The sequence below is a fragment of the Chlorocebus sabaeus genome, chromosome 8 (genome assembly GCF_047675955.1).
Source record: "Chlorocebus sabaeus isolate Y175 chromosome 8, mChlSab1.0.hap1, whole genome shotgun sequence".
Classification (NCBI taxonomy): Eukaryota; Metazoa; Chordata; class Mammalia; order Primates; family Cercopithecidae; genus Chlorocebus; species Chlorocebus sabaeus.
In genome coordinates this window covers 38,617,760-39,060,326 of record NC_132911.1, presented here as the reverse complement: position 1 = coordinate 39,060,326, position 442,567 = coordinate 38,617,760, and the positions used below count along the sequence as shown (strand labels likewise).

Sequence of the window (442,567 nt, the reverse complement as noted above, 5' to 3'; positions counted from 1 at the left end):
TTGATACGCCAGTCAGTTTATTGTTAAAGAAAAAAGGATTCCTAATTGTCAATTCTCAGGTTAGGGTGGTGCCTGGTGAGGCTTTTGCTTATATCTTTTACTTAGACCATCGCTTTTTTAATTAACTTCCAGTTACAGTGAGAAAAGAAACAAATATAAAAATATTCTGGTTACTGACAGCAATCAAGTTTCTTCCCATTACATTTATATACCATGCAAACAGTTTAGCTAGAACTAGGCAAAATGCATGTTTGCAGAAAATGTTGCAAACGCTGTGATTGTAACATTCCAGGGTTGGAGACACCATTATAGGACAGCTATTGAATGCAGAACAGCCCGTACAATCCCTGCTCAGACTTCCAACAAATCTTCTCTATTGTCCCAAACTATTACTGCTACATTCTGTATAATCCTGCAATCCCTAGCTTTTATTTCTTTATTCAGACCTTGTAAAATTCTGCCTCTTAGTAGAAGCAGAAACAGTTTGGTTTATTGGGGTCCATAGGCACTCTTTCCTTTGCAAGTCCTAGCACACATCATATTAAATACACTAAAATACAGCCACATCCCCACATTAACTGTAAATTTTCAGTAAAAATACTGAAAGCATGTTTATAAATATGTTTTGAAATTACTTGGATGCAAATCCAAGGGACGTTATCAGCAGAAGAACAATAACATACAATCTTTTAAAAAGAACCAAGAGACCAAGAAATAAAGTCACAAGACATGAAGTTCATAGTAGAATGGATACAATTGCTTAATGAAGCAGAAATTTGGAATATCAGATTGGCAAACTCTGACAGAAAAGAACAAGGAAAGAAAAAAAGTAGGAATGCAAAAATAAAATTAAGTTACATGGAAAATAGAAATAGAACTGTCTGTATCTAGAGAATAGTATTTCCCAAAAAAAAAGAGAAAAATCAAAATAGGAGGAAATATTAAAAGAAATAATGGAAAAAGTTTCTGTACATTTAAAAAGTAAGAGAATGACCTTAGATTGAAAGAACCCAGAGATTACAAACTGGGCACCGAAGAGGAAAACACACACACACACACACACACACACACACACCCCTGAAATTTAAAATGACACCAAAGAGAAAATTCTAGAATTTTCTAAAGGAAAAGAACAGGTTGCCTACCAAGTAACAAGAATCAAATCAACATTCATAGCCATACTGAATACATGAAATCAATGGGTTAATATTATTAAAGTATTAACTGAAAAGAAATCTGAAATATTATTCAAATGTGAGAGCATGAGTTTTAAAATTTTCTTCAATATATAAGTTCAAATAAAATTTGACGTAAAGATACATATCAGAAAGGCATTTCAGAGAACAAACCACATGATAAGGAAAATAGAAAATTATGATAAATGATGTCACAGTAACAGCAATCAAATATCTTTCCAGAGTTTGTTTATATGTGACAGAAAAATACTAAATCAAATAATGAGAACATATATATCTAATAACCTAGAAGCATATTTTTAGACAATATGACTGCGATGGGGAGAATGGAGAGGGAAAATATCAAAATGATAATGTTCTCAAGTTGAAACATTCTAACATGTATTTATGTAACTAAATAGTTTTTAAATATATCAACAAAAATTGATAGGAATATAGGGGAAAGCTGGCAAAAGTATCATCAGGATTGGAGACTGAAACACATCTCTTATAATTATTGATAGATCAAGCAGGCAAAATTTAACAAAAATATATGAGAATTGGATGACTCAAATAAGTATGATCTAGTAAACATTTGTACAATTCTAGATCAACTGTAGAGAATACACATTCTTCCCAACCACCCATGGAATATTTACAAAATGATCACGACCTAGGTTTTATAATATTTCACCAATTTTAAAGAATAAGCATGTAATTGAGTTTATGTGTTTTCAATTATACTGATAATCACTATATATTAAGTGAACCATTTAGTCAATTTAATATTAAAGAATTATTGATATAGTTGGATCGTAATTACCATTAACTTTCCATTTGCCCTGTCCTTTTTTTTCTCTCCTTTCTTGCCTTCTTTTGGATTGATCATTATTATTTTATTTTCCTATTTTATTGACATGACAGCTATGTAGTTTTTACATTTTTCTTTTAGTGGTTACCTTAGAATTATAGCATTTACTCAAGATCATCTCCCTATCTTAATATCTACTGATTATCAACCTTAATTACATTTACAAAGTTCCCTCACAGAAATACCCAGTTTTGTGTTTGATTGAATAACTAGGAAACAGGAATTTTGGAGGAACATCTTTAGAACTGTGCCTGGAATAATGTCTTCTAGTCCTTCAGGTCCTTATTAACCAGGTTTAGATATGATTCTTCAGGCGCCATTCTTTGAGGATGAGGTGGTATGGTGTTCCAACAGGTCTTTAAGGTGGTAAAAAGGTACAGTCCCCCTGAACCTGCCACTATGTACACAAACCTTGAATTTCTGTTGCTAGGTGTTGCTAGAGTGGCAAACAAATTTCACTGAGTCTTTCCACAACCAAAGATGCCTCACCTGAATTAGGTCACATGCAACCTGAAAACTCCCAAAGTTATACGGGGAAATGAGAGTGACCTTGAAATGATGCATGAGGTTTATCTCTCCGTACAAGAAATTGCTGGTATCCTGGAAACTCACCTCTTATGAAATGCTTTTCTTGGACCTTAAATCTGCTATAAGATTTATGGCTGGCTCCATCACCCTCACATCCAAAAGTGTAAGGATGGCAAGCACATAGAATACAGTCTGTTGGTATAGATTTAAAGAGAAAGGTGAAGGAGCCTAGTCAAGTAGGCAAAACTGAAGATAGTACTCATGAAATGTACCTGGATGCTAATGTTCCATCAGGCTGCTCCTTATAATTTCTGTTACTTGTCTGTGCCTAATAGTTTAGCTAACCTGTCTGGTATTCTAATGACTGGAGAAATTTAATCAGCATTGAACTAGTCTAATTCCTATACATTCAAGTTTCTGACATTTCTAATAGAATTGAAAAACTAATTTCCTATATGGATGCCCACCACATTTCTAGAATATATTGACCTTGAACAATACTGTTGATCTGCAAACAAAACCTATAGACTCTCTGACATGACAAACACACTGAAAACAATGAAGCAAAGGAGTGAATAAAATGGACATGAAGAAAAGAATATTGCCTTTTGTGGGGTCCAGCCAAGATGATTCCTATGGCAGCTTGAGAACACCTTCAAGTAGCTCATGAGTGAGAAGTTAGCTACAAATTAGCTCTTGCTCCAGGCATCCTCTGTTTCCTAAAATTATTGACCCATACTATCACTGACAGATAGATTGCAGTGGGTCACTCTTTATGTTATATCCATAAAGCAGAAAGTATGTTATCACTTCAGCTAATTCTAATTTGGTTTATGCAGAAAGCAAATTCTTCAGCAGCTAATTATCCATGATTCCACAATAGCTGTTCAGAAAACACATTTTTGCACCTGTTATCTGTCTTTGGAGAAGGCATATGTATGCCCAAGGTTGGCAGGGCTAGACAAAGTGTCTAGGCAGTTCAGCTGAATTCAGGAAAGTGAACCCGCAGGCATAGGCCAATAAATTGGAGAGAGAGACTTGCAAATGTAGTGGCTGGAGAAACCACAGTTCCTCTCTTTAATTCCTCCTGGAGTTAACCTACTGCATGCAAATAGCTGTCATTCTAGCTGAAATGTACTGTAGACCAGCACTAGCTGGTTATAATGTTGGGTGTGAAATCTTTCTTCATCTGTGTCCACAGAGAACAACATGCCAGCAAATAAAGAAAACATAAATACATGGAAATATCTAATGTTCACAGATTGGAAGATTTAATATTGTTAAGGAGACAGTACTACCGAAATCTATCTACAGGTTCAATACAGTCCCTATCCAAATCCCAAAGTGGTTTTGTTGTCTTTTTGGGGGGTTTTGTTTTTTATTATTTTTGTTTTTTGCAAAAATAGGAAAATCCATCCCAAAATCCAATTGGATATTTCAAGATTTTTTCAAATAAGTTAAAATTTATATCAAATATGTTTGACTCCATTAAATGTTGTGAAGAAGCTACTTCTATAATACATTAAATATTCAGCTCCTATAAACAGATTCTTCTATCGCCATTAAATTACGGAGAGAAATAATTAGATAGAAACATAAAAGACTGAGACCTGAGAAGCTTATCTTAGATTTTCATCACTTAAACATAGGATTGAACACATTCTTACACATTTCTGAAATGAGAGACACCAGCAGGAAACGGAATGGAAAGGATGCCTTCGGCTTCACAGCCTCCTCCTGAGCATCCAGAAACACGTAAGAAGCCCATGAGACTCTTGGCCCTTTCTTGAACTTCTGAAAAAAAAGAAAAGTTCTTGGATATTATGAAATTATCAGGCTCACCAAATATCCAGATTTCCGGAAACCATAAGCAAATACCTTCATGATATGTGTCTAAGAAGTTATTTGTGGCAGTCTTTACCAATTGCAAAGAATACAGTCCTCCTGAGAATGAATCCTAGAAATGATAACTGCTTCACTGAAATTAAGGTAGATTGACAATTCATTATTTTCTTATCTTTCTTAAAAACTAGTGTACTTACTGTATGGCGGTTTCATTTTAAAACAAAATTGGATACATATAAGGAAGATCATTGCATGCTGTTACAGTTATCACTTTAAAAAAGAAATGTATTCTAGATTTTCAGATATACATTTAAATTAAAGCCATAGAATATTTTTATTAAGTAGATTAAAATACACTTACTATTACTATAAATCTTCTGTGGCATATCCATTAGCTGAATAGTAAAAAATGATCATTGAATAATAGATTATAAAACCACAATCTGAGAGACTGAGGCATAATTACCATACCAGGAATATTTTCTAATGGAGTGTGAAGGTTTATTTCTATTCTATTCTGTAAGAATTCAGGTAAAAAAACAAATTAAAAGTCCTCAAAAACATGAAATAGGTACATTTGAAGTATTATTGTACATATTTTATAAATACTTGTATAGTTGAGGTCCTTTGAAGAATTCTCCATTATTCAATTCCCAGAAGTCAACTGCTTTGGTTACTAAAACATCTGAAAAAATGCAGAATTTCATAAATATACTGGGGTTTTTTAAATTTTTTTATTATTATTATACTTTAAGTTCTAGGGTACATGTGTATAACGAGCAGGTTTTAAACATAGGTATACATGTACCATGTTTGTGTGCTGCACCCATCAACTCGTCATTTACATTTGGTATTTCTCCTAATGCTATTCCTCCCCCAGCCTCCCACCCCACAAGAGGCCCCTGTATGTGGTGTTCCCCGCCCTGTGTCCAAGTGTTCTCATTGTTCAATTCCCACCTATGAGTGAGAACATGTGGTGTTTGGTTTTTCTGTCCTCGTGACAGTTTGCTGAGAATTATGGTTTCCAGCTTCATCCATGTCCCTGCAAAGGACATGAACTCCTCCTTTTTTATGGCTGCATAGTATTCCATGGTGTATCTGTGCCACAGTTTCTTAATCTAGTCTATCATTGATGGACACATAAATATCCATTTTTTACAACGTTATATAACATCAATTTGTAGATGTATAACTATTATGTTAACACAGGTTTTTCTCTAGATAAATATGTAATATATTTGATTTTGTTTCTGCAAGATATGATTTCAAAAATTGACTTCCAAGTTCATACGGCTGTAAATCTGAGTCTGAAATATAATCACATGCTTTAATAGAAAGATGTAATTATCTATAGGTGAGTTCTTATTTTTCCAATAAATAAGGAACTGTTTTGACATTCTTAAACATAAGAAACATCTTAACGGCCTCTAAATTCTCAATGAAGAACGACAACATGACTTCTATTAAGTGTGTTGGAAATGGTTTCTAAAGATGTATCACTTCAGATCTGCTTTTTATTCTTTGAAGTTGTTGTTGTTGTTGTTGTTTAATTTTTAATTCTTTGAAGTGGCATCATTGGGGTAAATACCCGAGATTCATCGTCTTGCACCAAGGAAATGCAGTATGCAGACACAGAAGCAGATTTAGGAGCGGAGGTTTAATAGGCAAAAGAGAGAGAAAGGAGAACAGCTCTCTCTCTTATAGAGAGAGGGGGGAAACCGGAATGGGACTTCCTACCCGCTTAGGAGTGCACAGGGTTTTATAAACAGGTTTGAGGTGGTGTGTCTGATTTACATAGGGCCCAAAGATTGGTTGGACCAGGTGTGATGTTTACATAATGCACTGGGAAGCTAGCCACCCCACCCTAATCTTTTATTATGCAAATGGAGTCTCTACTTGGCCAATGCTATGTTGCCTGCTCCTTACTGTGCACGTGGCTGCCAAGGAAAGGGGAAGATGGAGCCACCATTTTGAACATGCCTAGTCCACAGGTAGGCCCTTTCCTATTGGCACATCTGACAGCATTCACCTGTGCAAGCTTCTGGCTTGCCTTTTTATGTCTGCAGCTCGATTTTACAGGCTGCTCTTTGTTAGAAAAGGAAATGATCTGGGGGCTGCTTTTTGTTAAAAGGAAAATCTTACTGAGGACTTCCTTACCCCTCTTCCTCTTCTCCTTCTCCTTTTTCTTCTTCTTCTTTTTTTTTTTTTTTTTTTGAGACAGAGTTTCACTCTGTTTCCCAGGCTGGAGTGGCGCCAACTCGGCTCACTGCAAGCTCCGCCTCCGGTGTTCGCCCCATTCTCCTGCCTCAGCCACACAAGTAGCTGGGACTATAGGCACCCGCCACCATGCCCAGCTAATTTTTTGTATTTTTTACTAGAGATGGGGTTTCACCATGTTAGCCAGGATGGTCTCGATCTCCTGAACTCGTGATCCGCCCGCCTAATAATTTCTTCTTAACTCCTATATCACTATGACCTGAATGTGTCCTCCCCAAATTCACATGTTGGAGACTCAATTTCCAATGCAATAGTCTTGGAGAGGGGGAGACCTTTTGGAGTTGTTTAGGTCGTGAGAACAGCCCTCGAGAATGGGTTGATGCCATTATAAAAGGGCTTGTAATAAAGACAGTTTGCTCTTTTTATCACTCCTTTCATCCCTTCTGCTAAATGCGGACACAGCATTTCTCCCACTCAGAAGCGCAGCAACAAGGCATCATCTTGGAAGCAGAGAACAGCCCTCGCCAGACACCCAAATCTTCCAGTCTGGATATTGCACTTCCCAGCCTTGAGAACTGTGGAAAAAAATAAATTTCTGTTCTTTATAAATTACCCAGTATCTGGTATTTTGTTATAGAAGTACTAAGGGACTAAGACAGAAATTGGTACCAGATAAGTGGGGCGTTGTATAACAAGTGCCTAAAACTGTGGGAGCAGTTTTGAAACCGGGTAACGGGTAGAGGTTAGAACAGTTTTGAAGTGAAAAATATCTAAGCTAAAAAATATAGCCTATATTATTGTAAATGGAGCATTAAAAACATTCTGGTGAGAGTTCAAAAGAGAAGAGAGGTAGGAAAAATCTTGTTCTTCATAGATAGTACTTAAATTGTCATGAACAAATTGCTGGTAGAAATAAGGACAGTAAAGACTATTCTGATGAAGTCTCAGATGGAAATGAGAAACAAGGTATTAGAAACTAGAGGAAAGGCCGTCCTTGCTCTAAAGTGGCAAAGAATTTGGTTGAATTGTGTCTGTAACCTAGGACTTTGTGGAAGGCAGAAATGGAGAATAATAAACTAGGATTTGTGCTGGAAGAAATCACAAAGCAGCAAAGTATTGAAGGTGCTCTGTGTCGTCTTCTGGTTGGTTGTAGTGAAATGCCAGAGGAGAAAAATGAGTTAAAGGTGAAATATATAACCAATAGGGAAGCAGGACATAAAGACTTGGAAAAGAAAATTCTCAGCCTGGTCATATAAAGAATGAAAAGGCTTATTTGGGAGAAAATACCAAGGGTATGGCCAAATGAAATGCTTGATAAGGAGATTAGCAAGGATAGAAGGAAACAAGATGTTATCCATTGAGACAGTGGAAAATTCCTGTACAAATTCATAAATGACTCTAAAAGCATTTTGGAGATCTTTGATGCTGCTTTTCTCATCACAGGCCCAGAGTGCCAGGGTTTTGAAGGCAGAATAGTTTTAAGGGAGAAGCCTAGGACACCCATGGGACCTCAAGACTGGATACCCAGGGCCACCTCAAATCTCCACCCCCTGCATTCTGGTGCAGGGCTCCATGGCCACTTCAGCTATGGCACAAATGGGCCCAGGTGGAGCTTGAACCACTTGTCTGGAGGATGCACATAGTAAAATCTGACAGCCTCCACATGGTGCTAATTCTGTAGGTGCACAGCGTGTGTGAGCTGTGGGAGCACCTGTATTTCAAAGGATGCCTCAGAGATCCTTGGGGCCCAGGCAGAGAACTGTCACAGAGCCAGGGGTGCTGAATAAAATCCCCACTAGGGCAATGCCTAGCAGAGACACAGAGTTAGGGCCACTGCAGAGGGTCTCTGCTAGGGCAGTGTCTAATGGAGCAATGGTTATGAGGCCAATCTAGAGAGCCCCCACTAGGCAATGTCTAGTGCAGCTGTGGGGACTGGGTCACTCTCAGGCCTCCAGCACTGTAGAGTCACCAGTGTACAGCATCAGCCTGGGAAGCTGTAGGAATGCACCTTCAGTGTGTGAGAGCTGAAACATGGACTGCACCCAGCAAAGTCAGAGAGACGGGACTTCCCAAGTCCTTGGAGGCCCAACCCCCGACACCAGTGTATCCACAAGGCAGGAAATGGAGTCAAAAAGATTATTCTCAATCCTTAAGATTTTATTGTGTTTGTCCTATTGAGTTTTGAACTTACTTGGGACTTGCTACCACTTTCTTCTTGACTATTTCTCTCTTTTGGAATGGGAATGTCTATCCTATGCCTGTCCCACTATTGTATTTTGAAGGCAGGTAACTTGTTTAATTTAGACAGGCTCACTGCTGCAGGTAAATTTTCCTCAATCTGAATCATACCTTGAGTCTTACTCATTTCTGATTAAGATGAGACTCTCACCCTTAGACTTTTGAGTTGATACCTTAATGAGTTAAAACTTTTGGACTGGCACGGTGGCTCATGCCTGTAATCCCAGCACTTCGGAGGGCTGAGGCAGGCAGATCACCTGAGATCAAGAATTCGAGACCAGCCCAGACAACATGGTGAAATCCTGTCTCTACTAAAAACACAAAAATTAGCTGGGTGTGGTGGTGCACGCCTCCAGTCCCAGCTACTAGGGAGGCTGAGACAGTAGACTCGCTTGAACCTGGGAGGCAGAGGTTGCAGTGAGCCAAGATCGCGCCACTGCACTCCAGACTAGGTGACAGAGTGAGACACCATCTTAAAAAAAAAAAAAAAAAAAAAAAAAACTTTGGAGCTATTGAGGTGGAATAAATGTATTTTTCATGTGAATAAGAGCATACATTTTGGGGGCTAAGAGCAGAATGCTACAGTCTGAATGTGTCCCCCAAAATTAATGTGTCAAAAACTTAATCCCCAATGCAACAGTGTTTAAAGGTGGGGGCTTTTGAGAGGCATTTAGGTCATGAAGGTACCCCTCTCATGAATGGATTAATACCATAATAAAAGGGCTTGACAGAGGGAGTGTGGTCCCTTTTTGCCCCTTCTGTCCTTATCACCATGTAAGGACACAGCATTCCACCCCTCCAGAAGAGCAACAAGGTGCCATCTGAGAAAACAGAGACTGGGCCCTCACCAACCAGCACCTTGATCTTGTTGGATTTCTCAGCTTTCAGAACAATGAGAAATAAATTTCTCTTGTTAATATGTACAAATTTCCCAGTTGGTGGCATTTCGTTATAGCAGCACAAGTGGATTAAAACAAATGGATTTTACTATAGAGTATTATCTTTAAAATCACATTGTCTCTTCTATGTCAAAAGCATTGTTTTCTAATTGTAAAAGTAATATTTTCTTTTGTTTTTTTGAGACGGAGTCTCGCTGTATCGCCCAGGCTGGAGTGCAGTGGCCGGATCTCAGCTCACTGCAAGCTCCGCCTCCCGGGTTTTTACGCCATTCTCCTGCCTCAGCCTCCCGAGTAGCCGGGACTACAGGCGCCCGCCACCTCGCCCGGCTAGTCTTTTGTATTTTTTAGTAGAGACGGGGTTTCACCGTGTTAGCCAGTATGGTCTCGAACTCCTGACCTCGTCATCCGCCCGTCTCGGCCTCCCAAAGTGCTGGGATTACAGGCTTGAGCCACCGCGCCCGGCCAAAAGTAATATTTTCATACAAACATTGTGCAGTAAAGTTGTAGTAGTCCTTTTTTTTTTTTTTTTTTTTTTTTTGAGACAGAGTCTCACTCTGTTGCCCAGGCTGGAGTGCAGTGGCGTGATCTTGGCTCACTGCAACCTCTACCTCCCGGTTTCAAGTGATTCTCCTGACTAAGCCTCCCAAGTAGCTGGGATTACAGGTGCCCACCACCACGCCTGGCTAATTTTTGTACTTTTAGTAGAGACGGGGTTTCACCATGTTGGCCAGGCCGGTCTCAAACTCCTGGCCTCAGGTGATCCACCTGCCTCAGCCTCACAAAGTGCTAGGATTACAAGCTGAAGTAGTTATTTCTCACTGTGTAACACATTACCCTAAAACTGTTGTCTAAAACATTGAGAGTTATTATCTTAATTTTTGTAAATCAGGAAGTGATGTACCACTTAACTGGATCCTCCAGTTTACAGTCTCTCACAGGCAAGAATCAAGGTGCCAGCTAGGACTGCAGTTATCTCAAAGTTTGACTGGGAAAGTATTCACTATCCACCTATTCTGGCATTGCTGGAAAGATTCTGTTTTGCAAGAGACTTCAGTTTCTTCCTGGCCGTTAAAAGAAGGCCAACCTCAGGTTCTTCCCACATGGACTTCTCTATGGGATATTTCACAGCTCGTGGCTCCAAGAGACCCCTTCCCTCCACTTGAGGGAGGAAAGAAAAGAGTGGGGAAGGCTTTGTCTTGCATCTTGGATAGCAGTTCACCCCCAGCAGGATAGGACACTGGTCAAAGTTGTGAGGCCCCCTTTCCAGTTCATGGCTCCAGATGACATTTCTAGACACACTCTGGACCCTAAGGGAACCTGCTACCTTAAGGGAAGGATGCAGTTCTGGCAGGATTCATCACCTTCTTACTGAAGAGTCTTTGGACCCTGAATAATCAGCAGTGAGACCAGGCACTACATTGAAGGCCTTGGGTGAACCTCTGAGACTTGCTGGCTTCAGGTGAAACTCAGCACATTGCCAGCTGTGGTGACTATAGGATGCGATTTTGTCTGCTTGAGAAATGTGGAGGGAAAAGTAAAAAGGACTTTGTCATGCACCTTAGGTACCAGCTCAGCCACAGCAGGTAAAACGTCAGGTGGGCTCCTGGAGTTCCCAGTTCCCAGACTTGCATCTTGGATAGCATTTTTGGACCTGCCCCTAGGCAGTCAGGGGGCATTTCCCTGAAGGATAAATCCCAGACCAGGTAGCATTCACTACAAGCTGACGGGAGAGCCCTTGGACCTTAAGGAAACACTGGCAGGATTCTGGCAGTACTCCCTGTGGGCCCGCGATGGGGTAGCCATGGAATGAGGCTCCTCTGCCTTTGGAAAGGAGAGAGAAGAGTTGGAAGGACTGTGTTTTGTGATTTGAGTCTCAGTTCAGTCACAGTACAATAAAACACCAGGTGGACTTGTAAGGTTTTTGACTCTAGTCCCTGGTTCCAAGACAGCACCTCTGAACTTGCCTGGAGCCTAAGGAAACTCACCGCCCTGAAGGGAAGGACAAAGATCTGGCTGGCTATGCCACTTGCTGATTGCAGAGTCCCAGGGCACTCAGCAAACATAGGTGGAAGCCAGGGAGTAGTTACTGAAAACATTGGATAAGGCTCAATGCTGTGCTGGCTTCAGGTCTGACCCAGTGCAGTTGTATTGGTGATGTCCAAAGGAATGCTTGTGTCACTCCACCCCTAGCTCCAGGTGGGTCAGAACAAAAAGAGATACTCTATTTGGGAGAAATTAAAGGAAGCAACAAAAGTCTCTGCCTTTTAATCCAGAGAATTCTCTCAATCTTGTGCAAAACCATCAAGGTGGTACCTCTACGAGTCTGCAAGAACTACAGCATTATTGGGCCGCTGAAGCAGATACAACTTACATTACAATACCCAAGTTCTTGAGAATATCTGGAAAGCCTTCCCAAGAAGGAATGGTACAAACAAGCCCAGACTGAGTAGCCTACAATAAATACCTAACTCTTCAATGCCCAAACACAGATGAACATCTACAAGTATCAAGACCATCCAGGAAAACATGATGTCCCCAAATGAACTAAATAAGGCACCAGGAACAAATCCTGAAGAAAGAGAGATATGTGACCTTTTATGCAGAGAACTCAAAATAATTCAAGAGAACACAGAGATGGAATTCAGAGTTCCATCAGACAAATGTATTATCACGAAGACATTCAAATGATTAAAAAGAATCAAGCAGAAATTCTGGAGCTGAAAAATGCAATTGGCCTACTGAAGAATGCATCTTTTTTAGTCTTTTAGTAAAAATTGATCAAGCAAACTAAAGAATCAGTGAGCTTGAAGACAAGGTGTTTGAAAATACAGTCAGAGGAGGCAAAAGAAAAAGAATTACAAAAAGAAGCAGGACTACAGGATCTATTATAGAAAATAGCCTCATAAAAGCAAATCTAAGAGTTATTGGCCTTAAAGAGGAGGTAGAGAAAGAGATAGGGGTAGAAAGTTTATTCAAAGGGATAATAGAGAACTTCCCAAACCTAGAGAACAATGTCAATATCCAAGTATGAGAAGATTAGACAATGACAAGTAGATTTAAGTCAAAGAAAACTGCCTCAAGGCATTTTATAATCCCTTAAACTCCCAAGGGTCTAAGATAAAGAAAGGATTCTAAAAGTGGCAAGAGGAAAGTAGCAAATGACATATAATGGAGCTCCAATATGCCAGATAGCAGACTTCTCAGTAGAAATCTTCCATGACAGGAGAGAGTTGCATGACATACTTAAAGTACTGAAGGAAAAAAACTTTTACCCTAGAATAGTATATCCAATGAAAATATCCTTCAAATGTAAAAAAGAAAATAAAGACTTTTCCAGGCAAACAGAACCTGACAAATTTTAATAATACCAGAACTGTCCTAATAAAAATGATAAAGGGATTAGTACTTCAATCAGAAAGAAAAGGATATTAATGAACAATAAGAAATCATGTGACGATACAAAACTCATTGGCAATAGTAAGTGTGCAAAAAAAAAAAAAAGAAGACATTAGAACACTGAAAGCAGATACAGCTTACATTACAATACCCAAGTTCTTGAGAATATCTGGAAAGCCTTCCCAAGAAGGAATGGTACAAACAAGCCCAGACTGAGTAGCCTACAATAAATACCTAACTCTTCAATGCCCAAACACAGATGAACATCTACAAGTATCAAGACCATCCAGGAAAACATGATGTCCCCAAATGAACTAAATAAGGCATGTAAACTTTGGAAAGGAGAGAGAAGAGTTGGAAGGACTGTGTTTTGTGATTTGAGTCTCAGTTCAGTCACAGTACAATAAAACACCAGGTGGACTTGTAAACTTATCTTAAATAGACTAAAAAACAATCAAAAATGAGAACTACAACTTTTCAAGATATTGACAGTATAATAAGATATAGCTAGAAACAACAAAAAGTTAAAAACCAGGGGAACAAAGTTAAGGTGTAGAGTCTTTGCTTGTTTGTTTTCTTGTTTATACAAACAGTGCTAAGTCATTATCAGATTAAAATAATGGGTTACAAGATAGCATTGGCAAGCCTCATGGTCACCTCAAGGCAAAAAAATATGAGTACAGAAAAAAATAAAAAGCAAAAGCCTAAATCATGTCACCAGAAAGAATCACCTTCACTAAAATGAAAACAAGAAGGAAGGAAAGAAAGAAGAGAAGACCACAAAACAGCCAGAAAACAACAAAATGGCAGGAGTAGGTCCTTACTTATCAATAATAACATTAAATGTAAATGAACCAAACTCTCCAATCAAAAGACATAGAGTAACTGAGTGGATTACCATGACTGAATGATCTATTGCCTACAAGAAATACACTTCACCTATAAAGACACACCTAGACCAAAAATAAAGGTATGGAAAAGATATTCCAGGCCAATGGAAACCAAAAAAAAGCAGAAGTCACTACACTGATATTCAGCAAAATAGACTTTAAGACAAAATGTGTAAGCAAAGACCAAGAAGGTCACTATATAATGATAAAGGGGCCAATTCTTCAAGAGGATACAACAATTTTAAATATTCATGCATCCAACACTGGAGCACGCAGATATATAAAGTAAATTTTATTAGAGCTAAAGAGAGAGGCCCCAGTACAATAGCTGGAGACTTCAACACCTCAATTTCAGCAGTAGACAGATCTTCCAAACAGAAAATCAACAACAAAAAAAAAAATCAGACTTAATCTGCATTATAGACCAAATGGATCTAATAGATATTTACAGAACATTCAAGCCAAGAGCTGCAGAATACACATTTTTTTCCTCAGCACATGGATTATTCTCAAGGAAAGACCATATGTTAGCCCACAAAATATTCAAAAAATTGAAATAATGTCAAGCATCTTCTCTGGTCACAGTGGAATAGAACTAGAAACTAATAACAAGAGGAATTTTGGAAACTATAAAAATACATGAAAATTAGACAATATGCTCCTCAGTCACCAGTGGGTCTATGAAGAGATAAAAAGGAAATTGAAAAATGTCTTAAAACAAACGATAATTGAAATACAACATACCAAAACCTATGAGATACAGCAAAAGCAGTACTAAGAGGGAAGTTTATAGCTATAAGTACAGACATCAAAAAGGAAGAAAATTTTCAAATAAACAATCTAGCAATACATCTTAAAGCACTAGAAAAGGAAGAGCAAACCAAATCCAAAATTAGCAGAAGAAAAGAAAAATAAAAATCAGAGCAAAAATAAATGAAATGAAAAAAGACAATACAAAAGATCAAAGAAACAAAAAGTTGGTTTTTTGAAAAGTTAAATGAAATTGACAAACCTTTAGCTAGACAAATAAAAAAAAAGGGAGATCTAAGTACATAAAATTAGAGATTTAAAAAAAGATAATACAACTGATAGCTCAGAAATTCTAAGGATCTTTACTGGCCACTATGAGTAACTATATGCCAATAAATTAGAAAATCTAGAAAAAATGGACAAATTCCTAGAAACATGCAACCTACTATGACTGAACCATGAAGAAATTCAAACTGAACAGACCAAACAAATAACAGGTTTAATGCCATAGTAAAATGTCTCCCAGTAAAGAAAAGCCCAGGACCCAATAGCTTTACTGCTGAACTCTTCCAAATATGTAAAAAAAAAAAAAAAAAAAAGTTAATACCAATCCTACTCAAACTATTCAGAAAAATAGAAGACAAGGGAAGACTTCCAAATGCATTCTGCAAGGCCAGTATTACCCTGATACCAAAACCAGACAGAGACACACTAAAAAAAAAAAAAAAAAAAAAAAAAAAAACCTCTGATGAATATTGATACGAAAATCCTTGACAAAATACTAGCAAATCGAATTCAACAATACATTTAAAATATCATTTATTATAACTAAGACTTATCCCTGGGATACAAGAATGGTTCAATAAATGCAAGTCAATTAATGTGATACATCATATCAACAGAATGACAGATAAAAATCATATATTTCAATTGATGCTGAAAAAGCATTTGATAAAATTCAACATTACTTCATGATAGAAAACGTTAAAACATTGAGTATAGAATGAACATACCTCAACATAATAAAAGCCATAGACAACAGACCCACTGCTAGTGGGAAACTGAATGGGAAAAACTGAAAGCCTTTTGTCTTAAGATCTGGAACATGACAAAGATGCCACTGTTACCACTGTTATTCAACGTAGTACTGAGAGTCCTAGCTAGAGCAATCAGACATGAGAAAGAAACAGTGAACATCCAAATTGGAAAGGAAGAAATCAAATTATCCTTGCTTGCATATGATGTGAACTTATAATTGGAAAAACCTAGACTCCACACAAAAAAAAAACTATTAGAACTGATAAATTAAGTAAACTTGCAGTATACAAAATCAACATACAAAAATCAGTAGCACTTTTATATACCAACAGTGAACAATGTGAAAAAGAAATAGAAAGAGCAATACCATTTACAATAGCCACAAATAAAATTAAATGCCTAGGAATTAACCAAAAAAGTGAAAGATCTCTGTAATGAAAATTATAAACACTGATGAAGGAAAATGAAGAGCACACCAAAAAATTGAAAGAAATTCCATGTTCATGAACTGGGAAAATATTAACATGTCCATGTTACCCAAAGCAATCTACAGATTCAATGCAATTCCTATCAATATACCTATGACATTCTTCACAGAAATTGAAAAAATCCTAAAATTTATATGGAACCACAATGGACCCAGAATAGCCAAAGCTATTCTAAGTAAAAAGAACAAAACTGGAAGATTCACATTACCTGACTTCAGTCTGTGCTACAGAGCTATAGTAACGAAAATAGCATGATACTGGAGTAAAAACAGACACATAGACACATAGACCAATGGAACAGAATAGAGCACCCAGAATCAAATCCGCACATCAACAATGAACTCATTTTTGACAAAGGTGCCAAGAACATACACTGGGGAAAAGACAGTCTCCAATAAATGGTGCTGGAAAAACTGGATATTCATAGGCAAGAGAATGAAACTAGATGCCTATCCCTCACTATGTACAAAAACGAAATCAAAATGGATTAAAGACTTAAATCTAAGACCTCAAACTATGAAACTACTACAAGAAAACATCGGGGAAACTCTTCAGGACATTGGTTTGGGCAAAGATTTTTGAGTAATACCCCACAAATACAGGCAACCAAAGAAAACATGGACAAATGGGATCACATTAAGTTAAAAAGCTTCTGCATAGCAAAGAATATGATCAGTATACAGTGAAGAGACAACTTCAAGGATAGGAGAAAATATTTGCAAACTACCCCTCTGACAAGGGATAACCAGAATACATAAGAAGCTCAGCACATAACATCACATGTTCTCACTTATTTGTGGAATGTAAAAATCAGAATAATTGAGCTCATGGAGACAGAGAGTAGAAGGATGGTTAACAGAGGCTAAGAAGGGAATGGAATGTTGTAGGGAAGTTGAGGATCATTAATTTGTACAAAAAAATAGAACAAATGAATGAGACCTACTATATGATAGCACAACAAAGTGACTATAGTCAATAATAAGTTAATTGTACATTTAAAAATGACTAAAAGAGTATAATTGGACTGTTTATAACACAAAGGATAAATACTGGAGGATATAAATACTGGAGGAGATGATACAGGCATGGATATTCCATGCCTGTATCAAAACATTTTATGTATCCCATAAATATATAAACCTACTATGTATCCACAAAAGTAAAATATTTTTTTAAACTTGATAAAAATTGAAATGGAAACACTACATACCAAATCTATTGCAGTGGAAGAAAATCAGTTATAAAAGGAATGTTTATCCAATCAATGCCTACATCAAAAAGAAGAAAAATATGAAATAAAATTTAACGTTTCTCAAGGACATAGAAAAATCAAGAATAAACTAAGCTGGAAGTTAGGAAAAGAAAAGAAATAATAAAGATCAGAGCAGAAATAATTGAAATAGAGAATAGAAAAATAATACAAACCATAAACAAAACTGAGAGTTAACATTTCAAAAGGATAAATAAAATTAATAAACCTTTGCCTACACTAAGAGAAAAAGAAAGAAATCTCAAATGAATAAAATCATAAATAAAAGGGTATGTTACAACTGATACCACAGAAATAAAAAAGATCATAAGGGACTACTATGAATAATTATACATCAACAAATTGGATTACCTAGAAAAAAATGGATAAATTCCTAGACATATACACCTACTCAAGACTAAATCAAAAAGAAATAGAAAATCTGAGCAGACTAATAATGAGTACAGAGATTGACAGTAGCAAAAAGTTTCTCATTAAAGCATAGCCCTGGACCTGATGGCTTCACTACTGAATTCTACAAAACTTTTAAAGAAAAATTAATACCACTGCTTCTCAAACTCTTCCGAAAAAATCAAAGATAAGAGAATACTTCCAAACTCTTTCAATGAGGCCAGCACTACTCTGATACAAAAGCCAGACAAGTATATTATAACAAATAAAACTTATAGGCCAATATTTTTTATGAACATGGATGCAAAATTTTTCAACATTAGGGGATGTCAAAAAATCATAGAAAATGGAATTAAATATTAATAATAAAAATTTAAAAATAAACTTCATTTCTCAACTAAAGTTCCTTCAAGTTCAAGACATTTTTGTTAAGTGATGATACCAATCATTTAGTCTATCCCTAAAGAACTGAATCCTGGGAATTTAACGATGGTAATATACTATTTTTAGCATTACTAATTGAACAAAAATTATTACATTCTGAAGAGTTTTTAAAATTAGGAAAAAAAGAAATCAGAAAAATCAAAGTCAAAACTGTAAGGTGGATGTCCAATTATTTCTCTTCTCACAGAATTGCCCTTATTTGATTAGAAGAATGAGCAGAAGCATTGTCACAGTGAAGAAGGACCCTCTAGTGAAGCTTTCCTGGGCATTTTTCTGCTTAGTCTTTGGCTAAGTTTCTCAAAACACACTTATAATAAGCAAATGTTATTCTCTGGCCTTCCAGAAAGTCAGCAAACAAAATGCCTTGAAGATCCCCCCAAAACATTGTTATTGTAACATCTGCTGTTGATGGGAACATTTCCACCTCTTGGTAGCCATTGCTTTTATTGTGCTTTAGCTTTGGTATTGCACTGGTAAATCCATGTTTTATCTTCTGTTAAAATACTTGGAATAAATATTTTAGGATCTTGATCTTACTTGTTTAAAATTTCCATTGAAAGCTCTGCTCTTGTCTGCAGCTGATCTGGGAATAATTGTTTAGGCACCCACTGAGTGGAAAGTTTGCCGAACTTTTTCAGCCAGAATTGTGTAAGCTGAACCAATTGAGATGGCTATTATTTCTGCTGTTAATTATCAGTCATCATCAATAAGAACATAAACAAGATGCATTTTTTTCTTCCAAATTGAGGTGCATAGTCTGCTGCTACATGCTTTATCTTCAACATCATCTTGTTCTTTCTTAAAATGAGTTATCCACTTGTAAATTGATTATTTCTTTTGGGAATTGTACCCCAAAATTTTTCATAAGTATCAATTATTCATCATTCTTCCATCCAAGCTTTACTGTAAGTTGATGTTTGTTTTCGCTTCGATTATAGCAGACTTCATGCTACTTTGATAGCGGCTTTAAAAAAAAATAATGTCTTCTCCTTCTTAGTGCCTCAAATTTGCTCCTGTTGAAATATGTTATAACAAGTTAGTATGAGTTTAATTTGATGCAAAAAAATTTGAAATTCATGCAGAGTTATTTCATAATACACATTTTCCATAAACTTCTTGAAGTTCCCTCATACTAGCAAACTGAATTCAAAAACATCCTAAAAGAATCTTAATCAAATGAGATTTATCTGAGTGGTGCAAAATGGTTTAATATATGTAAATCAATAAATGTGATACATCACATCAACAAAATGATAGAGAAAAAACCATATGATCATATCATCAGATGCAGAAAAAGCATGTGAAAGAATTCAACATCCTTTTATTATTAAAAACTTTCACCAAATTAGGTATACAAGGAATACACCTCAACATAATAAGACCATGCATGAGAAGATCACAGCTAACATTATACTCAATGGTGAAAACTGAAAGCCTGTATCTAAGATCTGGAAAAAGTAGACAAGAATGGCCACTTGCATCACTTCTATACAATATAACATTAGAAGTCCACACCAGGGCAATTAGGCAAAAGAAAGAAATAAAAGGTAAAGCATCCAAATAGGAAAAATGAAGTAAAATTGTCAGTTTGCTGATGGCTTGATCTTTTACCTAGAAAACCCTAAATAATACACCAGAATACTGTTAGAACTAATAAATGAATACAGTCAAGTTACAGGGTACAAAATCAACATTCAAAAATGAGTAGCATTTCTATATACTAACAACTTTTCAGAAATAAAATAAAGAGAACAATTCCATTTACAATAGTCACAAAAAATAAAATATTTAGAAATAAATTTAACCAAGGAGATGAAAATCCTGTAAACTAAAAACTATAAAATGTTGATGTAAGAAATTGAAGAAGTCACAAATAAATGAAAAGAATCCTGTATTTATGAACTGGAAGAATTAATATTGTTAGAATGTCCATACTACCAAAATCAATCTACAAATTCAATGCAATCTCCATACAAATTCCAGTGTCATTTTTCACAGAAACAAAAGAACAATCTGAAAATTCACATGGAATTAGAAAAAAAAAGTCACATAGCCAAGGTAGTAATAAGCAAAATGAACAAAGATGGAAGCATCACACTATTTGACCTCAAATGATATTACAAAGTTATAGTAATTAAAATAGCATGGTACTGACAAGAAAAATAGACATATCAATTTTTATAGAGAGAATAGCCCAGAACTGAACCCATATATGTATGGTCCATTGGTTTTCAACAAAATTGTCAACAATACACAATGGGGAAAAATAATCCCATCAGTAAATAGTACTGGGAAAACTGGATATCCACATGCAGAATAATATTAAATGACACTTATACTATATACAAAAATCAACTCAAAATATATTAAAGAGTTAAAGATGGGAAACTATAAAACTAATAAAAGAAAGCATAGGGAAAAATTCCAAAACATCGGTCTGGGCAATGATTTTTGAATTTAACACCAAATGTACAGGTAACAAGAGCAAAAATAAATTAATGAGGTTACATCAAACTAAAAAGCTTCTTCACAGCAAGGAGAACATATAACAGTGTGAAGAGATAATCTAAGGATTTGGAGAAAATATTTGTAAGCCATGCATCTGAAAAATAGTTAATATTCAAAATACAGAAGGAATTCAAAGAACTTACTTACAAGAAAACAAATAAAAACTGGTTTTAAAATGGGCAAGGGATCTGAAGAGACATTCTCAAAAGAATATATACAAATAACAAATATAGATTAAAATGCTCAACATCATCAATAATTAGGAAAATGCGAATTAAAACCACAATGAGATATCATCTCACACCTGTCAGAGTGGTTATTACCAAAAAGACAAAAAATAACAAGTATTGGCAAAGATGTGGAGAAAAGGGAACACTTGTCTGCTGAAAATGTAAATGTGTACAGGCTTATGGAAAACTGCATGGAGTTTACCTCAATATAGTACAAATCAAATTACCATATGATCTAGCAATCTCACTTCTGGGTATTTACCCAAAAGATTTGAAATCAGCTTGTTGATGAGATGTCTGCACTGCTGTGTTCACTGTAGTGCTGTTCACAATAGCCAAGTAATGGAGTCAACCTAAATGTTTATGAACAAATAAATAGATAAATAAAATGTGCTACAATTGATGCTATTCAGCCGTAAAAACGAAGAATTCTGTCATTTGTGACAATATGGGTGGAATTGGAGAGCATTATGCTAAGGGAAATAATGAAGGCACAGAAAGACAAACTTTGCATCTTCTCACTTATATGTGGAATCTAAAACAATCAAACTCACAGAAACAGGGAGTAGAATGGTGGTTACAGAGGCTAGGGGTGGGGAAATGGGGATATGATGTCAAAGGATACAAAACCCTCAGTTACACAAAAGAAATAAGGATTTTTTTGAGATCTATTGCACAGTATGGGAAATGTAACAATAGTGTGTTGTACATTTAAAAAATTGCTAAGAGAATAAAGTTCAAACATTCTAACTACAAAAAAATGATAAATATTTAAGGTGATGGACTTTTTTTGTTTTGAGATGGAGTCTTGCTCTGTTGCCCAGGCTGCAGTGCAGTGGCACGATCTTACCTCACTGCAAGATCCGCCTCCTGGGTTCATGCCATTCTCCAGCCTCAACCTGGTGAGGGACAGGTTAATTGGATTTATTTATTGCACATTGTATTCATGAGTCATAACATTACTCTGTATCCCATAAATATACACAATCATAAGTTGTCAATTTACAGTTAAATACATAAATTCATAATCAGTGAACTTGAGACAGGTCAACAAAACTTATTCAAATTAAGCAGCAAAGGGAAAAATTAATGAAACAGAGCAAGACTTCAGAGACATATGAAACAATACTGAATGAACAAGAAGTTTTATAATTTTAGTTCCTTAAGGAGAATGAGGCAAAGGAAAGATTCTTAATGGCTGAGAATTTTCCATAATTGTGGAGAGACATTAAGCAACAGATCAAAGAAGTTAGGTAAACATAAAGAAGGATAAATTCAAAGAAAACCACACATAAGCACATCATGATCAAATTTTCAGAAGCCACAGCAAAGGGAAAACATCTTAAAAGTACCTGAAGGGGTGTGATGGAAGATACATTACAATCCAACATACAAAAACAAGAATAATTTCTAAGCAGAAATAATGAAACCAAGAAGAAATAAATATAAAGTGCCAAAGAAAAAATATGCCAATTTAGAATTCTATGCACAATGGGCAGTGACAGGTGGGGGCACTATACTTAAGTGCTCACCTCTAGGAGGAAACATTTGAGTGTGACGTGAATTATGAGAAGAAGACAGGCATGACAGGAACTAGTGAAGAACATTCCACAGTGAAGAAACAGCAAGTGGAGAAGGTCTCAGATGGGCATAAAACAGGCTTGTTAAGGAGGCTAGTGTGGCCAGGTTTTATGGAGTGGAAAGAAGACTAGGATACAGGCAGGAGACAGGCAGGAGACAGACAGGCTGGGCCTTAGAGGCCATGGAAAAGCACAATAGGGAGCAAGAAAGCAAAATAAAAATGGTGTGAAATACTATCAATAAAAGGAATGTTGTCATTTGAGTGTCAGGTAGAGGATTTTCCTGAAAACGTGCAGATGTGGCCTTCCTGTCCTACAGTTTCCCCTTCTAGAGGCACTTCTCTTAATCCATAGGCCACACGCAATAATTGGAAAAACATGAGTTTGAGTAAGTTGTTGTTCTTTTTATAAATCTCTTATCTATGTTTAAAATAAAAGTGGTGCAAGATTGGATTACAAATCATAATAACCGTATCTTACCAAGACGAAAGTAAAAAAATTTTTTAACAGAATAAAAGTGTACAGAATTTGCCACCATCCAAAATACACTGCACAGAATACCAAAGAAAGTTTTTCAGGGTGAGGAAAGTGATTCCAGATGGAAGTACAAAGCTACAAGAAGAAATCAAGGGGGGCGGGGTGTGCCCAAGATGGCCAAATAGGAACAGCTCTAGCCTCCAGCTCCCAGCGTAAGTGACACAGAAGATGGGTGATTTCTGCATTTTCAGCTGAGGTACTGGGTTCATCTCACTGGGGAGTGCCAGATAATCGGTGCTGGTCAGCTGGTACAGCCAGACCAGCAAGAGCTGAAAGAGGGTGAGGCATTGCCTCACCTGGGAAGTGCAAGGGGGAAGGGAATCCCTTTTCTTAGCCAAGGGAAACAGAAACACACAACACCTGGAAAATCAGGTAACTCTCACCCTAAATACTACACTTTACCAAGGGTCTTAGCAAAGGGCACACCAGGAGATTATATCCCACACCTGGCCCAGAGGGTCCCAGGCACACAGAGCCTACCTCATTGCTAGCACAGCACTCTGAGATCTAACTGCAAGGTGGCAGCGAGGCTGGAGGAGGGGCACCCGCCATTGCTGAGGCTTAAGTAGGAAAACAAAGCCACCTGGAAACTCAAACTGGGTGGAGCCCACCACAGCACAAGGAGGCCGGCCTGCCTCTGCAGACTCCTCCTCTGGGGACGGGGGATAGTTAAACAAAAAGCAGCAGAAACCTCGGCAGAGGTAAATGCCCCTGTCTGATAGCTTTGAAGAGAGCAGTGGATCTCCCAGCATGGAGATTGAGGTCTGAGAATGGAGAGACTGTCTGCTCAAGTGGGTCCCTGACCCCTGAGTAGCCTAACTGGGAGACATCCCCCACTAGGTGCAGACCGACATGTCACACCTCACACGGCGGGGTATGCCCCTGAGACAAAGCTTCCAGAGCAAGAATCAGACAGCAACACCCGCTGTGCAGCAATATTCTATCTTCTGCAGCCTCTGCTGCTGTTACCAAGGAAAACAGGGTCTGCAGTGGACCTCAAGCAAACTCCAACAGACCTACAGCTGAGGGTCCTGACTGTTAGAAGGAAAACTAACAAACAGAAAGGACACCCACACCAAAACCCCATCAGTACATCACCATCATCAAAGACCAAAGACACATAAAACCACAAAGATGGGGAAAAAGCAGTGCAGAAGAGCTGGAAATTCAAAAAATCAGAGTGTGTCTTCCCCCTACAAAGGAACACAGCTCATCGCCAACAACGGAACAAAGCTGGACAGAGAATGACTTTGACGAATTGAGAGAGGAAGCCTTCAGTTGATCAAACTTTTCAGAGCTAAAGGAGGAACTACATAACTAGCACAAAGAAACTAAAAACCTTGTAAAAAGAATGAATGAATGGATAACTACAATATTCAATGCAGAGAAGACCTTAAAAGAACTGATAGAGGTGAAAACCACAACACAAGAACTATGGGACAAATGCACAAGCTTCAGTAACCAACTCGATCAACTGGAAAAAAGAGTATCAATGATTGAAGATCAAATGAATGAAATGAAGCAAGAAGAGAAGTTTGGAGAAAAAAGAGTAAAAAGAAAAGAACAAAGCCCCCAAGAAGTATGGGATTATGTGAAAAGACCAAATCTACATCTGATTGGTGTGCCTGAAAGTAATGGGGAAAACGGAACCAAGTTGGAAAACAATCTGCAGGATATCATCCAGGAGAACTTCCCCAACCTAGTAAGGCAGGCCAACATTCAAATTCAGAAAATACAGACAACACCACAAAGATACAGCTCGAGAAGAGGAACTCCAAGACACATAATTGTCAGATTCACCAAAGTTGAAATGAAGGAAAAAATGTTAAGGGCAACCAGAGAGAAAGGTCGGGTTACACACAAAGGGAAGCCCATCAGACTAACAGCAGATCTCTCAGCAGAAACTCTCCAAGCCAGAAGACAGTGGGGGAAAATATTCAACATTCTTAAAGAAAAGAATTTTAAACCCAAATTTCATATCCAGCCAAACTAAGTTTCATAAGTGAAGGAGAAATAAAAACCTTTACAGACAAGCAAATGCTTAGAGATTTTGTCACCACCAGGCCTGCCCTACAAGAGATCCTGAAGGAAGCACTAAACATGGTAAGGAACAGCAGGTACCAGTCATTGCAAAAACATGTCAAAATGTAAAGTCCATCAATGCTAGGAAGAAACTGTATCAACTAGCAAGCAAAATAACCAGCTAATATCATAATGACAGGATCGAGTTCAAAAATAACAATATTAACCTTAAATATAAATGGACTAAATGCTCCAATTAAAAGACACAGACTGGCAAACTGGATAAAGAGTCAAGACCCATCAGTTTGCTGTATTCAGGAGACCCATCTCACATGCAGAGACACACATAGGCTCAAAATAAACGGATGGAGGAAGATCTACCAAGCAAATGGAGAACAAAAAAAAGTGGGGGTTGCAATCCCAGTCTCTGATAAAACAGACTTTAAACCATCAAAGATCAAAAGAGACAAAGAAGGCCATTACATAATGGTAAAGGGATCAATTCATCAGGAAGAGCTAACTATCCTAAAAATATATGCACCCAATACAGGAGCACCCAGATTCATAAAGCAAGTCCTTAGAGACTTACAAAGAGACTTAGACTCCCATACAATAATAATGAAAGACTTCAACACCACACTGTCAACATTAGACATATCTACGAGACAGAAAGTTAACAAGGATATCCAGGAATTGAACTCATCTCTGCAGCAAGCAGACCTAATAGACATCTACAGAACTCATCACCCCAAATCAACAGAATATACATTCTTCTCAGCACCACATCACAATTATTCCAAAATTGACCACATCATTGGAAGTAAAGCACTCCTCAGCAAATGTACAAGAACAGAAATTATAACAAACTGTCTCTCAGACCACAGTGCAATCAAACTAGAACTCAGGACTAAGAAACTCAATCAAAACTGCTCAACTACATGGAAACTGAATAACCTGCGCCTGAATGACTACTGGGTACACACCAAAATGAAGGCAGAAATAAAGATGTTCTTTGAAACCAATGAGAACAAAGACACAACATACCAGAATCTCTGGGACATATTTAAAGCAGTGTGTACAGAGAAATTTATAGCACTAAATCCCCACAAGAGAAAGCAGGAAAGATCTAAAATTGACATCCTAACATCACAATTAAAAAAACTAGAGAAGCAAGAGCAAACACACTCAAAAGCTAGCAGAAGGCAAGAAATAACGAAGATCAGAGGCAGAACTGAAGGAGATAGAGACACAAAAAACCCTCCAAAAAATCAATGAATCCAGGAGTTGGTTTTTTGAAAAGATCAACAAAATTGATAGACCGCTAGCAAGACTAATAAAGAAGAAAAGAGAGAATAATCAAACAGACACAATAAAAACTGATAAAGGGGATATCACCACTGACCCCACAGAAATACAAACTACCATCAGAGAATACTATAAACACCTGTACGCAAATAAACTAGAAAACCTAGAAGAAATGGATAATTTCCTGGACACTCACACTCTCCCAAGACTAAACCAGGAAGAAGTTGAATCCCCGAATAGACCAATAGCAGGCTCTGAAATTCAGGCAATAATTAATAGCCTACCAACCAAAAAATGTCCAGGACCAGATGGAATCACAGCCAAATTCTACCAGAGGTATAAGGAGGAGTTGGTACCATTCCTTTCCTTCTGAAACTATTCCAATCAAAAGAAAAAGAGGGAATCCTCCCTAACTCATTTTATGAGGCCAACATCATCCTGATACCAAAGCCTGACAGAGATACAACAAAAAAAGAGAATTTTAGACCAATATACCTGATGAACATCAATGCAAAAATCCTCAATAAAATGTTGGCAAACCGAATCCAGCAGCACATCAAAAATTTTATCCACTATGATCAAGTGGGCTTCATCCCTGGGATGCAAGGCTGGTTCAATATATACAAATCAATAAACTTCATCCAGCATATAAACAGAACCAAAGACAAAAACCACATGATTATCTCAATAGATGCAGAAAAGACCTTTGACAAAATTCAACAGCCCTTCATGCTAAAAACTCTCAATAAATTCGGTATTGATGGAATGTATCTCAAAATAATAAGAATTATTTATGACAAACCCACAGCCAATATCATACTGAATGGGAAAAAACTGGAAGCATGCCCCTTAAAAACTGGCACAAGACAGGGATGCCCTCTCTCACCACTCCTATTCAACATAGTGTTGGAAGTTCTGGCTAGGGCAATCAGGCAAGAGAAAGAAATCAAGGGTATTCAGTTAGGAAAGGAAGAAGTCAAATTGTCCGTGTTTGCAGATGACATGACTGTATATTTTAAAAATCTCATTGTCTCAGCCCAAAATCTCCTTAAGCTGATAAGCAACTTCAGCAAAGTCTCAGGACACAAAATCAATGTGCAAAAATCACAAGTATTCTTATACACCAGTAACAGACAAACAGAGAGCCAAATCATGAATGAACTCCCATTCACAATAGCTTGAAAGAGAATAAAATACCTAGGAATCCAATTTACAAGGGATGTAAAGGACCTCTTCAAGAACTACAAACCACTGCTCAGTGAAATAAAAGAGGACACAAACAAATGGAAGAACATACCATGCTCATGGATAGGAAGAATCAATATTGTGAAAATGGCCATACTGCCCAAGGTAATTTATAGATTCAATGCCATCCACATCAAGCTACCAATGAGTTTCTTCACAGAATTGGAAAAAACTGCTTTAAAGTTCATATGGAACCAAAAACGACCCCACATTGCCAAGACAATCCTAAGTCAAAAGAACAAAGCTGGAGGCATCACGCTACCTGACTTCAAACTATACTACAAGGCTACAGTAACCAAAACAGCATGATACTGGTACCAAAACAGAGATATAGACCAATGGAACAGAACAGAGCCCTCAGAAATAATACCACACATTGACAGCCATCTGATCTTTGACAAATCTGACAAAAGCAAGGAATGGGGAGAGGATTCCTTATTTAATAAATATTGCTGGAAAAATTGGCTAGCCATAAGTAGAAAGCTGAAACTCGATCCTTTCCTTACTTCTTATATGAAAATTAATTCAAGATGGATTAGAAACTTAAATGTTAGACCTAAAACCATAAAAACCCTAGAAGAAAACCTTAGGAATACCATTCAGGACATAGGCATGGGCAAGGACTTCATGTCTAAAACACCAAAAGCAATGGCAACAAAAGCCAAAATTGACAAATGGGATCTAATTAAACTAAAGAGCTTCTGCACAACAAAAGAAACTACCATCAGAGTGAACAGGCAACCTACAGAATGGGAGAAAATTTTTGCAATCTACTCATTTGACAAAGGGCTAATATCCAGAACCTATAAGGAACTCAATCAAATTTGCAAGAAAAAAACAAACAACCCCATCAAAAAGTGGGCAAAGGATATGAACAGACACTTTTCAAAAGAAGACATTCATACAGCCAACAGACACATGAAAAAATGCTCATCATCACTCACCCTCAGATAAATCCAAATCAAAACCACAATGAGATACCATCTCACACCAGTTAAATGGCAATCATTTAAAAATCAGAAAACAACAGGTGCTGGAGAGGATGTGGAGAAATAGGAACACTTTTACACTGTTGGTGGGACTGTAAGCTAGTTCAGCCATTGTGGAAACAGTGTGGCGATTCCTCAAGGATCTAGAACTAGAAATACCATTTGACCCAGCCATCCCACTAATGGGGATATACCCAAAGGATTATAAGTAATGCTGATAGAAAGACACATGCACACGTATGTTTATTGTGGCACTATTCACAATAGCAAAGACTTGGAATCAACCCAAATGTCCATCAGTGACAGACTGGATTAAGAAAATGTGGCACATATACACCATGGAATACTATGCAGCCATAAAAAAGATGAGTTCATCTCCTTTGTAGGGACATGGATGCAGCTGGAAACCATCATTCATAGCAAACTATCACAAGACCAGAAAACCAAATACCACGTGTTCTCACTCATAGTTGGGAATTGAACAATGAGATCACTTGGACACAGGAAGAGGAGCATCACACACTGGGTCCTATTGTGGGGAGGGGGTCAGAGGGAGGGATAGCAATAGGAGATATACCTAATGTAAATGACAAGTTAATGGGTGCAGCACACCAACATGGCACATGTATATATATGTAACAAACCTGCACGTTGTGCACATGTACCCTAGAACTTAAAGTATAATTAAAAAAAAAAAAAAAAAGTAGAAGAAATCAAGAGCACCAGCAAGAATAAACCCGGGGTAAATGTAAAAGACTATGTAAACTTTTTCAAAGCACTACTGACTGTTTCAAGTAAAAATAATAGCAATAGGTCAGAATTTACAACACACATAGATTTAAATGTAATAATACGAAGGGTAGAAGGAAGTAATAGGAATCATACTGATATAAAATTCTTTTGTTTTGAGTTAAGTAGGATAATATTAATTCAAGATAGACTTTGATACATTAAGAAACCATACTGTAATCTCTGGAGGAAACACCAAATATTATTAATAATGAGCTACAAAGCCCATAGAACAGAAAAAAATCAGATTAGCACTCAATTAACCTGAAATAAGTACAGAAGGAAAAAGTAAAATAATAAAAAAGATGAGAGAAATAGAAAAATAGAAACTGGTAGATTTAAAATCAATATCAGAAATTAATTTAAATATAAATGCTAGGAGTGATGTCAGCAAGATGGTTGGTGAAGTAAGAAGTCTTGAGCTCCACTACCCACTAGCCCCACAACAAAATTTAACCAGCAACATCCACAGATTGGAAAACCCCAACACCTGAAAACAAGCTGGAGACACTGGCATGATATGCAAAACTGAACAAAGTCTGAATTAGAAGGGTAAGAGGAACAGTCACACTCCAGGCTCCCACTTCACCCCCCAAATTGGCATGGCACCAGACAGAGAAGATTTCCCTAAGCTCACAGTTTCTATAGGAGAAAAAAGAGAATAGGAGGCAGACATCCAGCTTCTCTAGCATACCAAGACACTTCTCAAAACACCCACTTGGGACTCACTTCAGAGAGAACACTAGAGGAAATGACATGACTTGAATGCCTGGGGGTTGGTTAGAAAGAAAGCAACTAGCACATGGATCCTGGTGGTACCTCTGCATCTTTGCCAACTGCGGTGCTCCATCAGATATCAGCCAGTCCCATAGCACATGTGCAAAACTGCGCTAGTCACCTTTAGAGGCATGGAAGGAAGCACAGTCTAGCTTCAGCTCCTAGACTGGTTGTTTCCCTGCCCAGCCTCAGCAACCATCCCAGTAACCCCACAAAGGCAGACAGATTGCCACTGCCATGGATCTCAGAAACAAAAAGACCACACTCGCTTGGCCAAGGAAGGCAGACAGTAGCTACACACAGCCAAAAAGCAAGAGCAATTATCCCACCCAATCCAACAGACTCACGCTTTTGCAGATCTCAGAGAAATAGAGGTTATACCACTTTAACCTAGGAAGGTAAGCAGTGGCTCCACACAGCCAAACAGCTTGCCCAATAACCCCACCAAGGCAGGAAAACTCCCACCTCCAAGGACCTCAGGCTAGCAAGAGAGCTACACTGGCTTTAACCAGGAAAGTAAGCAGTGGCTCCACACAGCCAAACAGCTTGCCCAATAACCCCACCAAGGCAGGAAAACTCCCACCTCCAAGGACCTCAGGCTAGCAAGAGAGCTACACTGGCTTTAACCAGGAAAGTAAGCAGTGGCTTCACACAACCAAAAAACCCACCCAAAGACCCTGCCTCAGCAGGGATATTTCCACCTCCATGGTTCTCAGAGAAGCATAGAGGCTATAACAGCTTGACCCAGGAAGGGAAGCAGGCAAGCAGTGGCTCCGCAAAGTCAAAAAGTTCTCCCAAAGACACCACCCAAGCAGGGAGACTCCCACCTGTATGTATGTATTTGGAGAAATGTAGGAGCTAGTCCTGCTTGAGGTCAAACAGCCACTCAACTCAGCTAAAGGTTCATCCCACAGCTCCAGCCAAAGAAGGAAGCATATCCCCAATCACACATAGTTAGGGACCATAGCCTCAGATCCTTCCTCTCCAGAGTAGCAACACCACCTAACCTCAGAACACACCTGAAGCCCTGTCCAAATTCAGATAGCAAATAGCAAAATTGCCCAGCCAGGGAATAAATCTTGTGACCAGCCTGATCAGAAGCCATTAGAGTACTTGGCCAGCAGCTCTGCCTAATAGCAGAGCCCAGTCAGTGGTCTCACCAGTCACTGGAGCTCAGATAGTAGCCACCTCTGATATTGGAGCAACAGCAGCAGCCCAGGCAACTTGAAAACCCACAAGTCTTACCTCTCTGGTGTCACAACCGGCTAGCCCTTTCAGAATCACAGACTAGGTAGTAAGTGGAGCTCTATGCCTGGCAAAGAACACATGTAAGACCAGAAGACATGAATCTCTCCTCAAAGGTACAGAAAACAATGTAAGGATAAGAGAAGTACAAAAAATCACGGAATCATAACACCTTTAAAAGAAACTAACAAAGCTCCAATGACAAACCCCAAAAATATGAACAGCTATGAAATGAATGCCAATTCATAGTAACACTCATAAAGAAGTTTGGTGAACTACAAGAATATATATAGAGAAAAATTAAATGAAATTTGGAAAACAATAACATGGTAAAAGCAAGATTGACAAATAAAAACAACAACAACAAAAAGAAATCCTAGAGGTAGAGAATAGGACTGAGTTGAAAAATTTAAAACAAATCTTTAATAGCAGAATTGATCAAGTAGAAGAAAGAATCAGTGAGATGGAAGACAGAGCCTTTGAAATTATCCATTCAAATGATCAAAAAGAATAAAGAAAGTATATGGACATATGGGACCAAGCTTTTGCACAATAGGAGTTTCAGAAAGAGAATAAAGAGAAAAGGGGCCAGAATGCATATACAAAGAAAAATGGCTGAAAACTTCCCTAATCTAGAGAAAATACCAATACCCAGATGCAAGAAGCACAGACATCTCAATCAAATTCAACCCAAAGAGGAATTTATCAAGACATATAATAGTTAAGCTATCAAAAATCAAAGGTGAATAAAAATTCTAGAACATCAAGTGATAAAAAACAGATTAAATACAAAGAAGTTCCAATACGACCATCTGCAGATTTCTCAGCAGAAACGAGCCAGGAGAGAATTGAATGATATATTCAAAGTGCTGAAGAAAAAAACAAAATGTCAATTAATGCTTTATACTGCAAAGCTTTTCTTCAGAAATGAAGGTGAAAAATTTTCCCAAACAAAAAAAAAAAGCTGAAGGTATGTATCATCACTAGATAATGCCTTACAAGAAACACCTAGGGAGTTCTTCAAGTCAAAAGAAAAGGACACTAATAGTAACACAAAAACATATGAAAGTATAACACTCACTGGTAAAATAAGTACACAGTCAAGTTCAGAATACTCTAATACTGTAATGATGGACTGTAAATCACTTATACATTTAGTATAAAAGTTAAAAGTCAAAACTATAAAAAAATTATAATAATTTGTTAAGGGACATGCAATATAAAAAGATGTAAACTGTGACATCAGAAATTCAGAATGTAATGTAAGGGGGGTGGAGTTAAAATATACAGTCTTTGTTTTATTTAGATCAAAGTTAAATTGTTTTCAACTTGAAATAACTTATTATATCGCTAAGATTTTTTGTTCAGCCTCCTGGTAACCACAAAGTAAATACACAAAAAAATAAAAAGCATGAAATCAAAATGTCCTCTTAGAGAAAATCATTCAATCACAAAGGAGGACTGTAAGAGAGCAAGGAAGGAAGGAACTATAAAACCATTTGAAAAAATTGACAAAATGGCAGTAGTAGGACCTTATCTTGAACGTAAATGGATTACATTCTCCAATTAAAGACACAGAATGGCTGAATAGATTAAAAAAGAAGATGCAACTATATGCTGCCTGCAAGAGACTCACTTCACTGGTAAGGACACAAACAACTGAAAGTGAAGGGATGGAGAAAGATATTCCATGCAAATGGAAACCAAAAGAGAGAAGGAGTAGCTATACTTAGATAAAATAGAACTGGAATTTAAAACCATAAAAAAGGACACACAGAAGGTCATTACATAATAAAGAGGTCAATTCAGCAAAAGGATATACAATCACAAATATATAAGCACATACAATTGGAGCACCAAACTATATAAAGCAAATATTAATTAATTTAAGGGGAGAAATTGACTGCAATACCTTAATAGTAAAGGATTTTGAAATCCTACTTATGTCAAAAGACAGATCATCCAAACAGAAAGTCAACAAAGAAACATTGAATTTAAACTGTAACTCTAGACCAACATACCAACTCTGGACCCCACAGACATTCACAGAACATTCCCTCCAATAGCTGCAGAATACACATTCTTATCAGCACATAAAACATTCTCCAAGTTAGATAATATATTAGGCCACAAAACAAGTCTTAACAAATTAACAACTGAAATCATGTCAAGTAATGTTTTCTGACCATGATGGTGTAAAACTAGGAAACTTTACAAATATATGCAAATTAATCAAAATGCTCCTGAACAACTAATGAGTCAATGAAGAAGAGACACCTGCACTCCTCTGTGATGGAAACACTATTCAAGATAGCCAAGATATAGAGTAAACCTTAGTGTTTATCAATTGATGCAAGGATAGAGAAAATGTCATATACATACATAATGGAATACTACTCAGCCATAAAAAAGAAATCTGTCATTTATGGCAAAACATAGAAACCTGGAAACCCATGGATGTGGAACCTGTAGATATGGTGGACAAATTGTATTTCCAAACAGCTAGATGAGAGGATTCTGAATGTTCTTACTGTAAAGAGATGATAAATATATGAGGAGATAAATACACTAAATACACTCATTTTATTTTTTATGCAATATACATACATATTGAAACATCACACTTATGCCATAAATATGTACAATTATGTGTCAATTATAAACAAAAATAAACAGATATGAATGCTTTTAAGCATTCCAATTTTAAAACATTGTCAGACTGGATTTTTTTTAAAATACAAGAACCAACTGCATACTCTGTACATCAGATACACCTTAAATATAAGGAAATATGCAATAGAAGTAAAAGAATGAAAAAAGATACTCCGTGAAAAGACTAACTTAAAAAGCTGCCAATAAAAAAAAAAGCTGCATGGCAATATTACTATCACAAAATCAGAATTCAAAATTAAGAGTATTACTAGAGACAACAACGTGAATCACATAATGATAAAGAACCAATTCATTAGGAAAACATAACAGTCCTAAAGATGCATGCACTAAAATATAACTCCAAAATACATGAAACGCAATTAACATGTCTAAAACAAGTAACATAACAACAATAATAAAACACAACAGTTGGCAATTTCAACACGTCTCTCTCAAGAATTGATAGAACAAGAGGAAAAAACAAGAGTTCAAGAACACTATCAACAAATGACTTAATTAACATCTATATGCTCAGTAACTGCAAAATACACATGTATATATTTAGTACACACAGAACATTCAACAAAGTATATCATAGGCTTAACCAACTCAAGAAAATAATTTCAAAAATTGAGATTACATAAGTATGTTCTCTAGTCACCATTGAGAAATCAATAAGGAAAAAATGAGCTAGAAAACACCAATATTTGGATTTAAACAGGCTTCTACATAACCTATAACTCAAAATAGAAATCAAAATAAAAATTTGAAAATATTTTGACCTGAAATATAATGAAGACACAACATAAAATATGTGGAATGCAGCTAAAAATGTACATAGGACAAACTTATACTTTTAAATGCATTAGAAAAGATTTAAAATCAATGATCTAAACTTTCACCTGAAGAAGGTAAAAGAAAGCAAATTAATAAAATGTGTAATCAATGAAATAGAAAACAGAGATGTAATAGGGAAAAATAACAAAGTCAAGAGCAGTTCTGGAGAGATTCTTAAATTAATTAAGTAGATAAACTCTTCACAAGACTGATGAGAGGGAAAAAAACCTTACTATTTTAAGGAATGAAAGAGGGGACATAACTATAGATCCTACAGACATAAAAAAGAATATTATAAACAACATTAGGCCACAAGTCTAATCATTAAATAAAATGGATAAACTTTTTTTAAAAAAATACAGTGTCTGAAAAAAAGTATCCCAACAATAAATGGAAAATTTGAATAGTTTTCTATTAAATAAATTGAATCTGTAATTTAAAATCTTGCCCTCGCCAAAAAAAAAAAAAAAAATCTCCAGTCCCAGAGAGCTTCACTGGTGAATTTTGACAAACATTGAACTGAAAATCTAAACAATTTTTTCAGATTATTTCAGAAAATGGAAAATGAGAGAACCTTTCTCTAATCATTTTTTCAAGCCTCATACCAAACTCTAATAAGAGAATCATATTTGCCTTTAAGACCTATGCCTAAGGGTCCTTTAGAAGCTGCCTCTCTGTCTTCTGGGCTTGACCTTGTGGGTCACTTGGCCAAGGGACAAGAGAAAGGTGGGCAGGCAGGGGTAGAGGGAAAGGCCTGGATGGGAAATTACAATCCCTGAAACAAACAGTCCTCCCTCAGAAGCCCAGACCGGGGTCATGGGGAGGATGAGGAGGGCAGCTATCTGGATATATTGGACCTGTGTGCAGTCAGCCAAATCCCATGAGAAGGACCAGAAGGAGGAACATGGTACACTGCCCAGATTCTGGGGCCCCAGGCAGTACAACAAAGGGGGTGGCATGGGGCGGGGGGCACAGGGGCAGGAGTCGTGGAAGAGCTGCAGAGAAGACAATGGGGAAGAGCTCGTGCGGAGTCAGGTGGGGATGGGGACAGCTGAGATGAGTTTGGAGGACTGTTTTCAATTAAGGGCCCTGCAGCTGCAAAACTGCGGTCGCCGGGGGTAAAGGAAAGGGAAGAAAAAAAAATGAACACACTGGCATGCAAATTGATCCACACTCAATTTATTGTTTCTTTCAGCTGTGACCACGGAAGGAACGACAGAATTTTCATTTCTTAGCGAGACTCTCGATGTTATCCGTTGCCTTCTGAAGGAACCACTAGTTACTGTAGAAGAGAACAAAAAACACGTGCTCAAAGTACTGACAGCAAACTCCCTCCCACTGTACAAGCAGCTGGGGTACTGCCAAGTGGAAAATTCATGTGGCACCAAAAAAAGAATTATTGAAAGGATGTTTACAATTTTGCCTGTGAAATTATTTGACCACGAGCCACTTATTTACTTTGTGCTTTTCTTTGATTTCTGAGAAACCATCATATTTAATCAGAAGTACTTGCAAATGAAAAAATTAAAACTATTTCATATAAAATGAAATGTTTATGAATTTAACAATTAGGTTAATGTATTTACATATTTTAGACATTTAAATTCACATTAATTTTCCTTTTTGCATACCTTGCAGCCAATTATTGTGTGTGTGTGTGTGCGTGCGTGTATGTGTGTGTAACAGTATTTTGGCCTTTTGGTCTTTGGAAGTTCATAGACCTGAAGCAGTGTAGCCTATGCTGCCTAATGAATAAAATGGTCCCAATTACAGATTTGTTTTATAAACAAATTTACAGATCTTCCATCTTATTAGGTACAACTCTTTAATTCTAGTCTATCAACAAGAGCAAGTTCTCAATAAACTTAAGAGAACTTTACTAAACTGAAAACAAAAAAAAACTAAGTTATTTAAATACTCATTAGTAACAAGATTAGTAAAGATTGGTCATTTGAACATAGGTCATTTAGGCTGGACATGATGGCTCACGCCTGTAATCCAAGCACTTTGGGAGGCTGAGTAGGGGCAGATCACCTGAGGTTAGGAGTTCAAGACCAGCCTGGCCAACATGGCAAAACCCCGTCTCCACTAAAAATACAAAAATTAGGTGGGCATGGTGGCACGAGCCTGTAATCCCAGCTACTCAGGAGGCTGAGGCAGAAGAATCACTTGAACACGGGAGGCAGAGGTTGCAGTGAGCTGAGATCGCACCATTGCACTCCAGCCTGGTCAACAGAGCAAGACTCTGTCAAAAACAAAAAAAAAAAGAATAAAAGAAAGATAGATTATTTATTGGTGCAGTACTTTAACCAATTCATCTACCCAATCTATACTTAGGAATTAATTGTGTATTCTGAATTTTATTTCATACATGTATTCATTTTTAAGAAATACTTTCTAATATACTTACCTACTGCTTTGTGTTTGGGTACTTTCCTGTGACTTGGATCTAAGTAAATAAGGAAACAACATTTTTAGGTTGTTATAATACAACCTGTCAAAGTTATGTTGTATTTATTTGTTATGGCAATTTTTTCCTCTTTCCCTTCAAAGTTGTACTAAAAAAGAAGTATTTGCCAAATTTCTACCTCTTTTCCATTTTCTTTTTTTAGAGATAGAGTTTCACTTTGTCACCCAGGTTAGAGGGCAGGAATATGATTGTGGCTCACCGCAGCCTCAACCTCCTGGGGACTCAAATGTCCTCCTGCCTCAACCTCCCAAATATCTAAGGCTACAAGCATGCACCAACATGCCTAGCCAATTTTTTCTATTTCTTTGCAGAAATGGGATTTCAGTTTGCTGCCCAGGCTGGTCTTGAACTCCTGACCTTCTAATTGGAGGAACTCCAATCCTCCCACCTTGGCTTCCCAAAATGCTGGGATTATAGCATTTTGTCATGTGAGCCACCACATGCAGTCTTTTCCATTTTTATATCCACAGATTCCTTATTTCTAATCCCCCAACTAAAAGAATGGGAGAGAAAAATAATGAACTGAAGACAAATTAATCAAGATTAATTCACAGAGAAGACAATACAATATGATTGAGAGTCTTCAGTGATAATGTATAATTTCACTTCTCCCGTCCTTTCCCTACTTTTGCTCTTTGATATCTTCAAAACTTAGTGTTGATTTTTCCTACAACTCTGACCATGAAACATTCTTATTTAATATAATTAGTTATCTCCCAAACCAATAAAAAGATTTCTATTTATAGACGTATGAGTCTACTGACATATACACCCATTAAATTTCTGGCTTTAAAAAATGTATATATTGTTTCACTGTATTTAGCCAAGGAATTGGCTCTACCAACATCTCCCACTGGCTTCCCAATGGCAACAAAAGTACTAAAAATATAAATGTAAAAGGAACAGAAATACAAGAAAATACGGTGAATGCTACAACAGTAAAGGACAGCAATTATGTCTGCTTAGCCTACTAAGTTTAAATGAAAGAATAATCACAGAATACCTTTCTGGGTATGCTAAACACAAAGTTACAGTAATGGGTTAACATTCCAAATTATACTCCCCAAATCCAGTGTATATTATCCTATAGATGATGCCCTTGTCTATCCCTCAATCTAGTTGAATTGATTACTTTTAAAGAGGATGATTATGATATGATTATGGCATATTTTATGAGGAGAGATTATGTAAGGGGACAATTAGAGTAGTAACACCACTAAGAATTATATGTGCACATGTGAACTTCAAGAGTAACCACTCATTTGTTAAGCAAGTATTTGTTGAGCATTAACCCTGCAAGATGCTACCTATAAATAGGTAAGGAAAATAAACATGGACATGACCATCAAGTGATTTCAGAGCCTAAAAGGAGAGCAATGCTTCCAGGTGAGCAGAAGATTGGGAGAATTGCAGTGTTTGAGCACTCTATTACAACTCCCTTGGAGACAGTGACAGAGAATGGAGACCAAACATAACTTAGAGAAAGTAATTGATGTCTGTAAAAGGGTGCTTATGCTAGGAGACATCCAAGAACAACAGAAAGGATAAAGGAGACAGAAATACTGTAGCTTTCCTAATGGATGGCGTGCCTTCATTGGGGAAAATATAAACTAAATAATGTTGTGGTGTAGCCTAGAAAATTTAATCTATGTGTATAAAGGATATTTTGGAATAGCAGTGGGTTGAATGTATCTCAAAGAGGTCACTATAAGGAAAAATACTAGGCAATACAAGAAAATGAAAACTCTACAATGGAGAAACCATGACAAACATAGCAGTAAATATTTGATAACTTCAGAAGGATCACAAAGCCACAACTGTGGGGTGTAGGAAATGAAAAGCTTCTCTAAACAAGTTCAGAGAACCCTTGTTAATACATGTGTGGCACATTGAGGGTCTGTGGGAAATGTAGAATTTTAGTGTGCTTGTAATACTGTCTCCTAAACTCTTCCTAAGTGGAAATAATCATTCACTCAGTTGTTCACATTGAGTTTTTGTGGGTGTAAATGCAACCTGAAAAAGTACTATTTCCCCTTTGTTTATCCCAGAATAAAGGATGCAAAATGTTCAGCTTATGATTTAGTTTCACAAAGTAATTATAAATTCTCTTATTAAATTCCACTAGCTTATTTCTTATGTACCACAAGAGTAGGTAATCAATAAAAATTTAGTCAATTGAAGAAAAAAGATTAATGGAATTTAATGCTTGTTCTAGAATGGGAAATATTAATAAGTTGGGTTTGGTGTAGACTTTATCAATTGTGGCTGCTCAAAAAATGTTGAGCAATTATTTGTGAATTATCAACTTTTTCATTCTGAATTTTCAACATACTTATTTATAAGTAACACTTTCTATCTTACCTGCTAGTATATGCTTGGGTACTATCTTCTGATTTGGATCTAAAAATAAATTAAAAACAATATCTATTAAATATTGTCAAAAATAAATTTAAAACACTATCTAAAAGTCAACACTAAGAGAGTGCCTACTTTGAGAATGAAAAGCAGGCCATTTTACGGGACCAAAACTAATTATTTAAATATTTGGAGCATGCAAATAAATAGCATTCTTTTTTACTCAAACACCAAATGCAACATATGGTATAAAATGTAAATTCTCTAGTAGAGAAGAGTATCGAGATAGCAGAGGTTTTTCAAATGACTTTGAAGTTAATATAAATTTAACTGTAAATGTCTAAACCTGTCCTTCAGCCTCCAAGTTAGTTTTGTATTTGTTAATACACAAATTGCAGCAGTTTGTAAATTAAAACTTACATTTACTTCTGACCAGTTTGGCAGACTGGACTAATAGGAAAACTTATCCTTTCTATTAGATACATAGAGAAAAGCTAAGGAAAACAAAAACATATACATAACTAAGACTGACAGTCACAAAGTGTTTTCCTTCTATCATTTAAAAAAAATAAAGAAATTAGAAGCTCAGAGGGAAAACAAGAGCTAAAGCTGAATTACTTATAACCTAAAAGATGTGGTTTTCATTAACACTAGCTTGGAAGGAGTTGAGGGCATGGATCTGGACATGTTAGAAAGCTGGAATGGAGCTGTTTTCCAAGCCTGGTAGTCTTTAATGAAAATAATAAAAGCTATGACCACTGCACTTCAGAACACAACTAGCAAATTTTCTCAGCCAAGTGAAAAGAAAAGGATTATCTAGAGATGCAGGAATCACAGGCCTGCACCATGCAATGCAGACCTCAACTGCTCAGTTCCACTACCTGCAAATCTGAAAGAGCAAGCATGGAAAACATTACGACATTCATGCCCCAGGAGAAGCAAACCTGAAATACTCTCATCCTCCCAATGCATGCCTCTACAACTCAGGGCATGCAGAATTTCCATGAGAACAATCACTGCCCTTGAGGGTGGACTTATCAATCTAAATTGCAAAACAAAAATTCACACATCAAGATCAACAGATAATATAAAAATCTTCAAAATAGAAATATTTAGGATCTCCACACAAATCAAGGCAGGAATGAGGCAAAAAAAAAAAAAAAAAAAAATAGCTATTAAGAAAATGGAGGATTTGGAAACTGATATAAGGAAGTGAAACAATGTCAGATAGAGAGGTAGAAAGGTGTAACACATGAAGACCCCAGTTAATGCCAGGTGCGGTGGCTCATGCCTGTATTCACAGTACTTTGGGAGGCCGAGGCGAGTGGATCATGAGGTCAGGAGTTCAAGACCAGCCTGGCCAAGATGGTGAAACCCTGTCTCTACTAAAAATATAAAAATTAGCCAGGCGTGGTGGCAGGTGCCTGTAATCCCAGTTACTCAGTAGGCTGAGGCAGGGAATTTCTCGAACCCAGGAGATGGAGGTTGCCGTGAGCTGAGATCACACCACTGCATTCCAGCCTGGGCAATGGAGCAAGACTCCACCTCAAAAAAAAAAAAAAAAAAAAAAAGGAAAGAAACATGGAGGTTAAAATGAGAAGACCCTCCTAAACATAATCATTTCTAACGGAGAAAGGAGAAAGAATGAGAAAGAGTCAATAATTGAAGACATAATGACTGAATTAATTTTTTAGATTTAATGACCTGAGTCCTGATATCTAAATACTATATTGAATCCAGAGCTGGATAAATAATAACAAATTCTATCAGAACATATAATCATAAAATAACAAAACATTCAAGAAAAAAAGGAAATCTTAGAAGCCACCTAGAAAAAACACATTAATTGAGAGGGGAATAAATAATGATACTGACAACTAAGGTCTCATCAATGACCGTACATGGCACATTACAACAACAGAATATTACAAGACACTTGCAGAAAAGTCCTTCTCAGCTAGGAGAAACCATTTGAGCTATCATTCAAAATTGAGTGTGGAATAAAAAAAGCATGTTCAGGCATTTAACACAAAATGTTGATAATACAGAATCTCTAAACTGAAACTAAAAGGGTTGTACTTCAGAGAAAAGGAAACCAAGCCTATAATGAAAAATCAGTGGATTCAACAATAAATAGTGAGAGCAAAGCCACTGATAAACATGTTTTAAGATCCTAGCAGGTATTAATTTAATATAAAAATGATTATAATAATAATAATAATGGAGGGTAGGATTCTGTAGGTAAAAACCTAGAAGAAGCTAAAAGCCAAATGACAATAATATGGGAGAGTAATGTTTAGAGTTTGCTGATAAATTCTCAAAGATTCTTCTGGGTTGCTTAGGAAAAGACTGGAAATATTGAAAGAATTTAGACATTTAAAATAATTACACTAAAGTGGTACTAATGTGACCCATACTGGTGATGGGAACAGATGGAAGAGAAATTCTAGGCAGAAAAGGGTGGGTCTCTGGCGAAAGTGCCACCCTCAAGCTGAAAAGCCTGAAACCACAGCCCAAAGAGAGAACTTCTATCCCTGTTTTCCTTCTCAAATGTTGCCTTTTCCTAAACCACCCATGGCCCCACCACGCCCGTTCTGGGCCTATAAAGACCCCAGACTCAGTTGGCAGAGAGGAGAGGCAGCTGGATGTCTTGTCGGGGACTACAGCTGGATGTCAGAGAGAAGCGGCTAGACTTCAGAGGGACAGCTTGATGGCCTAACTTCAGAGAAGAGTCCAGCCCAAGGTGCTTGGACTTGAGGGGAAGATTTCCTGCCCATTCCCTTTTCAGCTCCCCTTCCCGCTGACAGCCACTTTCATTATTCAATAAAAATTCCTCATATTTATCATCTTTCAATTCATTCATGCAACAAGAATTTGGGAGCCACAAGTGTGGATTCAAAAGGCTGTCACACTGTCCCTTTGCCCTCACTGGCAGAGAGCAGCCGCCTCACTCGAAAAGGCAGAGGGCCTACTGAGCTGTTAACGCTTAAGCCATCTAAGCTAAAAGAGCACTGTAACACGCCCCTGGGGTTTTGGGAGTCACAGGCACTCCGCATGGATGCCGCTGCAGGGCGTGCAGAGTTCGCTCCTGCCAGCGCCCAAAAGTGCTGGCTGTGGCTCCTGCACCTGCTCACCTGCATGCTCCTTCCCGAGTGGTGGAACGCAGTGGGTTCCAGTGAGTGGAGTTTGATCCCGCCCAGCCAGGGTTGAAATGGACGGCTGGTTCCAGCACTCCTGCACTCCAGCAGTTCCCACCTCATTCACCCACGCGCTCCCTCCCATAAGGAGTCAGGCGGCTGAGTAAAGGAGGCACCCCTGTCATGAGTCCCCTGAAGGGGTCAGGGAAATACCCTGCTTCACTGGAATTCATTCCACCTCTCTGCTTTCGTTGGCCTCAACAACCTTTCCACTGACGTCCCACCAGTTAAAGATTACTCAAAAAATAAATGACATGAAAACCATGGTGGATGTTATATCACTCAAGCACAACCACCATGTCAAATGATGTTACCAAAATTCAAATGAATAGTTATTCTAAAATGATTCCCTGGTGCACGCTAAGCCAGAAGGCTAGACCAGTGGTTTAACATTCCAAATTAAACGATGTCTATTGAAACGTACATTTTCCTATGGGTGATGCTATCACCCCTCACTGAATGGAGGTAAAGAGTCCTGGGAGAGATGAATTATGTTAACAGGGTTTCAGGATGAGAGACGACATATTGAGCAAAGAAGAAATGGAGGAAGCGATAACATCATCATGGATATATGGATGTGTGTGCATGCATGCATGTGTACAAATGTATATAGATTTTTCTATGTATCTTTGTGTTTGTGTTTTTGTTTAGTTGCCTCTGTGTGAAGATCAAAGGTAATCATTCATTCATTCCTTCAACAAATATTTATTGATTACTTATAATACAAGCCAAGCACTCTGCTACATGCTAGCTATACAATGCTGAGCAAGGTAGACATGGGCTTTATTATCTGAGATGACAGAATACAGTAAGAGAAAAGGGTCCCTGAGGCTTGCTGGGCCTGATCCCTATATGGTAACTCCCTTGGTCACAATAATAAGAATGGACATGATAATAAAAATCAACATTTTAAAGACAAACTCATGACTCCAAAGTGTCACTGTAAGGAAGAAGAATAATGAGACAGATTAGAAATGAGAAATGCAGGCATTCTTATTGAAGAGGTAAATTTCTTCTGGAACAAAAGAAATCATGCAACCTCCTTGTGCAGCTTAGAGTTTGCCCTGTGGATTTGGATGTGTTTGGGAACAGCAGTGGGCTTGGAGGAACCGAGAAAGAATAACACCAGCCCCCTATAAATGTATATAAAAACTATAACTCAGAGAGGGAGCAGTAAAAACGTCAAAGCATTTTGTATCTGCAGAAGGACCCAAAACCCACAATTGCTGAGCGTGGGGAAGTAAAGACTTAGTAGATGATTATAAAAAGACATCCACCTTTCAGGAAATGGAGGGGAACCTAGTAATACTGAGAGGCTATGGAAGATGTGGAATTTTTGTTTCTTTGTGATGCTTTTTTATTTTCAACAAATTCTTCCCAAGTGACCTATGTGAGCATTCACTCAGTTATTCATCAGCATACATATTAGTTTCTAGTTGTACCATCTCCAAATAAAAAGGTAAACTTCCCCTTCGTGTACTCCAAGAAAAAGAATACAAAAGGATCCTTTTTATGAATTAGCTCCTTAAACATTTCACCAAAAATGCTTTCCTTTGTTTCCCAAAAATAAACTCCCAACACATACTAACTAAACTGCAGGAAAGAAGATATTGTCTTATTTAAACAAATACTCACAAGTTGCTAGATCAGCAAATAGCTTGTTTTAAGGTATAGTACTTTACTAATTGTGGCTACTCAGTTAATAGTTAGCAAGTCATTATTAATTATCAATTTGTTCATCTCAATTTTTAACACATACTTATTACTTTAAAAAATGCCTCCTAATTCACTTACTTGCTAGTATCAGCTTGACCGCTGCTTTCTGATCTGGTTCTAAAAGAAAGCGAAAAAATAATGCTTCCTCATTAATACTAAATAAAAATGTGCCTCCACAATGAATGTCAGATAATTTTATAAACTGTGTTAATTATTTGATACCAAGAATCACCACTGACGAATAATTTCAAAAGACTACTAAATTAGCATATGCAAACAAGTAAAGTTTTTATTCATATGCAATGTCCATAAAAAGTATAACTTTCAAATCTTCAACTAAGCAGAGGAACAAGAAAACAGATTTGTTTTTCTCTTTTTCACTTTCCAGCACAGAATATACGCTTCACTTTAAATGCCTGATTCTGGCCTTCAGAGTCTGTCCATTGATAAATACATTGCTATAGGTTGTGATTCAAAATCCACACTAATATCAAGAAGACTGAGCTGATGGGGAGGTATGGTAATTTCCCCTCCTATCCTACACATAGAGAACTAGTGCAAAAACAACACATACTATTTGCTAAACCTTTACGAGAAAAAAAGGCCATTTCTAGTGATAGAGAGAGAGAAATGAAAATGCAAAAGGTAAATACAAACTAAATCTGAATGACTTGGGGGTACATAATTCAGTTTCATAAGCCACATCAGCTTATCAAGAGTTGAGACTTCCTAGAAAGATGAAGCTGACCTCCCTCTCTAAACCTGGAAGCCCTGCAAGGCAGGGATAGTAAAAGCTGTGGCCACTAGACACAGAGATGCATTAGGGAAACTGCTTCAGAAGTAGAGATGAAAAATCAACACCAGGAGGCATGGGAGCCCTGAGCACCTAAACTGGTTTAGGAATTTGGATGGAAAAATCACACAGAGAAACAGGAGTCTTAATTCTTCACACGTATAGGATAAGGACACCAATCCATGCTTCCCATGAATTCCAGAGCAACAGTTAATGTAAAAATTTATCAACACAGGAGGGTAAAACATGACCTCCACAAGGAGTCTTCTGCAAAGCACAGTAGGTTTGTTTACACCAGCATCACCACAAACAAGTGAGTAATGCATTGCTGTCTGATGTTGTGATGGCTACATCACTAGGCTATAGGAATTTTTGCCTTCATTGTAATCTTATGGAACCACCATCATACATGTGGTTTCTCCTTTACCAAAACATTGTTATGAAGCACACGGCTCTGTAACAGCAGCTGGGTAACTTCTAGGCCCTATACATTATTTTTCTGTACTAATTATATATATCCTATCTCATTTTAGAATCAGCTATTTTATTCCTTGTTTCCTCAGAAGAGACTTCCAGTAAACATTTATTAAAGAAAGGACTAATTTATTAGAAACTAAATTTGACTGTATCTTAGCAGTCTGGATTTTAGTGCATTGCTTTACCAATTGACATTGTTCAAAAATATTTAGAAATAAATTGCAAATTATCAATAAATTCTTAATTTTCAACATGTATCTTAAAAACATCTTCTAACCTACTTACCGGCTGGCATATGTCTGAGTGCTGCCTTCTGAGATGGATCTAAAAAAAAAAAATTGAAAGCGATGTCTCAAGTTAGTACTAAGAAAACTTGCCAACTTCATGAATGAAAATCAGGCCATTTTATAATTAGTATTATCTCTTTAAAAGATTAACTACTAATAAATAAAATGATGTCCAAAGGTCACTGAACATAGATGCAAATAAATAACATTTTCATCTACCCCATACCTCATCCATAAGAAGGGCACATTTCATATCCTGCAATGAGGAGAGTATACACAAAACACAGATTGGCTTTTGCTGAACATAGAATATAGATTTGTTCAGAAAAAACACAGATTAGCTATTTCTAAACATAGAACATAGATTTGACTTTGAATGATTCTCACCTTCATACCCCAACTTTTGGTTTTTTATTCATTGTTAAAAAAAAAAAAAAAAAAAAGACAATATTTTGTAAATTAAAACCTATACTGCCCCCTAGGCAATCTAGCAGAGGGAGCTGGCAAAACAATTTTCCCTTTCCATTCCTTGCATAGAGGAGTGCTGAAAAAAAAAAATCACACACACAAACATTTGATACACAACTGAGGCTCACAGCAGAGAAAGACTCTCCTGTTGCCAATAAAAATGATAAAACTGAGAGCTCACAGGGCAAACAGGAGCTGAGGCTGAATGACTTCAGAAGTATCTAAACCTACAGTGCTGCCAGTCATAGGAAAGTACATCACATACAATTATGTACAGTACAAAATACATGATAATGATAATAATAACTGGTTTTGGTTTATGTGTTTACTATCCTATCGTTTTGTTTGTTTGTTTTTTGAGGTGGAGTCTCGCGCTGTCTCCCAGGCTGGAGTGCAACGTCGAGATCTCGTCTCGCTGCAACCTGTGCATCCCGGGCTCAAGCTATTCTCCTGCCTCAGACTCCTGAGTAGCTGGGATTACAGGCATGTGCCACCACGCCTGGCTACTTTATTTATTTATTTATTTATTTATTTATTTATTTATTTATAGTAGAGACAGAGTTTCACCATGTTGACTCGGCTAGTTTTGAACTCCTGACCTCAGGTGATCCGCCCGCCTTAGCCTCCCAAAGTGCTGGGATTACAGGAGTGAGCCACCACGCCAGGCCTATACTATACTTTTTTATCACTATTTTAGAGTATACTCCTTTTGCTTATTTAAAGAAAAAAAAAAGTTAATTGTAAAACAACCTCAAGCAGGTCCTTCAAGACGTATCCAGAAGGTGGCATTGTTATCCTGGCCGATAACATGATGACAGCTCAAGGTCTATCATCACTTCTGAAGACCTCCCACAGGACAAGATGTGGAGATGGAAGACAGTAATATTGGTTGTCTTGACCCTGCATAGGCCAAGGCTAATGTGTTTGTTTGTGTCTTAGTTTTTAACAAAAAAGCTTAAAAAGAAAAAAAAATTAAGACAAAAAAGCTGATAAAGATATAAAGAAAGAAATGTGTACAGTGTGTTTGTTTTTGAGCTGTTATTACAAAAGTCAAAAAGTTTTATAAAATTAAAAAGTTTATCAATTTGAAAAGTTATAGTAAAACGTAAGGTTAATTTATTATTGAAGAAATAAATTTTTAAGTAAATTTAATGTAGCCTAAGTGCACAGTGTTTATACAGTTTATAGTAGGACTCAGTAACATCCTCGGCCTGCACATTCACTCACCACTCACTGACTCACCCGGAGCAACTTCTAGTCCTGCAAGTTCCATTCATTGTAAGTGCCCTATACAGACATATCATTTTTTATCTTTTATATCATATTTTTACAGTACCTTTTCTGTTTCAATACATAAACAGCCAGTTACAGTTGCTTACAGTATTCCATATAACATGCTGTACAGGCTTATATATATAAGGTTATAGGATATAACCTAGGTATGTATTAGGCTATACCATCTAGGATTTTGTAAGTACACTCTGTGATGTTCACACAATAACACAATCACCTAACAGTGCATTTCTCAGAAAGTATCCTTGTGTTAAGCGACTCATGACTGAATTAGTGTACTGCTTGGGTAAACAACAAATGGATGGAATTTTATAGATTGTGACAGAAGTCATGAATCTAGATGTAGAAATTTCTATAATAATTATGGGTTTGGGAGAGCCAATTACATTGACCTAATCGTTCTGTTCTTTTAATCATCAATAAATTGCAGTTTGTCCCTATTCATCCTACTTATGTTTCTTTTATTTCTTTTTTTTTCTTTTTTCTTTTTTTTCTGGAGCTCACTGGTGATCATGGCTCACTGCAGTCTTAAACTCCTAAGCTAAAGCAATCCTCCCACCTCAGCCTCCCAAGTAGCCGGGATCACAAGCTCATGCCACCATGCCTGGCTACTTTTTTAATTTTTAATTTTCAGGTGCTCCACACACCTCGGCCTCCCAAAGTGCTGGGATTACAGGCATGACCCAACACACACAGCCCCTATTCATATTTTTTAACTATAACTTCAGTTCTCACTATTTTCTAACAGTCTGTGAACTGGACTCCATATTCCCTGACACTTAACTACCCATCTTCAATTTTGTAAAAGTCCAAGACCTTATTTCTTCAAATATTGACTCTTCCCCACTCTAAATTTTCTGTCTCTGAATTCTTTTGTTTCTTAACTGGTCTTTTATATGTTATTATTCTGTTTATGTTGTATTCTGAGTGATTTCCCTAAACAATTTAAAAATAAGAAAATCTTTTTTCAGCTCCTTTATTTATTGTTTAATGGATTCCATTTGTTTTTCAACCTCTATGCAGATCCTAAGCATTTTTTTGAGGTTTTTCAATTACCTGTATTTCTTTAGATTGCTTTGGCTGTTGGCATTACCACCTTTGGTGGCTTTTTTTTTTTTTTTTTTTTTGTAAGGTTAAGTAGCATTGATTGTCTCATGAGAATTCTACATATTTTGCTTTGCACAGTAGGTTTGCTTACACTAGCATCACCACAAACAAGTGAGTAATGCATTGCTGTCTGATGTTGTGTTGACTACAACATTACTAGGCTACAGTAATTTTTCACCTTCATTATAATCTTATGGAACCACCATCATACATGTGGTTTATCATTTACCAAAACATTATTATGCAGCACATGGCTCTATAACACAAGCTGGGTAACTTCTAAGCACTATACATTCTTTTTCTTTCCTAATTATACATGTCCTATCTCATTGTAGCATCAGCTATTTTATTCCTTGTTTCCTCAGAAGAGACTTCCAGTAAACATTTATTAAATGAAGAAAGGATTAATTTATTAGAAACTAAATTAGACTATATATTAGCAATCTGGATTTCAGTGCATTGCTTTACCAATTGATGTTCAAAAAAATTGAGAAATAAATTGTGAATTATCAATGAATTCTTAATTTTCAACATGTATCTTAAAAACACCTTCTAATCTACTTACTGGCTGGCATATGTCTGAGTGCTACCTTCCGATTTAGATCTAAAAAACAAAATTGAAAATGTCTCACGTTAGTACTAAGAAAACTTGCCAACTTCATGAATGAAAATCAGTCCATTTTATAATCAGTATTATCTCCTTATAAGACTAATTATTACTAAATAAAATATTGTCCAAAGGTCAATGAACACAGATGCAAATAAAGAACATCTTTATTTACCCATATACCTCATCCATGAGAAGAGCACATTTCAAATCCTGCAATGAGGAGAGTATCAAAAACACCCAAATTTGCTTTTTCTGATCCCTTCTAAACACAGAATATAGACGTGACCTTAAATGTCTGATCCTGATCTTCATAATCCAACTTTTGGTTTTTTATTTATTTTTAAAGAAAAGACTACCTCTGAGGCCAGAGTTTTAATAGCACTGACTTAGAAGGAGCTGAAGCCCCAGGCCTTCAGATGCAGAGATGCTGTAAGTGAACTCTTTAACTAAACCCGGAGCCAGAAGGGACCAACGAAACAGGAATAATAAAATTTCTGACCAGTGACTTTTGGAATGCAAGAGGGAAATATGCATAAACAGAGAGAAAAAATGCATCAAGAAGAGAAGTAGGACTCCCAAGTGTCCAAAAAGTGCAGTTTTAGGACCCCAGTTCACACCCCCACAAATTCTTGAACGCCATGCATGGTAAATTTTTAAAAATATTTTTTCTTTAAGAAAGAAAAAATTAAACAACTGGTATGGTTAGGCTTCGTGTCCCCACCCAAATCTTACCTTAAATTCTAATCCCCATAATCCCCACGCATCGAGAGAGACCAGGTGGAAGTAATTGAATCTTGGTAGTAGTTTCCCCCATGCCTTTCTCGTGATAGTGAGTGAGTTCTCATGAGATCTGACAGTTTTGTAAGAGGTTCTTCCCCCTCTGCTTGGCACTTCTCCCTCTTGCCGCCTTGTGAAGAAGGTGCCTTGCTTCCCCTTCGCCTTCTGCCATGATTGTAGGTTTCCTGAGGCCTTCCCAGTCATGCTAAACTGTGAGTCAATTAAACCTCTTTCCTTTATAAATTACCCAGTCTTGGGCAGTTCTGTATAGCAGTATGAAAATGGACTAATACAACAACCTACATATATGTCTTCATAATACAGCACACACAGAATTCTCATGGGAAACATCAAAGACACTGACAATAAAAGAGTCTATCATTACAAACCACTAAGAGTTAATGTCAACACTACACTAACACATGAATTCATGCAGCAAGCACTACAAATGATTTGCTTAAAAAATGCTTTAATCTGAGAATATTTAGACTCCTCATAGAGATCTTTGCAGGAATGGAATCCATAAGTCTAAACCAGGACAGACAGGAAAGAAAAAGTAGAGAAATGAAAGAGTGAGCTAAGAAAATTAATCAGAATGTGAGATGCAGAGATTTAAAATATGTGAAAGTTGCAAATACTAAAAGCATACTTCTAATTCTGGCCAAGATGGAGTAAGACTAAATTTACCCTCCTGCCAGAATGTCCAAAAATACAAATAAAATGTATGAAACAACTGATTTCACACATTGGCTACTAGACAGTGCAGTACAGTGAACTTTGAGAGAAGGAAACAAGGTGAGTTCTGTGATTGAGTCTTCTTATTGTCTAAGGTGAGTTTTCAGGCTGTAGTGCAGTGAGGGAAACTGAGGCAAATCTCAGTAGTCTCTCTGCTTGAGGTGATAGAATTGCAGTCCTAGGAAGGGCAAGGAAGCTAGGGTTCACAGGGCAGAACACCACAGCAAAAAAGAAAATGTTTAGAAGGAATCCTGAGATTGGTGGAGGACCACCCCTCTAACTCTTTGCATCTTCTGCAGAGAACTGATGAACGCTTGCCAGTGAGGGAACTACCTGAGCCAGAGTAAAACCATTTATCCAAAATGAGCAAAGGGAATAATTTCTTGTGCTCACAGAAGGAAATGAATAGTTTGAGTTCCTACTACCTGAGTTGAATATACGGTAATTCAGAGTAAGATGGATAGAGTTACTCAGAATGGTACTGTCTTTTTATTGGTGACTATTCTGATCCTACTTAACAAAGTTTAAAATCAATGGTGTAAGAATAATTAAAAATGTTTGTGCAAAATATACTATTTCTATATTTCTTAACATACATAAAAATTAATTCAAATTAGATATAGATCTAAAGGCAAAACCTAAAACTGAAACTTTTAGAAGAAATCACAGGAGAAAATCTGTGAACTTGGGTTAGGCAATTATTCCTTAGCTACAGCACCAAAATTATGATCTATAAAAAAAGAAATTGATACACTGGTTTTACTAAACATTTAAAACATTTGCTGTTTAAAAGATTGTTAAAAGTATTAAAAGACAAGCCTTAGACCGAGATAACATGTTTGCAAATTACATATATAATGATGGACTTATATTCAGAACACTCAAAATACAACAAACCCATTTCAAAAATGATCAAAAGATTTGAAACATATGATAAAAAGGAAAATAACCCATAATTTGAATAGACATTTCTCCAAAGAAGGTATACAGATGGCAAATAACCATATGAAACAAGTGTCAACATGATTAACCATTAGAGAAATTCAAATTAAAATTATAATGAGATACCACTACACAATATCAGAATCGGTAATGTTAAAAAAAAATGAGACCACGTATTGACAAGGATGTGGAGAAACCAAAACTCTCATACACTAGTGGCTGAAATACAAGATGCCAAAACCACTTTGGAAAGCATAGCTCTTTCTTTAGAATTTAAATATACACTTATTTTATTACCCAATTATTCTATTCGTGGGCATTAACCAAGAGAAGGAAAGCATATATTCACATAGCAACTTGTACCTGGATGTTCATGTCAAATATAGTAAGAAATTCTTCTTCAAAGGTTTAGTTTGCTTAAGTTTGCTTGTTTTTTGTTCCCTGCTTTCAAGGCCAGACTTCTTTACTCACTGTGTCCCCCTGCCCTGGCAAACAACCTTCCTACCAGACCTTATCTATACAGCCCACATTCCACATCTGCTACCCACTCTGTAAATTCCCTCTCCCATTGCAATGGCTACTCCTGCTGAAACTGATCTTCCTACCTTTCCATCAGTGTAACTGCATTCCTGCACTTTTCAAGTTAGCCAACCGGGTTCAGCTTAAATTGTGCGGTCCAAGTCCAGCCAATGGAGGCAGGACACAGTGGTAGGGACAAGCTGCATTAGAAATAAAAACCCCTGCTTTCCTTTGTTCAGGGTGCTCTCATGGCAACCAGACCTATGAGAAGCACCCTTTTGCAGAAGTAAATTTGCCTTGCTGAGAGATCCTTTGTCTCAGTGCTGGTTCCTCTTTGTGGCACCAAGCATTTGTTTCCAGCGGTTCACAACAGCTTCATTTATAACACCTATAAACTGGAAATAACCCAAATATTCATCAACAGATAAATAGATTTTAAAAATTAAGGTAGATTCATACAGCTGAGTAATTCTCAGCAATAAAAAGGAACAAACTGTTGACACACACAAAAGCATGGATAAATATCAAAATAATTATAGTGATGTAAATAATCCATACAAAGTACATACAATCATATGATATGATTTCATTTATATAAAATTCTAGAAAAAGAACCATAAACTGTAGTGACAGAAGCAGATTAGTAACAGTCTGGGATACCAGCCTGCAGCCTTTCGCCACCAGCACAGCCTCTCTCTACCTCCTTACCAGTGCACGTGGGCACACAGAACCCTCACCACCCTGCCAGCATGCACAAATGGGGGAACCCCCACCTACCCTGCCTGCATGCACATATACATGGACCCACCACTGGCCCACCCCAGTGCTTTTGCTGGCAGTCCCCATTGGAGGGTTGTTGCCAGCAGACTGGGAATACTTTGGCCTCTCCAGTGCAGCAGAGGTTTAACCTTAAGGGGACAGAGAACAAAGACACATTAGAACATTATAAGGATCATATACCATGATCAAGTGGGATATATATTTGTGATGCAAGGATGGCTGAAAATACACTCGATAGTTACAGGAAACAAAATTCAACATATTTAATTAAAACTCGCAACAGTTCATCATAGAAGAAATACACCTCAACATAACAAAAGACCTGTATTACAAGCCCACAGCTACATTAAACTTAACAGGGAAAAGCTATCAATAAAAGTTTTGATCTAAGATCAAGAATAAAACAAGAAGCCCCTCTCGCCATTTCTATTCAGTGTAGTACTAGAATCCCTAGCCACAGGAATTAGGCAAGAAATAAGAAAAAAAGGACATCCAAATTGAAAAGGAAGAAGTTGTCTCTGTTTTCAGATGATATGACCTTATATCTAAAAAGCTTGACATTTGCTAAGGGAGTAGATCTTAAGTGTTCTCACTACACACATAAAAAGAAGTAATTATATGAGGTGATAGATGTGTTAATTATAGTAATTGTGATAATCATTTTATAGCATATACATATATCAGGCAAATCATCAATTTTTGTTTGTCAATCATACCACAATAAATCTAAGGGAAAAAAGATAATTGAACCTAGAATGAAAAAGTAGGATTCCAAAAGGAATTATGATTGTGGTGTTGGTAAACAAATCACATGATAAAATGTGCTAATAGTATACACACACATAAGTGAATGCATACAAACACTAGCAAATCTGAATAAGATCTTTAGTTGTATTAAAAGTATTGTACCAATACCATTATACTGGCTGTGGAAATGCAGTGTTCATGTAAGACATTATGATTGGAAAAAGCTAGGCAAAGAGTACATGAGAGCCTTACACAATTTTCGCAACTTTTTGTCCATAAATTATTTCAAAACAAAACAATTTTAGAAAAGAAATGGTGAGTAAGACTGGGAAATCCACTGGAAAATCCTAGTATTCACTGACTAAACATAAAGATGATAATAACAAAAATAACACTGACTTATTGGGAGAAATTTGAAAGTCAAATAACAAGCATTGAAAATGGAAGGAGTTAAGTGACTGAAGTCCTTGGGTTATTTCCAAGAAGACTATATGTAATGATTAAATTTAGACATTATATAACATTAACTACAAATACTAAAATTTAAAGAAAATCACTAAAACAAAAACAGAATACAAAAATGTCCAAATAGTTAAGGAAAAGAAAGAGAACAGAAAAATGAAATGATTCGAGAACAGCCTGGTCGACATGAAGAAACCCTGTCTCTACTAAAAATACAAAAAATTAGCCAGGCGTGGTGGTGTATGCCTGTAATACCAGCTTCTTGGGAGGCTGGGGCAGGAGAATCACTTGAACCTGGGGAGCTAAGGTTGCAGTGAGCTGAGATCGCACCTCTGCACTCCAGCCTGGGTAACAAGAGCGAAGTTTCATCTCAAGAAAAAAAAAAAAGAAAGAAAGAAAAGTGAAACAAAGAAAAGAGATTATAGAAAAAGAAGAAAAAAATACCAAAAAAGCATGGTAAACAGGAAAAAAAAATAAGACGGCAAATTTCAGCCTAAACATATGTCATCACGGATTAAGCATATGAGCATAACAAACTCCACTAGTGCATTTCATATAAAGACTGTTTATACCAGCTAAATGCAAAGACAGATTGAGAAAAAAAACAAAAAAAGATGTACCAAGTAAACGTCATTTTTAAAGAGAAAGTTGATATAGCAATCTAAAACAGTGAAAATTGTATTTAACATACGATAAATAATGATTAAAGGAAAAGAAAATTTAACTAAAATAAACATTATGCATTTAGTCACTGCCTCGGAATATCTAAAGCGAAAGTTTCAACAATCAGAGGGAAAGCTACAATCCACTGAAAATTTTAGTTTGCCTCTCACAGAAGACAAAGTATCAAACAGACAGGAAAGAAAAAAAAAAACAGTATGTATAAAAATGGTTTGAAACATCACAATTTAAAAGTTTGTCCTAAAAACATTGGAGGACGCATATCAAGCTTACACATTTCTAAAAATTTACTTCATTTTTTGTTCCAACATTGAAGAGTCTAAATCGCACAGACAAATTTCTCAAAATAAGCTAATAAAATTAGAAAATTATTTTTAAAACAATGAAAATAAATCACATAATTGAAAACTAAAGACCACAATTGATTCATTATTTAAACAAGAAATCCTGCTAGATTTTTCAAATTTTTTAACTGAATGTCGACTATCATTTAAAAACCGGAGAGTATAAAGAAAATGACAGATACAAGGAGAATATTTTTGCTATTAAAGTATTTCTTATTTTAGAAAATAAGAAAGGCTAAAAATTAATAAAGAAAGCATTAAAATCAAGAAATCTAGAGTTACAACAGAGCAAAGGTAAAAAGACCAGAAAGGAGGAAAAAGAGCAAAACTTGATATAAAAAACAATAGAAATAGAGACCTCAATGAAACTGAAAGTTACATATTTCAAATTACTGATAAAATAAAAATAACTCTGAGCGGACTGCTCATGAAAAAGAAAAAAAAAAAAAAGACAAAACAAACAAACCAAAATTGATAAGGAAATGCATCTGCAGAGAAAGTATAGCTATTTAAAATTATATATAAAACAATACTAGGTAGCTTATGGGATATGGATAATGCCATATGTATTAAAAACATGTAAAATACACAAACATTCAGTGTAGACATCCTCTACCAGGAGGCAAGGGGATCATACCAGAAGAAATTGCGGCTGCAAATACAACGGCTTCTTTTATAAGAGAAACAAGAAAAATATTAACATCTGTTTATTTCCCATGGTGGCAAGAGGATGTTTGTCATGTTATTCTCTTAGTGTTTGAATTATTTCTTGAAAAATAAAAATGTAATAATCTAAATTATAAATTTCCCTTCTGAAAATTTAACCCAAAGAATATTTTTAAAATTATTTCTTTTATGAGCCAGCAATGTGAATTAAAATATTTAGTCTATAGTAAGGCCCAGAAATCTGCATTTTTAATAAATACTTCTGTTGTAGATGATACAGATCATCCCCCTTCGATAAGAAAAGAACAGATATTATATATTTGAGTTCTTCCTCTCTCAACTGACAGTTCAATGACTTTGGCAAGCTATGTAAACTACACTTCCAAATCTTTGTGTCTTCAAAACAGGGGTATTCACAACTACCTCATAAAATTAAATGACATATTGATGTAATACTCAAAATCCCAGTGATATGTAAAGTATTGTTGCTGCTCATGATATTGTCTTACATATAACTAGATTCAAATGGTACTAATGTTTAACTTCAGAACACAAATGCAATTTACTCGCTACTTGGGAATTCCTCTTCCTTGATGAACCACTTTTTCAAATGCTTCCTTGCCAAAACTACTATGGTTGTTACAATGAGAATAGGAAGAACAATGGAGAAACCTAGAAGCCAGGTGTTTTCAGTCTTCCCAAATGCTCTTTTCATGATAGAATCTAAAAACAGAAATACAAAAAAAAAAAATTAAAAATTAAACTATCTACTTTTATTTTCAAGTTGTAACACATTCATTAAAATGTTCTGAATTTGTATTGTTATTCAAGGAACATGGAAAATATCATCACAGAATTGTAATCATAATCTTTGGGGCTATCTCTACAACCTTTCATTCTAAAAGCATGGTAACCAAGTTTTGGAAAGTTCAAAAGTATTCAAGTCTCACAGCAGCTACAGCAAACTCTCATTTTAACCCTCTAAGTAGGGACAAAAAAATTCAGTGATATACAATGTGGGATTGTGTAATTGCATGGTTATCCAAAAATGCACTCTTACAAGGTGCATTATCAAAGGAATTCAGTGTATTTGTGTATATCCTATTTTTCTTTGGTAGATTGTTGGCTTTTGGCCTTGGGGATCATGTTTATAAATGGGGTCGTCGCAATGCTACTAAAAGGGCACTGGCATAAAAATCAGAAGAATTTATTCCTAATCCTAATTCTGTCCTTTGCTATCACTGTACATCCCCAGTGTGTAGACCAGCACCTGGACCTGGCATATATTAAGAGTTCAATGAACATTTGCTAACTCAATAAATGAATGAATGACAGAAATGGAAGCTGTGGTGCACAAACAGAATAATATGCCAGCATCACTTCTGTCATCTCCTAAGCAGAAACTGATGGATTTTTCTGATTTAAATGATAAACTCTTTCAGAGCAAAATCTTGTCTTCTATTTCATTTCTTCTATAACAGAAACACACTAACAGTACTAGACACAGAGCAAATGTTTGTTTAGAGCTGAGGTCACAGGATCAGTCATAAAGCTGAGGAAGAGAGGTTGAAAATATTCTAAAAGACAGAGTCAATGATATCAGTAAAGAGAAATTTTAAAAGGTATTCAACTTCAAGTATGATATTTTAATGTTAGAAAAAAGAGCAAGACAAGATCGGGCACCTTCAGGCTGGTATGGCCATAGACAATAAGGCTATAGTCACCAAAACAGCATGGTACTGACATAAAAATAGACACAGGGACCAAAGGAATGGAATAGGGAATCCAGAAATAAAGCCAAGTATGTACAGCCAACTGGTCTTCAACAAAGCAAACAAAAACATAAAATGGGGAAAGGACACCCGATTCAACAAATGGCACTGGGATAACTGGCAAGCCATATGTAGAAGAATTAAACTGAATCCTCATCTCTCATCTTATACAAATATCAACTCAAGAGGGATCAAAGACTTAAATTTAAACCTGAGAGGCGGAGCTTGCAGTGAGCCGAGATTGCACCACTGCACTCCAGCCTGGGCGACAGAGCGAGACTCCGTCTCAAAAAAAAAAAAAAAAAAAAAAAAAAAAAAAAAAAAAAAACCCTGCAACCATAAAAATTCTAGAATATGACATGAGAAAACTATTCTAGACATTGGCTTAGGCAAAGCGTTCATAAGCAAGAACCCAAAAGCAAATGCAACAAAAACAAAGATAAATAGAAGGGACTTCATTACATTTAAAAGCTTCTGCAAAGCAAAAGATATAATCATCAGAGTAAACAGACAACCCACAGAGTGGGAGAAAATCTTTACAAACTATGCATCTGACAAATAACTAATATCCACAATCTATAAGGAACTCAAACAAATCAGCAAGAAAGAAAAGCAATTCCATCAAAAAATGGACTAAGGACATGAATAGACAACTCTCAAAAGAAGATATGCAAACGGCCAACAAACATGAAATAATGCTCAACATCACTAATGATCAGGGAAATGCAAATCAAAACCACAATGCAATACCACCTTACTCCTGCAAGAATGGTCATAATTTAAAAATCAAAAAATAATAGATGTTGGCATGGATATTCTTAAAGGGGAGTGCTTTGATGCTGTTGGTGGGAATGCAAACTAGTACAACCACTATGAAAAACAGTATGGCAATTTCTTGAAGAACCAAAAGTAGATCTACCATTTGATCCAGCAATCCCACTGTTGGAAATCTACCCAGAGGAAGTCATTATATAGAAGTCATTACATAAAAAGACACTCACACAAATGTTTATAGCAGCACAATTTGCAATAGCAAAAATGTGGAACCAGCCCAAATGCCCATCAATCAATGAGTGGATAAAGAAAGTGTGATATCCTGGAATACTATACAGCCATGAAAAATGATGAGTTCATGTCCTTTGTAGGAACATGGATGAAGCTGGAAACCATCATTCTCAGCAAACTATCAGAAGGACAAAAAATCAAACACCACATGTTCTCACTCATTGGTGGGAATTGAACAATGAGAAGACTTGGACACAGGGTGGTGAACATCACACACCGGAGTCTGTTGTGGGATTGGAGGAAGGGGGAAGGATAGCATTAGGAGATACACCTAATGTAAATGACAAGTTAATGGGTTCAGCACACCAATATGGCACATGTATACATATGTAACAAACCTGTATGTTGTGCACATGTACCCTAGAACTTAAAGTATAATAAAAAATAAAAAGAAAAAAAGAAAGTGTGATATATATATATATATATATATATATATATATATATATATATACCATGGAATACTACTCAGCCATTAGAAGAACAAAATAATAGCATTCGCAGCAACCTGGATAGAGTTTGAGACCATTATTCTAAGTGAAGTAACTCTTCACTTAGAGAATATAAAACCAAATATCATATGTTCTCACTCGTAAGTGGGAACTAAGCTTTGAGGACACAAAGGCATAAGAATGATACAATGGACTTTGGGGTATTGAGGCGAAGGATGGGAGTAGGTGAGGTATAAAAGACTACACATTGCATACAATATACACTGCTCGAGTGATGGCTGCACCAAAATATCAGAAATCACCACTAAAGAACTTATCCATGTTACCAAAATTCACCTGTTCCCCAAAAACCTATTGAAATTAAAAAATAAAAATTAATTGATTAATTAGTTAATTATAAAGAAAAGAGAGCAAGATTAAGATGGCATGTTTGGTTTCCATTTCTTGAGAGAATTCAGATTACTTTTTCATTACAAATATCAGTTGCTTCATAAGTGGCAAAATCGAACTCTGTTTTAGTGATCATAAGCAATTTGATACTTTTATTAAACGGATATTTGAAGAGACAGATACTTGCCCATGTCTTCCTTAGGAAATATGGGAAAACCTTTGGAACGTGTTTGGCAGCTTGGAGGATTATAGCCTGGTGAACAAATGCACTTTTGTCTGGAATCACACACCTAGGATCATTTTGAAAAATTAAATGATTGTTTTAAAATATTTTCTCATAGAAGGTGATCATCAAGCTTACTTTTGTACCATAATCTAGTGTAATTTTGTTTATTTAGAGCGACAGTCTCACATATCAAATGTTTGGTTTCTTAGACTAAAACACAGACACACACACACACACAAAAAAAAAAAAAACTATAAAGTGAGGCTCTCAATATTTGCATCAAGAAAATTTGACATCTTAAAATGTTTACCTACAAATTTACCATGCAATTAATTTCAAAAATGCATACTTAAATTCTAATGCAAATGTGGCCCCTCCAGTGACATGCTGGAGCCAGCATATATGAGTCTATCTTTGAGCTATTTTCATCCATTGCTTTATATGTCTCTATTTTATGATAGTAACATACTATTCTGGTTACTGTACCTTTGTACTATATTTTGAAAAGCTTTGTTCTTCTTTTTAAAAATTGCTTCTAATTATCTGGACTTTTTTAGTCTTATATAAGTTCTTTATTTTCTATTTCTTTGAAAAATAACATGGAGATTCTGATAAGGATTGCAGTGAATCTATAGATAATTTTGAGTGTTAGGAATAGTTTAACAATATTAATTTCTTCAATCAATGGAATATCTTTCAATTTTTTGTGTCTCCTTTAATTTTTTTCATGTTTTATAGTCTTCAGTGTACAAATCTTTCACCTCCTTGGTTTGTTATAAACCTAAATATTTTATTCTTTTTGATGCTGTTGTAAATGGGATTGTTTAACTAATCACCTTTCCTGACCGTCTGTTTTTGATGTATAAAAATGTAACTGATTTTTGAGTGTTGGTTTTGTGTACTGCAACTTTACTGAATTCATTATTTCTTCTACTAATTTTATGGAACCTTTATGGTTTACTATGTATATAATCAGGGCATATTAATATATAAATATATAGAAAAGATAAAAAATGGACAAACTCTTAGGTAAAATAGCAAGAAAGAAAGACTCTAGAGGCTACTTCATTTCTACTTTCCCATTTGGATGCCCTTTATTTCTTTTCTTTGCCTCATTGCTTCATCTAGGAATTCCAATACTATGTTGAATAGAAGTGCACAGAGTGAGTATCCTTGCATTGTTATAGATCTTAAAATAAAGGCTTTCATTATTTCACCATGGAGTATAATTTTAGCTGTGGAGTTTTTACATATAGGCTTTCTGCTAATCCTAACATATTGAGTTAGGATTCAATTAGCATACTACATTAATTGATCTGTGTATTCTGAACCATCTTTGCATCCCAGGAATAAATCCCGTTTGGTCATTGTGTATGATTCTTTTAATGTGCAGCTAATATAGTTTGTTAATGTCTTGCTGTAAATTTTTGCATGCATGTTTGTAGATATATTAGCCTACAATTTTATTTTCTTGTTTAATTCTTCTGTAAATGTTTAACAGAATTCATTTGTGAAGCCCCCTGGTCCTGAGATTTTCTTTGCTAGAAAGTTTTGTTTACTGATTTAATCTCTTTATTTGTTGTTGTTCTCTTCAGGCTATTTATTCTTGATTAAATCTTGGCAGGTTATATCATCTAGGAATTTATCAACTTCTTCTAGATTATCCAATGTGTTGGTGTATAAATATAAGCCACAGTATCTTCTTAAAAAATTTCTGTGACATCAGTTGTAATATCTGCTCCTTCATTTCTGATTTTGAGTCTTTTCTTTTTTTCTTGCTATTTTACCTAAGAGTCTGTCCATTTTTTTTTTTTTATCTTTTCAAAAACTCAACTCTTAATTTCCTTGTTATCTATTATTTTTCTATTCTCTATCATGTTTGTGCTCTAATCTTCATAACTTCCTACTGCAAACTTGGGGTTTGTTTGTTCAATTTTTTTCTAGTTTCTTGAGGTGTAAAGTTAGAATGTTTATTTGAAATCTTTATTCTTTTTTAATGTAAGAATTTATCACTATAAATTTCCCTTTAATACTGTTTTTGCCATATCCCTTTTTTTTTTTTCATTTCTTCTTTGTCTTGAGATATTTTCTAATTTCCCTTTTGATTTGTTGTTTAGCCCAATGGTTGTTCAATTGTGTGTTATTATTAATTTTCATGTATTTTTTAAGTTTTTCCACTTTCTTTTAATATTAACTTCTAGCTTCAATCTAATGTGGTCAGAAAATATACTTGGAGTGATGTTAGTCCTCTTAAATTTGTTAAGACTTGTCTCGTGACTTAACATGTGGTCAGCAATTCTGAGCAAAAAGAACAAAGCCAAATGCATAACATTATCTGACTTCAAGTTATACTACAGCGCTATAGTAACCAAATAACCGTGGTATTGGCATAAAATCAAATGCCTAGACCAATGGAACAGAATAAAGAACCCAGATACAAATACACGCATTTACACCAATTCATTTTCAACAAAGGCACCAAGAATGCACAACAGAGAAAGAACAGTCTCTTCAATAGATGGTGCTGAAAATTCAGTAACTATATGCAGAAGAATAAAACTTGCCCATTATCTTTCACTGTGTACAAAAATAAAATCAAAATGTATTCAAGACTTAAATCTAAGAACCAAAACTTGGGGGGTGGGCCCAAGATGGCCGAATAGGAACAGCTCCAGCCTCCAGCTCCCAGCATGAGTGACACAAAAGACGGGTGATTTCTGCATTTTCAACTGAGGTACCAGGTTCATCTCACTGGGGAGTGCCAGACAATCAGTGTTGGTCAGCTGGTGCAGCCCGACCAGCGAGAGCTGAAGCAGGGCATGGCATCGACGCACCTGGGAAGCTCAAGGGGGAAGGGAATCCCTTTTCCTACCCAAAGGAAACTGAGACACACAACACCTGGAAAATCAGGTAACTCCCACCCTAATACTGCACTTTACCAAGGGTCTTAGCAAAGGGCACACCAGGAGATTATATCCCACACCTGGCCCAGAGGGTCCCATGCCCACGGAGCCTCCCTCATTGCTAGCACCACAGTCTGAGATCTAACTGCAAGGTGGCAACGAGGCTGGGGGAGGGGCGCCAACCATTGCGGAGGCTTAAGTGGGTAAACAAAGCCACCTGGAAGCTCAAATTGGGTGGAGCCCACTGCAGCTCAAGGAGGCCGGCCTGCCTCTGTAGACTCCTCCTGTGGGGACAGGGCATAGTTAAACAAAAAGCAGCAGAAACCTCAGCAGAGGTAAATGCCCCTTTTTGATAGCATTGAAGAGAGCAGTGGATCTCCCAGCATGGAGGTTGAGATCTCAGAACGGACAGACTGTCTGCTCAAGTGGGTCCCTGACCCCTGAGTAGCCTAACTGGGAGACATCCCCCACTAGGTACAGACTGACACCTCACACCTAACATGGTGGGGTACACCCCTGAGACGAAGCTTTCATAGCAAGAATCAGACAGCAACACTCGCTGTGCAGCAATATTCTATCTTCTGCAGCCTCTGCTGCTGACACCCAGGCTAACAGGGTCTGGAGTGGACCTCAAGCAAACTCCAACAGACCTACAGCTGAGGGTCCTGACTGTTAGAAGGAAAACTAACAAACAGAAAGGACACCCATGCCAAAACCCCATCAGTACGTCACAATCATCAAAGACCAAAGGCAGATAAAACCACAAAGTTGGGGGAAAAGTAGGGCAGAAAAGCTGGAAATTCAAAAAATAAGAGCGCATCTCCCCCTGCAAAGGAACGCAGCTCCTCACCAGCAATGGAACAAAGCTGGACGGAAAATGACTTTGACGAATTGAGAGAAGAAGGTGTCAGTCAATCAAACTTCTCAGAAATAAAAGAGGAACTATGTAACCAGTGCGAAGAAACTAAAAACCTTGAAAAAAGAATGGATGAATGGATAACTAGAATAATCAATGAAGAGAAGACCTTAAAAGAACTGATAGAGATGAAAACCATAACACAAGAAATACATGAAAAATGCACAAGCTTCAGTAAACGACTCCATCAACTGGAAGAAAGAGTATCAGTAATTGAAGATCAAATGAATGAAATGAAGAGAGAAGAGGAGTTTGGAGAAAAAAGAGTAGAAAGAAATGAACAAAGCCCCCAAGAAGTATGGGATTATGTGAAAAGACCAAATCTACGTCTGATTGGTGTGTCTGAAAGTGACGGAAAATTGAACCAAGTTGGAAAACACTCTGTAGGATATCATCCAGGAGAACTTCCCCAACTTAGTAAGGCAGGCCAACATTCAAATTCAGGAAATACAGAGAATGCCACAAAGATACTCCTCAAAAAGAGCAACTCCAAGACACATAATTGTCAGATTCATCAAAGTTGAAAGAAAGGAAAAAATGTTAAGGGCAACCAGAGAGAAAGGTCGGGTTACACACAAAGGGAAGCCCATCCGACTAACAGCAGATCTCTCGGCAGAAACTCTACAAGCCAGAAGACAGTGGGGCAAATATTCAACATTCTTAAAGAAAAGAATTTTCAACCCAGACTTTCATATCCAGCCAAACTAAGTTTCATAAGTGAAGGAGAAATAAAATCCTTTACAGACAAGCAAATGCTTAGAGATTTTGTCACCACCAGGCCTGCCCTACAAGAGATCCTGAAGGAAGGACTAAACATGGAAAGGAACAACAGGTACCAGCCACTGCAAAAACATGTCAAAATGTAAAGTCCATCGATGCTAGGAAGAAACTGCATCAACTAGTGAGCAAAATAACCAGCTAATATCATAATGACAGGATCACGTTCACACATAACAATATTAACCTTAAATGTAAATGGACTAAATGGTCCAATCAAAAGACATAGACTGGCAAATTGGATAAAGAGTCAAGACCCATCAGTTTGCTGTATTCAGGAGACCCATCTCATGTGCAGAGACACATATAGGCTCAAAATAAAGGGATGGAGGAAGCGCTACCAAGCAAATGGAAAACAAAAAAAGTGGGGGTTGCAATACCAGTCTCTGATAAAACAGACTTTAAACCATCAAAGATCAAAAGAGACAAAGAAGGCCATTACATAATGGTAAAGGGATCAATTCATCAGGAAGAGCTAACTATCCTAAATCTATGTGCACGCAATACAGGAGCACCCAGATTCATAAAGCAAGTCCTTAGAGACTTACAAAGAGACTTAGACTCCCATACAATAATAATGGGAGACTTCAACACCCCACTGTCAACATTAGACAGATCAACGAGATAGAAAGTTAACAAGGATATCCGGAATTGAACTCAACTCTGCACCAAGTGGACCTAATAGACAACTACAGAACTCTCCACCCCAAATCAATAGAATATACATTCTTCTCAGCACCACATCACACTTATTCCAAAATTGACCACATCATTGGAAGTAAAGCACTCCTCAGCAAATGTAAAAGAACAGAAATTTTAACAAACTGTCTCTCAGACCACAGTGCAATTAAACATGAACTCAGCACTAGGAAACTCAATCAAAACTCCTCAACTACATGGAAACCGAACAACCTGCTCCTCAATGACTACTGGGTACATAACAAAACGATGGCAGAAATAAAGATGTTCTTTGAAACCAATGAGAACAAAGATACAACATACCAGAATCTCTGGGACACATTTAAAGCAGTGTGTAGAGGGAAATTTATAGCACTAAATGCCCACAAGAGAAAACAGGAAAGATCTAAAATTGACATCTAACATCACAATTAAAAGAACTAGAGAAGCAAGAGCAAACACATTCAAAAGCTAGCAGAAGGCAAGAAATAACAAAGACCAGAGCAGAACTGAAGGAGATAGAGACACAAAAAACCCTCCAAAAAATCAATGAATCCAGGAGCTGGTTTTCTGAAGAGATCAACAAAATTGATAGACTGCTAGCAAGACTAACAAAGAAGAAAAGAGAGAACAATCAAATAGATGCAATAAAAAATGATAAAGGGGATATCACCACCAACCCCAGAGAAATACAAACTAACATCAGAGAATACTATAAACATCTCTATGCAAATAAACTAGAAAACCTAGAAGAATTGGATAATTTCCTGGACATTTACACTCTCCTATGACTAAACAAGGAAGAAGTTGAATCCCTGAATGGACCAATAGCAGGCTCTGAAATTCAGGCAATAATTCATAGCCTACCAACCAAAAAAAGTCCAGGACCAGACAGATTCACAGCCGAATTCTACCAGAGGTACAAGGAGGAGCTGGTACCATTCCTTCTGAAACTATTCCAATCAATAGAAAAAGAGGGAATCCTCCCTAATTCATTTTACGAGGCCAACATCATCCTGATACCAAAGCCTGACAGAGATACAACAAAAAAAGAGAATTTTAGACCAATATCCCTGATGAGCATTGATGCAAAAATCCTCAATAAAATATTGGCAAACCAAATCCAGCAGCACATCAAAAAGCTTATCCACCATGATCAAGGGGGCTTCATCCCTGGGATGCAAGGCTGGTTCAATATACGCAAATCAATAAATGTAATACAGCATAAAAATAGAACCAAAGACAAAAACCACTTGGTTATCTCAATAGATGCAGAAAAGGCCTTTGACAAAATTCAACAGTGCTTCATGCTAAAAACTCTCAGTAAATTCAGTATTGATGGAATGTATCTCAAAATCATAAGAGCTATTTATGACAAACCCACAGCCAATATCATACTGAATGGGCAAAAACTGGAAGCATTCCCCTTAAAAACTGGCACAAGACAGGGATGCCCTCTCTCACCACTCCTATTCAACATACTGTTGGAAGTTCTGGCTAGGGCAATCAGGCAAAAGAAAGAAATCAAGGGTATTCAGTTAGGAAAAGAAGAATTCAAATTGTCCCTGTTTGCAGATGACATGATTGTACATTTAGAAAACCGCTCTCAGCCCCAAATCTCCTTAACCTGATGAGCAACTTCAGTAAAGTCTCAGGACACAAAATCAATGTGCAAAAATCACAAGCATTCTTATACACCAGTAACAGACAAACAGAAAGCCAAATCATGAATGAACTCACATTCACAATAGCTTCAAAGAGAAAAAAATACCTAGGAATCCAACTTACAAGGGATGTGAAGGACCTCTTCAAGGAGAACTACAAACCACTGCTCAGTGAAATAAAAGAGGACACAAACAAATGGAAGAACATACCATGCTCATGGATAGGAAGAATCAATATTGTGAAAATGGTCATACTGCCCAAGGTAATTATAGATTCAATGCCATCCCCATTAAGCTACCAATAACTTTCTTCACAGAATTGGAAAAAACTGCTTTAAAGTTCATATGGAACCAAAAAAAACCCCACATTGCCAAGACAATCCTAAGTCAAAAGAACAAAGCTGGAAGCATCACGCTACCTGACATCAAACTATACTACAAGGCTACAGTAACCAAAACAGCATGGTACTGGTACCAAAACAGAGATATAGACCAATGGAACAGAACAGAGTCCTCAGAAATAATACCACACATTGACAGCCATCTGATCTTTGACAAACCTGACAAAAACAAGAAATGGGGAAAGGATTCCCTATTTAATAAATGGTGCTGGGAAAATTGGCTAGCCATAAGTAGAAAGCTGAAACTCGATCCTTTCCTTACTTCTTATATGAAAATTAATTCAAGATGGATTAGAGACTTAAATGTTAGACCTAAAACCATAAAAACCCTAGAAGAAAACCTTGGGAATACCATTCAGGACATAGGCATGGGCAAGGACTTCATGTCTAAAACACCAAAAGCAATGGCAACAAGAGCCAAAATTGACAAATGGGATCTAATTAAATGAAAGAGCCTCTGCACAACAAAAGAAACTACCATCAGAGTGAACAGGCAACCTACAGAATGGGAGAAAATTTTTGCAATCTACTGATCTGACAAAGGGCTAATATCCAGAACCTATAAAGAACTCAATCAAATTTACAAGAAAAAAACAAACAACCCCATCAAAAAGTGGGCAAAGGATATGAACAGACACTTCTCAAAAGAAGACATTCATACAGCCAACAGACACATGAAAAAATGCTCATCATCACTCGCCATCAGAGAAATCCAAATCAAAACCACAATGAGATATCATCTCACACCAGTTAAATGGCAATCATTTAAAAATCAGGAAACAACAGGTGCTGGAGAGGATGTGGAGAAATAGGAACACTTTTACACTGTTGGTGGGACTGTAAACAGGTTCAACCATTGTGGAAAAAGGGTGTGGTGATTCCTCAATGATCTAGAACTAGAAATACCATTTGACCCAGCCATCCCACTAATGGGGATATACCCAAAGGATTATAAGTCATGCTACTATAAAGACAGAGGCACATGTATGTTTATTGCGGCACTATTCACAATAGCAAAGACTTGGAATCAACCCAGATGTTCATCAGTGACAGACTGGATTAAGAAAATGTGGCACATATATACCATGGAATATTATGCAGCCATAAAAAAGGATGAGTTTGTGTCCTTTGTAGGGACATGGATGCAGCTGGAAACCATCATTCTTAGCAAACTATCACAAGAACAGAAAACCAAATACCATATGTTCTCACTTATAGGTGGGAATTGAACAATGAGATCACTTGGAAACAGGAAGGGGAGTATCACACACCGGGTCCTATTGTGGGGAGGGGCTACAGGGGAGGGATAGCATTAGGAGATATATCTAATGTAAATGATGAGTTAATGGGTGTAGCACACCAACATGTCACATGTATACATATGTAACAAACCTGCATGTTGTGCACATGTACCCTAGAACTTAAAGTATAATAAAAAAAGAAGAAAAAAAAAACCAAAACTATAAAATTACCAGTAGAAAATGTAGGAAAATAGTTCTAAGACATTGATTATGTAATTATTTTTGGATATAACCTCAAATGCATAGGAAACATAAGCAAAAATAAGCAAATCGGATTACACCAAGCTAAAAAGCTTCTACACAGCAAAAGAAGCAATCAACAAAGTGAAGAGACAACCCACAGAATAAAAGAAAATATTTCCAAACTATCCATATGACAAGGGACCGACAATCAGAATATATAAAGAGCTCAAATAACTCAATAGGAAAAAACACCACAAATTATATGATTTAAAAAATGGGCAAAAGATCTGAATAGACATTTCTCAAAATAAAACATACAAATGGCCAACAGGTATATGAAAAAATGTTCAACATCACTAATTATGAGAGAGATGCAAATCAAAATTATGAGATACAATCTCAATCCAGTTAAAATGGCTGTTATCAAAAAGACAGGGAACAGCCAATGCTGGCGAGGCTGTGGAGAAAAGGAAAGCCTCACACACTGTAGGTGGGAATGTAAAACAGCCACTTTAAAAAGATTGTGTGGAGATTCCTCAAAAAAAAAAAAAAAAACTAAAAACAGAACTACCATATGACTCAGCAATTCTACTACTGAGTAAATAACCAAAAGAATGGAAATCAACACTTCAAAATGCTATCTGCATTCCCATGTTTATTGTAGCTCTATTCACAATAACCAAAATATAGAATCAATGGAAGTGTCCATGAATAGACAAAAAAATAAAGAAAATGTGGGATACATACACAATGTAAAACATAGGCTATAAAAATAATGAAATCCCATCACTCATAGCAACATGGATGGAACTGGAAGTCATTATGGTAAATGAAATAGGCTAAGCACAGAAAGATAAATACCACATGTTCTTACTCATATGTGGAAGCTAAAAAAGTGGATTCACGAAGATACAGAGTAGGTGGGTGGTTACCAGAGGCCAGAATGTGTAATGGGAGGAGAGGATGAAGAGATGTTGATTAATAGGTACAAATATCCAGTTTGAAAGAAGTAAGACCAAGTGTTTTGACACTTGGTCATCAGTAGGATGACCAGAGTTTAAAATAACCTATTGTATATTTCAAAAATAGCTAGAAAAATAAATTCAAATGTTTTAGCATAAAGACAAATATGTAAAATTATGGATATCTTAATTATACTGATAATTAAGATAATTAAGATATAAGATAATTATACTGATAATTAAGATAATTTTATGAATTATATGAATGTATTAATTATCATTTATACCCCCACAACAGGTACAACTATTGTCAATAAAAATAAAATTAAAATAAATAAATAAAACAATTATATTATTTCATATGCTGAAAGCTCTAATGGATAAAGTAGACTGCATGAAAGAACAGATTGGCAGTGTAGGCAGAGAGATAAAAATTCTAAGAAAGAATCAAAAAGAAGTACTAGAGATCAAAAACACTGCAACAGAAATGAAGAATGCTTTTGATGGGCCCGTTAATAGACTAATCATGGCTGAGATGAGAAAAGACCTCTGAGCTTGAAGATATCTCAATAGAAATATCTAAAACTAAAAAGTCAAAAAAAAAAAAAGGTTGCTCTTTCCCTGCCACGGCAGAGTCGCGCGGAGGCGGAGGCTCGCGTGCGTTCAAGATGCTGCTTCACCCGTAACCCACCGCCATGGCCGAGGACGGCATTGCTGCTGGAGGTGTAATAGACGTTAATACTTCTTTACAAGAGGTGCTGAAGACCGACCTCATCCACGATGGCCTAGCACGTGGAATTCCCGAAGCTGCCAAAGCCTTAGACAAGCGCCAAGCCCATCTTTGTGTGCTTGCATCCAACTGTGATGAGCCTATGTATATCAAGTTGGTGGAGGCCCTTTATGCTGAACACCAAATCAACCTAATTAAGGTTGATGACAACAAGAAACTAGGAGAATGGGTAGGCCTCTGTAAAATTGACAGAGAGGGGAAACCCCGTAAAGTGGTTGGTTGCAGTTGTGTAGTAGTTAAGGACTATGGAAAGGAGTCTCAGGCCAAGGATGTTATCGAAGAGTACTTCAAATGCAAGAAATGAATAAATATTTGGCTCACACACACACACACAAAAAAAAGGTTGAAAAAACAGAACAGAATATCCAAGAACTGTGGGATAACTAAAAAAATGTATAACATACATATAATGAGGATACCAAGAAGACAACAAAGAATGGAATAGAAGAAATATTTGAAGCAATAACAGCTGATAATTTTCCAAAATTAATGTCTTACAACAAATCACTGATCAAGCAACCCCTGCCACAAAAAAATCAGGACAAATGCCAAAAATTTATACCTAGACATAGTAACTTTCAAACTACAGAAAAGAAAAGATAAAGAACAAATTTGGAAAGAAACCAGAGAGAGAAAATACCATATCTATAGAGGCACAAAGATAAACATTATACTGGACTTCTCTTCAGCAACCATGAAAGCAAAAAGAGTGATGAGTGAAATATTTAATCCTTTGAAATTATCTTGCAAAAGTGGAAATGAAGACTCTCAGACAAGCAAAAATTGAGAGTATATATCACCAGTAGACTTGCCTTTGAAATGAATGTCAGAAGAGATTCTTCAGAGAGAATGAAAATCACAAAGGTCATCAAATGTTATTTATATAAAAAGAATAGTATTAGAGAAGGAATTAAGTGAAAGTAAACTAAAAATTTTTATTTTTCTTATTCTTAATTGATGTTACAGATAACTGTTTGCTGAGATGGGTTCACCAGGCATGTAACTGGTTCAACATTAGAAAATTAGCTGATGTACTTCATCTCACATCAATAAACTAACGAAGAAAAATTGCATTATCATATCAATAGATACATAAAAAGCATTTAATATTAAAAAGCCAACACTTGGGCCGGGCGCAGTGTCTCACGCCTGAAATCCCAGCACTTTGGGAGGCCGAGACGGGCAGATCATGAGGTCAGGAGATCGAGACCATCCTGGCTAACACGGTGAAACCCTATCTCTACTAAAAATACAAAAAAAATTAGCCGGGCATGGTGGTGGGCGCCTGTACTCCCAGCTCCTCGGGAGGCTGAGGCAGAAGAATGGCGTGAACCGGGAAGGCAGAGCTTGCAGGGAGCCAAGATTGCACCACTGCACTCCAGCCTGGGCAACACAGCGAGGTTCCATCTCAACAACAACAACAACAACAAAAAGCCAACACTTATCCACTAAAAAAATACAAAAAACTAGCCGGGCGAGGTGGCGGGCGCCTGTAGTCCCAGCTACTCGGGAGGCTGAGGCAGGAGAATGGCGGGAACCAGGGAGGCGGAGCTTGCAGTGAGCTGAGATCTGGCCACAGCACTCCAGCCTGGGCGACAGAGCGAGACTCCGTCTCAAAAAAAAAAAAAAAAAAAAAGTAAACTAACAGCAAACTAGGAATAGAGGGAAAGTTTTTCATCTAACAAAATATCAAACAAAAAAACCTACAGCTGACATCATACTTAATGGTGAGATATTAGACACTTTCCCACTAAGATAAGGAGCAATGCAAGGACGTCTCCTCTCACCACTCCTATTTCAATATCATACAGGAAGTTCTAACTAACACAATAAAATAAGAAAAAAAAGGTATACTGATTGGGAAGGAAGAAATAAAACTGTCTTTGTTCATATATGACATAAACAGCAATTTAGAAATTCTAAAAAGACTTGAAGAACTCTTGGAACTAACAAGTGATTGTAGCATGGTTGCAATATACAAGGTTAATGCACAAAAGCCAATCATTTTCCTATACACCAGCAATGAACAAACGAAACTTGAAATTAAAGACATAATACTATTTACATTAGTCTCCCCTCCCCCCAAAAATGAAGTACTTGGTATAAATCTAACAAAATATATATAAGATAAATATGAGAAAAACTACAAAACACTGATGAAGGAAATAAAAAAGGACTAAATAAATGAAAACACATTACATGTGCATGGATAGAAAGGCTCAATGGTGTCAAGATATCAGTTCTTACTAACTTGATCTATAGATGGAACACAATCCCTGTCAAAATCTCAGCAAGGTGTTTTGTGGAAATTAACAAACTGATTCTAAAGTTTCTATGGAGGCACAAAAGATCAAGAATAGTCAAGTTACCATTAAAAGAAGAAAAACAAAGTCAGAAGACTAACACTACCCAACTTCAACATACTGTAAGTCTGTAGGAATCAAGGCAATAGGATATAGGAGAAAGAATAATCAAATGGATCAATGAAACAGAATAAGGAGCCCAGAAACTGACAAACATAAATCTAGTCAATTGATCTCTGACAAAGGAGCAAAAGCAATACAGTAGAGAAAAGAAAGACTTCAACAATTGGCGCTAGCTGGACATCAAAATGCAGGAAAAAAAAGAATCTAGACGCAAACCTATCACCCTTCAAAAAGTTAATCCAGAATGGGTAATAGGCCTAAATGTAAAATGCAAAGCTAAAAAACTCCTAGAAGATAACTCAGAAAAAAAAAAAAAAAAAAAACTGGGTGACCTTGGGTGTTGCATAGACTTTTTAGATACAATACCAAAGGCACAGTTTACACAAGAAATAATTAAGAAGTTGGGCTTCATAAAATTAAAACCTTCTCTGTGAAAAGCACCGTTAAGAGAATAAAAAGATAAGCCACAAACTGGAAGAAAATATTTGCAAAAGACACATCAGATATGTGACTGTTATTCAAAATACTAAGAGAAAACTTAAAACTCAACAAGAAAACAAACAACTTTTAAAATGGGCAAAAGACTTTAAAAGGTCCCTCACCAAAAAAGATATATAGATGGAAAATAAGTATATGAAATATGCCTCACATGTCATCAGTAAAATGCAAATTAAAACAACAATGAAATACCACTACACACCTGTTAGAATGACCAAAATCCGAAACACTGACAACAAAAAATGTTGGCTTGGATGTGGAGCAACAGGAACTCTCATTCACTGCTGGTGGGAATGCAAACTGGTACAGCCACTTTCAAAGATGTTTTGTCAGTTTCTAACAAAACTAAGCATATTCTTACAATATGATACAGCAACCACAATCCTTGGTATTTACTCAAAATAGGTGAAAATTTATGTCCACACAAAAACTTGCAGAAGGATGTTTATAGCAGCTTTATTTGTAATTACCAAACTTGGAAGCAACCAAGATGTTCTTCAGTAGATGAGTGGATAAATAACTATGGCACATTCAGACAATGGAATATTATTTAGCACTAAAAAGAAATGAACTATCAAGCCATAGAAAAACATGGAGAAGGCCGGGCACGGTGGCTCAAGCCTGTAATCCCAGCACTTTGGGAGGCCGAGACGGGCAGATCACGAGGTCAGGAGATCGAGACCATCCTGGCTAACCCAGTGAAACCCCGTCTCTACTAAAAAAATACAAAAAAACTAGCCAGGCGAGGTGGCGGGCGCCTGTAGTCCCAGCTACTCAGGAGGCTGAGACAGGAGAATGGCGTGAACCCGGGAGGCGGAGCTTGCAGTGAGCTGAGATCCGGCCACTGCACTCCAGCCTGGGTGACAGAGCGAGAATCCGTCTCAAAAAAAAAAAAAGAAAGAAAAGAAAAACATGGAGAAACGTGAAATGCATATTACTAAGTGAAAGAAACCAATCTGAAAAGGCTACATACTATATGATTTCAATAAAATGACATTCTGGAAAATAAAAATCTAGGAAAACAGTAATAAGATCAGTGGTTGCCAAGGGTTAGTGGAGAGAGAAGGACGAACTGATGGAGCACAGATAATTTTTAGAGTAATGAAAATACTCTCTGTATATTATAATGATGGATCTATATCATTACACATTTGTCAAAACCCATAGAATGTGAGACACTAACAGTGAATCCTAATGTAAACTGGACTTTGGGTGATAAATGTATGTCCTTGTAGGTCATCAGTTATAACAAACAGACCACTATGGTGTGTGCTGTTAAAATTGGAAAAGATTGTGCCTCTGTAAGATGAGTGGATATATGGAAAATCTCTCTACTTTCTACTTTCCAGAGTTTCTGTGAACCTGAAGCTCCTCTAAAAAATAAAGTCTATTTTTAAAAGTAGATAAATAAAACAATAGTTTTTTATGATCCCTGTATATTCACAGACACAGGAATTACAGCACAATTATCTTTCCTTTGAGAACCAGGTTAATGTATTTATCAGAAAATTTAATACCCTCTGAAAAGTACCCAATTATAACAATATATATTTAGGTCATTAGCAATTTAATTCTACTCAAAATATCTTCTGTAACTAATTATGGCTGCTGAATTTAATGACTTAATTCAGCTCTCAACTGAAGCTAGATGCAACAGAGTCTGGCACATGGCAGTGACCCAAAAAATGTCAGTAAATTAATGAGTGATGCAAAAAAGTGTCCAAGAAATGTGATTGAGGGAAACATGTGGTTACTTACTCCATGTCCAGAACAAATATGTTCAGAACAAACAAGTGCTGTAGCCTTAATTTTCCTTGATTCTACACATTCACGATTTACACAAATCTAAAGAACAACACATAAAAAAAAAGTTTCCATATCAGAGGGGTACAGTCATCATAACATTACAGTAAGTAATTATGTAATATAAAAGCATAGCCATTCAATGATACATTTTCCTCTAAGTATTGCTTTTGCTGCATTCCAGAAGGGTGTTTTTTGTTTGTTCTTTGTTTATTTGTTTGTTTGTTTTGCAAGAAAAGATATTTGTGATTTATTTGCATTTTAAATTGATATTATTATTACTATGTTTCTTCATGTAGTTCTAAGGCAGAGTAATTAAAACAATAACAAAAAGTCCAGTGTTTAAATAATAAGAGAGTTTTAGCAAACATCTAAATAAGGATATTATATTGTCTGCTTAGGCTGATATCACAAAGTACCATAGCTTTAAGTGGCTTCAACAACAATGATTTATTTTCTAACAGTTCTAGAGGCTGGAAGTCCAAGATCAAGGTGTCTGCAGGGTTGGTTTCTCCTGAGGCCTCTCTTCTAGACTTGCCTTCTCCCTATGTCCTCACATGACCTTTCCTCTATGTGCACAAGCCCCTGGTGTCTCTTTGTGTATCCAAATCTATTTTTTATAAGGATGCAAGTCAGGTTGGAACAAGGCCGCAGTTCCATTTAACCTTCACTACTACTTTTTTAATTTTTATTTCAATATATTTTGGGGAACAGGTGGTGTTTGGTTACATGAATAAGATTTTTAGTAGTGATTTCTGAGATTTTGGTGCAGCCATCATCCTAACAGTGCACACTGTCACACACTGTAACCAATGTATAGCCTTTCATTCCTTACTCCCTCCCACACTTCCCCCCAAGCCCCCAAAGTATTGTATCATTCTCATGCCTTTGCATCTTCAGAGATTAGCTCCCACTTATGAGTGAGAACATATGATGTTTCATTTTCCATTCCTGAGTTACTTCACTTAGGATAATGGACTCCAACTCAATCCAGGTTGTGTAAATGTCATTATTTTGTTCCTTTTTAAGGCTGAGTAGGATTCCATGGTATTTATATACCACATTTCTTAGCCATCGTGGGTTGTCTGTTTACTCTGCTGATTTTTTTTTTTTTTTTTTTTTTTTTTTTTTTTTTTTTTTTTTTTTGCTATGCAGAAGCTTTTTTGTTTAATTAAGTCCCATCTATTTATCTTTGTTTTTATTGCATTTGCTTTTGGGTTCTTGTTCATGAACACTTTACCTAAGACAATATCTAGAAGGGTTTTTCTGATGTTATCTTCTAGAATTTTTATGGCTTCAGGTGTTACATTTAAGTCTTTGACCCATCTTGAGTTGATGTTTGTATAAGGTGAGAATGAGGATCCAGTTTCATTTTTCTACATGTGGCTTGCCAGTTATCCCACTACCATTTGTTGAATAGGATGTCCTTTCCCCACTTTATGTTTTTGTTTGCTTAGTCAAAGATCAGTTGACTGTAAGTACTTGGCTTTATTTCTGGGAGCTCTATTCTGTTCCATTCGTCTATGTGTCTATTTTTATAGTGGTACCATGCTGTTCTGGTGATTATAGCCTTGTAGCAGTTTGAAGTTGGGTAATGTGATGCTTCCAGATTTGGTTTTGGGGTTTTCTTGTTTTGTTTTGTTTTGTTTTTTGTTTTTTGTTTTGCTTAGTCTTGTTTTGCCCATGCAGCTCTTTTTTGGTTCCATATGAATTTGAGGATTGTTTTTTCCAGTTCTGTGAAGAATGATGATGGTATTTTGATGGGAATTATATTGAATTTATATATTCCTTTGACAGTATTGTCATTTTCACAATATTTATTCTACCCAGCCATGAGCATGGTATGTGTTTTCATTTGTTTGGGTCATCTATAATTTCTTTCAGCAGTGTTTCATAGTTTTCCTTTGTTAGGTATATTCCTAAGTATTTGGGGGGAGGGGGGTTTTGTTGCATCCACTGTAAAAGGGGTTGAATTCTTGATTTGATTCTCAGCTTGGTCACTGTTGGTGTATAGCAGTGCTACTGATTTGTGTACATTACTTTTGTATCCTGCAACTTTACTGATTCATTTATCAAATCTAGAAGCTTTTTAGATGAGTCTTTAGGGTTTTCAAGGTATATGATCATATCACTGGCAAGCAGTGACAGTTTGACTTCCCCATCATCAATGTGAATACTCTTTCTTTCTCTTGTTTTATTGCTTGGGCTAGGACCTCCAGTACTATGTTGAAAAGAAGTGATGAAAATGGGCATCCTTATCTTGTTCCTGTTCTCAGGGAAAATGCTTTCAACTTTTCCCTACTCGGTACAACGTTGCCTGTAGTTTTGTTGTATACAGCCTTCATTACCTTAAGGTATGTCCCTTCTATGCCAATTTTTCTGAGGGTTTTAATCATAAAGGGATGTTGGATTTTGTCAAATGCTTTTACTTTGTCTATTAAAATGATCATATGATTTTTGTTTTAAATTCTACTTATGTGTTGTATTACATTTATTTACTTGTATATGTTAAACTTGCATCTCTAGTATGATACCAACTTGATCATGGTGGAATATCTTTTTGATATGCTGTTGTATTCAGTTAGCTAGTATTTAGTTGAGAAAACTTGCATTTTGTTTACCAGAGATATTGTTCTGTAGTTTTCCTTTTTTGTTCTTTCCTTTCTTGGTTTTGATATTAGGGTGATATTGGTTTCATAGAACAATTTAGGAAAAACTCCCTCTTTCTCTATCTTTTGAAATATTTTCAGTAGGATTGGTACCAGTCCGTTTTTTAATCTCTGACAGAATTCTCCTATGAATCCATCCAATTCTGGACTTTTTTTTTCATTGGTAATGGTTTTTATTACCATTTCAATCTCACTGCTTGTTATTGGTCTGTTCAGAGTTTCTATTTCTTCCTGAATAATTTATGAGGGTTATATATTTCCAGAAATTTATCTATCTCCCCTAGGTTATCTATTTTGTGTGCATAAAGGTGTTCACAGTAGCCTTCAATGATCTTTTGTGTTTCTATGGTATAGGTTGTAATATCTCCCATTTCATTTCTAATTGAACTTATTTAGACCTTTCTCTTCTTTTCTTGGTTAATCTCACTAATGGTCCATCCGTTTTGCTTATCGTTTCAAAGAACCAGCTTTTGTTTCATCTATTTTTCCTTTGATTGTTTCCATTTTATTTACTTCTGCTCTGATCTTTGTTACTCATTTTCTTCTGCTGGACTTGGGTTTGGTTTGTTCCTGTTTCTCTAGTTCCTCAAGGTATGACTGTTATGGTTTGGCCATGTTCCCAGCCAAATTTCATTCTGAATTCCCATATATTGTGAGAGGGAATGAGTGGGAGGTAATTGAATCATGGAGGCAGGTTTTTCCTGTGCTGTTCCTGTGAATGGGAATAAATCTCATGAGATCTGATGGTTTTATAAAAGGGAGATTCACTGCATAAGCTCTCTTCTGTTGTCTGCCAATATGTACCTTTCACATTCCACCATGATTGTGAGGCTTTCCCAGCCATGTGGAACTGTAAGTCTATTAAACTTCTTCCTTTTGTAAATTGCCCAGTCTCAGGTACGTCTTTATCAGCAGCATGAAAAAAACTAATACAGTAAATTGGTACCAGTAGAGTGGGGTGCTGCTGAAAAGAAACCCAAAAACGTGAAAGTGACTCCGTAACTGGGTAACAGGCAGAGGTTCAAACAGTTTGGAGGGTTCAGAAGAAAACAGGAACACGTGGGAAAGTCTGGAACATCCTAGAGACTTGTCAGATGGTTTGGACCAAAATGCTGATAATGATATGAACAATACAATCCAGGCTGAGGTGGCCTCAGATGGAGATCAGGAACTTGTTGGGAACTAGAGCAAATGTGGCTCTTAATTATGTTTTAGCAGAGACTGGCAGCCTTTTGCCCCTGCCCTACAGATCTGTGGAACTTTGAACTTGAGAGAGATGATTTAGAGTATCTGGTGGAAGAAATTTCTAAGCAGCAAAGCATTCAAGAGGTGACTTGGGTGCTATTAAAGGCATTCAGTTTTAAAAACGAAACAGATCACAAAAGTTTGGAAAATTTGCAGCCTGATAACACAATAGAAAAGAAAATCCCATTTTCTGAAGAGAAATTCAAGCCAGCTACAGAAACTTACATGAGTAATGGGAACCCAAATGTTAATCACTGAGACAATGGGAAAATTGTCTCCAGGGCATGTCAGAGGCCTTGGTGGTAGCCTCTCCCATCACAAGTCTGGAGGTTTAGGAGGGAAAAAGTGACTTTGTGGGCCAGGCCCAGGGTCCCTCTGCTGTGTGCAGTCTAGGGACTTGGTGCCCTGCATCCAGCCACTCAAGCAGTGACTGAAAGGATCAAGGTACAGCTCAGGCTGTGACTTCAGAGGGTGGAAGCCCAAGTCTTGGCAGCTTCCATGTGGTGTTGAGGCTGTGGATGCACAGAAGCCAAGAACCAAGATTTGGGAACCTCTGCCTAGATTTCAGAGGATGTATGAGTGTCCAGGCAGAAGTTTGCTGCAGGAACGGGGCCCTCATGGAGAACCTCTGCCAGAGCAGTGCAGAAGGGAAATGTGAGGTTGGAGCCCCGACACAGAGTCCCTACTGGAGCACTGCCTAGTGTAGTTGTGAGAAGAGGGCCACCATCCTCCAGACCCCGGAATGGTAGATCCACCTACAGCTTGCACTGTTTGCCTGGAAAAGCTGCAGACATTCAGTGCCAGCCTGTGAAAGCAGCCAGGAGGCTATACCCTGCAAAGCCACAGAGGTAGAGCTGCTCAAGGCTGTGGGAACCTACTTCTTACATCAGCATGACCTGCATGTGAGACATGCAGTCAAACGAGATCATTTTGGAGCTTTAAGATTTCACTGCCCCGTTGGATTTTGGACTTGCATGGGACCTGTAACCCCTTTGTTTTGGCCAATTTCTCCCACTTGGAAAGGCTGTATTTATCCTATACCTATACCGCTGTTGTATCTAGGAAGTAACTAACTTGCTTCTGATTTTATAGGCTCATAGGTGGAAGGGACTTGCCTTGCCTTGGATAACACTTTGGATTATGGACTTTTGAGTTAATGTTGAAATGAGTTAAGACTTTGGGGGACTGTTAGGAAGGCATGGATGGTTTTAAAATGTGAGGACATGAGATTTGGGTTGAATGATATGATTAGGCTGTGTCCCCACCCAAATCTCATCTTGAATTCTCATGTGTTGGGAGGTAACTGAATCATGAGGGCAGATCTTTCGTGTGCTGTTCCCATGACAGTGAATAAGTCTCTCAAGGTTTGATAGTTTTACAAAGGGGAGTTTCCCCACACAAGCACTCTTCTCCTGTCTGCCTCCATGTGAGACAAGCCTTTCACCTTCTGCCGTGACTGTGAGGCCTCCCCAGCCACGTGGAGTTTTAAGTTCATTAAACCTCTTTCCTTTGTAAATTGCCCAGTTTCAGGTATGTCTTTATGAGCAACATGAAAGCAGACTAATACAACGACCTTAGATTGTCTATTTGTGCCCTTTCAGACTTTTTGATGTAGGCATTTCACGTTATACATTTTCCTTTTAGCACTGCTTTTGCTGTATCCCACAGGATTGGATGGGTTGTGTCACTATTATCATTCAGTTCAAAGAAGTTTTTAGTTTCCACTGATTTCACTGTTGACCAAAAGATCATTCAGGAGCAGACTACTTAATTTCCATGTATTTGGATGGTTTTGAGGGTTTCTTTTGGAGTTATTTCCAATTTTATTCCACTGTGGCCTGAGAGAGTACTTGATATGATTTCAATTTTCTTAAGTTCATTCAGGCTTATTTTGTGGTCCATCATATGGTCAATCTTGGAATATGTTCCATGTGTTGATGAATAGAGATATATATTCTGCATTTTGGGGTACAATGTTCTATAAATATCTGTTAAGTCTACTTGTTCTAGGATATAGTTTAAGTACCATGTTCTTTGTTGACTTTCTGTCTTGATGACCTGTCCAATGCTGTCATGAAGTATTGAAATCCCCCACTCTATTATTATGTTGCCATCTATCTCATTTCTTAGGTCTATCAAGAATTGTTTTTTAACTTTGGGAGCTCTAGTGTTAGGTGCATATGTATTTAGAATTGTGATTTTTTTTCCTGTTGGACTAGTCCCTTTATCATTATATAATGCCCCCTCTTTGTCTTTTTTAAGAGTTTTTGCTCTAAAATCTATTTTGTCTGATATAAGAATAGCTGTTCCTGCTCACTTTACATGTCCATTTGCATGGAATATCTTTTTCCACCCCTTTACCTTAAGTTTCTGTGAATCCTTATGTGTTAGGTGAGTCTCTTAAGGACAACAGATACTAGTTTGGTGAATTATTATCCATTCTGCCATTCTGAATCTTTTAAGTGAAGAATTTAGGCCATTTATTTTCAATGTTAATATTGAGATTTGAGGTACTATTCTATTTATCATGCTGGTTTTTGCCTGAATATCTTGATTGTTTTTTCATTGTGTTATTGTTTTAGAGATCCTGTGAAATTTATGATTTAAGGAGGTTCTATTTTGGTGTATTTCAAGGTTTTGTTTCAAGACTTAGAACTCCTTTTAGCAGTTTTTGTAGTGCTAGTTTGGTAGTCGCAAATTTTCTCAGCTTTTGTTAGTCTGAGAAAGACTTTATCTTTCCCTCATTTATGAAGCTTAGTTTCACTGGACACAAAATTCTTGGCTGATAATTGTTTTGTTTAAAGAGACTAAAGACAGGATCCCGATTCCTTCTAGCTTGTAGAGTTTCTGCTGAGAAATCTGCTGTTAATCCGATAGGTTTTCCTTTACACGTTACCTGGTGCTTTTTTCTCACAGCTCTTAAGATTCTTTCCTTCATCTTTACTTTACATAACCTGATGACCATGTGCCTAGATGATGCTCTTCTTGTGATAAGTTTTCCAGGTGTTCTTTGAACTTCTTGTATTTGGAAGTCTAGATCTCTAGCAAGGTCAAGGGAGTTCTCCTTGATTATTCCCTCAAATAAGTTTTCCAAACTTTTGGATTTCTCTTCTTCCTCAGGAATACAAATTTTTCTTATGTTTGGTTATTTAACATAATCCCAAACTTCTTGGAGGCTTTGTTCACTTTTTTATTCTTTTTTGTTTTTGTCTGTGTCAGATTGGGTTCATTCCAAAGCCTTGACTTAAAGCTCTTAAATTCTTCTACTTGTTCAATTCTATTGTTGAAACTTTCCAGTGTATTTTGCATTTCTCTAAGTGTGTCTTTTATTTCCAGAAGTCGTGATTTTTTTTATTTATGATATATATTTCTCTGGAGATTTTTTGTCCATATTCTGTACTTTAAAAAATTTCTTTAGGTAGTTTTTCACCTTTCTCTGGTGCCTCCTTGAGTAGCTTAATAATCAAATTTCTGAATTCCTTTTCTGGCAGTTCAGAAATTTCTCCTTGGTTTGGATCCATTGCTGGTAAGCTAGTGTGATCTTTTAAGAGTGTTACAGAACCATGTTTTTGTCATATTACCAGAATCATTTTTCTGGTTCCTTCTCTTTTGGGTAGATTATGTTAGAGGAAAGATCTGGGAATCAAGGACTGCTGTTCAGACTCTTGTCCACAGGGTAATCCCTTGATGTTGTGCTCTACCCCTTCCCTTAGGGATGGGGCCTTCTGAGAGCCAGACTGCAGTGATTGTTACTGCTCTTCTGGGTCTAGCCACCCAGTGGAGGTAGTGGACTTTGGGTTGGTACTTGGGAATGTTTGCAAAGAATCCTGTGATGTGGTCCATCTTTAGGTCTCTCAGCCATTGATACTAGCACCTGCTCTGGTGGAAGTAGCAGGGGAGTGAAGTGGATTCTGTGAGAGTCCTTGGTTATAGTCTTGTTTAGTGCAACTGGTTTTCTCCAAGGCTGGTTATGCTAGCAATGAAGTTGTTATGTGGACAGACTCGGGACCTCCGGTTAGCCAGAATGTTCCAGGCGGTGGAATTAGCTGTTGTTTTTTCCTTCCTTGGAGCAGGGTTGTTCTGTTATGAATTGCTGTAATGGCTTGAGTTGGCTGGCCTCCAGCCAATGGAGAGCAATTTCAAGAGAGCATCAGCTGTAGTAGTATAGGGGGGATACAAGCTTGCCCTAAGGTCACCCAGGTAAGTATTCAAGTTTTTCAGGTGATGACCAGGGCCATAGAGCTCCCATGAGTTACTGTCATTTTTGTCTTTGGCTACCAGGGCAGGTAGAGAAAGACCATCAGGTGAGGGCAGGGTTCGGCATGTCCGAGCTCAAACTCTCCTACAGTAGGGCTTGTTATGGCCGTTGTGGTAGATTGGGGGAGGTGGTTCTCAGGCCAATGGAGTTACCATCCAAGGGGGATCATGGCTGCCTCTGCTGCATCATACAGGTCACCAGGGAAGTGGGGGAAAGCTGGCAGTGACAGTGAGATTTCTTCTTTCTTCTCCCAGAAGAAAAGCAAATTCCCATGCTATGAGGTTCTTAACTATAATATATTCCCAAGACTCTCTCCCAAGGAAAGCTCCAAATATTTGGAGTTTCCTTGCTCAGAACACTGAAATTCTAACAGGGGTTCGGCGGGGGGGGGGGGGGGGGGGGGGGGGCGGCAGTGGGACCTTCCCATTTCCCTCTTACTATTTGGAGACTAATTTAAGATTATTCATTTTGCTTCCAAACATTTAAGATTACCTAATACTAGAAATAAATTAAAATTTGATACTTAAAAAGAGGAAAATAATGAATAAAACTATATTTTTAAAATAGATTTTAAATTATTTACCCTCCCAACATCACACTGAGAGCCATTTTTGACAGCCAGTGGATCTGGAACTGTTCGAGGCAATTTGTAGTCTACAGTTACGCACACAGAATCTCGTACGAAAGCATAAATCACATCACCATTTTCTTGATGGAAAGGCTTTCGAGTAGGGTAGGTACAAACTAATCTTCCACATATAAGATTCCTGAAAACATAAAAAAAATATGCTTATTATACATTAGGAATTTATTAGGAATGCTTTGGATTTGCTTTCTGTGATGAAAAAAGAATGGTTTTCCACTTACGGCAATGTACCTACAGAAAACGTAATGTTTTCATGGTAACATTTAAAGTAAAAAAGTATAAACCCATTGATCCTAGCTTAATTTTCAAAGGTACTGCCAGAGGCATTTGAACAAGAATGACTCTATCTTGAATAGAGGCTAGGTAAAATAAAGCTAAGATGTACTGGGCTGCATTCCCAGGAGGTTACGGCATTCTTAGTCACAAGATGAGACAGGAAGTCGGCATAAGATACAGGTCATAAGCTGATAAAACAGCATGAGATAAAGAAGCCAGCCAAATTTTACCAAAACCAAGATGGCGACAAAAGTGACTTCTGGTCATCCTCATTGCTCATTATACTCTAATTATAATGTATTCGCATGCTAAAAGATACTCCCACCAGCACCATGACAGCTTACAAATGCCACAGCAACATCAGGAAGTTATCCGATATGGTCTACAAAGGAGAGGAACCCTCAGTCCATGCTGCTGCTTTGCCTGTTGAGTAGTCATTCTTTTATACCTTTACTTTCTTAATAAATTTGCTTTCACTTTACTGTATGGATTTGCCCCAAATTCTCTCTTCCACAAGATCCAAGAACCCTCTCCTGGGATCCGTGTTCAGACCCCTTTCTGGTAACAATACTAGTGATCTGTTATTTACTGGGCAGATTATATATTTACTGTCAAATAATCAATTCACTACAGCATTTTATATCACCCCATAGAAGGAAAGAAAGATGAAAAAGTTGTAACCCCTACACTCAAGGACTTTACAGTCTAATATTCTTCTATGGCTTATGATACTAATATGATTCAAATTCCATTAAAAATGTTACAAGTGAAATAAATCATTACAGAGGTTTAAGATTCTCTTAAAATTTCTATGAAGTTTTCTGTAACTGTGAGATTAGAGGACACATCCTAACCTCACAGTTAAGGAAAACTTCATAGAGGAGACACCATCTGAGTTAAAACTCACAAATTAGTAAGCTTTCAACAGAAACAGTGAAGTATTTCTAAACAAAAGTAACAGCATAAGCAAGTCAAGGAAGCATAAAACTTCATGGTATATTTATGAGTCTACAAATTCCATGAGTGTATGAGTATGATTTGCTAACTAGGATTTAGCCCAATGTGTGGTGTATAGTAGGTTCCTAAGAGATGTTTTGTAAAACTAAACTCATGATCAAAATATCAAAAACCTGGCTCTTCAGATTCAGGAGGAATTGAACTGCATTTTATAGACACTGAGCAGTCTTCCTCATAGGCAAGTAACCAAGAGGATGGAAAGGAAAAATAAGTAGGAAAGGTACAGTGGCTATTATGAATTTCAACTTTGGATTGGATTTAGAAACATAATGGGCATTCACGTATAAATGTTTAAAAATAAGATGAAATTTTAGCCTGCAGCACAAGAGAGGTGTCAGGGCTGGAGATTTTGACTTGAGATTCACTCCCATGCACATGTAATACTTTAAACCACTGGAATGAATGACATAAACTAAAGAGAAGGGGGCAATGTTTTAAAAAATCTAATAGAACATAAGAAAAGTATCATTTATATTTGTAGAGCATACCTCCATCCACAGAACACATATTTGTTATTTCTATCCCTGCCACAGTTCCCAAATCTGTCTGCTTGAGATTGTATTTCTTCATAGCAGGCAAATGGAGCATTTCTTGAACCTGTTAAAGTTAGAAATACATTTGGATTAAAATGTTTATTGGTTTTTCATCTTCCTCCATTTCTTCATATAATGTTCCCTTTATCTCTCTATTAATATCTAATTGAAACATTTTTCCTAGTGAGGTTGTAAGGAATGAGTGAAAAGTAAAGAGAAATGCAATGCCCACTGTTATTGCTCCTTTTGCTTCATTTCCATCCATTTCCATCACAAAAGATAATATAGGTGGAGGGGAGATGTTATAGAAGTGTCAACTAGAAGAGGGCTCTGTGAAAGAAAGCAATAGAGAGATAAACCAAGAAAACTATACCAATCTTCTAGATTCTGAGTGTGAACTCATAAAAAACCAGGTCTATAACAAAATCAATAAAATTTCTTCAATGAGAAGAAACTTCATTGTATCTTCAGGTAGTCTCAATTGAAGGGACCAAAATTAGCAACCTATGTATTTATCTATTTTTTCCTTCATTATATCAGATTTTTTATTTCTCTGTAAAAAGTTAGAAAAGATTGGGCAGCTTAAAACAACACCCATTTATTGTCATGGACTCACTAGGTTAGTTCAGCAAGTCATATGGGTTTTCTCTGCATACTATGCTGAGATCAAAATACTGGCTGGGGCTGCAGTGTCATCTGCAGGTTTACATCCCCTTCAAAGGTCACTGGTTGTTAGTAGTTCAGTTTTTTGCAGTTGTAGGTTTGCTAGCTGTCTGCTAGGGATTGCTCTTTGCTCTTAGAACTTCCTCACAGGTCCTAGTCACATGGCACTCTCAGAACACAGCAGCTTTCTTCCTCCAAACCCACAGGAGAATCTTTCTGACATTTCCTGTCTTTTAAGGGCTCACATGATTAGTTCAGGCGCACTCAGAGTGACCTCCCTTTTGATTAACTCAAAACTGACTGATAGTAGACCTTAACTACATCTTCAAAATTCCTTGACCTTTAGTATATAAGCTAATCACAGGATTGATATTCAATCATATATTCACTGGTTCTACCCCAACTCAAAGGGAGGGAATTATCCAAGTAGTGTCTACACCAGAAAAATTCTGGGAGTCACTTTAGGATTCTACCTAGCACAGTTACCTTCTCCAAAATGAACCTCTCTAAATCTAACTGCTTTATTGACAAAAGTAGATAATAATATATGTCAATGAATTGTTATGAGATTTAATATTATAGCTATTTAGTCACTATTAATTCCCATCTAATCCCTCTCCATTCTCTTTCAAGATCAAGAAAGTTTCTCCTGTTTACCTGTACCTTCTATGATACACATTTTTTCTTTCTGCTGTTCTTTTTTGGGGTTTTGTTTTCCCCTCATCTTATCTCTTTCCACTATTTTTGATATTGGTCCATTATGGGAGATTATATAGATTCCATGAGGATAGGCAATACTAGTTCAGCGTATTCACAATGTTTAATCAGTTCAATAGTGAATGTGAGATACCAGGTTAGGAATGCCAATGGAGGGCATGTTAAACACTGAGAGATTGTCTGGAGAAAGAAATTTGAAAATTCAATTCAGTTTAGAAAGATAATGTAAAGAATATGTTTGGTCACAAAGCAGTCAGATGAATTCTGCTGAAAGTATAGTCTTCAACGAACTCAATTTTATTAGTCTACATATGGCATCTAAAGTTACCAATAACCCCCTATCATTAATTTCTCCCTTAAACACTCTCTCCCATTAGTATTAAATCATCACTTTCTCTCAGACTTGTCTTGGTTTTCAAAAGTGAAATGAAAATACTAATAAAAAGGGCAGCACTTTGCAAATGTGAAGTCGTATGTTAAATATCCCCTATAATAGAGTATATTGACTAAGTTTAGTAAGCAATAGAATTTGCTCTTCCACGGTCCAAATGGTGTAATTAGATCCCCAGTACCACATTATCAAATGCTTTGATGTGCAGCAATCTATTATCAAATGCTTTGATGTACATTAAAATAGTGGATGCACTTTCATAGATAGTTGTGCATGGATGGCACCAGGGCAATAAATGTGGGTGTCTGAGATAAATGTGGTCTGAGAGAGTGCTTGACATAATTTCAGTTTTCTTAAATTTATTGAGACTCATTTTATGGCTTATAATTGGGTCTATCTTGGAGTATGTTCCATGCACTGTTGAATAGAATGTATATTCTGCAGTTGTTGGATGAAATGTTCTGTATATATCTGTTAAATCCATTTTTCCAAGGTATAGTTTAAATTCATTGTTTCTTTGTTGACTTTCTGTCTCGATAACTGTCTAGTGCTGTGAGTGGAGTACTGAAGTCCCCCACTATTATTATGTTGTTGTCATTTCTCAGATCTATTAGTAATTGTTTTATAAATTTGGCAGCTCCAGTGATAGTTGCATATATGTTTAGGATTGTGATATTTTCCTGTTGGACAAGTCCTTTTACCATTATATAATGTCCCTCTTTGTCTCTTTTAACTGCTATTGCTTTAAAGTTTGTTTTGTTTGATGTAAGTATAGCTACCCCTGCTTGCTTTTGGTGTCCATTTGCATGAAATGCCTTTTTCCACCCCTTTACTTTAAGTATATGTGACTCCTTATGTGTTAGGTGAGTCTCCTAAAGCCAGCAAATAGTTTATTGATGAGGTTTTATACATTCTGGGGTTCTGTATCTTTTAAGTGGAGCATTTAGCCCATTTACATTCAATGTTAGTACTGAAATGTGAAGTACCATTGTATTCATCATGCTCTTTGTTGCCTCTGTACTTTGGGTTTTTTGTTTTGGCTTTTTAACTTGTATTTTTGTTTTATAGGTCCTGTGTGATTTATTCTTGAAAGAGGTTTTGTTTTGATGTGTTTACAGGATCTGTTTCAAGATTTAGAGCTCCTTTTAGCAGTTCTTCTAGTGGTGGCTTGGTAACGGCAAATTCTCTCAGCATTTGTGTGTCTGAAAAAGACTGTATCTTTCCTTCATAAATGATGCTTAGTTTCACTGGATACAAAATTCTTGGCTGATAATTGTTTTGTTTGAGGAGGCTGAAGATAGGGCCCCAATCTCTTCTAGCTTGTAGGGTTTCTGTTGAGAAATCTGCTGATAATCTGATAGGTCTTCCTTTATAGGTTACCTGGTGCTTCTGTCTCACAGCTCTTAAGATCTTTCCCTCATCTTAACTTTGGAAAACCTGATGACAATGTGCCTAGGCAATGATCTTTTTGCAATGAATTTCCCCGGTGCTCCTTGTGCTTCTTGTATTTGGATGTCTAGGTCTTTCACAAGGCCAGGGAAGTTTTTCTCGATTATTCCCCCAAATATGTTTTCCAAACTTTTAGAATCCTCTTCTTACTCAGGAGCACCAATTATTCTTAGGCTTGGTCGTTTAACATAATCCCAGACTTATTGGACGCTCTGTTCATATTTTCTTATTCTTTTTCCCTTGTCTTTGTTGGATTTGATTATTTCAAAGACCATATCTTAGAACTCTGAATTTCTTTCTTCTACTTGTTCAGTTCTATTGCTAAGACTTTCCAGAGCATTTTGCATTTCTAACAGTGTGTCCAAAATTCCCAGAATTTTTCATTGTTTTTTTCTTTGAACTGTCTATTTCCTTGAATAATTCTCCCTTCACTTCTTGTGTCATTTTTTGGATTTCATTGCATTAGGCTTCTCCTTTCTCTGTTGCCTCCCTGATTAGCTTAATAAATAATCTCCTGATTTCTTCTTCAGGTAAATCAAGGATTTCTTCTTGGTTTTAATCCATTGCTTGTGAACTAGTGTGATTTGGGGGGGATGTTAAAGAGCCTTGTTTTGTCATATTACCAGGAATAGTTTTCTGGTTCCTTCTCATTTGGGTAGTCTCTGTCAGAGGGAAGGTGTAGGGCTGAAGGCTTTTGTTCAGATTCTTTTGTCCCATGGGGTGTTCCCTTGATGTAGTACTCACCCCCTTTTTCTATGGATGTGGCTTTCTATGAGCCAAACTGCTGTGATTGTTGTCTGTCTTCTGGGTCTAACCATCCAACGAGTCTACCCAGCTCCAGGCTGGTACTGGTAATTGTCTGCACAGAGTCCTGTGATATGAACTGTCTATGAGTCTCTCAGCTATGGATACCAGCAACTGTTCTGGTGGAGGTAGCAGAGGGTGTAATGGACTACATAAGGGTTCTTAGCTTTGGTGGCTTAATGCCCTGTTTTTGTGCCAGTTGGCCTCCTGCCAGGAGGTGGTCCTTTCCAGAGAGCATCAGCTGTGGTAGTATGGAGAGGGACCAGTGGTGGGTGGGTCCCTAGAACTCCCAAGAGTATATGCCCTTTGTCTTCAGTGACCAGAAGGGGTAAGGAAGACCATCAGGTGGGGGCAGGATTAGGCATGTCTGAGCTCAGACTCTCCTTAGTCAGGTCCAGCTGCGGCTGCTGTGTGGGGTGGGGGTGAGATTCCAGGTCACTGGAGTTGTGCACCTAGGAGGATTATGGCTGCCTCTGCTGAGTCATGCAGGTTGTCAGGGAAGTGGGGGAAAGCTGGCAGTCACAGGCCTCAACCAGCTCCCATGCAAACTGAAGGGCCTGTCTCACTCCCACCATGCCCCACTTCAACAGCCCCAAGTCTTGTTTCCTTCTCCCTGTGAAGTTTTACCCACTGCTCCTCTGGCCATCCTCCAGATAGATCCCTGTGGTGCCAGGCAGGAATGGTCTGCTTGGGGACCTAGCAAGCTCCCAGGGTCTTTTTCCTGCTTCCGCTACCCCTATATTTTGCTCAGCTCTCTAAATTGATGCAGCTCCAAGTAAGTTCGGAAACTTCTCCCTCAGACAGGCCTTCAGTTTCTCCAATGGGGGTGTGTGTTCAGGAGAGGAGGAAGGGAGGGTCCCCCTTTCCCACTTCCACAGTTGGGGCACTCACAGTATTTGAGGTATCTCCTGGGTCCTGCAGGAGCAGTCCACTTCCTTCAGAGGGTCTGTGGGTCCTCTCAGGATTGCTGGTTTGTTCTTGCAGTTGATCTGGAGCTAAAATTCACAATGTGAGCCACCACACACTGTCCCATCCGGAGCTGTAATCTAGTCCTGCCTCCCATCTGCCATGATGATCCATCTCAATTTATAAATTTATAAATTTTTATGTTGCATATTCCTTAACAAATTATTATAGTAATAATTATTTCAGTAGTTTTGTCTATTAACCTTTATACTAGAGACATATTGGCATTTTGGTATTTGGTATTCTGAATTTGACTATATACTTATTTTTACCAGTGAATGTTATATTTCTATATATTTCCATCCTACATATTAGTCTTTTTGTTTTAGATGGGAGAACTCCCATTGACATTTGTTTGAAGATAGATCTAGTGGCAATAAATTCCTTGAGCTTTTGTTTGTCTCGGAAAGTTTTATCTTTCCTTTATTCCTGAAGAACAGCTTTGCCAGATAAAGTATTCTTGGTTGACATTTTTTTTTCTTTCAGCACTATATCGTTCCACTGTCCTCACTGGCAAAGTATTTGCTGAGACAATCCAACTTATATGTTGGATTATGTTACTTAATCTTTTTTTTTCTCTTGCTTCTTTCAAAATTTCATTGTCTTCATTACAATATGTCTTGGCATAGTCTTGTTTGAATTAAACCCGACTGAAGAATTTTGAGCTTGGTGTAATCTTCTTTGGATTAAACCTGACTGAAGGATTTTGAGCTTCCTGTACCTGTGCATTTATATCTTTCCTAAGAATTTGGAAGTTTTCAGTTATTATTATTTTAAATAAACTTTCTGTCCTTGTCTCTCTTCTTGTTTCTTACCTCTTATAATGAGAATGTTAGCTTTCTTGATGCTGTTTCAAAATCCCATAGTGTTTGTTTCTTTGTTTCTTTCCATTCTTTTTTCTTATTTCTCCTCTAGTTGTATATATACAAGTAATCTATTTGCAAGTTCACAGATCTTTCTTTTCCTTTGTGAATTCTGTTGTTGATGTTATCTATTGCATTTTAATGTTATTCATTGTGTTCTTCAGCCCAATAATTTGATTATTTTTTATAAAAAATATATGCTATTTCTCTGTGATCTTTTGAAGTTTGTGGAGTATCCTTAGAACAATTATTTTGAATCTCGTTCAGGCAATTTGAAGATCTTTATTTCTTTGGGATCAGTTATTAGAAAATTATTGTGTCATTTGATGGTGATAAGTTTCCTCCGTTTTTCATGTTTCTTATTGTATTGCATTGATACCTTCAAATTTGATGCAGAGTCACCATTTTGAAACTTTACAGAATGCTTTCATTGATTAAAAAAAAAATCTTACTCTATAGGTGGGAAAAAGGTTGTTAGAAAGGTAGAGTTGGATGGTTCTGTCTTTGATGAAGACACAGCAGTGAACCCTCCATTCATTTCTGTTAGCTGAAGTCAACATTAACAAAGATTGCAGGGGGTCCTGAGCAGCTAAAGTTGTGGTATCTGCAGGGACAATGAGACTGCTGTGTTTCCAAGGGTGAAGGATCCTGGGGTCCTCAATCTCTTTTTCTCCCACTAGGGAGGTCATGGCCCTGGGCAATTTCATTTGGCACAAGGTCTGGTTTGAGGGCATTCCCTGACTGGTGTCTGATGCACGGTGCCCATGCAGTAGCCACAGAGCCAGGGTCTGAATCACAAGCACACATGAAGAGACCAAAGGGTACGGGGCAGCAGTGACACTGGTGCCTAAGGTGAAGACAGCCCTGCTTCCACATAAGTAATGATGTACGAAGTACAGTGGGTGTTTGTGGAGCAGAAGGAGAGTCAGGGTCTTAAGCACATGTGGGTGTACAGGAACAAAAGTTCCTAGGTTCAGTGTGAAGACTCACACATAGCTGCACTATCTCTGAGCCTGAGGCATGAGTACACACACTGCAGACCCGAACCACAGCTCCAGGGTCAGGGGTGCGCACAGGGTTGGGAGGGGTAGTTGCTCAAGTCCCACAGCTATAAAACAGTAGCTGATTCTTGGAGGAAAGGCACATTTGGATCTCATTTTCCATGGAGCCAGAGACTGGGATGACTGTTGGTTACCTCATTAATAAAAGACACCACTGTCCTCTGCAGAGCAGGCTATTGGAGATGACAATGGCACATGCTGAGTGGCTAATACTGATGGCCTCCTCCCTTCTTTGTTCATAACCACTTCCATATATCTCAGATGTGCTGCTGTAATCAGCAATCCTTCTTTACAGATTTTCCCATTTTTTTCTCCACTGTACTGCTAGAGGGTTCTCAGATGGACCTTAGAGCCTTTGCAAGACTATTATACTTCATAAATAGTTGCCTATTTTTTTGTTTTTTGTGAGGGGATGAAGACCGGCATCCTAAAAATCTTTTGCACAACAAAGGAAGAAATCAACATAGTGAAAAGCCAACTTCTATAAAATAATATAAAGTATTTGCAGATCATGTGTATAGTAAGGAATTCATTTCCAAAATATATGAGTAACTCATAAAACTCAGTACCAAAAGAAAATAACCTGATCAAAAATGGAGAAAAGATTGAATAAACATTTCTCCAAAGAATACACACAATTCATCAAGACATATATGAAAAGATGCTCATCACTAATCACAGAACCACAATGAGATACCACTTCACATCTGTTAGAATGACTATTGTCAAAAAGATAAAAGATAATAAATGTTGGTGAAGATGTGGAGAAAAGAAACCCCCATACACTGTCCGTGGGAATATAAATTGGTATAGCCTCTATGGAAAACAATATAGAACATCCTTAGAAATCAAAAGTAGAACTACCTTATGATTCACCAATTCCAACTGAGTACAGATTCAAAGGAAATGAATCAATATTGCAAAAGAGATATCTGCACCCCCGTGTTTATTGCTACATTTTCACAATAATCAAGATTTGGAAACAACTGGTGTCTATTTGATTGAAAAAGTGTAACACAATCTGATGTAATGAAAGTCAGTTTTACTTGTGTCCGAGTATAAGAGAAGAAAGTTCACTTTTAGCTTAGGTAAACAGATAAATGTATTAAAAATGTGATATATATATATATATATATATATGTCTGTGTTTATATAGATATATACATATACACAAACATACAAAATGCAATATTACTCAGTCAGAGTAAGGAGGAAAATCCTGCCATTTGCAATAACACAGGTGAACCTGGAGGCCATTATGCTAAGTGAAATAAGCCAGATACAGATAGATAGATAATGCATGATCTCACTTATATATGCAATCTAAAATTGTCAAACTCAAAAATACAGAGAGTGGAATGATGGTTGCAAGAAGCTGAGGTAAGGGGGGAAATGGGGAAATGCTAGTCAAGGGGTACAAAGTATCAGTTATGCAAAATAAATAAGTTCAAGAGATGTAATGTACAACAATGTGACTTTAGTAAATGATATTGTATTATATACTCAAAATCTGCAGAAAGGATAGATACAAAAATTCTTTTAAAGGATAAAAAAGAAAATGGTAACTATATGAGATGATGGACATGTTAATCAGCTTAACTGGCAAATATTTCACAATGTATACATATATCAAAACAAAATCAAACACCTAAAAACATACATACAATTTTTGTCAGTTATATGTCAGCAAAGATGGAAAAAATATAAACATTAAAAAGAAGAATTAGTGTGTATATGTTTGCTTATACATATAATAAAATATATACATATAATATATTCCACATTTTATACCATATAAAAATTTCACATTTTATATATATTAAAAATATTCCCCATTATCCTGGTAATGTTAATAACAATGTTAAGGGCCATTTAGATGTAACAAAAAGATATTACCTTTTCCAAATACACTCTCACAACGTGCATCAAGATCATGGCAGTCTCCATCATAACAAATAAACTTGCTATTTTTGCATGGAAGTCCATTGAATAAAGTTATGTCAGGACCACACTCTGGTGAGCTTCCATTACAATTTTCAGCAATGTCACATTCAGGATGTGCTTTCGGCCTACATTCAACACCTGATTGTAAAATCTAAGAGAAATTAGAATATAAAAAATAAAGCACTACAAATAGGATTACTGTGTTTATTAATATTTACTTCAAAATTGTGTTAATCATTTTCACTTTAGTCTATCCATTAATGTATATTAATACTTTTTTACACAAATTACTATGCTAATAATATAAAAATATAAATAGAATGTTATTGACTAAAATAGGAGGTAAGATATATGTACAAAAAAATGTAAAACACAAATCTGATGTGATGAAAGTCAAAGTTTTATTTGTATTCTCAATGTAAGAGAAGAACGTTTGCTTTAAGCTTAGGAAATTTATTTCTTTTGGGTGAAAATACTGTAATTTAGTCCATTTCTAAATGAAATATACTTTTTCAAGCCATAGTGTGTAAGTACGGAATACTTTAAAATTCTATGACAACTGTGAAACATGAATAACTGCAGAGGGAAACACAAGCGTGATTTAAAACGCAGTTGAACTGTGAGAGTCTTTGGAGAGGAAGGAACCCAACTATAACCTTTCTCTCACATCATGGAAGTATGTAGACTCTTTCACATACAGAATTGTGGAAATTTACAAAAAGAATCTTAAATAAAAAATTTATCTCAAAATTCTTAATTGATGACTTCCAGCTGACACTAAAAAGATATAGAAGTAAGAATGCAATCAGATAATAACATCCTAAGAAAAGAATACATAAAACTGCATCAGTGCAGGACAGTCATGAAGATAGAATGCATTACAGATAATTCAACAGAGGTATTCTCCTATGAGAAACCTGTTAATAATATTTTAGAAGAGCTGAAAAGAAAAACAGAAAACAGGAGTCAATGTCTTCACCATATAAACTAAAACATAATCTTTAAGTCAAATGATCTTTGAATAATAAGTTCAAAGTTTAAATGTTACGCTACATGCACCATATGAAAAATGTTACTTTTAGTGAGCTTCATTCCTTATACCTTCAAGGAAATCTGCTGTATCTTTCAATTAGATATAGATACTTATTCACAACCCATAAAAACATTTTTATTTACAATAATATAAATATTGTATCAAGCAAATAAATAATTATTCCATTCAATGGAGGTCTTCTCTATTGAAGAATCCTATAATATCTCTAAATCAAGGTGTAAAAAACAACAGCATCAACTTACTGAAAATATTGGCATGTAGAACACCTAAGAAAAGTTAACAAAAATCAGAAATCCGATTCTGAGTTTATTATCTTTCTCTTTATCTGGAAAGTAACTTAACTGATTTACAGCTGTAGGTCTAAGTGTTGTAAAGTACCCTGCACATGATTTATTACATATCTGAAAAATGTTCATAAACTTAAATCTTACTTGACAGTCTCTGCAGCATGATCCTCTATAACATTGTGCTCCGTCTTTCAGCACACAAGTTCGAAAGTCACAACAGCTTGCAGGTCCACATTGCTATGAATTGGTGAAAGGTACAAGTAAAAATACATCATGACAATAGTAAAACCTTTACAAGGAGTTATATTTTGATGGGCTTACTGTTTGAATTTGGAAAGGGATATGAATGCTGCTGATAGTTATAGGTTTTAACATCTCTAAACATTTAAAACACTAATGTAGGACTTATACTACCAGTCATAAGAGAGTAACTAGTAACCTACTTACCTTCCTCTGGACTATATTCTCTACTTAAAAGACATGGAGAATGTCAAAATGGATAAAAAGCAAGACCTCACTATATGCTGCCTTTAAAAATACATCATGTATGAAGACACACATAGACTGAAAATAAAGGCATGGAAAAATGTATTACATGCACATGGAAACACAAAAGAGCAGGAAAAGCTATATTTATATTAGATAAAATAGAATTCAAGTCAAAGACTGTAAAAAGAAACAAAGGTGGTTCCCATATAATACCAAAGTAGTCCATTTAGCAAGAGAATATAATAATTCTAAATATAGTGCACCCAACACTGGTGAATCCAAATATATAAAGCAAACATTAATTGACATAAAGAGAAAGAAAGAATACATTACAATAATACTTGGATAATTCAACACCTCACTCAGTAACAGAAAGATCACCCAGACCAAAAAAAAAAAAAAAAAAAAAAATCAACAGAGATATCACAGTTAAACCACACTCTAGACCAAATGGACCTAACACAACATTTCATCAAACAGCTATAAAATGCATATTCTTTTCATTAGCAAGTGAAACATTCTTCAGAACAGACCATATGCTAAGCTAAAAAACACAACTCAGCAAATTCAAAAAACAATTAAAATCATATGAAGTATCTTTTCTGACCACAATGGAATAAAATAGAAATCAATAACAAGAACTTAGAAAACTACACAAACACACAGAAATTAAACAACATGCTCCTGAATGATCAACAGTCAATGAAGAAATAAAGAATAAAAAAAATTGCTTGAAACAAATGAAATAGAAACACAGCATAACAAAACCTATGAGATACAGCAAAGCAATACTAAGATGGTAGTTTATAAGAATAAATGCCTACATCAAAAAAGGAGAAAACTCTCAAATCAGCAACCTAATGATGCACCTCAAGAAACTAGAAAGGCAAGAAGAAATCAAACTTAAAATTAGTGGAATGAAAGAAATAATATAGATCCAAGTAGAAATAAGTAAAAGAGACTATAAGCGCAAATTGAATAAAAAAACAAAACCCATCCATCTGCTGTCTTCAAGAGATCCATCTTATATTATATGTAACAAAACCAGTAGGCTCATAGTAAAGGGTTGGAGAAAGATCATGCAAATGGAAAACAAAAAACAGCAGAAGTCACTATTTTTATATCAGATAACATAAACTTTGGACCAAAAACAGTAATAAAAGATAAATAATGACATCACATAATGAAAAAGAGTTCAACAAGAATTAATGGTACCAAATATATATGCACTGAACACTGTAGAACCTAGATTCTAGCTATTTCTCAACCTACAAAAACACTGAATCACACAATAATAGTGGAGAACTTTAATACCCCACTGACAGTGTTAGACAGACCACCAAGACAGAAAACTAAAAAGGAAATTCTGAATGTAATTCAACACTTAACCAATTGGACCTAATACACATTTACAGAGTTCCCCATATGTCAACAACAGAATATACATTTTTCTTATCCATGCGCGGAACATACTCTAAGATCAACCACATGCTCAACCATAAACCAAGTCTAAATAAATTTTTTAAAAATTGAAATTATACCAACCATACACTCAAGCCACAGTGAAATAAAAATAGAAATCAAGGTGGAGCAAGATGGCCGAATAGGAACAGCTCCAGTCTCCAACTCCCAGCGCGAGCGACACAGAAGACCGGTGATTTCTGCATTTTCAACTGAGGTACTGGGTTCATCTCACTGGGGAGTGCCAGACGATCGGTGCTGGTCAGCTGCTGCAGCCCCACCAGCAAGAGCTGAAGCAGGGCGAGGCATTGCCTCACCTGGGAAGCACAAGGGGGAAGGGAATCCCTTTTCCTAGCCAGGGGAACTGAGACACACAACACCTGGAAAATTGGGTAACTCCCACCCCAATACTGCGCTTTAAGCAAACAGGCACACCAGGAGACCATATCCCACACCTGGCCGGGAGGGTCCCACACCCACGGAGCCTCCCCCATTGCTAGCACAGCAGTCTGTGATCTACCAGCAAGGCAGCAGCGAGGCTGCGGGAGGGGCGCCCGCCATTGCTGAGGCTTAAGTAGGTAAACAAAGCTGCTGGGAAGCTCGAACTGGGTGGAGCTCACAGCAGCTCAAGGAAACCTGCCTGTCTCTGTAGACTCCACCTCTGGGGACAGGGCACAGTAAACAATAACAAACGCAGCAGAAAGCTCTGCAGATGCAAACGACTCTGTCTGACAGCTTTGAAGAGAGCAGTGGATCTCCCAACACGGAGGTTGAGATCTGAGAAGGGACAGACTGTCTGCTCAAGTGGGTCCCTGACCCCTGAGTAGCCTAACTGAGAGACATCCCCCACTAGGGGCAGTCTGACACCCCACACCTCACAGGGTGGAGTACACCCCTGAGAGGAAGCTTCCAAAGCAAGAATCAGACAGGTACACTCGCTGTTCAGAAATATTCTATCTTCTGCAGCCTCTGCTGCTGATACCCAGGCAAACAGGGTCTGGAGTGGACCTCAAGCAATCTCCAACAGACCTACAGCTGAGGGTCCTGACTGTTAGAAGGAAAACTATCAAACAGGAAGGACACCTACACCAAAACCCTATCAGTACATCACCATCATCAAAGACCAGAGGCAGATAAAACCACAAAGATGGGGAAAAAGCAGGGCAGAAAAGCTGGAAATTCAAAAAATAAGAGCGCATCTCCCCCAGCAAAGGAGCGCAGCTCATCGCCAGCAACGGATCAAAGCTGGACGGAGAATGACTTCGACGAGATGAGAGAAGAAGGCTTCAGTCCATCAAATTTCTCAGAGCTAAAGGAGGAATTACGTACCCAGCGCAAAGAAACTAAAAATCTTGAAAAAAAAGTGGAAGAATTGATGGCTAGAGTAATTAATGCAGAGAAGGTCATAAACGAAATGAAAGAGATGAAAACCATGACACGAGAAATACGTGACAAATGCACAAGCTTCAGTAACTGACTCGATCAACTGGAAGAAAGAATGTCAGCGATTGAGGATCAAATGAATGAAATTAAGCGAGAAGAGAAACCAAAAGAAAAAAGAAGAAAAAGAAATGAACAAAGCCTGCAAGAAGTATGGGATTATGTAAAAAGACCAAATCTACGTCTGATTGGGGTGCCTGAAAGTGAGGGGGAAAATGGAACCAAGTTGGAAAACACTCTTCAGGATATCATCCAGGAGAACTTCCCCAACCTAGTAGGGCAGGCCAACATTCAAATCCAGGAAATACAGAGAACGCCACAAAGATACTCCTCGAGAAGAGCAACTCCAAGACACATAATTGTCAGATTCACCAAAGTTGAAATGAAGGAAAAAATCTTAAGGGCAGCCAGAGAGAAAGGTCGGGTTACCCACAAAGGGAAGCCCATCAGACTAACAGCAGATCTCTCAGCAGAAACTCTTCACGCCAGAAGAGAGTGGGGGCCAATATTCAACATTCTTAAAGAAAAGAATTTTAAACCCAGAATTTTATATCCAGCCAAACTAAGTTTCATAAGTGAAGGAGAAATAAAATCCTTTACAGATAAGCAAATGCTTAGAGATTTTGTCACCACTAGGCCTGCCTTACAAGAGACCCTGAAGGAAGCACTAAACATGGAAAGGAACAACCGGTACCAGCCATTGCAAAAACATGCCAAAATGTAAAGAACATCAAGGCTAGGAAGAAACTGCATCAACTAACGAGCAAAATAACCAGTTAATATCATAATGGCAGGATCAAGCTCACACATAACAATCTTAACCTTAAATGTAAATGGACTAAATGCTCCAATTAAAAGACACAGACTGGCAAACTGGATAAAGAGTCAAGACCCATCAGTCTGCTGTATTCAGGAGACCCATCTCACACGCAGAGACATACATAGGCTCAAAATAAAGGGATGGAGGAAGATTTACCAAGCAAATGGAGAACAAAAAAAAGCAGGGGTTGCAATACTAGTCTCTGATAAAACAGACTTTAAACCATCAAAGATCAAAAGAGACAAAGAAGGCCATTACATAATGGTAAAGGGATCAATTCAACAGGAAGAGCTAACTATCCTAAATATATATGCACCCAATACAGGAGCACCCAGATTCATAAAGCAAGTCCTTAGAGACTTACAAAGAGACTTAGACTCCCATACAATAATCATGGGAGACTTCAACACTCCACTGTCAACATTAGACAGATCAACGAGACAGAAAGTTAACAAGGGTATCCAGGAATTGAACTCATCTCTGCAGCAAGCAGACCTAATAGACATCTATAGAACTCTCCACCCCAAATCAACAGAATATACATTCTTCTCAGCACCACATCGTACTTACTCCAAAATTGACCACATAATTGGAAGTAAAGCACTCCTCAGCAAATGTACAAGAACAGAAATTATAACAAACTGTCTCTCAAACCACAGTGCAATCAAACTAGAACTCAGGACTAAGAAACTCAATCAAAACTGCTCAACTACATGGAAACTGACCAACCTGCTCCTGAATGACTACTGGGTACATAATGAAATGAAGGCAGAACTAAAGATGTTCTTTGAAACCAATAAGAACAAAGATACAACATACCAGAATCTCTGGGACACATTTAAAGCAGTGTGTAGAGGGAAATTTATAGCACTAAATGCCCACAAGAGAAAGCAGGAAAGATCTAAAATTGACACTCTAACATCGCAATTAAAAGAACTAGAGAAGCAAGAGCAAACACATTCGAAAGCTAGCAGAAGGCAAGAAATAACTAAGATCAGAGCAGAACTGAAGGAGATAGAGACACAAAAAACCCTCCAAAAAATCAATGAATCCAGGAGTTGGTTTTTTGAAAAGATCAACAAAATTGACAGACCACTTGCAAGACTAATAAAGAAGAAAAGAGAGAAGAATCAAATCGACGCAATTAAAAATGATATAGGGGATATCACCACTGACCCCACAGAAATACAAACTACCATCAGAGAATACTATAAACACCTCTATGCAAATAAACTGGAAAATCTAGAAGAAATGGATAATTTCCTGGACACTTACACTCTTCCAAGACTAAACCAGGAAGAAGTTGAATCCCTGAATAGACCAATAGCAGGCTCTGAAATTGAGGCAATAATTAATAGCCTACCAACCAAAAAAAGTCCAGGGCCAGATGGATTCACAGCTGAATTCTACCAGAGGTACAAGGAGGAGCTGGTACCATTCCTTCTGAAATTATTCCAATCAATAGAAAAAGAGGGAATCCTCCCTAACTCATTTTATGAGGCCAACATCATCCTGATACCACAGCCTGGCAGAGACACAACAAAAAAAGAGAATTTTAGACCAATATCCCTGATGAACATCGATGCAAAAATCCTCAATAAAATACTGGCAAACCGGAATCAGCAACACATCAAAAAGCTTATCCACCATGATCAAGTGGGCTTCATCCCTGGGATGCAAGGCTGGTTCAACATTCGCAAATCAATAAACATAATCCAGCATATAAACAGAACCAAAGACAAGAACCACATCATTATCTCAATAGATGCAGAAAAGGCTTTTGACAAAATTCAACAGCCCTTCATGCTAAAAACGCTCAATAAATTCGGTATTGATGGAACGTACCTCAAAATAATAAGAGCTATTTATGACAAACCCACAGCCAATATCATACTGAATGGGCAAAAACTGGAAAAATTCCCTTTGAAAACTGGCACAAGACAGGGATGCCCTCTCTCACCACTCCTATTCAACATAGTGTTGAAAGTTCTGGCTAGGGCAATCAGGCAAGAGAAAGAAATCAAGGGGATTCAGTTAGGAAAAGAAGAAGTCAAATTGTCCCTGTTTGCAGATGACATGCTTGTATATTTAGAAAACCCCATTGTCTCAGCCCAAAATCTCCTTAAGCTAATAAGCAACTTCAGCAGTGTCTCAGGATACAAAATTAATGTGCAAAAATCACAAGCATTCTTATACACCAGTAACAGACAAACAGAGAGCCAAATCAGGAATGAACTTCCATTCACAATTGCTTCAAAGAGAATCAAATACCTAGGAATCCAACTTACAAGGTATGTAAAGGACCTCTTCAAGGAGAACTACAAACCACTGCTCAGTGAAATAAAAGAGGACACAAACAAATGGAAGAACATACCATGCTCATGGATAGGAAGAATCAATATCGTGAAAATGGCCATACTGCCCAAGGTAATTTATAGATTCAATGCCATCCCCATCAAGCTACCAATGAGCTTCTTCACAGAATTGGAAAAAACTGCTTTAAAGTTCATATGGAACCAAAAAAGAGCCCGCATCTCCAAGACAATCCTAAGTCAAAAGAACAAAGCTGGAGGCATCACGCTACCTGACTTCAAACTATACTACAAGGCTACAGTAACCAAAACAGCATGGTACTGGTACCAAAACAGAGATATAGACCAATGGAACAGAACAGAGTCCTCAGAAATAATACCACACATCTACAGCCATCTGATCTTTGACAAACCTGAGAGAAACAAGAAATGGGGAAAGGATTCCCTATTTAATAAATGGTGCTGGGAAAATTGGCTAGCCATAAGTAGAAAGCTGAAACTGGATCCTTTCCTTACTCCTTATACGAAAATTAATTCAAGATGGATTAGAGACTTAAATGTTAGACCTAATACCATAAAAATCCTAGAGGAAAACCTAGGTAGTACCATTCAGGACATAGGCATGGGCAAAGACTTCATGTCTAAAACACCAAAAGCAACGGCAGCAAAAGCCAAAATTGACAAATGGGATCTCATTAAACTAAAGAGCTTCTGCACAGCAAAAGAAACTACCATCAGAGTGAACAGGCAACCTACAGAATGGGAGAAAATTTTTGCCATCTACTCATCTGACAAAGGGCTAATATCCAGAACCTACAAAGAACTCAAACAAATTTACAAGAAAAAAACAAACAACCCCATCCAAAAGTGGGCAAAGGATATGAACAGACATTTCTCAAAAGAAGACATTCATACAGCCAACAGACACATGAAAAAATGCTCATCATCACTGGCCATCAGAGAAATGCAAATCAAAACCACAATGAGATACCATCTCACACCAGTTAGAATGGCGATCATTCAAAAGTCAGGAAACAACAGGTGCTGGAGAGGATGTGGAGAAATAGGAACACTTTTACACTGTTGGTGGGATTGTAAACTAGTTCAACCATTATGGAAAACAGTATGGCGATTCCTCAAGGATCTAGAACTAGATGTACCATATGACCCAGCCATCCCATTACTGGGTATATACCCAAAGGATTATAAATCATGCTGCTATAAAGACACATGCACACGTATGTTTATTGCGGCACTATTCACAATAGCAAAGACTTGGAATCAACCCAAATGTCCATCAGTGACAGACTGGATTAAGAAAATGTGGCACATATACACCATGGAATACTATGCAGCCATAAAAAAGGATGAGTTTGTGTCCTTTGTAGGGACATGGATGCAGCTGGAAACCATCATTCTTAGCAAACTATCACAAGAACAGAAAACCAAACACCGCATGTTCTCACTCATAGGTGGGAACTGAACAATGAGATCACTTGGACTCGGGAAGGGGAACATCACACACCGGGGCCTATCATGGGGAGGGGGGAGGGGGGAGGGATTGCATTGGGAGTTATACCTGATGTAAATGACGAGTTGATGGGTGCAGCACACCAACATGGCACAAGTATACATATGTAACAAACCTGCACGTTATGCACATGTACCCTACAACTTAAAGTATAATAATAATAAATAAATTTAAAAAAAAAATAGAAATCAATACCAAGAAGATATCTCAAAAACCATGGAAATTAAACAGCTTGCTCTTGAATGACTTCATGTTGCTGAAAGAGGCACCAAAGAGGATGGGAAAGAAAGTCTTGAATTGCCAACAGCAACCATCCCTCATCCCCCAGCAGCAGCTTCATGGTGCGGAGAACCTGTGATTCAGGGAAGAGAGCACAGTGATTGTGACACTTTGCATTGAATTCAGTGTTGTCCTGACACAGTGTAAAGCAGAACGAGGCTATCCTCAGCTGACGCCCATCCATAGAGGGGGCATATAAACCAGCCCTAGCCAGAGGGGAACCATCCATCTGATCAGTCAGAGCTTGAGTTCCAGCAAGCCTCACCACCGTGGGCTGGAGTACTTTGCGGCCCTAAGTGAACTTGAGGGGCAATCTATGACACAAGGACTGCAATGACTAGACAAGTCCTAGTGGTGAGCTGGGCTCCAAGCCAGACTGCAGGGGCAAGTGACCTGTAGAGACACCAGCCAGGGAAGCTAAGAGAATGCTTGTGCCATCCTTCCCCCAGCCTCAGGCAGCAGAGTGCACAGCTCCAAAAAGACCCCGTCCTTCTGGTTGAGAGAAGGGAACCTGCTGCCTTGAATGGAAGGAGCCAGTCCAGGAAGGATCAATCGCCTACTGACTAAACAGCCCTTGGGCCCTAAAGAATGAACAGTGATACCCAGGTAGTATGCTGTAGGCCTTGAGTAAAACTTAGTCATGCTGACTTCAGGTACAAGCTCTACCACAGTGGGGCAGAGCACCAAGAGGGCTCTTGGGTTCCCTGATTCTAAGCCTTTTCTCTTAGATAGCACTTCTGGACCTGCCCTGGGACAGAGGGGAGCCCACTGCCCTGAAGAGTGAGTCCCAGGTCTTGCACACCCACAACAAGCAGACTAAGGAGTCACTGGGCCTAAACTCAACATCAGAAGTGGTCTGGCATTACTCCCTGAAGGCCTGTGGTGGTAGAGGCCATAGGGTGAGGCTCCTCAGCCTATGAGAAAAAAAGGTAAGAGTGGGAAGGACTGTGTCAAGTGGTTGGAATACCAGATCAGCCACAGTAGAACGGAACACCAGGTATATTTCTAAGGTTTCTGACTCCAATCCCTGGCTCCAGGATGGCATCCCTGCACCTGCCCAGGGGCTGTGAGAACTTGCTCCCTAAAGGGGAGGACACAAGCCTTGCTGGCTTTGCCACCTGCTGATCGTGGACCTCCAGGGCCTTGAGAGACATGAGACCCAGTGACCTGCTGACTTCAGGTCTGATCCAGCACAATCCAAGTGGTGATGGCCACAGGAATGTGTCTCTCCAACCCCAGCTCCAGACAGTCAGCACAGAAAGAAAAAGAGATTCCATTTATTTGGGAGAAAGTAAGAAAAGAAAACAAGTGTCTCTGCCTGGCAATCCAGAGAATTCTTCTGGATATTATCCAAGACCACCAAAACAGTACCTCTAAGAGTCTGCAAAAAACCACACCATTACTGAGGTTGGGGTGACCCCCTAATGCAAATATGGCCTAAATCACAACACCTAAGTCCTTTAGAATACTCTGGAAAACCTTCCCAAGGAGGATGGCTACAAATAAGCCCAGATGGCAAAGACTATAATAAATACCTAACTTTTCAATGCCCAGAAACCAAAGAACATCCATAAGCATCAAGAAACTCTGACTTCATCAAATGAACTAAATAAGACATCAAGGACTAATCCTGGAGAAACAGAGATATGTGACCTTTCAGACAGAGAATTCAACATAGCTATTTTGAGGAAACTCAAAGAAATTCAAGATAACACAGAGAAGGAATTCAAATTTCTATCAGATAAATTTTAAACGTAAATTGAAATTATTTTAAAAATCAAGCAGAAATTCTGCGGTTGAAAGATGCAATTGGCATACTGAAGAATGCATCAGAGTCTCTTAATAGCAGAATTGACCAAGCAGAAGAAAGAATTAGTGAGCCTGAAGAAAGGCTATTTGAAAATCCACAGAGGTGACAAATAAAAAAAGAATAAAAAAGAATGAAGCATATCTACGAGATCTACAAAATAGCCTCAAAGGGGCCAGTCTAGGAGTTACTGGCCTTAAAGAGGAGGTAGATAAAGAGGTGTGGGTAGAAAGCTTTTTTCAAAAATATAATAACAGAAGTACCCAAACCTAGAGAAAGATATCAATATCCAAGTACAAGAAGGTTATAGAACACCGAGCAGATTTAACCCAAAGAAAACTACCTCAAAGAGTTTAATAATCAAACCCCTAATGATCTAAGATAAAGGATCCTAAAAGCAGCAAGAGAAAAGGAACAAATAATATACAATGGGGATTCAATATGTCTGGCAGCAGACTTTTCAGCAGAAACCTTACAGGTCAGGAGAGAGAGGCATGACATATTTAAAAGTGCTGGAAAAAAAACTTTTGCCTTAAGATAGCATATCTGGCAAAAATATATATATATATATTCTTTAAACATAATGGAGAAATAAAGACTTTCCCAGAGAAAGAAAAGCTGAGGGATTTCATCAACACCGGACCTGTCCTGCAAGAAATGCACAAGGGAATTATTTTATCAGAAAGCAAAGGATGTTAATGAGCATTAATAAATCATCTGAAGGTACAAAACTCACTGGTAAGAGTACCTACAAAGAAAAACACAGAATATTATGATACTTTAACTGGGGCGCATAAAAATACTCTTATTCTAAGCAGAAAGACTAGATGATGAACCAATCAAAATAATAACTACAACTTTTCACGACATAGTCGGTACAATATATATAAGTAGAAAAAACAAAAAGTTGAAAAGCAGAGGGAGGAATTAAAAACAGAATTTTTATTAGTCTTTTTGCTTGTTTGTGCAGTGTTAAATTGTTATTAGCTTAAAATAATGGGCTCTAAGATAGTATTTGCTAGTCTCATGCTAACCTCAAATCTAAAAACACATAACAGATACACAGAAGATAAAAAGCAAGAAATTAAATCATATCACTAGAGGAAAATCACCTTTACTAAAATGAAGACGAAGGAAAGAGGAAAATGAAGGAAAGGGGAAGGGAAAGAAAGGAAAGAGAAGAAAGGGGAAAGGAAAGGAAGAAGAAAGGCAAATAACAAAATGGCAGGAGAAAGTTATTATTTATCAATAATAACATGGAATGTAAATCAACTAAACACTCCAATCAAAAATCAAAGAGTGGCTGAATGAATTTTAAAAACAAAAGAAATTAATGATCTGTTGCCTACAACAAATACACTTCACCTATAAAGACATACACAGACAGAAAATAAACAGATGGAAAGGGATCCTTTGCCAATGGAAACTAAACAAAGAGCTAGACTTATATCGGACAAAACACATTTCAAGACAAAAACTATAAGAGACAAAGAAGGTAATTATATAATGATAAAAGGCTCATTTCAGCAAGAGTATATAACAATTGTAAATATGTATGCAGCCAACACTGGGGCACCCAGATATATAAAGCAAATATTATTAGAGCTAAAGAGAGAGAGAGACCCAATACAATAACCGCTGGAGACTTTAACACCCCACTTTTAGCACTCAGTAGACCTTCCAGACAGAAAATCAATAAAATCAATAAAGAAACATCAAACTTAATCTGCACTATAGATCAAATGGATCTAATAGATATTTACAGAACATTTCATCCAACAACTGAATAATACACATTCTTTTCTTCAGAACATGACTTGTTCTCAGGTATAGACAGATCATATGTCAGGTCACAAAAGAAATCTTCAAGCATTCAAAAAAATTAAATAATATTAAACATCTTCTCTGACCACAATGGAATAAAACAAGAAAGCAATAACAAAAGGAATTTTGGAAACTATTACAAATACATGGAAATTAAACAATATGCTCCTGAATTAGCAGTGGGTCAATGAGGAGATTAAGAAGGAAATTTAAAAATTTCTTGAAACAAATGATAATGGAAATGCAACATACCAAAATCTATGGGATAGAGCAAAACAGTACTAAAAGGTATGTTTCTAGCTCTATGCACTTATATCAAAAAAGAAGAAAAACATTTGTATATGGTAACAGTGAACAATCTGAAAATCAAGAAAGTAATCCCATTTCCAATAACTATAAATAAAATAAAATGTCTAGGAATTAATTCAATCAAATAAGTGACAGATCTCTACAATAAAAACTGTGAAACATTGATGCAAGAAATTGAGAACACCAAAAATGAAAAAATATTCCATGTTAATGGATTAGAAGAACCAAAATTGTTGAAATAGCCACACTACCCAAAGCAATCTACAAATTCAATGCAATCTCTATAAAAATACCAGTGACATTCCTCACAGAAATAGGAAAAAAATCCTAAAATTTATATGAAACCAAAAAAGACCCACAATAGCTAAAGCTATCCTGAGCAAAAAGAACAAAACTAGAGGAATCACATTACCTGATTTCAAATTATACTACAGAGGAATACTAACCAAAATGATATGGTACAGAAACACAGACCAGTGGAACAGAATAGAGAAGCCAGAAATAAATCCATTCATCTACAGTAAACTCATTTTTGACAAAAGTGTCCAGAACATACACTGGGGAAAGAACAGTCTCTTCAGTAAGTGATGCTGAGAAAACGGGATATCCATATGCATGATAATAAAACTAGGCCCCTCTCTCTCTTACCATATACAAAAATCAAATCAAAATGGATTAAAGACTTAAATCTAAGACCTCAAACTATGAATCTACTACAAGAAAACTTTGGAGAAACTCTCCAGGACATTGGACTAGACAAAGATTTCTTGAGTAATACCCCACAAGCACACAAAACCAAACCAAACATGGACAAATGGGATCACATCAAGTTAAGAGGCTTCTGCATAGCAAAGAAAGCAGTCAACAAAGTGAAGAGACAACCCACAGGATTGGAGAAAATATTTGCAAACTACTCATCTGACAAGGGATAATACCCATCTGGATAATATCCAGAACATATAAGGAGCTCAAACAACTCTACAGGAAAAAATCTAATAATCCGATTAAAGGTGGGCAAAAGATCTGAATAGACATTTCTCAAAAGAAGACATACAAATGGCAAACAGATATATGAAAAGGGGTTCAACATCAATGAGCATCAGAGAATTGCAAATCAAAACTACCATGAGATATCATCTCATCCCATTTAAAATGGCTTTTATCCAAAAGGTAGGCAATAACAAATGTTGGTGAAGATGTGGAGAAAAGGGGATCCTTGTACACTGTTGGTGGGAGTGTAAATTAGTACAACCACTATGTGGAACAGTTTAGAGGTTCCTCAAAAAACTAAAAATAGAGCTATCATATGATCCAGCAATCCTACTCCTAGGTATATATCCAAAAGAAAGGAAATCAGTATGTCAAAGAGATATTTGCATGCCCATATTTATTGCAGCACTATTCTCAATAGCTAAGATTTGGAAACAACCTAAGTGTCTATCTACAGAGGAATAGATAAAGGAAATGTGGTACATATACACAATGGAGTACTATTCAGCCATAAAAAAGAATGAGATTCAGTCATATGCAACAATATGGATGGAACTGGAGGTCATTATATTAAGTGAAATAAGCCAGGTGGAGAAAGACAAACACTGCATGTTCCCACTTATTTGTGGAAGCTAAAAGTTAATGCAAGTTTAAACCACTACAAAACAACTGGAATAGCTAAAATTTAAGGAGTGGATAATAACAAATTCTAGTTCAGATACGAAGGAACTCAAAGTTTCATATGCTGCTGACAGGAGTGTAAAAAGATGTGACCATTTTGGAAAATATTTTGGCAATTTCTTATAAACATACATGTATCATATGACCTAGCAGTTGTACTTGTACAAATTAAGAATAATGTACCAATAGTTTAACAACTTAAATGTCCATTAGCAGGTGAATGTTTAAAACAGATTATGGTATATCTATACAATTAAATATTACTCAAAATTAAAAGGGAGAAACTATTGTGATATGAAATAAATGGATCAAAAACACTATATTGAAAGGAAAAAGCCAGACACAAACAGTATGTGCTATCTCTTTTCATTTATATGACTTTCTAGACCAGGCAAAGGTAACAGAATCAGAAATTGTCTGGAGACAAGTGGAGGTAGAAATGACTGCAAATATGAATAAGCTTTTGGGGATTATGAAAAAATATATTTTAATTATACCAAAGGTTATATACATTTGTTGAAACTCATCAACCCGTACACTTAAAATGGGTGCATTTTACTGTGTGTGGATTATACCCCAATAAAATTGATTTTTTTTTAAAAAAATCAAGAACCAAGTGTGGTAGCTCATGCCTGCAATCCCAGCACTTCGGAATGCCTGAGGCAGGTGGATTACCTGAGGTCAGGAGTTTGAGACCAGCTTGACCAATATGATGAAACCCTGTCTCTACTGAAAATACAACATTAGCCAGGCATGGTGGCAGGTGCCTGTAATCCCAGCTACTTGGCAGGCTGAGGCAGGAGAATCGCTTGAACCCGGGAGGCAGAGGTTGAAGTGAGCCGAGATTGCACCATTGCACTCCAGCATGGGCAACAAGAGCGAAACTCCATCTCAAAAAATAAATTAATTAAAATAAAATAAAAAATAAAGAAAGGACTTGTTCCTACTAAATTGTTAAACATAATACAAAAACATAGTAATTAAAATAATGTGATATGGTACAAGTAATTCAGACCTATGGATAGAACAAATCCTAATAAATTTTTGTCTGCCTTGTAACCAAGGAAATTTATAACATTTGCAGTACTGCTACAAATATTGAATTATATAAAAGCATTAAACCCTAGGCCTTTTGAATTCATTATATTTTCAGAGTTTCCCTATCAAGTGAATAATCAAAATATCTAGTGTTCATATTACAATATTGATACAGATTCCTGTACTAACTACTGATTCCATTGTGAAGTAAAACCCTAAAGGACACATTGGGCTGCTTAATCAATCTTCTTTAAAACATCTGTAAAATGTCCAAAGGTTAAGCAGAGATTCGTAAAGAACCCTGTGTAGTCTGAAACTCAAAAGTTTATTCTAGACTCTCCTCTTTCCCATTACCAATAATTTTGTGCAGTACATTTTAAACCTGTTCAAAATTCTTCAACCTACAAAACCTAGACAGTATTTTCTTGTATTTCAACCCAACTTCACTTACTGTCAACATTCTGCATGGTACTCATTTGAGATACATGACATTTATGAAAAAGATAAACTAAAAATAAATTCATTAATCAACTTTCCTAGTTATCATACTTACAGCTTCAGTACCACAATCACAGATTTCACTTCCCTCCAATCTGCCATTGCCACAGACTGGTTTTGGAGATTTTTTTTGCATTTGTGGCTTATTCTGAAGACATTTGGCACCCACATTTGAAATGAAATTTTGAAAGCTCCTCAAACTGCAACTGCTAAAAGTCTTCACACCATTGGATTGCCTAAAGATGAATCCATATAATGTCATTGGCAATATACTTCTGAAAACACATTTCTATATGATATAAATTAATTTCAAAATGTTAAATTCAATTGACTATTACAAATGTTTATAGTAAGTGCTTAGAGGTCAAAATCATAGTTGAGGATGTCATGTGATTTTATTTACTGGAATACATGTTCTTATTAAAACAAAGCTAAGTACAGTTCAGCAGCAAAACACACACACACAGTAATCCAACTTTAAAATAGGCAAAGGATTTGAACAGATATTATTCCAAATAAAAATCAGCACCCAGATTTGGACAGACATCACTTCAAATAAAAATTAACACCCAATTAACAACAAAACGTTATTAAACAAATGATAATGTGCTTAGTCCTGAACTTCTTCAAATACCTCAGAAAAAAATTGTATATTTATCAAAATTATATATTATTATGCCCATATACCAATAATAAAGAGAATTCATTGAACAGTTCCATAGGAAGTCCATTTTTACTTTATTTGTATGTAGTAAACACCTGTAATGCAAGGAAGAAACTGAGATTTATTGAGTACCTGTTATGTGCCAGATTTCATTACAGATTTGTCTGTGCACATTACCTTGAAAGTGAGGATTTAAGATATGAGATGTGGAAGAGAAGGCAGAGCAAGATCATGGAATAGAACCCTCCGGTGATCATCCCTCCATAGGGACACTGAAGTGAACAATTATCCATGCAAAAAAATACCTTCACAAGAGCTAAAAGAATGAGGTAAAAGATCACAGTAACTGGTTGGCATAATAACAAGAAAAGATACATTGAAGAGGGTAGGAATGACAGTTTTGCATTGCCTACACCATCCCTTCCCCAGTCTGAAGCAGTGCACATAGAGAGTGAATTTGTCTTTTAGGAGAGGGAGAAAGAAGTGTGCATGGGACTTGGCCTGAGAAACACGTACCAGCCCCACTACCATAAAACAAAGCAACAGCTGAACCCCGTGGTCCCTGATTCCAGCTGGTGCCCACAGACTTCTAGACCTGCCCCAGCTCAGAAGGCAATTCGCCACCCCAGCAGGATGGAGCCAAGCCTTGGCCAGCTTCACCACTGGCTGACGAAAGAAGCTTTAGGCCATGAATAAATATCAGCAGCAATCAGGTAATAGTGACTGTGGGTGTTAGGTGAGCAAACCCTAACCATTACTGTGCTGGTCTATGAGACCATGGGATTCAGGTGTGAGCCAGTAAGCTGCCAGTTGCAGTGGCCATGAAAGTGCACACACACCTCTCCTGCAACTCCAGACAGTGCAGTGTAGAGAGCGACTCCGTCTGCTAGGGGAAGAAAAAGGAAGTAAGCAAGAGACTTTGGGCTTGGAAATCCACAGGACTGTCTCTGATATTCCCCCAAGTCCATCAGGGTTGGATACATAGGAATCTTCAAGAGAGCCACAGCATAATTGAGCTTAAGGTGCTATCTAGTGCTGAAATGGCAGCAGTGACCACGGTCTTAACTCATCAGCCAGTACTCTTGGAATTTCCATAAAGTCCTCTGAAGAAGGACCAGTACAAACAAGGCCAGACTGTGAAGACTAGAAAAAATACTTAATTCTTTAATGCCCAGATATATCCATAAGCATTAATAACATTCAGGAAAATATGATCCCATCAAGTATAATAAATAAGGCACCAGTAACCAAACCTGGAGAAAGATGTGTGAACTCTTACACAGAAAATGCAAAATAGATGTTTTGAGGAAGCTCAAATAACATCAAGAAAACACAGAGAAACAATTCAGAAAATTATCAGAGATACTTGACAAAGAGATTGAAATAATTTTAAAAATCAAGCAGAATTCCTGGAGCAATAACAGATAAACTGAAAAATGTATTAGAGGGTCTGAAAAGCAGAGGTGATCAAACAAAAGGAAGAATTCATGAGCTCAAACACAGGCTATTTGAAAATACATCAAGAAGAAAAAAGGAATTTAAAAGAACAAAGAACACTTATTGGATCAATGAGATAGCATCAAAAAGAAAATGTAAGAGTCATTGACCTTCAAAGGGAGTAGAGGAAGAGAAAGGGGGTAGAAAGGTTATTCAAATAAATAATAATGGAAAATTGTCCAAATCTAAATATAAATATCCAGTTATAAGAAGGTCAAAGATCACCAAGAAGAGTCAACCCAAATAAAACTACCTCAAGGCATAAATATAATAATCACACTCTCATAGGTCAAGGACAAGAGAGGCTCCTAAAAGCAGTCAGAGAAAAGAAGCAAATAACATATGAAGGAGTGTCAATACATCTGGCAGCAGAATTCTCTATGGAAACCTTAAAGACCAGGAAGGAGTGGAATGACATATTCCAAGTCCTGAAGGAAAAAACTTTCAACCAAGAATATTGTACCCAGGAAAACTATCCTTAAAAATGAAGGAGTGATTCAAAACTCTTAGACCAACAAAAGTGGAGGGAATTCATCACCACCAAACCATAAGAAATGCTAAAAGAAGTTTTTCGGTCTGACAGAAAAGGATGCTAATGTGCAACAAGAAAACATGTGAAGGTATAAAAGTAAACAAATTTGGAACACTCTAACACTGTAACTATGGGGTGTAAAATATTCATATCTTTGGTATAAAGATTAAAAGCCAAAGATATTGAAAAACAATAACAATTTTTAAGAGATAGGTAATATAAAAATATGTAAATTTAGAGATCAAAAACTCAAAATTGGGGAGAAGGGAGTTAAAGGGTAGAGCTTTTAGGTTGCGTTTGTTTCATTCTTTGTGATCAAAAAATGGGTATTATCAAAAAGACAAAAAAAAATTACACACTATAAAAGATGGGGATAAAGGCAATATCTTGAACATTCTTAGCAAAAATGTAAATTACACAACCATTATGAAAAGCAATATGAACCTTCCTCAAAAACCTAAAAATAGGACTACTATATGATCCAGCAATCCACTACTGGGTTTATAGCTATAAAAAATAAATCAGAATATCACAGAGATATCTGCACTCCCATGTTTATTGTAGCACTATTCACAATAGCCAATACATGAAATTAATCTAAATGACCATCTACAGATAAACTGATTTTTAAAATGTGGTATATATGTAAATGGAGTATTATTCCACCATAAAAAGGAATGGAATCCTATCATTTCTGACAACATAGATGGAGCAGGAGGACATTATGTTAAGTGAAATAAGCCAGACCGCAGAGACAAACACCACATGATTACACTCATGTGTGAAATTTTTAAAAAGTTGATTTCATAGAAATAGAGAGTAGAATAGTGGTTACCAGAGGCTGGTGAGGGGAAGAGAGAGAGGAAGACTGGGAGAGGTTGGTTAATGTGTACAAAGTTAGCTAAACAGGAAGAGTAAGTGCGGGTATTTTATTACACAGTAGGGTGACTATATCAAATGACAATGTAGTGCATATTTCAAGATAGCTAGAAGAGCAGATTTTGAATGCTATTGCCACACTGAAATGATAAATGTTTAAAGTGATGGATATGGGAATTACCCTAATTTCATCATTATACAATATATGCAAATGTTGGAATATTACACTGTGCCCCCACATACATGTAAAAATTTTGGTCAATTATAAATTTTTAAATGTATGAATAAGAAAGATACAAGTTGTCACTTTTAAAAACTATATATAAATTAAATTATCAAAATGATATATCAGGAATAGGAGGGGGCTTCAAAATGGCTGACTAAGGGAGATTGGCACTTTTCTCATGCACAAAAAAGACCAAAAGAACAAGTAGATAACCAGACATTAAAAAGAGGTTCTAAGAGAGAACACTGGAATTCATTGGAAAAGTGACAAAAAAAACTTCTGAGGCATAGAAAGAGAGAGGAGCAAAGAAGCCAGCCTGGCCATAATAAGTTCAAATCCAGAAGCAACTCCTCATCGCAAGAGAAGGTAAACAAGATCCCCAGCCACCCACATTCCCATTGTGGACGGCTGCAGTCCTAGTGATGGGACAGTCCCTCAGCCCACAAAGGCTCTGAGATTAGTGTAGGCAGGTGCCTCGAGTCCACAAGTTGGTATTGTTTCACAGAGGGTGTTTGTGCTGGGTCCCAAACACCCCCATCCCCCGCCCACCAAGATGCAAGCTGACACAGCACTACACCATTTTGAGAGCCCAGCCCACCAAACCACCTGATTCAGGTTCAATCCTGAACTGAATCCCAACAGTTCCAGCATCTCCACATCCCTATCATCCCACTGACATACCCCCACATCCACCCAGAGGGCTGCAGTGTCACAAAATAGGATTGACCCAGGAATGTAGTTGTGTCTCCAGCACTCCAGCTGATTCTGCATTATAGCCCAGGAAATCAGTGGTGCAGTGCACCAAAAAGGCTACCTCAAGGATGAAGGGAACCAAACAAATTCTACCCAGGGCTTGAAAGTTTCCTGCCCAGGGCTGCTGCAACTGACAGCAAGCTAGAACCCTCCAATGTCAAGGTCACTGTGTATCTGCATCTACCTTCAGAGGGACATAGGACTGGCCTGATAACATGCTGTCCTGGGGCCTGAGGACAAGCTTGCCCCACCTGCTGACTTCAGTGCCCATGCACACCATCTGGAGACCTGACAACAGGTCCATTCTACCAACTGCCACCACTGCTGGCACCTGATCATGTCACCTGGATGCCAGAAGAACAATCCACTCAAACCACGGTCACTGGTGCCTTTGTATGCCACCTGGAGGCTCCAGCAAGCACTGCCTACTGCCACCACCACTGGTGCTGAAGGACCAATAAACCTGGCATCCTTGTCCTTAGCAGAACCTCACCACAGCATCCACTAACAACCACAGACCAAGCTGGGGAACTCATAAGCACCACTGATGCTGCTAACAGACAAAGAAAACCTAAGGAGACTACAATACTGTGCTCACCAAGAAACAAGGCCAAAAAATCCTACTCAACCAATACTATAAATACATCTATACGGAAAAGTATTTCCCCATTAAAGTCAACTCATAAAATTGTAAGAAGCAACTGATACACCAGATGTGCTGATATTAATGTAAAGACACAAAAAAGCATGAAAAAGAAAGAAAAAATATACCTCTAAAGGAATACAAAAATTATGCAGTAACAGAGCCAAAACAAAAAGAAATCTATGAAATGTCTGAAAAATAATTCAAAATAATGGTAATAAAGAAACTTAGTGAGACAAAACAGAGCACAGATAAATAATACAAAGAAATCAGGAAAACAATTCATAATTTCAATGAGAAATTTAACAAAGAGATAGATATCATAAGAAAGAACCAAACAGAGATCTTGAAATTGATTATTTCAATAAATATAATTAAAAATACAAAAGAAAGTTTTCACAATAGACCAGATTAATCATAAGAAAGAATTTCTGAACTTGAAGATAGAGATTTTTAAATAACCTGATCAGACAAATTATATACATATATGACAGAAAGCCTACATGACATATGAAACACCATACAGGAACCAAATATTCAAATTTTGGGACTAGAAGAAGAAGAGATGTAAAGGCACAGAACACTTACGTAAAGAATAATAGCTGAAACTCTCCAAAGTTTTGCAAGACATATAGACATCAAGATACAGGTAACAAAAAATCTCGAAATATATTCAACCAAAAAGGTCTTGTTCAAAGCACATATAGTCAAACTATCAAAAGTAGAAAACAAAGAGAGAATTCTAAAAACAGAAAGAGAAAAATGTCAAGTCACATATAAAGGAATACCCATGAGAATAACAGCAGATTTCTCAGCAGAAACCTTATAGGCCAGGAGAGAATGAAAGTACATATTCAAAGTACTGCAAGAAAACAACTATCAGCCAAGAATACTATATGCAGCAAAGCTATCCTTCAAAAATCAAGGAGAAATAAAATGTCTTTTCCAGACAAGAAAAAAAAAAAAGAATTTGTCACTACTAGACTAGTCCTATAAGAAATGCTTAAGAGAATCCTAAACCAGGAAGTAAAAGGAGAATAGCTACCATCATGAAAACACATACAAGTATACAACTTACTGATGGAACAGATGAGAAGAGAAAAGGAGAAGAGAAAAAAAAAATACAATGTTAAATGTTATCACGACCCTAATTATCTAATGTAAAGGTATACAATAAAAAAGGAAGAAAGGCTGAGTGCAGCGGCTCATGCCTGTAATCCCAGCACTTTGGAATGCCGAGGTGGGTGGATCACCTGAGGTCAGGAGTTCGAGACCAGCATGGCCAACATGGTGAAACCCCATCTCCACTAAAAATACAAAAATTAGCCAGGCATGGTGGTGCACACCTTTAGTCCCAGCTACTTGGAGCGCTGAGGCAGGAGAATCATTTGAACTCAGGAGGCAGAGGTTTCAGTGAGCCAAGATCACACCACTTTACTCCAGCGTGAGTGACAAAGTGAGACCCTGCCAAAAAAAAAAAAAAAAAGGAAGAATGAAAGAAAGAATATATGAAACAATCAGAAAACATTGACAAATGACAGGAGTAAGTCCTAATCTATCAATAATAATCTCAAATATAAATGGCTTAAATTCCTAAATTGAAAAATATAGACTGGCTGAAAGGATTTAAAAATATATATGCTGCTGTCTACAAAACTTCACTTACATTGTAAAGACATGTAGACCAAAAGCAAAGGAATAGGAAAAAAAAATATTCTGGGCAAACAGAAACCAAAAGCATGAAAGGGTAGCTACACTGACTATTTATGTCAGAAAAAAATAGATTATAGGACAAAACACATAAAAAGAAACAAAGTCTCCAATGATAAAGAGAACAATTCAGCAAGAGTATATAAAAATTATAAATATATATGCACCAAACAGTGGAGCACCCAGATATATAAAACAAACATTATTAGAACTAAACAGAGAAATAGACCCCAATACAATAATAGTTGTTGACTTCAACACTCCACTTGAAGCACTGGACAGATCATCTAGACAGAATATCAACAAAGACATCAGACAAGCAAATGCTGAGGGCATTAGTTACTATCAGATGTGCCTTACAAGAGCTCCTGAGAGAAGCACTAAATGTGGAAAGAAAAGACCATTACCAGCCACTACAAAAACACACTGAAATACACAGAGCAGTGACACTATAAAGCAACCACACAAAAAACAAGTCTGCAAAATAACCAGCTAACAACACGATGGCAGGATCAAATTCACACATATAAAAACTGACCTTTAAAGTAAACAGGCTACATGTCCCAATTAAAAGGCATGGAGTGACAAGCTAGAAAAAGAAATAAGACCCAATGATATGCTATCTTCAAGAAAACCATCTCACATACAATGACATCCATAGGCTCAAAATAAAAGAATGGAGAAAAATTGACCAAGCAAATGGAGAACAGAAAAAAGCAGGTGTTGCAGTCCTAATTTCAGACAAAACAGACTTTGAATGGACAAAGATAAAAAAAGACAAAGAAGGGCATTCATTACATAATGGTAAAGGTTATAAATGACAAAGGGGATGTTACACTGACCCCACAGAAATTCTAACAACCATCAGAGACTACCACAAACACCTCTAGGTACACAAGCTAGGAAATCTAGAAGAAATGAATAAATTCTGGAACACATACAATCTCCTAAGACTGAACTAGCAAAAAATTAACTACCTGAAAAGACCAATAACAAGTTCTGGAATTGAATCAATAATAAATAGCCAACTAACCGAAAGGGAAAACCCAAGACCAGACGGAGTCACAGACAAATTCTACCAGATAGACAAAGAAGACCTGCTACCATTCCTGCTGAAACTCCTTCTTTACATCATATACATAAATCGTCAAGATTGATTAAAGACTTAAATGTAAAGCTCAACATGTAAAAACCCTGGAAGACAACCTAAGCAATAATCATTCTGTACATAGAAACTGGCAAACATTTCATGATGAAGACTCCAAAATCAATTACAACAAAAACAAAAATTGACAAATGGGATCTGATTAAACTGAAGAGCTTCTACACAGAAAAAGAAACAATCAACAGAGTAAACAAACAGTTTACAGAACAGGAGAAAATATTTTCAAACTATGTATCTGACAAAGGTCTAATATCCAGTATCTATAAGGAACCTAAACAAATTTACAAGAAAAAAAACAAACAACCCTATTAAAAAGTGGGCAAATGACATGAATAGGCACTTTTTAAAAGAAGACATACATGCAGCCAACAAGCATATGGAAAAAAAAGTTCAATACCACTGATTATTTGAGAAATGCAAATCAAAACTACAATGAGATACTATCTCATACCAATCAGAATGGTTATTAAAAAGTCAAAAAAAAAACAAATGCTGGTGAGGTTGTGGAGAAAAAGGAACACTGTTGGTGGGAGTGTAAATTAGGTCAACCATTGTAGAAAACACTGTGGTGATTCCTCAAAAAGCTAAAAATAGAACTACCATTCAATCCAGCAATGTGATTACTGGGTATATACCCAAAGGAATATAAATCATTCTATTATAAAGACTCATGCATGTATAATGTTCATTGCAGCACTATTCACAACAGCAAAGACATGAAGTCAACCTAAATGCTCATCATTGGTAGACCAGATAAAGACAATGCAGCACATACACACCATGGAATACTACGCAACCATAAAAAGAATGAGATCATGTTTTTTGCAGGACAATGGATGGAGCTGGAGGACACTATCTTTAGCAAACTAACACAGGAAGAGAAAACTAAATACCACATATCTGGGAGCTAAAGGATGAGAACACATAGACACATACAGAGGAATAACAGACACTGAGTCCTACTTGAGGGTGGAAGGCAGGAGGAGGGAGAGGATCAGAAAAAAACAACTATTGGGTGCCAGGATTAGTACATGGGTGACAAAATAATCTGTACAACAAACCCCCATGACTCAAGTTTACCTATATAACAAACCTGCACAGGTACAACTGAATCTAAAATTAAAGTTTAAACACACACACACACACACAAATAATCACACTTAAAAGTGGGCAAAGGATTTGAATAGACATCTCTCAAAGGAAGACATACAAATTGCCAACCTGCTGTCTTTTCTGACATGAAAAAATATTCAGCATCAGTAATCATTGGAAATTTTTAAATCAAAACCACCATGAGATATGATCTCACCCCAGTTAGAATGGCTATTATCAAACAACATAAAAACTAACAAATACTGGCAATGATGTTGAGAAAAGGCAACTCACACGCTGTTAGTGGAAATGTAAATTCATACAGCCTTGATAGGAAGTATTGTGGAGGTTTCTCAAAAAACTAGAACTAGAACTACAATACAAACCAGCAATCTTTGTGCTTGGTATTTTTCCAAAGTAAAGGAAATCAGTATATTAGAAAGATACCTGAACCTTCATGTTTATTGCAGCACTATTCACAATAGACAAAACATGGAATAAACCTAAGTGTAAATCAATGGATGAATGGATAAAGAAAATGTGGTATACATCACAATGGAATACTATTCAGCCATAGAAAATAATGAGGATTTTTCATTTGTAACAACATGAATGGAACAGGAGGTCATTATGTTAAGTGGAAAAAGTCAGGCACAGAAAGGCAAATATCACAATTCTCAATCATGTGCGGGACTTTAAAAGTTTAATTCATAAAGATATAGAGTAGGCACTTTGGGAGGCCAGGACAGGCGGAACACGAGGTCAGGAGATCAAGACCATCCCAGCTAACATGGTGAAACCCCATCTCTACTAAAAATACAAAAACAAAATTAGCCAGGTGTGGTGGCAGGCGCCTGTAGTCCTAGCTACTCGGGAGGCTAAGGCAGGAGAATCCTGTGTACCCGGGAGGTGGAGCTTGCAGTGAGCGAGATCGCAACACTGCACTCCAGCCTGGGCAACAGAGTGAGACTCCATCTCAAAAAAAAATAAAAGAGAAAGAGAGTAGAATGATACTTTCCAGAGACTGGGAAGAGTGGGTAGGGGAATGAAGAGAGGTTAGTTAATAAGTAGACACAGTTAGATAGAATAAGTTCTAGTGTTCAATAGCAAAGTAGGGTGACTGTAATTAATGGTAATTTATTGTATATTTCAAAATAGTTAGAAGAGGAGATTTGATGTTTTCGACACAAAGAAATGATAAATGTTTGAGAGGATGGATATTCTAACTACCCTGATTTGATCATCACACAGGTATACAGATATGAAAATATCACATGTACCCAATAAATATGTATAATTATTATGTATCAATAGAATTTTTTCAACAATAAAAATACATTTAGACATAGTTTTACCCAAAAAAAAGACATAATGGAAGGAGCACTTAAGTATAAAAATGAATTTAGTACAAATACATACTACTAATATTTTCTTGCTACTTAGTTTAAGCAAATGCCAATATATTAAGTCTTCTATATGAAGGAAGTGTAGACTATAGAATGAAACAAGGCTTTGAAATTAGATAAACTTGTTGACTAATACCAACCCTATGACTTATGAGGACTTAGTTAGGCAAAGTGATTAAATTATCTAAGTCTTAGTAGTTTCATCTACATAACAGGGATAATGCCTGTCTACCTCATAGATAGGGGAGGCTGTGAGAATTAAGTATAATTAAATAAGTGAAGTATCTAATTCAATTTTCTGACTTTTAATAGGTACCCAATAAATCATTGCTGGTATTACTGACATCTGCTAAAGTGTGTCTATTAATTAACTGTGTATCTAGTAAAAGTAGATCACTTTGGCTACTTATACTCCAAGGCTTTTTAATAAACACATTAAATTGAAAGCATGTAATTAATTACATGCTTTCTTTGAGAATTAACATAGAATAATGTGTGAGATGTACTGTGGATATGCAAAACATTTATACAAGTGTGCTATTATTAGATTTTGTAAAAATTAATATAATACTCTACTCATACACAAGAGATTTGTAGGAAATTGGAGATTATATATGAAAGCATTTTAAACATAAAATACCACATGAACTTAAAGGTTTACTAATACAGGCTCAAAACCCAAGTCTGCCACAAACTAGCCATCTGACCACGAGTAATTATCCTTTTTATAACTTAGCTTCTCATCTGTAAAAATGGGAATAATGGGAACTGTCCTGTAGAGATATTGTGAGAATCAATAAGTTAATATATGTAAAGTGCTTGGAATGGTCTCTAGAACATAGTAAGTACAATGTAAATATTTGTTCATCTTATTATCATTAATCCTAGGCTCTGGGTGACCTACACAAAACATATTGTCCTAGCATACTGGAAAATAGCTGGCCATATGAACAATGAGCCCAAAATAATTATTCTCATATTGTTGTGATAGATGAATGGATAGATAGATAGATAGATAGATAGATTTCATTTATCAATCTATATGGACATATGCATATCAATTATATATATACATATATAGATATGTGTGAGTATGTGTGTTTGGGTGTGTAGATATAAATATATACACACATTCCTTTTAGAGCTAATTTGTAATATAATTGCATGTATGTATATATATATGAAATATGTTGAGTTTAGGCTATATTTATGGGTATATATGTTGAGTTTGGGTTATTTTTAAAATATAAAAATTAACCCTTAAGAGGTGCTTAGGAGTACCCATAAAAATAATATGTTTTCAAAATTTAATGTCTTATTTTCACTTTTGACCTTTGACTGTTCTTCAGTAATGAATGGGTTACCCACATCATAGGCCATATCTACAAACAGAAAAACTACAAAATGCTAATGACACCTGCTGTAGTTCCTGTCTGATATACCATTTGAGGAAGATTAGTAAGTTTAGAAATCACTGTAGCTAATCAATCACATACTTATAGAATTCTACAGTTTAGAAAACCCTTTCCTATTTCACTTTTTTTCTTTTATTCTTATATCACCCTGTGAAATAAAAGAATAGGCATAATTATTCCCATTTAAAGATGAGAAAAGTAAACCTAGGCAAAGTCAAGTAATTTATTCAAAGTCACACAAATATATATATAAACATATATATATATTTATATATTTGTCTCCAACTAGGACTTCTTACTCTTTTGGATGTTAGGGTTTTTTGGTTTGTTTTTTTTTTCCATAAAATCAGCCTATTCTAAAAGCAAAACCAAAAATACCTCGTCTAAAACAAAGGCCACTTATTATGTTCTGCTGAAATATTTTTAAAGATCCTTACTAAGTGCTTTCATATTCTTTTGCTAAAATAGCTTGCAGATTGGATTTGTTATCCTGATTGCCTTTAATTTACACTTAATACTACTTTTACATTTAAAATTACATGTTTATACTTTGTAGTGAACTTGGCCCATTTATAGCTAATTTATGCTTTAAGTAAATAGTAAATTTTCACACTCTGAATATTTAAAATGAAATAAACATAAGCAATAAATATTTTGTTAAAACTTACAAAGCTTCTGGATTCATTATGCAGATGGATTCTGAACATCGACATTTCTTTGGATCATCATATGATATTCCCAGACTGAGTGCCAGCATCTGGGTGACAATAACTGAAAATGCCTCCAGAGTTATCTCCTTGGGGTACTATAATAACAACAAATAAAATTCTAAGGAAAGATAATTCTCTAAAGGGTGGTAAAAAATAATTTTCTGATTATGAATATTTTATTGTATCAAATGAAAGAGAATTAGGGAGATATGGATCTTTGAACAGGTGAGAAGCTGAAGCTCTTCTTATGAAGTTTTACTGAGATAGAAGCATATTGAGTGTATGCCAACCTTTGTGATAATTTAACAATTGGACACCTAACATAATTCTTAGGTAGTTACTATCAATATACAAAAGAATTGTTTTGATAAAGAAAATATACATTACACTGTTGATTACATGGACCAGAATCTTCAACTTACCTAACTTCTTACAATAGCTCTAATACTCATTTTGGATAATCCATATAATCTCCCCCAACCCCCAGTTCATGAAATGGCCATCAACCAAATTGCCCAATTTAAGTGCTCACCCTGCTGCCTACTAGGAACCTCATTGACACAGTGACTGGTATGAAAAGAAGCCACAGAAAACAGATCCTTCAGGTGGCACTATTGGATTAGGTTGTTCATATATGTAACACAGATAACTTCCTTGCGAAAAAGAAATGGGGCATTGGTAATTCATGGTATCAAATGACATCATGATTTCTCAAATTATTACCAAAGCTGGCATAGGATATGATGCAGGAGGAGGAAGATAAAGACATTTAATTGTTATGGTGACAATAGGGATAATAAAGATTTTGGGGTCAACTAATTTCTTATAAGAGCCCTAAAGGATGCACATAATGAAGAATAGAAAGGGAATACTGCAAATGAGCAATGGAAAATGCAAACGGGGAATCAGAAAGCCTCTGCAGCAGCAATGAAGTAACTCATGTGTAGTCATGGATTGACAAGGCTGAGGACCAAGCTGGAACCCACCAGATTTGGTGGGAAAAGCATTAGAACCTGAAACTTGAGAGGTGAACAATTGGAATAACATCTCTTTACTTCCCTTGCCAGCAGAGGAAGCCCTCTCCAGACAATGAGAGAGCTCCTGCATTTAAAAAAAAAAAAAAAAAAAAAAAAAAAAAGTTTTAATGACGATAGCTGGAACATTAGTCTCACTACCCCACATTGCCTCTAGGTCCAAATCAAGAATTAATTCTCAACATGGTCTTGAAGGAGAAGTATCCATGTACTGCTCTGGAAGGGGATAATTTATACTTTGAAAGGGATTGATCAGACAGTATGAAATAGAAGGCTGTAGTGGAACAAATTTATTGTAATTCATGACTCACCTGGGATTTTGTATTTAATGTGCCAAGTAAAAGCAGGAGTCATGTTAACTGAAGTTAGACTTAACGGGAGCCTACTGTCAGTAAGGTCAAAATAATGGCGCTTTCCTGGCATACTGTATGGTGAAAAAGTACTGAGTTTCAGGAATATGGTAATATTGAATGAATCTACTGTGTGAAACCTGTTGGGTAACTACCCTTGATCAAACATTCAAAGAGAGCTGGGAGGATATTTCCTTCAAGATACTTGGAAATGCTTTGCTGAAAGACACACCAATATCATCAAAAATCTCTGCTGGTTGTTGTTTTGTAGACTGGAGATGACAGTAGCACATAATGCAATGGATCTTGGAGTTTCACTCTTGTTGCCTAGCTTGGAGTGCAATGGCATGATCTTGGCTCACTACAACCTCCACCTCCTGGGTTCAAGTGATTCTCCTGCCTCAGCCTCTCAAATAGCTGAGATTACAGGCACCTACCACTATGCCTGGCTAATTTTTGTATTTTTAGCAGAGACAGGATTTCGCCATGTTGCCCAGGCTGGTCTCAAACTCCTGACCCTCAAGTGATCCACATGCCTCAGCCTCCCAAAGTGCTGGGATTACAGGCATAAGCCACCACGCCCATCCGCAATAGGAACACTGGGACCAGGAGTGTTACAGGCCATGTGGCACGGCTTAACTGAGACAAGGTGGGTGCAATTAGCACCATAAGCTAAAGGGGCTTACATATTATCAAAGCTGTTTTGACCTACAGGGATTATGATAATTATTTCAGGGACCCTAAAAATAAAATATATGAGCATTATACTGAAGGTTTTCTTGACATTCTACGTCTGGTGGCAAAAACTTAACATGAGTTGCTGTGATGCAGATTCTCAGACCTAAATCAATTCACAACCTCAGGGATTCTCAACTGAGAGAGTACCTTTAAAGAAGGAACCTGCCATACAGATGAAACTGTGACTATTCCTCCAAGTCTTCCACAGAGGGACCTGTAGCTATTCACTAGAATAACTGTGCATGCAGGAAAAGAAAATAGCTAGGACTTCTGGGGCTTATTGGATTCTGAGTCAGAACTAAAGTTACCCTGAAAAACTGAATACCACCTTATCTACTGGTCTAAGTGCAGCCTTATGGAGGTCAAATAGTCAGAAGAAACTTGTTTCAAGTTCATCTAACAGTACATCCAAAAGAACTTCAGATATGTCCTACTATTATTTTCCAAATCCCAGAATTATGCCTGGAATAGAAATTCTAGCACGTATTGTCTGCTGACCAATGGAGTGAGACATATTATTGACAGAGAGGGCCAAGAGGAAGTGCCTGGAACCACTCCCAGATGATAAATCAAGAGTAATATGGCATCCCTTAGGGAATTGCATACTGCATATATTAGCGTCACCATTAAAGTTTGAAATTGTAGGAGTAATGATGCACGTCACATAATCATTTAACTTGTTTGTTTGCCTCATGCAAAAGATAGATAATGACTGTAAATTATCCTCTGAAACTGATCTGTCTTTCTATATATCTAGGGCACTCTACCTGCCATCAACAGAAGCCAGTGATGAGCCTCCACCATAGCACTATGCCCCTGTTGGATTAGCCAGTCAACTGGAGATGGGTTTATTACAGTGGACTGTTCATTCATTGGAAGAGCAATGATTTGTCCTCCTGTATCCCAGGTATGGATTTTCCTTGCCTGTCTACAGTGATTCAAAAGCACCACATTCTTGTGCTTGAAGAATATCTTCTGCATCACCACACAATATTGTTTCTGACCAGGGTCACATCTTGTGGCCTAGTATTTATAGAAATGGGTTCATTACTACAAGATTTACTTATCACATGTCCTGTAACACAGAAGCAACAAGACTATAATGGCTGGCTAAAGATTCAGTTGTGGCCCCAGCTAAGGAACAACATCCAGAGAGGTAGGAAGGATGTCACTAATGATTTTTTAAATATCCTAAAGCAGCAGCCAAGACTTGGTGCCATTTCCCCCGTAGCCGTTAGGCTTGAGTCTGAGAACAGAGTTAGTGTTGATGAGGAAAAATGGGATGGGAATTGCTAGATCAGTTGCTGCATATAGCTGGCAGAGGCTGTGGTGACTTACTATACTATATTGGGAATATACTGTATTGGGAATAGCCCCAGGCTGGTGTGGCACTGCATGCAGAGTTACTCTGGGCGTATGGTTTCTGGTATGGTAAGGGTGAATTAGAGGCAGACATTTAACTTCCCCACCATTCTTGGACCATTTGTGAAAGGCTCACTGCTGTCTCATCACACAGGAATCACTGGGAGTGCTGGTAGGGTTAAGCCATCTGGGGTCAGTTGGAGATGAAAAACAGTGGTGGGGCTCACAGTGATGAGCACATGATTCTTTGGGGTTGCTCTTCATTCTGGCCACGGAGGTGCTATACCAGAGAGACTAGCCAACAGCATCATGCTGCAGGAAACATGATACAGATTCCAAACATACAAAAATACTGCCTAGCCAGGCAAGACAACCTACAATCCTGCTCCATCAGAAACAATCTGGAGTATATGGGCTGGTATAAGGTCAGTGCCCTCCTGGGATGGAGCTCATAGAGGAAGAAGCAGGCTGTCATCTTTGCTGTTTCCTAGCCTTCACTGGTGATACCTCCAGGTGCAGGAGACAGTGAGGCAACTAGGGTCTGGAGTGAACCCCCAGCAAACTGCAGCAGCCCTGTGAAAGAGTGGCCTGACAGTTAAAAGGAAAAATAAACAGAAAGCAACAACAACATCAACAAAAAGAGGCCCCACAAAAACCCCATTCGAAGGTCAGCAACCTCAAAGATCAAAGGTAGATAGCCCACAAAGATAAGAAAAATCAATGCAAAAACACTGAAAACTCAAAAAGCCAGAATGTCTCTGCTCCTCCAAATGAACCCAACATCTCGCAGCAAGGGCACAGAACTGGGCTGAGGCAGAGATGACTGAAATGACAGAAGTAGTCTTCAGAAGTGGGTAATAACAAACTTTGTTGTGCTAAAGGAGAAAGTTCTAACCCAATGCAAAGAAGCTAACTATCACGATAAAACAATACAGGAGCAGATAAACAGAATAGCCAGTTTATAAAGGATCATAACTGAACTGATGGAGGTGAAAAATCCAACACAAGAAATTCACAATGCAATCACAAGTATCAATAGCAGAATAGACCAAGAGGAGGAAAAAATAGCAGAGCTTGAAGACTATCTTTCTGAAGAAGACATTCAGGCAAGAACAGACTAAAAAGAAGGAAAAGGAACTAACAAAACCTCTGAGAAATATGAGATTATATAAAAAGACTGAACCTACAACTGATTAAGGTACCTGAAAGAGACAGGGAGAACAGAACCAAGTTGGAAAACAGACTTCAGGATATCATCCAGGAGAACTTCCTCAACCTAACAAGACAGACCAACATTCAAATTCAGGAAATCCAGAGAACCCCAGTAAGATACTCTACGAGAAACTCAGCCCCAAGACACATAATCATCAGATTCACCAAGATCAAACTGAAAGTAAAAAAATATGTTAAGGCAGTCAGATGGAAAGGCCAGGTCACCTAAAAGGGAAGCCCATCAGAATAACAGCAGACTTTTCAGCGGAAACCTTGCAAGCCAGAAGAGATTGGGGGCCAATATTCAACATTCTTATAGAAAAGAATTTTCAACCCAGAATTTCATATTCAGCCAAACTAAGCTTCATAAGCAAAAGAGAAATAAGATCCTTTTCAGACAAGCAAATGCTGAGGGAATACATCACCACCAGGCCTGCCTCACAAGAGCTCCTGAAGGAAGCACTAAATATGAAAATGAAAAACAATTATCAGCCACTACCAAAACTGAAGTACACAGATCAGTACACAGATCAGTAACACTATGAAGCAACCACATAAAAAAGTCTGCAAAATAACCAACTAGTATCGTGATGACAGGATCAAATTCACACAGAACAATATTAACCTTAAATGTAAATAGGTTAAATGTATATAAGCTAAATGCCCCAATTAAAAGACACAAATGACAAGATGAATAAAGAGTCAAGACCCATTGGTATACTGCCTTCAAGATACCCATCTCACGTGCAAAGACACATAGGCTCAAAATAAAGGGATGGCCGGGAGCAATCACTCAAACCTGTAATCCCAGCACTTTGGGAGGCCAAGGTGGGCAGATAACTTGAGGTCAAGAGTTCAAGACCAGCCTGGCCAACATGGTGAAATCCTGTCTCTACTAAAAACACAAAAAATTAGCCAAGCATGGTGGTATGTGCCTGTAATCCCAGCTACTTGGAAGGCTGAGGCAAGAGAATCTCTTGAACCTGGGAGGCAGAGGTTGCAGTGAGCCAACATCATGCCATGGCACTCCAACCTGGGCAATAGAGTGAGACTCTTGTCTCCAAAAAAAACAAAAAAAAAAAAAAAAAAAAAAAGGAAGAGATGAAGAAAAATTTACCAAGCAAATGGAAAACAGAAAAAAGTTGGAGTTGCAATCCTAGTTTCTTACAAAACAGACTTTAAACCACCAAAGATCAAAAAAGACAAACAAAGGCATTACATAATGGTAAAGGGTTCAATTCAACAAGAAGAGCTAACTATCCTAAATATATAAGCACCCGATAAAGGAGCACCCAGATTCATAAAGCAGGTTCTTAGAGACCTACAAAGAGACTTAGACTCCCACACAATAATAGTGGGAGAGTTTAACACCTCACTGACAATATTAGACAAATCATTGGGACAGAAAATGAATAAAGATACACAGGACTTGAACTCAGCTCTGGATCAAGTGGACCTGAGAGATATCTACAGAAATCTCCACCCAAAATCAAGAGAATATACATTCTTCTCATCACCACATGGCACTTACTGTAAAATCAATCACATAATCGAAAGTAAAACACTCCTTAGCAAATGCAAAAGAACTGTAATCATAATAGTCTCTCAAATCACAGCACAATCAAATTAGAACTCAAAATTAAGAAACTCACTTGAAACTACACAACCACATAGACATTGAACAACATGCTCCTGAAGGACTCCTGGGTAAATAATGGAATTAAGGCAGATATCAAGAAGTTCTTAGAAACTAATGAGAACAAAGAGACAACATACCGGGATGCACGCTAAAGCCATGTTAAGAGAGAAATCCATAGGACTAAATGGCTACATCAAAAAGCTGGAAATACCTCAAATCAACAACCTAACATGCCAACTAAAAGAACCAAAAGCAACCAAACCCCAAAGCTAGCAGAAGACAAGAAATAACCAGGATTAGAGCAGAACTGAAGGAGACAGAGACACAAAAAAACCTTCAAAAAATCAATGAATCCAGGAGCTGATTTTTTAAAAAAATTAATAAAATAGATAAACCAGTAGCTAGACTAGTAAAGAAGAAAAGAGAGAAGAATCAAATAGATACAATCATAAATGATAAGGGGGATATCACCATGGACCCCACAGAAATACAAACAATCATCAGAGAATACTATAAACACCTCTATGCACAGAAACTAGAAAATCTAGAAGAAATGGATGAATTTTTGGACATATAACACCCTCCCAAGACTGAATCAGGAAGAAATTGAATCCCTGAATAAACAAATAATGAGTTCTGAAATGGAGGCAGAACTAATGAATAGCCTACTAACCAAAAAAAAGCCCAGGACCAGATGAATTTACAGCTAACATTCTACCAGAGGTAGAAAGAAGAGCTGGTACCATTTTTACTGAAACTATTCCAAACAATTGAAAAGAAGAGACTCCTCCCAATTCATTTTATGAACCTAGCATCATCCTGATATCAAAACCTGGCAGAAATACAACAAAAAAAGAAAACTTCAGGCCAATATCTCTGATGAACATCGATGCAAAAATCCTCAATAAAATACTGGCAAACTGAATCCAGCTGCACATCAAAAAGCTTATCCACTATGATCAACTTGGCTTCATCCCCAGGATGCAAGGTTGGTTTCACCATACACAAATCAATAAATGTGATTCATCACATAAACAGAACTAAAGACAAAAACCACATGATTATCTCAATAGATGCAGAAAAGTCATTTAGAAAAAATTTTCATGTTAAAATCTCTCAGTAGACTAGGTATTGAAAGAATGAATATAACTCAAAATATTAAGAACCATCTACGGAAAACCCAAAGCCAATGTCGTACTGAATGGGCAAAAGCTAGAAACATTCCCCTTATAAACTGGCACAAGACAAGGATGCCCTCTCTCATCATTCCTATTCAACATAATACTGGAAGTTCTGGCCAGGACAATAAGGCAAAATTTAAAAAAAATAATAATAATAATAATAAAAAAGGGAATTCAAATAGAAAGAGAGGAAGTCATATTGTCTTCGTTTGCAGATGACATGATCCTATACCTAGGAAACCTCATCCTCTCAGCCCAAAAGCTCCTTAAGCTAATATGCAACTGCAGCAATGTCTCAGGATACAAAATCAATGTGCAAAAATAACTAGTATTCCTACACCAACAACAGAAAAGCAGAGAGCGAAATCATGAATGAACTCCCACTCACAGTTGCTACAAAGAGAATAAAATACGTAGGAATACAGCTAACAAGAGAAGTGAAGGACCTCTTCAAGAGAACTACAAACCACTGCTCGAGAAAATTAGAGAGGACACAAACAATTGAAAAATATTCCATATTCATAAATAGAATCAATATCATGAAAATGGCCATATTGCCCAAAGCAATTTATAGATTGATTCAATGCTATTTCCATTAAACTACCATTGACATTCTTTGCAGAATTAGAAAAAAAAAACTATTGTAAAAATCATATGGAACCAAAAAAGAGTTCAAATAGCCAAAACAATCCTAAGAAAAAAGAACAAAGCTGGAGGCATCACGCTACCCAACTTCAAACTATACTACAAGGCTACAGTAACCAAAACAGCATGGTACTAGTACAAGAACAGACACAGACCAATGGAACAGAACAGAGAACTCAGAAATAAGACCACACACCTACAACCATCTGATCTTCAACAGACCTGACAAAAACAAGCAATGGGGAAAGGATTCTCTATTTAATAAATGGATCTGGCAGAACTGGCTAGCCATATGCAGAAAATTGAAACTGGACTCCTTCCTTACACCTTATACAAAAATTAAGTTGGTTAGGCATGGTGGCTCACGCCTGTAACCCCAACACTTTAGGAGGCCAGAGCAGGTGCATCACATGAGGACAGGAGTTTGAGACCAGCCTGAACAACACAGTGAAACCTTGTTTTTACTAAAACTACAAAAATTATCCAGGTGTGGTGTTGTACATCTGTAATCTCAGCTATTGGCAAGTCTGAAGCAAGAGAATCGCTTGAACCTTGGAGGCAGAGGTTGCAGTGAGCCTAGATTGTGCCACTGCACTCCAGTCTGGGCTACAGAGTGAGACCCTGCCTTAAAAAAAAAAAAAAAAAAAAAAAAAAAAAAAAATTAACCCAATATGGATTAAAAACTTAAATGTAAAACTCAAAACTATCAAAACCTTTGAAGAAAATCTAGGCAATGCCATTCAGGACAGATGCATGGGATAAGATTTTATGACAAAAATGCCAAAAGCAATTGTAATAAAAGCAAAAATTGACAAGTGGGATTTAATTAAACTGAAGAGCTTCTGCACAGCAAAATAAACTATCATCTGAGTGAACAGACAACTTACAGAATGGGAGAAAATGTTTGCAATCTATCCATCTGACAAAGGTCTAATATCCAGAGTCTACAAGGAACTTAAACATATTTACAAGAGAAAAAAATTAGAAAGTGGAGAAAGGACATGAACAGACACTTCTCGAAAGAAGACATTCGTGTGGCCAAAAAACATGAAAAAATACTCAACAGCACTGATGATTAGAGAAGTGCAAATTAAAACCACAGTGAGATACCATCTCACGCCAGTCAGAATGGCGATTATTAAAAAGTCAAGAAACAACAGATGCTAGCAAAGCCATGGAGAAATAGGGATATGTTTCTTTGTTTGTTTGGTTTGTTTGTTTGGGTTTGTTTTTGAGACGGAGTCTCGCTCTCGTTGCCCAGGCTGGAGTGTAATTGCACCATCTCTGCTCACTGCAACCTCTGCCTCCCGGGTTCAAGCAATTCTCCTGCCTCAGTCTCCCGAGTAGCTGGGATTACAGGCACCTGCCATCATGCCCGGCAAAGTTTTGTATTTTTAGAAGAGACAAGGTTTCACCCTGTTGGTCAGGCTGGTCTCAAACTCCTGACCTCGCGATCTGCCCGCCTCAGTCTCCCAAAGTGCTGAGATTATAGGCGTGAGCCACTGCGGCCAGCCTGGAACATGTTTACACTGTTGATGAGAATGTAAATTAGTTCAGCCATTGTGGAAGACACTGTGGCAATTCCTCAAAGATCTAGAGGCAGAAACACCATAAGGAATATAAATCATTCTATTATAAAGACACATGCACCCATATGTTCATTGCAGCACTATTCACAATAGCAGAGACATGGAATCAACCCAAATGCCCATCAATAGTAGAGTGGATAAAGAAAATGTGATACATATACAAATGTGATACATATACACCATGGAATACTACGTATGCAGTCGTAAAAAGGAATGACTTTGCAGTGACATGGATGGAACTGGAAGCCATTATCCTCAGCAAACTAACACAGTAACAGAAAACACCACCACATGTTGTCACTTTTAAGTGGGAGCTGAACAATAAGAACGCGTGGACACAGGGAGGGGAACAACACCCACTGGGGCCTGTAGGGGGGGCCAGGGAAGGGAGAGCACCAGGATAAACAGCTAATGTATGTGGGGCTTAATACTTAGCTGATGGGTTGATAGGTGCAGAGAACCACCATGGCACACATTTATCTATGTAACAAACCTACACATCCTGCACATGTACCCCAGAACTTAAACTCTGTAGGAAAAAAGTGTTTTCATTGATAAAATAGCTCAATGTTTGCGATTCATACACTGTGTTTAAAAAAAAAAAAAAAATCAAGAGTTATTCCAGAAAAGTAGTAAAAGATTCCAAGAAAAGGAAGATGGGATTTCATTTTCTGTGGCAGTTGGTTTCACCCATAACAAGTAAAAAAGTTAGAAAAAAAAGTCAGTGCTCCATTAGATTCTGATGCCTAAAATATCCTCCTTTGACCATCAAAGCTTTACTGGCATAAGAAATATTTATTTCTTTATCCAATAGTTAATATTATTTATATATTTATAATACTGTAAAATGCTATTTATTTATTTAATTCTTACATCAATCTCTAGACAAAGTACAAAAGTCCTACAGAATTAGTTATAAATTATCTAAACCTTGACAATGGGCATAAGAAACATACAATTACATTACACCTCTTACTGTTCACAGCAAGCAAACAGTAGACATTGTGTAACATATATATAGATATTATGTAAAATCAAAAATAAGAACCAATATTAAATATATATATATATATGTTTATACTTATATATTTATATAAAAAATATATATTTAAACATAAGCAAGAAGTAGAGAGAGTGGACTCGACATATCAAATATAATATTACCAATATTGTCTACAGTTTATAAACTAAAATAGAAGTAAGGGCATACATATTTTTAAATAAATAAATTTAACCAACAGAAGAACTTAAATGGAAATTATTAAATTCTTCAATAGGACTAAATGAAGGGGTAGAAAGTTTTACTATCATTTTTCGCTTTGTATATCTATAGCTTAAACAATTTACCATGTGTATTCATTATTTCAGTAATAAAAAATGTTTAAGTATTAGAAATAAAAACAGGTGCTGCAAAATCACATTTTGCAAAAAAAAAATACATAGAAAGAGCTACAGTAGCAGATAAACAGAGAAAGACACAAAGTAGAAGATATATATGCAGGTGATACGCAATGATCAAATCAGGGTAACTGGACTATCCATAACCTCAAACATATGCCATTTATTTATTTTGAGAACAATCCAAATCTTGTCCTCTAGCTATTTTGAAATATACTATAAATTATTGTTAATTATAGTCACCCTATTGTGCTATCGAATACTAGAACTGGACAGGCATGGTGGCTCATGCCTGTAATCCTAGCACTTTACGAGGCCGAGGCAGGCAGATCACTTTAGGCCAGAAGTTCGAGACTGGCATGGCCAACATGTTGAAAACCCTTCTTTACTAAAAATACAAAAAACTTCGGCCAGTTGTTGGGGTCACCTCTGTACTGAGACATGAGAATCGCTTGAACACTGGAGGCAAAGGTTGCAGTGTGCCAAGATCGGGCCACTGAACTCTAGCCTGGGTACAAGAGCAAGACTCTGTCAAAAAAAAAAAAAACATACTAGAACTTATTCCTTCTACCTAACTGTAATTTTGTACCCATTACTCAACTTCTCTTCCTCCCCTCTTCCCCTGACCCTTCCTAGCCTCTGGTAACAACCATTCTGCTCACTGCCTTTACATGCAACGATTATGTATCAATAAAAAAATGAATAAAAGTTTCTAAAAACATGTTCTAAATTTTTTTTATTTAAAAGTCTTTTAAGTTTTAAGTTTCTTAAAACTTTTTATTTAAAAGTTTTAAGAAAACAAGAAGATACATATATCAATCAAAACATTAATAGTGGTTATCTCCACCTGGTGGCAAAATGCAAGATTATATTAATTTTCTTATATGTTCCTATATATATACTTAACAAATTTGACATCATTAACATAAATTATTTTGTAAGTTAAAAAAAATAGTACTTAAACTTGTTTTTTAAAAATGGAGTAGGGTAAGAAAATAGCACAAAGAGAAGCATCAACTTTTTAATAATGCATTTATTTTTACCTATTATATATATAAAATCACATTTATCAATATTATAAATACATATAAAAGTTTATTTTACTGGCTTTCAGAGTTCTGAAACATCTTAAGGAATCCTTAATCTGGTTTTTGTTTTGATTTTGAATCTATTTTATCTATAAGAATATTTCTCCAATTTTATGTCTGCAAGCAAAAATCTATTTTGGGTTGTAGAAATTTTATTGCAGATAATTTTTCACAATGCATTATTCTATGTATCAAGAAGAGCATGTGTATTTATGATATTTTTATTCCAACTCCCAAACATAATTAATTGCAACAAGATATTATTGGTCTACAAAATATTCTTCCTTCTAAACACTTAAAAATTTTAACAGTAATGGAAGACAAATGCAATCTGTAAATGTAAACATGCACATAAATTGTATAAAATATATGCTATCATGTTAAATAATTTTTAAATGTGTTAATTAAAAAAAAAAGATTAAACAGTTACATACCAGTGCAACTCCTGCAGAATAACGAGTAATACACATCTTTCTAGGAAACGTTGCTCCCACATAATCAGGATAATCCCTATAACTAAATAAATAAGTTTACATTTATAATTGATTTTAACAGACAATTTAAAAATGAGAATTCCTGCTAATAATTTAAGTCTGCAGTTCATAAAATCCAAATCTGAAGCAAATTGAGGTACGATCTTTCCATATGTTCTTGTTTCAAATTTGTAATACCATTTAATATGACATATTAGTATTAATTAGATTAAATACTCTTGATATCTGAAACATATCCAATGGATCCAACTTTTTAATGCCTTTATTGTTCTCATCACATCTGGCTACATTTACCAAAGGTTTTGCTCCAATATTCTGATAAAAAATACTTTGTTGAGTGACAGTGACAAATCATTTTAATGTGTAGATTAAAATGTGTTGCTCCCAGGTAGTAAAGTTCAACAGTTTCCAATAGGAGTGCTTTATTGTTTCACACCTAAACATTATTATTTCAGCTTTGAGTAAGGGGCCATTTAAACTGCCATATAATAATACACTATTCTCAGAGCTTTACATCAACTAATCCATTTAATACTCAAAACAAACTAGTGAATATTATTTTTGTCCCCATTGAGCAAATCAAATATCAGATGGGAAGTATAAGTAACTCTCTCAAGGTAGCATGACTAATACATCCTACTGAAGAATCTGAACTTAGGCAGTCTGAATCCGAGCCATATTCTCAACCACTTCTTGGTATAGAAGCTCCAAGCATTCACTGCCTTATTTAGAGCCCCCACCAAACAAGCCAGGATGTGAGTAAAGAAGCTTAAGAAGTTTGGTATTCAATTTTCAATTTGAAATGCCCTTTCTGTCTCAACTGCACTTCACTTCACAGTCACACTGCCTCTCCACTACCTTTATTCTGTCTCTCTGAGATTGTTTATATCTAACCCTTCCAGCATTTGTTTCCAAGTGTTTGTTCCTAATGCCCAACGTTGGTTTTCTGTTCCAATGTCTAAGTATTGTTTACACTCTTTCTCCCTCCCACAGATACTTTACTAAGCCCTGTTTTTATAACTCAGACTTCCCCTAAGATTCTATGCATACTCCTGACAAACTCAGTAATATATTTTTTAATTCATACTGACATGTTTTGATGTGCCCATTCCACATCAAATCAGTTGTCAAGCTCTACTACCTTGCTTTGTCAGTGTTTATTTCCTTTCCCTCCTCCTTCAAAGGTTCAGGTCCAGTTCTAACTATGAATTCCATATTCTATAAAAGGTAATAATATTAATCCTAAAGAAAAATCTAGCAGACTAAAATTTGGGGGTGGGAGAGACCTTCTATACTATACAGGAAACCCAAAAGAAAGAAGAAAAGATTAACAGATTTGACCATATAAAATGTAGAAGTTTTCATGTAGTGTTGGAAACTGAAAGCCTAAGGGTCGTGACCAACTTAGCATTCCCCTGGAGGCTATATGATTAAACAGCAAACTGTTCATCATGAATGCTGAACGTGAGCAAATTCACATCTGTGCCTGCCAGCAGAAGGTATACTGAGGGCAGTCACTCCCTGGCACTGTGCTCCTTGAGGTTATCTACTGGAATATCTGAAGCCTACTGTTCAAAGAATGCAGTCATGCAGGCCTGCACTAAGTCAAGCGGCTGACCACAACCACCCCCTTCTCCCTATCTCCTTTACTCAATAAATACAAAGGGCTCTAGAAGCTCAGGACCCCCGTTCACTAGAAGCAAGGAGTCCCCTGGCCCCTTCTTGCAAATACACTCTTTTGTCTTTGTCTTTATTCCTGTACTCATCCTCCTTTGTTCAGTCCAGCAAGGCCTGCTGAAATGTAGCAGAGAATAAAAAGTTTATAGAAAAATTATAGATATGGAAAAAGTATTTGTCATACAGATAAACAATAGTTAGTATCTAAGCATTCAAAAACCCTTACAGGCATCCAATTGGTAAAGAGGAAGTGAAATTGTCACTGTTTGCTGATGATATGATCATTTACCTTGAAAATTCTAAAGACTCCTCCAGAAAGCTCCTAGATCTAATAAAAGAATTCAGCAAAGTTTCCAGATACAAGATTAATGTACACAAATCAGTATTCTTCTATACACCAACAGTGATCAAGCAGAGAATCAAATCAAGAACTCAACCCCTTTCACAATAGCTGCAAAAAAAATAAAATGCTTAGGAATATACTTAACCAAGAAGTAGAAAGATCTCTACAAGGAAAACTACAAAACACTGCTGAAAGAAATCATAGATGACAAACACAAATGGAAACACATCCCATGCTCATGGATGGGTAGAATCAGTATTGTGAAAATGATCATATTGCCAAAAGCAATCTATAAATTCAATTCAAACCCATCAAAATACCACTATCATTCTTCACAGAATTAGAAAAAAGCAATTCTAAAATTCATATGGAACCTAAAAAGAGCCAACATAGCCAAAGCAAAACTAAGCAAAAAGAACAAATCTGGAGTCATCACACTAACTGATTTCAAACCATACTATAAGGCCATAGTCACCAAAATAGCATGGTACTGGTATAAAAATAGGCACATAGATCAATGGAACAGAATAGAGAACCCAGAAATAAACCCAAATACTTACAGCCAACTGATCTTCAACAAAGCAAACAAAAACATAAAGTGGGGAGAAGACACCCTACTCAAAAAATGGTGCTGGGATAATTGGCTAGCCACATGCAGGAGAATGAAACCGGATCCTCATCTCTCACCTTACAAAAAATCAACTCAAGATGGATTAAGGACTTAAACCTAAGACCTGAAACTAAAAATTCTACAAGATAACATTGGAAAACCCCTTCTAGACATTGGCTTAGGCAAGAATTGCATGACAAAGAACCCAAAAGCAAATGAAATAAAAACAAAGATAAATAGTTGGGACTTAATTAAACTAAAGAGCTTTTGCACAGCAAAAGGAATAGTCAGCAGAGTAAACAGAAAACCCACAGAGTGGGAGAAAATCTTCCCAATTTATACATCTGACAAAGGACTAATATCCAGAACCTACAATGAACTCAAACAAATCAGTAAGACAAAAACAAACAATCCCATCAAAAAGTGGGCTAAGGACATAAATAGACAATTCTCAAAAGAAGATATGCAAATGGCCAACAAACTTATGAAAAAAATGCTCAACATCTCTAATGAGCAGGGAAATGCAAATTAAAACCATAATGCAAAACCACCTTACTCCTGCAATAAAGGCCATAATCAAAAAATCAAAAAAACAGTGGATGTTGGTGTGGATGCAGTGATAAGGGAACATTTCTACACTGCTGGTAGAAATATAAACTAGTACAGCCACTATGGAAAACAGTGTGAAAATTCCTTAAAGATCTAAAAGTAGAACTACCATTTGATCCAGCAGTCCCACTACTGGGTATCTACCCAGAGAAAAAGAAGTCATTTTTTGAAAAAGATACTTACACATGCATGTTTATAGCAGCACAATTCACAACTGCAAAATCATGGAACCAACCCAAATGCCCATCAATTAATGAGCGGATAAAGAAACTGCAGCATTATATATATATTCATATATATATATATGAATACTACTCAGCCATAAAAAGGAATGAATTAACAGCATTTGTAGCGACCTGGATGAGATTGGAGACTATTATTCTAAGTGAAGTAACTCAGGAATGGAAAACCAAACATCGTATGTTCTCCCCAAAATGTGGGAGCTACGCTATGAGGCAAAGGCATAAGAATGATACAGGTGGCGGGGGCCAGCCACTTGGGAGGCTGAGGCAGGAGAATGGCATGAACCCAGGAGGCGGAGCTTGCAGTGAGCCGAGATCGCGCCACTGCACTCCAGCCTAGGCGACAGAGCGAGACTCCGTCTCCAAAAAAAAAAAAAAAAGGAATGATACAATGGACTCTGGGGACTTGGGGGAAAGAGTGGGAGGTGGGGCGAGGGATAAAAGACTACAAATATGGTGCAGTGTATACCGCGTATACTCTCAGGTGATGGGTGCACCAAAATCTCACACATCACCACTAAATAACTTACTAGTGTAACCAAATATCACCTGTACCCCAATAACTTATGGGGAAAAATATAAATATTAAAGATAATGAAATTATTTTTTAAAGCCCTTACAAATTATAGGGAAGTAGTCGAACGACAAGAAAAGACAATTACAGAAGGACAGATACAAATGATCGACAAGCATTTGAAAAGATGCTCAAATCCACCAGTCATCAGAAAAGAAGCAAATTAAAACGACGACAACGACCTTAAGTTACATCCATCAGACAACTAAAAGTTAAAAGAGGAATAACATTTATGGCTGGCCGAGATGTGAGGGAAAGATTAGTCTCACATAAGAGAAAGAAAATACTGACATACTAAACTTAAATACATATATAGACATGTATAGTTTTATTGAAAGACACTTGCTGGTTACTGCTAATAAATTTAATATGATTACAATTATAAATATATAGCTATAATTTATAATTAGAAAACTAACATTTTAAAATTACTCAGAAAATTCATTAGGATAAAACTTTTGTAACCACATTTACCAAGCCTTTGGTCAAAGCTCATATAAGAATATACACCTCTCAAGATAAATCCCATCTCTTTAAGTAGTGGTTAAGCGTTTTGGCTCTAGAGATACAAACTGTGGGTTCAAACCTTAGGAGTATTTGAACTCCTTAACCTTAAGGAACTTAACCTCTTGGAACTCTAGTGTCTTCATTTATAAAAGCTTTATTAGCCTAGAAATAAATGTTAGTAATGTTTTTTTTTATTGCCTGACAACTAGAAATTGAGCGTAAAGCCGGAATAAAGCACATACTAAATAATCGAAGCATGGATATTCAGAAATGAATAATAATTCCTTACATTAAGCCACATAATTATCACAAATCTCTGTTTTCTTTCTAGGAATAATGAAACATTATTCTTACATTAGTAGATATGCAATATCATGAGGCCTTAGGTTAAGATAAGATTGTTTCCATTCTAAAAATCTTTTCAATAATTCATCTGCCTCACCAACTGTAGAAATCTTATTTTCATCTGACCAAACCTCCAATGATGACAGCACAATAGTAACTTTAAATTGGGCAAACATCTAAAAACAGAAGAGATAAATACATGCATAATTACTATTTATGTTATCTTATAAAAACCCAGAAATTAATTCGATGTTTTTACAATCCCATATTCAGTTTATATGGATGGGTTAATTATCCAGGAATACCATATCAAGTTTAGGCAAATTATCATTTCAAAACAAAAATTATTTTAATATGAAAAGAAAAATACTTACTGAATTTGCAAGGCCAACAATTTCAATGACTTTATTTGTCACTATCATGCTATCAGAGCCCCAGTAATCATACTGAAAAACAGAATTAATTTTATACTTAAGTACAATTTATTATATAGTATTTTTAAGATTCATTTCCATCTACTGTCAGAGGTATGAGGCTGCTTTGGGGTTCAACAGTTCAAAACAAAACATTAATAAGTGAAAAATGAGTATAAACTGGATCCCTCAGGCATTGCTGGTGGGAATGTAAAACGGTACAGCCACTCTGGAAAAGAGTTTGGTAACTTCAACTTCTTTGAAATCAAAACAAAGAATGGATTTACTATATGGCTCAGCAATCTCACTTCTGAGCATTTATCTCAAAAAACTGATGCTCACACAAATACTTGTACATGAATGTCCATAACAGCTTTATTCATAATAGCTAAAAACTAGAAACAACTCATATGTCCTTCAATGGTTACATGGTTAAATAAACTGTGGTACATTCCTACCATAAACTCAGCAATAAAAAGAAACAAATGTTGATATATGGAACTGCCTGGATAAACTTCAAGAAAATTATGCTCAGCATGAAAACATAATCTCAAAGGGATACAGACTGCTTGATAACTTTATGCAATATGTGTGAAATCACAAAGAAGGAGAATGGCTTAGTGGACCCCCAAGGGCTCAGAAGAGGGCAGGGGATTGGTGTGGCTCTAATGGGATCACATAGGAGACTCCTGTGGTGATGGTACTGTTGAGTATCTCGATTGTGGCAATGGTTATGGAAGGCTACTTATGTAATACCATTGCATAAAACTGCACACACATGCACACACACAAATGAGTGTGTGTATGTATACATACATATACGTCGCTCTTGAAATCTGAAAAACTGGATTGCAACTACATCAAACTGTACATATCCATAGACAAACTCTCTACAGTACATCACCTTGGACGTTCCACAGGAGCGTCAAATTATCCCAAAGTAAACTCATATCCAAAACTAAAATAAATATATTCAAAACTAAACTCATCATCTTCCTTCAAAAATCTGTTCCTACTTATATTTTCACTACTTTAGTGAATGGTATTATTATCTAACACATCCTACATTTATTACACTATATGCTCCATGAGAGCGGAAATTGTTCTGTTGTATTCACTGCTATATTCCCAATGGCTAGAACAGCAACTGTTATCTAGATGATGCTCAGTGAATTTGCTAAGTAAATGAATAAATCAATCAAATCAAGTTCTTCTAGTTCAACCCAATCAGTAACTTTTAAAGTTGTTCCTTTATTTTTATTCTTGATGCCACTAATTTATAAGTTTTCACCCTGATTATTAAAATAATCTCTTAAATGATTCCTCCCCCTCAATTTTCCCACCAGCAATCTGGTCCCTACACTATTACCAAAATGATTACTCTAAGGTAAAATAGAAATATGTCACTCCCCTATTTAAAATATTTCAATGACACCTTCCCTCCTTACTGACCTCAGTACTTCCCTTTGTGGGCCCTGAATGCTGGAGAGTGCCCCCTACCATTGGAAACTGAGTATGTACTATGTACAGTTAAACAGACTGTCTTTTCAATAGCAACCATCTCCTGATCTGTTGGCTTCAATATACCTGAGTAATAATAAAACCTACATTTTAAAACACCCACTTGGATGTTCTTATAGTATAACAACTTACAGTTGTGTTTCCATGTCTGTCTCCATTATTAAACTATGTATATATAGAACCATATGCTTCTACAATCATGGCAATGAATTCACAATGCCATAACTATAGATTTACAAATTATAAAGTCACTGAAGGAACTATGAATACTATGATTGTTTGTTTGTTTGTTTGTTTGTTTGTTTGTTTGTTTTTGAGATGGAGTCTTCCTCTGTCACCCAGGCTGGAGACCAGTGATGCGATCTTGGCTCACTGCAACCTCCACCTCCCTTGTTCAAGCAGTTCTCCTGACTCAGTCTCCTGAGTAGCTGGGACTACAGGTGTGCACCACCACGCCTGGCTAATTTTTGTAGTTTTAGCAGAGATGAGGCTTCACCATGTTGGCCAGGCTGGTCTCAAACTCCTGACCTCAGGTGATCCACCCAACTCAGCTTCCCAAAGCACTGAGATTACAGGCATACACCACGCCCTAACCAAGGGGTTTTTTAATTAAAGAAAATGTAAACATGTATAAGAATTTAAAGTAGTAATATTTAATCAGCATTATATGACTTGAAAACCTGGCAATTTGGACAAGCTTTTGAAACTACTCTCAAAATATATAACATAATCCAAAAACAGAAGAATTTTCATAATCCAAAATATTTCCTGGAAACTTAGTTGTGTTTACCAGAAATACCTCAATTTTCTCTCAGCTATCTCAATGTCTCAACGTTCTCTTAAATGTTCCCTTTGCCCTTTTCCCTGTACTCTAATAAATCAAGTTATTTTCACATCTTTCTCCAAATCCCTCCTGGTCCCTGACCTTAACTCTGGCTTCCTGACAAGCTCTAAACCCTAGGAACAGAAACTGCCAATGAGGACTAGTCATACCCACTGTGGTGTTCCGTAGGTATACACAAACAGCTGCTTATCATCAGAATAAAACCTAGAAAGTATATTTTTAATCTCTATTTTCTGAAATCTTTCAACTATTAGAAGAAATAAAGACATATCTAGTTGACCGCACACTAAGTTATCACCCCAAGGTTCTGAAATTCAGAGGTCTCAGACTGTTTATGGAAATTAAGAATCTCGAGGTACTCTTTTCATCAGGTAAACGATGGACGAGAATGGGCGCCCCACCAAAAACTGCTAAAAAAATCTTGACTCATTAGTGAAAGTCATTCTAATAGATAGTTATACTATCATGACTTTTGTCCCAATAAATATTCTAGGGTGGAATGTTCCCTAGACTACATTCTGCTCTTCAAACTTCCCTAAAATAGAATTTCACTTCTACCAAAATCACCATTAAAAGGTAGTATGGATTGAGAGGGACTCTAGAAATGTGAAGTGCCAGGGGAAAAAAAAATACATTTTGTTCTGCAGTACTCTTATGTAAGTATTTCAAATAAAACATTTCTGACAAAACTAGTATTATTTTGACTATTTAGTTTCTCAGTGTGTACATTTTTCCACTATTGTCTCTATGACATGTGAGTAAGAACATTGGAATCTTTTAGTTTCTGTCTAGCTAGCTAGGGATAATCACACATTTGGATCAAATATTTCAAAGCAAAAAAAAAGCAAAACACATACCAAAGCTTTGTCCACCACGATATGCATTTCCAGATAAAGAGGAAATAAATCTGGAACAGCTGGTTCTGACTAGAAAAAAGGAAAATCGCATATAATACCTGAAAAATTTCATAATTTTTTTACTTGAACTCTTCTTTAAAGCTATTACCACAGCACTTACAAGATATGCAGAGGTGTTTGCTTTATCAAATTGATTAAAATCAATAAATAAAGTTTTAAGTTTTATGGCAACGTACTCAAGTAGTTAGAAGATTGCCCATGAAGTTATAACATCTATCTCAATATATTTACAACTTCCAGTTTATGAACTAACAAAAAACACCTAGCATTTCCATCTACTTCATCTGCATATCAGAAGTAAACTTTTGCTTTAAAAACTATATGTGTGTTGAGGTTTTTTTTTTTTTTTTTTTTTTTTGAGAGGGGGTCTCGCCTCTTCGCCCAGGCTGGAGTGCAGTGGTGCAATCTCAGTTCACTGCAAGCTCTGCCTCCTGGGCTCATGCCATTCTCCTGCCTCAGCCTCCTGAGTAGCTGGGACTACAGGCACCCGCCACCACGCCCGGCTAATTTTTTTTGTATTTGTAGTAGAGACGGGGTTTCACCGTGTTAACCAGGATGGTCTCAATCTCCTGACCTCGCGATCTGCCCGTCTCGGCCTCCCAAAGTGCTGGAATTACAGGCGTGAGCCACCACACTCCTTTCTGTATTCATGTCCTTTGCAATATGACTTTTCAGTGCCTCCCATCAAGAGGTGAGTTTATTTTTCCTCTCTCTCAATCTGGGCTGGGCTTTGTAACTTGCTTGAGTCAATAAAGGCAATAGAAGTGTTGTTTTGACAATCTTGAGCCTAAGAAACCTTTCATACTGCCATTCCTGATCTTGGAACCCCTGCCTGTACACATCTGGCCAGCCTGCCAGATGATAAAAGCAAATGGCCTATTCACGCCATTGCCCCAGAAAAACATACAAATAAAAAACAAGACAATGCTTGAGGGGGAAAAAAGCTGCTGGGTTTCTATAAGAGAGTATTGTGGTCCTTGAACTGACCCACCTACCATCCCATCTCACACATCCAGCTCATTGGCATCCATGAAGATAGAGGCCCATGTTCCTGGTGTGGCTTTCCCATGCCAGAGGAAGAAATACCAAATTTGTTCTCAAAGAATTATGGTTATGTGTTTTGAGCTGTCCAGTGGCTCCCTAACGGTTTTGCTCACAAGCTTTCCTTTGTTTCCTCCACCATGAAATTTCACAGGGTTGGAGTGGACTCCAAGGCAGTGTTTATAAAAAGCATTTCAAGGCAAATATACTGGCCAGAGCCCTTGGAGCAAGGAAAAATGGACAAGAAAAGCAGAAGGCACACTAAAAAGTCTAGGAAGAAAGTGGTTGGGTAAGGAAATGGGTGGAGAAATGAAGGCTTTGAAAACCTCAGGCATATACTGGGAAATCTAGAGGGCCACCCACATGCCCAAGGCTGGACACACACTCAGAAAAGACTTGACACTAAGCTTTCTCCTCTGCCTGGCTTTCAGACATTGTACAAGCAAGAGTCAACGCCAAGGGTTAGTTGTCAACATCTGGAATAAGTATTGCATGTATATCAAAACCCAGAGTCAATCTGTAAAAACCAAGGAAGTCTTTTTTCTTTTTCGGCTCCAGTAATTTAAAGAAATCTCTATCAAATCACTAGGTGACTACTAGACAATATTGTTCACAAAATATTTCTTTACTTTAGAAAAGTCAGTAAACAAGCAAACAACTACAACCCACAGCAAGCAGTAACAACAGACCTTGCCGGGGAGTGAGGAAGAACCTGATTTCCAGCATTACCACATCAAAATACTCAAAATGTTCAAATTTCAACAACAACAAGAAAGTAGTATGGCCCATTCTCAGAAGATTAGAAATAGAAATGGTACCTCTGGAAGCCCAGACATTGTACTTACTAGACAAAGAAGGTAAATTAATTATCTTAAAATACATTCAAAAAGCTATGAAAAACTATGTAAAACAGCTAAAGGAAAGCAGAAGAATGATACGTCACCAAATAGAAAGTATCCATAAACATACAGAAATTATAAAAAATTATAAAAAGTTGTGGAGCTGAAAAGTAAAATACATGAAAATTCACTAGCATTCAATAACATAGTTGAGCAAGCAGAAAAAAAGAATCAACAAACTTCAAAACAAATCAATCAAGATTATTCAATCTGAGGAGCACAATAAAAAAAAGAATAAAGCTCTACCAGCAGAATTTGATGGCATGATGTCTTGCAGGAAATCCTTTTGCTCCAAGACATGGGTCCCTGGGCTTCCTGCCTTGGAAACACAGCAGTAGGCATCATGGTAAGGTGAAGAGCTTCCCCAGTGATGACCCTTCTAAATTGGTCCACCTCAAAGCTTTCATGGGATACAAGGCTGGCATGACACATTGTGTGGAAAGCTGACCGGCTAGGACCTAAGGTGAACAGGAAGGAAGTGGTAGAGGCTGTGACCATTGTGGAGACACTGCCCATAGGGGTTGTAGGCATCCTGGGCTATATGGAAACCCCTCAAGGCCTCTGAATTTCCAAGACCATCTTTGTTGAGCACATTAGCAATGAGTGCAAAAGGCGCTTCTATAGGAACTGGCATAAAGCTAAGTAGAAGGCCTTTACCAAGTACTGCAAGAAATGGCAGGGTGAAGATGACAAGAAGCAGCTGGAGAAGGACTTCAACAGCATGAAGAAGTACTGCCAAGTCATCCGCATCAATACCTACACCCAGATGCACCTGCTTCCTTTATGTCAGAAGAAGACCCATGTGATGGAGGTCCAGGTGAACAGAGGCACTGTGGCCGAGAAACTGGACTGGTCCCTGGAGAGGCTAGAGGACCAGGTACCTGTGAAACAAGTGTTTGGGCAGGACAAGATGATTGACATCAAATGGGTGACCAAGGGCAAAGGCTACAAAGAAGTCACCAGTCATTGGTATACCAACAAACTGCCCTACAAGACCCACTAAGGGCTGTGCAAGGTTGCCTATATTGGAGCATGTCATTCTTCCCACATGACCTTCTCTGTGGCATGTACTGGACAGAAAGGCTACCATCACTGCACTGAGTTCAACAAGAAGATCTATAAGATCAGTCAGGGCTACTTCATCAAGGATGGCAAATTGATCAACGCCTCCACTGACTATGACCTGTCTGACAAGAGCATCAACCCTCTGGGTGGCTTTGTCCACTATGGTGAAGTGACCAATGACTTTGTCATGCTGAAGGGCTGTGTGGTGGGAACTAAGAAGCAAGGGCTCATCCTCCACAAGTCTTGATGCAGACCAAGCAGTGGGCTCTGTAGAAGACTGATGTTAAGTTCATTGAGACTACCTTTAAATTTGGCCATGGCCACTTCCAAACCATGGAAAAGAAGCATTCATGGGACCACTCAAGAAAGACCAGATTGCAAAGGAAGAAGGAGCTTAATGCCTGGAACAGATTGTGCAGCTGATGGGATCTCAATAGAAGTTATCTGACACTGAAAAAAAAGAGTGAAAAAAATGAACAGAGCCTAAGAGACCTATGGGACACCATCAAGCACATATATAAGAAGAGTTCCTAGCAGAAGAGAAGAAAGGGATAGAAAGAAAATTTGAAAAAGTAATGGGTAAAAATCTCCCCAATTTTATGAAAGACATGAATCTACACATCCAAAAGGCTTAACAAACTCCAAGTAGAATAAACTCAAAAGAATTCACACCAAAACATATTATAATCAAGTTGTCCAAAGGTAATGATAAAAAGAGAACCTTGAAAACAGCAAGAGAAAAGCAATTCCTCACAAATGAGAGATCTTCAATAATATTAATATCTAATTTCTCATTAGAAACCAGGGAGGCCAGAGGTAGTGGGATGACATTTAAAGTGCTGGAGGGGGAAAAAACTGTCAAACAAGAATTCTATATCTGACAAAACTATCCTTCAAAAATAAAGGAGAAATTAAGACATTCCCAGATAAATTTTTTTTTTAAAAAAAAAAAAGCTCATTGCTAGTAGACCTGCCTGCTTATTACAGGCCAAATGGTATCCCAGTAAAATTCATATGTTAAAGATCTAACCCCATTATATCACAGAATGAAGCTGTATTTGGAGACAGGGCCTTTAAAGAGGTAATCAGATTGAAAATTAGGTCATTAGGATGGGCTCTGATGTAATGTAACTGGTATCCTTGTAAGAGAAAATTAGAACACAAACACAGAAGGAAGACCTTGTGCAGACACAGGGAGAGGACGGTTACTTATATGCCAAGCAGAGGGGCCTCAGAAGAAACCACCACTTGGTTAACACCTTGATCTCAAACTTCTAGGCTCCAGAACTGTGAAAAAATACATATTCTTGTTGTTTAAGCTACCCAGTCCATAGTAAAGTTATGGCAGCTGTAGTAAACTAATATACTGCCCTATAAGAAATGCCAAAGGTAGTCCTTCAGTTTAAAATGAAAGCACACAAAACAGTAACAAGAAGCAATAAAAGAAATTAAAAACACAGTAAAGGTAAAGACACTGGTAACTATAGAAGATATTATTATTGCTGTGTGCAGTGGCTCACACTTACACTCCTGACACTCTGGAAGGCCAAAATGGGAGGACTGCTTGAGTCCAGGAGTTTGAGACTAGCCTGGGCAACAAAGGAAGACAGAGTCTCTACAAATAAACAAATTAGCTGGGCATGGTGGCACATGCCTGTGGTCCCAGCTAATTGGGAGGCAGAGGCAGGAAGATCACCTGTGCTTAGGAGGTAAAGGATGCATGCAGTAAGCCATGATCACAGCACCAGCACTGCACTCCAGCCTGGATGACAGAGTGAGACCCTGCCTCAAAAAAAAAAAAAAAGATATGATTATTATATTTTTGGTTTGTTGTTCTTCACTTTTCCCCAAATTATTTAAAAGAAAATGTATCACACAATACTTATTAAGCTATTGTACATTGTATTATCATTAACATAGCTTAATGTATTAGATAATTTGTGATAATAAAAACATAAAGAAGACAAAGCTGTATAGAAACAGCATTTTGTATACTATAGAGGCTAAGTTGGTATTAATTCAAACTATGATTGTTATAAATTTAAGATGTTATTGTAATATCCAGAGAAACCACTAAGAAAGTAACCAAAATTACATCAAGAAACATAAATGAGAAGCGAATCAAAATGACATACTAGAAAAAAAATCAACTAAACAAAAGAAGGCAGTAATAGAGAAACTGAGACAAAAAAAAGATATAAGACATATAGAAAACAATTCGCAAATGTCAAATTAAGTCTTTATTGAGCCCAGGAGGCAGAGGTTGCAGTGAGTCAAGATCCACAACTGGTGCTCTGTATGGCTTAGACATCTCTTTTCCTGAATCTACTGCCACACTGCTCTTTATATTTATCGTGTCATCCTGCTTCTGCACATCAAGGAAAACCCTACTTCAGACATTAATCCATCCATTGACTCTTCTACTGGTATAAGCAACTACATCTTGAGTCTCTCAGTTCAGGAAGCCTCACATGTTTGGCCTCTGTCAATGTAATGCTATTGTCACACAAAGGTAGAGCTCTACTGCCTCTGTTGCTACCATTATTGCCACTTTGCTCTATGCATCCATCCAGGCTATTGAAATTCTTGACACAGATTGCCATAAATTACAATGACATGTAGTAACTAAGAAAACATATGAGGACAATTTGATTTCCTCTCTTCCTATTGGAAAACGCTTTATTTATTTCTCTTGTCTGATTGCCCTGGCTAGAATTTCCAATACTATGTTGAATAGAAGTGATGCCAGAAGGCATCCTTGTCTTGTGCTGGTTTTCAAAGGCAATGTTTCCAGTTTTTACCCATTCATTATGATATTGGCTGTGAGTTTGTCATAACTAGCTCTTATTATTTTGAGATACATTCCATCAATACCTAGTTTATTGAGAGCTTTTAGCATGAAGCGGTGTTGAATTTTATCAAAGGCCTTTTCTGCATCTATTGAGATAATCAGAATGGGAGAAAATCTTTGCAATCTATCCATCTGACAAAGGGCTAATATCCAGAATCTACAAAGAACTTAAACAAATTTACAAGAAAAGAAAAAAAACATCAAAAAGTGGGTGAAGAGTTTGAACAGACACTTCTCGAAAGAAGATATTTATGCAGCCAACAAGCATATGAAAAAAAAAAAACCTCATCATCACTGGTCATTAAGAGAAATGCAAATCAAAACCACAATGAGATACCATCTCATGCCAGTTAGAATGGTAATCATTAAAAAGTCAGGAAACAGCAGATGCTGGAGAGGATGTGGAGAAATAGGAACACTTTTACACTGTTGGTGGGACTGTAAACTAGTTCAACCATTGTGGAAGACAGTGTGGCAATTCCTCAAGGATCTAGAACCAAAAATACCATTTGACCCAGCAATCCCATTACTAAGCATATACCCAAAGGATTACAAATCATTGTACTGTAAAGACACATGCACACATATGTTTATTGCAGCACTGTTCACAATAGCAAAGACTTGGAACCAACCCAAATGTCCATCAATGATAGACTGGATAAAGAAAATGTGGCACATATACACCATGGAATATTATGCAGCCATAAAAAAGGATGAGTTCATGTCCTTTGCAAGGACATTGATAAAGCTGGAAACCATCATCCTGAGCAAACACAAGAACAGAAAACCAAAGACCACATGTTCTCACTCACAAGTGGGAGATGAACAATGAGAATACACAGACACAGGTAGGAGAATATCACATACTGGGGCCTGTCAAGGGGGTCGGGGGTAGGGAAGGGATAGCATTAGGAGAAACACCTAATGTAGATGACGGGTTGATGGGTGCAGCAAACCACCATGGCACGTGTATACCTATGTAACAAACCTGCACATTCTGCACGTGTACCCAAGAACTTAAAGTATAATTATATGTGTGTATATATATACACACACACACACACACACATACACATACATATACATATATATGAGGAACTTTCTGTCTGTCTTTCATTTGGCTGTTTTTCTTTCCTTCAACACTTGTCCAGACAAACGATGATATCTGTGGGAATCCAAAGCTTCCCCGCTTTCCAGATCATGCCACTTTCCAAATGATACAAATGCAATTTGGCTGACATATGTGCTCAAATTACTTTATTGTAGTAATTATCACTTCACTGTAAAATAAATATGTGAAAACTTCCTGTTGTTCAAAGGAAACCCAAAGATAAATCTGAGACAGGATTTATATGTAGATAATTTACTAAGAAAGTTCTCCCAGGAGAGACCAGTTAATGAGTGGGAGAAGCAGTATTAGGATCAGGAGGAATCCACACAAAGAGTGTGCTCTCAGACACAGTCCCACAGAGAAAATCTGGTGTGTAAGTTGTGCTACAGAGTGGTCCTGACCTGTAACAAGAAACTGAGTTCACCCTTACCCACACTGGTGAGGTGCTGGCTAAGGACCACCCTGGGGAAATGTAAATCTCTAGCAGTTATGTTTACCTTGCCATCTGGGCAAAGCAGTTTCAGTTGGCTGAAGGGCAGCCCACATAAAAAAGAGTTACAAGTGGCATATGTTCAAAGCAAAGGCATAAACAAAGACAGGGTGTCCCACCCTCCTGTACCACACCCACAAAAATATACTAGAGAGGAATGTGAGGGGATCTGGGCAGGGCACTGACATTGTTCACTACGCTGGGTCATCTCAGTCATTGCAAATTGGAAATTTTTACAAGGCAAGAAAAAAAAGTTCAGCATCTAGTTCACAAACATTATTTGAAATTATATCCATGTATTTGCTAGCACTGAAAACTCTGGCGCTGCACTCTCATTTGGACCCTGTATTATTTAAGATTTAGGATTGCCATCCACACAGAGACAGAAAATAATAGTGAATTAAACAAACTTAGAGTCTATTTCTCTCTCACATAAATTTGTGAAGAGGTATGGTAGTTCCATTCTGAAAATTCTTCAAAAGCAAGGCTCATATCACCTTGTTTCTCTGCTACCTGTATGGCATCAGCCTCATCCTTGTGGACCATAATATGTCAATATGTCCACACTCCAGCCAGTAGAAAAGAGAAAGAAGATAAAACCCCTCCTTTTAATATTCAAGCCAGAAGTAACACATATTATGCTTGCTCGCATGTCACTGGCCATAATTTTGTCATACTGCCCTACCTAAGAGGCAAGGAAGTTTGAGAAATACAGTCTTCGTTTATATGCCCAGCTAAATTCTGAGGTTCGGTGTTTGTTGTTGTTGTTGTTTGTTTTTTGTTTTTTTGAGATGGAGTCTTGCCGTCACCCAGGCTGGAGTGCAGTGGTGTGATCTCGGCTCACTGCAACCTCCATCTCCCAAGAAATTCTTCGGCCTCAGCCTCCCGAGTAGTTGGGATTACAGGCGTCTGCCACCACACCTGACTAAGTTTTGTATTTTTAGTGGAGACGGGGTTTCACCATGTTGGCAAGGCTGGTCTTGAACTCCTGACCTCAGGTGATCAGCCCACCTTGGGTTCCCAAAGTGCTAGGATTACAGGCATGAGCCACTACGCCTGGCCTGGTGTTTTTTTCTTTACTGACAGAAAACGGGACAGTATATACTGGAAACAATGAATACTGCCACACACTCTTGTATAAACTATGCATACTGATGCCAATGTTACTTGGCATAAAAATTTTCTCTTTCACAATTGCTTTTGTAAGCACCAACACATGCAGTTACATAGTGTGTTCACTGAACAATTTACATGACCATAATCAGCAATTCTGCTTATGACATTTTAATTATATCCATGATTTAATTAATGCTGACTCATTGGTCATGAATATAACCTTTAAAATTATTGACTTGATTGAGTAACTTCCAGAAATGTAGAAGCAAAAGCAGGGACTGAGTTTTTAAAGTTTATATTGCATATACAAGAGGGAATTTTTGGAAAGTAATAAGAATATAACAAACAAAATAAGAACTAAAATAAAGTGGATCATAAAAAGTAAATGGTAGATTGGTGCAATGAGAAAAAGGTGATGTACGGTTTCAAGGAAATTGTTAGGTAACAGAAAGATGAACAGCCAGGCACGGTGGCTCACACCTGTAATCTCAACATTTTGGGACATTGAGGTGGATGGATCATTTGAACCTAGGAGTTTGAGACCAGCATGGTAACATGGTGAGACTCTGTCTCTATAAAAAATTAGTCTGGTGTGGTGGTGCATGTCTGTGGTCGCAGCTACTCAGGAGAACGAGGTGGGAGGATTGCTTGAGCCCGGAAGGCAGAGGTTGCAGCAAGCCATGATCTGTCCACTGCACTCCAACCTGAGTGACAGAGTGAGGAAAAAAAAAAAAAAAAAAAAAAAAGATAAGATGTTCACAAGGAAAGGATATTTACTACAATTGTACAGTGGGCTCATAAATTTATTTTTAAAATAAATGGAAGTAATAACTGCTTTAAAAGTAGTAACAAAACATATACAACTCACTTGTTCACTTCTAGAAATGTTGTCATCCATTGGGTGTTCTTTCAGGCTTCTGTTATTTTCACTAAAAATTGCAATATCATTGTCTTCATTCTCTAATTTGTAAAGAACATGCTGAAATTCAACTGCAGATTCCAGAGGCTCAATTGCGTAAGAAACATTTTCAAATTGCAGTATTCCTCTGTGAAATTATAAATACAATTTTAAGTGCTTTTAATCAAATCTACATAATGGATTTCTGACAAAATCCAAAAGAAAAAAAGTAAAACATTTTGAGTCCAGTATTTTTATCTGAATTCCATCTTAGAAATGACTCTGAAGAGACAAAAGATTTCCCTAATCCACAAAACCCATTTTCTATTTCATTTCTGTATAGTTGTAAGAGCAGCAGAAGTTACTTAATCAATTGCTAGTTACACAGTACATAGCATAACAGTAATTGAATAATTATATTGTTTTCCAAGTCAGTATCTCAATTAAAACAATTGTAAACAGAAATCCTGATGACTCTCTCTCTGGTTTGCCATGCTTTTGAAAAATGATTATACTGCATATATGACAAATATATACAGTGAGAAACTTTACTTTTAAAAATAAAATTTGGCAGAATTATGAAATATTTACTACTTTTGCTTATATACTCTTGAATAAGAAATTAAAAGCAAGATTTTTTTTTTGAGTTTCATCTTCATATTTTCTTTTTTTTTTTAATTTATTTATTATTATTATACTTTAAGTTGTAGGGTACATGTGCATAACGTGCAGGTTTGTTACATATGTATACTTGTGCCATGTTGGTGTGCTGCACCCATCAACTCGTCATTTACATCAGGTATAACTCCCAATGCAATCCCTCCCTCCTACCCCCTCCCCATGATAGGCCCCGGTGTGTGATGTTGGACCCTTCCCGAGTCCAAGTGATCTCATTGTTCAGTTCCCACCTATGAGTGAGAACATGCGGTGTTTGGTTTTCTGTTCTTGTGATAGTTTGCTAAGAATGATGGTTTCCAGCTGCATCCATGTCCCTACAAAGGACACAAACTCATCCTTTTTTATGGCTGCATAGTATTCCATGGTGTATATGTGCCACATTTTCTTAATCCAATCTGTCACTGATGGACATTTGGGTTGATTCCAAGTCTTTGCTATTGTGAATAGTGCCGCAAACATACGTGTGCATGTGTCTTTATAGCAGCATAATTTATAATCCTTTGGGTATATACCCAGTAATGGGATGGCTGGATCATATGGTACATCTAGTTCTAGATCCTTGAGGAATCGCCATACTGTTTTCCATAATGGTTGAACTAGTTTACAATCCCACCAACAGTGTAAAAGTATTCCTATTTCTCCACATCCTCTCCAGCACCTGTTGTTTCCTGACTTTTTAATGATCGCCATTCTGACTGGTGTGAGATGGTATCTCATTGTGGTTTTGATTTGCATTTCTCTGATGGCCAGTGATGATGAGCATTTGTTCATGTGTCTGTTGGCTGTATGAATGTCTTCTTTTGAGAAATGTCTGTTCATATCCTTTGCCCACTTTTGGATGGGGTTGTTTGTTTTTTTCTTGTAAATTTGTTTGAGTTCTTTGTAGGTTCTGGATATTAGCCCTTTGTCAGATGAGTAGATTGCAAAAATTTTCTCCCATTCTGTAGGTTGCCTGTTCACTCTCATGGTAGGTTTCTTTTGCTGTGCAGAAGCTCTTTAGTTTAATGAGATCCCATTTGTCAATTTTGGCTTTTGCTGCTGTTGCTTTTGGTGTTTTAGACATGAAGTCTTTGCCCATGCCTATGTCCTGAATGGTACTACCTAGGTTTTCCTCTAGGACTTTTATGGTATTAGGTCTAACATTTAAGTCTCTAATCCATCTTGAATTAATTTTCGTATAAGGAGTAAGGAAAGGATCCAGCTTCAGCTTTCTACTTACGGCTAGCCGATTTTCCCAGCACCATTTATTAAATAGGGAATCCTTTCCCCATTTCTTGTTTCTCTCAGGTTTGTCAAAGATCAGATGGCTGTAGATGTGTGGTATTATTTCTGAGGACTCTGTTCTGTTCCATTGGTCTATATCTCTGTTTTGGTACCAGTGCCATGCTGTTTTGGTTACTGTAGCCTTGTAGTATAGTTTGAAGTCAGGTAGCGTGATGCCTCCAGCTTTGTTCTTTTGACTTAGGATTGTCTTGGAGATGCGGGCTCTTTTTTGGTTCCATATGAACTTTAAAGCAGTTTTTTCCAATTCTGTGAAGAAACTCATTGGTAGCTTGATGGGGATGGCATTGAATCTATAAATTACCTTGGGCAGTATGGCCATTTTCACGATATTGATTCTTCCTATCCATGAGCATGGTATATTCTTCCATTTGTTTGTGTCCTCTTTTATTTCACTGAGCAGTGGTTTGTAGTTCTCCTTGAAGAGGTCCTTTACATCCCTAGTAAGTTGGATTCCTAGGTATTTGATTCTCTTTGAAGCAATTGTGAATGGAAGTTCATTCCTGATTTGGCTCTCTGCTTGTCTGTTACTGGTGTATAAGAATGCTTGTGATTTTTGCACATTAATTTTGTATCCTGAGACTTTGCTGAAGTTGCTTATCAGCTTAAGGAGATTTTGGGCTGAGACAATGGGGTTTTCTAAATATACAATCATGTCATCTGCAAACAGGGACAATTTGACTTCTTCTTTTCCTAACTGAATCCCCTTGATTTCTTTCTCTTGCCTAATTGCCCTAGCCAGAACTTCCAACACTATGTTGAATAGGAGTGGTGACAGAGGGCATCCCTGTCTTATGCCAGTTTTCAAAGGGAATTTTTCCAGTTTTTGCCCATTCAGTATGATATTGGCTGTGGGTTTGTCATAAATAGCTCTTATGATTTTGAGGTACGTTCCATCAACACCGAATTTATTGAGCGTTTTTAGCATGAAGGGCTGTTGAATTTTGTCAAAAGCCTTTTCTGCATCTATTGAGATAATCATGTGGTTCTTGTCTTTGGTTCTGTTTATATGCTGGATTATGTTTATTGATTTGCGAATGTTGAACCAGCCTTGCATCCCAGGGATGAAGCCCACTTGATCATGGTGGATAAGCTTTTTGATGTGTTGCTGAATCCGGTTTGCCAGTATTTTATTGAGGATTTTTGCATCGATGTTCATCAGGGATATTGGTCTAAAATTCTCTTTTTTTGTTGTGTCTCTGCCAGGCTTTGGTATCAGGATGATGTTGGCCTCATAAAATGATTTAGGGAGGATTCCCTCTTTTTCTATTGATTGGAATAGTTTCAGAAGGAATGGTACCAACTCCTCCTTGTACCTCTGGTAGAATTCAGCTGTGAATCCGTCTGGTCCTGGACTTTTTTTGGTTGGTAGGCTATTAATTATTGCCTCAATTTCAGAGCCTGCTATTGGTCTATTCAGGGATTCAACTTCTTCCTGGTTTAGTCTTGGAAGAGTGTAAGTGTCCAGGAAATTATCCATTTCTTCTAGATTTTCCAGTTTATTTGCATAGAGGTGTTTATAGTATTCTCTGATGGTAGTTTGTATTTCTGTGGGGTCGGTGGTGATATCCCCTTTATCATTTTTAATTGCGTCGATTTGATTCTTCTCTCTTTTCTTCTTTATTAGTCTTGCTAGCGGTCTGTCAATTGTGTTGATCTTTTCAAAAAACCAACTCCTGGATTCATTGATTTTTTGGAGGGTTTTTTGTGTCTCTATCACCTTCAGTTCTGCTCTGATCTTAGTTATTTCTTGCCTTCTGCTAGCTTTCGAATGTGTTTGCTCTTGCTTCTCTAATTCTTTTAATTGCGATGTTAGAGTATCAATTTTAGATCTTTCCTGCTTTCTCTTGTGGGCATTTAGTGCTATAAATTTCCCTCTACACACTGCTTTAAATGTGTCCCAGAGATTCTGGTATGTTGTATCTTTGTTCTCATTGGTTTCAAAGAACATCTTTATTTCTGCCTTCATTTCGTTATGTACCCAGTAGTCATTCAGGAGCAGGTTGTTCAGTTTCCATGTAGTTGAGCAGTTTTGATTGAGTTTCTTAGTCCTGAGTTCTAGTTTGATTGCACTGTGGTCTGAGAGACAGTTTGCTATAATTTCTGTTCTTGTACATTTAAAAGCAAGATTTTTAAAGAGTAAATGACTTGTATCACTATTTTTCTCTGAATACAGGTAACAGCCCAAGTCACTACTCCCTAAAAAACAAATTTCAGATCCAAATTTCAGGGTTCTGTGTAGAAAGCACTGAAGAACAGTTGTGAAAACAAGCATCCTACACTACAAAATGAAGGTGGAAAATTTCCTGACAGAATGGAAAACTCCCTAAGCCCTAAGTAGGAAACCCAATAATTCTTGAATAGCTCAAGATAATTAATGTAATTAGAAAAATGAGTATTTTTATGAGTATTAAAAATTGTTTATATATAATTTGCCTCCTCAGTCGGAAGATGATTTCCTTGAGAAAAAGCATCTCGTTTATCTTTATATCTCCAACACTAAAATACATGGTGGGTAACATAAATACATTTTCAGTCCAGTATTTTGACCCAAACCTGTCTTAGAGATGACTCTGAGAAGACAAAAGATTACCCTAATCTGCAAAACCAACTCTCCATTTCACTTCTTTGTAGTTACAAAAGCAACAGAAATTACCTACACAACTGCTAAGTGTGCAAGCATACAGCATTACAGTGATTAATTTCCCTGTTTTCCAACACAGTGACTGAGCTGTCCTAAACCTAGCTTCTCCAACACTTGTAATCGAACACGTTCAATGGTCTTTTCTGTAGTCAAGGAAACATAAGACATAGAGCAAAGGAGACTAGGAAATCTAAACCACTGGAAAGGTTAGAAATGTTTCTGATCGGTGAGGAAAGTGAGGAGAAATAAGAGAATAGGAAACATGTTCAGAGGGGGATATCATTAAATAATGTCCACATAGGAATCCTCCTTCAGCCCCACACTTAATACAAAGAGAACAAATTCATTGCAGCCAAATATCATAACTACGGTGTTTTGTAATCAACAATAGAAAACAACCTCAGTCCAGAGCACGTGCTGAGTGTGACCATGGAAACTGGATATCCTTCAATATTTCCTTGATAGTAGCATTGAGTCTAGGAAGGAAAAAAGTAAAGTAGTTACTTAGGAAGTGACAAAACTTTCTAGTGACTTCCTACTTCTATACTTGATAGAACCTTCTGAATATTTTTCACAGGCTCCATGATTTTTATCAGTACAAGCAAAGTGACATTCAGAAAAAAATTCTCCCCATAATTGCCACTTACACTATATTAACTACACTTTATAATAGATTATGACTTGAGATTACTATTTTACACCCTGCTTCCAAAGTGTTGTCTCATGCTTTAGGTAAAAATATCTCCCAGTATATAAATTTAGGTCCTCAATTAAAAGACAAAGATGGTAAATCTGGATTTCTTTAAAAACCTAATTAATATGGTGCTAAAAAAGAGTCATAAAAATACAATGACACAGGAAGATTGAAGGGCTAGATGCCAACACAAACCGAAAGGATGATTCTGAATTTGCACTAAGAGAGGAAATGTGGACTTTAAGGCCAGACACATTACTAGAGATAAACAGAGACATTTGGTAATGATAATCATTTCAATTTGCCAGGAAGACACAAATATTCCAAATTGGCATTCACTTAATAACACAGCTTCAAAATATATAAAGTCACAATTGAAAGAATAGTAAAAATTTTTAAATCTGCAGTTATAAAAAGTTCTTTAAAGTTAATTTCTCTTAGTAACTGATAGATCAAGTGTTCAGAATCTACAAAAGGTTGGAACAACGTGGTTAGTATGACCTAGTTAATACATGCAGAATACTATACCTAAAAACTTTAGAATATATGCTTTCTAAACACTCATGGAACATCTACAAAATAGAAACCATACTCCAGGCCATAAAGCAGGACTCAACAGATTGCAAAGGAATTAAATTGTACAGAATTGGTCTCTCAGCACAGTACAATCAAGTTAGAGATACACAGAGTCACGAACATTGTCACAGATGTGAAAATTACATAATTTCCAATACCCAACGGTGCTGTAAATTTTATTATAAATAAAGTTAAGATTTCTTAGTAACACACTGCTTAGATGGAACTAAGGGAAGGAAAAGGGAGCAATAAAACAAAATGATGATCCCATCCAATGTAAGTGAAGCAATATATCTAGTTTAATATTTCAACAAATTTTTATTATATTCCAAGTATGTGCTAGGCACTTTTCTAGGCACTGGTGTTACATCAGTGAATAAAACAGACCAAAAGCCCTGCCCTCGGGATGATTATATTGCACTGGAGAGACAGAAAATAAAGTAAATAAATAAAATATATATGATAAATCATGTATTTATGATTCTCATGCCATGAGAAAAGGGCAAAAAAAAAGGTAAAGGAAATGGGGTATTAAGAGTAAGAGACCAATTTAAAGTAGGGGTTAGTCAAGGACTAATAGGGTGATTCTGAGTAAAGACCTGAAGGAAATGAGGACGAAAAACATATGGGTCTGTTGGGAAACAACAAGCATTTGGATACCGGGAAATAGAAAGTATGAAGTCTTTGAAAGGAGAACATAGCTGTTATATTTGAAGAACAACAAGGCTGGAACAAAGTGAACGAGGTAGAAAATAACAGAAAACGAGGTCAGAGAGGTAAAAGGGAACCAGGTGACTCTGGCTTTCACTCTGTGAGTGGTGGGAGGCCATCCGTGGAAGGTTCTGAGCAGAGAAGCAGGGTAATCTGACTATGTCTTAACAGGATCAATATGGTCACCATATTGAGAACTGACTAAGGCCGGGCACGGTGGCTCACACCTGCATTCCTAGCACTTTGGGAGGTTGAGGTAGGCAGATCACCTGAGGTCAGGGGTTCGAGACAAGCCTAGCCAACATGGTGAAACCCTATCTCTTCTAAAAATATAAAAATTAGCTGGGTGTGGTGGTGCATGCCTATAATCCCAAATACTCAGGCGGCCGAGGCAGGAGAATCGCTTGAACCCAGGAGGTGGAGGTTTCAGTGAGCCAAGATCGCACCATTGTACTCTAGCCTGGGCAAAATAAATAAATAAATACAAAAATAAATAAATAAAATAAAGGGATAAATAAATAAAATGAAGGGATGGGCAAGGTGAGGAAGCAGGGAGATTATTCAGGAAGTTATGGCAATAATCCAAACTAGAGATGGCGTTTACTTGGAAATGGGTGGTCTCAGTGGATGGAGGCAGAGGAAGAAGGTGGATGCTGGACACTTAGTTTGAAGGGCAGGGTCAATAGGATTTATGGATGTATAAATGATGGATGAGATGAGGAAGAGTTAAGAAAAAAAGAAAGAGTTTTTGATCTGTGATTTGTGTCTCATAACATTTGTGTCCACATTTCTCGTTAATTTATATTCTTACAAACAAAATATAAATAAATAAATAATAAATATTTTATTTAACAAAATATCTATTAATTTAAAAAATAGTGACTATGTTCTCAGCCATGTGAAAGGTGCTAAGTCAATCTAATTTGTTTTTACCAAAACTTCAGGAAAAGCCTGATCATTAATCAATAAATATCTTAAATATATCCCCTGTGAATCCTGAGAGACTTCTGTAAAATAAAGCATTTATTTAATGTAAAAAAACATTTTTTAAAAAAACTATAAAACACAGAATTTAAATCGTACCTGAATATCTGAAGAACGAGCATTCATGGATCCTTGATCATACAAATAAATCATAAAATTATCTGCTAAAAAATATCTGAATATAAAAAAGAGGAAATTTTTTAAATTATTCTTTTTGAAACATATAAAAACACAGTAAACTTGACACTCCCAGCCAAAATCCGACCCACCCTCTGTTTTGTAAATAAACACAGTTTTGTTATTGAAACACAGCCACACCCATTCACCCACATATTGTCATGGCTCTTTTCATGCTATAAGATGAGAGATTAACTAGTTTTGACAAAGAACATATGGCCTTCAAAGTCTAAAACATTTACTATCTGAATCTTTAGATAAAACATCTGTTAACCTGATATAAAGGTAGTATTTTCTTTTGACATATATTTAATGTTTACTTAAAGCAATATACATTTACTCAAAATAGTTTTCCTACCTTAATGGACTCCTTTTAAGAAAAAAAGAAGAGACTGAAAGAAGAGCATTCTAAAATGTAAAAGATGGCCGGACATGGTGGCTCACACCTGTAATCCCAACACTTTGGGAGGCCAAGGTGGGCAGATCACCTGAGGTCAGGAGTTTGGGACCAGCCTGGCCAACATGGTGAAACCCTGTCTCTACTGAAAATGCAAAAGTTACTTGGGTGTGGTGGTGGGCACCTATAATCCCAGCTACTCAGGAGGCTAAGGTAGGAGAATCTCTTGAACCCAAGAGGCGAAGGTTGCAGTGAACTGAGATCACACCACTGCACTCCAGCCTGGGCGACAGAGTGAGACTCTGTCTCAAAAAAAAATAAAATAAAAACTTAATAGACATAAACAGGATGTTGAATTGTAAGAGTTTTCTGTTCTTACATTCTTTATAAAGCTTTATTACTATGCACATATATTACTTTTATAATGAAGTGGAAGAGTATTGTATAAAGGTCATATTCATCTGAGCATATGTACTGAAACGTCCAGTCTAAGTTCAACTTTGGTATTAATCCCCGTACTCATGATGCTATTTTAGTTATGCTTCCTCACTTCATGTTCACTCTTCAACCCAACGTAACTTAATTAGGCCATCAACACTAGCTTCTGTTGGAAAGCCTCCACTCAAACCAATCTTACAAATATTACTAATGACCTCCTGACTGTCCAATCCAAAAGACAGTTTTATGTCAAGTAAAAATATTCTGAAGCAGCCAGGCGGGGTGGCTCACTCCTGTAATCCCAAAACTTAGGGAGGCCGAGGTGGAGGGATTGCTTTGGGCTCAGGAGTTCGAGACCAGCCTGGGTAACAAGGCAAAACCTCATCTCTACAAAAAATACCAAAATTAGCCAGGTGTGGTGGTATACTCATGTGGTCCCAGCTACTCGGGAGGCTGAGGCGAGAGGATCACTTGAGTCAGGAGTTCAAGGCTACAGTTAGCTGAGATTGCACCACTGCTTTCCAGCCTGGGTGACAGAGAGAGACCCTGTCTCAAAAACAAATACATAATAAAAATAATTTTAAAATAAATAAAACAAAAAAAAAATAAATAAAATACTCTCAAGTATTTCCTACTGTGGACCACATTCCCCTTCTTGAAACCATCTCTTCTTCAGCAGTAATGATAGATACCACTTCCTCCTGGCTCTCCTGTCTTTCTACATTTTTAAATCCCTTTATTTGGATCCTTCCTTCATCCCTTAAATGTTTCCATGGCACTCAATTCTAGGCTGATTCTCTTTCTTACCTTTAACATTCACCCCCACCTGTATAGATTTATCTTGTTCATTTCTGTGGTTTCATTTACCGCTTATATAAAAAGGTTGCTTTGAGTATTATAGCTTTGCAATATATTTGAAGTCAGGTAGTGTGATGCCTCCAGCTTTGTTTTTTTTTTTAATTCAATATTACTTTGGCTATTCAGGGCCTTTTTGGGGTTCCATAGGAATTTTACTATTTCTGTGAAAAATGTCATTGGAATTTTGGTAGGGATTGCATTGAATCTGTGGATCATTTTGGACAGTATGGACATTTTAATAATATTAACTCTTCCAATCCATGTTCTTTCCATTTATTTGCATCTTCCTCAATTCCCTTCATCATGTTTCATAGCTCTCAGTATACAGATCTTTTACCTCCTTGGTTAAACTTACTCCTATGTATTTTATTTTTTGTAGCTATTGTACATGGGATTGTTTTCTTGATTTCATTTTTGGAAAATTTGTTATTAATGTATAGAAATACTATGATTTTTGTATGTTGATTTTATATCCCACAACTTCACTGAATTTGTCTATTGGTTCTAACAAATTTTGGTGGAGTCCCTAGGGTCTTCTATAAGTAATCTACATATAAGATTATGTCACCTGCAACAGGAACAATTTAACATCTCTCTTTCCCATTAGGATGCCTTTTATTCATTGTTCTTGCCTAATTGCTCTGGCTAGGACTTCCAATACTATGTTGAATAGAAGAGGTGAAAGAAAATGGGCATCCTTATCTTGTTCCTGATATTAGATGAAAAACTTTCAACTTTTTACCACTGAGTATGATGTTAGCTATGGCTTTGTCATATACGACCTTTATTGTTTTAAGGTATATCTCTTCTAGGTCTAATTTGCAGAGAGCTTTCATCATGAAAGAATGTAGATACTCACACTTCTCTCCCCCATTCTAAACTAAATTAACTGTCATCAGGACATTTCCCCTTGTGGGATAACAAGCACTTCATATCCAGCATCTCCAACAGGGAGCCATAATACCTGACTCAGGTCTGTTCCCATCCTCCCTCTACCCCACCAAATCCCTGCCACTACTATAGTCAATCTGTTACTACATCTTTTTTCTGTCGCATCAGCATTTTCTCAAAAACAGAAAAGGGAGGCTTGTTTCCAAGATGGCCAAACAGGAACAGCTCTGGTCTGCAGCTCCCAGCAAGATCAATGCAGAAGAGCAGCGATTTCTGCATTTCCAACTGAGGTACCTGGTTCATCTCACTGGGACTGGTTGGAGAGTGGGTGCAGCCCACAGAGGGTGAACTGAAGCAGGGTGGGGTGTCATCTCATGTGGAAAGTGCAAGGGGTTGGGAGATTTACCTTTCCTAGCCAAGGGAAGCTGTGACAGACTGTACCTGGAGAAACTGTACACTCCTGACCAAATACTGTACTTTTCCCACAGTCTTAGTAAGCAGCAGACCAGGAGATATTCTTCTGTGCCTGGCTCAGTAGGTCCCATGCCCATGGAGCCTTGCTCATTGCTAGCGCAGCAGTCTGAGATTAACCTGCAACGCGGCAGCTTGATGAGGGGAGGGTCATCCACCATTACTGAGGCTCGAATAGCTTACAGTGTAAACAAAGGGGCCAGGAAGCACGAACTGGGCGGACCTCACCACAGTTCAGCAAGGCCTACTACTTTTATAGATTCCACCTCTGGGGACAGGGCATAGTAGAACAAAAGGCAGCAGACAGCTTCTGCAGACTTAAATGTCCCTGTCTGACAGCTCTGAAGAGAGCAGTGGTTCTCTCAGCATGGCGTTCGAGCTCCGAGAATGGACAGACTGCCTCCTCAAGCAGGTCCCTGACCCCCATGTAGCCTGACTGGGAAACACCTCCCAGTAGGGGCCAACAGACACCTCAAACAAGCAGGTGCCTCTCTGGGATGAAGCTTCCAGAGGAAGGATCAGGCAGCAATATTTGCTGTTCTGCAGCCTCCACTGGTGATACTCAGGCAAACAGAGTCTGGAGTGGACCTACAGCAAACTACAACAGACCTGCAGCTGAGGGGTCTCACTGTTAGAAGGAATTAACAAACAGAAAGAAATAGCATCAACATCAACAAAAAGGACATCCACACCAAAACCCCCATCCATAGGTCACCAACATCAAAGACCAAAGGTAGACAAAACCACAAAGATGGGGAGAAACCAGAGCAGAAAAGCTGAAAATTCCAAAAAAAAAAAAAAAAGAACACCTCTTCTCCTCCAAAGAATTGCAGCTCCTCACCAGCAAGGGAACAAAATTGGATGGAGAATGAGTTTGACAAGTTGACAGAAGTAGACTTCAGAAGGTCGGTAATAACAAAACTTCTCAGAGCTAAAGGAGCACATTCTAACCCATCGCAAGGAAGCTAAAAACCTTGAAAAAAGGTTAGACAAATGGCTAACTAGAATAAACAGTGTAGAGAAGACCTTAAATGATCTGGTGGAGCTGAAAACCACGGCACGAGAGCTTCATGACGCATGCACAAGCTTTCAATTCGATCAAGTGGAAGAAAAGATATCAATGATTAAAGATCAAATTAATGAAATAAAGTGAGAAGACAAGATTAGAGAAAAAAAAAAGAGTGAAAAGAAACTAACAAAGCCTCTAAGAAATATGGGACTATGTGAAAAGACCAAGTATACATTTGATTGGTGTACTGGAAAGAGACGGGGAGAATGGAACCAAGTTAGAAAACACTCTTCAGGATATTATCCAGGAGAACTTCCCTAACCTAGCAAGGCAAGCCAACATTCAAATTCAGGAAATACAGAGAACATCACAAAGATACTCCTCGAGAAGAGCAACCCCAAGACACATAATTGTCAGATCCGCCAAGGTTAAAATGAAGGAATAAATGTTAAGGGTAGCCAGAGAGAAAGGTTGGATTACCAACAAAGGGAAGCCCGTCATATTAACAGCAGATCTCTCAGCAGAAACCCTACAAGCCAGAAGAAGTGGGGGCCAATATTCAACATTCTTAAAGAAAAAAATTTTCAACCCAGAATCTCATATCCAGCCAAACTAAGCTTCATAAGTGAAGGAGAGATAAAATCCTTTACAAACAAGCAAATACTGAGAGATTTTGTCACCACCAGGCCTGCCTTACAAGGGCTCCTGAAGGAAACACTAAACATGGAAAGGAACAGCCAGTACCAACCACTGCAAAAACATGCCAAATGGTAACCACCATTAATGTTATGAAGAAACTGCATCAAGTAACGGGCAAAATAACCAGCTAACATGATAATGACAGAATCAAATTCACACATAACAGTATTAACCTTATAATAATAATAAATAAATTTAAAAAAAAAAAACAGTATTAACCTTAAATGTAAATGGACTAAATACCCAAATTAAAAGACACAGACTGGCAAATTGGATAAAGAGTCAAGACCCATTGGTGTGCTGTATTTAGGAAATCCATCTCATGTGGAAAAACGCACATAGGCTCAAAACAAAGGGATGGAGGATGATCTACCAAGCAAATGGAAAGCAAAAAAATTTAAAAATTAAAAAAAAAAAAAAAACAGGGATGGCAATCCTAGTCTCTGAGAAAACAGACTTTAAACCAACAAAGATCAAAAGAGACAAAGAAGGCCACTACATAATGGTAAAGGGATCAATTCAACAAGAAGAGCTAACTATCCTAAATATATATGCACCCCATACAGGAGCACCCAGATTCATAAAGCAAGTCCTTAGAGACCTACAAAGAGACTTAGACTCCCACACAATAATAATGAGAGACTTTAACACCCCACTGTCAACATTAGACAGATCAATGAGACAGAGGTTAATAAGGATATCCAGGACTTGAACTCAGCTCGGGACCAAGTGGACCTAATAGACATCTACAGAACTCTCCACCCCAAAACAACAGAATATACATTCTTCTCAGCACCACATTGCACTTATTCTAAAGTTGACCACATTGTTGGTAATAAAACACTCTTCAACAAATGTAAAAGAACAGAAATCACAACAAACTGTCTCTCAGACTACAGTGCAATCAAATTAGAACTCAGGATTAAGAAACTCACTCAAAACCGCACAACTACATGGAAACTGAACAACCTGCTCCTGAATGACTACTGGGTAAATAAAATAACAAAATGAAGGGAGAAATAATGATGTTCTTTGAAACCAATGAGAACAAAGACACAATGTGCCCGAATCTCTTGAACACATTTAAAGCAGTGTGTAGAGGGAAATTTATAGCACTAAATCCCCACAAGAGAAAGCAGGAAAGATCTAAAATTGACACCCTAACATCACAATTAAAAGAACTAGAGAAGCAAGAGCAAACACATTCAAAAGCTAGCAGAAGGCAAGAAATAACTAAGATCAGAGCAGAACTGAAGGAGATAGAGACACATAAAACCCTTCAAAAAATCAATGAATCCAGGAGCTGGTTTTTTGAAAAGATCAACAAAGTTGATAGACCACTAGCAAGATTAATAAAGAAGAAAAGAGAGAAGAATCAAATACACACAATAAAAAATGATAAAGGGGATATCACCACCAATCCCACAGAAATACAAACTACCATCAGAGAATACTATAAACACCTCTACGCAAATAAACTAGAAAATCTAGAAGAAATAGATAAATTCCTGGACACACACACCCTCCCAAGACTAAACCAGGAAGAAATTGAATCTCTGAATAGACCAATAACATGTTCTGAAATTGAGGCAATAATTAATAGCCTACCAACCAAAAAAAGTCCAGGACCAGACAGATTCACAGCCAAATTCTACCAGAGATACAAAGAGGAGCTGGTATCATTCCTTCTGAAACTATTTCAATCAATAGAATAACAGGGAATCCTCCCTAACTCATTTTATGAGGCCAGCATCATCGTGATACCAAAGCCTAGTAGAGACATAACAAAAAAAGAGAATTTTAGGCCAATATCCCTGATGAACATCATGTGAAAATCCTCAAAAAATTACTGGCAAACCGAATCCAGCAGCACATCAAAAAGCTTATCTACCACGATCAAGTCAGTTTCATCCCTGGGATGTAAGGCTGGTTCAACATATGCAAATCAATAAATGTAATCCATCACATAAACAGAACCAATGACAAAAACCACATGATTATCGATGCAGAATAGATGCAGAAAAGGCCTTTGACAAAATTCAACAGCCCTTCATGCTTAAAAAAACTCTCAATAAACTAGGTATTGATGGAATGTATCTCAAAATAATAAGAGCCATTTATGACAAATCCACAGCCAATATCATAGTGAATGGGCAAAAATGGGAAGCATTCCCTTTGAAAACCTGCACAAGACAAGGATGCCCTCTCTCACCACTCCTATTCAACATAGTGTTAGAAGTTCTGGCCAGGGCAATCAGGCAAGAGAAAGAAATAAAGGATATTCGATTAGGAAATGAGGAAGTCAAATTGTCCCTGTTTGCAGATGACATGTTGTATATTTAGAAAACCCCATCGTCTCAGTCCAAAATCTCCTTAAGCTGATAAGCAACTTCAGCAAAGTCTCAGAATACAAAATCAATGTGCGAAAATCACAAGTATTCCTATACACCAATGATAGATGAACAGAGAGCCAAATCATGAGTGAATTCCCATTCACAACTACTACAAAGAGAATAAAATACCTAGGAATGCAACTTACAAGGTATGTGAAGGACCTCTTCAAGGAGAATTACAAAGCACTGCTCAACGAAATAAAAGAGGACACTAACAAATGGAAGAACATTTCATGCTCATAGATAGGAAGAATCAATATCATGAAAATGGCCATACTGCCCAAAGTAATTTATAGATTCAATGCTATCCCCATCAAGCTACCAATGACTTTCTTCACAGAATTGGAAAAAACAACTTTAAAGTTCATATGGAACCAAAAAAGAATCCGCATTGCCAAGACAATCCTAAGCAAAAAGAACAAAGCTGGAGGCATCACACTACCTGACTTCAAACTATACCACAAGGCTACAGTAACCAAAACAGCATGGTACTGGTACCAAAACAGATATATAGACCAATGGAACAGAAAAGAGGCCTCAGAAATAACACCACACATCTATAACCATCTGATCTTTGACAAACTTGACAAAAACAAGAAATGGGGAAAGGATTCCCTATTTAATAAAAGGTGCTGGGAAAGCTGGCTAGCCATATGTAGAAAGTTGAAATTGGATCCCTTCCTTACACTATACACAAAAATTAACTCAAGATGGGTTAAAGACTTAAATGTAAGACCTAACACCATAAAAACCCTAAAAGAAAACCTAGGCAATACCATTCAGGACATAGGCATGGGGAAAGACTTCACAACTACAACACCAAAAGCAATGGCAACAAAAGCCAAAATAGACAAATGGAATCTAACTAAACTAAAGAGCTTCTGCACAGCAAAAGAAACTATCATTAGAGTGAACAGGCAACCTATAGAATGGGAGAAAATCTTTGTAATCTACCCATCTAACAAAGAACTAATATCCAGAATCTACAAAGAACTTAAACAAATTTACAAGAACAAAAACAACCCCATGAAAAAGTGGGCAAAGGGTATAAACAGACACTTCTCAAAAGAAGACATTTATGCAGCCAAAAGACATATGAAAAAATGCTCATCATCATTGGTCATCAGAGAAAGGTAAATTAAAACCACAATGAAATACCATCTCACGCCACTTAGAATGGCGATCATTAAAAAGTCAGGAAACAACAGATACTGGAGAGGATATGGAGAAATAGGAACGCTTTTACACTGTTGGTGGGAGTGTAAATTAGTTTAACCAATGTAGAAGACAGTGTGGTGATTCCTCAAGGATCTAGAACTAGAAATACCATTTGACCCAGCCATCCCATTACTGGGCATATACCCAAAGGATTATAAATCATATTACTATAAAGACACATGCACACGTATGTTTATAGTGGCACTATTCACTATAGTAAAGACTTGGAACCAACCGAAATGTCCATTAATGATAGAACAGATAAAGAAAATATGGCACATATACACCATGGAATACTATGCAGCCATAAAAAAGGATGAGTTTATGTCCTTTGCAGGGACATGGATGAAGCTGGAAACCAGCAAACTATCACAAGGACAGAAAACCAAACACCGCACATTCTCACTGATAGGTCAGAGTTGAACAATGAGAACACATGGACACAGGTCGGGGGACATCACACACCAGGGCCTGTTGGGGGCTGGGGGGCTGGGAGAGGGATAGCATTAGGAGAAATACCTAATGTAAATGACAAGTTGATGGGTGCAGCAAACTGACATGGCACATGTATACCTATGTAACAAACCTGCACGTTGTGCACATGTACCCTAGAACTTAAAGTATAATAATAAAAAAAAAATAACTAAAAACACACACACACACACACAAACCAAAGGAAACTCCCTATCTCTATGCAGCCATAGTTCTGCTTCTCATTATTTTTCATATAAACTATTTGCTGTAGCTTCCTAATAGTCATTAGGCTATCATAATCATTAAGCAGTTAATTTCTCAAAACGATATACACATGCCCTATCCCTCTCCCAAGCTCAGGTCCCTCCATTTCTCAACACTGCTTATAGTCTTAATAAGATGTTCAAATGCAATGTGAGCTCTCTAACTTTCCCTCATACTCTTCCCAAAGATCTTTGGGTTATCGTCCACCATATTCCTTTTCTCTTCTGCCTAAAAGAGTAAGTTAACCTTTTCTTTGGGAGAATTACTTAGCATCTTACACACAATAAACCACTTGTTTATATCTTTTTTTTTTTCTTTTTTGAGACAGTGTCTCGTTCTGTCACCCAGGCTGGCATGCAGTGGCACCATCTCGGCTCACTGCAACCTCTGCCTCCCGGGTTCAAGCAATTCTCCTGCCTCACCCTCCCGAGTAGCTGGGATTACAAGTGCATGACACCACGCCCGGCTAATTTTTGTATTTTTTAGTAGAGACGGGGTTTTACCATGTTGGGCAGGCTGTTTTCAAACTCCTGACCTCAGGAGTTTGATCCACCTGCCTCAGCATCCCAAAGTGCTGGGAATACTGAGAGCCACCACGCCCAGCCTGTTTACGCCTTTCATCTCTCTTTTCTTCTCCTTAAGAAATTTTCTGTCAACCAAAATATTTTGTTTTCTCTTTCTTTAAAATATTCATGTAAGCCTCTTTTTTCTCTGAGGGATGTTTTTGAAAAAGTCCATAATTGCTACCTCTAGTTTCTCATAATCCACCTCTTTCCAATGCCATGTAGTCTAGTTTTACTAGTTTAGCTGAAGCTGTCCTCTTGAATGTCACAAATGACTTCCAAGCCAGCCTTTCCCAATTGGGTTTACATCAGAGAATTAAACCCTATAGAAAATCATTTCAATTATTTAATAATTCTCTGAAGAGTAGCAAAGCTAGGACTATTTTCCATAAAGTATTTGCCAGCTCTGCAACATTATAAGATCTGTATTAAATCCCTATCCCATATTCCTCATGATCATCCCACTTCTCTGATAAACCCTAACTGATATAAATCAGCCGCAGATTTACTTATTTTTGTGACATCTGCCCTAATGATATAGGTCCTGCTGGTCCTGCCAACTTAATATTATAAATCAGTCTTCAGGAGATAAGTCCCTGTTTTTTGTTCTAACTCCCATTTACCAAAGACTACTTGAGACATTAAAACCAAACTTTAAGCCACAGGAGAGCATCTGTTTACTTAAGACAATTTTAAAAATTAATAATAATTCCATGTATTTTTCTCATACTCCATTTTCTATTATGAGTAAACAGCTTCATAGAAACAAAATAAAATCCAAAACTAAAGAATAAAAATTTACCTCTGTTTAAGGTGCACAGTGTACGGTTTCTCATCTATTGGAATAATATAGGATATTTGTTCCTAGAGAATTGAAAACAACCGAGAGTGAAGACAAATTCAATACAAGAAGCAAAACAACAGTTTTATATCAATTAATCTCTTCCAACAATGCTTAAAACATCTTCATTACATTTCTCAGACTACATGAGATTTAAAATCTGCAGCAAAACATCAAAAAAATAAATATTTACTTATTTTATAATGGACTTTTACTATTTCCACACAAATAAACCCAGTCTAAGGACTGACATAGGATTAAAAATCTACCTGTAACTAACCTGTAACCTCTTATGAATGAATAGGCCACGTGCTATGCTAAAATACCTATTTAGGTGGCATCATTGGGATAAGAGGATAGTCCACATCAGTGAAGCTTACTCTGTCCATCATAAAAATTATTTAACCATTTTCTTAAAAACTCTCCTAAGATGTATTGCCTTTTCCCTATATTTTAAACAGATTATTGAACAAAATTTAATATTGTCTTTGATTTTATCTCTACTATTTTCAAGTTAGAATATGAATGACAATAGGTTGGAATATCTGTATGTCAGTGAACCTCAGTGATGAGATTTTGTACAGCAAAAGGGAACATGTGAAAAGCAAGAGTTAGAGAAACAGAGGAAAAAATTAGTTAAAACGTATAAAAATGAAAAGGACACAAATATCAAAACACAGAAAAAAGATAAGCATTCCAGGATCTCTGAAAATAAGAAGCAACCAGGGTACCATACAGATCAAAGAAGAATGAGGCAGGTTGTTGCCAGGTCAGAAATAAAACCAGAGTCAATATCATTGGTGGTAAGTCAACTTGATATCATGTACCCCACGATACGATGTCATGAGGAGAGCACCTCATCTCTATGTTAATCTTCCCTAAAATTCACTGAACATGAGAAAATATTGACAAATGCAAATCGAGGGGTGTTCTCCAAAGTACCTGACCTCCTCAGAACTGTCAAGGTCATGAAATTCCAGGAAAGACTGAGAAACAGAGCAAAGGAGCCTGAGAGGGGGGCATGCTGGGTAGTATCGTGGATTGGATCCCAGAACAAAATGGACAGTAGAAGAAAAACTGGTTGAAATCCAGAAATCTAAATAAAGCAGTTTCCTTACTAGTAATGTATCAATATTAATTTCTTGTATTTAATAAATATAATGTATCCATGTAGCTATGTAAGAGCTAACATTACAGGAAACTGAGTGAATAGTATATATGGGAACTCTGTAGTCTTTTAGCAATTTTTCTGTATATCTAAAATTCTTCCAAAATTTCAAAAGTTAATTTTTAAAAAAGAAAAACTAGACATAAATTGAGAAAAGAACCAAAACAGGCATATGGCAAATATAAAGCAGAAGCACCAAAGAGAAAATCCTAATCCTGAAACATCAGAGCATCCTACTTTTTAAATTTGCATTGGTGACACTAGCTCCTTAGTGAGCCTGATCTGAATGTGATAACTGAACACAGATGCTTGAGCATCTTTATATTTTTATTTTTATTTTTTATTTATTTATTTATTTATTTATTGCGACAGAGTTTCACTCTTGTTGCTCAGGTTAGAGTGCAATGGCGCCATCTCAGCTCATAGCAAATTTTGCCTCCTGGGTTCAAGTGATTCTCCTGCAGCCTCCCAAGGAGCTGGGATTACAGGCATGTGCCACAACGCCCGGCTAATTTTGTATTTTTAGAAGAGACGGTGTTCCTCCATGCTGGTTAGGCTGGTCTCGAACTACCAACCTTAGGTGATCCGCCCGCCTCAGCCTCCCAAAGTGCTGGGATTACAGGCGTGAGCCACTGTGCCCGGCCCCATCTTTATCTTATTTTAAGGTGGATTTGATGTGCAAGCAGTTTCCCTGAGCAGTTCTTAGATGAATATTTTTCTCAAAACCAAAACTTAGTAACCATTGTTAGTATCCCAGATAATACTTCTTTTAGCTATACTTTCACTATGGGTGTTATCATGAAATACCTTGATTTGCAGGCTATATAGAGAAGTTTAGGTAGATCTTAGAGTGTAGATGAGTTGATTAATGGAGGCCATAAGATAATTTACTAAACAATTACGGTAAATTTGTGTTTGCCTCCTCAACAAAGAGGTACCAAAACAGTGAGCAGATAAGCACATGTCAAACAGAGAATCTAGGAGAGAAAAGTAGAATTTCAGCAGGGAAGGGACAAGGAACCTCTGAGGCCTGGAAGGAAAGGGAAGCAAAGAAGCAGCTGGGCTGGCCAGGAGAAGTCCCCATTGTAGAGAAGAAGCAAGCGAGAGGTATTCCACGGTCCAGGGTCCCTCCATGAATGCCTGCAATACAAGCCACAGGGGAGCCCCTGACCCTTCACGGGCCCTGCCTAGCTGCACTCCTGGTGACTGAATTGTTTCAGAGGGAATTCACACTGAGTCCCACTCACCCTTCGATACCCAAGCAGAGGCAGCACAGCCCCATGTTGAAAGACCAGCCCCAGCAGATCGTATCCTGCCCTGGGACCCAGCAGACCCATTTCCACAGCCCTGGAGCCCTGCTGACATCCCCCCATGTCCACCCACAGGGCCGTCGCAGCACAATGCCAGCTGAACAAGTGGGGCACCTGGGTCCCCAGCACTCTAGCCCACAACGTGTACTACGCCCCAGAGAAGGGGTGATGTAGCACATTGGGAAGACTGCCCCCAGGACAAAGGGAGATGAAGCATGCACTCCCCAGAGCCTGAGAGCCACATGCCTGGGGCTGCCAACACTGACAGCAACCCCACACGCTCCCACAGCAGGGCCACAGCACGGTTGCATGGGCCTTCAGTAAGCCTGAGGACCAGCCCATCCAAACGCAGTCCTTGGGCCTGAGGGCAAGCTCACCCAACACCCCTGGTGCCTACATGCACTATCCAGGGATCTGATATCTGGCCAGCCCCATCTGCTACCAGCACCAGTGCCCATGCATGCCTCCCAGGGGCCTGGAAAATGGCCCACCTAGCCTGCCACAACCCCGACCAGTGCCCACCCACATGCACCAGCCAGGAGCCTGGAAACTGGCTGACCTAGCCTACTGCCACCACTAATGGTGTTTGTTCACATGCACCATCAGACAGCCTGAGGACTGGCCCACTGCTGCCACTGCCACTGCTGCTGTCACACACTGCCCAGGGCCCCATCCACCTGACCTGCCACTGCCACCACTGTGGACTGGCTTGCCTGGTTCCCCCATCCCCAGTAAAGCCTCACCACAGTCCCCAGTCACAAGCATAGCCTAATCTACTGGGAAACTCACAGACATCACTGATGTTGATTATAGTTGAAGAAATCATGTAGATATTACATCTCTGCACGTGACAACAATATCTGCTTCTGATGTGAGTCTCAAGAAGCTTCCAACCGTGGTGGAAGGCAAAGGGGAGCAGATCACATGATGAGAGAGGAAGAAAGAGAGAGGGGGAGGCGCCAGGTCTCAACTAATAGATCAAGAATTCACTAATTACCATAAGGATGCCACTAAGCCATTTGTGAGGGACATCATGACCCAAACACCTCCAATAAGGCCCCACCTCCACCACTGGGGTCCAATTTCAACATGGGATTTGGGAGAACAAACATCCAAACAATGGCATGGTCAGAAAAAAATATTTGAACAAATAATGGCCAAAACCATCCAAAATTTAGGGAAAACATTAGTCTACACATCTAAAATTTCATTCAACCTCAAGTAGAAAAAAAATACAAGAAGATGCACACCAAGATACATCATTTAATATGTTGAAAGTCAAACATAAAGAGAAAATCTTGAAAATATCAAGAAAAAAACTCATCATGTACAAGGAAGCTGTATTAATACAATTAGTGGCAGATTGTTCATTTGAAATAATGTAGGCCAGAAGGCAGTGAAGACATAAAAAGTGCTGAAAGAAAAAAAAAATCTATCAACTAACAATTTTATATCCAGCAAAATCTGTTTTTAAAATAGTGAAATAAAGTCCTGTCTCACAAGAAATACTGAAGAAATTTATTTAGGCTAATAGGAAATAACACCAGATGGTAACTCAAAAAGCAGGGTACATTTGTGAGCTAACATAAAAGACTTTAATAGTTTTTCTAATTTCTCCTTTCAGTGTCTTTAAAAGATATAGCACTGTGAAAAAGCAATAACTATGATGATATATATTTGGGATAAAAAATATGGATGTAATAATGTGAGAAGAACAGTACAGAGAAGAAAGAATTCCATTATATTGGAGCAAAGTTTCTATATTTTATCAGAAATAAATATTAATCTAAAGTAAATCATGATATTTAAGATATATTAGAATACCTGGATCACCACAAAGAAAATAAGTAGTAAAAACAGCAAAATATTGAGTATAAATTCAACCATATAAATACCTATATTTGATGCAAATGATCTAGAAATCCAAACCAAAAAGCAGAGATAGATTGTACAATGTATTAAAAACTAACCTCCAATTGGGCCAGGCGCAGTGGCTCATGCCTGTAATCCCAGCACTTTGGGAGGCTGAGGCAGGCAGATCACCTGAGGTCGGGAGTTTGAGACCAGCCTGACCAACATGGAGAAACCCTGTCTCTACTAAAAATACAAAATTAGCCAGGCGTGGTGGTGCATGCCTGTAATCCCAGCTACTCAGGAGGCTGAGACAGGAGAATCACTTGAACCCGGGAGGCGGAGGTTGCGGTCAGCCGAGATCACGCCACTACACTCCAGCCTGGGCAAGAAGAGCAAAACTCCATCTCAAAAAATAAAAAGTAAAAAATAACGTCCAATTACATGCTGTCTACAAGGGAAACACCTTAGATTCAATATCCAAATAAGTTGAAAATAAAAGAATGGAAATATATATATTGTAAAAAGTAACCATAAAAAGAAGTTATACTAATATCAGACAATATAGGCTTAAAGACAAGAAACATTGTCAGAAAGAAAGAAGGACGTTTCACAAAAGTAAAATCATCGCTGTATCCCAAAGACATAAAAATTATAAGTGCACACACATTAAACACCAAGCCTCAAAATACATGAAAGAACAACTGACAGAATTGAAAGAAGAAATAGACAATTCAATAATCATATTTGGAAACTTAAGTACTCCACTCACAATAATGGAGAGAACAACTAGACAAAAAATCAACAAGCCCAAAAAATATCTTTGAATGAAACTACTGAGGGTCTCATTCTGTCACCCAGACTGGAGTGCTGTGGCACAGTCTCAGCTCACTGCAGGCTCTACCTTCTGGACTCAAGTGATACTCCCACCTCAGCCTCCCAGCTAGCTGGGACTTCAGGCATGTGCCACCATGGCTGGATTTTTTCTTTTTTTTTTTTTTTTTTTTTGTAGAGATGAGATCTCACTATATTGCCTAGGCTGGTCTCAAACTCCTGGCCTCAAGAGATCCTCCTGGCTGGGCGTGGTGGCTCACGCCTGTAATCCCAGCACTTTGGGAGGCTGAGGTGGGGGGATCCGAGGTCAGGAGATCGAGATCATCCTGGCTAACACGGTAAAACCCCCCTCTCTACTAAAAATACAAAAAATTAGGGCATGGTGGTGGGCGCCTGTAGTCCCAGCTACTTGGGAGGCTGAGGCAGGGGAATGGTGTGAACCCAGGAGACGGAGCTTGCAGTGAGCTAAGATCATGCCCACTGCACTCCAGCCTAGGTGACAGAGCAAGACTCTGTTTCAACAACAACAACAAAAAAAGAGATCTGCCTGCCTCAGTCTCCCAAAGTGCCAGGATGATAGGCATGATAAATGAAACTATTAGTCAACACAAGCTAACTGACTAACCCAACAACTGCAGAATTCATATTCTTTTTAGTGCATAATTAATATTCTTCATGATTGACCATATTCTAGGCCACAAAAAAGTCTCAAAAAATAAAACTGAAGTCACAAAAGTACACTTTTTGCTTCAATTCAATTAAATTAGAATGAACAAGAGAAAAAAATCTAGGAAATCCTCAAAAATTTGAAAATTTAAAAACACACTTCTAAATAACCCATGAATCAAAAAAATTGCAAAGACAACTAGAAAATATTTTAATGAAAACAAAAACACACCATAGTGTAATTTATGGAATCCAGATAAAGCAATGCTTGTAGAGAAATGTGTGGCTTTAGGTACCTATGTAGAAAGAAAAGAAAAGAAGAGAAGAGGAAGGTATCAAATCAATAACTTAAATTTCCACCTTAAGACATTTAAACAATGATAACAAACTAACCAAAAGCAAGCAGAAATAGCAAAAAAAATATTAAAGCATAAGTAAATGAAAATAGAAAAAGAAAATCAATGAAACAAGATTATTCTTTGAAAAGATCAACAAAATGGACAAACCCTTAACTAGACTGACCAAGAAAAATAATATAAAAGACACAAATTACCAAAATAAGAAATAAAAAGGTACTTTTCTACTGTCCCTTAGAAATTTAAAGTATTATAAGAAAATGTAGGCCGGCAGATCACTTGAGGTCAGGAGTTCAAGACCAGCTGGGTCAACATGGTGAAACTGTATCTCTACTAAAAATACAAAAATTAGGTGAGCATGGTGGCAGGCACCTGTAATCCCAGCTACTTGGGAGGATGAGGCAGGAGAATCACTTGAACCTGGGAGGCAGAGGTTGCAGTGAGCCAAGATTGTGCCACTGCACTCCAACCTGGGTGACAGAGTGAGACTCCGTCTTGGAAAAAAAAAAAAAAAGGAAATGTGATGTACAATTTTATGCCAACATATTGGATAACTTAGATAAAATGAATAAATTTCTAAAAAGAAACAAGTTACCAAAACTGAATAAAATCCAAATAAACCTATAACAAAGATTACACTAGTAATTACAAATCTTCCCAAAAAGAAAGGCCAAGGTGCAGATGAATTTAATAGTGAATGCTATCAAATGTTTAAAGAAATAATATTAATCCATTCACAATTCTTTCAAAATATAGAGAAGAAACATTTCTAAATGTATTCTATGAGGTCGGAATTATGCTGGTTATACAATTATACAATTAAATCTAGACATTACAAAAAACAAACTATAGACCAATAACCCTCTTGAATAAAGACACAAAACTCTCTAATGAAATATTAGCAGACAAATTCCAGTGACATATAAAAAGAATTATACACCATTTATCACAGAAATGCAAGAATGGTTTAACATCCAAAAATTAATTCATATAGTACACCACATCAATAAACTTAAGGGATAAAAACACATGATCATTACAATAAATGTAGAAAAAGCATTTGAAAAAACCCAATAAACATTCACAATAAAATTTGACAAATTTGGAATAGAAGGGAACCTCTTGAACATGATAAAGGCCTTTACAAAAACCTCACTAGTTAAAAACAAATTCAGTGTTAAAAGACTGAGTACTTTCTCCCAAGATAGAAACAAAGCAGAAATGTCCCCCCTTACTGTTTCCATTCAATAAACTAAAGACATCTAGAAAGAAAAGAAAGAATGAGGCATAAAACAGGATAATGCCATATTTGCAGTGGCATGATCCTGTTTGTAGAAACTCCCAAATAATCCATCAAAAAAAAGACAAAAAAAAAAAAAAACAGAACCAATGAACAAATTAGGCAAGGTGGCAAGACACATGATTAATAGACAAAAATCAATTTGTATGTGTATTTCCATATATTAGAAACAAACAATATGAAAAATAAAATTAAAGGAGCATTTCAATTCACAATAGCAAGAAAAAATAATAAAATACTTGATGATAAATTTACCAAAACAAGTGGAGGTCCTCCTGTACACTGAAAATTACCCAATGAAGAATCAAGTACCCCCAGGATGAAGAACTGAGCATTCCCAGTCAGGGGATATTGGAGGCCAATATTCAACATCCTTAGAGAAAAGAATTTCCAACCTAGAATTTCATATCCAGCCAAACTAAGCTTCATAAGTGAAGGAGAAATAAGATCCTTTCCAGATAAGCAAATGCTGAGGGGAATCATCACCACCAGGCCTATCTTGTAATAATGCCTAAAGGAAGCACTAAATACAGAAATGAAAAACTGTTACCAGCCACTACAAAAACACTGAAGTACACAGACCAGGGACACTATGAAGCAAGTGCATAAACAAGTTTGCAAAATATCAGCTAGCATCATGCTGACAAGATCAAATTCACACATAACAATACTAACATTAAATGTTAATGGGTTAAATGTCCCAATTAAAAGACACAGAATGGCAAGCTGGATAAAGAGCCAAGACCCATCAGTATGCTGTCTTTAAGAGACCTATCTCAAGTGCAAAGACACATAGGCTCAAAATGAAGGGATGGAGGAAAACTTACCAAGCAAACAGAAAACAGAAAAGAGCAGAGGTTACAAACCTAGTTTCTGACAAAACAGACAATAAACCAACAAAGATAAAAAATGACAAAGAAGGGCATTACATGATAGTCAAGGGTTGAATTCAACAAGAAGAGTTAACTATCCTAAACATGTATGCACCCAATACAAGTACAACCAGATTCATAAAGCAAGATCTTAGAGACCTACAAAAAGACTTAGACTCCCACAAAATAATAGTGGGAGACTTTAACACCACACTGTCAATATTAGACAGATCATCAAAACGGAAAATTAACAAAGATATATGGGACCTGAACTCAGCTCTTGATCAAGTGGACCTGATAGACATCTTCAGAAATCCCAAGATTAAGAAATTCTGTCAAAACCACACAAGTACATGGACATTGAACAACCTGTTCCTGAATAACTGTTGTGAAAATAATCAAATTAAAGTGGAAATCAAGAAGTTATTTGAAACTAATGAGAACAAAGAGACAGCATACCAGAATCTCTGGGATGCAGCTAAAACAATGTTAAGAGGGAAATTCATAGCACTAAATGCCCACATCAAAAAGCTAGAAAGATCTCAAGTTAACAACCTAACATCAAAACAAAAAGAACTAGAGAACTAAGAGCAAACAAACCCCAAAGCTAGAAGAAGGTAAGAAATAACCAAGGTCAGAGCAGAACTGAAGGAGATAGAGATATGAAAAATCCTTCAAAAAATCAATAAATCCAGGAGCTGGTTTTTGGGGGAAAAAAAAAAGATACTATAGATAGACCAGTAGCTTGACTAATAAAGAAGAAAAGAGAGAAGATTCAAATAAACACAATCAGAAATGATATGGGGGATATGGGGAATATCACCACTGACCCCACAGAAATACAAACAACCATCAGAGAATACTAGAAACACCTCTACACAAATGAACTAGAAAATCTAGAAGAAATGGAAAAACTCCTGGACACATACACCCTCCCAAGACTGAACCAGGAAGAAACTGAATCCCTGAATAGACCAATAACAAGTTCTGAAATTGAGGCAGAAATAAATAGCCTACCAACCAAAAAAAAAGCCCAGGATCAGATGGAATCACAGCTGAATTCTACCAGAGGTAGAAAGAAGAGCTGGTACCATTTCTACTGAAACTATTCTAAACAGTTGAAAAGAAAGGGACTCCTCCCTAACTCATTTTATGAGGCCAGTATCATCCTGATACCAAAATCTGGCAGAGATACAACAAAAAAAGAAAACTTCAGGCCAATATCCCTGATGAACATCAGTGCAAAAATCCTGAATAAAATACTGACAAACTGAACCCACTGCATATCCAAAAGCTTATCCACCAGGATCAAGTAGGCTTCATCCTCAGGATGCAAGGTTGGTTCAACACATGCAAATCAATAAATGTAATTCATCACATAAACAGAACTAAAGACAAAAACCACATGATTATCTCAATAGATGCAGAAAAGGTCTTTGATAAAATTAAATATTGCTTCATGTTAAAAACCCTCAGTAAACTAGGTATTGAAAGAACATACCTCAAAATAATAAGAACCATATATGACAAATCTACAGTCAGTATTACACTAAATGGTCAAAAGCTGGAAGCTTTTCCCTTGCAAACTGACACAGGACAAGGATGCACTCTCTCACTCCAATTCAATATAGTACTGGAAGTTCTGGCCAGGGCAATCAGGCAAGAGAAACAAATAAAGGATGTTCACATAGGAAAAGAGGAAGTCAAATTGTCTTTAAGATGACCTGATCCTATATCTAGAAAACCCCATCCTCTCAGCCCAAAAGCTTCTTAAGCTAATAAGCAACTTCAGCAAAGCATCAGGATACAAAATCAATATGCAAAAATCACTAGCATTCCTATACACCAACAAAAAGCAAGCAGAGAACCAAGTCATCACTTAACTCCCATTCACAATTGCTACAAAAAGAATAAAATACCTAGAAATACAGCTAATGAGGGATGTGAAGGACCTCTTCAAGGAGAACTACAAACCACTGCTCAAATAAATCAGAAAGGACACAAATGACTGGAAAAACATTCCATGCTTATGGATAGGAAGAATCAATATCATGAAATGGTCATACTAATTTATGGCCTACCAAAAGTAATTTATAGATTCCATGTTATTTCCATTAAACTACCATTGACATTCTTCACAGAATTAGAAAAAAAAAACTATTTTAAGATTCATATGGAACCAAAAAAGAGCCCAAAGAGCCAAGACCTGAACTCAGTGCTGGATCAAGAGCTGAGCAAGAAGAAAGAAGCTGGAGGCATCATGCTACCTGACCTCAAACTACTATAAAGCTACAGTAACCAAAAGAGCATGTTACTGGTACAAGAACAGACACACTGACGAATGGAACAGAATAAAGAACTCAGAAATAAGACTGCACGCCTACAACCATCTGATCTTTGACAAACCTGACAAAAACAAGCAATGGGGAAAGGATTTCTTATATAATAAGTGGTGCTGAGAGAACTGGCAAGCCATATGCAAAAAAATTTAAACTGGACCCCTTCCTTACACCCGATACAAAAGTTAATTCAAGATGGATTAAAGACTTAAATGTAAAACCCAAAATAATAAAAACTCCGTAAGAAAATCTGAGCAATACCACTCAGGAGAGAGGTATGAATAAAGATTTCATGATGAAAACACCAAAAGCAATTGCAACAAAAACTGACAAATGGGATCTAATTAAACTAAAAAGCTTCTGCAGGGCAAAAGAATCATCAGAATGAACAGACAACCTACGGAATGGGAGAAAATTTTTGCAATCTACTCACTGTACACTAAAAATTACCAGATGAAGAATCAAGTACCCCCAGGATGAAGAACTCATTCTAGCACCAATTCCAAGTTCAAAATCCCATCTAAATATCACTTAAATCAGGTATGGTTGAGATTCAAGTTATGATTCGTCATGAGGCAAAATTCCTCTCCAGTTGTGAACCTGTGAAACCAGACAAGTTATGTGCTTCCAAAGTACAACAGTAGGACAGGCATAGAATAGCTATTCCCAAGCCAACAAGGAGAAACCAGAAAAAAAGAAAGGGGTGACAATCCCAACAAAGTCCAAAACCTAGCAAGACAAATTCCATTAGATCTTAAGGTTCAAGAATATTCTTCTTTGACAGGATGCTCTACCCTGCTGGGCCCACTTGGACAGCAACTCTCCCATGGCCCGAGGGACTGGCCCCATCCGTTCAGCTCTGTAAAGCGGCCCTGACCCCACAGCTCTGGGTGACAGCCTTGTTCCTGGGGTAATAAACAGTGACATCCTAGTCTACTAAAACCAAGGAGGTGGCCCTATTCTCTGAAACCAAAGAGAATGCAGCCTTGCCTCCTGGGCCGGTAGCAGGAGTGGCAGCCCTGATGATCTCTGAATTGCTTTCAGGGTCATTCTTCTCTTTTTCTTTTTTTATTATACTTTAAGTTCTGGGGTTCATGTGCAGAACGTGCAGGTTTGTTACATAGGTATACATGTGCCATGGTGGTTTGCTGCACCCATCAACCCGTCATCTACATTAGGTATTCATCCTAATGCTCTCCCTCCCTTAGCCCCCCACCCGCTGACCGGCCCCAGTGTATGATATCCCCCTCTCTGTGTCCATGTGTTCTCATTGTTCAACTCCCACTTATGAGTGAGAACATGCGGTGTTTGGGAAGGATGATGCATGTTTGAGGCCAGACAACTCTATTGTCCTATCCTGTAGAATCCCAGAAGTTAAACAGCCTTCCTTCATTCTATCCAATTTTCTCTCTTCCCTTTAGTTCCAGCTGGCAGTGTTTCTGCTGACATAATCCCATCTCTGATCCTGGCTTCAGCTGACATGGCGGATTAAATCATGGGGAATCTTTTTATTGCCTGATTGTCCAGCTACACCTTTGGTGTTCTTTCCAAAACATGATTTCTCATTTTGAAAAATACAAAGTAGGCTGAAAATTTCTCAAATCTTCAAGTTCTTGTTCCTTTTTGCTTAATAATTCCTTCCATTTACCTCTCTCCTCTTGCATTCTGCGTTTTACTATAAGCGGTGATGACAAAACAAGCCTCATCTTCAGCATTTTGCTTAGAGATCTCCCTGGCTAAATAACCAAGGTTGTCCCCCACAATTTCTACCTTCTACAAAAGACTAAAACACAATTCAGCCAAGTTCTTTGCCACTTTTTAACGAGGATCTCTTTCCTCCAGTCTCCAATAACATTTCTCATTTCCGTCTGTGACCTTACCAGAAACACTGTTTTTTTTTTTTTTTTTTTTTTTTTGAGACAGAGTCTTGCTCTATCACCCAGGCTGAAGTGCAGTGGCCCAATTTCGGCTCACTGCAACCTCCACCTCCTGGATTCAAGCAATTCTCCTGCCTCAGCCTCCCAAGTAACTGGGACTACAGGTGCCTGCCACCACCTCAGGCTAATTTTTGTATTTTTAGTAGAGACAGGGTTTCACCATGTTAGCCAGGTTGGTTATGAACTCCTGACCTCAGGTAATCAGCCTCCCAAAGTGCTGGGATTACAGGTGTGAGCCACCATGCCCAGCCCAGAAACACCTTTAATGTTCATATTTCTACCAATTCTATTCTGTTCATAATTATATGTATATTCTCTAAGACTATAAAAGCTTTCTCTGTAAGTCTTTTCTTTCTGATCCTTCATTAGAATTACCTTTAGCATCCATATTTCTACCAGCCATTCCTTCAAGGCAATCTAGGCTTTTTCTTAGCATGTACTTCACCAGTCTTCTAGCCTCTACTCTTCACTCAGTTCCAAATTCACTTCAACATTTTTAGGTATTTGTTAAAGCAGCACCCCACTTCACAATACCAAAATCTGATTACTCTGCTCAGGTTACCCAAACAAAATGCCACAGACGAGGTGGCTTAAACAACAAAAATGTATTTTCTCACAGTTATGGAGGCTGGAAGTCCAAGATAAAGGTGCCAACAGGGCTGATTTCTGGTGAGGCCTCTCCTCTTGGCTTGCAGACAGCTGCCTTCTTGTTGTATCCTTTCATGACCTTCACTTTGTATGCATGAACCCCTAGTATATTTCCTCTTCTTGTAAGTACACAAGTCCTATTAAATTAACTAAATCCCTAACCTTATGACCCCATATAACCTTAATTATCTCCATAAGGCCCTTGACCTCATGTAACCTTAATTACCTCCATAAGGCCCTATCTCCAAATACAGCCACATTAGGGGTTAGGGATTCAACATATGAACTTTGAAGGGCCACAATTCAGTCCATAACAGAGTTCTTAGATGCAAAACCAAAAACAAGAATCATTAAAAAATTTTGATAAACTGAATGTCATCAAAATTGAAAATGTTTGTGTTTCAGAAAATACCACTGAGAAAAATGAAAAAGCAAGCCAGAAATTGGGAGAAAATAATTCCAAATGAGATATCTGATGGAGAACTTGTGTCCAGAATATATAATGAATTCATAGAACTCAAAAATAAATAAACAACTAAATTTTAAAATAGGAGAATAATTTGAGTAGACATTCCACAGAAAAGGCATATAAATGGCTATTAGGCTCCTTAAAAATACTCAACATAATTATTCATTAAAGAAATGCAGATAGAAGCCACAATTACATATCACTACACTCCCACTACAATAGCTTTAATCCAAAAGACAGAAAATGTCAAATGTCCACAAGTATATGAAAAAACTGGAACACTCAAAAATTGCTGATGTGACATGTAAATTGGTACAGTCGCTATGGAAAACACTGTAGCAGTTTCTAAAAATGTTAAACACAAACTTACCATGTGCCCAGCAATTTCACTCCTAAGAATCTACCCAAGGGAAAATACACATCCATACGTGAATGCTCATAAAAGAATTATTCATAATACTCAATGTCGGAAAACAATCCAAAGTCCATCAACTGGAGAATGAGAATGGATAAGCAAAATGTGGTATATCCACATTTAAGAAATAAAAATTAATAACCTGATCAATGCTACAAAATGGATAATCCTAAGTGAAGAAAAGTCTAATACAAAAACTTACATATTGCATGTTGCCATTTATATAAAATGCCACTAAAGAGGCAAATACATAGAGACAGACAACAGACCAGCAGTTGCCAAGGGCTGGAGAAGAACTACAAATGTGCATAAGGGATCTTTTTAGGGTTGACAGCAACATTCTACAATTGGACTGTGGTAATGTTTGCACAATTCTATTTATGTACTGCTGTAATAATTGTTGAGCTAGATGCTTAAAATGGGTGAATTCTATGGTGGTGTAAATTGCACCTCAACGAAACCATTAAAAATAGAATGTTACCAAAAGATTGGTCACTTACAAGCAAATCTTGCTTAATCATATTTCTTTTTTTTTAATCGCCTAAGACACCTATAGCATATAGCTATGCACATGACAAGTCTAGAAAAATAGTTGCTAAATAAATCAAAGAATAAAATAAAGTATTTCCCTTTCTAATAAAAATAGTAGAATAAAAGGTTTCTTGTCTGAGAATTGCTAGATGTAGAGGTGTAGAGGTGGAGATTGAGAAAGAGGCTTTATTGAAAAGAAATTGTCTTAGACACTTTGGAGAAAATTATTCTCTTTGTGCTGATGTCCTAGATATCACTCAGATAAAACATGTAATTCTACATTCTCTTCTATATGTAAACTTTAAAAAAAATTTACCATAAGAAAATGACAAACGTTAACAAAATACAGAACATTCTAATTTACCTATTTGCTTTTACCATCAAAGCTTTTAATTCCTATCAGTAGAAATACAAGAGATATTATATTCATATTAAAATGGGCTTGACATATTTCATAGCTATATAATAAAAATAAGAAATTTCATATAAACATTTAGGTTGCGAAAAAATATCTCTTACATATTCTGTTTCTGAACTGTCACTTGTATTTGTTTGGATTTTCTCTGGAATTACGATTTGTAGAAGTGAATTTTGAAAACCTAAAGAGATTAAAAAAAAAAAACAGTTAGTACCCTTGCCTTAAATTTGACTAAATATCTGTTCAGTTTCTTTCATAAAGATTACTTCTTGTGCAGGTATGCGTGGGTCATCACTGTGTACTTCTATATAAAGCTTGAAAACACTTACTTTGAAAAACAGACAAGGTACTTATGAAAGAACAAAAAAGGAGAAGGGAAGAGGTATTCAGCTGACACGAAATGTGTGGTTCCTGAAGAAAACAGAAAATATACACCAAAAAAAATCAAAGACATACTTCAAAAAAATTTTCCTGAAATAAAAGATTCAAAACAATAGACTAGAAAGTATACTGTATTTCAGGAATAACTGATCATTACTTTAAACTCAAACATATTCTACTGAAATTGTTGGGTTTCCAAGATAGAATTCCTTGCAAATATGACAGAATGAAAAAAAGGAAAATCATGTTGTGTATAAAGGGAGATAAGCAGGCTGGCTTGAGAATTTTTACAACACTATTCAATGTTAAAAGACTAAAGAACAATGTCTAAAAAAGAACTTTAAGAAAAGACAGTGAAGACCCTATAAATGTACACTCAGCAAAAAGGCCATTAAATATAAAGGCAAAAGAGAGATATTTACAAGCAAAACTCAAAAAGAACAAAAAGTTCACATGAGTCTATCACGAAAGTCAGAGACATTTCTCCCAATAAAAATATCAGCAGAGTTGTGGTAAAATGCCTAACAGAACAAAATAATCATAACTATAGACTAAAGGCTAAAACAACTGTGGGAATCATAGTTATATAACAGATGCAAATGTTAAAAGCTCTGGTTACATAAACATAATATACACAACTTCAGTAACTATAGCAGAAGATGAGGAAGATCATATAAGCGTACCGATTTCCTTAAATCTGCTTAACAGAGCCAGGTGCAGTGGCTCACGCCTGTAATCCCAGCACTTTGGGAGGCCGAGGCAGGTGGATCACGAGGTCAGGAGTTCCAGACCAGCCTGGCCAACATGGTGAAACCCCGTCTCTACTAAAAACACAAAAATTGGCCAGGTGGCATGCACCTGTAGTCCTAGCTACTCAGGAGGCTGAGGCAGGAGAGTTCCTTGAACCTGGAGGTGGAGGTTGCAGTGAGCCGAGATCACGCCACTGCACTCCAGCCTGGGTGCCAAAGGGATACTCCGTCTCAAAAAAAAAAAAAAGAAAGAAAAATCTGCTTAACAGTGTGATCCAAAAAATGTGACTTAAACCTAAAAACAAGCAGTATAAGTAGAAACTGTTCAGTGACATAAAAGTACAGAAAATTAAGATTAAAAGTAACCATAGTCGGCCAGACGCGGTGGCTCACACATGTAATCACAGCACTTAGGGAGGCCAAGGCAGGTGGATCACCTGAGGTCAAGAGTTCAGCCTGGGCAACACAGTGAAACCCCATCTCTACTAAAAATACGAAAATTAACTGGGTGTGGTGGCGCATGCTTGTAATCCCAGCTACTCGGAAGGCAGGAGAATCGCTTGAACCCAGCAGGCAGAGATTATCGTGAGCCAAGGTCATGCCACTGCACTCCAGACTGGGCAACACAGAAAGACTCTGTCTCAAAAAAAAAAAAAAAAGTAACCATAATCATTAAATGCCACAACTAACATCATATTGAATGGGGAAAAGTTGAAAGCCTTTCCTCTAAGAACTAGAACAAGACAAGGATGCCCACTCTCACCACTCCCGTTCAACATAGCACTGGAAGTACTAGCCAGAGCAATCAGGCAAGAGAAAGAAATAAAAGGCACCCAAATAGGAAGAGAGGAAGTCAAACTATCTCTCTTCACAGACAACATGATTCTATAGAAAACCCTACAGTTTCTGCCCAAAGTCTCCTAGATCGGATACGCAACTTCAGTAAAGTTTCAGGATACAAAATCAATGTACAAAAATCACTAGCATTTCTATACACCAGCAATGGCCAAGCCGAGAGCCAAATCAAGAACATGATCCCATCCAAAATAGCCACAAAAAGAACAAAATACGTAGGAATACAGCTAACCATGGAGGTGAAAGATCTCTACAAGGAGAACTACAAAACACTGCTCAAAGAAATCAGAGATGACACAAACAAATGAAAAAACATTCCATACTCATGGATAGGAAGAATCAATATTGTGAAAAGGCCCATATTGCTCAAAGCAACATACATATTCAGGGCTATGCCTATCAAACCCACAATAGTTTTTCACAGAATTAGAAAAAACTATGCTAAAATTCATATGGAACCAAAAAAGAGCCCAAATAGCCAAAGCAATCCTAAGCAAAAAGAAGAAAGCAAGAGGCCTCCCACTGCCTGTCTTCAAACTATATACTACAAGGCTACAGTGACCAAAGCAGGATGGTACTGGTACCAAAACAAACACATAGACCAATGGAACAGGTTAGAAAACTCAGAAATAAAGCCACACACCTATAACCATCTACTCTTTGACAGTCAACAATAACAAGCAATGGGGAAAGGACTCTCTATCCAATAAATGGTGCCGGGATAACGGGCTACTCATATGCAGAAGGCTGAAACTGAACTTTTGCCATCTTCAATAATCAATGCAAGATGGATTAAAGACCTAAATGTAAAACTTAAAACTATAAATACCTTAGAAGAAAACCCAGGACATGCCATTATAGACATCTTTGACTTGGCAAAGGTTTCATGATGAAGACTCCAAAAGCAATTGCAACAAAAACAAAAATTGAGAAGTGGGACTTCATTAAACTAAAGAACTTCTGCACAGCAAAAGAAATTACCAACCAAGTAAACAGGCAACCTGCAGAATGCAGAAAATATCCACAAACTATGCCAACAAAGGTCTAATATCTGGACTCTATAAGGAGCTTAAACAATTCAACAAGCAAAAAACAACCCCATTAAAAAATGAGCCAATGACATGAACAGATGCTTCTCAAAATAAAACATACATGTGGCCAACAAGCACATGAAAAACTTATCATTAGAAAAATGAAAGTCAAAACAACAGTGACATATCATCTCACACCAATCAGAATGACTTATTAAAAAGTCAAAAAATAATAGATGTTGGCAAGGTTGCAGAGGGAAGAGAACGCTTATACACTGCTGGCGAGAATGTAAGTTAGTTCATCCACTGTGAAAAGCAGTATGATTTCTCAAGGAACCCAAAACAGAACTCCCATTTGACCCAGCAGTCCCATTACAGAGTACATACCCAAGGGAATATAAATCGTTCTACCATAAAGACACATGCACACGTATATTCATTGCAGCACTTTTCACAATAGCAAAGACATGGAATCAACCTAGATATCCATCAGTAGTGGAATGGAAAAAGAAAATGTTGTACATATACACCATGGAATACTATACAGCCATAAAAAATGAAATCATGTCCTTTGCAGCCACACGGGTGCAGCTGGCGGCTACTATCCCAAACAAATTAACACAGGAACAGAAAACCAAATACCGCATATTCTCACTTTTGAGCAGTGGCTAAACATTGAGTACACATGGATGCAAAGAGTGGCACAATAGAACCAGAACTTACTTGAAGGTGGAGGATGGGAGGCGGGAGAAAACTGAAAAACTACTTCTCAGATACTATGCTCACTACCTGGGTAATGAAATCATTTGTACACAGAACCCCAGTGACACACAATTTACCCATATAACAAATCTGCACATGTACCTCCAAACCTAAAATTAAAGTTGGAAGAAAAAATAAAACTTATAAAAAATTTTTTAAACATGATTCCTTGCTTTGACTGGGAATCATGGAATTCTGAAGTGGCAGACAATGGATGTCAGACACTTGACTCTCAGAGACAGGTGAGTACAATTACCAGAAAAAGCCACAAGGACAGTGTGAAAAACAAAATGCTTTCACCTACAGAAGTCCTTGGTCATATCTTACTGATCACAGAGTCCCTAGAAATGAACTAGATGAGCAGGCTAGTCAAGAAAATTCTAGCTTGTGGTGCGCAAAAACTGATGCAATCACCACGAGGACTCACAGCCTCTTCCCTGGTTCCTATACCTGACCCAGTTCAAAGGCTTGCAGCCTTTTCATTGAGGAGTGAGAGAGTCCTCTTTAGGAAAGACCTTGCCATGCGACCACAGGAATGTGCTACGAATCTTCCCCTGCAGCCTCCTCCATAGTGTCCTATGTCCTTTTACCATGATGACTATGCCCTGGGGAGGGGAAATAGCCAGACTTTCAGGGAGTATTATTTACTGCCTCTGAACTAACACTAATCCTGAGGACTCAAAATACCAGCATGGTCCATTGATCAGAATAGGGACTTACATAGATCAAGGCATAAATTGTGACCTGGATCCATCAATGGTGAACGAAATTATAGTTTTTATGAAATGAAGTAGCTCATTGAAATTAAAGTCTCATTAGTTAGTTCATGTGAAACTATAGTTGATTAGTGAAAAAAATATAGACTCCAATGTGTTGATTTGTTTCAACAAATCATAGCACAGAGGGACACTGTCCTGTCATAGCACAGAGGGACACTGACCGTTTTGATTTCCCATTAGAACATCATGCTGTTCAAGTTGCATGTGAAAGACATCATGCTAATATATTTAGTGAGCAAGAAGTAGCAAGTGCCCTAGATGTTTTAGTAAGATACATGTATGCCGGAATGTGGTAGAACCTATGGAGGTTTAAGGGATAGTTACAACCCCGACGTTTCTTGGGGTCCAGTGGTTGCAGCATGCTGAGCTATCCTGTACAAAGTGAGATGCTAGCGGCTACACCTTGCATAGCCCACCACAAAAAAAAAGAGTCACAACGAGTGGCGGGCCTTTTTGAGTTTTTGAATTCAGAGATAATACATACTGTTTTGGGGTGTGAAAGCCTGAATCATTCATCGGGTGACTGGTAAAGCTGTCAAAATCGACTGGGATCCAGCGCAAGAGAAGACTCTGCAGCAAGATACAGATGGCACTGCCCTGCCGCTTCAGTGTTATGACACAGGACACCCTGCAGTACCCACTGTACTGACACTCATAATGTTACTCAGGTGGCTGCAGTCATCTGGCAGCTCGCCTAGGCCTGGAGAGACTAAGACGACCCCATTCATGTCTTTTGACTGAATGGCCTAGGTTGAGTCATCTCCATTTCACACACCCTCTTATCGTCCTAGTCTAGGATTCTCCATGTAGCCGTCAAGACGGTGCTTCAAGAGAGCAGACAGGAAGCTGCAAGGCCTCTTGAGGCATAGACTTGGCAGTCCCACAACTCACTTCTACCACATTCAAACGGCCAGAGCAAGTCATGAAGCCAACCAGATTGAGAGAATGAAGAAATACATTCTACCTCTCAATGGCAGGAATGACAAAGAAATGTTGCAAAAAGGAAGCACACACAAGGATGGAGGAAGTGTTAAGGCCATCGCCATCTTTGCAAACAATCAATTCAACACATGTGATATGGCTTTCCACTGTTACCAGTCTGTGCATTTCATCGTTAATTATTGGTGCCCACATCTCTATAAATAGTCCCATAGCTAAACTCTCTTTATTTAAACCCTTTTAGTGTATCCTCAGTCTCATGACAGGTCTCTAACTGAGACCTCCCTGTGTACTTTGGGAGCGAGGGGGCGGTGATAGTTTAACGTCTACTACTACATTCATGATGTTCTAATAGGAAATCAAAATGGTCAGTGTCCCTCTGTGCTATGACAGGCCAGTTGACAGCTTGAAGGGAAGGTGGTGAAAAATGTATTATTCTTGTCAGATAAACGCATTTGTCACCATTGCTGACTGGAATTGAATATAACACTTGCCAGGTCAATAACTGCATATTAGGTATTGGGAGCCGAGTTGATTTGTTTCAATGAATTAACACATTGGCATCTATATTTTTTTCACTAATCAACTATAATTTCACATTAAATTTCGCATTTCAATTAAATGGGGGAATGATGTAATATCAGTATTCATTATCCATTTGGAAAAATACAAATATAGTTTCCTATCTAGCACCACAATGTGGATTACAAGACATCATGTACAAAGTTACAAAACTATTAGAAAGACTGAAAGGCTAAATTTTCTAAAGTTGTAAAATAACTTTAAGAAAGTATGGGAGCCGGGCGCGGTGGCTCAAGCCAGTAATCCCAGCACTTTGGGAGGCCAAGACGGGCGGATCACGAGGTCAGGAGATCGAGACCATCCTGGCTAACCCGGTGAAACCCCGTCTCTACTAAAAAATACAAAAAAACTAGCAGGGCGAGGTGGCGAGCGCCTGTGGTCCCAGCTACTCTGGAGGCTGAGGCAGGAGAATGGTGTAAACCCGGGAGGCAGAGCTTGCAGTGAGCTGAGATCCGGCCACTGCACTCCAGCCTGGGCGACAGAGCGAGACTCCATCTCAAAAAAAAAAAAAAAAAAAAGTATGGGAAACTATTTGTTTTAATCATTGTACCAAGGGAAGCCTTAATAAGGAAAACAAAATGCAGAAGCCATAAGAAAGTGTTGATAAACTTAGCACAAAAATCAGGATATCACAAATAAAAAGATCAATAACACACTGAAGAAAACTTGTGCAAGATATAGAAAAAATAAAATGATTAATATCTAAAATATATAAAAATAGATGATGTACATAAATGTATATAATATGCTTTCATCATTTGTAATTTACTTCAAAAGGACCATATATGTCTATATTTATACATATTTATATCTAAGTATCTAGAGAAAAGTCCAGAAAGAGTACCATCAAACTGATAAAACAGTCGTTTTCTTTAAAAGTATAGTAAAATTGACAACCAGGAAAGATGGTAACGTATAGGGTAGCCTCTTTTACTTAATTTTGAATGTAATCACATATTACCAAATAAAAATTATTAACAAGTTTATAATTATTTTTAAAGTTCCAGGATTTGGATCCAGAAATCTGTATGTTTAGAAATATCCAGAGATTATTCTGATGCAAAGCCAAATTTGGCCTCAACTATCCCACTTTAGGAAAAGACTGATACATAAATGCGTATGTCACTTCAAAAATCTAGTAGGTATCATAGTTTTTACACTAAATTTAGGCAAAGCCTCAGAATCATTTTCAACAAAACATTGTAGGTAGTCACTGCCACTCCATCAGATGTCAGCGTTTCCCAACTTGTTCTTTTCTTTTTCTTTTTTTTTTTTTTTTATTGAGACAGACTCTTGCTCTGCCGCCCAGGCTGGAGTGCGGTGGTGTGATATTGGCTCACTGCAACCTCCACCTCCCAGGTTTCAGTAATTCTCCTGCCTCAACTGGGATTACAGGCATGTGCCCCCACGACCAGCTAATTTTTGTATATTTTTGGTAGAGATGGGGTTTCACCATGTTGGCCAGGGTGGTCCTGAACTCCTGGCCTCAAGTGATCCACCCGCCTCGGCCTCCAAAAGTGCTGGGATTACAAGCGTACCACCATTCCCAGCCTCTTCCCAATTTGTTCTATGTCAAGGCAATCCCAGTCAAAATTCCAGCAAGCTATTTTGTGGATATCAACCAACAGATTCTACTGTTTACATGAGGAGGTAAAAGACCCAGAATAGCCAGTTCCTTATTGGGGGATAACAAAGTCCAGAAGAGGAAATGGACATACCTATACCATTGGGCCTAACATTTTCCTTTGTAAGTACATATCCAAGAGAAATGAAAACATATGTCCACACAAAAACTGGTACATGAATGTTCCTAGCAGCATTATTCCTCACAGCCAAAAGCTGGAAACAATCAAATATCCATCAACTGATGAATCGGTAAACAAACAGGTGAATGTATACAATGAAATATTATTCAGTCACAAAAAGGAATGAAGTTCTAGTGCATTCTACAACAGAAATGAACCTTGAAAACATTATGCAAGTGAAATAAGCCAGACAGAAAAGGTCATGTTTTGTATGATTCCATTTATACCCAGAATAGGTAAATCCAAAGGGACAGTGGTTGCCAGGTAAATCCAAAGCAGATCAGTGGCTGCCAGGGGCTGGAAGGAGGAGGACATGAGGAGTGATTGCTCAATGTGAAAATGCCATTCCCAAATTGCTGAGCAAGATCCCTCAGCTGACGGGATCGTCAGCAGTTTGGAGTTGGCATTTTCCTTTGAAAGTTTAAATTCTCTCTTCTGAGTTATAATAAAAAAGACAGCCACGATTTCTTGCACTTATAGTTATTCATATAATTTATAATATGACAGCATTAATAACAGAAGTTCTCATTCATTGCTGGGGGAATGCAAATGGTACAGCCACTTTAGAAGACAGTTTGGCAGTTTCTTTAAAAACTAAATATACACTTATCATATGATCCAGCAATAGCATTTCTTGGTATTTGCCCAAATGAGTTGAAAACTTATGTCCACACAAAAACCTGCACATAGATGTTTATAGAAGCTTTATTCATAACTGCCAAAGCTTAGAAGCAACCAAGATGTCATTTGGTAGGTAAATGGATAAATAAACTGTGGTAGATCCAGACAATTGACTATTATTCAGCACTGAAAATAAATAAGCGACTGGGCGCAGTGGCTCATACCTGTAATCCTAGCACTTTGGGAGGCCAAGGCAGGTGGATCACTTGAAGTCAGGAGTTCGAAACCAGCCTGCTCAACATAGTGAAATCTCATCTCTACTAAAAATACAACAAAATTAGCTGGGCATGGTAGCAGGCACCTGTAATCCCAGCTATTTGGGAGGCTGAGGCAGGAAAATTGCTTGAAACCAGGAGGCAGAGGTTGCAGTGAGCCAAGATCCTGCCACTGCATTCCAGCCTGGGCAACAGAGTAAGACTCCATCTCAAAAAAAAATTAAATAAATAAATAAGCTATTAAGCCATGAAAAGGCATGGGAGAACCTTAAATGCACATTATTAAGTTAAAAAAAAGTCCATCCAAAATGGCTACATATTGTATGATTTCAAATACTTGACATTCTGGAAAAGGCAAAACTATGAGGACTAATGAGATGAGTCGTTGCCAGCGGCAGTGGGGAGGGAGGGATAAATAAGCAGAACACACGGGATTTGTAGGGCGGTGAAACTATTCTGTATAATACTACAATGGTGGATGCATGTCATTGTACATTTGTCAAAACCACAGAATGTGCATCGTGGAGAATGAACCCTAATGCAAACTGTGAACTTTGGATGATAACGATGTGTCAGTGCAGGCTCAGTTGTAACAAATGGATCCATGGTGCCAGATGTTGATAGTGGGAGAAATGCATATTTGGGAAGAGGGGCTATATGGGAACTCTTTCAGCTCAATTTTGCTATGAACCTAAAACTGCTCTAAAAAAATAAAGTTTATTAATATTTTTAATTTTATTTTTTGAGATGGAATTTTGCTTTTGTCACCCAGGCTGGAGTGCGATGGTGCCATCTCAGCTCACTGCAACTCCCGCCTCCTGGGTTCAACCAATTCTCCTGCCTCAGCTTCCTGAGTAGCTGGAATTACAGGCACATGCCACCACATCTGTAATTTTTATATTTTTAGTAGAAACGGTTGGGGCTTCACCATGTTGGCCAGGCTGGTCTCGAACTCCTGACATCAAGTGATCCACCCACCTCAGCCTCCCAAAGTGCTGGGATTACAGGCATGAGCTATTACGCCCAGTCCTATTAATATTTTTTAAATGGTTAGATGGAAATTTTATTTTACATGTATTTTACAAAAATTTAAAATTTTTTTTTAAAATAATACATTCAAAAATACATGGATAACATACCAGAGTTCAAGATAGATAATGGATTAATACAGCATGTTAAGAAAACTTCATTGATATGTTCTACATTGCAACTAAACTTCACCATTGCTCAACTTTTGTTGTAGTACACAAAGAATACCTTCAATTATCTGAAAAAAAGGTATTAAGGTATTTCTTCCTTTTCCAACTGTATAGTCTAGATTTTCTTCAGATATTTCACATGAAATATACAGCAACAGATTGACTGCAGAAGCAGAAATGAGAAATAGCTGTCTTCTATTAAAGCAGACATTAAAGAGATTCACAAAAATGCTGCTCTTCTCATATTTTTTGTTTTGGAAAATATAGTTATTTTTATTTTGAAAATGTGATACGTATGTTAACATATAAAAGGCATATTACTTTCTTTTTTTTTTTTTTTTTTTTTTTTTTTTTTGAGACAGAACCTCCCTCTGTCACCCAGGCTAGAGTGTAATGGCACAACCTGGTTCACGGTAACCTCTGCCTCCTGGGTTCAAGTAATTCTCCTGCCTCAGCCTCCTAAGTAGCTAGGATTACAGGCATGCACCACCACACCTGGCTAATTTTTTTGTATTTTAGTAGCGATGGGGTTTCACCATGTTGGCCAGGCTGATCTCGAACTCCTGACCTCACTCAGGTGATCCACCTGCCTCAGCCTCCCAAAGTGCTGGGATTTCAGATGTGAGCCACCACACCTGGCCATTACTTTCATTTTTAATGAATGAGATACACATTCTTACATTTCTACTTTAATTTCTAATATGTTAAACATTGATATAAATCCACATAAACAAAAGCTCTTTGAGAATCTCAATAATTGTTCATGTATAAGGGAGTTCTGAACCCAAAAACTTTGACAATCACTGCATTAAAACTTTGTACATGTTATGAACTGAATGTATCCCACAAAATTCTATGTTGAATCCCTAACCACCAAGGTGACAGTATTTGGTTATGGCCTTTGGGAGGTAACCAGGGTTTCAGGTATAGAGCGGGACCCTCATGATGAGATTTGTGCCCTGATGAGACATCAGAGAATTTGCTCCTGCTCTCTCTTGTACACAAAGAAAAGGTCCTGTGAGTATGCAGGGAGAAGGTAGCTGTTTACAAGTCAGGAAGAGAACCCTCACCCCAGTCTAACCAGGCTGACACCCTGGCCTTGACCACACCTCTGCTATGCTGCAGAGGTAATTGTGGCAGGATAGGAAGAAGAGTAGGAAGAGTTCTCAAAAATTTACAGTATCACCAGGGAGGCTTATATGCAAGTAAAATGTTCTGATATGCCCTTATTTTCCTCATTACATACTATTCTGAATCTTGTCAGCCAGAGTCAGTACATGGCGTGTCTTACTTCCTCCCTCTCCACAATGTTCCATTTGCATTGTTTGGAGGTAACTACAGTTTATTTAGCAGTTCTCTTACTAATGAACTTTTATAGTTTTTCAATCATTTTGCTGTTAAGTACTATATTAGTCAGCTCTCACTGCCATAACGAAATAGTGTAGACTGCATGGCTTAAACAACAGAAATTTATTTTCCTCATAGTTCTGGGGAACTATGAGCTGGAGTCTCCCTCTGTTGCCCACTGTTGCCCACTGCACTCCAGCCTGGGCAACAGAAGGGCCTCGGTCACACAAAAAAAATTTTTTTTAATTTTTAAAAAGAAGACAGGATCTCTGTCGCCCAGGCTGGAGTGCAGTGGGGGCGATCTCGGCTCACTGCAGCCTCCACCTCCTGGACTCACGTGGTCCTCCTCCCTCAGCCTCCCGGGTAGCTGGGACCACAGGTGCGCACCACCACCTCAGAACATTTTTAAATTTTTTTTTTTTTTAGAGATGGGGTCTTGCTGTGTTGCCCAGGCTGGTCTCCAACTCCGAGGTCAAGCAATCAGCTCGCCTCGGCCTCCCAAAGCCCTGGGATTACAGGTGTGAGCCCTGGCGCTGGGTCCTGAGTCGCTTCTCCATCCGGACCGGGCGCCTAATACCCTGGAAAAGGCCCCGTTGCCAGGGTGACAGGACCAAAGGGACCCAGGCAGGGAGGGCCCCGGGCTTTGCAGGGAGTCAGGCCGCAGTGTGACGAGCGTCCGGACTAGTGTCAGGGTCTGGGCTGGCTCACCGGGTCTTGACGCCAGGAGGCCGCAGAGCCGGGCCAGCAGCAACCAGAGGCGGAACATGGTGCGGCTTCGGGGTTGCCAGCTGAAGCCGTTGGGACGCCGGGAGTTGCCGGGTACGCGCGGACGCCGGGGGCCGCTCCCCGCGCGTTCATGGGGCAGCGTTCTCCGGAGGCCCCGGAGTCCGGGGTGCTCTCGGTGTTCAGCGTCCAGAACACTAAGAGCCCGCAGCGGGTGCCCCGAGACTAAAATATCCAGCTCCCTTCGCGGCGCTCCCAGCCGCGTGGTTGCTGGAGCCACTGACCACCCAGCGCCCTCTGTCGCGATCGCGCTCGCAGTCCTCCACTAACTTTTCGCTTTTGTGTTGATGGACCTTAAGAACTGACACACTTATTCACAGTCAGCATGTGCTCTTCTGCACCAGACACTTCCCAGTTGCTTTTGTTTTTGAGACGGGGGTGCTCACTATTCTGCCCAGGCTGGTCTCGAACTCCTGGGTTCAAGCGATCCTCCCTCCTCAATTTCCTGAGTAGCTGGGCTTACAGGCATCCGCCATCTTTCGGGGCTTCCTAGGTCCCTTCAAAAGCGAATGTGTAATACTTTCTGAATTAAAATCTATATACACGCCCAAATATATATTCATATTTACCAAACCTGTTTCTAATATTTTTTCAAAAGTAGCCAGATGTGTGAATATTCCAAAGAAGGGAAGAGTGAGCCGCTTTTCAATATGAAACGCCAGCTCTTCATATTTTTGAAGAGCGCCAGCTGCATTTTTTCCCCACTGACGCTGCCCAAATGGACTTCATAACCAGGCTTTTTCCTCCAGTCTGGTTCTCTGCAGGCCATTGGCTAAAACTCATGTGATGTCATTCTATTGTTCAGAAACTTCTCAGTGCAATAAATACTCATTTCATGTAGTGAAAGAGATAAAGATTCTTGCCCACAATTACAGTACTTACATTTCAGTAGAAAATTCTAGCCAAATGCCTCAGCATAGTAATTTTTCTGAACTCAGACTGGAACCTGCCACTTAATTTCTCCTATCCCCAGTGCTTTGGCAGCTCTGACTTTGGGTCTTTCCTAAACAATGCTTTATTCCCTGGAACTGCAATGCCTCCTCCTTCCCAGCCTCACACCAGGTCTCCATCTGTATGCATTAGCTTTTCATTCTTTTCAAATCCCAAAGAATGGATTAATTTCTCATACTATGTAATAGGCCAACACATAAACTAAAAGGCCTCATGGGAACAGAAAAATCTCACTTGGGGAATTAACACATTTAAAATGAAGATGTGATTTTTATGGATGCAAGCAATTTCAACAGGGAAATTGACAGCTGAAATAAATAACATGAACAAAAACAAGGCAACAGGCAGGTGCGGTGGCTCACACCTGTAATCCCAGCACTTAGGAAGGATGAGGTGGGTGGATCACCAGAGGTCAGGAGTTCAAAACCAGCCTGGTCAATATGGTGATATCCCGTCTCTACTAACAAATACAAAAATTAGACGAGTGTGGTGGTGGGCGCCTGAAATCCCAGCTCCTTGGGGAGGCTGAGGAAGGAGAATCACTTGAGCCCAGGAACTGGAGGTTGCAGTGAGCCGAGATTGTGCCATTGCACTCCAGCCTGGGTAACAAGAGCAAAACTCCATCTTAGCTGGGTGGAGGAGTAGCGGAACAAGGCAACAAAAAAATACACCGAGTTTGTATCTCAACAGGAACAGCCAATGCTAAGCTAACATTGCTTTTAGGCAGCTGCTGAGCCACAGCTAGTTTCACCTTGCTTTGAAACAAACATAAGAGCAATTACAGTAAATGCTTCAACTCATCAATTAGTAGTAAGTATTCTGAATGAATTTCTGGTTCTTATATCATTTTGTTCTTTCTTACTCCCCAACCTTTCGGTTTGTATCTTTAATAGGATTGATTTTGTATTATTCTTGTGTGTATGGCTCTCTTCATAACAGAGGATGTGCTTCTAAAAGTCAGGAAACATATCCTACCCAGAACTTAGATATCACAGTACCTAATACAGTGTCTGAAAAATGGTAGGTTTTAGTAAACACTTATGAAATTTAATGAAATCTGATTTGAGTTTAGAAAACCCAAATTGTGCTTAACTCTATGGTTGCAGACACAGGAGAAAGGGAGAATGCAATACTCTGAACAAGGTCAGTTTGACATACAGAGTCAAACGGAGATGTCAAATTTGCATAATTTATCCTTATTTATTTATTTTTTTTGAAGATAGGACATCCTTTAATATTTTCAAATTTTGAAGTGGCATCCATGACCAAGAAAGTAAAAAACATAAAGTATATTAAAAAGTATATAAAAGAAGTTCAGATCCAATAGTCTTTTTAAAAACTTTCTTAACTAGTCAAAGATCCAAAGAACTATTTAATTCCAAGTGTTAAGTTACATAGTTAATACATTACCAACTGTAAAATTTCAGTGATATGCATTGCGATTGCAAAAATTGAGGCAACATGAGTGAACGGCATAAACGTTTGAGTCTTATATGAATTCATTCAGAGATTTAAAATGAAATGATGGACCTTCATTTGAGATTGCCCACAACATTTAATATGTATACTTGATTGTTACAATAACATGCTGTCTTCACAAAACTGAAATTTTTGCCTTCTTCAGAACTAATCTTTTTTCCAAAAGCCACTGTGCACACTTTGGCAAAAGTCCGACAATTAGTGAGATAATATCTATAAAAGTTTGACTAGAATTTTTATTTAAAATTATAACTTTTTAATTAATAAGATTATAAATAGTTGAGTAGGAAGCTAGTAGCACACACAAAAGAGAGAATTTCAAGTATTTTATTTATTGTAAATGTTGTATTTGTATATGTATGTATACACAAACCAAAAACACTTTTAAAAAACTAATGAAATTCTGTTAATAAACCTATTATTAAACTTTATTATGAAAGGTTATGAAAAAAATTTTAGTGCTTAAAATTTTACTATCCATACCATTTCTGCCACAGTAAAAATTCCTTTTTAACACAGCTAAGATGATAACTCATAGATACCACAGTAACTTTTTTGTACGTATTTAAGAAAACCATTTCTTCCTTCTTTCTCCAGCCTAATTTCTATGAAAATATTAGTGCCTAATATTTTACATGACCCAGCACACCTTAGTAAATGTAAACATTCTAAATGATTTAATAGCAAGCTTGAAACTTCAGATTTTAAAGTGCTCATGAAATTCTCAAGTGGTTTTGTAACAGTTCAATTGATTGAAGATTTTATAATTGTTCCTGCTTTATTATAGCCATGAATCAACAACATATTTGATTAGATCTATTAAATACTTCGTACCTTAAAGCTTATAATTTATTTAAAATAGTGCTATTGTGAAAGAATGTCATGCTTTAACATGATTCATAATAGAAATTCTAATATTAAATTAGTTTCTCTAAGAGTTATTATCTATAGTTGAAAGGTCATAAAAATGGAAGCGAGTAACTGTGTGTGAATACACACACCCTCTTTTAGTATACTTTGTACTTTCAAAATATTATGACATCTTAATTGTGGTTCTTGTGCATTCTTTTGAAGACATTTGCTTATTCATGTAGTGAATGACAAGATTCTAGAGTATGATGATTATTAATTCATGCGTGATGAAAAATATTAGATATTATTGGCAGCTGATTAGTCAGTTTTCACAGGTATTAGATTATCACATGTTCAATCAGGAACTACATTAATGATAACTAAGGTAAAAAAATCAGAATAACATTTAAACACATAATGACAAAAATCTTACACCAATAGTTAATTTGAGAATCACTGCAATAACATGTTCAAAATAACGTAATCCATGATTAGTGCATTAACCTCACTGATGACTGAATAAGACTTATTCAATGATGGAAACGGAAATGTTATTGTAAATTCCCTGGCTTTACTGAATTTCCTTGTATTTCTCAAGTCTCACAATCAGTTTCTGTTTTTCTGTGTTAGTAAAGTCTGTTTTGTGGTATTTTGTTTTCATTCATAGTTTCAACAGGAAGAAAGGCTTTTCAAGAAAACGTCAAGGAAAAAAAGTATTAGCTCAGTTCCCTGAAGACATTTGCAAAAAGAACGTTAAAAAAATCAAGTGAGGGAACTATATAAAGGAGGTGCAGGAGCAGGACGGGCAGGAATTAAGTTTCCCTGAGATGATACTTTCGGTTGTGGTGGAGGTGGCCTGTGAGGGGAAAAGAGATAGTTAATAGCGTGTTTAGACTGGGTGAAATAATGCCATATTCATTACACGCCCAACATAACACCATCCTCAACATCTCTGACAATAGGAAAGGGTACTTTACATTCTGAGATCAGTATTAAGGTAATATTCAATGGCTAAAGGGCTCCAATTAGAGTCTAAAATGGAATAACTACCTTAAATAATATTACTCCATAATCAACAATGTTGTATGAAGTTTCTAGTTTACATGTTTTTTCAAAAAAAAAAAAAAAACACACACATGAAATGGTAAAGATAAACTGTAAAAGACACCAAGTGATCAAGCACTTGCCTGTGCTGTTAGAATCTGAGGGCAGCAAATTACTGCTAGGTGTAAACCTAGCTGTTTATAGCTCCCTCAACATGAGATCCACTCTGAGAATTAAAAGTATTATTACTTCTACACCAGGTGTCCATCTCAAACCTCATACTTCCACCTGTGGACAGCCTCTCCTAACCTCATCATCCAATTCTAATACACCTCTACTCCAATAACACACTAGAACACTACCTGGTGAATGTCTCCCTCATAATTTATATACTCTTCCCCTGATCCTCAGTTGGATTTCAATGTATTCTTACTGTATAATAAAGATTACATATGAAGATAGTCCTCAGAGTTACAATGCAATTGTAATTTGAAAGACTTTTGGGGGATGGGAGGGTCACATGCATTTTATGTGATACAAAATGAAGTAATAAATTATCTTCCTTTCTGATGATTTTTAAGCCCATCCATTGAGTCATTTCAGTTCTTGTGTTTTTCAGTTCTAGAATTTGCATTGATTCTTTAAGTTTTTAGTTCTGTGGTGAAATTCTCAATACTGACTTTTAATTCCATGACATCATAGTTATTTTAAAGTCCATGTCTATTTACTGGATACCCTCTCAGTCTGTTTCTATGGCCTATTGTTTTTTGGTTTTAGTCATATTTTCTTTTACACTTGGCTTTTTTTGATCATGAGCAAAGCATAGAAATTGTAGAAATCAGTTGAAGGTCTAGTCCACTCTTACTTCTGGGTCCCAGCACAGAACCTGAGATGCTTGCTAAGGTGCCTCCTCTTTGGCAGGATTCCAAATTTTGTCCAACCTGCCCTGTGAGTTTGTAGAACGCTCTCTTCAGCTTCCTAGTCTGTCTATTGTCAGAACAGGTAAACTCATTTAGGAAGGAAAAGTGGCCCCCAAAGCTGGGACCATTTCTAGACTTCCTTCCTCTCCTGACCTTACCCCCACAATTCCTCACTTCTTTAGTCTTCTATGCCTTCAAACACATATTTTCTTATATTGTCCAGCTTTTTTAGCTGTTTTTGACAGGAAGGCTGTTCTAACCCATCTGGTTTTCAACTGCTGGTTACCTCAAAGGCCCTTGCTTCTAAATCTTATGCACCTGAAAGCTGTGGCAGCAGAATCTATGCCTTGCTCAAGCTTCTTTAATATTTCATTTTGACCCTGTACCAATACGATAAAATTTATATAAAAGTTATTTTAAAACCTTTCTGCAAATCATGTTCTTGTAAACTGTTGACAATAAATACCTTTCACTAAATTACATTAAAATACAGGGGAAATTATTAGACATTAACCCCTAGGTTTTATTCTGGTCAAAAAAAATCTAAGCAAATTTTCTTCTGACCTTGATGGGAACTGCTGAGGTTGCTTGGCTGCATAGGTTGGTACTGGAAATCTGTTTGCATATATAGGCTAAAAAGAAAAATATAATAAGGTTATTACCACTATGTGCTCATAAATATGATTTCTACATAAAAGAAATCTCTATATTTAAAATCAATAGACTGACTACAGGTGAATATTCCTTAATGGAAATGCTTAGAGCCAGAAGAGATTCAAATTTCAGATTTTTTTCCAATTTTGGAATATTTGCACATACATAATCAGATATTTTGGGGATGGGACCTAAGTCTAAACAGAAAAGTCATTGATGTTTCATACAGGCCTCATACATATAACCTCAGGGTAATTTTATACAATATTTTAAATAATTTTGTGCATAAAACAATGTCTGTGTATGCTGAGTCATCAGAAAGCAAAGGTGGACAATCTGTGGTTGTTTGGCATCACCATCACTCCTGACTCTGAATTTATATAGTACTGGTAAGCAATCATTTTCTTAGATTTATTCACATATAAGTACTCAACAGTGCATTTTGACTACAACTCGTCACATTAGGGCAGGTGTGGAATTTTCCACCTGTGGCATCATGTTGGTGCTCAGAAAGTTTTGGGTTTTGGAGCATTTTGGATTTTCAGATTAGGGGTGCTCAACCTGTATTTATTTATAATGCTGTGAATTATAGCGTTATAATGCTATAAAATATTTTGCTTATTTGCATATCTTTACCACTAAATGTGGAATACTTAATTCTTTTAAGGTATTTTTTTTTTAAATTCAGTAATACCAAAGTGCTATGATCTTGCTTCAAACCAACTGTATTAGTTAAAAGGTAACATATTTCCTATGTCAATGTATTTTAAATAAAATCTTCCAAAATGTATTGCCAAACCTATACAGTATCTAACTAATACTATAAATACCACTCAGCTAGAATCCTTGATTTTGGAATTCATTATATTCTTCCTTGATGAAGTAGCTGAAATTTACAACAAAGTGAAACTGTATGACTTAGCCTCAAATAAGAAAGTAAAAGTAATATTTTTCACATATCACATTATGTTAGAAGACGTTAGGAAAGATCAGATGGAATTACTAAATTAATAATGAAGTGATCTTGACCAAGATGTTCTTTACTATCTACTGTTAAAAGTTCTATGTTCTTTACTATCTACTCCTAAAGTTCTATGACTGGCAGAGAATGCACAGTGGTGGTGAAGACTTTGAGCACCCTCTGGCTTCTACCACAGAACAGGTGGTCTATCATCTGCAATTTTTTTCACCACAGAATGATTTATATGTACTGTGAAAATTGGTGAAAAATGCAACAAAATGTCTCCATCCCTTTCCACAAGCCATAGGAGCAGCATTCTAAAGGGATCCAGTCCACTTTTGGAACGACAACGTGGTGAGGTGATGGGTATGGGAATTAACCTGACTGAATCTTACAACAAGGTATACATAAACCAAAACATCACATTGTGGCCAGGAATGGTGGCTCATGCCTGTAATCGCAACACTTTGGAAGGCTGAGGCAGGTGGATCACATGAGGTCAGTAGTTCAAGACCAGCCTGGCCAACATGGCAAAACCCCGTGTCTACAAAGAAATCACCCAGGCATGATGGCACACGCCTGTAATTCCAGCTACTCAGGAGGCTGAGGCAGAAGAATTGCTTGAGCCCGGGAGGAGTGGTTGCAATGAGCCAAGATCATGCCACTACACTCCAGCCTATGCAACAGAGTGAGACTCCATCTCAAAAAAAAAAAAAAAAAAAAAATCACACCATACCCCAAAATATACACAATTATTATTTGTCAATTAAATATAAATTAATGAAAACAAGCTAAAGATTACAAGCAAGCAAGGTGCTGGATATGTTAATTAGCTTGATCTAATCATTTCCACATTGTTTACATAAAACATCATGCCGTACCCCATAAACGTACACAACTATGATTTGCCAATTAAAAATAAAATTTAAAAATTTTTAAATCTTTTTTGGCATTTATTTAACGTATATTTTTAAATAGATGCAAAGATCTATTTACAAGGAGGCTTAGTGCCACATTTTTTATGGTATAAGACTGGAAACAACCTGTTTTTAAATTTCTGGTAACTTTATAAGAGGGAACAGTATGCAGTTATTAAAAAGAATGAAGTACATATTCACTTCTTGCAAAGAGTAGACCAAATATCCAGAGAAAACTTCCCAGTACAGTACACCTAAAATGCTGCCTAAAATATTTAAAAGGTATTTTGAAACACTTGGCTGGGTTGGTGGGAAGTAAGAAACATCTTACAGGCCAAAAAAAAAACCAAGAAGGTATGAAAGAGTCCAAACAACGGAGTTGCCTTCATCCTGTGAACATCTTCCTATCCTTGGCAGGCAGCAGTATGAGTTTTCAGTAACCCATAGATAAAGGAGGAAAAGCCAGGGCCTGAGCAGGATGGAATGGTGAATACAAGGCCCTATACAAAGCCTAGACATACGAAAGGTGATATCCCCATGGGTTAACTAGAAAAACAAATACCTGCCTCAAGGAAGGCCCGTGGTGATACTGCCCCTGCTAATAGATGGGGAACTTATAAAACAGTCTCCACACTCATCCTCATAAGAGTTTAGGGACCAGAGTTTATAACATTTGTGTTGTCAAAAAAAAAAAAACATCAACAAAAATTTCAGTTTAAAGACATCAAAGACTGACTATGCCCCAAGCATCCGGCAAAGAAAAATACTCTCGGTAGAAACCAACTATAATTCAGGATTCAAATATATTTATTTCCAATATAAAGTTCCAAAGAATGTGAGTTTACAATCAACATCACAAGTGCACTAAGAAATAAGCCATCATGAAAGTCAGCAGAAATAACAAACCTGAGAACCCACCAAGGGCATACATATTAAAATGACCAGATACACCACATAAAGTAGGTGTTTTAATATGCTTTAATAAATAAAAGCTTTAAAATAGATAATAAAACTATAACAAACAATCACAAATAACCAGGCAGATTCGAAACAGAACTAAGTAGAACTACAAGAATGAAATGTACTATAAAACTAGTGAAATTAGACATTCAATGAGTCGGTTAAGTAGAAGATTTGGCATAGTTTAGTAGAGACAGTGAATAGAAGGTAGATCCAATATAATCAGAATGGAATACACAAGAATATTGGAAATAGCAAAGAGAGGTTAAGAAACAGAGAGATAGTAAAAAGTCTAACATGCAAGAAATGCGTGAAAGAGTTAATCAGATAATAAGACAGAGGCAATAAAGAAATAATTGCTAAGAATTTGCTAGAATTGAAAAACGTAAATCAACTCAGGAAGTCTATTTATTGGCAAAGGAGTTTTTTAAAGTCCACATCTACACCAACTAGTCTAAAGATACAGAAGAAAAAGCCACATGGAAAAGATATCATCTACAGCAGACATTAGAATAACAGACAATGTTTAAATTGCAACAAAGGATGTTAAAATATAGTCTCTTTAAAGTTCTTAGAAAAAAAAACAGCTGTCAGACAAAAACATTCTGAAAAGACAAAAGCTGAGAGAATTTACTACCAAAATACCTTCACTAAGGGAACTTCTAAAAGATACCCTGTTGAAGTAGATATACCAAAAAAAATAAGCTGAGATTCAATAAGGTTGAAAGCAGACAATGAACACATGGGAAAATAGCTAAAGCTCATAGAGCATTTCACATGTGCCACATGCACTTCTCAGTGCTCCACACATATGAATCCCTCTGATTTTCACAAAAGTCATTTGTGATTAGTACTATTATTTTACAGATGAGGAAACAAGTACAGAGAGGTTTGAGAATCTTGCCTAAAGTCACAGCTTATAAAGTGACAAAGGCAGTACTCAAATTGGGCAGTCTGGCTCACAGTCCATCCTCTTAACAATTAATTTAATTGATGTATGGTCTCACAAACCTAAATAAACATTTCATAATTCAATAGTCATATCTATATTGTAGAATTTTTTAAAAAGATTTAAAATACTAGACAACAGGCCAGGCGTGGTGGCTCACGCTGTAATCCCAGCACTTTGGGAGGCCAAGGCAGACGGATCACAAGGTCAGGAGTTCGAGACCAGCCTGGCCAATATGGTGAAACCCCCTCTTTACTAAAAAATACAAAAATTAGCTGGGAGTGGTGGCGCACACCTGTAGTCCCAGCTACTCAGGAGGCTGAGGCAGGAGAATCGCTTGTTGCAGGAGGCGGAGGTTGCAATGAGCCGAGATGGCGCCACTGCACTCCAGCCTGGGCAACCGAGAAAGACTCCGTCTCCAAAAAAAAAGTTTTGAGAGACTTTCAGAATCTCTAGCCAGGTTGAGTAGCGTAAGTCCTCCTTGTATAAAACAAGGCTGCAAAATCTGGGAAAGGCAGCTCATTCTTCAAATGCCAAAATCCCAACAATAAATGATAAATAATACAAAGAAAGAGAAACACGGCACATTTAAAGGAACAAACTAAATCTCCAGAAACTGACCCTAAGGAAACAGATATATATAAATTACCAAAGAATTCAAAAATTACCATCATAATGATGTTCAAAAAATTAAAAGAGAATGCAGAGAGACAACTAAAATAAATCAGGAAAATGATGTATGAACAAAATGAGAATATCAACAAAGAGATAGGAACTATAAAGAAGAACCAAACAGCAATTCTGGAGCTGAAAACTGTAATGCTAAATTGAAAGATTCACTGGAAGGATTCAACAACAAACACGATGAGGTAGAGGAAAGTATCAGTGGACTCAAAGACAGTATACTCAAAATCAAAGTGGCAGAGGAGCAAAAAAGGTGAAGAGAAAGGAAAATAAATAGCAACACAAAGCCATATGAAAATATAATACTCGATAATAAAGGTAAGCGTATAGACAAGTAGAGAATTCTGTAGTACTGTAAGTGTGAAAATCACTTTTAAATCTTGTTAGAATGTTAAAAGCATAGCATAAAAAGTAATGAATCTGTGTTAATGATAAGCAATATAAAAAGAGGTCATTTTGTGTCATCAATTACATAAAGTGGAAGAAGAAGAAATATAAAGGGGGAGAGTTTTTGTGATTGAAGTTATCAGTTTAAAATAGATTGCTATACATTTATAAAATATTTTATGTAATTGCAAAAATATCACAATATATGTACTATAGAATATGCACAAAGGAAAATGAGAATCAAAATATTACTACAAAAAAAATTATTGTATATTTCAAAATAGCTAAAAGAGTAGAGTTGGAATGTTCCTAACATAGAAATTATAAATCCTTGAGGTGATGACTATCCCAATTACCCTGATTTGATCATTACACACCGTATGCTTGTTTCAAAATATCACATGTACCCCATTATGTGCAACTCTTATGTATCCATAATTGATTTTTTTAAATTAAAAAGAAATACAAAAGGCAGCAAGGGAAGAAGGAAGGGTCAAAAACAAAATAGCAATAGTAAGTCCTTACCTATCAGTAATTCCTTTAAATATGAGTAAGTATTCTGTGCAAATGGAAACCAAGAGAACAAGGATAGCAATACTTATATCAGACAGAATGATGTAACATCAAAAACATTAAAAACAGAGATGAAAAAGGGCATTAATGGTAAAGGGGTCGATTCATCACAAGGACATAACAACTGAATACATATGCAGCCAATTTAGAGTACCTAAATATATAAAGCAAATATTAATTAATCTGGAGGGAGAGCTAAATAGCAACCCAATACTAGTAGGAAACTTCAATACTTCACTTTCAACAACAGATAGATCATCCAGACAACAACTCAGTGAGAAAACATTTGACTCAAACTAGACTTTAAAAAAACTGATCTAACAAACATATTCCATCCAACAGAAGCAGAATACACATTCTTCTTAAATGCACACAGAACATTCTCCAGGACAGATAATATGTCAAGCTGCAAAACCAGCCTTAACAAATTTTAAAAGACTGACATCAAGTACCTTTTCCAACTACAATATTAGGACTCAAAATCAGTAACTGAAGGAATTTTAGAAAATTCACAAATACAGGAAAATTAAACAACATGCTCCTAAACAACCACTTGGTCAATAGCAGATAACAAGAAATATTTTAAAATACAGCTGACACTTAAGCAACACAGATTTGAACTGCACAGGTACATCCATATGCAGATTTTTTTCAACCAAACACAGATTGAAAATACAGTATTCACGACCCACATATATAGACAGCCAACTTTTCCTATATGTGGGTTCTGCAGGGCCAACAGCATGACTTTAGGATAGACAGATTGGGCTACATGTGGGGGTCCTGGAACCAATCCCCAATGTGTACCAAGAAACAAACTGAATCTTGAGACAATAAAAATAGAAACACAACATAACAAAATGTACGCAACACAGAAAAAGCAGTTCTAAGAGGGAAGTTTATAGCAAGTCTATACCAATAAGTGCCTACATTTTTAAAAAAAATCTCGAATAACCTAATGTTATACCTCAAGACCTAGAAAAAGAGGAACAATCTAAGCCTAAAGTTAGTAGAAGAAAGGGAACAGCAAAGATCAGAGCAAAAATGAATGAAATACTGGAAAAATAGTGTTAACAGAATCAATATAACTAAGAGTTGGTTTTTTGAAAAGATAAATAAAATTAACACACCACTAAGTAGACTAAGAAAAAAAGAAAGAAGAATCAAATAAAATCAGAAATGAAAGAGGAGACATTACAGCTGATACCACAGAAACACAAAGTTTTATAAGAGACTGCTATGAACAATCATACACCAACAAACTGAACCTAGAAAAAAATAAATTCCTAGACACATACAACATATGAAAATTGAATCAAGACGAAATAAAAAATCTGAAAAGATCAATAATAAGTAAGGAGACTGAATTAGTAACTTTAAAAAGTCTCCCATCAAAGAAACTCAGGACCTGATAAATTCACAGCTGAATTCTACCAAACATTTAAAGAAGAACTAATGCAATCCTTCTCAAACTCTTCCCAACACTTGAAGAGGAAGGAATGTTTCCAAACTCATTTTACAAGGCCAGCATTACCCTGAAAGCAAAGCCAGATAAGGACACCACAAGCAAAGAAAATTACAGGCCAATATCCTTTATGAACATAGATGCAAACATCTTCAACAAAATACTAGCAAACTGAATTCAGCAGCACATAAAAGGATATTTCCCAATAACCAAGTGAGATGTATTCTGGGGATGCAAGGATAGTTTAACACACTCAAATCAATAAATATGCTACACAACAAAAAACAGAAGTGAAGAACAAAATATAACAAAAAACCATGTGATCATTTTAAGAAATGAGGGATAAGCATTTGACAAATTTCAACATTCTTTCATGATAAAAACTCTCAACAAATTTGTATACAAAGAATAAACTGGGCCAGGCATGGTGGCTCATGCCTGTAATCCCAGCACTATGGGAGACCGAGGCAGGTGGATCACCTGAGGTCAGGAGTTAAAGACCAGCCTGGCCAATATGGCAAAACCCTGTCTCTCTACTAAAAATATAAAAATTAGCTGGGCAGGGTGGCACATGCCTGTAATCTCAGCTACTCAGGAGGCTGAGGCAGGAAAATCACTTGAACCTGTGAGGAAGAGGTCGCAGTGAGCCAAGATCGTGCCACTGCACTGCAGCCTGGGTGACAGAGCGAGACTCTATCTCAAAAACAAAAAGAAAGAAAGAAAGAAAGAATGAACCTCAGCACAATAAAGGCCGTACATCACAAGCCCACAACTAACATCATACTGAACAATGAAAAACTGAAAGCTTTTCCTCTAAGATCAGGAATAAGACAAGAAAGTCCACTCCTACCACTTCTACTCAATATAGTACTAGAAGTTCTAGCCAGAGCAGTTAGGCAAGAAAAAGAAATAAAAGACATCAAAATTGGAAAGGAAGAAGTAAAACTGTCCTTGTTTGCAGATGACATAGTCTTTTATATAGAAAACCCTAAAGAGTCAACCAAAAAACTGTTAAATAAATTCAGTAAAGTTGCATAATACAAAATCAACATATGAAAATCAGTAGCATTTCTATACACTACAACAAGCTATCTGAAAAAGAAATCCAGAAAAAAAATTCCATTTAGAATGACAGCAAAAATACACACATAAATAAAATAGGAATAAATTTAACCCCAAAAATAAATATCTGTACAAGGAAACCTATAAAACACTGATGAAAGGAACTGAAGACATAAATAAATGAAAAGATATCCCATACTCACTGACTGGAAGAATTAATATTAAAATAACCACAGCAAAGTACAGATTCAATAAAATACCTATTAATATTCCAATGACAATTTTCATAACAATAAAAAAAATCCTAAAATTCATATGGAATCACAAAAGACCCAGAATCACTAAACCAATCTTGAGCAAAAAGAACAAAGCTGGAAGCAACACATTACCAAATTCTAAAGTACACTGCAAAGCTATACTAATTAAAACAGCATACTACTGGCATAAAATAGACATAAAGACAAATATAACAGAATAGAGAACCCCAAATCCACAAATTTATGGTCAGCTAATCTTCAACAAAGGTGCCAAGAATACACAATGAAGAAGGGACAGTCACTTCAATTAATAGTGTTGGGACAACTTCATATCCACATGAAGAAAAATGAAAATGAACTGGTATTTCATACCATATACAAAAATCAACTCAAACTCGATTAAAGATTTAAACAGAAGACCTGAAACTATAAAACTACTAAAAGAAAACATAGGTAAATATTCTTAGGAGTATTGCACTATACATGTAAAAATTGTTAAGATGGTAAACATTAGTGGGTTTTTTTTTTTTTACCACTACTGTTAAATTTACAAAAAACACCTTGAAAACAATGGTTAAAATGGCAAATTTTATATATATTTTGCCAAAATCAAATAAGAAATATATACATATACACCAATGATGAAGAAAAGTATACAGATAATTTTGAACTAGCATACATAGGGCCTATGTGGCCATCCTGTATACATAATGACGTGGAAAAATCTCCAAGATATATGGTTAAGAGGAGAAAGGGCATAACAATTTTTGTCTCCTTTTTATAAAGGAAAAGGGGGTAGAATAGGGAGATTCTGTGTCTGTGTGTGCGTGTGTGTGTGTGTGTGTGTATTAAAAAATGAAGAAGGATTTCTAATCAACAGTGAAAATGAATGAATCACAGCTATATCTATTGATAGAGATAAATCACAACATGACATTAAGGGGAAAAGCAGGTTGCAGATATATGTGCAAATTATCAAAACGTTCTTAAAAGTTTTAAAACAGATTTAAAAATTACATATTGCTTAGGGATATATGCAGATCACTAAAAGTGTGTCATGATCTAAACACTGTTCCTCACTTGCAGGAACAGTGACTATCAGTCCTACAGCTGAGACAATTAGGCCAATCCAATAGCTCAGCACCAAGGTCTCTGGTAACATCCCATAGGGAGATGGAGACAGGTATTGAAAATAGGAAAAGAGCAGACAAAGAAAAAAGTAGTGATAGCATAGGTCCCATGTCATTTCCCAATCCTGGTTGCTAGGCAAGGCATTCCTAATGTCCAGCTGTCTTTTTCTGTGTCCTCTGAGCGAAGGACTCTGCTGGTTTTCCTTTAAAAAAAAACTCAGGCCGGGCGCGGTGGCTCAAGCCTGTAATCCCAGCACTTTGGGAGGCCGAGACGGGCGGATCACGAGGTCAGGAGATCGAGACCATCCTGGCTAACACGGTGAAACCCCGTCTCTACTAAAAAGTACAAAAAAACTAGCCGGGTGAGGTGGCGGGCGCCTGTAGTCCCAGCTACTCCGGAGGCTGAGGCAGGAGAATGGCGAAAACCCGGGAGGCGGAGCTTGCGGTGAGCAGAGATCCGGCCACTGCACTCCAGCCTGGGCGACAGAGCCAGACTCCGTCTCAAAAAAATAAATAAATAAATAAATAAAAAATAAAAAAAAACTCATGGGGCAGGGCACAGTGGCTCATACCTGTAATCCCAGCACTTTGGGAGGCCAAGGCGGGTGGATCATTTGAGGTCAGGAGTTCAAGACCAGCCTGGCCAATGTGGTGAGACCCCATCTCTATGAAAAATACAAAAATTAGCCAGGCGTGGTGGTACACACCTGTAATCCCAGCTACTTGGGAGGCTGAGGCATGACAATCATTTGAACCTGGGAGGCAGAGGTTGCAATGAGGTGCAATTATGCCACCGTACCCCACCCTGGGCAACAGAGCAAGACTCTGTCTCAAAAACAAAAACAAAAAAACTCAGGGACCACACACAATACTCTTGAATTCTTAAGAAGGTATCTATGTTTCTAGCTATATCTACATAACTTAGTTTTTAATCTTTAAGCATTTGATCCTTTAATACAATAAAGAAAAATAATTTTTCATTTTATACTTACAACTTCTCTGGGAGGTGTCACTGGTGAAACATGTCGAGGAACACTCACTGGCTGTCTAGAAGGGTTTGCTTGATTTTTGCCATCTGACCTGAAAGATACAATTACTTTTGATCTAAATTAAGATTAAAACATTTCTACATGAAATATTACACACATTTTGCATTTTCCCAAATACAGAATAACGAAGTTGGTAGTGGTGGGGATGATAATCATGATACAGTTAAAAATTTTATGTCATTTTAACAGCTTTCACATATTTTTAATCCTTATGGTATTAGAAAGCATTACTAACCACATTTTATAATTAAACTTAAATTTTTAGAAATTGTGAAATGTGGTCAATGAGGCCAGTGTTCCCTAACTTTTCTCAAGTCTTCCTAAAATCAGAGAAGAGTAAAAGAATATTCTCAGGTTGCCAAGTAGTCATTTTAAAAATTAGAAAATACAAGGGTAGTGAATGGATTGGCTGGAAAGGTAATAGGTAAGTTTTAGACATGTGAGGTGACAGCAAATCAGTGCAGTGGAGATGTATGAAAGATAGCTGTAGTTATGGAACTCAAACTTCAAAAATGCAGATGGGGGAATTATGCATAGACTGGTCAGTTGGAAGTATGATAGGAAGTATCTACTTACTCCTCTATCAGAAACTGGTGTTAAGCAAAATGAACTCTGAGGGCCACTTTCAGCAGCCTAAAGGCTGACCAACATAATCCTTTCTCCTCCCCTTAAGAGAGGCGGCTTGGTCACCACCACCTTTCAACCCATGCTAATCATGTCGAAAGGTCAGAGAAATAGCTTACAACCCTATTTTAGAGGATTACCAATCTCTGGTGATATGACTATCAGCATTAATACTTTATAAATTATTTAATATAGGCAGAGCGTGGAGGCTCACTCCAGTAATCCCTGCACTTTGGGAGGCTGAGGCAGATGGATGGCTTCAAAAAGTTCAAGACCAGTCTGGGCAACACGGCGAAACCCCATCTCTACAAAAAAATACAAAAATTAACTGGGTGTGGTGGCATACCTGTAATCCCAACTACTTGGAAGGTTGAGGCAGGGAGAATCACCTGAGCCCAGGGAAGTCAAGATTCTGTCTCAGAAAATATATGTATATATTTAATATAGGAATTAAAAGAAAAAAATCTAAGTACTCATATGTTTGTGATCTCTTCTTTCTGAAGTAGCTTCTCCACAGTTGATCTCTCTTGATGAAGATAAAAATAGCACAGACAATAAGGGGAACAATTAGGAAGAAGAATACCAGAAGTCCATCCCTCAACGCAGTATTCATTTCTAGAGAGAAGAATTTTACATCAACAGTCACCAAACTCATACTACCCAGAAAATACTAGATGATTATAAATACTTTACATTAATTTTCACATTACTCAAAAATCAAACTCACATTAATTGAATACATTGAGAAGTGTTCCTCACAGTTCATTCCTGCCCACTTTATTTCTGCCTTCACAAAAATAACCACTTTTATTAGTTTCTTCTGTAATCTTACAGTATTTCTTTGAGCAAACAATCAAGAACAAAATATGTTTCTACTGTCAACACTTTCTTACACAAAAGGTAGCATACTATTTATATACCATTTGGTGCATCAGTTTTTTTCCACTCATCTGAACATAGTGGTCCTCCTCGTTTTCCATACAGCTATACGAAACTCCATTGTGAAGATGTTCTAGGGTTTATTTAACTTGTACCCTACTGATAAACATTTTTATTTTTCCAATCTTTTGCTACTACCAAAAAAACTGCTATAATGAATAACCTTGTACATATGTCATATGAGTGTAGGTATAATAACTACAGAGTAATTTCCCTAAAGCAGAACTGCTGTATCAATAAACAAGTGCATTCATCATTTCTTTTAGGTATTGTCAATTTGTCTTTCAATAGTTACAATTTATTGCTTGTAATATCAAGCAATATATAAGAATTCCCCATAGCCTCACCCACAGAGCCAAACTTCCAGATTTTTGCCAACCTAGTAGGTGAAAAATTTTCTCTTACAGAATTTTAATTTACTTTTTTTAATACTATGAGTTGATAATTTTTTTTCTTTTCTTTTCTTTTCCCAAGATGGAGTCTCACCCTGTTGCCCAGGCTGGTGCAATGGCACGATCTCAGCTCACTGCAACACCTGCCTCCTCGGTTCAAGCGACTCTCCTGCCTCAGCCTCCCAAGTAGCTGGGATTACAGGCATGCGCCACCATGCTCAGCTAATTTTTTTGTATTTTTAGTAGAGACAGGTTTCACTATGTTGGCCAGGCTAGTCTCCAACTCCTGACCTCATGATCTGTCCTCCTTGGCCTCCTGAAGTGCTGGGACTACAGGCGTGAGCCACCGCGCCCAGCCTCATTTTTTTCTTAAGGAAACATTGTTTATTTTTTTCTGCTCAGTCCTTTGACTATTTTTCTACTGGACTCTTGCTTTTTTCTTCTTAATTTCTAAAACTTCTTTATATATTAGAGAGGTTAGCTTTGTCCATGATACAAGTTGGAAATATTTTCCCCATTTTAACCTATGGCACTATGCTTTTCTCCATGGAGAACTTTTTTATTTTTGTATAGTTGAATTTATCAATCTTATTTTCATGCCTTCTAGATTTTAAGTTTCATTAGAACTTTTACAAATTCTTTAAGTATTTTATCTGTTCTGTGTTCTTTTGAGAAACAATATAGTAGATATAAACAGGAGTGGTAAACTGATTCATAATTTTAAGTTTGTTAAAGAACCAGAAATTTCTGTAAAAAGTTGTTATATGAAACAATATTTATCCCAAAACTATATGCAACAATATTTATCCCAACTGAAAATCAAAATACAGTTGGCCCTGGAACAATGTGGGTTTGAACTGTGCAGGTCCACTTATATGCAGGCTATCTTGTGTTTCCACCACCCCCCTGAGACCAACCTCTCCTCTTCCTCCTCCTCCTCAGCCTACTCTACAGGAAGATGATGAAGATGAAGGTCTTTATGATAATCTACTTCCACTTAATGAATAGTATATATATTTCCTCTTCATTATGATTTTAATAAATTTTCTTTTCTCTAGCTTGCTTTATTATAATGATACAGTATATAATACATATAACAGACAAAATCTGTGGTAATCAACTGTTTATGTTATTGGTAAGTCTTCCTGTCAACAATAGACTATTAGTAGTTAAGTTTTGGGGAAGCCAAAAGTTACATATGGGTTTTCAACTACACAGGGGGTTGGAGCCCCTAATCTTTGCATTGCTCAAGGGTCAACTGTACAAAAAATTAAAGCAAGCTTCGTATGTCATTTTATACTTACTAATGAGTAGACAAAATTTAAATTAAAGCATTCAACACTGGCAAGATTATTTTGAAACTGATATCTTTGCACTGTTAAGTGGCATTATACGAATGTATATGATTTATTAGGAATTTTTACTCCTAAACCATAAAAAGGATTATTCTCTTCAAACTAACCTCATTACTGGCAACTGACTCTTCAATTGGAAAAATGTATACGCATTAACATGTACACTACAATGTTAACACTGCATTATCAAAATCTTAGAAACAATCTAAATGTCAAATAATCAGAAAACAGCTAAGTGAAGTTACAGCACATCCACAGGATGAAATGATACACAGCCATTAAAATCCATAGTTCTGACTTCCAGTTATAGCCAAAGTGGAGTAACAGGGACCAGATTTACTCTGCCAGCTAAAATAACCAGAAAACCAGACATAATATATGAAACAACAGTTTTCAAGACACTGGACATCAGGCAACAAAGAGCAATGATCCCTGAGAGGCAGAAAAAATAAGGTGAGCCTTACAATTGTCCGAGGTTAGTGTCTAAGGAAAGTTAAAAGACACTAATGAGGGATGTGGGCACCAAAGCAAACCCCAGTGGTCTCCCTCAGTTAAAGAGATGGAGCTGGTATTCTGAAGAGGGCAAGGCAGCTAGAGTTCCTAGGCAAAGTACCAAACGGAAGGGAGCTACAGAGAAAAGCTGAAAGATCTGCATCAGTGCTGAAGGATATATACATGTAAGGAGACCACATGAAGCCGGAGAAAGAACCATGTGAAAAGATTGGTGGAAATAAGCCCCACAGCTCACACAGGACTAGGAAGAGTATTTGCTCCTATAATTCAGTGGGAAACCTCATAATTAACGTGGCACTGAGCAGGATAAACAGAAGTGGTTTTGCCTCAGTAATGAAGCAGAATCAGCCCTAGACTAAATGCTATTCAGGTCCTGCCTTACAAGCTTAAAAACAAGACCCAGAAGGATCAAATTCTGTCGACGTAACTCAAGCTACTAGTACAAACCTCATCAGTAGAAATCCAAAAATATCCAATAACCCACAAGGTAGGATATAAAATTTCTGGCATCTAATAAAAATTTATAAGGCATACAAAAATGCAGAAAATAAAAGAGGGAAAAATATCAAAACTGAGAAATTACCCAAATGACAGAATTAGTAGACAAGGACATTAGTAGTTATTACAACTGTATTCTATTTGTTCAAAAAAGTAAAGATTGAGCATCTTTTGTAGAGTTATGGAAGATATATAAAAGAAACAAATGGAACTTCTAGAAATAAAAACTATAATGTCTAAAATGCAAAAAACACTGGATCAAGTTAATGGCAAATTAGACTTCACAGAAGAAATGTGAACTTGAAGAGTAACAGAAGTTACTCAAAATTAAACATGGAGAATAAAGAGTAATTTTTAAATATCAACAGCCAGCCAGGTGTGCTAGCTCACACCTATAATCCCAGAACTTTGGGAGGCTGAGGTGGGTGGATCACTTGAGGCCAGGAGTTTGAGAACAGCCTGACCAACAGGGTAAAACCCTGTCTCTACTAAAAATACAAAAGTTAGCCAGGTGTTGTAGCGCATGCCTGTAGTCCCAGCTACTCGGGAGGCTGAGGCATGAGAATTGCTTAAACCCCGGAGGCAGAGATTGCCATGAGCCAAGATCATGCCACTGCACTCCAGACCTGGGTGACAGAGCAAGATTCTGTCTCAAAAAAAGTAAAGTTAAATTAAAATTTTTAAAAACTAATAAAAATAAAAAATCAACAGCCAATCAGTGAGATGTGAAATAACGCCAAGCAGCCAAATATACATAAAATTGGAGGACTTGAATGAGAAGAGAGAAAGAGGAAGACAGAAAAAAATATTTGAAGAAATGATGGCCAAACATTTTCCAAACCTGAAGAAAACTATAAAAGCGAAGATCCAAAAAGCTCAAAAAATCCCAAGTACCCGAAGGCATACTATAAGAAATTACTAAAAACCAGAGATAAAGAGAAAAAACTACAAGCAACCAGACATTACAAAAAGACATATACAGAAGACATTACATACAAAGAAAAAGATGACAGCAGATTTTTCAGGAAAAACAATGCAAGTCAGAAGACAAGGAATATCCTTAGAAGTAAAAAGGGAGGAAAACAATCATCCAAAATTCTTATCCAGTTAAATTATCATTCAAGCAGCAAGGCAAATTAAAGACTTTTTCAGACATACAAAAGCTAAAAATATTTGTCACTAGCACACCCATATTATAAGAAATGTAAAAGGAAATCTTTCAAGCAGAAATTAAATCAGATTAAAATGCAAATTTACATAAATGAAGAACACCAGAAATGGTAATTATATGGGTAAATATAGAGACTTTTTCTAGTATTAAGTCTCTTTGAAAGATAACCAACTGTTCAAAGCAAAATGAATAATAATGAATTGTGGGATTTATAGTAGAAGTAAAACATGTGACAACAATGGCACAAAATGAGAGAAATGGAAATATACTGAAGTGTTACAATATCACTACAAGGCAGACTGATGGAAAATATCAAGACAGTAAATTTAAACATAAACATATCAAGTTAAATATAAATTATCAAAACAACTTAATTAAAAGGCAGAGAATGGCAGATTAGATAAAAAGCAAGATCCAACTATATGCACTAATTATTATAGCATGATATAAATAAATTAAAAGTAAAAGGATGGGAAAAGATTTTCCATGCTGACTAATTAATAGGAATCTGGAGTAGCTGTATTAATAATATCTCATTGCAGGGCAGAGAATATTACTACGGAAAAAGAAGGCTATTTCATAAGGATAAAGGAGTCAATTTACAAAGAGGATAGAATAATTCTAAGTGTTTAGGCACCTAATAACAGAGCATCATAATAAATAAAGCAAAAATTGATAGAACTATTAGGAGAAATAGGCAAATTGGCAGTTATAGCCAAAGAACTCAATATTCCTCTCAATAACTGACAGAGTAAGTAGACCAGAAAATCAGTAAGGATATGAAAGATCCGACTACCTATTAACTGACATGAACTAATAACTTACAGAATATTCCACCAAAGAATAGTAGAATACGCAATAGTAAACCACATTCTGGGCTACAAGATAAGTTTAAAAAAATAAAAGGATTCAAGTCATATACAATAAGTTATCTTGCTACAGTAAAATAAAATTTAAATCAGTAACATTAAGATAACTAAAAAATCCACAGATATTTCAAAAGAAATAGCACATATCTAAATAACCTGTAAGTCAAAGAAAAAAATAAAAGCATATTAGAAGGTATTCAGAACTGAATGAACATGGAGGTATAACATGTCAAAATTTCTGGGATGAATTAGAGGAAAACTGATAGCAATAAAATGCCTGTATCAGAAAAGAAAAAGATGACCTCATTCTCCACCTTGAGTAACTAGAAAAAGAACAAATGAAACCCAAAGTAAGCAGACTAAGAGAAAATATATACAAGGCATATTTCATAAAGCACTTGAATATTTGAATCAGTGACATGCAAAGAACTTTCAAAACTCATTAAGACAACCCATTAAAAACTGGAAAAAAGATTTAAACAGACACATAACCAAAGAAGATATGTAGATGGCAAATAAGTACAAGAAAAGATGTTCAACATCATTAGTAATTAGAGAAATGCAAATTAAAACCACATTGAAATACCACTACATACCTACTGGAATGGCTACAATTAAAAAGACTGACAATAGCAAAGCTTAGAGAGGATGTGGGGAAATTGGAGCTCTCATATACAGCTAGTGAGGATGTAAACTGGTACAGCCACATTGGGAAACAGTTTAGCAGTTTCTTTAAAAGCTTAACATATATCTACTATATGACTAGTCATTCTAGCTGGTAGTTACTCAAGAGAAAAAAAACATATGATGTCACTAGAAAGACGGTCTATCAGGGAATTTTAAAAGGCAAATCAGTAATTAGCATAGTAATTAGTGCTAACAGATAGTGCTAACAGTACTAGAAAAGCAATAGAAGGGAATGATAATTCAGATTTAAGCAGCCAGGGGAAACTTCCTTTAGAAAATGAGGTATAATCTGAAGCCTAAATAGCAATTAGCCAAGTGCCAACAACGTGAAAATAATATGGTATGAAAGCCCACAAGTAAAAGATAGTAGTCTAGTAGAGGAAATCAAAGAAGTTACAGTATGTCTTCAGCACAGTGAAATGAGGCTGGAAAGGTAAGCTGGGGCAAGTCATGCTGCGCATTTAAGCCATGTTAAGGAGTTGTGGACTTCATTCTAGTAGCAATGCAAACACACTGAATTAAAGCAAGACGCTGACAAAATCAAAACTGAATTCTTGAAGGAAAACACTAAAACTGTAATGTAGAGTGAAACATGGATTAAAGGAAGCAAGATGAAAAATAGGGAGCCTACATAAGAGGCTATGATGTATGTCCAGGCAAGAAATTGAAAGTAATAAATGGGGATGAGAAAAATGGAAACAGTCAAAAGGAATTTAGGAGGCTGAATCAACATAATTAAATGTATAACTGATGTGGGAAATGAGGGAGAGGTACAAGGATGCCCAATTTATGCTTTGGGCCACTGGGAGATCACACTAATTTTCTTCTATATTACTTGCCATTGTATGTAGGTCCACTGTCCACACTTCCTCCGTATCCTTTAGTCTCACAATTTGGGGGAGCCCAGCCATTTTCACAGTGACAATTCTTATTGCTATTACATACCTTCAAAACAATCAAAATACCACTTTTGTTAATTGTGAATGTTGCTCTGTATCAACAACTCAAGAATGGAAACCAAGAGAAAGGACTAAATTCATACAAGCTTACTGACACTGTTTAAGAATGAAAACTGTATCAGGAATCTAAATTCCCCAATATCTGAAAATCCTGGGAATTCTCATCTAGTCCCCTCTGAGATTTCTCATTATTTAGCACTACATTCAGGAACAAACCAAAAGAAAATATTACCTACCCCATGTCCATGACACTTTTTCTGAACATCACAGTCATAATTCAGAACAGAAGCATCTACACACTGGAAGTTTCTACAAATCTGGAAAAAAAAAAAAAAGAACTAAGTAAAGAAAGATTGACCACATTAATTAAAAAGTACCCAGAAAAAAAGACCTGGTACAGATTATTTCATTGCAGAATTCTTTCAAACTTTCAAGGAACCATTAATTCCCATATTATATTTTTGAAAATGCAGAAAAATAAGTAGCATTAATTAACTGACACAAAATTAATTATCAAAAAACACAAAGATGACATAAAGACCAAAAACAAAGATAAAACTATTATCTATCCTTCCATGTGAATATACATGTGAAGATCCTAAATAAAATATTCACAAATGGACTTTTTCAAATCAAAAGTAACCAGATACAGTTAAGCCCAGGACTAGAAGGAAGATTCAAGGACAGAAGATCTATTTCCATTATAGCTCTCATAAAGTGTTGTTACTGTGACAGATATCAAAAGGACAACTGATATTTAAAATTCATTTTAATTTTTAAAATTCTTTCAAAAATAAAAGGGTACTTTGTTGACAAGATAAAATCTGTTTTCTAGTACCCTGATTAGATACTTCTGTTAAAAGCAATATTGAAAATAAGTCATAATCTTATATGGTTCAAGAAATTCTAGTTCATATGATGAGATATGAAATAGAAATGAATCCTAAATACTGAGAGATAAAAAACATTAACTCAGAAAAAATATTAAACCTAAGATCTAAAGAAATCAGCTAAAAACATTTTAGAAATTTTTTAGTTGACATCTTTGTGAAAACTGCTCTGTTGTGATGATAGAGGAAAAAAAGAAGACTAACTTTTTAAAAGACTGTTGAGTGCTATTGTAAAATTTTATTAGGTAACTAACCAACTGATCTTATGTACAAGATCAGAATATTTAAATGCTCAAATGAAATAAAGAACAATTAGAGAACAAACATACAATGAAATATTGATAGCCTTAGCACTCTAAAAAATACACAGGTTTAAACAGAATTGTACTTTTAAGTCAGAAGATCTCCAAACACTGTTTCCTCCAATTGTCCATTAATTTTTAAATAGGACATATACTCAAATGATTAGAAATTCCAAAATTACAGAAGATTCTACAGTAAGTCACTCCTCATCTGTCCTCTAGCCATGCACTACTCCTGAATAAAGATTTCAAAATACTGTTTTCTTATATCCGTAAGTCTTTAGAGGAGATATTTACCAAGAGTTTCCCTGCCAGTTAAAAGAAGATTTTCCTGTCAATAACTGATTCACAGTGGACACCTGAAGAGTTAAATAAGATGAAATGTGTTAATAACCAGCAGATTTACTTTAAGGCACAGGAAAATTCCAAGTCCTCCAGAGAAAGGGTGTTCTGATTGGCAGTGTTTACCTTGCGGAATGGGAAAAGTCAAACTGAAAGGAATACACTCAAAAACTCTCACAGTGGGGACTGGGTGCAGTGGTTCATGCTTGTAATCCCAGCACTTTGGGAGGCCGAGGTGGGTGAATCACTTGAGGCCAGGAGTTCAAGACCAACCTGGCCAACATGGTGAGACCCCATCTCCACTAAAACCACAAAAATTAGCCCAGCTTGGTGGTGCATGCCTGTAATCCCAGCTATTTGGGAGGCAGGAGAATCGTTTGAAACCAGGAGGCGGAGGTTGCAATGAGCCAAGATCACACCACTGCACTCCAGCCTAGGTGAAAGAGCAAGACCCTGCCTCAAAAAAACAAAAAACTCTCACAGTGGGAAGGTAAGACCATCCTCTCACATACTACCACCACTCCCCCTACCACCCATGGCCACCACCAACAACCACCACACATCAAAGTAAAGCAAAGTTGACTATAAGACTTCTGGTTTACTGATTTCAGGATGCAAGTGGGGAGCAAAGTTGAACTACCTGGGACAATAAAAATGAAGGTAAGGAGTTCTTCTTTTCCACTTTTTCCCCTACCCCATGTTTAGCTTTTCCTGGAAATAAATGTTGAATAAATATATAAAGAATACAGATCTGAAGAAGTACCAACCAAGCTGTCAGTCTGCTCAAACTGTCCAGTCTAGGTTTTGGTACATACCAGAAGGGATAGGATCCTAGCTGCTGTGTGAAAACTCAGGTGTTAGACTCATAAATTAAACCAACAGTTACAAAGTTACAGCTGTACAGAACATGTGGTACACGGTTTCAATGGCGTGTCAGTTTGGGTCAAGGTGTATCAGTCCAGGTACACACGCCAACCACTTGCTATCCTTCCTTGTACACAAATATTATTGTCATAGCTAAAAAACTATGTAGTTAGCAATAAAATCCAGAAAGACAAAAGGTCTTAAAAATACATTGATATATGTTAATAATAACCTGGAATCTAAAGCCAATAATTTTCCTACCAAATAAAAACTGGGACATGGGGGTGTGGAAGTAAAAGTGGTATAGCTTACACCGAAACAATCAGTAGATACTATTTTTAATCATGACAACTTTGAGAAAAATATACTGATGTGTTTTTCTTGTTATTAAGTAAACAAGCAGAATAGAAAGACGTATAACTACCAAAGTGTGTGTGCACACATACACACACCCCACACAAATAAATAATTTGTGTAATACTGCAAGAGAGGAAGATCAAGTAGAAAATATCAAGAAAATATTTAACAGCAGCAATAAGGTCAGAGAAATAGGATGAAATGTTAATAAATTGTGCCAATAAAAGCCAGATATTTATATTATACAGAGATACAAAAAGTTCTTCTAAACATGACATGAAACCAAGACACAACAGATAAGACTGATATAATTTCATGATATTTTAAGGCCGAACGCCATGGCTCATGCCTGTAATCCCAACACTTTTGGAGGCCGAGGCAGGCAGATCACTTGAGGTTAGGAATTCAAGACCAGTCTGGCCAACATGGTGAAACTCCGTCTCTACTAAAAATACACAAATTAGCCAGGCATGGTGGCAGATGCCTGTAATCCCAGCTACTGGGGAGGCTGAGGCACAAGAATCACTTGAGCCTGGGAGGTGGAGGTTGCACTGAGATTGCACCACTGCACTCCAGCCTGGGAGACACAGTGAGGCATCGGGGAAAAAAAAAAAAAATCACGATATTTTAAAATAGGCTCATGTCAAATTGTTGATCATATTTACACAGATATAACTGACTGACAGTTAATATTCTTCGCATATGAGAAGCCTTAAAAAATGACAATCTAACAGAAAAACAAAAAGATACCAATATGTACTTCTCAGAAAAAAATACATGGATCTAATAAAGACATGGAAAGATGCCCAGCTAGGTGCAGTGGCTCACACCTGTAATCCCAGCACTTTAGGAGGCTGAGGAGGGAGGATCACTTGAGACCAGGAGCTGAAGACCAGCCTGGGCAACATAGTGAGATCCTGTCTCTACAGAAAAATAAAAAAAATTAGCCAGGCATGCTGGTTACACCTGTGGTACCAGGTAGTAGTAAGCTGAGGTAGCAGAAAGGGTGCATTCTGGTCTGCCCTTTCAACCATGCAGTTAAACTTCGCAGATAAGGCTGGACAGGTAAGTTTAATTGCATACGGCAGCATGAGGAAGCCCATTTTTGCTATGTACTTAAGTCATGTTATATGCTTTCTTCCTAATAAAAATGATCCTTTGATCTCCAGTTGTTTAGCCTCCCCTGTTTTCTCTCACCTCGTCTGGAGTATGCCCAGTGTACACTGAGCTGTTGCGGACTGACTCAATAACACCCCAATATTAATTACATAAATATTAAGCACTTATTTTGAAAAGGTAGAGCAGGGAAACTGGGAGTTGCAAGAGAAAATTGAATTCTTATCTATCAAAAATAAAACTAGTGGATAATGTCTAAAATAGATAAATCTAGAAATAGCATACTATTTTATTTTATTCTATTTTATTTTTAGATGGGAGTCTCACTTTGCTGCCCAGGCTACAGTACAGTGGCACAATATCGGCTCACTGCAACCTGTGCCTCCCAGGTTCAAGCGATTCTCCTGTCTCAGCCTCCTGTATAGCTAGGACTACAGGCATGCACCACCGCACTGATTAGTTTTTGTATTTTCTGCAGAGACGAGGTTTCACCATGTTGGTCAGGCTAGTCTCAAACTCCTGACTTCAAGTGATCCGCCCACCTCAGCCTCCCAAAGTGCTGGAATTACTGGCATGAGCTACCGTGCCTGTCCCTAATTTAAAATAGGGAGGTAATTAACAGAAGTAACCGTAGTTGCCTTTAGGCGTCTAGACTGGCAGATTAGATAAGAGTGTGTCAGAGTTGTTTTTGTCATGAGCCTTTCAGCATAATTTGTTTTGTTTTGTTTTGTTTTGTTTCGTTTGAGACAGAGTCTTATTCTGTTGCCTAGGATGGGATGTAGATTGTTACCACCTTATTGAAAGGAAAATTGCACTTTCTATTAAAAATTTAAATGTATATATCTCTTATCGTTGTTTATAACAGCTGCAACAATCAAGTTTACTTAGTTGCAAGGACAGGCCCAAAAATATATGGATCTTCTTGTAAAAAGAAGTGAGAAACAGAATTGGAACTGAAAACTTGGGAGAAAGTGAAGTAACCTGAAGGTTCACCCACCTGTCTTTTTCATGGGCTACATAATCAAATATATATCCTCCTTCTCTCTCTCCTCTGAGTTGGTTTCTTCAACTTACTCAACAATCTTGCTCCCTCATATCTCTTGTATATGGCTTAAGGTTGCCACATCCCTTCTACCCCAGCTCCTACTTCATAGCATCTCTCAAAGAATTTGTACAGTTTCTGCCCACACTCTTAATTATCCTCCTTAATTTTATATTCTCCAGAAAAAGGAATTTGGCTCAGGGCATCTTCTCATATGAAACCACTAGTAGTAAGTCATGGGCTGACTGACTCTGGCCTTGTATCTAATCTAAACAGCAGAGTTCGGGTGGTTAGGAACATGGGCAGGACAAGTTCCGTGACATTTCTAGTACAGAAACACACACAGACACACACCCTGAAATTCAAGACATCGCCAAAGTGTCCCAATAAAAGCAAACTGGCTAATAAATTGTAGCATATCGGTAGGGGAGGGAACCATGCACAGTATATTTCAAAGTGGAAAACACTGGTTATCTGACCCCAGTAAAGAAATGTGGATGACAGAATTATAGTTCTTAACTTTCTTTTGGTGGCTTTGTATTTTCTAAAATTTCTATAATGAATTTAGATTACTTTTACAATCAGAAAAGAGCAACCATTTACTATGTATAATTTTTTTAACTTTTTTCATTTTACTTTGTAAATAAAAAATATTTTGATTACCTTATCGGCACCACATTTTGTGCCTTCGTTAACCATCCCAGGATCTGGAACATCTGATCCTAGTTGGAAATCCACACCCCAACATTTGGTGCCTCGACTGGGCGTTTGAATAATAGCAGGCACAATTCCAAATACAGGTATCTCTTGTACATTCTCACACTGAAGCTTTCCACACAAAGCATTCCTATAAAGAGAGAGAAATAATGCAACATAAAATGCATCCAGTATATACAACAAAAGAAGAAATTTATATATTTGCATATGGACAGAGCTTGCTGCTATGGAGGGAATCTCAACAAAGAAAGTGTATGAGAGCAAGAGAGGTCAAAGTAGCTCTCTTTAAACATGGCAGAAAAGGGGGAAAAAGAGTTAAGTGGATGCTAAGATGCAAATTAGGGTACCAGCTGGTGCTGATGCTGCTTCTTTTACCACACTTAATCTTCTTCACTGTCTGTCTAGAGCTCAAAAGTCTAATAAAGTTGTTTCTAAGTATAATTTTATAAATTCTATTATACAGAAAATAATATAGCAGTATCAAAATTCAATTATGTCTTCTTACAGAGTTATGATAAAGAAGAAATTAGATTTTATAATGCAAAATAACTAAGAAAAGATTCCACCCCTCTTTGCCTGGCTAACTCTTGGTTACTTATTTAAAGAATCGATTCATTAACTCGTGAATTCATTAATTAAATATCGGAACTCTATGAAGGCTTCCCTGACCATAAGTCTTATTGCCAAGGCTGTGTAAATTAAATGCCCTTCCTATATCCTTTCATAACACTCTAGGTCAATAACTCTTATGATGCTGTACTGAGATTTCCTGTTTAACTGATTGTCATCTGATCCAAGCGCCTACTCTACATACATCTGAGTCTTCTCTATGATATCACTGCCCAGTCATCATAGGATATTTTTCCCCAATATCTCTAACTTACACCCTCCTGAAACTGCCCATCACGTTCTTTTGCTTATTAGGTAAAAATCTACCTCTGCAAAACATTTCTCCTCATTGGTCCCAGATCTTCCCCATGAGACTACATAGATATCTTTTCCTTCTTTCACACAGCAGCTATTTTAGGATAATCATTACGCAGCTCCTAAATACTTACTTCACCAGGTCACTATCCTACAATCACTTTTCATGCAACAAGGACGCTCCCTCCTAAATATGTTCCAGTTTGCCTCACTGCCTCTTGAAGCATAGTGCTCAGAATGGAGCATGAAATTTCAGTGACAGCCTGGTGAGCAAAGAAAAAAATGGAGCTCTTGTTTATTCTAGATACTGTACTTCTATTAAGTTCAAGATTACAATAGCTTTTATAACTACATTATATTATTGATGTCCTTGAATATATCACTAACTAAAATTCCTAATTTTTGCATGTGCTGCTATTAAGTCTTCATCTTTCCTTCATCCTGCATTTAAGAGTTAATAATTTTGTCCCAACTTTACATTTATTCTTAAGTCACCATTTATTTGCTAGCTGACCTGAGAGAAATGTTTAAATTTTCTGAGCTTCAGTTTCTTCAGCTGAAAAAAAATGAGATAAATGAGGCCTATCTCACATAATTAGCTGAAATTAGATATGAAAACCTCAAAATCAAAGTGTGGCATAAAGTAGACCTCAGTTAAGATCTGTTGGAGCCTACCAAAATTCACATTGCTATGATATACTCAGTATTTCATACACAGGCTTGGTGATACATTAAAGAGTAAAGGAAAATACTCTTATAATATAAAAAGCTGTTACAAATCATTAAGACAAAGAAAATCACTTCAACAGAAAAATTAGCAAAGATGTAAACAGTCAGCTCATAAAATAAGAAATGTAAACAGCTAACAAAACTAAGAAGAGATGTTCACTGTTGAATAATACTAACAGAAAAGAAAATTCAGTTACAACCCTCAGTAAAATAACTGCTTCACACAAGGATTATCCATAAAGTGAAACACTGGTCAGGAACTGGATATTTACATGGCACAAAATCATCACTCCACATATTACCTGACAGCTGCAATTTTAAAAAGCATAACTCCACAATAGTAAGATCTGGTCATTGCCACTGACTATCACAAATATTAATAAGACTACTCAGCACTAAGTGACTCCTTGATATAATGCATTGTTTATGAACATACTCGCCAAAAATATTTAACCTGAATTCAATTAAGATTTTGGGTTTAGGGCCAGGCACAGTGGCTCACACCTGTAATCCCAGCACTCTGGGAGGCTAAGGCAAGCAGATCATTTGAAGTCAGGAGTTCGAGACCAGCCTGGCCAACATAGTGAAACCCCCATCTCTACTAAAAATACAAAAAATAGCCAGGTGTGATGGTGCACGCCTGTAGTCCTAACTACTCCAGAGGCTGAGGCACAAGAATCACTTGAACCTGGGAGATGGAGGTTGCACTAAGCCGACATCATGCCACTGTACTCCAAACCTGGGCAACAGAGTGAGGCTGTACTCAAAAAAAAAAAAAAAAAGATTTTGGGCTTAACTTCTGATTTAAAGAAAATTCAGATGATAGAAACTAAGTTAAGCAACACCAAGAGGAAACTAAAACAAATCCAGAACATGAGCCCACTGGCCCAGACATTTCCATAAATCAAAGTCACTGAAAAGAAAAAAAAATCAGTCTAAAAGGTATTCTGGATTAAAAGTGACTTAAGTGACATAACAACTAAAGGCATGTTTGATCCTTGATTGAGTCCTTATGTTGAAAAATACAAGCTATAAAAGACAATTTGAGGACACTTATGGAAATACTAATATTGATCAGATACTAGATGATATTAGGAAATCATTCATTTTGTTAGGTGTGATGTGATCACGTGAATGGCCTTATTTGTTGAAGATGGATGCTGAGGAATTTAGGAGTAAAGTATCATGTCTGTAATTTACTTAAAATGGTTCAGCAAAATCTTGATGAAGCAAATAATGATAAGGCATTAACAATCTTGGTCTGGGATATATTGGTATTCATCACACTATTCTTTCTACTCCTCAGTATATTTGGAATTTCTCTTTTACAATGCTTGAAAAAATGACATTATGTACCAAAAGATGACCCTTTTAGTGAAAGTAAACATGTGGCTTATGTTTATAAATGTATATACACATAAAAAAGAAATATAACAAAAACTTGAGAGTATCTCTGGATGGTAGGACCATATGTGAATACTTTCTTTAAACGTTTCTAGATGTTTTTGGTAGTTTCAATGGGTAGAAAAGACTTTTCTAGATTTTACACATTCTACAATGAAGATGACAATAAAAATAGTGATGATGATGATGATGATGAACACGACAATGAACCAGATACTCCTCTTAGTACTAACACCCATTAACTCATTCAGTTCAAAACAACACTTGGAAACAGGCGCCATTATTATCCCCATTTTACAGAACAGAAAAATGAGGTATGTACATGAAGTAACTTGTCCAAAGACTCAGAGACGTTAAGTGATTGAACCAGGATTCAAATCCAAAGAGTCTAACTTCAAATGTATATTCTTAATGACTATATCGTTTGTATATTACTATTATAAAATGCTTCCTAAATGAGTTATTCAGTAATTTTTAAGTTTGATAAGTATAGTTGCTATTTTCAACAAGATATTCATAAAAATATGAAACCAGACAAGGCTAAAGACAAGAATATGATATATGTCTAGCAAATTCTTTCCAAGTGTGCATTAATCCACTTATCCCTAGATTTTAAATCAGTTCATTCAATCGGTTATATTAATTCTCCACCCATTCATTCTTCATCCATATCATCTGTACCTTAATTCATTCAATGTTTAATAGTCATTTATTATGTTTCCTCCAGGCATTATGCTAAATGCAAAAGATAAAATGCGTCACTGAACCTTACAGTTTGGTGAGGAAGAGTGATAACAAAAGAGCCACATAATTAATGAAACTGACAAATACTTCAAAAGAATATTCCAGAAATGAAAAGAATTTGCTAATGACAAATTTGCTAATGCCATCCAAGTCATCAGGAGGGCATAAAAATCCTAAAAGTGTACGCACCTAGTAACAAATTTAAAAGATATACAGCAAAAATTTACATACCTAAAAAGATAAACAGACAAATCCACAATCATAAATGGAGACTTCAATATACCTCTCTCAGAAATTGAAGGAACATATATAATACACATACACCACAGATATGAAAGATTTGAATAAGACTATTAACTTGACATTTATTGAATAACATCTCTAACAACTGCAGAATATACTTTTTCTTTCAATTACACATGGAACATTTACCCATACAGACCATATATTGGTCTGGTACTAAGGGGCAGACCCATATATTAGTCTGTATGGATGAATGTTCCAAGTGTAATTAAATAATGCACATCTCAATAAATTCCAAAGAAGTGAAATCATATAGAATGTGTTCTCAATGGAATTGAACTAGACATCAAAACCAAATAGATAACCAGTATATTCCCAACTACTGGGGAATTAAGCAATAGGCTTTCAACAACACGAGTCAAAGGAAAAAAAATCACAGTGTAAATTAGAAAATACTATGAACTAAAAAATAATGAAAATATATCAAATTCTGTGAAAAAGAAACAAACAGCATCAAGAACACCTGTCAGAGGGAGAGCTGGTCCTGCTGAGGAAGTGGAAGAAGTCTTCCGTGGGGAAACCACACTTCACCTGAGATCTGTAGGATGAAGAACTGAGCAGGCTGAGAGGGGGAAAGAGAGCATGCCGAGCAGAGGAAACAGCAGGTGCAGAGACCTATGGCCGTAGGCCACATGCAGGCCAGCAGGGCTGGAGTTTCTCACAGAGGGGGCCAAATGAAGCCACAGAAGTAAACGAAATCACATGGGGTCGGGGGAGAAGAAGAATATTCTACACAATCACCAAAAAAAAAAGAGGTTTCTTCAAGAAGGAAAAAATGGCCTGCATAAATGAATGCTACTGACAGGTCAAGTATTATAGCATGAAGACCTGAAAATGACTCAAATTTAGTGACATGGGGGTCTTTGTTGCTATTTCTTCTTAGCAAGCACTGTTTCACTGTAGTTGCTTAGCCTAACTGGTAGCATAGGAGGTAGAATGGGTAGAAGCAATGCATAATATTACAGAATAATTCCAATTATATAAAATGTTAGTGAGAAGAAGAAAATAATTCCACTGACATTAGTGAACATACATGGATTGAGATTACAGATGACTTTTTCCTCCTTTGTAATGTTTTATTATTAATGTTTTACAAAAAGCAAATGTTAATTGTAGAAATATAAAATGTTTTAATTCATCATTTTGAAATTATACAAAGCTAGAAAAAAATAACAAAGTTCAGAGTTTATTCTGCAGGTTCCTTTATTTGGGACTTAGTAACATAATCTTTTATTGAAAGGAAAATGAAAACGGTGTTTAGTTAGGGTTCTTATTGTAAATCAAGGTTAAACAAAATAAGAGTCTAAAAACCACTAGACTGTAGTTGCTGTCTAAAGGGACAAATTATGTTACCAGTTCTTTTCCTAACACCAGAGTCTCTCTGAAGCTTTGTATTGTAAAATGTTTGAAAAGTTAGGTATTTAAGGGGGAGAAAATCAGCGGTCACAGGGAGCAGTCGTAAAAGATACTAGAGATGGCCAGGCACGGTGGCTAATGCCTATAATCCCAGCACTTTGGGAGGTTGAGGCGAGCGGATCACAAGGTCAGGAGATCGAGACCATCCTGGCCAATATGGTGAAAACTCGTCTCTACTAAAATACAAAAAATTAGCCGGGCGTGGTGGCATGTGCCTGTAGTCCCAGCTACTCAGGAGGCTGAGGCAGGGGAATCGCTTGAACCCGGGAGGCGGACAATGCAGTGAGCCGAGATCACGCCACTGCACTCCAGCCTGGCAACAGAGCAAGACTCCGTCTCAAAAAAAAAAAAAAAAAAAAAAAAGATACTAGAGATGACGGATCTTATAATCTTTCATGTTCCATTATGACTGCACCTCCACTTACCCAGTGGCACACTTCTTGTATTCATTGCCAGAGAAACCACAATTGCCAAATCTGTCACCTTTAGAATTCACTTCAATGAAACAATCTTTGGGGGCAGCCTTGGCTTCTGTAACATTAAACATTTAAAAAAAGAAAAAAAAGTTATGGCAATTTAGCTTTCGAAATAAAAGCATTCCCTACAACAGTCTAAACACCTGGATGAACGGCCTCAATGCCACGGAAAACCTTTCATGCCTTACACATAATACATTTTTGTTGCACATTTCATATGTAATGACAAAATGTAAAAATAAAGCTTAAATTGTACTTTAAAGTGAGCCTGGACTCAAACATTCAGGCCCTAAAAGAAAAACTATTAAATAACAAATTACAAATAAATTAAAAAGCATGCACAGTAGAGTACCATTTGCAGCATATTCATTCTCATTGCTCTCACATATAAATCAACTGCATCACTGGTTAGATCAGCTAGGAACGGTTGGAGAAAACACTGCCAGCTATTACTTTTGTTTTTTTCATTTATCATAAATGGATGCTTGGTTTAGATGTCCCTACTAATTAGATACCATTGACAAACACGACAGATGACAAAGTAACAATCTATTCTTGCTTTCCTTTTTTTTTAAGAAACAGGATCTCGCTCTGTCACCCAGGCTGGAGTGCAGTGGCACGTTCATAGCTTACTGTAACCTTGAACTCTTGGACTCAAGAAATCCTCCCACCTCAAGCTCCCAAACAGCTAGAACTACAGGTACATGCCACCATGCCTGGCTAATTTTTGTTTTTATTTTTTGTAGAGATGGGGTCTTGCTATGTTGCCTATGCTGCAAAATGCTATTAAATTGGCAAAGTTTTAAAAATGGAAATACTTGATGTTGGAAACATTTGAAGGAATGAATATTCACTTATAGCTAACGAAGGTATAAAGTGGTATAATATTTCTGGAGATTATGTTGAAATGTCTTAGAAGCCTTTAATACGGCAATCCTGCTTCTGGAAATTTATCCAGAAGGATAAATGGAGGCCACAACTAAACTATACGAAAGTTTACTGCTAACACTGTTGACTGTTTAAATAAATTACAGTATATCATTAACACAATGTTGTAGAAAAATGTTTAACATGGAAAAGTATTCACAATTTATTGTTAGTATTGAAAACAGGCAGTTACATTTTAGCCTTTTTTTTTTTTTTTTGAGACAGAGTCTCATTCTGTTGCCCAGGCTAGAATGCAGTGGCAAGGTCATAGCTCACTGCAGCCTTAACCTCCCAGGCTAAAGTAATCCTCCTGCCTTAGCCTTCTAAGTAGCTGGAAATGCAGGCATGCACCACCACACCTAATTTTTTTTTTTTTTTTAAGTGAGACAGAATCTTGCTATGCAGTCCAGGCTGAAAGGGGGCAGGTTTTAAAGCAGTATGTCAATATCACACCATTTTTGTATATTATACACTCATATGCATAAAAAAAAGTGAAAGATAGTCATGAAATTTTCAACAGTTACTTATCCAGAATATTGACAGAACTATTTATTTTCTACCTTTTGCTTATTTGTATATTCAATATTTCAATATGTCCTATTTCCATTTAAGAAGTAAACCAATGTATCTTCTTTTAACAATGTCTTTGATAAATTCTAGCAGTAAGTCTTCATCAGCTCACCATGCTCATGGTGGCTGAGATCATGGTTTTGCTGCTTTCTGCTGTGTGACCTCATTTAGCTCTCTGAGCCCTGCCCTCCTCATAAGGTTTTTTTTAAGGGTAAAATTTGATGGTAAGCATCAATACCTTCTCTTATGTTAGCTCTTAAGTTCTTCATTTATTTGATAAATATTTATTTGGTGTGTACTAAACATATAAGGAATTTGAGAATGCATGAGCTCGTGAAGGACTTTTAAATCCTTATTCTCCACAAGTTCAAATGTTCAAAGGAATGAAAACTAGACCTATAACACCAGAACTGACTTATCTTTAAAATCAGAAACCATCAACAAACTTCAGGTAAAAAGTCTGAATATATGCATGTATTTCCCCCCCCCTCCTAAAATCCCACAGAAGCAAAGAAAGTAGTTTTTTTTTTTTTTTAATTCATAAACCTATAGACAATGGAACTGGGAAAGGAGACTGTACAAAACCTAGAATCCAAAAAGAAATTGGTGAAGTAGTAAATGATTCAATGTATCTCAGAAAACTGAATCTTAAGCTGGCAACAGAAAAAACTGAGATCAACCCTTTTTACACATAGAATTCCTCCAAGATAAGAAACTGGTAGTAACAGGTACCTCTGGCTATAGAAAATAAGGAGGGGCAGGTGGCCGGAATAAAGAGGAAAAATTTTAAATCTGTTTAAGAAGCAGTTTGACTCACAAGTCACCTCCCATCTTTGCGAAGTCAAGTGACTGCCTCTTCTCTACCCTGGCAAAAGACTGGAGGTTTATTTTCTGGAGAGAGTAAAACACAAGGTTCCAGGACTCAAGAGATACCAGGCACAGTAACAGGCACAGAAACTGTTCTAAATACAAGGGGATGAACTGAACATTTGCCTGCCTCATACTGAGGTCCCAGTCTTATTTTCCCTCACCTCCTGTTTCCCTCCCAGAATGCTGACAGTTAGGTCTTTTTTTTTCTTTTTTAGGAGAAGTTTAACTCTTGCCACACAAGCTGGAGTGCAATGGCATGATCTTGGCTCACTGCAACCTCTGCTTTCTGGGTTCAAGTGATTCTCCTGCCTCAGCCTCCCAAGTAGCTGGGATTACAGGTGCACATCACCATGCCAGGCTAATTTTTGTATTTTTAGTAGAGATGGAGTTTTGCCATGTTGGCCAGGCTGGTCTAGAACTCCTGACCTCAGGCGATCCACCTGTCTCGGCCTCCCAAACTGCTGGGATTACAGGCATGAGCCACCACACCCAGCTGACAGCTAGGTCTTGGCCCTCCAGGATGCAGATAGATAAGGTCTTCATAAGGGAATCTAACAAGCCCAAGAGGGAAAAGAAACCTAAAGATGTGGTTTTTGACATTTCCCTAATTAAAAAGTTCAACCATATCACCCTATAGGAAAGTTTTCAGTTAACAAGCCTCCCCCATGAGCCTAGAGTGACCCCTCTGTTCCTTATTCCCCTCCCATGGACCGGGGACTATGGGAGAGATGAGGAACATGGCTAATGTGAAAGACGGAAATTCAAACAAAGAAAGTAACGTGGAATGAGGTTACGCAGAAGAAAGGAAACTTCTTAAAAATTATCATTAACATACTGACGAACATGAGAGAAGATGTTTCATGCATGGAATAAAAACAGATTATGTCTTTTTTATTTATTTATTTATTTTTTTGAGATGGAGTCTCACACTGTCGCGCAGGCTCAAGTGCAGTGGCGTGATCTTGGCTCACTGCAAGCTCCACCTCCCGGGTTCACGCCATTCTCCTGCCTCAGCCTCCCCAGTGGCTAGGACTACAGGCGCCCACCACCACGCTCGACTAATTTTTTATTTTGTATTCTTAGTAGAGACAGGGTTTCACCCTGTTAGCCAGGATGGTCTAGATCTCCTGACCTCATGATCCACCTGCCTCAGCCTCCCAAAGTGCTGAGATTACAGGCATGAGCCACCGCACCTGGCCCAGAACAGATTATTTCTTAAAAAGAAGTGGGGAAAAAAAACTCAGAGAATATAAAAGAGTTTCTGAAAACTAAAATCATAGTGCCTGAAATGAAAACCGCAATAAAAGAGTTAGAAGATAAAGTTGAAGAAGTTGCTCAGAAAGTAGGTCAAAAAAAAAAAAAACCACACAGATAAAAAGACAGAAAAGATAAGGAAATCCAATATCCAAGGAAATCTAGGAAATCCAATATCCAAATAATATGTGATCCAGGAAAAGAAATCACACCAAAAAAATGAAAGGGAAGAAATTTCCAGAACTGAAAAAAAAATGAGTTCCCAGATTGAATGTACCCACCAATTACACAGCAAGGTGAATAAAAACAAACCCACATCAAGGCATATCACCTTGAAGAGATCATTCTCCAAGCTTTTTCAGAGGGGATAAGGGAAACCCTAGGTACAAAAATCAGAATGGCTTCATACTTTTCAACAGCAACTCTGTAAACTACAAGACAATAAAGCAATGGCTTCAAAACTGTGACAGAAAATGATTTCCATCCCCATCAATCAAGTATTTAGTCCAAATAAAAGCATTTTCACAGTTGAAGGATCTCAAAAAATTTACCTCTAATTTACCCTATCTAAGGAAACTACTGAAACGAAAGTTCCATGAAAGGAGGAAATAAACCAAGAAAGAGGATAATACGGGAAATGCAAACAGGAGACTCAAGGGAAAGAGCCAACGATTCACCTTCAGACTATGGTGAAAGATCTCAGGATAAATACTGATTACACTGTTGGCAATCCTGGTTCTCAGGCCTTCAAACTTGGACTGGAACTAAACTATCATCTCTTCTGTGTCTCCAGCTTGCCAAACCATCCTACAAATCTGGGATTTTCAGTTGCTTACCATAATCGCATGAGCCAACTGCTTATAATAAATGAATAAACATATACATAATATGTATATATCCAATTGACATTGTTTTTCTGCAGTCTAACTAATTCAGATTTTGGAACAACAGGGGTTCCAGAGGAACAGAACTTTGAGAATGAGTTTTCTGAATCAATTCCAAGGTTTCTAGAATGGGCTATCTAATCTGATTAGATTTTTAAAGACACCTACAACTCTATTTCCAAAAGTAAACACAGTACTGATAGTTCATAGCATGATATGGTAATTGCAGTACAAAAACATATCACCAGTAGAGACTCCTAATCAGACATTTACGAGAAGCAAGGATCTGGGTAACTATGTATAGGATACCTTCAAAAATTTTTCTCATACTAACAGCAGGAGATTGCCTGGTTGCTCCTTACTTTACCAGACAAAGTAGGGAAAGAAGATGATAAACTCAGGGATTCCTAGTTCAAGTACCATATAAGTGGGGCGGGGTACCAAGACGGCCGAATAGGAACAGCTCCAGCTTCCAGCTCCCAGTGTGAGCAACACAGAGGACGGGTGATTTCTGCATTTCCAACTGAGGTTCCGGATTCATCTCACTGGGGCGTGTCGGACAGTCGGTGCAGGACAGTGGGTGCAGTCCAACCAGCAAGAGCCGAAGCAGGGGAAGGCATTGCCTCACCAGGGAAGCGCAAGGGGGAAAGGAATTCCTTTTCCTAGCCAAGCGAAACTGTGACATACAACACCTGGAAAATCGGGTCACTCCCACCCTAATACTGCACTTTACCAAGGGTCTTAGCACACGGGACACCAGGAGATTATATCCCGCGCCTGGATAGGAGGGTCCCACGCCCACGGAGCCTTCCTCATTGCTAGCACAGCAGTCTGAAATCTAACTGCAAGGCGGCAGCAAGGCTGGGGGAGGGGTGTCCGCCATTGCTGAGGCTTAAGTAGGTAAACAAAGCAACCTGGAAGCTCAAACTGGGTGGAGCCCACCACAGCTCAAGGAGGCCTGTCTGCCTCTGTAGACTCCACCTCTGGGGACAGGGCATAGCTAAACCAAAAGCAGCAGAAACCTCTGCAGATGTAAATGTCCCTGTCTGACAGCACTGAAGAGAGTAGTGATTCTCCCAGCACGGAGGTTGAGATCTGAGAATGGACAGACTGCCTGCTCAAGTGGGTCCCTGATCCCCAAGTAGCCTAACTGGGAATAGCCTCACAGGAGTGGACCTCAAGCAAACTCCAACAGACCTACAGCTGAGGGTCCGGACTGTTGAAGGAAAACTAAGAGAAAGCACATCCACACCAAAACTCCATCTGTATGTCACCATCATCAAAGACCAAAGGTAGATAAAACCACAAAGATGGGGAAAAAGCAGTGCAGAACAGCTGAAAATTCAAAAAATCAGAGTTTCTCTCCCTCTCCAAAGGAACACAGCTCTCTGCCAGCAACGGAACAAAGCTGGACGTAGAATGACTTTGACAAGTTGAGAAAAGAAGGCTTCAGCAAATCAAACTTCTCAGAGCTAAAGGAGGAACTACAAACCCAGTGCAAAGAAACTAAACCTTGAAAAAAAGATTTGACGAATGGATAACTAGAATAACCAATGCAGAGAAGTCCATAAACGACCTAATAGAGATGAAAACCATGACACGAGAACTACATGACAAATGCACAAGCTTCAGTAACCAACTCAATCAACTGGAAGAAAGAGTATCTTTACTCTTTTCATTTGATTAAAGAACAAATGAATGAAATGAAGTGAGAAGAGAAGTTCAGAGAAAAAAAGAGTAAAAAGAAATGAACAAAGACTCCAAGAAATATGAGACTATATGAAAAGACCAAATCTATGTCGGATTGGTGTACCTGAAAGTGATGGGGAGAATGGAACCAAGTTGGAAAACACTCTGCAGGATATTATCCAGGAGAACTTCCCCAACCTAGCAAGGCAGGCCAACATTCAAATTCAGGAAATACAGGGAACGCCAAAAAGATACTCCTCGAGAAGAGCAACTCCAAGACACATAATTGTTAGACTCACCAAAGTTTAAATGAAGGAAAAAATGTTAAGGGCAGCCAGAAAGAAAGGTAGGGTTACCCACAAAGGGAAGCCCATCAGACTAACAGCAGATCACTCGGCAGAAACTCTACAAGCCAGAAGAGAGTGGGGACCAATATTGAACACTCTTAAAGAAAACAATTTTCAACCCAGAATTTCCTATCCAGCCAAACTAAGTTTCACAAGTGAAGAAAAAATAAAATCCTTTACAGACAAGCAAATGCTGAGCAATTTTTTCACCCCCAGGCCTGCCCTACAAGAGATCCTGAAGGAAGCACTAAACATGGAAAGGAACAACCGGTACCAGTCATTGCAAAAACATGGCAAAATGTAAAGACCATCAATGCTAGGAAGAAACTGCATCAACTAACGAGCAAATTAACCAGCTAACATCATAATGACAGCATCAAATTCACACACAACAATATTAACTTTAAACGTAAAAGGGCTAAATGGTCCAATTAAAAGACACAGACTGGCAAATTGGATAGTCAAGACCCATCAGTATGCTGTATTCAGGAGACCCATCTCATGAGCAGAGACACACATAGGTTCAAAATAAAGATCTGGAGGAAGATCTACCAAGCAAATGGAAAACAAAAAAAAAGGCAGGGGTTGCAATCCTAGTCTCTGATAAAACAGCCTTTAAACCATCAAAGATCAAAAGAGACAAAGAAGGCCACTACATAATGGTAAAGGGATCAATTCAACAGGAAGAGCTAACTATCCTAAATATATACGTACCCAATACAGGAGCACCCAGATTCATAAAGGAAGTCCTTAGAGACTTACAAAGAGACTTAGACTCCCATACAATAATAATGGGAGGCTGTAACACCCCACTGTCAACATTAGATCGAGACAGAAAAAGTTAACAAGGGTATCCAGGAATTGAATTCAATCTGCACCAAGCACACCCAATAGACATCTATAGAACTCTCCACCCCAAATCAACAAAATATACATTCTTCTCAACACCACATCGCACTTATTCCAAAACTGACCACATCGTTGGAAGCACTCCTCAGCAAATGTAAAAGAACAGAAATTATAAACAACTGTCTCTCAGACCACAGTGCAATTAAACTAGAACTCAAGACTAAGAAACTCAATCAAAACCGCTCAACTACATGGAAACTGAACAACTTGCTCCTGAATGACTACTGGGTACATAACAAAATGAAGGCAGATATAAAGATATTCTTTGAAACCAATGAGAAAAAAGATACAACATACCAGAATCTCTGGGACACATTTAAAGCAGTGTGTAAACGGAAATTTATACCACTAAATGCCCACAAGAGAAAGCAGGAATGATCTAAAATTGACACCCTAACATCGCAATTAAAAGAACTAGAGAAGCAAGAGCAAACACATTCAAAAGCTAGCAGAAGGCAAAAAATAACTAAGATCAGAGCAGAACTGAAGGAGATAAAGACACAAAAAAACCTTCAAAAAATCCATGAATCCAGGAGCTGGTTTCTTGAAAAGATCAACAAAATTGACAGACCGCTAGCAAGACTAATAAAGAAGAAAAGAGAGAAGAATCAAATAGACGCAATAAAAAATGATAAAGGGGATATCACCACCGACCCCACAGAAATACAAACTACCATCAGAGAATACTATAAACACCTCTATGCAAATAAACTAGAAAACCTACAAGAAATTGATAAATTCCAGGACACATACACTCTCCCAAGACTAAACTAAGAAGAAGTTGAATCCCTGAATAGACCAATAGCAGGCTCTGAAATTGAGGCAATAATTCATAGCCTACCAAACAAAAAAAGTCCAGCACCAGACGGATTCACAGCTGAATTCTACCAGAGGTACAAGGAGGAGCTGGTACCATTCCTTCTGAAAGTATTTCAATCAATAGAAAAAGAGGGAATCCTCCCTAACTCATTTTATGAGGCCAATATCATCCTGATACCAAAGCCTGGCAGAGACACAACAAAAAAAGAGAATTGTAGACCAAAATCCCCGATGAACATCGATGCAAAAATCCTCAATAAAATACTGACAAACCGAATCCAGCAGCATATCAAAAAGTTTATCCACCATGATCAAGTGGGCTTCATCCCTGGGATGCAAGGCTGGTTCAACATATGCAAATCAATAAACATAATCCAGCATATAAACAGAACCAAAGACAAAAACCACATGATTATCTCAATACATGCAGAAAAGGCCTTTGACAAAATTCAACAACCCTTCATGCTAAAAACTCTCAATAAATTCGGTATTGATGGAACATATCTCAAAATAATAAGAGCTATTTATGACAAACCCACAGCCAATATCATAGTGAATGGGCAAAAACTAGAAGCATTCCCCTTAAAAACTGGCACAAGACAAGGATGTCCTCTCTCACCACTCCTATTCAACATAGTGTTGGAAGTTCTGGCCAGGGCAATCAGGCAAGAGAAAGAAATCAAGGGTATTCGATTAGGAAAAGAAGAAGTCAAATTGTCCCTATTTGCAGATGACATGATTGTCTATTTAGAAAACCCCATCATCTCAGCCCAAAATCTCCTCAAGCTGATGAGCAACTTCAGCAAAGTCTCAGGATTCAAAATTAATGTGCAAAAATCACAAGCATTCTTATACACCAGTAACAGACAAACAGAGAGCCAAATCATGAATGAACTCCCATTCACAATTGCTTCAAAGAGAATAAAATACCTAGGAATCCAACTTACAAGGGATGTGAAGGACCTCTTCAAGGAGAACTACAAACCACTGCTCAGTGAAATAAAAGAGGACACAAACATATGGAAGAGCATTCCATGGTCATGGATAGGAAGAATCAATATCGTGAAAATGGCCATACTGCCCAATGTAATTTATAGATTCAATGCCATCCCCATTAAGCTACCAATGACTTTCTTCACAGAATTGGAAAAAGCTACTTTAAAGTTCATATGGAACCAAAAAAGCGCCCGCATTGCCAAGACAATCCTAAGTCAAAAGAACAAAGCTGGAGGCATCACACTACCTGACTTCAAACTATACTACAAGGCTACAGTAACCAAAACAGCATGGTACTGGTACCAAAACAGAGATATAGACCAATGGAACAGAACAGAGCCCTCAGAAATAATACCACACATCTACAACCATCTGATCTTTGACAAACCTGACAAAAACAAGAAATGGGGAAAGGATTCCCTATTTAATAAATGGTGCTGGGAAAACTGGTTAGCCATAAGTAGAAAGCTGAAACTGGATCCCTTCCTTACTCCTCATACAAAAATTAATTCAAGATGGATTAGAAACTTAAATGTTAGACCTAAAACCATAAAAACCCTAGAAGAAAACCTAAGTAATACCATTCAGGACACAGGCATGGGCAAGGACTTCATGTCTAAAACACCAAAAGCAACGGCAACAAAAGCCAAAATTGACAAATGAGATCTAATTAAACTAAAGAGCTTCTGCACAGCAAAAGAAACTACCATCAGAGTGAACAGGCAACCTACAGAATGGGAGAAAAGTTTTGCAATCTACTCATCTGACAAAGCGCTAATATCCAGAATCTACAAGGAACTCAAACAAATTTACAAGAAAAAAACAACCCTATCAAAAAGTCAGCAAAGGATATAAACAGACACCTCTCAAAAGAAGACATTTATGCAGCCAACAGACATGAAAAAATGCTCATCATCACTAGCCATCAGAGAAATGCAAATCAAAACCACAATGAGATGCCATCTCACACCAGTTAGAATGGCAATCATTAAAAAGTCAGGAAACAACAGGTGTTGGAGAGGATGTGGAGAAATAGGAACACTTTTACACTGTTGGTGGGACTGTAAACTAGTTCAACCATCGTGGAAGACAGTGTGGCAATTCTTCAAGGATCTAGAACCAAAAATACCATTTGACCCAGCAATCCCATTACTGAGCATATACCCAAAGGATTACAAATCATTCTACTGTAAAGACACATGTACACATATGTTTATTGCAGCACTGTTCACAATAGCAAAGACTTGGAACCACCAACCCAAATGTCCATCAATGATAGACTGGATAAAGAAAATGTGGCACATATACACCATGGAATATTATGCAGCCATAAAAAAGGATGAGTTCATGTCCTTTGTAGGGGCATGGATGCAGCTGGAAACCATCATTCTCAGCAAACTATTGCAAGAACAGAAAACCAAAGACCACATGTTCTCACTCATAGGTGGAAATCGAACAATGAGATCACTTGGACACAGGAAGGGGAACACCACACACCTGGGCCTGTTGTGGGATGGGGGGGGGAGGGATAGCATTAAGAGATATACCTAATGTAAATGACGAGTTAATGGGTGCAGCACACCAACATGGCACATGTATACATATGTAACAAACCTGCATGTTGTACACATGTACCCTAGAACATAAAGTATAATTAAAAAAAAAAAAAGCACCATATAAGTGACCTGAAATTTTCTCTGTGTGCCCTAAAGGACAGCCATATCGCCAGTAGTTGCAGAGCTGAGGCTGTTGAAAATCAAACCTAGAATCTTACCCTGTGACTGGCTGAAAGCAAATTGAACTCCTAGCCTTATAGGGTAACTACTGTTAAATTGAGGGTACTGACCGGCAAGGAACTGGTTCTTGAAAGTTGGAATGAGGACATGTGGGGAGACTTTGATAAAGCTGGGTACACTGAGCCTCTAAACTGTTTGTCTGTGTTTGTTTGTTTGTTTTGAGATAGAGTCTTGCTCTGTTGCCCAGGCTGGAGTGCAGTGGCACGATCTCAGTTAATTGCAACCTCCACCTCCCAGGTTCAAGCGATTCTCCTGCCTCAGCCTCCCAAGTAGCTGGGACTATAGGAGTGCACCACTACGCCTGGCTAATTTTCGTGTTTTTAATGGAGACAGGGTTTCGCCATGTTGGCTAGGCTGGTCTTGAACTCCTGACCTCAAGTGATCTGTCTGCCTCACCTCCCAAAGTGCTGGGATTACGGGCACCTGGCTGAGCCTCTAAATTCTGATGAGTCGTCTTTGCCAGTGGAGACAGCGTCTCCACCATCTGAGGGGACTAATCCTGCATTGCCTGAGGAAACTGTAATAGCCTCCCTGGAGGCAGGTGCCATGCACGACAATGCCAATTTCCCTCAGGATCCACCTCTAAAATATCTCATTGCTTCTAAACCTATAACTAGACTCAAGTCATAGAAAATGCCCCTAAAGGTGAAATACTGAACACGACCCCTGAGGAGGTTCACCACACTCCAAGACTACTTGAATTTTCTAATTTACAGAAAAAAATCCAGGGAACATGTGTGGGAAGGGATATTAAGGGTGTGAGATAATGGTGGGAGGAATACAAAGTTGGATTGGAATGAATTTATTGATGAGGACTCACAAGTCTGAGAGTCTCCACTGAATGTTGCCATTCAGGGAGTTAGAAAGGTCTCTAACGGTTTGTTTGGCTAACTGGCTGAAATGTGACTCAAAAGGCAGCTCACAGTGAGCAAGTCAGGAATGCAGGGCCTGTCTCAGTTTAATGCAGAGAAAGGGATCCAAAGTCTGAGGGAGACTAAAATGTTGGAGTCAATTTGTCACTTCAGATGTATTTACCCACCCTGGAGGAATTCGGAAAACACACCTTTTACCAAGACTGTAGGAAATATATTTGTAAGGGAGGCCTAGCATCCTTGAAAAGCTCTGTGATCACTCTTATCTAAAGGGCAGACATTGTAGTAGGAGCAATGGCCACTGAGTTGGGAAACTTAAATGCAATGAAAGTATCAGATCCTAGAGGATAGGAAAGTGTCAACATTCAACCACCAAAGGCAAGGTGGGCATGGTTACCATAAGGGAGAGCAGAGTCAAAGCAGCAATCACAATAACCTGACCCATGTAAAAACTTAGGCATTGGCTAGTTGATCACACTGTTTCTGTCTAGAGTAGAAGCAAGATAGGCAGCTTCCCATAGTCTTACTTGATCTGTACCAAATAAGAAAACTCTAGGCCAAGTAAACGAGTCTAATTTGAATCATAAAAACAAAAGGTCACAGCCTCTTAATCAATTCCTTGACTTGAGCCGGTTTACAGAAACAGAAACTCTCAAATAAAGGCAGGGTAGATCTCCTTAAGGAAGAACCCTCCCATACACTGCCAAAAATTTATACTATTAATCATTATACCAGACATTTCCAAGGGACCTATGGCCTTTCACCAGGGCAATGGTTATGCACTGAATGTATGTGTACCCCTTCAATGTTTGTGTACCCCACAATTCATCTGTTGAAGCCCTAACCCCAATGGTATTTGGAGATGGGCCCTTTGGGAGGTAATCAGAGTTAGGTGGGATCATGAGGATGAGACCCTTACAATGGGACTGGCGATCTTATAAGAAGAAGGGAGAGATCCCTCACCAAGAACCAAATTGACTGGCACTCTGATCTCAGACACCCAGACTCCAGAACTCTGAGAAGTAAGTGTCTGCCATTTAAGCCACACAGTCTACAGTACATCTTGTTAGAGCAGCCAGCTATGGTTTAAATGTTTGTCCCCTCTAAAATTCATGTTGAAATTTAATTGCCATTGTGACAGAATTAAGAGGTGGGACCTTTAAGAGGTGATAGGCCATGATGGCTCTGCCCTCTGGGATAAGATTAATATTGTTATCAAAGGGTGCGTTTGGCCCCGCTTTGTCTCTTGCCCATCCACCTTCTGTCATGTGATGGCACAGCAAAACAACCCTCATCAGGTGGCAGCACTTTTATCTCAACTTCCCAGCCTCCAGAAGTCAATAAATTCCTGTTCACTACTAATTACTTGGTCTGTGGCATTTTGTTAATAATAGCACAAAATAGACTGAGACAGAATTGATCAGACTAAGACATTGTGCACTGAGAAAAAAATTAGACCTTTCAGGAACACAGAAACCTATATCTGAAATAATTCAGCAAACCCAAAATGTCACTGTGGCCAAAAAGTCAGAGTAGGGGCTTATGAAGGTCAGGTGATTGATGAAGTTTTACCTCAGGTCCATCTTACAGCAGGCCTAGTGGTCCCTGAACCCACCTTGTGGGTTTTTTCCCACAGTTCCAGAATGCATAATTGAAACAGACCACACTCAACAGCTGGCAGAATCGCCACACTGGTTCCCTGACCTGTGGAGTGATGGCCATTATGGTAATAAAGGCCAGGTGGAACCCACTAGAAAGTGCCTCTACCTAGGAAAATAATAAGCCAGAAGCAATACCACATCTCTGAAGGGACTGCAGAGATTTGTGTCAACATCAAGGACTTGAAAGATGCAGGGGTGGGGACTCTCATCACATCTTCATTCAACTTGCCTATTTGGCCTGTGCAGAAGACAGACAGATCTTGGAGAATGACAGTGGATTATTATAAGCTTAGCTAAGTGGTGACTCCAATTGAAGCTGCTGTACCAAATGTATTTCATTGCTTGAGCAAATTAACACATCCCCTAATACATGGTATGCAGCTATGATCTGAAAAATACCTTTACCTATACCCATCCACACAGCCTATCAGAAGCAGCTGCTTTCAGTTGGCAAGGCCAGCAATACACCTTCACTGTCCTACTTAGGAAAAATATCAACTCTAGAGCCCCATGTCATAATTTAGTTTGGGGGATCTTGATTACCTTTTCCTTCCACAAAATGTCACACTAGTCATTGAAGACATTATGCTCATTAGACCTAGTGAGCAAGAAGAAACAACTATTCTTGATACTAGCAAGATACCTGCACAACAGAAAGTAGAAAATAAATCTGACAAAAATTCAGGTGCCTTCTACCAGTGAAATTTCTAGATGTCCGGTGGTGTGGGGCATGTCAAGATATCCTTTCTAAGGGGAAGGAGAAGTTGCATCTGGCCACTCCCACAACCAACAGAATGGCACAATGTTGAGTGGTCCATCTAGATTTCTGAAGGCAAAATATTCCTCATTTGGTTGTGCAATTCTGGCCCATTTACCCAGTGACCCAAAAAGCCGCTAGTTTTGAGCAAGGCCCAGAACAAAGGGAAACTCTGCAATAGGTCCAGGCTGTCAGGCAAGACGTTCTGCTGCTTAGCCCACTTGATCAAGTGGTGTTTGAAGCAGCAGTTACAGACAGAAATCAAACAGTGCTTGAACCAGCAGTTACAGACAGAAATGCTATTTAGCACCTCTGACAGTTCCCTATAGGTCAGGTGCAGTGCAGGCATTTAGGATTTTGGAGCAAAGCCTTGTGATCCTCTGTGAATAACTACTCTCCTTTTGAGAAAAAAACTATTGGCCTGCTACTGGGCCTTAAAGGAGAAACTGAACATGTAACCATGGGCCACTCACCAAGTTACCATTCAACCTGAGTTGCCCATCATAAACTGGATGTCATCTGACTCACCAAGCTATAAAGCTGAGCATGTGCAGCAGCACCCCATCATGAAATGGAAGTGCTACATATGTAATTGGGCCCAACCAAGGCCTGGAAGGCACAAGTTACATAAAGAAGTACCCCAAAAGCCCCTGCTCCCCACTCCTGCTACACTGCATTTTCTCTCCTAGTCAGCAAGTATGACCTCATGGGGAATTTCCTACCCAGCTGGTGACAATGGAAAAGAAGACAAGAGACCTGGTTGGCAGATGGTTCTACATGATATGAAGAACCAAAAGTGGATGACTGTAGAACTGCAGCCCCTTTCTGGGACATCCCTGAAGTGCAGCTGGTTGTTCACTTTCCTTGGAAGAAGAAATAGCCAGATGTGATTAAATACCAGTTTATGGGCTACGGCCAGTGACTGGGTTGTATGGCAAAGATATTTGTGTCCCATGTGAATGTTCACCAAAGGGTGACCTCAGTAGAGGAGAATTTTAATAATCAAGTAGACAGGATGACTCATTCTTTCCCCAGCCAACTGTTCTCATCCATGTGCTCAGGAAGCAAGTACTCACAGTGGCAGAGCTGGAGGCAATGCATGGGCTCAGCATCATGGACTTCCTCTCAATAACTGACCTGGCTATTGCTGCTGCTAAGTGCCCAAATTCTCCAGTAGCAAAGTCCAATCCTGAGTCCCCAGTATGACACCATTCCCTAGGTTAGTCAGTCAGCTGCCTGGTGGCAGGCTGATTTTTCCCCTTCCATCATGAAAGAGGCAGTGCTTTGTTCTTACTGGGATAGACACGCACTCTTGATATAGATTTGCCATCCCTGTAGCAACACTCCTGTGAACTACCAAACTACCTTCTGTGGATGTACAAAATTCCTCCCCCACCATCATAATATTCTACACAGCACTACTTCAAACCAAAGAATTCACTTGATAGCAAAAAAGTGAGGTAATGGGCCCATGCACATGGAATTCACTAGTCTTACCATGTTCCTTCCCCACCATCCTGAAGCAGCTGGCTGACAGCATGGTGGAAATGCCTTTTGGAGACTCAGTTACAGTGCCACTAAGTAGCAATACCTTACAGTGCTGGGGCAAGGTTCTCCGAAAGGCTGTATATGCTCTCAGTCAGCAGCCAACATCTAATGCTGTTTTTTCCATAACCAGGATTCATGTGTCCAGGTATCAAGGGGTGGAAATGGGAGGAACACCACTCAACATTATTCACAGTGACCCACTAGCAAAATTTTGTTTCCTGTTCCCATGACTTTATGCTCTACTGGACTAGAGGCCTTAGTTCCAAAGGGAGGACTGCTGCCACCAGGAGCCACAATAATGATTCCACTGAACTAGAAATTAAGCCAGCAGCCCAGTCACAATGGCTGCTCATACCTCTGAGTCAACAGGCAAAGAAGGCAGTTTCTGTGCCAGGTAGAATTACTGATCCGAACTACCAAAGGAAAATTGGCCTACTACTCCACAATGGAGGCAAGGAAGAGTATGTCTAGAATGCCAGAGATCCCTTAGGGCATCTCTTAGTGTTACCATCCTCCATGATCAAGTTTAAGTTCAATGGAAAACTATAACAACCCAATCTAGGCAGGACTACAAATGGCCCAGACCCTTCAAGAATAACAGATAAAGAACCACAAATAGCTAATGTGCTTGCTAAAGGCAAAGGGAATACAGAACGGGTGGAAGTTAGTTACAAATACCAGCTACAACCACGTGACCAGTTACAGAAACAAAGACTGTTTCATTAAGGATAGCTGCATGTGTGTATGTGTGTGTGCACACACACGCACATGTATTGAGCAAATATGTTTTCATTCCTTATATCTTTATCATGCAACATAAGATATATTGACTTGATATTATAGTATTTAAGTATTGTTCATTTTATATCCCAGTATTTAAGTTATGGGATATCAAGAATAATAAACATCACTCAAAGACGTTACCTCCTTTTCTGGGAAAGAGGTTAGTGAGGTTTTATCTGTATGCAGGACAGTGGTCCTATATCATGATGGGTGGAATTATGCCCTTAACAAGGTCCACATTTGGAGATTTGGTATGGTTTAACAAGGTGTCTAGTTGACAAGGAGTGGATTTTTGATTAGGGTTAATTTTACCCTTTTTAGTAAGGTTAATTTGATCCACAGAATTCCTAGATATTTAATCAAACGTAATTACAGATGTCTCTGTAAGGGTGATTTTGGATGAGATTAACATTGAAATCAGTAGACTGAGTAAAGCAGATTGCCCTCCCTATTGGAGTTAGGCCTCATCCAATCAATCTTAAACTTGAACAAAAAGGCCAGTCCTCCCTGAAGTAAGAGAAAAGTCTTCCTGAAGGTCTTTGGAGTGAGACATCAGCTGTTTTCCTGCCTCTGGAATTGAACTGAAACACTAGCTCTTCCACGGTCATGAGCCTGCCAGACTTCTAATTGGAACTATACCATCAGATCTACAGGGTCCCCAGATTGCTGACTCTCCCTGCAGATCTGACACTTAGCAGCCTCCACAATCACACAGCCAATTCATATATGGGCTCGTGCTATTATGCAGGATTTATTACATGAATCTAATATATCAGAGTCCTCCAGGAGAATATATTCGATTTTCATGTAATAAATACATAAGATTACACATTTAATATAGTACATAGGTAAATTATGTATAAATCTAATATATTAATATTAGATTCATGTAACAAGTCCTCCAGATTATATATACAGTAGTATCTACAGTAATGTGTCACTTAACAACAGGGATATGATCTGAGAAGTGAGTTGTTGGGTGATTTTGTCATTGTGCAAACATCACAGAGTGCACTTAAACAAACCTAGGTGGTATAGCCTACTACACATCTGGGCTATGTGGTACAGCCTACTGCTCCTAGGCTACAAATGTGTACACCATGACACTGGACTAAATACTGTAGGCACCGGTAACACAATGGCATCTAAACATACCTAAACATAGAAAAGATATCTAAACATATCTAAACATAGAAACGTTACAGTAAAAATACAGCCTTATAATTTTATGAGACCACTGTTGTATATGCAGTCTCTCACTGACCAAAATGTTGTTATGTGGTATACAACTGTATACATAAACACGCAACACAATGGTTCCATTTATCTGGAAAACACTAACTATACAGACAGAAACCAGTCAAGACTGAAGAGGAACAGAGGACTTCTGTTCAGACTTATTTGAACAAATTGAAATAAATAGAATACTCGATGCCACTAATCAACTGAAGGCACAATCAGGTCAATGGTTAACAATATACAAGTTAATTAATGGAAAGTACATAGGAAATTAACCCAACCAAAAGAGAGAGAGAGAAAAACAGATAGAGAATTAGTAACTCTAGAGAAATCAGGCAAGTAATTATAACTTACTATATAGTTTAGTTGTGAAGAGCATTAATGTGGCCATTATACAATACACAGTCAACACTGCCCTAACTAAAATTGCAATTAATCCATATTGGGAGGATGAAGAATGGAAAATGAGCATAGGTATGACGGGAGTTGTTAAGGGTTGAAAGAAGAGAAGGAAAGAAAACTAACTTATCTTCTATAGTGAAAAATTAATAACTAATGCCTAGAACAAAAAAATAAAAACGTAGCATTGCCAAGAGATTATCTAAAAACTTAGCACAAGTTAACAAAAATCTTAGCCAGAAAAGGTAAAACTGCCTCAGGTGATAGGAATACTGGGTGGGAACAGTCCTTCTTTGTTCATACTATGCATTATACAATAATTTGGCTCTTTATGTGTATGCCCTCGATAAAAATAAGAACTTTAAAAAGTAAAAATACATAAACTGTTTTTAAATCCCAAATATCTATCAGTAAGAGAATAACTAAATCATGATCCATTTATCTAATGGAATACTTTAATATACTATGATATATCAATATAGATGAATTTCAAGAAAATTCTGAGTGAACAATGCAAACAGCAGACCCATGTGCACAATTCAACATTATTAAAACTAGAGGATACTACAAATGTATCTGTGCGTGTGTGTAAACAATACACAAAAAACATAAAAAGATATAGACAGTAAAAATCAGAAAACATCAACTGAATCTGTGCATGTTAAATTCATGATCATGACTGCCTCCAAAGAAGGAAGAAAGGAAATATGATGAGAAACAAGAGAGCCTCAACTTTATCAATAATGTTTCATTACCTTTTTTAAAATACCTAAATCAAAAATAAATAATATCAAAGCAATCAATTATAAATGATGATATCTTACTTGAGCCAAAGATGACTTGACACTGAGCATCATAATACTGGCACATGCCGTTGTAGCAATAGGCTTTGTTATTCTGGCAAGGATATCCATTCTGAATAAAAACATCTGGCTGACAGAACTGAGAAGAACCATTGCAATACTCTGGAACATCACACTCACTGGTTTTTCCTCGGCATAAAGTACCTCCTGGAAGGAACTAGTGAAATAAAATGCAATTAAACAGAAGTATCAGGATAATGTCCACAAATTAATCAAATGTGAAACCACAGAATTTACATCTACAAAGCATTCTAACAATAACAAAAGATTAAATAACCCAATAGAAAAATGAACAATGGCTAACAATAGGTAATTCATGTAAGTCCTAACCATGGAAAGTAAAGAAATATGACCTCATTTGTAACCAAAAGAAATGCAAACTAAATAAAAATACAAGAACCCTTTATGCCTACTGAACTAACTAGGAGTATAGTGCTCACTAGTAACCAATACTGGCATAAGGAAACAAGTATTTGATAACACTGTTGGTAGAAGTACAGACTGGCACATTTGTGAAAGATATATAAAATGTATACCAAAACTTAGTATGAATATTCTGCACCAGTGATTTCTCTTATAAGCAGTAATTGGAAGCAATTAAAATGTCCATCATTAGTTAACTAAAGAAATTATGGTACAACTGTATAAGTAATATTACTTAAATAACCATGTATTATAGAACTACATGAATGGGAAAAAAAAGTTCATGGTGTCATATTGAAAAAAGCAGATAATAAAAATATATGTACCTGTGCTTACCCACTTAAGAACACACATACACACAATCACATTTGTATAGAAAAAACGTGATTATATTAACAAATTATCAACAATGGCTACCTGAAGAGTATAAAATGATAGAGGCTCTTTCATGCTCTACTTTCTATGGTTTTGTGTTATTTAATTATTGCTAACAAGCATATATGTCACTATAAAAATCAGAAAAAAAAATGTTTCTACTTAGAAAACAATCTCAACAGACTAACATAAAAGAGTGTGCTTTAAAATTACACACAAGTGGCATAAAATTTTTCCCATGACCATAAAATAAAAATAGTGCTCACTCAGAAATCTCAAAAAACAAATTTTGATATACACAGATTTTCCTTTTCTTTTTTTTTTTTTTGTTCCCAAGAAGGAGGAATTCCTTACCCGACAGTCTTTACAACAGTCACCATATGCACACTCAGCAAATGATTTAAGCTTACAGGTACTTCCTTCACAGCAAGGGTCCAATTCACATTCCTGTGAACATAAAATGACTGTCAATAAAGAAATTAGTTATTGACAGTAATATTCATTAATAAAATTCTTACCTTACACCTAAAATCTACTTCATTCTAACATGATTGTAGCAGTTACCCTCCAGAAACAGTCGCTTACTGTTTCTGGATTTAACAGTGTCTCTTCAGATCCAAGTATTTAGGTCTCAACATATTTCAAAGGAAAGAAATCATATAGTATGTGCCTTACTTAGTCTGTTTAGAATGCCATAACAAAATACCACAGGTTTAAACTGCAGAAATTTATTTTCTCACAGTTCTTGAGGCTAGAAATCCAAGATCAAGGTTCCTACTAGTTCCGTTTCTGGTGAGGACTCTCTTCCTGGCTTGCAGAGGGCTGCCTTCTCTCTGTGTGTTAACATAGCCCTTCCTTAGTGCATGTGGGCAGAGAGAAGGCAAGATGTTTGGTGTCTCTTCTTACAAGGACACTGATCCTAGTGGATCAGGGCCCCACCCTGATGACCTCATTTAACTTTAATTACTTCCTTAAAGGCCCCATCTCCAAATGTAGCCATGCTGGTGGCTGGGTTCCAACACATGAGTTTTGGGGAAGCACAAACATTCCATTCATAACAGTACGTCTGATGATCACAGAGAGGTTAGCATCCATAAAGACATTTATCTTCACGCTCAGGGTCTAACTTCTCTGTTGGGTGGCTCTTCACCCTAGTTGAACACTCTTTTTACCTTGTTTGGCTTCTCTCACCATACTCTGGGCCACCATGGCTCCTTCTTACCCCCAAACTCCCGCCACAGGCCGGGCGCAGTGGCTCAAGCCTGTAATCCCAGCACTTTGGGAGGCCTAGACGGGCGAATCACGAGGTCAGGAGATCGAGACCATCCTGGCTAACACGATGAAACCCCGTCTCTACTACAAAATACAAAAAAAACTAGCCGGGCGTGGTGGCGGGCACCTGTAGTCCCAGCTACTCGGGAGGCTGAGACAGGAGAATGGCGTAAACCCGGGAGGCAGAGCTTGCAGTGAGCTGAGATCCGGCCACTGCACTCCAGCCTGGGCAACAGAGCAAGACTCTGCCTCAAAAAAAAAAAAAAAAAATTCCCACCCACAGAGACATCTTCTCTGTTAAAATAGCAATGTCAATGTTCTGTTCTGTATTCTGTGGTACAGCTTTATAAGGTGTTAATACTAAGGAAAACTGGGTGAAAAGTACATAGGACTCTATATTATTTTGCAACTTCCTGTCAGACTATAATTATTTCATAATAAACATTTAAAAATAAATGAACTTTAATGCACACCTTGAAATATACCAAAAAAAAAAAAAAAAAAGTCAAAATGCATCATGGAACTAAATGTGAAACCTAAAACTATAAAACTTCTAGGAGAAAACCTTTGCAACTGTGGAGTAGGCAAGAAGTCCTTAGATAGGACACCAAAAGAACAACCGATAAAATTACAAGTTTATAAAATAAACTTCATCAACATGTAAAAGTTCTGCTCTTCAAAACATACTGCTAAGCTAATTAAAGGCAAGCTACAACTTGGAAAAAATATTGACAATCTGATAGAGAACCTGTATACAGAATATACAAAGTATTCTCAAAACTCAATAATAAGTAATCAAAATTTTTAAATGAGGGGAAAGAGGTGAACAGTCATATCACCACAAGATAGCCTGATGGCAAGTAAGCACATGAAAACACACTCAACGCATCATTAGTCACTAAAGAAATGCAAATAAAACCTCAATGAGGCACCACCTCACACTCAATAGAATGGCTAAAATTAAAAAGACTCACCACATGAAGTATTGGTGAGGATACAAAACAATGAGAACTCTCATACACTAACGATGGAAATGAGAAATGGTACAATTACTTTAGAAAACAGTTTGAGAGTTTCTCAAAAAGTTAAATACCTCTACCATCTAACCAAGTCATCCCACTCTGGGGCATTTACCCAGTTAAAAACGTAAGTTCACATAAAGATTTGCAGGTGAATGCTGGCCAGTTCAAAAACACTGCAGGACAGTTGGCTTCATGAAAGAATAGGGAATCAGGAAATAGACAACGTATATAAGAACTTAGGTTATCGTAAAGGAACCTTTTTAAATGGTTCCACAACAACTGATCGTTAGTGGATAAGTTTAATTTCCAAGCTTACTCCACATGCCCCCTCCTCAAAGAGCTAACATAAAAATTTTAAATTTAACAAAAACTAAAATAATTTGTAGAGGGGCTATGATGATGATCTATATATAAGAATACTAAAAGCCAGCTAAAGATACAAATTTCTGAAACCATTATGGGAAAAAAATTAGTAAATTTGCCTTCATTTAAATTTTAAATTTCAACATAAAATGTAACCTATGAAAAGTTAAATAAGCTATAAATAAAGAATATTAGAACATACATAACAAAGGAGTTATGTCCAGCTTATAGAAAGAGGTCTAAAAATCAATTTAAAATAAGATTCAATGAACCAACAGAACTGATAAAAAATACATAAAATAATAATTCATAGAAGAAAATGATGCCCATAATCTATAATCACATGAAAATCTATAAACTAAAACAGTATCTTCTTATTTTTTACCCATCAGCTTGCCAAAATTAAGAAAACATATTATCCTGTGCTGGTAAGACTATGGATACACAATGGCATAATATACTGTTGTCCAAAACGCAAACTGACCCAGACTATTTACAGGAAATTCATTAGCTTCTGATATAAGTTAAAATGTACATGCTTTTAGATCCAATAATTCTACCTTTATGTACAATAACTATCATAGAAAATTATTTGTATATATACACATGACGTGTGTATATCTATATATATACACGTGAGGTGTGTATGTCTATATATACACATGAGGTGTGTACAAGGATGTATACTGCAGCACTGTTTACAACAGAAAACACTAATTACAGTAATTAGCGTATGGTTAAATAAATCATAGTAAGTCCTTGTATTGGAATACTGTTCAGCAAATTAAAGGGTGATGTCTACATAATAAAATGATACAGAAAAATGTCCAGGATATCGAAATAGAAAAAAATCTGCATACAACAGATTTTAAGTCAATTTTAAACAATATTAAATCTGATTTTATTTATACACAAAAACAAAAGCCAGAGTGGCATCACCAAAATGGGAGAATAGAAAGCCCTGGATTCTCCTTCCTCCAATAGGCAGTGCTGCAATAAACACCCCTGTACACATCCCATGTGCATATATACAAATATTTCTCTAAGATAGTTACATAAAGGTAGAATTACTAGATCTGAAAGCATGTGCATTTTAACTTTTATTGGAGGCTAACAAATTTCCTATAAAAAGTCAGCAATTCAACAGTAACACACTAATCAATTCCCTTTGTAAGAAATCCAGAAACTAGTTGAGAGGCTACTACATCGCAGGCAATTGTAAAACCAGCCACACTGAAACCAGTAGGAAAACTGGAGATCCTTTCTCGCCACAATCCCAACCCATGACATGGCATATAAGATCAGGAGGAAACAGCTCTCAGCATCTCCCTGAGGAGAGAAAGAGTTGGGCCACACATCCAATATTACAGTTTTTTAGAGTGCTTCCTGAGGGACTACCTTCTATCTCATCTGTCTCTGACGACATATAGGACCTGGAATATATTAGATCCCTGGGGGTTTCAGAGAACAAAGGTGGCAGGTTAAACTAGCATGTGGACACTTGCCACAGCTCCTCACCCTGTCTCAACACAAAGTAAATGGATAATAATAATAATACTTTAAAAAAAAAAAAAAAAAAAAAAAAAAAAAAGCTCCTAGCTTCTCCAAAAGGAGGACCACACACCAAATGCTACAATTTTTCTAGGAGCTACCCAAGGAATTGGCTTTTCTCTCTCCTCTCTCAGAGCACAGATGGAGCTGGTATATGCTAGATCCCTGAAGGTCACAAAGAACAAAGGTGGTTGTTCCAACTATCGCTCAGACACTTGCCACAGTTCCTCTACCCAGTTTAACACAGTGATTTAAAAAAATAAAAAATAAATAAATAAATAAATAAAATACCACTTCCAAGCTTTGCCCTGAAAAGAGAAACAGTTGGACCACGTGTCACATGTTGCAGCTTTTCTAGGGATTGCCCAGCAAATCACTTCTTTCTCCCCTTTTGGAACACTGATGGGCTCCAGCACAGTGTAGACACCAGGGGGCTAACAACAACAGAAACAGCAGTTTTAACAAACATGAAAGTTTGAGAGGCCCAAAAAGGTTCTGGCCAGGTTAATTAGTGAAGAAGGTCTTCTCACTAATTTCAGGGCTGAAGAATACACCAACTTAATGGAAAAATGCAACAGAGGAGTTCAACAGCAGATCAGAGCAAAGAGAAGGAAGATTCAACAAACTCAAAGTCAGGTTACCTTATCAACTCAGAGGAGCAAAAAGAAAAAGTAATACAAGTGAATAAAGCTTAAGGGATTTATGAGACACCATCAAGAGACCAATATACACACTGTGGCAATCCCACAAGGAGCAGACAAAGAAAAAGTACCAAAAAGCTTATTTCAAAGAGGTAGTGGGTGACATTTTCCCAAATCTGGGGAAAGAAATGGACGTCCACATGCAGGAACCCCAAAGAATCTTAAGTAAGAGGAATCGAAAGAAATCAACACCAAGAAACATTACAATCAAATTATCAAAAGACAAAGACAGAGAATTTTGAAAAGCAGTAAGACAGACAGCAACTCATCACACACAAGGGAACCCGCACCAGGCCATTAGTGAATTTTTCAGCAGAAATCTTGTAGGCCAGAAGGGAATGAGGTGACATATTAATGAAAAATAAAAACTGCCAAGAAAGAATCCTATATCTGGCAAAACTATCCTTTAAATATGAAGAAGACATTAAGACTTTCCTAGAAAAACAAAAGCAGGGGAGTTCATGATGACTAGACCTTTCTTCTAAGAAATGTGAAATGGAGTTCTTCAACTTGAAATGAAAGACTGCTAGACAGCAACACAGGAGCATAAGAAAGTATAAAATTAATTAGTAAGAATAAATATATAGACAAATGCAAAATACTGTGTTGCTGTTAATGGTACTGAGTAAATCACTTTCACTTCTAGTGTAAATTTAGAAGAAAAAGCATAAAATATAACTATAGGCAGGGCACAGTGGCTCACACCTATAATCCCAGCACTTTGGGAGGCCGAGGCAGGCAGATCACTTGAGGTCAAGAGTTTGAGACCAGCTTGGACAACATGGTGAAACCCCGTCTACACTAAAAATACAAAAATTAGGCAATCATGGTGGCAGGCACCTGTAATCCCAGCTACTCGGGAGGCTGAGGCAGAAGAATCACTTGAACCCAGGAGGCAGAGGTTGCAGTGAGCCATGGCACCATTACACTCCAGCCTAGACAAGAGCAAAACTCCATCTCAAAAACAAAAACAAAAACAAACTAAAAAATATGTTGAAAGATACACAGTATTAATGGATTGTAAACTGTAACAACAACATAAACTGTGTAATGGGAGAACTTAAAGTGAAGAGTTTTTGTTTGTAATTGACGTTGTTATCAGCTTAAAAATACTGTTATTACTACAAGGTATTTTATGTACACTCTAAGGTAACCACAAACAAATACCTATAGAAGGAAGTTGCATAAAAGAAAAAGGAATAGGGATAAAAGAACATCAACACACAGACAAAATCAAAAAAATACAAAGGAAAACAGCAAGAAAGGGCAGACAAAAGAGCTACAAGACAAAAAACATTTAAAACAATCACAGTAAATCCTTCCCTATCAAGAATTACTTTAAATGTAAATATGTTAAACTCCCCAACAAAAACACATAGTACACTGAATGGATAAAAACAAAAACAAAAACAAAATTAAACTGTATGCTATCTACAAGAGACTCACTATAGTTCTAAGGACATATATAGGCTGAGAGTGAAGAATGAATAAAGATATTCCATGCAAATGGTAACCACAGAGAGCAGGGGTAGCTAAACTTATATCAAAGAAAAGAGACTCTATGTCAGAATTGTCACAAAACACAAAGAAAAACATTTTATAGTGATAAAAGTAACAATTCACTAGGAAAATATAACAATAATAAATATATATGCACCCAACATTAGAGCACCTAAATATGTAATGCAAGCACTGACAAAACTGAAGAAATAGCAACACAAAATAGTAAGAAACTTCAATACTGCAATTTAATTATAGATAAAACATCTAGATAGAAGATCAATAAGGAAACAGAGGACTTGAACAACACTACAGACCAAATCAAACTAATAGACATATACAGAACATTCTCCCCAACAGTGGCAGAATACATACTATTCTCAGGCACACATGGAACTCTCTCTAGGCTCACATGTTAGGTCACAAAACAGGTCTTTAGAAATTTAAGAAGACTGAAATCATACCAAATGTATTTTCTGACCAGAATGGATGAAACTAGCAATTAGAATGAAAAAGACGGCAATAAAAGTAAAAAGGAAAATGGAAACATCACCAATATGTGGAAATTAACACACTTTGGAACAACCATTGGGTCAAAAAGGGAATCAAACACGAAATTAAAAAATACTTTTGGACAAACAAAAAACACAATATGTAAAAGCTTACGAAATACAGCAAAACTAATACTAAAAGGAGGCCAGATGTGATGGCTCACACCTGTAATCCCAGCACTTTGGGAGACCTAGGCAGGTAGATCACCTGAGGTCAGGAGTTCGAGACCAGCCTGGTCAACATGGCAAAACCCCATCTCTACTAAAAAATTAGCCAAGCATGGTGGTGAGCGCCTGTACTCCCAGCTACTCAGGAAGCTGAGGCACAAGAATCGCTAGAACCCAGGAGGTGGAGGTTGCAATGAACCAAGATTGTGCCACTACACTCCAGCCTGGACAACACAGTGAGACTCTGTCAAAAAAAAAAAAAAAAAAAAAAAAAACCTCAAATAAACAATCTAACTTTACAAACCAAGAAACTTGAAAAGCAACAGAAAATTTAAACTCAAAATTATCATAAGGAAAATAATGAACTTCAGATCAGAAATAAAATTGAGACTAGAAAAAGAATTGAAAAATCAGCAAAACCAAGAGTTAGTATTTTTCAACAGATAAGCAATACTGACCAACCTTAGCTAAGAAAAAGAAAGAGAAGACTCAAAATCAGAAATGAGAAAGGAGACATTTCAACTGATGCCATAAATAAAAAAACTACAGGCCAGTGTGCCAAATAAATACAGATGCAAAATCTTCGACAAAATACTAGCAAACCAAATTCAGCAGCACATTGAAAGTAAAATACACCTGACCTAGTAGAATTTATCCTTGGGTATAAATTGGGATGGCTTGATATACAAAAATCAATTAATGAGACCAGGTACAGTGGTGCACACCTGTAATCCTAGCACTCTGGGTGTCTTAGGCAGCCAGACTGCTTGAGTTCAGGAGTTCAAGACCAGTCTAGGCAACGTGGCAAAATTCCTTCTCTACAAAAAATACAAAAATTTGTCAGGCATGGTGGCATATGCCTGTAGTCCCAACTACTCAAGAGGCTGAGGCACAAGAATCACTTGAGCCCATTAGGTCAAAGCTGCAGTGAGCTGTGTTTGCAGCACTGCACTCCAGCCTGGACAACAGTAAGACTCTGTCTCAAAAAAATAAATAAATAAATAATAAAAAATAATTAATTAATGAGATATGTCACATTAACAAAATGAAGGATAAAAATCGCATGATCATGTCAACAGATACAGAAAAAGCACTTGATAAAATTCAATATCCTTTCATGCAAAAAGCTCTCAACAAACTAGAAATAAAGGAAAATAACTTCAACATAATTAGGGCATATATGAAATTCCCATAGCTAAAATCTGTTTGGGGGAGGGAGAAGGGACAAGATGGAGGAAGGTGAACAAGAAGGCATAATCCATGTTGCTTCCGGGTTCTTCCTCACCAACTTTCCCGCGCGCGGGAAAATGCAGCCCGCCCCGGGAAGATGCAGATCAACTCAGCATGCGCCAGGTGATGTCAATCCAAAGAGATCGAAACTTACCCGGCCACGCCTACGGAGACGCCCCTATCACACCCTTATCCCGCCCACTGCCCGCCCCCTTCCAGTACCAATGCATAAAAGTCCGCTGCCGGCAGGAGCTGGTGTGACTTCTTCGGCCCCCGCATTTGTGGACCGGAGAACATCACCCGAGAGCGCCGGCGCGACTTCCCTGGCCCCCCACACCTGAGGACCAGAGAACCTCATCCGAGAGTGTATGCTTATTTGCAATAAAAGACTGCCACTTTCTTATGCACTTTGGCCTCATGTTTAATTACTTAGCTCTCCTAAATTAAGTTACATTAAATTAAATGAAACAAAACAAAATCATAACTAGTTGTGAAAAACAAAAAGGTTTTCCTCTAAGTTCAGAAATGAAGCAAGGATGCCCAATCTTGCCACTTCTATTCAACTTGGTATTGGAAGTCCTAGCCAGAGCAATTAGCAAGAAAAAGAACTAAAAGGCATCTAAATTGGAAATGAAGCAAAAACGCCCCTCTTTTAAGATGACAAGCTCATACATACAGAAAATCCCAAAGAGTCCATCAAAAAACTGTTATAACTAATAAATAAATTCAGTAAAGTTGCAGGATACAAAACTGACACGCAAAAATAAGGTTATTTCCACATACTAACAATGAACTACAAAAAGGAAATTAAGGAAACAAAGCTATATACAATAGTATTGAAAACAAAATATTTGTGAATAAGCTTAACAAGTGAGGAAAAAGATTACACACTAAAAACTACAAAACATTGCTAAAATAAATAAAAGATGATACAAATACTTGGAAAGACATCCTAGTTCATGGACTGGAAAAATTAAAATTGGTAAATTGTCCATATTACCCAAAGAGATCTACAGATTCAATAAAATCCATTCCTCAAAAGAAGAAATACAAGCAGCTGCCAAACACATGAAAAAATGCTCAACATCACTGAACATCAGAGAAACGCATATTAAAACCACAATGAGATATCATCTTATAACAGTCAGAATGGCTATCATCAAAAAGTCAAAAAAAAAAAAAAAAGGCTGATATTGGTGCAGATGCAGAAAAAAGGGAATGCTTATACACTGTTGCTGGGAATGTAAATTAGTTCAACCTCTATGGAAAACAGTATAAAGATTTTTCAAAGAACTAAAACTAGAACTACCATTTGACCCAGCAATTCCACTACTGGGTATCTACTCAAAGGAAAATAAATCATTATATAAAAAAGATATCTGCACTGATACGCTCATTGCAGCACTATTTACAATAGCAAAGTCATGAAACTAATGTAAGTGTCCATCAACAGTTGACTGGATGAGAAAAATCATACACACACACACACACACACACACACACACACACCATGGAATACTATGTAGCCAAAAAAAAAAAAGAATGAAATCACGTCCTTTGCAGCAACATGGATGGAGCTGGACGCCATTATCCTAAGTGAACTAACTCAGAAACACAAAATGAAACACTGCATATTCTCACTTGTAAGTGTGGGCTAAACAGTGGGTGCACATAGACATAAAGATGGAGGTGACGGACACTGGGAACTCCCAAAGGGGAAAGGGTGGGAGAAGGGTGAGGGCTGACAAATTATGTATAAGGTACAATGTTCACTGTACCAGAAGCCCAATTCCCACCAGGACACAATATACCCATGTAACAAACATACATATGTACCCCCCTGAATCTAAAATAAAATAAAATTTAGACATACAGACCAATGGAACAGAATAAAGAATGCAGAAATAAAAACCAACACATATGAGATCACCCGATCTTCAACAAGGATGCCAAGAAAAAGAATGGTGAAAAAGTAGTCCCTTCCTCCCTGGAAAACTGGATATCAACATGCAAAAGAATGAAATTGGAATCTTATGCCATACACAAAAATTAACTTAAAATGGATTAAAGACTTAAACATAAGGCCTGAAATATTAAAACTCTTAGAACAGAGGAAAAGCTTCATGACATTGGTCTTGGCAATGATTTCATGGATATGATGCCAAAATTAAAGGCAACAGAAGCCAAAAATAGACAAGTGGGACTATACCAAACTAAAAACCTTCTACACAGCATAGGAAGCAATCCACAGAGTGAAAAGCCAAGTTATGGAATAGGGGGAAATATCTGCAAACCATATATCTGATAAGGGGTAAACTTTCAAAATATATAGGAAGTGCTACAGCTCAATAGCAAAAAAATGAAAAACTAATAACCTGATTTAAAATGGGTTATAATTATCCTAACTGAAATAACTCAGAGGCAGAAAGCCAAATACTGCATGTTCTCACTTAATAAGTGGGAGCTAAGCAATCAGTATTCACGGATGTACAGAGTGGAATAACAGACACTGGAGACCCCAACTGGTGGGAGCACGGGAGGGATGTGAGGGCAGAAAAATTACCTATTGGGTATAATGTTCACTGTTTGAACAACGGGGACATGAAAAGCCCTCACTTCACCAATATGCAATATATACATGCAAGAAATCTGCATTTATATCCCCTAAATACATAAAAATGTTAAAAGAAACAAAAAAAATGAATTAAAATGGGCCTAAGACTTAACAGACATTTCTCCATGAAGACACACAAACAGCCAACAGGTATATGAAAAGATGCTCAATGTCACTCATCGTCATGGAAATGCAAATCAAAACCACAATGAAATATCATTTCATACCTGTTAGTGTGGGGAAAAGAGAGATCAGACTGTTACTGTGTCTATATAGAAAGAAGTAGACATAAGAGACTCCATTTTGTTCTGTATTTGAGATGCTGTAAATCTGTGACCCTACCCCCAACCTTGTCCTTGACTCAAGGTTTAAGGGATTTTGGGCTGTGCAGGATGTGCTTTGCTAAACTAGTGCCTGAAGGCAGCTTGCTGGTTAAAAGTCATCACCATTCTCTTAATCTCAAGTACCCAGGGATACGCACACTGCCAAAGGTCGCAGGGACCTCTGCCTAGGAAAGCTAGGTATTGTCCAAGGTTTCTCCCCATGTGATAGTCTGAAATATGGCCTCGTGGGAAGGGAAAGACCTGATCGCCCCCCAGCCTGACACCCGTGAAGGGTCTGTGCTGAGGAGGACTAGTGCAAGAGAAAAGAAGGCCTCTTGGCAGCTGTTGGCAGTTTGAGATAGAGAAAAGCATCTGTCTCCTGCCTGTCCCTGGGCAATGGGACATCTCGGTGTAAAACTTGATAGTATGTTCTGTTTACCGAGAAAGGAGAAAATCGCCTTAGGGTGAAAGGTGGGACTTGCTAGCGCAATGCTGCTCTTTATGCACTAAAAAGGTTGATGGAGATATTTGCATATGCATATCAAGGCACAGCACTTTCCCTTAAACTTATTCTATAAATACTAAGGGAACTCAGAGACCGGTGCCGGCATGGGTGCTCTGTATGCTGAGTGCCGGTCCCCTGGGCCCACTTTTTCTTTTTTTTTTTTTTTTTTTTTTTTTTTTTTGAGACAGAGTCTCGCTCTGTCGCCCAGGCTGGAGTGCAGTGGCGCAATCTTGGCTCACTGCAAGCTCTGTTCCCGGGTTCACGCCATTCTCCTGACTCAGCCTTCCGAGTAGCTGGGACTACAGGCGCCCGCCACTGCGCCCGGCTAATTTTTTTCTATTTTTCAGTAGAGACGGGGTTTCACCATGGTCTCGATCTCCTGACCTTGTGATCCGCCCGCCTCGGCCTCCCAAAGTGCTGGGATTACAGGCGTGAGCCACCGCGCCCGGCCACTTTTTCTTTCTCTATACTTTGTCTCTGTGTCTCATTTCTTTTCTCAAGTCTCTTGTTCCACCTAATGAGAAACACCCACAGGTGTGGAGGGGCAGGCCACCCCTTCATGTTAGGATTGCTATCGTGGAAAAAAACAAAAGACAAGTGTCAGCAAGAATGTGGAGAAACTGGAACCCTTGTGCCCTGTTGGGAAGAATGCAAAATGGTGCAGGCACTATGGAAAATAGTACAAAAGTTCTTTTAAAAATTAAAAATATAACTACCATGTGATTTAGCAATCCCACTTCTGGGTACTTATCTAAAATGAAATCAAGATCTTGAAGAGATATTAGCATTCCTATGTTCACTGCAGCATTATTTACAGTAGCCAAGATATAGAAACCACCTAAATGTCTGTCAACAATTGAATGGATAAAGAAAATGTGGTAAAGAAATGCACATATATACATACATATACACACATACAACAGAATAGTATTTCCCAAAAACAAAGGAAATCTTGTCATTGCAATAACATAGATGAAACTTGAGTCTACAATACCATGCTAAGTGAAATAAGGCAGCCACAAAGGATATACTACTACGTGATTTCACTTATATTAGGTATCTAAAATAGTCAAGTTCATAAAAGTACTGAACAGAATAGTGGTTGCCAGGGACTTGTGGAACGGAAAATGGGGAGCTGCTGATCAACAGATATAAAGTTTCAATTACACATAATGAAAAAGTTCTAGAGGCCGGGCGCGGTGGCTCAAGCCTGTAATCCCAGCACTTTGGGAGGCTGAGACGGGCGGATCACGAGGTCAGGAGATCGAGACCATCCTGGCTAACACGGTGAAACCCCGTCTCTACTAAAAAAAATACAAAAAACTAGCCGGGCGAGGTGGCGGGCGCCTGTAGTCCCAGCTACTTGGAAGGCTGAGGCAGGAGAATGGCGTAAACCCGGGAGGCAGAGCTTGCAGTGAGCTGAGATCCGGCCACTGCACTCCAGCCTGGGCTACAGAGCAAGACTGCATCTCAAAAAAAAAAAAAAAAGAAAAAGAAAAAGTTATAGAGATATGCTGTACAACATAATACCCAGAGTTAACAATACTGTATTGAACATTTAAAAATCTCTTAGAAGGGTCAGTTTCATGCGAAGTATTCTTACCACATTAAAGTCAAAATAAATCCTAAAACAAGCCCAATATTTATAAATGTACCTACTGTATACTGTATATAAATGTATGCAATAGAGTCTAAAAAGAAATACATCAAACTTATAAAAAATAAAAAGGAAGTAAGAGATTTATGGGGGAAATAAAGGTGTGTAAGGTGTAAGGTTGCTTTTACTTACTACTTGAATTTTTTTTTTTTTTTTTTGAGACAGGGTCTCACTCTCTTGCCTAAACTGGAGTGCCGTGATCCAATCATAGCTCACTGTAACTTTAAATTACTAGGCTCAAGCAATCCTCCTTGCCTCAGCCTCTGGATAGCTAAGACTATTTGGCTTTTCGGGGTTTTTTTGTTTGTTTGTTTGTTTGTTTGTTTGAAGAGACAGGGTCTTGCTATATTGCTCAGGCTAGTTTCAAACTCCTGGCCTCAAGCAATCCTCTCACCTCAGCCTCTCAAAGTGCTAGGATTATGGGTACATGCCACCACACCCAGCCCTATTTGAAACTTTTATACCAAAAAACACCCTGTGATATTTGAGGGGGAGGAAGTATTTTTAAGAGTAATTTTGTAGTGAGAAAGCTCAAGAAGCAAATATAGATTATTATTTCAGTAAGTTTGTTTGTGAAGTTGGGAGAAAAGACTAATAAAATACTTCAGGAAGAAGTTAAGAATGCCTAGAAAGAGAAAGGTCCCAGTCATCCTGATGGCATCTTAATTTAGAAATTAAACATAACCTGATCAGGTCTCATTTTCCTCACCTGAAAATGGGACTATTAAAACTACCAATCTCTTGGGGTTATTATGAGGGTTATACTGTGTAAGATACTTACCAAAAGTCCCTGACATGCATCAATACTGCAACAAAAGCCCAACACAGCTCCATCATAAGACACATACTACATTTCTGGAAAGCAAAGTCACCTGGTAAAAGCCAGGCATGGTCAGGTAGGGAAGAAAAAGACACACTTGGGGAGAAGATTGAGAATACAGTAGAACTTACATACAGTTGAACAAGTGTCTTTCAAACTTAAGACAAGGCCTAGGAGGAAAGGGCTCAAGCAGGCCATGTTGAGAGGAGCGTGGCTAAGTATGGTAAGGAATATGGCTACGGAACAATCCTAACAAAGATGGGCGTGAGTTTAGAGCAATGAGTGTGCATAACAGGTCAAAAAGCCAGAGACCAGTACGTATACTGAAGGTTAACAAAGGGAGAGTGCTACTTTGAGTAGCAAGAACTCTGAATACTGAAGGACTCTGGAAGATGAGCCAGCTCCAATTCATTTTTAAAATGAGTCCAGCTAAATAAATATTCCTGCAATGGCAGTACCAGAATGGCGAAAGCATACAAATAAAGAGCCAGGTGAAATTCATTCTTTAAACCAAATAAGCTAATAACCATAAATCATAGAAGATAGCAAAAAAAAAAAAAAAATAGAGAATAAACATGGCACATTCCCTGACTTCAAAACAGATGGCACCATTAGTCACACTCTGAGAAGAAGGAGATGACCAATCCCTGGAACGCAGCCATACAAACAAAATAACAATCCTCATTGTGCCGCTAAATTTTACTTTAGCCCCTATGTCAGAGTTGCCCAAAACAAGCAATTTTATTTCTTGCAAATATCATGGCAATTTTGCAAAGCAAAAATCAAAAATTAAACTGACCTTTGGCGTACCACAGTCACACTCTTCCCCAGTGTCCACCAACTTATTACCACAGGAGGGAGCACTATAGGCTTCATCAGGCTTTGGAATATTAAGAAGGCAGTTTCCTCCTTTATTTAAAGTTAACTTCTCAAAGTCCTCTGCACTGCAACTGCTGAAGTTTCTGGAACCCCTATAATAAACATTAAGAAAAAGATCTTATGTCACAGCGATTACTCACTTTGAAAATGTTAAGTCATGTCTTTAACCCACAAAGTGCATATTTTAAATGACAGAAAAGAGGCTAATAATTATGTGCACAGAAATGAGAATTCACATCTACTCATGATAAATATTGAACATGACTTCAGCTACTATATAATAATTCACTATTTTCTTACAATATATTGTACTTCCAATATATCACTTACATTGAAATACAAAATGATAATTCTCAGCATCAGAAGAGACTTTAAAAATTATTTAGTCCAGGCCGGGCGCGGTGGCTCAAGCCTGTAATCCCAGCACTTTGGGAGGCCGAGACGGGTGGATCACGAGGTCAGGAGATCGAGACCATCCTGGCTAACACGGTGAAACCCCGTCTCTACTAAAAAATACAAAAAACTAGCCAGGCGAGGTGACGGGCGCCTGTAGTCCCAGCTACTCGGGAGGCTGAGGCAGGAGAATGGCGTGAACCCGGGAGGCGGAGCTTGCAGTGAGCCGAGATCCGGTCACTGCACTCCAGCCCGGGCGACAGAGAAAGACTCCATCTCAAAAAAAAAAAAAAAAAAAAAAAAAAAAATTATTTAGTCCTATGAAAAATAAAGTTTTATTTATCTAACACAGTAAAGGTTCTTCAAATATTGGAAGGTAGCTGTACGTTGTCTCCAGTCTTTTTTCTACTCTGAAGGATAACATTTTTCTGTTCACCCATGCCCATTACCACTTATTAAGGAGCTCTGCAAAAATAATGCGAATGGGAAACTCCAGTTCAGATACACACTAGCCATCAAGAGGCAGACTGCGCAGTATAGAATTTCAGCTACTCCTATATGACAAGTTTTCAGTTTGAGCTTTACATATAATAACTTTTATGATAATTCCTGGGAACCATGGTTAGTACTTTGAAGGTTAGTTGGCCTTTAAGAAATGTCCAACTTAAGCTATGTGAGATTTATACAAATGCAATTTTGATATGTCCTACCTGGGATTTTCTTTTTAGCTACTGTTTTACTCAATAACTATAAAATACTTTACTTTCAGATAGTCCCACTGGCTGCTTTTACCTTTGAAAACTAGTGGAAAATAGACCTATACACCACCTATATCTTTGAGGAATCCATGTCACATTAAAATTCTATTTTATTTTTACTTTTGTAGCCTGAGTTTTTTGGTGTGATATCCAAAAAATCATTGTTAAGGCCAATGTCAAGGAGCTTTTCCTCAATGTTTTCTTCTTAGAAAGTTTTATGGTTTCAAGTCTTACATTTAGGTATTTTATCCATTTTGAGTTGATTTTTGTGTATGGTGTAAGAAAAGGGTCCAATTGCATTCTTTTGCATGTAGAAATCCAGTTACCCCAGAACCATTTATTGAAGGCAACTATCTTTTCTCCATTGTATCCTCCCTTGTCAAAAATTAATTGACTACACATTTGGATTTGTTTCTGGGCTCTCTATTCTGTTCCATTGGTCTACATGTCTGTTTTTATACCACTACCATACCGTTTTGATTACTATAGCTATCAAACTGAAAAGCTCTGCACAGCAAAGATAACCAACGAAATGAAAAGTCTGCAGATTGGGAGAAAATCTCTGCAAACCATGTTAAGGTGTATCTTATAACCATGTATCTCATATCCAAACTACATTTTTTAAAACTCACACAACTCCATAGTAGAAAAACAAGTAACTCCATTTTTTAAATGAACAAAAGACTTAAATAGACATTTCTCCAAAGATGACATAAAAATGGCCAACAAGTGTATGAAAAGATGCTCAATATCATTAATCATCAAAGAAGTGCAAATCAAAACCACAATGAAATATCACCTCGCCCTTATTAGGATGACTACCATCAAAAATGGCCAGGCATGGTGGCTCACCCCTGTAATCCCAGCACTTTGGGAGCCCGAGGCGGGCAGATCACTTGAGGTCAGGAGTTTGAGACCAGCCTGGCCAATGTGGTGAAACCCCATCTCTACTAAAATACAAAAATTAGCCAGGTGTGGTGGTGCACACCTGTAATCTCAGCTACTTGGGAAGCTGAGGCAGGAGAACTGCTTGAACCTGGGAGACAGAGGTTGTAGTGGGCCGAGATCATACCACTGCACTCAAGCTTGGGCAACAGAGAGACTCCATCTCAAATAAATAAATAAAAGAGGTGACAAGTGAAGAGTACAGAAAAAAGGGAATCCTTGAGCACTGTTGGTGGGAATGTAGATTGGTGCAGCCACTGTGGAAAACAATAGGAGTTCCCTAAAGAAATTAAAAACAGAGCCATCATATGACCCAGCAATCTCACTTTTGGGTACACACCCAAAGAAAATGAAAACACCACCTCATTCTCCCATTTTCAGTGCAGTATTAGCCAAGATATGGAAACAAACAAAGTGTCTGTCAACAGCTGAATGGACAAACTGTGGCACATATAAGACTGATTATTATTCACCCTTATAAAAGGAGATCCTGACATTTACCACAACATGGAGGAACCTGGAGGATGTTATGCTACATGAAGCAAGCCAGACACAAAAAGAAAAATGTTGCATGATCTCACTTATTTTCGAATCTAAAAAAAGAAGTCAAAAACCCAGAGACAGAAAATAAAACACTGATTATGGTGGAGGTGGAGGAAATGGGACATCTAAGTCTGATACAAACTAGCAGATATGTAGGACAAACAAGTCTAGATATCTCAGGTACAGCATGAGGACTATAGATAATAATATTGTATTACATTCAAGATTTTTGCTAAAAGAGGAGATTTTAGGTGCTTTTTGCCACACACACAAAAAATGGGCAACAATGCAGAATGATGGACGTGTTAATCTGCTTGACTAACCATTTCACCATCTATATTTATATCAACACATGTTGTACACCTTAAATACAATAAAATTTATATCTTATATACATTTGTATTTTTTCAGGGGAATTTGGTACCCTGAATGTCTTTTTCATCAGTTTGAGCAATGGTACCAGAAGTAGCAGCAGGAATGAAAGTTATGTTGCATTCTAGTTAATGAAGAAGCAGCTCTATCTATGGCTGGGTCTTTTGTACATCCAAGGAACTCTAAGAAACATATTTTTTGCCCTGAGCAGTCATGCTAAACTCTTCTTTGCTAACTGGTTTGCAGAAAAGTTGATAGTACTGACTCCTGCCTCTTGGATTGGAATGCAGTCTGCCTAAAACATTTTGGTACTGTTAACTGCTGTTTGACCAAAAAAAAAAAAAAAAAAAAAAAGTCTATAGATGTGGGATGTGGAAGGATTTTAAAAGACTCGCTGGCAGAGAAAGAAAAAAGAAAGAACATAAACTATCAATGGTTTGAGACAAAAGAATAGGCAAAGGCAAAATTCTGACTCATGGAAAGAAAAGATTTAGCACAAGGCTTTTAACAAGAACAGAAAGACTTATCTTCCTTATTCTTTTTCTTGCTACTAAGAATATTGTAAGGAGGAGTCCTTTTATGCAATATCAATCAACCATTCATTCAACAAATATTTACTGAATATCTATTATGTACAAGGCATTCTTCTTGGTACAAGGGATGAAACTGTGAAATAGCAGATAAAAATCCCTGCCTCTGTAAAGGTTATGATTATGATTCAGTGATTTACTTATATAATAAATTAGGTAGCATATTACAAGGTAATAAGTGCTATGGGGAAAAAGGGTGAGGGAGTGTGGGTGTGATGAGCTCCGCAGAGGAAGGGATGCTTGTGATTTTAAAAGGGTAGTCAGGACAGGCATCTCAAACCCGTGAGAGTTCAATCAAAACTGTGTATCCGGGAGAAAAACATTATAGAGAGAAGGAATAGCAAATGCAAAAACTCTGAGGTAGAAGCTTTCCTGGCAGACTGAGTCAGTGAGGAAATGAGTCATGAGAGACACAGTCAGCAAAGACGGGAATAGGCCATTGTAGGAATGTGGCTTTCTACTGTAAGTCAAATAGGGAAGTTAGAACGGGAAGACCATGGAAAGTGTTGAGCAGGAGTAACATGATTTGACTAATGTTTTAATAGGATCACCATACCTGTTCTACTAAGGAGGAAGACTACAAAGAAGGCCCTTAGAGAAATCTACTAAACAGATGATGATGGACCAAAATTATAACAGTGGGAGCTGTAAGAAGTGGTTGAATTGCTTCTGTTTTAAAGGAACAGCCATTAAGATGAAGAGTGAGAAAAAAGAGAAATCAAGAATGACTCCCAGGCTGCTGTCCTGGGATACCAGAAGGAAGGAGTTACCATTAATTCACATGGGGAAGACTACAGGTAGATCAGATTTTAGGATGACTTTAGGACGGACCACAGGAGTTTGAGCCTAGACATCAAGTAAAAATGTCAAAGCAGTATATAGTAATTATTTGATAAACAAAGGAGACCGCAGTTTAAACAGAGGCTTGTAACTTTTTTATTTTGTACTGTTAATCTTTATGTGGTAAGTACAGTGCCTGCTACATGGTATACATGCAATAATGTTTTTTGTAGGAATATATTTAATAATGTAATCCCAACACTTTGGGAAGCTAAGGCAAGAGGATCACTTGAGCCCAGGAGTTCGAGGTCACCTGGGCAACACAGTGAGACCCTGTCTCTACAAAAAATAAACTGGGCATGGTGGTGCACACCTGTAGTCCCAGCTACTCAGGAGGCTGGGGTGGGAGGAGTTTAAGGCTGCAGTGAGCTATGATCATGCCACTGCTCTGCAGCCCGGGCAACAGGGCGAGACCCTGTCTCCAAAAAAAACAAAAAACAAAAAACAAAAAAAAACACACATACACACACTTAAATATATATTTAATATATATGCTACATAAATATATATTTCTAAATTATATATATTTAATTAGACAATGGCCATAGAACTTGTGCAGGCATATGTACAGTCCTATATTTTCGTCCCTAATTTTAACCTACATAAAGTCTATCACCTTTAAACAAGTTGTTTTTTAAATATGCTCATTATTTCATAATTGAAAGATATTTTCTCGTAAGCAGTGTTTCAAATGCTTGATCCTTCAGCAATCTACCCCAAAAAAAGTTTCACCCACAATGAATTGACTATAGAACTAAAAAGCATAACAAAATCATAGACATTTCTGGTGCTTTTTAACAGATGGAGATAGTAACAACATCCCCCTGTGTTGGCCGTCGGTGAGACCTTAAAATGCTTTGGAGGCCACAGTGAAGATGCCCTTTCACTAGCCATCCCTGCCTGGCACCTACAGCAACAAAAAGAGTGATCTTTCACCTGATAACGTGGCTTGAAGAGCAACTCAAGTATTTCTACTCTCTATCACCTCTAGACTCCACAATATTAATGATTTATAGCCTCTCCTCCTCTCTTTTCTCACATCTAGGTGATTTTCCCAAAATGGCTTCAAAAGGAGATTGACAATAATGAAAATGTTTTACCTGGAAATGACAAAGAAAAAATTTCAACTATCATTTAAAACATTATTTCTTTGAGTACTCTGAAAATTCCCAGAACACATTTCCACTATTACTATGCTGATTCCCACAGCCTAGGATTAGGAAGTCTTAAGAGAAGATTCTAAGTGCTGGTACTGAATTAGATTAAGAAAAAAAACACCTGATTATGGAAAACTTGCTGACGGAGGTGACATTGAGGGGCAGAGTCAAGAAAGTCAATTCTCTAGAAAGGCACCTTCCAGGAAGAGCAACTCACACTTTCCAGAATCTAAGAGCAACGCATGAGAATACCACTGTCCCCAAAATATCACAAATAATAACAAAAAATCTTATTACAAGGGTAGATTATGCATTTTATTAAATAGAACTGGAACCCAAAGACTGAGTTATCTGAGGGGAAAAAAATGAAACATCTACATCATCACTGGCATCTAAAAAAAGAAGAAGCCAAACAAAATGATAGAAAATTAATATTTATCAAATAGCCTGCCAAGTAGAGGGTAGGAAATCTGCCCTCAAAAAAAGAAAGTTTAATATCACCTTGGTAGTAAAAAGGAATCTGAGGAAAAATAAAAGAAAAAAAAATTACCTAGCATAACCTCATCCTAGTTCAAAATTTTTTTTTTTTTTTTTTTTTTTTTGAGACGGAGTCTTGCTCTGTCACCCAGGCTGGAATGCAGTGGCACGATCTCAGCTCACTGCAAGTTCCACCTCCCGGGTTCACGCCATTCTCCTGCCTCAGCCTCCTGAGTAGCTGGGACTACAGGCGCCCGCCACCAAGCCCGGCTAATTTTTTTTGTATTTTTAGTAGAGATGGGGTTTCACGTGTTACCCAGGATGGTCTCGATCTCCTGACCTCGTTATCTGCCTGCCTCAGCCTCCCAAAGTGCTGGGATTACAGGCATGAGCCACCGCGCACGGCCTAGAAATTATTCTTTAAAAAAATTTTAAATATAATGGCTACACAATATAAAATACCACATGAAGCCACAATACACTACAAGAAAGAAAAAACTGAGCAGATAAAGTCCAATAAAGACTCCTAATTCTAGTTCTAGGATTATCAAATGATAGCCATAAAACATTTATGCTTACTATGATCAGGGGCAAAAGTGACAAGCATGAAAATTTGGACGGGATACTAAAATCTACAAAACTAATATCAGATTCGAAAAAGAACCTGACAGAAATTTGACAAATGAAATAAGCAAAATTAATAACTCAATGGATAAGTTTAACAACAGACAAAATACATATGAAGGCAGAAATCAGTGAGCTGAAAGATATCAGAAGAAATTACCCAGAAGAAAAAAAAAACACACAAAAAGATAGGAAACATATATTTTAAAAAATAAGAGACAAAGGAGACATAGTGAAGTCTAACACACAGTTCACTAGAATCACAGAGGCATAAGAGACACAGCAAATGTGCAGACACCCTGTGTACACAGGCAATATGTAAAGAAGCAATATGTAAAGACATGACTGAGAATTTTCTGACTGATGAAAAATATCAAGCCACAAACTTTAAAACACTAAAAAATTTCTAAGCAGGATATGAAGACATATATGTGTAAATGTGTTATATATACATTACATATGTATGTATGCATGCTATTTTTTTTTTCTTTCTACAACAGGAACATGATAATGAAATTTCAAAAAAACGTTTAAAGATAAAATTGTGAAAACAGCCATAGGTAAATAGAGAGACTCACTTCAATGGAATAATGGTCTGACATCTGACATCTCAACAACATGGAAGGCAAAAGACAATGGAAAAATCCCAATATGATGAAAAAAGAATAACTGATGATGATTCTATATTCAACAAAAATATCCTCAAAAAAGAGAGAGAAATAAAGACACCCTGAAGAGAAAAACAAAAACTAAGAGATATACTACTACTAAACACACACTAAAGGAAAGTCAAAACTGGTTCTTTGATCAGACCTAAAAATGGACACCAAATGGAAGGTCAGAGATGCAAGAGGACCAAAGAGCAAGGGCAGTGGTCAAAATCTAAATGAATAATGATAAACAATTTTCATTCAACAATCACTAGCATCTTCCTGGCACACAGCTATATGAGTCAAGAAAGTGATGAACGGAGTTAAAGCACTATATAGTCTTTGAACTGTGTGGGGAAGGATAAGATTTAATGGTAGACAAGATAAATCAAGAACATATGTAACAATTTCTAGGGTAACTTTAAAAAAAAATAAAAGACTGTATAATTTCCATTCTAGAAATATGTCTAGAAGGAAAACAGTATATGCTAAAATCACTATCTGGCAGTGCACAGTGGCTCATGCCTGTAATCCCAGCACATCAGGAGGTTAAGGTGGGAGGATTGCTTAGGCCTAGGAGTTCAAAACCAGCCTGGACAACATAACAAGACCCCATTTCTACAAAGTGAAAATAAAAGTAAAAACACTCTATCAACCCAAAAGAAATAACACAGAAGATTTTGTTGTTGTTGTTGTTGTCGTCCCGTTTTTAACTGATACACAGTAGATGTATATATTCTCAGGATACATGTAATTACTTGATCCATTCATACAATGTGTAAAGACCAAATCAGGGCAATTGGAACATCCATCAACTTAAATATTTAAGACCGAAGACTTAATGGTTTAATAAAACCATTTTATAAAATAAGTTTTAATAAAACTTATTTTATGGTTTAATAAAACCATAAAAGAAGACAAATAAAGGAAAGACATAAGATGGTAGATTTAAACCCAAATGCTATATTTAATTGATTCTAAAACATTCTTTTCATATTTAAATAACTTTGAGACTAAGATTCATTTCAGATTACAATTGAAGTATTAATTTCATTGACACCATATTTCATTCTCAGTGGTATGTAAAAAGTGCTATACCTTATAATCAACGGCATTTAGATTTGATTAAATGTATTAGTAATTACAGTAAATATAAATATATTAAGTGATATAATTATAAAATATATTTTCAATTTGGATTAAAAATAAAATTTAAATATATGTTTTAGAAGCATAACTATTAAAAATAAAAATAAATACACTGTCAACACTAAAAAAAAAAATATGAGGAAGGTAAAGCAGAATCAGATTATTGGTAGTCCTAGCTACTGCAGTGAGAAAAGAAAAGGAAGTAAAAGGTATATGACTGGAAAGAAAGAAAAACTGTCTTTGTACAGAGATAATATGATCATCTATATATAAAATCAAAAAGAATTGAAAAAGACTCCTGGAACTAAAAAGCAATTACAGAAAGGTTATAGGATACAGGGTTAGTACACAAAAGTCAATTGCTTTCCTATATGCCAGCAATGAACAAGTAGAATTTGAAATTAAAAACATAATATCAGGTACATTAGGACCCCCAAAAATGAGAGTTAGGTATAAATCTAACAAAATATGTATAAGATCTCTATGGGGAAACTATAACACTATCTAATGAAAGAATCAAAGAACTAAATAAACAGAGAGATATTTCATGCTTACATACAGGCAGACTCAGTATTGTCAAGATATCGGTTCCCCAACTTGATCTATACATTCAATGCAATCCTAATCAAAATCCCAGCAAATTAGTTTGTGAATATATATAAAACTGACTTTAAAGTTTACATGGGGTGACAAAAGACCCAGAATAGCCAATATAATAGTAAAAAAGAAGAACAAAGTTGGAGGACTGGTGGTACCTGACTTCAAGACTTACTCTAAAGCTACAGTAATCAAGACTGTGTTGCCATTCCAAGACGGCCAAATAGGAACCGCTCTGGTCTGCAGCTCCCAGTGTGACAGACGCAGAAGATGGTGATTTCTGCATTTCCAACTGAGGTACCTGGTTCATCTCACTGGAACTGGTTGGACAGTGGGTGCAGCCCACAGAGGGTGAGCTGAAGCAGGGCAGGGCATCGCCTCACCCAGGAAGCGCAAGAGGTCGAGGGATTTCCCTTTCCTAGCCAAGGGAAGCCGTGACAGACTGTACCTGGAAAATCGGGACAATTCCACCCAAACACTGTGCTTTTCCAACGGTCTTAGCAAATGGCACACCAGGAGATTATATCCCGTGCCTAGCTCGGGGGGTCCTACGCCCACAGAGCCTTGCTCACTGCTAGCACCGCAGTCTGAGATTGACCTGCGACCTGCAAGGCAGCAGCCTGGCAGGGGGAGGAGCATCTGCCATTGCTGAGGCTTCACTAGGTAAACAAAGCAGCCAAGGAAGCTCGAACTGGGCGAAGCCCACCACAGCTCTGCAAGGCCTGCTGCCTCTGTAGACCCCACCTCTGGGGACAGGGCATAGGTGAACAAAAGGCAATAGAATCTTCTGCAGACTTAAATGTCCCTGTCTGACAGCTCTGAAGAGAGCAGTGGTTCTCCCAACACAGTGTTTGAGCTCTGAGAACAGACAGACTGCCTCCTCAAGTGGGTCCCTGAACCCCATGTAGCCTAACCGGGAGACACCTCCCAGTAGGGGCCGACTGACACTTCATACAGGAGGGTGCCCCTCTGGGATGAAGCTTCCAGAGGAAGGATCAGGCAGCAATATTTTCTCTTCTGTAATATTTGCTGTTCTGCAGCCTCCACTGGCAATAGCCAGGCAAACAGAGTCTGGAGTGGACCTCCAGCAAACTCCAACAGACCTGCAGCTGAGGGACCTGACTCTCAGAATGAAAACTAGCAAACAGAAAGGAATAGCATCAACATCAACAAAAAGGACATCCACACCAAAACCCCATCTGTAGGTCACCAGCATCAAAGACCAAAGGTAGATAAAACCACAAAGATGGGGAGAAACCAGAGCAGAAAAGCTGAAAATTCTAAAAATCAGAGTGCTTCTTCTCCTCCAAAGCACTGCAGCTCCTCACAGCAACAGAACAAAGCTGGACAGAGAATGACTTTGAGGAGCTGACAGAAATAGGCTTCAGAAGGTCAGTAATAACAAATTTCTCTGAGCTAAAGGAGGATATTCAAACCCATCGCAAGGAAGCTAAAAACTTTGAAAAAAGATTAGACAAATGGCTAACTAGAATAAACAGTGTAGAGAGGACCTTAAATGGCCGGATGGAACTGAAAACCATGGCACGAGAACTACATGATGCATGCACAAGCTTCAAGACTATGTTACTGGTAAAACAAAAGACAAATAGAACAAGACAGAGAGCCCAGAAAGAGTCCCACACAAATACAGCTAACTGATCTCTGACAAAAGACATAAAAGATAGTTTTTTCAACAAATGGTGCTGGTACAACTAGATATTCGTATGCAAAAAATAAATAAATAAATCTAGACACAGATCTTACATCCTCCACAATTAACTCCAAGTGGATCAAAGATCTAAGTGTAAAATTCAAAACTCTAAAATTCCTGGGAAATAACATAGGAGAAAAACTAGATCATCTTGGATATGGTAATTACTTTTTAGATACAACACAAAAGGCATCGTCCATGAAAGAATTAAAATACTAAATGGGCCGGGCGCGGTGGCTCAAGCCTGTAATCCCAGCACTTTGGGAGGCCGAGGCGGGCAGATCACGAGGTCAGGAGATCGAGACCATCCTGGCTAACACAGTGAAACCCCGTCTCTACTGAAAATATACAAAAAACTAGCCGGGCGAGGTGGCGGGCGCCTGTAATCCCAGCTACTCGGGAGGCTGAGGCAGGAGAACGGCGTAAACCCGGGAGGCGGAGCTTGCAGTGAGCTGAGATCTGGCCACTGCACTCCAGCCTGGGGGACAGAGGGAGACTCTGTCCCAAAAATAAAATAAAATATTAAATGTATGCTCAGTGAAAGACAATATTAAAAGAGTGAGAAGATAAGCTACAGACTAGTAGAAAATATTTGTAAAAGACGTATTTGATAAAAGACTCTTATGCAAAGTATGCAAAGAACTCTTAAAACTAAAAAATAAGACAAGAAACAATCTAATTAAACAATGGGCCAAAGACCTTCACAGATGCCACAAAGAAGATATACAGAAGGCAAATAAACACACAAAAAGATCATCTACATCCTATGTCATCAGGGAAATGTAAATTGAAACAATGAGATACCACTACATGACTATAGGAATGGCCAAAATCCAAAACATTGACAACACCAAATTCTGACAAAGATGTAGAGCAACAGCAATTCTCATTCACTGTTGGTGGGAATACAAAGTAGTACAGCTACTTTGGAAGACAATTTGGCAGTTTCTTACAAAACCAAACATACTCTCTTAACATATGATCCAGCAATCACATCCCTTGGTATTTACCCAAAGGAGCTGAAAACATGGTCACACAAAACCCTGCACGCAGACACTTACAGCAGCTTTTTTCATAATTGCCAAAGCTTAGAAGCAACCAACATGTCCTTCGGTAGGTAAATGGTCAAATTGTGGTACATCCAAATAATGGGATATTATTCAGCACTACAAATAAATGAGCTATCAAGACATGAAAAGACACAGAGGAACCTTAAATGCTATTGCTAAGTGAAAGAAGCCAATGTAAAACGGCAACATACTGCATGATTCTAAATATATGATATTCTGGAAAACACAAAACTACGGAGACAGTAAAAAGACTAGCAGTTGCCAAGGGTTGGAGGGGTAGGGAGAGATGACCAGGTGGAGCACAGAGGATTTTTCAGGGCGATGGATATATTCCGTATGATACCATAATGAGGGATACTTATCATCATACACTTGTCCATACCCATAGAATGCACAACGCCAAGAGTGAACCATAAAGTATGGACTTTGAGAAGTCAACATGTGTCGATGTAGGTTCGTCAGTTTTAACAATCATACCCCTCTGTTTAGGGATGTTGAAATGGGGAGACTATGAAAGTGTGGGGACAGAAAGTGTATGAGAGGAGTCTTTCTACTTTCCTCTTGATTATTCTCCAAACCTAAAACTGCTAAAAAAAAAAAAAAAAAAAAAAAAAAAAGTCTTCTCAAAATATTGAAGAGGAAGGAACACTTCCAAACTCATTTTATGAGCCCAGAATCACCCTAATATCAAAGTCAGACAAGAGACAACCAGAAAAGAAAATTGTAAGTCAATATCCCTGGCAACATAAATGTAAAAATCCTCGAAACAAATACTAGCAAATAGAACTCAATAACACATCAGAAACATTAGGCCCTCCAACTAAGTGAGATTTATATCTGCGATACAAGGATGGTTCAACACACAAAAATGTATTAACACCACGTTAACAGAATCAAGGATCAAAGTCACATAATCATCTCAACAGGTGACAAAAAGGCATTTGATAAAACTCAACATTCTTTCACAACAAAAAATCTCAACAAACTAGGAAGAGGGAAATCACTTCAACATAATAAAGGCCATATATGAAAAGCCCACAGCCAACATCATACTCCACAGTGAAAAACCAAAAGCTTTTCCACTAAGCTGGACAAGACATAGGTACTCACTTTGGCCACTTCTATTCAAGAGATAAGAAGTCACTGGGAGAATAAGGCTGAATAATTCCCCTGGAATCCTCTCTATTATCAGTGTTATCAGTGTCCCTCTACCTCATGTTATCAGTGTCCTCATGTTATCAGTGTCCCTCTACCTCAACTCCTATGGGGTCAGTCTCCCCTGTAGCTACAGAGACTCTCCAAGATCCAGTAACAAACAGTTCACTCCCTTTCTATCTACTGTATCCCTAGCAAGTTTATACACATTCAAATCAACCAAACAAACAACAACAACAATACTTTTTTGGCTCTTCCCTTGGGGAAAATGATGGATACCTTAAATTTGAGATTATGTTATCTTCATATTTAAATGTCAATATGCACTAAGTTTTAAATATAATATTCAAAATACCATTCTCCTCAAAATATTTTAATTATAAGTCTGTTTGACACAGGGTTTACTTTAGGGGAGTGGTTTTAAATACCAAGTCACTCAGGTTTCTGTTACTAACATCCAGTTTTGTCATACTGAGGCCTGTTCTGTTGTTTCACTACCCTCAGCCCTCCCAATCCTCCACATTCTGCTCTATTTTATTTCCCATAGCACTTATCGCCTTCTAACACTCTCTATTATTGATTTTCTTATGTTTATAGATTGTCTTCCCCCCCAAATGTAAACTCCTTGAAGGGTGAGTCGATCTAACTCACTGAGGTATTCCAAGTGCCGAGAACAAAGTCTAGCAGGTAGTCAGTGCTCAATGTTTCACAAGTTGGTGAATAAAGCATGGGTCCACTCTTCATTGCTCCCTATACCATATTAAATTCCACTATGGCATTGTTTCATAACATTCCCTCCTTACCTCTGAATGCTTCTTTTTTATTTTAATCTATTGACTTACCTCATTGTTCATTACTCATTTCTTGTTTCCCTGAACTGACGTCTTTCTCAACTTCACTGCTGGCCAAAGCAAATCCTAAATTTATTTCCCTCTCCTACAGGAAATCTTTTACAAACATGTGACTTTCCTTAAGTACCTAATTTTTTTTTTTATGAAGCATGAATTCTTGTAAGTACTATTTTAACTCTTCCATATCTATTTTTGAGCCTAGTATTTGTTCATAAACTGTAAATTCTGCTTGAGTGCTTCCCTTTATACTAGCATGTGATTAAAATTGTCTTGTCCACTCAGATCTTCAGCTGAAAGGCTGGTTGACAGAAGTTTTTATTACTCTGTCAGTGCTTCAGGAGCCTGAGGGAGGTGGAACGGGACATGAACACTTGCGGCCACAGATATTCCCTATGTGCAGTCTTCATGTGTGTTTGTTTCTTTGTTTGTTTTGAAATAAGGTATTGCTCTGTTGCCCAGGCTGGAAAGCAGTGGCACAATCATAGCTCACTGCAGCCTTGAACTCCTGGGCTCAAGTGATCCTCCTGCCTCAACCTCCTGAGTAGCTGGGACTACAGGCACGCACCAACACACCCAGTTAATTTTTTAATTTTTTTTTTTTTTAGAGACAGGGTCTCACTGTGTTGCCCAGGTTGGTCTTGAACTCCTGGTCTCAAGCAATCCTCCCTAAGTGCTGAGATCATACGCATGAGCCACCGTGTCCGCCCTGTATTTGTTAAAGATACCATCTCTCATATCTAATTTTCACTCAGGCTCAGCAGCTACACACGTATGCACTACAGTTAGGTTCGGGTCTCTGTTTAGGACTCCTGCCTTCTAAATCAGGAAGGAGCCTCGCTGGCATTACAATGAATTTGCATTAGAAATCTACATTTCTGATGCCCAACCACCACGGGACCTTCTATTATAATTATTTTTTAGCTCTGGGACAGGAAAGGGTTCTAAGATCAGATCACAAGCTCTGACTTCCTGACTTTGAATCCCAGTCAGCAATTTGGATGTGTGACCTCAGTTTCCTCATCTGCAATGGAGATAAAGTACGTGCACCTCATTTCACTGATAAGTACTAAGTGAGTGGACACCTTTTAAAAGCCTACAACAGTGCCTGCACACAAAAAGAGCTTAATAAATGTTAACCATTCTCTCTGCTCTTCTCTGTCTTGCCTCCCACCTTTATCTCTATAAAACAGGGTTTGTAAATAGAAATATGTCAGGATCTCTTCTACCTACAGTGACAATGCAGCACTTTCTCAAAAAGAGGTTTGTGAAGAAATTTCTTACGCAGTCCTTCAATGTAATCTAATCCACACTGAACCTAGCAGAAACTCCCTCCTAATTTCTAATTCAGATATAAACTTTGCCACGTTCTCACACTTTCAGTCTATAATTGGTTTACAGAAGAGTGTAGTTACATACTTGTGTCTATGTAAGTGTTGCCTTCTTAAAGCTCTCTGGAATTATTAAATTAAAAATAGACTTCAGCAATACATCAGGTAACAAACCTCCACATGTACTCCCTGAATCTAAAAGGCTGGAAAAAATAAAAAAGACTTATCATTGGTGTGTCATGTAATTAATTTCAGCGAACCAGAAATAACATTTCCTGATTTCCCAATGTAGACATGAATATCCCTCACAGTGTAAGAAACATGGATCTATAATACCATATAAAGGAGAAGAAAAAAGAACCCAAGTACTCACGATGCTCCTGAATTCATGATGCAGCTCTTTGCTCCACAGGAACAATCTCTCCCATCATCGTGATTCATTCCAAGATTATGACCCAACTCATGAGCAACAATGGAAGCAAATGTCTCCACAGTGATTTGCCCAAACTGTTCAGAACAGGAAGGTAATAATTAGGTTTCTGAACGCAAAGAAAATGTTTTGCTGCTCAGATTATTTTTTCACAAATGGAAATTTATTCACTACACTGTTGACAGCCTATATGATAAATCAAGCATCCAACAACAGTCTTTATACATTTCAGTCTAGTAAGAAAGTAACATGAATCACACACTGATGATGGACATGGATCCTTCAAGCAAGAGATAACCACTTTAGCACCAACAGATTACTCATGGTAGTTTACAGGAAAACAAGTTGATGGTTCTAATTTAATTATCTAAAATGGAGTACATGTTTCCTCACCCATAAAAAGTAAAGAGCTACACTCATAAGTGGGAGCTGAATAATGAGAACACACGGACACAGGGAGGGGAACATCACACACTGGGGCCTGTCAGGAGGTGGGGGACAAGGGGAGGGAGAGCATTAGGGCAAATATCTAATGCATATGGGGCTTAAAACCTAGATGATGGGTTGATAGGTGCAGTAAACCACCATGGCACATGTGTACCTATGTAACAAACCTGCACAGTCTGCACACGTATCCCAGAACTTAAAGTAAAATAAAATAAATAAAAAAGAAAAGAGCTAATAAACACATAATATATATTTAAAAACTTGACCCAGTCTCTAGGGAAAGAACCCATCTGCCACTTCTACTGTGTTCCTCATAACACCCAAAATATCGTTTTAAGCACCAGGAGAGGAGTACACAGTCAATAAATGCTAGATATTGTCCCAGTGCAAACATCCAAAGTTAAACATCAAGAACAACGTACCACATTAATCCCGCCTGCGTGGCTCCTTGAACACACTGTTCCCACAAACGCCATTCCTGCAGTTCCACCAAAACCTTTCTTTCTAAATGAAAATGTAAAAGTTAAAAAATGTTCTTGGGGAAAAAAGGGACATGTTGCTTTTATTTTATGAATAATCTCAACTGGATTAGGAGAACCTACAAATCATGGCAGAAAAATGGCAAAAAAAAAATTCTAAAATCAGAATATAATTATGCCTTATCCCCTTCTTATTAATTTTTTCAGACAAATGAAGACACTTTCTGGATACCGAGACAAGTTTGTTTCTTTTTACCTTCTAGATGAAACCTCTCCTAAAATACATTAGGTTTATTTATTCACACAATTTAGTGAGGAGAGACAGATAACGAAGGAAATGAATATGTTTACACGGGCAGCTGCACGCAGTGACCAGGGTGAACGTGAAAGTCAGGATGGGCCAGAAGTAGTGGCTCATGCCTGCAATCCCAGTACTTTGGGAGGCAGAGGTGGGCAAATCACCTGAGGTTTGAGACCAGCCTGGCCAACATCATGAAACCCCCATCTCTACTAAAAAAACAAATACGAAAATTAGCCAGCCGTGGTGGCACACACCTGTAATCCCAGCAAATTGGGAGGCTGAGGCAGAAGAATCACTTGAACCCGGGAGGCGGAGGTTGTAGTGAGCCAAGACTGCACCACTACACGCCAGCCTAGGTGACAGAATCAGACTCTGTCTCCAAAATTTAAAAAAAAAAAAAATCTGGATGGGCCCCTGTGATTCCCAGCCACACCCTACACACCTGTACCTCAGCACCTGTTCTCTCTGCCTGGACCTCTCTTCCCTAATATTAATATAACCCAGACTCATTCCCTCACCTCCTTCAGGTCTTTACTCAGAATGCATCTCCCTGGCTAGGCCGTGTCACCTCAAAATTCAACCTCATTCCTCCAATGCTTTTATATCTACCCTCCCTGTTTTATTTTTCTCCTTACCACTTATCACTGGTCAACATACTACATGTACTTATTTATCTCATTTATGGCCAATCTCCTCCACCAGAACATGGACTCCATGAGAGCAGGAATTTTTGCCAGTTTTGTTCACTGCTATGTCCCAGTGCCTGGGGTATACACCCAATAAATATATTTTAAATGAATGGATAAATCCTTCTCTGGGCCATCTGGCCAGCCAGGAGAAGATGACCAGAAGTACTGACACAAGCAGATTGACAAGGAAACATTCCAGCCAGACCACCCTATAGTGAATTCAGTTTCCAAAATGCACTCATGGACTCAAGGCTTCCAAAAACCTTTTCAGAACCCCATTCTCAACTGTAAATAAACAACTAAAAATCATCAAGTATCTGGGAAATGTCTCCAACAGGACAGACGGAGACCACACAAACAGAGGGGGTTAAGATAGTTTGGTGGGTGTGGTTGGGCAAGGCATAGTGAGTATGCTTGACACCTGCTCCTTTTAGTATTTAGTGAACTAGATGGTATTCTCACTGGTACAAGGATGTGTGAGCATACGATTTTACTAAAAACCAAGACCCACACCAAAACACATCATCAGGAAAATTCAGAAACCTGGGAACCAAGAAAAGATCCTATAAGTTTCCAGTGACAGGGGAAAAACAGGCCACATACAAAAGGTCAGCAATCAGAATGTTTCAGACTTCCCAATAGTAATGCTGGGACAAAAAAGATAAAAAAGCAATGCCTTCAAAATCGTGAAGAAAAAGGATTTCATGGTGAGAATTTTATACCCAGTGTCATGCCTATAATCCCAGCACTGTGGGAGGCTGAGATGGGTGGATCACCTGAGGTCAGGAGTTCAAGACCAGCCTGGTCAACATGGTGACACCCTGTCTCTACTACACTACAAAAATTAGCCGGGGGTGGGGGCAGGCACCTACAATCCCAGCTAGTCGGGAGGCTGAGGCAGGAGAATTGCTTCGACCCAGGAGGCAGAGGCTGCAGTGAGCCAAGATCGTGCCACTGTACTCTGGCCTGGCCAACAGAGTGAGATTCTGTCTCAAAAAAAAAAAAGAGAGAAACTCAAAGCATGCCTAGAAAATACTGAGTTACTTAGGCCCTAGAATAATCAGAACTCAAATTAAGATAAATTTTAAATTCTGTTCCGAAACTGGGAAAACATATTTTCATACACTCACGAGGTCAAAATGCTTTCTTTCCATATATCTGCTCACAAAAAACTAGTAGAAAACACACTATACCCAAATGAGGAAGTAAACCCAAGAAAAAAGGAGGACATGGGAGAAAGGTGACAGGAATCTAAGACAGAAGAGGTCTCATGATAATGCCACATCAAGCTAAGTTTTCCTCATTTAAATGAACACCCAAAACCTCAAAAGAATACAATTCCAATGCAAGAAAATAAGCAAAAATTATTATTTTGATCATTTCATTAATAGTAGTTTAAAAAAAAAATACTTACAGAACTAGCTGTGCACTGTCATGTCTCCGACGTGTGATAAGAAACTTTTCCCGCCACTGCACGAAGTTCCCCAGCACATCACCAGCACCCCCAGCTATGTTGATCAGGTTTCCATTGGTCCAAATCTCCAGTCCAACTAGCACAATTCGAATATTTAACATAATATACATCTGGGAAGAGAGAAATAAAAGTATATAAAATATAGTAAAGAATGTGAGAAAAATCTTTTAACCACATGAAGTAACACGGCTACTTAAATTAAAACTTCCCTGCCTAAAAAAACAATCTTTACTTTAACACAATGAGACTTTGGGCGGTTGGGAGGCCAAGGCAGGTGGATCACCAACCTGGCCAATATGGTGAAATCCTGTCTCTACTAAAATGGAAAAATTAGCTGGGCATGGTGGTGCATGCCTGTAATCCCAGCTGCTTGGGAGGCTGAGGCAGGAGAATCGCTTGAACCCGGGAGGCAGAGGTTGCAGTGAGCCAAGATTGTGCCACTGGACTCCAGCCTGGGCAACAGAGCAAGACTCCGTCTCAAAAAAAAAAAATACAATAAGACTTTAACCTCTCAATAGTCTCAGTTTCCTCAACCATAAAATGATAGTAACAGAGATTCAAAATCCTTATTATCTTCTATTCTAAAATCTGACAAACTCTGGAAATTAAGTTTTTGGTAAAACTGTTTCCAAAATTTGCCCTGATATAATGCAAGCCAATTCACAGTCCACATTTAACCCATTTAATGTAAATACTCCTATATTTCACTGCAGAAATATCAATGAGTCTGATTACAAGGTGCTACCCCAAGAGGTGTTATATACAGAGTGAATCACACTGTTTTTCTAAACTTTTATCTGAAATTTTAATCACAGGTACAAAAGAGGTTTCAGAAAAAGGACTGCGGAACTCTTAATTTCATAGGGGTACTGTAAGGAGTAAATGGGTTAATAAATGTAAAGCACTTAGCTCAGTGTCTAGCACACTGTAAGTACTCAAGTGAATGCTATCATCATCATCGTCATCATTATCATCACTATCACGCTTGGTGTTCGTATCAGCTTTGTAGATAAAATTATTTTATAAGAACATATATCGAATTCTTTAGTATCTCCCACTGGATGAACTCCAAAATCTCAAACCAAACTCTCTCTCTCTCTCACACACACACACACACAAACACACACACACAAATATTGTCGTATCATGTTTTCAGGGTAGAAGGCAGCCTTATTCAAAATAAGATGCATTCGACAAGAATTCAAAGATCTTTCCGTAAATGCCAAAGCACCTAAGCCTAGCTACTCTGAAGATAATAAATGGTAATATGAAATCTCTTGCTCTTCTCAAAGTCTTTCTACACTGGTACTTTCCTTTAAACATTAAAAAGAGTTACAAAACAAACCAGAAAGCAGACCTCTCAAAGGCTGAGCCATTGAGGCCCTATGAAAATCAGAACTCAAAATGAGACATTTTTAAGGTCTGTTCTGAGACTGAAAGAATAGGACAGAATCATCCTGGTTGACAGAAAATACAACTTACACTATCCAAGTAGTTTGCCAGGAGAATCATCTCTTCTCTCACAGCAGTCTGATTTCTTCCCATCATGTCATACTGGAAAAGCAAAGAAGGAGAATCATTATCACCAAAGTAGTTTGAGAATAGAAATGTAAGGCTGGGTACAGTACCTCAGGCCTGTAATCCTAGCACTTTGGGAGGCCCAGGAGGGTAGATCACCTGAGGTCAGGAGTTCGAGACCAGCCTAGCCAACATGACGAAACCTTCTCTCTATTAAAAATACAAAAATTAGCCAGGTGTGGTAGCGGGTGCCTATAATCCCAGCTACTCAGGAGGCTAAGTCAGGAGAATCGCTTGAACCTGGGGGCTAGGCGGAAGTTGCAGTGAGCCAAGATCCCGCCACTTCACTCCAGCCTGGGAGAAACAGCGAAACTCCATCTCAAAAAAAAAAAAAAAAAAAAAAAAACCAAGAATAAAAATGTGTCTGTTAAAATGAAGATAAGAATCCAAATATTTCCTCTGAACAAAAAATTGAAGCATTTAGACATTTATCAACATTTCAAATTAAGAAATTTAAAGGTTACATTGTAGTGATAGGAATAAAAGAAAAACCGGTAAAAGGGTAAAGTGAATAATAATGAAAGAGCACTGAAGTCTTCATTTTCTCCAAATTAGTAGAACTTTAAAACAAATTATCTTCTTAATGTTCCCTTTATTTATTTTAATGCAAAAGTATTTTCAAGCATTTCACAAAGGTAGAGTTTTAAGCAATCAAAATGCATACATAAAAGAATAAAAGACAATCTAAAGAACTTCCTGACCCTTCCACCTCTTAGGCTAATGATGTCACCAATAAACCATTTTCTTTTAAATTTAAGACTTTAGTTGAGCAAGGAATGACTGATTCAATAATTGTGTGGCTTCCAAACCAGAACAGGTTCAGAGAGACTTCTTCCACGTAGTGGAAGAAGATTTATGGACAGAAAAAAGAAAGTGACATACAGAAAACAGAACTGAGGTACGGAAACAGCCAGATTGCTTACAGATCAGCACCAATAAACCATTTCTAAATGCTGGGTTGAATTAAAAATGAGAGATTAACCAATAATCGCTAGTTAAAAAATCGTATGTAGATGAAAACATACAGAACTTTAACCATCTTAAGCCAAATAAATATGACTAATTTTTCTTTGAGACCTGGCTAACTCAAATGTCTATTTTTAACATTATTTTATACAACCAATTTAGCAGAAGAAAAATTTTTAAAGGAATTATGATTTTGCTCTATGATATCAGAATATATCAGATTTTATCAGTTAGGGATCTAATGATTCTCCTACACAAGAAAAAAAAATTTAATTTAATACATTTGACAGGGCTTGATTGAAATTGAACCTTTTTTTAACAATTTTCTATCTGTATATAACAAATACATCTGGAGACAGCAATGAAGAAAAACATTTTGTGTTTTTGTTTGTGTTTTGTTTTGTTTTGTTTGAGACTGAATCTCGCTCTGTTGCCCAGTCTGGAGTGCAGTGGCGCAATCTCGGCTCACTGCAAGCTCCGCCTCCTGGGTTTATGCCATTCTCCTGCCTTAGCCTCCCGAGGAGCTGGGACCACAGGTGCCCACCACCACGCCCGGCTAATTTTTTGTATTTTTAGGAGAGACAGCGTTTCACCATGTTAGCCAGGACGGTTCCGACCTCTCTGACCTTGTGATTCGCCCGCCTCAGCCTCCCTAAGTGCTGGGATTACAGGCGTGAGCCACTGCGCCTGGTAGAGATAAACATTTGAATCTTGACTTTTGCGATTTGTCCAAAACATTCTTCTACAGAAGCTTTCTGCCCACTGTTTGGGGCTGAGTTCACACTTGTTCATATTCCATGTGCTTTTCCTTCTGCCATTTGAGGGCAATGAACCTATAATGTACAAATCCGAGTCTATCTCTTAATATTTTCTCCAAATTAGTTATTTGGGGTGGCTTGTTATTTTCCAACCTACATACAACAAGGAATTTTTTTAAAACCAAAAAAACCTCAAAACTGTCTCTACAGCTTACAAGAAAGGAACTGCCAATCATAGTAAGTTTCCACAAGTAACTTTTTCACACTGACAACAAAATTGGAAGTAAAAGTCAAAACACTAAAAATACTCTCTATTTTAAATTACACAGCTGTTGTAACAAATACTCACCTGTACCCCATAAATATGTGAAATATTATTAAATCAACAAAAAAAACAACATGAAAATAAACTATATAGCCATTACCTCTAAAACTGATAATCCTGTAAATGCCAAAGTAGAGACACATTACTTCTCTTAGTTACAGCAAAGCACTTAGTTCAGTTTCTTAAGTATAAATAAGGAAAATGCCCTCATGTGATCCTGTACACGGAAATTAATACTATTCCCTTCTAAAGCATGCCAGGACCTAGAGGTTTTCCATCTCTTGAAGTGCAATATAGGTTATCTCAAATTCTAGAAAGCAAAGCAATTTTATTAGCCAACAAAGCCAAACCTTTTAGAGCCATAGTCCACTAAAGTAATCTGAAAAGTTCTCAAGAGCCTGATAGGCAGTACAAATTCACTCAAAAAATTCAGCATAATCAAGTCATCAGCAAGAACACGAAAAAAAATCATTAATAAAAGATAAAGGCAGTCACATTTTGCTACATTTAGCTTCTGTTGGTATTCTGGTGGTATAAGGTTTAAGGGAAAAAAAACCATTTCAGTTTTAAAATCATTATTTAAGTAAAATCAATACAAACTGTAGTTTATATTTCCTTCATTAAATGCTCATTTCTCATATCTTTTTCATGGAAAAGAAGAAAAATTGTCACCAATCTTACCCTTTCCTTGTCTACGACAATGAACAGCTCCACATACCGGGTCTGTGGCAAGACAGCTCTTCTTCTCTGTCAAAAACACAAACATCATAAAGGCAAAAAGTTATAAGGCCATGATCACATCCTAATCTCTCATCACCTATTTCATGTCTGCTAAGAACATCATAAAATTATTTTACTTAACACATCCTACATTAAGAAAGTAAAAAATATGTTTTTTGAAGTGTTATCTCCTTCTTAGTGATGAAAACTTTGTCCAGTTCTGCTACTGACTTTAAGTGATGATAAACTATATCTGAGGGGAAAAAAATGTTTTTGAAGTGTTACCTGTTATCTGTACTAATATGAGAAAAATGCTAGTTACAGACAAAATGGGTTTAAGTTTACAAAGCAGCATTACCAATTTTCTAAAATCAAAACTACACACACACACACACACACACACGCACACACACACATTTTAATGAAAAACCCCATTACTATGCTGAAAGATAAAACATAGCCACTAATATCCCAGAGCAGAAGTTAGAACAAGGTTGCCATTTAAAAAAATGACTAGTTTTGTCATTTTACAGAAATTCATGCAAAGTAGAATAAGCAAAAATGTTAATGTTTTCCAATGTTTAAAGTCAAAAAGAATAGTCCAAGTCAAAAGAGTGGATAGCAGGAGAGGCAATAAAAATAATACCATCAACTAGTATAAGTTAATTAAAAATATGCCTCTTTCAAGGCAGCAACATATCTCATAGAAAGGTACAATCCCTGTAGCTGAAGTTGATCTAGTCCTAGAACAATTTCAGTCTAAGAGACAGCCATGTCAAGAGTAAATCATGAAGTGCTACAGCAGTCTCCAAACAGGGATGAGAGTATCCTTGAAACACACCTGAAGTCGTTAAAGTCCTAAAGCCATGTCTCTTTCCAATCTAGGGTTCAAGAATCACCATTCGAGTTGTCTAAGAGGTACCTAAAGAAAAACTCTTTTGCACTGGGCGCAGTGGTTTATGCCTGTAATCCCAGCACTCTAGGAAGCTGAAGCAGGAGGATTGCTTTATGCCAGGGGTTCAAGACCAGCCTCAATAATGTAATGAGACCTCATCTTTACAAAAAGTTTTTTTAAATTAGCCAGGCATGGTGGGTGGCACAGACCTGTAGTAGTAGCTACTGGGAGGCTGAGGCAGGAGGATTGCTTGAGCCCAGGAGGTCAAGGCCACAGTAAGCACTGCTGCAGATTTAAGCCCTCATTTCCAAAACCCACAGAATCTAAAATGTACTCAACTTGGTAGCAGGAACTGTATATTGCTCATCTTTTCATCCCCTAGTACCTATCACAATGTCTGGCATACATTTGGCAAAATTAAGAAAAGAAAAAAAAAAAAAACACTACTCATAGTATTGGTTTCATGAATAAACACATGATTTTTCTAAAATGGTAGTCTGAGCCATGAAGAATTATGTTATTTCCTTACTCGAAGTAGCTGAGTCATGCTGAGAGGCTCTTCCTCTTCATCCTTTGTAGTTTCTTTCTCTATATCCTTGTTGGAAACTCCACATTTCAGAGGCTCTTTGTGGACATCATCCATTCGATAAATGATGTGCTCAAAATGAGAGCTGTTCTGCAGGGGTTCAATCCCATAACTTGTATTCTCTAAATGCAGCAGTCCTCTGAATGTTGCATTACACACACACAAATTTTAAGAAAAAGAAAATACAAAAGGAATCAGAAAACCTAAGTTCAAGTCCTACTTCTTAAATGTGTAAGTAGGCATAGCATGATATAGAGAATAAAATAGAGGCTTTAGAATCAGACAGACAGGGCTGGTGCAGACCTATATTAAAAGCTCAAATAGCTACTTATCAGGGTCACTGCCTGCAAGTCACTTAACCTCCCTGAGTGATCTACGGGAAATGGAAGGTACTACAAAGTAGTGATTAAGAATGTGGCATCTGGACCAGAGGACAAGAGTTCGAATTCCAAATGTCTTCTATTAGCTGCAGGACTCTCAGCGAGGCATTTAACCTCTGCCTTGGTTTGCACTCTGCAAAGGACTATTCTGAAAACAAAATTACTTAATAAGCACAAAACACACAAAACATATTGCCTGGCACACAGTAACTATTAAATAAGTGTTAGTACTTAAGTGAAGATAATCATATTCATCTTATATAGAACTAATACGTATTAGTTCAAGCAATCACGCAATCAACCAACCAGTACAGTGCCATGTTGTCATGACCTCAAGGAATGTAATTTTAATACTATAACTTAATTTGAAGTGTAATATAATTTATCTGAACTTCAGTTTGCTCACCTAAATACGGAAATAATGAGCTCTTATTCACAGTCATAATGAGACTTAAATACAAGTCTTAAATAATACAAGTGAAAATTTTATAAATATAAAGTGCTAGAGAAATTTAAAGCATATTTTATTTTAAATACCAAAAATGATTTAGTGGTCTCAAAAAAATTTTCCTCTTTACATATTAAAACTCATCAACTATAATACTTTCTTAAATAAACATGTCAAGGATATCTGAAACACAGCTATAAAAATGTTCAGTAACATCAAAGCAAATTCCAGTTTTGCTAAGTGCCCAAAAGGATTTAATTTGGAGACAGAAATAGGAAAAAGGGTAAGATACAGGGGAAAGAAAAAAAAGAAGATAAAAGAAATTGCTTACCTGAGTCCAAAACAGTTGCTAAGAGCAACGGATGAATTATAAACTCCCTCCACATAGCCCCGAAAATGACAATGATTCTAAATGAAAAATACTGTATTATCTTCAAATATTGCTACATTGCTGAAAATCATCACAGAAATTGCAGAGCTAACAAAATTACTTGAGGCCAGTCAACCACAAAGTTTTATTTATATTATTGGCATCTCATAGTATCACATGGCATTCTTTAGACCATCTGCAGACTATCTCCTACCACCCTATGAGTACACAAATGTTTAGGCAGAATTCCAGGGAATACAAGGTACAAACAGCTCTGCCTCAGTGACCTTTCAGCCTAGAAGCAGAACAAGACGCATTATGTCATCTTCAACATTTTAAATCACAGTCAATCCAAGAACCAACAGCAGCCGGCTGACATCTCACTAAAACTGTGTTTGTATAAAATGACCCTGTGGAAGACACTGATGATGCTTTACAAACTTTAATCTTAAGCAATAGAATCCCCAGGGGAAAGTACGTAAATCTTGCAGTGAAACTTAATTTCATTTTATGGACAAAGGTACATGTCATTACGATACATGACAGTCTGGCCATGTTAAAAAAATTACAGTATCAAAGTTTTAATTTGTATTTCAAATCTACAATCATACCTTCATCTACCTCAACAATATTAAATAACCAAGAAATAAGTGAGACTCCGTCTGTCTTGGTTGACATTTTTCAAACACCCAGAAAAGCATAACAACTCTATTATACTTATGATACGTAAGTATTATATAAAATAATACTTACATAAGTTTCTATATAATTAAAATTGATTTTTAGCAGTTTTAACAGCATATACTTTAAATAATAGCAACAAATAATATTTGTTGAGTTAAAAATTGTCAGACTGTTATAAGCATCTTATATATTAACTCAGTTAAGTTTCCCAATATATCCATAAAATGTTAACTATTATTACATTTTAAAGTGAACATACCAAGGCACAAACAGATTAAAAGAGTTTCATCAGCAAATAATGAGTCAAAATTCAAGCCCGAACAGTGTATGTCTGAAGAAAGTATGCCAAGAAACCTCTACAAGGAAAAAAATGCCTTTTACCATTACAGCTTTTGTCAAGTGACACAAATTACGCTGTGTTTGGCCTTCTGCCTTGGTAATGGCTGGATGCATGACTGGATGGATGGGTTATTTTCTATCTGGTGTATGCTGTAAGGTAAATTCAAACTCCTCTACTAATTTGCTATTAAACAATGGACCAATAATGCACTAAGATAAAGAAATCAGATAGTGGACCAGAAGAGGATAGGCCTAAGTCAGCAGTTCCTTGGTTTTTGTAAGTACTAATAATTAAGCTAAAATAAAGATTTTTTTGCCTCCTATTTATTTGAAGAATGTTGCAAAAAGTGCACAACCAACAGAAACAATTCAACCTAGCAAAGTATTACAAAGTTCAGAAGGAAAAAAAAAAAAACATGTAATGGGAATAAAGATTTCTCATGAAAACCATGGCAAAAGAAAAAAATGTATAATACCTAAGTGCCAAAAAGGACTGTAAAACACTCAAACAAAACTAGAAATGTTTATGCCTAGTAATAAACACATAAAGCCAAATTTGACATCTGCCAATTATTTTCGGTATTCTGGCCAGCTCTGTCCCCAGGAGTACTCTGTTCTCTGATCCAGAGAGGACCACACCTCTTTTAGGAAAGACTTATGTTCAGAAAAAATTTAGAACATTAGAACATGTAACACCAAACGAGTGTTTTTCTTTACTAAATATTAACGACAAATTAAATGTTTTAATAAGTTCACTTTTACAGATATTAACTTTCAACAAAAAAATCGAAAACTCCCATTTTCAAAACATATCAAATTTTCCCCATCATCAGTGAGGATTACCATTAAATAGAAGATTTATTTTCCTAGTCTTTAAAAAAAAACCTTAACTACTGAGTACCTGGAGAGCTGTAAGGTACAGCTTAGTCCATAGAAATGCACCCACTTTTCCCAGGATAACCCATACATCATAATGTTAAAGGGGCCCTGTGGGGCTGTGCAATGTAACAGTCCTGAGCGCCTATACAGAACTCATTTTTAAATTATAATTGTTTTAAAATTTGCTATGGGATCATGAGGAAAATATATTACCTGTATATTGGGATGGTCAGTGATTACAGTCCCTTCTTTGTTGTAGGTATAAACTACAAAATCTTCAGGCAAAAGGTCTCTGGAAGATAAATAAAATACCATTTAAATATATGTTATCCATCTACAACTAAGGATATGATTCACAAGGCATTATCTCTAGAGGAGACGAGTTGGAGTAAATAAGAACTTTCACCAGATAAATTATTATTTTAAAATGTGCTACTATAAAATTAAAAGCTCATAAACAGGCGGGCAGTGGCTCACACCTGTAACCCCAACATTTTGGAAGGCTGAGGTAGAAGGATCACTTGAGGCCAGGAGTCTGAGACCAGCCTAGGCAACATGGTGAGACCCTGTCACTACAGAAAATAAAAAATGAGCTGGGCATAGTGGCACACACATATAGTCCTAGCTACTCAGGAAGTTGAGGTGGGAGGACTGCTTAAGCCCAGGAGTTCAAGGCTGCAGTGAGCTATGATCATGCCTCTGCACTCCACCCTGGATAACAGAGTAAGACCTTGTCTCTTAAAAAAAGAAGAAGAAAAAAAAAAAAAAGCTCATAAACAGACAACTCTGAAATAGTGTACATTACTCATAAATAATATGTAACATTAAGCTACACATTTTTTCTAATGGTCATAAAATGCTAGCTGCAAAAAACTTAAGGCAACATAAATAATGTCCCTGAATTTTTCAGATACAACTCACAGGAAAAGTAAAAACTGGGTTACTGACAGTATACGACATTTACAGAAGAAAAATAAATGGTTTTTTACACTCTTTTCTAAAAGTTCTATATAAATAAGAATTAAACTCCTAAGTATGGAGGCAAATTTCTGTCTCAACTGTTGAAAGAAACAATTATTCCTGATTTCCAAAGCCTCACTCCATGTTAACGAGGTTCAGTGGCATCAAGCATGTTTATGAGGATCAGGTTCTCTTGCAGCAGGACTGCAGCAGCTGTATGCTTATCTCCAGGCCTTATGGACAGGTCAGGGATGCAATGTGCTAAGTGTGTGATTCATAAATATTGCCATTTCAAGTTCAAAACTCCCCTGGAGGCACCCGGGACCAGCCTGTCTATATTGACTAGAAATGAACAAATGGAAGGTTTTTATCTGATTTAGTTAGGTACACAGCCTGACTTTAGCTACATGATCAGCGAGGTAGAAAAGATATCTTCAGTAAACTTGTGCCTGGGCTCCCCAGAAAATATGATGCCTCACACATATCTCAGCAGTTCATAATCTGGAGGCAAAGCACATCTGTGCAACTGAAAAAGGACCCTGGGGGTCGTGCCTTGATGACTGCCTGCACTTTCTTTGTCCTGATGCATTATATCCTTTACCTTTATTAAAGTCTATGTGAGTAGCATGGGAGTAGCCAGTGGAACCTTAGTCTTTCCAATAATTGGACCCTGTCCGGTCACTGCAGGCTCCCCTTCTCCCCAACTCCCCCACACATGTGTAGCCTTTGCTCCCTTAGTGATGCATTTGGAAAGAATAAACTGGGGGGTGCTTGGCTTTGGTCTCTGCCTTCTTTCCTGTTTGGAAGTTACTGCCTGCCCAGCCAGCTGCCACTGTGCAGCACAGATATGAAGAGCTAAATCTGCTTAATCCCAGGGTTCAGGAACCACTAAACCATATCAAACTAGAAACAAAACCAATATACTATTGGAAAAACATTACTGAAAAGCCAAAATAAATTAAATGTCTTACTTGTTCCTTTCCAAGTGAATAATGTGCTCTTTTCCTTCAGCCTGAATAACATAAGATACCTAAATGCACAGAAGGAGAAAAGAAGAATAAAACATCATCTTGAAAATTACTTTTCAACAACATCTCATTTATAAGATGCAGGAAATTCCATTCTGAATTAAAATAATTTGGTAATGGCTGAACAGTTTAATAGAAGAACTTTGTGTCGATCCTTAAATAATAAAAAATATACTCTGATTATCCTTTCCTTCCTTTCATAACTGATCATGGAAAATAACCTTCATGTCTATCTAACTCTTCTCAAATTCATTTCTAATTCAGCTATAACTGCAGGGATTATCTTCTCAAGTCCATCAATGTATTACCTACAGTATAAGAGAGTTACTGCTTTTGTCTAAATGAAATGACACTCTTGGTTTCAAGAGATTATCCCTAGTTCTGGTTATATAAAGTTGAAAAGAAATTCAACTCCTTTTATGATACGAATTACAGGGCTTACCTCATTTCATCAATTCTAAAACATGCTTTTTTCCCTCATATTAATGTCCCTGAAACAAGGACACATCATACAAAGGCACAGAGCAGTCTAACCAGCACCACTTCTGTTTTCTTTTTTTTTTTTTTTTTTCTTTTTGACACGGAGTCTTACTCTGTCACCCAGCCTGGAGTGCAATGGTGCAATCTTGGCTCACTGAAACCTCTGCCTCCCGGGTTCAAGCAATTCTCCTGTCTCAGCCTCCAGAATAACTGGGATTACAGGCTCCCACCACCACACCTGGCTAATTTATGCATTTTTTAGTAGAGACAGGGTTTCACCATATTGGTAAGGCTGGTCTTGAACTCCTGACCTCAGGTAATCCATGTGGTCTCTCAAAGTGCTGGGATTACAGGTATGAGCCACCCCGCTGGGCCACTTCTGTCTCTTTATTAGTGGTGCATAAAACAATATAGTGTGTCTCACAATTGATGGCATCTTAGAGTCAAGGAATTAAAGTAACATATATATACATCCTCCAATTCATGGGATCATCTTCTCTACCTCAGGCAACTCTTGAAACAACTTCCCCAGTAACTCACCATGCCATTAGCCACAAATGCTTAATGTGATCTCTGGAACTAAGAGATCTGACTTTGCCTTAGTTCTTTAATAAAAAGAAAGTCAGGAAGGGACTCGACAACTAACATTATCAGAAGTGTCTACTTAATATTCTCTACTGTTTCCAGGCTCGGTTAACATTTTGTCAAGAAACAGCATCATCCCCTTCACCACAGCACATCTGCCTCTGACTTCTAAGCGCTAGACCAAACTACGGATCCTGTCATTCTACCTCCACATCCCGCGCGGGATGCCAAGACCCCTTCATCATCTACCTCAATCTCCAGTGGGCCATCAAAATCACCAAGCTCTTTCCATTGCTACAGCTTTATCATGCGCCTTTCTATCATTCTCTCTTAGACAATCACATGACGTAAAAACATCACTGCTATGTCTGTTAAAAAGAAATCTGAGGGCCGGGCGCAGTGGCTCAAGCCTGTAATCCCAGCACTTTGGGAGGCCAGACGGGCGGATCACGAGGTCAGGAGATAGAGACCATCCTGACTAACACGGTGAAACCCCGTCTCTACTAAAAAATACAAAAAACTAGCCAGGCGAGGTGGCGGGTGCCTGTAATCCCAGCTACTCGGGAGGCTGAGGCAGGAGAATGGCGTAAACCCGGGAGGTGGAGCTTGCAGTGAGCTGAGATCCGGCCACCGCACTCCAGCCTGGATGACACAGCAAGACTCCATCTCAAAAATAAATAAATAAATAAATAAATAAATAAATAAATAAATAAATAAATAAAATAAAAAGAAATAAAAAGAAATCTTAGAGACCAAAGATTATTTTGTGATAGTTTACTCCTCCCCCAAGTATCTGCCTGGATTGTTCACCTGCCTCCTTCTGGTCTTTACTAAAGGGCTACCTTCTTGTAAGGCTTTCCCTGGCCATCCTATTGAAAAATGCAATCCTCTCCCCAGCAACTCACCATATCCAGCCTCCCATCCCTTTTCTTGCTTTAATTTTCTCCACAGCATTTATCACCATCTGAAGTTATATACATTTTTGGTTTTGGGGTTTTTTGTTTTTGTTTTTGTTTTGTCTCTCTCTCTGTCCCCCACTCACTAGAATGCAAGCTCCATAGAATACAAGATTGCATTCATGCAAGGGCATAAATTTTTGTCTGTTTTGTTCACTGCCATATCCCCAATAGCTAAGTGGTACCTAGCATACAATAGTAACTCAATAAATACTTTTGAATGAGTAAATTACATTCACTGTTGAATGAGCAAAATCCAGTTCAATATGCACTGACCATATCACTTCTCCAAATATTTACCAAAGCATAAAAATGACAGTTATTTATGACAATCCCAAGTATCAATGAGGGAAGTACTAAATGAAGATACTATCAGAGACACAAAAAAGTAGAAAACACAGTCCCTAGGCTGAAAGTCTACCATTCACTGAAGAAAAGGAGGAAAACAGGTGGCTCGTGCCTATAATCCCAGCACTCTGGGAGGCTGAGGCAGGCAGATCACTTGAAGCCAAGAGTTCGAGAACAGCCTGGTCAACATGGCAACACTCCATCTCTACTAAAGATACAAAAATTAGCTGGACATGGTGGCACATGCCTGTAGTTCCAGCTACTTGGGAGGCAGAGGCACAAGAATCACTTGAACCCAGGAGGCAGAGGCTGCAGTGAGCCGAGATCGCACCCAAACAGAGATTAACTGATTAACCCTATTCTAAGACAAAACATAATCAAACAGTAGGCTGTCCAGTTCAAACCAAAAACAAGTAAAATGTATAAATTCTTCTACAGAGGAGATCTTAGAGTCATTTACTCCTCAGTTAGACAGGAGTAAATAGAGTTGAGTGACCAACCCAATTAGTAGGTGGTGGTACTCACAGGGAAGACCAAAACTAAAAGTTCCTGATCCTCAACTCCAGTGTTCTTTTTACAATGCCCACTCCCTAAAAAACAGGCAAGCTGCCTTACATTTCTGAGTGTATCAGCAATTCAGATATTAATATAATTCAGAATAAGCTAAATTCTATGCTTTATTACCTGCTGCTGTTAAATTATAATAAAATTTAATTACACTTCTATAAAGTTGAAGGACTTATAAAATTAAAGTCCAAATAGATTATTTCTGAACAAACTTTACAAAAGAATGGTACAAAAAATAATTTTTGTGCACTGGTTACCCCATTAACAGCACAGTAAGTTTCTTCCAATATGGAAATAAAACCTGTATTTTCGTAAATATTCCCTAATATAAAAGATATGCATTTAACACATTAGCACTCTCCACTGTCAGTGAAGATATTATAAAGTGTTCTAGCTATCACAAACTGAGTCAGGTTATATAATTATAGTAAGAATTATAATTCTTATTATAATAAAAATCACTGTGACCACTGCCTGTCAATTAAAATGTAATCAGCACTCTACCCTAGTGATAGAATTCTATTAAACTATTTTATTCTGTTATGTTTCGAGTTGATCATACTGTCTTTTTAAAAAAAAAAAAAGATACTGGCTGGGCATGGTGGCTCACACCTGTAATCCCACCACTTTGGGAGGCCGAGGCAGGCGGATCACCTGAGATCAGGAGTTCAAGATCAGCCTGGCCAACACGGTGAAACCCTGTCTCTACTAAAAAAATACCAAAAAATTAGCCAGGCATGGTGGCGCATGCCTGTAGTCCCAGCTACTCGGAAGGCTGAGGTAGGAGAATCACTTGAACCCAGAAGGCGGAGGTCGCAGTGAGCCGAGATTGCGCCACTGCACACTCCAGCCTGGGCGACAGAGCAAGACTCCATCTCAAAAAAAAAGGATACTAAGGCTCAATATGTTGCTTTTACTAACACAGCTGTGCTATGCTAAGTAACAGCCAAGTAATAACTCACTGAACTGATTACTGCTACAAATAACACCTTTGTGCTAAAACAGAAAAGAAAAAAAATTAAACACATTATTTCTCAAGATACAACTTACTTGTTTTGAATAGGGCCTAGGGGCTTCTCTTCTTTCTCTAGTTAATCTCCAAGGAGTTATAATTTCATAAGAAGAAAGATGTGAGGTCTGTTGAAAGCCTACAGAAAAGGCAACAACAAATATAATAAGTGAAACTGAAAAACTACGTGGGCACACAATATAATGAAAATCAAAAGCTGAATGTTCAAATCACAGAAAAATCACCTGACATTCCCATATTACATTCCCATATAATAATGTGCATCTAATAAAAGTACTTTTATATAAAGTTGTATTAATACATGAAAATAGCAATGCATTAGGTAAGTATGAGGGAGGAAAATGTATTTTCTTTAAAAACTATACCAGTCTTTATCCAAACATTATAAATACACATAGCAATCATTTCAAACATGTTTAGCTATAAACCCTAACCCTTTTTTCTCAAAAGAAATCTTAAGGCATGAACACAAGAAGAAAGAAAAGAACTGTTTGGTGGGGAAATGGGGGAAGACATCCTAGAGTCTAGCACCCTTCCCTCATCTCCCATTCCTCCCCCTCACCAAGCATGAATAACATCCTCTCAGATGATACTACTAAATACTTACTGCCATAGTTTGTATGTTTGACTTCTCCTAATCTCATGCTGAAATTTAACCCCCAGTGTGTTAGTGTTGCGAGGATGGGTGTAGTAACAGGTGTTGGCGTCATGGAGGTGGATCCCTCATGAACAGACTAATGCCTTCCCTGAGGGGCCAGGGAAGGAGAAAGAGTTCTTGTTCTGTTAGTTCCCTCAAGAGCTGGTTGTTTTAAAAAGAGCCTCTCTCCCCCATCTCTCTTGCTTCCTCTCTCCCCTTGTGACCTCTGTACCCTCCAGCTCCACTTCCCCTTCTGCCATGAATGGAAGCAGCCTAAGGCCTTCTCCAGAAGCAGATGCCTGTGCCATGCTTCTTGTACAGCCTGCAGTGAATTAAATAAACCTCTTTTCTTTATAAATTACCCAGTCTCAGGTATTCCTTTATAGCAACACAGACTAAGACATTTATTAAATGGACAAGGACTGTAAGTGGGAAAAGGTACTTTTAATATCTGATGGGTTAACTCTAACAAATATAACAAACATATACTCAACAATGTAGCCATGCTCTCAAATTATAGCCATTAACCCATCACAAAAACACAAACTTCATACAAAATTTGTTAACAGTTAAGAACTCTGAAAGTCATGCAGACTTACTCCCACTTCCAATTCTGTTCAGTCTATCAGCACAGAATCATGATTTCTTAAGCAGGGCTTGGGTTCTAAAGTCATCACTTGAATCCAAATTGAGTATAATCAAAATTGCCAACACAAATCTCTTAGGAAGACACACCATGTTGGAGTCCAATACATAATCTCTCGACAAGTCCAACACAACCTCTTTTTCTTCCAGCATTATTACTAAAGGCTTAACCCTTACTAACCTCACCTCTAGATGACTATACTTTTTTACCTGGTCTCCCTACTCTCATACCCTCCTCCTTTGATCCAATCTATATGTTCATTCACTCATTAGTTTCCTTATACCCCTCAGATTTCTCAAATATAGATTAAGATGAATTATTTACATCTAACTTTTTCCAAGATAACATTGTATATAAAATGTTTATAACTTTGTCTGGTTTGGGATTAATAAAGATACAAACAGCTGCAAGCAAGAAACCATAAATTATATCATATCCAATATAACGCATGTATAAACAGCTTTTAAACTCTTTACCCATCAGCATCTTATATTTCTTTAAGAATCTGTTTTCTTTTGCAACAGGACATAACTGGAGAAACTGGTTATTTTACCAAGTTTTGACTGGAATGTTGTGCTTTCCTTTAAGGAATCAAACTTGATTTACAGAACCAATAAAAGCCCCTTGAGAAAAGTGGCCATGTACCTTGTCTACACAGTTCCTGTACAAAGTTCCTGATCTGTTGTAAATAAAGAATGTCACTATCTACAGGCCCAGGTGCACCAAGTTATCTCAGGACCTCAGAGGAGACGAATTTACCCAACTCATACCCGTATTTAACCGTATTTAATGAGCAAACCCATGGTTGAGCTCAGCTTCAAAAAAAGTCTTATCTGAGATTCCTTATGGAACAAAGTTCCATCAAAGCCAATTAAAAAGTGCCTATGTGGCAAATAATTATTCTTACTGCACTTATTTCAAATAATCAGGTGACGTATAATAAGACTAAAGCTTATTTTGCAAACTATCATATCCTATCAGTCCTATCATGATTTGTTTTTAATGCAAATGGGGGACAGGAAAGAGAAAAATTATGTTTCAAGAACTATGGTACACCTGTCATAAAATTCTAGTCTCATCAGTTGTTTTTGAGTTTTTCCCTGCAATTTGAACTGACTCTGCTTATTTCAGTGAACCAATCAGTGACCTCTAACTGCAGCTCAGAAGAAACAAGAGGGATGGCTAATGTTAACATCTGGATCAGTATTCTAATTCTGGGCATATATTGGAATCAGTTAATGGCCCTGTATCAGCTTGGTTCCAACAACTGCCCAGTTCATGGAACACCTTTCTATTTAGTTTACTTGGAATAATTTTACTTATTTTGCTTTACTGTCATGAAATATATTGCTATTGTAATCTTTGTGTGGGAATGCAGAATAAGTTTACTGAATGTTTTCTTAAATTGAACACTTATTAATTATTAATGTTATTAATCTTCCAGATATCACCTTTTGTGTTGTGAACTCAACAGAACTCAAAGAGTTGTGAATGGCCCTCAGCATACTGACGTTGTGTGACCGAGCTCTTCTCTACCCTGGATACAGGATACCCTATAGTTAGGCAGGAATGATTGCCCCTGTTCAGCCTGAAGAAGTCACAGAAGATAGATCTTTGTCCCTCTACAATCCTTAGGATTAAGGTTCCCATGTAAAAGGATGAGGGAAAATATGTCAGCGGCATTCAAACCAGACTGACTCCAACTTGAATAGAAGCTGGGTAAAATAAGGCTGAGACCTACTGGGCTGCATTCCCAGGAGGTCAGGCATTCTTAGTCACAGAATGAGATAGGAGGTCAGCACAAGATACAAGTCACACAGACTTTACTGATAAGACAGTTTGCGGTAAAGCCGCCAGCTACAACCCACCAAAACAAAGATGGCCATGAGAGTGACCTCTGGTTGTCCTCAGTGCTCACTATATGCTAATTCTAATACATTAGCATGCTAAAAGACACTCCCACCAGCACCAAGACAGTTTACAAGTGCCACGGCAATGCCCAGAAGTTACCTTATATGGTCTAAAAAGAAGAGGAACCCTCAGTTCAGGAAAATCCTTGCCCCTTTCCCAGAAAACTCATGAATAATCCACCCCTCGTTTAGCATATAACCAAGAAGTAACTATCAGTATACTCAGCTGAGCAGCCCATGCCACTGTTCTGCCTGTGGAGTAGTCATTCTTTTATTCCTTTACTTTCTTAATAAACATGCTTTCACTTTAAAAAAAAAAAAAATTATCTTTAAGTAAATCATTACAGACAAGATTATATATGCTGGCCGGGCATGGTGGCTCAACCCTGTAATCCCAGCACTTTGGGAGGCCAAGGCAGGAGGATCACTTGAGCCCAGAAGCTCAAGACCAGCCTGAGCAACAGAGCAAGACCCTGTCTCTTCACAAAAATTTAAAAATTAGTGGGGAATGGCGGCACATGCCTGTGGTCCCAGCTACTCAGGAGGCTAAAGTGGAAGGATCACCTGAGCCTGGGAGATCAAGGCTGCAGTGAGCCATGATTAAGAAACTGCAGTCCAGCCTGAGCAACAGAGGGAGACCCTGTCAAAAAAAAAAAAAAAAAAAAGAAAGAATATATATGCTGATAGACACAGACAACTGTTACACTAGAAGCTAAACAATACAGAACCAAACTGAAGTGTTTTCATTACAACTCAGAAGCAAAGATAACAGAGAAAAAGAAATGCCTCCAAAAAGAAAGCATCTGTAGTTCTTATGGGCAGGCAGGTATTTAAAGAGCTTTCATTTTGAAACAGGTTCAGTTACTTTACAGGCAAAGTTAGTTTACTTAGAGTTTCAGGCCAAGACTAGAAACCAAGTCTTCTGTCTTCTATGACTCTTTTACCCAGACTGCCAACGAAGTAAAATAAAAGCTAAATATAGGAAGATTATATGTAACTTTCTTTCCTTCTTTTCCATTTTAAACACAATTCTCATTTTGAAAAGCAAAATGCCTTAACTAACCATTTATTTTTAAAAGGTTTTCAAAATCATAGCACCCTGAAATAATTTCTGTATGTAAGAGCTGTTATTCTGATATTGACATCTTGCTTCTAAAATCCAAGCAACCACTTTCTGAATTAAAGCCGTGCCATAAAAAGTTCCAAAACATCATAACAAATGCACATACTTCAGGAATGCGATCAAAATAATACATACTAATTGTATGAAAATCCTCCTTCCTGTGTTTTCTTCCCAAAATTCCTTTCTTATCTCTAGGTCAGGTTTTTTTCTTGTTTCCTGTTCATATCCTGCATAGATTTTCCCCCAATTCACTTTAGTTGTTTTTTTTTTTTAATTCCAAATAGCACTTTCTCATGGGAACCAAAATAACATTTTTCATGTTAATATAAAAAAAGAGCTTTAACATTATTTGTATAAACCTCCAACCTGTAAAGGGGCTGTCCAGTGTGCTGTGGAATATTTTGTAGCATCCCTGACCTCCACCCACTAGATGCCAATAGCATCCCCCAGCTGTGACAGCTAAAAGTTTCAGGCCAAGACTAGAAACCAAGTCTTCTGTCCTCTATAAATTGTTTACCCAGACTGCCAACAAAGTAAAATAAAAGCTAAATATAGGAAGATTACATATAACTTTCTTTCTTTCTTTTGCATTTTAAACACAATCCTCATTTTGAAAACCAAAATGCCACAATTAATCATTTATTTTATCAAGAGTTTGAGACCAGCCTGGTCAACATGGTGAAACCCTGTCTCTACAAACTATGCAAAATTAGCCAGGCCTGGTGGTGTTGTTCACTTGTTGTCCTAGCTACTCGAGAGGCTGAGGCACGAGACCACTTGAGTACAGGAGGGGGAGGTTGCAATGAGCTGAGAATCACTTTAGCACAGGACAGAGAGGTTGCAGTGAGCTGAGACTGCACCACTGCACTCCAGCCTGGGTGACGGAGGGAGACTCCATCTAAAAAAAAAGAAAAAAAGAAAACATGGCCTGAAGAGAAAACATGAACCATTGAAACATGAAACTTAGCATGTCTAATCTTAAAGAAAGCAAAAGGTGTTAGCTGCCCTTCTTTCTTTCTCTAACTTCTTAGATCTTTCTATACTCTGTAGCGTGTTTTAGAGAAAGTCTGAGCATGCTTTTCATAACTGTAACTGTAGTATAGGGAAGTGAGTTAAAAGAACTCTACCTAATTGTGGCTGGGCACAGTGGCTCAAGCCTGTAATCCCAGCAATTTGGGAGCCCAAGGTGGGGGGATCACAAGGTCTAGGAGTTTCAGACCAGCCTGGCCAATATGGTGAAACACCGTCTTTACTTAAAAAAAGTACAAAAATTAGCTGGGCCTGGTGGTGCGCGCCTGTAGTCCCAGCTACTCGAGAGGCTGAGGCAGAAGGGTCGCTTGAACCCAGGAGGTGGAGGCTGCAGTGACCCCAGATTGTGCCACTGCACTCCAGCATGGGCAATAGAGTAAGACTCTGTCTCAAAAAAAAAAAAAAAAAAAAAAAAAAAGAATTCTACCTAATTGCAAAGCAAACAAATGTGAACTCCATACCATGGGCTTCTCTCATTTTTTTCCTGCCTACTACATAAACAAACAGCCACTTTTAAGTACTTCCACTGTAGAAAATAAAATAAACCTGGCTTCCACATTCAGGATAAATAAGATAATTCTGTTTCCAAAGTATTTCTTCTAGAAAAATTGTTTCAATTAGATCTACAAAGCACTGTTATTTCAAGCCATATAATAGGTTGGTGCAAAAGTAATTGCAGTTTTTGCCTTTTTTTTTTTTTCATTCTAGTATTCACCAGGTCAATTCCGGATAAATACATACCATATATTAATAACTACCTTTGGGCCGGGGGTGGTGGCTCACGCCTGTAATCCCAGCACTTTGGGAGGCCAAGGCAGGTGGATCACAAGGTTAGGAGTTCAAGACCAGCCTTGCCAACATGGTGAAACCCTGTCTCTACTAAAAATACAAAAATTAGCCGGGTGTGGTGGCACATGTGCCTGTAATCCCAGCTACTCGGGAGGCTGAGGCAGAAGAATCACTTGAACCCTCAAGCGATTCTTGCAGAGGTTGCAGCGAGCCGAGATCGAGCCATTGCATTCCAGCCTGGGTGACAGAGCGAGACTCCGTCTCAAAAAAAAAAGAAAACTACCTTCAAACATACTTAATTATAATTTCTATGACTATGTCATACACTCTTACCATTTTTAGTGTTATACTTTTCTTAAACATTTACCCATCTTTACATTTAAAAAGAATGGCTTCTGTTACTTGTTTTAAGTGTCCCTTTGGGAAAAAAACACCCATTTCTAAGATTTAATGTCCTAGACAATTTAAGTTCCTCCAGCAAAGAATTTAAGTTCTTTGAGATCAAGCACGGTATCTTATTCATCGTGTATTTCCTGCACTGGTACAATATGTATTCAATAAAATATGTGTTGAATAAATAACCTCTTCTGATTGTTATAGCTAAACACACATAGTTCTCATAGTTGTAATTATCACATATGACCAAAAGTCAACCTTACTTTTTACGGTTAACACCTTTTGTATCAATTTTTATACAAATCTACATAGCCCACACATTTGTCATTTTGATAGCAAAATCATATTTCATTGTATTGCTATGTACAGACTGTTTAATCACTTCTCTTAAGCAGCTGGGATGGGAGGTTAGGCCCAAGATATATTCACAACAGGATTCTAAACCTTTCAATAAGACTGATCAGAAACAGGCTCTCCTGGGGTCTACTTATATGAAGATTCTACACTACTAGAGGGAAGAGGTTAAAATCACCCTAAAATGACTTAAATCATGAAAAAATTTCATGAAAAGAACAATTCATCAAAGGGAATAGGACATTTCCCATGAATGGGAATGAGTTCTGCCCTATAATATAACATGTCTAGGGGTGATACCATTTTCTTTTTTTCCAATAAGGTTTAGCAACCCAATACTTACATTACTATAAACATAAATAAATACAAACACAACTCCATATTTAAAAACTGACCAAGTTAAGTTAAATTCTAAGGTTCCCTAGCTCACTCTTAAAAGATGTGATTTAAGGCCAGACGTGGTGGTTCACACCTGTAATCTTAGCACTTTGGGAAACTGATGCAGGAGGAACGCTTGAGCCCAGGAGTTCGAGACCAGCCTGGGCAACAGAGCGAGACTGCCTCTCCACACACAAAAAAAGTTTTTAATTAGCCAAGCATGGTGACACACCCCTGCAGTTCCAGCTACTCAGGAGGCTGAGGCAGGAGGATTGCTTCAGCCCAGGAATTCGAGGTTACAGTGATCTATGACTGCTCCACTGCACTCCAGCCTCGGCAACAGAGCAAGACCCTGTCTCTCAGAAAGAAAAAAAAAGATGTGACTCAAACAGTGTCCCACATATGATCGCTTAGGGAAAATAATCTGATTAAAATAACAACATGAAATGGAAAATAAACTACAATAATCTCTCAACATACAAACAACATTGTGCTATCCAACTTTAGTTGGGTCCACACTAGACCCATTCAAAGACTGTGAGAGAGGCCGGGCACGGTGGCTCGTGCCTGTAATCCCAGCACTTTGGGAGGCTGAGGTGGGCAGATCACGAGATCAAGAGGTCAAGACTATCCTGGCTAACACGGTGAAACTCCATCTTACTAAAAGTACAAAAAATTAGCCGGGGATAGTGGCACGTGCCTGTGGTCTCAGCTACTCAGGGGGCTGAGGCAGGAGAATTGCTTGAACCAGGGAGGTGAAGGTTGCAGTGGGCCAAGATCGCGCCACTGCACTCCAACCTGGGCGACAGAGAGAGACTCCGTATCAAAAAAAAAAGACTGCGAGGGATTAGCTACTGAGATACCAAAAGGACTGCATTCATTTATGAGGCAGTCCCATAGCGCTGACTCAAAAGGATGGCATGACTCCAAGCCTCCAGTATATATTAGGTATCAAAGAGGAAAAAGAAATATGAGGCTATGTCATATGTTTGAGCTTTCCCAAGAAAAAGCTTCCAGTTACTTAGAGCTTGCATCTTTTGGGGGATTCCATAATAAATTCTATTATAAACCAGGATTTTTAACAAACAGCAAATATAAATCTGGTAAGTTAAAGCTTCAAGTGCTTTTTGAAAACTGTCTTGGAAACCAGCAACTGGGTTTATACATATTTTAATTACACATGCTTCCTTTTTTACTTAAAAGTTTGAAAACCAAATCATCCTTAAATGTAAAAGGCTACATTCTCCTATCAGCACAAACACAAACATATCAAATTCAAATAATTTGCTGGCATATAAAAAAGAGATTAGTATGGACCTAAGTTCTTACTACACAAATCATTTTACAGTGACTCACCATGAGTAAGCTTTCAGTCATTTTCTTTAGAATGCCAGTCTTTGTTTAAAAAAAATTTCTAAATCTGTTCATCATAATTACTACCTCAGAAAATCAGAAGAGGTTTCATACCTGATTCTCCTTGTTATTTTTTTACAATGACACAGTTACCTTTGTCAGTTTAAAAACAAACAAAAAAAGAGTTTACTTAAAGTCAGCTGTTTGGAAATGATACTGCATTTCCTCATTGAGACAATGTTATAAATGGTAGTAAAAATCTTGTAAAACCTACTTAACTCCTAATGTAACTGATGTGTGCCTGGTACCTCAAATTCCTCTTTCAATCCTGGAAAATGTTTCAGCGCACGTGTTAAACATATTGTACTGCAAAAATGTGGTCAGCTGATTTTGTATGAACATCCCCAAGAGAAACAAGAGTTGACTTACTGCACACTATTACAAAAGCCTCTTAACCGGTCTCCCAGCCTCTAGTCTCTCCCTCCTAGATTCTATCCTCCACGGTATTGCCTGTTTTCTTAACAGAAAATGAGATTAGGTCACATCCCTACCTAAAACCTCCACTGCCCAAAGAACTTCCTACAGGGTAAAGTTCAAACCCCTTAGTTCCCCATAGAAGACTCTTCCCAACTGGTAACAACCTACCTTAGTTTGATCTTCCATCCCTCCCTCTTATAGTCTGCATGAAGTCATATTGACAGTTTCATCATTTCCTAACAAGTCATGTTCTTTCATACGCCCCCCCACCCCTCCGCTCTTACTCTTGGAAAAACTTCCTTCTGCTTAGAATGTATTCCTACTATTCTACTTGAAAAATCACCGATGTAGCTCAGTTCAAATATCATCTTCTCTAAAAATCCTTCCCCAATCTCTCAGATGCACTTAGCGTATCTGGTCACCTTCTGCCCCTCTACAAGCAATTGTGTGGTGTTTACAGGAGTTCCAGAAACGGTGGCTAAACTTGAAGCAGCATACACACCCCGAAATGAGGAGCTGGCCAAAAGCACAGTTAAACACCATCAGGATATTCCATTCATCTATATGCAGGTCGGTAATGACTGACATTTATATTAACATTTAAAAATAGTCTTATTTACATTTACAAACACACAAAAAATCACAGATTAATAAAACTCTGGATGTATAATCGTCTTCACTTTAAACATCGGTGAATGTTAACCATCTAGAATATCACAGGAAAAGTAGTTTTAACCAGAAGAAATTTGGCAATTTCCCATTCAAAACATTTTCAGAGCTTCAGCATTTCCACACCGGGGAAAATTTACTTAATTTCAAATGAAGCGGCCAAAGATAAGAAAAACAAGTAATTAGTTTCCTGAAGGTCAACAGTCCTGCGTTGAAATCTTCTATCATCACCTTTGAATAACTCTCAATCAATGATTTAGTAAAAACTCCCATTCTCCATCATCCTCTGTCGCTGATAGAGAAAATACAGCCATGTAAACAATTATCTCATACAAAATCCAAAATAAACAACCTGTTTACAGAAAGACGCCAGCGTGCTGACAATTTGCTTCCACTATGTTTGGGCATCTCCAATACAAGTATCTTATATAGTCAAGGGCAGTTTCACAATTCAAAAACGATTTCACACAAATGACTTAATTCCTACAATAATCCTGTGAGTTCAACAGAGCAGGGATTATCTGTCCGGATTTAACACAGTACGAACCCAGTAAAAACACAGATTTTTAAAAAACAGTTTGGCTATACAGAAAGATAGCACATCGGTTACAAAATATTCTTACTACAAAAATGACCCAAGAGAAATGAGCGTCCTACCACCCACCTTTATTCAATCACTAAATTTAGCTGTGTTGACCCAAGGATACCATGAACGTCAACATTTCAAATTATAACCTGCAGCAAAAGTTTCATCTCCCAGTCTCTTTCCAAGCGACATTAACTCCACGAGCGAGAGCCAGTTCCCTCCCTGCAGGCTTTTGGAGGACTGAACGCCCGCAGGCGCGCCCAGCCAGCAGGGCTCCGGCCCGCCGAGACTAGCGCCCGCCCCAGCGTGGGTTTCGGGGCGTCTGGGGGACCCGGCTTCGCGCGAGGCGGCGGGGGATGGGGGAAGCCGGGAACCGCTCCACCGAACAGGACACGGAGGAAGCGGCGCCGGGCAGAGGACCCGGGCCAAGAAGGGCTTGGGGCGCCAGACCCCGAGCCTCGGGTGCGACCCCTGCCGCACACACCTGGAGCGGCCGCGCCCCCCGACCCCGAGTCCGATCCCCAGGCCGGGCCCCTCCACTCCCGGACACCACAGGTTCACTCCGTGCGCCCCGTCCCTAGGAAACAGCAGTCCCAACGGACCCGGGGGGCGGACACCCACCTGGCCGCGCCGCACCGAGGACTGGGCCCACCAGGCAAAGCAACAGCAACCACCGGACGCGAAGGGTCCCCGAGGGCGAACCCACGCCAGACCCCATCTCCGCCGATTCCGCAGGTTCCTCTCAGCACTCGGTCGCCTCCGCCTCCGCCTCTTCCATCATTTTCCAACCCTGCCGGGGCCCCAAGGCTGGCCGGGAAGCGCGCGCGCCCGGGGACGAGCACGCGCGCGGCACTGACGCAACTCAGCCCTCGGTCCGAGCTCGCTCCCGACATCGCCTGGCTGCGCTGACGTAGGGAAAAATCCACTCCCCGGCGCGAGAATAGGATTTCTAAATTGGCCGTGGCAACCCGCACTAGTCGGCCCGCCAGTCATATCCGCCCCGCCCCCTCGGCTGCCGGGCACGCCCACCTAGGGAGTCGACGGATCCGATTGGAGGACGCATTCGGCGCAAAAGAAGGAGGAGCATGAGAACCAGAAGAGGAATCGAGAAGCAGAAGCGTAGGGCGGTGCAGTCCCGCCCGTCTGCTCGGCCTTTTCTGGTTGGTTGGTGGAGGTGGGCGGAGCGTCGAGCTGCGCGTCCATTGGCTGTTTGGCGGGGCCATGCGGGCGGGGCTACGCGGAAAGGCCTGACCACGCAGGGAGTGGGTCTGTGCTGCTGGCTTCGGGTTGTGGCTGAGGCCCGGGTCTCCGCTCCAGGGCCGGGGAAGATGGTGCTAGGTGGTTGCCCGGTTAGTTACTTACTTCTGTGCGGCCAGGCGGCTTTGCTGCTGGGGAATTTACTTCTGCTGCATTGTGTGTCTCGGAGCCACTCGCAAAATGCGACCGCTGAGCCTGAGCTCACATCCGCTGGCGCCGCCCACCCGGAGGGCCCCGGGGGTGCTGCGAACTGGGAATATGGCGACCCCCACTCTCCGGTCATCCTCTGCTCTTACCTGTAAGCTACCAGTGGTCGAGGCGGGTGAACGTGGAGGGTGTGCCAGGGATATATGGGTGTTGAGGGAAGGTAGGGTTGGGGGAGATGCTGCGTTTTTTCAGACCCTGCCCCTCTGAGGACCCAGTGGTCATTCCGAAGGCAAATACCATGAACCAGGTTTCTCACTGCCCGTGCAGGAAAAAGCCTTTTGCGTCAGTAACAGAGCTTTTGGGATCCCCAAAGAGGAGAACTGGGTAGGAGTAACATCATATACCCTCTGGAAGAAGGCATGAGGCTGTGCTTTCTTTGCCCTGCGCCCTTTCGCCCAAGGAGAATATTAGTCGGTCGATTCGGTGCCAGTACTAAGGCATAAATAGAATAAATAACTTGTCTCTGCCTACAAGGCACTTTTTTAAAAAGCGATCAATATTCTTACCGTTGTAGAATCATGCCATTTTTTAACATCTCTTTTCGATCAAACAAGAAAAGGCATTTGAAAGATGCAAAGAGGACTGAGAATTCTTTGGCTTAATTTTTGCCCCCAGAATCTTGTTATTTGCCTACTGAAGAGATGAAACCGTGGCAGAAGTAGAATCCTTATAGAAACAAGACCAGAAACACCTCCCTTCTCCAACAAAAGGTTAATTTGGGTGGCTGTCCATTTGACCTGCTGTGCTTCAGTTTAATTGGCCTGGAAAGGGGTCAGCAGGGTGAAACTGAACCCCAGAAAACTTGATGAAGAAATGTCTTTTGCCTGTTTGATTACTTGCATGCAAACAGCGATTTGCAAAGACCATATGATGATAATGATCATGATCTTGTGAATTACAGACCTGATGAATTTATAGAATGTGAAGACCCAGTGGATCATGTTGGAAATGCAACTGCATCCCAGGAACTTGGTTATGGTTGTCTCAAGGTGAGTTTTTGTTTTGTTATAAGAGCAAACCCTTCAATAAAGAAATAGGAATGTCTAAATGCTGTTACATAAAAAGTATAAGAGGTACAAAGTTTTTTGAAGAATTTCGTCAGAAAGACCGTTACCAGGCCGGGCAGGGTGGCTCAAGCCTGTAATCCCAGCACTTTGGGAGGCCGAGACGGGCGGATCACGAGGTCAGGAGATCGAGACCATCCTGGCTAACCCGGTGAAACCCCGTCTCTACTAAAAAAATACAAAAAACTAGCCGGGCGAGGTGGCGGGCGCCTGTAGTCCCAGCTACTTAGGAGGCTGAGGCAGGAGAATGGCGTGAACCCGGGAGGCGGAGCTTTCAGTGAGCCGAGATCTGGCCACTGCACTCCAGCCTGGGCGACAGAGAGACTCCGTCTCAAAAAAAAAAAAAAAAAAAAAAGAAAGACCGTTACTGGCAATTTCCAGCATGGCCAGGGTCAGTGACTGAGCAAGATATTTGGTTTCCTTATGAAGGAACAATCTCTGTGCCAAAACCACCTAGGTGCAAAGACCAACCTGTCTTTGGTTCCTTTGGCCATTGACAGATTTTGAAACTAAAATGTCACCCCGACTCTCCAAGGCATGCACTTTTCCTGAAAGAGCAAAACAAAGTCTGTGCACTTCGCAACACTGATGATGGATTTGCAACACTGATGATGGATTGGGCAGTATCTTTGTTACGCATGCATTTGGGACAGAGCTTCTCTTGCCAATGACATTTCTTTTCTCCAGGCAAACAGATTCCACCATGCCCTTAGGAGAGAGATAGGGTCTATCAGTATATGTCATATAGGGTCTATCAGTATATGTCTTTGTAGGACATTAAAGCATTCCAGGGGAAGCCATTGGTTAACAGTGGCTTCTTGGAATGGAAAAAAGCTATTAAGTTTTATTAATAATATCCCTAAAGCTGAGTGTACAGTTCCTAATCTATCTCTAAAAATAACCAGTGAAGTTGATGTATCTCCTCCCCACCATGGACTCACCATCCTGTTATGCCGCATAATACAAGTCAAGACTTGGTCAGGTGTTAAGAGAATGATGGGAAAGCATTTTTTGTACTAAATCAGACACAGAGGAATAAACCTGACAGTAGTAAGACTAAAAGAGCAACTCTTACTGAAAACATGTATAGATAAAAGACAATGAAATTTTACTCTGTTGATAATTGATTAAAGTTTGAGTTAATATTGTATAGAGATCACTTTTGCCCACTTTAATTAAAAATTGAGTTTATCCTGTAAGCATTATTTCCCAGTTCCTTCCCTTTGAGGAACTCACCGACGCAAATAGTAATGAGCACTGATATAAGGTACCCGTAAAAAATGAATATCTGTGATTTCTTGGCTAGAGTTCAGTTAAGCAATGGTAAGAGGCCCAGTTCTGAAATTTTTGGCTGGAACTTAAATTTACAGATGTCCCACAGATATCAGATAATACACATTTATGACCTAAATAAAGTCCTGAGTCAGTTAATATCCTGAGTTCTTTCCTAATTCTATTCATTTTTAATAGATATAAAAGAGACCTCTAATAGGCAGTGACTTTTTAAATACCCACTCCCAAATGCTGTTATATGCTGTTTTTCCTGTAAATTGGGATAAGTAAAGCATTGTGTTCATCTCTTCTAAACAGCCTTTAATGACATTGAGTGTGTTTGGAGTGTTTTCTTTTACTATATTATTGAAGAAGCCAGTCATGAAGAAGAAAACAGGAGTTTATTTAAAACAATGTACATTTAAGATGGACTCATCTAAAATCACATGAAGTGTGTCACTAATTTCCTTGCCCTTGAGCACAGCTGTACCTGACCCTTGTTGGAATAATTGTAGTCCTGAGGCAACTTTTATTCTTTTATTAGTGAATATAAAGATAGATGTTTGTGTCACTTGCTCTGGTGAGTTGGTTTTGGTCTTGGTTGTTATTCCACAGTTTGGCGGTCAGGCCTACAGTGACGTGGAACACACTTCAGTCCAGTGCCATGCCTTAGATGGAATTGAGTGTGCCAGTCCTAGGACCTTCCTACGAGAAAATAAACCTTGTATAAAGTAAGTGTTACTTTGATTGGAGTAGTTGGTACTTGGTTGGAGGTAGAGCCATTTTCCTTGTCTTTTTATTTATTTATTTTTTGTTTTAAGAGACAGGGTCTCACTCTGTTACCCAGCCTGGAGTGCAGTGGTACAATCACAGCTTATTGCAGCCTGGACCTCCTGGACTGAAGCAATACTCTTGTCTCAGCCTCCCCAGTATCTGGGACAATAGGCACATGATGCCACTGTGCTCAGCTCGTTGTTATTTTTTGATATGACTTTTTTTAACCACCAAAGAGGGTCTATGGCTACCATTGTGCATAATTCATTTATAGAAGCAATATGTTTATAGTAGAGAGGACTCTGGACTTAAGCCCAGAAGGTGAAGTTCTAACTGTCTCTTTTCTCCAACTTGCTAAGTGCCTTTGGGCACTCAGTTTATCCCTCATCTACAGAATTTTAGGCCAGATGATCTAGCCCCAAAATTCTTACGATAGATATAAATCTTGTGCAAATTGCCTTAGTATTTCAAGAATAAAGGTTTTATTATAAAAAGTGTAGGCTCCACACTCTGAAAATCAGTTTATCTTAAAGGTAAAGGATCAAGGTTATTTCTGTAAATTCTGCTTGAAGGCACAGAATTGCCTTATACAGTTTGCTAATGGAAAGAGTCTATGGCTATGATTAGTAATATTAGAGTAACTGCAGCTGTGTCAGCACAGTGGCTAAGGGCAGAGCCTTATGAAGAAGTCCTTGCTTTTCACTGCCGCAAAACAACAGGAAAGAGTGTTTGGAGATCAAGTGTTCATTTAAGGACAGTGCTTCCTTACCTTAGAGAACTACACGCAGGAAGCCAGCTGAGTCTCAGGAAAAGAGCCTCTACAGAGGAGGATGGGAGCCCAGACTCCTACTCCTACCATGTTGCCTGTTGTGCAAATGTGCTTGATGACTTCTTGTCCAATCCAACTCTGCAAAAGTCGGTATTCTTAGAGATGCTCCATATCTTAGCAAGTATTCTGTTGAGACCCTCTACCAACTAGAGATTCTTGGAGAGTAAAGTAAAGGTGAAGAGGGTGCATTATAAAAAAATGCATTTTTTTTTTTTTTTTTCTGGAGATGGGGTCTTGTTCTGTTGCACAGGCTGGAGTGTAGTGGCACAAACAGACCTCCTGGGCTCAAGCGATCCTCCTACCTCAGCCTCCTGAGTAACTAGGACTACAGGTGTGCTCCACCACACCTGGCTAATTTTTTTTTTTTTTTGGTAGAGACAGGGTTTCACTATGTTGCCTAGGTTGGCCTATAGCTCCTGGGCTCAAGTGGTCCTCCCACCTTGGCCTCTCAAAGTGCTGAGATTATAGGCATGAGCCACCACGACATGGTCAAAAAGTTTTTTAAATTATTGTACACTATGATGTTTGACATCTTAAAAACCTTTCTGGCTGTGAAGAGACTGCCTTTCCTGAAGCTAGTCATTTCTTAGAGATAGCAAAGGGTCCAACCAGGAGCATGCCTTTGATATGCAAACTAGTCCAGAGACATATCTTCTGTTTCTGGCCTGTACACCCCAGGAAATAATACTCCTCTGCCTTAATCTTCTCAGGGCCAAGTGCCAGGCAACCAGGGACCACTCCTATACCTTAGAGCCTGCTGAGGTTATTCAAACTAGCCAGTTCTAAACTATTTGTCCTGCCCTGTCTTGCCTTTCCTGCAGAAACCCCAATGAAGATAGTGGCCAAAAGCCTTCCCCTCGCTTCTGTCTTCCAACTACCCTGTTATCTTTGTCAGGTAGCCCTGTGTAACATGATGTGCCTCCTGTCTCTAGGACCTAGGAGTATAATAAACTTTGGTTTTTCCTGATCCTCTCACCTCATTGACCATATTGTAAAAGAAAACAAAATGGAGGATAAAAGGCCACAGAGGGGCCACTGCACCTTCTCATCACTCATGTTAAATTCACTAATCTTTAAGGGTTTAAATTTTTGTGCAGTAAAACATCTTCCTTTTCGTTCTTTTCACCTAGGTATACCGGACACTACTTCATAACCACTTTACTTTACTCCTTCTTCCTGGGATGTTTTGGCGTGGATCGATTCTGTTTGGGACACACTGGCACTGCAGTAGGGAAGCTGTTGACACTTGGAGGACTTGGGATTTGGTGGTTTGTTGACCTTATTTTGCTAATTACTGGAGGGCTGATGCCAAGTGATGGCAGCAACTGGTGCACTGTTTACTAAAAAGAGCTGCCGTCATGGCCCAGGGAGGCAGGTGAAAGCTCTGTCTTCTGAATTCATCTCTACAGGCTCAAAACTCTTCTTTGATATCAGACCTGACGTTATTTTCCCTCTTTGGAGGGCATTTGTTTGGTTAAAAAGGCTTGTTCAGACTTTGGAATTTCAAACCAGATTTTACCTTGCAGACGAAATGACAAGCAAAAAGTGTTGTGGGAATCAAATTTGTTCCTTTCCTCATGCACAAAACATAAAGGATAGTGACGAGTTTATAAGCTGTGGATGGGTTTCCATAGTCTTCCTTTCTGTACATTGCTATGTCTTCAGTCCTTTGGAGCAAGCAGACCCAACAAGTTGAGCAAAGTGAATATTTGTATCCATGTTTCTCTTGTGACCCTGAGTCTTCATGCAAGGAGAACTGAAGCTGAACAATGAAAATCTTCAGCAGAAATAGAAATGGCCATGGATTGTAATACACACTGAAATTCTGACTTTCTGAATTTAAATGCAGAATAAATTTTGCCAACCTGGAGTACTGTATGAGTATTTTCAGTAGGGGGAGTAAACTCAAAATTATATTTGTTTTGCAGAAACCTAGTCATTTGAAATGAGCCCTCTTGTGTCTCCATTATGTTCCAGAGACAGTATATGCAGTGCGATAATTTCTTTATTCCAATTATGTTTTGAAAGCCAGCGGCATCAGATGTGTGAATTGAGCTATTCCTCCTGGCAGAGTTGTCCAATCTAAAAATCAGCATTTACCAGCCCATGTTGTAAATTAGCATTTACCAGCCCATGCTAATAAAATTAAGATTTCATACAAGTTTCCATAAAACTATTCTTCATGATTAGGTGAGATAAAGCAAGGAGCCTTATGCCTTTGAAAAGAAAAACACACTTCTACTAAATTAGGACATGATTTATGGGAGCAAAGAGAAACTTAGCACATTCTCTCAAAAAGGACGGTACTAAATCTCTCCCTGTGGGCTGCAGCAAGCAGAGATCCAGCCACACTTCTGCATTCCCAAATCACCAGGAATAAAAGGAAATGTTCCAAATTGTAAGTGGTTTTAAAAACTCGGTTCCCATCCTTTGCAATCTAAGTTGAAAAGAACTGTGAAATATAAAATCAAAAGTGGGCAATGTGGCCAACTCAATGGAAGAGGCTGTTACTCAGAATAACTTGCAAATTCTAGAAACAAGGTAGAACTCACTCACATTTTACCTCATAATAATTGAATTTAAAACCAGATATCACAGTTAAAGTAACTTCCCTGGATACATTCTATCATTTTGTAGCTTTCCTAAGAATTTCTTGCTTTATCATTCCTGATCACTGGTTTTACATTATTAAAGGTGGCAATTTTCTGTAAAAAATTTAAAACAGATGATCCTATTCTGTCTTGAAAGTTCTGTACCACACTGACCTTAACCTTGCTTATCACATAACAATTGGTAAACTTTTAATTCATAATCTCTATACCCTAAGACAGTATTTATTAAATTTTTATGGGTCATGAAGAAACTAGACGCTCCCCAGAAATATGCACATACACAGATTTTACATAGAATTTAAAGGGGTTCATCTACATAATTTATACCTGAAACAAAATTGTACTGGTACCCCATAAATTTATACAAATAAAGTTTAAGGGAGTTCAAGGATGCCATATATATATATTTTTAAAAACTAAGGGAAGTCTACATAAACAAATTATATTACCCAAAATAAGATGCTACTTTACACCTAACCAAGTCCTGCCTCATTTCAGACTTTTTTAACCTCCTGAGTATATCCATAACCCTACCAAAAGTTATTTTCTTTAAAAAATAAGAAACTTTGGGCCCAGCACAGTGGTTCAAGCCTGTAATCCCTGCGCTTTGGGAGGCCGAGGCAGGTGAATCTTTTAAGGTCAGAAGTTCAAGACCAGCCTGGCCAACATGGTGAGACCGCCCCCCATCTCTAGTGAAAATACAAAAATTAGCCTGGCGTGGTGGCGTGCACCTGTAAGCCCAGCTAGCTACTCGGGAGGCTGAGGTAAGAGAATCACTTGAACCCAGGAGGCAGAGGTTGCAGTGAGCCAAGATCCCACCACTGCACTTCATCCTGAGCAACAGAATGAGACCCTGTCCCCCCCAAAAAAAAAAAAAAAATTTGCAGCTCCAAGGCTTGAAGGCATTTATGTTGCCAGGGGTGAGAACTTAGTTAAAAGGGAAAAAGACTAGAAACTACTGAAGATGCCCTTCTTACAGTCAGAAAAGCTGCTGGAGACAAAAGTTGTTCTCACTGCTAGAGTGCTGAGAATCATCAATATTCCTATGTGACAATCCAAAATTACCAGTTTTCATTTGACTTTTAAATGACACCCATCATCCATCTACCCACAAACCTGGCCAAATGTGATACGACCTGAAAACCTGATGGATTAAAGGAGTATTATTTAACAATTGATTGCCTTTGCACTTTATTCAGGTTGTTTGTTAAATTTTGGTAGACAGATCTATTTGTATATGTGTGTATTATATCTAGTTTATGGCTATAAAGGTTTAAAATACTACAGTGTCCTCTCAAGGTTAAATTAGAAACTGCCTGTCTTTTATTTGTTTCTTACCTTTAATAAAATGTTATCAGTTCCCCCAGATTTCCTGACACTGTGTTCTTCTTCCACTTGACATAGGCATCTTAGCAACAGCATAGTACCCCAACCTAATGATCCCTGAATGTGTGTATGTGTTTCAAACTCCATTTTTTTATTTTTTAATTGTAATCTCACAACAGATTACCATTTTTATTTTTAATATCTGAGGTACACATGCAGGATGTGCAGGTTTGTTACATAGGTAAATGTGTGCCATGATGCTTTGCTGCACCTATCAACCCATCACCTGGGTGTTAAGCCCAGCATGCATTAGCTATTTTTGCTAATGCTCTCCCTCCCTCTACCCTACCCCCTGCCAGGCCCCAGTATGTGTTGTTTACCTCCCTATGTTCATGTGTTCTCATTGTTCAGCTCCCACTTACAAGTGAGAATATGCAGTATTTGGTTTTCTATTCCTGTGTTAGTTTGCTGAGGATAATGGTTTCCAGCTCCATCCATGTCCCTGCAGAGGACTGTTCTTTTTATGGCTGCATAGTATTCCATGGTGTATATGTACCACGTTTGCTTTATCCAGTCTGTCATCGATGGGCACTTGGGTTGATACCATCCATTTTTCTTAGAAAAAACCTCTTGCCATGTTTGGCACATCTCCAAACCAGGTGATATAACTTTGGTTTTTGTTTTTTGTTTTAGATAATCCCACTTTAAAACAAGATATTTAGTTGATTACTTCAGGTATGACTGTCAGGAGCAAATTATCTTTTCCCCGAAGAACAGCCATGGAAAGGGAATCACTGTCAAGAGCTTCAACAACATCAGTTGTAGTAGTAATAGGTTTCCCATTTATCTTGACAATTACATCATGGTCTCTCAATCCAGAGCTGAGAGAGAGAAAAAAAAAGAGAACCATGAAACTACAAGAAGAATTTTACTTATCCCCATCTATAATATCTCTGTCTTAATGGCACTATTTTGCTGGCATTAAACATACAAACCAGAAATAGCCTCAATCCTTCCAAATCGTAAAGCTATTCTAAAATATGCTGCAAAAACGTCCCTAGAGGACAACTGTCCTCTAGACAGTTTACCTTTACCTTTATAAAATTAATTTCCTATCAGAATCATGTGAGAAGTTTACTCCTCCCATTTTTTGGAATTGGTTTGGAAGGGGGAGTTTAGCTTTTAATTTCTATCAGTCCCTGACCTCTGTGAACTTCAAACATACTCCCAGCTTCAGCAGCCAAAGTGAAAAGCCCAAGTGCTATGTTTTCTCCCAGACACTTAAACTCAGCTCAGTTTGATTCTGGCAGCCCACTCACTTGCCCATCTTCCCCCGCCACCCACCCCCCACCCCCACCCTGCTGCCCAGCTCACCAGCTTATGGAGCTGGGAAGGATGCTGAGCTGCATTATAGGAATTCTGCTTCCAGTAAATCAAAAACCCGCCAACCTTCTGAGTCTAAATATTTCAAGCTCTGGCTCTAGGCTCCTTTTCCCCAAAGTTGTGACTTTATTGCCTTCAACTTAATTGCTTCACATAGACTATATATTCTAGAAGCAAAAACGAGCTCCAAATACAAAACACTACAATACAGAAATAGCCATGCCAGTGATTTGGTAAAAATAGGCTGGAAAAGGAACAGCAAATGACTCCAGGAGACACCATTTGATAGAAATGGGAAGCTCAAGGAAGAATGATAATGTGGTTTGATCAAGATAGGTGGAGTTTAAAAAGAAGTTTAATGCAAGAGGATGTGAAGAGATGCTTAAGTATAAAACTAAAATCAAGAAATAACCTTAGAACAAGGACAGTTTAGGAGGATGACTTAGGACCAGTAAGTACAAAGAAAGAACTTATAGAGAACTTAATTCATACTAGTCCTGTGATTCAGAAAAGAGAAAAAGAAACCCACAAATTATTACTAATAACCTATGCACCAAATATGAGGAACTATGGCTCAGATAGGACAAATGACCTTTTTCTGTATCATGCAACTTGTGAGAGGGATTTCATCCTGGGTCTTTCAAACTTGGGAACCCATCTTCTTGCCACTAAATCACTCTGCCTCTCAGAAACAAAAAAGCAACCACCAAAGCAGGATAATAGAAGGGTTCAGTCAGGGGCCACATCCCTGCTCTCTGCTCTCTGATTTACTGCATTCTACAAGTTAATGAACCTCTTTGTACCACAGCTGCTTCCTCTGTAAAATAATACCTATATCATAAAATGTTGAGAGCACAAACAGGTGTATAAAATACTTCAAATAGGCCGGAGCAGTGGCTCCCACCTGTAATCCCAGCACTTCGGGAGGCCCAGGCGTGTGGATTGCCTGAGGGTAGGAGTTCGAGACCAGCCTGGCCAACATGGTGAAATCTCGTCTCTATTAAAGGTACAATCATGAGCTAGGTGTGTAATCCCAGCTACTTGGGAGACTGAGGCAGAAGAATCGCTTGAACCCAGGAGGCGGAGGTTGCAGTGAGCACGCCATTGCACTCCAGCTGGGGCACCAAGAGCAAAACTCAGTCTCAAAAAAAATAAAAATAAAACACTTCAAATAGTGCCTGAGATATAGTAAAAGTTTTGTAAGTGCCAGATAATGGTGTAATTATCATTATTATTAGGTATAAGTTGGTGAAAGCCAGAAAGAACAGATTTGTTTGAGACAGCCCCTCACTCTGTTACCCAGGCTGGAGTACAGTGGTACAATCATGGCTCACTGCAGCCTCAAACTCCTGGGCTCACGTGATCCTCCTGCCTCAGCCTCCCAAGTATTTGGGACTACAGGCACCTGCCACCACACCCGGCTGATTTTGTTTATTTTGTTTATTTATTTTTAGAAACTATGTTGCTCAGGCTGGTCTCGAACTCCCGGTTTCAAATGATCCTCCCACATCATGGTATGAGCCACCATGCCCAGTCCTGATTTCTGTTCATCAGCAACTTCCGGCACTAATTTTCACATTTTAACATACATGTGAATCACCTGGGCATCTTGTTAAACATGCAGATTCCGATTCAGTGGATCAAAGGTGGGACCTATGATTCTGCCTTTCCAACAAGCCGTGCTGAGCTAATGACGCTGGTCTGCAGACCACATTCTGAGTAGCAAGGACTTAGCCGAAAGAAATCGCTTTGGTCTTGAACCAGAACTTAAAAATAAGGAGGTGGGGGAAGAGTGGAGCAGAGCAGGAATGAGAAAAGTCCAGAAAAGCCAGAGATATGCCAAATTTAGTAACATGAGACCTATGACTGCTATGCTGAACAGTGCCCTCTGATTTCACCAGAGGGAAAGCCCCAGTGAAAGTGGTGCCATAATCTAAAGAGATTACTGAGCTCTTGAAAAATAAAAACAATGAGAAGGGATAATAAAGAAGTACAGACCAGGCGCGGTGGCTCATGGCTATAATCCCAGCACTTTGGGAGGCCAAGGCAGGCAGATCACAAGGTCAAGAGATCCAGACCATCCTGGCCAACACACTGAAAACCCATCTCTACTAAAAATACAAAAATTAGCCGGGCGTGGTGGCACGCGCCTGTAGTCCCACTACTCGGGAGGCTGAGGCAGGAGAATCGCTTGAACCCAGGAGGCAGAGGTTGCAGTGAGCCAAGATCGCGCCATTGCACTCCAGCATGGGGACAGAGCGAGACTCTGTCTCAAAAAAAAAAAGAAGAAGAAGAAGTACAACAGAGAAGCCCAGGAGAATGATAATTGTAGGACAAGGCACCTCTTGCCTCAGTACTTAGTATTAAATGTTTTGAAACAACAGTGAAATCAGCTGGAGAACCTTCTTTTGGAAGCTGTTCTAGCCTTTGCTTTATTACACAGGTCTTAGTGCTGGCCTCTGATATTGTCATTCAGGATTCAAATATAAACGTAGGTTTTGTGGGGTTTTGCTATAGTTTTTTTTTTTTTTTTTTTTTTTTTTTTTTGCTTGTTTGTTTGAGACAGGGTCTCACTCTCTTGCCCAGGCTGGAGTGCAGTGGCATGAGCACAGCTCATTACAACCCAGACTTCAGATGATCCTCCCATCTCAACCTCCCCAAGTAACTGGGACCACAGGCGCAAGCCACCGCGCCTGGCTAATTTTTTTTTTTTTAATGGAGTCTCACTTTGTTGCCCAGGCTGGAGTACAAGGGCGTGATTCCAGCTCACTGCAACCTCTGCTGCCCAGGTTCAAGTAATCCTCTGACCTCAGCCTCCCAAGTAGCTGGGATTACAGGCATGCAACACCACACCCAGCTAATTTTTATATTTTTTAAGTAGGGATGGGGTTTCACCAAGTTTGCCAGGTTGGTCTCAAAATCCTGACCTCAAGTGATCTGCCCACCTTGGCCTCCCAAAGTGCTGGGATTACAGGCCTGAGTCACGGCACCTGGCCTAATTTTTATTTTTTGTAGAGACAGCGCTTCACCATGTTCCCCAGGCTGGTCTCGAACTCCCAGGCTCAAGCAATCCTCCCACGTCAGTCTCCCCAAGTGCTAGGATTACAGGGGTGAGCCAACATGCCCAGCCAAAAAATTTGTTTTAAAATACCTAAAACATGGCTAGGCGTGGTGGCTCATGCCTGTAATCTCAGTGCTTTGGGAGGCCAAGGCAGGTGGATCACCTGAGGTCAGGAGTTCGAGACCAGCCCAGCCAATATGGTGAAACTCCGACTCTAATAAAAATACAAAAATTAGCCTGGCGTGGTGGCAGGCACCTGTAAAGGCAGCTACTTGGGAAGCTGAGGCAGGAGAATCTCATGAACCCAGGAGGCGGAGTTTGCAGTGAGCCAAGATTGCGCCATTGCACTCCGGCCTGGGTGACAAGAGTGAAACTCAGTCTCCAAAAAAAAAAAAAACCTAAAATATATACTCAAACCTTTAACACTTTAAATTCTTCCCATTCTTAATAATAACTATTAATGGGCCAGGCATAGTGGCTCACACCTGAAATCCTAGTACTTGGGGAGGCCAAGGTGGGTGGATCACTTGAGGTCAGGAGTTCAAGACCAACCTGGCCAACACGGTGAAACCCTGTCTCTACTAAAAATACAACAATTAACCAAGCATGGTGGCCGGTGCCTGTAATCCCAGCTACTCGGGAGGCTGAGGCAGGAGAATCGCTTGAACCTGGGAGGTGGAGGTTGCAGTGAGCCAAGATCGTACCATTGCACTCCAGCCTGGGCAACAAGAGTGAGACTCCATCTCAAAAGGAAAAAAAACCTATTAATGAATAGTTAATAGTTACTAATACCTAACAGGTGTTAATCACTTAATAGTTATTAACTAATAACTATTAATATTGAAAGGGTAGATTTGGGAATTCCTAGCCAAATTAATTTAAACTTATGCTATTAACTCATAACATGAACTCTTCTTAGACTATAGAGAACCACCTCCCTCCCAAAATACAAAAAAAGCCTTTATAAGTACCCAAGTACCACTGTTGTCCTATAGACAACAGTGCAAGCCACATATGTAATTTTAAATTTTCATGTAGCCACATGTTAAAAAATTTTTAAACAGATGAATTTAATTTACTAATATATCTTATTTAACACAATATATCCAAAATATTATCATTATAACGTGATATTTTTAAAATAGTTATTTTACACTCTGTTTCCTATGTCTTTGAAATCCACTTGAAATAATACCCAATATACTACTACACAATGATAATATCTTTTTTTTTTTTTTTTTTTTTTGAGGCAGAGTCTTGGTCTGTTGCCCAGACTGGAGTACAGTGGTGTGATCTCAGCTCACTGCAACCTCTGCCTCCCATGTCCAAGCGATTCTCCTGCCTCAGCCTCCCAAGTAGCTGCAATTACAGGCGCACCCACTAATTTTTGTATTTTTAGTAGAGACGGGGTTTCACTATGTTGGCCAGGCTGGTCTCAAACTCCTGACCTCAGGTGATCCGCCTACCTTGGCCTCCCAAAGTGTTGGGATTACAGGCATGAGCCACTGCGCCTGACCTGAGGTTTTTTATTTAAATTAAACTTAATTTAATTCAAAATTCAGTTCCTCAGTCACGCCGGCCACATTTCATGTGTTCAGTACATACTACATGTAGGTAGTGGCCACTGTATTGGACAGATCAAGTCTGGATCCCCCATGTGTTTTACCATGGCACACATCTAGTGAAAGCAAAGGTAGATGACAAAGGCCTTCACTTCACTTACCTTTGAGCAGCTGTTCCTTCCACCACTTTACATACATAAACCCCAGAACTCACGTCGGGGAAATCTGGATAATGTATTTTCAATTCTTTACTAAGGCTAAGAGAAGTGAGAAGATTAGGAAACAATGAATTAGTCTTCTGAGCCCTGGTAAAAGCCTGAGACTCTTAGTAGGTACTCTGTTCTGCTCTAGGCTCACAAAGGCCAAGGAAGATTCCATCAAGCTAATCACAGTCATTCTCTCGGTTGGGGCTGAGCCTCTATCCCAAAGCCTAGAACCACTGGACATTATAAAATACAGCCACCATGAAATAAACTATGTATAGTTAGTGCTGATGCAGGCAGAGGCAGATACATACGCTGAGACAGATAGGGCCTAGGGTCGCAAGAGTACCTGGCTGTGGTCCAAGTGGCTCAGCTTTTCTGTTAAGACTGTGCAGCTATGGTTTTTGCCTCTGAAAAACAACCCAGACATATTCAAACACATGCTTACGGCATAGTGAGGGGCAGCATTTGCAGACCCAGATATTTCTTATTTGAAAACGCCATTCCTGGAAAGGAAAGTTATGATGTGTTACAACAAAACCTCTTTCCTGTTACCGCAGCTTAACAGACACCCATGTCCCAGGATCTCTTTGCCATCATAGCTGTCCTTTTAGGTTACCTGGATGAAACACAGGCTTCAGAGAGCCTCTGTCATTAGCACTTACACTCCTCCCACCCACCTCCTGCCTCCAGCCCCTGGGTTTCATTTCCACATTAGCTCAATCCAAATATTTCTGGGTACAACTCATGCTTGGTTTGTGCCTAGTCCCCCAAACAGTGCTGCTCAAATCACCATTATAGGAGCTGCGTACAAGTGAGTGACCCAGTAGTCTACAGGATTCAAATGACTGTCTCCGGGCCAGGCGTGGTGGCTCACACCTGTAATCCCAGCATTTTGTGAGGCCGAGGCAGGCGGATCACTGGAGGTCAGGAGTTCAAGACCAGCCTGGCCAACATAGTGAAACCCCATCTCTACTAAAAATACAAAAATTAGCTGGGTGTGGCAGTGGGTGCCTGTAGTCCCAGCTACTCGGGAGGCTGAGGCAGGAGAATTGCTTGAACCCAGGAGGCAGAGGTTGCAGTAAACCAAGATCGTGCCACTGCACTCCAACCTGGATGACAGGCAAAATTCTGTCTCAAACACAAAAACAAAAAAATTACTGTCACCACAAAAGATTGAATGTTCCTGAAAAGCACGAGGAAACAAACAAAAAAAATCCCAACTTGCTTTACCTGTCAACTGGCGCTTATGGTATTCTTCCAAGAACAACCTAACTCGATCTGAAGGAATTGCAAAGGAGATTCCTTCAGTCACTGACAATGAATTGACGCCAACCACATCACCATCCTGGCAAGGGAGGGGACATCATTCAGTCATGAAGTTTTGCAGACTGACGAGTGCAAGACCAGAACATACAGAGGAAGGAGTGAAGCTAGTTACTTAGGGTAAGAAAACCGGGCCGAGAGGAACTTTGTACTTCTTCAAAAGAGAGCAACGGATGTTCCTTTATAGGGCAAAGGGCAACTGCACATGCACAGAAGTTACCTTTTTTTCATGGCCAAAGGATCAAGGATGCTGAGGATTTTTTAAAATCTTGAGCTCATGGCCGGGCACAGTGGCTCACGCCTGTAATCCCAGCACTTTAGGAGGCCAAGGCGGGCAGATCACGAGGTCAGGACATCGAGACCATCCTGGCTAACACGTTGAAACCCCGTCTCTACTAAAAATATAAAAAATTAGCCAGGCATGGTGGCAGGAAAATGGTGTGAACCCGGGAGGCGGAGCTTGCAGTGAGCTGAGATCGCGCCACTGCACTCCAGCCTGGGCGACAGAGCAAGACTCCATCCCAAAAAAAAAAAAAGGAAAAAAAAAATTCTTGAGCTCATTTTTTTCGTTTAGTAAGTTACATTGACTTTAAAAGTGAGCCACAGTTTGTGTTTGGACAAAGGTAGGACAAGGAGCATTTGCCTTTTTATTATTTAACCAAAACTAAAAATAAACATGGAAAAGGTAAAAAGCTGTGGGATTGTCAGCAACACTGCATTGAAACTCTTCAGAAGAATTAGCAAAATTGATCTTAGGGAACAAAGCTTTGCTAAGCTAAAGGTAGGAGGTAGAAAATATTTTCCTCTTTATGCACCTCATCTTCCTGTAGCCTTTTAGGTAATGGGAAAGGATAGAAAAGAGATTTCTTTGTTCTTTTCTTTTTTTTTTTTTCTTTTTGTATGGAGTCTCGCTGTGTTGCCCAAGCTGTGTTGCATTGGTGCAATCCTGGCTCATTGCAACCTCTGCATCCTGGGTTCAAGCGATTCTCCTGCCTCAGCCTCCCAAGTAGCTGGGATTACAGGCGCATGCCACCATGCTCAGCTAATTTTTCTCTCTCTTTTTTTTTTTTTTTTGTATTTTAGGTAGAGATGGGTTTTCACCATGTTGCACAGACTGGTTTTGAATTCCTGACCTCAGGTGATCCACCCGCTTCAGCCTCCCAAAGTGCTAGGATTACAGCAGTGAGCCACTGTACCCAGCCAGAAAAGAGATTTCTGATTGTGTTAAACTACAGATTGTAATTCAGTAGGTCTGGGGTATGGCCTGAAATTCTGCATTTCATCCCTGCTCTAGTAAACTCATTGTCTAATGGAGAAGGCAGGAACAAAACAAACAAAAATGACATGCAATGCTATGAGTGAAAAAAAAAAAAAAATCATTTTGCATAAAATTCATTCTAAAAGCAAATGTAATATTTAAACAGGAACCAAAAGCAATCAGTGCAAAGGGACTCAGAAAGGATGATCGCATGCTCTATGTCAAACAGTACTGCACTCTTTTAGGTTTTCACATGTATTTGAGCAACTAGAAAACCTGGCATTTCCACTAGAGACATGGAATACAATTTAAGAATATATGACACAGCAATGTATTTGGGAGGCCAAGGCAGGCAGCTCACTTAAAGTCAGGAGTGCTGGTTGTGGCTTTTCTCTCATAAGCAGGTCAAGAGGTCTAGAGGCAGGTCTATAAGCAGGTCAAGAGGTCAAGACTAAAAACCTGGACAGATTACATTATGTAATTAGCATTTTTAAATGAGAGATAGTTCTTCATATGCAGCATCAGGGGGTCTTCAAGGATCTACATTTCATAGCAAAGCTGGTCATTCGGCATAAACCTGGGTTTAATATCCAGGGCTTTTGGCACAGTGTGGTGGCTCATGCCTATAATCCTAACATCTTGGGAGGCCGAGGCAGGAGGATCACTTGAACTCAGGGGTTCAAGACCAGCCTGACCAACATAGTGAGACATTATCTCTATTAAATAAATAAATAAATAAATAAATAAATAAATAAATAAATAAATAAAATCCAGGGCTTTTGGTAACTAGCCAATGAAAACAGAAAGCACGGGGAAGAGAGAAATTTCAAAGGAAGCCAGAGCTAGAACCCCAGTGTTCTCAGTGGGATGAGATCACACACCAGGATAACAAGCTTGAATTTTTTCTAACTATTGATTTAAGGTCCAAGAACAGAAAAGCACCATTCCACAGCTCTCTACACAAGAGTGGCACCCGAGCCTGCATTATGGAAAATGTAAAGTCCTTTTCTGTTTTTGTTTTTGTAGATACGTTGTCTTGCTGTGTTGCCCAGGCTAGTCTCAAACTCCTGGCCCCAGGCAATCATCCCAGATGTGCTGGGATTAGAGGCTTGAGCCACCACCCCTGACCTGGAATTAATAAAGTCTTTGAAAGTTAAGAGGAAACATGAAGCAACAAGGAAAGTGATCACTTACCAAGTTCACCAGAGGACCACCAGAATTCCCAGGCTAAAAGCGGAATTTGAAAAAGACATCAGTGAAGCCAATGAATACATGCTCCCTTGTCCTTTACACACAGCTCCCAAAACAGTTTACCAAAAGCAGCCCACTCTAGTAAGCTCCTATTCCCCCCTGGCCGGCAAAATTGTGCCCCTATCATCACCAATACCAAAGTAAGTGTAGGTAAAGAACTATAGCAGTGGGACCACCACCTTCTTCTTTTTTTTTTTTTTTTTTTTTTTTTTTTTGAGACAGAGTCTTACTCTGTTGCCCAGGCTGGAATGCAATGGCACAATCTCGACTCACTGCAACCTCTGCCTCCCGGTTCAAGTGATTCTCCTGCCTCAGCCTGTTGAGTAGGTGGAATTACAGGTACCCGCCACCACGCCCGGCTAATTTTTGTATTTTTAGTAGAGATGGGGTTTCACCATGTTGGCCAGGCTGGTCTCGAACTCCTGACCTCATGATCCGCCCACCTTGGCCTCCCAAAGTGCTGGGATTACAGGTGAGAGCCACCACGCCCAGTCAAGGGACCACCACCTTCTTACAGGACAGGTGACCTCCACAACAGACCACCCAATAGCATGGATGCCAGTGATCACATTGAACAGGACAGACTCTAACAAAGTGGCATTCCATTCCTCCCACAGCGATTTAACCAAACCTGGACATTCCCAAAAGGCCAAAGTTCACTCTGACATATTCTTCTCACTGAACTGCCAATATTGTGTGATCCGAGGATAGGCCTCCTGTGTCAGCAGTCCCCAAACTTTTTGGCACAGGGATCGGCTTTGTGGAAGACGATTCTTCCACGAAGAGGGGTGGTTTGGGATGAAACTGCTCCACCTCAGATCGTCAGGCATGAGTTAGATTCCCATAAGGAACATGCAACCTAGATCCCTTGCATGTGCAGTTCACAATGGGTTTGCACTCCTATGAGAATCTAATGCCGCCGCTGATCTGACAGGAGGTAGAACTCGGGCGGTCATTCTCACTCGCCCGTGGCTCACCGCCTGCTGTGCGGCCCAGTTCCTAATAGGCCATGGACCTGTACTGGTCCACAGCCCACGGGTTGGGCACCTCTGTCCTAAGTGACTTACATTAATTGCGGCATCAATCTGGACGTAGTCTATATCTGAATCCTTCATCCCCAGTTCTTTGCCCTTTCGCTGTTTGGTGCTGACAATTCCTGCAGTAGCTGTGTTCTGCAGAGAAACTGGGCTGCCCAGAGCCACCACAAACTCTCCGGCCCGAAGGTCAGATGATCTTCCCAGCATCAGTACAGGAAGGTCAGCCTGCATGTGCCCAAAGAGGCATCAGGAGGACAGAAAGGGTAAAGAACAAATCAAGATCAGAAGTGACCAATGTGTGTGTCTAACACATATATGATGCTGTCTCCATCACCTTGGCCCTTACCACCTGAGAAGCACCCACTCACACAGCTTCTATGACTGCCTTCTACTTCTTCCTCAAAGTCCAGCTACCATGAAGCTCTCAATTGTTAAGATGACTAGGACCATTTCTAAGATCTAAAACAATTACTTTGTAGAAATTACTATTAGTAAATAGCCAGTGAAGTCACTGATGAACATAAACTGACATTAGCAATTTACACAGCACCATTCCAGCTCGAAGCTTAACAGTCAAAGTGAATAAGCCACAAACAGAAAGAAGATCACCCAGGGTGACACTTCTCACACTGTAATGTGCGTGCAAATCACCTCGGGATGTTATGTTAATGCAGATTCTGAGGCAGCACATCTGTCTGGGTAAAGGCTGAGACTGAATTTCTAAAAAGCTCTCAAACACCATGTCAATATATCTGATGTGCACACCACGAGTACTATGTGTAGTAAGGACTTCAAAGTATTCCTTAGCAACTTTGAGTCCATTGCAGTAATTTCTGGTATCCTAAGACAAATAGAGGAATAATTTTCCCTGAAGCAGCGTTTGTTGAAGAAGGAGTTGAAGGAGGGGGAAAAAAAAAAGACTGCTTGATAGTTAATAGAAACAGTTAGAGGCCAAGCGCAGTGGCTCACACCTGTAATCCTAGCACTTTGGGAGGCCGAGGCAGGCGGATCACTTGAAGTCAGGAGTTTGAGACCAGCCTGACCAACATGGTAAAACCCAGTCTCTACTAAAAGTACAAAAAGTAGCCGGGCATGGTGGCAGGCGCCTGTAATCCCAGCTATTCAGGAGACTGAGGCAGGAGAATCGCTTGAACCCAGGAGGCAGAGGTTGCAGTGAGCTGAGACTGAGCCACTGTACTCCAGCATGGGCGACAGAGGGAAACTATTTCAAAAAGAAAGAAGAAAGAAAAGAAAAGAGAAGAGAAGAAAAGAAAAGAGAAAAGAAAAGGTAAGGGATATACAGAAAGGCACTGAAGCAAATAAGGAGTAAAGAACAGAAAGAAACCAGAGAAAAGCATATATTTGACAGAAAAGATGTGGTGTGAGAGTGTAGTGGGGCAGAAAATACCAGCAAATAGATAAAAATCTCCAAATATGCAGACTCTGACTCAGCCCTGAAATACTCACATTCGGTTCAATCTTAATCACCGCAAGATCCAATTTAAGGTCAATATCCTTGACAACGGCTTCATAACGGGCCCCATTCTGGAGCACCACCTCAATCCACTGCTGGTTCCTGACAACGTGGGCATTGGTAATAATGAGCCCATCCTCAGACACTATGAACCCAGAGCCACTGTACACAGGAACAGGCATGCTGCCGTGAAGTAACCTGTCTCCACAAGACAATAGTATAGACAGAGGGCAAGAAAGTTAGGGGGATACAGCCATATCATCTGAGAGTCACGGGAACCTCACTCTTACTAAACATACCTCCATCACAGTTTTCTTTTCTTTATTTCTTTTTTCTTTTTTTCTTTTCTCTTTTTTTTGAGACAGAATCTCACTCTGTTGCCCAGGCTGGAGTGCAGTGGCACAATCTCTGCTCACTGCGACCACCTCCCGGGTTCAAGCAATTTTCCTGCCTCAGCCTCCCGAGTAGCTGAGACTACAGGCATGCACCACCATGCCTGACTAATTTTTGTATTTTTCGTAGAGATAGGGTTTCACCATGTTGGCCAGGCTGGTCTCGAACGCCTGACCTCAGGTGATACACACGCCTCGGCCTCCCAAAGTGCTGGGATTACAGGCGTGAGCCACCATGCCCAGACTTCCATCACAGTTTTCTCAGACATTTCACTTTTCCCTGGCTATGCGTAAATTTTCTCCATGTATCAATGGACTTGGCACGCACAGGACCCCAGCCATCTCTTGTGAGCATGGCTGAGAGCTGGCTCCAGCTCTCCTTTTCCAGGGACACTGCCTCTTCAGAGTTGGTTAGTGTAGCAGCCCATGGGTTCTCTGCTGCAAAAAGGCTGAACCCAATCCTAATACTAGAGGCAAAAGTGAGAGCCTCGTACCACAGTGCCAAGGACCCAGGCAGGAGAGAATCAAAGGGCTCTGATTCTGGCTTAGTTTCCACCACCAACTGGCCTTGTAACGTAGGACAAATTGACCCTGCTCTCTGGGTCTGGATTTCCTTGCATCCAAAGTGGGGGCTGAGCAAGATCACAACCAAAATGCCTACTAAGCTGGATGTGGTGGCTCACACCCGTAATCCCAGCACCTTGAGAGGCTAAGGTGGCAGATCGTTTGGGTCCAAGAGTTTGAGACCAGCCTGGGCAATATAAAAATACCTTCCTTGTCTCTCCAAAAAATACAAATATTAGCTGGGTGTGGTGGCACCTGCCTATAGTCCCAGTTACTCCAGAGGCTGAGGTGGGAGGATTACTTGAGCCTGGTAGATGGAGCTGCAGTGAGCCATGATCTGTCATTGCATTTCAGCCTTGGCGACAGAGCAAGACCTTGTCTCAAAAAAAGAAAAGAAAATGCCTACTAGCTCTTACATCTGACCTTAAATTTTGTCTGTGGCAGGACGGGGAAAAAGCACCAGTCACCTAAGTGGGCAGGGGGAGCTCGGATTTGGAAGTTACCCTTGTGCCTCTGCTCTTTGGTTAAATGACCTTGAACAGGTTATTCAACCTCTTTACGTCTCAGTTTCCTCACTGGTGTTTTAGGATTAAATGACGCTTGCGAATGGTCTGGAGTAGGTAGGCACGCAGAAACCATTAGCTGGGACAGTGGAGGTCTTCCTCCTCCTCCTTTACCTGCCCCACAGCTGCATGTGAACCACCGATGGCGCCACCTTCTCCACCACCGCGGCGATGAAGTTGTAATTCCTCCTGAGCGGGCCTGCCCTTCTGCTCCCTATGAAGAAATACTGGGTCAAGAGTACGCCTCGAGCGAACCAGACCTGCTATCCTAGTTGGAAAAATGTTAAAGGCAAGTCAGTGTTCAAAAGGTGCATGGTGAGGGAGAATCCACGTAGCAGCCGGTAAAGAGCCCCTGTTATGCAGGAAAGGAAATCAGGAACAGAGAGGGGTCGAATCCAGGAGGCAAATGACGCAGGAGGACCCCGCACGAACTATGCGGTCTCAGTGAGGTCTTGTTCCTTTACGCTCCTCCAGAGTTAGAAAGTGTCCCCAGGGTGCGCGCCCCCCTCGGCTCACCTGTATCCCCGCAGTCCCCCCACTGCACAGGCACAACCGAGATATTGCCCAGGAGGCGCGCGGCGCGGTTTTCGGCCCGGAGCGCACACAGGCTGGGGTAGGTGCGCCTGTCGCTGCCGCACACGGCCCCTCCCTTCCTCCGGCAACCGCAGGTGCTGGGGAGCCCGGGGCGCAGCGGCTTGAGGCACTGCAGCCCCGGGGCGCACGGCTGTCCCTGCGCCCCGCCGCAGACTTGACCCTCGGCCGCGGGGCAGACGCGGCAACAGCGGCACAGGTCGAGCACCGGCGTGGTACCCAGCGAGCAGGTGGGCAGCGCGGGGCAGCGCGTGGGCTGGCAGACCGCGGGGCAGGCCAGCTGGATATGTAGTCTCTCAGCCCCGGCCCAGAGGACCGGCACCAGGAGCAACAGCAGCCCCGGCAGGAGGCATCGTCCCAGCCCCGCGGGCCGCAGCTGAGGTCTAATCATCCTGCTCCTTCCTTCCTCGCTTCCACTCTTCAGTGACTTCACTCTGGACCTGCAAACGCTCCTAAATGAGAGACACTTTCTCCCGGTCATGGCGCCGCCTCCGCCGGCCCCCAAACTTTAAGGGGCAGAGCCTGGCATACTTCTCCACATACACACCCGTACATCCCCTACCACCCGCCCCTGTCCGCGCCCCGGAGCCAGGTTCTCCTCCAGGCAATGAGGGGAAGGTCTCTAGCCCTACCCAGAGGAGGAACCTACCTCCTGAAATCCCTAAAACCGACAATGGGGGCAGACTGATAAGAAAGCTCACCCGCCCGTGGTCAGAAGGTCAGTATTAGAAAAACACATGGCCATATTTCAGTATTTCACATGGTTTTATTACAAAACAAGCCACAAAACAGTTTTAGAAAAGTTTTGCTACATACCAATTAGGAGATCACATAAAATGAGAAGCGTAACAGTTTCCATGCACTCAGCCTAGTGCTTACTGCCAGTGCATTTCACAGCTGAAACATCACTGCTTTAAAACACAGAATCATGCTACCCCTTCATAAGCAGAGGGGGAGGAGGTCAAACAGTATGTTTTTGCCAAACATTACTTTATCTGAACTCTATCTAGTATGAAGGACTGGCTGCCGCAGGCAATAACACAGAGAGGGAAAAGGAACAAAGGAAGAAAACGATGCTGGCAGAAAAGATTTAACAAACCTGTCCACTTCCAACATGTCTAAAGTTTATAAACAAAGCTCACTTGGGGACACTCAATTTCCAAAATGCTGTGACCTCCACATATGTTATCTGATTTACGCTGAAAACAAACCTACTAAATTCTACCCCTCAACTACTGAACCTGCTATTTATTCATGGGGTCCTTTTAGCCCATATAAGAGTATATTTATACTCAGAAATAGAAAAGAAAAAAACTTTTGCTTCAAGTAGACTAAGAAGCTGTACCTTAAAACTACTTTCTTTCTCGTGGGAGCTGAGTACTCCACTCAGAAATAGATGTATAACTCCAATATTCTGACCTGACACCGATCTCCATAATGCATGGCTCAATACCTTTATGATGTCTCACTTAACACTAAAGGCCAAATTATTTTTATCAACCATCAGCTGACATTGAGTAAGCAAGTCTTGAAGCTTTCAAAAGTAGTGGATGGTGGCCAGGTGTGGTGGCTCACACCTATAATCTGAGTTCTTTGGGAGGCTGTGAGGCAGGAGGATCACTTGAGCCCAGGAGGTCCAGGCTGCAGTGAGCCATGATCAGGCCACTGCACTCCAGCCTGGATGACAGAGTGAAACACTGTTTCTAAAAATAAGAATTAAAGAATAATGGATGGCATTATTCTGCCACAGGGAAGACCACCTGAAATACTGTTACACACAGTAGGTCAAGACCACTTCAAAAGCCTTATGAAAACAGCACAACTCAGGCAAGGCTTTTATTCCACAAAGAAAATGCAGTACATTTTTTAGTTCCTTTAACAAAAAACTCAGATTTACTCCAGAGCCTGTGCACTTAGTCACCAATCTATACTGCATCCCCACCCTATTTTTTCCATTTGGTTCAATTTTATACATTTAAAACTAACTGCTTTGGTCAAATACATACCATCTTTGGTTCACATTAAAATATTATGGTTTAAAATTGGCCAGAAGTTAAGAAATATCAACAAAATAGGAAGTTTGAAATACAATTTAGGAATGAGAATGGTTTCAGAGCTTGTTTCACTGAAGATAATAATTTATCTCATATTGAACTACATTAACAATGTTCTGGCCAGGTGCAGTGGCTCACACCTGTAATCCGAGCACTTTAGGAGGCCGAGACAGGAGGATCACTTGAGCCCAGGAGTTTGAGACCAGCCTGGGCAACATAGCCAGGCCCTGTACATATAAAAAAAATTAAAAATTAGCCAGGTGTGGTAGCACAACCCTGTAGTCCTAGCTACTTGGGAAGCTAACATGGGGGGATTGCTTAAGCCCAGGGGTTCAAAGTTATGATGAACTATGATCACACCACTGCACTCTAGCCTGGGTAAGAGAGTGAGACCCTGTCTTTTAAAAATTAAAAACAAGCAATGCCCTAACGTGGAATTCCCAGGTGTCTGCCAATTGACAAGAAGATTTCCATTTGACAATCTTAGTGTCCTCGTTTCCCTTTATCAGGATAATACTATATGGATTCTAAATATGTTTAATGTAACACATTCTCAAGAGATCTTGCTGAATAAGAAATCAGCTTATTATAATGGCCAATTAATTTAGCAATAGTAATCTATCAGATAATTTATTTAAAAGAAAAGAGAGACAGAGATAAATGGGTAGATTTTCACAATGTAAACACCAAAAGAGGACATCTTTTCCGTGAGTCAGGGAATATTTAAAGAGATCTCACAAGTTCCCATTTTCATTAGATCCACATCACATATTTTGTGCTTTCTTTGAATAGCCAAAGAATCTTCTTCGGGAACATATGAGAGTAAAACCAGAGCTAAGGAGCTATAAGAATTTGGAATGGCTTCTTGAAATCATGCTGCTCCAAGTATGTCGTAATCACTCATAAATAACTCCCAAACCAAGAATTTCTGAGGGCAAAAGCACACCAGCATGTACAGGAAAGGCAGAGGAAGGGATGGAAGGGAGAGAAAGAGGGAACAGTGTGGATTTCCTGTTTTATAGCAGGACAACTAGGCCAAACTCAATTTAAATGAATAGCTCCAAAGCAGTGCAGTCAGAGAAAGTTCTCAGTGTGACACAGACTTCAGGGAAACAACATGTCCTGAAAGAAACATGATTCCCCTCAAGCCACTAAGGATTTTCTCATCAAGTGTTTTCACCTCTGCATTAGATTTGGACACATGAAGAGGAGAGCATTTACTCAGGTAAAAATAGTTCTCTTAGTCTCTTCCTCTAGTCACTAATTTTTAACTTAAAAATACAATTGACTGATCTAGCTGATAAAAGTTACCAACAGAAATAAGCTAAGTTTTCTCTTCCTTTGAATGCTGGCAGCAATTCACCATATAAATTGGATGGAAGAATTCTCCCAGGGACACTGGAAATAGTATCTTTTTGTCAAATGGAAGGAGGTACGCCCTAAAATTTGGGTGGGACACTCAATTTTCTTTTATTTTTTGAGATGGAGTTTCACTCTTGTTGCCGAGGCTGGAGTGCAATGGCGTAATATTGGCTTACTGCAACCTCCACCTCCCAGGTTCAAGTGAATCTCCTGCCTCAGCCTCCTGAATAGGTGGGATTACAGGCCTGCACCACCATGCCTGGCTAATTTTGCATATTTTTTAGGAGGGGCAAGGTTTCAGCATGTTGACCAGGCTGATCTCGAACTCCTGACCTCAGGTGATCCACCTACCTCAGCCTCCCAAAAGTGCTGGGATTACAGGCGTGACCCACCACACCCACCCAACAATCAATTTTCTAGGCTCTTTTATCTGAGGAATCTCTGGCCAGCAACTCATAACCTCTAAATCAATGTTTCTATGCCAAGCTTCTTTCATTAAAAATCTCTCTCTCTCTCTGGATTCTTTTTGTATCTCTTCATGTTAAGTACATGGAAACTCATCGTATTACAGGGTCTGATCATGCAAGCACACAAGGCTTCATTCAAAGGGCAACAGCAAGAAGAAAGAGAAAGCAAGTTTGCAAGGGTACAAAACACACAGCGCTTAAGATTAGACTAACGCCGGCCCATTCCAAAAGAGCTGCGAGGCACCTGGACTGAAAACAAAATGAAAAAACTAAAACAAGGACAAGGAAAGAAAACTTGGTCAGTGGTGAAACTGGACTTCCAGCCCCCTCTGGAGAGGAACTGCTAAAATAATCCCTCTCCAGGAAGACCTCGGAATAGTTAGAATAGAATAGGTAGCTTCCTCTCCACGGAGTATGCCTACAGGTCTAACCTAGTGACTTCCCCAAATTAAATACACTGCACTGATATCACGCACACACACACACACACACACATACACACACACACAGTCAGCTGGATGGGCCCCTCCCTCCCAAAGAACATCCACAGGAATATGAGTGACATAAAGGCCTCTGACTACCCTCCAATAAGGTAGAGAAACTGAGTCACAGTCTCCTTCTCTCAAGTCTTCCCTCCCTCCCTCCCACGGCACTGTGCTCCATCACACATCAGAGGTCCGTATGTTTTCATCATCAAGGTTGAACATAAATGGCTTCTCCTTGGGGTGCTGGGGCTCCGATCTGTGCCTTATCCTGGAGCTGGGCAGCACCCCAGCAGTGCTGCCCTCCCCAGGACGAGGCGTGAACAAAGAGTCCTCTGAAGTCTCTCCAGCTGGAAGCAGCTTCTCCCCAGTCTGGGGGACAGGTGTCCAGGGCTGCCAGGAGGAGGCTACAGAGGGCGCTTTGCAGAGGGCCTTCTTTTCCTCCAAAGGTGGCCGCCCCCTGCACAGGATAGAGTTGGGCCCACTTGAAAGGCTGGAAATTCCAGGTCGGGTCAAAGAAATGGATCTAGAAAAGGACGTTTCCTATAAAATTAAAAGGAAGAAAAAGACACAACAAAGTTAGGGCTTTTCAGACAATGTTTATCACAGAGTCCCAGGAAGAGTACCCAACCAGGATTACCACCTCGTAGGTCCAGGGACGCTTGCCTACAAAAATGAAAAACGGTCAACGGGATTCACTCCAGATATGTCAAGGTCAGCCTGGCAGTGAGACTTGCAGGACATATCAGAAATTCTATTTCTCGGCCGGGCGTGGTGGCTTATACCTGAAATCCCAGCACTTTGGGAGCCTGAGGCGGACGGATCACCTGAGGTCAGGAGTTTGAGACCAGCCTGGCCAACATGGTGAAACCCTATTTCTACTAAAAACACAAAAAAATTAGCCGGGCGTGGTGGCATGCACCTGTAATCCCAGCTACTTGGGAGGCTGAGGCAGGAGAATTGCTTGAACCCGGGAGGCAGAGGTTGCAGTAAGCTGAGATCGTGCCACTGCACTCCAGTCTGGGCGACAGAGTGAGACTCCGTCTCAAAAAAAAAAAAAAAAAGAAATTCCATTTCTCTACCCAACCCTACCTCATCTCCTCCCACAACCAAAAAGAGAAAAATAAAAATGTGTACCCAAATTAGTAGAATGAGAAACACAAGCAAGACAGCCTGAGGCTTCAGCTGCATCTCGGGATAGGGATGCTTGCCTACATCACCAAATAAAACATGCCTGCCCGAGGGGAGTTCATCTCTGAGTTGACACTGTGCAACAGAAAGGAAGTGACTTACTCTGGGGTGGCACTTGAGGGCCTGGACAGCTGCCCCAATCTCCTTAATCCAGCTGTGCATGTCTTCTGGACTGTCCGCCTGCAAAACATCCATGGCTCTTACCAAGAAATTTTGGGCACTATGATTTCAGCTTCCAAGTCTCCGACTCAATATTAAGTTTATAAAATTACACCATAGGGGTGGAAAGCATCTCAGAAATCATCTAGTCCAGTAGCTTTCAGACTTTTAAGGACATGTTTTCCCTGTAATATCTTATTTGACACCCAATAAATAAAACTGCTCAAAGTGGAGCTGCTCTGAAATGGGGTACAGGCTGTGGGGAAGGGGAAAGTTTAAGACCCCATTCCCCTGCTAAAGTCCGTCACTCCCTCCGGAAAACAAATGATCCAGACTAGCCTCCTAGTTTTACAAAAAAGGAAAATGAGGCCCAGAAAGCCAAAGCCCAAGGTTTATGGCTGATAGAGAGTCGAGTTCTCCTCACTCTCAACATAGTTGCCTTTCTACTCTATCAGAACAGAATAATCCCACTTTCAATTCCAGCCCTATTAAAGCCAAATCCTACTGTAAATCCTCCAAGATACGTATTGCCTTCAGAAATGGGGCTTTTCGCAGAATATAAGCTACTGGGTCTGTTTTGAAATTTACAAGGAACTCAAACAACTCAACAACAACAACAAAACCATAAATCATCCCATTAAGAAGTGGAGGCCAAGCGCGGTGGTTCATGCCTGTAATCCCAGCACTTGGGAGGCCGAGGAGGGCAGACTACCTAAGCTCAGGAGTTCGCAATCAGCCTAGGCAACACAGTGAAACTCCGTCTCTAATAAATGACAAAAAATTAGCCGGGAGCGGTGACGGGCACCTATAGTCCCAGCTATTCAGGAGGCTGAGGCAGGAGAATTGCTTGAATGCGGGAGGCGGAGGTTGCAGTGAGCTGAGATCACGCCACTGCACTCCAGTCTGGGCGACAGAGCAAGACTCTGTCTCAAAAGAAAAAAAAAAGTGAGCAAAGGACATGAATAGTTTTCAAAACAAGACATACAAGTGGCCAAAAAGCATCTGAAAAAATGTTCAATATCCCTAATCATTGGAGAAATGCAAATTAAAATCATGATGAGATATCATCTCATACCAGTCAGAATAGCTATTATTAAGACAAAAAATAGATTCTGGCAAGGATGTGGGGAAAAGGACCGCTTATACACTGCTGATAGGCATGTAAATTAGTGCAACCTTTATGGAAAGGAGAGATTTCTCAAAGAACTAAAAATAGAACTACCATTCAGCTCAGCAATCCCACTAGCACCAAGCTTTACAATATGTGAAGGATGAAGCCGTTAAACTTAAGTATTTCCTCCCAGAAACAACCTGTAAACCCCAGAAGGGGGCAGCAGCGGCTCTATGAAAAAAGGGAGGAAACGCCAGCGGCCTCGCTACTGCAGGTGGAGCCTGTCCGTGCCCTCCAGCTTTATAGGGGTTGAGTTCAAGTGAACAGAGCAAACGCTGGCTGAGGACCCCACCCCGTGTTACGCACTGCATCAGGTGCCAGACACAGAGATGCGACCAGGTGGAATCTCCAGAAATATGCCTGTTAGCCTTCCTCTGTCTCCAGCATCATCCCCTAACAGTCCCACCAAAATACACACTCGTGCATTGGTGTGCACGTGCAGATGTCTGTGCCACCACCACACAATAGCCCCCAAAGGTCTCCACATCCCCCTTCATCCTCCCCATCCCCAAAGTGACTCCTTCTCTTTGCATTCTATCAGGAAAAGACATGACCAGTAAAACAAAAATTCTCAAACCTGCATCCCTATCCTGTCCTGTCATCCCAAAACAAACCCTCCTTTGTTAGATGTGTGCAGGAGACACCTACAAGGGAAACCGTTCATGTCCTGGTGCACAAGGGCAAAAAGGGTATAGTGATATGAGGGCAAAAAGGGTATAGTGACAAGTGCCCAAAGCGAACACCTCTCTAATGTGTGCTCTACCTGCAAACTTACTAGCACTGCCTCCCCACTTGACTTCTTCCAGTTACTTGACAATCTGGTGGTTTCCCAAGAAAAAGACAAACCCATCCTTGGTCCAAAAAGATCACCACGATAAGGACTCCAAGAAGCTTCCAGAAGGTTCATTACAAATATCAGGGCTGGCCTGTTCCACAAGCTTAATTATTGAGGGAATTAAATGACCTCAATTAGGAAAAGCTGTTGAAATAGGGCCGGACGCATAGAATGGGCTCTGTAAGTAGCAGATACTATTGTTGTTTTCATTGTTATTATATGATATGAGAGAAACAAATGAAGCCTTAAAAACCACCATTTACAGATAAGCGCATTGTCCTCTCCATAAGATCTTTTCTCGGTTTCCTCATCCTCAAACTGCAGATAATTCCTACCTCAAAGATCAAATCATCCAGATCGAATAAGATCATGTATTTGGAGGTGAAAAAAAAGGTTATTTTGAATTTGAATGAGATGGACGTGACCGTCCATTAGGAGAAAAGCATTTATTAGAGATTTTCCTCCTAGGGAAACAAAAGATGATTTGGTAGGAGGCATATGAACTGAGGGAGAAAAAGTCTCCTGTGTCACATAGGAGATCTGACATTTTCATTAAACAGTCAGGAACATCCCCAGATGACAATCTGATAATCAGTTTCCAGGAGTGTTAAGCTATCTCCATGATCTTTCCAGCAGTCTAGTGAAATGCTCCCCACCATGTCAAATGCTGCCCCCACAGGCCACAGGCCACCTGCCTGACTGCACTTTGAAGTACTGCCTCCCCACAAACTCCTTCTCCAGGACCTGTCGCACAGCAAGCCCAGGTGTCTTCACCCAGCCTCTGCTTAGCAAGAAATCACAGAATCACAGAAAACTAGGAATATCTTGATTCAGATGGGCACTCAAGTGCAAGAATCAAAATACCAACTATTATTCTTGGATGACTACCTAACACAATTTGTTATTTTTTCCCCGTTTTCCTTTTTGCAAGTAATAAGGACTCATTAAAGACAACATAGAAAATAAATGTACAAAAATAAAAAACTGAAATCGGCTGGATGCTGTGGTTCAAGCCTGTAATCCCACAACTTTAGAAGGCTAACATTTAGAATGTGGGAAGATGGCTTAAGTCCAGGAGTTCGAGACCAGCATGGGCAACAGAGCAAGACCTCTTCTCCCTAAACTTTGCCAAAAAAAAAAGGAAATAAGAAAAAAATTAAAATCGCTTTAAAACCTCACAAAATTCTAAAATAACAACTGAGAGCAAATCCAGTCTTTTTGCTATTCATTTTTCTTTGTTTTCCAAAATACAAAGATACATTATATCTTGATTTTTTTTTTTCAGTTAATAATAGAAGGATTTTTCCATGTTATCAGGCATCTTTGTAAACATTTTCAGGGGATCCAAGTAGATATACTATGGTTCACTCACCTAGTCCTCTAAAACAGTGGTCCTCAACCTTTTCAGCATAGGGATCGGTTTTGTGAAAGACAATTTTTCCATGAATGGGGAGTGGGATGACGGGTGGTTTCGGGATGAAACTGTTCCACCTCAGATCATCAGGCATTATATTCTCATAGGAAGTGCACAACCTAGATCCCTCACATGCACAATTCACAAGAGGGTTCACAGTCCTATGAGAATTTAATGCCGCTGCTGATCCGACAGGAGGCGGAACTCAGGCGATAATGTTTGCTCTCCTACTGCTTGCCTCCTGCTGTGCGGTCAGGTTCCTAACAGGCCATGGACCAGTACCAGTCCACAGCCCAGGGGGTGGGGATCCCTGCTCTAAAATATATTTTGAATATTCCCTATTCTCCTCTTATATAAATAATGCTGCTACTCACATCTTTGGGGATAAAGCTTTTTCCATATTTAGGAATATTTAGGAATCCTCAGCTCCCAAGGCAATTACTAAATTAAAGAATTCACACCCTTTTAAATCTCTTGTTACATCTGGCCAGAGGGATTTCTGGCCAATAATATATATTTCATTTGCCAACATTTTTGTTACATGCCCCCTTGCTAGAATTAAATATTATAATTTTTTAAATCTTATCAATATGATAGGTAAAATAATTAAATCTCTTTCTTAAAACATTTAGTAATTAGTGAAGATGGAAATTGTTTACTAGTTATATTTCTTCCCTAATTCTCTAATTCCTTCTTAAGAACATTTTTTGGTCAGATAACCTAGATAGTAACTCAGCCATGAAGATAAACGCTACCCCCTAATAAATGTTATTTTAAAATACTGCTCAAAAAGAAAATCAGATATTGCAATTAATTCCATATGAGAAGAAACAATATTATTTTATTGAGATAATTACAACCTTTTTTTTTATTTTTTAATTTTTTTTGGAGCAGCGTATCCTGGCCTCAAGCCATCCTCCTGCCTCAGCCTCCCAAAGTGCTGGGATTACAGGCATGAGCCGCCAGGCCTGGCCTATAAATCTCTCCTAGTAGTTTCAAGAACTGGGATTCATGAGAAACAAAAACTCAACGAAACTTCAAAATTGTATGCAAAAATTATGGTTATGTACATATCTATTTTTATGGAAAGCCTGTGCTTAGCTTTTATCAAAATCTTAAAACCACATCACAAAGTAGCTTCATGAACCAGAGGTTTAAAAAAAAAAAAACCATAGCTGAAGTCTACCCACCCATGATGAATTACCATGAGACTAAAAACATGCTTTAAACTCAGTAAAACAAAAAAGGAAGCGCCAAGGTCATAGCTTCATCTCTTCCTGGTGTGCTTATGTGTGTGCACCTGTTTCTGGAGCTTGGTTCAAAAGAAAAAGTAGGGTTTCTGTCCTTGAGGGCAGTTTTTGAGATGAGTGGGACAGAGGGTATTAAAATGAGTCGTTGCAGCCTGCAGTTTTATCGCAGTTCAGTGAGATTCTATTGACTATCTAACATAAACCCAGCACTATAATAGATACAATGGTTTGAAGCAATGAATTCTAGAGGCCATAAAGGCTTCCATATCTACCTCTGGTTACTGCCATTGCTGCTATCCAAAATTTTTAGGCAACTCCTCCTTCATTCTATTCTCCACCTCTGCAGCCCTCCTTTCCCAAGAATTAATCCTATCTCTGACACAGCCCTGCCGCATATGGTTGTGTAGATTGCACACTACATAGTTCTAGGTGACATCATTCACCCTGTAGTCTAAATTAAACAGTAGTATCCAAAGAGCTCTAATGCAACACTCTGCAACTCACTTGAGTCCACATATTGCTACCCTTGTCCTGACATAGCACCCTAGTTCTAACAATGGGGCTTATGCCAAGCTAAGCCCAGTTTGCACCACATTTCTCATTTTGAATAATTAATTTCCCTCTTGATAAACTGCCTAATTCCCTTGACCTTCTATGAATGGGAAATGGGGAAATGGTGACCTCTGCTTGCCTAGTATCTCAAGAATTGAAATGTGATTTTGAACTTTTGCCCAGAACTGAGAACTGTTTACCTGCTGACAAGCTTGCTGAAATCGCTGGCCTTTCTACCTGCTTAGACACCTGGTTACTTCCAGATCTTGGATTTTTGGTCACCATGATCCATTTGCCAAGACACCCAGTTACCCCAAGTTGGTCTTTCCCAATAGAGTCAGACTTTCCTGGTTGTCTGTGATCACACCCGCTACATCATGGGTTCTGAACCAGGCTGCTCTTATTTTTGTCTTTTCTTTTGGTTTACTTTTGTTTGTTTTTGGAGACGGGGGTCTCACTGGGTTGCCCAGGCTGGTGTCGAACTCCTGGGCTCTAACAATCCTTCCATTTTAGCCTCCCAAAGTGCTGGGATTAGAGGTGCGAGCCACTGCTCCAGGCCTGGACCAGGCTGCTCGTAAACAACCCAAGTTGGCAAGTCTTGCTCCAGCACCTGGTGCTTCCTAGTTGGTTCCATAATTCATTGGATTTATTATGATCTTGCACAAATAATTTACCTCAAAGCCTTCATTTTCCTGTGTGTAAACTGGAGATAATTTCAGAGACGGCTGAGATTTAAGTGATAAAATTACACTATTTATAGTACTTATACTACTACAGTACTTACACTAAAGTGATAAACTTTAACTTATACTACCTGTAAGTTGCTTAGCACTATGCCTGGGACATCTAGGTGCCCAAAAAATGGTAGCTTTTTGTTAACAGAAAAGACTAGTACAGTGTGAGAAATCACAGGGTACAAATTATACATAAATGTGACATCTGAGTTAAACAGTTAAACGACCAATACCTAAGTGGTTAGAATCTAACCCAAGTCGTGCAGCATGCCAACATGGCACAAGTATACATATGTAACAAACCCGCACGTTATGCACATGTACCCTAGAACTTAAAGTATAATAATAAAAATTAAAATTTAAAAAAAAAAAGAATCTAACCCAAGTCTTTCTCTTCTGTCTAGGGAGTCTTCTCCACCACGATCTGCCTGCTCTTTGGTCTAGCTCTCTTAAATACTCAAGATGAACGGTTCTTTCTGGCAGATTTACTGAGCATAACCTTGGGGAGCAGGTCAGAAGGACACTTTGGCATGGTGGGTAAAGCTGCCAGCACCTTAGGACCAAACTCTACCAGTAGTAATGTTCTTTCACCTGTTGTGTAAAACACAATCTTTATTTATTTATTTATTTATTTTATTTTTTGAGACAGAGTCTCACTCTGTTTCCCAGGCTGGAGTGCAGTGGTATGATCTCGGCTCACTGAAACCTCCGCCTCCTGGGTTCAAGTGATTCTCCTGCCTCAGCCTACCGAGCAGCTGGGATTACAGGTGTGCACCACCACACCCAGCTAATTTTTGTATTTTTAGTAGAGACAGGGTTTCACTATGTTGGTCAGGCTGATTTCAAACTCCTAACCTCGGGTGATCTGCCCGCCTTGGCCTCCCAAAGTCCCAGGATTACAGGCATGAGCCACCGTGCCAGGCCTAAAACACAATTCTTACTTAAAACAAATGACTGACATACAAACTGTCAGTTAAACTTATTCAGAGTTAGGTATTTGGTAGATTTTTATCCCCAAAATGAGTAAGTTTTGAGCTTTCAAAGCAAAAACTAGAATTTCAAAAAAACTTCCAGCTATCTCCATGAGCTTAATACTTTTCTACACTCAAAGACTGTTAATGGTATTAGTGGTGATATCTTAATGATGTGATTTTGGATAGTACATAATAAAACGTGTCAACATTTTGAATATCTGCATACCTCAGTGAGACCATTATTTTCCAAATGACCAGTACATGCTGTTAAAAACCATGCATGGATAAAAAGTATCTATTCAAAGTGCAAAACTGACCAACGGATTTTAATGTAAGTATAAAACTTTCTTGATATGGCTTCAGATTCTACATTGCACCTAAACATTAAGAAATTAACATTTGTCAAGTTTTGGTATAGAATCAAAGAATATCCACAATTACCTAAAAAGGCTATTAAAATATTCCTTTTTTCCAAATACACATCTGTGTGAGGCCAGATTTTCTCCATATTCTGCAATCAAAACAACATATGGCCACAGATAGAATGCAGAAGCAGATAGGAGAATCCTGTTGTCTTCTATTATGCCAGCCATTAAAGATAGATGTGCAAAACTGTAAAAACAATACTATTCTTGCTATTTTTTAGAAATACATTTTTTCACAAAATCTTGTTTTGTGAACTTATAATGAGTTTACGATTGCCTTTTTTTTTTTTTTTTTTTTTTTTTTGAGACAGGGTCTTTGAAAGGTCTTGATCTGTCACCCAGGCCAGAGTGCAGTGGCGAGATCATAGCTCACTGCACCGTCAAACTCCGGGGCTCAAATGATCCTCCTGCCTCAGCCTCCCGTGTAGCCGGGACTACAGGCGCATCCCATGGTGCCCAGTTTTATAGTTGCTATTTTTAATGAATTGATAAATATTTAAAATGATTTTTAATCTATAATCTTCTCTTTCCATTGTTTTTGAGTTAGGTGCTATGAACAGATTTGTCCTCCCTCTCGTTTATTTATTCTGTGTGACACTAGTGTTCGCTTATTCCAGAAATGTGGGAAGCAGAAGGCAATGGAAAATGGGGTGATTAGAATCTTCTGGTAACTGTGCGTACACTCATGTAGATTATCTTTGAAACATTTTTTGGTTGGGTTTCGTGTTCCCCAAATTGCTGTCTTCAGTCCAAAGCTCTCTCCTGAACTCAACCAGCACAATCATTCACTTAACAAATATTTATTTAGTGTCAGCAACATGCCAAGCAGTGTGTGTCCACAATGGTCTTCATAACACGTCCCCTTGGATGTTCAGCAGGCACTGTAAACTCTGAACCACCCATGCTAACCTTGTGTTTCCTCCCATGCTCCTGTCACAATGACTGGTGCCATGAGCCACTCTGAGGCTCGGGCCAAACATCTGGGCATTCTCCTCACCTGTCCTCTCTCCCTTCATCCAACCGACTCTCAAGTCCTGGAAAATAGACCTTTTTACCATCTCTCAAATTTTCCACTTTTCTCCATCTACCCTCATTCAGGCTTCCTTTATCCCTCACTAAATTATTAACAACAGCCTTCAAACTGTTCTCTCTCATCCTATCTTAGCCTTTTTTCCTCTGTCCCCCACACTGCACAGGGCCAGGCAATCCTTGACAGTGTGTCATTAAAAGGGCTGGGGTTGAAGATCATCATCTCCATTTCACAGATGAGGAAAAGAGGCTCTGGAAGTTAAATAACTTGCCCAAGCGATATTTTTAAAGGCAAGGCAGATCAGATCACGCCCTCTGTTTAACCTCTAAGGGCATTAATTCTTTTTTTTTAAGATGGCGTCTCACTGTGTCGCCCAGGCTGGAGTGCAATGGTGTGATCTCGGCTCACTGCAACCTCCGCCTCCCGGGTTCAAGCGATTCTCCTGCCTCAGCCTCCCGAGTAGCTGGGAATATAGGCACCCGCCACCACGCCCAGCTAATTTTTATATTTTTAATAGAGAAGGGGTTTCACCATGTTGGCCAGGATGGTCTCGATCTGTTGACCTCATGATCTGCCCGCCTCGACCTCCCAAAGTGCTGGGATTACAGGCATGAGCCACCGCGCCTGGCCTCTAAGGGCATTAATTCTAAAGATAAAATATAATCTCTTCAGTAAGGCATATAGGGTCCTCCGTGCCTAACTGTCCAGCCTCCTTTTTGCCCTATGCTCCTTTTATTACCAGGCTTTAAAAAAATACCTGCTATTTCCTTTGCCTGGGCCACTTTTCCCCCCAACAGACAGAGCTTAGCTGTATCTTTCTTCAGGAACCCTCCCCTGACTGCCTAAGACTGAGTGAGGAGCCCTGCTCATGGTTCACATTTCAGGCTAATGGCAGAAGTACTTATCACACCTTTTGTGTGTGTGTGTGTGTGTGTGTGTGTGTATTCCCCTACCTGTGGAGGACCTGTAATACATTTTGATTACTGTCACATTCTGCATTTCCTGCTGGGGTCACTTGACCTCCTAAATTTTTTCTCAATTTGCATACATTAGATCAACTCTTTGTGCTGTAAAGTCAGTGTCATACAGAATCGTTTCCCTATCTGCAAACTCCCTTGTGCTCCATCTCCCCCAGCACTCCCTCCCCTGCACCATGCCACAGTTTAACTGCCTATGGTCTTGACGAGCTCTCTCTCTCTCGGGTTCAGGATCTGTTCTGTTTAACCTGGTATCCCCCGTCTGAGACAAAAATGCCCAGCCCTCTGAGGATGCTCTACAAATATCTGTTGAATGTCAGAACTACAAACTTGTGGTGCACCTACAGGTTAACCCTTGTCCCTGAGTGGCAGTGGTGCTGAATTAGTCGCTCTGATGCCCACGGCAGCCCTTTCCACAGCTCCAGTTCGCTCCCAGGCCCCCACTCCGCTGTCTCCTCCTGGATGGCATGTGCTTGTCCAAATGGATGTAGCTCTGAGAGGACTAAGTTACTCAAACGCCTGCCGGGCTCGGGCGGAAGGAGTCGTGACAGGAATTGCTGCCCAAGAAATGGGAAAGGGGACCAGCCCCTCGGGGAAGGGAGACTGTGTAACAGGGAGCGACACTCGCAGCAGAGAAGAAAGGGCGGCGGGAGCTCGAAAAGCTTTAGATGGGAAACCCCACCTAAAACCAACCTGCTTACTTGTCAGTGTTTTATTTCTGATTTTTTTTTTTTTTTTTTTTTTTTTTTGAGACAGTCTCACTCTGTCACCCAGGCTGGAGTGCAGTGGTATGATCTCGGCTTACTGCAACCTCTGCCTGCCGGGTTCAAGCAATTCTCCTGCCTCAGCCTCCTGAGTAGATGGGAATACAGACGCCACCACGTCCAGCTATTTTTTTTGTATTTTTAGTAAAGACAGGGTTTCACCATGTTGACCAGGCTGGTCTCAAACTCCTGACCTCAAGTGATCCGCCCACCTCGGGCTCCCAAAGTGCTGGGATTCCAGGTGTTGAGTCACCACGCCTAGCCTTAAATGTCAGTTTTAATACTAAAAGTCCAGCATCACCATGAGGCTGTGAATCAAGGCACTCTCTGTGTACTGCTAGGCAGGCTGGGTTAGGACTTGGCCCTGAAAGTCTAGTTAGTCCCTGCTTGGAAATCTGCCTTTCTAGTTCCTATGACTTTAGAAGGAGTTGGGAGAACTCCAGAGCTGTGGGTGGAGGGGAGAAGCTCCTGATAAGTGAACCATCAGAGCCTGAACAATGGCTTCCTCTGTGCAGCTGGCTCTGCACCTGGTGCCTGCACAGGGCCCTCTGTGCTTTTGTCCTTCCGCACACAGTGATGTCCACACACAGACGAGACTTATAAATACCCTCCAAAGGAGAAGTGAAATCACTGACCAGTTCTCCTTTTCTCTGCTTAGCTGGAGCCCAGCAGCTGAGAGCAACTGGTACACACTCACATTCCTCAGTAGAGCGGCGCAACCCGCTTTCATTATTTTATGGTTGGGAAGCTTTTGGCAAACATCCTGTTTAGGATGAAATGGGACTCAGATTGACTCTCAGGGGCTAAATTTACTGCCTAGAAACTTCAAGCAAATGAAAAGAGAAAGCAAAGGAAAGGACAGGGCCTATCAGTGCACCATTCACAGAAACGGAACGCTGGAGTCTTCTGGAAGGGAGCATTTTACCTGTACGTAGAAGGTCCTGGAGCTTGTTATTATTTCAAACAGGTTGTCCCTCATTAGGAGATCACTAGACAGAGAAAGAGAAAGAACGTTATGGCGTGCTGACATACACACAGAGGACTCAATATGTCCTGTTAAGACCCCAGTGCCCTCTACCATAAAAAAGGAAGATGGGTGGGGGGTGGTTCCAAGCCATTCTTCCTTCAGCTCCTGCCTTGAAAAACACTCCAGGGGTTGCCTCTAGCTTCATTTCCCAGAGGGTCTCAGGAGGCTTTGCCATCCAGATGGACCCTCCCCAGGCCCCTCTCCCACCAGCAGTTCTAACAAGCTCCTTTCCCTCCAAAACCTCCTGCCTAATATCCAACCCCCCCACCACCATCTCCTACAGTTTCCTTCTTTCCTGCCTCCCTCCTTCCCTCTAAGGTGTATGAGGTGCTTCGTGGGAAGCACCGTTTCGGGTGCTTTTTTGCAGATTATTTCATCTAATCTCCACAACAGCCCTGGGGGGCACTTAAGACTTCCCCCATTTTACAGATGAGGAAACCCAGACCCACAGAGTCAGAGCTGAAATGACTCCTCCAAGTTACCAGAGATTTGGAACCCAGGTCTGACTCGAGAGTCTCTGCTTTATTTATTTATTTTTTTGAGACAGGGTCTCACTCTGTTGCCCAGGCTGGAGTACAGTGGTGCAATCATGGCTCACTGGGACTACAGGCACATGCCACCACTCCTGGCTAATTTTTGTGTCTGTCGTAGAGACATGGTGTTTCCATGTTGCTCAGGCTGGTCTTGAACTCCTGAGTTCAAGCAATCTGCCTGCCTCAGCTTCCCAAAGTCCTGGGATTACGGGCACGAGCCACAGAACCCGGTGAGCTTGTGCTTTTAATTACTCCACTGCCACTGGCCTCTCCTAAGGAAGCCAACTCTCCACTCCCTAAACCGTCTCCTCCATCCACACAGCAGCCCCACCAACTTCACTCAGCTCCTGCTCCTTGCCTCACTGTGTGGGGCCCAGGAGACAAAGAGCTAAGGAGGAGGAAAGCAAGGGGAGAGGAGATGACTTCAGAGCACTCCTTCAGGGGACACTTGTGGGTTTTGGAAAAGAAATCCTGACTTCTGCAAGGAAGAGGGCAGGGAGTAGCTGATGCTCAGTGACAAACCTCAAAGCAACCCAAGTTATTTCCCATTGTTAAATGCCTGCCACATATGTCCCCAGCCACTGTGGGGAGTACATAAGGAGTAAAAGATCTAATTCCTACGCAATGAAAGAACATAAGGGCCAGGTGTGGTGGCTTACGCCTGTAATCCCAGCATTTGGGAAGCCAACGTGGGCAAATCACTTGAGTTCTAGGCCAGCCTGGGCAACATGGTGAACCTTGTCTCTACAAAAAAAATACAAAACTGAGTTGGGTGTGGTGGCACACATCTATAGTCCCAACTACTCAGGAGGCTGAGGTGAGGAGGATCACCAGAGCCTGGGAGGCAGAGGCTGCAGTGAACTGAGATTGCACCACTGCACTCCAGCCTGGGGGACAGAGCAAGACTCTATCTCAAAAAAAAAAAAAAAAAAAAAAAAAAAAGAACATAAGGAAGCAAAACTGTAGCATCAGATGTTAGATTGTGTGTGACATGCCAAGAGTTGGAAAGGACTGATCACAGGTGGGGTCGGCTTCATGAATGAGAAAGCCTGCAAGAAAATGGCAGGGGCTCGGCCAGTGCCACAGGTACCTGGGCAAAGGAGTGCATGAGACCAGAGAGCCATGAGCAAGAACAACAGGACAGGGGCCAGACAGACCTTGAGTGAATCCTGACTACACGTAGGGAAGAGATGTTTGAAAATGTTGTGAAAACCTTGGGGAGCCTTTGTGACCCCAAGTATAAAACAGAGATAAATGAGAGGACCCCCTTGATCAGGCTGGTCACTACAAAGACCAGTCAGTTATAAAGTACAGAAGGCATCTGGCATCATGTGTGTCACAGAATAGTCACTTGAAGCACATTTCACCAACTATGATTACTTTCTGAGTTTCTGAATAAAAAATGCTTCTTTCTGGCTAAAATGTCTTAACCTTTCAAATTCTACTCATGAATAGCCAGTAAAGTTACATAAACAACTACCAAGGAGGTGAAAGAAAAGCAGGTGGGAAATCCCCACTCCTTTCACATCTACTTCTCAGGGTGGGAAGGGTGGGAGGGGGCGAGGGATAAAAGACTACGCATTGGGCACCGGGGACACTGCTGTGGACGGGTGCACCACAATCTCAGAAATCACCACTGAAGAACTTTTCCATGCAACCAAACACCACCTGTTCCCCAAAAACTACTGAAATTTTAAAAAATTTAAAATATGTGTATGTGTATGTGTGTATATGTGTGTGTGTGTGTGTGTGTGTGTGTGTATATATATATATATATATTTTTTTTTTGAGATAGAGTTTCACTCTTATTGCCCGGGCTGGAGTGCAATGGTACGATCTCGGCTCACTGCAACCTCTGCCTCTCAGGTTCAAGCGATTCTCCTGCCTCAGCTTCCCAAGTAGTCGGGATGACAGGCGTCCGCCACCACAACTGTCTGGCTTTTTGTATTTTTAGTAGAGACGAGGTTTTGCTATGTTGGCCAGGCTTGTCTCGATCTCCTAGCCTCAGATGGTCCACCCACCTGGGCCTCCCAAAGTGCTGGGATGGTGGCTGTGAGCCACCAGGCCTGGCCTAAAAAGATATATATATATATTTTTAAAACAGCACCAGGCTACATGGAGCCTTTCAACTCAATTCAATTCACCTGAACAAATATTCATTGATTATCAAGATGTCCTAAACCCCTGGACTGGGTTCCAGGGAAGCCAAGCAGTTTAACAGGCATGGAAGCTGTGGAGCCCCAAGGACCTCCTTCCCTGCTAGTCCCTGACTGCTTTAACTCAGTTTAGTGTGACTCTGGCAGAGTCAGAGAATTAGGGAAAGTTCAAGGCACTCTTAGGATTTAACCCTAAGTTTCTTATGGTTCTCTAAGCTTCCCCCGTGTGCCCAGGTGGTCTCACATCTGCAAGGGCCCTCCACGGTCAGGTACAATCAAGGATCTCATCATGCCCAATCTTTCCTCTGCCTACTTCTGGAGCCATACTTCTGGAATTTCCATGTAGAGCTACTTTCCTGAATTATAAATAGTCACTGGGAACCTCTGTACTCTGCAACTGCCATTTGCAAGACTTAGGAGAATGCTTCTGTCTCTGCCTCCTTGGGTCACACAGCACGCTGTTTTCATGCAAGACTGTTTGTGCCTTCATGGGAGAAGAGTCGGCCTGCTGTGAACAGCTTTCCTGATGATATCTGAGGGTTCTGCTTGCACAAGCCGTGAGACGGAGGGACACAAACACCCAGTCTCTAAAGACTGCAGATTGGTGGCCAGAAAGAGGGTTTCTGGATGCCCCAATACCCTTGGGGTCTCTAAAGATTAGCTCTATAGGCATCTGTATTTGGTGTTGGACCTGGGAGATCCCTTGCCAAGTTCCAAACTCATCCTATGTAATACAACACTTGGAAGGTAACTATTTCCTAGAGGACAGAGGAATCCCTTTAAAATACCTGTTCTTCTTTCCCAGTGGGAGTAACACAGAGATGCTATGAATCACCTGTGTTAATGGGACATCAGGGTCAAAAGGAGGAGAAAAGGCATAAGAAGGTCAGGGAAGAGGCACTGGTACAGTGATCTGACCAGAAGCACTGAGGTGAATGACCTAGAGGCCTGGTCTCTCCTCTTAGCCTGAGTTCCGCTAGGAATTGAGCACTTAATCCTAATACCTGAGAAGCTCTGGAGCCCCACTCTTTGTTTCTATATGCTTTCTTTTTGCCCACCAGAAACTATTATATGGGCCTATCTGCTTAGGAGCCAGAGTAAGGTATGGGAAGAGGGCAAATGTGCCCAGGGTGGTCTTCTCCCCGTGTTAGCTTGGATGCAGTGAGTCAGTCACAAGGTGTGTGTTAGGCTCCTCTGCCTGGCTCTTGGAAGCTCATGACTCTTGCATAGAGTCTCTGAAGGGTGGTAAAGGGAGATTTAAGAGGACAAATGGAGGTTTGGATCAGAAGAGAAAAAACAGACACAATTACCCAGACTTGACTAGACATTCATGGGTCTTGAGAACATCCTTAAGAAATATAGTGCGCAGTGGTTCTCGGTCCTGGTGGAAAGAACAGAAAGACAGGTAAGTGAGGCTGTCTGTGACATATCATGACCAAGATCAGCTGACGAATACCCCTTTCTCAGAGATGGCTGCCTAAAATCAGGTTGACAAATAACCTGGTCTCAAAATAATCAGCAAGAGAAAAAAAAATCTGACTGGGCAGAGTGGCTCGTGCCTGTACTACCAGGACTTTGGAAGGCCAAGGCTGGAAGACAGATTGAGGCCAGGAGTTCAAGACCAGCCTGGGCAACATCGTGAAACCCTGTCTCTACAAAAAATCCACCACTGTGCTCCAGCCTGGGCGACAGGTGACAGAGAAAGACCCTATCTCCAAAAACAAGAAAAAAGACAAAACAAATCTAAGAAGATGCTGTGTAGCTGTGATTCTGACCACACAGCAACTCACTGCTGAGAGGACACTTTACTGTCACTGTAAAGATGTGTGCACAGAATGGATGGAGATAAGACAGAGGTGCCTTTGAAGTCTTTGTGTGCCCACATCTCCACTCATGCACACTCTCCTGTAGGTGTGCATCTGTGCACCTCTTAGTTTCCATGACCTCTCAGAAGGGCAGCAAAGCTACTACAAACCTGCTCACACTTGAAGTAGCAGATGGTAAAGTCATCAAGTGCAAAGAAGCGACGTTTCCAGCTCTTCCGCTGTAATAAAAAAATAAAAGGCAGAACATTAGCAAGAGGTGCCCAGCATTGTGGAGGGTGTTCTCATGCTAAGCTCCCAGAGACCCAGCCCCCTGGAAATCCGGCCCCCACATTCTTCATATCAGGCTTGACACCTCTGACAGGCGGGGGCCAATGGTCAGACCCCAATGGTCAGCCAATGGTCAACCCTCAAAGGTGGAGGCTCCATGGAGGACTGAGGCACCTCCTGTCAATCTCCTCTCACCTCTGCTATGTCTACAGCCACTGGTTCTGAGGAGTCACCAGAACCCCAGTTTAGCCCCTGTGCTGACACTCACCACATTCCCTTGCTTCACGCAGTAACCACTCTTAATGAGGGGAGGCCCGGTGGAAGCACGGCAGCCTGACGTGGGGATGTAACTCTGAGACCTTCGAAGGATGGCGTGGGACCCAGGCTCACTCCCTTCCTGCCCATCCCCACCGTTCTGCAAGGAAACAGTGTCAGGATCAGCGCCTCCCTGCCTCTATGCAGCCATAGCCCCATCCACCTCCCCCTGCCTGAATCTCTGGCCTCTTTGCCCTAAGTCAAAGAAGAAATAAATGGTGGGCACAGTGGCTCACGCCTATGATCCCAACACTTTGGGAGGCCAAGGCAGGAGGATCGCTTGAGCCCAGGAGTTCTAGACCAGCCTGGGCAACACAGTGAGACCCAGTCTCTGCAAAAAAATTAAAAACTGTTTTAAAATTTTTGTTTAATTTTCATTTTAAAATTTAAAAATTAAAAAAAAGAATTACCCAGGCGTGTAGTCCCAGCTACTCAGGAAGCAGAGGTGGGGGGATGGCTTGAGCCCAGGAGTCTGACGCTGCAGTGAGCCATGATTGCACCACTGCACTTCAGTCTGGGCAACAGAGTGAGACCCTGTCTAAAAAAATTAAATAACAACATGGCAAAACCCCATCTCCACCAAAAAATAAAAAAACATTAGCCAGGCACGGTGGCTCATGCCTGTAGCCCCAGATGAGGTGGCAGGATCACTTGAGCCTGGGAAGGCTGAGGTAGGAGGATTGCATGAGCCTAGGAGGCGCAGGCTGCAGTGAGTCGTGATCATGTGTATCTGCACTTCAGCCTGGGTGACAGAGTGACACCCCATCTCAAAAAAAAAAAAAAAAAAAAAACTGACACAAATATAAATAATTAAAACAGGAAAATAAACCTTTCCTTTGCTCTGTCATGCACTTTACCGGGTACTTTCACAGAATCAGGGAGGTTGGGCCAACCCAGGAGAAAGGGAAAGACAGAGAATGTGAACCAGGAGGGACACTGGGCTGGTTTCCAGCCTTGCTTGCCTTCCTCTATCCCATTTCCTACAGGTTTCACAAACCCTCTCTTCTGTGTCTCCTGTGTCCAGCACAGAACTGCACAGGCCATTCGGCTTCAAGATGCAGTGGCCTCCACTTCTGCACTGCTGTCACTAACACCCATGAATGGGGCTGTAACATGCCCTGTACTTCCCTGATGGCTCCCACTGGCACCAGCTCCCCTCCAACTCCCACCCTCCTTTTCCCCAGTACAGTGCTCCAAGCACATCACAGACACACCATGGACACTTCTATACCCCCACTCCCCCCGCAGCCCCAGTCAGGCCCCTCACCTGGCTGATGGGTGTGTGAACCACCACCCCTCCGATGATCTCCGTCTTGTAGGCCACCTGTGGCTTCTTCTCCAGGGCTGGAGGAGCTGCTAAGCTCTTGAGAACTTCAGTGGTCATGGGTAGGCCCCCACCTTTGGGTACCTGGGGAGAGCGGCAGCAACAGTCAATGGGGAACAGAACGTTTAGGAAACATGGGGAGCCCAAAGCAGAATGGGGGTGCCGTGAGAAAAGCTAATGTGCCAAATTACAGTCAGACTTGCAGGTCCTCCCCAGGCCTTCCGCAGTCCAAATCTGAATATGAGCGTCTCAGCCAGCAACGCCCTCCCCCAACACAGATACAAACTGACTCCAGGAATTTCTTGAGCACCTACTTGTGAGCCAGCCCTTCCCTGGCTAGAAACCAAAGATAAAGTGACAGCGAAACACACGTGGGTCCCCACCCTCATGGCACTTACATGCTAGTAGGGGGAATGACAAAAAAATACATAAAACAAACAGAGTAATTACAAGTGGTGGTGAGTGGCACAAAGAATATCAAGGGAGCTGAGGCAGCGCACAGCAGGGGACCTGCTGGAAACGGAGTGGGCAGGGAGGTCTCCAGAGGAGGAGGCAGGGAGACACTCAAACGGCAACCTGGAGGGTGAACAGGAGCTGGAGGCCAGGTCTGGGGCCTCACACCTGTAATCCCAGCACTTTGGGAGGCCAAAGCAGGAGGGTCACTTGAGCCCAGAAGTTCAAGACCAGCCAGGGGAACATAGTGAGATCCCGTCTCTACTAAAAATGGAAAAAAAAAAAAAAAAAAATAGCCAGGTGTGGTAGCACATAGCTGCTCAACAGGCCAAGGTACGAGAATCTCTTGAGCCCAGGAGCTGGAGGCTGAGGTGAGCTATAATCACACTACTGTACTCCAGGCTGGGTAAGGGAGACCCTGTCTCGAAAAAAATAAAAAATAATAAACTAAGAAAAGGAATCAGGAACACGAAGCTGGGAGAAGTCATTCTGGGCAGATGGAACAGGTAAAAATGCATGCCTTTGTAGAGACAGAACAAGGGGTCCATGAAGTCTGGAGCCAGAAGGCGTGTGGTATAACCCTTCATCTCTCACAAACCACCTGAGCGACCTTTGGCAACCATCAGACCTCTCTAGGCCTAAACCGTCTCATGTATAAAATGAAAAGAGGAATAATATTTATCATAACCATTGTTGTGGTTATCAAATGATAGAATATATTAAATGCTTTAGAAACACAACTAAAAGAAAAACATATTACAAAATATTTTAATTAAGGCTTCCCAGGTGGTACTAATAATTATACACAGAGCCCTTTTGGAAGAATGAGTTATCTTTGTTCTTCCTTGACAGAGATATGGTACCACAGCTGATCAAATCATCATACAATTTTGTTGTTGTTGTCGTTGAGACAGAGTCCCGCTGTGTCACCCAGGCTGGAGTGCAGTGGCACAATCTTGGCTCACTGCAAGCTCCGCCGCCTGAGTTCACACCATTCTCCTGCCTCAGCCTCCCAAGTAGCTGGGACTACAGGCGCCTGCCACCATGCCTGGCGAATTTTTTCTATTTTTTAGTAGAAACGGGGTTTCACCGTATTAGCTACGATGGTCTCCATCTCCTGAACTTGTGATCCGCCAGCCTCGGCCTCCCAAAGTGCTGGGATTACAGCTGTGAGCCACCACGCCCGACCCATCATAGAATTTTTATGGTTAGCTGGAAATCACAGGCCAGAGGTTGCAAATTGGTGGCCCACCCACCGACTTTGCCCAAACAATGTTTTGTTAGTCACATGCAGTGTTTTTTAAAATCTGCATCTAAGTTTTGGGATATTTCACAGAAAAATCCAGATTTTCAGCTCTGCAGCAGTTCAAAATGCATTCCATGTTTGCACAGTCTCTACCATTCTCCCCAGCAGAATGGGAGAGGCCAGGGGTCAGATATCACTTATCCTCATTCTTGTTCTCATGTTTCTTCCTCCTTGCTCACTTCACTCATTTACACTAGAGTCTGCAAATGCTGAGGAAATCTTTCATTTTGTTAGAAAGAAAAAAAAAAAAAAGAGGCCCAGAACAGTTGAGTCATTTACCCAAAGCCAGGATTAACAGCTAAATGTCGGCCAGGCACGGTGGCTCATGCCTATAATCCCAGCACTTTGGGAGGCCGAGGGGGGTGGATCACCTGAGGTTAGGAGTTCAAGACTAGCCTGACCAACATGGTGAAACTGTCTCTACTAAAAATACAAAAATGAGCTGGGCATAGTGGCGGGCTCCTGTAACCCCAGCTACTCAGGAGGCTGAGGCAGGAGAATCGCTTGAACCCAGGAGGCAGAGGTTGCAGTGAGCTGAGATCACGCCACTGCACTCCAGACTGGGCTATAGAGCGAGATTCTGTTTCAAAACAAAAACAAAAATACGGCTGAATGTCTACTAAATCCTGACTTCCCACCAGTGCCCCAGCATCACAATACCCCACCTTTAGGAGAATGCAACACCCTACATCTATCTGCCAGGATGTCACCAGGACTTCGAGAGAAAAGCTAAGGTCCTCTCCCACTTCTACAGCTTTCAGAGTCAGAAAGACCTAAGGATCCAGACCCTTTCAAGAGCTCAGAGCTATATGAGAGCCCTGTCATTTAGTGTCTGTTCAAAACAATAAGAGCACCCTGATTATGCTGGGCCCCCACAAAGATGACGAGACCTTCTCTTCCTGGACTGCCCACTCAGTTTACATAGACAAGGATGTCCTCTGCCCCCTCCCTACCTCTCCAAATCAGGCCAGAAATTCCGCCTTCTATTTTCCTTCTGGCTGAGAGATACCAACAGTTACAGTTTTTTTGGGCCTCCATTCAGTGCCAGGCAATGCACTGATAAGCTCTTTGCTGCACTATCACTAATCTTATCAACCAGGCATGATTTTCTCTTTATAGATGAGGTCAACTCAAGCTCATTAAAATCAAGTGATTTGGCTCTAGGACTGCCTGACTCCTTGTTGCTACATGTCACGACCTACCTAAGCTACTCTTTCTCATTTTCTGTGAGTTCTGTTATTATGTAACCACATTTTTAGGGATGTTGATTTTTAGTTGATATTTAGTGATTAAAATCACCATGGAACAGGCAGAAATTTCCCCTAAATGACCCAGATGAATTCCTGAAACCCAGCAAAGAAGGAGGGAATTAACTTTTTTTTTTTTTTTTTTTTGAGACAGAGTCTCACTCTGTTGCCCAGGCTGGAGTGCAATGGCGTGATCTCAGCTCACTGCAACCTCCACTTCCTGGGTTCAAGTGATTCTCCTGCCTCAGCCTCCCAAGTAGCTTGGATTACAGGTGCCTGCCACCATGCCCAGCTAATTTTTATATTTTTACTAGAGATGGGGGCTTCACCATGTTAGCCAGGCTGGTCTTGAACTCCTGACCTCATGATCTGGCCTCCCAAAGTGCTGGGATTACAAGCACGAGCCACTGCGCCCGGCCAGAAAGTAACTTTTTAGAGTTCCTAGTGGCCAGAAAAGGAAGAACAGAAGCTTGGCTGCTGTTTCCTCTCAAAATCCCGAAGAACACTGTTTGTCACCGCTTATGCTCCAGTGTCATGCACTGCTTCAGATCAACATGCAGAGCCTTTCCAAAGCTGCTTACACTACCTGAGACTTCTTTAAGAGATGGGGTGTCACTCTGTTGCCTAGGCCAAAGTACAGTGGTAAAATCATAACTCCCTGCAGCCTCAAACTTCTGGGCTCAAGTGATCCTCCTGCCTCAGCCTCCTGAGTAGCTGGGAATACAGGTGTCAGCCACCAGGCCTCACTAATTTTTTTTTTATTATTTTTATTTATTTATTTATTTATTTTTGAGGTAGAGTTTCACTCTTGTTGCCAAGGTTGGAATGCAATGGCATGATCTCGGCTCACTGCAACCTCCGCCTCCCAGGTTCAAGAGATTCTCCTGCCTCAGCCTCCCGAGTAGCTGGGGCTACAGGCATGTGCCACCACGCCTGGCTAATTTTGTATTTTTAGTAGAGATGGGGTTTCGCCATGTTGGCCAGGCTGGTCTCAAACTCCTGGCCTCAGGTGATCCACCCACCTCAGCCTCCCAAAGTGCTGGCATTACAAGGCTGAGCCACTGCACCCAGCCATTCATCCTCTCTCTTTTCATCACTCTCTCTTTTCACAGGTTTACCAAGGTTTATCAGAATAAGAAGCTAATCAGCAAAACTGCTTATAGGTCTTAATTATACTCAGGTTAGGTCTAGCAACACGAGTACTAGACATGTGTACACATTTCTTCTATACAGTTGTTCACAGGAACCCTGAGAAATCTGGGAGGATAATTTGCTGCAGCACGTAATAGTCACTATTGGAAGCCCCTCAAACATAAGCATTTCTGACTGTATGATACAGAAACAAACTTTTCAGCATACAAGCCATGATCTATATAAGCCAGGAGTCTGCCTGTCTTATTGATTAAAAGTCTAGTTTTTTCCAAAACATATAGTTTTCCCTCTCCATCCTTCCTACCCTCTTCCTTTCTTTTTCTGTATTTCCAAGGAAAAGGAAAGGAATTCTTCATGAGCCAACTCAAGGAAAAAGAGCACACTTGTAGGACAGTCCATGAACTAGCTCTGTGATGCATTTAAACAGAAGGCTTTTCCAGGACAGGGAGGCGGATGGCTTGGACTAACCCTGCAGGCAGCCTCTGAAAGTAAGAAGAGTATCCCCCTAAGCTGGGAAAAAGTTCTGCCTTCTCTCCCCACATGCTTTTCCCGTTACTTGACTTTTCACAGTCAGCAATCCATTTTCCAATCCTACCACATTCTGAATCAGCATCCCAGAATCACCCAAAACATGACCGACCGGGAGCCCTCCCAGGAAGCCCAAAGGGGATGCTCCATGAACTTCCCCTTGAACTTGATTCAAACTCAAACTCTCAGTTCAACTTGTGCTTGGTAAGCCAAGGAACAAGAAGAGGTGGGAGAGAACTGGGTACAGACCGGGCTCCTGGGAAAGTCCCCACTGCCATCTCGGTTTTCCCCAACCCCAACAAGGCCACAGCCTGGGAAGAGGCACTTTTACTACCCCCAGAAAACAGAAGAAACCAAACTTACGGTGATCTTGCTGGCTTGGTTTAGGGCTTCAACCCAGTCCTTCATATCTTTCTGGTCATTCGCTTGAAGGAAGTATCTCTGAGACAGGGCATTGATAACTACAAAAGCCACAGAAAAGAAGGGAAGATGTTCCCGGGTCAGAATACAAGCAACACAACAAGTCTCCACAAAGCTAAGGTGTTTGAGGGAGAAAGATGAGTGAACTCCACAAAGCAGAACAAGAAATCTCCCACGATGCTAAGTCATTTCCTTGGGAATTTAGGAAGCCCCAGGCCACACCTGCTCACTCTCTTTCCCACCTTTAAAAACATCCCATTGGCCACAGGAACAACACCTGACCATGTTAACAGCAGCCTCAGTGCGCTGTTCTGCAGTGATGAGGCTGCTGGTCTGCCGTCAACAAGACACAACTGTGAAGCGCATTCTGGCGGTGCTAATACGTTTACTGTCGTCATGGTATATACAGAATTTTGGACCCATGCTTGGTCTCCACTGGCACAACTAGTCTGGACTGGGAGTCTTGTCTGTGATTGGGAAATAGAACAAAGCTTTCCTGAGATCAAATCTAGCATCTTGGCCTCACTCTCAACCTGTTCTTTCCTCTGAGCATTCCATTAGGTCAACAATTTACTTCCAGTTTCATTATTATTACATATATATACTTTTAGATCTGATAACCACAAAACGTGACAGTCATTTCTGAGCTTAGCTATGAAATTTGCAAGAAATAGAAGAATGAGCGTACCAAAGAAGTTTGAACTAATCTGAAGTGGGGAGAGAGAACAGCTCGAGGGAATATTTTATTCTCTTAGCATAAGCTTGAACTGTAGGAGGTGAGTCTCATGGGGTAGATGGAGAATTCATCCCTTCATTCATTCATTTGACAAATATTTACTGAGCACCTACTATGCGCTAGGAACCATCTTTAAGTGTTGAGGATACCACAGTGACAAGGCAGAGGAATATCCCTGCCTTTGTAAAACTTACATTCAGGACCACCCGAGATAGGCAATAGAAACTATTTGTTAGCATTTGCTCATAGCACTTAGCACAGTTCTGAGAACATAGTAGGAGCCAAGTAACTATCTGATGATGGATTCATTGAATTCACTGACTGCTTCCTGACTTGAGGCACCTGTGCACGGTGACTCTGCTTCCTACACCATCCCCCAACATGTCACTCTTTGGGTAACTGAGACCCTCAACAGAATTCCCCTTCCTTTATCTTATCCCCTTCCTGGCACTGCCATCTGCCTCTCCTCTGAGTCCTCCATCGTTTCTGAGCACACCATTTCTCAGCTCTAAAATAAGGGTTTGCAGAAACTTCTAGTGGACATTTTGCACCTGCCTTGTGGCATCAAGAAAACTGAAATGCATATGGACAATTATTAAAAGAAATGATGATGGACATTGATATGGTTTGGATCTCTGTCCCCACCCAAATCTGTGTCCCCACCCAAATCTCATGTTCAATAAATCCTCAATGTTGGAGTTGGGGCCAGGTGGGAGGTGATTGGATCATGATGGGTCGTGAGGACGGTTTCTCACGGTTTAACACCATGCCCTGTGCTGTCGTGTCATAATAGTGAGTTCTTGTGAAATTTGGTTATTTAAATGTGCACAGCACCTCCCCACTCTCTTTCTTGCTTCTCCTCTAGCCCTATAGAGCCTGCAGAACAGTGAGCCAATTAAACTTCTTTTGTTTTTTTTTTGAGGTGGACTAGAGTGCAATGGTGCAAAATTAGCTCGCTGCAACCTCCACCTCCCAGGTTCAACAGATTCTCCTGCCTTAGTCTTCTGAGTAGCTGGAATTACAGGCACCCGTCACCATGCCCAGCTAATTTTTTTGTATTTTTAGTAGAGATGGGGTTTCACCATGTTGGCCAGGCTGGTCTCACTCCTGATCTCAGGTGATCTGCCCGCCTCGGCCTCCCAACATACTGGGATAATAGGTGTGAGCCACCAGGCCTGGCCAAGCCTCTTCTCTTTTTAAATTACCCAGTCTCAGGTATTTCTTTACAGCAATTCAAGAACAGACTGATACAAATATGCTAATTATACATTATGTACCCCATGAATATGTACAATTATTGTCAATTAAAAAAAAAACTAAAACCAAAAAAAAAAAAAGAAAACAGAAATGTTATTAGTCCCTGGACTTCTGTCCTTATGTTATTAGCAACCTTTGCAGCAAGACCAGGGAAAACAATATCACTTGACACCCAGGACCGTCACTGTGATTTAAGTCACTCATACGCACAGGGTATAGTCACATGTGATCACAGGACTGTCTCCAAGCAAAAGAGGAAGTTGCCATATCAATATTAAACGAGTCCCTCCCCTGGCTCAGTACTTACCAAAGCAAAATGGAGTTTTTGGTTTCTGCTTTGGGGTAGCTATGCTCACCTAAATGAAATAAGAAATAAATGAAACATGAATATGTTTCTTACAATGTTGAAAATTTCTTATTGTGAAATTTCTCATACATGTACATTAAACATGTCTACATTTTTTAAAAATAATAATTAAATGAAAACCCTGTACTCATCACCCAGATTACAAAACAGGCATTATCAGTCCTATTTCTTAGAAGCCCTGTGTGCCCCTCCCTGATGGAATCCCCACGCATCAGAGATAACCATTATCTTGAGGTCTGTTCATCTTTACAAACAGACTTTTGTTTATTATTTATTTATTTATTTAGAGATAGGCTCTCACTCTGTCACCCAGGCTGGAGTACAGTAGTGCAATCATAGCTCACTGCAGCCTCCAACTCCTGGGCTCAAGTGATCCTCCAGCCTCCACCTCCTGGCTATTTTTTTTTTTAATGCCCCTATGCCTCGCTAATTTTTTTAAAAAAGAAAAATAATTGCAGAAACAGGGTCTTGCTATGTTGCCCAGGCTGGTCTCAAACTCCTGGGCTCAAGCAGTCGTCCCACCTCAGCCTCCCAAAGTGTTAAGATTACAGGCATGAGCCACTGCGCCCAGCTCCAAAAAGACTTTTAAAAGCCACTAAGTTCTGACGGAAACCTATCCTGGCCTCATTCACATTAGCAAGATTCCCCTCCTCCCCTCCCCTTTCATCTGCCAACCCTCTCCCTAAATCATTCTCCAAGCTAAAGGCAATATTGTCACAAATGCAAGGATTCCAATCAGAACGCTCAGAGAGACGAAGCAGCAGGCTGCACGCTGCACTCAGACACACGGAACAATTGCCTTTGCATCTGCCCTGATGGCCTAACCATGAAAATAAGCACCTTCCAGGTGCCCAGAGAGGGGCTGATGGAATCGGAGAACATGCCTATACATCTCAGGGAAGGCCATGAAATAGAGGAGGTATTTCTACACCTCCTGTTGCTGCATTTCATCTTGCTCTGGCAATCCTACCCCTGGCATGTACACTCCTGAGTATCTGCATATGTGAACTCACATCATTCAGGCTCAAACAAAAGAAAAAAGAAAAGCAACTCACATTCCACCACATGCCCACAAAGATTAGGGACAATCCTTGATGGAGGCTGAGACTCCCTGGAGGGAGCCTCCACCACTGGGCCTCTAAAGAGACAGTCACGTTCCCATGGGTCCTAGGCCGGGGACTATTCACATGATGTCACAGTCCTCCCCTGGATACCATTCTCTCCATCCCTTTCCAGCCAAGGGTATTCTTCGATGTGTCCTCACCTAGGGGCTCCAGGAGTGGTTCCCACTTTATTTTATTTGTTTGTGGGTGTTTTTGGGTTTTCTTTCTTTGAGATAGGAGGCTGGAAGATCACTTGAGCCCAGAATGAGACCCTACCTCATTCTGTCACCCAGGCTGGAGTGCAGTGGTGCAATCACAGCTCACTGCAGCCTCGACTGCTCAGGCTCAAGTGATCCTTCCACCTCACCCTCCTGAGAAGCTAGACTACAGGTGTGTGCTACCACACCCAGCAAATTTTTCTATTTTTTTTAGAGATGGGGTCTCGCTATGTTGTCAAGGCTGGTCTCAACCTCCTGGCCTCAAGTGATCCTCCTGCCTCCGCCTCACAAAGTTCTGGGATTATAGGCATGAACCACCACAACCAGCTGGCTCCTACTGTACTGGGCAGCGTCATCAGAAGCCAGGTGCTAAAGAAAAAGTCCTGAATTGAAATGAAAGTCTCTTCCTGGCTGACAGCAGTTAGGGTCTAACAATGACTGACTCACCAGTCTGTCTAGGTTCTTACTCTTGGCTCTACGTTCTTGCTATACACCTGCCCAGATTCCTTAACCAAAATTAATATTGCCCCAAATAAATGGGAACTGAGGTAGCATTTTATAAAAGATCAAAAGAAGGTCAGGCAGTGAGAGACAGAGAGTCTCAAATGACAGGTGTTGAAGCTGAATGACCTCCACTTCCTGTTCTATCAAATAAAGGGTCATAATGCCATGTTTTCATAGGGTTAACATAAGGGTTAAATATGATAGTACAGGTAAGACAGCTATTCCTCCACAAAGAATCTGATCAACCCAGGAGGGATTATTTATAGCTTTTGATACCTCATTTCCTTTAAAGCCTCACTCCACAAATCAACACAGGCGGTGTCCCGCCTGGAACTACGGGCAAAACGCTGAGGGCCCATGAGTTTCTCTGGGCTTGCAAAGCTGTATGAAACCTGAAAACCTGGCCTCCTACACACAAAGTGAAGATGCTATATCTAGTGTTAATTAATGCCTACATAACATTATATCAACCTCCCTGACAATTATTTAAATGCATACAAGATATTACACAAGTAAACGTCATTAATTTTTCAATGAAACATTAAAAAATTTTTCATTTGAAAATAATTGGTACCGGGCTGGGCACAGTGGCTCACACCTGTAATCCCAGTACTTTGGAAGGTCACAGCGGGTGGATCACTTGAGGTAAGGAGTTCGAGACCAGCCTGATCAACATAGTGAAACCCTGTCTCTACTAAAAATACAAAATTAGCTGGGTGTGGTGGCACATGCCTGTAATATCCCAGCTACTTGGGAGGCTGAGGCAGGAGAATCGCTTGAACCTGGGAGGCGGAGGTTGCAGTGAGCCGAGATCCCACCACTGCACTCCAGCCTGGATGACAGAGTGAGACTCTGTCTGGGGGAAAAAAAAAAAAAAAAAAAAAAAAGGATACTTTAGATTTTCTTAGCTCACAAGAATCCTTTTGTGTGTGTGCAAGATGACTGCCCAGAAATTAGAGCCAGTTACAAACTGGATGAGTTACTCAGAGCCAAATCATTCCAAAAGTAAAATGACTAAAATCCTTTCAAATATTTTATATACATATTATGGCCAATTATATTTAATAAGGGATGTGCATTTCGAGATGTGAGGTGGAAGCCATAAAGCCTAAGAAAGACCTAAAAAGATGAAAATTTGAGCAAAGGTAAACCCACTTATCCCAAGTTCGGACACAGAGGATCCAAATTCCTCTGTGTGTCAACTCACAGGTAAGAGGACGCTGGTGGCTCCTTAACACAACAGCCCAGGCTCCTAGGCATCTTGCTTCCTGGATTTCTGACCCCCAGCCCCCCCATTCAATCTGGACCATGGCGTAGGCTTCTGTCCCGCTTACACCTGAGTATTGATCTGTCAGTAATTCATTTTCTTGCTTTGGCCCTCGGCATCCACATTCCCGCAGTCCTCTGGTCCGTAACTCCTAGTTGTTCTGCCCCTGATCTCAGAATAATCCTGACCCCAGCAGAACTGTGTTTGGCCATCCCAGCCCTCAGAACCCACCTATCTCATGTCTCCCCTTCTACTTCCAGCTTTATTTATTTATTTATTTATTTATTTATTTATTTGAGAGAGAGTCTTGCTCTGTTGCCCAGGCACTGGAGTGCAATGGTGCGATCTCGGCTCACAACAATCTCTGTCCCTCCGGCTTCAAGCGATGCCTCAGCCTCCCAAGTAGCTGGGACTACAGGCACCCACTGCCACACCTGGCTAATTATTTGTATTTTTAGTAGAGATGGGGTTTCGCCATGTTGGCCAGGCTGGTCTGGAACTCCTGACCTTAGGTGATCCACCCACCTCGGTCTCCCAAAGTGCTGGGATTATAGGCATGAGCCACCACGCCTGGCTTTTTTTTTTTTTTTTTTTTAAGAGATGGGGTCTCACTCTGTCTCCAGGCTGGAGTGCAGAGGTGCAATCATGGCTTATTCAGCCTCAAACTCCTGGGCTCCAGCGATCCTCCCAACTCAGCCTCCCAAGTAGCTGGGACTATAGGCACTCGCCACCATGCTCAGCTAATTTTTATTTTTTAATTTTTTTTTGTAGAGACTGGGTCTCGCTATGTTGCCGAAACTGGTCTTGAACTCCTGGCCTCCCAGAGTGCTGGGATTACAGGCATGAGCCACTGTGCCCAGTCTACTTCCAGCTTTAGAAGGACATTGAAAAGCTGGGTACTCCAAGACCCCTTCTGGCTTATTAGGAGAATTGCCTTTTCTCTGAAAAACTCCTGTTTGTCACTGACTAGAGAGAGCACCACAGGCAGACAGTTTTCACTGCTTGGATAACAAATGCTCATTTTGACTACAACTGATTCGCCAGCCTGTGCTGTGAGAATGCTACCCATGGGTTTATTATGGGAACTGGAGCCTTCAAAGAGACAGTCTGGCTTCGTGTTTGTTTGTTTTCCTCTGTTTATCCAGTTTTGGTTAGGAGGCATGTGAGAGTGCACGTGTGAGTGCATGCGGGTACAACCATCACTGGCCTCATGTCTAATGGCTTACCAACGCATTGCTGAACTAACAGCATCGGTTCTAGTTCTGCCCTGATTGGCTCATTGCAAGGGTAAGACCCTCAATGTCTCTGATCAGCTTCACAATACGTGAAGCCAGAGTAAAAACACTATTCCCCTTTGCCACAGAGTGGCAAAAGAGGACAATGAAATGATTTCTACCTGTTGTTGAGTCCCACGGAAAGAAAGGTCAAGGTGGGGCCGGGCACAGTGGCTCCCACCTATAATCCCAGCACTTTGGGAGGCCGAGGCAGGCGGATCGCCTGAGGTCAGGAGTTTAAGACCAGCCTGGTCAACATGGTGAAACCCCATCTCTACTAAAAATACAAAAATTAGCCAGGCATGGTGGCACAAACCTGTAATCCCAGCTACTCGGGAAGCTGAGGCAGGACAATCGCTTGAACCCAGGAGGCAGAGGTTGCAGTGAGGCAAGACTGCACCATTGCACTCCAGCCTGGGCGAGAGAGTGAGACTTTGTCTCAAATTTAAAAAAAAAAAAAAAAAAAAGGCAGGGAGGAAATCTAACTTATCATGGAGACGTGGTGGCTTCGCCTCCTCTCATGAAAAGGTGTGGCTGCAGGCGGGTGAGGTCACCCGACCGTCTGACTCCAGTGAGGCCACCAAGGTGCAGCCATCCACACAGTCGAGGTGGCCACAGCAGAGGCTCTGCACAGCAGTGGTTGCCTGGTGGGTCCTGTGAACACCCCAGCAGCGAGCAGAGGTCAGGGATGTGAGCAGGGAGTGGGCACAGGTCCCCCATAGAGTGACGCAGACAGGGCTGCTCCACAGCTCAACAGACTCTCAGGAACTTGTGCTTATCAGATCAAACACAGACCACAGGAGCTGCAAGCTCGTCAGCGGCCAGGCATGGCTAGGGCCAGCCCCACCCTGTCTGCCCATGGCCGGAAGAGGAGCTGGGGCCCCTCTGGCAGAAGCAGTGGCAGCAAAACAAGGTCTCCTACTCTGCTGCAGCCTCTGCCCTGGTATCTGGGGATGACCTTGCCCCACGAGGTGACATCAGGAGCAGGGGAATAGCAGCCACCTACATGGGATAGGGGTCTCTGGACCAGCTTCAGGAGGTCAATGGGCTCCCTGAAATTATAGGCAAAAGCAGGGTGTGTCCGTACACTTATGCATTTACCCGGAGAAGGCATCCATGAATTTCATCAGCCTTGAAAAAGGATCCATGATCCCCCACAAGTTCTTTCTGAGAGGTGGCTGAAAGCAAGGCCCTGACAACCGGGACACAGCTGGGGGTGGGACAGTGGGGTTGGCTGTGCAGCTGGTGAGGTGGAGGCAGGGGTCAAAGGGCAGCTTTAATTATTTTCTAGTTTGCTAAGAACTGTTTCTGTTGCCATCGATGCTCTGGATGACATCCAATCATCACTTTCATCTCTGTCTCTCCAAAGGACCAGGGCCATACGCCCTTCCTCATCTTCCCAACACCAGCCCTCAGCAGACAGCAGAGAAGCACACACCCTGAACAGACAGCCCACACGCTGCCCTCTGGCCAGGCCACCTGACACGGTGGCAAGTGCTTTCCTCCAGGATGGAATACCTAAGGGTTAACAAGTAATGACTGGAACACAGAGCTGGAGAGCCCAGCGCCTCCATGGCTAAATGTCACCCTGGGAAAACCCCCTGCTTTCTGGCAGGGAGTCAGGCAGGAGTTAAAGGCTCTGAGCTCTGTGTAACCCGACCCAATGGCAGCTGTGGGTTTTGCAAAATGCCCACCCAGCCCTGCCTTTCTCAGGAAGGGACTAAACAGCAGGTCACCCTTTCTAAATGAGGCAGCCTCCAAGGCTGAGAACTCTAAAACCCTCATCTGAGCTGCATTTATAAATCATGATTCAGCAGGAGACGGAATTCATTCTTCCTCAACTAAAAAAAAAAAAAAAAAGTCTTCCCAAACCCTCTCACACAGGAGAGGGTTTCAGTTTTCCTTTATTACTGTGAGGTTCTCTGCTCCTCTGCTCTCAATTCTCCATCTTTGACCCTCCTGGAGAAATGACCTGAGGAGCTCTCAGCAAGATAAGAACAAGCCAGGGAGGGCGGGCAGGCCTGGGCCTCTGGCTGCTCTGGCCTGGGGAGACAGCCACATTTCTCACCACAAGGCATGCACAAATTGCGGGCAGCTGTGCTAGCAAGGCTGGACTTGAAAAGGCCCTTCCCCCTTCCCTGAGGTCATTCTCTCCCTCTTTAATCCGCCCTGACGCTGCCCTGCATCTTGTGCCTTTGTACCGAGCTGTGTCTGCCTGACTCTGCCTGCACACCACAGGCACAGGGGCTGGCTGCCCCTCCAGCCAAGGGTGTCCTCTCCTCCAGAGTCCCCCAGTCCCCTTCAGGTTCATCTCCTGACCCGCCAGGGTGCAAGGCTCCCGAAGCTTGTTACAAGATGGAGCTAGTAGACCCTTGGCTCAGGGGCCCCCGGGCCCCAAGCCCCTGAGGATGAAAGGGGATGCACAGGGCAGAAAAGGCTCCCAAGAGGCCTGCAGTGAGGGTGTGTGGGGAGCACAGCACTTCCGAAACCTCAGTGCTGGCGGGGTGCCACCTGGCTCTCCTCACTGTACAAAGAGTTCCTCTTTCTGGGGAGGCTCTAAATCTCCCGGCCTTTTTATCACCGCTGCATCACAGGTCAGCAGTGGTGCCTGCTCCAGGGAGGGGCCACTAATAGAAGCTGAATTCAACAGTTACATGTGGGCACCGTTAACCAGTCCCCACCCCAGCTCTCAGTACAAGAGACGGCCTGCTCCAGCTCCTTCTGTACAAACTGGACTGGGGGTGGCCTGGCAGCCACCTGCCCCAACCCCCAGCAGTTATCTGGCTGCTGAATGTCTTCCTGGCAATGTGAGTAGCTTCTCAGGGCCTTCTTAGCCTTCCCTCCACCATAATCCTGTCCAGGTGAATAGTAAAATTCCAGTGAGGCCCCAACACTTTCTGTTTGACCGTACTCTTTGAGAGAATCCTTCACAGTTGCTGGATTTTTGGTGATTGTTTTCGTGTTCTCTTTCGTCCCAATTACAAAAAAGGTCATGGGTCATGTCCCACCCCTACCCCAGCTCCTCCACCACATAACACCTCCGGTGCAGGAGCTGGGAGCATTATGGATTGATGTGTTCAAGGAGTAAGAGGCTGTAGGTCCACCCTCCAACAACTTGCTAACTACATACCTCTACAGCCACCCATCAGCAGCTAAGCTTCCACAGGCAGTGTGTGGGGTCAGAGGAGCATTTCAACACCATGCAACGTCCCACAATACTAATGCCCAAAGGACTGGACACTTCCCCTTGCTTAGAAACCAGATCCACTTACAGAGTATGAATTCCCAGAGTTCCAGGTCAACATTACCTTCGAGATGTAGGTCAGCTGCAAAGCTCCAACAGCTCCTGCCCCCATTGCCAGATTCTGAAAGACACATAATTTTCATTTTAAGAAGGCTGTGGAAACAGCACCAACAGACAGAAGACCAAGATTCTAGCTCTGTTTATGCCACTTCCCTGGCAACACTGAGCAAGGTACTCAACCATTCTTTAACTTGCATTCCTCACCTGTGAAACAGTGATGATAATTCCTGGATAATGATTCAGGATTCCTGATGGAAACCTGTGACATTAACATTACCCTCAAGCCTTATCTATTATAAAGAAATACTCTAGTACAGTGGTCAAAGTATGTGCTCAGGTTGGGCAGAGTGGTTCATGCCTATAATCCCAGCACTTTGGAAGGCCAAGGTGGGAAGATCACTTGAGGTCAGGAGTTTGAAACCAGCCTGGATAACATATCAAGACCCCATCTCTACAAAAATTTTCAAAATTAGCTGGGTGTGGTGGCTCACACTTGTAGTCCCAGCTCCATGGAAGGCTGAGTTGGGAGGACTGCTGGAGCCCAGGAGATGGAGGCTGCGGTAAGCCATGTTCATGCCACTGCACAACACAGCAAGACCCTCTCTCTAAGAAAAAAAAAGCAAAAAAAAGCATAAGCTCCACTGTGAACAAGTTCCTTAACCACCAAGCCTCAGCTTTTCCTTCTGTGAAACAGGGATAATAGCACCTACCTCATAAGAAAGCTGTAAAAATGAGTTAATACATTTAAGAAGGCCAGGCACAGTGGCTCACGTCTGTAATCCCAGCACTTTGGGAGGCTGAGGTGGGAGTATCACCTCAAGTCAGGAGTTTGAGACCAGCCTGGACAACATGGCAAAACCCCATTTCTGCTAAACATATAAAGCTGGGCTTGGTGGCTCGCACTTGTAATCCCACCTACTTGGGAAGCTGAGGCAGGAGAATTGCTTGAACCTAGGAGGTGGAGGTTGCAGTGAGCCGAGATCTCACCACTGCACTCCAGCCTGGATGAAAGAGTGAGACTCCATCCCCCCAAAATAAAAAAAATAAATAAATACATTTAAGAGCACTTGGAATTGTCCCTGTATGTAGAAGGCTCTCAGCAAGTGTGAGCTGTTATAGTTTTTGCGTGTGCCCTGAGATCTCACTGACTCTGTCCTGTTTTATGCCAGTTCAACTTTTTTTATAATACATAGGATACAAACTCACACAATATAGAAATAAAAAATATATATATCTGTTCAGCCCACCTGATAGGGCTGTTATGAGTAGCAAAGGAAAGGTGTCTGTACAGTATAAAACTTGAAGTGAATGCACTATCACGACAGCAGGAGACTCACGGGCACCAGGTCTGACAATGTGCTCTACCCTGGCACACCATCTTTGGCTTTCTATTGTCCCCATTGGCAGGGATGAAGCAGCGAAAACCCAGGGCAGTCCCACGCCAGAGTCATGGTCAAGGGCAGAAATCACAGCTGTGGGGCTTCGAATGCAGACCATTCCCCTATGAATCTGAGACTCCGTGCATAGCTCCTGCTGACCTCTTAAATTGTTGCCAAGAAAAACCTCTGAAGTCTCCATTATCTGGGGTCCTCTCAAAGCAATAAAAGAAGGTGAACCTTGGATAAAGGGAATTTAGTAAATTTACCTAAGAATTATCAGTTAAATGACCTATCTGGAGACAGCCTTAAGAAGTGTTTCAGTGGACCAGGCGTGGTGGCTCACACCTGTAATCTCAGCACTTTGGGAGGCTGGGGCGGGAGGACTGCTTGAGACCAGGAGTTTGAGACCACCCTGGCCAACATAGTGAAACCCTGTCTCTACAAAAACATTACATATTTTTTTCTTCTTCTTCTTTTCTGTAAATGTCTCCTCAGGTGGTAGGTAAGAGTCCTTCTAACCCCAGCTATCTAAATTAACGTATGTCGTTTGAAGCAAATTCAAGCAAGAAAATGGACGGGGATAATACCACAAAAAAAGTATTCTCGGAACCCGAGAATCTTAGAGTGGGGGACCTGGAAAAGACTAAAAGACTCTGCACACCATGTTCTTCCCTTTGCCAATGAGGCAGTAAGCTAAGAGCTGTCTCTCACAGCCAGATTGCCATGTCAACTGTGGACAGTCTGATTTACACTTCTATTTACACATTTTTTTCAACAACATAGCGACTGCTTTTCGTTTTGTTTTTTTTCAGGAAACCTCTATTGGGTAGGGAGAGACAGGCCTTGCAGCCCTTAAATCAGAGTCCACATAGGAGCTCCAGCTCCCAAAAGGCAGTGAGAACTGCTCTGGGCAAAGACGCCACACTGCCCAAGGTCAGACTTACGGAGGGAGACCAACGGGCTCCAGGGACACCGGAACCGCGGGACTCGGTTCCCCAGGCTGGGGACTAAGGGTCCACACCCTGACCCCATTTTGCAGTTTACGAAAGTGGCTTGTGAGTGAGGGGATTTGTCCAAGGTCACCTAATTGGTGGCAAAGCCTAAACCAAAGCTGACTTTCAATGCAGTGCCCTGGAAGTGGCATGCGGTAATTTTAAAAGCTTGAGCTGCTGGAATTCTAACTGTGATATTAACGCTCTGTAACCATAGGCAAGTCTCTTTACCTATACAACAGAGATGCTAAACCCTGTTTCATAGGGTGGTGGGGAGAATTCCATGGAAAGACATGAGAGGGCCCACCCCTTCCTATTGGAGTCCCGATCCCCCTCCCACAGCACTAATTACAAGATGCAAATGCCAAGTCTCAGGGCCGCTGTTGCACAACACACTCTCCTCACCCCAAACCACAGCCCAGTGGCCTCAGGAGTCCTAGCCTGAATTATGAGTGATGAAGTGGGATTTGGGGAACCATTCAGACGCTAACCCACACGGAACGACAACTATGAGCTGATCGGGTTTCAACTACTTCATCTCCTCTGCCCCTTGGGGGCTGCTCCACCCTCTGTCCCAGCCTCCCTGGCAGCTCTCCCTATTCAGAGAGAAAGAAGCCGCAGCTGCTCTCCAGGCCCAGGGACCCCAGGGGGAAGGGCAGGGGTCCTCACCCCTTCACCCACACCCCACCCACAGTCTGCTCCTGGGCTCAACTGTACGTCCTCTACACCAGGAGAAACCAGGAAAATCTGACGCATGTCTGATGCTGCCTCCCTCCCACCTTCCTCCCCATCCAGGGGAAATGGGAGACATGGGAGAAAACAGCCCCAGGATCCTTGAGGCTTGATCCAAAGTGACACTCAGTGTCCACTCCAGTGACTGGACACAGATGAACGGTGACAGCTGACTGCCAGGGTGACACATCAGCAGCCCCAGGAAGGTGCTTTCTGATCAAGGAAGACAGAGTGGGGATGCCTGAACTGAGGGCCTGGGCAGCCAGGTGTCAGGGCAGGAAGGCCAAGAAACAGCACCTAGGGAGGGCTAGGGGATCAGAGCTGGGGAGAGGAGTCCACTCAAGCTGTCGCCCATCTTCCCTGGCCATAGTTCAGACTTCTCTAGGAAAAGGATAAACTCAAGACTCGCCTCCCCGAAGCCTGAACTGACTCCAGCCTGCCCTGACCTCCCCTCTCTCTGGATTTAGGCACACAAATCCTTCTCCAACTTTGGTGCACACCAGAATTTCCTGGAGAGCTTGTTTTCAACACCCCAAGAATGGCCAGGTGCAATGGCGCACACCTGTAATCCCAACACTTGGGGAGGCTGAGGTGGGAGGATCACTTGAGGCTAAGGGTTCGAGACCAGCCTGGGCAACATAGCAAGACTCTGTCTCTACAAAAAGTAAAATAAAGAAATTAGCCGGCTGCGGTGAGCTATGATCGTGTCACTGCATTCCAGCCTGAGTAACACAGCAAGGCCCTGACTCTATTTATTAAAAAGAAAACAGAGATTTAAAAAAAAAAAAAAAAAAAAAAAACACATGCTCAAGCTTCCCCCACAGAACACAGAACACTGAATGAGAATTAAATGGAATGTGGTCAGAACATGGACATTTTAAAAATGCTCCCACGTGATCCCTAAACAGGCCCAAGTTTAAGAACAGCCGGTCAACAGGACAAAATCTAGCCATGGACTCTGTATTTGGAGTATGCTTTTCTGAGAGTTTAGGTCTCTTCCTACTGGACGGAAGCACACGAAGGTCATGAGTAGAATCTTACTGCTTTACAGAGGGAACTCCTTAATTTTTAAATGAAAACATACTTGCACGGTGGTGAAGTTCCCAACCAGTCCATACAAGCCCACCGAGTTCATCAGGTATTGGAAGACCAATGCAGCTCTGCCCACCACTGGCAAATAGCGTTTCCTTGTGACATCTCCCAGGTTCCAACTTGGGGGTCACTTCAGTTTGCAGTTCCCACGACCTAGGCAAGGCCTCTGTGGGCCAGGAATCAGGATCAGGTAGAAGAGGCAGGAAAGGACTGAACCTCAATGAAAAGGGGGTCAAAAATGTAGGGGCAGAGTTGAAGAATAGGTCATAGGGAGAGGGACAGGAAGCATCGAGATGAAGGCATCTGAGCAGATACAAAGTGCAGCCAGTGGGTGGGGGGAATGAAGTTCTAGAGGGCTGCTTATGTGAATCACCTCGGGAGATATCTTTATTTATTTATTTTGAGATGACTCCATTGCCCAGGTTGGATATGCAGTGGCATGATCTCGGCTCACTGCAACCTCCACCTCCCAGGTTCAAGCAACTCTTGTGCCTCAGTCTCCCAAGTAGCTGGGATTACAGGCATGCACCAAACACGCCCGGCTAATTTATGTATTTTTAGTAGAGATGGGGTTTCACCATATTAGCCAGGCTGATCTCGAACTCCTGACATCAGGTGATCTACCCGCCTTGGCCTCCCAAAGTACTGGGATTACAGGCATGAGTCACCATGTCTCCTGGCTACCTTGGGAGATTTCTAAACAAACTAAGACCCATGCTTCATCCTCAGGGTTTGAACTGGTCTGGGATAGGGCCCAGGGACCTGCCTGTTTCCAGAGCTCCCAAGGGATTCCATGTGCCTCCAGGTTGGAGGTCATCGCTGCAGGCACCAGCTGGTCCTGCTAACTCTGGCCCAGAGACACAGCAGCTGGTAAGAGAAAAGGCCACGCCAGCCAGTAGCCCACAGAGTTACCGTGGCTGCTGCACCAGCAGCCAACAGAGAGGAGGGAGTAAAGGTAGGAGAGAGAGAGGAAGAGGGAATGGAGATTCCCATGCTGTGCCGTGCCGTGTCTGGCTGGCAGTGATCCCACATGAGGATGTCTACAAGTCAGGAGTGGTCTGTACACTTGTTGGACTTCTAAATTTTGAGAAACCACATAGGGCACAGGGCAGGTTCCTGTTAAAAGACAGGTGGTTTTAGGCTGGGTGCGGTGGCTCACGCCTGTAATCCCAGCACTTTTTGGGAGGCTGAGGCAGGGGGATCACCCGAAGTCAGGAATTCGAGACCAGCCTGGCCAACATGGTGAAACCCCATCTCTACTAAAAGTATAAAAAATTAGCCGGGCATAGTGGCATGTGCTTGTAATCCCAGCTACTTGGGAGGCTGAGGCACGAAAACTGATTGAGCCCAGGAGGCGAAGGTTGCAATGAGCCGAGATCATGCCACTGCACTCCAGCCCGGCCGGCAGAGCCAGACTCCATCTCAAAAATAAATAAATAAATAAATAAATAAATAAATAAATAAACAAACAAATGTGGTTTTATGAAGACAATGCCAGTACCTTCCTTTTTGCTCAAGAGTTCTTCTGCCACTAAGGTCCTTGAAGGAGCCAGCTCCCTAGGAGGGGAAAATATATGGCTTATTCTTCTCCGTCACCAAGGAAGCAGCTGAGGTGTCCATAACAGGGATGTGGCACACCTCCCACGTTAATCCTTTTTCTAGCAACAGCAGTATTTCTTGTTGAAGGAGAAATTTTTACCCATGTGACTTCTACTCCCTTCCCCCCTCTTCCAGTGAGAGTCACAAAGAACACAGAAATGACCAGAAGACCCAACTATTGATCCATAAACTCACAGCATGTCAGCACTCAAAGGTTCTGTGCCTACCTCTTCATTCACCACACATGAGTCCTCTAAGGCTCAACTGGGGGAAGTGACTTCCTTAGGGAGCCAAATGAAGACAGAGCTCAAACTCCTAACATCAATCTGGTGCTTTGGCAAAGAAACAGCCTGAGAAAGAAAGAAGGAAACTGACATATATGTAGAAATTATGATGTGCCAGGCATGCTGCTAGGCATCTTCACATGTGGTCACCTAATCCTAACAATCCCATTTCACAGATGAAGAAACTAAGGATGAGGTTGGTGAAGGAACCTGCCCTAGGTCACACAGGCAGCAAGCAGGGGAGCCAGTATTCAAGCACAACCCTTTCTGATTCCCAAATCCCATGCACTTTCCTTTAGGCCCTGCCATCTCCCATGAGACATTATCTAAGAGCTGATTATCAACGAAAGGTAAATACAAGAGCAGGACCAGCAGGGTTACACCAAAAGAGGCCCAGTGTCATTGCCCAAGCTGGGCAGGGCAGAAACTTGTCCAACTGGCTCTTGGGTGTCAAACTCCAATAGACCAGGGATTCAGAGCAGGAAGGGGGAAGGAAGGAGAGATGCTGGTGCCATCTGACCTTCTCTTACAGGCCCCTGGAGTGGCCAGCAGACAGTAAAAAGCAGCTAGCAGGAGAAGGAGGGAGGGGATGTCCCTGGTAATCCCAGAGCTAGGGCATGAACTGACATGGCTGTTTGTGAGCTAAAATCATAGCTCAGCCACCAAAAGCCACGGCCATCTAGACTCACAGAAAAGAATGTGCCTACAGAGGGGGTATAGCTTGGGGTAGACATTTGAATGTAGGAGAACGGTGTGACAGGATTGGGAAGGAGGAGCATAGCTGTCGCTGCCCCACATTCCAAAGCCCTCATCCTGACATGAGCAACCAAAGCAGGGGAGCCAAGCGAATCCCAGGCATCAGGTGACCTGGGCCGTGGCTCTGCCTGCTGCTCTGATGCCAAACACCTCTCCTCCTCTCTGCCCTGTAGGTCCACTGGCTGATGCTAACACAGGGACACACGACATGCTGATAGCTACTCTCTTCATTCTCCAGTTCAAACTGTGTTTTAATCTTTCCCTTCAGGAGAAGTCGATTCTGTATCATCCTCTGCTGCGTGGGCTTAATGTTTTCATTCTATTACTTGGATGTCGATTTCTTGTTGATAGACACCGGTATCAGCTTTAGACAGGATAAGTTTCATTGTGTGTTAAGTCTCTCAGCCACACCCCCCATTCCCTTTATTTCCATCTTCCAACTCTGGGGACAGAGACTTAAAGACCAGGTCAGGCCGGACGCGGTGATTCATGCCTGCAATCTCAACACTTTGGGAGGCCAAGGCGGGTGGATCACTTGAGGTCAGGAGTTTGAGACCAACCTGGCGAACACGGTGAAACCCTGTATCTACTAAAAATACAAAAATTAGCCGGGTGTGGTGGTGCACACCTGTAATCCCAGTTACCCAGGAGGCTGAGGTAAGAGGATCGCTTGAACTCGGGAGGCGGAAGTTGCAGTGAGCCAAGATCGCACCATTGCACTCCTGCCTGGGTGACAGAGTGAGTGAGACTCCATCTCAAAAAGAAAAAAAAAAAAAAAAGACCAGGTCAGAGGCCTGGACTTCAGATAATCTCCTGGGCGCATCTGGGTCTCAACTCTGACTGCTGGCCACTTAAATGGTTCTAAAGCTATAAACTCAATAAGCCAACTCCATCAGCCCTTTCTTCAATCCAGCCTCAAACTCAATGTCACTTCCCCACCACCTTCTAATCAGTTTCCCTCTCCCCTCCCCAATCTGTCAGTAATCCCACCTCCTCTCCCCAGTCAATCAGATACTAAACTTTCAAACATTCTTCCCTCATGTGGCCTCTAAACCTTCCCCCACCCAACTCCATGCCCACCACCTCAGGCATATCAGGAAGCTCCGTGACAAATCCCCAGCTGTCATCTCCAGCTCCAGCTCTCCCCACCTCGCCATCCATCCCGATGTCCTGGCCAGAACAAACTGTCTTAACAGATAACATCTGTAGCACTTTAAAGCTCATCAAAGCATTTTCACATACATTATTTACTCTTCATAACAACAATGTCACAGGTGGAGATCACTGACATCATTACCATGTATTGTGGATGATGACAGGAGGCTCAAAAAATGGATGTTTCCTTAATGAATATATTCATCATGTTGCCCTGTGCTCAATTGATATAACTAATAAAACTGGTCTCTGAAGCAAAATCTAATATGAACCCCTCTCCCAAACAGAACCTCCTTTGCCTTAGAGACACAATTTAGATAATAAATTAATAAAATGACTTTTTTTTTCAGACAGGGTCTTGCTCTGTAATTCAGGCTGGAGTACCCCGTCCTGATCACAGCCTCTAACTCCTGAACTCAAGTGATCCTCCCACCTCAGCCTCCCAAGTACCTGGGACTACAGGCATACACCACCACGATTGATACTTTATTTTATTTTATTTATTTTATTTTATTTTATTTTAGAGATGGGGTCTTCCTACATTGCCCAGGCTGGTCTCAAATTCCTGGCCTCAAGTGATCCTCCCACCTCAGCCTCCCAAAGGGCTGGGATTACAGACATGACCCACCATGTCTGGCCATACCATTCTTTGGTATATAACTAGATCTATAAATATAGAAAGAGATGTACATAATAAATATATTGAACAAATGTTGAAGGTTAAAATGTAAAGCAAAATCTAACAACAACATACCAAAGAGAAGTTTTGAGAAAACTGAGAATAGTCATTACTATGGTTTTGCAATAGTTATTTAACCTCTGCTAAGTTTCATAGCTTCTATCTGTTTAGCTGCTTGGACTTTACTACTGAGTAGTGCTAACTCTTAACACAATTCTTTCAATGTGCTGCTTAGTTTTTGTTGGTTGGTTTGTTTGCTTTTTGAGATTGAGTCTCACTCTTGTTACCCAGGCTGGAGTGCAGTGGCATGATCTCAGCTCACTGTAACCTCTGCCTCCCCGGTTCAAGCGATTCTCCTGCCTCAGTCTCCTGAGTAGCTTGCCACCATGCCCTGCTAATTTTTGTACTTTTAGTAGAGACAGGGTTTTGCCATGTTGACCAGGCTGGTCTGGAACTCCTGACCTCGGGTGATCCGCCTGCCTTGGCCTCCCAGACTGCTGGGATTATAGGTGTGAGCCACCTAGCCCGACTTATTTTTAATTTTTTTAAATTTAGACAAAGTATATCCTGTTATAAAGACACAAAGTATTTAAAAAATACAATGGCTACAGAAAACACATAAAGCAAAATTGTACTTTTTTATTTTACATTAAGCTCTCAAAAAGCCTACATATAATTTTAATTCTAAACATGTTTTGACCAGGCCCAGTCAAATCCAGCAGTGAGCTATGATTGCACCACTACACTCCAGTCTCGGAGACGGAGTAAGAACCCTGTCTCTTTAAAAAAAAAAAAAAAAAAAAAAAGTACTTTTTAATAATAATTTTACCCTTAGCAAAATTTGCATTTGGTAAAAGTACAGATTTGTCACTTATAATCTTCTTTTGAGGTTTTTTTTTTAACTAAAGGATTCTGCGTTCTTACTCTAACACACTATAGACAAAAGCACATCAGCAATTCTACTGACTTCTGGAAATCACATGTCTATGTGGGTAGTTAAGATACCAGTTACACAAAATCCATGAATTTAAGACACTTTGCCCAAACAATTGCTGAAGATCTGAAAGTTATCATGATCTTAAGAGATAGTCTCATGGGCAGAGATTATCTCCAGACAGACACAAGAAACTGTCAAGACTGGCTGCCCCCCTGCTGAGAGGACAGAAGTGGGAGGGAGAAATTTGTCAGTAACTCTGCATTCCTACAGTTCAAATTTTGCACCACGTGCATCTATTCCCCAATTTGTAAAGAACGTTATTTCCTGGTTCTTGGCATTCTGACAGGTTGAAGCATACAATGCAAAAATTATTCCTGGCTTTCAGCCAAAATTTGCTTAGGAAAGTTTCACATATATTTTTTAAAAACGCCAATTTTCATGTAGCCTTTAAGACAACAGTATTGTCCATTACACATTATGTGCTATTATAAACTCCTCCCATACCTTTGTATGCTTTCAACTAAAATGCACCAAATATCCATCTTGTTACCAACACTGCTAACACTCTTCACCCCATCAACGGAAAGGACTGCTTTCAGTTTATTTTAAAAAATTAAATAAAAGCAAAGGGCGTTCATCGGCATCCCAGGGTTACCAAGAGCAATACAGTCTTTTTGGTTATTTGATGATCCATGAGTCGTACTGTGGCCTTTGGAAAGTAAAAGCATCTACGTATTTTTTGGAAAAAGCGGAAAAAACACATTTGACAGAGTAAATTTGACAAGACCAGCAATCTAGTACAATATTGTTTTTCGCGCTTCTGTTTACTCTTTGTTCAGGGCCATATAATTTAGTCTTGCAATTACTTAGCCAAATGGACATTAGAAAGCGGGGGGACTATAAGCAATACTCTGCAACTAAAACATAGTTACTCGCAGATTGTTGTACTAGAGTAGGGCGGCCCTAAGGAATTTCATCTCCTCTGTCATGACGGGAACCAATGTGAAATTCAAATACAAGTGCTAGTGTCATAATATTGTAATAATATTTTAAGGAAAATCAAGCCAGCATTTGTTTCTGTTCAAGAATTATCTGATTGCATGCAAGATGAAGAAGTTCTAGAGTGGGGAGACTGGCTGTATAACATCATGCCTACAGTCAACAATATGGTATCATGCATTTAAACTTTTGTTAAAAGGGTAGATCTCATGCTGAATGTCCTTACAATAATTTAAAAAACTGTTTGCTTGATACGTCAACATATTGATTTTTAAATGCATTAGCCAAATTAGTGTCCATAATCAATAATACTGAGACTTTCCATTTAGATGGGTCCTTTTTAGCTAATGGGTTTTTGTTCTATATCAGTTTAGAGTCACCACTGCCTGTATGAGAAGCCTTGATTCATTACTTAATCACACTGATTCTAAATTCTGCCAGACATTCAAGGATGCACCTGGCCCATGCTGTGTTCTGATCCCCAACACGCCCCTGCCGTATGCCCATCTAGCAGACATCGCCGCTGGCCTCCCAAATTCCCTCCATCTCTTTTTGCCATTTGGCTGTGCCTTCCATGGCCTGCATCCACAGCTCTGCTTCAGAGAACTGCCTCTGGGCTGCTGGAAGCCGTTCTGCCCACATGTGCAGAGCTGGAGCCAGTTACTGCCCGGTGCAGGCACACGAAAGCCCAGCTCCCTGAGACAAAACTGAGGAATGACTCACCCCAGCGCTCCTGCAGGCCCACAGTGAAACCATCTCTTGCTCAGACTTCCACCTGAGTTCACACCCTCCACCTGAGCTGGCCTCCTCCCTTCCCTGTCCTCCTTCCCCAGCTCTCTTCATAGTCCCCGCGGGAACATTTCCTCAATAAAGAACTTCCTGACAGATCTTGTCTCAGCGCCTGACTCCTAGTCTCAGGGTCTTCTTCTGGGGACGCTGATGACCTTAAATGCCCCTCCAACCAAGCGAGCTCACCTCTGCCCCACAATGACTGCTGTTTCCCCAACTTAGAACACCCTCCTTCTCTTCATCTCTGTTTGGGGCAGAGTGGGTATAACAATCAAAGGACATCTTGGAAATGAAAACCGGGCCGGGCATAGTGGCTCACACCTGTAACCCAGCACTTTGGATGCCAAGGTGGGTGGATCACCTGACGTCAGGAGTTCGAGTCCAGCCTAGCCAACGTAGTGACACCCCATCTCTAATAAAATACAAAAACTAGCTGGGCATGGTGGCGCAGGCCCTGTAAACCCAGCTACTTGGAAGGCTGAGGCATGAGAATTTCTTGCAGCTGGGAGGTAGAGGTTGCAGTGAGCTGAGATCATGCCACTGCACTGGATCCTCAGCAACAGAGTGAGACTCTGGTGTCTTTAAAAAATAAATAAATAAAAATTTTAAAAAGTAAGTGAAAACCCACAAAATACTCTGCAAACATGAATAATGTATAGCAAAAATGAACCTCACACACTCTTCAACATCTGGATCTAGTGACACCTCCTCTACAAAGGGAGCCCCCAGCTCTCCCCACCCCAATTGTCTATTTCCCTGAAGACAATATAAACTCTATGAAGGCAAAGACTGTCCTGTTCACTGATGTAGCCACAGTATTTAGATCAGCATCTAGCACACTGAATAAATTTAGTAAATATGTGTTAATAATGCTGTTGAACTCCAGGATCTCCTTCTATTCTCAGGAAATGAAGGGATAAAAGGTACATTAAGGATCCCCTAGAGGTTGGGCACGGTAGCTCATGCCTGTAATCCCAGCACTTTGGGAGGCCAAGGCGGTGGGATCATTCAAGGTCAGGAGTTCGAGACCAGCCTGACAAACATGGTGAAACCCTATCTCTACTAAAAATATAAAAATTAGCCAGGTGTGGTGGTGAAAGGACCACCTAGAGTGCCCATACTCCACAGGATAAATGACTTGCCTAGGATGTAAATCAACTTAGTGGCAGAGCCACGATTGCAACCTTGATCTCTTATCTCCCCAGCCTGAGAACTTTCCATATGACATGCCACCTCTTTCCCTTATGGGTGGCAGCAAAGGAAAATGGCAACCCCTTCTCCTTCAACCTAAATATTGGCATCCGGGCATTGGCACTGGCACTTAATGATATGCTACCCTGTTACATGATACGCCAGGATTATTAGCACCACAGTTTTGTGTGTGTTGTTTTCCTCTCCCCAACTAACCCTGAAGCTTCCTGGTGGCAAAAGCCTCATTGAATTCATTTTCCACATCATCTACAAGACCTTGCACAGGGCTGAGCACAGAGGTCAGTGGGAGGAGGGAGGCAGACAAAGGGGAGGCTGCACGCTCGAGTCGATGGATCTGGCTCCAACGCTGCATTTACCACCTGCACAACCATGAGCAGAGTGACAACGGACCCTAGGCCCCAGGATTATGGAGAGGTTCGATGGGGTAACACATGTAAAAGCATTTCACACCATGGCTCGTACATGGCAACCACTTAGTAAGTATAAGCTGCAGTGAGTAATAACAGCAGTAGCAGCAGCAGTAACAGATTCAGGCTCAGTGAACACCACCTACCAGGTGGCTTCAACACACAAAGATAGGAGACCTGGGTCTGAAAATCTGCTTATTACTACCTATTAAATAATTAAGAAAACATAGCAGGGATCTCCTTTTCCCTATCAAATAAAGATGTTCAATGACCACACACAGTTGTCAATGCCTCTCTTCATAGGAATGGACCAAAATCCCCACGATGTCCCTCTCTGCAGAGCTTCCATTCCATTTTGGCCCTGTCCCCAACCCCAGGAAAGCAATGTTGGGCACTCCACATTCCCCAAGGACCTGACTTCTGGCCACTTCCTTCCCTGGCCCTCTTTAGTTTGTTCATTCATTCATTTAATGAATACATATTCATCAAATCCTGGACACTATGATCAAAAACTAAGCCACACGAGTACCCTACCTTCTAGGACTTCCCAGCCCTGAGAGTCACCAGGTTTCTCTTTCTTAACCAGTAACTACCTTTGCAGGCTCTCCATCCTCCCAGTCACCCTTGTGCTTGTCTCATTATCAGCAATAATGGCAGGGGTACTACAGTTAGACTGTCAGGGTTAGAGTCCCAGCTGTGCTACTTTTTTATTATGTAACCACGGGCAAATTCTTCCCCTGTCAGCCTCACCCACCTCATCTTCAGAATGAGGGCAATAATAACTACCAATTAAACTTGTTGTCAGAATGAAATAAAAACCCAACGAAGTGTGCTTGGCACACAGTAATAAATGCTCACTAATACCATTTTATAACTTATCTGAAACATCCACGCTTAAACGTGGAGTGGCTGTTTGGCCATTCACACAACAAAGAACTAACCCAACCACTGAAGAAGTAAAATGTCCTGAATTATTTCTGTATCACAGCAAGACTCCTTTTTCAAGAATATGTCAAGCCAGGTGAGCTCTACTGCTTCCTGGGAAAACATAAAGAATCCTCGGCAGTGGGCCACTAGTGAGTTCTACCTGGTCATTCAAACTCAAAGACGGTTCTGCCGCAAAACACCCTGAGAGCTCAACTGGCAGGAAAGAGTAAGAGCCTGCCCTGGGCCGGGGGAACCTGCTGCAGAGGCTGACCCCAATCAGCCTAGAAAGCAGCCTGAGGCACAGCGTCTAGGCTCAGCACAGGTTCTGGGCCCCAGTAACAAATCAGAGTGAGGGGAATCCTGACAACTGTCAATTTTCGAGTTCCAAGATGGTGCCACTGTGGTCCTGGGTGATCTGCCACTGACAGCACAACTCTCAGTCTGTGATCCAGGGTATGAAGAAAGATCCAACTCTTCAGGGAGCAGCTGGCAACAGCCAGATAGGATTCCCCAAGCAAGTCAATTTGGGTAAAGCACAGCCCTAGTGGGGAAGCATGGCGTGAAGCAGGTAAATCAAAACAAAAATCCATTCGAATGACTTGCGCTAACACAGCAGGTGAGTGGGAGGAAGTACACAAAGGAGAATGCAGAGAGAATGTGAAGACCCGTAAGTCACTCAGGGTTCATCTCTGGTGTGCCCAAAGCCAATTCTACTGGCAATAAAGACTTAACTCTGGCCAAAGCAGGAGCATCGCTTGAAACCAAGAGTTCAGGCCAGGCGTGATGGCTCATGCCTGTAATCCCAGCACTTTGGGAGGAAGAGGCAGGTGGATCACCTAAGGTCAGGAGTTTGAGACCAGCCTGACCAATATGATGAAACCCCGTCTCTACTAAAAATACAAAAATTAGTTGGGCGTAGCAGCGAGCGCCTGCAATCCCAGCTACTCAAGAGGCTGAGACAGGAGAATCACTTGAACTCGGGAGGCAGAGGTTGCAGTGAGCTGAGATCGTACCATTGCACTCCAGCATGGGCAACAAGAGCAAAACTCCATTTCAAAAAAAAAAAAAATACAAAAATTGGCCAGGCATGGTGGCACGTGCCTGTGATTCCAGCTACTCCGGAGGAATCAGGAGATGGAGGCTGCAGTGAGCCCAGATCGCACCACTGCACTGCAGACTGAGTGACAAAAGCGAAACTCTGTCTCAAAAGAAGAGAAAAAAAAAAAAAGAAACCAGGAGTTCGAGACCAGCCTGGTCAATAAAATGAGACCCTCCATCTGTACAAAAAATAAAAATAATTAGCCCAGTGTGGTGGCGCACATCTGCAGTCCCAGCTACGTGGGAGGCTGAGGTGGGAGGATCACTTGAGCCCAGGAGTTTGAGCTATGATTGCATCACTGCACTCCAGCCTGGGCAACAGAGTAAGATCCCAAATTGAAAAAAAAAAACAAAAAAAGCTAGGCATAGTGGCTCGCGCCTGTAATCTCAGCACTTTGGGAGGTCAAAGCAGGCAGATCACTGGAGGTCAGGCGTTCAAGACCAGCCTGGCCAACACAGTAAAACCCTGTCTCTACTAAAAATAACAAAATGGCTCACTTTGGAAGGCTAAGGAAGGCAGATCACGAGGTCAGGAGATGGAGACCATCCTGGCTAACACAGTGAAACCCCATATCTACTAAAAAAATACAAAAAATTAGCCGGGCATGGTGGTGGGCGCCTGTAGTCCCAGCTACTTGGGAGGCTGAGGCAGAAGAATGGCGTGAACTCGGGAGGCGGAGCTTGCAGTGAGCCGAGATAGCACCACTGCACTCCAGCCTGGGCAACAAAGCGAGACTCTGTCTCAAAAAATAAATAAATAAATAAATAAATAAGTACCAAAAATTAGTCGGGCATGGTGGTACGTGCCAGTAATCCCAGCTACTAAGGAGGCTGAGGCAGGAGAATCACTTGAATCCGGGAGGTGGAGGTTGCAGTGAGCCGAGATAGTGCCACTGCACTCCAGCCTGGGTGACAGAACAAGACTCTGTCTCAAAGAAAAGAAAAAAGAAAAGAGCAAAGGAAGGGAAAATGGTATCGCAGGGTCTGAAGGCAAACCAGGCCCATTGCATGACAAACAGCAGCATTCCAGGCTGAGTTGAAGGTGTCACAGTGTGCCGAGGAAGGGTTCATTCTGAATAGTAGGCACTTCAAATGAAAGTAAGCAACAAGTTTCTCAGGGCTGCAGGGTGCCACACAGGGCTCAGTTCTACTTAGGGTTAATCCTTCCTGGAGAAGGCAATTAGCAGCAGCTTACTTTCTGAGTATGTTTTCCTCATCAATACTGTTTTTCTCTTGGCCATCAAATCTTGAAGACAAATGCCCAAGACCACTAGATGATTAGTCCCTGGATAGTGGCCTAGAGATTCACATAACTCGTTTTCTACATCGCATCTTAAAGCATAACTCCATCCCAGGGACATTCAGAATTTCCTCTTCCCAAACCTCAGAACTAGAGCCAAATTCCAGACCCCACACCCTTCTTCATCCCAACACAGCCATGACCTGTGACCTTGCTGTTCAGAGGCCATGTCAGCGTTTGCAGGTTCATTCTACCAAACCACTCAAGGGTGGGGGAAGGAAAGAGCTAACAGCACTCAGGGCCAGAATAAGAAAAGCCTTGAGATCCCAAATCAGGGTGAAGCAACTTGTTCCCAGAGCAGTGGTGACTCCAGGGACTCCCAGACATAGCAGTCAAAGGTAGGTGGCCTCCATCTTTGTGCCTGACCTCCACAAGATGCTCAGCAAGTCACCTAATTCTGACCATGTTCCTGCCGACATCCAGTGCAGTGTCTGAGGCTCTCTTCTCATCTAGACCACGAGTAAACAAAACTGGGTGACCGCCAAAGGCACCTCCAATCCAGGATTCTAGGACTTCCTGAGTCAGGAGACCAAAGAAATCCAACATGTGTCCAGCTCAGGGAACCAGGTCACATTCTCTGCTGGGGTGGGGCCCCCAGACTGGAAGAGCAGGAGCAGCCAGAGGCCACAGCCCTGGAGAGAAGTGACAGAAAGCAAGCCATGCCTTGCAGCCTGGATCCAGGACTTGGATCTCACTGGCAGATCCTGGCTGGTCTCTGCGTGTGAGAGCAGACACCAGATGCCAGGGTCAGGAGAGCATCCTTCTCTCCAAACTAAGATCTGAGATGGTTTTCTGTGTGTGTGTGGGGGCGGGGTGGGTGTGTATGGTATGTGCGTGTATGTGTGTGTGTATGGTGTGTGTCTGTGTGTGTGCATGTGTGTGTCTGTGTATGCGGTACATGCATGTGTGGTGTGTGTGGTGTGTGTGGGGGTGTGCGTATGGGGGTGTGTGTATGGTCTGTGTGTCTCTGTGTGTGTGTGGTGTGTGTATGGTTTGTGTATGTGTGTGCGGTGTGTGTGTATGGTGTGTGTGTGTGTGCATGTGTGTGTCTGTGTATGGGGTACATGCACGTGTGGTGTGTGTGGTGTGCGTGGGGGTGTGCGTATGGGGGTGTGTGTATGATCTGTGTGTCTGTGTGTGTGTGTGGTGTGTGTATGGTTTGTGTATGTGTGTGCGGTGTGTGTGTATGGGGTATGTGTGCATGTGTGGGCATGTGTATGATGTGTGTCTGGTGTGTGTTTATGGGTTTGTGTGTGTGGTGTGTGTATTGGGTGTGTGTGCATGTGTGTGTATGTGTGTATGGTATGTGTCTGGTGTGTTTATGGGTTGTGTGTGCGTGTGGTGTGTATGTATGGGGTGTGTGTGCATGTGTGTGTATGGTGTGTGGTGTGTGTGTGGTGTGTGTATATGGGGTGTGTGTGCATGTGTGTATGGTGTGTCTGTTGTGTGGTGTGTGTGTATGGTGTGTATCGTGTATGTGTGTGGGGTATGTGTATGGGGGGTATGTGTGTGTGTCCGTGTGGTGTGTATATGGTGTGTACATGTGTGTATGGTGTCTGTAGGGTGTGTGTGTGGTGTGTGTATGGGTTGTGTATGTGTGTGCAGTGTGTGTGTATGGGGTATGTGTGCATGTGTGGGCGTGTGTATGATGTGTGGTGTGTGTTTATGGGTTGTGTGTGTGTGTGGTGTGTGTATGGGGTGTGTGTGCATGTGTGTGTATGTGTGTATGGTATGTGTCTGGTGTGTGTTTATGGGTTGTGTGTGTGTGGTGTGTATGTATGGGGTGTGTGTGTATGGGGTGTGTGTGCATGTGTGTGTGTGGTGTGTGGTGTGTGTGTGGTGTGTGTATATGGGGTGTGTGTGCATATGTGTATGGTGTGTCTGGTGTGTGGTGTGTATGTATGGTGTGTCGTGTGTGTATGTGGTATGTGTATGAGGGGTGTGTGTGTGTGTCCGTGTGGTATGTATATGATATGTGTGTGTGCACGTATGGTGTCTGGTGTGTGTGTGGTGTGTGAGGTGCGTGTGTGCGCGTGTGTGTGTGGTATGGGGTGTGTGTGTGGTATGTGTGTATGAGGTGCGTGTGCGTGTGTGTCTGTGTGGTGTGTATGGGGTGTATGTCGTGTGTATATGAGGTGCGTGTGTGTGGTGTGTACGGGGTGTGTGTGTGACATGTGTGTATGAGGTAAGTGTGCATGTGTCCATGTGGTGTGTATGGGGTGTGTGTGGTATGTGCGTGTGAGGTGCGTGTGCATGTGTCTGGTGTGTATGGGGTGTGTGGTGTGTGTGTATGAGGTGCGTGTGTGTGTGGTGTGTATGGGGTGTGTGGTGTGTGTGTATGAGGTGCGTGTGCGTCTGTGTGGTGTGTATGGGGTGTGTGTGTGACGTGTATGAGGTGAGTGTGCGTGTGTGTGGTGTGTATGGGGTGTGTGCGTGGTGTGTGTGTATGAGGTGCGTGTGTGTGCATGTGTGTGGTGTGTATGGGGTGTGTGTGGTGTGTGTGCACGTGAATGTGTTTGTGTGTGTGTCTGTGTGTGTTGTGGGGTTGTCCCCTCCCTGCTGATGAGTAGGTTGTGTTGCTCGTGAGCCTAGGCCTGGAGGCTAACCCCATGCGCATTCCTCCCAAGCAGTGAGGGGCACCCAAGTCGCCCCGCCCCTTCCCACTGACCCTCTCACCTGGGGGTTGTCCATATACCAGAGGAGGCAGTTAGCCTGGGTGTCCAGAATGAAGTACCTCCGCAGAAACTTGCCGCTGTTCTCATGCTCCTCGATGTCCAGAAACCCACAGATTCGGTTCTGCCGATCCACATAAGGCATTCCTGGGCTCTGCTCTCATCACCCTGCACACAGGAGGGAGGTGCTGATGAGAAGGAAGATGAAGCAGCTCTGCCTCAGGACCTGCAGGAATCTTTCCAGGAAGTTGGGCTGAGACTCTCTCACCAACTTCCTTCTGTGGGGGCACCAAATGTTCCACTCCAGACCCTGGAAACCTCTCCCAATGTTAAGCACCCCTAAAAATCCATTTACACGTATTCAACTCACTTTTCCAAGGCTCTATGTGCCCAGGATAGCACTGGGCACTTTACAAAGCTCAAACTTTAGATCAGGGGCCTGCATTCAAATTCCAGTTCTGGATACTTGTTAATTGTATGACCACCAATTATTTAACCTTCGTGTGCCTCAGCTTCTGCATCTGTAAAACGGGGTTAATAATAGTGCACCTCATAAGGCTTGGGCTGATAATTAAGTGCTAGTTATACAGTAAGCACTTCCTGAACAGTAGCTATTATCGTCGCTCTGCACAAAACTTGTAAAGTGGCTTGCAACTCAATTTTATACATGGAAGAAATGATCTCAGAAAGGATGTAAGCTCCAATTCAAACATCTGAATAAAATTCTGCCAGGCTCTTGAACAATACCCCACAAGCACGGGCAATCAAAGCAAACATGGACAGGCGGGATCACATCAAGTTAAAAAGCTTCTGCACGGCAAGGGAAACAACCAACAAAGTGAAGTGAAAACCCACAGAATGGGAGAAAAATCGGCAAATTACCCATCTGACAAGGGACTAATAACTAGAATATATAAAGAGCTCAAACAACTCTATAGGAAAAAAATCTAATAATCCGACTTTAAAATGGACAAAAGATTTGAATAGACATTTCTCAAGAAAAACACATACAAATGGCAAACAGGCACATGAAAAGGTGCTTGACATCACTGATCATCAGAGAAATGCAAATCAAAACTGCAATGGGATATCACCTCACCCCAGTTAAAATGGCTTTTATCCAAAAGACAGGCAACAACAAATGCTGGTGAGGAAGTGGAGAAAAGGGAACCCTTGTATGGTGTTGGTGGGAATATAAATTAGTACAACCACTGCGGAGAACAGTTTGGAGGTTCCTCAAAAAACTAAAAATAGATCTACCATAAGATCCAGCAATCCCACTGCTGGGTATACGCCCAGAAAAAGGAAATCAGTCTGTTGAAGAGGTATATCTGCACTCCTATGTTTGTTGCATCTCTGTTCTCAGTCGCCAAGATGTGGAAGCAGCTTGGGGACCATCAACAGATAAATGGATAAAGAAAATGTGGCATATATACACAATGGAGTACTATTCAGCCATAAAGAAGAATAAGATCCTATCATTTGCAACAACATGGATGGAACTGGGGATCATTATGTTAACTGTGAAATTAGCCAGCCACAGAAAGACAGACATCACTCACTTATGGGATCTAAAAATCAAATCAATTGAACTCATGGAGATGGAGAGTAGAAGGGTGGTTACCAGAGGCTGGGAAGGGTAGTGAGGGGCTGGGGGTAAGTGGGGATGGTTAATGGGTACAAAAAATAGTTAGAAAGAATGAGTAAGACCTACTATTTGATAGTACAACAGGGTAACTATAGTCAATAATAATTTAATTGTACATTTTAAAATAATTAAAAGAGGCCAGGAGTGGTGGCTCATGCCAGTAATCCCAGCACTTTGGGATTTGGGTGGATCAATTGAGGTCAGGAGTTCAAGACCAGCCTGGCCAACATGGTGAAACTCAGTCTCTACTAAAAATACAAAACATTAGCCAGTTGTGGTGGCGCATGCCTGTAATCTCAGCTACTCAAGAGGCTGAGGTAGGAGAATCTCTTGAACCCAGGAGGTGGAGGTTGCAGCGAACCAAGATCGCGCCATTGTACTCCAGCCTGGGCAACAAGAGTGAAACTCCATCTAAATAAAATAAAATAGTATAACTGAACAGTTTGTAACACAAAGGATAAATGCTAGAGGGGATGAATACCCCATCTTCCATGAAGTGACTGTTACGTGCTGCAAGCCTGTATCAAAACATCTCAGGTACCCCATAAATACATACACCTACTATGTATCCACAAAAGTTAAACATAAAAAAATTTTTCTAAATTTCTGCCAGGAATTAAGTCACAAAGGACAGCCTCTCCAGCTCCATGAAGATACCAAGAGATTAAAATGCAAGGGGTTTCTGGCGTCTTGCGGTAGGGTCACAGCCCTGGCCCAGCATCTTACATCACTCCACTGTCACTGTTATGGGGTGAATCATGTCCTCTCAAAATTCGTATGTTGAAGTCCTAACCCCAAGGCCTTCAAAATGTGGCTGTATTTGGAGACAGGGTCTTTAAAGGGGTGACTGAGTTAGCATGATGTCATTAGCATGGGCCCTAATCCACTATGACTGATGTCTCTATAAGAAGAGGAAAGACCCTGTGAAGACACGGGGAGGTGACAGCCATCCACAAGCCAAGGCGCAGGCCCTGGACAGATCTTTTCCTCACGGCCCTCAGAAGAAACCAACCCTGTTAACACCTTGACGTTGGACTTTCAGCCTCCAGATCTGTGAGAAAATGAACTTCTGTTGTTTAAGCCATCCAGACTGTGGTCCTTGGTTATGATGGCCTGAGCAGCTTAACACGGTTACCCATAAAGCCCCTTATAATGGAAAGAATGAGGCATCAGAACAAAGTCCCAGGCTGGGTGCAGTGGCTCACAACTGTAATCGCAGCACTTTGGGAGGCCAAGGTGGGAGGATCGCTTGAGGCCAGGAGTTTGAGACCAACCTGGGCAACATAGCAAGACCTTGTCTCCAAAAAAAAATTAAAAAATTAGCCAGGCATGGTGGCGTGCCTGTAGTCCCAGCTGCTCAGGAGGCTGAGGTAGGAGAATCGCTCGAGCTCAGGAATTTGAGGCTTCAGGGAACCATGAGAGCGCCACTGCCCTCCAGCCTGGATGACAGAGTGAGACCCTGTCAGAAGAAGAAGAAAGGAAGAAAGAAGAAAAAGGAGAACAAAGAAGAAGAAAGTCCCAGCCCATGAGCACTATCCCCGACTCCAGAATAGTCTCTCTGGTAATGTGGGATGAGCCACACCTTCAAGTCAGCCAGCCTCTGTTCTTGTTGCAATTTTCTTAGGCCTCTCTGAGAGCCAAAGGGAAGGGTGGGAGCTCTATTCTGCTCCCCAACAAAGCCTGGCTCCTTTCAATGAGCAGGGACACCCAATTGAAATACACACTCAGTGCCGACATGGGACAAGGGGTCCCACCAGGGTCCCAAAGCACCACATGACCTTCAGACTTTCAAGGTCAGACCCCACCACTGCTGAGCCCTGAGAGACTCCAACAGAGTGAAGCTCCTGGTGGCCCAAGCCCTCTGTCCACAGCCACACAAAGTTGTGAGATGGCTGCCTCAGGCCATCTCCCACAAGGGGACGCTGGGTCAGCAGGTGAGCTACAGAGACCCAACAGTCCTAGTACTGCAGGCCCAGAGGGAGACACCCTCCCACAGCACAGGCTGACATCAGGCGGATTCAGACCAGGCTAATAGTAAGGATGGCGATTGGTGGCGTGGTGTGTTCCCTCCCAACCCCACAAGGGCCAGTGCTGAGAGGCGGCCCCTAGGAACAAATGTCCCCCACCAACACAAGGGATTCAGTGACCAGTGAATCCCTTGATCCAGGTAAGGTGAGGGAGACTGGAGACACAGACATGAGGCAGATGCGTCGGGGAATCCCACAGCTACTCACTGTGAAAGGAGAGGGAACAAAGAGCAAGGCAGGCGAAAAACAGGGCAGAGGTGAAACAGCACAGCTAAGGAAGAAGTCAGAGGAGCTGCAGTAAAAGAGGCAGTGAGAAGGACCAACCGTGGACAGAGGAGGTTTCAGAAATACAGCAGAGAAGGATATGTTGCAGCACAGCAGGGGCCGGCGGAGGCACACCCCTGCCCAAAGCAGCATCCCTTCCATTACGGCACCTGCAGACAGACCCAGCGCCTCCTTGAACAAAGCTTCCGCCCCAGCTCCAGTTTCACAACAGAGCCAGTTTGAGTTCAGAAACAGGAGAGAGATGGGTACAAGCCAGTAATGAGGAACAGACGCCACAGGAGGATCCTGAAGTCTCCCAGCAGACACTGGGTCAAAGGCAGCAAGGGGAGCAGTCTGACGCTGGCTGGGGCAGGGGAGCATATCCTGGAGAGAAGCCGCAGCTCCCTGGGTGACGGGGGAACAGTAGTCCCACCAGAAGGGTTGGATCAGCATTCCGGGAAGGGTGCAGAGCTGCCTGGTCAGGATGCTGGTGATCGCCAGCCCCCCAGGAAAATCAGGCAAACCACCTTGATGCCCAACCAGTCACAGACAGATCTGCAGGGGCTGCAAGGACTATCGCTACTCCTGAGGCATCTCCCAGAGAAAACACACAAGCTGCTGTGGAAGAGTAAAGCTAACTGTCCTGGGCCCAGTCGCTAAGCATGGTGTCCAACTGAACACTGGCTTTCAAATTTCTCCTTTTAAGCCTGCAGGATTCATCATGCCTGTCTTTTTCTTTCTTTTCTTTTTTTTTTTTTTTTTCCTTAGATGGAGTCTCGCTCTGTCGCCCAGGCTGGAGTACAGTGGGGCAATCTCGGCTCACTGCAACCTCTGCCTCCCAGGTTCAAGCGATTGTCCTACCTCAGCCTCCCAAGTAGCTGGGAATACAGGTGCACGTCACCACACCCAGCTAATTTTTGTATTTTTAGTAGAGACGGGGTTTCGCTATGTTGGCCAGGCTGGTCTCGAAATCCTGATGTCAGGTGAGCCACCCGCCTCAGCATCCCAAAGTGCTGGGATTACAGGTATGAGCCACCGTGCCTGGTCACGCCTGTCTTTTTCTGAAGTCAGGGGCTAAAGAAGGCACGCTCCAAAAGTCCAATTTTGTTTCAGGGGCGTCACGGTGGGAGAGGGCCCTCACAGACCCAAGGGGAAGATAAGCACTCAGGTTACAGCACCTCCTGACTGTGGTTCTATCCCTAGAAAAAAACAGCTGCTTAGATGTCCTGAGAAGCAGCTGAGTCACAGAGCTCATCAGGAATGTGGGAGGTGGGGGGAAGGACCAGCTGCAGGAGAACGGAGCATCACACAGAAATGTGGCTCTAACTAGCTGCCCCACGCAGCAGCGGCACGCTGAGATGCTGCACACAACGTGAACTCAGGTCCTGAGCCCTAATCCTCTGATGGTTCATTCTGATCCCATTTGTACATTCCTTGTCTCAACAGCTGCTAAGATTGGGTCCACAGAGCTGCCCCAGGCCCCCAAATCCCCTGTCCTCGCCTCTTCAGCCATGTCACCATCATCTTCCAAATCTTCTCTGGCTCTTTCTCTTCTTCACAGAGGCCTGTGTGGAAGTTAACTTTGCCACCTCATCCATAGCTTCTACTATTCTAGCTATGAGCCCGTGAGGGGAGAAAAGGGAGTGCCAGTAGTAGTTGGTACTTAGATGGGGAACAACTTGGTGTACATATATATGTGATCACCCCCAAATCCTCAGCCAAGACCAAGGCAAAGCTTCAAAATGTCTTTTCAAACTCTCACAACACTCTGCCAGTTACATAGTTGGGGTTTTTGTTTGTTTGTTTTGTTTTTTGAGACAGAGTTTTGCTCTTGTCGCCCAGGCTGGAGTGCAGTGGAGCCATCTCAGCACACTTCAACCTCCACCTACTGGGTTCAGGAGATTCATTCTCCTGCCTCAGCATCCAGAGTAGCTGGGATTACAGGCCTGTGCCACCACATCTGGCTAATTTTTGAATTTTTAGTAGAGACGGGTTTCACCATGTTGGCCAGGCTGGTCTTGAACTCCTGACCTCAGGTGATCCACCAGCCTCGGCCTCCCCAAGTACTAGAATGACAGGCGTAAGCCACCACGCCCGGTCAAAATCACTTATCTTAAATTTCATTTTATGTTTTTATTTTTTAGAGACCCGGTCGCACTCTTTTGCCCAGGTTGGAGTGCAGTGGTGTAATCGTAGCTTACTGCAGCCTCCCACTCCTGGGCTCAAGCAATCCTCCTGCCTCAGCCTCCCCAGTAGCTGGGACTACAGGTGCACACCACCATGGAGGGCTAATTTTTTAATTCTTTGTAGAGATGGGATCTCCCTGTGTTGCCCAAGCTGTTTTCAAACTCTTAGACCCAGGCAATCCTCCCACCTCAAGCCTCCCAAAGTACTGGGATTATAGGCATGAGCCACCACACCCAGCCTTAACTTTCATCTTACCCTGAGTTCCCCAGTGTGAAAATATTGGGTGGAGGGTGACCTAGTGTGGTTTATCCCAGGAGTTCCCAGGTAAGTCTGTGGGAATCCTAACAATACCCAGCCCTCATCTCCCGGGACAACATGGAAAGCGTTCATGCTGGGGCCGGGCACGGTGGCTCACACCTGTAATCCCAGCATTTTGGGAGGCCGAAGCAGGTGGAGCACTTGAGTTCAGGAGTTCAAAACCAGCATGGCCAACATGGTGAAACCCTGTCTCCACTGAAAATACAAAAATTAGCCAGGCATGGTGGTGCACACCTATAATCCCAGCTACTCAAGAGACTAAGGCAGGAGAATTGCTTGAAACTGGGAGGTGGAGGTTGCAATGAGCTGAGATCATGGCCACTGTACTCCAGCCTGGGTGACAGAGCGAGACTCCATCTCAAAAAAAAAAAAAAAAAAAGAAAGTGTTGATGCTGGGTTAGAGCTCTAGATACCCCTCTCTCTAGATGGTCCCTTCACCTTGGCTCTCATACCATAATGAAACTATCTGGCAAGTAGCTTCCTGGCCTTCACAACACACAGCTAACAAAGCACACAGGGTATTTGCAAGAGAAGGGGCCTCTATCCAACCCACTCAGCACCCCATCTTCCCTAGCCAAACCTCCCTCGTGTTTTCTGGGTTTAGTGCAAAAATCATAATATAACAAGGCTGGAATTACTTTAACAATCACTCCAGCCAACAACTTTCACATTTGCATGCTTTTTCATGTCCCTATCCATATAATTGGCCTTTTTAAAACTTAAGATGATGTCATGAGCATTTTCCATGTTGCTACATAGTCTTTATGATCATTGTTTCTAATGGTTGCATAACATTAACGGACTGGTTTTACTATAATTTACATAACCTTTTCTCTACGATTAAACTGGAGGTTGTATCCAATTTTTCACTATTATAAATAAGGCTAAAATTTGTATTTTCATGCTTTATTTCTTCTTTTACATGGAAAGAGCATAAATTCCAAGTAATAACACAACGAGATCACAGGCTATGATCTTTTGTAATTCTTGAGTCCTTTTACAAAACTGCTTTCTAAAAAGATTTCATCTGTGTTGCAACCAGCAATGTATTGTTACCATCACTATAATCTTACATATATTGAATGTTCTCATTATTTTAAACTATTGGTAGTTTCAAATACATAATGACGTCTAGTGAGGTTGAACATTTTTTAAATGTTTGTTTCCTATTTCACCTACCTTCCTGGACTTTGTTAAAAGCAAATCAAGAGTATGTGTGTACAGAATTCCTCTCTTTCTGTCTCCCTCCCTGTCCTTCTCTCCCTCTCTCCCTCACTCTCTCCCTCTCTTTTCTCTCTCTCTCACACACACACACCAAACCAATCCAAGACATAGCCTCCTATTATTCTCGTAACTCCTCTAAAATGTATTTCAGGCCGGGCACGGTGGCTCATGCCTATAATCCCAGTACTTTGGGAGGCCGAGGCGGGAGGATTGCTTGAGCCCAGGAATTGAAGACCAGCTGGGTAACATGGCAAAACCTCATCTGTACCAAAAAGACAAAATTAGCTGGGCATGGTAGTGCATGCCTGTGGTCCCAGCTACTCAAGAGGCTGAGGTAGGAGGATCGCTTGAGCCCTGGAAGTGGAGGCTACAGTGAGCCAAGATCACACCACAGCACTCCAGCTTCGGTGACAGAGTGAGACTCCATCTCAAAAAAAAAAAAAAAAAAAAAAGTATTTTAATGAAAAGAAAAACAAAAAGTGGGAAGTTTTATATGATCCAGGTTTCTAAGTAGAATATAAGTTCTTAAATATGTACTGCAAATGAAAATAAGTATTTATGATAAAAGTGAAACTCGGGGAAAGTGAGTTTGCATGGAGTATATTAATCAGTGGCAGAAAGCGTGTTAAATGGCAATTAAACTGAGAGATTCCTGGCCAACACCCACCAGTTGACTAGAAGCAGCTCATGAGAAGGAAGGAGTCAATGGCTGCCTGCCAGAGAATGAAATGGGGGGCACTGGGAGGCATTGCAGCCCCAAATATCTCTCTACTGCCCATTTCCATGCCTTAGATTCCACCAGTGGAGATTTGAGCCAAGAAAAAAATTACCCTGAGGAACTGAGGCAACGGATGACTTTGTCAGGCTCATAATATACAAGAGACAGCTGGGACCCAGACCCTGAGAAAATAGCACATAGCCCAGATGGGACGCAGAGGCACTAGAGGGGCTGAAAGGGAACGATCACTGCTTAAAACAGAAGTTGTCTACTTAAAAAATGTTCCTAGGATTCTTATACACCCAGGACAGGAGTATGAACCTTTCTGGAAAGCAATTTAGTTTATATATATATATGAAGAAAGCAAAAAATGTTCATACCCTTTGATTTGACTTCTAGGATTCCATCCAAGTCAATCAACAAAGATGCAAAGAAAGATTAAAGTAAAAAGATGGCAACTGCAATAGAATTTATAGTAACAAACAACTGGAAATGTCCTGAACAACACAATGGTTAGAAAATGATTCTGTTTTTTGAGACAGAGTCTCGCTCTGTCCCCTGGCTGGAGCGCAGTGGCACCATCTTGGCTCACTACAACCTCCGCCTCCCAGGTTCAAGCTATTCTCCTGCCTCAGCCTTCTGAATAGCTGGGACTACAGGTGTGCACCACCACACCCAGCTAATTTTTTGTATTTTTAGCAGAGACGGGGTTTCACCGTGTTGGCCAGGATGGTTTCGATCTCCTGACCTTGTGATCCACCCACCTTGAACTCCCAAAGTGCTGGGATTACAGGCGTGAGCCACCGCGCCTGGCCCAGAAAATAATTAAATAAACAACAAGACATGCTCACAAGGAAATATTACACAATGATTCAAAAACTCTGTTTTCAGGTTATTTTTAATGAATCAGGGGAAAACTCACCATATCATAAGTTTTTTTAAAGATACGAAATGGTGCATAATATGATCTCAATCATCCAAATATTATTCTTATATTCCTATATATGGTCTGTTTTAATACCAGATATACAGTCACCAAAATAGTAAGTTATTATCTATGGGCTATGAGTGGAATTTCATTTACTTGTACATATTTTTCCAAATCTTCTACAGGGAGCATGTGTTACTTTATTTAGCAGGAGAGAAAGCTATTTAATTCCACACAGATTCCCACCCAAGTTTTGAATTTGATAATAAATTTCTCAATTCTCCAGAGTCCACAAACAAACAAGGCTTTCCCTAAATTATAGCTCTCCTGGAACTTTTTGTTGTTTTAAAGACCTAAACCTAATAAATAAATGTTTCACATCTCACAATTATCCAAGAGCCAGACATCTACCTGCCCAGAGCGCTTTAGCACCCTCCAAGTTATTTGGGTTTCTTACTTCATATGGCAACATCCTCTGAGCGCCTTTCCTCCTTTCTCTTGCTGGTGTGGTCCCCGGCTCTCTGGTCTTAAGAAGAGCCCAGGTCCTCGGGCTGACAGAATACTCAGTCCCAAGTCGACGCTGCTATTCCTTTATTCCTACAACACATGGGCTGTACCTTGACAAGTGCTCTGGGAAGAGGAAATGGGGACCCTGACAGGAATCCCCAGTGGAGTCTTCCTTCTTGAAACTTGGGAGATAGGACTGATATTTTAAAGTAAGTGCCAGGCGAGGTGGTGTGCACCTATAGTCCCAGCTACTGGGGAGGCTAGGGCAGAAGAATCGCTTGAGTCCAGGAGGTGGAGGTTGCTGTTGAGCCAGTATCTCGCACCACTGCACACCAGCCTGGGTGACAGGAGTGAAACCCTGTCTCAAAAATACATACATACATACATACATATATACATACATATATAAAATAAGTGGCTGGCTGGATGAGTGAAAAGATGAATAGATTGAATTTTTTTTTGAAATATGATCTCAGTCTGTCTCCCAGTCTGGAGTACAGTGACACAATGATGGCTCAATGCAGCCTCCACCTCCTGGGCTCACGCAATCCTCCCACCTCAGCCTCCTGAGTGACTCGGACTACAGGCGTGCACCACCATACCTGGCTAATTTTTGTATGTTGCCCAGCTGGTCTCAAACTCCTAGGCTCAAGTGATCCTCTGGCCTCAGTCTCCCAAAGTGCTGGGATTATAGGCATGAGCCACTGTGCCCAGCCAGACAGATTTATTTTAAAGAAAAGCTATAAAGCTAATAAGTAATGAGAGTTGTGGTTTTCCAAATAGCCCTCTGGATTTTGAAGATGGCTAACATAATTTGGAGACAGAAGAAATAATAGAGGGAAATAAGGGAGACTCTGCCTGACTACTTTGGCATTTTTTAGATAAATAATAAGAGAAAGTGATAACAGAGACAAAGCCTTAAATGGTACTGGCTCAAATACAAAATAATCTACTACAACCTCAGTTCAAAAATGAGAAAAAAATTACTCATTTTAAAAATTTAAAGATGTTTCTTTCACATTATTCTGTGTTGGCAGGACAAGGAATTTCTGGGATTTTGCTCCAGAAAATATTCAAAAAGTGCTTTTTGACAAGGATTGGGGCGTGTGGCATGTACATTTTCTGTACCGTTACCCCTACCAGGGCAGAAGCTGCAGGCAGCAGCGTCAGTAGTGAGTGAGAGGTTCTACCAAGCAGAAATGGCTCAATTGGGTGACAGGAGAGTTTTTCGGGAAATAACATCAGAGATCTCAAAGAGGACTGTATGAAATAGAGCAGACAGGAACTGAGGTGTAGAGATATGGAGCAGTCACTCACCTAATGCTAGAATACATATGGACCACATCAATGGAGTTCACATATGTTTAGATTTGCAGTACACATCAAAGTATATTGTGAAGCCAACAGGGCCTTCACAATGTACAAGCCCAGTAAAAACAACAGCAAAATGCAAGCATGGCTGTTTGAGAACACATCCCTGAGAATGGGTCAAAGATTATAACTTAGGAAGTGTGGAAGCCTCCCCTTCCTACTGCTCTAACATGGCCGCATTTTGAAACTGTCATGATAGCAGATTCCAAATAGTGTAAGGCGGGAGAATAAAGTGCAAGAGAAGGAAATGTACTGAGAACAAGTTCCCAGAGGAAGTGCAGGGTGAGGAATGCAAACATGTACAGGAATGAGGCGGAGGGAGGATCAGACAGGGTGCTGGCTTGACCCTGAGATAGCCCAATCCCCACTGGACCCCAGAACTTGGAGTAGAGAGCAAGAGATACTCAAGAAGGAATTTTTGAAAAAATATAGGCCGGGAGGGGCGTAAGGCAGGAGTAACTGGAAATTGATACCACTGCAATAAAGATGCCAAAAACAACAAAATATTTCAGACACTCATGACCTCTCTTCACAGCAGCCTCATCTACATTCAAAGAAAATGTGGTTGTTGGAGCCTGCAGGAAACAAAAGCTTGCCCGGGGCTGAAGGCCCATCAGACCATCTCCACCAGAGAGGGCACCAGTGCAGGCACGCAGCCACACTGGCTTTACTGCCTATAAAAGGTGAGATCTCCAACTTTCAGAATTGTGAAAGTCCCCCCACAATGAATTCAGTTTCACTGTAGGGCTTCCTAACAACAGCTGCGAGTCCTGGAACTCTAAACTTCATTTTATAATGGACCACATCAACCAGAGGGTACTAATACATGGGCAGTAAGAGAATGAAAAGAAAACATCATTTCTCCAGGCCAGGCGCAGTGGCTCACGCCTGTAATCCCAGCACTTTGGGAGTCCAAAGTGGGTGGATCACGAGGTCAAGAGATAGAGACCATCCTGGCTAACACAGTGAAACCCCGTCTCTACTAAAACTACAAAAAATTAGCCGGGCATGGTGGCATGCGCCTGTAGTCCCAGCTACTCGGGGGGCTGAAGCAGGAAAATCGCTTGAACCCGTGAGGCGGAAGTTGCAGTGAGCCGAGATCGCACCACTGCACTCCAGCCTGGGCGACAGAGCAAGACTCTGTCTCAAAAACAAAAAACAAAAAACAAAAACATCATTTCTCCGACCTACTGGCCTTTTGCAAAGTGCCAGGGGTGGGGCAAGGGAGTGGTGAGGGGGGAGCATAAATGGCCTAGCTGTGTTCCTCTAAAAACATGTGCTTCTGTCTCTTGATTTAGGGAAGGAGGAGGGGCTGGGCGTGGTAAGGAGGATGTGCAGGTGACAATAATCAGTATGAGTATTTAAAAAAAAAAACTTTTCTTTTTTTAGAGGCACAGTCTCGCTCTGGTGCCCAGGCTGGAGTGCAGTGGTGCGATCACAGCTCACTATAACCTCAGACTCCTGAGTTCAAAGAATCCCCCCGCTATAGCCTCCCGAGTAGCTGGGACAACAGGCACACACTATTACAGCTAGCTAATTTTTCAATTTTTTGTAGAGATGGGGTCTCACTGTGTTCCCCAGGCTGGTCTTAAACTCTTAGCCTCAAGTGATCCTCCCACCTCAGCCTCCCAAAGCCCTGGGATTACCGGGATGAGCCACTGCATCCAGCCAATGAGTATTTTTGAGGGAACTTTTGCAAGAAGATGACCATTCAAAAGGGTGTGTTGATTTCAGTTACCTATCCCAAGTGTGCAGTGGAGTGAAGGGAAAGAGCATGAGTCTCGAGCCAGATCTCGAGCCAGACAGACCTGGATGCAAATGCCGACACGTTGCTTAACTCTTCAGGGTCTATTTCCTAATCTGCAAAACGGAGATAATTGCTTTACCTACTTCAAAGGCTGCTGTGAGGATTAAATGAAACAATGTGTGAAAAGCGCTGGACACCCAGACATTGAGTAAATATTGTTGTTGTTAAAGTGCATGTGTGGGTGCCTAACAAGGAGTATATGGTCATCATTACTACTGCAACGTTGCTTAACACTGGGCAGGCAGCTGCTGCATGTGCACCTCCATCCCTCTAACGCCAATGAGCAAATGTCAGTGAAAAAGCTGCAACTCTGGGATCCCTCTCACAAGGAAAGGCATCAGCTTCCCTCACTCTTCACTCGATTCCAAGAACAACCACATTTTACATCTCTAAAAATTCTCCAGGAGGTTTAAAACAAAAAGTCCAGGCAATCCGCTGACTCCTTCTTGGCCAGGCTACCCTGAGAGTTAACAGAAACCTAGATATGCTCATCAGTTTCCAAGGAAAGGATCCTAGAGCTGCCTCTCGATCCAGCCACGGGCAAACACACCAGCAGAGAGCTGCTTTGCAAGGGGCCAGCCGAATTTGAGTCCCAGCCTTCGCACTTTAACTGCAGTGCTTCTCAAGAGCATAAGAACAAGAGGACCCAGCTTCCCATCCTCTTCATCTCAGCTGACCAGGCACTGTGGGCAAAACGCACACCACAAGGCCAAAGCCCCCAAGCCTTTTGCCCACACTAGGCAATATTAGGAGTCCCTGCCCCAGCAGGGCTGGGACCTCCACAGTGAGAAAGCCCAATTCTGGCTTTAATGCATAACAAATCACTTCAATCAACTGGGGTCAGGGTAGGGAAGGGGCTTTCAGAAGGAACTGTAGAGTCACTGCGCCGACCCCCAGCCTCCTCTACTGACAGGATGGGGCCGCATCCCTCCCACCTCTGGGCTACCCTATCTACCCCGCCTGTCCAATTTCCCATCTCAATAATGGGCTTATATCAGGCAGGGCCAGGATTCTTCTCTTCCCATAGGCCAACACACTATAATATTTGCTTTCCTTCCTTCCTTTCCAAAGCCTACCAGATTAGATTGCTGGAGTCCCATCCAGCTCACTGAGACAGATGGAAAACGGAAAGTAAGGCAACCCAAACTGTTCATGGTGGAAAAAGGGAGAGGGGGCAGAGCAACCCAGCATCGCAGCACCCAGATCCTCTTTTCCAAGCCCTAGGTCTATCACAACCAGACTAAGTTGAGCCACAGCGGTCTCCATGAATCAGAAAAGATATTCTGATGCACTGTTGTCTGCAGCAAGCTCTCATCTGAGTCATCCAGCCTTTCAGCAGGGGCATCACCCACCTGTCCATCTGTCCCATGAATTGGACAGGAGACCAATGCTGCTTGGGTCTTCCTAGTATCCTAGCACTTCAGCAAACACTTGGCTGCTCTGGGGCTCAGCTGATAGGGCTCATCAGCCTTCCCCTTCCCACTTCTGCAGGACAAAAACCTGCACCAACCAAAACCTGCATGTCTTCAAGATTTATTTTAACCACTGTAAAATACCGAGCTGAATATGGTTCAACTCACTACCATGACATGATGGAATCTGCAGGCCCTATTTCCTTACACAGAAGAGAGAAGAAGAAAGCACCAATGACAAGGAAAAAGAAAGGTTTGCAAAAACTCTTCACCAAAGGGCAGGCAGTTTCTCAATCAATACCAAGGTAATTACCCATCTGTGAAATGAGCAAGGTTCCCATTACCAGCCAGCTAAAATCCCACTAGGAGTGCCACAGACAATTTATAGAAAGTATGCTGTAATGTACAAACAGGGTCAAAGGATACTTAGGTGTAAAGGCAACACCCAGACTAATAACTCCCATGTACCAGCTTGGTGAACCAAATCCCTACAGGTTTGAGGAACAACGACACTGCTCTTTTCTCTGCCATTTGGACAAGTGTAAACAATTCATGTGTTTGCATTCATTCATTAATGCAACAAACATTTACTTAGCACCTGGTACATGTCATACGTTGGGCTGGCCATAATCTAGACTACAAGCTAGACCTTTGATAGTGAAAAAATCATCCGCCTTCAAGCGGCATATGGTGAAGAAGGCTAACGTCTGAGATGATGATGATGCTTTCTAAAAGCTTGCTCTGACTTCTCAAAACAAGTGGGGGGCTTACAAGTTCTGTAAGCTCCCCAAAGACAGGGTCTAGCCCTCCAAAGGTAAAGGAAAAAGAAAAAATATTTGGAGTTGCGTTTTGTTCATCACTGCCTTGCATGTATAATAAATGTCAACTGAATGCAACTGAAATAAAAAACAAAAACTTCTACTCTTTCAAGATCTTTTGCTTTGCTGTTTCGGAAGGCTTTGCAACCAAAGAAAAACAATGACAAAAGAAGGGAAAAGGGGACTTGGTCAGATATATGAAGAACACCATTAGTGCAGTCTTGGTACTTCAGCCCCAAGTGCATCTACAGCTCAGCCTTCAGAGCCCCCAGAGCCACAGCTGACTTCCTGGTGTGGTGCTCTCCCCTCCCTCTTCTCTGCCGTTTACTGTCCTCTTAAAACCCCACTTGGAGCCCTAAAGAAAGGGGGCGGGCAGGAAGAAGGAATGAGAAGGGGAAGATACATTCTGAACCTGCGTTCACCAAGAAGGAAGGAAGCCAAACCCTAAGGCGAGGGCCTGGGGGCAGGGCTGGCCCAGGGGAGGAGATGTGAGGGTGCTCCGGCTGCAGCGGGTCCTGCACTCCTCTCTGGGCGTGCGGGGACATTTTTCCATTCTAAAAGGCCTAGCTTCCCACCCTCGCCCACCCTTCTTTTTTCTTTCTTTTTAAAAAAATTTTGGTGAAATCGTCTTCAGGACTGAAGGAGAAAAGGGAAGCGTGTGAGGTGAGGAAGAAGTTGGTGAGAGAACGAGAGCTCCCCTCGAGGGCTCAACCAACCTGGCACCGAACCTGCATTTTAGGGCAGTCCTTTCCACTGTATGGAGTTCCAGAAGCCCAAAGGCCAGGCTGCACCCATAGGAAAGGACGGGTGTCCGTAGGGGAGCCTTCTAGGCCTGTCATTTAATAAGGTAGTCGGGGGAGAGAAAGAGGAGTCTCCATGGCCCAATCGTACCCAAGGGACTTGCCTGGGGACGTTCTCTGCTCTCCTCCCCTCCCGCAGCCCGGGCAGTCGTTGCGGGGCCGGTGCCCCAGCGCCAGAACCCGCAGAGAAGTTTCGCTGCTGCAAACGTGAGAAAATGCAGCTCAGCAGAACTCCCGCCCCCACCCTCTCCGGGGCCCCACCCCCGCAGCCCGACCCCTGGTGGCGGCGACCTTGGCCACCCGGGGCACTTGGAGGAGGGGCTGCCCTCGGGGCTCTCCCGGAGGGCTGGAGGAGGCCTCCAGGGTTTGCGGCCACCTCCCCTCGCCTGTCAGCCACCAGGACCGGCGTATTCAGCCCTGCGGGCGCGCCCCTCGCGCCCCTAGGCCAGGCCCCCGCCGGGGCGCCCCCTACACCCCCAGCCCAGCCAGCCCTCGCGCGCCCCTCTGCGCCGCTCCGCTCCTGGGCCAGCGAGGGCGCCCAACTTACCCCCCCGTGCAGGGGCCGGGGCTCGGGCGGGGTGCGTTACATCGGGCGGGGTCGCCCCTCCGGCCGCCGAGTCCGCTGCGCTCCGGGGATTTCTGGGTCTAGCTTCCAAACTCTCCGCGCCTCTCGCTCCCCTCGCTCTTGTCTCCCCCCGTGCCCCTTCCTTCTCTCCAGTCCCTCGGCTCTTTTTTCCGGGTTAATTACGTTTCGCATTAAAGCAAAACCCAGCCCCGGATGTGAGTACAATGCTCCGCGGAGCCCGCCGGGGAGGGAGAGGGGTGCCGGGGCGCCGCGGGCTGGGAGGGGGCGCGGCCGGGCGCCGGGGCCGCGCGGGGGAGGCGGGGGCGGGGCGCCTCGACGCTGCGCCCGAGGCCGCCCGCGGTCCGCGCCTGGCAGGTGGGACCCGCGCCCGGAGACTGCCCCGCGGGGAGGCCGGCCCCGACGCTCGCTCGGGCAGCAGGTGTTCGGGCAGGGGGCGTCCTCGCAGGAGGAGGCGAGCTGGAGCGCGAACTCCCTCAAGAACCCCATTTCCTCCTCCCAGAGCCCCACCCAGCGACCTCAGCCGGGTCTCCTTCGGATCCTGAGCCCTTAGACTTTGGGGACCGAGGAGTTGGGGTCAGAGTTAGGGTCCCAAGAAGAGTGGCATCTTCAGGTTGTCCTAAATGTGCCCTAAGAGACCAGTGGGCGGGAACGCTGTAACCAGGGTTATAGAGACTTTAATTTCTTTATTTTATTTTATTTTTTAATTAAGACAGGGTCTGGCTCTGTCGCCCAGGCTGGAGTGCGGTGGCGCAGTCATAGCTCACTGCAGCCTCGACCTCCTGGGCTCCAGCGATCCTTCTGCCCCAGCCTCCCGAGTTGCTGGGACCACAGGCGCCTACACCGTGCCCGCTGGGCCTTTTTTGGTGTGGCGCGAAGACTCCCTTCCTGCCCCCAGAGCATTAAGGTGCTCTGGGAAAAAATGGGAAACAGGCAAGCATGTGTTACTACGTAGACCTCGCCAAGAGGAACTAAGCTGCTGTGCGCCGGTCCCGCCCCTGCGCTATCTCATTTGATCCACGCCGCAACCTATGGGTACCAGTCCCGTTCACGGTGAGGAAACCGAGACTCAGACGTGTGAAGTAATTTTCCCTGGGTCCCCAGTTAGTAAACGGCAGGTCTGTCAGGTTCTGACTCCGGCCTCCCACGTGGGGAGAGAGACATTTGAATATGCATCAAGTCAGGTGGACAACATCCGAAACATGAAAATGTAGTGGATTCGCGCGGGCCTGCAGGGGCTGGCGATCCTGATGCAAACGATGTTAATCAGGTGTAAATCCTACGAGGCTTTGAGAGAGGCAGGCATAAGAAGAGGCTGAGGTTCTCCAGGACAAGGACTGGATTTGCAGGAAGGAGCAAGAGGCTGGGGCACATTCCCGGTGTTATAGGAGAAAGGTGGCGTCTTATGTCTCCACGACCGGAGGCCACAACGCCTGGGGAGGGGGGCTCTGGCCGATGAGCCAGGACAGAGGGAGAAGGACAGCCCGCCCCACACACCCCGAAAGCACCAGTGATGAAACCACACAAGTTTCCTCTTCTATTTTGATTGCCAAAGCAAAAATGAGCCGCGCTAGTCTCTCAGGTGTGAAAAAAAAGACTGTTTGCTTTAGAGCATTTTGCTTTGAATGAGGAAGAAAAGGGGGACGATGGGGGGGAAAAACATTTCCCTTGAAATAAATACATCAATGTCTTTTTTTTCCCCCCTGTTCATGGAGGTTTTTGCCACTCATCTGTAAGTTTCAGGCACCAGAACAAACTGAAAAGCATCTCCTCTGGAAGCATGGAACCTGGATTTGAAGCCAGCTCTGCCCGTTTACTGGCTTTGACCCCTGGGCAAGTTGTTTAATTTCTCAATGCCTCTGTTAGGAAAAGTCAGTGAGTTAACGTTTGTGAAGTGTTGAGATTCCTGTCGAACATGAAGTAGGTGCTATGTAAATGTTTTTTAAATTTAAAAATTAGATGATCATTTTCAGTGTGAAAAGCAACACAATTCCATCCAGCTCCAAGCAAATCCGACTGGAATTGAGGGTTTCTAGTATGAGCAATGAGGTAAATTTCTCAGATTTCATGGTATGGTTCATATTAAACTCATAAAACTCTACTCCCTGTGGGGCTGTCTGAGTCACTCCGTCACAGAGCCACAAGTATTTCCTGAGCACTACTGTATTGGATGCTGGGAGGCAAAGAGAAACAGAAGGCCTTGGGTGGTAAGAGAATACAGGTGTCTCTAGAAGGCTGAAGCAGACTTGTGCCCTGGGAATGGCACAGAGAGTAAGTGCTGTCAACTTTTAGAAGGACAAGATATAGCCAGGGGCAGTGGCTCACGACCTGTAATCCCAGCACTTTGGGACACCAAAGGCAGGAGGATCCCTTGAGCGCAGGAGTTCAAGACCAGCCTGGACAACTAGGGAAACTTCATCTCTACAAAAAATTTAAAAAATTAAATTAGCCAGGTATGCACCTGTGGTCCCAGCTACTCAAGAGGTTGAGATGGGAGGGTCACTTGAGCCCAGGAATTTGAGGCTGCAGTGAGCCATTATCATACCACTGCACTCCAGCCTGAGTGACAGAGTGAGAACCTGTCTCAAACAAAATAAAGAGAGAGAGAGAAATGTGTCTCTGTATGGGGTACGGTGGGGGAGCTCAAGAAGGGAGTGGGATTTGAAATGGGACTTAGATGGATATGGCTTGACACCAGTGGGAGGAGGCCTGGAACATGTTGGACTGAGGGAGGGTCATCATCAGTGCACTGGGGAAATGCTCATACTTCACTGGAGCCCCATTTACTGCTACACTTGTCCCTGGCCAGGACCCGGCCCCAGTTAGATGACAAATCCTGCAACAATGTCTACTCTCTTTCTTATTCCTGGATCTCCCAGAGCTTCCTCAGAGGACCCCCACCCCCACCCTCCTCTCATGTTACATTGAAGCAGGGGTCAAGTGAGTCTGTGCCCTGCTTTGTTTTGCCATCCCTCTCTCTCTTTTGGGGGGGCACTTTTTATTGTGATAAAATACACGTGACATAAATTTTACCATTTTAAAGTGTATATGTCATGGCATTCGGTAAATTCACAATGTTGTACAACTCTCACCACTGTCTAGTTCCAACCGATTTTCATCGCTTCTAAAGGTGACCCCATACCTATTAAGCAGTCACCTCTCATTCTTCTCTTCTCCCAGCCCCTGGTCACCACTAACTTGCTTTCCATCCAGTCTATGGATTTGCCTATTTTTGATATTTCATATAAGTGGAATCATATCATATGTGGCCTTCTGTGTCTAGCTTCTTCTTGTTTTTTTTTTTTTTTTTTTTTTTTTGAGACTGAGTCTCGCTCTGTTGCCCAGGCTAGAGTGCAGTGGCATGATCTTGGCTCACTGCAGCCTCCACCTCCCAGGTTCAAGCGATTCTCCTGCCTCAGCCTCCCGAGTAGCTGGGATTGCAGCCCCGCACCACCACACCTGACTAATTTTTGTATTTTCAGTAGAGACAGAGTCTCACTATGTTGGCCAGGCTGGTATCGAACTCCTGACCTCAAGTGATCCGCCTGCCTCGGCCTCCCAAAGTGCTGGGATTACGGGCATGAGCCACCGTGCCTGGCTGTGTCTAGCTTCTTATGTTTCCTTTTGCTATCACTTCATTGACACATTTTGAAAGTACAGTATTGCTGTTGCCTAATTGTACACTTTAATTTTGTTCAGTGCAAAAATAAACAGCCGTGATGTCTGAGAATGTGACACTGTATCTGTGGGGAAAGGAATGTCAAAAAAGGACCTTTGACACGTGCTGTTTCAGCCCCCTTGTTGTACCAGGGTAAAATAAAGCTCAACAATTTGCTCAAGGTTTTGAAGCTATAATAGTTAGTGGCAGAGTTGGTTCTAGAACCCAGAGTTGACTACCTTAGAATCTTCTAGTGTTGGGATAGAAACCTTGCCACCAAGATGAAAACTTCTGACCTAGAACCTACGAATCTAAACAGAAAGCCTTATGCACTACTCTAAGCATTTATTTATGTACTTTCTATTCATTTTCAATGTTAATAGCTGGTTAGCTAGATAACCTAACAACCTCCAGTGGTGAGCCAGTGCACCCTGCAGGGAACTATTTTTCTCTGTCCTCATAGATACCCATTACATAAGGCTGCAGCTGGGGGCCAGTTAGTTCTGTGAGGGAAAGTGTGGGGCCAAAGAGGCCAAGGTCATTGGTTTGATTGTGGTTCAGGCCAGTTCACTTTGCACAGAGATGAACTGCTCCAGGGCTACACATTGTACCTCTAATGTTAGCCAGTCATTTTATAAACAGTTGCTATGGATTTTGATAGCAAAGTTTGAATAGTTCTGTGCCATCCATTTCTAGAATGATTACTCAAACTGCCATTGTTCTATTCAGTCCAATTCATTCCACAATTATCTGAACCCATTACCATTTTTCCTCCTGTATGTCTTGCATTTACTTATTTTCCAGTTACTTACTAATTGCTAATTGTTATGCATGTATTATCTCATTTAAGCTTTTTTTTTTTTTTTTTTTTTTTGAGACGGAGTCTTGCTCTGTAGCCCAGGCTGGAGTGCAGTGGCCAGATCTCAGCTCACTGCAAGCTCCGCCTCCCGGGTTTACGCCATTCTCCTGCCTCAGCCTCCGGAGTAGCTGGGACTACAGGCGCCCGCCACCTCGCCCGGCTAGTTTTTTTTGTATTTTTAGTAGAGACGGGGTTTCACCGTGTTAGCCAGGATGGTCTCGATCTCCTGACCTCGTGATCCGCCCGTCTCGGCCTCCCAAAGTGCTGGGATTATAGGCTTGAGCCACCGCGCCCGGCCTCATTTAAGCTTTATAATGACAATGACCCTGCCATTATTTTAGGGTGATGAGATGGCTAAGTCATAGAGATGAAGCGCTGATACAAACCTGGACAGCCAAAGGCCAGAGCCTGGTCTCTTACCTACCGAGCTACACTGGTAGATGCAATGTTAGGCCTTGTGAAGGATATAGAAAAACATAAAACAAGACTGTTCCCTCCCACCCCAACACTTCCTATATTTATCATCATTTAGAATCTCCATTCCATTGCACCTAGCAATTGCATATCCAAAGAAAGTTATATGGATACATAGATAGCAATACGTACACACACATATGTATTTATATTCACTGCAGCATTGGTCATAATAGTAAAAATTGGAAATCGCTTTCATGCGCATCAAGAAGGGATTGAACAGGTGCATTGCTACAATCTTATGCTATGCTACACTTAGAAAAGAATGAGGGCTGGGTGGGGTGGCTCATGCCTATAATCCCAGCAGTTTGAAAAGTCAAAGCAGGAGGATCACTTGAGCCCAAGAGTTCCAGACTAATATGGACAACATGACGACACCCATCTCTATGAACGATTTTTAAAAATTAGCTGGACATGGTGGTGCACACCTGTAGCCTCAGCTACTCAGGAGGCTGAGGCAAGAGGATCGCTTAAGCCCAGGAGTTCAAGGTTGCAGTGAACTAAGATCCCACCGCTACACTCCAGCCTGGATGACAGAACCAGATGCTGTCTCAAAAAAAAAAAAGAATGAGGTGGATATCTATGTGAAAAATACCATACATTTTAAGTGAAAAAAGCACAGAGCTTTACATATAGTATGATCCCATTTCTGTAAATAATTTTTTACATGAAAAAGGTCTATAAGAATACATTCCAAACTGTTAACCACAGTTCTCTTAGGGCAGGGGAAGAGGGGTGATCATGGTGGATTTCACTTTCTAAGAGATGTATTGTGTGAGGGTTCATTTTTTTGCAACAAGCATGCATGTTTTTGGTTATTTTTTTTTTAAAAAAAGAACAGGAATGATTAAAATTTTTAATATAATTTAAAAGTTCCATGAGAAAGAAAATCATATTGCAACCTTCGAGGAGCTCATCTCTTACTAAGGAGGGAATATAGTATGTACAGAAATAACTATCATAAAAGCCAGAAACTGATACATGCAAAGGAGAGCAGAGATAAAATTCCCTGGGAAGATTATCAACCAGCTGTGGTTGAGAGGGGCAGGGGAAAATGCATGAAGGAGATGGTCCCTTGCAAGGACCTTGAAAGAAAGGTAAAATGTAGAAAGGTGAAGGCGAATTCCAGATACAGAGATGATCAGAGGCAAAGCACAGAGCACGAGTGCATGGGATCTATCCAGGGAGGTGTGGCTGGTACAGTTCAGCTGGAGCACGGGAGGACATACGAAGGATTTTCATGGGGAATGAAACAGGAAAGAAAGGTAGCTGGAGGGTCTTTATTGCTAAGCTAAGGAGTCTGTACTCATTAGTAGGCTTCAAGAGCTACTGAAGGCTTTTGAGCAAGGAAAGGACACAGTTGGAAGTTAACTGGCTCTGATTTCATAGTTACCGGTTGCCTAGTAACTAGACTCTGACACCCAGCTACCTAGTTTTGACTCCTGACTCTGTCACTAATTAGCTGATAGCCAGGGACCAGTGACTTCTCTATGCTGGGTGAAGAGAATGGGGAAGGTGGTAATGACAGATAACTGTCTCATACCATGGCATTTGGGATTCAGTGAATTCATGCTTTTAGGGAACATGGTTAAGTGCTGACAATGTTAAATTTGAAAAATCAGTATCAAACCTTTGAATTTAAATACTCATATTTCATTTGAAACTTTTACCCCCAAGAGCTAACACTTCATGATAAATTATTAAGTATTCTTTTTCTCCCCACTCTCAGGGAATTCGAGATTTTTCATCTCATTTTACAGATGGAAGAATTTAGGTTTTAAGGAGAGCGATAGCATCTCAGAATCACACAGCCAGTCATGATCTGAATCCCTGGGTTCTGAATAGTAGTTCAATGACCTTCACCCAATACTTAAGGTTATCTCTTAGCTCAAATTCTCAGAGCCTTGAGAGTAGGAAAATGGGGAGTGGAAGAAGCTTAGGAAATTTCTGTTTATAGGGTAAGGGAAACAGCAGTAAAGGACAGTAATAAAATCAAAAAAGAGAAAACTCTGGTGGAATATATGGAAGTTTATAAAATCAGACTTGTAAAATATAAACAGGAGATATACATATAAATATATACATACACACACATATACATGCATACTTACATGTGCTAAAGTTATTTCCTAGTAAAAAAGTTTGGAAAGCATTGCTGTACTGCTAAGTCTGACACTAATAGTGTCAGTTCTCAGCCTCAGAACTGAGTGTGTGCGCCATCCCCAGAAATAACAATCTGCTGGCCAAAAGCACCATTCCTATTGATTCATGCTGATGGCATTGTTTTCCCATCAGTTTGAATAAGTGCAGTGCACCATTTGGAATCCTGTATCCTCAGTGTTGCCCTGCGATTAGAGGGAAGAACTGGGACTTCCCAGTTCAGAGTGAAAGAATGAATAGGTACTTAACTTTGGATCTATGACCATGTTTTAGCACTATGTTTGACATTATTTTTGCTTAGACTAGTTAAATAATTCACTACTTCAGTACTGAGCCCACACAGGGGCTACTCTTAATAAATACTTGTGGGTGAATATAGTCAAAGTTATTAGCAAAAATAAACTCTAGCCAGTTTATTCCAAGAGATGCCTATGGTAGTCAGTGAAGTGGGTTGACTTTTACATCAGCAATTCCCAACACAAGCTGATTATTACAAACCATAGAAAACAAAGAAAAGCTAAAAGGATATTTGGACACATGGACTTATGTCCTTTTATTATTTTGTTAATAGGCAATATATATACTCAGTACAAAGTTCAAAAGAATTAAATATTCTTTTTCCCCCACTCTCAGGGAATTAGAGACTTTTCATCTCATTTTACAGATGGAAGAATTTAGGTTTTAAGGAAAATGATAGCATCTCAGAATCACAAGTCGATGCTTCCCTGCTTGACTTCTAAATTCTTGTGTTCTCACATACAAAGGAGTTACCAATTATTTTTTAAAAGTACAAAATAACGGGCTGGGCATGGTGGCTCACGCCTGTAATCCCAGCACATTGGGAGGCCGAGGTGGGCGGATCACGAGGTCAGGAGTTCAAGACCAGCCTGGCCAACATGGTGAAATCCCATCTCTGCTAAAGATACAAAAAATTAGCCAGGCGTGGTGGCAGGCACCTGTAATCCCAGCTACTCAGGAGTCTGAGGCAGGAGAATTGCTTGAATCTGGAAGGCAGAGGTTGCATTGAGCCGAGATAGTGCCATTGCACTCCAGCCTGGGAGACAGGGTGAGACTCCATCTCAAAAAATAAAAATAAAAAGTACTAGTCCCAGCTACTCAGGAGACTGAGGCAGAGAATTGCTTGAACCTGGGAGGTGAAGGTTGCAGTGAGCCCAGATCGCGCTACTGCATTCCAACCTGAGCGACAGAGCGAGACTCTGTCTCAAAACAAAAAAATAAATAAATGAATAAAAATATAAATTAATTAATTAATTTAAGAAAACAACATAGAACTAACTTCATCCTCAAAAAATACTTGAAAATACTTGCCATGTCTGGGCATGCTGGCCCGCACCTGTAAGCCCAGCACTTTTGGAGGCCATGGTAAGCAATTGCTTGATCCCAAGAGTTGGAGATCAGCCTGGGCAGCATAGTAAAACTCTGTCTCTACTACAAATACAAAAAGTCAGCCATGCATGGCACCATGAGTGTGTAGTCCCAGCTACCTGGGAGGCTGAGGTAGGAGGATCATTTGAGCTCAGGAGGTTGAGGCTGCAGTGAGTGATGACTGTGCTACTGCACTCCAGCCTTGCCTGGAGGACCACAGTGAGGCCCTCTCTCAAAACAAGAAATAAAGAAAATGCCAGTCTGCGGATGTATTTTTCAAAAAATTGTAGCCAGTTTTGTGTCCAATCACATTAAAACTCCTGCTACTGGAAAAGAGATACAAAACCTAGTTAGCAGCTTGAACTCTGAGTCCTAGTGAAACTCAGCATGAGTCACTGGAGACAGGTAACTTGCTCAGGAATCTTCTTCCAAACTTCATCATAATTTGTATGATGACTCCACATGTCCATCAAACTACATTAAAATTAAGTGTAGCACCAGGTGGAGAATTAAGGACGGTCCAGCTTAACTCCTTCATTTAGCAATTAAACTATCACAAACTAAATTTATCCTTACGCCCAATACTTAATGATGCTGTGGGTGTTTTAATTGCCTGAATGACCAAATGCACCCTTCAGTGTCTGAATTTGTCATAGTTCCAGCTCCCTAAGAAGACATATAGGAATATGGTCACCTTTCTGGCAACTTCAGTCTCTGGAACAGAACTCTGAACTCATAAGGTGAGAAGAGAAGGGCCTCTGAGTAGCTAACCAAAGTTCTGGGAGCTTTTCTTAGGTTTGATTATTGATTCCAATTGCATATCTCATTTCAGAAAGCCTGGCAGTATGGTTTCGTAGCCGTCAGCATATCAGAAACCTCAGGAGAATGGAAGAACCACTGGAGAAGTGGGTGAGAGGATGTGGAGGAGTGCATGGGTTTGGTTTTGTTTTTTTGAGATGGAGTCTCGCTGTGTCACCCAGGCTGGAGTACAATGGCGCAATCTCAGCTCACCGCAACCTATGCCTCCTGGGTTCAAGCGATTCTCCTGCCTCAGCCTCCTGAATAGCTGGTATTACAGGCACGCGCCACCACACCAGGCTAATTTTTGTATTTTTAGTGGAGATAGGGTTTCACCATGTTGGTCAGGCTGGTCTCGAACTCCTGACCTCGTGATCCACCCGCCTCAGCCTCTCAAAGTGCTGGGATTACAGACGTGAGCCACCACACCCAGCCGAGTGCATAGTTTTATCCAGTTCATTCCTATGCCCATAAATGGGATTGCTGAAAAGTTAACTAGCATTCCCACAGGTTACATGTGCTTAAGACAATCTTCATCATTCCTGGGGATGACCTTGGAGTAAGATGTGGTTGAACTGTGATCAGTGCCTTCGTTTTAGGTGGAAAGCGCTACGTGGTTTTGCTGGTAGGAGGGGTGGCCTGGTGGGGGGATGGCAGTGGAGATCACCCCTGCGGTGATAGGAGCAGCCTTAATGATTCTCTCGTGCTCTTTTATGTTTTTAAGATATTACATCATGTGCATTATGTATCTTTTTCCTAATAAAAAAAGTTTTTAATTAATGTTCATAAGACTTAACAAATAAAAAGCCTGGAAAAAGTGTAGAAATTAAAAATACTGTACCACACTGAGAAAAACCACAATGAGATACACCTACACACATATCAGCATGGCTACAATGAAAAAGGGTGACAGGCCAGGTGCGGTGGCTCACGCCTGTAATCTCAGCACTTTGAGAAGCTGAAGCAAGCACATCGCTTGAGTCCAGCAGTTCGAGACCAGCCTGGGCAACATGGCAAAACCCTGTCTCTACAAAGAAAAATACAAAAACTTGCCAGGCGCAGTGACATGTGCCTGTAGTCCCAGCCACCCGGGAGGCTGGGGAGGGAGGGCTGACTGAGCTCAGGAGTTCGAGGCTGCAGTGAGCCATGATGACACCACTGCACTCCTGCCTGGGTGACAGAGCAAGATCTTATCTGTAAAATAGATAAATAAATATAAAAGTAAATAAATAAAAATAAACATGCAACTATCATAGGACCCAGCAATTGCTCTTCTGGGCATTTATCCCAGAGAAATGAAGACATGGTATTCACATCAAAACCTATACAGGAATGCTTATAGCAGCTTTACTTATAATAGCCAAAAACTGGAATCAACCCAGATGTCCTTCTGCTGGTGAATATCAGACAAAATGTAGTTCATCATACCATGGAATACTATTCAGCAATAAAAAGGAACAAGCTATTGATACACACAGCAACCTGATGAATCTTCAGAGAATCATGCCAAGCAAAAAAAGCCAAACAAAAGGTTACATACTATATGATTCCATTTATAGAACATTTTGAAATGATAAAAGTATAGAAATGGAGAACAGATTTGTGGGTGTCAAAGGTTAAGAAGAGGGTATGCGCTGGACACGGTGGCTCACGCCTGTAATCCCAACACTTTGGGAAGCTGAGGCCGGCCAATCGCGAGGTCAGGAGTTTGAGACCAGACTGACCAACACGGTGAAACCCCGTGTCTACTAAAAAAATACAAAAATTAGCTGGGCTTCGTGCCGCGCGCCTGTAATCCCAGCTACTCAAGAGGCTGAGGCAGGAGAATCACTTGACTCAGGGAAGCGGAGGTTGCAGTGAGCGGAGATCAGGCCACTGCTCTCCAATCTGGGTGACAGAGCAAGAAAGACTCTGTCTAAAAAAAAAAGAAGTGGGTATGGTGGGAAGGAAGGAAGTATGAAGTATGTGTGGCTATAAAAGAACAACACAGGCCGGGCGCTGTGGCTCAAGCCTGTAATCCCAGCACTTTGGGAGGCCGAGACAGGCGGATCACGAGGTCAGGAAATCGAGACCATCCTGGCTAACCAGGTGAAACCCCATCTCTGCTAAAAAATACAAAAAACTAGCCGGGCAAGGTGGCGGGCGCCTGTAGTCCCAGCTGCTCTGGAGGCTGAGGCAGGAGAATGGCGTGAACCCGGGAAGCCGAGCTTTCAGTGAGGGGAGATCCCGCCACTGCTCTCCAGCCTGGGCGACAGAAGATCGAGACCATCCTGGCTAACATGGTGAAACCCCATCTCTACTAAAAAAAAATACAAAAAATTAGCGGGGCGTGGTGGTGGAAGCCTGTAGTCCCAGCTACTTGGGAGGCTGAAGCAGAAGAATGGCGTGAACCTGGGAGACGGAGCTTGCAGTGAGCGAAGATCGCACCGCTGCACTCCAGCCTGGGCGAAGAGCAAGACTCCGTTTCAAAAAAAAAAAAAAAAAAAAAAGAACAACACAGGGTTACTTGTGCTGATGGAAATGTTCTGCGTCTTGGCTCACTCAATGTCAATATCTTGGTTATGGCATCTCACTATGATTTACAAGAGATTACCATTCAGGAAAAGGGGGAAAGGCTATGCAGTACCTCTGAATTATTTATTACAATTCCATGTGAATCTACAATTATCTCCAAATACAAAGCTTAATTAAAGAAAGAGGTTTTTTGGTTTTTTTTTGACGGAGTTTCACTCTTGTTGCCCAGGCTGGAGTGCAATGGCACAAATCTCAGCTCACTGCAACCTCTGCCTCCCGGGTTCAAGTGATTCTCCTGCCTCAGCCTCCTCGAGTAGCTAGCATTACAGGCATGCGCCACCACGCCCAGCTAATTTTGTGTTTTTAGTAGAGACAGGGTTTCTCCATGTTGGTCAAGCTAGTCTTGAACTCCTGACCGCAGGTGATCCGCCTGTCTCAGCCTCCCAAAGTGCTGGGATTACAGGCGTGAGCCACTGCGTTTAGACAAGAAAGAGTTTTAAAGCCAAAAAATTCATTGTGAGTGTTCTCTGTTTGAATAGATGTTATCTATTTTTTTTAAAATCACTTAAGGACAGGTGCTGTGGCTTATGCACGTAATCTCAGCACTTTGGGAGGCCAAGGCAGGCGGATCGCTTGAGTCCAGGAGTTTGAGACCAGCCTGGGTAACATGGCAAAACCCCATCTCTACAACAAATAACAAAAATTAGCCGGGGCCAGGCGCAGTGGCTCAAGCCTATGATCCCAGCACTTTGGGAGGCTGAGACGACCAGATCACTTGAGGCCAGGAGTTTGAGATCAGCCTGGCCAACATGGCAAAACTCCGTCTCTACTAAAAGTACAAAAAATTAGCCAGGCCTAGTGGTGTGCACCTACTGTAGTCCCAGCTAGCTGGGAGGCTGAGGCAGGAGAATTCCTTGAACCTGGGACGCAAAGGTTGCAGTGAGCCGAGATCGTGCCACTGCACTTCAGCCTGGGCGACAGAGCAAGACTCTGTCTCAAAAAAAAAAAAAAATTTTATATATATATATATACACACACACACACACACACACACATATATATATATCCAGACGTGATGGCATGCACCTGTAGTCCCAGGTATTCAGAAGGCTGAGGCAGGAGAAACACCTGAGTTCAGGAGGTCAAGGCTTCAGTGAGCCATGATCGTGCCACTGCACTCCAGTCTGGGTGACAGAGGAGACCCTATCTCAATATATGTGTGTATGTGTGTATATATATATAAAACTTATGGACTTATGGTGAACATTTATCCCTCTTGATCCTGGATAACTGAGGCATCCCTATTTATGAACTCCACAGACTAAGCCCAGTTTTGCACATTGGGGGTGGCAATCCTTAAATTCTGGGGGGCTAACATTCAGTTTTTAGTTCTGACTTAAAGAGCAGCACTTCATTCCTCTCCCACCTCAACTGCTACAATCCCTCTCACATAGCTGCCCCCATGAGCACTTCCTCTGCTCTTTGGGCATTTGGTTGCTTCCATCCATTTTTCTGCCTTCCTTGAGAAGGAAGTTTCAACACTTGGAGAAACTCTACCAGAACCTCACCTGGCATTCGAGAAAGTTTCTCTCCAGAGCAGAGCAAGGTGCACATGAAGGTTGGTTAGTTTCAATGTGTTGCCATAAATGCTGCCATGGCTGTCCCCTGTTTTCAGAAGGTTACATCATGGTAGCAAGCATCACATTCAGAAGCAAGCATTACAGCAGAAGTCTGTTAGAATGCAGCTGGTAATTATGTGTTCCTGAGTGCACCATGAGTCAAATTGGGGCCTCCGAAATGTAACTGCATATTCTTGAAATAGTACATCCAGGAGGTCTGGGGGCTGATTTATTTCTGGTTTCTCCAATTTAAGTCTTTGTACTGTACTGTGACCCTGTAACTAATACCCAGTTCAGAGTAGAAGAGCGGCATAGTGCAGTACAAAGAATTTCAGACTAGGAATCCTCTGAAATTGTAGGGACAATTATGTCTACCGTTTCTATTGTTCCAGGTTGTAAAAGATTGGGAAATATAAGTATTATGTTGTGAACAGGAATGTTAGTAAGAGGATGGTAGAAAGCAACAGCCTTCGGCCAGGCACGGTGGCTCACGCCTGTACTCCCAGCACTTTGGGAGGCCAAGGCAGGCGGATCACCTGAGATCACGAGTTCAAAACGAGCCTGGCCAACATGGTGAAACCCCATTTCTATCAAAAAAATAAAAAAATTAGCCAGGCATGGTGGTGGGTGCCTGTAATCCCAGCTACTCGGGAGGCTGAGGCAGGAGAATCGCATGAACCCAGGAGGTGGAGGTTGCAGTGGGCAGAGATTGCACCACTGCACTCCAGTCTGGGTGACAGAGCAAGACTCTGTCTCAAAAAAAAAAAAAAAAAAAAAAAAAGCAACAGCTTTCAAACTTTTCCTTACCTCCAACTCCTAAAAATGCTGAAAAACTATGTATCTCTTCACACACTTTAAAGTTTGACATCTATAACTTTTAATCGTAGCTTTAAGTGTTCACAAGGGATGTATTCTGCAGTTGTTAGCATGGGATATTTTGAAATAAAAGAGTCATATCACTCTTTTTAAGGTATCCAATAGAATCTAAGTACCATAGTAATATGACACTATCATTCATTTTTAAAATTGAACAAGCAGTTCTTTGACAGCCAGAAATGTTAAATCTATCCCTTTCTTCCTTGAACTATACTTCCATTCCACTTTCCCTAAAGAATTGTATCCAAATGTCAGCTATTTTTATGCTTGAACATCTTTTATTAATTGCCCTATCATATTTTCTGAAACAAAAATGCATATGTAAATTGATTTTACAATGTTAAAAAACATCCTGTGTCCATAAGGCTGTAAGTGTTAAAACAGTTTTTGAGACTAAGTCATCATTACAATTATTAATAACAAGATAAAAATATAGTTTATTGATAGTTAAACAAAATACAGTAAAATAGCATTAGAAATTAGTCTCTTAATGAGATAGATGAGGATGGATTTTTAAATATATGTATGTTTATATGTTTGCATACATACATCTATAGTAAACAAGTATATGTAATGAAGTTAAGTATTCATCAATTAATATTACTTATTGCAATAATGAGCAGGATGTAATATCAATACTTCCCCTATTTCTTTTTCTTTTTTTTTTTGAGACGGAGTCTCACTCTGTCTCCCAGGCTGGAGTGCAGTGGCACAATCTCGGCTCTCTGCAACCTCCGCCTCCAGGGTTCAAGCGATTTTCCTGCCTCAGCCTCCCAAGTAGCTGGGATTATAGGCATGTGCCACCACACCCAGCTAATTTTGCATTTTTAGTAGAGACAGGGTTTCACCATGTGGGCCAGGCTGGCCTTGAACTCCTGACCTCAAGTGAGGGCTGCCTCAGCCTCCCAAAGTGGTGGGATTACAGGTATGAGCCACCGCGCCTGGCCCTAATAATTTCCCTATTTCTCGTTTTTATGAATGTAAGCTCTGAGCAGCTTTGGTCACATTAATACGCAGATGAGGCTGCAAGGACTTTTGTTATGACAATGTCCAGGGCTGACGAGAGGCAAGAAAACTGGGACATAACCCAGAAAGGCTTATGGCTTCAAAAGGGATCCTGGAATGACTAAAAACACTTTTGCCAGGGAACCTGAGATCTGTTTTTCAGTAAGGCCGTATTTGGTAACATCATTCAATTATGTTAGAGATCTTCCTTCAAAAATTATTCTGTGGGGAGGCTTTTTATGCATGGGGTTGGGGGTATAATGGGAACACTCTCTACTTGCCACCCAGTTGTGCTGTGATCCCAAAACTGCCCTACAAAATAAAGTTTTGCTTGTTTGTTTGTTTTTGAGACAGAGTCTTACCTGTCACCCAGGCTGGAGTGCAGTGGAAAGATCTCAGCTCACTGCAACCTCTGCCTCCCGTGTTCAAGCAATTCTCCTGCGTTGGCCTCCCAAGAAGCTGGGATTACAGGCACCTACCACCAAGCGTGGCTAATTTTTGTATTTTTGTAGAGAAGGGGTTTCACCATGTAAGCCAGGCTGGTCTTGAACTCCCTGCCCTCAGGTGATCCGCCTACCTCAGCCTCCCAAAGTGCTGGGATTACAGCCTTGAGCCACTGTGCCTGGCCAATAAAGTTTATTCTTTAAAAATATTCTAATGATTGATCTGTTTGTGGACAATTCAATTAGGTTTTTCTCCAAATTTTATGGATAGCAATGAATTGGGAACCCCTTAACCTGTGAAAGGATTTGTATCTCAGTTAGAAAAGGCTTTCCTGTCTCAGCACAAACACGGATATTTCTCATTGTCCCTTGTCTTGGCCCTGAAGGTTTTTACGACCCAGGGCCATGTCTTTCTTTCCTTTTTTAGAAGTGAGAGAGCGCTGTTGGGAAAGGAGAGGTGGGAAGACAGAAGCCAGTAGGAACTGGCATTCACTGCATCTCAGAGAGATCTAGACAGTGATTCCCTTAAAACTGTGCCCTCTGGGTACCCACTGTTTAAACACCCCTATAGAGGTGATTTAGGAACGCCTTGGGCCGGGTGCGGTGTCTCAGGCCTGTAATCCCAGCACTTTGGAAGTCCAAGGTGGGCAGATCACCTGAGGTCAGGAGTTTGAGACTAGCATGGTCAACATGGTGAAACCCCATCTCTACTAAAAATACAAAATTAGCCGAGTGTGGTGGCACATGCCTGTAATCCCAGCTACTTGGGAGGCTGAGGCAGGAGAATTGCTTGAACCTGAGAGGTGGAAGTTGCAGTGACCTGAGATCACGCCGACAAGAGCAACAAGAGCAGAATTCCATCTCAAAAATAAAAAAGAACTGCCTCAAATGCACAGAATCCTCATGTCAGATTTTTAGTCATTTGCTGTTTGTCTGAAATTCAAATTTAACTGGGTGTCCAGTATCTACCTGGGCATCCTGTGCAATCCAAGTCACTCTTTTGAAGAGATGAAAGAGATGAGAAAAACTGATACCTAAAAAGTGTGCAGGCCAGGCATGGTGACTCACGCCTGTAATCCCAACAATTAGGGAAACTGAGACAGGTGGATTGCTTGAGCACAGGAGTTTGAAACCACCCTGGGCAACATGGTGAAAACCCGTCCCTACAAAAAATCAAAAAATCAGCCAGACGTGGTGGCTCACACCTGTAGTCCCAGCTACTTTGAGGCCTGAGGCAGGAGAATGGCATGAACCCGGGAGGCAGAGGTTGCAGTGAGCCAAGATCACACCACCACACTCCAGCCTGGGCGACAGAGTGAGACCCTGCCTCAAAAAATAAACAAATAAAAATAAAAAGGAGACAGTTCTTTTCCAAAGGTCTTTTCCCTTTCCCTCCACCTAATTCTCAAAAGGGCGTACTGCTTTCTCGCCTCTCACAGGGTACTCCATTTCTACCTCACCCCACTATCTTTTTTTCATCCTTCATCACCCAAAGCAAAATATAAGCAGACAAAACAACAAAACTGCCAAAGCTCATGAAGGGAAGAAGGCTCCTGGAGGAAACTTGGGTGAGGTAAGGGGTTTGAGAGGTGCAGAGAGAAATAGACAGGACAACTCTGTCCTGTCATCCCAGAAACACAGGCTAAAAAAAAAAGGAGGGAGAGCAGCAGTTTCTTTACAGCAGAAACTACATTTATGTAAAATGTGTGAATATTCTCCTTTACAGTCTACCCTGTAGACATATAATAAAAGTATTCCAAGTCCAACTACATGTCTGAGAGTCCTTGGTGCTCTCCTGACCTGTTTCATTGGAATGATACTAACCAAGCCTTCTGGTTTTTTCTTCCCCCTTCAGTTCCCATTCACTGCTGCTGCCCTCTCTCACCCCCTCTCGTCTCCCAAGCACCAAAAATAATTTGAATTTCAAGCCTTTTTTTGGCCTTCCTGTGGGTGTGGGAGGACCTCCTTTGGGAATTGCTCTGGTTCTAGTCGGCTCCATCTGTAATTTGGCAAAATGTCTGCACCCTACCCCCACCTTTTCTTCTTAATATAAGGGGAGTTCGGATCCCCACCTCCAAATATATAGTTCTTAGGATAACCAAAGTGACAAGATCCCTCCCAGGGATCCCCACCCCCCATCCTCCCTCCCCCATCCCAAAGGGATCCCCTGAGGGTCTGCAGCCTCCACTTACCCCACCCCTGGTTTTGGAAGAACGACTCTCTCTGAACAACAAAGCAGCTCCTCCCTAGCCAGGGGAAGCTACCCCCAGCAACAGCTTTAAAAGGCAAGGTGATTGCGAGAAAGAGGAGGGCGAGATCTGTGCTCTTCAGTTCTCAGGAGCCAAGGCGAGTTCCTGTTTCAAAGACAGTTTTAACAACTTATCAAGTTCAGAGACTCTGAGTCTCTCTCTCTCTCTCTCTCTCTCTCTCTCTCTCTCTCTCTCCCCCCTCCCTCCCTCCCTCTCCCTCTCTCCTCCACCCCACCCCTTTGTGTGTGTGTGTGTGTGTGTGTGTGTATTATTTTCCTTCTCACCAACTCACCCACATGATCCCTCCCATGGTCCTCCGCGTGACACGTGATTTTTCCTTTCTGAAAAAGCCTGTTGCCCAAGCTAGCCTCAAACTCCTGGGAGTTTGAAATCCTCCCTCCTGGGCTGCCCAAAGCAGTGAGATTACAGGTGGCAGCCACCTTGTCTGGCCATTGAAATGCATCTTTATTAAAAGTTAAAATATAACCAGGATCTGTAGATGTAACCACCCTACCCTCAATCACCCCGGACACCTGCCTCCGATCCATTTCCACCCCGTCTCAGCCCTTCCTTAGCTAGCATCTCTAGACTCTGGTAAATGTTTGTTATTGACAAGAAAAAGGAAAGGGAAAAAAATGAGAACAAGGAAAAGGACCGCACACTTACGAGTTTTCTATGGTTTGGGGCAGTTTTGTTTTTAAGATTTTAAAGGTTTCTCTTTGAAAAGATGGTATCGCAGAACATACAGAACTGCTCTGAAAATGCAACTTCATTTGCAAAACACTGCATCAAAATATTACACGGTCATGGAATCTAATGAACTGAGCATGCATTCCTGAAACTTAAAAAATACTGAGCAATGCATTGAAAAAAGCATGGTAAAAAGAAGACAACTCAAGTTAAATAAAAATTAAAAAGGTTCTGAACCAATTAATGGCTGGTAACAATGTCATTCAAAAATGCCTTTAGGTTTCAATAAAATCCACCATTTATTTCTGCATGCCTAGTTCTTGAAAAAACTGTTTGAAGCTGTGAGGTAGACAGTGGCCAGGAATTATCATGCTGAGTTAATTTTACACCTGAAAGATACAAGTTTGCCATACTTAAAGGTCTTGTTAGGCCAGGCGCAGTGGCTCACTTCCAACACTTTTGGGAGGCCAAGGCGGGTGGATCACCTGAGGTCAGGAATTCAAGACCAGCCTGGCCAACATGATGAAACCCCGTCTCTACTAAAAATACAAAAGGTTAGCAGGGCATGGTGGTGGGTGCCTGTAATCCCAGCTACTTGGGAGGCTGAGGCAGGAGAATCGCTTGAACCTGGGGGGCAGACGTTGCAGTGAGCCGAGATCGCACCATTGCACTCCAGCCTGGGCAACAAGAGCGAAACTCCGTTTCAAAACAGAAAGAAAAAAAGTTCTTGCTGATGCTGGCATGAGTTGCTTTTCAGTAAAAGACAATACTCAACTAATAAGAATGGCATGAGATAGGATATGTAACAATTTCACCATTCATATACTCACTTTCTGTTTCCTGGTTATATTTTGATTTTTAATAAAGATGCATTTCAACAGCCAGGCAAGGTAGCTCACACTTGTAATCCCACTGCTTTGGGCAGCCTAGAAGGGAGGATCACTTGAGCCCAGGAGTTTGAGGCCAACCTGGGCACTATAGCAACACTCCCACTCTACCAAAAATTTTAAAAGTTAATCAGGCATGATTCCACACCTGTACTCCCATCTACTTGGGAGAGTGAGGTGGAGGATCACTTGAGCTCAGGAGTTGGAGGCTGCAGTGAGCTATGACTGCACCACTGCATTCCAGCCTGGGTGACAGAGTGAGACCCTGTCTTTGAAAAACAAACCAAAAAAAAGGCATTTCCAAGACCTCCATAGGAAGCAGAATTTTTGGTGCCCTGGGACAGATTCAGTTCAAGCTTTTCATGACTTTGTTTCTCCTTGCCCTTTTCTTGATGAAGGCGGTGCTCACAAAATTGGTTATTTTTTTCTTTGTTTTTTGTTTGTTTGTTTGTTTGCTTGCTTGCTTGCTTGCTTGTTTTTTGAAACAGAGTCTCACTCTGTTGCCCAGGCTGGAGTGCAGTGGCGTGATCTCAGCTCACTGCAACCTCCGCCTCCCAGGTTCAAGCAATTCTCCTGTCTCACCCTCCCGAGTAGCTGGCATTACAGGCACCTGCTACCACGCCCAGCTTATTTTCATATTTTTAATAGAGATGGGGTTTCGCCGTGTTAGCCAGGCTGGTCCCAAACTCCTGACCTCAAGTGATCCGCCCGCCTGGGCCTCTGAAAGTGCTGAGATTACAGGTGTGAGCCACTGCACACAGCCCATTTACTTATTTAAAAAAAAAAAAAATTAATCAGGCTGCTGTGGTACCAATTGTTATATTCTTTGGAAAAGCCATTTTCAAGAGCCTTAAAATATTTTTATCATTGGCCCAGTGATTACCACTCTGGAAATCTATCCAAAGAAAATGATCTAAAATTGCAAGTGAGAAAAAAATTGAACATAATGTGTTATGGGACTGAATTATGCCTCCCCGTAACCCCCAATTCACATGTTAAAACCCTAACCCCAGTAACTCAAAATTGACTGTATTTGGAAGTAGGGCCTTTATAGAGATGATGAAGTTAAACAGAGTCTATTAAAAAGGGCCCTAATTCAATCTGAGCAGTGTTTATATAAGAAGAGGAAATTTGAACACACAAAGAAACACCAGGGATGCCCAAATACAGAGGAAAGACAGTGCAGACACAGGGAGAAGCTGGCCAATGGCAAGCCCAGGAGAGGAGCCTGGGCAGAAACCAACCCTGCTCCCACCCTGATCTTGGATTTCCAGCCTCCAGACAGTGAGAAAAAAAAATTATGTTGCCTAAGCCACCTAGGTCTGTTGTACTTTGTTATGGTGGCCCTAGCAAACTAATAGATGACTTTTTAAATAATTAGATATATTTACAATAGAGAACAATTAGAAATGTCCTAAATGTTCAACAGTTGGGAAAAGAGTATCATACAGTCATCAAAATGCTGAGGCTGTATGGAAAAAACCGCTTACAAGATAATGTTTAGCCGAAAAAAGCTAGATGCCAGGCACAGTGCCTCTCACTTGCAGTCCCATCTACTTGGGAGGCTGAAGGAAGAGGATCACTTGAGACCAGGAGTTTGAGACCAGCCTGGACAACATAGCAAAATCCCATCTCTAAAATAGAAAACATCAGATGTACCCCATAAATACGTATAACTATGATGTACCATAATAATTAATAAAAATAAAATAATTTTGAAAAATTTTATGTTGTCATCTGGGTTATTTTTAAAAAGCAAGACACATTTTATTTTATTTTATTATTATTTTTTGAGATAGTGTCTTGCTTTGTTTCCCAGGCTGAAGTGCAGTGGCACAATCTCGGCTCACTGCAACCTCCATCTCCCAGGTTCAAGCCATTCTCCTGCCTTAGTCTCCTCTCGAGTAGCTGGGATTACAGGCACCGGCAACCACACCTGGCTAATTTTTGTATTTTTTAGTAGAGGTGGGGTTCCACCGTGTTGGCCAGGCTGGTCTCAAATTCCTGAACTCAAATGATCCTCTCGGCCTCCCAAAGTGCTGAGATTACAGGCATGAGCCACCATGCCTGGCCACAAGATACGTTTTGTATACACACACACATACATGTGATTTTGACTATGGTTTATAAAGCCTGTGGTCGGTGGAAAAAACTAGGAGGAAAAAAAGCCCATTGTAGTATTGTTTTAGAAGATGATGATTATTATTTATATTCTCCTTTCTCTATTAAAGAGTTAAACCTATTGTTATTTGAAATACAACTTATTTAAATAAGCAGGTAAAATAGGGCACTCCATAAGTGGACCTGTATGAATGTACTCCCACAGAGAGTAGACTTCTGAAAGGAAACAGTATTGTTTGGACTGAGGATGTGGTTCTTGGTCTCAAGCACACCAACTGTATTGATAACATTCCTGCCCACATATCCCCATGTTCAGTGCAGCAGGTTAAAAGATGTTCTGCACATCATGCCTTCTTTTTGTTTGTTTGTTTGTTTTTTGTTTTTCGAGACAGGGTCTTACTCTGTTTTATTACTATTATTATTATTATTATCATCTTGAGACAGGGTCTTACTCTGTTGCCCAGGCTGGAGTGCAGTAGCATGATTACAGCTCACTGCAGCCTCCACCTCCTGGGCTCATGCCATCCTCCCACTCAGCCTCCAGAGTAGCTGGGACCACAGGTGCATACACCATGCTCAGCTAATTTTTTAAAATATTTGTGGGGATGAGCTCTCAGTAGGTTGTCCAGACTGATCTCAAACTTCTGAGCTTAAGTAATCTTCCTGCCTCAGCCTCCCAAAGTGCTGGAATTACAGGCGTGACTCACTGCACTTGGCCTGGATGTCATTCTTTGATTGGTCCTAGTGTGACTGAAACCCTTTGTCTTTTTCTCAGAGAGGACAGGCAAGGGCAGACGTCCCCCACTTGGCTTTCTATATGCTCTTCTCTGAGCTCTGCCATGATGGGTTCTCATCTAGTCAGCCTGGGAGCAAGCTATCCCTAGGAGGCCCGGGGAAGGCCAGCAGGTCCCTGTAGCTCAATGTCCCTTGTATCCATCAGAGAGATGCATTCTCAGAAAGAAACTGCACTCACGTCTCCTCTCCTTTGCACCCATACTCTTTCCATCCTCCTTTGATGGATGTCTTTCCTTTGACTTCAATCATCGTGCATGTGGACAGCTCCTGAGTACATGTCTGCAGCTTGAGCCTTTCCACTTCTCTCTACATTCCCGTATCAAATTCCACGCTGGTCTTCTACCTCCGAATGCCCCAAACCTAATATACCTAAAACTCATCTTGTTGACTTTGCCTCATAAACTTCTCTCTCTTGCATTCCTTGTCTCTATAATAAAGACATAACTTCCACTCTGTCACTCAATCCAGGAACCGAAATGTCATTGTCACTCCTTCTCTCTCACCAACCACAGCCAATTAGTCATCGAGCCGTATCGATTCCCACTGCCTACACCCCTTCCATCTCCTCCTCCCTGCTCCCAGCTCCTCTTCATCTTAGTTCAGGCTCATGTTAGTCCTTGTTTGGGTCATTCACTCATTCAGGCTCTGGGGACATGTTGGTGAACAAGATAGGAATGAGTCCTTCCCTCGTGAAGCTTGCGGGTACGAAGGACAATAATCAAACAAAAGAATCCCATGTTTATGGGAGTGTGTTAGAGTAATATGAAGAATGTACCGTTTGCTTGAAGAAGGGGAAATTAAAATTGAGACTGAGAAACTACTTAAGAAGAAAGAGTCACGGAGAGAGCTCAAAGACAAACACTCCAAGAAAGAGAAACAGCAAGCAAATGCAAGGCTCTGAGGTGAAAAGAGCTCGCCATATTGGAGGGGCTTTGGCTGCCATGTTGCTCTGAGAGGAAAAGCAGAACCAGGTGGCATGGAGAAGTGGGCAGGGCCCTTCTGGGCAACAATGAGAAGTCTGGATCTTTTTTTGTTATTTATTTATTTATTTATTTATTTATTTATTTATTTATTTTGAGACGGAGTGTTGCTCTGTCACCAGGCTGGAGTACAGTGGTGCCATCTCGGCTTACTGCAACCTCCACCTGCCGAGTTCAAGCGATTCTCCTTCCTCAGCCTCCCGAGTAGCTGGGACTACAGGCACGCACCACCACACCCAGCTAATTTTTGCATTTTTAGTAGAAACGGGGTTTCACCATGTTGGCCAGGATGGTCTTAATCTCTTGACCTTGTGATCCGCCCTCCTTGGCCTCCCAAAGTGCTGGGATTACAGGAGTGAGCCACTGCGCCTGGCCTTTGTGTGTGTGTGTATATATATACACACACACACGCAAATATATATATATATATATATATTTTTTTTTTTTTTTTGAGACAGAGTCTCACTTTGTCACCCAGGTTCAAGCGATTCTCATGCCTCAGCCTCTGGAGTAGCTGGGATTAAGGTGTGCACCACCACACCTGGCTAATTTTTTTTTTTTTTTTTTTAGTAGAGATGGAGTCTCACCATGTTGCCCAGGCTGGTCTTGAATTCCTGGCCTCATGTGATCCACCCACCTGGCCTCCCAAAGGTCTGGGATTGCAGGTGTGAGCTACTGTGCCTGGCCAGAAGTCTGAATTTTACCTTAAGCTGTTGAAAAGTGCTCATCAGGAGGGTGACCTGTCTCCCTGGGCCTTCCTTATCTCTTCAGTCCTTCTTCAGCATGGCTTCAAGGTTGATCTTTCCAGGACAAGTATATGATCATGTCTCCCTGGGTTTTAAAAATTTCCAGTGGCTCTTGTTTGTCTGCTGTTAACACCTAAACTGCTTAGCTTGGCCTACAAGGCCTTGAATGTTCTTGCCCTATGTTTCGCTCCATCCTTATTTTTCCCTGTGTCTCTTTATCCCCTTTGCCTGGCCATGTCAAGCGACTCCCAGGTTGCCTCGTGGGTTCTGCCATGACTTTTCTCAGGATGCATTTCTCTGGGTACAGCATTTCCTACACCATCCATCATCAAACAAAAATCTACACATCCTGCAAGCCAAAGGTCAAATGTCACCTCATCTTTCCTAATCATTGCCCCTGCGATAGAATGGACTGTTCCCACAGGGCATGGTGGTTCATGTCTGTAACCCCGGTTACTTGGCAGGCTGAGGGAGGAGGATAGCTAGGGCCCAGGGGTTGGAGGCCAGCATAGGCAACATAGTGAGACCCCCATCCCAAAAAAAAAAAAAAATTTGTTTTAAACGGACGATTCCCTCCTCTGCATCCTCAATGTTTGACAGCACGTGTCTGTTTACATGCATCTCTGCCTGTTCACACATGACCCTTTGTTACTCATATTTATTCCCTACCAATGAGCACAGAGCTTGGAGTACTTTATTGTGTAAAAAGAACGGATTTCCCCCGTTTTGCATATTTAGATTACACATGATAGTTCTGCCAAAGGAGCAGGAAACCAGATGCTTGAAGCTCAGTGAGAATTTCTTTTTTTTTTTTTTTTGATATGGAGTCTTACTCACACCCGGGCGGGAGTGCGGTGGCGTGATCTCGGCTCACTGCAACCTCCACCTCCCAGGTTCAAGCAATTCTCCTGCCTCAGCCTCCTGAGTAGGTGGGATTACAGGCACCCGCCACTACGCCCAGCTAATTTTTTTTTTTTTTTTTTTTGTATTTTTAGTAGAGATGGGGTTTCACCATGTTGGCCAGGCTGGTCTCGAACTCCTGACCTAGTGATTCACCTGCCTCGGCCTCCCAAAGTGCTAGGATTACAGATGTGAGGATTTTAATGAACATATCAATTGAGACTTTATAGCAGATCTCTGTCTTTGAGCTGCCAGTATTCCCAGCATAAGCTACATCCACACGTTGAGCCCCACTGGCAAGGAGGGAACTTGGAAGGAGTTTGAGCAAACAAAAATATCTATGGGGCGGAAGCTATTTTGAAGCCTATTGACTTGTTAGCCACCTCGCATCATTCTACAGTGTCCGCACCATTTCCGCAGTCCTCATCCAATCACAGATGGTACCAGGGGATGCATTAGCTGCTTGAAGCAGGACTGTCAGAGACAGAATCTGTCACTTCATAATTCCTGCTAAAGCTGGACCTGGTGGCTTGCACCTGTAATCCCAGCAATTTGGGAGGCTGAAGTAGAAGGAACTTTTCAGGCCAGGAGTTCAAGATGAGCCTGGGCAACATAGCAAGACCGCATCTCCACAAAAAAATTTAAAAATGGCTGGGTGCGGAGACTCACACTTGTAATCCCAGGACTTTGGGAGGCCGAGGCAGGTGGATCATGAGGTCAGGAGATCAAGACCACCCTGGCCAACATGGTGAAACCCCATCTCTACTAAAAATACAAAAATTAGCTGGGCATGGTGGCATGTACCTGTAGTCCTAGCTACTCAGGAGGCTGAGGCAGGAGAATCACTTGAACCCGGAAGGTGGAGGTTGCAGTGAGCCGAGATTGTGCCACTGCACTCCAGCCTGACAACAGAATGAGACCCTGTCCCCCCAGCAAAAAAAAAAAAAAAAAAAAAAAAAAAAAAATTAAAAATTAGCTGAGTGTGATGGCGTGCGTGTAGTCCCAGCTACTCAGGGAGCTGAGGTGGGAGGATTGCTTGAGCCCAGGAGGTTGAGGATACAGTGAGCCATGATTGTCACTGCATTGGAGCCTGGGCAACAGAGTGAGACCCTATTTGAAAATTTCAAGTAATTTCCGGGTAAGTGCTCTGCACTGTGGAGTGTAGGTGGGGGGAAATAAAAAAGTAAATAACTTGTTTCCTACATCTAGGGAACAGAAATCATGACTCTGTCCATAGAAGGCACCAACTGATGTTTGTTAATTGACACATTGATAGGCAAGACATAATTAGAAGATAAACTTGGGCTATATAATCAAGCACTGGACGGTACGTTACAGGCAGCAAAAGCTACAGATGTTTTTCAAGGTCTCTTGACCTTGATGTTGAAGGTCAATGCATGGCTCCTACCAGCTTGAGTCTGCTTATCATGGACTGGGCCACAAATGAGGATGAAGCAAAAGAGAATCCAAAAATTACCAGATGTTAAGGGTTACCGAAAAAAAGAAAAAGAATCAGAAAATGACCCCGCCAAGTGCTCAAAGTGGTTTCTCTGCTGTCTATCAAATGACTTGCCGTGTGCTGAGAAACACCTTCAGAATGAGCGCCCTTCCTGCCTTTTCAGCATCTGCTGCTCAGAAGAAAGCGGGGCAGAAGTGGCCCAGAGTAGTGAAGAGGTGGACAGGGAAATACATCTAAGGCCAGTCTGTGCACTTCTGCTCTCCAGGTTTGAGAACTGCTGTCACTGATTACTGTTACATGAGTTCTTACTGAAAAAAGTCATGATGGGGACAAATGAAGGCAGATGTGTTCCCCGTGCCAAAGACCAGTGGTGCTAAGTTCCCTTGCTCTCTGGACACGGCTGATTCAGAAGCTTTGCCAAGTGGATGTCATTGCCTGTGCCTGCGTCACAAGCAGCACAACTTAGAAGAGGGCAGCTTGTTGCAGCTCTGATGAGATGTGGCCATGACCAATTTCTGAAGAAAGATGTGAAAACTTTAAATCAAGATATAAACCGTGATGGCCCTTCTTTTCATAAATCCTAATTGTGGTGATTTCATTTGATCTTAAGCATCAAGCAAACGACAACTTCCTTTGTTTTTTTTAAATTTAATTTTACTTTTTGTGGAGATAGGGTCTCACTATGCTGCCCAGGCTGGTCTCAAACTCCTGGTCTCAAGTGATCCTCCCTCCTCGACATTTTTTGTTTGTTTGTTTGTTTTGAGACAGAGTCTTACTTTGTTGCCCAGGCTGAAGTGCGGTGGCGTGATCTCAGCTCACTGCAACTTCCACCTCCCAAGTTCAAGCGATTCTTATGCCTCGGCTTCTTGAGTAGCTGGGATTAGAGGGGCCCACCATCATGCCCGGCTAACTTTTGTATTTTTAGTAGAGGTAGGGTTTCTCCATGTTGGCCAGGCTAGTCTTGAACTCCTGACCTCAAGTAAACTGGCCTGCCTCGGCTTCCCAAAATGTTGGGATTACAGGTGTGAGCCACCATGCCCAGCCCCTCCTCAGCCTCTTAAAGTAGGGGGATTACAGGGGTGAGGCATGGCGCCCAGCCCAAAATGCAGCTTCTTGGTGAAGGTTAAGTCAGTGTTTCTCCTTACTTAATGGTCAAAAATTTCAGCTGACTTTTTGTTTTGTTATTTTTTTAGCTTTCCATGTATTTATGTCTTGGCTCACTAATCTGATACAGAGGACATGGTGTTTCCAGAGCAGGAGTTCATTGTACATAGTAATCTTGTGCAAAACATCTGTGACTGGACTGACTTAGCAAGTTTTAGCCTTTTAGATCACAGCAAGGCATCAATATTGATTAACTATCACCTCTTGTAGAGCCCATCTTCACATAGCTCCAAGTGCACACACAAAAAAGTCCTTTACAGCTATGTTTAGCTAGTTTTTGACCTCTGAATCTCGTAAGAGTTTCTTACATTCTTTGCTTGGCCA

The 442,567-nt window shown here is 39.9% G+C and overlaps 5 protein-coding genes, 1 non-coding gene and 2 pseudogenes across 10 annotated transcripts; 4 read left to right on the top strand and 4 right to left on the bottom strand.

The window, feature by feature from the left end:
- Positions 1-56,067: 56,067 nt before the first annotated feature.
- ADAM32 (ADAM metallopeptidase domain 32) lies at positions 56,068-201,173 on the bottom strand. Of its 2 annotated transcripts, XM_073018040.1 has the most exons (19): positions 201,011-201,173; positions 189,079-189,158; positions 173,825-173,886; positions 163,270-163,345; positions 160,605-160,681; positions 155,573-155,750; positions 146,072-146,140; positions 142,811-142,882; positions 142,446-142,612; positions 137,470-137,551; positions 124,758-124,894; positions 112,163-112,343; positions 96,773-96,865; positions 95,240-95,438; positions 86,385-86,493; positions 84,541-84,724; positions 75,741-75,827; positions 60,445-60,547; positions 56,068-57,304 (listed from the first exon to the last, which is right to left on the bottom strand). In XM_073018040.1, exons 1-19 carry the CDS (start codon positions 201,066-201,068, stop codon positions 57,144-57,146), a joined length of 2,175 nt encoding a protein of 724 aa, XP_072874141.1. In that variant the 5' UTR covers positions 201,069-201,173; the 3' UTR covers positions 56,068-57,143. The 2 variants fall into 2 exon arrangements, with proteins under 2 accessions (XP_072874141.1, XP_072874140.1); XM_073018039.1 differs by lacking the exon at positions 60,445-60,547 and having other exon boundaries at positions 57,195-57,304.
- Positions 70,949-71,380, top strand: LOC103215659 (small ribosomal subunit protein eS12 pseudogene; annotated as a pseudogene).
- LOC103215660 (large ribosomal subunit protein uL3 pseudogene) lies at positions 148,711-149,626 on the top strand (annotated as a pseudogene).
- Positions 201,174-203,826: 2,653 nt separating the features above from the next.
- Positions 203,827-317,266, bottom strand: ADAM9 (ADAM metallopeptidase domain 9). The gene is made up of 22 exons (XM_007962242.3): positions 317,030-317,266; positions 306,082-306,179; positions 302,039-302,097; positions 300,321-300,399; positions 298,167-298,243; positions 296,951-297,146; positions 295,488-295,553; positions 292,662-292,733; positions 291,120-291,289; positions 288,659-288,740; positions 287,733-287,866; positions 272,070-272,241; positions 257,348-257,440; positions 256,157-256,352; positions 236,962-237,067; positions 230,963-231,146; positions 225,623-225,703; positions 225,267-225,372; positions 218,477-218,618; positions 217,323-217,410; positions 206,896-206,963; positions 203,827-205,223 (listed from the first exon to the last, which is right to left on the bottom strand). Exons 1-22 carry the CDS (start codon positions 317,124-317,126, stop codon positions 205,130-205,132), a joined length of 2,460 nt encoding a protein of 819 aa, XP_007960433.1. The 5' UTR covers positions 317,127-317,266; the 3' UTR covers positions 203,827-205,129.
- On the top strand, positions 295,720-295,788 carry LOC119618964 (small nucleolar RNA SNORD38). Its single transcript, XR_005235306.1, has one exon. It is a non-coding gene; the product is annotated as a small nucleolar RNA SNORD38 (small nucleolar RNA).
- Positions 317,267-317,637: 371 nt separating the features above from the next.
- Positions 317,638-323,681, top strand: TM2D2 (TM2 domain containing 2). Its single transcript, XM_007962241.3, has 4 exons — positions 317,638-317,963; positions 318,774-318,861; positions 320,824-320,939; positions 322,942-323,681. Exons 1-4 carry the CDS (start codon positions 317,737-317,739, stop codon positions 323,153-323,155), a joined length of 645 nt encoding a protein of 214 aa, XP_007960432.2. The 5' UTR covers positions 317,638-317,736; the 3' UTR covers positions 323,156-323,681.
- Positions 323,161-341,072, bottom strand: HTRA4 (HtrA serine peptidase 4). Its single transcript, XM_007962240.3, has 9 exons — positions 340,340-341,072; positions 339,938-340,037; positions 338,298-338,502; positions 336,861-337,055; positions 335,737-335,769; positions 333,192-333,306; positions 332,407-332,464; positions 331,917-332,012; positions 323,161-326,630 (listed from the first exon to the last, which is right to left on the bottom strand). The coding sequence occupies exons 1-9, from the start codon at positions 340,893-340,895 to the stop codon at positions 326,468-326,470; spliced, it is 1,521 nt and encodes a 506-aa protein (XP_007960431.3). The 5' UTR covers positions 340,896-341,072; the 3' UTR covers positions 323,161-326,467.
- Positions 341,073-341,160: 88 nt separating this feature from the next.
- PLEKHA2 (pleckstrin homology domain containing A2) lies at positions 341,161-432,570 on the bottom strand. Of its 4 annotated transcripts, none has more exons than XM_007962238.3 (13): positions 414,425-414,704; positions 413,969-414,076; positions 397,853-398,016; positions 378,844-378,900; positions 371,110-371,158; positions 368,753-368,850; positions 363,647-363,787; positions 362,333-362,479; positions 361,947-362,015; positions 361,282-361,352; positions 357,181-357,244; positions 346,073-346,150; positions 341,161-345,322 (listed from the first exon to the last, which is right to left on the bottom strand). In XM_007962238.3, the coding sequence occupies exons 3-13, from the start codon at positions 397,991-397,993 to the stop codon at positions 344,960-344,962; spliced, it is 1,278 nt and encodes a 425-aa protein (XP_007960429.3). In that variant the 5' UTR covers positions 397,994-398,016; positions 413,969-414,076; positions 414,425-414,704; the 3' UTR covers positions 341,161-344,959. The 4 variants fall into 4 exon arrangements, with proteins under 4 accessions (XP_007960429.3, XP_007960428.3, XP_007960430.3 ...); XM_007962237.3 differs by having other exon boundaries at positions 413,982-414,076; positions 414,425-414,703; XM_007962239.3 differs by lacking the exons at positions 413,969-414,076; positions 414,425-414,704 and adding an exon at positions 432,445-432,570.
- Positions 432,571-442,567: the final 9,997 nt, after the last annotated feature.

Coding starts and splice junctions, on each gene's coding strand:
- TM2D2 (XM_007962241.3), top strand. CDS start 317,737: ATGGTGCTAGGTGGTTGCCCGGTTAGTTACTTACTTCTGTGCGGCCAG. Junction 318,862..320,823: donor TTGGTTATGGTTGTCTCAAG/GTGAGTTTTTGT, acceptor GTTATTCCACAG/TTTGGCGGTCAGGCCTACAG. Junction 320,940..322,941: donor GAAAATAAACCTTGTATAAA/GTAAGTGTTACT, acceptor CTTTTCACCTAG/GTATACCGGACACTACTTCA.
- PLEKHA2 (XM_007962239.3), bottom strand. CDS start 397,993: ATGCCTTATGTGGATCGGCAGAACCGAATCTGTGGGTTTCTGGACATC. Junction 378,901..397,852: donor GGTATATGGACAACCCCCAG/GTGAGAGGGTCA, acceptor TGTGTCTTTCAG/AATCTGGCAATGGGGGCAGG. Junction 371,159..378,843: donor AGCTGACCTACATCTCGAAG/GTAATGTTGACC, acceptor TATTTCATTTAG/GTGAGCATAGCTACCCCAAA.
- HTRA4 (XM_007962240.3), bottom strand. CDS start 340,895: ATGACCGGGAGAAAGTGTCTCTCATTTAGGAGCGTTTGCAGGTCCAGA. Junction 332,465..333,191: donor CCATAAGCGCCAGTTGACAG/GTAAAGCAAGTT, acceptor TTTCCTTTCCAG/GAATGGCGTTTTCAAATAAG. Junction 332,013..332,406: donor ATGCTGCCCCTCACTATGCC/GTAAGCATGTGT, acceptor CACTTCTCTTAG/CCTTAGTAAAGAATTGAAAA.
- ADAM32 (XM_073018040.1), bottom strand. CDS start 201,068: ATGTTCCGCCTCTGGTTGCTGCTGGCCCGGCTCTGCGGCCTCCTGGCG. Junction 96,866..112,162: donor GTGATTGTGGTACTGAAGCT/GTAAGTATGATA, acceptor ACCAATTCATAG/CAATGTGGACCTGCAAGCTG. Junction 95,439..96,772: donor CATGCTGCAGAGACTGTCAA/GTAAGATTTAAG, acceptor AATTTCTCTTAG/ATTTTACAATCAGGTGTTGA.
- ADAM9 (XM_007962242.3), bottom strand. CDS start 317,126: ATGGGGTCTGGCGTGGGTTCGCCCTCGGGGACCCTTCGCGTCCGGTGG. Junction 292,734..295,487: donor TTGTCGTAGACAAGGAAAGG/GTAAGATTGGTG, acceptor TTGCTTTTCCAG/TATGACATGATGGGAAGAAA. Junction 218,619..225,266: donor CAGTGGACCTACATACAATG/GCAAGTAATATA, acceptor TCTTCTCTCTAG/AAATGAATACTGCGTTGAGG.